Source organism: Sturnira hondurensis, unplaced genomic scaffold (genome assembly GCF_014824575.4).
Source record: "Sturnira hondurensis isolate 20B ecotype Veracruz unplaced genomic scaffold, ASM1482457v3 Scaffold0010812, whole genome shotgun sequence".
In the NCBI taxonomy this organism is placed as follows: Eukaryota; Metazoa; Chordata; class Mammalia; order Chiroptera; family Phyllostomidae; genus Sturnira; species Sturnira hondurensis.
In genome coordinates, this window is record NW_028083443.1 from 1,639,019 (window position 1) to 2,215,734 (window position 576,716).

Genomic DNA, 576,716 nt, shown 5'->3' on the forward strand with positions numbered 1-576,716 from the left:
ATGCAGATCCTTGATAATGGGGACAATTGTCTAGAGAGTGTTAAATAATTTTGGGGAGACCACGGTGGGCCCTTCCAAGATCATGGCTACCTAGGAAATGTTGCTGAACTGAACTGTGGCGACAGCATCCCTGAACAGATTCTGTGGCCACTGGGTTGGATCACTAGCTGCTTCCTATATGTGGCTATTTACATTGAAATGATGTTAAATTCAATTAATTGAAAATTTGCTTCTCATATTAGTCAGATGTCAAGTGCTCAGCAGCCACATGCGGCAAATGCCTGTTATGCTGGACCCCACAGACACAGCACATTTCCACCCGCACAGAAGGGCGCATTGGACCACACCTGAACCAGATGCTCACTCGGGGGTTCGGGGTGAAGGAAATGGGGGCACAGTCTTAGGAGAGCTTTCCTTACAGAAGGATGACCTTAAGATTTCTAGAAAGATGATTGTGAAAAGAGTCCCAGGAAAAAAAGTATTGTGAGTTTCTTGCCTCAGATGCTGAGTTTTTAAAGAAGCTGACCCACGCCCTAGAAAGTAAAATGAGTACTCTGTAAAATACGATCAAGCACTGGAGCCCCAAATCACCCCTGCAGTCCCAGGCTCTCTTATATCATGAGAAAGGTCTGTCCAGATGCTGTGACACCCGTGGGGCGCACAGTGTGCCAAGGCCCTTATAGAAGCAATAAAAATCAGAAAATTGGTGATTTTTTCAGAGAGATCATGTACAAGTCCCTGATAAAGATTTTTTTTAAAGCCAGCTAAAGCATACAGCTGAGATGAGGGATGGCAAGTTTGAGGAAGGAAAACCATGGAATTAGGTAGTTCCCAAGCCCTCTTCTAAAAGGCTGTTATATTCTCACATGGTACACGAATTCCTGCCCCCGTGTTGGGAAATATGAGAAACTTAACCACATCAGCAGGACAGAGAAACAAGGCTAGAAATATCACAGGAAAGAGGACTTAATAAGGAACTGGAAGTTGGGGAGTTTCTAGGTCCACCATTTTCAGCAGTGAAAAAAAAGGGGAATGGTAGGAGACCGGGTTGTTTAAGTCTGGCAAATGTGACTCAGCTCTGTATGGAAAACCCACAGAAGCGAAGTTGTGGGCAGGAGCCAGACCTTCAAACCAAGTTTTCCCATGGGAATCAGGCCTAGAAAATGCATACAGATTGTTATGGCTTGCTCTTGCTAAAACTCCCTCACTCTGGTCTAAAGCAACAGATGTATATTGTCTATCTTCAAGGTAATTTCCAAAGCCTGTGTGAGCTCTCCCAAGGACAGAGCTAATGAGCTCATCGTCATTCCCCTCTCCATGTTATTTTCATTTTCTTGATTGTACCTAGAATGTAGACAATAATATTCTATGTAATAGATAATAAATCTTTCTATGATGTAAGACCCCAGAAAAACAATAAAAGCCTGTCTAGGCAAGGGTTGGGGCACTCCCCTCTTGAGGGAGTGGCCGAGGCACCATGGGCACTCTCCCTTTGAGAGAGTCATCGTGCCTGTTCCCTTTTTCCACACAGGATTGTTGTCGCCTGTGCATTGATTTTTGTCGTCAGCCACAACAGGCAGACTCTGCTGGACAAGGTCCGCTACAGTATTTCTCAGTCATGTTCTTTTAACCCTTTGGCTTAGAAACTGAATGGCCAATAGTACGGCCTATAATTAGTGTGTACATATGCCCTGGTTTGCCTCAGTGGTTTTGGCTTATACTATCTCTTAGAAGGAATTATTAATACAGCCCCCCTTCATTCACGAAAGTCCTAGTTTGGACAATAAACATATGGTTACCTAGCCATCAGGCTATTCTCTAAATAAGTTCTAGAATATCAAGGGGAAAATGCATCATTTTTCAGAGGCTTCTGGTTTGGGTGCCACTTTCCATGTCAGCAAATGTCACCTTGGAAAGGCATTAATTACTTCACCGTGTTGGCATCGTCGGGCGTTTCCCAAACTATTTCATTTTGATGCCTTTTTTTAACCCCTCTGTGCTTCTCAAATTCTATTTTAGTGTCAGTTTTGTTTACCACAGTCCTCTCTTCCTGTCCTTCATTCTTCAAGGATTTTTATTTATTCGCTTCAGCTCTCTATTTTCTTACCTCTGTCGTCTATTTTTCCACATTCACTATAACGTGCATGTGCCTCTTATTCGTGGTTTCCCTTCTTCCCACATTCAATTTGTCTGTCATGGTGTAAGTGACTATTTTTGAGTAAATGATAGCATTTCACAGACAGCCACTGGTAGGACGTGCAATACCTGATAACTAACCTTTTCCATTTTACCTCAAATGTGTTATGTTAAACTGAGGTCTGATAGGTTGAAGTTTCTAGTGCCTTTAAAACTATCCAAAAAGCAGCAGTCTCTTGGTAAATGACTACGAACCCGCTTGGGGTTGGGGTGGGGCATGGCTAATGGGGGGACAACCTGGTGGTGGTGTTTGCTGATTGTCATGGTGCAAATAACCCCACTGTGGACCATTTCAGGCTTCCAACATGGCCTCGGCCAATGTGTGACAATAAAAATTGGCCCTAACTGGGCCAGTGCCAGCCAGATCCAGGAGAGCCCTGCCAAACCAGGGGATACAGAAATTAAAGTTCGGAAAAACAAATCACATAGTAAATAATTACTGTAATTATTTGAATTTTATGTTTTATCATAAAAGGAAATTAAGCTTACATTGAAACTATATTAAAATAAGCTTATAGATGAAGCCCATTAAATAGCAAAATAAGCTTGGGTTGGAAATAAGCTTATATATTCAAAAATAACATCCAAGTTTCTAGTTGGTAACTCACAATTCAGAAGGGGCTATTTCTGGTACGTAGAAGTGCCAGGTGAACAAACTTGGCTATATTTCCCCAAAGATCGTTCTCAAATTCCGAACATTATTGGGTGAGGTTAGGACTCCAGGCTCCGTGACGGCCACGCTAAAGCAAATCCATGGGCCGGAAAATTTCCAGGAAGTGGAACTGAGCCTCAGGGCAGCACGTAAAAAGCCCGACAGTCTCGGAGCTATGGAATACTTGACTAGCTTCTGAAAAGTCCTTCCGCATTGAGCAGATTTATAAGATTGCCTTTCCTTTGTTCTGAGAGATTCCAAGAGACATAAAGGTTACCTTTGAGATCAGTGATTTACTTTCACAGATCTAAGTATTATTTTTATTCAAAGCCAATTTATAGCTTTGTTTAGTGCTAGCGGCTTAATGTATAAAAGAAACTGAAGTAGGTTAAAAGTGGGGAAGGCCCTTTGAGGAATAAATAGTTTAACCACTGCTCACATTTATACAGATGCTTTAATCAAATGTTAGAGATTCCACACAGAATGCACCAGCTGAAGATACCCAGTGAGGGCTCAAACAAATACTTCCTAGAAAACATTCTGTGGCCAACACTGTGTTACTTCTAACTCTGAAATATTTGGCCTAAGAGGAAAAACCTGTAAGCTACAGATGTACTGACCCCCCTATTATTAATACGAATGTCCTTGAACACAGACAGACATAGACTAAAATGAAATAGACTTTGCTTAGAGATATAAATTAATGTGCCATCTCTAGAAATAGCTCATATTTATTGTTAGACACTGTAATTAAAGCTCTTTACAAAGTGTTTATTTAACTTATTAAAAGCCACAGCAGGTAGATATTATCCACATTTTAGAAAACTAAGACTTGAGTGAGTTACTTATGCAAAGTCACCCGTCAAGACAATGGCAGGATCTGAGCTGGACCCACGCACAACCCAGAGCACCTATGTTTAACCAAATCGCTGCCAGGCCAGAAACTTTACAGTCAGTTTATATCTTTAACCCACTCATTCCATGGCTACAAACCCACCCCAAAATAATGTGTCATAGACAAACATAAATATAGCAGTAAAGATTGGAAGTGGTTTAAGTGTTCAACAACTGAAAGATAGTACTAAGTGATCTATTCATACAATAGAATAATTTTCCATCAAAAAAGTGTTCATCTAGGATGTTTTACAAGATGAGAAACTTGTCATCAAGAAAGGAGCAGGTCATAAAACAGAGTAGGAGGCCTGTCCAGAAGGTATCCAGGCATGTACTCTGAAAAAGAGAGACATTCACTGAAGAAGATACAAGGCAAAAGAAACATTGTACACAGGACAATGACTCCTCAGTCCCCTTCAAAGGAGGCACCTTGGGACCTCACACAGTTCTCCAATTGCCATCAACTGTCCTGTCATATTATTTTTGAATCTCATTGATGGTCTGAAATCTCTTCTCTTTCAAAGGTGATTTTAGTTTTGGGGAAAGCCAGAAGTCACAGGGTACCAAATCTGGGCTGTAAGGGGCTGAGTCACCCGAGTGATTGATGTTTTGCCAAAAATCTCTGCACAAGACATGATGCATGAGCAAGCATGTTGTCATGATGAAGCTGCCAATCATCAGTTGCCCAGAGCTGCAGACTTCTGAATCATCCAAATATGTTCAAGCTGAACGCAAAATTAGATGCAGATTCATTGCTCTACTCACTCAGTCATTTTCAATGCAATGGCCACACAGTACACAGGCTCACTCAATGGCGTCTACCACCCCCACTGACTAGTACAGTGAAGTTGTCTTTGTTCACACATGCACATTCCAGTCCACTCTCCTTGGCTGCCAGGTTACATCTATATCACACAAACCATTCTTGTGATATTAGCAATGGCTCTTTCTGGAAAGACCTCATATACCTTGCATGTTAAGTTCTCTGTGTGACATACTTTGTGTGACCTAGGGATAAGTTCTTTGCATGCACAGTTTCTGACCTTAAACTGAGTTTTTGATATCTGGTGCTGTGACAACCTTTCCATGACCACGACAGGAAAGCCAGGACAATCACCAAATGCGGATACAGAACCTTAGCATGGAAGAAATACTGCACTAACCAACCCCAGGTAGCATGTGAGATAATAAAAGCCTATTGTTTAAGTCACTCTTAGATGTTCAGTTCCTTGAAGCCAAAGGTATGGGAGTTGGTGCTGATGCACAATCTTGGCCTTCCTTCTACTCCCCCGACCACATCCCCCCTACCCTTCAGTCCCTCTGCTGAAGGCCAGAATGCTCTGCAAGGTAGTGTTTCAAACAATTCCACCTTTGGCTTCCTTCTCTTATTATTCCATTCACTTTCTCTTTGTGTTTTTTCTTTTCCATTTGAATGATTTCAACCCTGTGTATTTATTATAGTTCATATAAGTATTTACTGAAAATCTGTGAGCCAGATCCTGCTTTATTTCCTCTGCTCTGGACTATGCCAGGGAATGAGCCCAGAGAGGTCCCAGGATGAGAGGGGGGAAGACAGGAGAGGGGTGGGGAGGGAGGAGAGGGTCTGAGGTTGAGAGTCTTTTCATCAGACCTACTGTATAGCACAGTGCCTATGGTTAACAATTTATTATTGCACGTTTAAAAATCTGTGAAGAGGACAGACCTCAGGCAGTGTTCTTACTGCAGGAAAAAAGTGGGGGGAGGGGGCAGCAGGAGGAAACCTTTGCAGGAAGTGGATACTTCATTACCTTGTTTGCAGTGATGGTTTCACAAATTGTATACATTAAATATGCGCCCCCCCGCCCTCCCCCCCCACATCAGGCGAGGGTGGGGTGGGGAGGCAGGTATCAATTAGACCTCAGTAAAGGTAGTTTTAAAAATGCGAAAATAAGTTCTCTTTTGGGAAATGTTCAAGTCTTTGCATCTTTTTCCCCGGGATTTTCATCTTCCTATTGATTCTAAGGAGTTTTGTTTTCTAAACACTATTCCTTTTTCTATTTTCTAAGTTTGCATAGTGTTGGGTATTTGTGACTTTGTAAAACTTCTGGTAAAGTTATCTGAACATGAAATGTTCATTATAGAGGGGCTTTTTATTTCTTTTCAGACAGTTTTATGAAGTTATATTTTTCTAGGAATTCACCTATATTTTCAAATGTATTAGCTTAAAGTTATCTGATACATAAATTTAAGGCTAAAAAAAATCCTCTCTCTTCATCTCTTGTTGGACTCCATGAGTTTTTATGTGTAATATCATTGTTTTAGGTGTGATTCTCAATATCTTCTCATTTCTAGTGTGATTTCTTCTTTCACCCATGGGTTACTTAGAACCTGTCTTAATTTTTACGTACATTGATTTTTTTCCATAACCCTGTGTTAGTGATTTCTAATTAATTACATTTGTGGTCAGAAAACATGCTCTGTATGATTTTAATATTTTATACTGCTTAGGTTTCCAATATGGCACAGGATGTGCCAATTTTTATAAATAACCCATTTGTTCTTTTAAAAAATACATTCTTCAGTTCTTGGATGTTCTCTATGTGGCCATTGGGTCAAATTCATTAATACATTCCTCAAAATTTTCTCTCTCCTTATTGGTTTTGTTATTAGCTAGTTTTGTTACTTACTAAGACAAATATGCTAAAATCTCTCACTATGATGGTATAGTTGTTACTTCTCTTCATAGTTCTAACAATTCTGCTTTAAATATTTTGAAACTGTATTTTTGGAGCATCTAAATTTGAAATTGTCATATCATCCAAGGGTTGAACATGTTCTTTTTATCTCTAGTAGGGCTTTTTTGCCTCAAAGTCTATTTTTTAATAAATTGATATCATTGCATCAGTTTTATGAGAATGTGCCTGATTTATCTTTTTCTATCCTTTTGATTCCAATCTTTCCTTATCATCCCCACTGCTTTTTAAATGATTCCATAACACTATTACCACTGTAATGTTCTACTTATAGTTTTAGCTTCAAAAATAAAATTATTCACATCTCAAAAGAAACAAGGGACAGAACTGGCATTTCTGGAATTATGGTTTGTGGTTTTGAATATCATTGGTTTGCCATGAGAAACCCTGTTCTTTCTCTGGAGACCGGTTCTTGTTTTTACTGAGCTCATGGGCTCTGTTGGAGAGACGTGTAGGTGTGGGTGGATGGCCGGGCCAGGAGAGGGAGGATGTGTCCGGGAGAGGCGGGGGTGGGCGAACAACGCTCCGTGTTGGGGGTGAGGAGCGGGTGGCAAGTCCACATGCCAACAAGGGCCAAATGGGTGATTTAAGCAAGGACACAGGTGGGACTAGGGATCACTCACCTTTCTAATTTGTCATTGATCAATACTTTCCCTCTTTGAATGTTGCCAGATATTTTTCAGGAGAAACTTAAATGTAGATCTGGGTGGAAAATCTACTGAGTTTGAAGATTGGCCGCTAGTTCATTTTTTTAATCCTATGCAAGTCAAATAAACCATGTCTGTGACCTATTTTTGCAAATCCTCAATCCGCTCAAAAACCCCGGAAAAGACTGCACTTGGGTGGAGGAGAACAACTAAAGACCCCCCCTCCCCAGAGTACCCACCCACCTGAGCTAACCCTCTCTTTATGAAGAGAGATTCTTCCCAAGAGACATAAGCCTAATTCATGTCCTAGTTCTTGAGAAATGAGCTTTTTAGATCACGGGCCTGGTCAACGGCCACAAGCAGCATGAAACGCTGGTCACCCCTAGGTAGAAACGGGAAACTGTAGGAGGCCAGCGTCGGGCTCACACAGGAAGGGACACCAAAACGTTTCCACCTAAACCAAATCCAAAACTTTGTCTGGAGCCCGCACTGGCACGTCTATGCCGATGTCCAAATTTGAAATAAGCTCACTAACCTCAGCCCCAGGCGATGCAGTCTGAGAGGAAATGTGTGTGTGTGGGGTGGGGGTGGGGGGGAATGGAAGGACAGCCTGAGAAAAAAAATGTTTTTAAAAGAAGAGAGGGAAAAATAAGATGTCTCCTCAAAAGATATTACATGTAAATGTGAATATGTGTATCTATGCAGACATGTGCACATGCAAAGTCCTTAATTCTCCTGCTCACCCACTATTATTTCAAAATAATAAAATATTTGTGAAATATCACCAGGCAATCTACACTGCCACCAAGGGGAGGTGCTTTGATGACCAACTGAGCAAGGTGTTCTTTACCAAAAAAAAAAAAAAAACCAACAAGGATTGAGTGCCTACTACTTGTACACGTTATTTTGTGCAATGCTTGAAACAAAGCTGTGAAGTGTCTTCATTTTATAGCCAGAGGAATGAGAAAAACAAAGCACAGAGAAGATAAATGATTCACCAAGGTCATAGATTCAGTAAGTGATAGTTGCCAGGATTCAAAGCTCGGCGTTCTGTGTGGAGGTCCTGGGTTTTCCACTCTCACACCTTTGTTGGCTGACAATCAGATGAGAATCTCAGCTCCAGCAGCCTGTTTCTTAGAGAGCCAAGACTTGTGACAAAGTGTGGGGGAGCTGGGAGGTGCCAGTGTCAAGCACTGGGCACTGGGCACTGTGTGGAGTCGGAAAGGAGCAGCGGGCCTCACGGTGCTCGCAGCAAAGGCAGGCGGGAGCCCTGGAGGGCCAACCGCAAGGAAACCTTGAAGTCTGAGGTTAAAGCCCTGTGGCTTCTCACCTTCCCCACCACCTCATTCCCCTTCCACACACCAGCCAGGCACCCACATTACTTCTTCTGACATAAAAGCCATCTCACCCCAAATTTTCTATTTCCCTTTTCTTAAATTTCTGTCCAGAACCCAATCACCTGTTTAATTATGTTAGTTTAATAGATGTCAGCTTTAGATGATATTATTTCACTCTCCTCCTTCTTATATTTTTAGTATATTAAGATAGGTAGGTCAATACGTATTGCCTCAGATAAAGAAAATGTTCTCCTTACATAGATTGGAACATCTTACATAACAAAACCAGTTTATATGTTTTCATCATAGTTTCATTTAACAGAATTGTACTTATGCTTACTTCAAAACACTGATCACATAAAGTGAGTATCTGTAGCATGCTATTCTGACATGTATTTTGACTGGTCATATGGTAATTGCACTCAATTGGTTGTACAAGAAAACTGGGTGTTTTCTTTTGTGCAAAATAAATAATGAACAACAAAGGGTGGATAATTAAATTAATTCTCACTCTCTTCAGTATGCACAATATAAAATTTCTTAGGGGATGGTGATGAAAGAGATTTCAATGGAAAAGAAAATCCATAATTCATATACCATCTCCCCAGTCAATTCTCAGAGTGACCCTTTAGAGCAAAGCCTGTAATTGTTCTTCAGCATTTTCACTATCACAGGTTTCTTTTACAAATAAAATTTATATGGGCACAACCATCTCCCAACACAGTGACATTGAGCTTATTCTTGAGCTTTGTGCAAGGGGTGGGGGGTGCACTTGGACAGGTACAGATGCTCCCTCTCATTCTGACCTCAGGCCCAGCTGGTCACAACTGCTTTGTGTCTCTGAGGATTCACAAGGCTTGTAACAAAACATTTACCAGCAAAGACATTGTCTTATTTACTGTGATCGGTACCTACCACAGTCCCCTGGAATAAATCACAGAAGGAAGGGAGAGAGCACATGAAAACTATAAACTCTAAACAATTTGCTTGCAAAGGAAATGAAGATTTTAGGACAGATTTTCTCTACCAATGACTCAAGCCTATCTTTGAAGTTCTCCCTGTTCCATCAGGAAGGAACTTGAGAAAACAGAATGATTTCCATTTAATTAAGAATTGACTTAATAACTGGTATAAAAGTATGTCTTAAAAAATACATGCTTATCGATATGGGTTAGCAAACATATAGGCACATAAAGCATGTAAAATTCTTTGCAAAAGAAAACCATTCAGATTTTCCCGATTTCATTATGTTCTGACTGTCCCCTTTAAGAAGCAGGTACTGTCATATGAGTGGGATCAATAATTCTAAAAGTAACCATGTTTCTTAATTTTGTCATAGAAAAACTCATGATGTGCTTTTATAAAGACCATGCTGTTTAAATCTCTGGCTAGAGATTTAAAGGAAATGAAAATCTCCACATTGGAGATTGGTTGGTTGGTTGGTTGGTTGGTTGATTGGTTGGTTTCAGCCACATTTCTAAGATCTTTGACTAAAACCCNTTGAGAAAACAGAATGATTTCCATTTAATTAAGAATTGACTTAATAACTGGTATAAAAGTATGTCTTAAAAAATACATGCTTATCGATATGGGTTAGCAAACATATAGGCACATAAAGCATGTAAAATTCTTTGCAAAAGAAAACCATTCAGATTTTCCCGATTTCATTATGTTCTGACTGTCCCCTTTAAGAAGCAGGTACTGTCATATGAGTGGGGTCAATAATTCTAAAAGTAACCATGTTTCTTAATTTTGTCATAGAAAAACTCATGATGTGCTTTTATAAAGACCATGCTGTTTAAATCTCTAGCCATTGGTTTCAGCCACATTTCTAAGATCTTTGACTAAAACCCCCGAATTTATTATCTTCTCTTGAAACATTTCACTAGGCCTCATAACCTGCGTGGAGAGCCAACCCCGAGGGCCCACGTCATCCCCAGTGATAGGTGTATCACAGAGTCCCATAATTAATGAACCGGCCCCAGAGAACCATCACCAAATAACAGCAGAGGATAAGGTGAAGTCTGACAGTGTCTGCTGTTGGTTAACGAGAACAAGGACATCCTGACTGTATTTCCCCCACTGCAGTTCAGGCTCATAATAATCCATAACACATACCAATAGCCATTCCATAGATGTGTAATCCAATTCTGACATATCTTGTAAAACACGATTTATGTCGATAAAATACAGTGGGTCTCTCACAGAAACCGGGAAGGGAAATGAAATGGTGAAATGATAAATATTCAACATGTTGCAGATAATATTCTCCCTCTTCCTGGGAATACTACTTGTTCACAGATGCTTTTGTCCCGTGTCTGGGGATCTCTCAGCAGATCAAATGACCCCTCAGTTCGCCTACCTTATTGGTCCCTACTTGCCCAGACAGGATTCAGTAGAATAAATGGATCATAAACAAGATTCCAAATGAAAAATATCAAGTAAATTAGTTCATTTCCAGAAAAAAAAAAAACCACTGACACTGATGGACTGGAATCTAAGCAACCTGTCCAAGAACCGTGGGGTAGACTCTACTAAAGACTGGACTTGTTTTCCGTGTCTGCAGGACGGATGACCACAAATGTGGTGGCTCAGAAGGGCAGGAATCTCTTCCCTCAGTGCGGGGCCCAGAGTCCACAACAGTGCCGCTGGGCCGACACGGAGGCGTTAGCCCGGCCCCATTCCCTCCACAGGCTCTAGGGGAAGATCCTTTTCTTGCCACTTGGGTCTTCAGCATGCCTCGGCATGGGGCCACAGAATTCCCGAGCCCTGCCTCTTTCTGTCTGGGTTTGAAAAATCTCCCTCTGCCTCTCTCGTATTAGGATATCAGTAATGGCATGAGGACCCTCTGGGATGACCCACATGAGCTCTGAAAATCCTTAACCCGATACCAGCAGCAAAGATCCTTGTATCACACTTACAGGGTCCAGGAATTGGGATGGAGGTGTCTCTGAGCGGGGTGGGCAGAGGGGAGCGTTTTTAGCCTAGCACACAAACCAAGACCACAGTTCAAGAATTTAAACCTAAGCAAAAGACACGGTGAAAAGAAACCCAAGTTTTCCACAAGCCTTACACAATGGCTTCCTCGGGCCAGGACTGTGTGGAGTCTCGCTCAAAGTCTCCATCACAGTGATGTTCATGGACTGGGAGATTACCTACCTGCTTTTCGGCAATCACTGATCAGCTAAGAAGCTGATCCCTCTGCCATTTATCTAATAACAAAGATATTTATAATAGGAGGGAGCAATATTCTTACCTGACACTGAAGCAGGACAGAACATATCCTCTGATTATCCTTCAATGCTTTTTATCAAAGCGTCATAGCATAAAAGTTGCCTGGAGACCAACTGCTTTGGGTTTTGTTTTTTTGTTGTTGTTTTGGGGTTTTTGTGGGTTTTTTTAATCATTCACAGGATGTTGTCACTGACACAGTTGCAAAAATGGAGGCAGCGTTTATTCAAAAAAAAAAAAACCATCAGGTGAAGCTCTGGGAAAATATCAGGCCATCTCTGGGTCACTCGTGCTGGGCTTTCAGCTGCTAATGTATGTAAATGAGCCCATCCAGAGGCCCAGCTGTTGTGTGTTGAAATGTGCTGATGAAACTAAATTGGCATTCTAGGGACTGCAAATCAAATTGTAAGCAAAATTACTGAAATACACCAGCCCTCCTCTGAAGCATTATAGGCCCACCCAAGAAAAATGACTAATGGGTACTGATACACAGGCCTGACAGAAATCATAAGCTAGGAAGGAAGATGCATGGAAAATAACAATAAAGAATATTAAATTGCCACCAGGCCCCGCCAGAGACAAATGAAGATGGAACAGATTCTCACCATCAGTCATTTACTCAGTTTCCTCCCAACTGTGCCAGGAATGTGTGGATGAAGAAGGCATTGACTCACACTCACTTTCTACTAGAAAGGAGTGTTTTCTCAGGAATGTTTCCAAACTGGAAAAAGCAGATGAGGGGTGCCGCTCTGAGACAGTTGGGGCCTGGAAAGGCATCCCGTGGGCCCCTTCACCAGGGTGAGGAAACAAGCCACCTTTATCAGCTGCTTGTAGAGAAAAGTATGCACTCTGCCCCAGACACCCATAGTGTGATGGCTTTTCATTTCCCTTCTCATAATGCCATCCTCATTCTTCCAATAGTACCCCACATAACAGTGTCTCGGTGAACGATGGACTGCACGTACCATACACCACAATGGTCCCGTAAGATCATAAGGAAGCTGAAAAATCCCCGTCGCCTAGTGACGTGGCAGCCGACGTGAGGTCGCGGCAGGAAGTGACGCATTGCTCATGTGTTTGTGTTCACGCTGGTTTAAACATACCCACTGCCCTGCCAGGCGTGTGAAAGTATAACACACAATTGTGCACAGCATATAACACTTGATAATAATAAATAACTATGTTATTGTTTTATGTGTTCATTATAGTGTTATCGTTACTTTACTGTGTATTCTTTCTACTTATAAAAAATGTTTACTGTAAAACAGCATGCAGTTACCCCAGCCCCATATATCTCCTTTTAACCAAGTCTCTTGATTGCATCATTTTCTCTTGTCCTTGATTTAATCTCCTGTTGTCTATAAAGTTAGTGTAGCCTACAGATACAGTGCACATGAAGTCTGCAGCATGGACAGTAAGTGTGGTCCTCAGCCTGCACAGTCACTCACCGCTCCCTCACTGACTCACCCAGAGCCCCTTCAGCCTCCATTCATGGTAAGTGCCCTCAGCAGGTGCATCATTTCTTATCTTTCTTTTAAAAATGTTTTGTTTATTTTTTAGAGAGAGAGGAGGGGAGGGAGAAAGAGATGGACGGAAATGTCAATGTGTAGTTGCCTCTTGAATGCCCCCAGCCAGGGACCTAGCCTGCAAGTCAAGCATGTGCCCTGACTGGGAATCGAACCTTCTGGTTCACAGGCCAGCACTCAATCCACTGAGCCACAACGGCCAGGGCTCATTTTTAATTTTTTAGGGTAACTTTACTGTCCCTTTTCTGTGTTTGGATATGTTTAGATGCACGAATACCTTTGTGTTACAATCTCCTGCAAAACTCAATGCAGTAAGATGCTGGACAGGTTTGTGGTCTAGCAGCACTAGGCTGTGTCACACAGCCCAGGGTGCAGTGAGCGGGGTCTCCCATCAAAGTTCGTGTGCGTGAACTCTACAGTGTTCTCACAACGACAAAGTCACCCAACAACACATTTTTCAAAGTGAACCCCCATCAGTAAGCAGGGCATGACTGAGTCTATAAAATGTGAAAGAATTTTTAATTGCTCATGTAACTTAATATTATTTTTACTCCTCAGCGATCCTTTCTATCACAAGGTAATTTGTGATGAAAGGTTAAATCCAAAGCTCAGCTGTCGGCCACAAGTAGGAAGTGAGCCCCTGCCCGCCTGCTCTGCCTCATCGTCAAAATGTAGGCAAAACCCAGCGTCAGGCTCCTGGTACATGATCCTTTCAGCTGCGCCCACACACATCCCTGCAAAGGTCAGGTAGCAAAACGCTAGGACAGAGGACAAGCAGCCCCTAATCCCAGATGACAGCTTCTTTCAGAATATTGCTTGAGTCACTCTGTTTCATCCTTCTTGGCCTTCCTGACCTATTGGGACAGCAGTTCTCAGCCCTAGATGCACATCGGAACTATTTGGGAAATTGACTGTAAACGTACTTGAAGTCCAGAACCCACCCCCAAACGCTCCAAGTGGTCTGAGCTTGTTTGGAGTGCTCAGGTGCTCAGGTATCAGTATTTTTTAATTCACTGATTCTAATGTGCAAATGGGTATGAGGACCATTGTTCTACCTGCCAGCTTCTGTTACTCTTTACCTCCCATGAATTTTGTTAAATACGCATCTACTCATGCCCACCATATATTTTTACTTTTTTCCATCATTCTAGGACCTCCTAACCTTCATTTTGCTGCCTGAAGCTGTGGTTCTGTCCCACGCTTCTCCAGACTAGGTACCTCGTCTGCCTAGACTTCAAGGTCAGCTCTTTGCCAGGAGACGGCTTCCCCTCACTTGCCCTGTAGAACACTCACCAACATGACAACAGTACCTAGCAAGCGTCTACCTACACAGCCACTTTCCCCCTTTCACTTTAGCCCATTTCAAATCTGGCAATCACATCACCTTGTGCTCTGGGGACTCAGTAACCTTCGACATTGTTCTGTGCCATTAAGGTGCATCCACATTTGGAACAAGCCCCTTTCCATGACTCTGCCCTGGCCCACCTGCGCAGTCTTCAGAGCTATTACCATGTAGGGCCCGTTAACTATTTGTTGTGGGAGACTGCACCCGTATATCAATAGGATGTTTAGCAGCATCCCTGTCCTGTGTTCACCAGATACCAGTAACACTCTTCTTCCCCCAATCTGTGACAACCAAAAGTGTCTCTGGACATGGCCAAGTGGTCCCTGGGGAGGGGCAAGCGTTGCCACACACCCGCACCACAGAGAACCACTGCTCTCCCTATTTGTCCAACCTCCCAAACGACTTCGCTGGAGTTGGCTCCTCAGCCATCTGGTGTATGTGTTCCACCCCATTTCAGTTTCCACACAAGTTTACAATCTGTTACTCTGAGATTCCTTCTCCCTCCAGAGTTGCTAGCCTTCAGCTTTGATTCAACTTCTCCAGCGATGCCAGGCATCAAAGCAGCTGAGACAAATTCTCCTGCCTGCTCGTCATCCTTAACCTTTCTGTTGCCGCTGAATGCGTATGATTTCCATCTTCAATATTAACATGGCTACACAGAAATTCACGAATTTTCATAAGTTTTTTTAATGCATGTTTATATGACAGCTGTCACAATACAATCTAACAAATGTTTTGAGTGAAGTTAAAGACAACGAAGTGCTACTAGAGCCATCTTACAAAAGAAAAAAAACCCAAAGAACTGTTTGGCCAGCCCAGAAATTTATATTAACAATGTGCTGATAGAGAGCGCATAGACCAGGGCCTTTCTTAACATCAGTAGTGCAGAGTTGGCTTCTAACTCTAAAAACACTTACGCTCTTGCACAATTGTCCGTTCCTTCCTCTGACTTGTGGAATGGGAATAATTTTACTCTTGCAAAGCCTTTTGAGATTCCAAACTGAGTGAAATTTCATTGCAATTCAATCTGAGTAACAACTCTTAATTATTTGAGCTAATGGAGAGGGATGAAGCACCAAAATTAGGAAATTCACCTAAGACAACCCGAAGCACATACTGACGCAGACACACATTCTCAAATGTGAAGAAATGAAAAGGTCACCAAAAGTCATTGGACTGGTTTTACTGGATGATTCATAACTCACCCAAATGAAGCATTGCTGACATAGTTGAGCATTATGCTAGCATAGCCATCAAAGCGGTGAATTTCCATAGCTATTCATTATAATGGGAGGTGATTTCAATGACGTTTGGGGAGTAGGTTGACATAGAATTTTCATTCTTTTTTATAATTTTATGTAGTTTTCATGTTGTCTTCATTGAACTCATTTTTACTGTGATAAAAGAATCCTAACATACAATTCTCCATGTTAACCATTTTAGCCGTGTAGCAGTGCGACATGAAGTACCTTCATGTTGCTGGGTAGCATCACCGGCTTCCTGAACATTTTCTCCCCCAACGTCAACAATTTCTAACAGATATTCCCTCCCGACTGACTGCTAATAATCTGCTGTATATAGCATTTTAGGTTAATGTCCCAGAGCTCTTTTGAAATAAATGTAAAATCTACCAAAATGATTGAAGGACAGCACTAATAGAGGTTTATGAATTCAACGTTCATATATAGGAAGAGAATTCTAGTCTTTTCCTTGTTCTGCTTCATACATTCCCACCATCCAGTGCCCCACTGACTCTGCCCTTTGTCTTTTTCTCAACAGCTCCCGAGAACTTCACCCGTAGCTCCTGACTGCGGGAAGGGCTCCACATAGACAGAGCACATGGTCCTTGACGAGACAAGTATGTCTTCATATCTGCAAAATTAAACATTTATTTTTAACAAATATACTTCACTTTGCTTTAAAAGCTGTTATGGACATTGGTTAAATGATGCTCAGATAAAGCTATGTTCATCCAGTTTTTTTAAGCCTTTAGCTTTTAGAATAGACCATCTTGTTTAACAGATGCAATGTATTGACCACTAAAGAGGACAGAGTTTCATAAAGCTTTACTAATAAAGGTTATTTTAGCCTCCCATAGCCCTCACTTTAATAGGAGAGATTCTCTTAGCTTCTCCTAGTCATGGTTTTATCAGTAAAGTTTATCTTAGCTGAACATATTCCCTAAAAATTATGGAAACTTTTTTGGAACATAAAACCCTATCCAATTGTCACAAAAACCTAAACCTCAGAATTAAGGAAAATGTTTCTTTCTTGTTTTGTTTTGTTTTGTTTTGTTTTGGGTTTTTTTGGTGTAAGAACCACAGGTATTTTCATTTTCTTAGAGACCAGGACTGAAGTAAATGGTGGTGATAATCATTAAACATATCTCCAAGATCAATTTCCTCCACAGAACTTTAACAATAACCTCCACAGAGCTCTAGCCCTAGTTTTAAAACTTCCCTGTAAGAAAAGGGCATGTCCCAATTAAAGGAGCAAGTTTCACATAGTTCCTCACTGCAGAGTGTGGCAATTTTAACTTCCAACTTTTTAAAGAAAGGGTGACTCCCTTCTCTCTGCTCTTTCTTGGCTAATGAACATTTCTGGATAATTTCCTGTAGCTCAGTGAAAGCTAAAACCATCCCTTTAACTGGGCAGTCATTGCTAGATTTACCAGTTATGTCAATGTTTAAAATAGAGCGAGTTAAAGGCAAATGTCAAAAGACTAAAGCCCAAGACTCCTTTTACCTGTTAGATACTAACACAGGAGTACTGATTTGCCGTACATGTCCTCAAATTGATGAAAACCTAGAATTAAAATACATGAAGATAAAAACAAAACCTTTTTGAGAATTATCCTAAGACAGGAGAAGGAAACTCTGCTTTATAGAGGAGAAATATGACAATAATATAATGAAGTTTCACTACTGCGAAACTTTGTCATAGTCAGTTTTGGCTGCTCTAATGAAAATGCCACAGACTGAGTGGCTTAAACAACAGTTATTCCTCACAGTTCTGGAGACTGGAAAGTCCAAGGTCAAGTTGCTGGCAGATTTGGCTTCCGATGAGGGGCCACTTTCTGATTCACAGGTGCCTGCCTTCTCTCTACGTCCATGTGGAAGAAGAAACGAGATCTCTCTGGAGTCCCTTTATTAGGGCACTAATCCCATTCGATGAGGCTGCCACCCTTCTGACCTAACAAGCTGCCAAAGAACCCACTTAGAGATCCCACCGCATTGAGGGTTAGAATTTCAACATAGGAATTTTGGAGGAACACAAACTTCATTGCTGAGTTTCTTCCTCAGACTTCATTTCATTTCATTTTTATTGTTAACACTACTACAGACGTCCCCACTTCCCCCCTTTGACCTCCCTCTACCCAGCCCCTGCCCTACCCCCTGCCCTTCACCACACTGTTGTCCGTGCCCATGGGCTACGCATATATGCATATGTGTTCTCTGGCTAATCTCCTCCAGTCCTCCCCTTACCCCCTCCACTCTGGGATCTGTCAGTCTTTTCCACATATCCATGCTGCTGGTTTGGTTTTGTTCATTAGATTCCACATATAAGTGAGATCATATAGTTGTCTTTCTCTGCCTGATTTATTTCACTTAGCATAATATTCTCGAGGTCCATTCGTTCTGTGGCAAAGGCAAGAGTTCCTTCCTTTTTATAGCCACATAGAATTCCACCATGTAAATGTACCATAGCTTTTTGATCCACTCATCTACTGATGGGCACTAGGGCTGTTTCAAGACCTTGACTGTTGCAAATAACGCTGCTATGCACATAGGAGTGTATATAGTCTTTCCGATTAGTGCTTCGGGAGTCTAAGCGTATATTCCCAGAAGTGGGAAGTCACATGCTCAGATGCAGTTGGCCAAACTTTGACCTAGCAGCTGTGTTTCTGACATCAACTCGGGGATAGAACTATACTTCGAAAACACAGGGTTCTGAGCAGAGTAGGAAAAAACCAATGTAACTGCTATTGTAAGGTCAGAGCACCTTTGTGCAGGTCATTTATTTTTTTAAAAAGTCCTTGCAACTGTCATCTGAAAAACCCACAGCTGTCCCCAGCAGAACATTTGGAACACTATATGCCGCATTTCAAGGAGGTCAGATTTCTTTCCTCGACTCTTAAGAGGCACCTCTTAAAATTTTCCAGTTAATATTTTCAAAACTCTGTAACAAATAGAAGCCCCAGAGAAAAGCCTATCATATGGCTGTCAGTGAACTTGACTTCCATTATAAAATCAAAACATTGTCAAGCATTTTGGGTGTCAAAGCAGCTGCCACCTAAGAACTATTCAGAAAAAAAAATACCCCAATCAGTTTAGGTCTCGTAATCTCTGCGACTTTCAAGCGGGAAAACAGGATAGTCATTTTTATGTATTCATTTATGAAACTATAGTCATAATTTTCCAAAAAATGTATTTATGTATAAAGAAAGATTATTGATTCCTGGTTGTGTTACAAAAAAAGAGCAAATTTTAAGTTAGTCCCTTTTCTCCCTAGTACTTAAAACAGAATGAATTAACATGAGCATTCATCCATTTACTCAACAAGCTTCTATGAATATTCTATTATTTGTAAGGCACTATAGCAAGCTGTGAGGCAAACAAAGAAATGGTCACTTTCTCCCCCTTCTGTGACTAGGCAACTAGATGTCAAAAATGACTAAAGTTTAAGACCCCATGACAAAGGAGACGCTTACAACCCAAGTCACCCAAGAGTCTAAATTCCTACTTTCATTCTCATCATGTTCCTCTCATTCTAACCTGTGATTTTTATTCAGTGCTTTTAAAGAGGAAACGTAAAGGTTGAACAGGAAGATACTTCTGCCCTTTTCTTCTGCATGGAGAAATGGGGGCTCACTGTTACCCTGGGTCTTCCCTGCACCCACCCAGAAAGTATTAGAACGGAGAATAATAACGAGTTAATAAAAAATAACTTGCAAATAACTTTGAAAATGTTAGTTATAAAAGTCCAAAAACTAATTATAAAATTTGTCATTATTTTGCTTCATCTTTTTCACTTCGAAAGACACAGGAAAAATCACTCTCAGTACCTATTCAATGTATTTTCTAATTGCGGAGGAAAAGGTAATATCCCTAAAACTCTAAACATGTGAAATGTTTAAGGTCCGACAAGGCTGTTTTCTGTGATATCTGGTTGTTCCAGAAATAAAGGCCCTGTAACGGGCAGTTCATCATTTCACTCTGTTGTTTAAGGAAAGGAAAACATACCCAAAAGGAGAGTGCTCCGTCCGGAATATATTAGAGGCTTAATTCATGACTGCTGGAAGCTGAAAAAATGCAATGGTATTTCAGGGTTTTCAATGCATTCAAATGGATGCTCCGTAAAGTATTTACTAAATAAACAATTCATTAGCCCTCTAAAGACTCCATGTCTCTTGATGATGAGATCTAGGGATTAACAGAAGAAGAGTTTTTCATTGAAACAAGGTGCTCCCCATATTATTGCAAGCAAATCTCATGTAAAACTTCAAAGGGGTTTGAAGGGGAACGTGAACAAACCTCACCCCAGCCCTGCAGCCAGGTGCTCTGCGTGGGGTTAAATGCACACAAACCGCCCACACGCTGCTGCCTAGATGGCTTCTCACTTCCTCTGCCCGCCAAACCCTTCCCCCAGAGCCCCAAGTGTTCTTTGCAAAACAGAACTCTCTGATTATTTCACACCTTGTTTAAAATTCTTCAGTAAACCCTAAAACAAATGCCCAAAGCATTTGATATGGTATATGAGGCTGGTCTAGCTCCTGACTCTGCCTCTTCAGCTGTTTTTTGTTTGTTTGGCTTTTCAGGATTTTTTTTGTTGTTGTGGGGGTGTTTTTGTTGTCTTTTTGCTTGCTGTTTGGTGGGTGGGAGCTAGTTTCGCGATGGCATTCTGGTTCTTGCTGTCTCCGATTTTTCCTCACTAAGTGGGCCAGTGCTTATAAGGCCCCTTCCCTTCCTCTTCTTCACCCTTAAGTCTCAGTTCTGCCAGCTCTTCCTCTAGCAAGCCAGGACATAAGTTAGGTATACCCCCTTCCTACTCCTGTAATTAATTACTATCTTAGCACAGTGCTACTAAGTTCTCCTTATTTAGCTCCCTTACTACCTCTCTGTGCTTACTCTTTTCTGTGTTCCTACCAGATTGGCCCAGCCTGGCATGTAGTAGGTACTCAATAGTTTTTTTTAATGAATGTGCAAATACTGAATGGCTATACATGAGGGGAAGCTGCAGAAGCCACGTTAAAAATTAATGGCCTAAATTGGTCCTAAACGCCTCCTGTCTACTCAGCCCCATAGGTCAGTCTTAGGAGACCCGTGGTGCATTCCATCTCCAGAAGGGACATTGACCTTGAAATTTCTCATGAGCAGAGTAAAGCAGAACTGAAGAGACTCACATTTCCCCTAACCTAGCCATCAAAAAGCAAGCCCCCTCATTTGCCAGCAGACATTCTCAACCCATCACCACCACCATCACCACCAACGTCTCAAAGGAAGAAGAGGTCAAACTCATCCCTGGAAGTCTATAAATTCAGAGTATCTTTAACGTTTATGGTTTTGTCTTTTAAATCCATGTAAGTTTGTTATTCTTTTCATAAAATGAAACTGATCTTTATAAATCATTTGCCAGTTAAATGACTTATACTCATGCACTGCATGGGGAACTATTTCGGTCAATAATGCATGGAGCCACCAGGTGATGGTGGTCCCACAACATTACAATGGAGCTGAAAAATTCTCATCCCCTAAGATGTGAGAGCTGTAGTAATGTTGTAATGCCATAAAGCAATGCATTACTCACGTGTGTGTGGTGATGCTGGTGTGAAAAAACCTACAGTTCTGCCAGTCATATAAAAGTATAGCACAAATGATTATGTATACTACATAATACGTGATAATAATAAATAACTATGATCCTGGTTGATGTATTTACTACACTATATTTTATTTATTTTATTTTATTTTTTATATTTTATTTAATTTATTTTCTGACAGAGGGGAAGGGAGGAAGAAAGAGAGGAAGAGAAACATCAATGGGTGTTTGCCTCTTTTGCACCCCCTACTGGAGACCTGGCCCGCAACCGAGGCTTGTGCCCTGATTGGGAATAGAACCAGCGACCCTTTGCTTCGCAGGCTAGTGCTTAATCCACTGAGTCACACCAGCCAAGGTTATTTTATTGTTATTTTAGAGTATACTCTTTCCTACTTAGAAGAATTAGTTTGCTGAAAAACAGCATGCAGTTACCCCAGTTCCAGTCTCACTGTTCTCATTTTTAACCAGGTCTCCAAATCGCATCATTTTTTTTACACTTGACTTAATCTCCTGTTGTTTTATAAATTCAGGGTAGCTTAAGTGTACAGAGTTTATAAAGGCTACAGTAGTATACAGCAACATCTTAGATCTTCACATTCACTCACCTCTCACTCAATGACTCACCCAGAGCAATTGCCAGTCCCACAAGCTCCATTCGCGGTAAGTGTCCTATACAAGTGTATCCTTTTTTATAAATCTCTTATACCATATTTTTACTGTACCTTTTCTATGTTTTTATATTTTTTATCACTTTTACTTTTCAATTAGAGTTGACATACAATATTATACTAGTTTTAGGTGTATACCTCAGTGATTAGACATTATAGAACTTAATAGGTGATCATCCTGATAAATCTTGCACCCACCTGACACCATACATAGTTAATAACAATATTATTGGCTATATTCCCTACACTGTACTTTACATCCTCATGACTATTCTACTACTACCAATTTGTACTTCTTAATCCCTACACTTTTCTTTCTTAACTTCCCCAACCCCCCTCCCACCTGGCAACCATCAAAATTTCTCTGTACATATGAGTCTGTTTCTGTTCTGCTTATTTTGTTTTTTAGACTCAATTGTTGATAGATATACATATTTATTACTATTGTTCATATTTCTTCTTCTTCTTCTTCTCAAAGACCCTTTAATATTTTATGTAATACTGGTTTGGTGGTGATGAACCCCTTTAGATTTTTCTTATCTGGGGTGCATTTTATATATCCTTGAATTCTGATTCAAAATTCTATTTTTGGTAGGTAAAGTAGTCTTGGTTGTAGGTCCTTGTTTTTCAGCACTTTGAATATTTCTTGCCAATCCCTTCTGGCCTACAAAGTTTTTGTTGAGAAATCAGCTGACAGTCTTATGGGAGCTCCCTTGTAGCTAATTGCTTTTTTCTCACTGCTTTTAAGATTCTCTTTATCTTTAACCTTGGGCATTTTAATTACAAAGTGTCTTGGTGTGGGCCTCTTTGAGTTCATCTTGTTTGGGACTCTCTGTGCTTCCTATTGTGTGTTTATTTTCTTGACCAGGTTAAGAAAGTTTTTGTCATAATTTTTAAGGCAGTTTTTCAATTACTTACTCTCTTTCTTCTTATTCCTACACCCCCATAATGCAGTTGTTGGGGTGCTTGAAGTTGTCCCAAAGGCTCCTTACACTATCCTTATTTTGAGATTTTTTTTTCTGTTCTTATTTTTTTTCTTCCTTATATTCCAAATCACTGTCCTCATTTTTGGCTTCACCTACTCTACTGTTGATTCCCTATAAATATTCTTCATTTCAGTTAGTGTATCCTTCATTTTTTACTTTTTCAAATGGTTTCCATGTCCTTTTTAGGCTGTTGAAGTTCTCTCTAAATTCATCTGCTCTTCCCCAAAGTTCATTGAGCATCCTTCTAACCAGTGTTTTGAACTCTGCAGCTAGTAGATTTCTTGTCTCCATTTTGTTTAGTTCTTTTTCTAGAGTTTTGTCTTTCATTTGAGACATATTTCTTTGATTCCTCATTTTGGCAGCCTCCCTGTGTTTGTTTTTATGTACTAGGTAGAGCTTCTATGTCTCCCAAGCTTGGCAGAGTGGCCTAATATAGTAGGTGTTCTATAGGATCCAGTTGCACAGCCTCCCCATTCACCTGGGCTGGGTACTCCAGGTTCACCCCCCCATGTAGGCTGTGTACACTCCTATTATAGTTGAGTCTTGATTGCTCCTGGCATGTCAATGGAGGGATATACCCCCAAGGCCCATCAGGTGCAAGAATTTGCTTTGACCACCATAGAGGATTAGCTATGCAGGGGCCCACCCCAGAGAATAGGACTTATTTCAGCAGGGTACTGCTGCCAATTCAGTCCACCCCTGGAGCCTGTTGCTTGTGGAGGTAGTTGGATGGTGCTTTGATACTGGAAGTAGTTGGATGGTGAAACTATTCACCTAGTACATTTGGTTCTGGGGCCTTCCAAGGAGGTGTAGGCCAAGGTCAGCAACTGCCTATGTTTTGCCTGGGCCCACCTGGCATAAGCTACAAAGCAATCTGCATATAGCTGCTACTTTTGCTGGACTTGGAGGTGCCCAGGACAGGCCAAGCTATGAACCAAGGCTGACTGTTGGTAGTGCCAAGCCTGGAGCCACTTAGCAACAGTATGGGGCACACTGAGGCCTGATGCTTCTTATTTGAGAGAGATTTAGGAAAATCTGAAGCATGAGCCAAGATAGGCCATTTATATGGAAAACCCACTAGAAACAGTTTGGATGGGCCTGCAAGTTGGTGGGACAGGGTCTCAGGGAATCACCAGGGCTAGGGAAATAGGGTGAACTAGGTTGATGGAATCTCAGATACAGTGCCCACCTGCCAGCTCTGTGGGGTAAGGGCTCAGAAAAGGAACAATAGCCTCTGCCAGCACTTCTGTCTGGGAGAAAGTAGGCCCTCCAGCTCTTGCCTTGAGGCCAGGCACCTTAGTTCCTCCCTGTATGTCTCTGGTACCTTCCGAGCTGCTGCCCCAGCACTGGAGCTCAGAGGGCATGAGTTCAAGTAAGTCCGTGTATGGGCCTTTTAAGAGGAACTTAAAATTTCCAGAAGCCTGGGACTCCTGAAGTCCTCCATCTCCCTCAGCCACAATCCTTCCTGGTCTTCACAGACAGAAGTTATGGGGACTTCTCTCCCTGGCCCTGAAAGCCTGGACTGGGGAAACTGGTGTGGACCTGGAACCCCTCACTCCTCATGGGGAACTCTGCATCTGAAGTACCCCTCCAAATCCCAATTTTTAGCCACCGCGTGTGGGTGTGGGACCAGCCTGTTCTGTATCTCCACCCCTCCCACCAGTCTTGATGGGGCTTCTTCTCTGCATCCTTGGAGAATATAAAGTAAGAAGCTAGATTTCAGGCAGTTCTGAATGATGGGTGTTCTGTAGTTTAGTTGTAATTTTGATGTGGCTGAGGGAGGGTGCGAGTATCTCACTTACCTATGCCACTATCTTGACCGGAAGCCCCCAAATACCCTTTTCTGTTTTTAGATACACAAATACCATTGTGTTACAATTGCCTACAGTATTCAGTATAGTGACATGTCACAAGGTTTTGCAGCACGGGAGCAATAGGCTCTACCATATAGTCTAGGTGTAGTAGGCTACAACACCTAGGTTTGTGTAAGTGCACTCTGTGATGTTTGCACAATGACAAAATCACCTAATGATGAATTTTGCAGAAAGCATCCCCGCCATTAACAAGTGCATAGCTGTCATTCCCCTCCTCACACACACAAATTTTAATTAGATATTCCAGAAAGGTGTCCCATGTTTATCCTAAAGCTTTCCATCTCTTTCTAACTCCTCAAAATGTGCCTCATTAAGAAATATAGGATATAGCCCTGGCTGGTGTAGCTCAGTGGATTGAGCGAAGGCCTGTGAACCACACGATCACGGTTCGATTCCCAGGGCACATGCCTGGGTTGCAGGCCAGTTCCCAGCAGGGGACTCACGAGAGGCAACCATACATTGATATTTCTCCCCTTCTCTCCTTCCCTTCCCCTCTAAAGATAAATAAATAAAAAATAAAAAATAAAAAAAGAAATATAGGATATATTATGACCCCTATTCATATATTACCTTCCTAAAAAACCAAGTTCTGGCCATAATTATTTTTTAAGAAACCTAGAATAAAAATGGAAAGAGGAGGACCTTAAAAACAGAAAAAAGGGAGGAGAACTTGTCCTCAATATTAGAGCTTTATAAAACTTCACAGTTGTATACCTAAAACAGTTCTAAAATTATTTCATACCTCCATCATTCCCCGTTCCCAGTTTACAGTTGGCCAATTACACAGCTGCCAATGAATCCTAATGTTTCCATAGCCCCCAAAGAAAAAATTACCTTGAGGTGAATTCTCTCTTGGCATCACTTCATACAAAAAAAGACTCAGATATATTAGCATAGATGTAACAAGATATTCAGTACAGCACTCTTTGGATTCGAACCAAAATACCTGGAAACTTGAACACCTATCAAGAAAGGATTGGTAAGACAAACTATAGCATATCTAGAAATGGGATGTCATGCAGAATATCATGTAGCCATCAGATAAAACGACGTAGATCATCACTACGTTTTCACAAATGTATAGGAACAGAAAACTTGTCCCCTCTTCCCTTGTAGGTTCTTTACCTGATCTAGTAATTAAATCGACCTAAGACAGAGTCACAGGAGGAAAAAAATTCTCTCTTCTAGTGGCTTTCTTCCTGGCACAGGCACCCTATCTAAATTGTTAGGCAGTTAAGGGAGAGGTAAAAAGCTCTCCTTGCATTTGTTGGGCCTCAACTATCTTCAGTTCAAAATAACCCACGTGCCAAAGTGCATGTTCTGCAGCAGACTGCGCTCATCACATGCATTCCAAGAGATCCAGGATAGGCNTAAATCGACCTAAGACAGATTCACAGGAGGAAAAAAATTCTCTCTTCTAGTGGCTTTCTTCCTGGCACAGGCACCCTATCTAAATTGTTAGGCAGTTAAGGGAGAGGTAAAAAGCTCTCCTTGCATTTGTTGGGCCTCAGTTATCTTCAGTTCAAAATAACCCACGTGCCAAAGTGCATGTTCTGCAGCAGACTGCGCTCATCACATGCATTCCAAGAGATCCAGGATAGGCAGTTATAAGAAAAAAGCAAGGCATGGAACAGGAAAAATTCCTACTGACTAGAAAACAGGCAAGTATATATATTTGCATATATACATGCTTTACAAGGCTATACCAATGGTTGGTTATCCCTGGGCAAAACAAAGGATTAGTGAAGAAAGATGAACTTATTATTCAGCCTTGTATTGCTTAAATTTTCACCCCAAAGTTAACTTGTGTATGCGTGTCTATTTATACTCACACACACGCACCCCTTTCAAACAAAAGCTATCTAGAGGAAGCACGGGGGGAAGCAAACAGGAAGGGCACAACCTGGCTCACTCTCCCTGCCTGACTCACGGCTTCCTGGGCTGTAGCCCAGCAGGCCCGGGCTGGTGCTGGCAGGCTCCAGCTCCTGCGATTTCTCAGTCGGGAGGTGCTGTGCTCCCGTTCGAGAGGATGGACCTCAGTGACTGGAGGCGATGCAGGCAAGAGCCCCTATATCCAGAATGCAGATCCTCCACAGCCTTCTTTAGCAACCTGCCTTCATAAACTGTCATTTTAATATCGGCCTATCCCACAACTTCTATTTCCTTTTCCTGACAAACTTTCAGAGGTAGAGGTCTACCTGCTACGCCATGTTCAAAGTTCAAAATACCTCACCGATGCTGCGAAGACTGAGGTCAGCGAAAACGTTCGTGAGAACCTTTTCCTGCACATTGAGTACCAAACCACCGTGACAACAGGCGTTCTGGACAGTAAGCTGTGTGGAAACAGCTTGCTCACTGCTGGCCCAGCTGGCCAATTAGACAGTGAGTTCTCCTGACGGTATGAGGCTCACCAGTAGCCCCACAACGATTGTGGGCGCATGCCCAGCATTCAGAGAACCCCTTAAATGAAATCAGACCAGTGCCGAGGCCGATCAACACCCGGGAGCCAAGAGGAACAATTAAAGGAGTGAATGTTTTATTCTTTAGTGTTTAATAGAATACATAACAAGTCACATAATCAATGATTCATTACTGCACACACAGGGAGGAAAACAGTATTGAGTCTTCCTGCTATACAGCTGGTTGTGAGCAGGGAGAACAAAAATCTCTAGAGCATTCAGATGGTTGAAGAAATTCTCATTTAAAGTGTGGGCATGTCTAAAAAGACTTCATCGGTGCCTTTTTTAAAATACAGAGGGATTTTTTTTCTTGGCTTTCTGCCTCATTAGAAAAGCCTGATAATTTTGTAATTAACTTTTTTTCCTTTCCCCTTCTATTTTGAGAAAAGGCCCAATGATATGAAAAGAGAACATTTCCAACTATCTCACAATTCCAGAGAGCTCTGGGGGAATCTTACATTGTTTAGTGGCTAAGAGTTTCTCAGATGCCTGGAAATTTTTAAATAACACATAATTGACATCTTCAAAATTAACATCCACGATGAATGTTTTAACCTTTTGTCATTAAATGTCACTAATACTGTTTGTGTGGTCATAAATGAGTTATCATCATTTGTATTCAATAGTAATAGCAAAATCTGCCTGTCTATAAAGTCACAAAGACAGTTGTATAATAATTCACATTACAATTAATGTTCACATATGTCAAAATACATTTAAAATAAAAAAACTTGAGTTGGGGAAAAAATCACAAAATGTATAAGGTGACAAGAATTCTTGGGTCAAACTAGTCTATTTTCCTACCATGAATGATTATACTCTACTGTAGACAGTCTGGTTGAATTTCTTCCAAATTTCAAGGGCCCCAGTAGAAAATCTAAATCTGTAAATGTTAATACTTTCAGATTTTTATGATCCAAACTAGTGGCAAAGAAAAGTTCACTTCAACATAAATTGATTCCGACTCTAGGAAACCGGTTTCAGGTGCTATTGTCCCGGGAAACGAGACTATTTGACTTATTCCTCAAGAGACAGATTTGGTCATCTAAGAAAACTAATTCAGCTTTTAAATGGGTCACAGTAAAGGGAAAAAAATCCCCCAAAACCAAAATTCCAAAGGATTTACTCTGGTAGGGTAATAATACAAACATTCAGTTTACTATTTTGGAAATTAAAGTCCATTGAGAAAAGCATTGATGATTTAGACTATAAAAGAAACTCTAGGAATTCAGCCCCTCCAGTCAATACTTGCTAAATCCCTGCACTATAATTTGGCATTTTTCATGTGGAATACAAAAACGTTTGAATATTAGATTTGAATTTACCCTAATTTCAAAAGTAAGAAATTATCAAAGCTCCAGCTTACATGGCTTCAGTATAATAATATTCCATAGAAAATTCCAATAAAAACTGGACTATGTGATGAACACCCCCTGTTGCCCATGTTGTCTGAGAAGTCACAGATTACGCATTTCCTCAGAGAAGCAACAGCCCCCATGTACATGGTTCTGAATTGAAGAAAAGATAGATTTGGCTTCTATTGTAAGTTATCACTTTGCCATCAATGTGGAAAGTCAAATAAGAAACACAAGAATAAAAGAAGTACTGAAGGAGAAAACACTTTAAAAGTCTCACCCCTCAAGGAATATTTTCCACAATGTATAGTTTGAACAGTTAGAATGATACCATATTCTACACGTATTAATAAACAACGTGACCAATACTTGGCACAAAAGCATTAGACACAATACCTGTTTTTTTAACTACCACCATCAATAATCATTCTTTTTTAAAAAGTAAAAAAAAAAATCAATGTTACTAAAATCTAATGTCAGTCCATTGTATTTATGAAATAGATTGTAATCAGAGCCATTACATATATAAATGTATGTTCCACTGAGTCAGGTTAATGCAGTCACAGTTATCTGAATAATATGTGACATTCTCCCAAGTTACTTGAATGGTGTCTTCACAGGATTTGTTCAAATAACCTCAATATCCCATCCAAGCTCATAGGTGACAACCAACAAACACTCCAGCCCACCCTGTAGACCACCAAAGGTCCTGCTCTGGCCCCACAATGTACAATGTACAATGAGTCTCCCACCCAGCCTTTACTTTGGGCTAAAAGTAAATGGTTTTCCAGTACCTACTTCCAACTTTATAGGGGACAGTCATTCCTAGAAAAAGACGTTGCTTTCCTGTCTCTAACCATTAAATGCCCAGTCTTCCAGATAATGAAAGGGGCCAGGGGAGCATTGCAGGGCAGCAAGGATGGGGGGCAGAGATAAAATGTGTACGAAATAGTTCAACTCAAAGTTTTACAAGATGAAATTTATGACTGAAGTGGCAGAGACAAAACTTTAGCAGTTTCGCCTTACTCCCGGAGTTGTGCCGATTTTAACAAGGAAAATCAGAACCTCGGAGTCTTGCCATATGTTGGTGGCTTTGATCTGGCCCTGTAAGATGTTCTCAATTACGTGATTTTTATTGAACAATCTAACAGAGTACCAGGTGGGCGGAGAAGTCTCTGTGACACTCTCTTTGGCCAGTGAGCACCATTCCTAAATCATTTCGGGCTTGAAACAGAGATGAGCTCTGATGCATTACCTAGTCTGAGGGCACACTCAACACTAAAGTAAGCATGATTTCTGGATTTCTACTTCCACTTCCCATGTGATTAGTCTTTGTATATAAAACTAACTTTACTTTTCTAAAAATGCAACTCCAATAAAATACCTCAAATCTTACTCTAAAAGAAAAGTAGTGGATTAAACATACAGGTACCTTGATTTAAATAGGCCATTAATCAACATATTGTTAGTATACCACTAATATCCAAGCAAAAAAAGTATGAGGCTAACTCAGTTTTATAATTTATGTATTTTTTTCCTAACCCAATGTCCCCATAGATAAGGATGTAAGAAACTCATCAAAACATGTTGCTTTAGTATAAACACCATCTGATGCAAGTTATTGGGGGCAAATATAGGAAATTGCACAGCATTAGTGAGTGAATTAAAAAACTAAATGATTCGTGTAAAATGTTTATATACGGTATATACAGACTGGATCACACGGGTCTAAGAACAAAACTGTTTCAATTCTTAACATCTGTTATGGACATAGTAAGATACAGTACAAGATTCATTTTTTAAAAGAAGGAAAAATAGCGCTAATTTAAACACCGAAAACACATTCTTACAAAATCTTTAAAAACATACTCCAGAGAAAAATGCTGAAACAAATGAAAAAATATTCCGTCATCATCGAGTATTCAAAGGGGAGCCTCACAGCATGAAAGGTAAGGATTCACTTCCTGTCACTTACAGGATAGACAGGATATGCAGTGGGAATTTACTCCGTGTCACAGGAAAGGTGTAAGGCAACCAGGTCTCCTTCTGCTTCCGTTGCATCAGCCCAAACACCACTGTATTGCTCAACTCACTTTTAACTGCTCTGTCTTCATTTTGAAAGCCTCCATTTTACGGCTCCCTACAGATGGACAGCCCTTGGTGCTCCTATTTCTCTGCAGCTCTGTCGCTGAAAAAGATTCCATCCTAACGTCAAATAATCTGCATGAAAGAAGTGGCATTTTTCTAGTTTTCAGATTGGCCCCGAAGTCAACATTGACAGGGTTTGGAGGAAATGAGGATCTTTTTAATAAGTGATCTTAAGCGTAAGTAACCAAAATCAAACATATTTTGCTCAAGGAAATAGAGTTTTAATTCGGGATTTATAATCAAGAAAATAAAGCTCAAAAACTAAAACCCTACGGGGCAGCTCTTTGGTTAGGTTATATAAGTACTAGCAACTTCTAAGTTTAGGACTCAAAACAGTTCAATAAACTAAAGAGTAGATGCTATTAATCTTTATAAAACGCTTTGCATGTTTTTTGTGTACTATTTTTTAATGTGCATGTACTCAAAGGGATGGTACAAACTTCCAACGTTCAAATAATAAATGAGCATGTCTGTTCCTCCCTTCCCACCCACTCTGCCTTACTGCCTCCCTCCCACCCCACCCCCCAAGTCTTAAGAGCTAAGTCCTACCGCTATTCACTGCAAGAATACGTGGGCTTTCCTAATCCCCACGACGTGCATTACTACCCAGCTCCATTTCGTCCCTGCTGGCTGCCTTCCCCGAAAACCTCCGTGAGTTGGGCTGTCCGGCCCCCGTCAGCCGCAGGGCTCTTTCTCCCTCTTGCCTGCCCACGGCTGCCAAGTCAACCAGGCCAACCAAGGGCTTCTGGCAGTGAGCAGAGGAAAAGGGCGCCTCCTCAGGCGGAAGGTAACTTTCTACAAGTTTCAGCCACAGATGAAGACCTTTATTTCTGCATAAAGGAGAAGATAAAACGATCCTTCACTGTGCCAGCACTAGATTCTTCTCCTACGTTTACCTGTAACTTTCCCAGACTTTATTCATTTATAGTCACTGAACTGCCTCCACGGGATCCCAATTCCAGGTGGAGTGTTCCATCCAGCCTTCTAAAACCCTACTTCTCAAAGAGGGCCGAAACCACTTTTCCCGGCGTTATCAGTTCCGATCTCTTTAACTTCGAAGGAGTCCGAAGTGCTGGAGAAGATTTCAAGGAAATCTTCCACGCACTGGACAGGGTCCAGTCAGGTTCTGAACAATTCAATCACTCCCAGGTACTTCGTGACTTCGCGCCACACTGCCCCACTAGCTCCAGACCGAAGGATAACTCAGGAGAGGGAGGGGGCAGAGGAAGCATGGAGTGGACTGGGTACACCCGGGCCCTCTCGGTTAGTAGGGTCCAAAGAAGACAAAAGAAAAAGCCGAAAGGACTCGCGCCTCCAAGTTCTCAAGTGGGGCCAAGGGGGACCAGCGCAGCTACTGGAGGTGGGGGCAGGGGGAACAAGAGGGCATGGGGTGGAAGGGGAGATCTATAATCCTCTCCAGGGCAGTAAGAAAGGGAAACAAACGGGTGCGCTGGAGTCGCGAGGGGGTCTGGGGAGCTCACTCCCTGCAGAAGACGTACTCGGTGTAGCTGGTCCAGATCTTGTCCTCGCTCTGGTCCGCGCTGGCGAAGGCGCAGGTGCCAGTGGAACTGCACGCCACCATGTGGAAGCCGGACTCGGACAGCTTGTCGAAAGCCTGCTCCAGGAAGTTGAACTTGAGGTAATAGCGTGAGGTGTAGCGCTCCGGAGGCCGGTCGGGGTCCCGGCTCTCGTTCAGGGTGTCCCCGAACACTTCCTTGGCCAGCGAGGTCTTGCCGCACACGGTGATGCGCGCCACTCGCCGGAACTTGGCGTCCGCCTGCGCGTCCCGCCCAATAGTGTAGGAGCCGCGGTAACCGATGGTGATGTAGCCGGACCGTCGGCTCCCGTCCAACGACTGGGACGGCGTGAGCAGCGGACCGGCTGCGCCCCCGGACGGGCTGCGGCTCGCCAGCTCCAGCGTGGGCGACGGCGCTCCGGCGGAGGTGCCCTCCTGCTGCTCCGGCTCCGCGTAGCCGAGCGACAGCAGCTCGTCTCCCAGCGAGCCCTCCTTTTGCACCCCGCGCCTGGGGTGCGGCGGTGGCCCCGGGCCAGGCTGCTGGGGCTCCCCGAGGCGGCGCACGAGTTCAGGCAGCTCGAAGTACTCGGCCTCACGCTGCAGCCGGCTGCGCTCGGGGAAGTAGTCGGGCAGCACGAGCTGCAAGTCCCGCAGGTAATCCAAGATGTAGCGGAAGAGGAAGCCGTCTCGGTCCAGAAAAAAGCGGCCTTTGCTGTCCCGGGCCAGCTCCTGCGGCTGCTGCTGCGTGAACATGCGCCAGAGCAGCGACTCGGGCACGGACACCACCGTGCAGCGCCGAGTCACATACACCTGCCCCCCCACGTTCAGCTCCACGATATCGGGGAAGAGCGGCGGCTCCGCGGAGGAGGACGAGGAGCCACTGCCTCCCCCGCCGCCCCCGTTGGGTAATCCACGGGTGCTGTCCGCCAGAGCCATGGTTAAGGGGTGGCCGACCTGGGGTAGCGACAGGGAGCCGGGCCGCACTCCGGGGCTGCGGTCGCCTTTCCCGGACGCTCGCTCAGCCCTGCGACCCGGCAGCCGCCGCCTCCAGGAGGCCAAGGAGCCGAGCGGAGCGAGCGCGCTGCTGTGCTCCGGGAGAGTCCCTTTGCGCTCCACCCGCCTCGCCCGCGCGCTCCAGGCGAGTGCCAGGTCGCGGCCCGCGCGCGGCTTAAGTAGAGCCGCCCGCTAAGGGCGCGCAGGAGGCGTGGGCGGCTGCAGAGCGGCGGAGCCTCGCTCCCTGGGCGGGAGGGGGACGGAGAAGAGGGGAATCGATTTGCATCTTAAAAGCTGACGCCGCGCCCCGCCGCTGGCTCCACCCAGACCGCGCGCTCCAAGGGCGACCCTACTACCCGTTTTCACCCTTTCTTGGCCACGCATTCCAGCCCCTTCCTACTACAGCTCAACTTTTTTTCTCTTCCACAGTGGGCAGAGCCTGGGACGGGGGCTTAAGAAGACGAACCGTCTTTGGACGGGTTACCTCTACACCCCCTTTCCTCCTAACCCCACCTGATCCCCGGGGACACTGAAAGAAGAATGTAAACTTTCCGGGTTTCCGCACCGGGTGGTGGGTGGAGGGTGGTGGAAGTGGCAACTGGGTGCATTAAACACTGGAATTGAGGCACTGCCCTAGGGAGTTGTGTTGCTGAAAGTTTTAGAGAGAAACAAAACATCCGGAGAGACTATAGGGCCGCCCCAGCCCAGAGGCAGCCACATTTTATTCGCATTGAAGAGTAGCCGCGAAAAGCCTTCAGACACAGAAAGCCAACGCCGGTATCCTGCCATAGTAAGCTCTCCAATAGTTTACGAGTAAAGAGGCAAGCTCAGCGGTTGGGAGACCTCAGAATTGGAGGAAATAAACTGAAATGGCAATGGGGAACTTAAGCAACATAAAGGAGTGACTTCGGGGTGGTTCCCCAGAAAAGCGGCCCACGCGGCCTCTTGCCCCAGGCTGCGGGAGTATCGTCAGACCGAAGAGCCCGCTTCGTCTCCGGGTCCTCCGCAGCCCTTGCTGAATCGCGCCATAAAACTCTGAAGGTTTGTAGGTCTAACATAATTTTTAAAAACCCACCTTTCAGACCCTGTGTGTTTATCCTCTCAAAGGTCGCGGTGCCCCCGGTATCCCGTGCGCCTGGGTCATTGATCCTGATTAGTCCTTCCCTGGTTCCCTCTAGTTTCAGAACCTTACATCCGAAGTCCCTCTCCTAAATCACGTCTGCTACCTCGTTATTCACATTCCTCCACATTCTGCTACTTCCACATTTGCATTCAACCTGTCACGTGGCAGCCTAGAGAACTCCCCCTCCCCCAGGAAGTCTTCCCTGGTTAATCAGGAGGGTGGGACCCTGGAATTGCTCCTTCCAAAGGCCTGCCTAGTGCGCAACACTCTATGAAATCTCTTATTGCGAGTGGTTATCTGATCTCTGACTTTGGTAAATAAAATAAAGTATTCCTGAGCGCCGCAGAAAGTGGGCACAAAACAGGGTAGTGAAGAATGTTAAGAAACCATGAGGTCAAGGAATATTTGTCGTGTACCTGCTGGTTGCCAGGCAGTGAAGAATGCAAGGCTGAATAAGCTCGGAGGCAGCTTTCATTGTAACCTGGTGGGCAAAGGGTCAGAGGTCTGAGCAGTTAGCAGATCAGTCGGCAGTTCAGAGCTTCAGTCAGGACAAACCAGGCCAGGCCTTCCTTCTTAAGGATAATGTTTACCCTTTCATGTAACTGCCCAATGGGCTTTACAGTCTGCTCATGGATAAGTTGTCACTTTTACTTTGAAATGTTTATGTCTGCAGAACAATTATCTCATGCATGTCAGTGTGCCAAAACAAGATCAAGCCCCAACCCAGCTCACATAATTGCAAGTACAGATTTTGATACTGAAGATAGTTGACTACTCGTTTTTGTTTGCTTTTTGCAATAATAGATGGCACAAAAGTTCTGAGGTCCAAAGATGAATTTCTAGGTGGTTGTGCTACTCTTTGTTATATCAGGGTCACAGGCTCTTCTTATCAATTCTGCACATTTTTTTAAAAGATTTTATTTATTTATTTATTTATTTATTTTTAGAGGGGAAGGAGTGAGGGAGAGAAACATCAATGTATGGTTGCCTTTTGTGCATCCCCTGCTGGGAGTTAGCCTGCAAGGAACTGGCCTGCAATCTAGGCATGTGCCCTGACTGGGAATCGAACCGCAATCATCTGGTTCGAAGGCCCACGCTCAATTCACTGAGCTACGCCAGCCAGGGCTCTCTGCACATATTTTTATAGCATTAGTTTGCTTGTTGTATCAGCAACTTCTGTCAGTTCTGTCTGCAGAATAGTTCCAAACCATTACCATGCCACCAGCCTAGACCAAGCCTCCTATCATCTCTTGCCTAGATTAGTGCATCGGTCTCCTAACTGCTTCCACCTTTGCCTCCCACAGTTTTTCCCCCTTTTCAATCACCAGAACGGAAAGAGGGGTCCTGTTGTAACCTGGGTCAGATCATCTCACTCTGCTCACTGCTCCTCCACGGCTTCCCAGCTGATTGCAGAGTAAGAGCCAAAGTCCTGTCTGGAGCTACAGGACTCCATGATGGGAGCCCCACACTGGGACCTCTCAGACCCACCCCCTCCCCTTTCCCAGGAGCTCCCTAGTTTCAGCCACATTGTCCCCCCACTTTTCTCAGGGCCTTTGCAGTTCCTGGCCCCTTTGCTAAAAGACTAATTTCCTCCTATCCTCCTATCCTCCTATCCCCTCCTATCCTCCTCACCTTGTTCAGGTGCCTCCCTTCTGACCTTGTTCAGGTCTCCACAGCAAGACTCGCCCTCCATCAATCAGCCTGTTTAATGTGGCACAACCCAGCTTCCCTTTCACTGCTTTATTTATTGACTGTTTTTCCCTGCATTCGACTGTAAACTCCAAGAATTCAGAGATGTGGGTCTTTTGGCTTCATTACCACAGTAGCCCCCCCTCATCTACCATTTGGTTTTCCATGGTTTCGGTTTGAAGAAATTACATGGAACATTCCAGAAATAAACAAATTCACAAGTGTTAGATTGCGAGCCATTCTGAGTGCGATGAAATCCGGAACCTTCCCACTCCATCCCACCCAGGCGTGAATCATCCCTTTGTCCAGCCAGAATGTTCACTCGGCGTTCGCTCCCACCTGTTCAGTAGCCAGTGCAGTCACCAGGCTGTGGAGACACCTCAGTGCCAGGGTTCACGGAACCTGCACTTCATGACGGCCCCAAAGTGTAAGCAGAGGCGTGCGGTCAGTCTGGATATGCCCAAGGGAAATCATAAAGCGTGTTTCTTTTAGTGCCAAGGTGAAAATTCTTCGTTTAATGAGTCATTTCATCATCTCCCATCATCAGAAGAAGAGTGAGTAGAGTGGACTAAGATGGTTTTGAGAGCGACTGCGTTCACGTAACTTTTACTACCGTGTATTGTTATCATTGTTGTATCTTATTGTTGGTTAGTGTGGCTAACCTCTTACTGTGCCTCGTTTATAAATTAAACTTTACTGTGTGTACTAAGAAAAAGCAATATATGAGTATGTTGAGTTTGGTTTCAGGCATCCATTGGAGGTCTTGGAACAAACCCGCCATGGGTGGCCGGGTAGGTGGGGGGACTACTGTACACCCCAGTGTCCAGACAGAACTGCCATATAATAGGCTTCTGGGAAATAGCTGCTGCTTACTCGTTCCTTCCACCAATATTTATTACGGGTCTATTACTTTGTCCCAGGCTTTGTGTTAAAAAACAATCTCTGCCTTCTGGGAGCTTAGAGACTTAGAGACAGATAATGAATATATAGATAAGTAAGTTCACTTTGGGTAGAGAGAGATGCAATGAAGCATATAAAATTGTGAAATGACAGAGAGGGACTGCGTGTGGAGACACTGCTTTGTAGGTAGACTGGCCGGGAAGGCCTCTCCATGAAAGTGACATTGAGCAGCATAATGAGAAAGAGGGAGCCATGGGAAGTTCTGGAGGAAGAGCATTCCCGGCAGAGAGCAAAGCAGGTGAAGGGGGTGTGGGGTAGAAATGAGCTTGGCACATCTTCCTCCGGAAGTTTATTTAGTGTATCATCTGCTCTGTAGTCACAGTGTATCCTGTGACTCTTCAAAGTACCCTTGGAGAGCTCAGTACAATCTCAGCTGTGAGTGACTCTGCATGCCTAGCCCCAAGCAGCATACGACCTTCCTTCTCAGCCACTTGGCGTAACATCCACCCACCATAAGCTCACCTACTGCAGGAAGCCATTGGTATTTCCTTATAGAAGTCTAGGGTGGACCTGGGAAGCATAATAATGAATGAAATAGGTAATAGAGACTGAAGGAATCATTTTCTGGTTAATGGTGTATGTTCTATTTTTTTTGCCTACTGGCCAGTGTCATGAAATTCAAGAGGAACTACAGTGTATATCATGGGGAACTTTATGCTGGGATTTGAGTACCTGAGTGTTTGTTTAGGAGGACAAAAACAATGCTTTTGTTTCTTCAGTTTGTTAAATATGCTAATTATCAGAGGGAGGGGGAGGATTTGGGGAAGCACTAGCCCTGTGTCTAGTCTCAATCAGTTTCTAGTGATGGACCCATGGGTGGTCATCTCTTTGTACTTTCTTAATAAGAGACAGGTCTTTGACTTTTATCCTAAAGCACGGGGTATTGAAAACATCTTAGGACCTACATTCTCCTCTGATTGGCTTCTCCTCCGCCACCTACTACCGTCTCTTCCAGTCAGCTTCCCAGTTCAGCTCACTCTCAATGCACTCACTAAATTCTGTGCACAGGGAAGATTTGACAAAAGAGTGAGGAAGATTCAGGGAACTGTAACATTAAAAGGGAGGAAGAACTAGGGTGAAGTGAAGTGAGTGCCTCCAAAGAGTGAATTAATTTCTGTGAAAACGATCTGTAGACTCTAAAACACCATTCAAGCGTCAGAATCATGATTTTTCATCACCCACCTATCATGGTGCCTAACAGGTCCGCTCAATAAACACTGAATGAATAAGTGGATGGAAGAAGCATGCAAAGCAGAGCTGCGAGGGAAGGGAAGAAGAGACGAGCTCGGAAATCGTCCCAAACAAACATGCAGCTCGTTTACCGCCCTCCCGATCTGTGTGACTCTGCTCTGGGTGCCAGCTTTAGGAATCACTGACTTTTGCATTCAGAAGGAGAAAGGAATCAGATACATAGAGATCAAATAACATTAGTTGAAGTAAATCATGGGATAAAACGATCCTAATAAAGATTTGGTAAAAGGTATGGCAATCCTTAATCTTCAAAAAAGAGAGAGAAATGTTAGATGAGTGACATTGACAAAATATTAGGTAAAGAAAAATCCCAATATTATTATATGGTTTTTATACTTAAAAGAACCAGAAAAACAAAAGTTAGTAATGCTAGAAATTTTAATTGTTATTTTCATATTCACATAAAGAGTATTCAAAGCTTTTTGAGGAAACAACTAATGACATAATGGCAAACGTTTACGTAGCACTCACCATCGGGGCAGCCCTAACAGAACCATACATGTGTTGGCACACTCCACCCTCACCATAACTCTGTGAGGTTGCTCCTGGTATCACCCACTTTTTAGGAGACCGAATGAGCAAATAATATGTTGGAGCTGAGACTGGAACCCCGACTAACTTTAAAATCTGTGCCTTTAGAGGCTGGTTTTACAGCGTCTCACTTCTATCAAGTGCTTTACATGTATTAAGAAATAGGTTCTATTATTTTCCCCACTTTGTAGATGAGGAACCCAAGGCACACAGAGTTTAGGTAACTTGACGAATATCACACAGCTGTTGGCACGCACTAAGGGACAGAGAGGAGATTGTCACATCTTGTGGTCACGATGTACAGGTAGTGCGCGCCACAGGGTGTCCAACCCCCTGGTGGTGCCGCCCCAGATGGCTACGAATGCGGCCCAACACATCGTCATTTACTAAAAACCTTTTTTTTTTTGCTTATCAGTTTTCGTTAGTGTTTGTGTATTTAATGTGTGGCCCAAGACAACTCTTCTTCCTGTGTGGCCCAGAGACACCAAGAGGTTGGACAGCCCTGCTTGCAATATTGGTAACGAGAAACTCAAAGTAGCCCCTGGGGCAGAACCAGGACTAGGAAAGGGTCGATCGAGCCTTTGGGTCTCATTTCTACCTTCTGTCAGTGGCAGCCCTGCCTCCAGACCCCCTCCCCAAGGAGATACTTGAGCCCCCCATGGAATGGGCACCCCATTGTCCTTCTCCTATCTGACTCAGTCCTACACACTATAAATATGGTTTTACTTCTACTCTCCAAAATACCAGTAGGGTTTGCAAGGCACCGGTTTTTAGTGTGTTTGTTCAGTGTCTTTCCGATCTCGTTAAGTCCAGGCTAGGATAAAGTGAGTCATTGGAAATCGCTAAGGTCTAGCTTCTAGGATTCAAAAGCCAGAAATACACACTGCTCTTCTGGGGCTCGTAAAACTGAACGAACATGTTCTACTCGTGGCTTTACATAGCAAACCCAGCACAACAGAAACTGGACCTCATCCACACAGGGGATTCTGGAATTTCTCTGACCAGGGCTAAATATTAACTTCGCTGATGTTTCCTGAGAATCGGAAGGCCTTGGTTCCAAATTGTGACATTAAATTTAAAGGTTAACTACGAATGAGTTCTCTCATTCTATTCCAGTGCTTCACTCTCGTGAGGGTTTTCATATTGTCAGGTGCACTCGATTAGCACCACAGTTTGGGGAAGCATCATTCCATTCACAACGTCCCTAGTGAAGAAAGAAGCTCTGAAAGGTCAGGTGACTTAGGCCGCCTCTAGGGCAGCACCAGACTGCAAAGAGGGCCTCTCGGTGAGCTCGGATGCACGTGGATGCTTTCTGACTCCACCTTCAGTCCTGTTGCTGCTGTATAGCAGCCCTATCACATCGACTCAGTGTAACGCCTCAAATGAGGGCTGCCACTCAAAATAATCACCTTGGAGACGATATGCTTGTTTGATAGATGTCAGAATCACTCACCATTCCTGGCATATCGGATTAGGAATTTTCTTCAGAGCCAGCTTGCACAAGAACGTCATTCCACTCCTTCCTCCATACGCCAAATTTTGGGTCGATTTCTATTTACAAGGCTGTAAAACAGGGCACCTCATTGCAGGACCGCCCCACATGCCCGAGAACAGATTAGGACAAAGCCAGTTTTTGTGAGTGTGAAACCAAGGTGATGATTATCAGGTGTTCACCTCTTGACATTGGGCTCTAAATCTCATCCCTGGAGTCCTCAGTATGCTGAATAGTATTGAGTTTAGGTTACACGGAAAGAAGAAAGGCTGATTCAACAGCAGAGACTTGAATATGTGGTTCCAGAAAGTCTGCGCATTTTTTCACTGTGAGGTTTGGACAAGAAGCCAAGCCACTGGCTAGACCATAATGGGTGACTTCTTATGTAATTGTGAGATCATTTGTTTGATATAATTAAGGGGGTGGGGAGACAGTCTTTCTCCAGCTTGTCTTCCAGTTACAGCGGGAACCTGCATGGGTTTTCACAGTAGGGGAATGGCCTCAAACTATGCTACACTTTACATTTATACTACTTCACAGGATTTATTTTTAGAAAATAAGTTTCTTTTCCTACAATGAAGTATAGGTGAGAAAATCATACACTTTGGAGTTACATGAACCTTTATTCTTCTCCTGGATTTGTTACTTAAAATCTATGATATTGGACAACTGTATGTAAATATTCTGAACTTCTGCTCTTTATCATAAAATGGAGCAAAAACCTTTACTCTGATGGACCTTGTGAGATTAAGTGAGATGATACAAAGCATTTCACTTCGTAGTGGCTAGCACTAGATGTAATTAAGAAAAAAACTCTCTTTCCCTAGTTTACTTTCCAGTTAACTGCAGAAATGTGCATGATTTTCCACAGTAAGGAAATGGCCTCAAACTATGCTAAACTTGATGTTTATACTGCTTACTTATTTCATTTAGCATAATGCCCTCTAGACCCACCGTTATCACAGCAAATGGCCCAATTCCATGTCTTTTTTATTGCTGTGTAAGATTCCATTACATATATACATACATATATATATATATATATATATCACATCTTTATCCATCCATCTATCAATATCAATGGACACATAAGTGGCTTCTATATCTTGGCTATGGTAAATAATGCTGCAGTAAACATAGGGTGCATATATCTTTTCACAGTAGTGTTTTGGTTTTTTTGAATAAATACCCAGAAGCGGAATTGCTGGGTCACGTGGTAGTTCTACTTTTAGTTCTTTGAGAAAACTCCATAATGTTTTCCATAGTGGCTGCACTTCTAGAACCCAAACAATTCCTTCTTACACGTGCTGACCTTGGTCTTCCACCAGCTTTCTTGTTCTTTCTTGTCGATGACATCTCTTTAGTAGTCCCTAAAATGGACAAGGTAAATGACATTTCATTTGCACTCCCCGATTCTTCCCAATAATCATTCATTCAAATACAAATTTACTTTCTGGTTGAAAGATTTAATCACAATCCAGACAGCTTGGAATTCTCAGTTTCAGAGTTTGTTTCTCTGCTTAGACTTTGCAACTCGAGTAAGAGTCACTAAAATGGTTTAGTTTTATCTCTAACTCAAAGATCAGCCATTGGAGGCATCTGGGAGATAAAGTCTGGGTGCGGGGGGCGGTGGGTAGAGGCCAGGGGTGTTGTAAGGGGCCCTTGGATCCAAAGAGAGTGACTTCCTCGCTATTCCCAACCCAGGGGCCTAGAGGAGGGAATGATGAAGAGCCCAGCCTGACACAGAGCAGAGCAGCAAGAGCACCCACTGAAACAGACCCTGGGGAGTTTTCCCTTTGTCCCCAGGCTGCAGCGGGTCCCCAAGAGGAAGAGCGCCTGTGTGCACTGCAGAGGGAGCAGGAGTTTTCCGTCACTGCAGCAGATGCGACCAGGAGAGCAGGCAACAGTACAAGAGAAGTCTCGCTCCTCTTTACATTGTAGTTGGCATTCCATCTAATATTTACGAAGCGTCTGCAACGTGCCTGGTCTTGCTGGAAGTCATGGACGGCTCCACAGGTCCCTGTCCACGAGAACCTTCACAGTATCAGAGTGAGTGGCCAGAGCCACAGACATCACGTGTGATGTCCATGTCACACGTGGACGTCATGAGGAAGGCAATTACCTTCCTGTGTCAGTCAGGGTTCTCCAAAGAAACAGAACCAAGAGGATGGGTCTCCATATCTATTCGCTGACCTGTGCACAGGGAGAGTTTTGTCTCAGAGCACCGGCTCACTTGATTGTGAGGGCTGGTTCGTCTGAAATCTTCAGGGCGCGCCAGCAGACTGGAAATTGAGGCAAGAGTCCGGGTGTAAGTCCAGTCCAAAACCTGTAGGGCAGGCAGGCAAGCTGAAAACTCAGGCAGGGCTGCTATGTTACAGTCCCCTGATGGAATTGTTCTTCCCTGGGAAACCTCTGGAGTTTTTGTTTGTTTGCTTGTTTGTTTTTATGGCCTTCAATTGATTGGATGTGGCCCACCCACCTTACTGAGAATAATCTCCTTTACTTAAACACAACTACCATATTTTGCCATGCAAAGCATGTACTTTTTTGCCCAGATTTTTGAGGAAAAAATAAGGATGTGCATTATATGTGGTAGTACCTGAAATACTCTGTAACTGTTCTTTTGTAATTATTTGTTACATAAAATTCCTTGTACCATAATATGTTCAAAAATAAGTGTTAAAATTCCTTTATAATACCAAAAAACAAGTATCTAAATATACATGAATAAAAAAATTTGAATTAAAAATTAAAAGATTTTTTCCTGAAAGTGTGGGCCAAAAACATGGTGTGCCTCTGGAGCACATTATACTCAGCAAAATATGATAAGTGTTTTTAATTCTTTATTTACGCTTATGCATGAAAAGTGTAACTCTAGAAAGCAATAATGGTATCTGCATGCAAAATACTACCCAGGAATATGATCATCAATTTTGTTTCTAATAAAAATAAAATACTGAATTAAAAAATTAAAACAAAGATTTTTTTCCTGAGAGTTTGGGTCAAAAACGTGGGTGCACATAATCCACGGCAAAATATGGTAATATTTTGTAAATGTAAATCACATTTGTAATCTGTAAATGTAAATCACGTCTTCAAAATACTACTTACAGCAACGCGTAGCCTGGTATTCGATGCAACAACGGGGCACCATAGGCTAGCCAAGTTGACACATGAAACTCACCGTCGGACTTTCCAAACAGTGTTTTAGGAGAGGTTAAGCAGCCTCTTTTGAGGAAAGGTGCCTGTCCGCCAGCAAGAAGCCGCAGCTTCGCAAGCTGTGAGCACTGATACGACCGTCATGCTTAGTGGAAGGGCACCTGCGACGACAGGTGCAGCCCTAGTCGCTCCGCACTTAGGACCAAGCGGGCTTTCAGACGCGCTGGTGGCATCCAAGCTGCTGGTAACCGGAGGAGCCCGCGAGTGGTTCCGCTCACAGCCTTGTTAGTGTGGGGGTGGAGGAGACGCCGTACACTTCGCTTTTAGTGCCATGGGTAGAGGTAAACCAGGTGTTTGGGTGTATCGTATTGGGTACATACACATTTGTTAATGAAGATATTCTCTATGATTAATTAGCCTAGTGCACACCATTTATTAATGACTCTGTGAAAGAGGCATGAAGAGATCATAGAGGAAGGAAGCCTTCTGTGACTAAACTGACAATGCCCGGTCCCCTTCCAAGTCACTTTTCCCACCCACGTGCACCTTCCTATGTCTTTGGTCTCTAGGCCCCACACGAACAAGGCGTTCAAGGACTGACCCTTCTGCCCCCGAGTGAGGGGCAGACAAATGTCGTTCTGCTTTCCAAGGACAGGCCATAAAGGGTTCCCAGAAAATAGCGACTGGAGAACTTGACGTTCTTTTTCCAAAAGTTCCAGAATGGATTAATAAATAGATTGCTTATGATCTTTATGAGGGAGTAGGGAGGAAAGAGAAGAGGAGAGGAGGAGAAAAGAGAAAAGGAGAAGGAGAAAGGAGAGAGAGGAAGAATGAATGGCCTTTTAGGAGACAGTGTGAGCTCACTTTGAGTCAGTTCAATCAAAAACCTTTCCTTCCTGGGCAGCACTGGTGATCTCACTCATCTGCAGTTAATACTGAAGACACAGAATGTTACATGTTTGCAAGGTATTTGACAGTTCACTCCTACCTTTCTTGGACAATTTAGAAAAATGTAGGTTGGGTAATAATATCAATTAGATGGATGCGCTGTAGCCGTAAGACAGTACTGCTCAAAGATTGTTGATGAACAGAACAATGTCGAACTGTAGAGAAAGGGCTAGGAACAAGATTCTGGGCTGGCCCTCTCTACTGAACTTCAATCAACGTGAAAGGAATATGTGAGAATCGTGCTGATAAAATGTATAGATGACACAGATCTTGGTGGGCTCCCTCATCCAACAAATACAGCATTAACACTCAAATCATCCACAGGGGCTTCGGCAACAAAGAGAAACCAGAGAGGGTGTAATAAGCACTAATGTAAAGTCGTGCAGTTGCTTAAGATGCAGCTTAGCAGAAGTTCACACGAAAACTTCTCTGGAACTCTGCTTCAACTGCAAGTTCAAGAAGCCAGTAAGATGGCATGTCTGTAACATGCATGTGACCACGCACACCCTGAATAGAATTAGCTTCTGAAAGTTAAAAAGGACCTTAGAAATTATTCAAGGCAAATCCTTCATTTTACAGATAAAAGTTGAGCATTCAAAAATAGAAACGCAAAAACTGATAGTAAAACCGCCTCTAATACCTAGGTATGTTTTATTGTAGAACTCACAGTCTTAAGAGTTATTTTATTTAATTTTCATTTCCCTGATCATTGGCGATGTTGAGTACTATGTACTGTTCACGGCCTACAGATAGCAACACTGTGATGCATCCTCAAAATATTGGTAACAGGGTAGGTCTTATGTTAAGTGTTCCTATCACAAATAGTAACATTAAAGAAAGACAAAAGGGTACTTTTAATAGGCAAGGGTCGTTTCCAGGAGTGTAAGCCAGGTTGTGAGAATCCTAAAATAACGTAACAGCAAGATTTTTTTTTTTTAGTTTTGGCCTAGACTGTAGGCTAGCCCAGCAGGGGAACCGCCAGAGGCGGCATGACAGCTGCATTCTTTCCAACAGCAAAGGGCAGCACTAGGGCCCGCAGGCCGAAGTTATTTAGAGGAAAAGTTCAGGTCTGGCTTAAGAAAACCTTTCTGAGCGACTACAGACGCCCATCAGTGGGAAAGGCCTCTTCAGCAAGACCTGGGCCCCAGTCCGCTCTAGGTCTAAGCTGAGGACCCATGGGCCGCAGGTGATGCGGAAGGATTCCTGACGTGGGCTAAGAAGCCGCACTAGGGGATCTCTACGCCCTTTCTATCTGTAAGATTCTCCCTGGAGAGCAGTTTTCCTCGCCTACTTCTTACGCAAACATGGCTATTTTTTCCCTAATCTCTCGCATTTTCAGGGATAATAACCTGATTTAACACCTCCCATAGTAGAGAACTTACAGTCATAATCAGGAGCTAGTCTGCCTTATATACTCCCCATCTGCCAGGTCGTACAGCCAACGGTAGGCCAATCATGTCTTAAATATCGGAATACCCAGGCATTAGCAGATTTGAAAGAATGACATGATTTCCTTTGTGTTGTTAAATCTTTGACTAAATGTAAGGGCAATACTCTCTTTATTAGCAAATATTTCCAAAGCACTTTATAATCAGCTTTATTCGTGTATTTAAATAAATCCAACTATCCAAGTATAACAAGGGAACATTTACTAAGAAATCTACTTTGACAAGTGTATCACAGTGGAAGTAAGAACCTATTAAATAAGACAGCACCAATCTACATCACTGAAATAATTTTATTGCACAAAATTTATTTTTTAATTTTATGGTAGTTTTTCACCTGCTCATTCTACTAAAGTTGTATATAATTTAGTAGACAAAAATGCTGGACAAAAATTGGAGCCATCACACATTGGCAAACCCATAGAATTGTATGATGCAGAGTAAATCCAAAAGGTAAAATGTGGGCTTTAGCTAAAAATAATGTGTCCATATTGATTCATCAATTGTAACCACACCAATGCAAGACATTAATAAAGAAGAAATTACGGTACAGGAGGTGTATATGGAAACTCTCCGCACTTTCTGTTCAATTTTTCTGAAAACCTAAAACTCCTCTAGGAAATAAAGTCTGTCAAAGAAATGTAAGAGCCCAACTTCCCCCAGCCCTCTGATAAGTTACCCCTGGGCCACGCCCCAAAGGGCCTACGCACTGTGTTCACATTTCTTCATCAAAAGCTCATTCATAGAGATGCAGAGATACTAAAGATAGGAAGACACATCTTTCATTTATCTCAGAAACTGTCCCAGCCTGTGTCATTGTCACAACCTGGATGTTCAACTTTGTCCTACCCAATTCAATATAAAACCAGGTGTCCAAGGACAGGGGAATGTTGTTCCGTGGATGAGCACTTCATACGTATTGGGACTACCTGATCCCTTTCCCTGAAAGCATCTCCATCATCCTTCTGACTCTAACCAGAATCTACATTGACCCATCCTGAGCTGCCCAAAGTACTAGACATTAGACAAAGCCTGCAATGTGTAAACGAGCCTGTGTTTACCACGTTCGTAATATGCAGTCAACAAACACTGGTTAAATGAACAAATGAACTCAACTGATTAGGAAAATAACCTAGATACAGTTATTTTTTTCTTTTAATACAACCTAAAAAGAGTTTACCAAAACAATATAATGTTATGCCCTAGCTGGTGTGGCTCAATTGGTAGAAGTGTAGTCCCATAACCAATGGGTTGAGGGTTTGATTCCTGGTTCCGGAGCACAGGATCCTGGTCCAGGCATGTGCAATCCTGGCCAGTCACAGACGGGAGGCAACAAATCGATGTTTCTGTCTCACACATTCACGCATTTCCCCCTGTCTCTCTCTCCCTTCCTCTGTCCCTTTCTTTCTCTCTAAACGCAATGGAAAGGAAAATGTCCTAGGAGTGAGGATTAAAAAAAAAGAAAAAAAAAAAGAGAATGCCATAGGCAGAATACTATATGCATATTCAACATGTTTAAACTGAATAGCTTTAAAATATTAGCATAATCACTTATTTGATGTTATAATTTTCAAAGAAACCCTATTTTTTTAAATTTGAAAATAGTTTCCCAAGAAAGGGAAACTAACCAAATGACGATCTACCTCTGAATGCGCCACTATAGAAGTTTAGTAAGGCCAAGTGTTAGGCACTTAAACGTTCTCATCAAATCTTCAGACGTCCGGTCAAGAGGGGCAGCAAGTGAACTCTGCCTCTTTGTCCTGCCAGCGGACTAAGGCCCTAACGGGGCCGCTGTACAGGAACAGCCAAGCCTTGTGAGCATGTGTTTTTCCTCCAGGCATTTTCAGCTACTCAGGTACTGCTTAGAGTTGAGTTTACCCAGGGAGGGAGTAGAGGGTTAGCAGACAAGGGTGATGATATGGTGGCAAGAATCCAAACTGCGCAAAAAAGGAAAGAGGCCAGGCGTGGGGTCGTATCAAACAGGGCGTGGGGTCGTATCAAACAGGGCGTGGGGTCGTATCAAAACAGCACTTAAAAAATACGGGATTACCCTTCCATACTCTTTTCTCCTTGAAGGAGGCGGTTGGGGAGTCAACGGAGCATGTAATGGGATTTCTAGCCAAGATGAGATCGTGGAAGATCATTCCCCACCTTTGCTGTACCTCAGCCCCTCTCTGGCTTCCTCTGTCAACATTACAGGTCTGGACCCTGCAGCTTCAAGTCCCCGGCGAGAGCAGAGCCCGTGCAGCTTTCCGTGGATTCATATTTCTTTCTTAACCTTTGTCGGCGACTTGCATTCTCACTTGTGTGAAAGAGGTTGAATTGCTAGATTTGATCATTACGTTATTTCTATCTCTTTCTGTGTGGCTAAAAACTAATATTCTAGTTGGAACAAACAGCAGGTTCTCATTTCTATAATCCAATTGGTCTTTACCAGGGAAACCAGACTCAACTGATAGGAGTAAAATAAAAACCAGTCTTGATTTTATTCCTGGTTTATGTGTGATCCGATTAGAATGCAAGGCAATGGATCTCATCACCACCCCTGATCGCTGTGGGTGCTGATGGCCCAGAGGGAGGCGCCTCTGGTGCTCACCTGCCCCAGTAGTCTCGCCCAACACTTTCGCATCAGCCTTTTTGCTCAAAACATCCTCACACAGCCACATCCGGTGCAGGGGCCAGGCGGGGTCGGGGGCGGCGCGCTCTGTCAGCATGACCAACAGGCAACGGAGGGCAAGGCCGCAGGCAGGTTCGGCAACACCTCCATGCAGACGGTGGAACGTTTTTGTCCACTTAGCCTCACGGCCTGTTCCAGTCGCCGAACGATCCGTGCACTCGTACCTGTCATCACACGTGTTTGGACTACCTGATCCGCCTTCCAAAGGAAGAGTGATCCACCAGCCATCACTGAGCCATTTATGTTTACCAATTTGATTCCACTTCCCCCTCCTTAGCAGCTCCACTTTGCCCTGAACTTTAAGCCTCCGCAAAGTAGAGGCCATTTCCTTTTCATTTTGTATCTGAAACACAGGAGTGTGCCCAGGAAACATCTGTTCCACGAGTGAGTGAATGAATGAATGAGTCAGCGAATGAACAGCTGGAGGGGGAGCCAGAGGGAAGGAGTGAAGGTACGAGTTCCAAGAGCCTCATTCGCCCAGTTGAATTGTTTTAACTTTTAAATCATAATGTATTTAGCTTTTAATTATTTCCTGCCTTATTTATTTATTTATTTATTTTTTGTCCATTAAGGAGAGAAACTTTAGCGTTGCAGCATTCAAATTGCGGAGTTGAAAATCAGATGTTGAAGTAAAACACATTGTATAAATTTCTTCTCTGAAGGACTCAGGGGACACAAATGTGAGGGAGGCTTTTGTCCTCTTCGTGTTTGGAAATGTTCACTGGGCCCTGCGAGCTGGGGGTGCGGGAAATGCTTCTGGGAAAGTGCAACGAACGAGCAGGCGTTTCTATCCGCGTTACATGCCTGCTTACCGTCTGCACCAGCCGCTGGCCGAGGCCGCAAACCGAGCCCATGCAGTCTCCTCCCTTCCAGACGTACGGCATGCCAATAATAGTGCCTTATGCTGATCGGTAACACATAACCAATAACTCAGAATTTTGTATTTTTTATCTCACGTGTAAAATTGCTTAGGCACTCCAAAATGTGACATTTTCAGGGAGAAATCATGGACTTATCAACTGTCTTTTTGAAGAGATTGCAATCCTGTAGCTTCCTTTGATTAATAAGGATCAATCAGCAGCTAGAGGTACTGATGGTGTTTAGTTTTCTGAAGTGTAGTGTGGGGCGATACTGCAGAAAGCAGGTATAAATTTCACTTTCCACAGTGCTGTGTGCTTAGCCAACCGCTTTCAAAATCCTGTATGGTTACAATTATGGGTGAATACTTGAGGGAAAGTTGCATCTTGTATTTCAACAGTGGCCAGGAGATTTAAAAAACATCCACATATGCACACACAAAAAAAAACTAGTTTGGTTTTGCAGCCACATTGCCCACATTGTCGGTAGATTTATACGTGATGGAGGAAGAGTGCCACCCAGTGGTCAGAAGCATGAGCTGCACCCACCCGGGAGCCGACTGGAAGTCTCCCAGGAAGTATTTCAGCCACATTTTAAAAAATGCATTTCGGGCATTTTAAATGCAGGCATCTTCGATTCCTGAGATGAGAGTTTATCATGTCAATTACAAATTTTAGTCAACTTTGAGTGTTTGAATATTTCTAAATAAAATGTAGAGATAATCAATATATCCAAAAACTTAGAAAAAGGCCCTAAGCTTCCCAAATGTTTCAGAGGTAACACAAGCATGTATGTTCGGTCAAATGTGCAAGTTAAAATACATTTATTAGATGACCTGAGATTTTCTCAAACGACATCCATGTAAGCCTACTACTCCATTTGAGCAAGAGTATTGCTTTCTTAAATAAGAAGTTACGATTTCACTGAGATTATTTTATGAACTTGGAGATACCTGTAAATAGCTACTCTGAAATTCTCTTTCCTTCCAGTGATAGTTGCCACACCCCTAACAGAGTATTTCACTCACTTTGGACATGCAATGCACTAATATTTTAGCATTTTAAACTTTTATGGTGGAAACCAGTTTTAATTATATAGTTTATAGTTTGGTTGACATTGATAGCGGTAAAGAGAAATAATTGAAAAAATTACAAATGTGTGCATATTTCAATTCCTAAAATAAATGTAAATTCAACTAAAATTTTATTCCCTTGGTAGGAGTACAATCATATGAGTGCATCATCTGTCCTTGGTGCAAAAAGATACAAAAAAGATAAAATTGTGGAATTCAAATCACACCTAGAACAATTGTGTTTTCATTCCCTGTCTCCTTTTCCAGTTACAGACATCACAAGTGTGCATGTGCACACTCCTGGCCCCCATCGCCTGCACCCCGCCCCCACCAGGCCACCGCAATCCCTCCATCCTTCCTCCCACCCTTGGCCTTTGGGGTTGGTCTAAAGTTGTCTAATCGGAGTGCAGCTTCCAGCAGTGATATCTTGAACCAGAGCCGACCAGCAAACCCCCCTTTTCCCCTTCGGTGGGCAGCTGTCACCCCGCGATGCTTCAGCGGGAAGAAACTAACCACAGCAGAGAATGGAGTGCAATTGGATGGAGGTAAGAGAGACCGTAGCCATGAGAGTCTTGTTCTGGTTGCTGAGGTCCCTGGCTCCTGTTTCCTGTTTCCTGTTCCTTTCCCCCAGTTTCTCTTCCCATAAATCTTTTCGAAACAAAATCTGCTTAGAGATGCACCCCTGCAACCTAAGGGGAACTGACTCACACAGCGTTTTTTAAAAAGGCAGTGCTGACCCTGCTACACCCTGGTCAGAAACTCTCCGTGCTCTCCATTGCTTGGAAAGAATCTCCAAGGTTTTTTGGTTTGTTTTTTTTTTTTTGGAGGGGGGTGGATCTGTGTTTTGTCTTCAGTCTACCATTCTAGCCTCATCTCTAGCCTCATCTCACTCAATCTAGCAAAACTTTATGATTCTTTATTTTTTCAAAATACCTACAACTTTCCCTTATTCATTCTGCCCCATGAAAATTATTTTTTTCTTTAGCAATCCAATTCTACCCTGTGAAACTGTATCTACTTTTCAAGTTCAACAACAAATGACTGATCTTCCATAAATCGTTACTCCATGAATTAGTGAAGGTTCAGCTGCCTATAAATGAAGATCTAACATCACAACAACTTAACAAAGTGAGAAAGTTTGTTCTCACCGACATAAAGAAGCCTGAGGGTAGGCATCCTTCTGGGAATGGCAGCAGCAAGGCGGGTGTCTGTGCAGAGTAACAACTGCACAGGGACTGGGCAGCTTCCGTTTATTTACTTATTATCCCACAGTTTCCCGGGTCGGGAGTCTGGTGATGGCTCAGCAGGGTGGTCTCACCAGCTGAAACCAAGGTGTTGGCCAGGCTGCCTTCTCACCTGGAGAACTGGGAAGAATCCACTTCCAAGCTCCCTCAGAGCTGAATTACTGGCAGAATTTCCTACCAGCTGTGACATCCATGGAGCGTTATTCTTCAAAGCTAGCAGTCGAGAAAAGCATCTCTGATCAGGTCACACCTGCCAGGAGAATCTCCCTTTTGATAGACTCAAAGTCCTGATCAACTGATTAGGGACCTTAATTACACGTGCAAAATTCATTCACCCTTGACATATAGTGTAACATAATCATCAGAGCGATAGCCCATCTTCTTTGCCATATTCTGTTGATTAGTAGAAGCAAGTCACAGGTTTCATCCCAGCTGGATGAAAGGGATTCTACAAGGCAGTGACTCACCGGAGTCACCTTGGCGTGTGTCCACAAAGTCAGAGACTTGGGTTTTCTACTCTTTCTGCTCTCCGCTAACACCAGCTTCCATTCAAGTTGCCACCTCATGGTCCACAAAGGCTGCTACAGCTCGAGTCATCACATCCACCTGACCCATGATGGCAGAGAAGAGGAAAGAAACAAAGTGAGAAGGAGAACCTCCCCCAACTGGGTCAATTGCCTCGAGCAGACTTTGCAGATGTACCACACAGCACATTCACTTATGTCTTTTCAGCCCGGGCACAAGTGATAAAGGATGCATCATCTGTGAGAGAAGTTGTTAAGAAGCAATAACACAAACTTGAACTCAGTCTGCTTTTCATTGTCACCATCTACCAACAATTCCAAACAACCCATTGACAGAATGCTCCTTCCTGAAAAACACTTCAAATTAATCCGTTTTTATTACTTATTCCCTAATAATATGGCACTCTACTTGCAAATTAATTCAAACAGCGTAGCTCTCAATATATAAGAATGTGTTCATTTCAAGAGTAAGTTTAATGGTTTGAAATCTGAGCTCCCTTCAAACAGTTTGCGTCTCCAGCTCGAGAGGGACTTTCCTGCATTTAAACAGCAGATTACACATAAACAATGACAGTCTAGGGAAGCAACAGAAATAAGTGGAATTGCTGCAGTTCTTTCATTTTGTGTAACCGCTTCGAGTTATTTTGTGTTTAAAACAGTAAAACAGGGTGTAAACTGTGGAACATATTTTGTTTGGTGACTACAAATTTTAATTTACACATGAAATATGTCACTTAATGTTGATAATGATTTTACAATTAATTTTTTTTGTTTTGAAATTGTTCATTGTTTTAAAACTGAAGAACAAATTCAGTAAAGAAATCATTACCTCCGGGGTCAATTTAATAGTTGCCAAATTTGTCCCTTTTGCGAATGTTTTAGTTTTACCAAACTTCACTGAAAGCTTTTTAGCTTTATTAGTTACTGTCATGCTTTTCCATTTCCATGACAATTATGCTGATGGAATTGGTTTTTCTTTCTATTTAGTTAGTTGTTAAATATCAGTGGAGCTCCCGGACCTTGAAATATCTTTCTATAGAAAAAGCATAATGAATACAGAGCTAAATTGGCGAGCTTTGCTGACCCCTGCTTTCAGATGGAGCCCTCATTTCTTGTGTTTCTGAGATGAAAGAGGAAAAAGCTGGCCCCAGCCCTCTGTTCTCAGGTACCCACCCCTTCCAGGTATTAGCTTCAGGCTGTGGCTCCACCTGTGTGGCCGGGCCAGGAGGTCACCACCTCCCTACAAACAGGGGAGTTTTACCAGTTTCGAGTCAAAACAAGGCTGTTTCTCACTCGCTGAGAAATTGGGTAAATAAGGAAGAGAAATTTTTTTAAAGGTCTTGAAAGTGGGAAATAAACTTTCACTTATTTTTACTGGACAGAAACGTTGCTGGCATTTAAAGAACAAGACATTGCTTTTTTGTTTGTTTGTGCTCAACATTAGTTTGGAGGCGTGGGGCTCACCCTTTTATCAGTGATCCAGTGCTCCACCCATTGCAGAGAGATATTCAAACAACCAACGAATGAACTCACGACTTCTTTAGAATAAGCAGGCTGTCGTGGCCAGGATCGGGGAGGGGAAGGACAAAGAAACCCCACCACGGGAACTGTTCTCTCAGAATTACACCAACTTGGGACTGTAGTCTAGAACCTTGACCTCAGCAGACAGTGGCCAGCGTAGCAGAACGCAACCCTCTTCCAAACCCAGTCCGTGTTTCTCTGACACATTGTCCTGCCCCCTAACGTGGCAGAGGGCACCGTGATGCCCTCGGATCTTTCTGTCCGGGCAGCACACTGTCCCGACCTCTGGTCGGTTGGCAGAGGTTCCCATGTCAGAGTCAGCGGCACCGGGAAGCTTCCAGGAGGGCGCAGCCACAGGTGGTGGAGCACTAGCTTGTGGTCTGACGTAGCGCTTTCAACTGTTTCCCCAGATTCCTGCTGCGTGAAGCTGGGGAGGGGCCGACACTGGACATCCTCGTTGCCCAATCTAATTTCTTTGTGTCCATCTTCAGCTTCCTTCAAACACTCGGACACACGACCCTGTTGACCCCGCTGGGTCTTGAAATATTTTCTTCGTAAGAGTTCTGAGAAAACACTCCGCACTCTACCGCCTCGCTCACATTCCTGCTCAGAGGTTCTGCTGGTTAAACGTTGCGTCCCAGGATTCTGCAGGCACGCCGGTCCTATCTGAGGCTCCCTGGTGGTCCCGGGACCAGCAGCAGCCACATCACCAGGGCCCTTGCTGAACTGCCAGAGAGAATACAGGGCACCCAGGTAGGCTGGGATATCTGATAAGCAAGGAATAACTTTTGTGATTAAAAAAATTTAGGATAAGTGTGTCCCACGCAATATTTGAGACATATTTATCCTTTAAAAAATAGTGGTTTATCTAAAATTCGAGTTTATTTGGTGTCCTCTATTTTTAGTTGCTAAATCTTGTAAATGAAAATTATTGGTCTTTTTCATAGACCTGGTGAAATTCTGGGGATGGGTGTAATGAGCCTGCCAGATTCTGATGCGCTGGAGCACAGGTAGCAAGCACACGGCCCGCGGGCGGAATCCAGCCCTCCACCTTGTGTTATCCAGCCCGGCACCTTGTTTCTACCAGGTGGCAGTGCTGAGCTCTCACTTAACTGTTAAGGAGTAGTCACTTTTATACAGTTGTAAAGTTACATTCAGCCCTTCGAAGGCAACTGCTAGGATGAAGTGGCCCCTGGCGAAAATGAGTTTGACACCCCTATTCCAGACTTTGGGGACCACTCCTCTCCTTCACACCCTGGAGGGACCACGCCTGGTCCCACCCAATACTTACCAAGTGGGGGGTGCTTCCCACCTGCCGGCTGATGTGGGCTCTCCTGAATTTGAGTTAACCACGGGACCCACCCCTGTGTGGAAAACCAGGAGGAGTGCAAGGATGAAGGGACCAAGTTCTTGGCTTTAGGGCAATTTTGACCTGTCTGGATGTGAGCCAGGAAGATCTGGGAGAAGACACAACAAAGCGTAATCTGATTTTGCACCAAGTTGGGAAACCATAACTACTCACTGGAAGCAGGTTTCCTGTACCCACCTAGCCCCACCTCTGCAGTCTCCTTAAGGGAAGGCGGTAGCTGTCCTCACACACCCAGGGGGCTATGAACAGAGACACCAGTGCCTTCACTTGGAATCACTCTAAGCCAGGGGTCCCCAGCCCCCTGGACATAGAGGAACAGGGCCACACAGGAGGAGGTGAGCGGTGGGTAAGCGAAGAAGCTTCATCTGTATTTACAGCCACTCCCCATCGCTCGCATTACTGCCTGAGCTCCGCCTCCCGTCAGATCAGCACGGGCATTAGATTCTCATAGGAGCGCGATCCATACTCTGAACTGCACAGGCGAGGGACCTAGGGTGCGTTCTCCTTATGAGAATCTAATGCTGATGATCTGAGGTGGGGCTGAGGCGGTGATGCTGGCGCTGGGGAGCGACTGTAAGTGCAGATCATCATTAGCAGAGAGGGTGGGCTGCACAGAGACTCTGGTAAATCAATGGCTTGCAGACTCACATCAAAACCCTATCAGTGCCTGGCAGGTGGCGAGCTGCATCTGGGTGCAGGCCATAAAGCCATCCCCCACTCCTCCCAGTCTGTGGAAAAATTGACTTCCACAAAAACTGTCCCTGGTGCCAGAAAGTTGGGGACCGCTGCTCTAAGCCACCAAGGCTTTTGATTCTGTGGAATGACTTAGTCGCACACAACAGCATTCAAGCACTTGTAAATCACAAGCTCAGATTGTTTGAAGGCACTACTTCCATTAATGAGCACTGCAGTTTATTGCATACCCATTAGGTGCCCGGAATGTATCAGATACTATACAGACTGCTACAGGTTTAACTGTGGGAACTTCTGATTTAAAAAAAGAAAAGGAAGAAAGAAATATTGAAAGAGCCACATTCCACTTAACCTCACCAATAACTGTGATTTAATCCTTGCTTTGTCACTATTATGTGGGATTAAAAATATGAACAGTAAATGAAGGTTATTAGAAGTAGCAGCAGCAATTAAGCCTCGGGTGCTTATAAAACTTTGAGAATGAAATGTCAAGAAGGTTAAAGCAAAAACCATGTAAGTGAGACATTCCATTAAATGATAAAGGACAGGAAGGACCTTTTAAAAATGCTCGATGGCAAGAAAACATCACAAGTTTGAATAACGCTTATCATTGTTTGTCGAGCACGTACCATTTGTCACATTGTGGATTTTCTAATTCTGTCAGAGGGTTTAACATCACTGTTGTCTTGACCAGATAACAACGCAACTTCCCGCCCAGGGGGGCCTGAAAACCAGTTCAGCACAGTAGGTGGCACTGCAGCCCGTGGGTTTCTCAGTCAGGGACCCCAGCTGGGACAGGCCTAGCTGATTCTCCAGTCCTGCTGAGAGCTGCCTCCCAGCTCCTGGCTGCCACCAGCCCCTCGGGCCATCCTGTGTCCCTCCTTGACCAAGTGCCCGACTCTCCCTGAAACTTCCCTCAGCCGTACCTCTCTCCCCTTTTCCTCTGCCCTGTATGTTTCTGCTCTTCCTTTTCTCTGGAGGCCTTAATGAAATGTCCCCTTCCCTGTGACAACTATTTGGTCTTCCAGGCAAAATGTATAATCCCTACTTCAGTGGCTCCTCAGCACTCTATCAATCCTTCTGCTGTGTTGCACAAACTCTTTACGGTCACTCATTTATTTCTTTGATAAGTATTTACTGAGTGTTTGCTATGGGCCAGACACTGCATCAAGCTCTGGAAACAGGAAGATGAAGCCGGCAACCGAGAGGTACAGACAGGAACGTGTTTGCAGGCTGGTGCACTAAGAATGGACAAGGCTGTGCAAATGAGGGCATTGGGGAAGCTCGGAGGAGACACAGATCACTGAGCCTGGGAGGGGAGGGGCAGACCCAAGCCTAAGGAGAATAGGGGATACCTGAGACCGAGGGAAGGGCAAGGCATTCTGGGTAGAGGGGACAGTGGAAAGGCTTGTGAGTGAGACAGGTGTGCATGGGGTTGGGTGAGAAATAAAAGCAGCTGGGTGTCTAGGGGAATTCAGAAAGACTGGTGAGAGAGAAGGTTGGAGAGAAGAACAGAGATCAGAACATCCATGTCCCTTTAGGATGCTTTGATTTTATCCAGGTGGCAAATTAAGAATCACTCCAGTAGCATCATAACAGTCTGCACCCCTAAGCTGTGCCCAAACAGGTGCTGACTTAATGGGCATCAGTGAGGGCCAGAGAGCTTTAATTTTAACAAATATGCAAGTGGCTCTGATGAGTCTTGCCTAAGAACCACATGTTTAAGGACCATTTCTGTAATGATGAGAAGACTTTGAGGGCTTTACACAAATAATAGAGATGGGTTTGAGAGAGAACATTCTCATGGTTTAAAGGCTGAGGCATGTAAGGGAATAAGACTGGAAGCAGAGAGACCACTTAGGAGGGCTTTTCAGTGGCCAAATAAATGAAAAGGCCCCAACCAGAGCAATAGTCAATGGGAAGTGAAATTCCGCCAACCTGGTGATTTAGGTAGACTGATTTAGGCCGTCAAAAACGGCCCCTAGTTTTCCAGCACGGTGAGGTCCCAGATTAGATACAGAGAAGTCAATTTAGGGGGAAAGAGAATGCATTCAGTCTTGCCCATAGAAAGCACTAGCTGCCTGTGGAAATCCAGGTGCAGATATCTGAGAGGCCCCTGAATATCTGTGCCCGAAGCTTAGTGGAGCAGATGCACCAAGCAGACACATCTGGGGAGTCATCTGCCTCTGACTGGTAGTCGGGGGTCCCTGATCCTGAGGAGCCCCTGGGGAGAGGGTTTGCCTGAGCAGAAGAAAGCCTGGGCTCCAGAGAGCGAGCATCAGGTGAAATGGGCTGGCTGAGGAAGAGAAGCAACGGAGAAGATGGAGACATGGTTAGAGAGGCTGCGGGAGAAACCAGGAGAGCGCGCCACCCACAGTGGGGTCCAATGGAAAGATGTTTCAGGAGGGAGCGCAGTGCTGGGATCAAGGGCACAGGTTCTTAAGCCAGACTCCACACCGCTCCCAGCTCCAGCGCTTACTAAATGGGTGAAACGGAGTACATTATTTTTTACTCTCTGGGTCTTATTTTCCTCACCTGTAAGAGACATACTGATGGGTACCCACCTCACAAGGTGAGTGTGAGAGTGCAGGAAGTTAGTATGATAAGCATTTAGCCACTGCCTGCCACATATTATATTCCTTTAAAAATACAGCTTTATAGAGATGCAGTTGATATACAAAAACCTGCACATATTTTATGTATATCATTTGATGACTTTGGACATATATTTCGAAACAACCACAATCGAGGTAATAGAAATATCCATCACCTCCAAAAGTTGACTCGTATCCTTGTGTGCAAGTATGTGCATGTGTGTAAGAACACTTAACGTGAGATTTATTCTCTTAAGTGATTTGTAAGTGTACAATATTACAGTTTTGTTAACTATAGGTACAATGTCCTACAACAGACCTCGGGGCTCAGGTGGGCCACAGCAAGGATGTCTCTGCCAAAGCCAGCTGACAGTGATGGTGACTGCCACACCCTGAGACCTGCCCCCCACCCCGATGCCAATGTATCAACACAGCGTGAGTGCCCTCCCCTGCCCCACAAGGCACAGGAAGGCGAAGGAGGTGAGATTTGGGGACCAACTGAGATTTGGTTTCTGCCATTTGGGAGAAAGAAGATTCATTGAGAAAATGCATTCTGTAATAGAAAATTTACAAAAGAATTCTTAAATGCCCGATTTATGGGTGGAGCTGTGTGACTGCTACAAAAATCCCAAGATTGTAGGGGACAACATCCTCCTAAAATCACACCACCCTGCGTCCAGTCTACGGCACCAACCACCCCGGTTCACACGGCCGAATCAACTTTCCAGGAAGGCGGTGAGATGACTGTCGCGGGCCTTCTCTCCTAGGACCAGCACTGGTCTGGACCGAGTGGTGATCCGAACCAAGGGCTACATCCCTCCGTTTAATGAACCGGGCAGGGACTGCTGGGTTCTGACGTGGCTGAAACAGTCCACTATAAATAAAGGCCCCCAGAATTTCCAACCCCCAAATCTTTTATGTTTTATGGTGCCGAGTGCTGGTTTTTGAACCAATGTATTGAAGTACGTGAGGAAATTAAATGCTCCATTTTTAAAATATATTTTATTGATTATGTGATTACAGTTGTCCTGATTTCACCTCCTTTGCCCCCTCCCCCCTACTCAGCAACCCCCACACCCTCAGGCAAACCACCCCCCAGCATTGTTCACGTCCCTGGGTCCTGCGTCCAAGTTCTCGGGCCACTGCATTTCCTACATTGTACTCTACATCCCCATGGCTATTCTGCAACTACCTATTTGTACTTCTTCACCCCCTCCCTTCTTCGCCCATTCTCCACACCCCCCTCCCATCTGGCAACCATCAAAATGCTCTCTGTATCCATGGATCTGTCTCTGTTCTTCTTGTTTGCTAAGTTTGTTTTTTAGATTCAGTGGTTGACAAATTCGTATTCATTGCCATTTTATTGTTCATAGTTTTGATCTTCTTCCTCTCGTAAATAAGTCCCTTTAACATTTCATATAATAATGGTTTGGTGATGATGAATTCCTTTAGTTTGTTCTTGTCTGGGAAGCTCTTTATTTGCCTTTCAATTCTAAACAATAGCTTTGCTGGGTTGAACAATCTTGGCGGTAGGTCCCCGCTTTTCATAACTTTGAATATGTCTTGCCAATCCCTTTTAGTCTGCTGTAGGAGACTGTTCTTCACGGTGTGGGCCCAGCTCCCACTGGGAGACACACAGGACCCACGTCCATGGATAGGTTCTCCTGTGGGGGATCAGGCTTGCTATGTACCTAGGCCGCTTTGAGTCTTGCTTTTTGCTAAAAACTCCCTCACCTGATTTGTGGCAAACATTTACTGCAGAGAAACTTCCTAAAAATCATGCTAAACCTTCCAAGGATGAGTGTAACTGGTTCAACCACTCTTGTCTTTTCTTTTGCAAATATCTCTTTTCTATGATGTGATTAGTGGCATTCTCTCCTTTGTTTTCTGTAAAAGGTAACCACCTAAAACAACCTGTGCATAGTAAATGAGGACCATCTTATAATGTGCTGAGAAACCCAATAAAGGCCGGTCACGGCAAGGGCCGCAGCTTTTGCTCCCCCTGAGAGAAAAGCCACGCTGTCCCTTTTCCTCCACAGGACTCGGTCGTCCCTGTGAATGTCTCATTTCACCCATAATGATGCGGACACTGCGGGCTGGTGTCCGCATCAGTCTGCAAAGTTTCTTTTGAGAGAACTGCAGACAGTCCTTATGGAACTTCCCTCTAAGTAACTCTCTGCTTTTCTTTTGCTGCTTTTAAGATTCTCTCTTTATCTTTAACCTTCGGCATTTTAATTATGATGTGTCTTGGAGTGGACATCTTTGCATCCATCTTGTTTGGTACTCTCAGTGCTTCCTGGACTTGTATGTCTATTTTCTTCACCAAATTAAACAGGTTTTCTTTCATTATTTTTTCACATAGATTTCCAATTCCTTGCTCTTTCTCTTCTCCTTCTGGCTCCCCTATGATGTGAATATTGGAATGCTAAATTTGTTGTGCAGGCTGCTTAGGCTATCCTAGTTTTTTTTGATCCTTTTCTCTTCTTGTTGTTCTGATGGGTTGTTTTTTGTTTCCTTATGTTCCAAATCATTGATTTGATTCTCAGCTTTATTTACCCTACTGTTGTTTTCCTGTAAATTCTTCTTTATTTCAACTAGTGTATCCTTCCTTTCTGATTGGATCTCTTTCATGCTGTTGAGGTCCTCACTAACTTCCTTGAGCATCTTTATAGCCAGCGTTTTGAACTCTGCATCTGATAAATTGCTTATCTCTATTTTGCTTAACTAATTTTCTGGAGTTTTGATTTGTTCTTTCATTTGGGCCATGTTTCTTTGTCTCCTCATTTCGGCAGCCTCCCTGTGTTTGTTTCTATGTATTAGGTAGAGCCGCTTTGACTCCTTGTCTTTGTTGTGTGGCCTAATGCAGTAGGTGTCCTGTAGGGTCCAGTGGCACAGCCTCCCCTATCACCCAAGCTAGATACTCAAGGTGACCCTTCATGTGGGCTGAGTACAGCTTTCTCTTATAGTTGAGCCTTGGTTGCTGTTGGCAGATCAATGGGAGGGGTTTACCCAGGCCAATCAGCTGGAAGGACTGGCTGTGACCACTGACCACCAAACTCTGCCCTCCTTGGTGGGTCAGCTTTGTAGGGACTGTGGGGTGGTGGTGCTCCAAAATAGTCTGTAGTTGCCCACTGGGTGTGTTGACCCTGGGCTTTCCCAGGTGGTGCAGGCTAAAGTCAGCCTCCACCTGTGTTTTCCTGGGGCCACCCTGCCTGAGCTATAAGGCAATCTGCTGCTACCTGTGCTGGGATTAGAGATTTCCAGGTAAAGCCTAACTGTAAATCTAGGCTGGCTGCTGGCTGTTAGTGTGGGACTTGGGCTTGCTGAGGCCAGCTGCTGCTTGTTTGACTGAATTTAGAAAGTTGTGAAACATGAGCCCAGACAGACCAGTCATTCATATGGAAAAGCAACTTGGGTGGGACCATAAGTTGGGTGGGGCAGAGCCTCAGGGGATCTCCAAGGCAGGTCAAACAGTGTTAGCCAGGTTGATAGAGTCTCAAATATGGCACCAGCTTCCTGGCTCAGTCTGGATAAAAGTGGCTTTAATCTTTTTTTTTAAGGTTTTACTTATTTATCTTTAGAGGGGAAGGGAAGGAGAGCAGGAGAGAAATATCAATGTATGGTTGCTTCTCATGTGTCCCCTGCTGGGAACTGGCCTGCAACCCAGACATGTGCCCTGACTGGGAACCCAACCGCGATTGTCTGGTTCACAGGCTTGCACTCAATCCACTAAGCTACATCAGCCAGGAAAAGTGGCTTTAATCTTAATTGCATAGCTGTCAGACTTCCATTCAACTTGATTTTAATATTTCTGAGTGCTTGTTGTTTATTTTCATTGTAATTTTGATGTGGTTATGTGAAGACACAAGCCATGTCTGCTTATGCCATCATCTTGACCAGAAGTGACTGAATGCTCCCTTTTAAGGAAATCACCGTTCCTGCCCATGGGTCTCAGTGTGACTGTTATATTACAAAAAGCGGAAATCAATCTCTTGACCTTCAATGACACATTGGCAACTACGCCTCCTTCTGGTCCCTAAAATGAATGAATGGATTCTTCTGCCAACAGCACAGATTGTAATTTGAGGTTCCGGTTTTAAAAAACCCAATCACAAACCAATGTAAACCCAGCCCTTTCCAAAGCTGCATGTGAGACCTGTGATATTTAGAGTCGTGAGGACCATCTAAAGATGCACCCCCTCTTGCCCCTCTCCTAATCCTGCCCCCAGTGGGTTAGAGAGCAGAAAGCAACCAATCCAGCTCCTAGTACCTGAGTTCTATGCAAAAATGGCTTACCTTAATTCCAGTTTGTATTCTCTTCAGCTTTATAGATGGTTGCAAGGAATATCCATTTAAACAATGTCCCTGTGACGTTTCCAAGGCCAAATGTAGAGTTAGTGCCTGTTAACTTGTGAAGTGCTCCTCACATAGAGGCCCTGTTGATAAATTACTTCTTGATTCAGAGCAAGAAAAAGTTCAGTTCCTCAAAGAGCTAGCCTGTGTCCTGCTGTCAGACATTAAAAATTATATTGCCCAGCTACTTCCTTTTTTGCCTTAGCTTCAGCAAAGTAGAAATTACTGTTCCCCGTGGCAGTAAGTCATTTACTTCAAGGGCCCTGTGACATTGGCTCCTCTGTAATATCAGTGTGCCTCTGGTCCAAATTGTGCCTTGTGTTTGTTTGTTTGTCTGTTTTTTAAATAGTCTCAGGCTTTTCTGGAAATAGGTGGGCTATCATTACAAAGAAATACACTTTAATTTTACCAAGAATTGGTTTCTTTCAAGACTTTTATCTCTGTTTTATTTTTACATTAGTTTTTCTATTTCATTAATTTCTGTTAACATTGTTAGACTACGTTCCATGAGTGGAGAAACTCCATGCAGTAGGCTCACTATTGCATCTTCAAGCCTAGCATTGTGCCTGAGGGTCAGTGGCACCTGTGTCAGTCAAGAAGAAGCTATGCTGCAGCAATAAGCAGCCTGAAAAGCCCAGTTGGTTAAAAGAAGAAAGTGTTTTTTCTTGCTCACTCTACATATCCATCATAGAGGGTGGCTGTAGTTCTGCTCCACCTCATAGCCACTGGAAGATTGTCATGGCAAAGGGAAAAGGGATCTGACACACCACAAGTCACTTGCTAGGGCTTTCACTTTGTTAATGGGAGAAACCTGGTTCTTCTTCCCGACACAGTAAAGAATTACAGACCAGCAAGTCTATTAGTGTGCAAGCAGCGTTTATGAGTGATATGTTCTCAGGGAAGAGAACGGGCCTTGCTAAGGTGGGGGAGGAAGGCACAGGTTCAGGGCAGGTCAAGGTAAGGTTGGCAGGAGCCTCAGGTCCTCTGTTCTGAGGACTTACATACTTGGTGGAATGGAGTGAAAAAGTTACATATTGATTGTCAGGTAAAGGTAGTACCAGCTTTTCCAAGGGGATGTGACTACCCAAACTTAGGTATATGTGAGGGTCTGTTACCCCAAGTCCTTATCTTGCTCCAGACCCCATTTGTTCACCTTGTTGTAAAATAGATACATGGTAGGAGGCAGTTATCCAAAGCTACTTATGGGCTTCTTCTGGGAGCACTAGGGACTCCCTCATAAAACTGACAGTGACCAGAGGCAGGCAATTGCCCAAGTTGTTTTATAGGCTTCTTGTTTGGGCACTGTGGACCCCACCATCTTCCCCTTTCCAGGCCTTGGGATGAATACACAGTGTCAAGGCTTTCTTTTCCAAGTAGTGGAAACCATATATAGAATTTCAAGGACTTCCCTCCTCCCGTGTTAGCCTGGTGTTTCTTACAATGTTGGAACGTCTGACAATATTATCAGACTAGGCTCAGGACTGCTGAGTTGGTGGATAAGACATGACTCCCTCCTCCTCCCTGCCTTGGTTCACTGTCCATCCTAACTAAGTGCTGAAAGGCACCTCCTGGCAACCAGGACACTAGATGCTGGCCAGCAACAGCAGCGCAGTCTCAGAGTCCTTTTTATACGCTCTCTGCCTCAACCTCACTAGCCAAATTCCCACCACATGGCAGAAAGGGGATGTGTAACCTTCCAGGGAAGAGGCCCTGCAGGGAGAGAAGGTAATATTTGGTGAATAAATGGTAATATCACCTATAACATTACCCTAGGAATGGAGTCATCTGGACTTATAAAATCACATTTTCTTAAATTTGTTAGGTGCTCTTTAATTATGTCTTCCCATGTATCTTTAACCTTTGGGTACATTTGAAACCTGTTTTATAATAACCTTATTTCAAAGTATCTTGCAATTCCATTGACATGGTTATAGTTAGGTCAAATACATGTCACCACGCATACTATTTCCCTCCCACAAGTAACGTGGAAGTCGAGAGAGCAGCATGTTACCGCGCCAACACGGGCACACCACAGCCTGTGTGAGCTGCCAGCTCCTGTGACAGGGTAGACCAGATAACCCGGAACCTTTTACTCCACAGCCACTGAAAACACTGGACAGAACGAACAAACCTTATTTTAAAGGCATGCCCAAGCATAGAAGAAGATAAGGGAAGTCCAGGGGCCAGAAATGGAAATGAAAACTGTGTCAGGGAGCCAGAGGACTGAGAGAGCTGCAGCCGTGAGAGGACAGGGCTGCCCAGCTCCACGCTAGCATTGCTATGCCCAGAGCCGAGGTGTTAGAGGCTTCCAGAAGCAGGAGAGCCTGAAAAAAGGCTGAGCAAATCTGCGAAGCCTTTCCTCTTTATCCTCCTACCAGCAACATTCAGGCAGAATAAGCGGAAAGTATGAGAAGTTATAGTTGAGACCTCACATAAAGCTTGAATCCCCTAAATGAACTCAGACTATGGAAAGTACAAATAGTGTTGCCATGTTTAGCAAATACAAATATTGGACATCTAGTTAAATTAGTATTGTAGTCCTGGCTGGCGTAGCTCAGTGGATTGAGCGCGGGCCTGCAAACTACACAATCGCGGTTCGATTCCCAGTCAGGGCACATGCCTGGGTTGCAGGCCAGTTCCCAGCAGGGGACTCACGAGAGGCAACCATACATTGATGTTTCTCTCCTTCTCTCCTTCCTTTCCTCTCTAAAGATAAATAAATAAAATCTTTTAAAAAATCAGTATTGTAGATGAACAACAAATAAAATTTTAACATAAGGCATGTTCAGTGCAGTATTTGGGACACACTTATGTTAATAAAGTATTTGTTGTATATCTGAAATTCAGTATTTCATCTGGCAAACCTAGGTACACCAGAAAAATTGCCTACCAGTGTAAGGAATTGACAAAAAACACTTCCCTATCTCCATGTGGGCCCTGAATGTGTGTGGGGAAGAAGGGGGTAAGTTACCCTCCAGGAATTAACAATCATAGACCTGCCCTTATATAGATTTATGATTCAACCTTATACCACATGCATGACCCTTATCTACCAAGCCAGAAATTAGTATAAGAAATGTCTGCCAGACCACGATCCCCCAGGACTCCTAGAAGAAGCAACCACAAACCTGCTGTGGGTGGGAAGGGGTCACACCCTCTACTCAAGCTACTGTGGGAATCCAATGCCTCACCAAAGAGCAACTCACAACCCAAATCACAAACAGGAGAGAGTGGCAGTTCTCAAGCACAGCAAGGAAGGCAGGCTCTCACTTGCCAGGAGCTGGAGCCTATTATGCTAAGTGGAAGACACCAGTCAGAGAAGGCCAAAGGCCGTATAATCTCACTCACATGTGGAACCTAATGAACAAAACGAACTGGCGTACAAAATGGAAACAGACACATAGATACAGAGAACAGACTAATAGCTGTCAGAGGGGCAGGAGATTGAAGGCTGAGTGGAAAAGGCGAAAGGATTAAGCAAAAAGAGAAAAAGAACTCACAGACCCAGACAACAGCATGGTGATGACCAGAGAGAAAGGGGGATGGGGGGGGACACAGAAGAGGGTAAACAGGGGGATAAATGGTGATAGATAGAGACTTGACTTCGGGTGGTGAACACATGATATATTATGTAGATAATGTATTATACCATTGTATGCCTGAAACCTATATACTTTTCTTAACCAATGTCACCCCAAGAAATTCAATTAAAACACTGGGGGCCTATCAACATCGAGTAATTTGCTCAAGATTTTACTTCTACTGAGCAAATGAAACATTTTAATGTATTACTTAAAAAAATATATAAGCATAATTTAAAAAGTCAAAAAAGAAGAAATTAAAGAGAATGGAACCTTTGAGAGACCCACAGAAGGTCATTCAGAATTGATTCCTTTCCTGCGTCCCCTCAGGTGGGGCAAATCACAGCCCTCAGCTCTGGGACTTCAGATGGTTCCCCTCTGGCCAAGCATCTCACATATGTCCACTGCCACTGCTGGGAAAATGAAAGAAAAAGCCAGTTTTCAGGACAGCAGAGTCAGCACTCTTTAATCCACTAAGAATAGACCTTCAAAAACTTCCAGTTTCCTTTTCTCATAAGAAGCACTTGCTCCATCAACACAAAGCTTGAGCAATCTGCTTTGAAAGGGCGGCTCCGCTGCTAGCCCTCCCTGACACCTCCAGAGACCTATCCGCCATCCCAGTTTCCCTAGATGTGTGGGCTGGTGTGTGCGCTGCAACTCAGTCCTGGGCAAATCAAGACAGTTGCTCTCAGAAAACACCTGTTCATCCTCATAAAAGACAAAGTAAATAAACCTGCGAAGGTTTTCCTTCTTATACTCCTGTCAGCAACGTTCAGGCAAAATAAGCTAATAATCGTTTCTTTGAGAGGTAGGTCATGCAGAAGTGTCTATAATTGTGGTATGTGTACATAAATATGCATATAAACACTTGTATAAATATGCATGTATAGTCACAAGTACAAATATGCATATATACACACACATTCTCAAGCTTCCTAGAGCTTCAGTTTCCTCGTCCACAAAATATAAGAAAAAAATATACAGTCATAAAGTTTTGGTGAGGATTAATGAGATTGGGTAGAATGAAGATAAAGCACTTAGCTCAGCTGCTGGAACATTACCTTAGTTCCTGGAACACAGTGAGCACTCAAGAGCGAGTTTTTAGATTATTAAGTTCAAGTCTTTTGCAGCGCTCAGATTTTATATTTTGGAAACAGTCATCACATGCTCTGCTTTTCCACATTTCTGCTTTTAAGTGGCAGCTTTGTTGATACGGCTTGATTTTTCTCACGGGTCACGGCAGACTCTACTGTCAGATGCAAACAGTGTTTGGGCACTTGTCTGATCATCCATCCCTTAATTTTCAAAATCCACAAAGCTTTATTGAGACATGGGAAAATAACAATACACCAACAATTGGTTTCACTTTTTATTTTATTTTATTTTATTTTTATTTTTTAAAATATATTTTATTGATTATACCATTGCAGGTGTTCTATTCCCCGCCCTTCATTCCCCTCCACCCGCGCACTCCCTCCCCCACCATTCTCCCCCCCTTAGTTTATAACCACGTGTCTCAAGTTCTTTAGATTCTATATTTCCCCCACTATTCTCACCCTCCCCACTACCTATTTTCTACCTACCATCTATGCTATTTTCTGTGCCTTCTCCCCCCTTCTCCCCCTCCCACTCCCCTGTTGCTAACCCTCCATGTGTTCTTCATTTCTATGGTTCCACTCCTGATCTAGCTGTCCTCTTGGTTTGCTTTTGTTTTAGGTGTGGTTGTTAATAACTGTGTGTTTGCTGTCCTTTCACTGTTCATATTTTTCATCTTCTTTTTCTTATATAAGTCCCTTTAGCATTTCATATAATAAGGGCTTGGTGATGATGAACTCCTTGAACTTGACCTTATCTGAGAAGCACTTTATCTGTCCTTCCATTCTAAATGAAAGCTTTGCTGGATAAAGCAATCTTGGCTGTAGGTCTTTGGATTTCATGACTTGGAATACTTCTTTCCAGTCCCTTCTTGCCTGTAAGGTCTCTTTTGAGAAATCCGCTGACAGTCTGATGGGTACTCCTTTGTAGGTGACTGTCCCCTTATCTCTTGCTGCTTCTAGGATTCTCTCCTTCATTTTAATCTTGGCTAATGTAATTATGATGTGCCTTGGTGTGTTCCTTCTTGGGTCCAACTTCTTTGGGACTCTCTGAGCTTCCTGGATTTCCTGGAAGTCTATTTCCTTTGCCAGACTGGGGAAGTTCTCCTTTATTATTTGTTCAAATAAGTTTTCCACTCGTGGCTGTTTCTTTCCCCCTTCTGGTACCCCTATAATCCGGATGTTGGAACGTTTAAAGATGTCCTGGAGGTTCCTAAGCCTCTCCTCATTTTTTTCAAATTCTCATTTCTTCATTCCTTTCTGGTGGGATGTTTTGTTCTTTCTTCTGGTCCATTCCATTGATTTGAGTCCCAGTTTCCTTTCCATCACTATTGGCTTCCTGTGCATCTCCCTTCATTTCAATCAGTTTAGCCTTCATATGTTCCTCTAATTTGTGACTATAATCAACCAGTTCTGGGAGCATCCTGATAAACAGTGTCTTGAACTGTGCTTCTGAGAGGCTGGCAATCTCTTGGTCGCTTAGAGTTATTGGCTCTGGGACTTTGAGTTTTTCTTGTGCCATCTTTTGGGCTGTTCATGCCTGTTATGTAGCAGGATCGGAGCCCTAGGTGTTCACCAGAGCAGGGCAACTCAGTCACTGGGTAGTGACGCTGTATGTGGGGGCAGGGTCAACGAGGAGCAATGGTGTCCCGTCTGCAGCCTCCGGCTGAGGCCCCCACAGGTGCCGCAGCTGCCACCATCACTGGGGCCTGAGAATTTTGTCCCACTGCACGTGAGTGTGCCAACGCCATCAGCCCTCCACCACTGGGTTCGCCCCCTGGGGCCTGCATGGTCCGTCTCACTGTGCGCAAATGTGCGACCGTGGTCAGTTTGCCCCGCACCCCGACTGGGTCCAGGCCACTTGTGTGCCTAGGTCTGGGGATCTGTCCTGCCCAACCCTGCTCCGCTGCTGGCTCTGCCCCTGTTACTGTCCCGGTTGAATGGTTCATTGTTGTCGGACTTGCGTATAGTTCAATTTTTCTGTTCTTTGGCTGTGTCTTTGTTCTCCAAACCTTTGTTGTATTCAAACTTGGTTGTGGGAGAAGGCACAGTGTTTCCACCTATGCCTCCATCTTGGCGGATGTCCTGGTTTCACTTTTTAAAAAACAAACATGATATGCTTTATTTTGTCTGCTTATCCTTTTTTCCAAAATGCAAAAGTTAACAGTGAAAATAGCTTTTCTTTATTTTCTGTCTCTTATCGTTGGTGTCCCAGAACTAACAGTTTCCATTTCTAACAGGCTGACTTTCAAAGTATTGGAACTCTAAATAACGTTTAAATGGAGTGTTTATTTTACGCCAGCCATTGTTTTACTGATAGAGCTTATTTCTGCCAACCCCACGGACCAGCATGAGGCTGCACTGAGCACGCACATATTGACAATCTTGTCAAATACTGTCAAACGAGCACTTCCCAAACTCTAATGCATGTACAAATCACATTTTGAGAAGCCTGCTAAACACAGACTCTGATGCTGTCAGTCTGGGGTGTGGACACTGATCATGTGACCAGACAGCTGGTGGGTGAGGCGGAGGCAGCTGGTCTGTGGACCACGTGGCAGCGGCGCAGGTCGAAAGCAGTGGTCCTCAGAGTGTGGTCAGGGGGCCAGCAGCATAGGACTCACCAGGAAATTGTCAGAAATGCACATTCCCAGGCCCTGGATTTCTAAATGAGAAACTCGGGTCAGGCCCTCTAATCTGTGCTTGACCAAGCCCTCTAGGTGACTGGACGCACACCACATTTGAGGACCACTGATGGAGATGAGCACTTCTGCTTCTCTAGTTGGCCTGCATATTGTGTTCACTCCCCAAAGGAAAGGAACGGACGGGGGGTGGGGGGGATGCTCCATTCACGGCAGGAAAGGAGGACTTGGACCAGCCCACGCTGGCGAGTGGGCTTTGGGGAGACCGACCCTGCCAGGTTGCTGGTGAAACCTTGTCAAGCAGATGTGCTCTCTGTCCCCGAATGTACACGGCACTCAGCATCAAGGAAGTCTGCCCTGAGTTAACCAAGAGCTGAATTGCCCAACAGAGGAAACGGGTATGTGGTTATGGTATCTGCTACACAGGGACATGAAAATGAGGAGAAAAAAAAGTTTTGAAAGAATTTAATATTTCACAAGAAAAGCATTCAAGTAGACACCATGGGGGAAATCATAGTATAGAACTTCTTCACCCTCATTTTACTGTTGTGTGACTTCATATGATCTCTGGAATTGGACTGCCTGTCTCTAAACCCTGCTTTACCGAGTACCAGCTCAGTAACCCCAGGCAAGTAACCCCAGTAACCTCAGTAACCCTCAGTAACCCTGAGGGCAAGTAACCCTCAGTAACCCCAGTAACCCCATCGCTCACTGCCTCAGTTTCCTCATCTGTAACACGAGGAAAATGATGTTTTATGAGAATTAGACATTACATTAATATGTGTAAAGCTTTCAGAATAGTGCCGAGTAGTCAGTAAGAGCTTCATAAATATTTACTTTCCTTACATGTGAGCAGAATGGCTCCACACTTCTTCAGTGTAGAGGGTCTAAAAGAATTCTTTTGTTCACCAACAGAACCTGACACAGCTTGTGAGAAATCAGACAAAAGTTCGAAATGGGAGGCAATGAGAAAGCATCTAGGGGGATCCATGGGCCCCAAGGGAAGACCCAGCAAGAGCAGGACAGAACTAGAGAAACCATAGAGCTCAACACAAGGTCAGGTGCATACCAGGAAAAGGAGCGAGGTTTAAATTCTGGCATGGAAGGCAGGAGATGTGTAAATGTTGGCCATCCACAGGGTAGCAGCATTATCAGCGAATCTTGGGACTTTAGGCTGGATCACCGGCTTTCACGCTGGCGGCAATGGAATCACCGGGGTGGTTTAAAAAATACTGATCCTTGGGTCTCTCACCTCTTGCCAGTCTGTTTCATTGATCTGGGGAATTGCCAGGGCACCAGATTTTTGACACCTTGCCCCTAGTGACTGTAATTAGATAACCAGGGTTGAGGGTTTTACACGCCTTTAGGCTTGTTGGCATTCATGTTTGATGGTGTGGGAGGCCCAACTGTAGGTAAATAAAGACCAAATTGGCTAAGAAAACACCATCCCTGCTTGTTTATTACCTCTTCACGTGCATGCTCTCAATTTACCTCCTCCATGGCTAGCCCACAGCACCTTTTGCTAGTCAAAAAAAGCCTCCCTTTCTTCAAGAGAGTTTGTCAAGAACTAAGAAGGGTCTATGGTATTACCCGACATGCAAGCTAACAAGTTAGCCTACCACACTTCCACGGATCTGTCTTCAACAGAAGACATGAGACCCATAGGCCAGAAACAAATGACTTTATTACTCACAGAACTAGCAGTAGCCTAAGTATCAGCTTTTTCTTGCACTGATATCCCTAGTTCCCTTCCCTGCAAGAATGCAGAGAGGGCCTGGTGACACCTGCAAACGTAGTGAGCTTTATGACAGGAGAGAAACACTGAACTTAACCTACCGTATTTTATGGATAATGCACACCCATGTTTTTGTGTGCATTATACAAGGGACTGTTATACCCATGGTACGTTGTCATTGTACCCATGTATAATGTGCACCCTTATTTTCCCTGAAAAATTTGGGCAAAAAAGTGTGCATCGCACATGGCAAAATATGGCAAATCTTTGATAATGGGCGGTAAGCCTGCCTTCTCTTTATGCCTAGGCCATTGCCTCTACACATCTTTGAGAAGATAATCTGAAATAAAATAGTCAGTGCCCCTGCTGGCAAAATGTGAAGAAATGCATGAGACCCATGGAGAAGTGTCTTCCAACACAAGTTACTTTCTTAGAAAAATGTTATAACACACTGATTTCACTAGAAAGGAACATTTTATGTCCTCTGCCATGCAAGGACCAGAATAAACATGTAAAATTACCATGCCTATCGTGTGAACAGAGCCTCTTACACATGGCATCCTCGGATAGTTCCCAACATGCCCATCTGTGGCCGGTGGCACTGTGTCTCACCTTTTATATTTTCAGCTTGCTCTTCTTCTCTGTTCTTGTTTCCTACGCGACCTTGCTTTCGGACATTTATTTATTTTTTATTCAGCTCACTCCTGGTCAGTTTCCTTCTTCTACCCCAACTTGCCACCAATTATTTACCTTAAGATTTTGATACTTTCAGATGTGATTAGCCCCCTCCACTCTTGGACCTAAACTTTGGAATTAGCACACTGGGGCAACACATGGCTCCCCCAGGTCTGGAACGCACGGACTACCTCTCAGAATCAGACTAGCAAAATCCACACACGATGACTGAGTTCCACACAAAAGACCCGTGCTAAGGAAGAGATCAAATGAGGGCTTTCTAAGACTTATGCCATGGTCCCAGGGCCATGAAGACACTTCAGGAAGCCATGATGTGCCGTAAGTAAGCTGCCCTCTCATGAGTTCCAAGAACTCAAGTTACATTCCTGTCAGAACTACACTGAAAAGGTAGCCACACAAGAATGTGCTGTGATCTGAGTGTTACAACAACAGGAAGATGATCAGTACGGAATTTTAAAAGGAGAACAAAAGAAAAGAAGTGGGCAGGGACTGCCTAGCGTGCCCTGGGTAGACCTTGCACTGGGTGAAGTCCGAGAGAGAAGCGCCCATTGAATGGGAGCAGGAAGTTCCACCCAGCCCTCCCGAAGTCTTGGTGAACGCCCATCGGACCTCTGCCACTGCGGTGTTCTAGTTCCACACTCAGCAAGCAACATCCCATTGCTCCTCTGACTTACCAGCCACACTGTCATTGGACGAGGTCTGCCTGGCCATGTGCGGGGGGGATTCTTTACAATTGCTTGCCTGTGATGAACATCACATGCTGGTCTAAAGCGTATTCAATATTTGAAGTGATTTCTTTCTCTCTTGCCTCTGTGGAGCAGATTCTGGGTTGAAAGAAGATATTGTTTTTTAGTCAAATTTCCCTAGCGTCTTATTCTTTCACATCCACAGTCCTTAGCACACAATGTTTTCACATAGAAAAGATTTTTTTTATGATTTTAACCATTTCTTTTCCCATGTTTACACATCAGAGATGAAGTAAAATTTTTCTAGTTGATGGAAAAAAGAATAATATTGATTCAAAGAATGAAACTGTAGTCAGAAGGTTTGATGATCTTTGCCAACTAAATTCTACCATGGCTGTTAAACTGCAGAAAAAGGATAATGTTCTGTGTGGATGCCAAGGAGTAGAGAGGGAGAAAGAAAAATGGCAGGGCTCAGCAGAAATTCCAGAACGCAGAACCCAAGTAGCCACACACACACAAAAAAATACCAAGCCTAACATCACAAGAGGCCACATTGATTCTAAATATTTTTCAAAAATTTTGAGGGAATACTAAGATGAGGAAATGCCTGACTAATTTGTATGCTTTGAATGAATCATGACAGACATTTCAGCTGACAGGAAGTTTTCTCTCTCTGAAATGTGACGAGAGTGTATTTTGCCTGCTGGTTGCCCTCCCACTGACACCAGAGCCCAGGTGTTCTCGTGTGGGAAACTGGGAGGGTGCAGGTCTCATGTCCCACACCAACAGGTCATGACCATGTGTCTGGGGTGTAAAACTTAACATCCAGAATGTTGATTGCATTGTGCTATAAGTCCGCAGCATGTTCTTACAGAGCAAAGACTAAAAGGTAAACAAAATAAAGGTAATTCCTGAGACGCAAAATGAGAATTAGGCCAAGTGCCTCTAGCAGAAACTCTGGTGGACCCAGGTATTCTGGGCACCAGGGAGGTGGATGGTTTCAGGGGGCTAGGGTAGCGCCTGGCTTTTCCCCCATCAGGGTAGGGTAGCTCTCCATCCACTCCTCTGCCACTAACCAAGGAGGTTGCTAAACCTCCTTCTCAGATAACCTCGATACAGAAGAGGGCCTAAACTGCAGACTCCTGTGGACACCAGAAATCATAAAATTCTAATCAATGTAAATTAATAAATTGAAGCGCTGATGATCTCCTTATTATCATATAACGAGTGTAGTCAACTTTGGGTGCACCAATAAAAATTAAGATTTACAAAACGGACACGATACTGAACCCAGGTTCAGCTCCCTGCCGCTCAAAAGCCTGAAGAGACAAGGGCTGGTAGAAAGAAAGTAAATTTATTCAAGAGCTGGCAGTTTGGGGATATGGCAGACTAACATCACAAAGACCATCTTAACAATTAGACGTGGGCAGAGGTTTTTGTAAGAAGGGAGAAAGAAGAAAAAAACAATAAATGACTCGAAAGAAGAGGTTGAGAGTTCTTTGTTTAGGGGACTACCTTCCTAAAATTCTTAAGGAAACAGGTTGTCAATCTGCAGTCACGTATTAGTTAACAGGTCATCATTTACAGAAACCATGTTAAAAGAACAATGGGGCAAGTTAGAGATAACCAGGCCTGTGAATGTGGTCATTTGCCAAGGTGAGTCTGGAAGTGATGTTCCTTGGGGCCTGGCCTCAGCAATGAACTGGAATTAGTTTGGGTCTCTTCCCTCTCTCTCTCTTTCTTTTTCCCTCTCTCTCTCTCTCTCTCCTCTAATTTCATAAAGCAAGTTTTTGGACTCTTGTTTATTAACCATAAAGAAATGCAAATGGAAAGGAGATAAAAGATAAAATCGCTGAGACATCAGCAAAATATCTCACTTAATGGTCCATGTTCAACTAAATAGGGCAAACCACACAAAAAAATACAAGAAAATATATGAAAAGGAGATGATGACAATTCTTGAAAAATGTCATTATACATGAGAAGTCACACCAAATAATGAATGGCACACCTGTGGCTCCCCTCTGACATAACCACACAAGTCCCATGAGACCCAGCACCTCTGGCCAGCTGGTTGGGCTAGCAATGGGTGCTGACCTGAGGAAAGCTATCTAGAGACGACCAGGGGTCTGGAGGCGGTTTAATCCCAAATTCTACCCTAGCAAGATGACAGCGATTAATCTGAATTCCTCCTCTAGGTCCCATGACCTATAGATTTTTTTAATGTTAAAATAGTAATACTCAAGTATGTATGATCATATCAGCCCTTGTATTTTTTGTACCTTGACTAGTACCTCTCACCCTTGCTGAGTCTGAGAGCTTCCTTAAGAGCTCCATGGTCTCCAAGCTTTAGGGTGGTCGTTCTAGATTGGGGGGTGGAGGGGGTAAAGGAGAATACATCACAGACAGAGTGATGCTGCAGTTTGGGGCATGTCCCAACACCAGGGACCAGACCGATTCATGTGGAACAGCAAACGAGAGGAAGAACAACAGCATAAAAGAGAAGCATTAAGATGACGAAGCATCGTGATTGATCCTGGAAGAAACAGGGAAAAAACATTTAATTTATTAAGTAATTTGCTCAGAGTAAGCAAGGGTGTTTATGAAATAAGAAAAACCTGCTTGGTGAAGTATTAATTAGAGGACAATAAAGAGTTCTTATAAATAAACACATGATTGCCAAAGTAAGAAACTCATTAAAAGAGCTGAATATCAGAATGCGCCCGACAGAAGATCGAATTACCGACTGGAGGACCAAGTAATACAATCCTTATCAAAGCATTGAACAGAAATTTTTAAATGTGAAAATTATAAGAATCAAGTAGAGCCCTGGCTAGTGTGGCTCAGTCAGTTGAGTGCCAGCTTGCAAACCAAAGGGTCACTGGTTCAGTTCTTAGTCAGGGCACGTGACTGGGTTGCGAGCCTGGTACCTAGTTGGGGTGTGTGAGAGGCAACCACATGTTGACGTTTCTTTCCCTTTCTCTCTCCCTTCCCACCTGTCTATAAATAAATAAAATATTTTTTTAAAAAAGAATCAAGTAGAGACATGGAGGATAAATGAAAGAAATATAATATCTACCTAATCTATGTTCAGAAGAAGGATAGAGAAGAAACTGAACCAAGAAAATAATAGAGGAATTCATATCAAGATGGCAGCACAGGCAGACATGGCTCACCCCTCTGCACAACCACAACAAAATTACAACAAAAATATAGAACAACCAGCACTCTGAACCACCAGCAATCGAGTTGAATGGAAATCTGACAACTATGGATTTAAGGAAACCACATCCATTCAGATGGATAGGAGGGGCAGAGATGCAGAACAGGCTGGTTCCACACCCACATGTGATGCATAAAAATTTGGGAGGGATATCTCAGGAACCAGGAATCTTAGCCCTACAGTAGGTGCCCCAGCCCAGGGTTCCAGTGCCAGGAAGATAAGTCCTCACAACTTCTCGCTGCAAAAAAACCAGGGGGATTGAGTAGGTGGAAGAAATTTCTTCCACACCCCAAGCAGTTCCTCTTAAAGAACCCACGCATGGACTCACCTACTCAGACATACTTCCCCTGAACCCCACCACTGGGATAGCAGCTTGAGGGGCACAAGCAGAGTGCAGGGGCAGGCTGAGGTGTCTGGCATCAAGGTGAGCAGAGGCCACTATCCCTTTTCTGGACCCTCCCCCAACAGAGCCTGCAGATTGGTGCCATATCCAAGGTGGCTAACACTGTTAAACTGGACTTGGAGATCCCCAGAGATTCCTGACCCACTCAATTTATGGACCCACCCAAGCTGCTTTCCCAAAGGAATGGTCTTGGCTCCTTGGCTCCTGCTTCACAACTTCCTAAATCTTCTCAAACAAGCAGCAGGTGGACTCAGCAAGCCCCAGGCAAGGAGCTAGCAGCAGCCAGCCTAGATTCACAGGTAGGCTTTGCCTGGGAATCTCTAAGCCAAGCATAAGTAGCAGCCATCTCAGATTGCCTTATAGCTCAGGCAGGGTGGCCCCAAGCAAAACACAGGTGGGAGCTGACCTTAGCCTGTACCACCTGGGAAACCCCAGCGCCAGTGCACCCAGTAGACAGCTACAGACCATGTTGGAGCATCACCACCCTGCCCTACATAGCTGATCCTCCACAGAGGGTGGAGGATAGTGGTCCGTGGTCACAGCCAGTCCTTGCAGCTGACTGGCCTGGGTAAACCCCTCCCATTTATCTGCCAACAGCAACCAAGGCTCAACTACACAAGGAGAGTGTACTCAGCCCACATTAAAAGTATGCCTCAAGTTCCCAGCTTGGGTGATAGGGAAGGCTGTGCCACTGGACCCTACAGGACACCTACTACATTAGGCCACACTAGCGAGACATGGAGTCAAAGCTGCTCTATCTGTTATATAGAAACAAACACAGGGTGGCTGCCAAAATAAAGAGACAAAGAAACATGGTCCAAGTGAAAGGACAGATCAAAACTACAGAAAAAGAGCTGAACAAAATGGAGATAAGCAATCTGTCAGATGCAGAGTTCAAAGCACTGGTTATAAAGATGCTCAAGGAACTTAGTGAGGACCTCAACAGCAGAAAAAAGATCCAGTTAGAAATGAAGGATATGCTAACTGAGATAAAGAACAATTTACAGAGAAAAACAGTAGGGTGGATGAAACCGAGCATCAAATCAATGATTTGGAACATAATGAAACAAAAAACAACCAATCAGAACAAGAAGAAAAAAAGAATCCAAAAATACAAGGACAGTATAAGCAGCCCCTGCCACTAATTCAAGAGGTCCAATGTTCACAGCACAGGGGAGCCAGAAGGGGAAAACAAAGAGCAAGAAATTGGAAATCTATTTGAAAAAATAATGGAAGAAAGCTTCCCTACTTTGGTGAAGGAAATAGACATGAAATCCAAGAAGCACCGAGAGTCCCAAACAAGATGGATGCAAAGACGCCCAGTCCAAGACACATCATAATTAAAATGCCGAAGGTTAAAGATAAAGAGATGGGAGAGGTGGTTTGGGAAAATGAGCGGGAGGTGAGGGGGTTAAGAAGTACAAATAGGTAGCTACAGAATAGCCATGGGAAGGTAAAGTCCAGTACGGGAAAGGGAGTAGCTGAAGAACTTACGTGCACGGCCAATGGACAGGAACAGGGTTGGGACTGCCTGAGGGAGTAGGGTGGGGGTGCTGGGTGGAGGGAGGCCAAGGGGGAAAACAGGACCACTGTAATAGTAAAATCAATGAAATATGATTTTAAAAAGAAAATCATAGAAAAATTTCTCTAAGCCGAAGAAAGACTTGATCATCTGGAAAGAGCCTCTGGTGTGAAATGGGAATGTTGAAACCAAGCATCCTTGTGATTTTCCTTAAATTTAGTTTTAAACCCCAGCTCTAGAAATCATGCCCTTCCCTCTGTATATACACACCCCTCAGAAACCTGGCCTTTTCCCCAGATCATCAGCGCCCCCCCGAGGCAGCCCACCTGGACCTCTAGCAGGCTAAAGATAACATCTTGCCCCAGGTTACGTTGCCGTTCCTGAGCCCTCAGGTGGAAAACCCCAGGGCCACTTTCCCAGAAAACCAGACAGAGAGACAGCACAACACTTCAGGGTGATGTCCTGCAGACCTGAAGAGATGATTCATCACCCTCGCCTCACCTCCCACCCATCACCTATCAGCTCCCAGCACAGTTCCCACCCCATAACCCAGGGTCTCTCGTGCTTTTGCCCTACACAATCGGTAAGCTACGTGCCACTGGGGAGTCCCAGGTTTTTGATCACTAGCCTCCCACTCCCCTGGACGGCATCTCTCATGATACAATAGCCACCATGTCTCTGCTGCAGTTCTCAGTGCCTGGTGTTTGGCTCTGCCAGCACCGGGTAGATGAAATCTTTCTGTTCTGGATCAAAAGCAAAAGGCAATAACTAGACCTTTGCTGCTGAAATACTTAACTGCACTCATTTTGAGGCCCATGACAATTCTGTATTTAAATATAGCTTTGAAATTGCAAGAACTACCTAGAATATATTTTGCCTGCTAATTGTGCATACCAAACTTCTGCATGGAAGTTTTTAAAATATCTACCAGATGTATTCAATTAAGGCGTCCATCCGTTTTATTCTACTTTTAGCAAACATCTGGCTATAGAGCAATAATGGCCGTTGGATAATCACTCAGTATTTGCTAGTTCACTAAGAAACACAAGGGAGCTATTTTATGCTTATGAAAAAAGCTATGAACAATACTTTGTTCAGGTAGAGTGATTTAGAGAATAAATTACAACCAAACTGAGCTTTCACAAATGGAAAGATTTCTTCACCATAAAATAAGTTGAGTCAATTGTATTTAAGCAATGAGCTTTACAGTCACACATTCATTCCACAGTTCAAACTCCTCACTTCGTAGACTCTGAAACCTAACCCCTTCCTGTACACTTAGAAAACTCCACTCAAAGGTGATTAACTTGGTAAAGAAAGGTTCGCATACATGAGAACATACATGCACACACATGGGAACATATAGAGAACACATACACACAAAATAACCAGGGACTCTGTGAGGCAGTCTCTCAAATGTTATTTTAAAATATTCTTTTTGACCTCTTACTGAAGTGTTCATCTTCCTTTTTAAAATTTGGTTTTATCTTATTGTCTAGGGTTGGGAAAAATGGGGCCAGAACAACAGCAGATAGATAATGGCTTAAGTAGTGGAGGGTCTTTGACAGCTGTTATTGTGGTTGCTACTGTTGTTTTAAGAAAATTAAATATACTTTGCCCCCACATTTCCTCTTTTACAGAAACTTCCTCATGGGAAGTATGTTTCAATAGCCCAAAGGAACGAACAAAGAACTGATCAGGGAAACAAACGCTGTTTGCTGCCACTGTGATTCTGCTAAAACATACACTTCCCCAAAACTGAAACTTAATAACTACAGCCCAGAGACTGACTCATCAGGGTTTGTTTAATAGTAGCACAGGAAGTACAAGGCAGGAAAAGAGATATTGAAATTTGAATACCCCAAATCAGCTATTGTAGGAAAAACTGATCAGACTAAATGATTTTTATTTTTTAGAAATGATCTACATGTTCACAGTCCTGATTTATTGTTTCAGCTATTCTTAATTTACTCACAAATAATTGTGCAATCAAGTGCAGGTCTGGCTGCCCTGCTGAGACAAAAGCCAAACTCATGAGACAGGTGCTAAGGAGAAGGGAAGAGGTTTATTCAAGTGCCAGCCTCCTGAGAAGAAGGGGGACTCTGGTCCCAAAGCCCATCCTCACACCTCAGTGCAGGAAGGGTTTTTTTTAGGAGGGAGAGAGAGAGCAGAGCCAAGAGGTGAGGGGGAGGGGGCTGTGGACATGCCGTGGCGTCCTTGCTGGCCCTGAAATGGATCTTTAATCACAGCCTGCAGAAACTGGTCAGAGTCAGCAAGCCACCCACACCCAGGCAGGATCCAGAATGGCCAGTTTCTGCAATACCCTAAAGAAAAAGGCTGTTAGGGAAGTCATGTAGTATTTGTCTTTCTCATAACATTCTCCAGGTTCATCCATACTGTCCCAAAGGGTAAAGCTTTCTTATTTTTTATGGCTAAGTAGTATTTCATTGTGTAAATATCCCATAGTTGTTTTATCCACTCATCTAATGGACACTTGGGCTGTTTCCGTGTCTTGGTGACTGTAAATAACACTGCAGTGAACAGAGAGGCACTTATGTTCCTTCTAATTAGTGCTTTGGGTTTCTTCAGATAAATTCCCACTAGTGGGCTCACTGGCTCAAAAGGCAGTTGCATTTTTAATTTTTTGCTGTCCATACTGCTTTCCACAGTGGCTGCACCAGTCTGCATTTCCACCAACAGTGCAAAGGGGTTCCTTTTTCTCCACATCCTCATCAGCACTTGTTTTTTGTTGATTTATTGATGATAGCCATTCTGACTAGTGTAAGGTGATATCTCATTGTGGTTTTAACTTGTATTTCTCTGATGGTTAGTGATGGTAAACATCTTTTCATATGTCTATTGGCCTTGTGTATGTCCTCTTTGGAGAAGTGTCTATTCAGGTCCTTTGCCCATTTTTAATTGGATTGTGTGTGTGTGTGTGTGTGTGTGTTGAGTTTTATAAGTTCTTTATAAATTTTGGATATTAACCTCTTATCAGATGTATCAGTGACTATGTTCTCCCACTCTGTGAGTGGTCTTCTTTTGTGGTAATTGCTGGGGAGTGAGAGGTATAAGGGGGATAAATGGTAATGGAAAAAACATAATTAAAAAGGCTGCTAGTGATTTATGGCAGGCTTGTGGTGTATGGTGTGTCAGACAAATAAGCTATACAGGACGTCTTCCCGTTGGCCTCGATGTGGATCTTTATGGTCCCTGTTCCTAAATTGGCCACCTGGATTATTTTGTCAGCTGAATTCCAAGAGTCTTGGGGTCAGGCTGCTTCCTAGGTTCGCACAGAAATCAAAACTCCTGAGCTGTAAACTGTAGCAAAAAAGCTTTTAGCATATAAGCTCTAGCTTTGAGAGAAAAATCAGGATAAAATAATAAGCTAGGTTTCATGTTTCCTAAGATTAACATGGGTAGTTTATGTAAATGCTTTTATTAGTAAATTTATTAATATATTCTTATTTTAGTTTTATTCTATGGCTATTTGGGCTAATATAAGTAGTATATCACATTCATTCCCCATTGCAATTTATTTACAAATACTACCTTATAGCTGTAATTGTAAATGTAGCTGTAGCTGGAATTACTCTTGCCAAGATAAAGAGAGAGATCTCTTCATTGTATTCTACTGGCTATCAGATGAACATTTCATAGTAGAATAAAAGCCACAGCCATTAAATATATATATATATATATATATATATATATATATATATATATGTATGTATCTTCCTGACACAGTTCCACTGGGAAAAGAGGAGGTTAAGTTTCATTCATGTGTTAGTATGAGCAACTTAATGAAAGCATCAGGTTTCTGTTAATTCATTCAACACAAATGTACTGAGTACCTACTATGTGTAGACTGTGTGAGGCCCTGGAATGCACTGATCACTAGGGTAGATCAGACTTCTCACTAAGCAGAACCTCCTCTCTAAAAAGGGATATAAACAAGGAACCCTTTGCCCCATGGGAACATGCAGTCACTTAAACTTAGGATGTTTTGGAGGGCTCCCAGACGTATCCTGTACACATGAGGATTTCTCAGCTTCAATACTATTAACATTTTGGCCAGTTAATTTGTTGTGGGGGCGGGACACTGTCCTGTACATCATAGACTGCTTAGCAGTGTCCCTGGCCCCTGCCCACTAGATGCCACAATTTGGTGAATGTCTCCAGACATTGCCAAATGTCCCTGCAGGGACAAACACACCTCTGGCTGTTCACTGTCCTTGTTTCCCTCCTGCCGGTAATGGAAGAGTAGATAGGTGCTGAAAACAGTTGCTCCAGTGTCTGCATAGAGCTAGGAGTGAAAGGCACCAGAAGTCATCAGGTGTTTTTGACTAGAGAAGCGCTATAAATATACGATTCATCATTTAAGCCCCAGGATACTGAGAAAGGGAGTCTACTTGCAGAGAGCACTAGTCTTTCAACTGGCCACAATTCCCTACAAGTGCAAAGTAATTAAACCAGCAAATAATCGAATGAACTCTTCTTCTGAATTCGACAGTGGCGAAACCTGAGGCCCAGGTAAGCTGAATAAAGGAACTTCCATTAAAGCTCATCAGACTCAACTGCTTTATTGGGCTTGTCCACGGTGAGATGGTTGAGGGTATCATAGCCTGGTCACCTCGTGCACCTAAGCGTAGTTTTTAGGAGACTCTAAACATCCTACTTTTATAGAAATTTAAGCTGAGAACTCCAGGCCTCCCAACTGGGATAATGCTTAGGATAGTTCTATCTTAAGTGTTTGTCAAACTAGATGTCTATTCTCTTTCAACTCAATGAGATTATTTTCAACAACAATTTATGCAGCCTGTCCAGCGCTAAATCACAAAATCAAGAGTATGAGTGTTCTTACTTGCTGGAGTCTATACACATGGCTAGAAAATACCATTTTTGGAATCCATCTCCATATTCCTATCTATCCTTTGCATATACAGAAATCCACCCTTCACTGGTGGCTTTGGAGTCCACTGATAGGAGATAAAGGTCATCTGAAATGGTCCTCTGATGCGCACAACCACAGGTATGCCGAAGCTGAACTTAGCTCAGGTTTCCCCAATCTGGACCACAGTCGGGAAGCCCAATGTCAGCAGTAACTGGCTTCAGAGTAGAATTCAAATATTCCCAAGTCCTCGTCTTTCTGAGTTCCTCCTCCTTATACTATCCACCAGGTACCACCCTACCCCTTTCCTTTGACTCTTCGTCAGTCACGTGGGATAAGCAAAAAGTACCTACATTTCCCAGGGTGCTGCGGATCACTTCTCCCTCTGATTGGTGGTAACTCGAGAGATTCTCTCACCAGCCCTTCCTGCGCAAACAACTTCTCAAGCCTTCATTCTCCAAAGTGCGGCCAATGCCAGGTTGTAGTAGGTAACAAACTTTCTCAATGATCACATAGGGAAACAGCATGTTGTGAAGAAAAACTTCAAATTAGATATTTGATCTCACTGCTCCTTAAATGTGCCTGTCAGTGTCCTTCCACATAGGGTACCCTGCTGACCACCTCCTCCATGTCCCCCTGTGGTTCTGGCTTATAATCAAGGTATCACCACTCCTGCCCTGCCTACCCCTCTCCCCTCCCCCAAGCCCCAGTTCAGGGCCCTGCCTGGGCCCTGTCTTCAGAATCTTTCTCCACAGACTTCTCTCCTCCAAGAAAAGAGAAATACTTAACCTCTTTTGCAGAAACACCACCTGCCCTCAAGATAAACTTTTGCATTTTAATGCAGAGCAATTTAGTTCCTTTATCCCAAATTCTCCCTTCCACAATAGGGTTGTGAGGGAACAAGGCTCATGGATATTTCCCCCAAAATTGAAATGCAATTTTCCCTAAAGATGTTCTGCAACTATTTCTGGAACAACAGGCTCAAATGTTAAAATAATCTGGGTCTTGTACTCACTACCCGCACAAACCAGCTGGCCAAAGCTGGACAGCCCAAAGGAAATGACAATCGCCCATAGGACCAGAGCTAGGTCCAGACAAGCGAAGCCAAGCCGCGGTGACTGATTACAAGTGAAGGGGCTTAGACAAGCTGTGTTGAAGTGGACTCGGCAATAGTGAGAGAGATAAGCAGTGTATCCCAGAAGCCAGGCAGGTGACCAGGAGCCAGAAATATGCATATATGGAAAATGAAGTTCAGGACCAAACAAGAAAGCAAGCTGGGAGGAAGTGTGATCGACTTTCACCGCCCTTCTAAGGCGCCCTTCTTTTGATTCTAAGTTCTTCATCTCAAGCCACCAAGAAATCCTGGTTGATGCTCATGTCTCCAGACCAGGGTGAGCAGCAGGGACGAAGCAGAAGGGGGAGATGAGAGTGTGCTTTAAATACAGTGCACATCAAATTCACTTCACCGGTCCACTATTGGTGTGTATTTGAGTGTTTCCTTTTTTATTACCTTTTTAAGATTTTAGTTTTCAATCACAGTTGACATTCAATGTCATTTTATATGAGTTTCAAGTATAGCAGTTAGACAGTTACAAAACTGACCAAGTGACCTCCCAATAATTTGAGTGCCCACCTGGCACCGTACATAATTATTACGATCCTGTTGACTATATTCCTTGTGCTGTACCTTACATCCACACGACTATTTTACCAATTGGTGTTTCTTACTCTCCTCACCTTTTTCACCCCAACCCCCTCCCATTTGTAGTAACCTTCAGTCTCTTCTATGTATCTGTGAGTCTGTTTCGGTTTTGGTTTTTGTTCTTTAGATTTCACATATAAGTGAAAAAATATGGTTTTTGTCTTTCTCTGAATTATTTCACTTAGCATAATATCCCATAGGCCCATCCATCTTGTCACAAAGAGTAAAACTGTATTCTTTTTATGGCCAAGTAATATTCCATTGTATGTATATACCGTATCTTCTTTATCCACTCATCTACTGACGGGCACTCGGGCTACTTCCCGTATCTTGGCTATTATAAATCATGCTGCAATGAACACAGAACTGTGTACATGTTTTTTTAATTAGTGTTTTGGATTTCTTTGGGTATATACCCAGAACTGGAATTCCTGGGTCATAAGGTAGTTCTAGTTTTAGTTATTTGAGGAAGCTCTATACTGTTTTTCTAGAATGGCTGCACCACTCTGCAGTCCCACCAACTGTGCACAAAGGTTCCCTGTTCCTCACTTCCTTGCCGATACTCGTTGTTTGTTGATTTATTGATGATAGTCATTCTGACCAGGGTGAGTTGATACCTCATAGTGGTTTTCATTTGCATTTCTCTGGAGATTAGTGACCGAGCATCTTTTCATATGTCTATTGGCCATTTGTCTGTCCTCTTTGGAGAACTGTCTATTTAGATTCTCTGCCCATTTTTTAATTGAATTGTTTGTTTTTTAATGTTGAGCTGCATGAGTCCTTTATAAACTTTGGATATTAACTCCTTATCACCTGTATCATTGGCAAATAACTTCTCCCATTGAATAGGTTGTCTTTTCATTTTGTTGATGATTTCCTTTGCTATCTAAAACATTTTAGTTTGATCTAATCCCATTTGATTATGTTTTCTTTTGTTTCTCTTGCACAAGGAGATATAGCAGAAAAAATATTTACTAAGAGAAATGTCAGTGAGGTCACTGTCTATGTTTTCTAGCAGTTTTATGATTTTGAGTCTGACATTTAAGTCTTTAATCCATATTTATTCTTGTGTAAGGTATCAGAAGGTGGTCTAGTTTCAGATTTATTTGCATGTGTCTGTCCAATTTTCACAACACCATTTATTGAATAGGCTGTCTTTACCCCATTGCGTGTTCTTACCTCCTTTGTCATGGATTAATTGACCATATAGGCATGCATTCATTTCTGGGCGCTCTGTTCTATTGCATTGATTTATGTGTCTGTTTTTATGCCAGTACCATGCTATTTTGATTACTACAGCCTTGTAGTACAGGTTTACATCAGGTAGCACAATACCTACAACTGTTCTTTCTCAAGATTTCTGTGGGTATTCTGGGGTTTTTCTGTGATTCCATATAAATTTTCAGATGATTCGTCCTAATTCTGTGAAAAAAGCTACTGGCATTTTGATAGGGATTGCACTGAATCTATAGATTGCTTTGGGTAGTGTGAACATTTTAGCAATGTTAATTTGTCCTATCTGAGAGCATGGTGTATGCTTTCATTTATTTATGTCTTTATCAATTTCTTTCTTTGTGGTATTAGAGTACAGGTGTTTTACCTCCTTGGTTAAATTTATTTCTAGGCATTTTTTAAATGCAAGTGTAGATGGAATTGTTTTCTTAACTTCTCTTTCTGGTAGTTCATTATTGATGTATAAAAATAAAATCAACTTTTAAATATTAATTTTTTATCCTGCTACTTTACAAAATTCATTCATCAGTTCTAGTAGTTTTTCTTGCAAAATCTTTAAGGTTCTCTCCATATAGTACCATGTTATCTGCAACTAATGACAGTTTTTTTTTTCTTTCTGATTCAGATGCCTCTTATTTCTTTCTCTTATCCAATCATTGTGTCTAGGATTTCTAATACTACAGTGAATAAAGTGGCGAAAGTGGACAACCCTGTGTTGTTCCTGATTTGAAGAAAAATGTTTTCAGCTTTTCCTTGTTTATTATGCTGTTTGCTGTGGGTTTGTCAATATGGCTTTGATTATGCTGAGGCATATTCTCTCTAATCCAACTTTTCTGAGAGTTTTTATCATAAATGAATGCTGGATTTTCTCAAATGCATTTTCCATATCTATTGATATGACTACATGATTTTATCCTTCATTTTATTTATGTGGTAAATTGACTTGCAGATATTGAACCAGCTTTGCATCCTTGAAATAAATCTCACTTGATCATGGTGTACAATCTATTTAAAGCATGGTTGAATTTCATTTGCTAGTATTTTCTTGAGAATTTTTGCATCTATGTTCACCATGAATATTGGCCTATGATTTTCTTTTTCATGTGATGTGTTTATCTGCTTTTAAAATTAGAATAATATATCGCTTTTCGGCCTTTTGGCTAAGGTCAAGTGTAGTATCTGTTCTTATCAGTTTAAAATTAGAATAATACTGGCCTCATTAAAGGGGCTTGGGAGAATTTACCCCTTTTGAATTTTTTAGAATAGCCTGAGAAGGAGAGGTGTTAGTTCTTCTTTGAATATTTGTTAAAATTCAACTGTGAATTGACCGATACAGGACTTTTATTTACTGGGAGCTTTGGGACTATTGATTTGACTTCACTGATTATTGATTTGACTTCAGTTGATCTGTTCAGATTTTCTGTTTATTCTTGATTCAGTGTTAAAAGATTGTATGTTTCTAGGAATTTATCCATTTCTTACAGACTGTCCAATTCATTGGCATATAACTGTAGTATTTTCTTATAATCATTTGTGTTGCTCTGGTGTTGGTTGTCACTTCTTCTCTTTCATTTCTGATTTATCTATTTTGGTCCTCTCTCTTTTTTTGTTGATGAGTCCGGTTAAAAGTGTATCAATCTTGTTTATCTTTTCAAAGACCCAGCTCTTGATTTTATTAATCTTTTCTACTCTTTCTTTTAGACTTTATTTCATTTATTTCCACTCTGGTCTTTATTATTTCCTTCCTACTCACTTTGGGCTTTGTTTCTTGTAATTTTTCTAATTCTTTTAGGTGGAAGGTTAAGACTGTTCTTTTGAGATTTTTCTCATTTCTTGATGTGGGCCCACATTGTTATCAAAAGCAGTTGTGGGACTGCTTGTACTGCGTCCCACAGACGTGAGGTCATTGTGTGTTCATTTTCATGTGTCTCAAGGCATCGCTGGATTTCTTCCTTGATCTCATTGTGAATCTCCTCAGTGTTCTGTAATTTCGCTGTAGTTTCACGTGGTCACAGGAGTGTGGCACCCACCCACTCTATCATCTTAACCAGAACCTGAATGTGTCCAGCTTTTAACTATATAAGCAAGGCCACGAATTTTATTGTTTGCTTTTTACCAAAATTTCCGTACACTCATACCTATTTCCATCAGATACATTTTTAGAAGTGTAATACCCAGGCAAAGGAATAAATATTTCTCTAATTTTGACATAACATTACCAAAAAACCTAAGTACGGCTGCTCACTGCTGGGAGGCCAATGTTTGAGATACTGGGGTAGGACGGAAAAGACTGCTTTTTTCAGGAAGCTGGGAGCCTGGGAACACGGCAAACTGAAGTCCAAAGACCATCTCTGAGGTTCTGAAGCGGACGGGTTTTAGAGGGAGGAATGGTTGGTAACAGCATCGGGCGCATGCTGGCCCCCCACACACCCCCCGGAGCTGGTACACAGTTAATCATTTGATTACACAGAGACTTTCTTGCCTCAGAACTACCATTCTGTACAGTCAGGCATGACCTTAGGTCATTCATTACCTCTCTTGAAGTCTCTGGTTCCTCAAAATAAGTTTAGCTGGGAAGTGTTGAAATAGCAGGAATTTTAGGGTTAGAACAAAGAGAATGTGTTTGAGAGAAGTGAAGGGTATAAAAGGCAACCACACAGAAAATAGTTCTCTCTTCGGGTTCACTCCTGAAACAAGCCTCTTCTTCAGACCATGAAGCTCAAGGTATTGTTGCAGCTCATGTGGCTTTAGTGGAACTGAGTTTCTAGCTAGCCTCTTCCTTTCTCAATTTCCTCAGTTGCCCTCTCCATTTTAAGAGCTCTCTGCCTCTACTTCAAAAATGGCATTTTACTGTTTCTCATAGTGTCTGGGCTACCTAATTAACTGCATCTTGTTTTTTTTATCAGTATTTTACCAATAATAGATGTGATTTTGTTGTATAAAATTAGGAAAGTGAGTCACTGTAAGTTCACTGGCTGTTAACCTCCTTGCTTTGTGTACGTTGACTTGGGCATTCCTGGGTTGCATTTTGAGTTGTCTGTTTGCTGTCCTTTGTCCCCCTAGAGAAGAAGAGCTTTCTGCAGCAAGAAGCATAACATTTTGGTTTGTTATTCTAGAGACCTGAGCACAGTACCACAGATATTGGTTAAATGACTGCCTATTTTACCCTAATGTATACATTATCACAGTGTTTTACCAAAAAGAGATGCAAACACCAGGAGAAAGTCAGGAAGACCAAAATGGTACTTCAGAAATGGATGGGTGCAAGTGTGCAGACAGCCGAGCAGCTGTGAGTCTGTCGCCTCAGGTTCCCTGCCCTAGGGCACAGGAAGAGGGTGTGTGTTCTTGGCCACGTAGGGGTGATTGTCAGGGGATCCCCATACTTCCCCATACTTTCGTGACAGCTCTACTTTCGCAAGCTGCTGGCATAATGGGATCACGTAGGTGAACACCACGATGGCCTTCCAGGCCCCACCGATGCATGCCCCTGGGACTACATGTCTCTGTGTCAGGCACTCCCAGTTCAGGTTCGACCCTGAAGAGACAGATGGACAGCCAGTCTCTAACTGCCCCCGCCTGTGGGGTGAGAGGTTGAAAAGAGGCAGTTTTGCTTAGAACAGGGGATCCAGCCAGTACAGAAACTATTTTACTTGGAAATCATCAAACAAGTTCTCTTTCGTTCCTCCCTTGCCCTGCCCCCAAGGATGTTTATTCAGGTTTTCAGCAGCATGAAAATCAAAGTTACTGTTATTCCCCATCTTAATTAGAAACTCCTATGCCAGCAGCCTTTCTCTCTCCTAGCAAACTTCACCCCACTTCCTCCCACTCCCAACTCACTCACCTTTGTGTGTGTGTGTGGGGGGGGAGGTTCTGAAAGAAGTATGCTGTATCCCTGATTTATTACTGTTATGGGATAGAAATGGGCCTGGGGCAGGTCTGCCTCAGGCCAGCAGGCAGCATGTGTGTTCCCGTCTTTGTGCAGGAAGGATTTCACAATGAGTCCGGCTGGTTTTGAGACTATGTTTATTAAAGGTGGGGACAGTGAAACAAGACAGGGCTTAGCATAGAAGGAGCAACAGGAGAGCCTAGGCTGGACTCCCTCTTTGGCTCCTAGAAATGTTATAGGGAAGAAGTGAGCCTAGGTGGGGCTGCTGCTGGCTCACTGGGAAGTGAGAGAAAAAGGAAGAAGTCGGATCAGGGGGTGAACTGCTGCCCATTTGCACTCCCCTGGGTGCAAATCTCATGGGGACCCTTAGGGTTGAGGACGTGCACACCAGTGAGGGAAGAAGCGGGGGAAGGGAAGGGTGCAGGGGTGCTCCTGGAAGGAAAGCACATCCCATTCACCTCTGTAACAAAGCTTTGGAGCCATAAAAAGTAGCCCACTCTTCTGAAAGTGGCAGGGCTTTCCTGGTTTGATAATCTGGAGACTTGAGGATGTGGGACCAGTCAGGCACCAGGCTGAAGGATTTTCAGCTGGATTTGGGCTGCGTGTTTGGGTCTCTGCCTGGGCACCAAACTCAGTGTCAGAGCATCCCAGACGCCAGGATCCCCTCACCCAACAACCCCTCCCCCTGCAGCGAACACGAAAACGAGGCACAGGATTCTCAGAAGGACTCAGTGAGTTGTGCATTGACGCGGTAACCAGCACAGGGAAGGGAAGGGAAGAGACCTGACACACTAAGTGATCCGAAGCACTAGGCATGTAGTAAAACACAACCTAAGAGTGAATGTCTTTTTGCTTTTTGTTTTTCAGGCAAATATAAACTACTTTATTTCTCCAAATATTTAGAAAGCCAAATTGGGAAACTAAATGTTTCCTTTTTTTAATAAAAATTTTTTTTTATTGTTGACAACATTACAGATTAGATGTTTTTGACTGGACATAACAGGTGTTCTCTTTTAAGATGTGTAGGAAATAAAATGATTGTCTATGCACTGAAGAACCTGATATTTAAAGGGGTTGCATAGTACTGTGTTGCCTATGAAATGCAGATAATCCTGCAGGTTTTCATTGTCTGATTTGTGGGTTCAAAGCAGAATGGTCTCTCCACAAGAATGGCCAAAGAGTTCATCACCATTGCCCAAAAACCTGCTCTTCTTCCTGTGTTCCCTCCCTTGGCAAATGGCACTGCAGTGTCCCCTACCCAGAACCTGAGGTACTGCAGCAATCTCTTACCTGCCCTTGTTTTTCCATCTCAGATTCCTTCCCTACAGGATTGCCTACAGAGATCTTTCCAAAACACAGTTCTGATCATATCCCTACCTTTCTTAAGACAGCACTATGACCACCCACTGAAGTCATAGTCTTTAGCAAAACGTAACATTCACCACCAAGTCCTAGCTGGCAAATCCGTTCTAGTTCTCACCTCTGACCCCTGCAGGCAGCGCTGCTGCTGGAGTCTGCTGAGCGCACTGCCCTACCTCCCACTCCCAAGGCCCAGGCTGCACTGCTACCTCTGCCTGTAACACCCATCCTCATCCCCAGCACCGGCACCTGGCTGACTCCCCAAAGTGTTCCTAACCAATTCAGGTATCAATGCCTCCAGGTATTCCCCAACAAAAAGAGCAAGCTTTGGATCTCAACATTTACTGATGATTTTCCTAGCAGCCATGCTGTAAAAAGTAAGAAGAAACCCGAATGAAAACACAGAACTCTGTGCCCTGCTTGGAACTCACAGTAAAAACCTACCCAGAGACTTCAGGATATTAAATGGATACTGGATTTTACTAGGCTAGCACAACACCTGGCATGTACTTAAAACGGCAGTGGCCAGCTGTCTGAATGCCCCCGTCCACCCCACCCGAGTATGTCCCTCCCCGATGACTCTCAGTGCTTCCCTCCACCCTTGCCCCTGCCACACTCGGGTGTCTTCATCTGCTTGCTTGTCTGTGTCCTCAACTAGACTGAGGACAGAAACTGGCCATGGTGAACTTTCACTTCCGTTTTTCTCACATGAGCAGGTAAACAATGGTTTCTAGAAATTAAACTTGATTTGATGGACTGGGGTTCCCGCAGTAGAGTAAATTCTTTACATAAAAGTACGGCGAGTCCTCCCAGGTCAAGGAAGGAACCAGCACGAAGGGAGCGGGGCGACGCTCTGACACTCTGCCCTTTCCAGTCTGTCACAGAGAGCTTCGCCCGAGTGATCCACGGCTTGACCGTGGGCCACCTGACGGATCGCGTGGTTCAGAGGAGCAAGAGGATGATTCTGGACACCCTGGGCGTCGGGCTCCTGGGAACCGGGACAGAAGTGTTCCACAAAGCCAGCGAATACAGTAAAGTAAGAAGCCCGGGTCTACTTTGGAGATGAAGCAAGTGTGCACTCAGGGGGGCCCCTGAGTGTACCCAGCGGCGTGTGCATGTTGCATCGCTCTGCTCTTCATTTCAGGGGTGGTGCTTGGTTTAAAAGCATCGTCATATGTAGTTTTATGCTACTTCTATGCTCCACTACCCAAGCTTTAACACTCACCCATTGTTTGACTAAGTCGCTGTCTTTAAGGCCAGTCTCAATACTAGGAAGGTCTCATCGTTTACTGCTGTTAGGACCGGCAGCACTTTTTATCTGAGAGTGTTAGAAGGAGCAGTCCCTACCCGCGATGATTCAATCCTGCAGAGAGAGTCCGGAGAAGAAGCCGGGCTGGCACTCTGAGCAGAAGGTGACTGTCTGTGGGCGACGCAGCCCCACTTTCCAAACCCCGTGCTTGGTGCAGGCAGTTCACCTTCCCTAGTACCTACCCACAGGGAGCGGGTGAGAGTCGATCCAGACCCCGCTCCCTGGAGCACTCACGGATCAAGGTCCGGGGCTGAGCGGCGGAGCCGCCTCTCACTTCTATGGAGAAAGCTGTGTGTTGTTCTACAAGAAAGAGATGAATCAGTCCAACGGTTAAGGCTTTGGTCTAGCGGAACACAAAGGGTTCAGACAGGACTATTAATGTGATGCCTCCAAAGACGGAGCATGGCTCTTGAAACGGGGCCTGGGCTACACTCACACTCTGTCCCCTATGTCGCTGACCGACACTCTCTTGTTCCAGATCTACAGTTCCAACGTATCCAGCACTGTTTGGGGCCAGCCAGCCTTCAGGCTCCCACCGACGTATGCGGCTTTTGTGAACGGCGTGGCTGTAAGGAGCTTTGCATGTCTTTGCAACTGTTAGACGAGTGTAATCATTTTTGGAGTCAAGAAATATCTCAGAAATCACTCTCACTTTCGTGTTTTTAATGATGACATCACGCAAATTATAGAGGTGAAGTGGCCTGCCTTCTCTCCTATGCAACAATGTCCATTTTCATGTTGTAATAGTGAATTTACACTTTCCCAATAGATTGTGATGTGGAGGAAATAAGATAGGATTTAGATAAAGTCCCTTCTAAGGCATCTCAACTTCAGACTCTGAATGCATAAAGCAGAGAACATAAAACCCAATAACCAGACTCAGATCCTTCTCGATTCCTTTTTATTTTTGTGGCTGGTACCACTTTCTATCCAGTAACCAGCCTTTCATTCATTCATTCATCAAATATTTATTGAGAAACAAATAATGGCTATATGGTATCTATTTTCTGAACCAAAAATCAACATTTCTTGTCTGACAATGTTGAAGCTTTTTTCTATGTGTCAAGGGTAGTACACAGATATAATATGGACATGAATGTGTTGGGATTTCTGAGATATATTTATGGTTTTGGGATCAGTAGCTCAGCATATTGAAAGCCAAGCCCAATAGTGCATTTAGGAATAAATGTCCAGTAAGTAGTGGAAAATGCACCAGCCATATTCAATACACACAAAAATCCATTTTTAGATGAACTTCTGGTGGTTACTATTTCATATAAGGAAAAAGCAAACGGCTGGGATAAAAAGGAATAAAACCTTATAGCAGAAAAATAATGATTTTTAAAGTATAGCTTAGTATATAATCTTGGTTCAAGAATTCTTGCAACTTCTCCATAAGTTTAAAGTTATTTCATAATAAAAGGTACAAAGACATATGGCCTGATACGGCATAAATGGCATCAAAGTGTTAGTGTGACTTGTTTGGAGGGTGGCAGAGGAAGGGAGGGGGAACGAGTAGCAGCCACCCAATTCCACGGCTTTGTCTGTCTATAAGGTGAATATAGATCTTTTCAGGGGCTGTGGCAGAGAGCTGGTCACCTGCGTGGGACCCAGGCTCCTTGGGGCTCACTAGCTGCTCCCCGAGCTACTGCCCGATCTTGGCAGAGGGCAGCAGGTCCAGGGCCCAGCTATGTGATGAAGATTCACAACCAGTTCATAGGGTTTTTTTTCCCCCCAGAGAATCAAGATCTAAAAATCTCCATCAAGCTAGGTAATTACTAAATTAAACCCTTACTGACCCCAAAGCCGTTGCGTCCCAGGAAATGCATTTTGGGTTTTGGTTGTTGTTTGTGTCTGTTTGCATAGATCCACTCGATGGACTTTGATGACACGTGGCATCCTGCCACCCACCCTTCCGGAGCTGTCCTTCCCGTCCTCATGGCCTTATCAGAAGCCCTACCTCCAAGTCCAAAGTTGTCTGGCCTTGACCTACTGCTTGCTTTCAACATTGGGATTGAAGTGCAAGGTCGATTACTGGATTTCTCCAAGGAAGCCAGTGACATACCAAAAAGGTATGGAAAATATTTGCCCCATGGAGAGACAGCCATATTCCCCTCCATCTGTCAATCACTACCTCTGTAGTGCTTTCTGATGGAAAGGCTAGCTCAGTTGAACATGGTAATATTCGTGTTAGCAGGTAAGTCAGGTCATCAGCCACATATCAAACCATATACACAAAGGTGTGTCTTCAGAAATGCTAATGAAAAGTGCTCTTCGGATTTGGAAAGCCAATCCAGAACATGAAATACACTGGGGTCTCTCATCCCGGGGTGACTCAGGTCATTCTGGCATCTGTGGGTACCCTGAATATTCCTGATCCCATCAAAGCAGAATCTACTGTGATAGGTATTAGCATTCTTCAGACTAATGAGAACATTCAGAATATCCCAAACCCAACTGTTCAACCCATAGATCAAAAGTGGTCAAATGTTGGCTGTATCGTATGGTTCAATACAGTATTTATTTTGCCACTTGATCCAGTCTGCTAAGAAAAGCGTAAATTTGAATACCAAGTGAACTTCCACAGTTTCTACATAGTCCTTAATTTTTATGGTTATTTACATGGACTTTCAGCAATCGACCACTTTTGCCTTTCTCCAATAATTGTAAAAGTATCACTTATAAAAAATTGAGTATATCTCAGGCTCTATTATAAGCATATGAATTCATTCAAAAGTCATAAAATCCTGTAAGATAAGTACTACTATTATCGCCATTTTATGTTAAAGAAAACAGGTACAAAGTTTTCCCAAGATCGCTCAGCTAACAAGTGGAAGAGCTGAGATTTGAACCCAGGCAGACAGTATCTAAGCTCCTGATCACGACAATATCCTGCCTCCTGGTGGTTGAGGATTGTAAATCTCCAACTCTTTGCTTTTTGCTTTTTAGGTTCCACCCCCCTTCAGTGGTAGGGACTCTGGGGAGTGCTGCTGCTGCATCCAAGATTTTAGGGCTCAGCAAGACAAAGTGCCAGGAGGCCCTGGCTATTGCAGTTTCTCACGCCGGGGCACCCATGGCAAATGCTGCCACTCAGACCAAGCCTCTCCACATGGGCAATGCTGCCAGGCATGGGATGGAAGCTGGTTTCCTGGCAATGCTGGGTCTCCAAGGAAACAAGCAGGTCTTGGACACGCAGAGGGGCTTTGGGGCCTTCTATGCCAACTATTCCCCCAAAGTCCTTCCAAACCTAGATTCTTACACTTGGCTCCTGGACCAGCAGGATGTGGCTTTCAAGCGTTTCCCTTCCCACTTAGCCACCCACTGGGTGGCAGACGCAGCTGCATCCGTGAGAAAGCACCTTGTAACAGACAGAGCTGTGCTTCCCAGTGACCACATTGAGAGAATCGTGCTCAGAATTCCAGATGTCCAGTATGTAAACCGGCCTTTCCCAGACTCAGAGCACGAATCCCGTCACTCCTTCCAGTATGTGGCCTGTGCCATGCTGCTTGATGGCGACATCACTGTCCCATCATTCCACAGATGCCAGATCCACAGGCCACAGGTGAGAGAGTTGCTTTGTAAGGTGGAGCTGGAGCACGCCCACGACAACCTGCCAAACTTCAACACATTATACTGTGAGATAAGTGTCACCCTCAAGGACGGAGCCACCTTCACAGAGCGGTCTGATACTTTCTATGGTCACTGGCGGAAGCCACTCAGCCAGAAGGACCTACAGGCCAAGTTCAGAGCCAATGCTGCCAGGACACTGTCCTATGATACAGTAGAAAGACTTATAGAGACAGTGGACAACCTGGAAGATCTCAAGGACTGTTCTGTGTTAACCACACTTCTTAAGGGACCCTCCCCATCAGAGATGGCTTCACAGTCTATCGAGCACTGAACAATCTCATAACACAGTCTCCCTGAGGTTTACCCTTATCTGAGTGACTTTATATTGGGGGAAATTCAATGATCTGCTCGTGGTCAGCTCAGAAGAGAATGCAGCATGATGGAGAGAGTGCAGACATCTAGCTGGTTGTACTTGGAGGACGCTTGTCCTGCAAATTTGTAAGACTGTTCCAAGTGCCTAGAGCAAGATAACACATATGCAAGAAACACAGGCAAGGGATTTTGTAAGCATTCGTAAAGCTGAATTTCAAGTCACCTGTGACTTGCTTATATAATTAATCTTTTCAGAGGACTTTTATGAACGTCATGAGCCTCGGACCGTGGGAGGAAGTTGAACCTGTACGTGTATTTGCTGACAGTCGTGAAGGGGTCTCTGGTCTGTGGTGCCGCCAACAGTTTTCTCAGATCACGGCTTATTAGAAGCTCTGCACAGTGGGGGGACGGGTGTTGGGTTTAAAGATAAGAGCTTAGGGGGTTCAAATCCTGCCTCTGCTACATCCTAGATGCCATTCTGCCTTAGTCTCTCTATTTGTGAAGCAGAAGTAAAGAGCGGACTGAAAAACAAAGCAGTTTGGCTCCGGAAGCCATGCTCTTAATGACAACACGCCACCTTTCATTACAAAAAACATGTTTGAGAAGTGGATAATGAACAAAGAGTCTGAGATATAATAAAGACTGACAACACAAAACTGTACATGTCTATAGTTAAATAAATATTGACTACATAAAATAATAAAATACCTCATGGGATTAAAAATTACAACATTAGCAGAGAGTTATTATAGTTAGTATGGTCTACATTTCTGGGATGACCAAGAAAAGGGCAAAGCTATTAACTCTAAACTTTGATTTGAAAGTATACATGTTGATATTTCTAGGGTAACCATTACAAATAAGCAGTAGAATATATTAATTCTAGGTCAATAGAGAGAAATACACAATTAGGAAAAATAATGCACAGGAGGCAAGAATGGAGGGCAGGAAGAAATACAGAAAAGGCAGAAAAGATATAAAATTATAGAAAAATTCAAATATACCTATAATTACAGAACAGTGAATGGACTAAATGCTCCAGTTTCAGAAGATAGACTGTGAACACATCTTTAAATGTTCCCTAGCTTTGTGAACGCCTACTTCACATGCGGTTCATTCGCTCACTCTAAGTGTGCAGCTCACTGAGCTCTGGTAGACTGGGAGGCTGGTGCCTCCACGGTCCAGCTCTGAGATGCTCCATCGCTGGGCCACATCCTTTACGGCTGCGTGCCGTGAAGCCCCGCCCCCGCCCCGCCCTCAGCCAGCACCTACCTGCTTCCTATCTTAATAGTTCTGTCTTATTCAGACATTTTTTATAGAAAATGGAATCATACAACACGTAATCTTATGTGTCTTTCACTTAGCAAAACAGTTTTGAGGTTTTTCCACGTACGTATCAGGGCACTTGATTCCCTCTTGTTGCTTAGCACTCCATTGTATAAATGTACTGCATTTTGTTTACGCATTCATTAGAGAATAGCTGCATTGTTTTCAGTTTGGGGCTATTACGAATAATGCTCCTATGAGCAATCTGATCCGTGTCTTTCTGTGGGCGTCCTTCCATTTCTCCTGGGTGGATACTTAAGAATGGGAACGCTGGGTCATCTGGTAAGTACGTTTAACTTTGTAAATACTGTTTTCCAAAGCTGCTCTATCATGTTGTATTTCCACCAGCGATGTCTACGAGTTCTGGTTTCCCCTTATCTTCACCAGCCCTTAGAACTGTCAGTCTTTAACATTTTAACCAGTCTAGTGAGTGTGTAGTAGTGTTTCAGTGTGCTTTTAATTTCCATTTCCTTCATGACTAATTCTTGCCCATTTTTGCCAATTGTTGTAATTACCTTATCTTATTATGGAGTGCTAAGACATATTTATATATCCTGGGTATAATATCTTTATCAGATATATGCTTTGCAAATATTGTCTCCCAGGCTGTGACTTGTCTTTTCATGTTTCTGTTGGTCTCTCTGGGGGATGGGGGTGAGTGGAGCGGGGACAGGAGGTGCAGGGGTTGAACAAAAAGGAAAAAGGACTCATGGACACGGACAACAGTCTGCTGAGGTTAAGGGGGATAAATGGCGACAGAAAAAAATACAATAAAATATTTTTTAAAAAAGCAAAAGTTTAAAATTTTTATCAAGTCCATTTTACCACATTTTAAAATGTTTACTGTTCCTGATTTTGGTGTCATCAGAAGGCTCTTTAAAAAAAATCCAGTTATATACTTTATTCAAGATACATAAGGATACAGACAAATTGAAAGTAAAAAGATGGGGGAAATATGGATAGAGTATTAATAAAAGAAAGCTGGAATGAACATATGTTAATATTAGATTAGACCAAAAAGAATTCAAGCAAAAAACTTTGCTAGAAATAAATATAATAATAATAATAATAATAATAAATTTAAATAATAATAATAAATTTAAATCATAAGGTAACTAAAATAATTCTAAATCTATATGCATCTAAATAATACTGAACAGCAAGGAGAAATAGATAAATCTAACATCATACTGAGAAAATCTTAAAATTTCTTTCTCAGTAATTGATACTTCAAGGAAAGCAAAAATAAATTATATAAGATTCAAACACAGTCAACTGTTTTATCTAATGGACACACTGAGAATTCTGCACCCAACCAACTACAGAATTCACAACTGTAAAAAGTCTCATAAAACATTTACAAAAGTGGACCATACACAAGTGTGAAGCTTCAGCAACTTTTCAGAGGATTGGACCGCAGAGATCACTTTTTCTAATCACAATGCAATTATGTTTTAAAAAGTCAATATAAAAAAAGGTGATTAGAAAAGCCTGATATGTGGCCCTCCCTGGCTGGTGTAGCTCAGTGGATTGAGCGCGGGCCTGTGAACCAGACGATCGGGGTTTGATTCCCAGTCAGTGCACATGCTTGGGTTGCAGGCCAGTTTCCAGCAGGGGCCAGTTCCCTGCAGGGGATACACGAGAAGCAGCCATACATTGATGTTTCCTTCCTCTCTCCTTCCTTTCCCCTCTGAAGATAAATAAATAATAAAATTTAAAAAAAAAAGAAAAGCCTGATATGTTTGGAAATCAACATTGTTGTAAATAAGTCTTGGGTCACAGAAGAAATTATAATGAAAATTATAAAATATTCACAATGAACCAATAAGAATAATACCTCATACCAAAATTTGTAGGATGTCGCAAAAGCTGTACTTAGAGATGTGTGGGATTTTTTATTGCTGGCTCTGTGTTACTTGGATTACGCTATTTCACAGGATGCAGTGTGTTGATTCTGATGAATTTGTTTGAACACAGCTGATAAAGAAGAAGGAAGAGGAAGTGGTTTCTGTTATGGCCTCGAGATAAAATTTCTTTAGTATCCTGTCTTAATACATTTCTGAAGTTTCTAGGGGCCAGATCTGAAGGCCATTCATAATACCCTCAAATAACCCCTGTTAAAAACAGGACAACAGGCCCAAAGTGGAGTCACTTTTATGCTGAGCCCTGTATCACCAAACCAATTAGTTTCATCCCTCCCAGAAATGGAATCTTAAGCCAGTCCATCAGGAATCTCCTGATCAGCATTGGTTGAGTCATCTGCCTGTTTGACTCCTGCTATCCCCCAAAAGAAGGCAACTTTGCAATAACCAACCTGCTTTTCCACCAAGCACAATGTCCTGTTCCTGCTCCCTCCTGCCTATAAAAGTCTTTTATTTTGTAAGCTCCTTGAAGCTCCTTCTCACCTGCTGGACTGGATGTTCCCCAAGTGGAATCAATTTGTGCTCTAACTCTTAAACATTTTACCATGCCTTAGTTTATCTTTTAACACCCCTGATGCACGGTCAGAGTGACAACAAGGGTTGGGGAAGACGTCTTTCTCCTGAGGGGCTAACAGGGCTCAAGGAGACCTTGAGATTGGTTCACGCCCACTAAGCTACCTGAAGGCAGGGGAACATTTGAAAGAATGTGGGTCTGTGGAAAGTACCTAAGCATCCTCCTCACTGGCAGCCCAGCACACTATCCACCCCCACAGCCCCACGTACAAAAACACAGAGAATGGAGGGAAAGCTTGGCTCCCCACATTCCTTTCTAGATGATTCCCTCCTGTGAGGGTCAAAAGCAAGGGCACTTTTGAGCCACGATGCTAGTGGAGACCTTCTGATGGGATGGGAAAGGTAAAGCTGAGCCCTTTGTCTCTTACTTCCAAGGGGCCCAAGAGCAAGAACTGAGTGGTCCATTTAGGTCTGGCCAGACAGCTGGGCACAAAACCCACACTTAGACTCTGGGACAAAGGCCCAGCTCACAGAGGTTCACAGAGGTTCGCGACAGCTTCCTCACTGTGTTTCTGCATCGTGGGTACATATCCCAGGCCCTCAGTCAAACTGACCTCTGCCCCAGACACAGTTTCGCAAGCTCTGAGGAACCCTAGCGCTGGCTATTGTATATGTTTGGGGGATTGCCCGAGACCACATGTTCGGGTATTCACCAAAAGAACTCATGGGCTTCAGCACATACTTGTACCTGTGGCTAAGGTTTATTATACTGTAGTGGAGGATGCATGGCACAATCAACAAGAAAAAAAGATACAGGCAGAGTCTGGAGAAATCCACGCATAAGCTTTTGGTGACTAGTCCTTCCAGCGAGGAGACCCATGATTTGCTCCTTTCTCCAGCATTGAAAATTCAATACAGGGTGTACAGTCATCCTGTGGTACCTGTGGGGATTGATTCTAGAACTTCCCCAGGATACCAAACGCCAAGGATGCTCAGTCCCTTATATAAAATGGCATAGTATTTACATATAACCTGTATTTGCATATAGACTATTAGAAATGCATGAGAAATAGAGGGGGGAGGGGCCGGGTGATCTGATCCCAGTGTCTTTATTTGATGCTGTGCTTATGGCTTTATTTGAGTTGGGATCCACCTCAGCTCCAGGGGAAGGCATGAGTGGGGGTTTTAATAGAAAAACTGGGGGTTTTGTGAGGGGGTAGGGGAGGAGTTAGTCTCTTGTTTTTCCAGGCGGGTGCCTCAGGGTTCCAGAATGTGAGTGGGGACAAAGGGTTAGGTACAGGTCAGACTGTTCCCGGTACGGGAGGGTAGGTCTGACCGAGGGCCATTGCTGCTGGCGCCAGACATCTATTGTGTGAGGTGAGGGAGAGTTCAGACTAAGCCTCAGGCTACCAAGTGAGTCGGAACAACTGAGTCATAGGCAGTCCAGGGGGTTGGAAACTGGCCGGACTGGGTCCTGAGCACTCTGGTGGGCTGAGAACTGACCTGACCCTCAGGCCGCAGCAGAGTGTGCGTACACATCACTTCATTTGTGTGGATCCAGTGTAGAGCGTGGTGCATGGCAAACTCACATTTTGCTTTTCTGGGATTTTTTCCCAAATATTTTTGATCTACAGTTGGTTGAATCCCCAGGTATAAAAGCCACAGGCACAGAGGGCTGACTGCAATGTTTCTGCCCTGGTCAGAGACTTAGCACCCAATGTCTTCATCAGTGGCTGGTCATACAGGCACCCTCTGCCCAGCGACAGTCATATTCCCAGGTCACAGAAGGAAGGCAGGTGTTCAGGATCATTCCCACTGTTTGCACAGTCTAGGCCAAGTGAACCATTTTTATAGGCCAGAGAGTGGGTCAAATGCCAAGTTCCCAGATGCCAGTGTAGGGTCAAGTGCCAAGTTCCCAGATGCCAGTCGAGGACCAAGGTTATAAACAGGCCCTAGTAAATACAGGAGCCTCCAGCCTGCACTTGTTATCTCTTTTCTGCACAGCTTTCCCCATCCTGAAATGTCCTCCTTTCCTGTTTGTGCAGCTTTGCAAGGCAGGAAAGTGATACAGAGAAACTGGACTTTGCTTCCACTTTAGCAACGGCCTCTGCTCCGCAGCTCGTGAGCTCTGGAAGCTGTATGCTCTCTCAGAGTGTTAACTGAAACTGGCAACCCAGGAAGCTGGCAGTGGTCACAGGCCAGTGAGCTACAGTGATTTTAACCAAGGCACTGAAACTGAGAATATGTGAATCTAAAGGGAATTTAAAATACATTTTATAACAACTCTACTTGGAAGGCTTTATCCAAAACACCTAACACAGTCAGATAAATCCCTTACCTTATCTGGGACCACCTTAAGGTCTGTGATAGCCGATGCAAGGAAACCTTCTCGGGGATTTGAGCATCCATTCAATTCGACAAATGTATATCGAGGGCTTAGTATGTGACACAGCATGTTTTTGACCCAGGTGATACAGCAGTGAGCAAAATAAGCAGAAACCCCTTACAAATGTGAATGTACAATACAGTGTTGTAGAGAGACAAGCAAATAAGTAAATACGAGTCAGGAGGTGCTCTGTCCCCATGCTGGGCCTGCTGTGCTTCCGCCACACCTGCCCCGTGGGAAGGTGGGCTTGTGGAGGCTAAGCTGAGTTCTCCGGCCAGCGAGCCCAATGCCCGTGACCATTCATTAAGTGGGATTATCAGCTCCCAGTTTTCCCAGGCCACAATACAACAACCTGTGGCAACCAAAGGCTTGCGGTGCTGTACAAACGGCACTTCCTTGTCAATTCCGGCAAGACTTCCCTCCCTGGAACAAAGAGCTTCCCTCCCACAGGGAACTGAAGATAGGGGCAAAGTCACAAGAAGATACGCTGCTTTCCTCCCAGCAGAGGCTTGCACGTGTGTGCACGCACACGTGTGAGCTCTCCTTCCACAAGGAGGTGAATGAACAACCTGCAACACTGAAGTCCTTTCACCACTCCTTAGTGAAATCGCTCCTCGTTCCTCTCTTCTCCTGCCCATGTGAAGAGCAACAGCATTGGGATAGTTCCCCGAAAGTGATCCTTCAAAAGGCACCCAAAGCAGATACGTGTTTCGGAGCCTCTGGCTCTTGCTAAACTCTGGATGGCTATGTAGCACGCACATCAAAAGAATGTATGATCCACAGTAACTTTTAAATTTTTTTAAAGACTTTATTCATTTATTTTTAGAGACAGGGAAGGGAAAGAAAAAGAGAAGGAAACATCAATGTGTAGTTGCCTCTCACACGTCCCCTACCAGGGACGTGGCCCCACAACCCAGGCCTGTGCTCTGCCTGGGAATCGAATGGGCAACCCTTTGGTTCACAGACTGGCACTGAATCCACGGAGCCACACCAGCCAGGGCCACAAGAACTTTTTAAAAAGCACCATGCTTTACCTAAATCAAAAACCAGAATAAAATACATTCATGGAAATGATGGAAATTAGCCCAGTCATCTAGTTCAGTTGTAAATGCAGAGACCAACATTCAAATATCATGTCACTTACAAACCTCTCTCTGCTTTTTGTTGTAATTATTATAAACAACAAGTCACACCTATACGGCCCTATTGACCAATGTCCCCCCAATAAATTTAATGAAATAAAAAAGAAATAATGTTATAAAATTGTGATAACAAAGAGCAATATTATAAAATAAAGGGAGGAAAAGTCAACGCACCCCAGTTATAGTTGGTTCCTGTATAGGAGCCAACCAGGAAAAAGCTGTTGGAACCACTGAATGCCCCTCTGTTTTCAAACAGGGCATGATAGTGCTGCTTCTGACTCTAAAACACAGAAAATGAAAATGTGCTTGTATAGAAGCTCTATGTGTCTGAGTGATTCAATAGCAGCTATTTCATCTCCGGGTCAAGATCACACTGAAAGTACCTATCACCATGGGATAAGAGTGTGTAATTCGTTTGGTTGGAGCAAAAATATATATATTTTTAGATTTTATTTATTTAAATTTAGAGGGGAAGGGAAGGAGAGAGGGAGAGAAACATCAATGTATGGTTTCCTTTCGTGCGTCCCCTGCTGGGAGTTGGCCTGCAAGGAACTGGCCTGCAACCCAGGCATGTGCCCTAACTGGGAATCGAACCGTGATCCTCTGAGTCGCAGGCCCACGATCAATCCACTGAGCTACACCAGCCAGGGCGAGCAAAAATATTTTTGCTCGAATAATTTCTTCTAAATATTCTAACTACAGCATCATTTTCCAAGCGTGTTATGAAACATGCCCTGCCATTTCCCCCTCTACCCAGAATGTTGCGCAGAGGGGCCACGCCACGAGAGTGCGTGCCACGCCATGTTGTCGGCAGCGTCCCAGCAGAACTCACCTCCCCCAGTGCAGCTGCACTTGCGACTAAGGTTTCTTCAGGCGGCAGCATGGTCTGCATCAGCAAACCTCTCAGGGAAGGATGTTGGAGTGGGAAGGAGAATTTCTCAGGTGCCTGACAGCACCACCGAGGAGAGTTAAAATTACCAGCTCGCGTTGGCCTCTCAAACACTGTGGAGACATTCAGAACAGAAACTCACAGGCACTGTGCACATATGAAATCTGTTCCAACACGTGGATTTATTTAAACACCCAGTTAGTAAGAGAAATGAAGACTACATGTACTAGGTTCAATAAGAGCCACTTAAAGTAAGCACAATTTGATTCATGTACCTGAATGATAGCATGGAAGAAACTGCTATATTGAATTAATTTTTCTTACAGAGTAAGCCAGTATACTGTATTTTTACTGTGCATAGTGTGTACTTTTATGCCCAAATTTTTGAGGGAAAAGTAAGAATATATATTATACATGAGTACAATGATTACATATCATGGGTGTAAAAATCCTGTGTATAATGCACACCAAAACATGGGTGCACATTATACACGGCAAAATACAGTATTTTGAAAGCATATGTGTTCTGTCTGATCCACAGCCTCTGGTCCCATCACCTTAAGCCACCACTCCTTTGCCATTCCCACTCCCACCCTAATGCCAATCACCAAATCCCACAGCTCCTTACTGAACGCTATCAGAGAAGCAGTCACATCGACAGCCTTCTGGAGGCAGGAAAATAGGAAAGAGCTGTACGACCTGCTTATCCTGTAGTGAGCTTTTCATTCTTTTCTTTCCCTCCAGCCACATTATTATCCTCACCCATGGGACCTCACAAGCAGGAAGGGTTTGGCTGCCAGCACGGGGGAACTCAGCACCAGCCGATGGGCTTTTCAGCACCATGGGAGGAAGGCTGCAAGAGTGCTCCACCAAACTGCTGACAGAGCCGGTCACGGTCAGCCCACACCACCCGCAAAGACTGGGGGCCCGGGGCCATTTCAGGCAACTGACAAGAAGAACCCATGAACAATTAATTCTTTTAAGATTTTATTTATTTACTTATCTTTAGAGGGAAAGGAGAGAGAGAGAGAAATATCAATGTATGGTTGCCTTTCATATGTCCCCTGCTGGAAGTTGGCCTACAGGGAACCGGCCTGCAACCCAGGCATGTGCCCTGACTGGGAATCAAACACCGATCCTCTGGTTCACAGGCCCGCGCTCAATCCACTGAGCTACACCAGCCAGGGCTCCACGGACAATTAATTCTTAACCAAAGAATTAAAGCATGAGAGCAATAACACATGGGATTAGAATGAAAAAAAATGAATTTCTTCAAAGTCTTCTGGAATTGATAATGCCATTGATGAATTCATTAACTTTGTTTCAAAAAGTCAGGATGGCAATATGCATTTGTCAAAGTTGCTCAGAGATGCTTTTGTAAAGAGAAATGCTAAAATAAAGACTCAGGCAATAGAAAATTTATGTGGTTTCAATACAGCCCTTATAGCAAGTAGGCTTTACAAGAACAAAAGCCTAATATTAATCTGATAATAATAAAAATAGGAAACACTTTGCATGAACAGCATGATATTCTGAAGACACATCTGGAACACCCATCACAGAGTATGTTTTTGCTAAATATTTCAAGTTTAGTACAAACAGAACTATATTTTTTAAAAAAGAATGTGAAATAACTTCATTTTTCCTAAAAAGAAAAAATATCTTTATGTGCCAAAATAAAATATTTTTTAATTGGAGTATTTTTTTTAGATTGATTTACAAACGAAAATGTCTTCCATGTGAAAACCCTAACTTTAGCATCAGACCTGGGGCGGTCATCTTTACAAAGTTGTCTCAGGGCAAACCTGTTAGCAGTGGAAGAAAAGAATAAATCCTCCAAACATAACTCTAATGAAATTAACCTCCCTCACTCCCTCTCTTTCTCTGTGGGGTTTTATAAGTAAATGCTTAAAGCTATAGTGTATACATAATGTGTAGCAAGTTTCCAAAGATGATGTCCTGATATCCACGCCTCCCAATAATTCATGCCCTTTTGTAGTCCCCTCTCCTTGAAGCTGGCCTCACTTTGGTTAATACAACACAAGAGTGCATCTGTGGCTAGATTGCAAGAGGAGAGCCTGGGTTTTCTTGGAATGGAGGGTGCCAGCTCTCAGGTAAAAAGCTCAGCCACCCCGAGGGCCGTGGTTGTGAGGAAGCCCAGGATAACTGCATGGAATGGCCACGTGGCCATGCAACCAGCCCTCAGTCGTTCCAGCCAATCCCAGCCCAGGCACCACTTGTGGGAGAGAAAATACCGGATGTCTGCAGCCCCAGCCATTCTGATTTCAGCCTCATGAGGGACCTCAAGCGAAGCCCAGCCATGCCCAGTTCACCGGAAAGATAATACATTATTGTTTAGGCCACCGAATTTTGGTGGTGTTTGTTATACAGCGATAGATACGTGAACTTCCTCTATATGTAAAATACAACAAGCAGCCCATTTGGACAAATGTATGTAAGTATCCACAAGCAACACACTCCTTATCTAGAACAACGATCCCCAATTCTCACTGTGGGACATCTCCAAATTGCCTCCAAAAGTTTCAAGAATACTGTGAACGTTTAAAATAATCTTAAAACACAATTGATTTTACTGTTTACATTGGAAAAGGTAAATATATAAATGCAGCTCCTTATGGAGGGAAATAAATATGTCTAAGACAACTATACTCTAAATCAGTCTTTGCTTTTGAAAGGTAGAGTCACCTGTCTATAAGTGATCCCTGCACTGGGAAGGTCCGAAACAGGCAAGTCTCCACAGTGGCTTCCTGAGCCTCGGGGCCCCAGAGGGTGGCTGTACTCCACATGCTGCCTGTCACCTGGAAGCTGAATCAGAATCTGCGTTATAGAACAAGATCTCCAGGTAAGCTGTATCCCATTCCAGTTAGGAACACGGGGTATAGATCGGTTGTTCCCGAACTTGTCTGCACATGAGTCATCTAGGAATCTTAACAGTTACAAACTCCAGGCCACCGGGACACAGCAGTGGGTGGTTTTGAACCAGCCCAGTGATTCCAGATGCAGGCAGCCTGGGAAACACTGGTCACTCCAGAGAGAGTGCTGGTTCTCAGGCTTGACCGAACAGTGGGACCACCTGGGGACATCAAAGATACTAATGTCTGTTTTCACACCCAGAAAGTCTGATGTTACTGGCCTCAGGGGTGACCCAAGCCCTGGACATTTTTTAAACTCCTTGAGTGATTTCCACATGCAGCAAATTTGAGGACTGGAGTCACAGAGCCTGACACAGAGGGTTCAGAATGGGAGCTGAGCCTGCGCTCCCCTTTCAGGAAAAGGATTTTGAAGTCAGCGAGCATCCAGTAAAGGGAACAGTTGGCCTCACAGTTTTCAGCTCACTCACCAGGTATAATGACAGCCTCGAGCTCGCTGGAGTTTGGGTCTGCCAAATCGTGGGCCCCCACGGGCTCTCCTGGCGCTTTCCTCCAGCCCGTTTCTCTTCTCTTCTGTTGGGCTGCTTTTCAAGAGATTAACCATGTGCATCTGCTCGACATTAGGAGCAAATATCTTCACCTTCAAAAATAGAAATAAAAACAAATGATGTCACTGCCACTATGAAAACAATCAGGCAAATCAATCTCAGAGCCTAAACAAGAATGGAAAGTCAGAAAACCACTGAGTGATTCGATATGCCTTCAGGTCCAACACCCCAAACAAATATGTATTACAGCTCAGTCTCAAGAAAGAAATTGTGGGGGACTTCTAGAGAAAACACTAGAGAGCTATAAAGCAGTTTCTGGAAAAAAAGCAGAACGGAAGGAGGTTGGTTTCCAAATATATATATATATATATATATATATATATATATATATTCCAAATATATATATATATATATGTATATGTATGTGTGTGAGTATATGTCTTGTATATCATACACTATATATATATATGCTCTTTAAGAAGATAGAAGAGAGGAACCATTTTCATAGATCAGAGTGTATAATTCTCTCAAAAATATGAGAGAATTAATGAAATATGCCCTTGAAAACATTCAAAAGCGGTGATTTTCAACCCTGGCTACATATTAGAATCACCTGTGTCGACTGACGCCCAAAGCAGTTACACGTGAGTGAAGCGTGAGCATGTGCATTAGAATGTCAGGAAATCTGCACCTGCTGAGTCTCTTCGTCAGGATCGGCAGCCACTGATCTAAAGCAAATGGGGGATAAAACTCACAGCCTCTGGACTCTGAGTTAAAACCCCAATAAGTGCTGGATGAAAAATCGAAAACCCAAAAGGTAAATTCTAGCTCTTGATGGGCATTTGCATGGCTGTCGGTGAAGTCCACGTTCAGAAAGAGGAAATAAACTGAGCATAAACATCAGGCAGGGGAAGGGTCAGCTGCTGGTGAATAACATACGTCTCCACCCACTTCTTGTATGATGGGAGGGTGAAAGGGGGGGGAGGGGGAGAGGGGAAGGGGAAGGGGATGGGGAGAAAAGTAGTAGTGAACCTGAGAAGCAGGTTCTGGGTCTGACGGGAGGATCCACAAGGCCTCTCCTGAAAGTATCCAGCCATGTAATATGAAAAATGGAGACGTTTACTGAAGAAGGTGCAAGATACAAGAAACACTGTACCTAGGACAATGACTCCTCAGTCCCCTTCAAAGTAGGCACCTTGGGACCTCACACAGTTGCTCCTGAGTGGGAGCAATCGCCATCAGTTGCCCCAACATATTTTTCCTGAATCTCACAGACAGTCTGAAATTGCTTCCCTTTCAAAGGTGATTTTAGTTTGGGGAAAAGCCAGAAGTCACAGGGTGCCAAATCTGGGCTGCAGGGGGGAGGCTAAGCTGCCTGGGTGATTTGATGTTTTGCCAAAAAACTCTGCACAAGACGAGAGGCATGAGCAAGTGCTTTATCATGGTGAATCTGCCAGTCACCAGTTGCCCATAGCTGTGGCCTTCTGAATCATCAAGATAGTTTCCAGGAAGGAATGTTCAAGCTTAAAGCAAAACATGATGCAGATTCATTGCTCTGTTTGCTCTTTTTGAATGCAACAGCCACACAGTACACATGCTCACTCAGCAGCGTACACCGCCTCCACTGACTAATACAGTGCAATTGTCATTGTTCACACATGTGCATTCCAGTCCCCTGTCCTTGGCTGCCAGGTTACATCGACATCACGCAAACCACTTTGTTATATTATCAATGGCTGGACTTTTTCTGGACAGACCTCATATACTTTGTGCGATGCTGGGAAAGTTACTCAATATCTGTGCCTATAGTTCCTCAGTTTGAATGTGGGAAGGAATCTTTCTCGTAGGGTTGTTGGGACGATTAAATATAGTAAAAGTCAGCTGCATCACAACCCAGGTACTGGTGCATTTCCTCTTACTGAATGGTAGGCATGGCTTCATTTTGTTTGATACACGTGAAGAAAAGAGAGGTCATCATTCTGAAGCTGGTTTTCTTGAAAATAAACTGTAAAAAATACAGGGTTAGGCTAAAGTAGGTTAACAGTTGTTCATATGGAAAAAGATAGGCAGCTTATGAGGATTACAATAGCTTTATTAACTCAAAAGAATGTCACAATGCAACTGTAAACCTGCTTTTGCCCATCTCTGTATAGTCAATAAATACAAGATTGTAAAGACTGGTTTAAGAGATTTAATATAGCCCTGGCTGGCATAGCTCAGTGGATTGAGCGTGGGCCTGAGAACCAGAGGATCGTGGTTTGATTCCCAGTCAGGGAACATGCCTGGGTTGCAGGCCAGTTCCCTGCAGGCCAACTCCCAGCAGGGGACACACAAAAGGCAACCATACATTGATGTTTCTCTCCCTCTCCTTCCCCTCTGAAGATAAATAAATAAATAAATAAAATCTAAAAAAAAAAGGCCCTCCTTTATTTTTTTTAAAAAAGAGATTTAATATAACAAGTAAATAAAAAATTACTTAATATAGGATTAAGTGAGATGTTAACTAGAGTTCCAGAGTTGATTGTTTGTTTTAAAGTATTGTGCATTAAACAAATACCCCTTCTAATTCCTTCAAGGGAATATTGTAATTTCTAACTTTATTGAATTCACACTTAAATTATTCTTTCAATTATCTTTGACTTAAAAGAAATTATGGTGTAGGTATGTGAAACTGCCAATAAAAATCTGAAAATAGGACCAATATTTATTGATGTATTGGTTGAAACTTGTGTCATAGGCTTTTTTAGATGGGGGTTGATGTTTTGATTAATATCAAGATATTGTTAACCTCTTGCATTAAAATTAGTGCAGAAAATTACTGCGTCCAGAGCCCAGGCTCTTAACCTTTCCTCCTGTTCTGTGGACCTCTTCGGCAGCCTTGTGAAACGCTGTCTCTGACTGTTTTTTAAATGTCTGAAGGAATAATTTAAAACCATCACATTCTAAGTGAGAGTGTAAAAATTAGGCTGGACTGTAAAAATCTGCCCTGCATTCATGAGCCTGGAACAAAAGGCAGATAAAACCAGTTGCAAAGTTAACAGAAAACAATTATTTCTTCCAAAACACAGTAACAAAGTAGAGTTGTAAAGTGTCAAAGTCAAAGGACCCCCGGTTTCAATGGGCCCTCGAGGTTTTAACAGCCACAGAGTAGAGAGAAGTAACCAGCACAGCCAGGGATCAGGCAACAGCACTCTAGAAGCATCTTTACCTTGGGGTGCTGGGCTCATAGCCAAGAGGAACAGAAGGCAGAACCAGCCCAGAGCAGATGGGAGCTAGTAAGATGCTAAGTCAGAGCTAATGCGAGGAAATGCTTTCTCACCGTTAGAGCTGCAGACCCAAGACAGAAAATCCCCCAACAACCAAGGTCAGCATGAAGCTTCCTTTTGCAGCTCTGGGTTGGTCCTGAGCAGGACAAGTTCCACTGCGACTGTCTAGTGTATGGTTCCATCGTTTGCACAATGTTGTTCTGGAGAATGGTTTCTTTGCACTAGTTTTAAAGCCAGCTTCAAGTGCAAGTCCACATGGGATCCAGCAGGTGCCCTTCAAATCTGATGTCACACTGCAGCTTTCCTGGCTAGGATCTGTCCCCTCTTATTTTCAGTGGTCTTCGGAGAGGCCAGTTTAGCCTTGGTGAATTTGAATGAGGGTGGCCCATGGAGGAGGGCTAGAATTGGAACCACCTGAAACTTAGATAAGTGGGAGTTAAAATGGGGTCCTGCCTGGACCTCCACAGAAGTAACTCCCCAGCCTGGTGCAGCAAGTGGGCAAAGATGTTTGGTGGTGGGGGTGGGAGTAAGACCTGGAGTCGGAGATACTTCCCACCAGTCCTCAGAGGGTCTGGTAGGTCCAGGGAAGCCACTGATGCTCCCAATCCCAAACTCCCATGTCATGGTGGTCGACTCTGGTCATCACAGCCACCTCGCTTATTATACACTTACAAGTATCATGATGGTTCAGTCGAGGTGTGGGTGAAGTGAAGGTGTTGGAAGGCCCTGGTGTAAGAACACAGCATGCTGCTGATTTGTTGTAAAGCAAGCCACTGTGACAAGGTACTTAAGGTTCTATTTATAGTCATAAATCAACATCTGGGATAACAGCAGGGTGGGCCATAAAATAGGGCGGCTGATCTCATTGTTTTCTTGGGGTGGTTCAAGGGTCAAAGAAAAGCAGATCACACAGAGTCTTCCTCCGTGTTTAAGTGGTAGAGCCAAACAAGAAAAAACGACGGAGCGGGAGGTGTGTGGGGAGCGCTTCAAGCAATAGCCTGGGCTACCTGTTGTTAGTGTTGGCCATTTTTATCACTGGTCAGGTCATGTGAAGACAAGTCAGTCCCTCGAAATTGTCTTCCTCATTGCATCCACCACCTCAAATAAAGATTCTCCTCACTTGGCCTGGCTGGTGTAGCTCAATGGATTGAGCACGGGCCTGCAAACCACAGGATCGCGGTTGGATTCCCAGTCAGGCCACATGCCTGGGTTGCAGGCCAGTTCCTATCAGGGGACTCACAAGAAGCCACCATAGATTGATATTTCTCTTCTTCTCTCCTTCCCTTCCTCTCTAAAGACAAATAAATAAAATATAAAAAAAAAAAAGATTCTCCTCACTGTAGTGTTTGTTGTCACCTAGTCTGGGCCCTGTATATGGCGGGGTAAGAGTTCAGTGGTAGAGAGGAGCACAAAGCTGGATTTGTTTGTTCATCTGGTTGTTTTGGTTTTCGTGGTTGTTGCAGAAGGCAGGTCAGAAAAACACCAAAACAAACAAGCAAACAAAAAACCCGGTGATCTTTAAACTGAGAGGTGAGGCCAGAAGACTAGCCACGAACGAGTTAGAGAAAGGACAGCCCCCAAGTCCAGATGCTGCGTGCTGGGAGGCCAGACCCACCAAGCGCCTTGGGGGTTGGAGGTTTGGAAGCCGCCACTGTGCAGGGAAGGGGGGTGCGGCGGCGGGGGTGGGGGGGGGCAGGAGTGCGCAGAGACCTGCCACCACGTTCACTAAGGCTTCCGGTACCAGGGTGACAGTCTTCGGCAAGGGAACCCGACGGAGGGTGGGAGCCTCCGGCCTAACTGGTTTGCATTCCCCAGCTCACGCAGGACGGGGGCGGCTCTGCGCATGCTCACCTCGCAGGCCCTCCGCCGCCGCGGAACTTAGCAGACCTCGGAAGCACAGGCAGCTGCCGCATGGCGCAGGCGGGGAACACCGGCCCGGGGGTTCCAGGGCGGCGGGGTGCGGGCACGGCCCTGGGGCTCGGGCCCTGGCTCTGGGCCCTGGCGATGCTCGGGCAGGCGGCAGCCGTGGGCCTGCCCTTCCGGCGCCAGTGGCCGGTACCCTACAAGTGAGTGCGCCCATAGGGGTGCGGCGGGACGCGCGGGAGTGCGCACAGCTGGGGTGGGCGAGGCCGGGACACTTGGGGATGGGGGTACTCTCACCCGCTCTGGCTAGGTGTCGCTGTCACGCTGCTGTGCGGAGGTGGCACCTACGGCTCTGTGTGGAACAAAGTTGACTGCTCAGGAGTGGCCCCTGCTTGTTGCGTGCAGTCCTGGACTCTCTTACTAGGGACACTTGAGCCAGTGATGGGGCTGACCTGAATTACAAAAGAAAAAGGGAGTAATGCTGTTTTATCGTGTGGCTTGTTAGATTATTTGAATAGTATGAGGAGGCTTGGATTTTGCGTTCATGACGTGATGCACCATCATTAATTATCATGAGTGCTTAACTTTTTGGCAGAATGTGCAGCGTGGTTCGCTGCAATTTACCAGTTTTATACAGCTCCAAAAGTCCTAGGATCGGCCTTCCTGGCTCCCCGGGTCCCAGGCAAACCCGGAAGGTGATTGACTTTGTCGACTCTGTGAAGTCAGGAGGCGGGTCACTCGTCAGAAATCTAGGGCGGGAGACGGCAGAACTGTGAAGCGGATTCCAACTTTTGACCTGGAAGAGTGTTTACTTGGCCTGATATTGTCGGATGGCTAAACAGGGAGAAAGAAAACATGGGGACAGCATCAGGCATGGGAAAGCTGAGCAAATTTTGAAAACGCACAGCTATTTTGGAATACAAAATAGTGACTTGGGAAGCAGGATTACCTAGTGGTTGGGAAGGAGTTCTGAATTCCAAGTGCTGTAGATTAAATCAAGCTCCACCATGACTAGCTATGAGATCTTGGGGAGTTACTCAGTGTCTCTGTGCCCACATGTCCTGAGTCAGGAAGTGAGAATGGTAGTAACACTTGGGTATGTTGGGAGGGTTAAATCTAAATGCCAGCTGTTGTCAAACCTGGATGTTAGTGTATTCTGCTCGGTGGTTTGTACCACTTCCTGTTTCGCTTGCTATACATGGATGAGAAGTTTAGGATTGATGTTGGCTTCCCAGGAAATGTTGATAAGACATTCATAAGAAATAAAAATTCAATATTTAATAAATCAAGGAGGAAAATGTAAATCCCAAACCACTTAAGGGCAGAGTATTGAATATGACTTAAGTTTGTTTAAAAGTTTCAAGTATGAAGTATATGCTGCCATCTATTACCCTCAACTGAATGTAAGAACATTAAGTTCATGCTTAAACTATGCTTTTGCAATTACCTGTGATCTAAAACAGGTTTTGTTGTGGGCAGGTGGAACATGCATAGTTATACATTTGTTTAAACCAGGGACGCACCTATCCAACATGTAAATATACCTAAATCTTAAAAACTTTCCTGAGGGTTGTTAACTATTTTTGGCTAACATCAAGATTTTAACTTAAAATAGGAATTTTGTTGATGTGTTAGGATTGTAAAACAGTAGATCCAGCTAGAACCTTAAGGATCTCAGATTCTTATGGTACATATATCAATAGCTTTGTTCTGTGTCGTCTTCCCCTGCCAGTGTCTTATGTGGAAGAGAACCAGTAAGTGTGGAGCTGAATTTAGCTGTAGTTCCATTGCCATGGCCCCTCAGGCTGCTTTCTTTTCTTGTTGCATTGTTGAAGTCACCTCCTAAAACTGACATGTGAAATTAAACTCTGGGCTTTAAAATGTGCAAGAAGAAGCATCCTAAGTTGATGGTTTCTTTTTCTTTATTAGACGCTTCTCCTTCCGTCCAGCACCGGATCCTTACTGTCAAGCTAAATATACTTTCTGTCCAACTGGCTCACCCATCCCCGTGATGAAGGGTGATGATGTCATTGAAGTCTTTCGGCTACAAGCCCCAGTGTGGGAATTTAAATATGGGGACCTCCTGGGGCACTTGGTAAGGATGCAGCTTGACCTTCTAAATTTAGTTAATGAAATGACATCATTATTAAGTGGATTTAAAGGAATATTTCAGATCCTGTTTCTTGGTTTTCCTCCTAGTGTATTTAAAATGAGTGGTGAAAAATATATCAGGTTTTATGATCTTGTCGATAACAAATGCAATTGCACTCTTTCCTTTTAGTATTCTGAATCCAAACCCAATTCCTGTACCCAGATCTTGGAAAGTAAGAAGGGAGGAGACCCAGAGGAGGGGGCAAAGCCTGCAGGAAATACTTCTTCATTTCCAAGCTCTGATGCAGGCACTTTTCCGAGGCTAGTTCATCGTTCCAGCCTCTCTTCCCCTGTGACATATGTAGTGTTCCTTCCTGAGACCGTGGCATTGGGGCTCTTCTTAGTCATGCTGAGCTGTAAGGCAGTTAGGACCATGTCCACTTAGCTTGCGTCCTTCCCATCTGAGATGAGCTGCAGTGGACAACCAGAGAGGATGAGGGCCTGGAATCTGAGCAGCCACAGAGTGGACAGGAGAATGGCAACGTGGAAGAAGGAACAGCTGACCGGTTGATTGCAGTTGTGGTCTGTCACTGTGGTTGCTTCACGAATACCTGTGTACTTGTATGATCTTTACACAGAAAATCATGCATGATGCCATTGGATTCAAAAGTACTTCAACTGGGAAGAACTACACAATGGAATGGTATGAACTTTTCCAGCTTGGAAATTGCACATTTCCCCACCTCCGGCCTGAAATGAATGCTCCGTTCTGGTGTAACCAAGGAGCTGCCTGCTTTTTTGAAGGCATTGATGATATGCACTGGAAGAAAAATGGGACATTAGTTCAGGTAGCAACCATATCAGGTAAGTTTGAAAAATATGGCAGTATTTTCTGATTGCATCAGTGTCTAAATGATAGAAATGATTTTCATTGAGGCATTTCAGTAATGTTGTACTCAGCCATTTTCACCTGGTGTGCCGCAAGATTTTTTAAAACACGCAATACCTGAATTTAGTTGAGGGCACTGACCTCTTTTCCCTTAGATTTTCAAATAGAAATATGACAACAGCCAACAAAACAATAGCCATCCAGTGTGAATAAATCAAAATTATACCATTTTTTTGTCAGATTGGCAAAATCTATATATTTTGGTGTGCCACAGAATTTTAGTAATTAGTTTATGTGTGCCAGGAGATGGAAAATGTTGAAAATTACTGGTTTACTTTTGGGATCAATTTATAAAACATACTTCTGGAATCAGCAACCTTTGGCCCAGACTATTACATGCGCAAAAACTTCACCTGTGGGTGGTGATGAGTAGCTTATCTCCTCTGTGCCCATGGTAAAAATGAATGAAATGATAAAAACACTTTACACAATTTAATTGTACTTCTTAAATAATAGAGGGAAATATATAAAATGCCTGGAAAAAAATAACTGATTAATGGACCTGTTAACAGCACCCGCAAAGAGGCTTTTAGTGATGACACATGAAAATGTTTTTACGCTGAGAAATACCAACAGCCACCACTCAGTGGCCTTCCTCTGGGCCCAGCAGAGTTCCCAGTGCTTTATGTGAGTCACCGAATTTACCCTCGCAGCGGCCCCCTGAGATGGTTGCTGTTATTTTCCCCTCTTTACAGATGGAGCAACTGAGGCACAGCTCAAAGTCCCACAACGAAGGGAGGGGGACTCCAAACTTGGCAGTCAAGCGCTCTTGACCAGTTTCTTAGCCACGTTACTACATGGCCTCCTAAAACATACACGATCTTATGCATTGGGGGCCTCTTGAGCAATTTAAATGATTTTCTCATTTTCAGATGTATTTGCAAGTTGATGAAACAGCTGGAATTTTGCTGCGTTCATTGCATTTAGCTAGTGTTCAAGAAAGGAGTTGCACAGAACTTCTATCAGAAGCTGGCTCTGTGACCTTGGTCACACTCATCTCCCTGACTCACTGCCCCTGAGCAGAATGGGCTGAGGCGACTCCTGCTTTTAGATGTAGGGAGCTCGCCCACAGCCTTTACAGAGCTTACACTGGAAATTGTTGTTCTCCATGAAAGTGGAAACATAATGAAAGCACTGTTTGTGATAACAACTACTCCGTGAACCCAGGACATGAGGAAATGATCACACTTTCTGCTTGTACAGCTCTGTACAAAACATTTTAGAGTGTGTTCAGTGGGGAGGATGGGATCCCCTTCCTTTTACAAGTAAGGAATTGAGGTTCAGCCGGGTATGACGACTTACCTGTCTTTTAAAGTCCCAGAGCTTGACGTAGCACCAGGAATAGAATTGGTGGGACCTAAATACCCTGGTGTTTTGTACTGTCTAACCGATTTGCTCCAGAGCATCCCAATAATATAAAAGTCTGTTTCTCTTTTAACTGTGTTCTGTGTAATAAGTAGCTACACTCTCTTTTATTCTGGGCCAGTTCATGTTTCTCCTTTCTCATTTCCTCCCCCCTCCTTATCTGAAACTCTTTCTGCTGACATAAATGTATGGTCAGTGGGCAAGTGATCACTATTTTCTGTAAAATAGTTTGTAATATGCCAGCACCTAAATCTTTTAATTTATTCATTTGCCTTGTGATGAATCGTATCCATTGGCCTTTCTTCATGTTACAAAGTAGTATTTTGAAGCACTCTTATCTCCTAATTACAGCACTAGCTTTTCCAAGTTGAAGAAAAAACACTAAGAACAGTATTCCCAGTTTTAAGAAAACATGTGTTATATTATTCCACAATTTTAATTTATAAAATTGATAAAGGCAGCCACTCTATCCATTCTACTTACATAGCATGAAGTGCTTACTGATTATACAGAGTCAGGTTGGAGTCACGTAAGAACGGTTCACTCACAGTGACAAAGGGAAATGTCGAGGCCAAGCTCCTTTGGCGTTGTAAGTGCCGGAGAGGCTGTAACCATGCAGGGTACAGTGTCTCGTTAACATTTGGAGTCTCCTGTGTGCGGGTACAAGGTCACAGCAGGGAGTGTTAGCCCCCCAGGAGTCCATATAGTCCATGAACCTGGTCAAAAACATTTCCAGTTTTAGTGGATTTATTGGAAAAATTAGTGTGGTGGGTAGAACCACCACAAAAAAAATTAGTGTGTTGTAAGCAAAACCCCAACAGCTGCAAGTAACGGGAGAAAAATAAATACCAAATACTCCATGTGGAGGGGCTGTGGTGTTTCTTGTCACGTTGGAAGACCAGCCTTCCGTAGCTGGCCCTCCGGAGCCTCCACGCGGTGTGCACACCACGCTTTGTGCTGGAAAAGCTCCGCATCTCGCCCTCCTCGATTTTTGTACTGGTTTGCCATTCACTCCTTCCTCTTCTACAGCTTTTCCTCGCTTTCTTTTCTCTCTTACCTCTGAATACAAGATATGTTAAGTAGGGTAGAGAAAGACAGTTTCTGTATGTATATAATTTTGCTGTTGGCTGTAGCTTCAATGATTATAGAATTAGCATATATGACTTCTCTTTATGTAGTACCTATTATATTATATCTAATGTGTACAATTCAGAAATACTTCGTGCCTTGAACATGGAATAAAATTGGCTGAGCTTGGAGTTCTTTCATGAGGTGCAGGTTTGGAAATTTAAAAACTGTCATTTATTTATGTATTTCATGGCCTTAATCTGGGCAGAACATTTTATTCAAAACCAACATGATTAGCTTTGATATTCACATGAGTGATTTTTTTTTTTCACTAGGAAACATATTTAACGAAATGGCGAAGTGGGTAAAACAGGACAATGAAACAGGAATTTATTATGAGACATGGACCATCCAAGCCAGCCCAGAAAAGGGCGCGGAGACATGGTTCGAATCCTACGATTGTTCCAAATTTGTGTTAAGGACATATAAGAAGTTGGCTGAACTCGGAGCAGAGTTCAAGAAGATAGAAACCAACTACACAAGAATATTTCTTTATAGTGGAGAACCTACTTATTTGGGAAATGAAACATCTATTTTTGGGCCAACAGGAAATAAGACTCTTGCTTTAGACATAAAAAGATTTTATTACCCCTTCAAACCCTACTTATCAACTAAAGAATTTCTGTTAAGTGTCTTGAAAATTTTTGATGCAGTAATTATACACAGACAATTCTATTTGTTTTATAATTTTGAATATTGGTTTTTACCTATGAAATTCCCTTTTATTAAAATAACATATGAAGAAATCCCTTTACCTAACAGAAACGGGACAATCTCTGGTTTATGAGACCTTCCTTCTCCTGCCTTTTCCTCTACCACCAGCATACCAGTTTTTCATGGAGTGTTTTTACATTTGTGTATTTTTTTTTTTAGATCTTCCTTCCTTGGGGCATAAAGGTAAAATGCACAGGGCCAGAACTGCTGCATAGTAATACCTCAGGAATTTTTTTGGAAAGAAGTTGAAACTCTGTAGTGTTGGCCAGAGGGAATCCATTACATGATCTTCACTTCAGTCTCCAGCCCTTCATTGATACGGAGAATTAAAGTTTATATCAGCTATATAGGCTCTTTAGATCCAACATTTTAAAATTTGAATATGGTGTACCAAGATTTTAAAATTACCCTCAGTGACATTTTCATGGTAGGAGCTACTTTTCTTCCGGTATGGTGGTTACGCTTTTTCATTTAAGTACTTTTTGGTAGTTTTCATTGACTTTACAGCCCTTGCAACTTTTCAAACTGCTTTATTAATTTGATTTTTTCCCTTAAGCTTAAAGATTCATTTGGACACCATAGCAACAGTGGTTGTAGTTCTCTGACCATCAGTATTTAACTAATTAATAGGAAAGGGGAGCGAAGGGAACTAGATATTGAGCTTAATATAATGGAGAGCTTCAACCTGCTGGCTTCACCAGGAAGCTACAGCTTCACACCCCAGGGGGTCATAGCTTTGCTTCCACAAGGAGATTAACACTCTCCCTTCTCACACTCTGGTACCTGATCGTTGGGGCACAGGGGAGGTGCTGGACCATAGAGGCCTGTCAGTCTAACTAGGGAGTGTGCACCCATCCAAAGCGCATGAAAACTTGGGAAGCTGATTGGTCATTTTGAGTAAGCACCTGGTCCATCCCAAAGCTAAGCTCCTGGTTAAAACCCCAGGAGAACAAAGAACTTGCTCTTTCTCCGGCTGGGGACCTGCTGTCCCCGATGTACTCACACATTCTCTCTCCATAGCCATGTGATCTTAGCAGCCACATGGCCCATGGCCATGGGAACTCCTTACGCAGGCTCCAGGAGGGAGCCTGAATTCCTCAGCACAGCAACAAACTGCAGCTGGAAACCCACGCTGAGCTAGCCGGATGCTGGACTGTGCTGGACTTGAACATGGAGCAGGAACGCTGAGCAGTGGCCTTCAGCCCGGCCCTACTGAAGACGAGATTGGACTTTTTCCATGGCGAGACAGATGGAGATGGGACACTGGGAAGTCAGAACCCCCTTAATCTTACATCATCAATAAAGTTCAGTGTGGAGCCCCATCTTCCCTTTCAAGTCTCAGGAAATTCTTTTCCTCATGATACCTCAAGAACCCCACTTCCACCAATTACAGTTCCAGATGTAGTAAATACGGTGAAAAAGTGCACAAGGGCTTGGCTAGCATTTTAGAACCATCCAGTAACCAGCATTGTGTGATTTAGGAATCTTAACATCTTTTAACCTTAGTTTTCTTATCTCTAAAACGATTCATCTGTCAGGATTGTTGTAAAGATTGAGGCCATGTATGCTTAGCATAACAAGGTCACTAAATGGTAGCCATACTATTATATAATCAAAGAATGAACTGCCATCCTTGATCTTGCCTAATGAAGTTTATGGTCTGGCCTCTCCTGGGTTTTGCAATGATGGCCTAGACTTTGAGCTGGTAGCATAGTGCTTCTGCAGTTGGAATGTGGGGCATGGCAGGAGCTGACTGTGGACACGTCCTTGTAGCCCTCCCTCCGCCCACTAAAGCCGCCAGCTCAGAGGAAGAGGGGAAATGTCTGAGGGGACAGCTCTTTGTCGGGGATCTTCAAGTAGCTGTGCTTCCAATCAGGGCTATCAAACAAGGTTACAGGGTCCTTTAAGTGTCTGAAGATTGACTGAAGTCATTGTCTCTATTCATGGAAAAAACACCAGTCAGTAAGATGAAGCAGCAATAAGAACAAACAAACAAACAGTGTTTAGTATTCAATGTACCAATTATATTATTCAGGCTGTACTAAGATTTGAGTGCTTCCTGAATTGACCATTGAATTCTCATGAAAAGCCTAAGCATGGAATATTATTTACCTGATCCGAATGAGTAAATCGGGGCTTGGAGTTTAAGTGACCTTCAGTAGCCACCTAGCAAGTAGTACTAGGGCCACATTTTGACCCAGGTTCCACTAAATGGGATGCACTGTCAAGCGTTAAGACTTTCAGCGTTAGTGAGGTCTTCAGTGCTTGCATCATGGTAGACATTACTGGTCTGTAGGATATGAAGTATTTAGACTTTTAAGGCAACTTGGGGTAATTTTGTTTCTGTTGACTCTAATTTTAAAAATTGGGCTTGTGTTTTATGTCGTGTACTTCATTTTTCCAGGGATTTATTTTAGTGTTTTTCAAAACTATAGGCACCATACGGCAGTCTGAAAATAAAAACTCAACCCTTTATTACAAATGGCTTGAGAAGCTGCACTTTTAGGCCTGCTGCAGGCTTAGTCAAGTACTGAGGACTTGTATCTTTGCATTATCTCCATCTAGTGGCTAAAATTGGGCAATGCCAACCTTCCCTGGGTTCTTAGGCAAGGTGCTCCCTGAAAACACTGTTTTGGATTTCCAGAACTGTATTGGGGTAACGAGCACAAATTCCTGTGCTGTTTGTGTTAACTGTGAACCTCAGAACTTTGTTCCATAGCAAAGACAAATAAGGACATCTGTACGTGAACCTGAAATTTTAAAGCAAGATTCTAAGTTATGTAAAAAAAAATTCAAGATTTTTCATTGTTGCTAAGAATATTAATTAATGGAATTCTGGGAAGGTAACAGACTCAGGTGACTATAGCATAGAGAACATCGCATTCATATAAGTACTTCTTAAGAATTTACTAAACCTGTGAGCTGAACTTACAAGTTGAAAAAGGGCTTTGGAATAGAGATGATCTCAAGAACATTCTCAAAACGGGAGTTGGGAAACCAAAACATGGCCAGGCAGAATTTGCCAATTTAACTTTGTGGGCCTTTGAGTTGCTGTATAACTTAAATGTGATTGCCAGTTGTCTGTTTAAATTAACGAAATTTCCTCTACTTCTAAGAGAATCCATTTTGTTGAAATTTGAATTATATAAGGGCTTCACACAATAAGTATATCCTCACTCATTAATTCTGCCTCAGCATTAGATACGTATACCCACACAGTGGCATCAAATACATTTTTATAGGTGCAGTATAGTCAGAATGTAAAACTAACTATTAAATTTTAAGTATTTGGAACCTTAAATCAAAATTGTCTCTTAGAAATCAAAAAATAAAAATTAGTTTCATCCAGTTCTATAATCTGCTCTTGTGGCACTTCATGAATTCTTTGGGACTGCAGTTCCTTTAAGATGGTGACTTTATTTTTTAAAAGAAATTGTAGGCATGTTATACAAAGAGCAACACTCCAAAACTACACCGTTTTTCCTTTTTTACAGCCAAAGACAAATGGTTGGCCAATGTTTGTTTCCAGCACCTTCCTCATATTTACCCTTTATTGTCCCAGTACCTTTCTGCTCAAACTTTCTACATTTTCTTTCCCCCTATTTAAAATGAGAGAATATTTATTATATATCTTTTTATGGGACTGATTATTCTAAAGATAAGCTCTTAATTCACTTTGAGGAAAAAGGTTTTGTGTCCTTTTTTAAAGGAAAGTTAGGTGCCAACAAACACATAAAACTTTTCTGGCTGCTTGATAACATTAAAACCAGCTCCATAGAGACTTGCAAGCTGGTACAGCCGCTATGGAAGTGTTGAGGTTCCTCAAAAAATTAAAAATAGAATCACCTCACAACCCAGCAACTCTACTTCTGGGTATATATCTGAATTCTAAAACACTAATTTGAAAGGATACGTGCACTGGTATGTTCATTGCAGCATTATTTACAATAGGCCAGCTATGCAAGCAAACCTAACTGTCCGTCAACAGGGAGATAAAAAGTGGTGGTACCTACATAATACAATGGAATATGACTCAGCTACAAAAAAGCATGAAATCTTAACATCTGTGACATTGACAGACCTAAAGGGTATCATGCTAAGTGAAATTAAGTCAGAGAAAGACACCCTATGATTTCACTTATATGTAGAATCTAAAGAAGAAAAAAATGAATAAAACAGACTCACAGATACAGAGATCAAACTGCCAGATGGGAGGAGAGCTGGGGGGCTGGGTGAAAAAGGTGAAGGGATTAACAGGTATAAACTGGTAGTCACATGGATGTCAAGTACATACAGCGCAGGGAATCTAGTCAATATCACCGTAACTATGTATAATACCGGATGGGGTAGTAGAATTATCAGGGAATCACTTCAATTATGTAATTTTCCCGTCATGCTGTACACCTGAGACTAACATAAAATAACACTGAATGTCAACTGTAATTGAAAAGTAAAATGACTTTCACTGGAAGGCTCTATTCCTTCACAATGTACTAGGACAGGATTCCTAACCCTTGCCTTTTCCACATTCCGGACGCTTGCTTTGCCTTGGTTCGTGACCCCTTCCTTCACCTTCAAAGCCTCTCATTAGGTCCTTTCAACTTTTAAAACTCTATTACAATAGCTTCTGGACATTTTTTGCAGAGGATAAGTACAATGACCGATTTTTCTAAATCAAAGAAATTCTGAAACCTCTAAATCTTTGTCTACAAATGAAGGATGAGATCCTAGGACTACAGAAAGATGGAATTTTCCCATCTTGGTTTCTTTATGGGTAGGAATTCTGAATATTGAGTGATGTTATAGTTGTAAAGTCAATATTGTGGAAAGAACCTTTAAAGTTTACCACAATAAATGTAAACATGATTTTATCAAGAACACAATGAATTCATTCATCTTAAAAAAAAGCGCCACTGTTGTCCTGGGGTTGGACTCCATGCAGACGTTCCCAGCTGTGTGTGGGGGCAAAGATTCCTTACAGCTTCCTTCCTGTCAACCCCTCCCTTTCACCCTAAACTTCTCTATAAGGACAAAAATTGAGTGCAGTACATTGATTTAATCTTCAATCATGCCTGATTTTTTCTGATAATAATGTTAAAAATGCCCAGATTACTAAGGGATTGAAGTTATTTTTATGGAAACTGTTAAGACAGGTGGTGAAAATAATTACAACGGTTCAAATAAAAACTATTCTGATTGTATGGATTTATATGGTCTCTCTCTAAACAGACTAGCTGGGTTCAAGGACCCTAAGAATTTTATTCCTAATTAACCTGTTTTATAAATTCTTATTCTAAATGTAGAAAGAAACTATTCTTTCTTTTTAATTTAATCATTTTCTTTACAAAATTTGAAGAATTTACATTTTATGGTCAATTTTTAATTTCCTGTCACTTGAGGCACCAGAAGTTATTTCAACAATAGATTCCATTTGCCTAACACAAAACCCATTTTACTATAAAGATTGTTTAATGTTAAGTATTATATCCATCAAATACGGATTTGAAACTAAAACCATAAATTTTTAAGTTTAACTTGTTTTAAAATCAATTAAGTACATGTTAGGGATGCTTTTAAAAAATTGATATACAACAGCATTAGTAACTATCTTTATTCTTAAATTGATAAAAGCATTTAACACATAGTTTACAGTATAAACAAGTGCTATACATTTTGCTTATAAAGTGACTTAAAATATTTCAAGCATTATATAATCCCATTTGTACAAAAAGTAAATCTCCAAATAAAGCTTTGGTTAGTACAACTGATTATGTTCGTCATATCCATTTTCCAAAAGTTGTGCAAGGGGGAAAAAAACCTTCATTCACTAACAAAGGTAGTTCGGGTACAATCAATGCTTTTTTAGTATAAGAGGGGGAAACAGCATAATCATGACTTTTACTTTCCATGTCTATGTCATCCTTTTCCCCTCTCATTTATATGTGGCCAGATACCATCGCTTTTAAAAAGCAAAAATTATGTAGAGAATCACTTTTTACTTTATTCTTAGGGAAATAATGTACTTTAAAAATAGATTAGATCTGCAAGACCATTAGCGTCTACAACTACCGCAACGCCTCCTCCGAGCTGGAAGCAGGACTACATTCCATTGCGGGTGGGTCTCTCCTGATTCCGCTCAGGAGGGGGGCATCCACGAGCTAGTGCTCAGAGTCAGTTTGTGTGGTATCTAGAGAACTTAATGTCCTCCAGGACTTATTTTTACAGACTCTACGATGTGTGGATTACCTTCATTTATATGAAAAGTAATAAAAATGATACTTACTTAAATAATACAAAATGTCAGTTTAACCAAAAACAATCACAAAACTGCAGACATTGTTCTATTAAAATTTTCCAGTCCACTGAGCAGTATTTATTCAAAAATGATTATAAACTTAAATATATGTTCTTTTAAATTTACAGTTTATGCTGAACTATACACTGGTGCTTTTTTAAAAATGATTTTTGTAAATCCTACTTATATAACTACATAATTCCAAAATGGAAGAATGAGCCACCACTAAAATTTACTGGAGATCAATATTCTTTCATGGAAATAATTTTTAAATATTTTAAAATCCTATCTTTATTTAAAATCCTGTCTTTATTTCAATTTAGCTTTTTAAAATAAAGTTTTCACTTCAATTATTGTATAATACTTCAAAACTAGTTTAAACAAAGATAAAACCAAGGAGAACTGGTAAAACATTCCTTCACATACAATGCCTCAAGTGACACATACATAGTAACATGTTGCAGAAAAGAATTTTTATGGTTCAGCAGATTGCAAAGCACAATTGAAAGTTAATACAAAGCTAAACAGTGCCTCCCTGCTATTGTTTCTTTTAATTTGATCTTGGCTGTTTCCTTCTACGATAACCACTGTGTGATACATATTAATTCCCAACTGTTTCAATTACGTTTATACCTCTTAAGCAGCTTTGTAATAAAACATTTAACTAATCTGTTTTCATTAGATACGAAATATCCTACATTTTTCTCACAAAATGCTCACTTTCCTGAGCTATATTAAACACCTTATAACAGGTGTATGTATAACTGAAGACCCTAAAATGTCAAGTTTACATTTTTAAAAAATGCATAGACAATGTTTTGGCAAACCTATTAGTACTCACTCCTTGGTTATTATATATAGGTTTTGTTACTTTGAACTGTGAAATATTTAATCTTTATAACAGGTTATTATTTTTGAATTTGAACCAGTTTTAAAAGTTTTCTGCAATTTGACTGCTATTAGGCTAAAGAAACAGATGAAGTTTTCTGACCAAAAGTGGTCAATGGGCCTTCCAATAAACAATCCTTCTATACTCAATAATTAACTTCCGTGCCACAAAATAGAATTACATCAGAACTACAGGAAATACATTTTTATTATAATACAGTATGCTTAAAGTTAAGGTGCTATTCATCATTCCTTACATCATTTGGTCTTTACCAGGTAGGCATCATGTCTGGAAACCATACTCTACCAAGATGCTTGGACACCTCCCAGTGAATCTGCTCCAAGCTATACTTCTGGTCAGGAATTAATACCTCTTCCATAATGGATAACTGAGACAGGCGGCCACCACACATCTTCACAAACTCAACAAAGGCACTACACGAGACTTCGCATTCCCCTAGTCCAATAGCTGACAAATTTTTGCAACGTTCTGCAATTCGAATTAACTCTTCATCAAGAGGCCGTAATCCATTAGCACACACTACTAGTTCAACTAGCCTAGGGCATGTCATTCCCACACGGCCAAGCACGTCTTTGCTTACTGATCTCCCAAAGTAAAGATGGGTGGCAGGTGTTTCATACCGAAAGAATGGATCAAATTCCTCTTCATATAAAAAAAAATACATCACTAAATTCACTTTGGGTGAATGTCTGATGAAAGCATCCCAGCTGCTCTTCTGAATAGTATGAAAGTGTGTCTGTCCGGGGTTCTCGCTGACCACATCAATGCGCAAATGTTCTAATCGAACATGTTTTTCAGAAGATAAAGCAAGCAGCAGTTCATCACTTAACAAGTGGTAATTCAGGGCCAGTTCACGTAAGCCATGACATTGATCTGCCACACAAAGGATACCTTGGAAGAAAAAAGACCTAATTATTTACAAATTTCTGTACAAGTTCACCAGCTGTTCAAACATTTAACCAAGTACATGTCCCATAATAAAATCTTACCATATTTCCCTTATACAAAGTTATATAATTTAAAATTTAGTTGTATTGTTGAACTAGCAGGAGGTAAGACACAAATATTTAAAAGTTTATTACGAGTTCTGTCTATTAAGAAAATAAACCAATTTAATCTGATACCTTAAAAAGAAATGAAGCTCAATATAAACTCAGAAAAATCATAAATTATTAATTATATATCATTTAAAATTATACAATGACTAAGTAAGGTATATCCTATTAGTATAGTACCATGTTTTTTAAAAAACTGATTATTAACACTAAACTTACAGGTTAAGAAAAAATTATATGACCACTAGAACAGAGGCCAAAAGACTTTTTTTGAAATTCAAGACCTAATCTTAATAAAATAAAAATATGGTCAAAACCATATAAAATATGATTTATGTAACAAGATAAAACAGTTGAAAAATAAAAAAGATTTCCATCAAATTAGCAGAATTCAACTGCTAATAGTATATAATAAGTTTGTCAATTTACCAAAGGTAATTAATTACCCAATTCACATTCATGAAAATATACATTATGACTTCTAAAACTCAAACGTACCCCCAAGGCAGGTACATGTTTACAATGCGTAGGGCACTATGCTTCAAAACTGCCCTAAACACCTAACAGCAGATGATTTACCAAAGGTCAATATTTGATCTTCAAAGTGGCCTGGTACGACACACCCTGTATATACTCCTTAATAAATGACTCACTCAAACCATTTCCTTTTTGTCTTTAGCAACAAGGATTGTAAACAGTAAATTATTTACTATTTAGTATACATCAAAGATATGTCAGAGACTAGATATGTAATACTACAAATACTCAGAAAAGTCTAGAAAGGTAAATATTACTTCTATTTGGAAGTTCAGGCAGCTGGCAAAAGATAGCACAACTGGAATTCAAACACACTCAGGGATGAGTGACTCTAAGTTCATGAATGTACCTACTACTTAAGAAGTGACAATACTGAGACTTCTGGTCAAGATGGCGGTATAGGCAGACATGGCTCACCTCTTCATACCACCACATCAAAATTATAGAACCACCATCATTCAGAACTGTCAAAAATTGAGTATAATGAAAGTCTGACAACTACGTAAATAAAGAAACTATATCATATAGATGGGTAGGAGGGGCGCAGATGTGAACAGGCGGGTTCTACACCCAGGTGGTAGATAAAAAATTTGGGAGAGATATCTCAGGAGTGAGGAGTCTTAGCCCCATATCAGGGCCCCCAGCCCAGGGTTTCAGTGCCAAGAAGGTAAGTCCCTGCAATTTCTGGCTGCAAAAAACCAGGGGGATTGAGTAGGTGGAAAAAACTTCTGGAGCCCCAAGCAGTTCCTCTTAAAGAACCCACACACGGACTCACCGACTCAGAAATACTCCTCCTGAGCTCCAGCACCGGGGTAGCAGTTTGAGGAGCACCAGTAACATACAGGGGTAGGCTGAGGTGTCTGGCATCAAGGTGAGCAGAGGCCATTGTCCCTTTTCTGGACCCTCCCCCAACAGAGCCTGCAGATTGGTACCATATCCAACACTGTTAGACTGGACTTGGGAGATCCCCAGAGATTCTGACCCACCCAATTTACAGGCCTACCCAAGCTGCTTTTCTATGTGAATGGTCTTAGCTCCTGCTTCACAACTTCCTAAATCCTCTCAAACAAACATCAGCTGGCCTCAGCAAGTCCCAGGCCAGGAACTAGTAGCCTAGATTCACAGCTTGGCTTTGCCTGAGAATCTCCAAGCCAAGCGTTAAGTAGCAGCCATCTCAGATTGCCTTATAGCTCAGGCAGGGTGGCCCCAAGCAAAACACAGGTGGGGGCTGACCTTAGCCTGCACCACCTGGGAAACCCCAGCGCCAGTGCACCCAGTGGACAGCTACAGACCATGCTGGAGCACCACCACCCTGCCCTACACAGCTGATCCTCCACAGAGGGTGGAGAATGGTGGTCAGTGGTCACAGCCAGTCCTTGCAGCTGAACGGCCTGGGTAAATCCCTCCCATTATCTGCCAACAGCAACCAAGGCTCAACTATTCGAGGAGGGTGTACTCAGCCCACATTAAAGTTATACCTCAAGTTCCCAGCTTGGGTGACAGGGAAGGCTGTGCCACTGGTCCCTACAGAAACCTACCACATTAGGCCACACTACCAAGAGAAGGAGTCAAAGCTGCTCTACCTAATACACAGAAACAATCACAGGGCGGCTGCCAAAATGAGGAGACAAAGAAACATGGTCCAAATGAAAGAACAGATCAAAGCTACAGAAAAAGAGGTGAACAAAATGGAGATAAGCAATCTGTCAGATGCAGAGTTCAAAGCACTGGTTATAAAGATGCTCAAGGAACTTAGTAAGGACCTCAAAAGCATAAAAAAGATCCAGTTAGAAATGAAGGATATACTAACTGAGATAAAGAACAATTTACAGAGAAACAACAGTAAGGTGGATGAAGTTGAACATCAAATCAATGATTTGGAACATAATGAAACAAAAAACAACCAATCAGAACAAGAAGAAGAAAAAAGAATCCAAAAATAAAAGGACAGTATAAGCAGCCCCTGTGACTAATTCAAGAGGTCCAATATTCACATCAGAGTGGAGCCAAAAGGTGAAAACAAAGAGCAAGAAATTGGAAATTTATTTGAAAAAATAACGAAAGAAAGCTTCCCTACTTTGGTGAAGGAAATAGACAGGAAGTCCAAGAAGCACTACGAGTCCCAAACAGGATGAATGCAAAGATGCCCAGTCCAAGATACATCATAATTAAAATGCCAAAGGTTAAAGATAAAGACAGAATTTTAAAAGCAGCAAAAGAAGTTAGTTATCTACAGGGGAGTTCAGATAAAACTGTCAGCTGACTTCCTAAAAGAAACTTTGCAGCTGGAAGGAACTGGAGAGAAATATTCAAAGTCATGAAAACAGGGACCTACAGCCACGATTGCTCTACCCAGCAAAGCTGTCATTTAGAATGGAAGGGCAGATAAAGTGCCTCCCAGACAAGGTAAAAATAAAGGAGTTCATCATCACCAAGCCATTATTATATGCAATGTTAAAGGGACTAATTTAAGAAACAGAAGATCAAAATTATGAACAATAAAGTGGCAAGAGTGCATATCAACAACTGAATCTAAGAAACACGCTAAACAAATAAGAAGAGTCACAGAACCACGGATACAGAGGGCATTTTGATGGCTGCCTGATGGGAGGGGAGTGTGGGGAATGGTTGAAGAGGTGAGGGGACTAAGAAGTACAAATAGGTAGTTACAGAATAGCCAGGAGGATGTGAAATACAGTTCAGGAAACGAAGTAGCTGAAGAAGTTATGTGCATGATCCATGGATGCGAACATGGTGGGGGGACTGCCTGAGGCCGTGGGGGGTGCTGGGTGGAGGGAGGCAAAGGGGGAAAACGGGACAACTGTAATAGCTTAATCAATAAAATATAATTAAAAAAAAGAAATGACAATACTAAAGCCACCAATAAGTCAAAAGCTTTATAGCAGTGGGAAGAGAATACATGTAACAGAATCAGTGAAGAGATAAACAATGCCCAGTACCAAAGAATCACCAGGTGAGGAAGTAAAAGACATCTGTGCTTCACCATTCGGCCACAGGCACGTTTGTCTCTCCCCAGGCTGTGCATATACTTTAAAATAAACCTGACCATCCAAGGTAACTTGGGCACATTTTCATTCTTTGCAATCTCATAAAGCCCAATATAAAAAGAAAGCAAACACATGGGAAAAGGGAACCAAAGATGTAACTAAAAGAAATTTGGAAATATTTAAAAATTACTAAAACTGTGTGGCAGGCATTAATTCTAGAAATGGTCCCCAAGATTCTGCACCTAATCCCTTGAACCTAATCCCTGTGAATGTAATAATGTATCACACACATGATTACCATATTTTGCCATGTATAATGTGCACTTCTCTGCCCAAATTTTTGAGGGAAAAATAAGGATGCACCTTATAGATAGGCATAATAATCCTCTATAATATGAACAGAAACACGGGTGCACATTAGACACAGAAGCGTATTATGCAAGGCAAAGTATGGTATGTTGTATTATACAACAGCACAGTTGGCTTTAAAACAAGGTTATCCAGGTGGTTAATGTAATCGCATGACCCCTTTCTTTAAAAAACAATTTTTCTCCGCATGGTTGCAGAAGAGGAAGTCAGAGAGATTCAGAGCTATTATAGCTAAGCAGAGAAACCAGCTAAGCCCACCAATAACTCTGACTTAGGGAACTGGTATTAGTGGGTGTCGGTTTAAGCTGCAAAATTTGTAGTTTGTTAGTTATGCAGTAACAGAAAACTAATACATAGTTACCAGTGTTTAAAACTGGAAAATGGTTATAACTCAATAACAAAAAGAAAATAATCTAATTGAATCACAGGCAAAGGATCTGAACAAATGTCTCTCCGAAGATAGACAAATGGTGAATAAGCATATGAAGAGTCATTTGAGTCATCAAGAAAATATAAATCAAAATCACAATGAGATACCTGTTCACACCCTCTAGGATAGCTGTAATCAGAAAGACAGATAACCAGGGTCGATGAGGAGGTAGAGAGAAATGGGCAATGGTGCAGCTGCTCTGGAAAACAATATGCAGCCCCTCAAATGATTAAACAGTTATTTACTATAATTTAGCAATTCCAATCCTAGGTATACACCTAACAGAAATTAAACCGTATGTCCACTCAAAAACTTGTATATGAATTTTCATAGCAGTAAATTATAAGGTGGAAAAACCCCAAATAATCACCAACTGATCCCAAGATAAATGTGATATACACACACACACACACACACACACACACACACACAATGAAACATTATTTGACAATAATATGAAATGAAATACATGGATATATGCTATAATATGGATGAACTCTGAAAACATACACTAAGAAACCAGTTACAAAGGACCACACACAGTATGATTCCATTTGTATGAAATGTCCAGAAGAGGCACATTACAGAGATAGAAAGTATGAAAGATTAGTAGCTACCTAGGGCTGGTTACGATGAGGGTTTTGGAGGGGAACAGCAAAGAGGTACGTGGCTTATTTTGGGGATAATAACAATGTTCCAAAACTGACTGCTGTGATGGATGTGCTACTTTGCCAATATATTAAAAGCCAATACATCGTAAACCGAATGGTATATGAATTATATATCAATAAAACTGTCATAAAACTGGTACAGAAATCCATTGTTTGGTGGTATAAATTCATATAACTCATTTGGAGAAGAAAAAAACAAAAACAAAAACAAAGCAAGCAGTATAAAAAAGATCTGGGTCACCTGACTTAGTTCTTCCACTTCTTAATCATTTGTCCTAACGAAGAAACAGAGGCCAACTGCTATGTGCCAGAGCAAAAATGTGGAAACAAGAGTCCAATCTTATCAACAATATAGAATACTAAGTAACTAAATGTTCATTAGTTCAGCTGATCATTAATGAGTGTCTTTTTTAAAAAATTTTTTATTTATCTTAGAGGGGAAGGGAAGGAGAGAGAGGGAAAGAGAGAGAAATATCAATGTATGGTTGCCTCTCGTTCATCCCCTGCTGGGAACCGGAAACTGACCTACAACCCAGGCATGTGCCCTGACCGGGAATTGAACCGTGATTGTGTGGTTTGCAGGCCCGAGCTCAATCCACTGAGCCACACCAGCAAGGGCTAAAGAGTGTCTTATGCAGTATCAGAGCTGGAATGGTAATGATAAAATAGGAACAAAACATCCTAATCCTAGTAAAAGGCAGCAGATAACGAAACAAAAATGCTATGTGAGTCATAAGGGGAATCCAGGCAGATTTTTCCAGAACTTACAGAGAAACTTACAGAATTAAAAGAATCAAGCTAGGGAAAAAGGTGAGTAAAGAAGGAAAGTGAGTGGTATTTCTGGTGTGAAGACACAGACATGGAAGAAAACATAAGCATTCCAAGAACCAACTCAACACACAGTATCCAAGTTAGGAGAATATCTTAAAAGATGAAGCTCAACAGACAGACAAGGACCATTATCATGTAGGATCTTGCCGGATGCCGTAAGGAGTTGGGATCTTATCTCATGCACAGTAAAAAGTTTGGAAAGAAACTGGAGAAAAAAACACAGATTCATATTTTAGAAAGATTACTCTGGCTACAGCATGGAAGCCGGGTGAGAGGAGAGCAAGGCTACAAGGAAGGAAATCAGACAGCACAAAGACTGGGGGCCAGGACCAGAGTAGTCCGGCGGGGACAGACACAGGTGCACCATCTCAGTTAGCCTGGGCTACTTAACAGAGCTGGCTGGCTTAAAAAACAACATCTACTTCTTACAGTTCAGGAGGCCAGAAGTCCAAGATCATGGGCCCACATGGTCAGGTTTGGGTTGGGGCCAGAACTCTCCTTACCTGCAGATGGCCACCATCTCACTGTGTTTTCACATGGTGGAAAGAGATGGTATCTCTTTTGTCCCTTCTTATAAGGACAGTACTGTTATTTAGGACAGCTCTACTCTCTTGACTTAATGACCTCCTAACCCACCTCCAAATACCATCACATTGGGGACTACAGCTTCAACACATGAATTTGGGGGGAGAGCAGGGGGTTAACACATTGATTCTATGGCACCACAGAGATTCAAGGCCTATTTCAATGATGGACTCACCAGACCTCCATGACTGAAGTGAGGGTAGGAGGAATCGATGGTGTCTGTCAAGTCCCTGACAACGAGGTGCACAGCGCTATGCAGTGAGATATGAAAAGGGGAAAGCAAGAGATCTGGACAGGAGGAAAAGGAAGTCCATTTGTCTGAAGTACCCGTGAGACACTCTAGAGGCACTGGGACCTTGGCAACTCAACACACAGCCCTAGAGTTCCAGACACCAAAGGTAGGAGGGATTAACACATATAGAATGTCCGTGAAGCCACAGATGACGAGGACCGAGCCTAGGGTTTACACAATTAAAAAATGGGCCCAATACAGAACACAGTGAAACATCAGAATTTAAGGAATGAAAAGAAAAACCAGCGAAGAAAACAAACTAAGAACAATCAGAGAGCCAGGAGAATAAATCAAGAGTATGATACCCAAGGGCCAAGACCCAAATCTTGGTTCCTAGCGGTCCAGTAATAGGCATAAATTATAAGGACTACATACAGTGAGAAAAAAGTTTGATAAGACGTTCAGTAAAGAAAGCAGAATAGAAAATATCCCATAATTTCAACTTAGAGAAATTGTCCAAAAGTACAAAATATGGATAGAAAGAAAATACACAAATACGTTAAATTTTAAATTCAAGTCCTCTATGGTTATACTCTTAAATTTAAAAGTGTTACAAGTGCTTCTTTTCCTCTCTTCTCTTCCTGAACAACTAGTCCAAAGGTCATTAGGTCATACCAAGCAGGCTTATACCATACTATCAGAATTGATGTGTACATTTAATAAAAATAAATGAATGCAGGATGTATGGGGATAAAGAGAATAAGCAGCTCAGTCTCACAGAAAAACCAGAGACCCACAGGCTCTCATACAGTGTGGCAAGTGCTACAAGTTATATTCAGAATGCTATGGAAACAACAGGGATCTAAACAAGAGAGGAGGAGGAAACAGGAATATAGGAAAAAAAGGTATTCTACAAGGTACAGTGTACTGATGACACACACAGATACAAAGACCTGCAGTTACACGGAGCTCAACTAAAAGCTGCACTGAGTGAGCAGCAAACAAGATTAGAGAGAAAGGTGGAGACCAAGATACAAAGGACCTTGTACACTATGAAGCTATAAAGTATGAACCTTACTCTCACAGCAAACCTATACAGTAGAGAGCACAACGTGACCAAGGTAAAATAAGAAGTAACTGCCCAAGCCCATTCTCTTTGAGACGATCATCTTTCGTGAGAATCTAGAAGTGGCAGGAGCAGCTAGGAAACTATGAACATCCCTCAGTATTCATGGGGGACTGGTTCCAGGACAGGCACACAACACACCCATCCTATCCCACTCTCCCACGCAGAACCCAAAATCCACGGATGCTCTAGTCCCTTACATAAAATGTGTAGTGTCTGCATCCTGGCTGGTGTGGCTCAGTGGACAGAGCACCAGCCTGCAAACCAAGAGGATGCCATTAGATTCCTGGTCAGGGCACATGCCTGGGCTGCAGGCCAGGTCCCCCAGTTGGGGGCATGTGAGAGGCAACTGTTTCACTCTCACACAACGATGTTTCTGTCCCTCTCTGTCTCCTTCCCTTCCCCTCTCTCTAAAAATAAATAAATAAAATCTTTTAAAATGTGTTGTGATTGAGCGCGGGCCTGTGAACCAGATGATCGCGGTTCGATTCCCAGTCAGGGCACATGCCTGGGTTGCAAACTGGTTCCTTGCAGGCTAACTACCAGCAGGGGATGCACAAAAGGCAACCATACACTGATGTTTCTCTCCCTCTCTCCTTCCCCTCTAAAAATAAATAAATAAAATCTTAAAAAAAAAAATAAAATGTGTTGTGTTTGCTTATAACTTACACACATCCTTCCCTATACTTTAAATCACCTTACTTACAGTACTTAATATAATCTAAATGCTAGGTAAAGTGATTATCCTGTATTGTTTAGGGAATAATGACAAAAACAAGTCTGTACATATTCAGTACAGACGCAACCACCACAGGCCTAACTACGCAGTACATACTAACAACAACGTAACATTTTTACTTTCAACCCACAGCTGACTGAATCCATGGATGCGGAACCTATGGGTATGTAAGGCCCACTGTACTACAAGAGACTCAGCCATGCTCATCACCAAGATACTCTGCATGGGAAGAGAGGAGAGAATGAGCAAGTAACCTCCACCATGAAGGATTTATTTTCTTGGAGGAAAGTCAGGTTTAGTTATGACAAGAAGGTAGGAAGTGTTCTATAAAGAGTTCAAGGATTTAACACTGTTCCTTAAAAACAGACTTCCCAAGTAACACAGCCAAAGGGTTGGGAGGGAATTCAATAGTGGGAGGTTGAGTCAGAAGTGAAGCATCAAGAGTAGTTAGTACAGGTTTTATACTTTATCACACAAATAATTGGACATTTAAATGATATCAAATTAAATAATCTTGAATGCTTAAATTCTATGTAAGAAGAGTTGGCAAGACCTTATAATGCTATAACCCCATTTGACAGGACTCTTAGTTCCAAAATTCAACTTGGGAAAAGCATCATCTTGAAAAATGCAGGGCAACAACTTCAGCACACAGTGAGAAGCAAAGCAATGATGAGAATGCACTGACTCAAAACCTACCCTGTTAGCTGAACTACAATTAGAGAAAGTTCTATTTTACCTAAGGGGCACCTTAGGCAAGACTCACCCTGTCCTTTCATTTTTTTAATTTATCCATTTTCTAGCACAGGTTGGAAACAAACTGCCCAATAAAATTAGAAAATAAGTTGGAAGTATCAATGCTACAGAATTTATGCTCCTGGATTATGACATTAAAAACACTTTTATGTAAAATAGGTGCAATAATCACAGTAATCCACCCCCAAGATTACTGATCTCTTATTTTGACACACACATCAATAGGTTTTACAAAAATGTCACTCGGTAAGACACCACATACCTGCTGGAGACACGTGAGGACAGCTGCTCATTTTCAGCAGCTTGAGCGTGTCACTGTTGTTGGCTACTAGCACTTTGAGGGACGGGTCATCCACTGGGGTGTCATCTATCTTAAGTGAGGACAAGGATTTGGAGTTTACGAACACAACGGTCAGTGCAGAGATGAAGTGAGACTGAAAAGCAAAAGCAATTAAACTTGTTTCAATTTCTGCAAGTAAGAATTGAGGGGGCTGTCATAATACACAAATGTTTCACTTGAACCCCAATGATACTATTTCACAACTGTTCTGGGGGTAGCATTCCCTGTACTCTCTCGATGTGCTTTTTAACCTTTGGGAGGGTAAGAAAAAGACTTGCGCCTCAGGATGAGTGTCTCTATATCAAAACAATCACTGATAAGTAAAAAGAGGAATTCCAAAATCCAGGATAATACCTATCAGACACTTCAGTCACCTTATCTGGAAACCCTACTCTAGTGTTCTGTAACACTAAAATGTGTTATCTTTTGGTCTGATAGTAATGATCATTAAAATAGTAATAACTGCCCCAGGTGGGTGGCTCAGTTGATTTGAGCATTGTCACATACACCAAAAGGTTGTGGATTCTTCCCAGTCAGGACACATACCTAGATTATAGGTTCCATCTCCCATTGGGGCACATACAGGAGGCAACTGATTGATGTTTCTCTCCCTTCCTCTCTCTCCATAATCAATTAAAAAATATATATGCACACATATACTCACATGTATATCCTCAGGTGAGGATAAAAAAGTAGTAACTAATACCAATTAGCAGAGTAATTACAATTATAATAATAATAAACTAAAGCTATGAAAGACTCATTTAGAATATGGAAGCACATACAAAATTTGGTTCTAATCAAAATCATTATCTAAATAAAATTTCAAATTTAAAACTCATTTAAATGTATTGAATTATCTGTAATATTTTCAAACCTATTTTATTTCAATGCCTTTTCCACAAATGTACCAATTAATATCCATACATTTATTATATACATACGCACTAAGTTATCAGTAAGATATGGGATCTGAACTAAAGGAACCACTGTAGGGAAACAGGTAATAAAAAGAACTATGCAGCCATAACCAACGGACAAAGAGTCCAGGAGAGTAAGGAGAGGCCAATACATGGTCCAGTATATTCCTCTCCAGAGCCCATTGACCCTCCACTTAGCTTTACAAAGTCACTATAGCAGTGAAGAGGGAAGAGGGCAGGCTAATAGCCAGAAAAGTACAGTTGACCCCTGAACTACATGGGTCTGAACTGCACAGGTCCACTTGTATGTGGATTTTTAATTGAAATTAAAAAATTTCAAATTTCAGAAAAGTGGACCGTGAAGCCCAAATCTGCTTTGTTCATGAGTTAATTATATTCAATCCACAAATGGAAATCCACATAGGCTGCGGGTTGAATTTTTGAATTCTTGTGGCTTATTTTTGTTCTGTAATTAACTGGTTTGCTACTTATACTAATTGTTTCATTATTTCAATGTTCATTTGCATCTCACACACCCACATTGCTTCATCAGTACACTCATGGCTGCACCACTGCCTTCGTTTTCCCACTCCCCTCAGTTTAGCTCTGGTCAAACACATTTCTTTCATGTTCTGTTCAGTTCTCACAGGATTTCCCTAATAAAGCAACACCCTATTTCAATCTCTACAAAAGCCAAAGAAAAGAAAAACAGTATAAGCATCCTAGGCCCAATTATTTTATTTATACATGCATTTTTTAATTTCATTAAATTTACTGGGATGACATTAGTGAATAGGGTCAAATAGATGTCAAGTGTGCATTTCTATGATAAAAGTATGAAACGCTTCAGCAGTTTGCGTGGCATAGGGGCCATGCTAGTCTTCTCTGTATCACTCCAAGTTTAGTACATGTGCTGCTAGAGTGAGCACCTAGGCTCATTTAGTAAGGAGACAGGCAGTACTGCACACAGCAATAGTTCCCAAAGACAAACCTAGTACGTGTTAAGTACAGTGTGAGTACTAATTATGCATAATGATAATCCTGAGTAATAAAAAAAGGAACTCCTGTTCAACACCCTTTTAATTTGGTGTATGTAACACATATGCCATATGTGTTATTTTTTTAATTATCGTATGTACATAAAAAAATCAATCTGAAACATTTCATTTCCCATATGATGCTTGAACAAGGCTACTAAGTGCTTCTTAGAGTGAGGTCCTAGAATCATATTAGGACTAGACTGCTCTCCTGAAGGGAAAATTTCAGAAGTTTCCTCAAGTGATTTTTCTGCATATTAAGTTTGAGAATTAGAGTGATCTAATTCATGGACTTAGAATCTTAAAATGCTGAAATGGCCAGAGAGTCTCTCTCTTGTCCATTTCCCGGGACATATGAGGAAAAAACATTTTATCTCAAATATGAATCTTTTAAAAATCAATTGAGACTGTGAAATTAACTGGTGATGTATTTGTTACTGATAGTCTATTACACCACCTGGGTTATAATATACACTCAGGTTAGTAAAACTTCTTCCCTATTCATCCTAGTAAATTAAAATGTTAAGTGTTTTAAAGGGATGTTTACATTTTAGTTCATGGTATACTCTGAAAAAAGTTTTTCAAATTATTGTTGGACGCTAATCTACTAACATTGTCTTTCTAAAAAATGCACCCTTCTTACCATTCTAACAGAGTAATTATTAGAGAGACTATTTCTAATTACATGTAGAATCATCTTAGAACATAAATATAAAATCAACTTACCTCTTCACTAAGAAAAGTTTTAAGAATAAATCTTTACACACTTACCAGAAGATTTTATAAGAACGCTGTACCTGCTTTTGATACTGGCACTGCCTACTTTTCTTTGATTTTAATTTCACCAATCTGCTCTAAAAGTCCAAAAAGCCACACCTACCTACATGTTTCATTTTCTAATATGCTTGTTTCTCAGTGTGACTTTGTCGCTTTTAGGATGTCCTATAGAATCCGCTATAAATTAATTCGCTGTTCAACCTTACTCATGAAGAAGCACAAGGATACAAAAAGCTTAAAAACCCCGGAACATTCTAAATGATGATTTGTTTCTATCACACTGTACTACTTTTCTTACACTCCCGTCACTCTCATCACCAATACAAGAAATGGGTAGGGTTTTGATGAATTTCTCAGTAACAGCTAAAAACAAAAACAAAAACAAAACACAAACCACAGCAAGATACCTTTGGTAAATCCATAAAACTTGGCCGAGCAGTTGAAATAAGTCCAAGTGTTTTTAAAGAGCAGTTCACAAGTTGCGATAATATATCACAAGCTGCTTCAGCTGATTCTTTGCTGCTGTCCACCTTAGAAAAGAAAATACCGTTTACCCACAGATATATTTACAGTACTCTGTGCATATCTTAACTTTACAAAAGCAATAAATACATAATAAATACAGTTACTAGTCTACTGCATTATAAATGAGCCTTTTGATTATCTACCACCACATATAACATCAGTCTTTTCTGAGTCACCTGGAAAAAATAAAATGGTTCACTGTCAAGACCTTTACTTTTACTATGATGGTATATATTTAATACTGAAATAGCTTGGCTCTAAGTTGATTTATTCCAAGCTGACTAAATAATCTAGTAAAATGGGTGAGTTTATCTTTGAAAAATAATTACATATTTGGTAGTGGATCCAATTATACATGTAAATAGCATCTATGGCAGGGGTGTCAAACTCATTTTCACTGGGGCCACATCAGCCTCACAGTTGCCTTCAAAGGCCAAATGTAGAGCTCCTTGTCCCTAGTTAAGGAGTCGTTACATTCATACAGTCCTAAAATTACATTCGGCCCTTTGAAGGCAACTGTGAGGCTGACGTGGCCCTGGAGAAAATGAGTTTGACACCCTGGTCTATGGTATACATGTGTCAAGACACAAGAAACTGAATGAGCATTTACTCAGAAGGTTCAGGTAAATCATAACTGGGGATTCATCATTAATGACACTGAAAAACAAATGCAAAGTAGAATGAGGGCCTCCAACCAGTTAAGCATGAAACCTGAAACAAAGAGCAGTTCCTATACACTCTTCTGCAGAGACGTATCTTGGGAGAAAGGTAATACATCAAAAGCTCAAGAAGTCTTAAAAAAAAAAGTTGTTCCCCACGCCAAAAAGCATCTTAAACCAGAATAAGTAAAAGTAATATCATTGCTTTAATTCAAGAATAATCTACATTACCTTAACCCCCAAATGTCCTGAGGAGCTGGTTGTAAAACTGTCATACTAATTTATTTGCAAGTTTCAGAGCTGTTTTTCATTCCCCCTTGCTAACTGTCTCTACACCAGTGGTTCACACAGTGTCGTCCCTGGACCAGCAGCATCAACACCACCAGGAATCTTGTCAGAAATGCAGATCTCATGCTCATCCCGGATCATGGGAATCAGAAACTTTGGGTGTGGGAGCCAGACATTTTTATCTCAGCAAGCACTCTAGGTGGTGCACACAAAGTTGGAGAACCACTGTTCTACACTAATGACTGACCACACTCCTTTTTGGCCTATAGTCAGTGATGAATTAAATACAACTATCTTCAGGAGAGCTCAGAAAAATCCTGTGATGTAGCCCTTTTTGCAAGTCAGAAACTATTTTCTTGGCAAAATAAACAATGAAATAATAATAATAATAATGTTTAAAGTTACAGGACAAGTGTTTTTGTGACTGTTACACAAGTCGGACAGACCTCAATTGTGTCACAGGGCTGTAAAAGATTAACATGGACCCAGCCAACCCACTGCATGGAACTGGCCTTCTGACCTATGACGTTAACACATTATAACCATCTTTCTACAGGATTTACCATTAGAACACTCTTAAGACAACTCAAAGATGACTGAAACCAGAGGAAAGCGCCTGAGTTTTCTAAACCAGGAGGCAGGGGAGGGACAGCACATGAGAAGTTCCTGGGTTTTATTTGTTTGATCCTTCCCCCATTTCCCCATCCTTCCCCCAGCTAGGGTTGCCAGATAACATACGGGATATCCACAAAGTATTATCATTTGTTCCAAATGATGCAAGGGACACATTTACACAAAACACTGTTGATTATCTGAACTCAAATTTATCTAGGTGTCCTCTATTTGTATCTGCTAACCCTAGCAATCCCACCCTCAATGGCCTAAGTGCCTTTATGCATTTTTCTGGGAAGAAGGCCCTAACACACCCAACCATTCCCATCACTGGGTCTCTCTTCCTCCTTGGACACACATGGGTGAATAAGCTGGTAATCTCCACCCTAGAAGCAATGACATTCTTGGGAGCAGCCAAGACCAGTCTTGGTAAGGAACTCTTGAGTTAAGAATCAATCACAACTTTATCTAGGTTTAACTTAACCTGTTTAATAACTGCTACATATAGCTAAATCAGGTATTCAGGTGTTACTTTTCAACAATAATTATCAGTGTTACAAATTTAGTAAAGGTGGCCATAGTCCATTAGTCATCCCCAAAACACCACAAACCTCTACACTCATACACACCACTGTGATTCCCCAGGCTATTTCGGACATCTCAGAGACCCACCCCACTGCACTTATCACTGCGTAATTTCAGCACGTCCCTTCCAGTGATGAAAAGAAACAAACAGTTCTTTCTGGCAGTCTTCCATGTCCCTTTTTCTATTTCTCTCTAAAATATTTTCACCTAAATCTTTCACATAAAAATTTTGTATTTCCCTTTTTGGTGAAGACTTCATGACATAAAGTCATCAATAAGCAAGCCCAGTCCCTATTACATAGAAAAACAGGTGTAAGTCAATCATAATAGTCACATTTAAATTTTTTATTGTGTATTTCTTTTTCCTCGAATTGTTTGCAATAATTCAATGTGCTTGACAGCTTTAGTTGATGATTTATCCTACTTAGTGGCTGCTTCTGCTCTTAAGAAATTATTAATTATAATAAAATGGACTAATTAAGTTCAAATACAATTATTTGTCACAGCTTCTAAGGCACATGATAATTCTAAATCTTTAAGCACTCTCCCTAAAAAGCAGTATTTCAAAGACATGGGAAGGAGTATTGATTTGGAATACAAGGGCCACTAAATCTGATTTTTTAAAAGAAGATTTAAATATTACCTTGAAGCTGACATATTGTAGATGGTTTGAATGTCTTTTAATAATCTGTTTGATCAGCTCTGGATGTGTAGCTTTCAAATAAGATGTAGCTGGCTGATTCAGTTCAAATTCAAAACATCTCCACAAGTCAGGCATGTGAAATACCTGGTTCCAGTTGCGGCAAACTTGTGAAGCATGAGCCCGGTCAAGAAGAGGCAAATACTTAAACACTTGGAGAATAATGTCCTGAAGGAGATTACCCCAATCACAAGTCTGAGAATGCTCATTTGAAGTCCTCAGTTTCTTGGATTTTTCTGTCGTTTCTTCTTCTGATGAACTGTGGTCACTGTCTCTTCCCCCTCGTTTCATCCTATTTAGAAAAATGCATAATTTTTCATACTTAATTTCCAAATAGAAATAAATTCAAAACATGCTTCTGTCACTGAGATGTGTATATATGTATTTATAAACACAAACGCAAACAAGCAGAAAGAACTGGACCAGTAATTCCAGGAGCATATAAAAATAAAATATAGTTAAAAAACACCAGCAGAGAGCAACCGTCACAGTACAAGTTCTATACAGGTATTTAAACATTTGTATTTATACTGTACTATCTGGGGGAAAAGTTTATCATGATTTTGGAACTAAACCAAGAATTTATATATTCAAATTTTTTTTATTTATTGATATTAGAGAGAGAAAAAAGAAAGAAGGAATGGGAGAGTGGGAGGGAGAGAGGGAGGACAAGGAGAGAAAAAAAAAACATCAATTGGTTGTTCTACTTATTTGTGTATTCATTGGTTAATTCTTATACGTGCCCTGGCCAGGGATCAAACCCGCAACCTTGGGTTGTACTGTATCAGGATGATGTTGTAAACAACTGAGCTACTCTGCTAGGACACCAAGAATTTGTATTTTAAAAGTTATAGCTAACTAACTCAAAAAGAACCTACAGTGACAATTTAAGGTTTCTTACAAGATACCTAAGTGTACCTGCTATATCTGAACTAAGGCAGACCAGAATCCCAGTAACCTCCAGAGAGAATCTGAATTAAGTAGCCAAGATATCTGTTCACACTGAGCAGTTTGATACATGTCACCATCAGCCCCTCTCTCTGCTAAACATACACAAACTCATTCCTACTAAGTATTGTTTGGTCTGGAATATGGCTTCTTCTTTCAACCCACCACTTACTATTGAAATGTTTTCCCCAAATTGTATTTCTGACTGATAGGTACGTGTTTATTACATGTATTTCTATTACCTTCTTTTCATTTTTAACGGTCTTTCTGTTATAAAACAGTAGTGTGGTTATATAGCCTCAAACAAATTACTTGACCTCTTTGTGCTTCAGTTTGTTAAATAAAGATTGTAACACACACGGTTCTTGTGAGGAATTCAATAGTACTAGGGCTTTTGCAAGGAGATAGATGATTGCTGAACTCAGTTACAGTAAAGCAGTCCAGTACTAAAGACATTAAAGTGCATGACAGTAAAATAGAAAGTATCCCATTTTTGTTTTAAAATGAAGTATGTACATGAGGAGTACAAGAACACACGCTTATATATGAGAACCACACACTGGAGGTAGATTCACCACATTAATACAGTAACTATAACAGTGAGTGGGGTATTATATTAGTAATGGGATAGCTGATAATTTTTTTGTGCCAATGCACTTCTTTGTTATTTTACACATTTATTTTAATGTCAATGAATTACACTGCAGTCAGATAAAAAGGTCTTTGTTTCTTGAAAAATATAAACTAAATGACATTAACTTTGGACCACTTGAATATCACCCGTATTTGGTTTAGAGCCTGTGATACTCTCCTTTCGTCTCTACAGAGCAGTTTGCTGGTGGTTTGGATTTGAAGTCATAGCTTTTGAAAAGGATGACTTGTGCCTGGCTCCAGCTGCCTCCTTGGCACATTAGCGTGTAGGAATTTGATTCCTGAGTGAAATGGAGCATATACTAATGCATGAGACTTAACCAAATTATTTCTTTGCAGATTCTCTATTCAGTAGCTACCAAAAGCCATGAAAAAGGATTGGGGGCTGCAGGGAAAGAGAACGGCAGAGACCCTTGGTCTTTATGGCATTAAAATAAACCCAGGAGGTCTTAGCACATCTGCAATAAACTGCCTTTTCCTCACTGCTCCTACTTCCAGCTATGTGAGTTAAGTGAAGTAAATGAAGGACATCCTTTAGAGCAATGGGGAGGGAGAAAACAGAATGACAGGTGATGTCAAGAGCGTAGGTTTATGGAAGACTAAAATTTATGTGAGAATCTAAGAATGCATATTTTAAAATATGTTTAGGGAAAAAGTACTGAACTACAGCGTTACCTATAATATAAAAATATCTCTCCCAGTAATAATGTCCTACTAGAGGTTGAAACACTGTCATTATGACCCATTTTTCTGCTTTAACTTATGCTGAAGGCTTACTTTAATTTTAGCATATAAAATTTGGGTCAAAGAACAAAGAGTTTGCTACCTGGAGCCTGTAATTTCTTTCCTGGCTATCTAAAATCTTCAGAATTTTGAGATAAAGAGAGTAAAAAAGAATGAAAACATCTTTATAATTTCTACTACCTATTATAAAATGCTGATTGCCTCTTTCTGAAGGAAATTTTCTAAAACCAGAACTATTCAACTTCAAGATGAAATGATTCACCTTAGAGTATACGGACATATAAACAAAAATAAAATGAGTCTTACCACACATTTACCTTTATTACTACTTTACTGATCCTACCAATAGATACTTTCTTTCGTCTATTACAGTCCTGTTTTAAATAAAGTATATTTCAGTACCTTTCCAAGTGGAGGGAGAAAAGAACTGACATATCAAGAAGTACACAACACTGAGGAACAGAATCTCTTCGTCTAGACGTAAGACTGGGTGATCACCAAAGTATATTTTAAGTACTTACCTTGGTAGTTTATGACTAGCCAAGCAAAATCTGTAATTTGTCACATATAATGTGACTGTACTATGTCAGAATTATAGCATGGTTAGCAATAAAAAAAACTCCAAGGCCAAACGCCAATAAAAATGGTCTCTGTATTGTCTTCACTTATGCAAGAAAATAACAGAACACAGTGGGCACATACAATTTTTAAGTATGAATTTTTTCCAAGATGATCTGATCAATGCAAAAATGTAAATTGCTTTCAAAAGTACCTTATTAAATCTATTTACACATGAAACTCTGCTGTATCAAAAGCTAATGCAAAGCATCCACCAATCTGCAAAGAATCCACATCAATGGACTACTTCCTGCTTTTAGTCAAGGTGGAACATCTCTCATATTTGGACAGAAGTGGACTGCCCAGCATGGGAGCTGGGCAACAAACCGCGAAGAGGCTCAGCAGACCACCAGAATCAGGCCTCCCCAGGGCCCCCGCGGCTCAATTCTGAACTGCAACTTTTTCTGACCCCATATAATCAATGCAGCTTAGGCCACCAGGGCATTTGGTAAGGGACGACATTCTTACGAAGGGTCCAAAAGCAAGTCAATGAGCCAAGACTACAAACTAGTTGAGCAGCAATCGGAGCGGCAGAACTAACAGCACATCCACCACGCCCTCCAAAGGCGCAGTCGCGCTTACTCATCAGAAGGGCAGAAGAAAACACTCTGCTAGGTCTCCCTCGCTGCATTAGGCAATTCGGGCACGTACTTGGCTCTAAAAAGCTTGTTTTGGCATCACAGTTCCTTTCCATTTACGATGTGCTTTGATCAAAATCAATAAGTACACTTTGGCTGAAACACAAGAATAAACACGCGGAAAGACACTGACTCTCAAAACTAGACAGTAGGAAAAGTGTGGCGGTGACAATCTGCCTGGTGGTCACTTGTAGATGACTGGGACTCGAGAGCATTTTTACAAATATTTCAAGGATGGTAGAAAAAATATCTGGGCCACCTGACATCATGAACATCATGAGCAATAAAATACTAATAGTCTCCCATCTCAGCTCAGAGGCGCAGGCCCATCTCTTAAGAGGCTGCAGCCACGCCAAAAGCAGGCGCAGAGCCGCTCATCACAAGTTGACCAAGTTTTCCACTCGGCTACGCGGCCCGGGAGGCCCTTCCTCCCCGCGCCATCTCCAAAAATCGGCATTTCCCGTCATTTCTCCAGCACCCTACTCCAGTCTGTTTTGACACCTTAAGTCCCCTTCTTTCTCCCGGTACCAGTACGGGCGTAGCACCCAACGGGAAGAGCCTGGCCCAGTGCGAGCTGTACGGTGCCTGTCACTGACCCCTGCCAAGAGTAATACAGTCAGGCGACAGGCGCGGCAGAGTCGCGGGGAGGTTGCACGCGGCCCCAGCAAAACGTACCACGCCCTGTTGACATGTTTTGAAGCAGGCAAGAGGGGAAACGCCCCCAAACAGGCTCCAAGGTCTGGGCGCCGCGCCCCCAGCCCGGCTCCGCGCTCCCGAGGCTCTGCGCCCAGGGCCCGGGACCCCGCTTCCTGGCCCGTCCGGCCGCCCACCCACCCAAGTCGGCAGACCCACCCTGGCCCCACTGTCACAGCGGAGCTCTGGCTCTGACCCTCCGCCGTTACCTGCTGCTGGAGGCGGCTTCCCCCACACACCACCCCGGGCTCCAGGGACGGCGGCGGCTGGTTCCGCGGCTTTCACATGGGGCCCCCGGGGCCCCGCGCTTCGGACTCCCGCCGACGCGGCCCCCCTCGCTCCGCCCGCATCCGAGGCGCTGGTCCCTCCGCGGGCGCCAATGAGGCTCCACCTTTGCGGCTCTGGCTCCCCGAGGAGAAGCCTTCCTTCCCAGTCCCACGCCGTCCGCGTCCTTCTCCCGGTACCGTCGAGGAAGTAAGAGACTCTCTTGAGCGAGCTACTGCCACCGCGTAAGTGACTGCGCCTCGGCCCGCACTCCGACTCCAAAATGGCGCCCGGGGCTCACGGCCGCGCGCTTTCCTCGGCGCGTCTCCGCCCGAGGGGCGGGCGCGTGTCTGGGGCGGTGCATTCGCCGCGGGCGGGAGCGGGCGGGAGCGGGCGGGAGCGGGCGGGAGCGGGCGGGGGCGCGCGCCCCTGGGGGCCTCGCCTCCGGCTGCCGGAGGGTGAGTCGGCGGCCTTCCTCTCCGAGAAGTTCCTGCGGCTTTTAAGGATTTTTGTTTTCAAGCCGAAGTGGAAGGGGTGGAGCTAACTAGATGCTTCAGAGACTGTCCGCGGGTGAAAACGAAAAGTTTAGGAGGGTGGAGCTGAGAGGAATGGAGGGAGTGTCCCTGGAGCCCGCGCTGGGTTCCGGGGCAGAGGCACAAACGAGAGGTGCGGGCCGCTGACACACCTCCGCGCGGCGGGGCAATCCCGGGTGCCCGGCCTGCGCCTGCGCCGAGGATCCGGGAGGTAGCACCGGCTCTAAAAATACACACGCTCTGTATACAGAAGGTGTCGTTAAAAACTGCGAGGAATCCTACCAGAATGGTGACCGTGTTAACGCTGGGGTTACAGACGAATTCTATATTTAAAATGTGTATTTTCAGATTTTCTAAAAATGAGTTATTCTTAAAAACCTCCTTTACTTTATGAAGTGGATATAGGCTCCCGAAATTTGTGAATAGCTTTCTGTAACTAAGGAAAGTGTAAAGGAGTAGTAGATGATTATTTAAAACAAAATCTCTGCTGAAGCCTTTTGTAAATCGAGGCCTTTTTGTAACTGCTACCTACATGTTTTCATAGTTTGGATTTGGGGATACTGGGTTGTCTTAAAAGGTTCTGATATCCTTAGGTGCAAAATCATAACTTGAATCATGCACTGCCCTCAAAAATAAAAGTAAGAAAAAGTAGTTTCCATCTCAAGGCGTCTTCTCAACCATTTGCCCCGTGTGGAAGGGCTAGAAGATTGTGGTGCACTGGTCCCGACTCTTCCACTCCACCTCCAAACTGAGCTGGGAAGCTCGGTGGGTAAACTTACACTGGGATTCATTGTGGGACAATGCCAGTGTTTTCTTTTGGGACCTAGCTTATCACCAAGTCAAACTGAACAAAGTCCCTGCACCATATTGTGATTGTATCTGTTTTTGCAACATTTTTTAAAGATCTGTCAGTGACTGGATGATGGAGGACAGTAAGAAGTTTTAAGACTGGCAACAATAATTATTGAAGAGAAACCAAATGTAGGCACATTTATTGAAAACTTAGGTTAACATTACAAGTGATCTGCCAAATACATTAAACTACATCAGCAAACATAAGGAATATATATTACATTAAAACTTTCAACTCCAACTGTAGTCTCTAATTTCTCACTGTAGGCTATTCTCTCCCTAAAGAAGACATGGATCTTGGCAAACTACCTATCAAATGCTCCCTTTCTTATTACTTAAAGGTTTTTTTAAAGATTTATTTATTTATTTATTTATTTATTTATTTCAGAGAGATGGGCAAGAGAGGGAGTGAAACGTCTATGTGTGGTTGCCTCTAGCACACCCCACACTGGAAATATGGCCTGCAACCCAGTCATGTGCCCTGACTGGGAATCAAACCAACAATCCTTTGTTTCGCAAGCCTGTACTCAATCCACTAAATTACACCAGTCGGGGCTTATTTAAAGATTTTATTTCACCTTTATGAAAAACAGAAACTTGTACTTTTTTTTTTTACTCAGTCAACACTTAATTACATTTATCAGTTGTGATGGTGGGGAGAAGGGTGGTTATGAAGTAGTTTGGTGTAGCAAGGGAAAATCTTTTATTACTGACCCTGTTTAATATTGCCCGTGCATGTAATAATAAAAAAACAAACCGATGCTTATTCAGCTTTCTTAGTCACTTCCTTGGGTGCCTGAACGTGCAACCCAGGAGCTGTAGGTGGTCATTCTCTATCATGGGGTCTGATCTGCCAAGCAGATAAAAGTTCTCTGTGATGAGAAAACAGAAGAGATGCAGAAGGAACTTACAGAGGGGACAGAGCTGGTGCCCCCAGCCCTGGTTCTACTCTATTCCCAAGGACTGGATTGCGATTGCAATCTAGTATCACAGAGATTGCATTTTTTTTCTTGTTTGCTAAAATTATTTTGAATATGTTTTGTTGCAACCGAAACTCCTTACCAGCGCAGACTTGACCTGGAAAGGCTCCTCCTTAGGTCTCAAGTGATTTTTCCTTCTAACTGAAAGGCAGTCGTGGAATTTGGTCTCACTGTGTCCTGTATCTGGAGTGGGGGTGGGAGTGGTGCCTCCATACCTGCCATTAACCGCGGGCCATTCTACCTGGTAGTATAGAGGCGGTGGTTGCTGGGCTGGGCTGGTCTCTGGTGGAGCCCAGGAAAATCGGCATGAGAGTGGCCCCTTTTTCACAGATTTCCTGCCTTTTGAGCTGACCGATGAACCCCAGATCTTACTGTGAGAAAGACGCATGAAGTTCGTTTCTGAGGGGCAGGGAGAACTCTGAAGGGCAGTGGAGTTGGGGAAGAACAGAACCTTTAGTTTTACTATAGTCATTCCTCTGAACTGTGCAAGGGAAGGGCCTTACAGATTTAAAGGTTTTTTCCTGGCTCCCTGACCTTTTTTCTTTCTCCCCAATTCCACTCCTTCTTCTAATGCTTTCTTCTCTCAGCCTGGTGTTCCCCACAGGAGAAGGAACTTGTGTTTCCTCATCCCCTTCCCGGCTCTCTCAATCTCCAGCACTCAGTAAAAGCTGCCCCAGGTCAGGAGGAAGATGCGCACCTGGGTTGTGGCTTAGGTTTTGATCCCTGTATTGGTTTTCCAGGCTTGGACACGTTCTAACTTCTCTGTGCTTCAGTTTCCTCATCTGTAAAATAACAGCTACCACAGAGAGTTGTCATGACAATTAAGTGAGTTAAGGTCTTGAGCAGGTGGGTCAGCTCGTGGTGAGAGCTAGCTGCACTGCTGTTGTGGCTGCGGCTCTAACTCCACGGTGGGGGCACACATTTCTCCCCGGCATCTTGCGTCTGCAACCCCACAGCTCCCCTCTTTGTTGGTCCAGCATACCCCTCCCTCTCTGGAAAATTAGCCTGACTAAACTGTTTCAGTTTAGACCCTCTCTGGATTTTGACACTGTCTAACTACACTGTAAGCTCCTCAAAGAAGAGAAGTGTGTTTTGAGACTCTGACAAGAACCTTTGTCAACTCTTCCCAAGGCCACAGAAGTGACTTTGCAGCTGGCCTGCCCTGGGGCAGTGTTTTTCAAGCTACTTCCTGACCTACTTCCTGAATCATGTTCCTAAAGCACATGTCTGTTGTTCAGAAAAATCCAAAGATTGGTGATAAAAATCCAAACGGTTGAGAATGATATTCTAGGCCAGTACTGTTCATTAGAAATTTATGCAAGCCACATATGTGATTTAAAATTTTCTAGAGGCCACCCTGGCTGGTGTGGCTCAGTGAGTGCTGGCCTGTGAACCAGGGGGTTGCTGGTTCGATTCCCAGTCAAGGCACATGCCTGGGCTGTGGGTAAGGTCCCCCATTTGGGGGCATGTGAGAAGCAGTCACATGTTGATGTTTCTCTCCATCTCTTTCTCCCTCCCTTCCACTCTCTAAAAACAAATAAATAAAATATTTAAAATTTTTTTCTAGAGGCCACATTAAAAGAAGTTAAAAGGAACAGGTGAAATTAATTTTAATAATAACAAACATATACTTAGTATATTCAAAATGTTATAATTTAAATATGTAAGCAATTTTATAATTATTGAGATATTTTAATTATTTTGTCTTTTAGTACTAAGTCTTTGCAAAACCTTGGGCTAGTGTTTTCAACTTTGTGAGATTCAGTTGCTTGATCTGCAAAAGGAAAACAATGGTTCATAGGTTTGTAGAAGATGAAATGTGCTGCTGTAACGAATGACTACAGACTCCATGGCTTAAAACAACACAAACATATTTTTGCACAGTTTTGGAGATCTGAAGTTCAAAATGAGCTGAAATCAAGGCCCATTGTCTGACTTTGCTTCCTCTTTCCCGTATTAGGACCCTTGTCATTACATGGGGCCTATAAGGTTAATTCAGGGAAGTTTCCCTATCTCTAGGTCTGTACCCTTCATTATGTCTGCAAAGTCCCTTTTGACACATAAGGCAACAAATTCATATGTCCTGGGGATTAGGACAGGGACATCTTTGGGGCCTGTTGCTCTGCCTACTGCATCCAGGCACCAGTCAGCACAGTGTGTGGCCATTGTCAGCCCTCAACAATTATTGTTGTGGGCTGTTAGGGAAAACCTTGATTACAGTTTTCAGTACCTTTGTATTTTTTAAATGTTTCTGTATCTGTGCTCTGTGAATGTGAAATCCCTAGCTCCTGGCACAGTGTGCTTGCACACGTTTACTCAGGAACTTGTGGTCACCTTCTGTGTGTAAGTCATGGTTACTAGGCAACTGGGAATATAGTTCCCAGGCTCATGAGCCGGTGCAGTCAGGTGTAGATAAAGAGCAGGTGTTCAAATATTTGTTAAATGAATTAATGAAGCACCACAGCTTACTTTCACTTCTGAGGAACATATCAATGCCTCAGTTCTCACCACACTTTCTCCCTGGAATGCTCTTCCCATTTTTGCTTGTCAAAACTTCCTTCAAGACTAGACATAAATACTTGCATTTACTTTTTTTCCCCCCTAGGAAATGGGTGTTATAACAGAACCTGTTTTTTGCTGGGCTTTGTTAGCTGAGAAATGTAGTGAAGTTGATGGCTTGTGCTCTAGCAGCAATGTCAGACTGTGTGGTTCTACCGGACACGTCTCTAACCTTGGCTATTCTTCCCTTTCATAATTTCTCTTCATTTTGTAACTCCCTCAAGTATTTATCTTTTTCTAAGCTACCTTATGTCATTTGTGAAATGAAGCAACCTGGTTTGTCCGTCAGTCAGGTCCTGTAGGACACGGACGCCAAGATCCAGTTAGAGGTGCAAGAAGTCTGTTGGGTGTAACGCCTGAGAGAGGGCAGGGGTAAGGGAGCAGGAGTCAGAGGAAGCCCTCGGAGTGCAGTGTGGGTTTGGCATCCAGGAAAGGACAGGGAGAAGGAACACTGCCCAGGAAGGAGTGCTTCCTTGGGCAGAAATTGGCAGCTCTGGCACCCCTGCCATGCTCTGTCACTGCCTGGGGCCGCTCAAGAGGAGTGTGGCTTGGATCAAACGCTGTGGCGGATCCCACAGGTGCTGCGGCTGGACGATGCCAGCCAACTGCCTTCCTACAGGGAAGGTTCTCCCTCGAAGGGAGATGAAGGGAGGTCTGAGCCGGGGGCCTCCAGATCTGCACGGCACACTTCTTTCGTCTTGCTCCTTTGCAATCGTGCCCCCATTACGAGTGCCCAGTTACCATTTCATAAATTACCTCTTTTCATAGAACCAGTTAATAATGTAATAGAAGTAGCATGATGTGGTAGAAGTAGTTTAGATGTGAAAGACAGAAAGATCTGATTCACGTCCCAGGGTTTTTATTTTTCCAGCTAAATCTAGGTTAGTTAGAGAATCTAATGCCAGTTATTTAACTTCTCTAAGCCTTTAAAATCATCTACTAAAATGATTAATAGTATTTTATCTTACAAAGTTGCTGGGATGATTAAATAAAATGCCTATAATTCAGTATCTGCCATTTAGGAGATGTTAAATAAGTGTTCTACTTTCCTTTACTCTTCACTTTTGAATAATACTCGATCACAGGATACAGCGCTGTTGTAAATACTGAATACTTTCTCATCTGCTCTCGACTAGGTTTTGGGTTGGCCAAAAAGCTTGTCTGTCTTTTCCCGTAAGATGGCTCTGATAGTTCTTAGTTGTCTTTAACTTCATTCGAAACAGTTGTTAGATTGTGTTGTGATAGCTGCCTATCAAGTGTACACTTAAAAAAAATCAAAATTGGTGGATTTTTGTGTAGCTCTTTTAGTACTTAAGCTTGAAGAAAATAAGCAATGTTTTCAGTGTATTATGCTTTATTCTTTCAAGAAAGGTAACAACACAACTGAAACGCAGAAGATTTGTGCAGTGTATGGAAAAGTATCGAACATGTCAAAAGTGGTTTGTGAAGTTTTGGGCTGGAGATTTGGTGGATGATGCTCCGTGGTCAGACAGACCAGTTGATAGTGATAGCAATCAAGCCGAGACACTGAGGACATCAACATTATATACCATGTGGGCGATAGCTGACACACTCAAAATATCCAAGTCAATAAGTTATCGGTGAAAATGAAAAATGTCTTTTATTTTATGGAAAAAACTAAATGAACATTTTGGCCACGCCAGGATTATTATTTCTAAGAAATTGTGACTAAAAAAAGAGTGAGTGCCTGGCTCAAGGTCACACAGTCACAACAGAGGCGGAGCTGGGATTTGAACCAGAGTCTTCTGATTTCAATTTCAGCATTTTTAATGTATTGTTGGCAGTTTTCAGGGAAATGAGCTGTGATGTTTCAAGACAGAGCCAATGTAAGAAACACATGTAGCCACCTACAGGTGGAGTTCAGTGACAAGAGGGCAGGGTGAGATGTTGGGGCTGAGAAATCTAAAAAAGAAGGCAAATCAGTAACCATTGCGAATGAAGAGGGAATAAAGAGCATTGTATATATTTTTCAAGTAAACTTATTGATAGAATAAGGCGTTTTTAGCCCTAAACAGTCTAGCCAGAAAACTGCTTAAGAGAAATGGCTTTTCCTCGGCCTGAAACTGTAACAGGAAATGAAAAATTCCTTCCAGATTCCCCAACCCTATTGTGATTCTGCCTAGCTTCCTGCTAGTAAATTAAACACAACATTTGAAAATGCCTTTGTGCACGGCATGCTTGAGCCAAATGTGTGCTAAAACCATCTCCCTTCTGTGCTTTGTCAAAAGTCATTCCTAAAATCTTTAAATTTTCTGGATTTGAGATGCCTGGAATATAATTAGAAGTAGCTTCCTTGTAAATGCAGGCAAATAAATCATCATGAGTACATACTACACAGCATTGTTCTTTTCCCCGTTTCTAGAATATTAACTTGAGATGGCTCTTGCCAGTCAAGCCATCTTCATAGTTTCCCATTTTCTTTCTTTTCCATTCCCATTCACACTGGAGCAGATCGGCTTGCTAGCAAAGTTGATGGATACGAACTGGCACTCTACAGTTATCAAGTGCCCATGGCATTTCCTACCTTTGTGGCATTTTCAAGGTCAGTTTCATATCTGTGGCCTGTGAGTTCAGGTCAGATATGTTTACAATAGCCTCACCGTGTCCTCCCTTTGTTTTCCTGGAATATACCGAGCAACAGCTTCTGCCTGTGTATGGGCTTCGTGTACTCTGGACACAGGCAAAGCCAGCCCTGAGCCTCTGCCCCCAGTTTTCTCCCGTGACCCTGGGCATGGAACATCTGAGATGGCTGTGACAGGCAGGCAAGGGCTAGGAAAAGAGGCTGAGGGACAAATTCCTAAGCAGGTCATGGGAGGTAGCAGCTGGGCCAGAGGTCGCTGTGGTACCTATCACCCAAAATCCTCATGGCAGAATGGCATGTTCTAAAGAAAAAGGCTGTAGTCCTGAAGGCTGTGGAATCTCTTTTGAACACAGGTACTGTCCCAACAGGCCCTTTGTCAAAAACAAAAACGCTCTGAGAAGATAAACGTGAGAATACCTTCAGAATACCTTTTCTGCTTAAGGTTATCAGGGTTTCTTCGTGAAATACTCACCCAAGGTATCCAACCCAGAGCCTGGAATTGAACAGGTCCTGCCTAAAACCCTTTCAGCAGGGCTTGGGACCACCATAAGCACTCTGAATGACAACCAATTACTCTTTCCCATTGGGCAATTAAAAGTTGATTGCAACTTGATGGCATTGTTACACACTACAAAGGAAGTCTGTGTAATCTTTGAGAGATTTTAAAAGAAAGTATTACCATTTCTTTTACAGGGATGCTTCAGATGTATCCTATTTAGACAGAGGAGGACCTCCTGTACTGTTTCAAAGCCCTCCCTTGCTCAGGAAGCCCTCTATGCTTGAACAGAGGATCCACAAATTGGGTCATGAAGAGATCAGCCTTCATGATCTTCAGTTGCATTTTTTTTTTAACAATAAGGTCTCACTGTTCTATCATCTTCTAGAATTTTCTATGTACGCACTTTTTATCATGCCTTTCTCTACTTCTCTGCCCCTCAATGAAATGCTGCTCATTCTTCAAGATGCAGCTCTGATGACCTCTCAGCTACACCCTTCCCAACAAAAACAAAAAGCCATTAACAACGATCTTTCCTAAACCCTGAAAACACTTGGCTTGGACATTTTAATGAAATGTATTAGAACATTCTCTAAATGGCCGTCTGTGCTCAGACTGGATCTTTGTATTTTTAAGGTCCTTCAAGGCACAGATTATTTTAAATTTCTTACAAATGCTTAGCAAATATTAATAATGGCTACTGTTAAATTGATTTATGTATTTCCAACAGAAGGAATTTAGAATAAAACCCAGCAAAACTTTAGCCAGTCTCGTGAAGTGAATATAACCTGATTTTACGATGAATCATAAACAAACAATTTGGCAATTTATGGGTTAACTATTTTTAAAAAATCACCCTGTATTCTGTAGCAAATAAAGAGAAGACTAGTGATTTTGTTAATTACTTTATGCAAGTTCTAAAAGGTACTGGTTAGTAAGATGGAGATGGCCACTTTCCTAAATGTCTTCCTCTGTGTTTGGCAGGGGTCTGTTTAATATGTGCAGCTCCTACTCTGTGTGGTTAAAGCCCCAACACTGCACTTCATCGCCACTGTTCGTTTTCCTCACACAGGTAATGACTGTGCTCTATGATGACCTTTCTTTCTAAGGAAAACTGGGGTTTTAGACCTTAAAGATGTTTAAATGTTGTTTCTCAAGCAACACCTTACACAGTTGTTATGCTTTATCACTGTATAAAAATGCACAGTGGTTTATTGACATGTACATTCCGATGTGTTTACAGCTGCAGGGTAATGAGGCACACTCAGTATTGCACTTCATTAAAATTTCAGGCTCGAACTTAACCTAGAAGTTTAAATGAAACTGCATTTGTAATTTAATAATTCTTATAGAGGACAAACATTGATATCTTTATATACAGTGTAATACTTATTACATTTATATGCCATCCTAACACAGTTTTTTTAAATAACAGTCTAAGAAATAAACCAGAATATTCTTCTTTTTATCCCCACCCGTGATGCAATTGTACAGGATTACAAAAAGGCAGTATACAATAAACAATGATTTTTTTCCTGTTTTTGCTTGAAAGCCAGCATCATTCTTAGTCCGTGGACATGGTGATTCTTTTTATATCAATTATCTATAAATGTCCAATGCTTCACAGGCCAATGACGGTAATGGCCACATGCAAACACCTCACAAGTTTGATGTCTTGGCTCAAAGAAAATAAACCAAAATAATGGGGAACTTTCCATAGCAAGAATTATGTACACGGCATTTGGCATCCTTCTTGCACTGTGAATGGTTCATCTTCATGGATGTAAAAATGGTCCCGTCCTTATCCTGAGCAGAGTTTAAACTTCACCACATCAGGTTAGACGATGAAGGCAACTTTTCTCTCCCCAGACACAGGAATCTGAGTGTTTTAGAAAGTGTGCGCGTTTCTGCACACTCCACAACCCAGGGCAAACTCTTCCCCAGTGGGCGGATGAACAACATGGAGCGGACATTCGGTTCCTTCTAATTGTTTGCCTTTGGGACCTGCATAAATTTTGAAGGAGGCAAAAGAATACAATTCAAAATGTACATACATACAAACCTAATATAAATATAAATCACTGGTAAGTTATTCAATGGCTGTACAAATATAAAATTAAAAGATTATTTTTCCTAACTGCCACACAAGTAAAAGTGTCCCCATAAAAAACTCAACATCCCAGGTATGTAACAGAAGAAGGTACATGGCCCCTTACTTGCAACATCCTACCTCGAGATAACCACTACAAGCTACACATCATTTTCTATTAATAAATGCACTTGGTTCATCATTTTAAAGCAAAGAGCAATGAACAAAAATGGCCAAAAAATCCTTCAATTTAGTCTAGCAGGAAATTTCTACATGAGAAAATATAGACTCTTGTAAAAAACTTTTTTCCAGGTAAAACTAGATTTAAATGTAACCAAGCCCTGTTACCCTTTCATCTTCTTTGAAAAAAAAAAAAGACACACACTGGTAAAATGGGAAGACTGCCTGTTAGTGAGTGTTCTTCTGAAAAGCAGATGGGAGGGCAGTTAGTAGGAAAACGAAAATGAATCATCTTAGAAATATCAACAGAAATGGAATATAATCTGGAAGAAACACTTTGGGAAAGATAAATTTGTAGAGAATAATTAAATAAACGGGGCTTAAAGCGCACAGAAATCACTTTCCATTATAAAAGACCGGATGCCCACGTGCACTAGCATCCGAGTCCCAACCAGCTCCTCAGGAAATGTTTTCGAAGGGGATGGGCAAGGGGATTATCACTTTGACTTCTTAACCCAGACTCTTAGTTTTCCTATATTATTTAAAATTAATGGGTTGGCAGTAATTAGAGAATCAGTCCTTGAGTCTTTCTAAGTAAACTGCATGGTCCCCTTCCCTGCTGATTTCACTGTGCGTTCTCCTTTAATTCTCTTCCACTTCTCTGCACGAATGGATGAGTTAGAGGAATGTGTGGGACAGAAAAAGCACACCTCAGTCTAAGAGTATAGTCTTAGGCTATATCTATTTGGCTTCTCTTGGCCTTCATTTTCTATTTGTAAACCTGGAGAGGGGGACAAAACTCTCTGCCTTGTAGGCTGTAAAAATCTGGTGAGAAAATATATGTGAAGATGCCCTGGATCAACATCAGTTCCTCCCTTCCCGCCATCTCCCGGACTCCTCTCCTGCCTCATGCCCCTGATGCACAAGTGTTCAGAGGACGAAGTCCTTTCCGTGGGCTGACGCGGATGAATGCGGGAGGGGCGGCCTCGCTTTGGCCTGCCTGGCCCTTTTCTCTCAGTAACTACCCACTACTGTGTGCGCTGCAATGCTTGTTTCATTACCAGCTGACTTCTTTTTTGTTTTCAGTATTTTTTCAGATAGAAGAAACTTTCTGTCATTGAATAAAATTTGCATTTTCCCTGATGAAACTGCTTACCTCTAAATTTCCTCAACTAGAAGTTGGTTATTTATCTCCCAAGTTCTTCTGTGCCAAAAGGCCAAGAAGCAAGATTGGACTTTCCTGGCTCTCAGTTATTTCCAGACCACTAACCTACTTTCATTCCATAACCCCTCTTCCTTTCAAGCTCAGATGAGCTGGAACACTGACCTCCAGACCACCACCTACTGTGAATGACGGCTCACAGTTCCATTCCGGACACTGCCTTACACGCTGTAGTCTCACATTATCCTGATCTTGTTTCCCTCAAAGTCCACTACATCTATTTTTCTTAAAACGTTTTTAGAGATGGAATAGTGTTTAACAATTTTTATTTGACACAAGCAAATAGCAAAAAGTAGCGTTACATTAAAAAAAACAACCCTCTTTATCTTACTGTCTTATTTTTGAAGAAATAATGTATCTCTCTCATAGTTTAAAAACCAATAAGCAGCCACTTTCCCCATCTTTGCCCCATATTCCGTTTTCCCCCAAAGTTAACCAATTTTATTCACTTTTATATATCTTTCCAGTGCTTTTATGCAAATATAAACAAATATATAGTCATTTCCTCCTTTCTTAACAAAGGTGGCATATCATATATACTGTTTTATAATTTGAATTTTCACTTAATATGATCTCCTATAGATCTTTCCATATCAGTGCATAGAAATCCCATCCTCAGTCGCCTTATTTTATTAATGGAGCATATTACTTAGTGTTTAAGCCCCCTCCACCCTGGACACTTGTATGGTGTAAGCATTTCTATTACTACAAGCGATGCTGCAGTAAATAACTTGCACCTTTTTCCTTGTTTATGCTCACACATGTGGGCATATCCCCGGAAGTGGGACCGTCGGAGGGTGCGTGCGTTTGCAGTTTCGAGAGCCACCACGGGGCACACCACTGGCACTCCGATAAGCAGCAGGTGAGAGTGCGCATTTTCCAGCATTAGCACACTGTATATCGTGGTGCTGGCGCTTCTGCATGCATTTTCACAAATTCCAGATACGTCTTACACAAAATTCTCTTCCACGGTCACATTCACCCCCTCTTCCACTTCTCTCACCCCCACTGAGCCTGCTATCCCACCTCACTGTGATCGCCAGCCTCCTCTCTGCTTCCAAATTTTGTTTCATATTGACTTTTTCTCAGCCTGACCTCCACAGATAATCAACTCTCCTGTATTTTTAGTGGCTTCTTAAATCCCCTTGGCTTTCTGATGCTCACTGCCCCTCTAGTTTCCAGTCATTCTAGATTAAATCACTTGTCTATTTTGTGGTGCCAGTTCCAGGCTTCTTAAAAAAGGAAATGACAAAATCTCTTTAAATGGTTCTGTTATCCATTATGATTTCAAACTTCACATGGCCCTTTAGTGCTGAACAGCAGTCCTTTCACTAATTGTTAGTGGACTGACTTCCTTCTCAGCCCCCAAGCAATCTGCTCCACTCTAGCCCCTCACCCCTCACTCGCGGTGAGGGTCTTGACTTTCTACGTTACTCACCAAGTTGTAAGTTCATAAGAGCCGACCCTTTGGATTCTTTAGGAGAGTCTCAACTGGGTTTCTGCCACTTGGCACAAAATGTTCTTAGGTAATCATTCAGTAAAGCTAGATACATGTGAAGGATCACAGGATCACATGTGAAGAGACTAACAGCGTACCTGCGGGACAGTGTGGTAGTTCTTCCTTAGGGATGCTCGTCATCCTTTGGAAATCATCGTGACAAGCATTACAAAAATGTGTTGTTCCAAAACAGAAAAAGACAGCCACTGAGCAGCAGTAGCGACATTTATACTCCAAAAAGTCTGTGCCATGTTTCGGACACATCTGTAGCAAGAGAAAACGGACACAAGATTCTAGTGAGTCTACTTCGGTTACACTGAAGATAGTCATATATAGAACTCAGTGATTCCTATTTTAAGAGTACACACAACTCTAAAAACTCATTGAAAAACTGATGATACACAACATTAAAAAACAACCACAAAGGTGTAGCTCTGCCCAAGGGATCTGGACAAGCCTCAGTTTCCAATTCCAGTTTCATCACAACTAATTTTATTTCCAGGTTAGCCCCTTAATTTCCTTGTGAATGTTTTCTGGTAGCCAAATTATGAAATGAAGATTTCATGGAAGAGAGGAAAATCTAAAAGTGTGACTGCAGGTTTGAGAAAATATAATAATTATACTTATTAATTGTTGAGATATGGTGATTATTTTATGGGAGACAAAATTATAAAATGCAAATCCCATCTAAAATAAATAACATATATGAAATAATTTGAAAAACTATACAACATCAGAAAATGAAGTGGGGAAAACCTGCTATACCATTTCCACTATCCTTGGTTATATTACTATTAAAAATATAGAAGGGACTTCCGGTCAAGATGGAGGCATAGGTAAACATGGCTTGCCTCCTGCACAACCACAGCAAAAATTACAACTAGACTACAAAACAAATATCACCCAGAACTGTCAGAAAATTGAGCTACATGGAAGTCCGACAACTAAGGAATTGAAGAAGACACATTCATTCAGATGGGTAGAAGGGAGGAGATGCTTGGAGAGGTGCAGGCACGTGGAGAGGCACAAAGACCATGAACAGGTGGTCCCACACCAACATGTGGTGGCTAAAAAATGGAAAGGATACCTAGGGAGTGAGGGACCCCAGCCCCACAACAGACCACCCAGTCCAGGATTCCTGTACAAGGAAGGTAAGTACCCATAACTTCTGGCTGTAAAAAAACAGTTTGGGTTGGGGTGGTGTAAGAAACTGCAGGATTCTCAGAAGTCTCCTCTTGAAGGGCCCTCAACAGACTTAGGACTTATATAGACCCACTCCCTCTGGGCTTCAGCACCAGGGCAGCAGCTGGGAAGGGCACCAGTGGAATATGGGGAGAAACTGAAGTCCCTGGCATCCCGGGGGGACAGCTTCCTCCAGGACAAAACTCCAGGGGCCAGGCAGCAGCCACTGTCCCTTTTCTGAGCCCCTCCCAAACACAGAGCCACAGAACAGTGACATGGGTTGCTCCACAGATATCTGTCTGTCTCTCTCTCTTTTTTTTTTGCTTTTCTACAATAGGCCATGCTACTAAGACAGGGAGCCAAAGCAGCTCTATCTAATACACAGAAACAAACACAGGGAGGCTGCCAAAATGAGGAGACAAAAAAAAATATGGCCCAAATGAAAGAAGAGAACAAAACCCCAGAGAAAGAACTAAAAGAAATGGAGATAAGCAATCTATCAGATGCAGAGTTCAAAACAAGTTATTGCGATGCTCAAGGTACTTCATCAGCATAGAAAACTCACTGGGTATTTCAACAGCATAGAAAAGACCCAGGCAGAAATGAAGGTTGCACTAAGTGAAATAAAGAAAAAATTACAGGGAACCAACAGAGGAGTAGATTGAAACCGAGAATCAAATCAATGATCTGGAACATAAGGAAGAAAAAAACATTCAATCAGAATAGCCAGAAGAAAAAAGAATTAAAAAAAAGATAGGATAAAGAGCCTCTAGGACATCTTCAAACCTACCAGCATTCAAATTATAGGGGTGCCAGAGGAGAGGAGAAAGAGCAAGAAACTGAAAACTTATTTATAAGGAAGGAAAACTTCCCTAATTCGGTAAAGGAAATAGACATACAAGTCCAGGAAGCATAGAGAATACCAAACAAGACGGATGCAAAGAGGACCACACCAAGATACATCATAATGAAAATGCCAAAGGTTAAAGATGAAGAGAGAATCTTAAAAGCAGCAAGAAAAAAGCAGATAGCTACCTACAAAGGAGTTCCCATAAAACTGTCAGATGATTTCTCAAAAGAAACTCTGCAGGCTAGAAGAGACTTGCAAGGAGTATTCAAAGTGAAAAACAAGGACCTACAACCTACATTACTCTATCCAGTGAAACTATCGTTCAGAATTGAAGGGCAGATAAAGCACTTCCCGAAGTGAAGATAAAGGAGTTCATCATATGTAACATGTTAAAGAAACTTATTTAAGAAAAAGATCAAAACTATGAACATTAAAATGGCAATAAATCCATAGGTATTGACAACTGAATCTAAAAACAAACTAAGCAAACATGTAGAATAGAAACATACATAGATATGGAGGGTTACTGCTTGGGAGGGGGCAGGGGGAGCAGGGGGGAAATGTGCAGAGGGTAAGAAGTACAAATTGTTAAGAACAAGATACACAGAGGGATGTTAATAACAGTATAGGAAATGGAGAAGTCAAAAAACTTCTATGCTTGACCCATGGACATGAACTAAGAGGGGGGATTGTTGGAGAGAATGGAGAAGTACTGGATGGAGATGGAAAAGGGGGAAAATTGGGACAACTGTAACAGCATAATCAGTAAGATCTATTAAAAATAAAACTTTAATGTTTCTACACTTTAATGTCCTTTCTACTAAAAATGTTCTACTCACCTGAGCCCTGGACACATCAGAACAGGCACCACAAATGAGCTCTCTGGGGTCATAGTCATCCCCTTGTCCAGCCTCGGCATCACAGCGAGCTTCGCCACCAAAATATGCCTAGGGACAAAACACACTGAGATTAGAGCAGGGAAAAAAGTGCGCCAAGGGAGACGCAGTCTGGGCGCAGTAGCAGTAAGATCAGGAGGCCTCAGGAGACACTATCGTCTGTGAGGCGCCCCCCTGCAGGGCCGAGCGGGTGGCCACACTGCTGCCTGTGGGGCAGATCGGGTGGGAGTTAAAGCTGCTGCTCTTCATTTTGGGAATGGAGTCACGTGCACCGCAGGAAGTTCAAACACTGTACCTGTCACAGCCAAATAACAAAGGATTGTATCTTCTCCCCCAAACGTATCAAAATAGGACATTAAGTAGTAAAGAGAAACTGCTTTTTCAGGGCAAAGTTGGAATAGATTTTCATCATTTTGAAAGAGTAAATAACATCTTCATTTTCACTGCATTAAAAATATGTTTAGAACTCCTCCAATTTTAACCTACAGAACAAAAAATGTGCCTAAAGTAAATTTTAATACAGAATTATAATACTCGGGCTAATGGGAAAGAAAAAAATCAATTTTAACCACACAAAAATTTTAAAAAAGCAAAGACATATTTGGTAATTCTGTTCAGAATACTGCTCATATTTAAGAAGCTATACTATATGCAAGAACTGATCAGTATCCAGTACAGATACTTGGGTAAAGGAAACGATCGTAACAAATGATTTAACTGAATCTGCTCTGGACACAAAATAATTGAGGTCAATTATAATTGGAGCAATCTACATGCACATGCCCCATAGTCAAAAAGGCTATGTCCATAATTGAGGATAAACAAGATGAGTCAATATGACTATCATCTGTACTAGAAAAACAGGTCAAAAGACAGGCTCCATTGATTCAGAGGCTATTAAATGGTAGTTTACTAGCTAAATTTGGCCTCAGAAATATTTCATTTGTCCTGGGGTCTATTCTAGCTGTTTTACTTTTCTAGATCCCCTACTTGGCTTCCTGGACATTTGACTGCCACCCTTGTGGTGGAACAATACTCATTTATGATGTGTAGTACATGAAACACACAGAAATAATGTTTTGTTATTTGTGACAATAAATTCACAAATACACAGTATTGGTCTTTTGTGTGTGTGTGTGTGTGTGTGTGTGTGTGTGTGTGTGTGTATCTGCCTTTCTGGCTACCATCTATCTTCCCACTCATTATCAGTATTTTCTTTTTGCTATACTGGGAGACTATGCATCTTTTATTTATTAATTCCTTTGTTCATTTATTCATTTTCTAATCAACTTAGTGTCTAATCAGTGCCAAGTACTGAAGACAGGGAAATTAAAAAACAGTCTTTGTCCTCATGGAACTTACCAAGTGGGGTACAGAGACAAGTGAACCAGTAATCATGCTTCAGAATACTGAGCTCTACGGTGGACATATGCCAGACAGGTAGATCATGTGGTGGTGGTGGGTAGGTGTGGGCACGATACAGAGGAGGTGAAACCTGATCTGAACCCCAAAGTTCCACAGATTTCGCTCTGTGCGTGAGCATGTGTGCAGGGTGGGTGGCAGGTGAGAGTAAAATGCAGAGCAGGTAGAGAAGAGCATTTCATGAAGAGAAATCACCGATGCGAAGGCATGGAAGCGTCAGGGTATGAGTAGACGTGGCCGAGCTTGGGGAACTGCAAGTTGTACGGTATTTTGTAGCAGAGGATGCAAATGGCAGCACAGTAGATGAAGGGTGGACTGGGCTACAGGATCATGAGCAGAACAGTGACACAAGCAGACTTGAGAAACACTAATCTACGAGTAGCAGTGTAAGTATAAAGGATGGCATGGAGCAGCTAGGGGCTCCACAAAAGGATTTTTGGAAGAAGGCTGCTATAGGCAGACAGCTCTGGGGGAGGTTTGGGGTGGGTGGAGGGATTTAGCAAAAAAAAAAAAAAGAGAGAAAGTGAGAAAGAACTCATGGACATGAAAAAAGAAAAAAAAAGGAAAAAAAAAAGAAGGCTGCCATAATCACCAAAGAAAATCATTAGGGTTGCTGAAGATGTCATAGGAGGGGAAAAAAAAACCTCAAGGGAGATTTAAAGGCAGAATTGCAAGGACTTTGTAAATTAACACTGGAGATTGAGAGAGAGTCAAAGTTGAATGGAATACTGTACATACAAACTCTGAAGTATCTGTGAGACATCCAAATGTCTAAAGGCAGTTGGATATTTGTATCTAAATCTCAAAAATTTTGTAAGGTCATAATATTACAGGTGGTCAGCAAAGGCATGGGTGCACAGGAGGTCGCTAAAGATAAAGGGGTACCATTCATTATGCAAGGATGGCAAGCTGGGAAATATGAAAGTGGCAGGTGAATAAAAGGGAACCCTGGGAGGGAGTTAAAGACAAAGGACTAGAGAGGGAGGAGAATATTAAAAAAAACTTTTGCTGAAAGGCAAGGAAGTAAGGACTTAAGGAGGAAATGTCCCAAAGAGTCAAGGAAGAGAAGTTTATTCAAGAATCAACTGGGTTTGGCAAACAGGAGGTTATTACTGATGGGAGGTAGCTTGTGTACAGCAGTATATCATATTTTGGAAATAGTCTGCATAGGTTAGAAAATCTCAAAACAAATTAAGTAAATAGATTCAACATGAAACATAGTACCAAGTTTCTCATTTTAAACTTCAGATTTAAGATGTAAGAATAGTTGGATATCAGTAAACAATTCAACTTCTTAATCACATAGACAATCTCTAGTTGTTAAAAATTCTTAGTATAATTTATAGCATACCTTTCTGCATTTGTAGCAAACATAATATGCATATCTATTCATGGCATAGCCAGCTGGGTCATTATAAAATCTCACACCAGGAGTCGTGATAGCTTCACTCTTATGCAGACCTTCATATTCCAATCTCATTAAGGCTTTTCTTCTGACATCCTCATAGAGTTCTTTTATTGGATCAAGCAGGTCTTTTAATACTATATGATTTATTTTGTTCTGAAATTTAAAAAATAAACATCCTTTAAGAGAATCGCTTATTAACTAAACAGTGTGCACCAAAGTGCCAAGCACTGTGCTAGGAGATACCTAAAATTTTTCTAAATAAAATGCCACTTAAAAGTAATCTTGCAAAGTCCTCACAAGCCCATATTTTCCCAAGAGCAGGGAAAATGGAGGAAGTGAGGCTCAGAATGTGAAAATTCCGTTTTATTAGCTTCACATTCCTGAGTGTGGGGTGCATCTGCTGCTGCCTGGGCTGTGCTGGGAATAAAAGGTCACCTTGCCGCCACAAAGAAGACACTCCTGTGCGCGTAGTGGCTCCTCGAAGCTAGGGTACAATGTCAGGTGACAGGAATAGGCAGGCAGTATTCTCTGTACCACTTTCATACGTCATTTCTTACTGTGACCTTTTATTGGTGGCACCATATGAGTTGAGAAGGCAAATACTACAATCTTTTTGATTATTTCTCAGTTTAACTAAGCAATGATTATGTTGTCTTTCCATATCACACCCTATATACCAACCTGCAAATCTGAAGAAAATAGGGAGAACTAAATAGAAAAAAAAAGAAGATTAGAGAAGGCAATGCTAATCACATTCTTAAACAAAGGTTTTCTACATAATTATTATTAGCTTGACAAAACAACTTGCTACTTTGCTTATTACTATCTTTGTAGAGATGCTTGTCAAAAATGTTCTTATTTTATCTGAGCTCTGAAAGAATCTGTCTTAATGGCACTGAAAGTTCGAGTTTCACTCTTTAATGCAGGTACCAGTACCTACAAGTGCCAGAGGCTCGTTCTTTTTGGTAGTTACTCGCTGTCATGTCACGTGACCCCAGCACTCAGGGGACCTGAAAGCCGTGACACATGTCCTTCAATGCCTGATGATGTCTAAATGATTTATATAATGCAGTATGTTTAATTTAGCAAGTTTTGATACATAATTACTATTTTGAAGTGCATTATAATAAATCTATAATATTCCCAGGTAGCACCCGGATAAGGACAGCAGAAACTGATGGGGGTGCTGGTAAAAAAGTAAACTGGAAAGGACACTGAGAGATACTGACACATATTGATTCTGAAAGGTGAAAGATGAGGATAAAGATGAAAGGAGATTAAAAGTAGATAGTTTCTGATTCTTTCCATACCTTGCAGATGGGGCAAGATATAAATCCAAATGTTATCCTTGGGCCAAGCCACCTGTTTTCCAAAACTCGCCGACAGCACTGCAAGTGGAACACGTGACTACAGTCCAGCTTAAAGAAAGAAAAGAGAAGGAGATAAGCAAATGCAATGACAGTAACAGCAGCAACTGGCAGATCATTCAATGTATGACGCTACTGAGAGTGGGTAAGAGAAAAATCAAGAAATGTAGCTCAATGAAATTTTAGTACTTTTCCACTATTTAGAAGATATTAAGTAGGTCTTCAGCTTCTCCCAACTTTTTAGCACGTATATATCAATGCCATCTTATAGCGAGTAAGATGGGTTAGGAAAAGTACAAAATTACTCAGTTCTATATCTTATAAAATAAGAGGAAACTACTAACGTAAAGATTTAGGATATATATGAGAATATTACTACAATTATAAAAAAGTAATGAAAGTAAAAAAAGATATATAGCAAATTATTATTTGCATGTGTTATTAGTATTATATATAATATATATAATATATTTATATATATGAATATATATAAAATCTATCGACACATATATCACTGCATCATTATGAATAGATCAGTTACATAATATATTAAATACCACTCTGGATTTTGAAAATTAAGAAGAGAGAAGTCACTGGATTATCTATTTTTCATCCCTATGAGCACTTTATATATTCTATTACTTAAGCTCACACACATTACAAATTAAAGCTAAACACACAGAATGTAAACAGAACCTAAGAGACAGAATTTTCTCTTTAATAAATTGGTAGGTATTAATGGAACGTTTTCTACTTATGGTAATAACTTAGCCACATTTACTACATTAAAAGCCGGGACAACCTGAATGGCTGGTGCGGCCGAGAGCGCTTCGGTGAAACATATCATGCACATGTCGTCAGCATCTTGCTTCAGTGCTGTGGCGTTTTTATCACAGCCGTGCAGACAGGGCAGACAATGCTCTTCGTTTTTCACACCTCCACATGGGTGGCCACAAGGGTGTGTCTTACTACAGGCTATCTTGGCGTATTCCTGGTAAAGATGAATTACAATGGCACACAAAATATCAAAGAAGCACACATCCTGGTAATTATATACATTATACTCATTTTCTAAGATACTTCCCACAGGAAATACATATTAGGGATAAGTTACAATAAAGTAGTTTTTATTGTTTGAATGTAAATTAGGGTTATTAACAAAGTCAGTTTTTCTTTTAATGTGATTAAAAAAAATTCCACTCCACATAAAGGAAATACTGATAAAGAGTGAATGAGAAGTTTAATCTGTTATCATGCATAGCCATAAAACAAAAAGTACCGACATACAATCTCCTAATCACTACCCACCTCCTTGTCAAAATGGGGATAAAAAAATACAGGTATCTTTCACTATTCGGGTACTATACAATTTCTTGTTAACTAATTTGAGGAATTATAAATGTTTGAGCCCTGACCGGCATAGCTCAGTAGGGTGGGCATTGTTCTTCAGGGTAAAAGGCCACCAGTTCCATTCCTGGTCAGGGCACATGCCTGGCTGATGGGCCAGGTCCCAGGTTGGGGGCATGCAGGGGGCAACTGATCAATGTTTCTCTCACACATAGATGTTTCTGATGTTTCCTTCCTCTCTTTCTCCCCCCCCCCCCATAAAAGTAAATAAATAGAATCTTTAAAAAATTTTGAATAACACGGAAGTATACAGATATTTAAGACTAAAGAATTTTGGATACTGTTTATTTTAGGAAAATAAGTGAACAAATAATGTTCACTTATTAAGTTTATTTTCCTAAAATAAATATTATTTAGCTCACCCTACTGAGCTATGCCGGTCACTTATTGTCCTAAAATAAATAATATTTATTTTATGTATAAAATAAACAAAATATGTATAAGAGGCAAAGGAAATACAACCCATAGATTTTAACTATTTCTAGCATAAAAGCACATGTTAGATATATATATGCTGATTACAGCTGAGAAACACACAAAATCTCTGATTTGGGTTTGAGTGCTTTGTCCGATCCATTCTGCAGCTTTGACAAAGCACTCAACTCTGGACATGGGTGATACCCGAATTCAGAAAACTGGAGTGGTGCTGAACGCAAACCCTGCCTTTCATGAAGGGAAAGGTGTCATGTGGGAAGGCGCACGCCCTCCCTGGGACACCCACCTGGCAGTCTGCATCAGAGCAAACGCTGCCGACCGCAGATAACTCCGTCCCACTTCTGGACCCACAGAAGCGGCACGCTTCTGAGCTGCTTGTGGTGGGTTTGCCTAGGTGCAAGCAAAGAAAAGAAAAATCCTTCTTAAGAATGTTCTCTACATATTTTAATATAAATGATTTTTAAAAAACCAAGCAAACCAAGTATGCACCAGATGCCATCACTGGGAAATCAGCCTGGCAGTTTTACAGCTGAAGGGTTGTAAGCTGCCCTAATTACAAAGTAAATACACAAAAAACAGGATCAGAAACTGAGGAGCTATATCTAAAGCCAAATGAATTTTAACTGATTTACTTATACTTTTTTCAGCAAAAAGGATTAGACTGGACTTCTAGTCAAGAGAGCTGGCTGAGCAGATAAGGCAAGTCCCCCACTAAAAAAGCACAATACCAGACAAAATATAACAATAAAAATTAAATAAAAATACACAGAAGAAAGGAAAGCTTTATGTGCCTTTCCACAGTGGCAATAATTAAAATGCACAGGAAAAAACCTCATCAGAGAATATAAAACTTGAAAATCAGAATTCCTACCCAAGGAAGTAGAGGTCATAGAGCAATTTGAAAGAAAATTTAATGAAATACAGAACAAACAGATCCACAGAAACAAGAATGGAACAACATGAGAAAGAACAGGAAAATTTGAAAAATCTGTATCAAGACCATTTTTAAATACAGAAACAAAATTCTAAGTAGTAATATATTGAACTTAATTTTTTAAAAAAGGACAGTTTATATTATGAATACAATGATGGTTCAACATTAGACATTTATTAATGTTACATACAGCATGGCCAGATTATAGGGAAGAAATCATCTCTGAGAAAAAAAGACCATGCTCTTATAGCATGAAAATTACTCATATCTAAAGTTAAATTTATTCAGGTTTACACCTAATTCCAACATCAGAAATTTGTGTCAGTGAAATGGCAGATGACAGAGGTACCGAAAATTGAGAATTTCTAAGATTTAATGTAGCTCTAAGCTGGAAATATACCAGGCTTACTTTATAAATAAATACAAATGAAAAACCACATGGTGTGGAGACAAAATGACTGGCCCAAGGCTACATAACTGGTTAGTGGTGAACCAAGTTTCCTAACTTTTAGACTGATGCTCTTTCTAACACTCAACACTGTCTAGTAAATACAATCCAGTAACCAATGATGCCATCATAATCGTTTATCAGAATATAGTAAAAAATGTTCACATTAAATAACTGAATTAAACTGACATCTAGTTTAATGGTAACCAATAGGCATGGTTCAATCTTTTTTAAAAAAAATAAAATTGTACACATCCATTATAAGGACCAAACTAAGCAAATTACATTAGACTTCCTAATCCACTGATCAGTACTGTAAATGTAACACGCCAAGAACTTGAAAGCCTCTGGAACCCTTCCAACCCGGGGTGGATATGGTATTTTGCTATTGGTGGCTTAGTTCCTCTACTCTTTTAAAAAATATTTTTAAAATTGTTATTCTATTACAGTTGTCCCAATTTTTCTCCCCTTTCCCTCTTCTGCCCATCCTGCCCCCTAGTCCTCCAGCCAATTCCCACCTGGTGGAAAGAGGGGAAGGGACTAGTTAGAGAACGTGTAGGGATGACCTATGGACATGGACAACAGGTGGGCAAGGTTCAGTCTCCTTTAAACCCTCTTACCTGTGTGCTCCCGGAATTCCACCATCGCTTTCATGGTCTTAGAATCTGCGAGTGCCATCAACCAAAACAATTTGGTTCTACCACACCCTTCATGAAGGTCAACCTTTATAGCTTCTTCTTCTTCTTTGAAGACCTATTATATCATTTTAAAAAATGAAAATATATTTATCACTCTGAAAGAAGAGTATAAAAGTTAATTTATTCAATAATAACAGTGGAAGCACTCTAGAAAGTTCTAGGCATTTCAAATCTTCCCTTTAGTCTTCACAATAGTTCTATTTTTCCAAATGTTTTAGAGAGGTTAAACAACTTGCTTGATTTATTCAGTTTATAAGTGACATTTAAGAATTCCACTGAGGTATCTGATTCCAAAATCCATTTTTCCCATGACCCCTAGTTTCCATCCCACAAAATTTACTGAATATACTTATGCCCTACATATAGTGTTCTGCATCCCACAAAATTTACTGAATATACTTATGCCCTACATAGTGTTCTGCATGTAAAGACAGAAATGGTCACCTGTCTCTGATGAGTTTTGGTTCGTCGATGAAGATGAAGGAATCTGTCACAGTCAGTACATAAATTCCCACATACGTTGCATAAAATGATCGCGGCAGTTTCACCATCATCGTGATTGTCGCACATGGGCTAAAACAGGACATTTTCATAGGTTACATTAGATTAACAGGGAAGTCTCAAAATTCACACAAATTGAATGTAATTCATCTTCAACAGCAGAAGACTGTTATTCTGAAGTCTGTGAAGAATTTGGAATCTGAACCTTAAACAGAATGACAGCAAGTGTACCAAATAATAAAATTCCCTCCCCAATTCCATGACTAATAAAATAAACATGTCTACTTTGCTTAATGACTTCAGAAAATTTCTATCCATTTCTCAAACATTGTGTATGTTAAATGAATAAATTATTCATTTTTGAAACTTGAACAATTAATAAAAAGTCTTCTTTTACACTGAATGTAAAGATACATATCAGACCTACTTTAAGTACATTTCTGAAGAAATAGTAATGTCATATTGCCTCTCTTACTGCTTTCTTTCCTTCCTACCATGAGACTGATTAAAGGGAAAGTTCTTTGATATAACTAAAGCCCCTAGTATACTACAAAGAGGGGACCCTGTGCGGTGAACTTGGCAGTGTGACACAATTTTTCAAGAGTGCAACTAATTACATAGTTTCACTTACAGCGTTTTTCTTTATTTAAAGCTAAGCTAACACCGACTATGAAGATGAAGGTAATCTTACATAAAATAATTTTGATCTCACCATTTGTTTTTGTTGTCCATCCTTTCCCATCCATCTTCCGGAGGAGAGACGATCTACGTGGTCCTGATCCAGAACGCACAGCGAGGCTAGTGCAAGCCAGAGCTGTTGAAAGGAAAGGCTGTCACACTACTGAATGCTTCAGAAAGACTTACACAGTGTCGACTGTCTGGCACATGATAACAGTTCAGTACATGTCAGCTGGATTTGAAAATACGTACATAGCCAGTGGTTCTCAAAGTCTCCTGATGTGGCACCAGGCGAACATATTCACCGTGTATATGCCACATACAGAGTATGCACTCAAATATGTACTGAATAAATGTTGCTGTGATGAACCAGTCTATTTTCTACCTGATGTATAAAATTATCCTTTATTGGTCTAATATGGAAACACTCTATCAATAAATAAATTTATGTATTTAATATACCAATGCCTCTTGCAAATTTTTCCATCCAGTATCATCTCACTGAGATATTAATCCTAAGAAAGGTGTCTGAGTTCACACAGTCCCATGAGCACTTGGGTCCATATCAGGTTCTTGTACACAGCGGTGACTCATAAGCCTCTGTACGCCCCTGATGGCCTAGCACTCTGCCTGGTGTGCTTTGTCAGAGATGGATAAATGTCTAACTGATAAAGTAAATGTCTAACAACTTCAGAAAATTGTCCTCAAAAATAGTTCGACACGTTCTGAGGCTTCCAGAGTAAGCTTCAGTTTTACACAGAGTGATATATTTCTGCATTAATGAAAAAATAATTTAAATTTAACTCTAAGAAGTGCATGTGAATGTCACTGGGTATGAAGAGTATTGGGGGAAATAGGAAAAAAAACTGGAAAAGAAAAATAAAGTACGCAAGAAAAAGGGGAGTGCAGAATGACAGAACAGAACACAAGCAGGCTGGGAAAGGGACACCGCCAGAGCAACTACTTGGGACGCCACACTCACTAGCAACAGAGCATTAACTGCTTTTTCTGCCCTAGGGAAATATAATGTATCTTCTTTTTCAGACTTCTGAGAATTAACGTAATATGCACCAGTGTTTACTTATTCCCAATGCTGTCACACTGCCCTGCTTCAAGGAAACCTCAAATCTCCTCTGGAAGCACACAGAACCAGAAATCTGGTAGGTTAAAAATTCCTACGGATGTGTCATCTGAAGAATGCAATCCCACTCTCTTAAGAGATTCTGCCCCTACCCCACCCCAGGCACAAACTTTTACTTTTTAAAAAAGTAAGGCCTACAAATCCAGTAAATATGCTATAGGGCTCTACCTTAGTACTGGGCCATACCAAAGGGAGTAGGGAGTGCTTTGTCTTTGAAGGACCTCAGTCTATCATAGCATAATGCTGACACCAAACTTACTGTGTAAGCTACAATAAATACACCATCAGAAAGATAACATGCTGACATACGAGGAAATTTAGCCCTTTCTAATCAGTATACTCTAACCTTCCTAAATGACAATGAAAACAAGTGATAAAGAACACATAACAGGGAATATTAATGACTCAGTTCATAATTGAAAAAAGCCCTTCATGCTTTTTCAGTAAGTATAATATTTGGTTAAAAAAGATGAGTTAAGCTGACTTATTAATTCAAATTTGTTCAAACATATTACTCAAAAAGACCATGCAACGATACAGACCAAATGAAAAAAATCCTACCCTCGTTGTTGCAATACATCTCACTGGAGATCTGAATTCTTCCTCCATCTTGGTCAAGGCAATGATGGTTTCTGCAATGGCATTTTTTGTCACGCGGGACCATGCTTCTGACAGATGACCCTATTGAGTAGAACATAATTTAATAAGCAACCAGAAATGTATAATCATAGTAGTAAATTCTATTCTCTGTAATAACATCTCTCCCATGAGGGCTGATTTGTTAGTGGAATCCTAATCAAGGGGCATAGTTTTGAAATAAATATCTTTCACTGCCCTATGAAAAATTCAACTTCTAATCACTATTTTGATGATGCAAAAGACAAGTAAATAAATTATATTCTCAATACTCTCTAGAGTTCAAGGCAATTTCCTTTTACATTAAAAAATTTTTAAGTATATTTTATTGATTATGCTATTATAGTTGTCCCATTTTCTTCTCCCCTTTATCCTCCCTCCACCCTGCATCACCCCTCCCTCCCTCCAGCAATCCCCCACTTAGTTCATGTCCATGGGTCACAGATATTTTAAGTTATTTGACTTCCCCACTTCCTATAGTATTCCTAACCTCCTCCTATGCATTTTGTACCTACCACTTATGCTTCATATTTCCTGTAAACTTTCCTCCATTCTCCCTTCTCCCCCTCTCTGCTCATAACTCTCCATGTGATCTCCATTTCTGTGATTCCGTTCCTGTTCTGTTTGGTTAGCTTGTTTTTGTTTTGTTTTTTTAGGTTCAGTTGTTGAGTGTTGTGAGTTTTTTGTCATTTACTGTTTATAGTTTTAATTTTCTATTCCTTAGATAAGTCCCGTTAACATTTCATATAATAAGGGCTTGGTGATGATGAACTCTAATTCTACCTTATCTGGGAAGCACTTTAACTGCCCTTCCATTCTAAGTGAAAGCTTTGCTGGATAGAGTAATGTTGGATATAGGTCCTTGCCTTTCATGACTTTGAATACTTCCTTCCAGCCTTTTCTTGCCTTTAAGGTTTCTTTTGCAAATCAGCTGACAGTATTATGGGAACCCCCCCCCTGTAGGTAACTAACTGCTTTTCTGTTGCTGCTTTCAAAATTCTATCTTTAATCTTTGGCATTTTAATTATAATGTGTCTATAAAGAGTGGCCCTGACTGGTGTAGCTCAGTGGATTGAGCGCGGGCTGCGAACCAGACGATCGCGGTTCGATTCCCAGTCAGGGCACATGCCTGGGTTGCAGGCCGGTTGCAGGCCAGTTCCTGGCAGGGGCCAGTTCCCAGCAGGGGATGTACCAAAAGCAACCATACATTAATGTTTCTCTTCCTCTCTCCTTCCCTTCCCCTCTAAAGATAAATAAATAAATATTAAAAAAAAAAAAAAGAGTGGGCTTCTTTATAGTCATCTTGTTTGGGACCTTAAAATAAGTCTTCAGTTTCTTGTTCTTCCTTTTCTCCTTCTGACATCCCTATAATTCGTATGTTGGAACATTTAAAGTTGTCCCAGAGGTTCCTAAGCCTTTCCTGATATTTTTTATTTCTTTTTTTTTCATTTTGTTCTGGTTGAATGTTTATTTCTTCCTTTTGTTCCAAACTCTTGATTTCAGTCCTGGTTTCCTTCCCTTCACTGTTTGTTTGTTCCCTGTATTATTTTCCTTTTTTCCACTTTGTGTAGCCTTCACTGCTTCCACTGTTTTGTGTCCATACTCAATCATTTCTGTGAGCATCCTGATTACCTGTGTTTTGAACTCTGTATCTGATAGGTTGGCTACTCTTTGTCACTTAGTTCTTTTTCTGGAGTTTTGATCTGTTCTTCCATTTGGGCCATATTTCTTTGTTTTGGTGTACTTGTTACATTATAAGGGGTGGGCCTTAGGTATTCACCCAGGTGGGGCAACCCACTTTGCTGTGTTGTGACACTGTATGTGGGGAAGGAGTCAGAGAGGAAACAATGCTGCTTGCTCAGCTCTCACCCCACTTTGTTACTTCCCCTGCTGCCCACAAGAGAACTGGGTCCTTCTGGTGCTGATTCCCCTGGGGGTGTGTGTGTGTACATTCTAGGACCCCTTGGGTCCCTCCAATGGACTGTCCTGTAAGACTGGGAGTTTCTCCCCCTGCTGAAATCCCCAGAAGTTTTTACAGACAGAGGTCTTGAGGGTCTATTTCCCCACGCTAGAACCCTGGGTTGAGAGGTCTGTCTCGCTCCCCAGCTGTTCTTCCCAGTTTATCCACATACAGATGTGGGACCACCTGGTCTGCCACATGTCACCTTGCCACATGTCCTCTCTGTCCCAGCAGTCCATTTCCGCCCCTCTACCAGTCTGGATAAATGTTTTTTTTCCCCTTTAACTCCTTAGTAGTTAAACTTCCATACACTTCGATTTTCTGGCAGTTCTGGTTGCTTTTTGTTTTTAAATTTGTTGTCCTTCTTTTTCGTTGTGTGAGGAAGCAAAACTTCTTCTATCTACACCTAATTTTTGCTGGAAGTCCTTTTACATTTTGATAAAAAAACATAAGTACTAGTGTTTCTAAGCTTGAGAAATTTCAATTATGAAACCTTTTTACTTAACATGAAATTTATACAGCTAAGCTACTTGCTTTAGGTGAGTATTATTGGAGCCCAAGAGCATAAATTGGTTCAAATTGCAACCTCCTTAATTTTTAACTTGATTTTCACTAATCACTATCACTTTTTAAGTACTACAGAATTTAGGTGTTGCTAAACAGTTTTCTTAAATATTTCCATCCAGTGAACATACTGGAAAAGCCTATTTGAGAACTGAAGAAATTCTCCATTTCTCTGACCGAGGAAATGCGCATACTGTTGGGGAAAGCGAAAGGACTTTCTGTTTCTCCAGAGTGTCTTCTCTTATCCCGTATCTGCATTCCATCAGTCTTTTAAGGGGCAGTTCAAATTCCCCCTCTGTCAAAATCGCCCGCCATCTACTTTACCATCACAAACCTGTAACTCACAATATCTTCTCCTCCTCAGGCTGAACTCCTGGAGATAAAGGAATGCAAGGAAACTAACAGTACAGAGTACCCAGTAAGAGCAAGGCACTCTGATGAATAATTCTCTCTCCTCCACACTCCCAGATCTTCCCGCAAAGCTAACATCCAAAGACAGTGTGTAAGACATTAATAAAAAAGAGTAAAGATTTTATAAACCTTGAGAACTGAAAAAGCCTTTCAGACTCAGGCTATTTTTTAGAGTTCAAATACATACATACATACATACATACATATATATATATATATATTATATCATCATTTAAGTGTTAAAGTTTTGAAAGACTTACATTACGATTCTCAAGTAAATGAACTTGGAGGCTTGAAATGAACATAATTTATACAAAGGACAAATTTGTAACTAGCTTAAAAGATAAATGGTACAATAGTTATCCTATTGGACAAAACCTTAAGTTAACCAAAATAACACTAATGTACTCCTCCCATAATTCAGTAGAATAAGCCACTTGTTCTGTTAATAAGATTTCACTGACACAATGTTCAGCAGGATGAAAACTTACTGCTGCCATGTCCTTGATGAGTTTAATGATGATCTCTGAGATCTGGGTGGGAGTTGAGCCCTTCATCCACCAATGACTTTCACCTCGTCGAATATAACTGCAAAGAAAAGTCAGAGCTTGAACAATCAGTGACAGTTAAAAATGAGTAAGATGAAAACTTTTATTTCAATATGAAGCACTTTAATCCTTTAAGTGATCCAATCAATTAAAGCACTTAAAAAAATCATCAACACATTACCATTATATGTGTCTTTAATAGCAAGAGAGTAGCTATTCTGTTATGTGTTCTCTTTGAAATATTTCTGTTTATATGTTATTTGTGTATGCATTTTCCAGAACAGTGCTTTTTAAAGTATATCCATAGACCACAAACTGTTTGTCTTCATACAGATAATAAAGAGCTTGCATCAGAAAATGTCAACTACATCACTGAGCATACTATTGTTGAGTTCAGCTGGCATTTTTTTGCCCTGGCAAGTCTAGGGAGATAAAGGAAGCAAAACACTGATTTACATTCTGATATTATTTGCTTAGTATCATGGTTTGACTCTTTTACTAGCATGTCTCCAATATTCTGCTTTCAGACATAATTCTGGCATAAACATCCTTGCTTACACTTCTGTGCACATGTACAAACACTTGTGATGGAAACAGCTATAGATATAGAATTGGAAGTCAAAGGATATGCATATTATAAATATAGTGATATGCTATCTAAGACATCCAAAAAGATTGTAGCCATTTATATTACATATCATTAAAAAATGCCTGTTTCTTCATAATGCTCACAATGCAGAGATATTCTCTTATTGTTTTATCTACATTTCTCTGGTTACCAGTAAAGTGTCTTTCATTTGCTTACTGGTATTTGTAGTTTTTCTTCCTTGAACCAACTTTTCTTGTTGTCTATCAGTTGGCTTTTTCTCACTGATTCGCAGTCATTCTTCTAATATTATGCCTAATAATTCATTGTTCACTATAGGTGTTAAATATTTTTTCCAAGTATTGTATATCGATTTTCATTTTTATGTAGTCAAATCTGTGAATCTTTTCTTCTCTGACTTTTTGTTTTTATGTCTCATTTATGGAAGTCTTCCCAAATTAAAGATTACAAAAATATTCTAATATTTGTCCTTGTAGAATTCTAAAGAAATATATATAAAGCTTTAATTGATCTCAAGTTTATTTTTATATATGGTGTGAAGTAAAGGACTATAATTTTTTTACATGGGAAGTATTCCAAGGTCACTATTCAGCAGATACTTTTCCCCACTAATTCAAAATAAAACTTTCATTATATACAGCATTCTTTTTTTATATTTGTCAGTTATTTGTGGCAAATAAGGTAGAATCTGATATCACATCTCATTTCTCCACACAGTAGCTCATTCTGTTCTATTTTAGTATCAAATACCTGCAATAACCCACCTGGAATTGAAAATCATTGGAAGGGTAACTGTTGTAACTCCTTTGCCCACGGTGGTTCCAGCTGTTCCTGTGATGGTAGTTCCTTTGGCTTTCAGCTGCACTGTGAGTGCTTTGGCAATGCATCCTAGAAACATGTCCAAGATGCCCAGCTTATTCCAATCTCCTTTCTCTGTTGAGTGAATGATATCACTGATATCTGCTGGGGGGAGGGATTTCACGCCTATGATGCTGGCCAGACGATTGGGGGTCACTTCAGGCAAAACTCGTCTTAGTAAGGAGGTCACCTGTTAAAAAAATAAAAGGAAAGAATTCTATTTAAAGAGTGGTCTTTTAAAGTTTTCACTTCTATTTTTTTTAATAAACCTAGCTGCCATTCTATGAATTCAAAGCTTTGAGATGGACAAAATATGATTTAAGCACTATTTTTTTATTTCCCAAGAGGTAATTTCTACCTCATGGCAGTAAGAAAAAAAAACATGTCTTTTATTTGGTCAGGATTGATGGAAAATTAGATTATAGATTTCAAAGTACGAGACAATCAGTAGCCATAATACTCTTTATCACAACAGCACATTAGTAAAATAAAGTATTATTTTGCTCTTCCATATCCACACTAGAATGAGTCAAAAATAAAATGCAAAGAGTTAAAACGATCCAAAACCTGAAACAGAGTGAAACAAAAATCAATAATTAAGGTCCTATACTTTACTAGTTTAATTTTTAACAATGTTTCAAGTAACGGAATAAGCCAAAAGGTAAGTGGTATGACCAGTCACCTGTCTCTGGACCCGAGGGGATGCTGTGTGGAGCAGCGAGAAGAGATCCTGGAGCAGAGTTAGCTGCTGAGCCAGATACTGCCGGCCCACATTGGAGCCACTCAGCGCCAAAACCATAGAGAGCAGTTCAAAGCAGTACGCGTCGGAGGAGGCATCTTCATCACTGGGCTGAGAATTGGCATTTTCTTTGCTTGATATGGCGTGTTCCCACTCTTCACGAACTCTGGTGGCTTCCATGCGAATGGCCTGAACTATGTGAGCACAAACCTATTTCAAAGGTGACACAGCAACATAAAGAAAATGTAAAACATATGTGTAAGTCTGATTTATGACTCCTAGTTTTTTCTAAAGAAAGACAAGAATATTAGTTGATACTCATCTGAATACTCTTCTTCTCAGTTAATTCTACAGTACATCATATCATTCTCTCAACTCATCTTAAAAAACAAGTAAGGAAAACTTGGGGAATCATGATTAAAAATCTGAATGTTAAATCAACTACTATATAGATCTACTTATATACTAAGTAGTATATAATAGATTAAGTAGTATATATTACTTAATCTACTTATATACTAAGGCCCCTGCCTATAGTTAAAACATCAAACAAAACCAGATTATCATATTTTATCACTTCTAGGCAAATCCGGNGCAAAACCCCCCCCCCCCCCCCCCCCCCGCCACTGGAACATTTCAGTTGATAATGTGTTTTATAATTGATGGCATTCACAAATAAACTTTTAGCAAATTTTCTTTTTTTAGTGATATACAAAGTAACGGCATATTTTATGACTGGTAGCATCTAAGATTCAATAAAAAGCTGTTAAAAAGATAAAGCACAAATAAATTTGTCATTTACCTATAAGATTTAATGGTGATGAAAAGTAAAATAATGGGCTAATTTAGAATCAGTATTTTTTGACATTTGAAGAGCCAATTTTTATGTTATTTAGACTCTCCATTATATGAACAATGTATTGATACTTCCCAATCTCCTGATAATTAAAAATATTAACACTGTTCAATTAACAATATTGGTCAGCAAAATAAAAAGAAATCAACCAACGAACAAAAAACAGTGGGTAAAGGAACATAGGAAATATAAATGAAATTTAATATAGTTGGGCATTTGACACCAAAATAAAATAATCTACCTGATAATAAAAAATAACAAAGAACAGCAGGGTAAGAAAGTTAATGTCACCAAAGATGTACAATTTACAGGTGCAGAGGACCTGTCAAATTGCCACTGTTAAATGTCATTTCAGGAAGGACCTTGTAATATAATATCTTCCCAAAAGACAGTCTCACAGGGGCAGAGACTGGTTTGGGGATTGTTGTGTGAATTAACCTGTGTGTTCTTCTGTTTTCATAGGATGTATGCCTATGACCTGCGTATGCCTATGAGTGATTGGTTACAATATAGGCCTCATTTAAGGAGCCCATCTTCGTCATCGCCTCCCCTGAGACTCAAAGGTTTGGCTGAACTAAGTAGTTGGGTTGGTGAAGGGCTAGGGCAGTCTGTGGGCTTCAATTTAGAACTGATTTTCCCTTTTCTGTCCTGATGGCTTGGACAGAAAGGGCTCAGAAATCTGAAAGGAGGGAAATCTTAACATATTCCCCTCAGCCAGAGTGAAGTATAGTGGGCCATGAGAGTCTTAGATAGGTGTAGCTTGCCTTATACACCTTCCTCTAGATAAGCCATTCTTTACTGAAGTCCCTGCCTTTGTCATTTAATAGTTATAATTTAATTGTGCTTCCAATTTCTTGCCTAATCTGTACCCTCCAGAATATGACCTGACCAGAAGGCCAACGGTCCAGTAATGCCAGCCTTTGGACACCAAGCCTGCGACTTCCTGGTGACGGCCATCTGACCAGGATCCTGTAAGGTCCTTCCCCTCAGAAGAAGGACTCCCTCTGTGCTGTACCACCCTCCCTTTCAGGGCACCCCTGACCCAGGGGTAGGTAGGATGACATCCATGTCCAGCCGGAAGCAGTTACAAGAAGATGAGACCGTCATCCATTTTCCTTTATATGATTATAAAGTGGGTGTAAATCTGAAAGGAGGGAAATTGATACAGGGTGCAGCCAAGGGAGGGGGGTCCAGAAAAGATTTGGAATGGTGTCCAGAACTCAAAGTGTACAGGAATATTGGAGGAAATATTAAGATGTCCTCCCCCCCCCCCCCCAGGTGTCAGTTGGGGAAGGGATGAATGGAGCAGGGCCATTGAGAGCTGTTTTGCATAGCAACAGTTTTGCAGCTAACCTCTGGAATGGTCATTTAACATATCTATAACCTTTAACTGGTTTCATAGATATGCTAAATAGCTGTGGCCAAGTTTTGGGTGGGGGAGAAGTGAGTGGCTGCTACCCAGGATGGATTGAGAGCTGCTTCTCTGAGAGAGTGCCTGCGAGAGAGGCATGTGGCTTTAGGAGAGTGAGGACCCCCTCTTAGCCAGGTGAGGGGGAGAGCCACACTGTTTTGGAAAGATGTAGACCCCTGTAGCCATTAGGAGGGAGAGCCACACGGGTTTCAGCAGAGTGCAGACCCCCTCTTGGCCAGGCGAAAGGGAAGACCACGCAGCTTTGCCAGAATGGAGATCCCTGCGGCCAGGTGAAGAAGAAAGATGCACACTTTTGGTGGAGTGCGGCTTTGGTAGAAGAGGCCCACGCGGCTTTGGCATGCTCCCTTTGGCTGAGTGGCCTGGAAACCAGGAGAGACTTTGATTGGAACTTGGTACAAAGAACTCTTGCCAGTGAAAGGTGCCGCATGACTTTGGATTAATTGGAGATCCTGCCTGGACAGGCGACACAGCTCACAGTGCCAGCAACCTGAAAAAAACGGCCGTGTGCTCTTTTCCTGATTTATGGTACCTGGAGTTGGGACAGTGGGAGAAGGGAGCACTGTGTGTGTGTGTGTGTGTGTGTGTGTAGGTGTATATCCTTAAAGACTTTAATATTTTAAGGAAGGCATTAGGCTTGAATAGCATTAAATAAACATTTTGTTTCCTTTTCACAAAAAAAAAAAAAGAAAGTTAATACTCATAACGAATCTTTGAAGCAATGCAGGTATGCCAATATACTACTTTCTCTCCGGAAGAAGGAAGATATGTTCTGCAGGACCCATAAAACAGCACAAAAAGATTTCCAGCCCTGGCCAGGTAGTTCACTTGGTTGGAATGTTGTCTGGTACACCAAAAGGTTGTGGGTTTGATTTCCAGTCAGGGTACATGTTTCTCTCTCACATTGATGTCTGTCTGTCTGTCTGTCTTTCTCCCCACCCCTCTGCCCCCCCAGCACACCCTCTTTCTCTGTAGAATCAATAAAAGCCTATCCTTGGGTGAAGATTTAAAAAATAGCCTCCATAAATTTTGGAAAACACTTTGTACCTTAAAAACAAACAAAAATGGATGAAGACAATGAAATGGCTATTAACCAACCTGTTTTTGTAAGTTAGTCAGTTTACTCCTGCTGAATATGATTCCAACCATATGTTCTTTTAGGTCAGCATCTGATGTCGCCTTTACATAGAAAGAAGAAAAAAAAATAAAGCAGGCTCTCTGAATAAAATGTGCACATTTTACATTTTAAGGTATCAAAAAATTAAACAGGTGGGGACTACATCAAACTAAAAAGTTTCTTCACAGCAAAGAATACCATCAACAAAATGAAAAAGCAACCTACTGAATGGGAAAAAAATCATGTATCTGTTAAGGGGCCAATATCTAAAATCTATAAACTCAATAGCAATAAAAAATCAAACAACTGATTAAAAATGGGTAGAAGATCTGAACAGACATTTTTCCAAAGAAGACATACAGAGAGATGGCCACCAGTAACCAAAAAGATGCTCTACACCATTAATCACCAGGGAAATGCAAATCAAAACCACAATGTGATATCACCTCACTCATACCTGTTAGAATGGCTATTGTCAAAAAGACAAGAATAACAAGTGTTGCCAAGGACGGCAGAAAAAGGAACCCTTGTGCACTGTTGTTGGTGGGAATGGTAATTGGTGCATCTAGTATGGAAATCAATATAATCTTCAAAAAAATTAAAAGTAGAGCTACCATATGATCCAGCAATCTCACTTCTGGGTATTTATCAGAAAAAAATCAAAAACACTCATTCAAAACACATATGTAACCTCTATATTCACTACATCATTATACACAATAGCCAAGATAATGGATGCAACCTAAGTGGCCATCAGTGAATGAATGGATAAAGAGATTGTGAGATACACATGTGCACATACACACATGGTGAGATATCGTTCAGTCCTAAATAGGAAATCTGGCCATTTGCAACAACATGATGGACTTCAGGGGCATTAAGCTAATTCAAATAAGTTAAAGAAAGATAAATACCAAATGACTTCTCTTAAATGTATAATCTTTTAAAAAATTATATATTACATATATACATATATATAAAACCAAGTTCATATATTAAAAGAGAAACTGTCAGTCACCAAGGGAGAGGGTGGATGAAAAAAATGGGTGAACTTCTTTGGTTTCTGAGTTTTTCTGTTTAAATAAATGGGGAAAAAGTATTTTGAGAAATAATTACGTAGGTATTTTTTAAAATACCTACATAATTTAAAGATGAATTTACTTTAAATTGAGGTGTATAACACACACTATGACAAAGGACAGAGTTTGAAGAAACTGCCAATGACTAAGGTAAAGAGAACAAAATTTCTAAATTTAAGATATTCAGAGAAGTACGCTATCTTTTCATGAGTTTCTTTAGTCAATTTGGGTCACTTTGATTGAATCTATTCCTAAATTGTGAACATTAATTAGTTCATATCCTACATTCAGTTTTTTGAAGATCAGTTCAGGAAAATGACATTTGGCTAAGAAGGGAAATGTCAAACCCTGGCTGGTGTGTCTCAGTGTATTGGGCACCCGCCTGCAAACCAACGTGGCGCTGGTTCAATTCCCAGCCAGGGCACATGCCTGGGGTGTGGGCCAGGTCCCCAGTAGGAAGCGTACAAGTAGCAATCACATACTGATGTTTCTCTCCTTCTCTTTCTTCTTCCCTTCCCCTCTCTAAAAAATAAGTAAGATCTTTAAAAAATAGATAGTTACTTTAAAAAAAGGAAAATGTCCATCAAAACTCTATAAATTAAGCTACTCTAACACCCACAATAACCAAAGAAACATACCGTAAAAAAGAAAAACAAAGGATGAAATTTTATAGTGCTTATTACATGCATGGCACTCTTCTAAGGGATAGAGTGATATACAAAGTCACACACACACACACGCACACACACACACACATACATATATATACATATATATAGAATGACCAACTAGAAGGCAAAATAAAAAATACTGTTTACAGTAGCATCAAAAATGTGACATGTTTAGGGAACAATTTAATAAGATGTGTACAAGATCTCTACACTACACTACAAAAAAATTCTGACAGAAACTGAAGATAATCTAAAGAAATGGAGAGCCTATATCATGTCTACGGATAGAAACACTAAATATTATTAAGAGATGGATTCTTCCCAAACTGACTTATCAATTTGGTGCAATTCCAATCAATATTCAAGAAGTGTGTTTTCGGGGAAAGGGAACTGACAAATAATTCTAAGTTTGTATAGATATCCAAGGACCTAGAAAACTATACTGAAAGAGAACCAGGTTGAAATCTGATTCCATGATTTTCTATACGGCTGCAGTAACCAAGATAGTCTGATGCTGGTATGAGACACACACATGTATGTATATATATCTTACACCAATATATACATAAATGAAATAGAAAAGAATCCAGAAATAGATCTATACATTTATGGTGAATTGATTATTGATAAAGAGTACTCTATTCAATAAATGGTGGCTGGACATCTATATGCTAAAAAAACAAAACAAAGCAAAAAAAGAACCTCAATCCTTAGCTCCCCATTGTATTGAAAAATTAACTTAAAATGTTTAGCTCTAAACAAAATAACTGAACTCTGTTTCTATAAGAAAATATGGCAAAAATCTTTGTGATCTTAGAGTTTAGGTAGGACACAAAAATCATGAGTCATTTAGAAAAAAACAGATAAATTGGACTTTATCAAAATTAAGAACTTCTGCTCTCTGAATGATAAGCCTCAGAGAAGGAGAAAGTATTTGAGCACACACATTTGGTAAAATACCTATAACCTGAATATCTTGAATATATAAAGGAATTTCATAATTCAGTAATAACACAAATAATCCAATATAAAAATATGGGTGAAAGATTTAAACACACCCTACACTAAAGTGGCTGACAGGGTCTAGGCATAAAATGAGGGGATTAACTTGCAAAGGAGCATGAAGAAAATTTTGGGAGTGATATGTTTAAAACTTGACTGTGGTGATGATGGGGGACCTCCCAAAAAACCAGAATTATCTTCTGGAGGACAGGCACCTTGTAGTACAGGCTTCCCCTGACAGGTTGGTGTTCTAGGAATCCATCTGTATCAGTGTACCAGCTGGTGGTGTTGTGAGAGGCTGTGTTTGGCTTCAGTGAATTTTTTTAAAGACTCGAATCAACACTTTTGCCTATTTCATGATGGGTGATTTATGAGTGGATCTGCCCACACCACACTGAGTGTTCAGTTGTTTTTGACCAAAAATGGCATGACCCCTGTGTCCTATCCTCCCTATTCAACTAATCTTACCCCAAGTGACCTTTTTTTTGTTTGTTTCCCCAGAAAAAGTCCTTAAAGGCCCTTAAAGGGAACTTAAGTCCTCAAAAGTCCTTAAAAGTGAAACAAAAAATGGAAGAAGCACTAAAAGGCATTAAAATCAATGAGTTCAAAAACTGTTTTGAGCAATGGAAAAAACGTTTTTATAGGTGTATTGTATCAATTGGAAAGTACTTTGAATGTGACTAAAGTTCAAACATGTAAGAATAAATACACAATTTTTTATAAATAAATTTCTTTTTGTGTGTGTGTTCCCCTTCCCCTTGCATATACATTGGTTAGAATGACACAGTTTAAAAGAATGATTTTTTTTGTATGTACACTTTATGTCAAATAAACTGACTTAAAAATGATTCTCTTAACAATTATGTTGTATCACAGGCATTCAACTGCTGGCATAATCTTTCCTATTCAACCATAACCCCTCAATATATACTTTCCTACTCCAGTGAGATTATCCTCTCCAATCAGCTCTTGGACCTATCTTCTCCACTGATCTAACTTTCATCCAGTCTCTCCCAGGTCTAACTTGTTTCCAATACATGCACTCTCCTGTAAGAAGCCATCCTTGGTCACTCCAGGGCACAATAATCTATCTCAATATACTTCAAAATACGCTGTAAATACACGTTTTTTGCACATTTAATAGTATCCTTATAGACTTTTCAGGGGGCGAAGAGGCTTAAGATTTAAGGACGGAACAGAAGCTTTTTGAGGCTGTGGCGCTGATTCTCAAGGTTTTTAAGCAAAGAATCTCCATTTGCTAAAATTCAGTTGGTTTACTGAGTAGTTGCTTAGTCTTAAAGTCTTTCGAATGATGTCTGCAAAAAGTGCTGAAAGAAATTACCAGTTTATGAAATCTTTTTCTTATAGACCCCCAACAGAAAAATGTGGATGATTCAGATACTATTGCACCAGAAGGCACAGTGCTACGCTAGGTAAATCCTTGAAATTATCTTTCAAAGGGCTGCTGAGGTGATTATGTGTAACATCTAAAGATACGAGAATAATTGAGATGTCAGAGTTGACTTCTCTTTTTGGAAATGATAAGGTTTCTTCTAGGGTACAGTGCTTTTAGTTTACAATAAATTAAGTAAAGCAGCTGCATTTTACGAGAAATTTCAAGAACAGTGTATGAATAGGTTATTCCAATAAAATTTACTGAACGCATGGGTATTTATACCATGGTGGATATAAAGACAAACCAGACACGTACCTGGCCTTTCAGAAACTGTGATTCAGTAGAATAAGTGGTGAAAGAAACACAAATAAATATATCAAGAGAGAAACCAAGAGACACACAGAGATTCCTACGAAGTTTAGCAGGGGGAAAACTACTTTTTGTTGGGGGGAAGCATAAGGAAAGTTCATGGAGAAGATAGGTTTTTTAGGCTGCACTGTGAAGGCAGACACAATGCAGGGAGAAGACAACTGGTGGTCCACAGCACAGTAAATGACTGAGTCAATTTTACAAGTGCTAACATCTGAACACAAGAGCCCAAAGTACAGAGCAAATTTGGTTGTTACCTCTCCTACTAGCTAGATCAGACATGAATAATGAATCTCTTTTGATAGTTCCTTTATCTTCTTTCTAATTAAAGTAAAACATGTGAACTGCACATAAACTAATATCACATATCCATTAAAATACATAGCAATACATGGATTATTTCACTGAACAAGAGGAAATGAAAAAGGGTAATAAATATTTTTAGAATACAAATAAATACATTGTATACTTTTTCCTCTCCTTCAGGTGATGACAATAGTGCTTTTTCTTCTTGTTCGGGTGTCGGTTCAGCATCTCCTGAGATGAGCTTTCCAAATACCTGGTGAAGAAGACAGGGACATGAGAGGAATTCACCGGCAGGAATTACCACTGTGAAAGGGAGAGGACCCACAGTGCTTCTGCAGGCTTTACAACATCACCATGCTGTTCCTGCAACACACCACTACTTCTCAGAATTATGAGTGTAAAATGAAACACAGGGGTTTAGGATTATGAGCAGAAAAACGGGTCCCCTTTGTAGCCAGCAAACTAGGAAGTGCTACAATATTTTGTTAACCCCCTTAATTTTATTATTGAAGTAATCTATCCTGTGCTGGAATGTGTAGTAAGGACACTCACTTGAGATGTGATGAGTCTGAACACTCGTAGAGTCTCAGCTTCACAGTTCCTCTGCTGGGCCACACTGGCTGAAATCTGGCCAGCAATTTTTGTGCTTTCACCATCCTTCCAGCCCAAGACCTTTACTTGTCGAACTCGCAGTGTATTTTCTGGGCCCTTTAATTCAATTTTGATGATGTGATTATCCCCTCCTGGAAGTTCACTTGTTACCCAACCAATGTGCCTGGAATCCAGATCAACCTAGCAGAGCAGAAAAACGACAGAAACCTGACACAGATGCATCACTATGTTATCACTGTCCCAGACTTAGCACTAATAACAGCAAGCTCAAATATCAAATAATCATACTGAGAGTCAAGTTTACTGGGTAATTTCACACTGATTGCCTTATTCAAAGTTTTGAGGATAAGTAACACTAAAGTAGCTGTCATTCAGGTGAAGAGGTTAACACAGGAAGGATTCTCACTAAGTGAGAGAGTTGAGAATTAAAACACCAGGCGCAAGTTACAGAAGAGAAACCATCTCTGGGGGATAACTAGGAGGTGGAGGAATCAAGCAGAAAAGAAGAACTCATGGTCAGGGTCAACACTGTGATGAGTGCAGGGCGTGGGGGATGGGTGGAGGTGGAAGAGGGTATAGGGGGGATAAACGTTAATGGGAAACATATAATAAAAATGAACTATTGCCCTGGCTGGTGTAGCTCAGTGGATTGAGCACGGGCCTGTGAAGCAAAGGGTCACGGGTTTGATTCCCAGTCAGGGCACATGCCTGGGTTGCAGCCCAGTTCCCAGTAGGGGACATGTGAGAGGCAGCCATACATTGATATTTCTCTCCCTCTCTCCTTCCCTTCCCCTCTAAACATAAATAAATAAAATCTAAAAATTTTTTTTAAAAAGAACTATTAAAAAAGTGAAACCATTACTAGCAATTTATATGACAGTATGTTATCTACACCAACTGTAAGTAGAAACACTTGGAAGCTCAGCAATGAGGTTTTGTTTTGTGTATCTTCACATTAAAGCCATTTAAAGATAAGCATTTTTTAAATATTTTAAAAATTTTTATGTTTTACAATTGTTCCAATTATTTCCTCCTTTGCCCTCTCCACCAGCCCACCCCCACTCCAGTCTGTCCCCACCCTGTAGTCCATGTCCGTGGGTCCTTCATGCATGCTCCCTGAATGATCCCTTGATGCACAAGTACTTATGTTTTACTTTTCAAAAAAAATTATATAAGGAACTTCAGATTTGTGATTCCTTATTGTACTACATTTCATTGAGAATTTAACTTTTTTTCAAAGATTAAATTTCGGGGCATTGTAAAATGGCTGATACTACTCACCTGAAAAAAATGGAAATTGTTCGTATGCTATTTGATGTCCAAAAAATGATTCAAGATGTCTATATTTTTATAAAGACATCTAATTAACATTATTTTAATCAATAATGTTAATTTCCTAAAAAACAGCATTATGCATAAACAAATACTATCTCAATGAATGAGATTATTTCCCCAAATTCTTTAACAATTTAAACAATATTCACTGTTTAACCCAACATATCAATTTATTCTTTCAATATGTTTTTCAGAACAGAACAAGTGGTCCACGTTCACCAGACAAAGCAGCTACAGAAGAACAGCTTTGACAGTTTCATTAATACAAGTAAGTGAGTTTATATAGAATCTCAGATTCATGCATAGAAAAAAATGAACCTGTTTCTAGAGTTGGTTTGAAACTTGACTTGTAATCTGGATGTAGTTGCAGTATTATAAGTGATAGATTTTTCAGGCTAGAGGATAACAACCTACATTTTAACCTGCAGTGTAGGTGAATTAAGGTATTAATTGTGGATCAAGCCTCTGATACAGTTGTGGGGGGTAGGACACAGGTCTGAGGACTGTAACTGCTCATGATTAGAGAGTATTCAGGGCAATGTGGGTGCAATGTTTAGGACAGGGATGGCTGTAACTGTTCTTGAATGTGGACCCCTTATCAATTTAGTGTTTTCAAATAGATGATTTTCTGTAACTTTTTGGTAGCATGCCAAAATTAGAATTCAACAGTGGAGATTGGGAAGAAATTTCTCACTAGGTAGCAAAACATTGAATGACAAAATTTTAATTACCTGCTTTATTCTGCACAAATCTTCCACTGCTTTGCCAGTTAAGAAGGTCATTGAGGTAACTTTATTCTAAAATAGACAATTCAAAATAGTTACTATGCCATATTCCTGTTCCAGAACTTCCAATGATTTCTTACAGCCTACCAATATCACATTAAGGTTTCTGCCTGTCCTTAATGGTCCTTCCTAACTGACCTCACTCCACTTGTCCAACCAACCATACTTCCTACAACTCCAGTAATTTCTTAGGTACAAACTCCACTTCAAATCTCACATTTCAACTTTTCTCCATGGGCTTTGTGAGAGTAGCTTGGCATTCCTTCTTTTTACTCAAAGTCTAAACATTTAAGCATTGTATCATGATATTTTCAACAACTCTGCTTTGTCACTCATGTGCCACTCTCACTGCTACATTCTTACTGCTTTGCAAGTAAAAAGAAATCAGGTAGTTAGCCTAACTATACAATGTACCCAACTGCATCATGGACTTGAAGAAGAACATATAAGAATGTTGGGTACTATCCCCTCAAGATCCTTGCTAAACTAGGCAAAGAACATTAACAAACTAAGTATCAAACAGTAGAAGTTGAATATTCCTAAGTACTGAAAAGAGTTGTTATGCCAGCACGAGAGCCACAGACTTTAAGGTTAAATAAGTTTTCTGCAAAGTACATCAAGAAACAGATTACTTCCTTGGAGAGCTGCATACTTTAAGTGCTACAGGCTGATGGAATTCAAATCAACAAATGAGTCACTCTGGTAGGCAGGCTGGAGAACACAGAGGTACATAAACATCAGGATACATAACTTGGAGGAAAGTTCTTAAAGGCAAAAGCTTCAAATTGATTAGAATCATTATACTGTGGGAAGAGTATGTCCTGGCTTAAAATGTACCAGGAATCAAAGATAAGTTTGTACTGAACAGTGAATTCTATTCAGAAAAATGTTCTGATTTACTACACTTGACTGTCTGGCAAGATAAGTCCATGATATATTAGCTAAGCCCCTTTTTCTTTTCACATTTTTTACTGTTGTTCAATTACAGTTGTCCCCATTTTCCCCCCATTACTCTCCCCTGCCCTACCCACCCCCACCTCCCACATTCTATCCTCACCCACTCCACTGTCATTGTCCATGGGTTTTTTTCATGTTCATACATGTTCATACATGTTCCTTGACTTGTTCCTCCCCCTTCTTTCCCCCATTATCCCCCTCCTCTCCTTCCTCGGTCACTGTCAATTTGTTCTTTATTTCCATGTCTCTGGTTCTATTTTGCTTTCTTGTTTGTTTTGTTGATTAGGTTCCACTTACAGGTGAGATCATACGGCATTTTTCTTTCACCACTTAGTTTATTTCACCTAGTGTAATACTCTCTAGTTCTACCTATGTTTTCAAGAAGGGTAGGAGCTCCTTCTTTCTTCCTGCTGTGTAGTATTCCATTGTGTAAATGTACCGCAGTTTTCTGATCCACTCAGTTACTGATGGGCACTTAGGCCGTTTCCAGCACTTGGCTATTGTAAATATTGTTGCTATGAACATTGGGGTACATAGGTTCTTTTGAATTGGTGTTTCAGGATTCTTAGGGCATAATCCCAGCAGTGGAATTGCCAGGTCAAAAGGCAGTTCTACCTTTAGTTTTTTGAAGAAATTCCTTACTGTTTTCCACAGTGGCTGCACCAGTCTGCGATCCCACCAACAGTGCACTAGGGTTCCCTTTTCTCCACAACCTCTCCAGCATGTGTTGTTTGCTGATTTGGTTATGATGGCCATTCAGATTGTTGTGAAGTGGCATCTTATTGTGGTTTTAATTTGCATGTAAGCCCCTTTTTCTTACTCAACTGTAGGGAAGAACTGAATCTGCACTGATGGACAGGAATTGGGGTGGCTAAGAATGGCAAGGATTTCTCTGACTGCAGACTGGAATTCTGTGGTTGGCTTATCCCACCCAGGCTCTCTGAGACCCAACCCCACCATTCTGGGTCTTCCTGGAAAGGGAAGCATGCAAATGGATGGGAGCAGCTTGAAACTGATCCAAGGAGATTTAGTAACACTGTATCTGCTTAAAAGACACATTCATTCTGAGGGGAAATAATACCCAAAACTATCCTTCCTTAGTAATGGAGGCAGAAGGATGGAGTTTGGAAGTGGTGCTTTTTTCTTGGTTCATAACACTCAAACGGAACTCTTTTTCCTTGGGTTTAGTGCCCTTAAAAATAGTGCTTAATCAATTCATTTGAAACACGTGGACAAGCTAGGGCTAGGTAGAACATAAATCATGGTTCCTTAGGTTAGTCCAGGAACTCCCCTCACTCCCACCGTGACAGCTGGGGGTGAGGTTTAGAAATAGAAAGCCAATTACAGTATAGGTCAAAATGTATTAAGTGCCACCACAGTAAATAAAAAAGCTGAGAGGGAAGGAGTATTTTTTTTTATAGAGGAGGTATCAGGAGAGGATTTCTCTGCTGGGTCTTAAAGATGTGGGAGGAATATGAAAGAGAGTTTACGGGGATGACTTTCAGGACAAGGGAATAGCTTGAACAAGGGTATGGAGGTAGAAAAGTATAGAGAAGACATTTATTGGGTTGGCCAAAATGTCTGGGTTTTTTTTTTTTGCATGATGCTCTAGTAGTGCTTAGTTGTCTTCAACTTTATTTGAAACGATTTTGTTAGATTGTATTGTGACAGCTGTCATACCAGAGTGCATTTAAAATAACTTACCAAAATTGGTGAATTTTTGTGCAGCCATTTTAATACTAAAGATGGAAGAAAATATGCAACCTTTTTGGTGTATTATGCATTATTATTTCAAGAAAGGTAAAAGCAAATGAAACGCAAAAAAATTGTGCAGTGTATGCAGAAGGTGCTGTGACTGGTCAAACGTGTCAAGAGTGGTTTGTGAAGTTTCTTGGTACTATTGACATTTTGGCCAAATAATTCTTTGCTGTGGGCTGTCTTACGCATCGGGGAATGTTTAGCAGCACCCTTGGCCTCCACTCACTAGAAGCTAAGAGTGAGAGAAAGCAGACACACTCAAAATATCCAACTCAATAATATTATTGGTGAAAATGGAAAATGTGTATTTTATTTTATGGGGAAAAAAGTAAAGAACTTTTTGGCCAACCCACTATTTTGTTTAGCTGTAGACATGCTACATGTATAATAAGAGCTCTTTTTAGAACGGGTCTTCCATAGTACCCCCAGGCATATTAATCTATTTTTAGACTTATGATTTCTTTGGTAAATATAAAATGCTGTTTGTTTGGCAAAGTTCTGTCTTTTTACTAAACTCAGAAATTAGAGTGCCTGATTACTAATGGTCTGAAAGAACTAATGAGCCACAAATTAAGTTTCCTTTCTTACCCCAAGATCTCGGGAATTGTCTACGTGAACAGATACATAGCGAGCATTGATTCCTTTTACACAGTTGATGGTGATGTTCTTAGTTTTGTTTTTATCCTCATCTCCTGATTCCCAAAAAGTCTCCGTGGAACCATCTGTCAAACTGCCAATCATGGCAGGCCGGCTTGAAGTTTTTATGTCAACGATGCTGGTTAAGTCCTTTAAGCACATGACTATGCATAATTCCTACCAACAACAAATATAAATGATTATACTACTCAAATGGAAATATCCTATGATATTAAAACAGACATGAAATAAGAAATAAAATTAAGTATCAAATGTTTATGAGTGATTTTCCATTTTTCCTTCAATATACTGTTGAATATTAATAGGATATCTGTTCAATGACTGACCTGACTCATAGCTTCGAAGCCAGACTGAATACTGATGCTAAAACTCTCCTCACTATCTCCGTCATCTGATTTTGACAAAATATTGTTAATGTGATGAAAGACATTGCTCTGATGGAGGAACTGGTGATCGGATTGCTTGAATTTCAGACTCCAGCATCTAAAAAGGCATGAACAATATACTCAATAATTCTGTTTCAGGGGTTCCTAAGACATTCAAATACTTCAAGAAATCTTAACAATCTAGGTAAAAGTAGAAATTAAAAAACTTCAGGAAACAAAAACATTGCTATTGACTTTTTTAAAAAATAAAGGTAATCTCTAAGAAACAATATGGGATAAATTTTACGGAAAGTTCACTCATTTTAAATACAGAAAAACTGGACACTTGAAGATCAAGGCCACAGAAACAAAAAAGATAATTTATTACTTTTGTAGACAAGTGTTACCTGAACTATTACAGCTTCTCAAGTTTATTGGTCTTACAATTCCATATGGATTCCTCAGAGTGTAATAATACATTCTGCACTTCAAAAGTCTTGGGAGGAGAAAACAAAATCCCCCCTCTGTTGGTCTTACCCATTAGGGGCTGTGGGTAGCCAGAGTCACTCCATCAGCCCATCGCTCCTGACAATTAATGGGGAATTTATTTATGTTAGTCTCTAGGATATGTGGACCTAATAACGAGGTTCCCAATATAAATGTTAAAACCTCAGCAGGTTTAAACTGTAAAGGAGGTGATGTTCCTCGAGGTAGTTTTAAGATTACTCGTGTATAACTGGGCTGTATTTTTCTTAAGATTCTTTTCAATTCAAAGTTCTGTTTTGATTTCTGTTTTTGAGATTTCATGCTCCCTCTCCCTTTCTGTGGCATTTAAAATTCTACTCGTGGGCAGCACTCAGACAAATGATTTGGGTTAGGAGGGAGGAAAAAGTGAGGAAGATTGTTACAGACGGATAATTTAGAGCACTGAGAAGTATGTAATCCGTATTTTACAGAGGAATAAACAGGTGTAAACTAAGAAGAGGGGCAATTCTACACTATGACAAGAAAGAGGGAGGCACCGTTAACATAATGTAGGGATTCTCTGTATCTTACTATTTAAAGAGGACTTCCAAGCAACTTGAATTTAAACATCCCATAAAATCTCTTCTCCAATGTACCTTGACTACTTAGACATAAAATTACCTCAGGGCCATTTGCTGTAGAGAACTGCCACTGGGGAGGGACATCATGAGATCAGAGATCGTTTGAAGCAAGCGGTGAAATGTATGTGGTAAGGGATGGGCGGCTTCACCTGCAATCACTATATCTGACAGCGGATGTTCACATACTCTTGTATCTTTCTCCTAAGACGGAAATTTACAACAGGTTGGTCAGCTTGTGTGTTGGAAGGAATTTCACCCACTAAAGAATCTTATGTACACTTAACAGTATTATGTATACTCCAAGATACTCAGGTAATAGAAATGTAAACAACACCACCAAACCATACCCCAAACATACATTAAGATGAACTAATTACATTTCTACCACTTTCAGGAAAAAATGATAATATCACTCAAAAATAAAGCCACCAGACGAATGAATGCCTCACATAAGTATCTGTCCTAGTGTACTCACAAGTCCACTCCCAGGGTGAGCGTATACAAGTCCACTTGCAGGGTGAGCATATATGTGTATGCAGAAATCAGCTCACTCCTCTCATTGAGCCTCACCCAGAATGCTAAGCCAAAGGCTTGTGAACCAATAAGAAGTTGTTTTAATCCAGTGTGTTCTGGGGTACTTAGTTATGTAGGGGTAGAAAGCTGTTCTAAGTGTGTGACAATCTCACATTATAACTGATTTTTTTCTATTTTTTTTCTTGTGGTTCTGTCATTTTTTACTTATTTTTTAAGGCTTTATTATTAGGTACTACATGCTCAAAATTAATCTTTTACCATTTTGTAGAGAGCCTCATTACTCCTTTTAATAATCTTTCTTAATATCTATTTTGCCCGATGTTAAAATAGCTAAACTTGCCCTGGCTGGTGTGGCTCAGTTGGCTAGAGCATTGTCCCATAACCAATGGGCTGCAGATTCAATCGCTGGTCAGGGCACATACCTAGGCTGTGGGTTTAATCCCCAGTTGGGGCATGCACAATTCCCAGTCTGGGTGATCCCCAATCTGGGCACACGGGAGGCTACAGATCAATGCTTTTCTCTAGCATTGATGTTTCTCTCTCTCCCTTCCTCTCTCTCTAAAAGCCAATGAAAACATGTCCTCAGTTGAGGAAAAAACAATCTATACCAACTTTATTTTGGTTGGTATTTATCCATTATATGTTCTTACTGTCAACTTTTAATCTTCCCGGGTCATTGTTTTAGATGTAACAACACTTATAACAAGCATCTAAGCTCTTGATTTTTCCTATCCTGACAGTTTTTGTCTTTTAAATGTAGAATTTAGTCTTCTAATTAATTTCTAGATATAAAAATGAAGCCCACAGGTAAAAATGGGGCTGGAAGTTAGGTTTCCAGTGTTCTAGTTCAATACTTTTCCATTATGCAGACCGTGCCCAGTAAAATTTAAGTCCCTTCTAGCAAACATATTTGAATTTCATATCCCTACACAGTATCAATGCTGGCATTTTACAGCATTATTGCAAAGCAGACTGACCTTTTATGTAATAATGTCCTATTTATCTAATATGGTACTGTAATAGTGATCTTCCAGTTGATTGCTTAATGACAATGATGCTTACGCAAAAATCAGAATTGACTAACCGCATTATTGCTGGAGAGAAAACTTCACTATACTTCACTAAGTATAGTTAATATATTGCTTTTAGCACTGAAATTTTATTCTTGCCTTAGGTTATATAATGTGTACATGACCTCATGCAAATTATACTATCTGAAGCTGTTTCTACCCTTTTATAAAAACACGAACAATTAAAAGAACAAAACTCTCACTTACTTGTTCTGCATTTTCTTTGTTTGTTTTATTTTCCTCATCCTCTTCTTCTTCTGGTTCCACTGGAGCAGGAGTCAATGATGCCACAAAGTGCCACAGAATGTCATGGAGGGAAGTTGTCTGGATGACATTGCATAGAAGCCAGTTGAAAGCCTGAATATACAATGGTTAAATAAGTTCAGGACAAGAAAAAAAAACATATGAGTAGAAAGTTCAGGGCTTTTCTTATTCAGAAACAAAGTACTTCCAGACCAGGTGTTTCAAGGAAAGATACTAGGAAGTCTAATGTTCACTGAAAGCACATTGAACTTGAAATAGTCACTAATTTTGGTTCTCATTTTAAAAAACATAATAGTAGGGAAAATAAGACTTATAAAATGCAATACTAAAACTTTTCCAAAACACATTTTATTTCAAAAATTTGTCATATGTTAACTTACTTAAGCACATTTTCTCCAACTTGCATTTATATCAACATAGAATGTTCTTAAGCTCTACACAAGCTACCTTTTATTTACATGTATTTATATTGTTCCTATATTGTTCCCACCAATAAAGTGGCAGGTTAACACACCCATAATAAAGAGAAACATTTACTATATGTAAGTCTAATTGCTATACAGCAATTCTATCATTTTCAGATAACAGACTCAGATAAATTGTAATTGTTAAATTTATAACTCAAAAACCCTATGTACCCCACTGGCATGGTCACTCTAACTGAATGACACTGTAATGACAGAAATAATATAAGGATTTAAATAATAAAGCAATGTAGAAATAAATTTCTTTAGAGTGCTTAAATTTGGAACTCTAAATTCATTTCTATTCACAAAATTAAGAGTTTAATTTTGATGGGACACTTGATATTTTCAGCTGGCTAATGTCCTTTAAATTGTTAGAATTTCTGTTTGGTAGAAAGTGACAGTCATTCAACAGAATCAGCACATGACTTGTATGATCGATGAATCAATAACCCCACTGATGTACTCATACCTCCATGGCAAAAACCCGACAAGCAGATTTCCTTAAGGCCTGTTTCATCGCTATTTCCAGACCTTCCAGATCATGGTGCTGTATGACAAAGGCTAAAACTGGCCACTGGAAATTCCGTTCTCCTTTGGAAAGAGAGCTGTGGGCTGAGATTAGCCGGGAAAGCTCAGGAGATGGATGTCTCAAGAGAGAAGAACCAACTTCTATTAAAAAAAAGAGTATTAATTTTCATAGGCAGTACATAAAATTAATATATTTAAGATGACACTTAAAAACAATAGTATCTACCTTATTCACTTTAGAGCTTGTTAAAAACTTGACACATATTACAACAATTTCAATTTTTACTGAGACTTAAAAACATTAAATAGCTTACTTTGCTGAAGACATACAGCTATTAAATTACAGAGGTGGGTTTATCCGGGGCTAAACTTAAAAGTTCACACTTTCCAAAACACTAAACACTAAGTGATTTACTTTCTCCCTAAATGAAATCTGTATCTCTTCCCCGTCATTTTCTAAAGGACTGCTTTGTAACTATAGTGCCTCAATAAGAGCTCAAAATATTTGTTGTATGAACATACAAATCATTGAGAGATACTCAATAATATTTTTCTTCCAAATTTTCAGTAAGATACAAAATCATCTGCCTATAAATATTAGGCCATATCTTCATTTTACTAGTGATCTACCTGGTATATTATCAGCATATTATCTCTTCCTTGAGTTTCTTTCTAAATTTTACTTTTGGGACAGCATCAACCAGCCCCAATTTGGGGCTACTGCTACCAGCTGGTCCAGATTACCTACTCTTTTTACTGATTAAGAGCTACTCAAATCCCTAAATTCTATGATCTATTCAGAGTAGTAGTGGCTGTAAAAGTTCTAAGCTTCTACTGGGAGTGAGAAGATGGTTAATGAATGTGGAGGTCACTGGAATTGCTGGTTCACTGAACCTCGGCAAAAGGGAGAATGCCAGCAACATTTGGCTCAGACCCCGAACAAGTAGGACTTCAAATGACAATTTATTCCTGAATGGTCACTGGACGACCTCTGGCTGTCTCTTCAAACTGAGACGCAAAATTCAGACAGGCACCCTTTCAGCCACATTACATAGAAGGAACATCTAACTATGATTTAAAACGAATCCACTCCCTTTCCCTTCACAATTAGATATTTAAAGTATCTGCTAATAAAACCATTTGGATCATTCAGTCTTCCATTTTATCTTTATACTTACCAGTGTCCCCACTGTTAACTCTTCTTCTAGGGATGGCTTTAACTCGTGCAGGTAAAATGGAGTGCTGTTTATCATATTCAGAAGCAACAACTGAGTATGATCTTTGGAAGACAGTTCTCTTTGCAAGATCAGTATCAGTTATGGGACTAGTTTCTAAACTATAGATAAAACAAGATAACAGATCAAAACTTAGAACAAGTAAATGAGCGAAAATACCCTTAGTTTATAACACTATAGTCAAATATGTGAAGCTGTATTTCATGTGACAAAATAAATTCAAAGCCAACTTACAATTCTCTCTCTAAATCAACCTGATTTTTCCAAATACAGCAACTTTTAGACTGGTTTTAGAACTGTATCTGAAAACTTGGTTCTCTTAAATCTACTTTGTACTTTAAATGAAAGGCGAAAAGGCATAAATGTTCTACGCTCCTTTCAGAATCAAGACACTGTGGTGACAGTCATGTGTCATGACATGCAGGAAACAGGAAGGGATGGGCATAAAAGCACCGAAAAAAAAAGAAAACAGACATGTACATACAGACACTGAACAAAGTTGAAAGTGAAACGATTCAACTTTCTCTGCTACTTGAGTGTTCTGTTGGGTTTCTCCTTCTTGGGAGGTGCTGCCCAAAGGGCCTTTCTAGAGCATGGAACAGACGGATTTTCTGCAGCGTTGTATCACACACTCAGCGTAAGAACTGAGTGGCTTTTCATTCAGGTTTGAAGACACTAACAGTTTTTTTTATTTACTCCAGTAACATTAAAAAACACTTGGAAAGTTATTAAGATTACACAATTCCTTCATTGGGGTGTTTTATTAAAAAAAGAAGTGGAGCCCTGGCCACATGGCTCAGGTGGTTGGAGTGTCGTTCTTACGATGAGGTGGGGCCGGTTTCATCCCGGCCAGGGTGCCCGCCTGGGTTACAGGCTCAGCTCCCCGCTGGGCGCATTTGGGAAGTGAAGGATCAAAGTTTCTTTCTCACACTGATGTTTCTCTCTCCCCCCCATCTTCCTCTCTCTCTAAAAATCAATGGAAACATGTCCCCAGTTGGGGTACATACGGGAGGCAACCAATCAATGTTTCTCTCTATCTAAAAAGTCAATGGAAACACATTGTTGAATGAGGGTTTTTTTTAAAAAAAAGTAGCTTCCCTTCCTTTTTCTCCTAAAACAAATTCACAAACTTCGTGTATTTCTTTTGTCATCTCATTCAAAATTGTGACATTTTTGCTCAACTTGAGTTCTAGAGTTGTTTCTTTTCACTCATTTAAGCCACCTTTGAATCCTACGTCCCTCGGGAAAGCTTACGTACTTTCTAGTTAGCGGCTAACTCCCTGGCCGTTCTCTTAACTCCGCACCTCCCTAAGTGCATGTACATTCCTGGTTGAATGTGCAGACTGTGCATGTACGTAACTGACTGGGGTAAATGTGTCTGGATGTCAGTTTGGATTGTCTGGTTCCTGAATGACCGGCGTATAGGATGTTCATTTGATTTTTCCTACAAAATATTTCCTTTATCTATCTTCTCCCCATAATCATTGCCAACATAATCTAATCTGACATAGCTAAATGAAATCCCAGACTAAATTTACCAGCTTCTCAAATGACACCGTCAGACTGTCTTGGTGTTTCTATGGTGGCGTTCCTCTTCTACAAAGTCTCGGTGGTACCCACTTCCCTATACGTTATATTTACAGGCTTCAGTTCAGTTTCCCGGAAGCGCTTCCCTCCGATACTACTATACCTAACTGAGGGTGGGTGGGTAGGGAAGAATTGTAAACAATATTCCAAGAGGTTCAAGATTTACTTTCAGTGCTTCTTCTCTCATGAAACCTTCTCCAAGCAGTGCCTCAAAGTGACCTTTCTCTAGCTTGACTTACTACGGCACTAACTGATAGTACACAATGGGATGTTTTACTATTACTTCGTTAGTTGTTTTTGCCAGAAGGCCTGTTCCTGCTATCAAGGACCCCTGTACCTTACTCATGTTTGTAGGCTTTTTCTTACCTCACTAATAGCAGAGTTCACTCAACGTCCTTCCTGAAATGGAAGGATGTACAAAAGAAAATCTAAGAGGATTCTTTTCTAGCTATCTTTTTTCCACCAAACACTGGCTGTTCAACAGAGAAGAGAGAACTCAGATACCTTGGTGGCATAGACTTCATATTGCTCTCTGGCTCTTCAAACACGTTAGGACTTGCATCAGGAGTTACTGATATGTACGGGGCAGGAACGGATGTTGAACGTAGGTATCTCATTTCATCCTGGAATAGGTTTTCATCCTGATAGCCCACAAAATTTTCATGATGATGCCTGCATTAAAGCAAACCCATAAACTTGAAGTACGAGGGCAATACAGATACTTTGCATTTTTAAGCTGCTTTATAAAAGTAAAAGCAGCACATGTAAATATATGTAGGTAAAGTATTAAAATAACCATAGATATAAATAGAAGAATATAAGTCTCACAATTTTACACACACATATTCCAGGTACCACAAACATTTCAAATCCAAAATTGAATTCATTTTCTTTCCTTTTGAGAACTTTTCTCTCTTGTAATGATTTGGTGAATGATCCCCCAGTTACCCAGGGGCCTAGTTAAAATATCTCAGTGCTGTAGTGGGCTTCGTCCTGAGTCCTAGACTTCCTCTCCCAACCATTCTCTCTTCTCATTCCCTATCATCACTGCTTTGGTTTAGGTTCATGTTTCTTGCATGGACTATTTAAACATAGCAGTCACCTTTTTGGTAGAAGCGCATACAAGAGTTAAATTTGAGAAAAATTAGATATGTAAAATGTTCCATGGGCTGAAGGAGGGTCCATTCCCCAGAGAGTTAAATATATAAAATCCATAATTATGGTGCGCTGGCATTTTTACATGTTTTACAGTTTCATTCTGTCCTTTTCAAACTGGAACAAAGAGTTGATAACCTAACTAAGTGGTCTGACTGAAGCTACTGATCTGCTGCATTTGGGATACCTGATGATTTTCATCTTGGCCTCAAGTGTGTTTAGTCTCACACTCTGATTTGTGTTTCCCACTGATTTTACTGAAGTAGTAAGAACAAAGGTAAAGGAAAACACAGCACCAATGAAAAGACCCTGACCTAACTCTGCTGTGCAAACAGGAAGACAATGCCAAAATGGAACTGTCGGGAGGCAACTTATGTCAGCAGGGAATTTCTAGTGTTCATTGGTCACCTGACAAAAAATATCTGAACTCGGTATAGGCAAGAGCTGTTTTAGAGCGTCAGCATGTGAGGTATGACAGTACTGACTATACGACCGAGGTCCAATATAGCACACTACTAACAGGCTTCTCCCCGTCTTTAGCAATACCCTTCTATCCAGTTTCCACCTTAGTAGCTAAGTGAGCTTCTAACTGCAAGCCAGTTCGAGAATTTCCCTTTTTTGTAATTCTTCAGGCGTTTCCTCTGTGGGGTAAAATCCAGCCCTGGCATGGGCTATAGACAGGGGTCCCATGTAACCTGGTCTTGAGTAACCACTTCTGGTAGCATTTCACATATTTCTCCCAGGAACCAATGTTTTAATAAACTCGTGAGTTTTCAAATGCATGATGCTATTTCATCATTTGTGTTTTCACACACATGGTTTACTCTGTCAGGAACCACTTTTCTTCCTTTACCTGCTTGATTAATTCCTGTTTATTCTTTAAAACTCCAGCAAAGGGTCAGAGCCTCTGAGAAACCTTTCCTAATTTCCTCTGAAGATTCAGAAACTCTTCATCTTTTATGCTCTAAGGGCATCCTGTACATAACTGTGATTTTAATACTGATCACATAAGATTTTAAATATTCTATTTGCATGCCTGTGTTCCCACCAGACTATGAGCATATGGAAGTCATCCCTTTACTATATCCACCAGGGCATCTTCAAGATCTAGTACAAAACTGGTACTCAGTTGGCATTTGTTCAAATGCTATCAGAATGAATACCTTAAAAAATTAAAGTATTATTTAGGAAATAGTTTCTTTCTACTTTAGCATTTCCTGCTTTTAATAGAATGAAGTCAACCTATCAAAGAATGAAAGATAGCTGAAGTCTGACTTTCTAAGACATATTTTGTATGATTAATAATACAAATTGACATAGTATTTATAGTTTTTTTTAAAAAAAACCTAGTACCTTAAAATGTGTACCCTACCAGTCACATGTTGGTTAAGTCAACTCAGAAAATGAATTCCTGGAGTGCATTATCAATAGAGGAGGTCTCTTTACTGTACACAGTGTGGAATATAGTGTAGGTATTCAGAGCACAATATTAGTGAACCCAACTGTTAGTCCCAAGCGATTAACTAAAACAACCAAGTTGTATTACCTAGCTAAGGTCTGCAGGTAGAGACAAGGCATTTTAACAGGAAGGTCCTCAGAGATGCCCTCCTTCACAATGGGAAGCTGAGACTGGAACGGTTTTGCAGGATGGTAACACAGGATGCTCGGCTCCGCTGCACTGCTCAGGGACAGCAGGAAGAGTGCGTTTGCTTTGATCACCTGGTGGGCTTCCATAGTGGGCAAGGCACGAGGCGTCTTCACTTGCATTGGCTTTCTCCTAGATTGTTTGACCTGGCCAAGAAAAATTTGTAGAGATTTATTTTTCTATTTATACATATATCCTTAACCTAAGTATTTTGAGTCTCTGATAAAAATTATTAAACACTTGTAGAATCATTTTAAAATAACAATTATTACCCCAAACCACATTCATTTCATGCTTCTCCTGAAATGACTTAAACTATTTTACATTGAACATAAACTGTATTTCTTTTATGTCCTTGGGAAAATTTAAAAACCTAACAATTAAATCTAAATGAAATTAGGTTTTTAAAGAATAAATAGAACCTCTGGCTGGTGTAGCTCAGTGGATTGAGTGCGGGCCTGCAAATCAGAGGACTGTGGTTTGATTCCCAGCCAGGGCACACGTCTGGGTTGCAGGCCAGTACCCAGCAGGGGACGCACGAGAGGCAACCACACATTGATGTTTCTCTCCCTCTCTCCTTCCCTTCCCCTCTAAAGATAAATAAACAAAAAATCTTTAAAAAAAAGAATGTGTGTGTGTATATGTGTGTATTCAGCTAAAATTTTTAGTCACATGTAGCAAATATTATTCCTATCATAAAGTTGATCTTTAATATCAACTAAGTGGAGTTATCTCGTGTAATATAATCATAAAAACATTTTCATAAGGTTTATCCTTATCATTAACAGCACAGTCAAAGCAGTAAAAAAATACCTTTTCTCTTGCAGCAGCCTGTTTTTCACGGAGGTACTTTTCCCTACAGCGATCACATACCAGATACCAAGTGCTTCCTCCTATGCCACCATCACCACAGTTACCAGCCCATCCTCCACAAAAGTGCCCAATGCTGTTGTAACCTTGTCCACCAGCATAACGGCCACAGCCTTGAAACAAGAACAGAGTAAGGATCTTTAGTAGTCTGATCCTTGCCACTTACACATTAATGACTTACTTACCTTCTTAAGGAAGCAAAATACTGAAGCACCTTGCTTTTCCCCCCTGGGCTATTAACTATATCAGAAAGATAGCATGCTTGACCAAAAAATAATCAGTTAAAAAAGATACCTAAAACATGCTATACAGGCAGATGAAAAGAAATACACAATGTGGGTACATATAGATTTACTAAAGTATGCCAATAAAATTAAATAAAATAGGTTTAAAATATTCTGTAAAAATAATATATTTTAAGGAATCACACATTCTACAAAAGGTTTCAGGTATAACATGTAGAAAGAGAAGAAAAATTAACCAAATTCATGGGGTAAATTCTGAATACTAATTAATTGTTATAGGAATCCTTATATTTAAATAAAATACAATCTTCTGATGAAACAGTTTATATCGCTTCCACAGGAAAATGCCCCCTGCTCAGTATAATCTAATTGAATTTCCCATTCTGAACAGAAAAACACTAATATCAAAGGAGACTTAATACTGGGACTTTTCCTTAGTGCTCATGAGATACCCTAATAATATCCTTTGGGTAACACATAAAACATTTTAAAAATAAACAGTATTTCCGAATGTAATACACTAAAATAAAATAATACAAAACTGCCCTGCCCATTTCTCACAAAAAAAACCTATATTGATAATGCACTTTAATAATTTATAAGGTACTATAAATTCCATGCAATAGTTTCCCTGTAGTTGAATGCAACTTATAGACATCTCAAGTCAGAAGAACCTAGTTTATTTTTTTTACAAAAAGTTCTTATATACGTTTAACATCGTTTACCTGGGTGAGCCTGTCTCATGTGATACGTCACTGGGTATGGGTGTGACTCTCCGCACAGCTCACAGATGGTGTCTTTCTCTGGTCCTCCAACTGCCAGCTGGGCCATTTCACCAAATAAATTACCTCTGGGCCGAACTTCTGCCTTTTCTTTTTTCTTTTTCTCTTTTTTGGCCTTCTTGTTTTCTTTTTCACACTCTTTCTTTTTAAGGACTGCACAAGAACCGGGACTTGGAAAAATCATATTTTGGGAAGCTGCTTTGATAGTAGCCAAAGAGATGTCTTCCCAGAAAGCCACCAAATGTTGTAAAGTTAAGGGAAGAGGAGATTTAGACTTCATTGGGTGGTGCATGGACATCTCAAAAGTGGCTTCGGTTTTCCCATCCTCACATTTTTCATGCAGAGGTGGTTCCTTAAGCATAGACAGTACCTTATTTTTGTTGATACTACCCATTTTGGATATATCTGGCCCATGAGGTGCAATATTAAACATATTCAGTGCAGATGATATTTCCAACGAGTGTCTATTTTTTAATTTGGTTTCCTTTTCTTCTGTAGGTTGCTGACTACTTAAACTACTTCTTATAGGAGCATGTTCTTTGGAAAGTTCAGGATTAAATTTTAAGAAAGAAGAACAAGCCATGGCATCGTGCACTATGCCTTCATGCCACAGGAAGGAGGCAAAGACTGCTCTGGCGCACTCAGCCACAGAAGGAGACATGGCTTGTTTGGCGGGCTCTAAAGGTTTGGCTCCATCTCCTTTGAAGAGAAAGTTGGATTTTTCCTTTTTGGGCCTCGTGTGTCTATTAGCACATTTTCGACTTATTTTAGGGGATGCTCTCATGTCTTGTTCCTCTTTCAGTGGGGCTTTTCCTATGCTGAAATGAACCTTATTCGAACCTTCATCAACATTCTTAAATTCACTGCTTTCATCACAGGTGCCATCTGTTAGGCTGTTTGTTTTTAAGGTACTTGAAGTGCAGACTTCCACCACCTCACTGTGAAGGTTTTCTTGTACCACGTGGGGAGAAGGAGCTCTACTTTCAGATCCGGGGGAATCTTTTGAATCCTTTGGTACTGGTTTTGGTTTTGGTGATGTTGATCGTCCCCTTAATGGTTCTGTAAGGGGCATTTTCTTCTTACGGAGGGTATCTGGATCAAGTGTGTAAGAGTCTGATTTGGAACGTTCCCGAGGAGGATCGAGTTTTGTCTTAACAGGAGCTGTGCTTTTTTGAGGTAGGTTTTTATCATGTGGCGAGGAGGAGCGGGGAGAACTAGCACCAGATGGGCTAGACCTATTGGCGGGGAGAGTCTTTGGCTTAGGAGACGATGACCGAGAACCTGGTCCCGGGGATTCAGCTCTGAAACTAGAAGACATCCTCCCATCAGATTTCATTGTCTGCAAGGTGTTATGGTTGGGGGACAATGACCTACTATGAGAATCTGACCTCAACTTTGCAGCATCAGATTTCAACATGAGGGATTCACTAGCTGATAAACCTTCTGTACCCCTTGGTTTCTTTTGGTCAGCAGTAGTCCGGCTCATACGTCCATCAGGTTTAATTGATCTGCTGTGTTTGGAGGACAGTTCTGATTTTCCTGATGTACAGACTGGTCTAGAAGATGTTGAGATAGTTCCTCGGTCACCTGTTGTGGTCCATTTCATAGTAAAATTTGTTAATAAAATTATAACTTACTGATAATTTAGCTACTAAACACTGATTTTAAAAATCACAGCTAAAAGATTTATATTGCTCATCACACACAAAAATACTTGAAAAATAAAGGAAAATATTTTTCATAAAATTTCTATGACACCACTATACAACCATTTCCACCAAAAACAATTTTCATGGATGTAAAACAGACTTAACAAATAGTACCTATGCGCCAGTATAAATTATCCATCATATCTGAACCTCAACCTTATTACAATAATTAGTGAGAATTTAAATTCAGTGAGGGACTAGAAAGAAAAAATAATAATTTTTTGGAAAAGAAATATTAAGAAAATATGTGTGTTTTTTAAGTATGATGTAGTTGAGCAAAATTCTGATAGAGTGATATCTCACAACTTTATTACGAATGTTAATGGTACAGGTCTTGTGGAATTAGGAAACTGAATTTATAAATACATTGATCATTTTCAAGTCTACAAACAGATACAATTAGGTTAATAAAGAGTTGCTTAGGAGACACACTATTTTAATGTTTGGGTTACAATAATTCGTAATCAACATATGAATGCCCAAAGGTATTATTTAATTACATGTAATTCAGGCAGTCTATTGTTTATAAACAGACTGTATTCTAAAAGCTTATCTAGTTCACAAAGCTGAGCTGGTTAGAACTTTGAGCTCATGTCACCTTGGGATAAAAGAGCATCCTAAGAATTAGTAGCCCATGTCTGAATTGTGTGGGACCTTGATATATGGAGTCAGGAAAATAACAGATAAAAATAATTTACACCTTTCCCAGTACAAACACTAGAATTTCTACGGGGACACCACTGTTTTTGGTATCCGACTCCACTATTTCCTGCTTTCCTGTGAGGCGTTAGAACCAGGCGGTCTTTGTTACTGTTAAGTGGTACAACCTACAACACTACCTCTCCTCCCTAAAATAAAAGACTCTCAGTCTTAGTTGTTAGAAGGAAAGCAATCTGATTAAAGTGACACATGTGGTGTGAAAAACTGATAACCCACACACCTTGCAAGAAGTGTTTATGTTTTTAAAATGGTTCTAAGTAAATTCAGATAAATCTGTTAACTGGTTACAATGCAGGTATTTTTTTTAAGGGGGAGAAGGAATGTGAACACCTTGAATAGCACAGGGAAATGTTTTTGGCTTGTCTGCTTGCATGTGTTTGTGCCTGTGCGTACAAGTGCACCTGTGTGTTTGTAGTCACACTCTAGCTTCACACAGGTGAAGGCAGTATTGCCATAGAATCTTCCCTACTGATGGAAGGTTCACAAGAACTGGTATAATAACGGGCTATTACTTTTCACTGAGGTAATGTCAAAAATGAGTTCTGGAAAATAGTAAGTGCTAAATAAATATTTGTTGAATGAGCAAATGAATTCCTATTTTCTTAATGTTTCTTCTTGTGCCAGTCTGAAATCTTCAGCTTCTCCAAAAATTCACTTTTTACAATATGGCTCCCAAGGCCTCAGGGCAGAGGTGACAGAAACCACTGCTGGGTAAGGGTCAGATGCTTGTCAGTTAAGTAATTCTGAAGTAATGAAGTATGGCTTAACAGCCTACCGAGAGCATATTTTATCTGCAGTGTGCCAGTGTTTAGACTAACTACTCATTCTTTCCATAAATAAAAGTAACTACTGAATATAATGCTCTTCAGTTTTTTGCAATTCTTTGTTGTTATAAATTTCATTTATCATATATGTACTCTTTTTATAAAACCAATATAAGGGACTGCGCTCAATTCAGAGGAAAAGTGGTGAAACAAACCACAATGTAAAAAAAATCCAGATAATTATGCTGATTCAGCATAGATAAAAAGATGTTACAATCTTGATACATAAGTGCTTTCAAATTGTATAAAAGTAGGTTAAGAAATTGGTGCCTATCTTATCGATCTAGTAATAGAAGGACAGAACAATTTTATAAACAAATATACTGAATTAGTAGAATTAAATATTAGCCTAAGTCCCTGCCACTAATATTGAGTGTGTAATATTACAGAGTACTAATTTTTTGTTGTTAATCTGATAGCTGGCAATGTCTTCATCATCACATTTATTTTGGAAGCTGAACCATATATAATGGTGAATCGAGACAAATAAGTAGTTAATCTTTTATATCTGACACACCTCTCTCTAAAAGATCAATTTGTGAATTGAAAGAGGTTTCCTTTATAAATTAATGGTGCTCAATTCCTTATACAGAAAGTCTCTCCTCTGTGATTGTTTGAACGACGGAGTCTTTCAAGTATCAGGAGCACCATTTGTTGTGTGCTAGCAAAAATGTTACACAGAAAGGGTTAGAGAGTCCAGGCATCTGTGCACCTTATTTTTATGTTTCTAGTAGTGGCAACTATTCTCTTTCGCTCTGCAGGTGGTGACAGCTGGAGTCTGAGTGTGTGAAGGTGGTGACCTGTTGTCAGTCCAGGCACATAAATGTGAAATTATTTCTTCCTAAGATTTATTTGAAAAATTATCATTAAACTTTTGAAAAATTTACTTTTCCAAAATTCATTTCATATCTCTTTTTTAAAAGAAAATGTCTAGTTTGTTAATGTGTGAGAAAGCTATATGCTAAATGATGTTATCTTCTTCATTTGGGTTTTTATAGTTTTGAGGCATGTAGTAAATATTACTAATAAGTGTCATGTTATGGCTGCTTGAAACACCAATAAACATGAACAGATACTTTGTTAAATACCTTTAGAGCACACATAATCTTTCATATTCATCACTTAACTAATTCATTATTAAACTAATTTAATGATTATATTTATCATATATGTTTAAGTGCAAATGGGAAAAATATTTTCTAACCTCAAATGAATTCTAACAAAGAAAATACAGGGCAGGACAGAAATTAAATACATTCAAACAAATTAGTAAACATGTTTAAGGTTAAGTATTCATTCATCAATGACCTGCATAATTGTTTTTAATGATAAAATTATATAAGTCCTCAAGTTATTATGATACCATACTATAATATACCATAATATAATACTATACTATAATATTATATGCCATAATATATAGTCTATATCAGGTTATATTAACATCATGCATCACAGTGATCAGGTTCTATAAGACTAGTTTCTATATGACTATTTATTATATGATGATATTCTATATCATTATCAAGTGTATAAAAATGAAATATAAAACTGTTTTATCCATTTCTAAGAAAAAATAAAAAATTACTTGAAAAACTTACACAGTATATTAGTCATTGCTAAACACTTTTTGACAAAATTTCTTAAAATATAGGATTTTAAGTTTAAATATTACTTTCAGACAAAATTATTTAAGTAGGCACCTATAGTATTTAAAAAAAACTAAAAGCATATTTTAAAATTTTATCCATTTTTTCAATTGTCAATATAGTTTAAATATTACTGTGTTTAAATTTTTTAAGCTAAGTGACTAAGAAAAACTATATGGAAGACTCATGTCAGACAGAACAGGTAACTGATAACTAAGTTAATTTAAAAAAATTTTAACCTAATTATCAAAGTACTTCTCATAAAACATGGAAATAGGAAAATAATTTTTGCATTACATAACAGAAAAATGACTTCATGACTAACCTGTGACATGAGATACTGTATTCTTATAGGTCATGATGTGCCTTATGACTATATACAGGGTATGGCAAAAGGAAGTCTACAGTTGTTGACACAGAAAATGACACAATAATTAATAAATAATAATACAAGAATAAACTCTGCGTTTCACATACTCACAACTGTAAACCTCTTTGTGCCCCACACTATATATATCGTCTTGTTCTGAGAATTTTACAACTCCCCAAAGCAGACACTTCTTTCTATATACTATCTATTTAAGACCTCATAAATGCTTAAATTAAGTAAGAGTCATATTTAGCCTAATAGTCAACATGCATATCAGGATAATCAACACTATAATATTGAACAGATGTATCACAAATTAACTACAAATATAAAGGGTTAAATGAATAAGCTTTAATCTTAAAAAATGGAATGGGATGAAAATGACTGAGGTGAATTACAACTTCTTCATTGAAACCACCTCCGGTCACTAACATGACCCATCCACAATGGCACGCATACCCACCCTTCAGTTTGTGAGACAGAGATGAAAGAGCAGAGGCAGGCCCAGCTACACCATAATTTTTGTAAATGCGCTCACGAGAAGCAAGGTTGCGAGATGGAGATTCTACAGTGGAAAACATTGGCAAAGAAGCAGCACAGATTCAATGGAAAAAAATTTGGCAGAGAACACAAGCAGAAACAAAGCATTTCAAATGATAGGTGTGACAACTGTTATTAAGTTTATATTTAACTAGATTTTTCAATAAGTGTATATTTCTTTAAAATTAAAACTGAAAACAAGTGCCATATTAATTATTTTAGATTAATTATGATAGCTTCAAATGTGGTAACTTAAAAGTCAAATAAGGCTCAGAGATCTGATAAATCAAATTTGAGCATTTCTTTTTAGACTAATACTTCTTAAACTTGGTTTTCTTTAATTTGGTCCTCACTTACTTCTAAATAATTATTTTGAAGTAAAAAATTTTGGGGGCGTAACAGTGGGAGATAAATTTACTTACAATTTAACCTACTGCCCCCTGGGTTTCTATATAGACACGTGGTGATGATTTTTCCAGTACGTATCTCAGAATAAGCTCAAGTTGACATTTACGGTTATCTATTTTTCTGAGTCTATCTTCAGTGAAAAATGTTAGCACTAATCCCAATATTTAGCATTTATTTCATAGATTCTCTGAGGCACCATATTTTGTTTATAAAGTTTCACAACACAAACAAAGCAAAGAAAGCTCACAAGTCACTGAAAAATGTTAAACACATTCATGATTTACCATGCAGAAAATGAAATACTTAAAATTAAAATAATTTATCTTGTAAAAAGAAAGAACCTTTAAAGAATAGTCTTCAAAAGCAGTATACTAAAAAACCCTCTAAATCTTAAAAAACTGCATTTTATCTAAAATTTTAACTCATAGCAATTAAATAGCAAATGTAATTAATTGAGCTGAAATATACTTAGGTAATGAGATAACTTTCTTAATATAAAAAATTGAAATAAAAAATTCAATATAACATATACTTTTCTCAAAACAGAAAAGTAATAGTTAGCTGATTCATTATTACAGCCAAGATTAAAGGTGAACTCATGAACCAAAAAGTTATTCCATGTGAGGTACTGAGTACGTATCATGTGTCGGCTACTGTTTTAGTCACTGAGAATAAAATGTGAAGAGAAATAAATCCCTGGGTCCCATGGCGCTTATGTTCAGGTGAAGAAATGAACAAATACATACATCCTTGGTCAAGTGGTGATAAACTTGGGAGTCATAAGCAGGCAGATGTTGGGTAACATTTTGTGCCTGGAAAAGACCACTGAGGGAGTGAGGTCTAGAGTGACCAAAGCCCTGGGACATTCCTGGGAAGACAGAATACAGGAGGATGCAGAAAAGAGACTGGCAATGAACCTGAACCGCTGATGAGGTAAGAATAGTCTGCAGCAAAGGAGTTTCAAGGAAGAAAGGTCAACTCTGTCAAACACTGCTGATAAACCAAATAAAATGAGATCTGAGGATTGACAAATGAATTTAGAAAAAAAAAAAAAAAAAAAAAAAGGAAACGTCAAAAACAGACCGTAGCAATTTCTGTGGATGAGGTCAACCACAAAGACACTTGAAGGGGGTTCAAGAGAGAATGCTGGGTGTGGATGGAGAGATGTGCTACATGCTATCAAATCATCTTCAACTAAGTTAAAAAAGTTTTAATATTTTTGAGTATCCTTCTTATTAAAGTCCATAAAACTCAAAAGGTGCCAACAACTACAAAAGGAATTCTTATATATTTAAATCTCATAATACATAGTCTGCAACTCTCATTGAAAATATCAGTTAGGAGGGTGTTAGCTTGTGATTGGAAGAGTCAGTTCAAGGGGAATTCCAATGCCAATGTAAAAATACAGGCTTGTGGCTTGCTTGTTAACATCTTTGAAGACTGGGTTTAGCAAAAGGACACAGGAGCAGGAAATCAAAATACTAACTTAACTGGACCAGAGGGTAGAGGGGAGGGAATTTCAGGGGAAAGGGGGAAGAAGGGTTTACAGGAACAAGTATAAAGGACACATGGACAATAACAGGGAAGGTGGAAATGGGAGGGAGGGGGTGAGCTGGGATGGGGGTAAAAGACAGAAAACTGTACTTGAACAACCATTAAAAATAAATAGATTAAAAAAAAGAATTACTGATACCAAAAAAAATACTAACTTAACTGGAAGCACCCATAAACACAAATGTGAAAAACTACAAGGACAACACTAGTAGACTATGATGTGAGGGGTTTAAGGACAAACTCCTGGAAAAAGTTTTGAAGAAAAAAAAATAGCCTTGAAGTCTTTTTCACTGTTACAAAGCCCAGAGAAATAAGATTCCTGGCATGATTCAGAGTGAGTGAGAAGAAAAATTCTGCAAAAGTTTAAATAGGTTATTGCTAAATGTCTAAGAAATTAGGCTGTGACTGCAGATAACACCTGTGCTATGCATTTAATTTGCGTAAAATTGGCTCATTTAAATATACTTTGATATAGTTAACTTTTTAAAAGATTTATATTTTTCCATTTTAAAAATGAAAGCAACCTTAAGAGATACATTGAGGGTATACAATACCACTGTATAAAATATATCCAATCCTAGTATCAAGATTCTGGCATCAGGAGAAAAGTGCAATTATGTGAACACTAAAGGAGCTTAAGACATGGAGAGGAACCAAAAATTACTTACACAAATGTTAGTATACTAAATTAAATAGAAGAATGAACGCTAGAACAAAATTTCCAACTTAAGGATAAAATAGCAATAAGCTTTCACTAGATAGAATATTAATCCACATGATATGAATGTAGAAAGGAAGGTAAGTGAAAATAGGTAAGACAGACAACCTCCAAAACATGTGTCTCTAAATGACTTCTAGACTTTTATCCAATTACTTTATCCTGTAATTGGATAAAACATATGTAACATATTACTGAATATATAGTAAGTCCGTAGTAAATATGGTAATGGATATAGTATTAGGGGAAAGCATATCATTTCAGAGTTCTTGATAGATGAAATAGGAAAATTCTGAGCAAAATCTGATCTGTGAATATCCTAGGCCTCAGAATAATTTCAAAAAATTCCAAGAAAAGATTAAAGTTTGCTCCTTGAGCAGCAACTTGAGACACAAGAGGGCTAGGGATGCTCTCAGCAGTAAAAACCTGGTTCTCCACAAATTGCTTACTAGTTGCAAGTCTATATAGCAGAGAAAAAAACAGTCATTTTTGATCAGGTGATTATTAACTGTAACCATGTCCTGCCTTCAGCAGGATACAACACTTAAGTCGCACAGATAGCTAAAACTGAGAGCAAACCTAAGTCTTTTAGGATAAAATCCTTATGTTCGGAGAGAGAAGAAAAAAGCAGGCACCAGACACTGCCTCAAACTTGGGAAAAGTATTAACCACAGATAAGTCAGAGGCATCGTTCCATTCTTTTATTGTTATTGGGGGCGGGGGGCAGGAAGCAGTATTTCTGTTTCCATACTGTCTAACAAACTGAGAACAGATAACCAGAACAACTCTGTGAAAATGTGAATTTCCCATCTGTCAAAGTTTATCAGGGATGTTGCCAAAGGATTGAAGGTATAAAATAAGGTTAGAGTAAATGACCCCTTGACTTTTTCAATTTTTACAGTTTATGTAAGATAACTGAGATATAATAGAAAAAAAATTACTACAGTGAGTTAATTTAAGAGTCTCTCTTATTCAAGTTTTAGATCTGCCAGTTAACTGTATAACTTGGGCAAGTCACTGAGAATTCCCTTATCTTCAAAATGAGAACTAAATGGCTTCTTAGGCCCCTCAAACACTAGAAATTAATTATACCATCATATCAATATGGCATATTTCCTAAGTAAACTAAAGGGAGTGGAGAAAAGAAAGCCAATCTCTAATGATGAGATAAACTGTCTAATGTAAAAGATAAACATTTAGTTGATTTTGGTGGTGGTATCATGGTGTACCAGTACTTCCAAACTCATCAAATGTATACATTTAAACCTCAATAAAGCTGTAACAATATTTAGTTTTAGTTTTGCTAAGTCTAAGTAATGAAATATACTACAATGTAGAACTATTAGGAAAGAGTGGGAAATAAAGAAGACCTATTATAAAAATAGAATTTAAATACTTTAAAAAATGCTTCCAAATTAAATTAATCACAAAATCATGCAAATGCTCTAATGATTATTTTTACTAAAAATGTATATAAATAATCTGATGGTATAGTTATAACGTATCAGTCAACAATGTTTCTGTTAGTTATGGAGATGCTAAATATGTTTTCCATATTCAAATTATATTATAGTTTACTAGAGCTAAGTTATACAAGTGAACTCATTTTTCCTTAAAACCTGCTTTTAATTGTGTGTTCATCTTTCTAAAACAAAGCCAGAAAACCAACTTCCTTCTAGACTGGCTCCCACAACTGTAATTAGCGTGTCCTGTGCATTTTATAGCCTACGTACCCCCCAACTTGTTCCTTCTCCTACATCCCCACTGCAATTTACCTTAGTTTAAAGCCCTGTTCAACTTTTCTCTAGACTTCCTACCTCTAAGATTTGCTCCTTCTTCAGGACCTTTTTCATAATATTTTCAGTTCTTTCACAAATGTAACTCTATCCTATTATTCCTTAAGTTTAAAGTTCTGAGGATCTTGAAACCTGCTCCCTCCACTTTATTCCCTATACGTAGAAGATTAAGTCTAATCTACTAAGTATGGCCCATAGAACCCTTCCCGATGGCCCCATTCTCTCTAGTGTATGATGCTGCCACTGGAGTGTTAACACTCTAAGCTACAAATGAATGGCATACCTCAAATGAAGCATGTTCTCTAGCTGATCAAACAAGATGATTCCTATGAGGTAGTTAAAGTGCTGTCTGTTAAATAGCAAATGTTTGCTATGGGTTAGTTATTACCATTTCGTATCTTCTCTTGTTTCCTCAAACTACCAACACATTCTCCACATACTAAGTCTGGGAAGCTGTCGTTTTCCTATTTCACTGAGAAAAAAACAAATGAACAAACAAACAAAAGGAGAACTTTTTCAAACTCCTAACACTATCCCTTCTCCTTTCTCTCCTGTTATGATGGATAAACTATGCTTCTCCTTAGCCAAACTTTCCCCTTGCACTAGATTTCATTCTCTGTCCTACGCAAGAGTACTGTCCTAGCAATGTTCTTCCGTCTCCTGTATCACCGAGTACTCTCTCCCTATTAGATCATTTTCCTCAGAAAACAACCTTAACATAATTTTTTCATTATAAAACAAAGAACATAAAAACCTCTCCAGAAATATGACATCCTCTCTCTTGGTTTCACTTTATGCTTTGCCTTTCCCTGTACAGTAAATCTTAAGGAGCAGGAATAGATATCATTTGCCACTTCTGTCCACTAGAATCTTATTGCTAAATTCCAGAGATTAGTGAAAAAATTATGCTCCTGGGAAAAACTTCTAAAGAACTAGTGACACTAATGTTCAAAGAAAGATCGGGGTGGACAAGAAGGGCAGTTTTTGTGTATCTCTGTGGAGCCCATCTACCTGGCTGGGAAATTGAGTTGTGACATTTGGAAAAATTTTTCCATTCAAGCCAAGCTATATTCTTAAAATTAAACTATAAAGGAAAAAATAACCAATACAGGTACAACTATTATGTTAGAACCTAGGACTAAATGTAAGCAGAACTTATAATTTTATATTATTTAACAGTAGGCAAAATTGAATATTTAAAACACGGCCTTTGTAGCTAGTATAACCGGCCTCATGTCTGGATCTACCATCTTACTATTAAAGTTCCTATAGCAAATAATTTATCTTCTCTAAGCCTGTTGCCTTTCCTGTAAGATGGAGTCATTATCTCAAAGGAAGATGTATTAGAATATTAAGTACAATACTTGGTACATGGTGGTGATGGTCAATATAAGCAAAAATTAGCAATGTGGTCCTATATACATAATGTTTTATTTTAGCATCACAGAAGTATAAAACAAAAATGATTCTCATTTTACCACTTAAAAAAGGGAGAATGCATAATCCACCTTACAAAGCAAGAAAAAATGCTGGTGGAATGGATGTCAGCCAAGTTCAGGGAAGGATAACTTACTCAGGCAGGCTTAGCCATGAGCACTCTGCCACATTTGATTTTCCTAATCAGACAGGGTCAATACAGTTCTAAATCATTTCCAAAATAGTAAAGCTATTTTTAGCTTCCACAGCTTTTTTTAGTTATGCTAAAGATGAAGACTTCTGGTTTCTGGAATTTGGAAGTCAAACTTCAGTGACAGCTCTGCTGAGAATAAGAGGTTTGTGCAGACAGCCGACCGAGTAAGTCCCACTGTTGCAGCACAGGGAAGTAATGATCCAGAAAACTGGTAAGTGGGCCATTCCTGGGCCATGAGTTCAAATCTGCTCCAAGATGGTGGTAAAGAATGTGGTGGTACTGGTAACACTTAGACACGATGTGCATAAAATTATACTCACACATGTCAGCTGGAAACCTATGACCCTTTCAAAGAGACAAATCTAATTTATTAGAGCCTTTCTATTTCCATTTGAAATATTTCAGTAAGTAATTTGGTAAAAAGTAATTACACTTGTTTCTGAGAAGACTTATAATGATCCTTTAGACAGAACAAAAAGGTCCTTATTCCTTAGCTCTCTTGTCTGTTGCCACTATGACATTATCAGAGTAATTTCTGTTTAAAAATTTTATATATACATTTTCTGATTATGATTTATTTTCTTTCCTTTTTGTTTTTTTCTTTGACCTTACCTTTAAAACTTCCTTGAATCTGAATTCACCTAAGTATAAAAAGTCTGTTGCTTCATAAAATGAAAAAACTAAGTATTTACTTCTCTTTTATTCTTCTATAATGCTTACCAGGAAAGGGAAAAAAACTGTTTCACACATATTACACTATGGTATTTCCTGAAAATTCTCCCTTTAAGAGACATTCAAACAAATATCATATATGACTAGAGATTAGCTAAACTCATACTACTTACATTTCTAACCTAATTAGCTTTATTAATTGAATTTGCTTAAAATATAGTATAAATCTAGAAAAATTTATACTCTTGTATACTCTTTACCTAAGGTAGACTATTATAGCAAATAACATCATTTGCTAACTATATACTACCCTCGTTCCTAATAAAATCTAAACTAGCTAGCATTATCTTAAGTAATCCTAAAAACGGTTATCAAAGTACTTTCGTAAAAAATGATTTAGACCTCAGTGTGAATGTATTTTATTAAAGCAAAGAGGTCATGCATTTGAATCCAAATAATGGGTGTGTCAGCTAAGACTTTCATAAGCTATGTCACTCAGTGAGTGTATTTGTATATTGCATAGCTGACATGTGAACTGAAGGTCAAGGAGAACATACTGTCATATTTTAAGGAACTTGGTGAAATTTATCTGGAAGTCAGGAGGTCATTAAGAAAAAAAGAACACTCAGCTAGGTGTAATTTCTTTGGGTCTATTTTCCATAGTGGTGAGAGAGATAATCATGGAGGAAGGGCTAGAGCAATCCTAGGAAGCAGAACAGGAATCAAATTGAGTATAATATATTAAAAATGAAAAACAACAACCAAATATAATAATAATAAAAAGCAGTAGAAGAAAGAACAGTTTGAGAAAATTTGGAAGCCTAAGTTGCTATATATTTTACAAATATCAAATTCACTTACAAGAAACAAACCTGCCCAGTACAATCTATCTTTTGCCTACTAAAATAGATTTATCACCTTCTCTAAATAACAAAAATCCAACATGAAACGATAGAAGGTATCCCTATAACTGGTGCTTAGCATAGTCATGCACATTATAAAAGAAGATTTAAAGTTAAATATGTTCTTCCGAACATATTTTATAGTATATATTTGCTAATACAGGAATTAGAATAGACAGTGTAATAGTCATATTTTAATAAACAGTCACACTCTAAAAACGTGTGATTAAAAACAAATGTTTTAGCTGCAGAATGTCTTAGCTCACAGTAGCTCAAAATGCTTCAAAAATGGGGAAGGGATAACATCCTCATTAAATAAAACCACTCCGGTGAGTTGATAAATAATTAGTAACTGATAAAACTCAGAACAAAGCTTCAGAAATGGCTTGATGAGGCAGGTAAGGCTGACAGACTTACTCTGAAGCTGAGGTTGCTGGAAGGAAAGGGGCTGTCCGAACACAAATGGGCTGTGGACTAGGGAAGAGGGAGGTTTTGCAGCTTGATCAAAGATGGAAGGAGCTGGGAGATTGGGCCGTGACTGAATTGAATTCAATATGGCACTCAGTTGGTCACCTGCAGTGGGCAAAACAGTCAAAACTACAACTTGTTATTAATTAACATCCAAAATGGCAAAGTAAATGGTGCTTCACGACATTCAGATAAACACTAAATGAAACAATGCCAATTCAGAAATGAATGGAAGTTGGTGATCATTAACCTCAAATTAGGGACCAAAAGTTGCATGTTGTTTTAATAATGGAAGCACCCACAAAATCTATTAAAACAGCCCAAATCAATTTAAATTCATATACAGCATCTAGTAACACTACAGGAGAATGCACAGTCAATGAAGAATCTATGATAAGTTGATTGAGTACCATGTAAGTATAAATGAGGATCTAAGAAAATGATCTACATAGTATCTGACAATGACTAATAACACCCTGCCTCATATACAGTATGCTTCATGCAGAAAATAAGCAGGTAGGATGAGTTTGGAAAAATGTAGGACTCAAGGGAGGCAAAGCATATGTTATTAACTTAGTAATATCTTTACATTACAGTTATAAGTTAATACTTTCCTTTTTAAAATTATTACTGCCAAAGTAATTATTCATTTTTAAAATCATGGACTCTTGTGCTTTTATGGATAATATAAAAGTTTCTAAGACAATAAGATAAAAAGGAATATGAGCTATGTAACTTGAATAGTACCTCAAATATGAATTCTGACATTTTCCCTTAAGATTAAATACAAAAGACATTAACAAAAACATTTTTTTAAATATGAAATAACGTAACTGGATAGACGATAGCTGCTTATTTATAAGGCTATAATTTAAATGATGCTGAAGAAAAAAAGTTTTCAAATGAAGCACCAACAGAAATAGATTTACAAAGAAAGAACTGTACACACAAGCTACACATCTTTATTTTTCAAAAATTAATGCTGTAGGTTACAAAAAAGACTTTTAGAGGTTGTAATTAATTTTATTAAATTGTTTTGAAGAGAAACAATTTTTATAAAACATAACATCTTGAATAGTATAGAGTTAAATAAAATGGGAACTATTGTTAAAGGTAATAAATAAAAGTTAGATATAGTCAAATAAAAGTTTCTTAGCATTTTTTGCTTCATCTAAATATTTAAAAAGTGTATAAATAAGTGCATGCTATTTTGAGCAATATTACCAAAATCCCACTTTTAAAAAGTAATATATCATTATTTCTATTTAATAACACATGTCAGCAATGTTTGCATCTCTTAAAAGTTGATTTTTATGATGTTTTCATAAATTATATTTTAAATACTGATTTAAAGTAATAGCCACCAGTACAATTTAGACATTTTAGAGACTGAAAACACACAATTTGAATTAAACACGGCTTTAAAACAGGTTACTATAGAAGTATAGTAGTGGTAAGTAAGCACCAAGATTTTAAGGACTGACAGTGATAAAAAGGAATACGAACGAAACACTACCATCACCCTACACAAGTATGAAGATTGAGCTAGTGTCAGCTGAAAGCTGAGCTACTGGAAATGAGCAAGCACACTTGTGGGAGACACCAGCACAAAAGGAAATCTTGTGGTTAGGCTTCCTTTATAAACATTTTCTGTGGAAAATAATATCAAATGAGGTGGTTTTATTTTAAATTGAGTATTTCCTCTAGGTTGATGTAATTTTGCCTTTTGTAGACTATTTCATTATTTCACTTGCACTGCAAGTCAGGTAAAGTGACACTGTATCTATTTCTTGAAATCAAATCCCGTGAATTAGTTTAAATAACACTTAAAATTATCTCCATGAAAGCAATTTTCTCCCTCTAACCTATCGTCCAACTGCATGCTATCTGCGGACAACATGACTGATTTTGAAAGAGTCAGGATCAGATTCACAGCGAAGAACATGAATGTGTCCGAATTTACACACAAATGAAATTCTGCATGAAATTCAGGTATAAATTATTTCAAAATAACCACTGTTTCAAGTGTCCATGATGCTGGTTTCCTCCATTAATATAGCTAAAAATTTGTATATTTTTTATATCCATATGCCTTAGGATTTCTTGCAGCTTCATTATACATACCAAATCCAAAGATGTCATATCATGTAATTCTAAATTAACTAAGATAACTTGATTAGACATTCAAACTCCACAAATTTAATATAGCTGATGTCCAATATTATTTAAAATTGATTTTAAATGGATCATTTTGGGAAGTTCTTTTTTGTTTATTAACATTACTCCTAATAATAAGCAGACAAGAGAAAACAGTTCTTTTACTGGATATAATGACACAAAATCTTTATGATGTAAATTCAAAATGAGTGTCTTTAAAATAAGAATATATAAACAACTATAAATGAGCTAAAACTGACAAAAGCCATAGTATTAAAGAAATTTTTGTGAGCAATTTGATTGTAGTTTTCTAAAAACAAACTGTAATAAAGTTTTGTGGGTAAACAGTACTTAAAATGGGTAGAAAAGAAGGCAATAAAAATATTCAAATTAGGCATGTAAAAGTCTACTTAAACACCTACCTTTATTATTTCCAAGTCCATAATCAAATCCTTGGGCACTGCAACTTGCCCCTTTATTAAAAGCTTGGACTGAGAAAGGGCTTGGAGGAGGAGTCTGAGAATTCTGGTCCAGAAGAATTTGTTCTACAAAAAAAGACACAACTATAAAATAGGTTTCTTATGTGTTATCCCATATTCAAAGAACATAGAGAAAATTGCCAGAAAGATTTTATGATGGTCAGATATTAAGACTTGGTAATAACTTTACCAATTAGGTCACTGACATTGACAAAGTACATGACAAATCTTTGTTTTCATTTATCAAATAAACAGTGAAATTCAGAAATAGGATATTCTCTTAGGGAACCAATTTACTATAATTGTGGTAGAAATACATCACTGAATGCATACTATTATTTCTGGACAAGAAACTCGTATTTGTAACAAATTTATACAAGGGCATTTTATAAAACAAAACTGGACACCCTATAAACCAGAAATCAAAATATTTTGAATATTAGTATTCAAATAGAAAAAAAGTCTTCAAAATGTCTAAGTGTATGATACCCAGAGGAATTTTGACTTGTAAAATATTTCAGTTTTTGAATGTGAAAATTATGGAAAATCTAACTTTTAACTTATATTCACTTATTATATAAGCATATCTTCCCTAAATAAAAAGATGATAAACCAGGTCACGAAGTCAGACCTACAAATGCATCCTGAAGTCAACAAATGCATCAGAATTCTTAGTTCAAGAAAAAAACGGCAAATACTTTATTTGGTTTACAAATGGGAACAATGCAAAATAAAATTGGTAAACTAAATTAATCCTCTATTAATAATCAAGTGGCTATAAAATCCTATCTGATATAATACTAAAAACCACTAATACCGTAATTAAATAGTCATATACGAGTTTAAAAATGCAAAATAAAAACTGCTATATGAAATGTAAAAAGGGGGAAAAAGCACCTCTTTAAAAAGAAAATAAAACTAGAAGAACATGGTGGAGTGTTTCCTTCCACCTATAAAATCAGAATTCTGTTGTACCTATGGGTAATGTATCCCTTTACCAGCACTCCTAGGCTTTTTTCAATAAACCAATCAAAGTACTTCCCTCAGGCAATGGACTTCAGTGAAAGACAGTTCAGCAGTGGAACGTTTCTTCTGGAAAAATACTCATGAACAGTTATCTGAATGCATGAGACAGCATCACTCTCACCCTCGACACTTGGAATTTATTTATATATAAATAAATTACTATAGTGCCAAGTCCTCTTAGTTCCATTTTCAATAGTTATATTCTAATACCAATGAGCGGACTATCTGGATACTGTAGTAATTAATTTTAGTGGTTTCAAAGCACTAACTCCTTTTTAAAATTTTTATTGTATTTTTTTCCATTACCATTTAGCCCCCTTACACCCATTTCCTCCCTGCAATTCCCGTACTATTTGTTGTCCATGAGCCCTTTCTCCTTTTTTAAAGCACTAACTTTTTGTCATTTCTTTCCTTATCACTCCAGCTTTTATGTTAAAAAATTAAGACACATTATGACTAAGTAAAGGACAACGTGACTGTTATTTGTTCATTTGCCTGTCATATAGAACTTATAAAGTATCCTTATTTCGCCAGTGCGGAAACTGTGGCCCAGAGACAGCAGGCAAACCGGCCCAGGTCATAGAATCGAAAGGCAGCAGAGCTGGCATTTGGGCCTGGCAGCCCCGCTCGAGTCCACTCTTCCACAGCGTCCCGTACCACCAGGTAAGATGGCTGTTAAGCTAGAAAAATGATAGTCACCTAAACCACTCTCATATTATTTAACTATATCTTATACTAAACTGATCTCACTTTAGGTATTTTCATTTATATCTAATTATCCCTATAAAATGAAACTGTTGAAGAATTTATGAATATGTAGTAAACATCATAATATGTAGAAAGTATACTGTAAATGGAAAGGGTGTTTTGCAAAATATCTGATTTACATCAAATGAAGCCTTTCTTTTTCAAAACAAACTGAAGAATAATTCTACCATCTCAACATTAAAACATTATCTTTAACTAAGAAAAAGTTATCTGTAAGGGCAAGGAAGGGAGCAGGCTCTAAAACTGTGTTCAGTGAATTACTGATGCAGTGTGGAATGGTGCGATGAGCACAGACTCTGGAAAACAAGCAAAGATTCTGGCTCAAGTCTTACATCTGCCTTGTATTCAATTGTGTAACCAGGTAAGTCGTTTTAAATTCTGTAAGCTTTAGTTTCCTTACCAGTAAAATGAAGATGATATAACCTATCTCAAAGGCTTACTGTAGGGTGAATGAAGCCACTCAGGCCCTTTCACCTGCATGTCGGGATGACTAAGTGAAACAGTACTCCTACTCCCACAGCCTTGAGAATGGGTCTGTGTGCGCAGAATCATGTTTTGCTACACAGTATCTCGGCACCCTGTCTGCTTTGTGTGCATTTAGTATACAAAGGACTCGGGATTCCCTGCCAGTGCCACAGATGGCTTGCAGTGTGCTTGGACGGCTCCGCCCCTGAATAAAGGCATGCCAGACATTCCCGCAGCTCCACGAACTTTCTCCCATCTGCCTGAGTCCTGTGTGAACCTGCCTGGCCTCGAAAGGCTGCAACAGATCAGCATAGTCAGCAGGATTTGAACCTGCATGGGGAAACCCAAATGGGTTTCCAATTTCTCAAGGCTATGGGCGTACTGTTTTTCTTAGTTGCCCATCCCTCACATCTGGGTGAGTGGGTGAGGGAGCCTGACTAACTTCACTTACCCTACACTTACTGTGGGGGAAAAAGGGAGAATGTTTTATGTATAATGTTAATAGGTACTTCTAAGTGAACTCTGTCATTCAACCAGGTTTAAAAAGTTTTTTTGAATCTATTTATGCTTATGGCCATACTACCTCTTGGATAATGAATATTATAAGTTTCTTCTTTTTGGAATAAAGAAGCATGTCCTTTTGTTATCTGACATTATACTACAATTTGGGGATTTGGTAGAAAAGTCTAAGCTTGATTTACCCATTTATTTTCATGTCCTTACTAATACTTTTTTGACTTAACTAGCAGTTATAAAACTTAGCAAGTAGTATGTACAAAAATTACTTCAGAACCAGGACTACAAAGATAAAAAACCCATGCCTCGCCCTGGCCAGTGTAGCTCACTTGGTTGGGCACTGTCCCGCAAACTTGTCCTGAAAATTGAAAGGTCACTGGTTTGATCCCCAGTCAGGGCATGTGCCTGGGTTGCAGGTTTGGTTCCAGGCTGGGGTGAATAAGAGAGGCAATCAATCAATATTTCCCTTCTTCTCATCTCCTCTCTTTAAAAATAAATAAAATCTTAAAAAGAAACCCTGTGCCTATCCATAAAGAACTCACAATGTGGGTATAAAGAAATAAAAATTAACTTCAATATAATATCAGTTTTGTTCTAGTGGTAAATGTAACTCTTTCAGAGCACTGAGGGAATTCTTGAGTCTCTGTCAGGATAAGTTAAATAAATCTTCATCCAAATGATGACGTGGTCTGAACTTGGATGAGCAAGTTACTGCTACCAGGAGAATGAGAGAAGGGGACAAAATGGAAAATCTTTTGTTAAATGAGAGCACTGGTGAAAAAATAAAATGAAGTTTCAAGTTGAAACCCTGAAAACAAAATAGAAAATGCCCCCCAAAGAGTTTGCATTTATTCTTTCCTGATACAAAAGTTAATTGAATGAAATTGCCTGGGAGAAGTACTGTGATTGAAGATTTGAAAACCAAACTTCCATTTAGTGGTTGGAAGGGTAAAACATTCACTCCTGGACTGCTACGGAAGAATAATCACACAAATTCCTATTAATAAGAAGCATGTCTTACAAAGATGGATTCATAGGTTCCATGTTTTCTTTTAATTGCTTCTTTGATGTGCATTCTTTTAGTAGCCAAATTTAAATAACTGCAAGAATTTTTTTAACACTTAGTTTTGCTTTTACTTAAAAAATAAACACACAATAAGCTAGTCGTGATCAAAGAAATACAATATGCTTTAAACTTCAGCATTTCAAAGATCAATAGGAATAAATCACAATTTAAGCCGACTTGCCATCTTCGTGTCGGAGGTACTGGTTCCCGCCTCTGTCTCTAGCTAAGGACCATGCCTCCCCTTCATCACTCTCACAGAACTCGACCATGCTGTTCTTATCCAGCTGCACCCACGAGCCTTCAGAATTGGTTACCTAGTACATAACAGAAAGTATGAGTGATTGGCTTGATTCTTTCAGGGCACTCAGGCTGAAAACGAGCGAAAAGTTTAAGAGTTTGAATAGTATAATCATTTCAATAAATATCTACCATAAAATCAGTTTCAGAAATTAAGACCACAGCCTAGAACAGAAATCAATGAAGTTGTATAAAATGCTGCTTATTTATGACTCAAGTTAAAATAATAATTTTTAAAACCCAAGGATAATCCCTAAGTAATTTTAAATGTTACTCAAAAACACATGGCTCTTTCTTTAGACACCTAAAACATCGTAACATAAGATGCTTTTTAATTTATGTTGGTGGTACCTGTGATGCAACTTAAAAATGACACTGACACTGAGAAATAGCATGACACACTACATCTTCAAGCTCATCAGCTGAGACAAATGCCACAGCTGATGAAAGGGTAATTGTATTTGCTCAGGACTTCAGTGAGACACATGAATAGAAACAAAGAAAAGAATCCCTGTGCATATATCACATTTCTATAATGATCCACAGCAAATATTAATTTTTTAAAAATTAATTGATATTAGAGAGAAAGAGAGGCAAGAAGGGAAAGAGGAAAGGGGGGAGAGAGAGAGAGACAGACAGACAGAAAGAGAAATACCAATTTGTTGTTCCACTGATTTATGCACTCATTGGTTGATTCTGGTATGTGCCCTGGCCAGAGATCAAACCTGCACCCAGATGACGCTATAACCAACTGAGCTCCCTGGACAGAGCCATAGCAAATATTTAAAAGTGCTGTTAATCCATGACAGTATAGTACATTTATAACAATAGAAATATATATGCAAATACAAAACATTTATGTATACATACACATCATTTTGTTAATGTATCATTTTTCAGAAGGATAATTATGAGAATAAAGTTATTAGAAAAGAAATGGAAAAATTACATTAGTATTTTCAGTACAAATAAGATAAAGAACACTAGCATTTAACAACCTGAATGAAAATGGCAACCTTTGGAAGAAAAAGATGTTTGATGGTATTATACTAAAAACGAGTATCTTAGAAGTCATGAAGCTACAAGAATCCATACCTCTCCCACTGCTTTGACTTTGTTTCCCAGAACTAACATTCCAATTGGGATACCTCTAAGGTTAGGGCAGCTTCTGATGTTGTGGCCAGAAGGTCCTGTCTTCACTACCTTGTACATTCCTGGACCTCCTCGCAAGAACGGCATATCTTGTTCTTGCATTGTTGCTTCCTGTGGGCAGCAGGAGTTTATGTCTTTGAAAAATTCATCAGGATTAGTTTTAGGTTCCTGAAAATTTGAATAGGAAAAAGAAATAAGCAAAATACAATCTATTATCACTTTCAACATCTTCCTATTGATAGCTTTATAACAGTTCTATAATACTGTCAATTAAGAAAGAGAATACCCATGTAAACTGAATTCACGTGTACACACACGTGTGTGTACACACACGTGAATACACATGTAAACTGACTATTAACTGAAGTATTACTCAATACCACCATTAAAGAGTCATTCAGTTTTTCAATATGTTGAATAATAATTAAAATAATGTTGAAGAGAAGAAAATATAACAGGACAGCAATTGAACCCCAGACTTTTGTCCGTAAAAATTTGAGAAATATAGTACTTGATTTTACTTCTATCTTTTAATGAAATATTTAAGAGGAGAAACAAATTTACTATGTGAACCACAACTGAATAATTATGAATCATTATTACTGCATTACTGTACGTTGATATGGATTAAAAAGCCTGAACCTTCATTTCCTTACATTTTTTGTCTGTAATAATTATTTACAAATAGAAAAAAATAGGTCTTAAGACTCTGGAGACTTATCTATAAATAGCAATAGCAGTGATGACCAAATGTATATAAAATATAGATACACCTTATCATTTACTAGTTATATATGATATAATAATCTTTTTAAGATTTTAACAACTCATACTTTCTTAATATGGTACAAATAAAGATGTCTTGCTAGATTTGCTGGCCATTTTTAAACAGTGAAATATTAAAGCTATTAGCAGAAAAAAGATGGTTAGATTTTTCATAGAAAAGAGAGATTAATACTAAAGAGGCATTTTTACATCAATGCAATGCATTTGGATATAAGAGAGTCAGTTCCACAATGAAAGAAAAGAACATGCCCTAAATTTTCTGAATGCTGTGATGAAAGTGTTTTCTATGTAAATGCAATGAAGAGGAATAACAACCTTCCCATATCTGTTCTTCTTTCCAACTAAATGTAAATCAAAGTTCCACACTAGGGGGTTTTCCATTTTCATTATTACTCCTTTAAAGCAGATTTAAATGACAATCTTAAATACAGTAATATACACTCTACAAACTGCTTCATATTGAAATTCAATAAAAGATGAGCACAATGGGACACTCACTCAAACATTATGTTAAGATTAATATTTAGTAATGTCAGAATAAAAATGAAAAAAGTAACATGTTATGTAAGACAAAACATTACTGACTAGCTCTCTTCCTATAAATTGTCTCATATAAGAGGTGTGTAAAATGTCCAGTACATAGTAGAAAATAAAAAATAAAATCCCGAGGTTAAAAAAATGTGGATTCAAGAATTCTGTGTACTTGTGTCTTTAATTCAACATATGGTTGGACAAGGAAAATTTTAGAGCCACTAGCAACCATCATATACTTTGTAAATTTCATTGTTTGATCAAAATCATCCATTTTTAGTTATACAAATATGCACTATAGACAATATTTATTTATATTTACTGTAATTATCATACCATACTTATCCAAAATTCTTTAGCTATATATTGACAGTTTAATGGAAATGAGAATTTTAAATACTTGAAAAGTTCAGACTAGATTTCAATCTAAACCTTAAATATCCATTTTTATATACCCATGCATGTATACTTGCAAAAACTTATATATGTGCACAGCAATATGAATATAAGAGCACTCAGAAATGTAGAGTAGCGTCTGAAGTTTATATTGTGTGACTACACTTACAAGGTTTTCAGTAAACATTTAAAATGTCTATTTGTTATGATCAATTTTAGTAAATACGTCATGCCATTTCAAAGTTGGAAGAGGCAGGTTAGTCCTTATTACAACTGAAAGTTAAAAATAATTCCGTTGTATGACATTAAAAAATCACAAGCAAATAATAGATTTAGAGAAAAATAATCTCACTGGTATTTAACAATACACCTGGAGCATTTAATTAAGTATAACAGTATTTCTAACTTTTGATCATTCATGGTAACACTGAGATACAAGCGTTGGCAAAAACTATTAATTGCAAGTTACTCACTGAAAGCAATATATGTAACTGTTATTAAAATATTTAATCGAATACTTAAATAAACTGTATACATAAATGTGAAACAAAGCCTACGCAATTTTTTAACACTAAGCAGCACAAAAAGAAGTAATGGACATAAAGTCAGAACTGTGTTATCTACCCTCAAGCAATGCTAAGGTACAGGTTTGACTCACTACAGGAATGTAAGACCTGCAGCAGCATATAAACCGTATCCCCTCCCCATTCTCAGATGAACATTCAAAGTGGCGCTGTGGAAGAACAGGAAAAAGGAGAAGAGGCAGGGGGTCAAGACTCTCCCACCCAAATAAGCTAGTCTGAAAAAGCTAGAGTTGGATGTAACAGTGGGAGAAGCTAGTCACAAAACTCAACATTTCAAATTTGAAGTCATGTAAAAGTTTAACTTAAACTAATAACAATCTTTGGGAGAAGCAGAGGGAAAAGGATCACAGGGGAAATGCACAGCAGCACTCTGCATAGATCTTTCTTGGTAAAAAAAAATATTTTAAGCAAAGACTTCAAAGGATATCATGTCAATTTGTTACACATGCTGAAACACCTCAATAACGTATTACTGTTCCTTACAGTTAACTCACCTGCGGGTAAAAAGCTTTGGAAGTCCATGAAAATACGTCCAAATCCCTGACTCCTTGGCTAGCATTAAAGATATTCTGAGCGACAAAGTTTAAGAAAGAAAAATATCAACAAAGAAAGGGAACAGGATATTGGCTGCAGAAGATGCGTTTACAGTAACAACATTGTTCTGTTCTCTGGCACCAGCACTGAAACACGATTTTACTACAGGGAAACTGAAGCCACCTGAGTAAACCACACATTACAAAAATTCCAATAAATTTTGTCAAAAGCTCTCCATGGATATAGTGTGTCATGCCATTTTATGAAAATTAAGAGCCAGACATTGATTTAAAGCTTAACACAGTCAATTCAAGAGAAAGTTTAAAACTCTTTATCTGACAACTTATCTTTTCCAGTATCACCCAGATTTGTTTCATGACAGAAAACAGTCTGCAGTTTTATAAAGAAAACATGAATAATATATAGATTGTATAGGTACTGCAACTATTACTAATGGGCAATAATGGCATGTAGTATATGTGAACTAGGTATCATTTTTTAAAGAACCAAAAATAATCAAAAAGTAAAAATAGTATACATCATTAAAAAATATTCTTCTCTTCTATAAATGAAAAAAATCATTTTGAAATGTTACCAGAAGCTGTTAGGAAATCTGTTAGGGAAAACATACAGAAAAACACACAATCTGAATCTTATCAAAAGATAGGCCTAGCTGTCTCCATTTCAAAGTTTAGGAAGTTCACTGATCATTTAGTTGCTATGTAAAAGTGAAAAATATTTTGTTAAAGAATAACCAATTCAAAGCAGCACAGTCCCAGAAAAAAAGCATTTTTCACAACCCATCATGGTGAAAATTTAAATAATATACGTTTTACACAGATATACCACTCTATTGAATGTATTTATCTGATCTAAAATTAAAATCTTTCCAATGAGTAGCAATTATACAATTTTACTGCTTATGTAAATATTGAGATAAATGGTTATTCTGGACAAAATGAGGACATTCAATATGTTAATAAAAGCTACCATCACCTAAGATTTCAACACAAAGGAAACAACACAATTCTGAACCAATTATAAGCCATTTTAGATAATCTTTATTTAATATGCTCTAGTTCTGTATTTTCCTTATGTATATATGTGTATCGACAGATGTAGACACACATCAATATACACACATATATGGTAGTTCACAAATATTAAACATACAAAGCCAAAAAAATGACTTTCTAATAATATGCCTACTGCTTTCTACTTGTTATTTTGAGAGAGTAGCTACCTTTTCTCATCAGAAAAAATGAGAGTATTAGAATACTTAATATCACAGGATCACACTGAGAATTAAGAGAGAGAATTAAGGTAAGAAGACTGTATGTGTTAGAAATTCTTTCAAGCATCATGGTCATACCAAATACCAAGAATTTAAAAATTAGTATTTGACAAATATTTAAAGCCTACCACAAGTGAAATGTAATACGTAACATGCTAAAAGAGACAAATATGAATAAGAAGGGATACTTATGACTCCTCACCCCTGGGGGCCTTAACAGAAATAAAGGTATATAAACACAAGTTGGGCTGAAGGCTAGGAAAACAAAAACAAAAACCAAAACAATAAAACCCCTACCCATTATGGGAAGCAGGAGAAAAGAATAAGCCTTTTCTACTTTTAAAGATGAAGTGTTTTCTGAAAAGGGAGAGAAAAACCTAATTTGCCAGGTACTTTTATGCTTTCTACCCGCAAATCTTTGCTTCATTCATATGATCTGCTCATTAGTTCCCAAACACAGCACACGTCCATCACATTAGACATTTGATTGTGTAGAGATTCTTCCTCTTTTCCCTGGCAACTTTTCTTCAAGATCCCTCAAATGTCATCTCCTAAGGTAAGCCATTCTAAAACTTATCACAATGCAACTTAATTATTTGAATATAGAACGCCTATCACACTATACAGCGAGTGCCGCAAGAGTCAGAACTACACTCTCATTTACTTTGTATGCCTGCAGTCCACCTCTCCAACCAATACCTACTTCCCAGCTTAATATCTGATACATAATAAGGATTCAATAAATACTTGTTGAATGAACAATAAATAGCTACAGCATTACTGAGAAGTGCAGAGAAGAAAATCAAGAGAGATTTTTGAGCAAGCATGCAAGCTCTTTGAGGGTAGAGGTCAGGCATCTCCCTCCAGCAACCTTTAGCACAGACCCAGCCCTGGAGTGGATGTATTTTAAACACTTAAAGATTTGACTTGAAAGCTGGATTGACACTTAAGATAAATGAGGAGGTGACTCTTCATGACTTATAAAAAGGATTCAGGATTCCTGGTCAAAATGGTAGCACAGGTAAACAAGGCTTGCCTCCTCTCATAGTAACATCATAATTACAACTAAATTATAGAACATCCATCACTCACAACAGTTAAAAATCAGGTTGAATGGAAGTCTGACAAGTACAGAATCAAAGAAACCACATCCATCCAGACTGTAGGAGTGGCGGATACGCTGAACAGGCTAGTCCCACACCCACCTGTGGTAGATAAAAATTCAGGAGGGATATCTTGGGAGCGAGGAGTCCCAGCCCCAGACCAAGTCCCCCAGCCCAGGGTTCCAATGCCAGGAAGATAAGCCCCGTAACTTCTGGCTGCAAAAAACAGCAGGGACTAAGTTGGTGAAAGAAACTGCTGGAGCCCCAAGCAGTTCCTCTTAAAGAATCCACACTTACACATAGTCACATGCTCTGAGCCCCAGGACTAGAGCAGCAGCTTTTATGGGACAAGTAGCATAAGGAAGGGAATGAAGTGTCTGGCACCAGGGAGAGAGCTGGGGGACAACCTTCTTCCAGACAGAGGGGCAGAGTCCATCATCTCTTTTCTGAACCTTCCCCTCACAGAGCCAAAAGGCCAGTGCCATATCTGAGACTCCATCAACTAGGCTGACACTGTTTGCTCCTCCTAGAGATGCCCAGGGACTCTGTCCCACCAAACTAAGGGCCCACCCGAGCAGTTAACACAGACTTTTCCATATGAATGGCTGGTTTTCCCTCATGCTTCACAACTTCCTAACTCCTCTCAAATAAGCAGCAGTTGGCCTCGGTGACCCTGAGGCTCTAAAGCTCTTGCTAAGTGGCCCCAGGCCCAGCACTAGCAGCAGCCAGCCTAGATTCACAGCTGGGCTTCATGAGGGAATCTGCAAGTCCAACACAAACATCAGTCATCTCAGCTTGCTTTGCAGCCCAGACTGGGTGGTCTCAGGCAAAACACAGGTATGGAATGACCTTTGGCCTCTACCACCTGGGAAACTCCACAGCCTGTGCACCCAGTGGACCACTGTGGAGCATCACCACCCTGGCCCAGTATAGCTGATTCCCCAAGGAGGGTGGAGACTGGTGGTAAGTGGTCACAGCCAGTCCTTGCAACGGACTGACCTGGGTAAATCTCTCCTATTGATCTACTAAGAGTAACCAAGGCTCAACTACAAGAGGAGGGTATATTCAGCCCACATGAATGGTGTACCTTAAGTACCCCCTTAGGTGGACTGGGGAGGCTGTGCCACTGAACTCTACAGGACACCCTACTACACTAGGACACACTACCAAAACATGGAGTCATAGCAGCTCTACCTAATACATAAAAGAAACCCAGGGAGGCAGCCAAAATGTGGAGACAAAGAAACATGGCTCAAATGAAAGCACAGATCAAAACTGCAGAAAAAGAGCTGAACAAAATGGAGATAAGCAATCTGTCAGATGCAGAGTTCAAAATGCTGGTTATAAAGATGCTCAGGGAACCTAGTGAGGACCTCAAAAGCATATAAAACATCCAGTCAGAAGCCAAGGATACACTAACTGAGATAAAGAACAATTTACAGGGAAACAAGAATAGGGTGGAAGAAGCCGAGAATCAAATCAATAACTTGGAACAGAAGAAAACAAAAACAACCAATCAGAACAATAAGAAGTAAAAAAAAATTTCTAAGAAAAGCCCATAGTGTAAGAAGCCTCTGGGACAACTTCAAGAGGTCCAATATTCGCATCATAGGGGTACCAGAAGAAGAGAAAAAGCAAAAAAACTGGAACTCTATTTAAAAAAATAATGAAGCCCTGGCTGGTGTAGCTCAGTGGATTGAGCGTGGCCTGCAAACCACACGATCATGGTTCGATTCCCAGTCAGGGCACATGCCTGGGTTGCAGGCCAGTTCCCAGCAGGGGACTCACAAGAAGCAACCATACATTGATATTCCTCTCCTTTTCTCCTCCCCATTCTCCTCTAAAGATAACTAAATAAAATCTAAATAATAATAATAATAAAATAAAAAATAATGAAAGAAAACTTCCCTAATTTGATGAAGGAAATAGACACACAAATCCAGGAAGCACAGGTCCCAAATAAGATGGATTCAAAGAGGCCCACTCCAAGACACATCATAATGAAAATGCCAAAGGTTAAAAATAAAGATAGAATTTTAAAAGCAGAAAAAGAAAAGAAGTTAGCTATCTACAGGGGAGTTCGCATAATACTGTCAGCTGATTTCTAGGGACATTTTGCAGGCTAGAAGGGATTGGCAAGAAATATTCAAAGTCTTGAAAAGCAGAGGCCTACAGCCAAGACTGCACTACCCAGCAAAGTTATCATTTAGAATATAAGGGCAGATAAAGAGCTTCCCAGATAAGAAAAAACTAAAGGAGTTCATCAGCACCAAACCATTATCATATGAATTGTTATAGGGACTTATTTAAGAAAAAAAATCAAAACTATGAACAATGAACTGGCAAAAAGATGTATTGTTCAACAATTGAATCTTTAAAACCAAAGCAAACAAGAAGAACAAAGACAGAATTGTGGATACAGAGAGCTATTTGATGGTTGCCTGATGGGAGTGGGTTGTGGGGGAATGGGTGAAGACATGAGGGGATTAAGAAGTACAAACAGGTAGTTACAGAATAGCCATGGGGATGCAAAGTGCAGGATAGGAAGTGGAGTAGCCAAAGAACTTCTCCACATGATCCATGGACATGAACAATGGTGTGGGGATTGCCTGAGGAAGTTGGGGATCTGGGTGGAGGGGGCAAAAATTGGGACAACTGTAATTATAATCAATAAAATATAATTAAAAAATTGTTGAGCCTGGTAAACTAAGAAAATATAAGAAAAAATCTGCATTCTTCATATCTCTCCCCTTTTCCCATTAATTTAAAAATATTTTTATAAATACATAGTTATGATACGAATGCCACTATTTTCTAGTAATGTTGTTTAAATAGAACTTGTTAGGTGGCTAATATTTAGCTAAAGTGCATATCTACAATGAAAACAAGAGCTCTATAACTTGAGTAAGTAAACAAAACAGTGCAACAAAAATCACTTTAAAGCTTATTCTAAATAAGCGATTATCTAAGGTAATCTTTTTTAAAAAGTAGTTCATCATATATTTAGGCAGTGTTTAAATTTCCAATCCCTACCCCACTCTTCCCAAAAGTTAGTTTGAGTCAAGATTCAAATAAGGTACAGACACTGAAGTGAATGCAAAATTGTTTTCACTAGAAAAGGCTGAAGAGGCAGATGTAAAGACTGTTGAAGGCAAGTTTTTGGTACTTTTGCATCTTAAGTTAGTGGCATTGGCCCTTCATTATTTTAATTTATCAGCGTTTTGCAATTCTGAGTCAGACTTATAGCTGATTTATTCACAGATGGACTGAAGTAAAAAAGAATAGTGTAAAGTGCTTTCCCAGTACTAAATGTATTAATAGTTAAGAGATGCAAAGGAATAAGTAACAAGATGTATTTATTTAGCTGTATTAGTTCCTTTAGTGGATGAGGTAGAATTATTATCCCCTCTGTGCAAATACCACTATTCCCTCTATGGCTTAGCCCTACAGAGTAAGGTACTCATTGAAAACAATAAAATAATTAAAGAAAAACAGCCCTGGCTGGTGTAGCTCAGTGGATTGAGCATGGGCCCGTGCAGCAAAGGGTTGCTGGTTCGATTCCCAGTCAGGGCACATGCCTGGGTTGCAGGCCAGGTCCCCAGCAGGGAACACATGAAAGGCATCCACACATCGATGTTTCTCTCCCACTCTTTCTCCTTCCCTTCCCCTTTCTCTAAAAATAAATAAATACAATATTTTTAAAAAGAAAAAGAAAACGTACGAATTGTGTAGGGCATGCTGCACTCCCTGCAGACAAACCCTGCGAAACCATGCTGTCCTCACATATGTCTGACTCTGTGCGGGCCCTCATCTGACGCCTGCACTGAGGCAACCTGAGGTTTGTTTGGAGCCCTAGGCCAGTTAATTTTGCTACACTGTATCCTGTCATCTTAAGTCACCACATAAATATGAGCCATACATCCCTGTTCTCTTATTTTTATAGCAAAACTGCTGTATGCTTCTCCTTGATCCAACATCCAACTACTCCCATTTGCCCCAGGGCTACACTGGTATCTAATGGGACCCTAACCGCAATGGTAAACAAATTCAACTTCAACCTTCCCAGTTACAGTGTTGCCATCATACTGTGCCTTGAGTTGTAGGTATGACGACCATCCGACTGCCTTGCCTTTCACTTAAGCCGAGGCAGTTTCAATGCCTTTCACTTCCACTACACTTCAGTGACCTTTTCATGGACACATTAATGGGCCATCTCATTCAATAAAATGCTCTAATTATGAAATCATATACAAATATTCTACTTTATCACACAAACTGCGTATATCCTCCCAGCTCCTAGCTACAGTGTACTCACTATGTTGGTCTAGGACTTTAAGTCCTCCAAGTCCCCTGGGCCCCCCATTTGTCTTTCACATTTACAACTTAGGCCAGATACCAGCTGCTGATCTCAACTGCTCTTTCATCAGCTTCTAAAATTCTTTTTCATCCCCATTTTTCTGTCACAGCACCCCGAAAAGTCCAGTTATGGTACAATTAATGCTACAATCTGTTTCCTTGGCTCCTGAAATTCTGGACACTTATGTTTAGGTGAGGAGGGGTGTCCCAAATGGATCCACCCAGTAGTCTCTCTCAGTCCTTAGTAGCTCAACAATCCCAAAACAAGTAGTCTCCTGTCAGATCTCTCTTCTATTTCTATTAAACATCATTCCTTATTTTCATGACGTTTCTGAACCCTTCACCGTAATCCATTTGTTTCTATCTCAATGGATAGCGTTCCTCTCTTCTAGTTAATGGAAGTATCATGGTCTCCTTCCTCCCTCCAGCCCTAAAAACTTATTTACTGCCACACATATCCTCTGCTCCTACATAGAAACAACTCTCAAAATATGGCCTTATTCTATTTTTTTCCCCCTTTGTCGGTCTTCAGATTTCTCATCTACATCTTTTATTTACCCCTTTCCTACTGGTGTCTTTATAAAAATCTTATGTCACCACTATCTTTAAAATAAAGGAACCAGAAAAACTCAGCCTTCCTCATCCAAGGATATGCTTATTGATTTTAGAGAGAGGGGAAGAGAGAGAGAGAAAGGAGGAGAGAAACACCCATGTGAGGGAATAACATTGATGCATTGCCTCTTGTATGTACTCCAACCTGGGAGTGAACCTAGGCATGTGCCCAGACCAGGGACTGAACCATTGACCTTCTAGTTTATGGGATGATGCTCCACATTAGTTAGGGCCAGGCACCAAATTATTTACATAAAATAGAATTCAAGTCATTCTTATACATTAAGACTACAAAATAACAGAAACCCTCACTTCATTTTATTTTATATTCTCAATACTTTGCATCAAGGTTTTTTTCAAATAAGTTAGTTACAGCCTTCTCATTCACATTCCAGTGAAAACCGGTCAACAAGTAACTGTACAGCTTACTCTGCTTTCTCTCTTACCTTGTTAACTGCTCTTCCCTCTGGTGTCAAGAACCCTGTCTACTACAAATTATCTTAGATGAGGTTTAAAAGCATCAAATAATAAAACACCAATGTTCCAAAATCAAACTATGAAATTTAGAATTTCAACACACAGTACTTCTTGCTCTTCCTTTCTACTGTTGTTGATTCTCTTGTTTTATCTGTGACTGCCTTTCTTTCTTGAAAGTATATTTTCAAGTGAACAGGCAAAGAAATTAGGAAAAGAATTTTGGAGCAGAGGAGGTAGTAAAGATAATATAATGCCCTATTAGGAACTTAAAATTCACAAAAGTTTAAATTGGTGAAAAAATTGTTTTAAAAGCTGCAAACAAAAAAAGTAAAATGACCATAACAATTATTTCACTTAAAATGTTTTCATAATCCTGAAGAATAGTTGGTTACTATGACAAAAAATGATTTCAAATCATTTAAAGCCAACTTAGTAGCCACAGATGATAAAGAATTACTCTTTCTCTTCCAGAGTGGTACCTCTTTTCCACAGAGTCAAAATCCTTTACATTTTTACCTGTAGATACAAATCTGAGGGAAGTCTAAGAAGATCTGGTTTAGCCCTGACTGGTGTGGCTCAATGGGGTGGGCATCGTCCTACAAACCGACAGGTCACAGGTTTGATTCCTGGCCAGGCCCCTGGGTGGGGGAGTAGGAGAGGAAACCAATCGCGTTTCTCAAGCACATCAATGTCTCCCCCTCTCTTTCTCCTTTCCCTCCTCTCTCTCTCTAAAAATAAATATATAAAATCTTTTTAAAAAGGAGATCTGGTTTATTTAAAGTTTTACATTTTAATTATAGATTTGTCATTCTTTAGCTTAACCTCAGTAAAACAGTAGGCCAATATGTTTCAAGTTTTTTTATAACATATCTATTGGTTGAAAAAAATATATATCTCCCACTGTATTACAAAACATATACAAAAGAATAAAAAAATGAGATTAATAAATATAAATAAAAGTTCCTATACTTTCTTTCCCAAAGAATCATCTTGTATAACTGCTTCCTTGGAGAACATTAGTTGGGACTATCAAGGAAAAAATAAGCAATATATTGAATGGTTTGATATAATAAGCTAACTTATATACACCGATTTGTAAAAAATTTGCTGTTTAAAATATTAAGTTTTTTTAAAAAATAAAATTTTAACACTGCTATTTATTAGCAGTCATAAGGAATATATCACTTGATGGTGATGAAAAAGAAAAATCATGCTTTTATAGTTAAATTATAAAGTGTTGCCCTGACGTGTGACTCAGTGGGTTGGGCATCATCCCGCAAACCCAAAGGTTGCTGGTTTGATTCCTGGTCAGGGCACATGCCTGGGTTGCAGGCCAGGTCCCCAGCAGGGGGTGTATAAGAGGCAACTGATCAATGTTTCTCTCACACATCAATGTTTCTCTCCCTCTCTTTTTCCCTCACTACCCTTCTCTCCAAAAATAAGTTTTAAAAATCTTGAAAAAAATAAAAATTACTTAAAAGATTATAAAAAGAGCTGAGGATTACTATCACATTTACCTGTGTAGCAATCTTGTGAACACTGGCTCTAAATATCCTACTGCATTTGCAAGAGAGGTTCAATGAATTCTCTGACAGTAGGGTTTAGCTTCAACTGGAACATTATAGCATCACAAGTCTAAAAATCCTTCTTATTCTAACACAATAGCATATTATAAGCCAAGAAAGAAAAGATTTAAACTGAAAACACAGAACTAATTACAAAATGCCAACATACAAACTGCTACACATGTTTTTGAATATATAATAATACTGATTTCATACATTTAGCCTGGCATTTATTCCAAACAATAGTGTGAAAAAGAAAGAAAAAATGTGCAAACCACTCTCATTCCCCACCTCTTTGAAAAAACTCAGTAGACCTAGTTTTCATTTATTACTTTCTGCCTGTGATGGACCATAATAAGGTTCTTAGTCTTGCCAAACTGCACCTCTATTATACAGAAGCTCTCAAGAATTCCCGTACTTATAAAGTAAAAGTTATTTAGTAGTTGTTTACCTCGGAACTGAAAAGTCTTAAAGAATGTCCTGTGATGAGGACAGAGTGTACCGATAATGCTTTTTAAAATGCTCTTTTACTTACGTCAACAGGGACCAGAAGACTCTTGCCAAGATGCTGATTAAAAGAGAGGCACCAGGCTTCAGTGTAACCATTCATGTTAGGAACATACTTCTTTATTGTCTCATCATTCAGTCTCAGCCATACACCATCATCATTGTGAATCTGAGAAATAAGCAACAAAACGAGCCATGCCCTCCTGTAACTCCTGTGAGGTGAGCAAGGGCTGAAAGGCTACGAAGCAGGCAAACAATGGTGGACACGGAGACTAAACATCTAGCTTTGCAGATACAAGTATGAGAGAACCTTTAGGAAAAAAAGCAGCAAGGGAATGCCACGCAATGTGACAGCTCACACAGCGGGATTGTAAAAATAATGTCATAGGAGTAAAAGTACGAAGAAATAACACTTTAAGCTAAGTGAAACATAAAATCAGATGTTTCCCAAAGGAACATGGGTCTTCCTTCCCTTCAGTTTAGATTTTAATGATGAGAAGTTATGTGGTTCTATTATTAGAAAAAATGTACTGTGAAAGCTAAAGCAATACAATAAATATATTTTTAAAAACAAATAACATTTAAAAATTCAAGATGACTGTACCCATTTTAAGTGAGTACTTACACAGGTTCTGACTACTATAATAACTGAGTTCCTTTCATGTTAAAAATAAAATTTTAGTGACTTTTTTGTTGGTAAATACAAACAAATGAAATGTCTGAAACTCAATAAACACATTTTGCCAATTTTTCAAACACTACCCAAACTACTTAAAACATATTCTAACAGAAAATTTTGTAACTTTATTACTGTGCAAACAATGAAAAATCTTTCTGTCCAGAATTTATTACCAGGCATTTCATTACGAATTACCTCATCGATAAAAGTGACGGTCCCGTTGACTTTCACTACGCCTATCTGCTCGCTCTGGAGGGAGGGGTGGCTACGGACGCGGAGCCCGGCACTGTCCTTGGCCACAAATTTTCGAACCTGAGAAAAGCAAAAACAGACAGAACAATGATGGAGTAGAGATTTTATAAATAGTAAGAGATAAAATTAAGCAGATTTGAAAGTATTATGAATTTTTAGGAAGTTTCCAAAATTATTTGTAGCTGCTTTCCCTGTGCGAACAACAGTGGTTTATTTATAACAACAGAACAAAAGTATTAAAAATGTACATTAATGAAAATGTTTTAAAATCAATATATTTATAATTTCCTTTCTAAATTTTGAGGACATGATAAAAAGGAGAAGAGAGAGGTTTTTTTAAGAAAAAAAGGTAGAACATAATTTCTTTACAGATGTTTCCCTTTTTAAATAAATAGTTTATAGAAATTCCTCTATTTACTTTCAATGTTAGGAAATTAATTTTTCTTAGTAGCACAGGGTACTTTGACCTTGCAAACTTCATACACTTAGAAACAGAAGACTTTTTGTTAGTTGTAGATTTTCAATTAACAGAAAGTATACAAGGCCTATACAAAGTGTTATACAAAGAAGCCAAAAAGTACAGGTTATACAATTCGGAAATGATTAGAATTACTATGAGGTACTCCTCAAAATTATTTGGAAATATTTAGAATTAAAATATTAAAATCAAGTAAAGTATCAGATGTGTGATGGCCGCCCTGAAGTATCAATGAAGAAAATCGATCTCAGACCGATTCAGGTTTCGTCCTACCCTAACCTTATTTGGTTGAGGTTCAGTCCTTGGTTTGACCAGCTGAGTTCCTGGTGGTATCATCCCTTTTGGTGGGTCTTTTACTTTTACTTCTAGCCCAGCATCTGTAAAAAAAAGGAAGGAAACTGTAACATTTGAGAATACAAGACAGGGTGGTACACATTCACAGGCTACGTTAAACAGTTAAACAAATATCTGAATTCTGTCATTTTAGGATGATTGATGTTTACATTAAACAAGAGAAATGTTTGAAAAGTGGCATTGAGATTCCAAACAGGTGTCTTAGGGTTCACAAAAAGGAAGGGCTCACATTCTTTATTTGAACATCTGAAATTACACTAAAAAAGAGAAAAAAGAAACCCTCACGCAACTGAACACTCTCTCACAACATCAGATCGGAGCAGCACTCATCATCCCTGCCAGTCATCTCCATCTCCAACGTGCAACACAGCACGGTGGGTAAAAGCCGGGTTCTCGCATTAGGCGGTGTTGCGTGTTCCCACAGCTGCTACCTGATCCTCTGGGCCTCACCTTGCTCACCCATCACGTGAGAACGAGAACAGCACCGACCTCACTGGGCTATTACGAGAATGAAATGACTTAAAATATGGGAGGTCTGAATAAAACAATGCTGCACATGTATTAAGTGCTCAGTAAGTGTTAGCTATCGTTCTAATGAATTTTCATCTGTCTTTGCCTGTGGTCAAGCAGGCCCAGCCTACTGACAGTTACATCAATCCCCTCTCTTTTGTCCATGTCCATGCATCATTCATACATGTTCTTTCACTAGTCCCTTCCCTTCCTTCCACCGTTCCCCACCCTGCTCCTCCCCTCCTACAGCTATCAGTCTGTTCCATGTCTCCTTGTCTCTGGTTCTGTTTTTCTTGATAGTTTATTTTCTGATTGTATTATTACAGTAACAATCCTATTGCCCCACCATAGTAAGTTTTTCCTATTGGTCACCTTGGGAGAAGCTGAGTTATTTAGAAAGGCAGGGAAGAAAATGGATGATTCTCACTAAATAAGAAACTTTTTCTTCATTTACAGGAACAAATATAAAAATATTTTTCTTACCCACTTTATAGCAGTTTCCTTCACCCCACTACTTGTGAAGATGAAGCCATTCTTGACTTATTCCCACTTTTGAATTCCTGTTGTTTATACTTTTTGCATATTGCTACTTACATTCTACTTCACATAATTTTGTTTCCCTGTTTTATTTTGCAATCACCAATAAACTGTTAATACTTGATAGTAACTGTCTGGCCTAAAGCAATGCTTTGCTCAGAACCAACACAAGTTTGCTGAACTTAACGCTTTATGGGGACGCTGAAATAAAGGAGAGTGTAGCAAAGGCCGAGGATAAAGGCTGCTGGGATGATCTAGATGAATTTGAGATACCTGATTCCACACAGTTACATTATGTATGTCCTATACAGTTACATCAGTAAAGTACCTCCTTACCTTCACTGTAAAAACAAACTACTTACATCAGAATTTCCCAAAGAATATTCTGGTGGAATGCTAATTAGGATTACTTTTACTTCTACCCTGTCTCCCTCTTCCCCACATGCCAGGGTTCTATGTAAGGATTTAACAAAGTTAGACAAGATTCTTTTTTAAAAATTTCATTAAAGTTATTGGGGTGACATTGGTTAATAAAATTATATAGGTTTCAAGTTGTACAATTACATAATACATCGTCTGTACAGTGTATTTGTGTGCTCACCACCTGAAGTCAAGTCTCCTTTCATCACCATTTATTCCTCCTATCTCCTCCTACCTCCTCTGCCCCAACTTTTCCTCTGGCAACCACCATACTGTTGTCCATGTCTTTTAAGTTTCTGTTTGTTTGTCTTGTTGGTTTGCTTGTTGCTTTCAGTTTTACAACCCACATACAAGTGAAGTCACATTTCTTGATTTTTTCCATCTGAGATGAGACTAAGTTCAGAACTTCTTAGAATCCCTAATATGTTAACATGAATTGTATGAATGTTGAAGATGAGACTACAATATACTAGGTTTTCTAAATCATACTCGATCACAGGAACGCTTTTTCTCAAGGAGGGTCAGTAAAGACAATGCCACAAGTAATTCATATTGATAGATACTGATTAGAGATTTCTTATTCTATTGTCCTATTACATGGATAGTTTAAAACTAAAGAAAAGGAGTAATGTACCAAATAAAAGCAATATGCTTTCCCAAGTAAGTGGTGGACAAAGAAAATTCAGTCACTGAATGAGTATTCACTAGGCAGCTATTATGTGCCAGGCCCTGAACTAGATTGGAAGACCAAAGATGAATGAGATGGTCTCCACTCATGGCCAGGGAAGGAAGACAGGTGTGCCATGAGGAGGAGGTAAGGCACGCACAGTTACATAGCAGTGTGGAGGCGATCATATCTAAGCAGTCACATTAGGGAACGGGGGAGAAGGAGTCATGAGGGCTATAATGACACCAGTAAGCTATTACAAAATTTTAAGACTTTACGAATGAATATACTAATTCAGTACTCGTTATAAAAGAGGAAACAAAGCTCCAAATAAGTTATAAAACCTGTCTGTGTCTATGAAACAGGTTAAAGCACAGATGAAAACAGAAGATGACTTTGATTCTAGTTCTCTGCACTAGGTAACTCATAACTTTAAAACAATACCTATTTCAATGCCATCGATGGTAACATGAATAGTGTAAAGTCCAATAGCTCCTGGAGTCCAATTTGCACAGTAAGTGCCATCATTATTGACACGGATCAGCATATTCTCACTGGGTCTGCAAAAAAATAAGATATCGGAAAATTTACTTTTGGTTAAATAGCTAACAACATCATTAAAATAAATCAGCAAACATTTAATTTTTTCCTTTTTTTATTGTTTATTTTATTGCAGTGGTCTCAATTTTTTTCCTTTTGTTCCCCTCCACCCAGCCCACCCCTTGCCCGCAATCAATCCCCTCTCTTTTGTCCATGTCCATGCATCATTCATACATGTTCTTTCACTAGTCCCTTCCCTTCCTTCCACCGTTCCCCACCCTGCTCCTCCCCTCCTACAGCTATCAGTCTGTTCCATGTCTCCTTGTCTCTGGTTCTGTTTTTCTTGATAGTTTATTTTCTGATTGTATTATTACAGTAACAATCCTACTGCCCAACCATAGTAAGTTTTCCTATTCTCCAAAATGACTGAATTTCATTTTTTCTGCCTCACTTCAATCCTCTATCACCCCTTCCTCACTCTGCTGATCACACATCCCATTCTTCAGTGAGAAAAAAGAAGCAAGAGGTACAACCTCAAAGTTGCAATCAGAATAATAAAACTAACTTTCCTCTGCCTTCTCCCCTGTTAGAATGGAAGAAGTATCCTGGGTCTTACCTAGTCAGCCCCTCCTTTGTGCTGCCAATCTCATTCCCTCAGAACTTTCTTGCTACAATTACTCCTGATTCATCGTCAAGTTCTCCTTCTTTACTGGATCATTTCTACGTGTATTTCATCTCTGTACAAACAAACCTCAACATCTCTCATCTTAACCACCTCCTCTTGATATTACAGCCCTTTCAAATAAGGTCTCATATCTCTTTTCCTACTTATATCAAAACTTACCTAAAGAATTATCTATAATCACCATCTCCATTTCCTTATTTCCAATTTTCTTCCACAACTTATCCTAACTAGGCCTTTGTTCAAATGTTTCATTGTTATTGCTTAGGTCCATGTAATCAATGGCCGTTTCCTTGTCCTTTAGCAATCTTTCAGTAACACTTGACAGCAGACAACCTCTATTTTCAAGAAATGCTTTCCTTTTGCTTCTACAACAGTCTCCTGGTTTTCCTCTAACCTCACTGGCCATTCTTTCTCAGTGTTTTGTTGGCTCTCTCTCTTCTGACTGTACTTGAACTATGGAATGTCCCAGGATTTGCGTCTAGGTCTTCTTCTTACTTTGAATAGCATCTCTCTAGTTGATCATTCATCTATTCCTAAGTTTCAAATACCATGTCTATATAGATGACAAATAAATGTCCCCTAAATTTCAAACTGGTATTCCCAGTGGCTCTGGAAATAACTGTACTTAGAGAACTAAGAAGCATCTTGGCCTCTTAATTATGATATATCCAAAGAAGAACTCTTACTTTCCACTCACTCCACCACTCACCAAAACAAAACAGACTAAAACCACCAACAAAAACACTTGTTAATTTCTCAGGCTTTCTGGTCCTTGTAAAAATCATGATAATCTATATCAGAGGTCAAAAGCATTTTCTGTTGAAATACTTAGTCTATTGTGCCAGGCTTTCACAATTACTACATTATAGTAGGAAAGAAGCCATAAACAATACATAAGCTAATGAGCAATGCTATTATCTAATATAACTTGATTTACCAAAAAGGCCTGAATTGGTCTGCAGGCCAAGGTTGGCCAAACCCTATATTGCTACATATTCTATACTGCAGCTGAAGCTGATGAAATCTGCAATCATTCTTGATTCTTCTCTTGTCTTCACCTTCTATTTCTATTCTAGCAGCAAGGTTGTTGGCTTTACTTTCTACTTAGAGGAATACTTACATCCCAAATCCATCCACTTCATCATTCCCACTGTTAACTGCTTCACTCCTAGTCCAGCCACTTAACAGTCAAACTCATCTCTCCGTTCCCGCTCTGGCTCCTCTGTAATTCATTCTCCAGAGAGAAGCCAGAACGACCTTTTAAAACTGTAAGTCAGGTTGTATCTCTCCCCAGATTCTTTTGGAAAACCCTCCAAACAAATTCACTTAGGAGAAAATTCAAACTCCTTAAAGTGGCCTACCAGTCCCTATAAAATATGGCTATTATATAGTTCTCTAACGTCATCTTTGATCATTTTCTCTTTTGCTCATTATTCTACAGATGAACTATCTTTCTGTTCCTCAAACACATCAAAAGTCCATCCACCCCAGATTTCCTCTGAATGAACTTCCCCCAACCCCATCACTATCAGTAACTTCATTTATTGTTACTATTGTGTTCACTCATTTATAGTTTGTTTCTCCCCAGGAATATAAATACCATGAGAATCAGCACCTCATCTACCTTATTTTTAAGAGTATGCCAGAGCCTCTACCAGTGCGTTCCACAGAGCAGATGCCTAACAGTATTTGAAGAGTAAACATGTTTACTTAGCTAAGACTATTTTAATTAGGTTTAAAATGCCGAATGCATATAAAAACCTACTTACTGGCAAATGGCCAATTAGTTCTTATTTAATATGCTATACATCTATACAGTTCATATTCTTTTATTCATTTATTTATAATCCTCACCCAAGGACATTTTTCATTGCTTTTGGAGAAAGAGGAAGGGGAGGGGGAGATAAGGAGAAAGAAAGAAAAATACAAGTGAGAGAGACATCAATCAGTTGCCTAATGGTATGTGCCCTGACGGGGGAACGAACCTGCAACCTGTGCTCTGACTGGGAAGTGAACCTGTGACCTTTTGGTCTACAGGATGATGGTCCAAACAACTGAGCCACACTGGCCAGGATTCACATTTATTTTATAAAAAATATATGTTTCCACTATGCAGGTATTTTGTGACTAAAATTAAGCCACAGACAAAACACTACTTCCCTATTTCAAAACCTCTCTAGACTCTACATTAAGATTCTATTTTGTATACAGGCCAGGATAAAGCCATAGTAACCTGTTAGTTTCTAATAACTCATGCGGCAGAAAACAAGAATATGTATAAGTAGTTATGCTTTTTCCAATTCACTTTGGAGCTTTTTCTAAATTCTATGAAGGTAATCTTCTAAAGTACAATCCATCAAAAATCTTTTACCAAGCATCTATTTTAAAAAATACTTCTCCTAACCAGCAAATAAAATACTAAGTAAAAAAAAAATCTGCTTAAATCTGGAGATAAAAGAATTACTCAAGGGCTGAAAAATTAAGACCTCATAATCAAAAGTACATTGAAATCACTCTGCAACTCAATACATGAAGGAGAGAAGGAAGCGAAAACAGAAAAAACAAACTAGCCCTAAACAAGCCATAATTATGTTCTAGATATTATTCTTTTTCCATCACCTTAATATTACATAACATTTTGGTAGTACTGTAGCTGAATATTGTACCTACAAACCTACTCATTATATAATTTGTAGTATATTTCTACCAAAAATTTTAAAATGCTATAAAATATTTATTTATGGAAAATAAAGGTGAAATGCAGGATGATTTTACTTGCAAGCATTTGCCATGTTTTGGATACGCATTGAGGAAAGGATCCTTACCTCTTAGGAGTTGGTGATGCAAAACGTAGTTCTTCAAATGAGTAATTTTCATAAACCTTTAAGAAAGAGACCAGTAAGAATTATGAAATCATTAGAAACATTCTTTATTGATGCAGTAATAGAACACACAATAAATGGTGCTGAGATGCCCTACTGATAGAGCTCAGTGTGTTGGGTGTCATCCCACAAAGTGAAAGGTTGCTGGTTCAATTCCCAGTCAGGGCATGTGCCTGGGTTGCAGGGCCAGGTCCCCTGCTGGGGGCATGTGAGAGGTAACTGATCAATGTTTCTCTTGCATATCTATGTTTCCATCCCTCTCTTCCTCTTCCCCTCTCTTTAAAAGTAAATAAATAAAATCTTTAAATAAATAAATGGTGCTGAGAGAAATGGTTATCCATATAGGAGAAAAAGAAAAAACTCAATTAGCTACATCACACAACTTACAAAACTAAATTCTGGGTGTGTTAAATACACAAATGTAAATAACAATACCATATATAAATTTAGAAGAAATGTGAGTATACTACAAATTTAAATTTCTCCAAAAGGACACAATAAAGAAAGAGCAAATACAAGCTTTCACTTGGGAGGAGGTGATTTGTAATTCACATAACCAAAATGGGATATGTATCATTAATATACATATTTAAGAAATCAATGGAAAAGAGGTAATACTACTATTTCAGGCTAATCTCTCTACTTGAACTCTAGATATTTTTATCTCTCTCAGACTGTCTTCAGGGTTTCCTTCCTTTCAATTGTCTCCTCATCAGTATTAAAACACATTTTTCTACATTCACTCCCAAACTCAAAAGTTTCACTCAATTCCATTTCCTGTTTCTTTTATACTCAAACATCTTAAAAGACTATATTCATTTTGCCTTTAGTTATTTTCACTTCCTCTTCACCAACCCACTATGCCTCTAAAACTGCTACTGCCAAGATCATTGGTAAATTCACTGTTGCTCGATCCTTTTCAAATTGTAGACACAAATTTGAGGATCGCTGATATTGGTGTTTCTCAGGATCTTGTCCTGGAACTTCTCTTTCCACTCATGAAAGTAGATATCTAATTGTATGAGCAATCCAAGTGCTGATCATTCTCAAATCTTTTCTTGAGGTCAGACTGTGGTAATTTCAGGTTTGTAATCCAACTTCCTTTTGCAACTATCTTCATATGGCTATTTCAGAGATATCTAAAATGCATCACATCCCAACTATTATCTTCCTCAACCAAAACCCGCCCCCCTCCAACATTATCAACCTCACTATTGAAGCTCAAAATGTGAACTTTCTCTTACTCTAACCCCATCAGCCACCAAGTCCTTTTGAGCCTAAACATCTCAGGAATCTACTTTGAAAACTCTGTAGTCCAAGGGATCAGCACATCTCACCAGACTAAACCAACAGTCCCCTAGATACTTAAACCATACCTCGGCTCTTGATCTTCTACCCAATCACATTCTCCATAATCCACCATGATCCTTATAAAACACAAATTTAATTGTGCCATTCTTTAAATGAAAACCTCGAATGGCTCACAACTTCATTCTCATAATGGCAAAATTCCTAACTTCTGCTTAAATTAACAACCATCTTGGTAATTTAGGCTAATGCTACCTCTGAAGATAAAAAACTAGATAAAATATTTTTTAAAAAATCTGTACAAAGACATCAGGAAGCTAAAATGCACAAAGAAACCAAGAGATGAACCTGGCATTTGGGAGAACCCCTAAACTGAAGGGGGCTGGTTAGGTACATGCTGAATCCCTGAAAGCGTATGTGCTTAAGTGAGTGGTAAATTGGGAACAGACAAGGATTTTTGTAGGAACTAAAATCCAACTTTCGACCATTTCAATCTCTGATTGGATTAACTTGCTCTATTATTGGCGATCCTCTCTAGATGTCTTCCAAAAGCACATGAAAACCCCTTTTGAAGGAAAATAACATCATCCTAAAAACCATCACAATTTTACCATCAACAGTTCTCTACACCTATCATTTTGTGTCTGAGTTTGAACGACTGAAATGGTTGTTAAATGAGTAAATAGTGGAAAGCAAAACTTTTCTGGTAAGTAGAATAAACTACCTTCATCATTGTTATGGCAATATAGCGAGCCTCCTTCACTATCATTGGTTCATACGAAACACCCAGCTTCGGTGATGCCAGCCCACCAAAAGTCTTGTCGGTGTCAGAGGGCACAGCTGTGACGGCAGGACTGCCGGGAATCCTCTGAGGTTTCTTCACTTGCTCTTGTGGTAAAGACGTCTTTTTCTGAGAAACAGGAACAGCTTTCACTTCCACCTAACCACGATATGATAAAAACCAATTATTACTGTTACACAATTGTCCGTGACACATGAAAAAAAGCAATTTATAATTATAGACTCATAATTCTATAAATATTATGTTATAATTGGTCCATCTTGGGCATTCCCCTCAGGGCTTATTTAATAGCACCAGAATGCCCTTAAGATGGTTCCACAATATCGATCCTGAACACAGTATAAAAAAGAGACATATTTTTTTGGGAATAAATAATCATACACATCAAAACATAAAATAAGTGTTACCATTAATAAAGTATAGAAAAGGATAGCAGAATGAGTCTACATTAACTTCTTGAATAGAGTAACATTAAATTAATTTAACTGGTAACTCAAGTATAAATACTTTCTCACAATCTCCACATATTTTTAAGTGCTAATCTCAATTTTAGCTGTACTATTCTGTGGAAGAAAATATACCCATTTATAAGTCTTAGAAGTTAACACATAAAAAAATCTTATACCTGAAGTTGAAAGATGTTTATTCTAGTACAGAAAGAGTACTTTCAGATAACTCTTTCACCAACATAAGCTATTTGATCTAAACAATCTAATTAAACTTTCAAACTAAATCTCTTCAACAATAAAATATGGGTATCTTTCATCTACTTTACTGTAGATAAAATGAACAGAATTGTGGCTTTCTGTCAAGATGATGAAGTAGATAAAGTACTTCATCAACTTCCTTCCACTACTCTCTTCCTTCCACTGCCACATAAAAATTACAACTAAACTGCAGAAAAACCATCATTCAAAACAGCCTGAAATCTAGCTGAAAGGAAGTCCTATAATTAAGGATATGCAGAAGGCTCATTAAGGCTGCAAGGACGGGCAGAAACACTGCATGGGCTGGTCCTACACCCAAGTGTGGCAGTTAAAACTCAGGAGGCTCCCCCTGAGCAAGAAGTTTCAGACCCACCCACACTGGACCCCTGAGCCCAGGGTTCCCTAACTTCTGGCTGTGAAAACCAGTAGGCATCGTGGATGAGAAATGAAGGGCTCCTGGAGTCCCAGGTGTTTCCCCTAAAGGGCCCGCACACGGACTTATTCAGTCTCAGTGGCTTTGAGCTCCAGCGCTGAGGTGGCAGCTTGAAAAGCACCAGAGAGATACAAGGAGGAACTGAACTGTCTGGTTTTGAGGTGAGGGGTAGAGGGACAGCTTTCATCCAGACAACAGTGCTAGCAGAAGCCACTGTTCTTGTACTGAGTCCTCTCCCCACAGAGCCGGCAGGGGGACCCCATATCAGAGTCTCCATTAACGTGGCTAATGCTTGTTTGCCCCATCCTGGTGATTCCCTGTGACTCTAACCCACCCAACTTGGGGGTCCACCCAAGCCATTTCCAGTGGCTTTTCCATACAAAGGGCCTATCTTGGTTCATGCTATAGACTTTCCTAAAAACTCTCAAAGGTTCACAAACCCTAAACAAGCAGCATCTGACCCACATGTCCTGCATCTCTTGCCATGATAGCACCTAGCAAAATGTAAAAAACAAACAAAAATATATAAATTGGAAAAATTATATATGTGCTAATAATATAAACAAGTCATTTAAATGATTTTTTGGCTTCCTCCATTACATACACGTAAAGAGAGTCCTACAAATGGTCTTTACACACTTGTCAAACTAAAGTTTTATTAGTTACAATAGTCAGTGCACAGATGTTTACTGCCTTAATTTTTATATAATTACCTTCATACTGGGAACATGTACCACTTCCCCATACTGGTCCTTTGTTTGAACAGTTATGGTGGTGGGCCAACCACAACGAATATCATCCTTATTCAGGATCAAAGCTGTTTTCTGAGGATCAGCATAGGAATCTGGCTGAAGCCACCTAGCAGAAATGAAAAATATAAGCAAACAAACAACAACAAAAAAGACAGTCATTAATATTTTCAATGATTAACATGAAATTATGCCAAATGAATAATACATGTATCAAAATGCCAAAACGACATCTTCATTTCTGATTCATATATAATTAGAGTAAGTGTCTTTCTTGGAAATTGTTAATGATGAATTCATTTAAAAATATGCCAAATCAGGTAAGATTTCTAATGATTAAAAAAAATTTTTTTTAAATCAGGGAACTTGGAAGCAGCCCAAGTGTTCATCTGTAGATGAGTGGATATAACAACTATGGGACATTTACACAATGGAATACTACTCGGCCATAAAACAGAAGAAAATTTAAAATTTTACCCTTTGTGACAGCATGGATAAACCTAGAGAACATTATGCTAAGTGAAATAAGCCAGTCAGAGAAAGCCAAATACCATATGAGCTCACTTGTATGTGCAATCTGGTGAACACACTGAACTAACAAGGAAAATGGGGAGTCTCATAGAGACTCCCCCAAAAAGGAGAGCAGACGACAGCTACAGCGGGGTGGGGAAAGTTAGGGGGCAGAGGGCTGGGGGAAAAGGAAAAAGGACTCATTATGGTCATGGACAAAAGTGTAAAGACTGTGGGAGGAAAAGGGTTGGTGGAGGTGGAAAAGGGTATAAGGGAGATAAATGGTACTGGAAAAAACACAATAAAGATTAAATTTAAAAAATCAGGAAACTTGGGTGACTTTTAACTATGGTTGATTTAAAATAATCAAGGAAATGCATTTAGGTCGAGTGTAATTTGAAGTCTCAAGTACGCTCATTTTCACGGAGGAAGATCTGCCTTAACTCGCCAGCCTAAAACCCTAGGAAAGAGCAGCTTCCCTGGAAAAGCAGGGACAAAACGCCACTCTGCTTGCTGGGGACCAGTTAGTCCTCCTCCTCTTCATGTAGCTTCTCAACTATCTTCCCTCATTACTTTCCTTTCCACATAAATTTTGCCAATTTTCTGTATTTTGTAAAAGCCATTCCTGAATTAAGTTCACGATCAACATTCAAGCTGTCCTGTGAGATGAGTAATAAGTAGTTCTGTTATGTGTAAAAATTCCACAAAGACAGCAGTGAGGCTGACAAAGGTTTTCTCTTCTTCTCTAATGACCCTATTAAGTTTATAAAAACTGAAGAGTAATCTCTGCATTTTTAAAATTAAACCCAGAAAGGGATCAGATTTCTGTACTGTGAAAACACACAAGCCAGCATATTTTTCCTTCACTTTAAATAGCAACAAAATAAATGAGAACTCTACAACCTCAAATGATTTGATTTAAATTCTAAATTTATATTTCTATTCATTATAGATTTGAAAAACTCATGTTGTTTTATTATTTATTTCACTAAAATATAATATAGTAATAAATTAAGGAGTTTAGTTAGATATTAAATATTACCATTTAATACACAGGCTTTCAATTATACCATGTATGAAGGGCAACCCCCCAAAATGGAATTATCTCCTGGTCAGCCCCTTGTAGTACAGGCCTCCCTGCTAGGTGAGTGTTCTAGCATCCCATTGCATCAGTGCACCAGCTGGCATTGTTGTGAGAGGCTGCATTCAGCTTCAGTGAACTTTTTTTCTTTGAAGATTCTTTCAATGTATTTGCCCATGTCATGATGGGTGATTTGCGAGCACACCTGCACTGAGGGTTCAGCAGTTTTTGACCAAAAATGGCATGATTTCCAATCTTCACGTTCCCCATTCACCCGAATTTGCCCCAAGCCACTTTTTTTTGTTTCTCCAGACGAAAAAAGTCCTCAAAGGGAAATGTTTTGCCAATGTAGAGAGGTGAAACAAAAAACAGCAAAAGCATATAAAAGGCATTAAGTCAACAAGTTCAAAAGCTTTTGAAAAATATTCTGGTAGGTGTATTACATCAAAAGGAGAGTACTTTGAAGGTGACTGAAGTTTAAACATGTAAGAATAAATACATGATTTTTTAATAAATAAATTCTAGGTTTTTTGGAGTCCTCCCTCATATTCCACATATTTTTAAAATAAAAGTTCATCTAGGCAACTTTAAAATAACCAACTAACAATTATATTTTTAAAATATTTTGAAATATTAAGTACCATTTTATGCATCAGCTAGTTCAAAACACAAAAATCAGATTATTCTAGGCAGCGCTATCACAACCTAATGACTCCCCTTTCATCTCCCTTCAGAGACAAAAATGGAGGCAAGCCCCGAATGAAAGTAACTGCAGTACTTGGAGCACATTACCTTGCAAGCCTCCCACCACTTGATCCAGGCACACACGCAATAAAGTCATCCAGGAAGGACTGTTCATTGCTTTGGATTTGCAGCGGTAAGTTTCCTTCAAGTGCCTCTAATATAGTTGGTGAATGAGAAAGAGCTAAACCCTTTCCAAGAATACCAGAATGGGTTTTGCACACCTGTTGGGTAAAAGAGAACATTTTTATATTTTAAAATAGAAAACTTTAAATACAGGAATTTGTGAACTTGCAAACAATTTTTGATAGGCCTTTTTGGGGAAATCATTTTCTCCCCACACTCCAGTGTTCCTTTAGCCTACAAAGTAGAAAACTTCCAGGAAGGAAAAATACGGAAAAATACTCCCAGTCCTTTCCTTCCACAGAAAAAGTGATTTATGACATCTGCATGCCCATTGAAATGGTGCGTATCCTCCCATTCTAGCCTTCTACTTGGCATAGCCCCATCTGTCAGGGCCTGGGCTCCCTTCTACAGGCAGCTGTGAAGGCCCCCCTCTGTTTGCGTCCCCATTATTGGCAGTTCTGATGCACAGGTTGTGTCTGTTCCCTTCGGTGGGTGGGTACCACGGGCTACACTTGGACAAAAGTGGATGGAAGCTTCACTGTGGGTGCAGATACAACTGCATTAATCTGTCCAAGCTTGACTGAAGGGAAGAAAAAGAGGCAGATAAAACCGAAATTTTAGTTCTCAACTATCTGACAAGCAAGCCTATTTTGGAAAGACCTGCTTTAAATGTTGGAACTCTAGAAACATTTCAATGGCTACATAATAAGTTTCAAAACAAAATATTTTTTCATAGAAAAGGATTACAGTTCTAGTACTATCAAATTTATATGATGGTAACTTTTACATTCTACAAGCTATGAAATTGCAAAAATCATGAGCTTTGGAATCAAACAGACTCAAGTGTGAACACTGGCTTTGGACAAGTTATAGCTGTATGCTAGTAAGCTAACAAGTTACAGAACTTTCTGAATCTGTAAAAGGTATAAAACTGGTGTTCAAATAAATCTCCTTTCTGTGGCTGTTACAAAATTTAAATTAAATAACACATATAAAATGCATGCTACATTGCCTAAGAAGGAGGAGGTGTTTAATAAATGTTAGACCACCGTCACAACTTCCTTAATGACAAAAAGGTGGGCAATTGGGACATCATTTTTGGCTGTTAGTGAACAGCAGCACAATGAAGATCTCTTTGTACTTGAGCTAAATGATAACATATAAAGCATAAGAATCCCTGTGATGATGAATGATATAAAGACTCTTTAATGGTTGTCGTTAACTAGAATATTGCATGGTACTGCTATGTTTTTTAAATGTTTGTTGAATTCACTTTCATTTTTGAATCTTAAGGTACAAAGTTTTAACTTTTTTTAAAACAAAAACAAAGGCTGGTGTCTTAACATTATCAGGACACCATGGCTCTCTGTGACTACAGCATAATGATCGGCATCATGGACTTGGTCAGCAAACATTATTATGTTTGAGGTAAGTCCAACATTATATTTTGGACTTGGTCACTAAATGGCCAGAGGTCAAATTCTAGCTACAGCTGCTTAACAGCTGTGTGATTCTGGAAAGTTACTTGAGCTCTCCTTGCCTTAGTTCCCTTACCTGTAAATGGAAATAAATTCATAGGGTTGCAGTGAGGACTCAATGAGTTAAAAATACACCATGTGTTTGAAATAGTACATGATAAAATTAAGATCAAATAAATGTTTGTTTTTATTATTACTGCTGTGATCAATTCATCTCAGAAAAGACAATGTAAATCACTAGTCGTAGGTGTTAGAAGACCTAAACATTAGCTTCTACCTCCCAATTAGCTGAATTTGTAGACAAGTTGCCTAACTTTTCTAAATTTTGGTTATTGTCATTGTAAGATACAAGAGACAATACTGACCTCAAAGTATAACTGCAAAAATAGAAAATAAAGACACTGTAAACCATAGAGTGCTCTGCAGATATTATTTAAACGACTAACGCCTATTTCTCCTTTTTTCCTAACTGGTCAATAAAATTTGCATGTCCACAGCTCTGCACTGCCTTCCCCAACCCCCTCGGCACCTGGCAGACGCCCTCCCTCCCGAAGGATTCAGGTATCACTCCAGCGAAAACACCCACCATACAGTAAAGCAAGGGTCCGCAGAAGTCGCCCCCACCAAGGAGAAAAATTTTAAGTTATTTAAAATTGCCAATGAATAGAATGAAATATTTAATGAATGAGTCCTATTTTTAAGAAAAATAAGGTTTATCTAAGTGAATGTACTACTTTGAAACTAATATACAACGTTTATCCATACAATATTTGGGACAATACCTGTAATGCGGCCTCCTCAAGAATTTCAAGATCTTCTTCTAATTCATTACCTGCTGTATAAATGAAAAGTTTTAATGAAATATATCAATACTTGGTTTAACTTTCTGGTCTATCGCATTCTTTATACCTTTTTCACAATTCTGATATTCCAGATGGAAAAGAACTACTATCATCCTGGATAAATCTCAGTGGTTTATATTTTAAAATATAATTTTCAATGTGAATATAAGATATAATTCTCAAAACAATACTCAAAATGCTTCCATTGAGTGATGTACAAAAGATTTACACTATAGTCATGTATATAAACATGTAATCTTGAGTATTTACTTCTGTACAAAAAAATGAGGACACCAATCATTCACAATCTGAGCCTTTGTATTTTGCTTATCTTACAGAAGATTTATATCTTCAGTAAATAATAGTAACTTGCAGGAAAACAGAAGGTAGTGACTGTGTCCTCTAGTTATTTTCTCCTTTATTGCTTAGTGTACAACATTTTATTTATTGAATTTTCTTTGATAGTATAATTTATAAAATATTACTAATGAAGTAATACATGTTCAAAGAGAAATACTCACATTATACTAAGGTACAGAATGAATAATTCTGCCCTACCAGCCCCCCAAACATAAAGTGTCAACAGTTTCTTATGTGTTGTTTTGGAAACATTGTTGTAAATAATAACTTTTATGTATGTATGTGTCAACCTGTGCACAGGTACCCACATATACATACATTTATACATATATAAGATAATGTTAGCAAAAATGGGACCTTCTACAACTTGCTTTACTCAAATAATTTGAACACCTTTTTTGGTCAGGATATACTTTTTTGTTGTCTTTATCAGCTCCATTAATTCCCAATGTATGGATGTTAACATGACTTAACCAATTTGCTTACTCTAGGTATTATAATCACAAGCACTATTAGATGAATCTATCTTACAACATATTTTTTTGATATCTGTGCAAATATGTATATAATTGCTACATCAAAAAATATAAGCATGAAAAATCTGAACAGTTACTGATAAATTTCCTGCAAAGACACACTAATTTTCCTCAGATGAACGGAGTACAAAATATCTCATTCCCTCATATATATACCAGTATTAAGTAGGAGCAAAGGCATAGAGAAGGATGAAAGGGAGCATAAGGGGAAAAGAAACAGAAAAGAAAGAAAAGAGTAGAGAGAGAAGGGAAGAAAGGAAGGATGGAGTGGGAAGGGTAGTCTCTGAGGGGAGGGATAAAGATGAACTTTTGGGGGTGGGCTGTGGGAAAATAATAAAACCTCCTATTCCCCAAATACTGTGAAAATAAAATGTTAAATCATGTATACACATGATAGAATTAATAAATATTTTAAACTTTATTTTTGCCTTTACTATCTTGACTATAAATCAACTTACACATCATGCAAATGTGTATCATATGAAGAGGTACCATTTCTGCCATTGCCTCATTTCTGTTCTGCCTCCAACAAAAATTTCCAGAGAGCCATTTATATTCAGCCTGACTCCTGTTCCTGACTCTCCATTCTCTCATTTTACTGTTTTATTTCTTACTGAGGTGTATAATCAGCGTGTTTGCAATCCAAGGGTATAGTTAACTGACTCCTCAGCAGCATTAAAAAATCCCTTGCATAGCCACTCTCCTCATTTTACTCCTAATTCATTGGCTGCTGCTCCTTCACCACCTTTCCTGAAGTTTTTTCTTCATACCCTGTCCACCTTTGACAGTCTGGCAAGTCCCAGCTCTGATCCTGGGCTCTTGTCCTTCTCATTTGCATTCTCCTCCTAGCTCATCTTTCATGTGGTCCCATGTATTTAAGTATCGACTATGTTCAAAGTGACAACTGCATTGATTTGTTCCCTGAACTCCAGGCAATGAGTTCTAATTGTCTACTTGGTATGTCCACTGGGATATTTAAGAAGTATCTCAAACTTTTGGTTTCCTACTACATATCCAGTACCTAAACCAGTGCCTGGCACATAGGATGTAATGTGGATAAGGAGGATGTGAGCATGTGTGTGTGAATTAAAAAGACTCAAGGGTACTCTTCAGCCTCCATTTTAACAACCCCAAACTACCAACACATTAAGTAGTTATTACTCATGAGTATATGTGACTATGAATTTGCATGTCCTGGCCACCACGAATAATGCTGCAATGAACACAGGACTGCATATATCTCTGCAAACAAATGTTTTCAAATTTTTCAGGTAGAGACCCAGAAGAGGAGTTGCTAGGTCATACAGGAAATCTACACTTCATTTTTAAGGAACCTCCATACAGTTTTCCATAGTGGCTGTACCACACTAGAATACTATGAAAGATTATATGCCACCAAATTCAATAACCTAGAAGAAATGGATTCGTTCATAAAATTATATATCCTTCCTAGACCAAATTGTGAAGATTTGGAAAATCTAAATAGACTGATAAACAGTGAGGAAATTGAAACAACCATCAAAAACTTCCCTAAAATAAAAATCCAGGACCAGATGGCTTTACTAGTGAGATCTACCAAACATTCAAAGACGATTTGATACCTACCCTTCTCAAACTCTTCATCCAAAACTGAAGAAGAGCCAATACTTCCTAACACATTTTATGAGACCAATGTAACCCTGATACCTAAATCTGGCAAGGATAATATGTACACAAAAAAATAAAGACCAATATCTCTGATGAATACAGATATAAAAATTTTAAAAAATTACTAGCAAACAGAATACAGCAATACATTAAAAAAAGTAATACATCTCAATCAAATGGGGTTCACTCTAAGAGCAAAGGGATGGCTCATCATATGCAAATTGATCAATGGAATACACCATGTTAACAAAACAATGGAGCCCTGTGGGGGTCCGCCAGGCCTTAAGGGGGCCAAGGACAGAGTTCTCCACTGTGAAAATGGTGGACGAACTTGGTTTCTGGTCCCTGGAGCCGGCGGGTACCTTGACACTTTCCTAACCTTTTAGTTCCCAGCCTTGAAGGACACAACAAGGCTCTGGCGCAGGTGTCATGTTCCCAGATGGTTATGAGAACTTCTTGCCCTTGGTAGCTTAAGGGAGTGCACTAACTTTGAAAAACAATATTGTTTCTAGTTCCCTGCAGTCTTGCTTTAGGCATTAACAGTTTGTATTTAAGACAGCTGTTGCTTGAATAAAGTTGCCATATGCCAGCAGAGCTATGGTCCTCTCCATTATTTTAGTCCCTCGCCTCACTTCGTGATCCACGTCTACCGCAGCGGGCTGCGGCAGAGCCCTGGCTGGTATAGCTCAGTGGACTGAGCACGGGCCTGCAAATCACACATAAAACAATGGATAGAAATAATATGACCTTATCAATAGAGCAGAAAAAACATTAGAAAAAAAGACAACATGCATTTACGATTAAAACACCCAATAAAATGGGTATAGAAGGAACATATCTCAACACAATACAGGACGTATATGACAAACTCTCGGCCAATAGTGTATACTCAAAGGTGAAAAACTGAAAGCTTTTCTTTTAAAATCAGAAACAAGACAAGGACGCCCACTCTCACCACTCTTACTCAACAAAGTTCTGGAAGCCTGGCCAGAGCAATCAGGCAAGAGAAAGAAATGAAAGCATCCATATTAGGAAGGAAGAAATAAAAGTGTCACTTTTTGCAGATGACATGATTCTGTGTACAGGAAACCCAGAAGGCTCCACCAAAAACTATTAGACACAATAAACAACAGAGTAGAGCTGCAGGAATACAAGTTTGATATACAAAAATCTACTGCTTTCCTATGTATTAACAATGAAAATTTAGAAAAACAAAAACAATTCCTTTTGCTACTGCAACCAAGAAACAAAGTTAACAAAGGATGTGAAGGACCTATACTGAAAACTACAAACCATTATTAAAAGAGATTGAAAAATGCAATTCCCATTAAAATTCCAATGTCATTTTTTAAAAGAAACAGAACAAAAACCATCAGATTCATATGGAACCACAAAAGGGCCTGAATAGCCAAAGCAATCCTGAGATAAAAGAATGGACAATAGTGTGGTGAATGCAGGGGGAAGGAGTATAAAGGGACTAAATGGTACTAGGAAAAGTATATATTAAAGACTTAAAAAAAAAGGAATGAAGCCGGAGGTATCAGACTTCAAATTATACTACAGAGCTATAATTATCAAAACGGCATGATACTGTCAGAAAAACAGACATACAGACCAATGAAACAGAATTGAGAGCCCAGAAACAAAACCACATGTATATGGGCAAATAATTTTTCACAAAGGAGCCAAAAACACACAATGGAGAAAAGAAAGCCTCCTTAATAAATGGTGCTGGGGAAATTGAAAGGTCACATGAAAAACAATTAAACTAGATTACAGTTTGTTCCCATGTGCACAAATCAACTCAAAATGGATCAAAGTCCTAAATCTAAGATCCGAAACAATAAATTACACAGAAAAAACATTAGTACTGAATTTATGAACCTTGATCGTAAAGAACATTTTATATAAATTTGACTGCCAAAGGCAAGGAAAGTAAAGGTAACAATAAATGAATGTAACTATATCAAGCTAAAAGTCTTCTGCAATGCAAAAGAAACAGACAACAAAACAAAAGGGCAATCAGTAGAATGTGAGATTATATTTGCAAACAAGAAATCCAGCAAGCAGTTGATATTCAAAACATACTTAGAACTCATACAACTCAACACCAACCAAACAAACAACCCAATTAAAAAATGGGCACAGGACCTGAACAGATACCTCTCTCAAGGAGACATACAAATGGCCAACAGATATATGAAAAGAAGTTCAACCTCATTAGCTACTAGGGAAATGCGGATCCAAGGTATACTGAACTACCACCTCACACCTGTTAGAATGGCAGTCATCAACAAGACAGGTAGTCACAAGTGTTCAAGAGGCTGTGGAGAACAAGAAACCCTCATTCACTGTGAGTAGGAATGTAAACTAGTACAGCCACTAGGGAAAACAGTTTGGCAGTTCCTCAAAAAATTAAGAAAAGAACTACCACATGACCTAACAGCCCCTTTTCTGGGTCCCTATCTTGTGAAGATATATACACCCTTAAGTTCACAGCAGCATTAGTCACAGTGGCCAAGACATGGAGACAACTAACGTGTCTGTCATTAGAGGACTGGCTAAAGCAGACACAATACATACACAATGTACAATGGAATACTCCTCAGCCATAAGAAAAGGTGAAATATGGCCATTTGCAACAATGGATGGTCTTTGAGAATATTATGCTAAGTAAGTCAGTGAGACAAAGCTAAGAAGCATCTGGTTTCACCCACATGTGGGATATAAAACTGAAACTCATAAGGAGACAACAGTATGGCAGTACCAGAGGGAAAGTTGCGGGGGAGGTACTAAAAGGTAAAGGGGGAGGAAAATACTTGGGGATGGAAGATCATTTCACTTTCAGTGGCAGGCACACAATGCAATATACAGCTCATGTTATCAGAGAAATGTACACTTGAAACATATACGATCAATATTAACCAACATCACCCCAATAAATTTAATTTAAAAAAAATTCATTTTGTTAATCCATTTTCAGAATGTTCTATAATAAGCATATTATATTCTTAAAATTAAAAAAAATCATAAACAAACACCTAGTACGTGACAAGACTCACCAATAGGAAGTGCCAGGTCCTTTTTCATCAAAGCTGCTGCACAAACCCCACCTAGATTGGCTAACTCTTTTTCCAACTGAATGACTCCCTGTAGAATTACAAAAATGTATCAGCTGCTTTAAATACATGTTTGGAAGATAAAATCTGGATAATTAGCAAATGTAACTTGCATTTAAGCATAACTTTGAAACTGTTACGAAATGGGTTAGCTAATGGTTAAATTAAGAATGGAAGAGCTTCAACATTATGTCTTATTCTAGTTATTACATTTGGGCCCAAAGGTTCATCATTCAAAGAATTTTTCATTCATTTTTGAGTGAACATAATCATATTTTCACCTTGCATTAGTATATGATTTTTAAATGTATTTCATTGATTATGCTATCACGGTTGTTCCATTTTTGTTCTTCCCTCATTCCCCTCCACCCTGTATCCCTCTCTCACCAGCACTCCCCCACCTTAGTTCATGTCCATGGGTCACACATGTTAAGTTCTTTGGCTTCTCCATTTCTCATACTATTCTTAACCTCCCCCTGTCTATTTTGTACCTACCATTTATGCTTCTTATTCTCTGTACCTTTTCCCCCACATCCTCTACCCACTGATAATTCTCCATGTGATCTTCATTTCTGTCACTCAGTTCCTGTTCTAGTTGTTTGCTTAGTTCATTTTTGTTTTTGTTGGTTCAGATGTTGATAGTTGTTGTCATTTTACTTTTCATATTTTTTATTTTCTTAGATAAGTCCCTTTAACATTTCATATAATAAGAGTTTGCTGATGATGAACTCCTTTAACTTGACTTTATCTGGGAAACACTTTACCTGCTCTTCCATTCTAAATGACAGCTTTGCTGGATAGAGTCATCTTGGATGTAGGTCCTTGACTTTCATGATTTGGAATACTTCTTTCCAGACCCTTCTTGCCTGCAAGGTTTCTTGTGAGAAATGAGCTGATGGTCTCATGAGCACTCCTTTGTAGATAACTCTCTCCTTTTCTCTTGCTGCTTTTAAGATTCTCTCCTTATCTTTCATCTTGGGTAACTTAATTATAATGTGACTTGGTGTGTTCCTACTTGGGTCCAATTTCTTTGGGACTCTCTGAGTTTCCTGGACTTCCTGGAAGTCTATTTCCTTTGTCAGACTGGGGAAGTTCTCCATCATTCTTTCAAATAAGTTTTCCATTTTTTGGTCTTCCTCTTCTCTTTCTAGCACCCAGTACGATTTAAATGTTGGAAGGTTTAAAGTTGTCCCAGAGAATCTTAAGTCTCTCCCCATTTTTTTGAAATCCTGTTTCTTCATTCTGTTCTGGTTGAATGTTTAGTTCTTCCTTCTGTTCCAAACCATTGATGTAAGTACTGGTTTCCTTCCCATCACTGTTGGTTCCCTGTACATTTTTACTTCACTTTTCATAGTCTTCACTTTTTCCTCCATTTTGTGACCCTACTCAACCATTTCTGTGAGCATCTTGATTACCAGTGCTTTGAACTGTGCATCTGATAGGTTGGCTATCTCTTCACCACTGAGTTGTATTTTTTTCTGGAGCTTTGATCTGTTCTTTCACTTGGGCCATATTTCTTTTTTTCTTGGCACACCTGTTTGGTAGTAAGGGGTGGAGCCCTAGGTCTTCACCCAAGTGGAGCAACCCAGGTCACTGCACTGTGGCACTGTATATGGGAGAGGGGTCTGAGAGGGAACAGTGTTGCTTGATTGGGTCTTGGCCAGATTTCAGTCACTTCCCCCACTACTTGCAAGCAAATTGGGCCCTTCGGGTGCTGATTCCTGGGTGGGTGGGTTTGTGCACATTCTAGGACCCTGTGGGTCTTTCTGAGGAACTCTTCTATGAGGCTGGGAGTTCCTCCCTCCACCACACCCCCACAAGTTTTTTTCAGTCAGAGGTTTTGAGGCTTTACTTTCCCTGCATTGGACCCTGGGTTGTGGGGTCTGTCTGGTTCCCCAGTTGATCCTCCTGGTCCACACTTGAATGTGGTACCACCTAGTCTGCAATCCGCCACCTTGCTGGGTCTGCCCCTGCTGCCTGGTCCTCCAGCCGCTGCCTTCTGAGAGTCCTCTCCACCCGGCTGCTGTCTTCACCCCTCCTACCTGTCTGAATGAGTGTTTCTTCTTTAACTCCTTGGTTGTGGGACTTCCATAAAGTTCGATTTTCTGGTAGTTCTGTTGATTTTTTAAAAATTTGTTCTTGTTCTTTTTTTGGTTGTGTGAGAAGGCACAGTGTGTCTACCTGCACCTCCATCTTGGCTGGAAGTCATATTGTATGATTTAAAACATTGGTAAGAGTTATTAAGTTATTCCCATTGTGAAGTCAGGTTCAATTATTTATTCAGAAAGGCATATCCAATTGAGCTGGTTTGGAACAAGTATAACTATACTGAGTGTTCAAAGGCTCCATTCTTTTCATGTATTTAAAGTATCAAAAACAGACCACTGAACACAATTAAACTACAAAGTATTTTAAATTATATGCCCTAGCTCAAAATACATTCCAGGCTTCTTATTTATAGGCAGCAAACAAATTTAAGGCAATAGCAGCCCTTAGCAACACAATCTTCCTTAAGAGAATGAGATGATAATTCATTCCTACCTCATCAGGTCCAGGGCTAAACTCATATCCAATTGCGTAACATTTGAAACCATAGAAAGAAGCCTTGTCATCTTTCACGTAATCTGATGCAGTCTCCAATGAAAAAAGGGCCTCATTTCCTACAAAAAAACCCAAACTAACACTGAATTCAAAATCTGAAGGAACGTTATCTTTTTCATTTATTTTACTTTTTCATTTATTCATTTATTTCATAAGATTTCATTTATTTATTTTAGACAGAGAGGAAAAGAGGGAGAAAGAGAGGATGAGAAACATCTATGTGTGGTTGCCTCTTGCACGCCCACTACTGGGGACCTGACCTGGCCCGCAACCCAAGCATGTGCCCTGACTGGGAATCAAACCAGTGACACTTTGGTTTGCAGGCTGGCACTCAATCTACTGAGCCACACCAGCCAGGGTGGATACATAGCATGTCTTGAAGAAATTCTTCTAAAACTCAAATAAACATTTTCAATGATTTATTCTTATTAAACCCAATTATCATAAACGCATATATTTTACCAGAAAAGAGAACAGAAAAAAATAACTTGCCTGGCAACACTAAAACCATAGTAGGCCACCCAGAAGATCCTGAAAATTTCTTCAACTCTATCCAGGAATTAAGATTTTCATGGACAGATGTCAGTTTTGGTCCGTATCCTGAACTCTGAATAGTTCTGACGGGAATCAACAAACGGAGGGCATCTTCTGACTGCGCAGTGCCACACTGAGGGTCAAACTCAATTGTCATCCACCGTACACACTCTGGAAAGGTCACCTGTGGTCAGCAGGCAAAAGGACACTTGCATTTGTTAAGAATAAGATTTTTGCTTTCTACTTAAAAACAGGACATAATACTGCAAAGATGATGCTTTCAAGCATATCTGTAAAATAATTTTTAAGTGGGGAACTAACAGAGCAGTTTAATATGATGAGAAATCAAAGTATTAACATTCACTATCAACTATTTTTCTCTTGCTTGCAATACCTACTGTTTTCCACCTAATATTTGGCTGATGTTACATTAACAGTATTTGTAAATACATGTTGATATCATTATAAATGTACTACAAAACTACTTAATATCCATAAACTTTCAGGTATCTGATTTTCTTATGGAATAATTTACTTATATAATAAATTTCCCATTTCAGTAAGTACATACTTAAGGAATATAAGTAGGTAAGTCAAAATATAGTAATATTAATGAAAAATGAATAAATTACTAAAACCTAAGGTTTTAGTCACTTTAAGGTTACTTACCATTTATATGTCTATTATAAATACTTCCTTTCATCAGCCAAAACCTTCATATATTATGAGAATATAAACACACACACTTATGATAAAAACAAAATTTTTCTACTTTCCTAACCTGTAGTTTTACTGTATACACAAGTTTATGATAACATATATGCCATGCATTTTTAAGGCTACTTTTAAGCTTCTGTCACCATCACCACAGAAAAAAATTTGTCTATGAATTAGCTGTAGAGTATAATATGAGCCTTAACAATTTCTTAAGCATAATATTACCCTAAAAATACCTAGAACTAAGTCAAATATTTTTAGTAATGGATTTTTATAATTTTCCATTTGAATGAAAAGTTCAGCCTTGGATATAATAAAGCAAATATAAATTACAACTCAACTGAGATACCATTACTCCCCTTATGTGGGCGAATGGCCCCCAAATCAAACACACACTGTTGGGGAGGCTGTGAGGAAACAAGCACTCTCACTCACTGTTGGAGGGAACACAAAACAGTATATAATTTCAGTGGCAAGGAGCCAAACTACATGTGCACTCACCCTTGTCTCACCTGGAAGTAGAACCTAATCAACAAAACAAACAAGCAAGGAAAATACAACTAGGGACATTGAAATAAAGAACAAACTGACAGTTACCAGAGAGGAGAGAGGAGAGGGATAATAACGGAAGAACCATCAAGAGGAATGTTGGGAACCACTCTGCCTGGTTTCGGGAGTTGTAACTGCCCCCCATGGCTGGGGCTGAGTGAACAACCTCCCGTCTGTGAGCCACTAAGGAGACGAAGCTTATCTCCCTGGCTTAGGAGCGCTGCTTCGGCTTCATCCCCTGCCCCCAACGCTTGGTTGTTTAGTCAACCAATGCTTGGAGGGCTGAAACAAAGAGGGAGTGATGGACCCTCACCCCCCCCAGCTATTCTGACATAGCCCAAGTCCCCATTTCCATCTGGGAGAAGCGCTTCCTGGCTCTAATCCACTTAAGCCTAAAACCTATGATGGGGGAGGTGGTGCAGCCCTTTGCTGGCTGGAGCGGGATCCCGGGTGATGGGGAATAAGAAATAATTCCTAAAATCCTGTGAAACCTGCTTTTGCTAAGAGTGCTTTCATTCATATATGTTAAGGGTCCGAGCAGGAAATGAGTATGTCTCCCAAAGTTTTTGCAACCCCCTTTCCTGACAGACACTGACTCAGACTAAACCCTCAGATTTCTTTCAAATGTTATCTACTGTTTGATCCTTGCCGCCTGTATTCTTATGTATTACAACCCAATAAAAGCCATTAAGGAAGGGGCTCCTGGCCTTTCTCCTCTGAGAGATTGGCCACCTCTCCTCCCCAAGCAGATCATGTCTTGGTAGTTTCACTTTCATCCGTGGTGGACGGGGGGTCTTGCTGGCAAAGTTGCCCCCACAAAGGAACACGTATAAAGGACACACGGATAAAGTCTAAGTGGGTAGGTTCAAGGGTGGGAGGTGGGGATGGGTGGAGCAGGGGAAGAGGGGTGGAGCAGGGGGAGGAGGGTGGGGGACATTGTGGGGTGAAAATGGAAACAACTGTACTTGAACAACAATAAAAAAACGAGAACAACTCTTATAAACCCTGTAACTATACTCTTTAATGATGACAATTCTGTGTATCTGACTATATCTAATTACCTTCTAATTCTCTATAAATACTATAAAAGAAGTTATATTTCTGAGTAGAGAGAGGCTAAGTATCCTTTAAGATATCATTCTAGAACATCAAACCCAATTTTAAATTTAAACTCTCCCTAAGAATCAGTGCCTACCTTGTAGTGCATCACACATGCAGGTTTATAGGGGTGTTCACTCTCTATGACAGCATAGTGATTAGAGGTTGTACAAGCAGAGAGGCCTTGTTCGGGCTGGTTTCCTGTGGTGCTGTCTGTGGACTGATTAGGATTGAATGCAGGGGGTGCATACTTCTGATTCAAAATGGCAACTGAGGGAAGCAACTGTTGGACAAGGCCAAAGACTTCTACAGCCACCTAGTATAAAAAAATGATTAAATGAGATGATAAATGTGAAAGTTGCTTTAATTGTTGGTTATCCTTATTACTAAGACTTTCCATGTAGTTTCTTCTAAGGGTTTGACAAGAAATTTGTTCTATGGGAAAAAAGATTCATCATAGATGTCTTAGATGTTACATGAAAATAACCTAATCTGTATTTTTAAATACTTTTGCCTTTTTGTGTCTTGCAGTGAACTGTTTTACTCAATAATTATGTGAAAAAATCAACAGTTTATAATTTCTTCTTTGTCTTGAGTATTTCACAATTTAAAAATACTCCTATTCTTTTACATTGCTATTTCTATTCGAAATGGAGATTTGGCATCAAATTCATAAATTTAAAAATCTCAGGTAACTTAAGCTTCCTATAATATCATATTCTGAAATATATATCCCATTCCCAAATTCTTCAAACATAAGGCCAACATGTAAGTACAGTAATCCAGTGAAAAATATTAGTAACACAGAAAGGTTTAATAACTTCTACCATTTAACATGTGTCTATCTCTGCTTGGTAACCTGTAATCCAGGTGCTTCAAAAATTAAAGTATTCTTATAGGAAAGATACAGAGTCTAAAAAGTGATTTTATTTCTTAAAAAAAGATTCAAAGATAGAGAATTACATTACACACCTTGGGAATAGCAGCAGCTACTGGTCCAATGTAGGCTATAATAAGGGGAAGCAGCATGGAAAACAGACTGGAAGAGCTAAGCAGTTCTGGAATGTCATCAGCTAAAAAAGACATTAAAACTGTAGTTAGAAGGTCATCTCATTTTAATGAATATATGCCATACTAAATTAATATTCTGTTACCTTGAGCAAAATTATAGTTGATGTCAACTGAGTGCTTATAAAGGACCTGGCATGATCGTAAGGGCTTATTTACATGTGTTACCTCAATCAATAAGAAACTTTTATTATACCCGCTTTTGAGAAGGGAAAACCAAGGCACACAGTGTTTAAGTATCTCACCCCAGGCCATATATCTATAAAATGATAGAGCCAGGATTAGAACCTAGTAACAATCATGATTTTAAAACACTGCTCCTGGTGCCACACACAGCTATAAGTGTGACATTAGGCAGATGACTTAATCTGTGGGTAGGCCTCAGTAACCACCTATAAAAGATAACAGCAGTACCTCCCTCAGTGGATGTTGTGAAGATTGAGTTAATACACATAAAACACTCAGAACAATGCCTGCACATAAAATGTTGGCTATTAAGCTACAAGGCCTTCTCTTTTTCCAAGGAAAGTACTTCGCTGATGGACATTTTACTCATTTTCATCCATAAACATGGCACTGGGAAGATAAATTGACTCCAAATTGTAAAGACCTTTATGTTAAAAACCAATCAATTATTTCCAAATTACTTGTTTCTAGGTCAGCTGTTGCATCAGAATAGGCTAGGCTCTAAAAAACAACAACAAAACCAACAAAAATAACCCCCACAGTTTTCTAGCCCAGCCTAAAATCCTAATTTGGATAGGCTGAATATTCATTTTTAGCAAATTTCCCAGATGATTCTGATATGCAACGAGGCTCAGGAACAAATGTTACAAATAACAGTAACGTGGGGTGGGTAACAGTGAATGTTTTTGTAAACACAACTCCACTGCCAGTGTGGAGGATGACTAGGAAAGCGCACAGGAGTAAGGGATAGATGGCGGAGAGATTATTAGGATGTTATCCATCCATGAGAAAGAGGACATGTGCTTGCACCACGGCAGCCTGAACTAGGAGAGAACAAACAGAGTGGAGAAGACAAACTGGAGATTTTCCAGTGGTAGAGCTCAGTTTGGACAGTGAGTTAGGGGAAATGTTTAGAGATACCCAGACTTTGGGTAAAGGTGACACCATTACTAGAAACAGGACACAGAAGAAGAAAACAGGTCTAAAGGAGAAAACAAAATGCTTCTTATCTACAGAAAGAAGGATAAAGTCGACTCAGTCCTAATCAAGAGTTCTTCTCTTGCTAGGTTAACTAAGCAAATAATAAGTACCAGATGACTGCTTTTGAACTTTCTAAAAAACTTCTGCATTATTGTATGAAATGTATAACTGATCCAAAATGAATGTATGTGCATGTGCAAATCTATAATGAATAAAACACTTTGGAATTCTACATACAGTTCCTCTTCCATCACTCTGTGCATAATTAATCTAACATGATTATTAAAAAAGTAAAAAAAATCTTACCATCCACAGCAAGAGCTCTGTGCAAAAGGTCTTTTGCAGCTCGAACAACGGTGCTTACCACAGAGAGAGCTCTGCTACAGTTTTTATCTTCTTCATTGGCTTTACTCAGAAGTTGGGACTGTAAATCTCCATCGAATTCACTCCTATAACATGAGTAACACATGAGATAATTTTACATGGTAGGTAAAACATGATCGAACTCTAGGAATCATATCTAAAGCAGAGCTCCTCATTTAAGGTTAAAAAAGTTAAGGGTCTCTGGTTCAATTCCCAATTAGGGCACATGCCTGGGTTGCAGGCCAGGTCCCCAGCAGGGGGTGCATGAGAGGCAACCACACACTGATGTTTCTCTCCCTTTCTTTCTCCTTCCCTTTCTCTCTCTCTAAAATAAATAAATAAAATCTTAAAAAAAAATTAAAGTGAAAAAAGTAAATATGCAATTATATACCCAATAACTTAAAGGAGTAACAAGGCTTCAAAGAAGAAGAAAGCAGAATAATGGCATAAAGTTATTCTAAATAAGATGAAGGAGAGTCTATCTTAAAACCGATAATAAACAAAGGCCTCATTTATGTTTTAAAAAAATCTGAGGGAAAAGTATTTATGCAAAAGGAACAGTAAGACAATTTCTGACAGAAGATTAGTGAGATCAAACAACAGAACGAAGACAACTGTATCTGGAATGAAAGGAGAAAGAGTGAAGAGTGATGAGGTGGGAAAGGCAAACAGAAGTCAGATCTTGGGAGGTGTGTATGCCACAGTAACAACTACACTTTATACTGGAATGCAAATGAGAATTTATGAGAGGATTTTAAGCAAGGGCAACTTGATATGATTTACATTAATATGAGATTGCTCTGGCTATGCTTTGGAGAACTGACTGTAGGAGGCAACGTGAAAGGAAGGAGGATCATTTAGAGGCTGTTTACGTTACCCAGATGGAAGTAATGTTTTGAATGAGACTGTTAATTTTGGGAGTAATATGACATTTTAAAAGTACAGCTACCAAGACTTGATAAACTAGATGTAAAGCATGAGGGAAAGAAGGAAGTCAAGAATGACTCTAAGGAGTTTGGCTGAAATTGTGGATAAGGAGGACTAATTCAGATACACTGAACTAAGCTGTGTCTTAGCCAACTACCTAGAGCAGGCTTAACATGGAAGTGTGACATAGAGGTATGAGTGCGATTGCCCGCTTACAAACGCCAGGACCACAGTTTCAGTGCGCCTTTAGGCGAGGTGTTTAACCTGTGTGTCTCAATTCCTTCATCTGTAAAGAAGGGGCAGGAAAAGAGCATCAGAGTAGGCCAGGGTACTGTGACGAGTAGCTGGGACAGCACAGGTAAAACAGAGCATTGCACGGCACACAGTCAGTGCTCAGCCCACATTAACTGGCATCATCCTCTCTATTACTGCCACTCAGATAAAAATATCAAAGAGGGGCTCAGAGGAGAGGAGAGCCAGACATATATACTTGGGAGCCATTGAAATAAAATGGTATTAAAGTTAAGAGATTTTAATCTTTTAAAACAATTTTTAAATTGAAGTTAAGGGTATTTATATTAAAGCTTTGTAAATACAATCAAGGTAGCTGAAACACTGTATTTTGCAGACAATATAAAGCTTGAATAGCAGATGATGTTTTTTTTCAATCCTCACCTGAGGAAGTGCCTACTGATATTAGAGAGGGGAAAGGAGTACAAAAGTTAGGGAAGAAACATGGATCAGAGGAAGAAACATTGGTCGGCTAGCCACCTCTTATGTGCCCTGACCAGGGACCAAACTTATAACCTAGAGATATGTGTCCTGACTGGGAACCCGCAACCTTGTGGTCTACGCAGAGGTGTCCACCCTGTGGTCAGACGGCCAAAGGCAGCCCAGGATGGCTGTGAATGAGGCCTAACACAAAATCAAGAATTTACTTAAAACAGTATGAAATTTTTTGGTGATTACGTATAACTATGTATTTAGTGTGTGGCCCAAGACAACTCTTCTTCTTCCAGTGTGGCACAGAGATGCCAAAAGGTTGGACACCCCTGGTATAGGACAATGCTCCAACCAACTGAGCCATCTGGCCGGGGTGGACAGCAGATGCTTTTAAGGGACTCTCCAGCCTTCAAGATATGTAACTCTTCTCTTGTGTGTGATTATGGTTTTTAATCTATGGTTTGAGAAAGAGATAAATGTAGTGTTTATTTTAGCATTATGCAACAGAAAGTTTTTATGATTGACGAGAAAGGACTAGAAAGCTTTTGCATCTCAGCAGCAGTGTGCCAATATGTAGCTATTTCACACCTAGTATTTTAATTCCATTTCACAAGCAGAAAGGAGGCAGAAAATCTACACCCAGGGAAACAGGCAATGTTTCTATATTGTTTATGAAGGAAAAAGAGGAAGTAGCAAGGCTGGCAAGTGATGTGCAACTTCAGTGACTTGATGCTAAGTCAGGTTGAGGATAAACGTGCTGATGGGTAGGCACTACTCCCTAGGATTCCAGCTAAGTTGCTACAGGAAAATTTAGAGTCAGTGAGAAATAATACATTTAAATGTTTTTTAACCCCTATCGTTTTAATTTCCTGCTGTTTACATAAGGAATGATTTTGTTAAACATATTACAAAGAATATGTATCTTTACATATTGTAGGGCCCTAAGAACTAGATTCACAGACATCAAAATATTCTGCAGAATGTACAAAAAAATCAAGGCAATACTAATACTTGGGTAAGTTGATTATCAGTTTAGGTATTTTTAATAAATAAGTAAATATATTTCATTTAAATTTGAAACTGCAACCACAAACTATAAAAGTGACAACAGTATATACACCCAGTATGTAAATTTCAAAGGTACTACAGAAGTAATGGCAAAAAACATTTCAAAGCATTCACCATTATAGTAAAACTACTACACATTAAGAAATGAGACCTTTTAATATGAATTAGCACAAGTACTATGTGCAAGAGAGACACACTGAATAATTCACTTACAACTACTATTTATCTTGGTAGTAAGATGTGTATGTTCTACCACTTTAAAATAGTTACTTCATCTGTAGACACACACCCACCTATAGTAAAGTATCTGTGGAATCTGTCCTCTGGTTTGGTTTGTGCCATTACTACTCAAGCTGCATGTGCTGAATGTAAACGTCACACCATCAGGGCACTGAACTGTGGTCATTCCTCCATCTCCATTGGCCGTTCGGCTCCCGTAGTTCCTCAAGCGCACAGCGTATTTGACATTTTCCTTCACAGTAAAATGTAAAACATACTTATATGTATTCATAATATACAGAAAATAAACAAAAAGAACTCTGCAGTAAACTGGGCATATATATTTAATTTCTTTCTTATATACAGAGATGACTCGGTTAAATGAGTCTTTAGTGAATCAAACAGGATGATAACTAATACACTGATATCAGTTATCACTGATAACTAATGATAACTAATACACTGATAACTAATGATAACTAATACACTGATATTTATTTTTTAACAGAAATTGCCTTAAAGTACTTTTTGTGACTTAACTATATTAATCCTTAAAATGACCTCACAAGGTAGCATTATTACTCCTACTTTACAGATAAGGAACCTGAGGTACAGAGAAGTCAAGTAACCTGCCCAAAGTCACAACGCTAGGACTGGAGCACAGGCAGTGTGTGCCTCTAGTTCCTGCTCCGAATAACACTGTAAAGAGCACCAGCCTTGCCCTGGCTGGTATAGCTCAGTGGATTGAGCACGGGCCTGCGAACCACACAATTGTGGTTCGATTCCCAGTCAGGGCACATGCCTGGGTTGCAGGCCAGTTCCCAGCGGGGGACTCACAAGAGGCAACCATACATTGATATTTCTCTACTCTCCTTCCCTTCCCCTCTAACAATAAATAAATAAAATTTAAAAAAAAAAAGAGCACCAGCCTTAGTAAAAGGTTATAAATACATAACCTTTTAAGACAATCCTTTGCTTTGATGAATTTAACTTCTGAAACAATTTTAAATGACAGAGAAAGTAATGGTGAGTCCAAAATATGTTTATATAAAGAGATCATCAAAAACAGAATAGGCAGGCAGACATGGGAGAAAGCACCCGTAAGAAAAAGCTGTCTAAAACATGACGCACTGCGCACAGAAAATGTGAGGCACAGGTACTGGTGTCTATGGCTCCTTGTGATTCATGATACGAACTTCACAATGAAAGGTTTTTGGTTTTTGGGATCCAAACTCTTTTTGATGAAGTTTCTGTTGAACTCATGTAAAATTTTGCTTTATAATGAGACTTATTACAGTTGCATTCAGAATTACTTTAATGTCAAGTAAAGTTTCTGTTTTGATAAAGTGATTTAGTGCTAGGCAATTAAGTTATGTGAAGTAATAACAACTTTAACAAGACTATTTGTTAAGACCACTTATTTTTTAAATGAGTGTTGGCACAGCAAGAGAAGGAAAGACAGGAAGTAATATTTACTGAGTCTCTAAACTGTGTCAGACATTGAGGCAAGTGTCCATTATTTAACTTAATCAGAGCAGTGCTACAGTGTAGGTATGATATCCTTCCCAATCTACAAGTATGTCTCAGATTGGTTAAATGATGACATGCCCCATGTCTTAGACTTACTAGGTGAAAGAGCAGGTATCCGAAGCTAGGTCTACTTGACTCCAAAATCGAACAATGCCTTTCATTACACAATACTTTTTACTATACCAGATTTTATGAGATCTTTGTAATGATAGAATATTATACAGTATAATAACATGAATATAGTAGGTACTCTAAGACATTTAAAACACCACATAAAGGAACACTTTTTGCTATTTTTTGAGTAAACTGCAGAATAATACCTCTTACTTTCAAAAGAAATATATTGGTAAAATTACCTTTAAAGGAACAGCTTTGTCAAGTCTGATCTCGGCAATATCACTGGGCGAATCATCTGTTGTATAGGTTCCTTTGACTAATTCTAGAGAGGTCCATCTGTGAGAATGAGTTGAGTCTCCTGCATGTTCACTCTATTAAAACAAACCAAAACAAAATCCACTATACTCTTTACCATACCAGTAATTTTGACTTATAATCAAAAACTGTTTTAAAGCACTTTGGTCACCTGAACATAAAATTAAGTATTAGCATTTTACCTCCACACAAATTTTTTTTGAGTACTCAATAAACTACATTTTTCTGGCCAGTCAACAACCTAAATCATATAAAATGGGCTTCTTTCATCTGATATCCTAAAAGGATTCCCACCTCTTCATGAGAATAATGCTGTATCTAAATACAGAGCTTAATGACGTAGAGAAATAATTAATTTAAATTAATTGCTCAAAAAACCAAACACAGATTGCTACTTATTAGGAAAAACTATCTTCTGTCCCCTCAATAAAACTTTGTGAAAACTCAGGTACTTCACAGAATACAGCAAAATATAGCTAAATCAATAAATATCTTTTTTAAAAGAATATTTTATCAGTTATGCTATTACAGTTGTTACAATTTTCCTCCTTTACTGTCCCCTGCCTGGTACCTCTTCCCTTCAGCAATCCTTTTGCCCCAGTTCACGTACACAGGTTGTGCATATAAAAGTTCTTTGGCTTCTCCATTTCCAATACTGTTCTTAACGTCCAGGTCTATTCTGTACCTAGTAATTACACTTCTTAATCCCTGTACCTTTTCCCCTATTCTCCCCATTCTTCCTCCTCACTGATAATCCTCCAAATGATCTCTATATCTATGATTCTGTTCCTGTTCTGGTTGTTCACTTAGTTTTTTTGTTTGTTTTTGTTTTTTAGGTTCAGTTGTTGATAGTTGTGAGTTTGTTGTCATTTTAATGTTCATAGTTTTTATTTTCTTTTTCTTAAATAAGTCCCTTTAACTTTTCATGTAATAACAGTTTGATGATGGTGAGTTCCTTTTTTAGTCTGGGAAGTACTTTATCTGCCCTTCTATTCTAAGGGTAGATAGAGTAATACAGGTTGGATTACTGGATTACTGGATAGAATAATCCAGGTTGTACTCCTTGCTATTCATCATTTGAATACTTCTTGCCAGTTGCTTCTTATCTGCAAAGTTTCTTTTGAGACATCAGCTGACAGTCTATGGGAATCCCTTTGTAGGTAACTCTCTACCTTTCTCTTGCTGCTTTTTAAGATTCTCTTTTTATCTTTAACCTTTGACATTTTAATTATGATGTCTTGGTGTGGACCTCTTTAGGTTCAATCTGTTTGGGACTCTCCATGCTTCCTGGATTTGTATGTCTAAGTTTTCTTTCATTGTTTTTTCAAATAAGTTTTCAGTTTCTTGCTCTTCCTCTTCTTCTTCTGGCATCCCTGATTCGGACGTCAGCACCTTGAGAGATGTTCCAGAGTCTTATACGCTCTTCATTTTTTGAATTCTTATTTCTTCCTTCTGTTCTGATTGTTTATCTCTTCCTTATGTTCCAAATCACTGATTTGAATTCCAGCTTCCTTCCCTTCACTGTTGATTCCCTGTGGATTTTTCTTTTATTTCACTTACTGCAGCCTTTGTTTCTTCCCTTATGTTTTTGCCATACTCAGTGATTTCTCTGAGCATTCTTACTACCAGGTATTTTGAACTCTGCATCTGATAAGTTGGCTATCTCTGTTTCACTTAGTTCTTTTTCTGGAGTTTCATTTTCTGTTCTTTCATTTGTGCCATCTCTCTTTGTATCCTCAATTTGGCAGCCTCCCTGTGTTGGTTTCTGTGTATTAGGTAGAGCTGCTTTGACTCCCTTAGCATACCTGTTAAGTTGTATGGGGCAAAGCCTTAGGTATTCACCAGCGTGGAGCAACACACTTCACCATTTTGTGGCTGTAGTGTGGAAAGGGGTCAGAGAGGGGACAATGCTGCAGCCTGGTTTCTGGAGGTGAAGGGACAATGTTGCAGCCTGGTTTCTGGAGGCTTGCCTGGCACTTGCCCCATTTCCAGTCACTTCACCCACTTTCCATTTGCAATTGGCGCCTTTCTAGCTGTTGCCCTGGTGGTGATTCCCAAGTGGATAGGTTTTCATACATTCTAGGACTGGGTGTGACCTTTAAACAGACTCTCCCCAAGTGACCAACAGTTTCTTCCACTGCCCCAATCCCCACTGGTTTTTATAGCCACAAATTATGAGGCTTTATTTCCCAGTGCTGGAACCCTGGGCTGTGTGGTCTGGCCTGGGGCTGGGATCATTTGCTCCTAAGGTATCCCTCCCAATTTTTATCTACCACACATGAATGTGGGACTCCCCATTCCGCCACTGTGGCTTCTCCATGACGCACACTGCATCCTTTCCACTCTGACTCCCCATCCCGCACCCCTCCTACTCATCTGGATGAATGTGGCTTCTTTAAATCCTTGCTTGTTGGACTTCCATACAGTGCCATTTTCTGGCAGTTCTGTTTTTTTTTCTTAGGGTAGTTGTGATTGTTCTTGCAGTCCCTTGGGGAGGCAAAGCATCTCTTCCTAAGCCTCTATCTTGACCAAAAGTCCCCTCAATAAATGTCTTTACTAAAAGTCATCCATTAGCACTCTATGACGAAGTTGCTTAACTATGGACAGAAGTAATAAAACCAGTCTGAATATCACTCTTGTTTCTTGAGAACTTACAACAGCAAAAAAATTTACTCAAGATTGTAATCATAGCCTTAGCTATATAATTTCTAGTCTTTTCAGTTAAAATCTTCAAGTGTAAAAAGTATAAGGAAGACTGACCCAAGATGGCACAGAAGCAACCAGGTAGAATTGCTCTCTTTCAATTTCTTTACTGTCATCCATCTATGACTGTTCTGCAAAACCCCCAAAGATTTTTGAACTACCATCCTATGATAGAAGTCCTAACACCCAACTCACACAGCAACATGAACTCTGTAAGAGTGCTACTTACATCGTCAACCAGCACCTCTAATTCATATTCATGAATTCCACCTCCTCCATAGACAGAAAAACCAACCACAACTATTCCAGGTTTGTCGACTGAAAAACAGATGGCATCAGGGGACCCATTCCCAGTATTCCAACTTCTTCCCTGACTTGTTTTTGTGAATCGGTTAGCACTGGCTTTAACAGAGTGAAGAGAATTAAGTCCGTCAATCTGTGAATGAGAAAAGCAATTATGTCAGTAGTCTAGGTGAGCATTAACAACATACCTCTAACAGAACTATTCAAAGTTTCTGAGAAGGTCAACATGGTAACATACATTAACAGGTGGGTTGAAACCTTGCACAGGTACATTCCATTAAGAGACTAACCAGCAATAAAACCAGATTTTATCATTTTATATTCACAAATCAGTATCATTTAAGAGTATTTTCTTTTTTTAGTCATATAAACTATACATTTCACTTAATTTATAATGTCAGAACTATAAACTAATGTTGTCACAGTCATACCGTAAGAACTGTTACTCACTTCGAAAGGAAATACCAAAAAAAAATTCATCAATACTCTATAGACCAACAGATTTCAATCAATGCCACAGAGAGCTCCAGAACTCTGCCGAGACGGGTATTCAAAAGAGAGGCGAACGCAGGTCCCCTCTTTAGTCAGACCATCCCTACTCTCATCTGTGGGTTTTCAAGTAAGACTTTATTTGCAGAAAATGTTCTGTCTTAGGTATCAATGACACTAGTGTATACAGTGATATTATAACTCAGCATTCAATATTTTTGAATATGTTTACAAATATGACCTCACTAATTAGAAAAGGCGTTCATTAGAGAAGATCAGAGAACTTATTTTGGTTTAAAAATGGTCTTTTAAATTCTAGATCCTGCTGCTGTTCTAAGTTGGCTGCAAAAAATTTGGAAGACCTACAAGAGGAAGAAAAGTAAAGTTTATAATTATAGCATTACAAACTGCTCTGGGAAAGAAATAAATATGGATGTCTAAGACAGGACCTTTAGGAACTTCCAAGGTTGTGTATGAGGAACCCGACATTTTGGGCATTCCTTTTCAGTAGGAAGGTGAGTTCACAGGGAATAGTGAGATAGTAACATTCTGAGGGGTACCCATGCACTGCAAACTTTTTCTTTTGGAATCTATTACAGCAGGGAAGGATACTAGGCTAAATGAATAGGTAAAAAAAATTAGTTTTTAAATTTCCTGACAGGGCTTCAACGGCATCCAAGTCCAAAGCCCAAGCTCACTAAGAAATGGAGGAAGTGCTTCCCAGGGTGAGGGACTGAAACCTCCTCAGGTGCATTACTCACTCAAAAGCTCTAAAGGCTAAACCATCGTGATGAATCGATAGTGAGTGTAGACTGGATGGGTAAGTTCAGAATAGATTCTACAGTAAATCTACAGATAAGAAAAAGCAAAGACCAGGAATTATAAAAGTAAAATAGAGAAAAAAATTCCTTTGTAAGAACCTTGAGACCTGGAACCACTGATTATATGCTAGTTATTAAATATTCATTGGAATGATATAATTCATATTATGACATGATTTTCAAAACCAATGTACTGTCTGCTTTTGGGGGGGGAAAACAGCACCATTTACCAAATTCAGCCAAAATGTTTAGATAACTTATAAAGATATTGTAGGGCAGTGAAATGGCAAAATATGTTACTTTACAGAATGTAAAGGTACTTTAAAATGTTTCAAAATGGTCTTCTTAAACATAATACTTGATCCTTTTAAAACTTTTTGATGATGGATATACAACCATGTGAACGTACTTAATGTGATTGAACTGTACACAGAAAAACAGAATAATGAATGTTCTGTTATTTTTTACTATGTTAAAAAAAACTTGTGACTTACATATGTGCCTAGGGTCAATCAAGTGGGCAGAGCTAAGGTTTGAACCCCTTTACCTTTCCCACATTACGTTTAGTAGTACTCCTACTTCCATTACTCTTTATGCAGCAACGCAAACTATTTTTGCTTTTATTGGGACATTGCAGTGGGGCTGTGTGCTATGCAGCAGCTAAGAGAAAAATGTATATGCTTGTATTTTGTATTACTGTAACATCCTTGGTCAACTGGTGAAAGGAAGCAAATAAAAGCAGAGAAGAGAGATAAGGAAGAGAAAAACTGTCTAGCTAACTTAAAGGCTTTTTTTTTTTTAAAGAAAAAAACGGGGGGGAAAGGATATAAGCGGACTAAATGGTAATGGGAAAAAAAATTCAGTAACAAATCAAAAAAAGACAAAAAGAAAAACAAAACACCACAGTGGGATTGAAATCAGTTTCTATGAAGCCAAAATATATGAAAAAAAGAAACCATGTGGGAAGTATAATCATGTGCTTATTATCGGATCTCAAAATGAATCCTTACCTCAGACCCCAGGGCCGACGCGGTCAGTTCACTGACAATGCTGGCCAGTAACCCACAGGTGTTGGAGACCAAGTGGGACGAGAACAGCTCGCTTTCCCTCCGCAGGCTGTTCCTGACTGGGAGCACAACAATAACCAGCATTTTCTCCAGAACTTCACGGAAGCTTGTCATCCCTGAGATATTCTCTTCACTCTATGATACATGGGGGGAAAGTTCCAAGCTACTGCTTTATTTCCTTCATATGAGCAGCACTCGATTTCAAAATCTTCTCTTTCTAGATGAACGCTTTAAAATTCAGACCTGAGTCTATGTCTGTAAATCCATCCAGCTGTATGTGGAGTCATTAGATCTACTTTTTACTTAAAAGTCCTTTTTGAATTATTAGGCTCTGTATATCATAAGGACCACACATTTACAAGGCATGTTTTATTAGCTTTTTGTCATTTTCACTTACTCTTTTAACTTTTCAATAATAACTCTTTATGAAAAACAGAATAAAACTCTTCCCATTTAAAAGGCTTTCTCTATGGTCAAGAATCCAATCTCAGATAATTATTTCTGGTATATCCGGAGGTAAAACAACTAAGAAATATTGTAGTTTGCACAAATCCATTTTCTAACAAAAATCTTTCTGGTACATGTATGTCACCAAAAGTATGAAATTCTACTACAACTACTCCAATACAATTTTATAACTTCTTTGTATTTAACTTTATAAGTGAAGAGAGACAAATTCCAACTCCTACCAATGAAAAAAGTTCAAGATAAGAAATTAAAGAATGCCATTAAAGACCAATGGGAAAATACTTTTCATCCAGGAAAAAAAGGAGAAAGATGATTAATGGATTTTAACTGATACCCAGCACAAACATTCTTTATCTCCTTCACCATTCTCAGTATCTCTTAGCCCATGGTGGACAGAGAGCAAAATGTATTTAATTTCATCAAGGGCCAATAGTGACCAACAACCCTTTTAGTTTCACTGTGGACTAGGGAGTCAAGCAATTTGGATCTAGCTTCAGTTTCTTCATGGTGACTCAACTTCATCTATAAAATCAGAGAACTCTTTGCTATGATTCAGAGATCAAAATTACTGTGTGGGCACCTAAGCAAACAAATTCTTCCACAATGCTTATTATATTCCACACTGCTTTATAAAAGACATTATATTATATATACAGATGCAACAAATTTCATAAACTCATAAAACTTCAAGGTAGAAAAGGATCATAAAGTTATTATCACTCTTCCAAAGACAAATCAAATATGTAAATGAGTCTACTTTCAGTCCATTAAGGAAAATTAAATAAATTTTTAGTTAAAGTCATCAAGCGCATTATTATAAATCATTTTCAATGTCTTCCTTAATGTATAATCTTAGACTGGAAAAAAATAAGTCATTTAGAGATCATCTTTCATCTTTTTTTTTAAGATTTTATTTATTTATTTATCTTTAGAGGGGGAAAGAGAGAGGAAGAGAAACATCAATGTATGGTTGCCTTTCGTGTGACCCCTGCTGGGAGTTGGCCTGCAGGGAACTGGCCTGCAACCCAGGCATGTACCCTGACTGGGAATCGAACCACAATCCTCTGGTTCGCAGGCCCGCGCTCAATCCACTGAGCTACACCAGCCAGGGCCTGTCTTTCATCCTTAAGTTATTTGTATTATCCATTTGAACAAGATCACTGTAACATTTTGGTCAATTTCTCATGTAATTGGTTTTCTTGTCTTTAAAATAATCAGTTATTAACTTTGTTAAAATGAGAATTCTTTTATCCCTACATCACTTTCATTCCCCAGAAACTTTACTTTCTGGAACATCTCAGAAAGACAGCTTTTGCTAAAACTCAATCCTCAATTGTCCTCCATTATCTACAGTCTTGTAGGAAGGTCTTTACTTGGGATGAAGGGGGTGAGGAATAAGTGGATTGTGTTTACTTAGTTATGCCTTCTAATTTTCTAATTAGTGATTGACAAGAAGCTTCCCATATAATCTCAACATGGAGTTCATTGTGTCAATATGCTTTTGTTAGAAGACCAAAAAGAAAACTGAAAATTAAGCACATCACCAGCCACAAAAGTTTTAGGAAAAGGTGATTTTATTCACTAGTGGTGGGGATTACAAGCTGACACCAGGTTTCTAGAAGGTACTTTGTCAATTTGTAACAAAGTCTTAACATTCTTTCCTTTGACTTAAGAATTTCCACCCCTAAAAATTTATCCTGAAAAAAATCAGCATGAATGTACATAAAATTTTAGTCAATGCTATTTTTAATAGCATTGTTTAAAATACTGAAATATGGGAAATATAAGTATATATATAAAGACTTGATTATAATTATTTTGCTACACTCAAATGGTAGGACTCGATAATATTCATTAAAAAGGGTAGAAAGCCCTGGCTGGTGTAACTCAGTGGATTGAGCATGGACCTGTGAAGTAAAAGGTTGCCGGTTTGATTCCCAGTCAAGGCACATGCCTGGGTTGCAGGCCAGGTCCCCTCTAGGAGACACATGAGAGGCAACCACACACTGATGTTTCTCTCCCACTCTTTCTCCTTCCCTTCCCTTCTCTCTAAAAATAAATAAATAAAAAATATTTTTAAAGGGTAGAAGAATACTAATTGGGATATAAATAGATATACAAATATACATTTACTAATTCTTAACAATCATCAAATGTTTTTAGTTTCCTAAAAATGTTTTTAAAATATTGTTGGGCCCTTGCTGGGTGGCTCAGTTGATTAGAGAGTCATCCCAATACACCTAGGTTGCAGGTTTCGTCTCCAGTTAGGGCACATACAAGAATCAACCAATGAATGTATAAATTAAGTAAAACAACAAATCAACATTTCTCTTTCTCTAATTAATAAATAAAATATTATTTAAAGTAATATTTAAAAAATGAATAAAGTAAATTTTACTCTATTTTTCAAGAAAATACTGCAACACTGCAGGAAGTCCAAAAGAAAACCATAGAATACTCAAAACTTTATCACCAAAGCATTATTTTCATTTCTCAGTATTCTCTTCCAGAATATGCCCTGCATATAGACTACAAAATGTATGCCTTTTGCATACATATTTTACAATCAGTCATCATAAAGCACTTATACTTTTGGTTGATTTTAATTAAAAAACATCTGCCTTGATACTGAATGTATATAGAGTTATTGTTTAAAACTAAACCATAATCTGTGAAATCAAAGTATCTAAATTCAACTATTTCACTTAATAATGTATAGTTAAGCCTCTAATTAAGGTTTTAAATATTTTTAATAAAACACACATGTAGCTTTAGTCTTCAAGTTATTTCCTCAGATAATATTCTTTGCAAATACTCATCGCACCGAATTAAAAATTCATTTTGTAAAAATACCTTCTATCTGCCCGAATTTCAGAGCTATGTTTATTTTTTCACTCTCGTGTTAACTAGGAGGTAATTAAAATTCCAGTAAACAGTAGCTGTGCAATAAATAGTTGCTGGATCATGTGAAGAAAAAGATTACTTACACTAATTACATAATGCCATAAACCACCTATAAGTTTAACAGGTCTTACCAGCATAGCACTTTATAGGAAATTTCTCTTAATTTATAGAAAATTTTCTCTTAATTTTTCAGTTGCTTCAACCAACAGAAAACTGCTATTGTACAATAATTAATTTTTATATTTTCTACTCCTTGTTTACCCGTATTTTAAAGATTAGTTCTCATTAACTTGTGAGCAATTATATATAGTTATCATATGTATTTGTTAATTTTCCCCATAGTGCTTTTTAATAAACCAGAAGCAGTTATTAGAGAATGTTTCTATGACTATTGTTTTATAATGCTTATTTTAATGTAATAAAATGTCATAAAAATGTTTTAAAAGTTATTTATTTCCTTAGAATTCTATCTTGGTAATATAAAATATTATATTAGAATATAAAACTTTCTTATAATAGCTGCAACTTTCAAATGTTCAGCCAAAAGCAAATACACAGAAATTCATTATATAACCCTCAAATTTCTTATAGGTTAGGAATCATTAAAAATAAATAGAAAAAAAAGACTATTCACTTATAGGTAAACATGAGAAATTTTTTCTTAATTTTAGTTCTTGAGAAACACATAATTATCTTGTAAAGATATTTACTGATGTAGAAGAATAACCAGGCTAAATATGCTTCCATTTATATTCTATTACTTCACTTATGAAGGATATTTCAGAAGACCTACCTGGCTGAGTTTCTCCATATGCGCTACCAAAAGGGGAAAACGGTGAACTAGTGTTGAGTCATTCTCTGTGCTAACTTGTTTAACGACTGATCGTAGCAGTACTTCTCCGTCATAGGCAATAGGGAAGATAGAAGTCAGCTTAACAGAAGTGTGACACAGAGCTGACATAACAGCTGCTAGAAGTCGACTACTTGATGTCTTGAAGTTTGCTTCTTGGATATCCTTTTGAAAACAAAAAATGTACCCCACCTAAGAAATACTGCATCAGTATAATGCAAGTTTCTGGATATATAAAAGGTAAACATCCTTTTAAATCATACCAAATTCTCTAGAATTCAACCACTGTAATTATCTTGTTAAAGGATAATGTTATACCAATACTTTAAACACATTTAAGTTACCACCCAATGAAGGTGAAAGCCTATTAAATATAATCAAGAAAACTCGGCCTCCTGTCCTCCAGTAAATGAGTTTAGATCTATTTACAAATCTTCAGAATCAGTCCTTTGATATATATGTTATCATATAGCAAAGGCATTTCCAGTAACAAGCACTGAAACTATTTTCCTCAAATAACAATTTAAATTATAATTCTATCCCACTATAATGTTTCACTGATGTTAATAACATCTTGCTAAGGTCACAAAATTATGTCATCATACTGCACAGTTTATTCAGGAAAAATTAGTAGCAAGTATGAGAATTAAAAACTTATCAACACAGGATATCCTAACTGATGAAGGAATTTGTATATTCTGTGTATACATTACTCTGTTCATCAAACATGTGTCACAAAAACAGGCTAAAAGTAAAACAACATTCTAAAAGTTAACTCAGTGTTTGTTAAAGTTAACCTAGTCAGTAGCATTTATCTATAAAAGATAAGTGCTAGAGATCTGCTATGTAACACTGTACCTATAGCTAGTGAATATTATATTGTGCACTCAGTAACCGTTCTTACCACAATAACATTTTTTTGAATGACAAGAAAAATAGTCAGTAGGTACATAACTAAAAAAGATAAAATAAAATGAAAACAAAGTTGCCAACCCAGATGTTATCACTGGAACACCCTTCCACTAGACTAGGATGTCCTGGTGACTGATGTCAGTCAATCTCTTGTTGAGGGTGGGGATGGTGCTCTACAAATACCAGTCCAATGTCGAGTACAGGTGGAGAGAACAAGACACCTTGTGTGTTCTTCCCAAACTTAGAGGAGCAATCAGTATTTCACCATCAATTTTGATGTTACCTGTAGGTTTTTTTGTAGATATCCTTTATCAAATTTAGGAAGTTTCCTTAAATCCTAGTTTGCTGAATTTCCATCACTGAATACATGCTAACTTTGTCAATGACTATTTTTGGTCTGTGGCTGGGAACCTGTGTGTGTGAAGTGCTGACCTAGGTTATAAATGGATTTTTGATTGTGTGGGTGGTTGGTGCAGAACCTAACCCTCACGTCGTTAAGGGTCAACTACAGTTTCTTTGTATCTATTGAGACCATATAATTTCCCCTCTTTATTCAGGTAATATGGTGATTTACATTGCATTTTGAATGTTAAACTACCCTTGCATTCTAAGATAAGCCCCACCTAGTACAATACATTTTTTATAAAGTTAGATTTGACTTGACAATATTGTCAATAACTTTCCCATCTATGTTTCTGAGTTGTATTTGTCTATACTAATCTTACCTTTTAATAGCTCTGCCAAGTTTTGGTATCAGGATAAAGGTGACTTGATGAATTACTTGAGAACTGTTGCCTCCTATATATTTTTAAAGAGTTTGTAACGGGTTGATGGTATTTCTCTCTGACATATTTACAAGAATTTTCCAATGGCAATATCTTGGACTAAAGTTTTCTTTGTGGTAGTCTTTGATTATTAAATCATAATAATCGTAATATTCCCTTAGTATTACTTTGATGTCTGATACATCTACTAGTGATATTCCCTATTTCATTTGTTTTTTCTTTCTCATTAGTCTCTCAATCAGACTTCCTAGGAGTTTTAAAATTTTGTCTAATTTTCAAAGAACCAACTTTTGACTTTTATTAATTTTCTCTATTTACTATTTGACTAACTTCTTAACTTTATTATTTCCATCCTCTGTTAGTTTCTTCAGATTTGATTTGCTCTTTTTTTTTCTGGCTTCTTAAGGTAGAAATTTAGATCATTGGTTTTAAACTGTTCTTTGCTAATAGTAGCATTTAAAAGCACACATTTCCTCTCTTAAGCAATGTTTTTACCTACTTTTATGTGGTATATATTTATCTTTCAGTGTGAAATATTTTCTAATTTCCTTTAGATTTCTTCTTTGATTCACTGGTTACTCAGAAGTGTTGTCTATTTTCCAAATATTTGGTACTTTTCTTGATATATTTTGTTATTTCTTTCTAATTTAATTCTATTGTTCTCTGAAAACACTTTAAGACCTTAGTCTTGTGAAACAGACTAAGACACTTCATGGCCTACCAAATGATCTATGATCTATCTTCGTGGATCGTATATGTATACTTGGAAAGAATATGTATATCGTATTTGCCCATTCTGCTTGTTTGTTTATTTATTTTAACCACACACGAGGACATTTTTTTCATTGCTTTTTTTAGAGAGAGGAAGAAAGAGAGGAAGGGAGAGAAGAAAAAATTGATGTAAGAGGGAAATATTGATCGGTTGTCTTCCTTATCACTTGGACCAGGAAATCGAACCTGCAACTTTCTGGTCATGGGAAGATGCTCCAACCAACTGAGTTGCACTGGCCAGGGCTGCACTTTCTGTTTTTTAAATGTTAATTAGACCAAGGGGGTTGACAGTGTTGTTCCAATCTCTTGTATCCCTATTGATCTTTTGTCTAGTTGTTCTATTAATTACTGAAAAAGAAGAATTGAGGTCTCCAACTATCAACATAAATTTGTCTCTCTCTCTTTAATTCTATAAATGTTTTGCCTCAGGTGTTTTGCAACTGTGTTGTGGGGCCTACACATTTACGAGGGTTGTGAAATTACTATTCTTCGTTCCTCATGAAGGAACGAAGAATAAAGGATGTCAGCATGCAGGCTCACTCACAGCTCACAGCTCTCCTCTGACCGTTCTGTAGGTACGGGTGGTGGGGGCTGGGCTTCTAGTGCTCTCCTGCCTTTCACATGCTCACTCACTATTGTTCTTTTTTCTTTCGCACTCACACACTCACTCAGTCACTCATAGGTTCAAAGAACAAACTGGCAGCTGCATATTGTGCTTGCCAATTTTACAACTGAAAAATAATAAAGAAAACAAAACATTTTTTTTGAGCTTTGATGATGAAATCACATACTCCAAACTGATTTCCTGACTTACCTTTTATAAAAGTTAGAGAGTCAATAGTTAGAAAGGCAAAAGTTATTGACTTTCTTGAAGAGAATTAACTAGCAGATCCTATTTTGAAGGAACATTCTAAAAACTTAAACTACCTGATCCAAGCAGTTGAGCAGGTCGCACAGGCAGGCCCACTGCAAGGCCGGCGTGGGGTAGAAGGAGTGGAAGCAGGCGGTGAAGGTGTTGTGGCACTCCTGCAGCACGGCCTCCAGCAGGCTCAAGGGCTGACTCAGGTAGCCCTGGGGGTCGTTGTCCAGCTTCACCATACAGTGATCCACTCCTTCTGATAAGATTTTCCTTAACAAAGTTCTGGTTTTTCCAATACATTCTGCCAGTTTGCTAGTTTCTTCCACAACTGCTTTACCTGTAGCTTTAAGGAAACAAAGTAGATTGGTAATTAAATAGAATAATAAACATGCATGAAATCATTCAGTATAATTCTAGTAATTTCTTATACAGATAAAAATCACAAGTACTCATAACCTAGAAAGGAAATAATTTAGAGACTGTGGTCTAAGATTATTTCTTTTTAAAATCTAAGTAGAAAAACAAAACACAACACTGGTTTCAGCATATAAATCCAAATCAGTTGTCCAAAACATTTCTATTTGACAGAATCTGTTTAAAATAGCACTTCATTATTGAATTTTAGCCTAACACGACTTTTTGTTTTCAGAATGACATGTAAGGTATTTTACTTTTATAATCAATACATACGCATAAAGGCAGCTGGGAATCTATTTTAAAAACCTGACCTGAATTTACTGGAGTGGCATTGGTTAATAAAATTTACGCAGGTTTCAGGCCCGTAACTCTGTAACACATCATCTACTTAATGTGCTATGTGTTCACCAAGGGACCTTAAAACGCTTGGCTGTCCCTACATATACCTTCTCAAGTCTCAAATATTTTCTTCCCAAAGTCATTTAAAAAATGCATCATACCTGACACTGGGTAAATTTCACAGGTATAGACACGCAATAACCTCAGACAACAGGTACCCACAAAGCGCAGCCTCTCCAAATCTAGCAGTGTAGCTGTAAACTGGAATCCTTTCAGTCCTCTAAGTTCTTCAACTCCTAACACTAAGGTGGTCCAGCTCCAGTGAAGAATACTCAGCAGTGACTCAAAACATTCCTAATCCAGAATATGAAGAAATAGAAAACAATCAGTTCAAATGACACTATCTGTTGAATCAAATGGAAAGATGACAATCAACTTCAAAACTTTGTGTTGAAAAGTTTTGGCAGCCCAAATAAGAGATTTTATTAACTCATTCATTAAATTACCACTAGGAACATCTTTGAAGCTTGACAAAATGGTTGTTAGGCAGCTATTAAAAAAACATTCTTCAATAGTTACCTATTTACAAACACATTTTAAATTCCCCTGCTACCAATGCATCTAGCTTATCATATAATTATGAAAAGATATAAAAAACCTTATAAATACATCTTTACTTGAAAAGAAAATCAAACTCTACAATTTCAAGGTAGTCATATGGAAATAAACCACAAGTACTTTAACCACCTGAGTAATTTTTTTAATATAATAAAGCATTTTAGTATCTACATATCAGTGATATCAGAAAATTTATTCTATAGCTACATATAATTTTTTAAATATAAACCAAGCCAAATATCGGTAAGTTAGTGGAATATAAAAAGTGACTATAAAATACTAAAAAATTCTTATGTGGATTTTTTTTAATTCTAAAATATGGGTTTATGAAGGTCTACGCATCACTGTAGTTCTATGGTCTGCAGTTTTATCATGTTTGCACGATGATGGATACTGCCATAGATGACTCTTAAAGCAAAGAACTTACTCCCTTATCCCCACCAAATTCTAGTCCTCTGGTGTAATAATACCAAAAATAAAGAGTTTATAACTTAACTCTTAAAATAAATGATTGAATAAGTTTCCTATATAAAGATTACAATTACCTAATGACCATAAAACCACTAAGATAGACATAAATATTAAAAAATTACTAGGTACAGAAAAAAGAGATCACTAAAGAAACTCCAATATAATCATGTATTTATTTGGATCAAATCTGATCTCTTTTTTTTTTTCCTAAAATTTTACCTATTTATTTTTAGAGAGGGGAAAGGAGGGTGAAAGAGAGGGAGAGAAATGTCAATGTGTACTTGCCTCTCATGTACCCCCTATTGGAGACCTGGCCCCCAACCCAGGCATGTGCCCTGACTGGGAATTGAACCAGTGACCCTTTGGTTTGCAGGCTGGCACTCAATCCATTGAGCCAAACCAGCCAGGGCACAAACCTGATCCTGATAATAAAAGGATCCAAGTTATCAAGGAGCCAAAAGCCTTGTAGTCTCTTATCCAAAGCACATTATCTGTAAACTGCCATAGCTCTTTTAGAAGGCCAATTGGCATATTATATCAAAATTGAAATGAGCACACTTCCAGTAGAAATATTGGTATAAGTATTTAAATAATCAAAGACACATATGTATAAATGTGACAACAAAAATGAGAAACAAACAATCTTTTGATAGGAATAGAGCTGAATAAGGTAAAATACAGTGGGTCCTCAAATAATGTCATTTCATTCAAACATCATTTTGTTTTAATGTGATAAGATGTGTAGGAGCTTAACTCTTGTTTATATCAATTATCCTATGGTAAAATTGGTTTCATTATACATCACTTAGCTTAAGGCACACAACCTATCAGCAACATTAAGTGAGGACTTACTGTCCTACCATTCTAAGGAATATTATGCAAACTTTAGAAAAGATTGAAATAGAACCAAATGTACTAATATGGAATATTTCCATAGTGCATACTATAAAATTTTGGAAGACACAAAACTTGAAGCATGATCAAACACAAATAAGAAAGTAAATAGCACACTGCACATGTAGATTGATAAATATGTGTGTATATAAAAATAGCTGAAATATACATCAAAATGTAAATAGTAGTTACATATAGTAATAACAGTGTGATGGGGAAAAAACTTGAATATACCTTTAGTTTTTGTTTTATCTCTATTCTATCTTACTCCCACTCAGGGATATTTATCAATTTTGCGTTTTAAAAAACTAATTAAAAAACACATTTCCCTTTGCCTGTTACTAATAGGACAGATTATCAGCTACATTAATAAATCACATTCATATACTACCTTACAATTTAAAAATAATTTTTGTATCCCTTATGTCATTAAAAACTCCTAATGAAACTATGATGTAGTATATGTAGATAAGTTGCATAAGCATCCTCAACAAGTGAAAAAGCAAGACTTCCTAAGCAACATACTATGATATTTTAATGACATCATGTTGACTTTTCATTCTACAGAGGAAGCCTCAACAGACCATGTTGCATCTTTAAATGTAGAACGATGATGTCAAGTAGTTCAATAAAATCCCCAGTTAGACATGAGACACTTCTGTTTAGTTCCTAAAGCATTACAATAACATTTTGATGTTACTTTTAAGGGTGGAGCCAATACCACCCTTAAGTTTTCCTTCACTTTCTAACTGCTTCAGCATATATGTCCAAACATGACTTATTAGAAAATTCACCAGTTATTTCAGAAATAGCATACTAAATAGGCTTACTAAAATCAGTCACAATTTCTATTTTTCCCATTACTTAAAGGTCATCCTCTTTGGCGTGGAATGTCAATGCTAATACAAAAACAAATCTGAGTTGATAAAGCTATGCTGAAATAGAGTGTTAGAGGAGTAGGTAAATGCTAAACATCAAAAGGAAACTGAGCACTGGATAAAAATACTGAAATTTAAAAAAATGGCTTACCACTGAGACGGTTCTTGCAAAAGACCTCTTTAAAATGTGCACAGGTTCACTAGTTTGCTGTTTGCCTTTTGAAGCACTGCCATCACTGGTGGGAAGTCTGAAGGTAGCAGACACACATAAATTTATGCTGGAAAGGCCAGTGACATTTTCCTCTCAAAATACATATTTTTGCAATAGAGAAATAATTAAACTATACATTTAAATATTTTTGTTAGGTAAAATGCCAATATAGGGCTTTTCAGAAATATTTTCCAATCCTAAGCAAAATTTTTAGCACGTGAGCATTTCATCATTTAAATCCCACCTTTGTAAGACTGGATAGTAGAGAATCTCTTACCAGACAACATACATAACTTATGTTCTGTACTAATGCTACTATTAAATTCTGTTACTTAAAAGGTATTCAACAAGTGCAACCAAGAGTAGTCCAAACACCTCGTTATGTTCATAATTCTACGTACTATAAATATTAACTAAAATAAAAAGCATGAACACAAACAAAACTCTCTTCCTGAGAAAAGTGAGGTTTATTCATATCATCCAGATCCTCAGTGAATACCAGAAAGGAAGATATGAGACAGAGAATTACTGTTCTGTAAATATTTCTTTTAATTTTTACTACTTGAAAAATGACATTTTTAGTGACATTTTTCTATTTGTTTGCATACTTTATTCTAAAAATTATTGCAGTTATCTGCTAGAAGCAGACAGGCATAAGCATGTGCTTTCATATGTCCCCATTATCAAAAATTAAAATTCAAAGTAACAGTAAAATATAATCAACATTATACATAAGCAAGTTATTATTTGATATTTGAGGTAAGGGTGAAATTTTCAGCAGTAAGAATTTTTCCATTCATCTTTCACGAGACAACCAACGAGAACACATACGACTGCAGCAAACTGGCCGGGCCTGCACCAGAGTCCCCACCTCCCTCTCTGATGTCACTTCTCAATCACCTCAATTTCATTTCCCCGAGACAACCTTTATTAGTTTTTAACACTTTGATACTGGTAAGATCACGACAAATTATAAATGCAGGGTGGGGCAAAAGTAGGATTATAGTTGTTCATGTGAAAAAATACAATAATTAATAATTAATATTATTATTAATAAATAATAATAAAACAATAAATTTCACATACAATTGTAAACCTACTTTGCCCCACCCTGTTTAAGTCATTAAAATATTGTTATTGGCATAACACAGACAAGCTGTGTCCGAAGTAAAGTTTTAAAAGCCTGATGTAGAAAAAGTTTAAAAATATACAAAATACTAATTTTTAAAAAGATTTTCTTTATTTATCTTTAGAGGGGAAGGGAAGGACAGAGGGAGAGAACTATCAATGTATGGTTGCCTCTTGTGGGTCCCCTATTGGGAACTGGCCTGCAACCCAGGTATGTGCCCTGACTGGGAATCTAATCATGATCCTTTGGTTCGTAGGCCCGCACTGAGCTACACCAGCCAGGGCATAATATTAATTTTTTTGGTTAAATTTATTATAATTTTCTGAATGCTTCAAATAATTTCTCCCTGTTAATAGTGATCTTGTTCATTATAGCAAAATAATAAACCTTTTAAATAACTACAAATATGCTAAATACCTGTATAATAATTGAGGTATCTGACCAGCGTTAACATCTGTACCATTATTTGATTTCTTTGAACTTTTAAACTGGAAAACAACCCTAAGAAAAGAATAAAATAACAATGATACCAAAACCAACATTGTTCATGATTCACTGAAGTAAAGAAGTAATTTAACAGTCATGTTTTCAAATCTTATATTAATGACTTGAGATGCATTCTTTAAGGAAAATAAATAGAAGTAAAAAGGTATGGTTCTGATGTTAATTCTAGATCTGAATGGCTTAATCCAGCAATTTTCAACCTTTTTCATCTCATGGCACACAAACTAATTACTAAAATTCTATGGCACACCAAAACACACATTCTATTTATTGTTGATCTGACAAAAATGTAGGTAGAATTTTGATTCATTCACAGCAGACACTTATTGTTATGTTGGCTGTTGTCATTTTTTAATTTAACAATCTAAGGGAAAAGAGGTCAGTGCCCCCGACTAAACAGTCAGGTATTGCATGTTTTAAAAATCCTTGCGACACACTGATTGAAAATCACTGGCTTAATCAATAAAAGGAAGGAGTTGAACCTGATCAGGAACTACTAGGTGAGAAGCTGTCTTGTCCCCTCCCTTAGCCCTTCTGGCTCAACATTTACCAACCCAATAAGCTTTAACAAAATATTTGAATTTACAACTAATTTTAAAGCTGCTTAAATAAATACTCTGTAAGCTGTAGCTCCCAAGTGCTGTGACATTCCCAGGTTCAATTGTACATGGGAACCACATAGGCCAGGACTGAGGCAGTCTCCCCACTTCCAGCACGCACTCTCACAAGTTAAGAAGTACACATACGGTAGGAGACTTAATTGTCCTACAGCATTCTACTTGAATATTCGGCAACATGGAATTCACCTCGTAAATCTGTCTGTTGTTTTTTTGGTCAGCTCTGTTATGAGCTGAACAAAATTATTTGAAATATATTATTATATAACTTTAATATAACATTTGTTTAACTAGTTATAACTATTATATAACTTCTCAAATAGTTTATCCTCAGTAGTGATAAAAATAAATTGAATTTCCTTTATAATGGTGGTCCTTCAAACACACAAATCAGAGTACAGAGCATGAGGAAATCTGGTTTTAGAGTCAAGAGACTCCAGGACCAGATTTGGGTCTGCCACACAGTAATAAAAGGTGAAAGCAAACAATTTCACCCTTTGTGTCTCTGCCCCAAGTGTAAAATGGGCTGATAACTGCTTCACAAAGTTGTTGAGGGCATCAAATAATATATACGAAACTGTTTCTGAAACTGAAAAGCACTTTATACATGAAATTTTAACAGTAAAACTCCCCCATTTTACTAACACTGCACTATTTCATATTGCTGAAGCTTTGCAATGCAGACTGTTCTCACAAGCACTGTCAAATTTTATAGCACGTATGTATTTCTCACTTTATGGTTTCCAAACCCCTATCATTGCCACTTTCCTCTATATAATCTCTAACTTAGGAAGAAGCTTTTAAACAATGTAACACCCAGAAATACATAGAAATGCCACCTGACAAGGGCAAAGAAGTGCAGTCCCATTATCTCCCTTTTCTGTCTACACTTCAAGTTGGCATGAGGTAATGTGAATTTAATTTCAGTAGTCATATTATGCTCTAGCCTTATTAAGACTTTTGTATTACTAAAAAAACCTCCTGAGATTTCGAAGCAGCATTCAACTACCAAAAAGGAGAGTTGATTAGCAAAAACATCTTGCTTACCCATCATCTGTAGTGATGGACGCTTGCCCGTGGGACCCACAGTCACTGCTGGGCCCGGACACTCGAGCCCAGGCTACGTACCACCAGCCAGCTTGCAGGAGGACCGGCTCATCAAACATCATGGCGTATTTTTCTCTGAGAGAAACATCAGTGCGTTAAAGACAATGCCTCTGCATTTCCATCACACATATTTATTTTTTAAATCCTTTATTTAAAAAAACATGAAATCCATTGTATTATAAGATTCTCGTCAAACAACTCTAACACACCTTTATTCAAAAATGCCCAGACAAGAACAGAAATAATACTTACTTGTGTCATGGGGGTGGCATTACACTTCTTCCCCCTCCACCTTGAATTTTAAAACCTGCTTAAATGTTATAATACTTTCATATTAAAATAAGACCAAAATTTTAAAGCTGTTAAAAAGTATTTCAGCTTTGTTAGAAAAGGAAATTTTAAAATTTGAGTTTTGAAGTTAATTTATCCAACTAAAGTGTTCGAGAGGCAGCATGTTAAGAAACCGCCTCAGGTCTAAAGAACTTGAGACACGTGGTCATAAACTAAAGGGGGGAATGGTGGAAGAGGGGTGCAGGGAGAGGGGAATGAAGGGGGGGGAATAGAACAACTGTAATGGCATAATCAATAAAATATATTAAAAAAAAAAAAAAAGAAACCGCCTCTGGAATGAGACTGCCGGAGTTCAAAGCCCAATGTCGAGCCTTGCTGGCTATGTTACCATGGGCAATTAGTTGCAAATTACTCTATCTTCTCTTAACTCAGTTCCTTCGCCAGAAAGTAGGAATGAAAATAATATCTAGCTCCTAAGTTTCTTCCGAGGGTTGAGAATTCAGGTCAAGTGTTTGAAACTGTGTCTGTCACACGGTAGCTACACAAAAAATGTTTACTGAGTTAGGAAGAAAGAACGGGCTAAGTAATAAGGCATCTGATAGAGATGTGTGCGCTCCAAAGCTGAAGCGGACAGGAAGGAAGGAGCACGTGCGGCCTGTAGCGGAAGTGGACGGGGAGAAGGTCGTGCACAGCTCTGCAGAGGCACGGCAGTATGATACAGGGTCCAAACACGGCAAGGTGTCAGGGAGATTATAGCATTAAGATAAATACAGAATAGTAGTGGACAGAAAGTTATAAAAGATGCTGTGAAAAATTATGGAAGTCCTATAACTAGCCTTAGGATTCTGGGATTTGTATCCTAATACAAACATGAAGAAATAAATAATAATAAAGAAATGAAGAAAATCTAAATGACTGTCTATACAAAATCATACATTATATTTTTTTGACCCATAATCATATGCACAAAAATAAATGCTAAATGACAATGGCATCCTAAGGCTTTGTTAAAAAATTAATCAATCAATAGCATAATCAATAAATATATATTTTAAATTAATTAATTAACTTTCCTGAAATTTCTCTAATCTTTGTTTTTATATAACATTAAGAGTTACTCAAAATGTATCTCCTATTATTGGTTTATGCAAACAAAGAAATAGCCAGAATTTTCTTTAGATTTACTATTTTGTTTTCAAAAGTATTCATCTGTTAAAGGCAAATTCATTGACTTACTACCATTTTCAGAAAATACAGATTTTCACTAACAAAAAGCGTATGCACACAAGGTTTTCTTAACATAGTTCTCACAGGGAAGTACAGTGTGATACTATTATATTAAGTTCAATGTATTTATTTTTCTCAGCATAATATTCCAATACCAATCACCAGCCTGTCATAATACAGTGTTGAGATAATTCTAGGATTACCAAGAGGACTGGTAAAATCTAAGTTTCTCACTTCCTGAGTCCTCATGAATAAAAACCCGACTCTGGGAATTCCCTAAGAGGTTTCACTACAGCTGGGTGTCTTCTCCACGTGTGTTATGATCCCGTAGATACTGCACGCATGACGTTAGAGTGTACAGTTGACCTGACCTGAATTATGTCCCACTGGGACTATTTGACACTATATACATAAAGTTAGGTAGTAAATAATTGTAGCATATCAACAGAACACTAGCATACTAGGTGTTTTCTAAGTGACACATAAAAATAAAAATGTGCAAAATATATTAATACAGTATTTCCATCTCATCTTCAATATAGAAATAACCAATTTATCTTGTGAAATACAAATATAAAGGATTCTACTAGTTTTAATGAAGCATTGCTAAAAACCACCCATTACCTACTGATGTATCATTTAATTTAAAGTGTCTGATCACAGCAGATTTTTAAAACTCCCTTTTTAATTATTTATTCATTTATCATTAAACTTTCACATTAATTATTTGTAAGAATTACACTGAATAACAAAGAACTCGTTACCTAGCAGCACAGTCATAAGCCAACACATCAGTCTCTGCAAGAAGGTCTCCATCAGTTTCATGGTCTCCTCCATCAGGTCCCAACTCGAACAGCTGGGGAAAGGAGAAAAACATATGATGCCCAATCTCTCAGTCAGGTAAATATGCCGAATAATATGTTTATAATTGTGCATGTGTCCAATATATGCTGGACACTACAAAATGTGCTTTTTATTTAAAAATGTCATTAAATAAAATACACCTATATTTAAATCAAGAAACACATGCAGTGTCTTATGGTTTATATTAATCTTAGTTTTACAGTCATATAAAACTTTATCTATTTATTTATATTAAATGATCCAAACAGTTCTGTACCAAATACAAACATCTGAAGGAGAGACAGTTATAGATCTGAAGGAGAAAATGAAACCAAAGTATTTATCTAAGTGAGGCTGAATCTTTTTCTTTTTAATTTTAATTGTTGTAAATTCAAGTAGTTTTCTGCCTTTTACTCCCATCCCAGCCCACCCTCCCAGCCCTCCCCACCTCCCTCCTGCTTCCACCCGCCCTAGTTTTTGTCCATGTGTCCTTTATACTTGTTCCTGTAAACCCTTCCCCTTTTCCCCTGAAATTTTCTCCTCTCTCCCCTCTGGTCACTCTCTGAAATAGAGAACAGGCTCTAAGTGAGGCTGAATCTTGCTCCAACATTTACTAGCTGTGAGATCCCAGGGCCCAGTTTCCTGATCCATAAAACAGAGGTGGATACTAACACTCCCTACTTCAATAAGAATTATAAGAATTAAACAGAATATCAGATGAGAGCAGGTGTGTTCAGGGGGGTATGATAGTTGTGGAACACTTAAAAAATACCCAGCAGAAAAGGCCAGGAAATGTTAGCAATGGAAAGAGAGAGGAATAACATAAGAGAAGGATCCTTAAAAAAATAGGTAAAAGGAGAGATGAAAAGTGTGAGAAAAAATAGTTATATAAAAAAGAAAGGACCATAAAGTCTGAGTAAAAGAAAAAATATCAAAAAAGTTATAAAATTAAGTGAAAATAAAAGAATTATAAGGAAGAGTTTTTTCTTTTAATAGACTATTACACATTTAAAAAGTCCCCTATTTCTCTGAAGAATTATATCAGGCAAACTGTAAGAAAGGTATGAGATAAAACATTCAGAAGGAAGAGAAGGGGGCATTAAAATTTACTGGACAATTATTTTGCTACATGTCTTGATTTCTCAGTTATATTCTAATAATCTGAAATGTACCTCCAGTTCAGATCTTATTCTCTACGGTCATTGGCTTCTCCCAGCAGCTCTCTCACTAAATCTAAAGCGACTCATCTGTTTCTCCTACTGCCTTCTCTGTTCTAATTACTGTCACTATCATTCACCTAGTTGCTTGGAGAAAAGACCTGGAATACTCCTCTTTTCCATGTATCTCTCTACCCTCACAGCATCTATTCTAGTCCTGGTACCAAACCTTGTCAAGTCACTCAAATCCACTGTTACTAGCTAGAATGGTTCAATAACAAGTAATTAGTCTTGTTATCTCCATTCTTTCCTTGCTCTAACCCATACACCACAAAGTTAAGGGTTCTACTTTTAATATTTTAAAATAAATTCTGATCAGAATACTTTCTTAAACTTATTCATTCAGTGGTTACTCATTTCCCTCCTTGCAGCATGGTATAAAACTCCTTAATGATTTGCCCTTAACCTGGCTCCCATGCATATTTTCAACAAATATTTTTGAACACATACAGTTCCAGGTACTGAGCACACAGGGGTGAAATATGCAAACAAAAATAGGGCTATTGCAACTAAATTTGTGGTAAGGGATTTACAGTTTTAAATAGGCTCACCAGAAAGTCAAGACCTGAAGGCGATGAGAAAGTGAAATATGCAGACATGAAAGGGAAGGGTTGCAGTCAGAGGGAGTAGCAAGTGCAAAGGTCCTGAGGTTTGGCTATGCCTGGCATGTTTGAGAAACAGGAATAAGCAAACACGACTGGATTAGAGTGAAGAAACTTGTGCAACTTAAGATGAGAGCAGAGATGGCAACCGGTTCTCATGGTATTTTGTGTAAGCTCTTGTAAGGCCTTTGGTTTGAATTCTACTATAGGAAGATACTACAGGGATCTGAACAGAGAAGTGGCATACTCTCCTATAATTTTAAGGAAAATCACTGCAGTATTAAGAATATAATGAAGGGATCAAGGACAGAAGCAGGATACAAGCTGAAAGGCTACTAAAACAATCAAAGTAAAAATGGCTTTGGTTTGGACCAATGTGGTATGAGGAGCAGTTTAGAGATGGTTGGATCCCAGATTTGTTTTCAAAGTGCATGCAACAATATTTGCTGCTAAAGTGGATGTGGGGTATAAAAGAAAGGGAGAAGTCAAGAATAACACCAAGATTCTTGACCTCAGAACCTGGAGGAATAAAGTGAACTCGGAGTCCGTTAACCGGGATGGGGAAGAACAGGGGAACAGCAGGTTTAAAGAGATCATCAGAAGCTTAGTTTTGAGTGTGTCATATCTGAAATGCCTACTAGCTATTCAAGTGCAGATTCAGAGTGGGCAGTTGTTTATGTAAGAACATTGGAAGTCTATAGGTTTGAGAGTGACCAGAGGGAAAAAAATACTTAAAAGTCCTAAGGTTAGATAACTGGGGAGGAGCTTACTTTAAAAAATATTCAAGACTGGGTTCTGGAACTCCAACATTTAGAGGTCAGAAGATATTGAACAACCCAGCAGGAGACTAAAAAGAGGAGTCAGAGAGAAGGGGTAAAATGAATTGTGTGTCTTGGAAGTCAAGTGAAGAAATTATTTCAAGAAAGAGCCTGATGGGATTAAATTCTGTTGAATGGTTAAGAAAGATGAGGATTGAGAGTTGACCACTGGTTTTAGCAATAAAAGTGTCACTGGTGTCCTTGACATGAGCAGTGTCAGTGGAATGGTTGGGAGAAAAACTTAATTACACTAGGTTCAAGGAGCAATAGGAAGAAAGTGAATAGAGGGAGAAAATATAAAAAGTTTAAAATACACACAGACATCAGCTAGGTGGCTAGTCTAAGACAATTAGCTTTGCCTAGCATAGTGAGGAAAGAGTCCTTTTAGGGGAAGAATAAAAAAAGAAAAGAGGACCCTTCAAGAAAGACAGCAACGTTTCTGCCTTATGTAATAAATACCTGAAGGACAGTGCTACTCAAAAAGGGATCACTGGAAGACAGCCAGGTCCCAGTGGAAGAGCACGGCTCAGTTCTGACAGCTGGCATGCCTTTAAAACGTGTGCACAGAAATGGGTCAACAAAGACAGAAATAGGTCAAAGAAGATAGAGCTAGAGATAATAAATCTGAGCATCATGCTACATTGATAGCTACTGAAACTTTGAGCTTAGAAGACGAAGCCTAGGAAAAAATATAGAGTGAAGAGAGAGGCCTAGAGCTTGTCCTAGAAGCTCTTAAACAGCACTTAATTGAGAATTTTTTATGAAGACTGTTATTAAAATTAAGGCACAAAGTATAGTTTTCTTTTATCCTTTTGTGAGATGAATCAGTAAGGTCAATTTACGACTCTGGATTATTTTTAGTTTGTCCACCAGGGGGAACCCATCCCCTATACTGTATCTGTATCTCTCACTTCATCCCTGGTCCCCACTCCTGGAGTGATTAGGATCTGTTTACACAGTATTTGGCATTAAAAATGCTAAAATCTTTCCAAACTACATCAAAATGTCTATGCATCAAAACAGTTTAGCCTATCATTTTTAGGCTACAAGACAGTAAGCAGAGCCCTGGCCAGGTAGCTCTGGGTTCAATCTCCAGTCAGGGCACACTCAAGAAGCAAACAATGAGTGAATGCATAAATAAGTAGAACAACAAATTGATGTCTGTCTGTCTCTTTCTCTCTCTCCCCCCACCCTTCCTCTTTATATCTAAAATCAATTTTTTAAAAAAATTTTAAAGGAAGTAAGCTCGTAAGGTACTGCTGTTCCTAGATCACTCATTAGTTTAACACAAAGGTCTGAGCTTGACTGTTAAAGTCTTTCTCAGTCTAAAATTATTGAAAAATCCTCTTCCATTCATTTCCTCCCTTCTTACTTAACTTTTAAATGTTTTATGAATTAATGACTTAGTAGTATTACTGCATTAGATTTTAGCAAGTTTCCACAAGTTTCCACAAGTCTTTTTGAAAAGAAAGTAATATAAAAAGTAATAAACCAAGTCAAAACCAACATCTTCAACAAAAAGGGCGACACTTTCAATGAAATGCTTACCTTAATTTTCGCAGTATATTCTCCTCTACCACCAAACAGACCAAGACCACCAAGTAAAATATCAGTGTCAGCACTGAACCGTATAGCTTCTACTGAGTGAGCAGAGTAACCCCAGCCTCCTCCATGACCTAAACAAAAGATAATTTATGTTTCAAAATAGTCATATATATTCAGTTAGAAGATAATATTTCCTGAATGTAAATATACATACTTTCAAACCTGTTCACTACACTATAATCTTCTTTGGAATAAACCTTCATTACTGCTTGAGTCTCCTCCTCTGTACTTGCAACACCCATTTTTAAATCCTGCATAGTTGCCAAGGTATCAAGACAACCTAAAAACAAACAAGCAAGAATTCAGTTCTTTGAAATTACAATTTCCCATAATTTTGATGAGATGGGATGGATGCTTTAGGGGATAAATTAAAATAATAAACTATAAGTGTACTCCACAAATGTATTTTAAGCCTTAAACAACGTTTCATGGACAAATACAACCAATAAACACACTCCTCTGTTGCGTAGTTATCATATTTAAATGTGCACTGTATGAGAATGTATTGCACAAAACGGTATCTCTGAAAGATAAAACTGCTTAATACTTGAGTCCTTGTAAGCTTCTTCCTTTCCTGAAGCTCCGAAGATTAACTCTTAAAGTACTACCTGAGGAAGACACAGTCTGAGATAACCTTAACCGACACTAATTCTGGATATTCACAATGTTTGCTTGGTTAAAATTCGTGTAAAAAGTACCAAGAAATTAATTATACTTAAGAATATAATTCACACAAAAAAAGAATATAATTCACAATTGAAAATTATACATAAACATAACTGAATCTTTTTAAGCACAATTTTTAAAAACAATGGAATAAGTAGTTCTGTGTAATAATATAAGATTTCCAGCAACAAAAAAATATCCATGTTTTTGTGTGCATAAAAAGAGAGAAAGAAAGTGCCTTATTTCAAATTAATTCAACAGAATGAAAGAAGGAAAGTTGATGTGCTGTGGAAAATTGTGTCGTGTAAAGAGAAACAGTATCTATAAAATGCACACAGTATTTTATAGAATGTATTTTAAAATAATGTATATAAATTAATTATTATAATTATGCATTTGAATAATCAATTTATTTATTCAGGTCAAGCAAAAAATATTTTTAAAAGTTTACCTATAAGAAAATTATACACATTTGGGTGTATATGAATCTTTCATGGTGCCGGTGTAAGTCTGATGTATTATTTTCTGTAGGATAAATCTTTTAACAAGATTTAACCTATTTTGTGTCTAGCATATCATTTAACAAACATGAAAAAATAATATACAAATTTAAATTCCCTTTAAAAATACTCAGCACACATTAATAAATGTTAGCTAAAATTGTCTGATCATCAAATAGCAACTCTACCTAGAATGTGCAAAGCTGCATGAGAGCGGGTGGTGAGAGCCCTTGATCCTGTTGGTAATGCAAGTTCAGGGCTTAGAATGCTGCATCTGGACTGCATGTCTGTTGCAGAAGGAAGTCTGGCATCAGCAACCACCGCATTGTAACACCATAGTTCTCTAGTATTTGGTCGAAACCTTTCGAGAAAGAATAATTACAGCACCTTAAACATACAGATTCATTTTAAAAATTTCTAAAGTATAACTGATAATACAAAGAGAATAACACTAGCAGCTTAAATAGGACAAAATGTACCTCATTATTTTCCATATCTGAGCTAAACATATAAATAATTTATGTCATTTATAAGTAAAATAAACAAAATAGTAATATAGATCACTATCCTTCATGAATACAGAGCAACAGTATACTTAACAATCTGATGCATACTTATAGGCATGAAGCATGTATACAATAAAAATTCCATTTTAAAAGTTGTGAGACAAAGTACATGTCAAGAGAAAATATGTGAAACATACATATGAGGCAAAACAATACACACAATACATAAGAGCTTCTGCAAGCCATTAAGAGACAATCAATTCAATACTAAGTGGGCAAGAGACATGGAACCCTGTTCTCAGAAAGCAAGCACAAAGCGAATTATTTAGATGTTCAACCTCACTAACAAACATTAAGGCGGCAATAAAAACTAAAAGGAACCCCAAATGCCCTATGGTAACTACAAAGTGCGAGTACACTACTGAAAAGCACAAACCAGCCAGAAGTTAGAATCATGAAATTAAACTCTAATCCTAATTAAAGAAAAACAGCTTTCAGCTATTTTACTAAAACATAGGGAAAAACTGTCCTTCATCTTTTAATCTCTGTTTTGGAACAAGGAGGTAAATGATCAAGGACCTGGCAAGATATTTAAGATCATCTGCCCCATTGCTGCCACTGTTTGTGAAAAGGCCAAGGTTCAGCTAACTGTATACACACTCCTGAGTTCTCTTAAGACCCCAGGGAAATGGCTCTAGCTTTACTATTAGAATCTTAGTTCTACTGTTATCTCTAGCTTAGAGAATGCATTTCTAATTTAGTGAATGTATATAGAAACGAGTTGCATACTGCCAATGTTTACTTTTTGTTAATGCACATTTACATCATTTAAAAATAAAACGTAAGGATTACAGAAAATAAAACATCAATAAACATAGGTCCAAACCAGAGCTTACTCTTTTGTTAACTAAATCTCTTACGTATTGACTTCTAATCAGTAAATACTTAAGGATAATTCTATCTTCACACCATTCGGCTCTCTGTGCCCTCCACTATATCTCCCTACGATCACTCTAATTTTGGTACTTAATACCTCAAGTCTTCCTGCGAATTACTTCAGGTGACTCACCCCCACTCTCCTGTATCTAATTTATATTGTCCAATGCTCCCAGGGAGATCTAAAAGCACAACTGCTCAACTTAGTTCTCGCTTCCAGGACTTAACAAAATGCCCAAATTACCAAGGATCAGTAAGCTGATCCTTCACTCCAAATGCAGGCCTCAACATCGATGGAAAACCCCTAAGACTCGTCGTCAGGCTGACAGAAACGAAAACCGGCAGGGGCAGGAGAAGAAAGACAATGAAATAGTCTCCCTGCTCCATTCATACGTCTTCAACCTTCCAACTTATCTGAATTCCCGCCCATGAAGGCAGGCCAGATAAACAATGCAAGAGGTGAAAAACACTTTGAGGGCTTCGATTAGCCACTCTGGTAATGGCAGGATACACTTCCTATTATTATTCAAAGCTAGAAATGCGGAGGATAACTCTTTTCTTTACTTATTTTGTCTGTAAAGCACCATAACAAATTGTAAACAAATACAATATAATTTGTTGAGTCTCTTGGGTACCTGTATCCACCTCTATATTTTTATAATGTCTGGAGTTTAATAACCCTTAATATTTCTCTACCAATATGGGAATTTTGTTATATTCCCATATAACATTCCTGAAGGGCAAGCTCATATCTTATTCTCTATTATCTTTGGCATATTTTTCTATACACTTGGTAATAATTAGATATTTATGGCATCAAGAAATAGAATGAATTCTATACAATTTAGGTAGGATTGCTGACAGACTAAAATAATTAACGACAGAACTCTTGAAAGTAAAACTGCCAACTACAGTGACAGCAGCAAACACGTCTACAGCACTTACTATGTCCCTCTGCTCTTAGTCTGTCAGTCCTTCTAACAAGCTCGAAGTAGGTAATATTAGCATTTTATAAATGAGAAAGTGAGGAACACAGGGTCAAAGTAACTTCTCCAAAGGTGCACAAAGCAAACTGTTGAGCTGGGATGAACTCAGGCAGCCTGGTCCACCTTCATCACTACACTACACTGTAAGGGTCCCTATGAATCACTATGATAAAAACAGTGTAAAGACAAATTCCATATGATCTCACCATTAAGAGGACTCTAAGAAACAAAAAAAACTAATGAGCAAAATAGAACCAGAGACATGGAAACATGAAACAGATCTACAGCAGGCAGATGGGAGAGGGGAGGGAAATGGTGAAAAGAAGGGGAAGGGACTAGTCACAGAACATATATGAATGACCCACAGACCTGGACAACAGTGTGGGGATGGACTATGGGAGTCAGGGGTGGGCTGGGAGGAGGAGCACAAAGGAAAAATTGGTAAAACTACAATAGAAAAATAATAACAACAAAAAGAGTTAAACAGGAGAGTTTTCATCTATGAAAAATGTCTGTACATAAATTTTATTATAGTAACACCAGAACATAATTTGATCAAAATTTATTTACTACTCTACTTTGTAAACAGAGAGGCTTACCTCCAAATGACATCATACACAGGATCAAGACACACACCAAACCCTTGCAGATCTTCTTGCTCAGAGTCGTTAAACGTTTTACAACTCCCATCCACTTTATTTATCAGAAGACACTTAAATGGAGGAGGTTCTGATATAGAAGCAGGTATCAAGCCTTGAGAGAAATTCACATATTTTAAAGATGCATTACCTTTTTATATTGCCCAAAGGTATAAAGCATTATTTGTATCTCCATTTTACAGATGAAGAGACTGAAACTTAATGAGTCTGAGTAATTAAAAGCCTTTAAATAGCAGAGCTAGGACTAAAACCTAAGACCTTCTAAATCTACAGCACATACCACCAGCTTCTACACTGTACCATCCCACCATATAATTAACTATCAAAGACATCGTGTGGACTGATAAGTTTGATTTATGTACTCTCCCAAATGATTAATTTCTACAATTTATTAACAAGAACCATACAGAAAAAGTTCCTCCTTTCAATTAGGTTTTCTCTTATTACAATTCAACATATACTTCTATCACTTTCTAGCTTGTAATATGTTTCTAGATTGCCCAGTTATTCCACTCTTCCAGCATATAAATGTTTAAAAAAAGACACAGAAGTTTCTGTTAAATTTCTTCAGACAGAAAGAAAACAAAAGCTATAAGACTATATCTTATAATAGGGAGAAACAAACTATTTACTATTAATAAGGACAAGAATTTTTGGTGGGGATGTCCATTTGTTTGGGGGATTACCTATTATGTGTTTACTGGCAAAAATTTCTGATGTAGCAAGTACATGTGAATTAATTAGTGCTTCATCAATTCGCAAGAAAGTCTGGTCCCCACTTGCACCTATCCAGGTGGCTTTTCTTCCATATTTTGATCCAATGTTAGGCATGGGAGCTGGTTTTGCATTCCAGTATGGCACATCCAGAATTGGTCTGCCCAGCTGTCCTTTCTAAAAGATTAAATAAATCATATTAACAATATGATTGGACAATCTGTAATTTTTTATAAAGAAGACAGTAAACAAAAACAGCTCTGAGATATTATTCAATTGTTAGTTTTTTTAAATAAGCTGTTTTAAATTGTATAAGAAACATTTGTAAAGGAATAATTTTTATTCCAGAAATTCTCCTCAAAATAAGTGACAAAGTATATTATTAAAAAAATACTAACAAAGTTAAAATATTTTTCCATGTCAGAAATCTTTGTGACATACTGTGAACTATCTTCATCTACACTTAAATGAAATATAGATTTCATTTCACTAAATGTACATTTAAATATTATAAATATGTTTAAAAATTAGTATTACAAAGGAACAAACAATAAAAGTAAATAAATAAGTAAATAGACACACAGACAAATTTAGGGGGAAATGCTACAATAAATTCAAATAAAGTTAATAAAATGAAAAAATCACTTTGACACTTTGAGTTGACAGTAATGTAAAATGGTACAATAAATTCAGACAATCTGAAAACATTTGGGTAAAAGACCAAAACAGTAAACACTGCAACTATGAATAAAAAATAAAAAGTACATTTTTCCACATAATCAAGTTATTTCATTTGCTTCAAAACAAATACCAGAATCACTTATGGCTGTCTATAGGTACCTGGTTACACAAGAGCTTAATTTGGAAAGTAGTAGGAAGCTTCTTACAACTTAGCTAGTAGCTAGCTGTAAAAGAATGTACATGGATTGATAAATGTTCATCCACCCCTGGCACAAGAGCTTTCTCTCCCCCCACAGCATTCCTTTTCCAAAAACCCTCTGGAGGGCAAAAAATGGTGCATCACGGAACCCAGGTTTATCTGTAAGTAATGCCAATGAAAAACTATAGAGACAAAGAGAGAGAGAGAGAGAGACAGAGAGAGCACATGCGTGCACCTGGAGCACTGCCAATAGCCTGGTTAAGTTCTCACCCAGCCTGGTTCTCACTACCAGGTTTCTAGTGAGTTCCACTACTCCTTCAACATCACAGCAAGAAAATCCAGCCATGATCTGACTGTGAGAGCATTTGAGCTTCAATCCCTTGAATGAACCAGGGAAAGGTAAGGTAGCAAGGACCTGATTGGAGAAGAAACTAAAAAATTTCAATGTTCATTCTCAGCTTCTTTCAATGACTATCCTCATATTTTTACACACCCCCCCAAAAAAAGAGCATAAAAATGTAAATAGTGAGCAAAGTACATCATATTCAGGTATATAATATGCTTTTGGAGAGAAAATAAATTAATCATATTTTTAATTTACCACAGGGAAAAAACAAATTGCAACAGAGTTTTCTCTATCCACTGGCCCCTGCAAGCCTGAGGGGCTGGAGAGTACAGAAGGGGAGGCTTAGGAAGATGAGCAGAGGTGCAGGGAAGACTTAGAAAAGGCACTGGCTAGGGCATTCCCCCAAAGAGAACATCCAACCCTGAATGTCGAAATACTAAGTACAAGTAGCAATTAAAGGCTTCAGAGTACGCAGGGCCATTTCTCCACCCATCTGAGTGACGCAAATTAAAAGGACTGACAACACATTTTGCTGACAAGACTGTGAAGAAACAGCGATACACTGATTGCTGATGAGAAATCAAAATACAGGGAAACTGATAATATCTCACAAAACTACACAGGTATTAAATCTGGATGCAGCAATCTTACTTCTAGAAACTTACCTCAAAGATAAACCTCTAACAATAGTCATTGCTGTCGTTGCAGAATATTGAAAAGTACTTAAAAGTCCAAGCATAAAAAAATTTGACCGAATAAACTACAGTATATATTGACAGTGGAGCATTATTTGGATGTAAAAAGGAGTAAGAGATCTTGAGACTTTTGGCCAAGACGGCAGAGTAGGTAAACTCTGAGCTAGCCTCCCCCATGACCACATCAAAGTTACAACTAAATTTTAAAAAAACTATCATTGAAAACCACCTAAAGACTAGCTGAAGAGAATTCCTATAACTAAGAGAGAAAAGAAGAAACCATGTCTAGACTGGTAGGAGGGATGGAGACCAAGAAGTGGGAGGAATATCTTAGCTTTGGAGGTCCCCACTGAGCAGTGAGGGGTCTCAGCCCCATATTGGACTTCCCAACCCAGGGAACCAGTGCCAGCAAGAGGAGTCCCCATAACATCTGGTTGTCAAACCACTGGGGACTGCGTCCAAGAAAGACAAAGGGCTATGGGAGACCAAGATGCTCCCTCTTAAAGGGCTGGAGCATGAAATCATCACTCACAAACTTACTCACTCTAAGCACCAGCACAGAGGCAGCAGTTCAAAACTGCCAGGGACACACCTAGAGAAACTAAATAACCTTTCTATAAGCTTAAAATAATTGCCAAATAAAAGATTTTTTCAAAGTTGGCATTCAGAATTTTTAATAATTGAGTTGCAAATCACATTTCAAGGGCTTAGGTTAATAGAGTTCTGACTATTTATTTACCCATGTAAGAGATGGTATAGGTTTATTGGCAATCTTAAGAGGCTTTTCCTTGATCCCTACTCTAATCACACTATAAAATACTCTGAGTGCATTCTCACTCTTCTCAAGCTTTGGTAAAAAGAAAAAGAATGAAATAGGCCAACAGGAGGAAAGAGAAAGAAATAAAAGAAAAAGGAAACTATAATTTTAAACAAATCTAATAAAACCTGCCTTCTAAAAAGTTCTAAAATAAAATTCTCTGTTAAGGAAAATAAATCTTTACAAATTAGATGAGAAATAAGTTCTCAAATGATATAATTAGCTCTACTGAAACTTAAAGGACTCTGACCCTGAATAAACATGTCCAATTCTAACACAGCTGTTACATTCAATAAATTCTATTGCTAAACTAGAGAAGCAAGTTATTTCAAAGAAATGTCATTCAAGTTTTGTATGTATTGAGGGTGGAGACCAGAAATACGCATATGCAATGATTATAGTACAAGAATTTCAGTAAACCCATAAAAAATAGCTAAGGTAGACAAACTGTGAGGCAATGATACAATGCAATATTATTAACGTTTTAAAGATTCCTTACAGAAAAACTTCCAAATGTGAAGACCTGTCCATCCATTAAAAGTACTGCCGTGTGGTTGCTGCCTGCAGTAACTTGTGTGCTAGGACCTGGCAATGCTTGAACAAGAGTGGGACATCCCCTAGGTTAAGAAAAAAATATTAAGTCAATATCTTACAAGATTCGACTGAAATAAAAAAAGAAACAATGCAATAAGGAGAAGAGATAATAAGGCACTAATAAGAATATTCAGTAAAAACTTTTTTAAGTGCTATATGCCTGTCTCAACAGGTGCTCAATATTTGTAGATGAAAAAGACAATCACGGACTTTAAAGAGATTATTAAAAATACTACCTAAATTCATTAAACTAATTATAAGCACAAGTTTTAATTTTTCTGAAAGACTGTTGCTACCATTGTTGACAAAAAATTTTTCTTTTACAGTGAATGGCATGTTAGCGATATTTATAAATATTTGTTGGATAAAATAATCATACAATAATCTAACAGAATTTCAATCCAGAAACTATAAAAAACAAGTGATTTTATGTCCTCTTTTCTACTTTTTTTTCACTGGGCTAGTAGTTTAAGATTTTAACATAGTAGTCACTGAATCAGAATACTGTATCACGGCAACTTAGCAGTGGCAAAAGCTCACGCTTAGAGCTAGACTGCCGGAGTACGAATCCTGGCTCCACCAAATGATGCCAACATGACCATGACTGATCAAGTTACTCGTCCTTTTCACACTCCATTTTTCACTAATACAATAGAGAAGATCATAATAAACATTATCTAACCCACAGGGTTCTTATGAACAGTAAGGAAGTTCACATGTATTAAGTTTAAGTGTTCTGATCAGTGTCTGGCACACAGTTAAATTGTTACCACTTAATAAATGGTAATAATTATGATAAATACCACCCTTGTATCCATTCTTGCATCACTTTATCCTTTATTGACAAATTTTAGTAATCATCTGTAATTAGAATAATTATCATTCTAGAAATAGTCCACACACAATATAAGCACTCTGATTTTGAGATGATGTTATTATGATACTTTAAATTTTTAAAAATTACATTAAATTTTTTAAATTATTTTTAAGGCTGCAATGAAAATGAATCGAAAGAGGCAAGACTAGCAGCTGAAAACCTAGTTAAAATAATTTCACAATAAAATAGAGGCACAAACCAGAAACAGTGGACTGAAAGGAATGAATGAACTTGAGAGCTACATAAAGAATAAAATTACCTACACGTGGCAAATGATTGACATGGGGTGAGGAAGATTTTTTTGCTGATGCAACAAGGTACATGGTAACAACATTTTTAAGCTATGAGAATCGATGAAGATCATTAAAGAGAGAAAAGCAGAGACCCTGGTTTTCATTCTGAGTCTCTTCTCACACTTTTGGTATGGAGAAAGAAAGAACAGCTCCTAGAAATAGAGGACATACCACAGAGGAAGAATACAGTCTGGGCAACGTGATACGAAGAGAGTCATCGAAAGAGAAGGTTTCACCAAGGGAGAAGTAATCTACATGCCAAATGCTCTGGCAAGACATACAAGTGATCACTCAGTATTTTAGGAAGAAGAAAGCCTCTTTGGTAGGAGGAGGCACGACACTGCAGCAGATTAGAAGTTAACAGTGGGGTCAAAGACTGTGCAAAATCTTAAGTATCTCAGCAGGAAAGAGAGAGAGAGAGAGAGAAAAAAAAACAAAACCCCAGCGGCTAATGGGAAAATGAAGCTGAAAGAAAGGCTTAAGGTCCTTTAAGACAATAGAGATCTGACGACTTTTAAAAGAGTGAGTAAAAATAAAGAGGCCAAAGATATAGGTTAGAGTGGCGCAAAAAACAGAACTTTATCCCTAAGGAAAAGGTAGATAAGATAGGCTTCATAACATGGACAAGAATAAGTCTCTCTTTAAATGTTACATTAAAAAGGAGCAAAGTAGTAGTATGGGTGTAGGTACGTTTGTAGAGTTGGCAGGCTGCAGAATTTCCCATCTAACAGATTTTATTTTTCTTCTGATAAGAGATCATGTGCAAGAATTTGAAAATTACAGAAAAGGTATGATAGTGAATGGAGTAAATAAAATACTGAGATCAGAAGTTTTTAAACCTGATCCAAAGGGCTTCTGTGAAGTCTTTAAATGAGTTTCAGATCTGTGAACCTCCTAAATTTCTAAGTCAGTTTTTACATATATATTCTTGTACCTTTTTATTTTTCATCAAATTCTCAAAAGGTCACCCTAACTGGTTTGGCTTAGTGGACTGGGTGTCATCCCTCAAAGCAAAAGGTCTCCAGTTCAAATCCTAGTCAGGGCACACGCCCGGCTTGAGGGTTTGGACTACGGTCAGGGCACATAAAAGAAGTAACTGATCGACGTTTCTCTCCCTCTCTTTCACCCTCCCTTCTCCCCTTCTCTAAAAATAAATACCTAAAATCTTTTTAAAAATTCTCAAAAGGTCTAAACTAAATAGTCTAAAACTACAAAATAGGAGGATTATTGCTCATTATAGGGGGATTGGTTAAATTTGGAAACCTTGTAACAATCTGTACACTGGGGTGATTTATTTTTTTCCATAAGCCCAAGTTAGATACTGGAAATACAGACAGACTGATTCATGCTTTAAGTTTTACTATGACTGAGCATCAAGGCCAAGAGGGTGTGAAAACTGAGGATACTGGTAAGAGTACAGGTGAAAAGGATAAATAACAACCTCTGACTTGGGTAGGAAATAAAATGAAAAGGGTGAAAGAGTAAAAAAGTGGAAGGCTAAGGGGAATTAAGTCCTGATAATGTCCATAGCCAAATAAAGTAAATTAAAGCTAAGTAACAGAAGGAGAAATTGGCCTCAGATTATGGGTTGTGTATTCTTAAGAATTCAGAGTTGGAGGGGTGCTAGATCCAAGACGGGCTCTGGGAATAGCTACCATGAATATGGAAATAAAGTTTACTAGATAAAAGGGTGTATGGGGCCATTCACATGGATATTAAAGTCACTCCCTAGTGTGACAAGATTCAGACTGAGAAAACACTATGAGGCACATAAATTTTCTTTTTTAAAAAACTATTTATTTATTTATTTATAGAGAGAGGAAAAAGAAAGGAGAAAAAGAGGGAGAGAAACATCAATAGTGTGAGAGAAACATTGATCAGATGCCTCTTGCGTGTCCCCAACTGAGGACCTGGCCCACAACCCAGGCATGTGGCCTGACTGGGAATCGAACTGTCAACCTTTCAGTCTGCAGGCTCACATTCAATCCACTGAGCCACACCAGCTTGGGGGAGATAATAAATTTTCAATGAATGAAAGGCAGTGACTCAAAGATAGATAATAAAAGGGAAATAGAGGAGAATGGCCATATTTCAAAAAAGCAGTAGTGGATTTTACTTTAAATATTTCATTTCATTCTGGGATGGCTAAGGACAGTAGTGTACAGTAAAATGGCTCTCAACTCTGAGATATGGGGAGTTTGCGCAAATAAACAATAACCCCTTCCAAAGGCTGCATGGTAAACTAATGCCCTTGGAGAAATGTGCAGTTCAATTCAAACAAAGAATTAAAAGAAAAGTTCCTGTAACTGTTTACTTGCCTGAAGTTTACAAAGTGCTTGCATATAAAATACATCACTGATTGCTGAAGTGATTGCTTTAAGATCTGAAGAGCTTAAAGGATGTCCCTAAGACCAGGTGGCAGGTCTTCTAATACATAGTCTTTGAACTCTTTCCATAGTATCAGCGACCACACTCATGAAATTATTTGGAAAAACACAGAAGAACAGAAAAGGAAAAGTATGTGTGTAAGTGTGAGTGTGGGTGCATGCCAGGCACTTTACATACACCATGTTGATCCTGCGGCAATCTTTACTTAAATTAAGGCTCACTAAATTACACTCATATATTTGGTAGGACACGAAGCAAAGGCCTGAACCTTGTCCAAATTGTTCCAAACACTATGGCGGTACAGAGTATTAACACAGGAGGACAGTGTAGCAAGAAAAAGATGAAACTCAGAAGTATCACAAAACATTAGCAAGATTAGCATCAGCAAGATTCTACTGGGAAAAGGAGAGCAAAGGAATCCAAAACAATATAATCTTTTTCCAACATCCAGGTTCAAGTTTATAGAAAATGGTAAAAGAATTTGGAATTTAGAAATTTCGGAGCAACCTGGACAAAATAAACAAACAAAAAGAGGGCTGGTAGACTCATGTCATGAGAGAGTACATAAAAGCCCTCATACGCTTTTAACATTCACTTTAGCACTTACCATGGGCTAGGCTCTGTGCTAAGTAAATAACATGCATCATCTCACTGAATTTTCCCAACAACCTTCTGAGGGAGATATACTTACTCCCATTTAATAGAGAAAGAAACTAAGACACAGGAAAGTTAAGTAACTTGGCCAAAGTTATACAGGTACCAAGTGTTAGAATCAAGACCCAAACTAGAAACTGAACTCAGTTATTTTGGCTATCTTTACATCACGTCCACCACAACACTTATGTTACATTAATGACACATTATCAGTGCATGCTATACAATAAACTCCACTTAAAAGCCCTTGATTACTAGAAAAAAAAGACCTGCCAACTGTACACTTATTTAAACTGTCTGTTAATGTTCTGCTTTGCGGTAGTTAATATTTGTGCTACAGGGGCTTTCTTCCCTAAGACTGCTCCTCCTTATAAGTAAATTCCTTCCTGAATTAATCACACAGATCTTGCCTCCTGCCTCCCAAGTCCGCCAGACCCAGACAAACAGGGACCAAAATGCTTACAGCAGGAACAATTTTGACTAACTTCTGCTTAACCCACCAGGCATGGTGTTGCAGGCAACACCACACCAGGCCATTTCCCTCCCTCACACCTCGTGAACTCAGTCTTACAGTCACATCTCCACCGACGGAATGAGGAGTGGGAATTCACGTACTGGAAAAGTACAACTTTGAACAGGTGAGGCCAATCCCACCAGCATTTATTCTTTGTAACTAACCCTAATATTTTATTTTCAACATTAAACCCTATCATGTTTCATGAAAATGATCAATTCAAGCTCTTGAACATACTCAGAAGGTTGTTATGATATTGTCACCTGAGCAAGTAAGTCAGTCAAGGAATGGAGTTCCCTGGTATAATCAGGACCATGAGGTAATGGTTTCTGTAACTGCTGCTCTCTGCAAGCTGACACGAGCACCCTCCCTTCCAACAGCCATTACACCCTAATGTGGTGTGTGGCAGGTCTTGTGCCTATGCTGTTCATGCTTCATACTTCAGTTACCTGAGGGCTGTGATTTGATTATAGTTATGATTTTCACAATTTCCCTTCCCTGCAGCCAAGACCACAAAATATAATTCACCAATTTTCTGCAGAATGACATCCAAGTGCAGTCTGACCTGTGAAGTGACCTCCCTGATGCCCATGACTGATGTGCCACCACGTCCCAGTTTATACAATGACTACTGCACTACTTTCCCAGTTTATACAATGACTCACAAAACATCCCCAGCTGAATAACAACAGCAGTAACGATGATGACGGTCATAAGAACAAACTCTTCTTCTGTGCCATGGATCTCCAATGAGAAGCCGAATAAATTGCCAAATTATCCACACAAATTACAAGCCCTGACTGAGTCTGTACTTAACAGTGAGGCCATTCAACTGTGAGACAAAATATCTGTTGCCTCTAGCACCTGAGATAGTAATCACTCAACCCAGTAAACCATTCATACCTTGTCATATCCAAAGTCCAATATCCAAACTCATATCCAGTGACATTTGACAATGTTGCCAAGACCTTTTGCTCTTTTTATAAGCACCTTTTGACAATAGTGTCAAATATATGTTGTCTTGTTCTTTAGTGAGTTCAACTCAATTATATCTCAGTCATCTCTTCTCATTAGCAACACCATTCAAAGAAACTGGGTACATTCCATTTCATCCCAATTTTGTACACATTGCTAATGGCTCTGACCCTGCCCTCTAGGGATACACAGTAGTTCTCAATCCTGGATGAGCAGGAGAATCTGGACAGTTTCTGTAAATACAGATGCTGGCACCCTCTCCAGGATTGCCACTGCTGCCTCCAACACCACCCCTCACTCCCAACACACACCTCTTAGAAATTCTAGGTGTGGAATCCACACACAGTATTTTTGAAGTTCCCCAAGTAAATCTAGTGTGCAGCCAGGATTAAGAATAACTGATCTTTGCTATGTAAGTAGCATAATCCATCCCTGCCACAGGAATGGAGTGGTTTAAGTACAAACTAAACATATTGGATTTTATTTAATTAATGTGAATAAGAAACTATATAGGTCTAGTTGATTCAGCAGGTATCTTATGACTACAAGGAACAATAAAGCAGAGTGGAAAGACCACAAAGGAAGAAATTTTTGTGGCAAACTGAACTGATGCATAAAGTCTGGCTTGAAGCTTCCCTACATATCTCCAGACTTAATGAAATAAGCCTAGTTTCAAAGCGGATCACTCGCATCTTCTAGACAATATGCTGCAGGGAGAACAGCTGACTGAGCCTCAGATGCTCTCCCTTTGGATCCAGAAGGCCATTCCTTCCCTGGGATGCCAAAAGCCTGTGACTGAGCACTGTGAAGGTATTAATACTGGCCCATGCTGCCTAGTCTGGGATTCTTCAAAGGGCATCCTTGGATGAGGACATCCTCCTTGCCTGGCAGAAACTCTCTCAGAACTGCATAGTAATCTAGATTCTATGTACTCCATGTTTCTTCCTTCTTTCTGTTCATAGGGGTCAGACCTACATCATATCTGGAGGTTTTCCTTGCCTTTTCCTTGCTTATTTCTGCTCTCTTCCCTTTTACCATATTTTGCTGCGTATAACACACACATTTTTGCCCACATTTTTTAAACAAAAATAAGGATGTACATTATACATGGGTAACACTAATGCCATATCTACATAAGTGTTTTTAATTCTTTTATTTATGCTTATGTGTTAAAATGTAACTAAAAAACAGTGGGACAAAGCTACCACCTATGATCATCTTTAAATGGAAAACGTTTCTTAAAGAAAGAATTCCAAGTGAAGTTAGTGTCAACATGCATAAAAAGGGATGGATGAATGAAGGCAGCATGGAAATCTGGTTTAACAAAGTCTGGTCACGAAGGCCTGGAGGGTTACTTAAAAAACCAGCTTTGCTAGTTTCTGATCACTTCAAAGCCCATGTTACACAAAGTACAAAAGCAATCTCAGCAGACTTGAAAACCCAACTTGCTTGCTGTACAATACCTGGTGAGCTAACCAGCCACCTGCAACCTTTCAATGCGCCAGTAAACAAGCCCTTTAAGGCCTTAATGAAGAAAGAGTGGACGTTGCAGTCAGCTGGTAATGATTTAACACCTACAGGCAGAATCAAGAAAACACCTATCGTCCAGATTTGTGATTGGAGCAGTTTCAACAAAAAAGTGGTTGTGAAATTGTTTAAAAAACGCAGCATCAGCAATGCTGCAGATGGAACTGAGGAAAATGAACTTTACCGGGATAAGGAAAGGGACTTTTCAGAGATACCAGTAATGTAGAGATTAAAGAAGACCATACTTCTGACACTGGCAGTGCTGAACAGTTCTTGCCCTGCTCTGATGCCTAAACATCGTAAGTTTGTTACCAGTACATAAAATGTCTTATACCATAATATGTTCAAAAATAAATGATGAAATTCCTTCATAATACAAAAACAAGTATCTAAATATAATAAATAAAAATTGAATTAAAAAATCAAAACAAATTATTTTTTCCCCTCAAAGTTTGGGCCGAAAATTGGGTGTGTATACATGGAAGCACATTGTACACAGCAAAATATGGTATCTTTCATGCATTTTCTTCCAATAAATTCTTTGTACATCTAACCCTGTCTTAGCATCTTCTTCTTGGAGGACCTGAACTAATAAAGAATTTTCTATACTTTTTACCAAAAGCACTCTCACTGTATTAAGCAGGACGTGGATTCAACTGCTATAAGGAAAGCCAAAGTTCCAAGGACTTAAATCAGACAGAAGTGTATTTCTCTCTCAGGTAAGTAAGGATCCAACTGCAAGAAGCTGACGTGGCAGCTGCACAGTGTCAGAGCCCCAGACTGTTCCCAGCATGTGCTTCTGCTACTCTCAGTACAGGGTTTCCGACCTATGACCACTATGATCAGTACTCAGTTCCTGCCACCACGCGTGGCTTCCAGGTGGCAAGCTGGGAAGGAGGAAGGTCAAACAAAGGGTATTCCCTTCCTTGCAACGACATGATTCCAAAGTGGCTTAGTTTACATTGGACACTAAATCTCTTTAGTTTACGTGGCCTTACCTTGCTGCAATGGAGGTGGGAAAACAAGTCTAGCTGCCTGGTCAGGTCACTAACTAAAACTTTACAATCAAATGAAATGAAGAGATGAAAATTAGGACATGTCTAGTAGTCTCCACCACAATTCTCCACTGTTCTGGATAAGTCAAAAGAGTTTCTCTGACAGACCATTATGTTCTGTTTAAAAATTATTTAAAAGTTTCAATAACTTCTTTTTAATTTTGGACCAAAGTTTTCAAACACACATCATGTAACATAAATGAATCCACTACCGATTTTTTAAAATGCGATTTGTCCATTGTCTTTTCTATTGCTATGAGCAACCTTTAAAAATGTAATTATTATTAAAAATATAGTAGGGCTCTGGCAAGTGTGGTTCAGTGGACCGAGTGATAGCCTATGAACCGAAAGGTCACCAGTTCGATTCCTGGTCAGGGCACATGTGGCCCAGGTCCCTGGTTGGGGCTGTGCAAGAAGCAACTCATCAATGTTTCTGACAGATGTTTCTTTCTCCCTCCCTCCCTCCCCCTCTCTCTAAAGATAAACAAAGTCTTTAAAACAGAATTTTAAAAAAGACTATAGTAGGATTTTTGTGATAATCATAATTGCTCATATTTTATATTTATGAAATGTAAGTAAGCTTTTCTACTAAAACTACAAATCTATCTCCACAAAGGCGCTCAACCGTAAAATCAAGAACCACCTATAATTTACAGGCACATTCTGTAAAACAGTGGTATAAATACTATTTCTAGTATAGAAATATATATTTACAAAAAAAGAAGAAAAGGACAAAGAAAGAGAAAGCAAACAACAAAGTCGATGTCCTCAAACACTGAGCCGCAGTACCTGGAGTTGACATCCCCATGTCCTAGCTGCCCATGCTGCCCATAGCCAAACGTGTAGACATCTCCATTCTCCATTAAAACCACTGAAGCCAAAACAAAGCGCTTTATTACTTCATGATATGCATTTTATACTTCTATCACACTATAGTATGAACAGTGTAATTTTCATTATTTAAAATTTATAGAGCCATTAAAATAGGTAATTGAAGCACACATTTATATTTAATGAAAAATATAATTTTAGTTCTTTAGCACAAATTTGTAGGTTATAAAATGCATAATGTTTCTCATAATACATCAAAAATGTTTACAAATGCCATTTACTAACATTAATAAATCACTGGTTTGGATGAACTGTAAAAATTTTTAATGATAACTACATATCATTGTATTGTTCTCTCCTATCTAGGATAATTATATAGGTAGCAGATTGATTTAAGCTATGTATAATTATGTACATTAATAAAATGTCAGAGCTTTTAATATCTGTCAATACTTATCAAATAAGGAAATAATACTCAGCATCAAAAAATTTTAACAGGTTTATTTTTATAAAGGTTGAATATTACAACCTAAGTTACAGAGCCTGAATGCAATAATTTACTAAAAATTTAAATATTTTTACATTTAAAAAATAAAGAAATATGTTGATATATATGTCTACCTGAAAAGTAACAAAACTGGGAACTAGATTATAAAAAACCACAGAATTTTAGTGTCCAAAAAAATTTCAGAAATCATTTCATCTTCAGGAATTTTCTCAATTAAATTATAATATAAATCCAACAGAAGACAGACTAGATAGAAGTCAGATCTCTAGACAAGTAAACACCTATTTCATCATGCCCACAGTTTTTTTAAAGAAACTCTGTAATAAATACAAAGCTTTTTTTATATTTGAGAGGTAATGCCACACTATAGCTCTGAACACACAGTTAGCAGACTACACTTGTCTATGCTAAACAGATAACTGACATAGCACAATTGTAAAAATGCAGTTATACCCTAAAGTTCCGCTGCTACCTGAATGGTGAAATCCACAGCCAACTTGCACTGCCCGGAGCTCACAGTCAAAGCGCACAGAGCCTGGAGGGTATGTTGTGATTTTGCTTGCATCCTTTTCTCCCCGTTCTCCACTTCCATCTGCAAGTGTTATAATTTGTAATTAAGCCATTATTCATTCTCAAAATAAAATTTTAAATCAGTTTACTATGGAAGGACAAGAGAAAAATGTTAAAAGAAACAAGCAGGAAGAATCTGCAACTGTTAGAAGTGATAGATCAAGAATCTACCTGCAAAGAAGCAATTTTGAAAAGATACAGTACTATATACTTCTGTTTGCAAATATCGCTAAATCAATAAAAACAGAGATCTAGTAATGAATAAACCTATTAATATAATCAGTTATGTAATATAAATGGGTCATTAAGTTATGTAAGTAATTCTAAATGTAATAATTTATATGGAAAATTTAGTTTGCACAAAAAATAACTGCATGCAAAGTCATTTAACAATTATTTTATACTTAGTGATACTGTTAGTACTAATCATTAAAAAATTTTCTAGTTGACTTACAAATGACTTAGATTTCCCAAACAATCTCAGAAAGGCTACACTGTCCATCAGTATTGCTAAATTCAAAGTTTTAAAAATTTGTTACCACTAAATAGCTTTATCCAACATATGGCAGTTCAACGGCTTACTTTCATTCATCTTTCCTGACTCACTTTCCCCTCAGCCACTCTGCTTTGTGGTCATGCAGGCCCCAACCACTAACTGCTTTCAACCAAACCTTTTTCTTTCATTCTTTTTCCTCTTCCCTTTTTATAACTTCCTCCTAAGTCTGCCTTAAGCCTTCCCTGATTTTTACATGAGACTAAATATCCTGCCTGGCATTCTAACCACTAAATTTAAAAAACACACTCCAGAATACAAAAATGTTAACTTGGAATGTGTAAGTAAGGGAGTTAACTTATTTTTCGTCATGTAAAACTACGTATCACTAAAATATGACCTCTATATCATCAAGATTCAAATTCCTTGCACATGGAATAAATGTCAATCTAGAAGAAATGACAACAGGTCAACTAGTCTAAGTCGCTCTCTTCTGGCACAGCAACTCCAAACAAGTGTGTATAATATGCAGATACAAATGTTGATCTACAGACACACATTTTAATTCTGTACTTTCATTGGTCATTTTACAATGCGAAACAGAATTAACATCAAATTATTTCATATTCACATTATCCTTTCTGTTTTTATCTAATATTTCTAACCTTTAGTAATATTCAGGTAAGATGAAATTGGCCTAAATTATGCCTTTCTATAACAAAGTAATTATCATTTTTAAAAGCTGTATACTTGTTATACCACTAGGACAGTAAAACCTCACTAATTCGGAATAACATAGAATGGGTTGGCCAAATGACTTACTGAAAAGGTCTCAATTATATGACATTTAAGTAAAAATTCAGTTTTATTACCTTCAAGCAGTACAGATTACAGATTAAACTAAAATGCTACACTAAATAAAATGTGGTTACCTACATTGTAATTCAAAATAGGCCTATATTACATAAAAATGTACCATAAACATAAAAGTCCTTTAACATACAAGAATTAATTGCTTGACCCAGAGGTTGAAGGCACGTTGAAGAAATCCTTCATTTCTTGAGCCTTTGAAAAGCTAGTGATTTTAGACAGGTTTCCCCTTATAAGAATGACCCTGAAAATTCAGAGGAAGAAATTACTTTGAATTTTTAATTCAAAAAGATCACAAATACTGCATCTGAAATATCATAAATTCTGAATTAGTGAGAGGTTTTACCATGTATGATAGCATAAAGAATATGATTCCACTTTTGCTAAATTATCTAATGTGGGTTTGCCAAGAATGGATGGGCTACAAAAAGAAATTACAACATTTAGTTTCACTCCATCCAAAAGAAAATACACTCTTATTCAAAGACTCCTCATCTTGGAAAGACAACAGAATGGTTAAACAAACAAGGGCCTATACAAAAAGAAATACAGTAAAGACTATTTAAATAAGATGAAAGATGTAGAAATTTCACAGCTTTATCTCCATTGGTAAAAACATCTAATCATTAAAACCAAATCTGATTTAACATAAACATAAATTGCATTCAAATTTTGCTAAACTTAAGTAAGTTCAACATTACAAGTATCATTCCACTTTATGTAAATGGACTGATGCCTACTTATAATCCTTTACCTCTGAATTTAGAATTTGCCCTCTCTTTGTGTTAGAGATTAAATATAGACACAAATCCCACAATAGAGACATAGCATCAGGGAAGGAGAAAAAAAATAATAAAGCCCAGTAATCTACTGATTAAAACCACAGTGATTAAAAGAATGCAGCTAGTATTTAAAGGTTAAAAATAATACTAAAAACATTTTGTTCAAGTTAATCTAAACAAACCAGTATCTATATAAAATAATTCTCAATTAATACAGATGATGAAAATATTGCTAATATAAATAAAAAATAGGGATGAGATTTTTTATGATTATCAGCAACAGTGTCAGAATTTTCAAAAAGAAACCTGCATCTGTATTTGATGTCAGTTAAAAAATCAAATACAATTCTAATAATTTAGAAATTTATAAGAGTTTACCAAAGAAAATTGGTATCCGTTAAGTAGCCAAAAATGTAGTGTAAATTCCAAGTGAAATTCAGTAAGATTAATTCTGGTCAAGGTCACTATTCAGTGAAGTGTTAGTTAATAAGCAGCAATAAAATTAATCTCACATTTGGAGGAAAACTAGTTGGTCTGAATATTCTTATAAGCAGCCATTCAGGTATGAATATATCTATATTTCCCTAATATAAATATGTTCATACATATATCATGTGATATTGAAACTATAATAGCTATAACGTTTTGACAGATACGTATCAAAATTTTGTGTGTATATATACATTATTTATGCATATATTTGTGTACACATAGAGAAGGTGATTCAGTATCTAAAAAACTGTAACTTAATTTTTCTGTTTTTTTAACTTAATTTTTCTTTAAATTTACATTTTTGGGTAACCTTATGGTCATCTATATCATGAAATATATCACAGAACAGAGTACTTTGAGCAAAATCATTAAACTAAAACAGCAAAGTAGTAGGTACTTTCCCTAAACACTTGACCATCTGCTAACACTGTGAAACTTAAATAACACAATGGGATAAGTGTTTTTTGGGCATAATCACCTAAGAGACTTGGATTGGATTGCTGGTTCTACTATTTGTGAGTTGTTTAACATCTGGACTTTGTAAATCTTAGCTTTCTCATCTATTAAATAGCAATAATAGTATATAACCTCACAAGGCTCTTACGAAGATTAAGTAAAATAATGTAAGAAAAGTGCTCAATCAATAATCACAATTGTTACTTTCTTTAATCAATACAATAATCTGATGACACAGGTACTGTTATTACATTTTGCAGTTGGAAAAACCAAGACTTAGAGAAATTAAATAACCAGTCCAAAGTAATAAATGGTGGAGCAGTTTTGGGGTTTGTAAATAAGGCTCATGTATTTTACCACCACCAAATGGGTGAAATTGTAAAACTAATTACATATTTAATATATCTTAAATTTTATACCTTTAGGATAATTCTAAAAAAGAATTCAATTCAAAGAATTAAAGTATTCATGATTTCTATCTGCAAAAATACATGTATGTATTTGGACATGCCCATATCTACATATTAATTTGATCTTCATACCAACATAATCAGTCAAAAATTATCATTCTTGCTTTTAAAATAAGAAAACTAATTTATGAATGGCCAAGAAGTTCTAGTAAATGACAAATTTATTATTTAAAATGAGGCCTAATTCCAAAGGCAAAAACATTTACATTACACCACACCATTTCCAAACAAAAACATGCAAAATACACACAGATGTTTATCAGTGTGTCTCTCGATTTTCACATCATTCACTTCAAGATAGAAATTTCAAAGAATACCGCCAGAACAATGTAGAATGTTCCTAACTAGGTATAGTATATTAAAATATTTTTCCTGTGTAAGGCACTGTGTGATACCTGTCTGAAATATAGTCTGTGGTTACATTTTAAAAATAAGTTACTACTGTATATGTTTATATGGGTTATATGTCATACTTATTGATTCAACCTTCAGTATTCTAATATTTTCTCTAGTCAAAAATTTGCCTGGATAGGATGGATTCATGACCTCTCCTGAATTCTCTCCAATCAGCCAGAAGTTCTCCAACTTTCCATCTTAGAACTCACTCCTGTTAACAATAAATCCACAGTCTTACCCTCCATGCACCCCCCGCCCCAAAAAATCAACCTAGAAAATTCTATTATCATCCTACAATTTATACCACCGAGACAACTTAATATAAGACAGAATATAGCAATTAACATAGTGAATTCCTCACTGGAAGACAAACAGGGTAAGAAAAAAGAGAAAATATATGAAGAAAAAATATGTATTAAAAGACTGACAATATGTAGCAAGAGTAAAAAGCAGTGAATGGTGAGATGACTGAATGACAGGAACAATGAATGCAATGAGGGCAAGGGAGAGAAATCTGTGGGTATACAGGAATTAGCATGTGGAAAGTTAATACTCTTTATATAAGATAGGACACCATTACTTCTACGTTAAATTTAAATTTTGGTGGTAAAGAGATGAAACTGTCACTCAAAACAGTAAAATCTGATATTTAAAGATATGGTCCTAAACTGTAATACTATAAAAAAAAGTCCCTCCAAAAAGGATGCTACAAAAATACAAAACTCTTGTTATAAAATAACCCTGTGGCAGAAAAGATGGAAGTAAGGCTAGCTATTGTTGAGTAATTTCTGTAGCTAATCAATGTGACATTACAAAAAGTCTGTTTTAAATTTATACCTTTAGTCTCCATTTGCATTTCATTTTAAATTTTTGGAAAAAATAAAGATGTTTGTCCACAAGACACTAACATAGAGTTGAACAACTTTTGAATTATTTCATGTAATGTAAATATTTAATATCAAGTAAAATATTAGAAAACAACTTCGCTTTTATATAATTGTGGGGAAAAACACTAAGAATATTGGTTCTAATAGGAGCATAGTTGAAAATATGAGATCAGAGAGTCTGACAATAACTAAAATAATTTACACAGCATACCTGAAATATCATTCTTTACATTAAATATTTATGGTATTGTTAAAGCACCCAGTAAATAAAGCAATCATAAGTTTTCCTATGGTTAATCACATTAGATTTAAAATACTTGGAATTTTTAATTCTGCAGAATATATCTTAAGTAACGCTCTATTTGTGCTTATACTAAAAATAGGTTTTGTCTGCTCTGTGTTTTTTCTTTGAGTGATGGATTGATAAAGTGAGAAACAAATAAAAATAAAACTGATTATAATATATGTGGAAGTTTAAAAATAAAATTAGTCTGAAACAGTTTTACAGCAAAAAAAGAGGCACAATACAAATTAATTTGACTATTGAAATGGGTGATTTAAAAAATTTCTATTCTATTTGGCAGTATTTATCTTAGGCATTTAAGAAAATAACAATGGTAAACTGCACTAATCAAAGAACCCCTCGTTTACTTGTTAGGATTCAAGAAAGAATTTACACCTAAATTTATAAATTCTCTGAATTAAATTCTTTCCTGATCTTAGTTGATCCATAATCTGTGGTTTAAAATTAAATAAGCTTGCTTTAGGAATATTTTTAATTAACATATAACTCTGATACCTCAAAGAACTATGCGTGAACAGACTCCTTATCACTCAGTCTTTTTAGACCTCTGTTCTTTTCTTACGACTAGAGCAGGTCAACACAACTCACAGACTGCTTACACCACATCATTATTTAACCTCAGAAATCAAATAATTCATGCATGCTGTGTATATAAACTTCAATATTAAAACAATGGAAAAGCGTAATAGCAGTCAATTCATCATTACATTATACAATGAACTGAGTACTTTCATTAATTCTAAAGCAAATAAACAGCATTTAAAAATTTAAAAAGCATAAAATGCCAGATGGCAGTCATCTAAGAACAGATAACAAAGGATAAAAATAGAAAGCGATAATTACTTTTTCCACTTTCTCTTAACTGTATAAAATTTGAAAAGAAATGAAAAAGAAAAACACACATTGTAAAATGTCTTAATCAAAGTTAATCCCCCAAAAAGGAAGTAAGATTGATATTCATCAATAGACAGTACAACTTTCAACATGTTCTTTCTCCTCAGGCTAATGATAATGATAGAAGCAAAGTAGAAGAATTAGGTTTGTGCATTTTCCCAGAGACAAAATTCGAGTAAGTGGAAGAAATCGGGAAAGTTCCCGCCTAGTTGATAAGGAAGACCAAATACCTTTGTGCTTGTCCCGTTTATGCTTTAGCTGTGCTGGATGGGATCTGAGTCTGGCTAGAGCCTGCTCTCGATGGTTCATAAAAATAGGACCAGCAAATAGAAGGGGGCCTGAGGAGAAACATTTTGTATGTGCATAGAAAAGCTCAAAAAATGAAAACACTACAATGAACAAAAATAATTCAAACTAAGAAACATGGAAATTAATTCTTTACTGTTTTGGACATTATACTTTTCTCCCAATTCCCCCACATTAACCCCCATTCCCCCAACCATAACCTAGTCACCATTCCACACACAAGTTTTAACATCTTAAATATCTTTAATATCTTAATAGTTTATATAGTACAAATTCTATCTTTGATACTTATAAAATTATCAAGTAACTACTAATAGTATCAAGTAAATAATTAGGAAATTCAGTTAGAATTATTTCATCTTACAAGTATTTTAAACATCATATATATTCAAACTTAGTAAACTACATGTTCATTAAAAACAAGTACCTTTCCTATTAAAATACCAAAACCAATTAATGTTTTAAATTTATGATTAAATTGAAAGAAGGTCTTCAAGATTTAACATCCGTATCAGTCTTGCAACAAAACCAAGATAAATGTTATTGATTTAACTACATTCTGTCATACAAGGAAGAAAACGAGATGGCCAAAAACCAAACAAACCCCCCAAATTACTGATACAATATACACGTATACGTATATACATAAAATCACTGCTTTACAAAGAAAGAACTATATAAGTATTTAATTTTCTAAAAAGGTTTAATCTAATATTCATGTATAATTTCTGCCACCACAGACACAGTATCAGAAACAAGGATAAACTGAGCTTCCCACTAATGCTAAATAGGGGACTCTAAACCCAAAGCATTTATGGAATATTAACTCTCTCTCATAAAGTCATTCCTTTCTGAAATCATCCATACACAAATACTCACATAGATGACAGTTATTTCCACTTTTTCGTATTCAAGGGAAAAAAGCCAAATTAATTTTAATAAAACACGAAAACTGCTTTTCCCCATCATTAACTTAAAAAGAAAGGAAACTTTAAATTACACCTTCAACTACAGCTTCCTTAAATTTTAGCAACACGCCTGCAAATTTCAAAACAATCTAAACTTGACAGTTAAGAAGTATTTTGGAAAAAAATGACAGTACGTAAGCACTAAACACTTTTAATTCAAGCAAGTTTCTTCAGAATTCGCTATAGGTCTTCCGCTATAATTAATTTTTCTAACAATGAACAAAATAAAACTATTGCTCTGTTATAAAAATTGACAACTGTCTGCCCTGGCTGGTATAGCTCAGTGGATTGAGCACGGGCCTGGGAACCACACGATCGAGGTTCGATTCCCAGTTAGGGCACATGGCTGGGTTGCAGGCCAGTTCCCGGTTCCTGGCAGGGGACGCATGAGAGGCAACCATACATTGATATTTCTCTCTCTCTCCTTCCCTTCCCCTCTAAGATAAATAAATAAAATAAAAAAAATTGACAACTGTCAAATTAAATACCAAAATACCTTCATTGTTTAAAAATGGGTAGAAAAAAATTTTTATTATGTCTCTAGATATAAAAATACAAGCAGCTCCACATCTATAAAAAACCAAGAACAACATATTATAATTACTACAGATAGAAATATGCTAACTTAATGCAAGAATTAAATATAGGGTGGGGCAAAAGTAGTGTTGAGTACACAAAACAGTTTATTCTTGTATTATATTTTTTATTGTATTATTTTCATATGAACAACTGTAAATCTACTTTTGCCCTACCCTGTATTATATCCTGGTAATATACTATCAATTATTTTTAAGCTAAGATTATATAAACTGAGCTTTTTACAAAATGTAATAAATGGGATATATTTTAAATATAAACAAAACACCATTTCTCCAAAATGTATTACTTTTCAATTGATTTATATTAACTAAATATAAACCTGACTAAAGCAGGTTTATATTTATATTTACATTAAATATAAATCTGACTAAAGCAGATTTATATTTAATATAAACCACTCTAAAATATGACACCTTCTAACTACACAAAAGTATTATAAATATTTTTTAAAACAATAGTATTAGGTTTTATACCATTTCCTGATTTCTATGGTCTATTTGGGATATTATTTCTTCCCATAAAAACATTACAGCCATAATATTCAGCTATTTAGCTTCTCACTAAATTCAATCTTGTTAGTCCTTTGATGTATAACACTAGGAGGCTCACAGGCAATTACACATAGAAAGTGTACCACCAGAGTTTAATTTAAATCACCAGTTATAACACTAAGGTATCAGATTTTAAAAACTCTTTTATCCCATGGACTAAAATAATTTTTCTTACATAGTTTAGTCTTTCATATATTCACCAAACATCTTTTATTACCTCTAATGTAACAGAACACTAGGTGTCATGGATATAATGACAAAGACACAAACCTTATTGGAATTTGGTCCACTAGGGAAGAAAAAAATAAAACCAAAGTATTGCAATACATTGTGATAAATTTTATAAAGGAAATCTGTACATAGTATATCCTGAAGGATGAAAAGTGATTAAACAAAGCTGGATGAATCAGAGAGTTTTCAAAGAATGAGAAAAGTTTGCCAAGAGAGAAGAAAGGAAAGAGAAGAAACTCCGGGTCAAAGGAATAGGATTTATAAAAGCATGAAGATACTAACAATATTGTCTACTCATTAAAAACAGAGAGCATTTTCAGCTGGAAATGCCATCTTCCAGTTAATTTGACAAAATGACTAACACAAAGACAAACAGGAGAGACACCTACGATGTACTGTCTAAGCCTTTCAGAAAAGACAGAGTTGCTTCTTTGGCCACGCATATGGGAATCTACAAGAAAGGTGGTATTACAGACATCAAGGGAATGGGCACTGTTCAGAAAGGAATGCCCCACAAATGTCCCCATGCAGTGGGCACTGTGCATAAAACAAGGGCACAATTCTTGCCAAGAGAATTAACGCACATATTGAGCATATTAAGCACTCTAAGAGACAAGAGAGCTTCCTGAAATGTGTGAAGAAAAATAATCAGAAAAAGAGGGAAGACAAAGAAAAAGGTACCTGGGTTCAACTGAGGCATCAGCCAGCTCCACCCAGGGATGCACACTTTGTGAGAACCAATGGAACAGTGCCTGGGCTGCTAGACCCTATTCTTTTTGAAGTTGTAACATAATAAAGTATAAAAATCTTAAAACTGATAAAACATACACACACACACACAGCTAAAATGAATGTAGTACAGAGTTATGAAACCAGCAGTGGTGGGAAATGAATTTAAAGATGTATACAAAAACAAATAATTAGCCCTGGCCGGCGTAGCTCAGTGGATTGAGCACAGGCCTGTGAACCAAAGGATCTTGGTTCGATTCCCAGTTAGGGCACATGCCTGGGTTGCAGGCCTGTTCCCAGCAGGGGACGCATGAGAGGCAACCATACATTGATATTTCTCTCTTCTTCCCTTCTCCTCTAAAGATAAATAAATACAATCTTTAAAAAAACAAATAATTAAAATAATTTTATTATTATTGTTTAGTTACAGTTGTCCCACATACTTCCCCAAGGTTCTCCTCTGCCCCCCACCCCCTCCCACAGTCAGTTCCCACCCTGTTGTGCCTATAAGTCAAGAAGAAGCAGAAAGCCTGAACAGACTGATAACAGCTAGTGGAACTGAAACAGTAACCAAAAAACTCCTAGCACACAAAAGCGTTGGGCTAGATGGCTTTACAGGAGAATTCTACCAAACATGCAGGTAAGAGCTAACCCTGATTCTTTTCAAACTATTCTAAAAAATCCAAAAAGAGGGAAGACTCCTAAACTCTTTTTATGAGGCTAGTATTATCCTAATTCCAAAACCAGATAAAGACACAACAAAGAAAGAAAACTACAGGCTAATATTGCTGATGAACATAGATGCTAAAATCCTCAACAAAATACTGACAAACTGGATCCAGCAATATATTAAGAAGATCATACACCATGACCAAGTGGGATTCATCCCAGGGATACAAGGATGGTATAATATATGCAAATCCATAAATGTATTACATCACATAAATAAAATGAAAGACAAAAACCACATGATCATAGCAATAGATGCTGAAAAAGCATTTGATAAAGTACAGCACCCAGTTATGATAAAAACACTCAGCAAAGTGGGAGTACAGGGAGCATACCTCAACATAATTTTAAAGGCCACATATGAGAAACCTATTGCCAACATCATACTCAATGGGCAAAAACTAAAAGCTTTTTCCCTAAGATCAGGAACAAGACAAGCATGTCCACTTTCACCACTTTTACTCAACATAGTACTGGAAGTTCTAGCCACAGAGATCAGACAAGAAAAAGAAATAAAAGGCATCCAAATTGGAAAGAAGGAAGTAAACTGACATTGTTTGCAGACGACATGATAGTGTATATAGAAAACCCTATAGACTCTACCATAAAACTACTTGATCTAACAAATGAATCTAGATACAAAGTTAATATTCAGAAATGGAAGGCATTTTTGTACACTATCAAAGAAATATCAGAAACAGAAATTAGGAAAATACCCATTTACTATAGCAACAAGAAAAATAAAATACAAGGAGATAAAAGACCTACACAAAGAAAACTACACTATCCTGAGAAAAAAAATTAAGGAAGACACATGATTGGAAGCACATAACCATTGTTCATGGAGTGGAAGAATTAACCTCATTAAAATGTCCATACTACACAAAGCAATCTATAGATTGAACACAATCCCTATTAAAATACCAATGACATATTTCACCAATGTACAACAAATATTTCAAAAATTTATATGGAACCATAAATGACCCCAGAGAGTCTCAGCAATTTTGAGCAAGAAGAACAAAGTAAGAGGGATCACAATACTTGACATCAAACTATATTACAAGGCCACTATAATCAAAGCAGTCTGGTAATGGCATATAAGAACAGACACATAAATGAATGGAATAGAATACAGAGCCCAGAAATAAACTCATGTCACTATGGTCAATTAATATTTGACAAAAAGGACAGAGACACAAAATGGAGTAAAAAGTAGCCTCTTCGAGTACTATGAAGTTTAAGAGATACAGGGGAAAAATGTTTGGGGACAGAATATAGGAAGGACAGTAAAGAGAGATGAAGCTGTAGAGATAACTGTAGAATTCATTCTAAGAATTATGAATAGATTGCTGGTTTTAAACAGAAAAGCGCTGCTGATCACTGTTCAGCTGATGCATTTTAGAAAAAACATTCTGGATAGAAAGTAGACAATGGCTTAGAAAATGATTAAGGGTAAGACGCTTTGCAAGGCTTTTTGCAGTACTTCAGGCAAAGAACTGCGGCACAGAAGTGAACTGAGATAATGCAGTGGCATTCTAGGAAGTACACATATTCAAAAACTTTAATAACTTTTTAACAGAATTAAGAAGGTAGAATTAACAGAACTTGTTGGTTTATTTGCTTTGGTAGGGGGGGAATAAAACTGGGGAATGAAAAGTAAAAATTTAGCTATTTAAAAGCTCCTTCTATTCAGGTGCAGACAGTGGGTTTTTCAGAGAACATCCACAGGCAGGGAGGCAGAAAGGCCGATTGGAGTAAGTGGCAGCACAAAATAAGACAAGCTTTTCAAAAAAGTTATTAGTGACCTAAAAATTATTAATATGCTTTGGCTCAGTAAGTGCATATCTAGAAATCTATCCTAAAGAAAACTCTGAAATGTTTTTCAAAAGTTTCAGCTCAAAAGTATTAATATAATCTTATTAATTTTAATAAGAACTTTAAAGAATACAAGTAGGAGAATAATTGATGAAAAACTATGGTATACACATGCAATGAAATATTCAGCCACAAAAATAAGGTTTATGAAGAATTTTACACAGAAATGCTTTTGTGTTATTTAAATTAGCAATGAGATAACAGTTCAGTTTTTGCAGAAATTAAAAATAATAATACAGGTGAGATATTAGAGAAAAATGCCACATTATCTTGAGAAGATAAATTCCTATAATATTTTTCTAAAAAATTAAAATATCTATTAAAATTTAAAACATTTTCTGGACCAGACATTCTGTTTCTAGAAAGCTCTACTATATAAACAAAAACTCTAATGCATCTAATACAGATGGCTGTAAGTTTAATGACATATATTATAGCAAAATGCACAAAACCTTGAAAATGACCTGAATGCCCATGAACAAAATAATGATTGAATAAACTTTACTACAGCCATGTTATGAAATGTTATGTAATTATTAAATACAATGTGGTAGATACATATGTACTGACCTAGTGAATGTTTACATAAAATGAGAAAAAGCTGTTATAAAGAATTATATATATATCATTTTTGTAAATAAACATGTCTATACTTTCACACATGGGAAGGTATCTGCACATGATTATTATAATGAATTATATAATGATTATATACTATAACAGAGTAACATATCGAAGTATACCTATTGAACTAAAATCTCATTTGCTTGATGGAAGATAATGGGAAGTCAAGAAAAAAACCTGCAGCAAAACCATAAAATGTATATACTGTAATATTAAGCAAATATATAAAACAAAATTTAGTCTGTGATACAATTTGAAATGTAAAAACTTGATTAGAAGATGATAACAAAATAAAAACAGTAATTTAATTAAAGGATAGGTTTGTGGAAAACCTTTGACCTAAATTTCTGTATTACTTTAATATGGTGTTGCAATGAACCACAACCTTTTTTCTGATATAATATTAAAGGAAACAAAAGAGAACACTAATTTACATCACAGTATGAAATGACTTTTAAAAGGTATACATAGAAAAATTGTACACCAAGGAGAAAGTACACCAAAATTCTACCAGTGATTATCTTTGGATGAAGAATTATATTGACCCTTTTTCTTACTTATACTTATGTTTTATAAATGCTTCATGTAATATTTTAATTTAAAAAGGGAATTTCATGTAGCATTGGAAGATCAGCTAATAATGGATTTCATTATGTCGAATCAAGAACACAATGGTTTCAGAGGCTTAAAGGTCAATAGCAGGAACTCGACTTTGAAATTTTCTCTTTGAAATTAAAGAGACTGATTATAATAAATTTGCTTTTGCATTCTAATCTGTAACTATGGAAAACTGTTTTTCTATTAAAATGTAATGTTTTATTCTACAGAAGCAGTGAAGGGTTTTGTTAATAATAATCAAAGTTTTGTGATTCACACCCCAGTGCTGTGAGAAAAAGCGTCAAGTCAAAGCAAGAGCTGGGAAAGAATCAAATGCAAAGAGAAGGAAAGTCTACTAAACAGCCTACCAGTACTAGCATAATCACTGTCCCCAGAGCCACCATCATCAAACATTTACTGAATGCATGTCAAGCACTTTCATGCATATCACTTAATCCTCAATAACATCTGACGTAGGTAGGTAAAGTCAGTCATAACCCCCATTTTTAATGATAGGGAAACAGGTTCAGAGAGGATAAATTCCAGGGTCATATACCTCTAGTAAAAGTGAAAAAAAACAAATTCTGCACCAAAGTCTGACTTCAGAACCCAGGCTCTTAAACTGCAGGCAATATAGCTACGCTAATCATTACTACGTAACATTACTCAGATGATCATCTACCAAGGGCACTATTAGGAAACATGCCCAGACAGTAGGCATAAAATGAGACTGACCCAGGACCTAAGCGCACAATTATGAAACTTTGATTTGGCACTAAGAGAGAAAAGAAAGAAGGAAAAGTAGCAAATATTACTTGAGCTTAGTTCTCCTTACAATAAAGAGCTGAGAAGAAATATAAAGATAAGATCTTTGATATAATCACTGATACGATGACTTAGAAAATCTACTAAAAAATTCCACTGAACAAGCACTTATTAAGTTACTAAAAGTCTCAGAGAATTTATGTATCAATCAACCCTATGTAATCAAAAAAAAACAAACTACAAGTTATCAGAAATGTACTGGTGCCTCAGAATATATGTTAAAGAAAAAGAAAAATTTACACAAAACATTTGAAGACAAACATCCGAATTTATGGGTCTCAATAGCACATTTCATTATAAAGTCTTTGTGTCAAAAACAGCAATATCAATAGGCCTGAGGCTGACTGAGCAAGATTTTAACCCATGAATGAGATACTGAAATTCTGAACCACTTTGAAACAGTTAACACAAGCTTGGTAAAGAAGATAAGACAAACAAATCAAGTTAAAAATACTTAACATAACCCCTGGCTGGTGTAGCTCAGTGGATTGAGCACGGGCCTGCGAACCAGAGGATCGTGGTTAGATTCCCAGTCAGGGCACATGGCTATGTTGAAGGCCAGTTCCTGGCCAGTTCCCAGGAGGGGACACACAATACATTGTGTGTCCTCGGCAGAGACAACCATAAAAATATTTCTCTCCCTCTCTCCTTCCCTTCCCCTCTAAAGATAAATAAATAAAATATTTTTAAAAAACTTAACATAATATAATGCTAAAGTTATGAAATATCAATATAAATAAAAGCAAATTACTAATTAGCATAGTTCCTAATATATTACTAAAATGTTGGTATCTAAAAAGTAACAAGCAAAGGCCAAGAAAAAAAAAAGACAAGTATGTGTGGCAGCTGGAACACTAAAATTTTTTTTGATATTCCTGTCCCCCAGGAGGACAGAACAAGACTAACAACCCCAGCATCATGCCAAACAAGAACCCCACAACAAACACTTGGGTACGACCAAAATCTGTATCCAGGATCCTCATGCAGAAATTCTACTTCATTAGACCCAGCTGATGCTGACGTAGAAGGTCCATGGAATAGACTTTGAACATCCCTGCCCAACCCCCCCACCCCCCCACCCCATGGTTCTCACACTTCAGCACCATCAGAATCACCTGGCAGGCTTGTTTAAACAGTTTGCTGGGCCCCACTCCCCAAGTTTCTGATTCAGTAAGTCTGAGGTGGGGCCTGAGAACAAGCAACCGGTAACAAGTGATGCTTGTCTCTTTGAGAGCACTTTGAGAACCACTGCCCTGAAATAATTGAAAGCATGGTACCTAAAATGAATTACTCCATCCACTTAAAATATTTTTTAAACAACAAAGGTAAAATATAAATTCCTTAGAACCAGCCTACATTTAAAAAAAAAACAAAGGCTTCAGTTTTAAGACCTAACTCCTATACTATTTATAAAGTAATATGCATTTTTAGATACCATTTAGAAAACAAATTGTAAAGAACAAAATAAAAATCACCTATATACTCACTTCTATATTCAGGGAAAACCACTACTAACATTTTGCTCTATATCCTTCTAGCTTTTTTCCCCTATGCAAGTATGGATATATCTCTGTATGTTTTATTTTTTGTATAAAGTAGAATATCACAATATCATTTTTTAATTATTTAATATAGTATAAAAATTTTCCAAAGTCATTAAATAAGATCTGAAGTATAATTTTTTAAAAAATGGAAAAAAGTTACAATTCTTGCTTAAAAGCACTTTGACAAAATAAAATACTCAAGCAGGCTTCCCTTTGCACAGTACTATGCTAACTAAAGCACACGCATATTGTAATTATGTCCTACCTACAGGATCCACAGTGAGCACCATACAAGGACATGGTCCTAATACTCATGAATTTCAGTACCATGCAAGGCAGTAACTAACATAATTAAGGTCCATGATGAAGATCCTACCCCATCAAGAAAAGATATTTACTACATATTGTGTTTTAACAAAATGAAAGAGAGTGATATATATAAGGGCTCAATCCCCCAAAAATAACAAGGCAAAATTTTTGCATACCAATAATCAGAAGAAGTGTTTCTATATATTGAGGACTGTATAAAACTAACTTATCACAAAATATGTATCAAAGGCCTGGAACCTAAGTCTGTGCTTATAAAATCAGATACAATAACATAATTTCTGTAAATATTTATATAATAGTTTTTCACTTATAAAAGGTTAGAGTTTATGTTTTAAAGGTCTATGACACATTTTAAAATAAATATGCTGCAATCGCAAAGTTCTGTTAAGTAACCAATGTATAATCAACATCTTTTTACTTCTGATATGCAGAAATATACTATAGCTAGAGAAGAATAGCTTTTTATAGAAAAAAGATGAACAAAATACACAGCTTTAGGCAGATGATTAAATATTAACATAAAAATTTGCTGAGCTTTGTAGGTCAATTCATATGATTCAGTCTACTATTTTCAAAAAGAGAAGAAACAGGTAGTAAAAAATACACTGCTAATCAACTTTAGGCAAATCATATCATTAACATGAAAGAAATTACCACTCAACAGAAGGCAAATTATCACTGCCCTATGTCATAAAGACCCAGAACTTGAATTTTGCCCTATTTTCTTTAAAACATTAAATGTGCGATTTCTCCACATATTAATACTATATGAATAATGATAGTATACAAAGGTCTGTCCAGAAAAAGTCCAGCCATTGTTAATATAACGAGAACAGTTTGCACAATATTGATGTAACCTGGCAGCCAAGGAGAATGGACTGGAATGCACATGCATGAACAATGATGACCTCACTGTACTAGGCACAGGGGCAATAGATGTACTTCAGTGAGTATGTATACTGTGTGGCCATTGCATTTAAAATGAATGAGCAAGTAGAGTAACAAATCTGTATCAGATTTTTTGTTAAGCCTAAACATTCCTCCCTGGAAGCCATTCAGATAAAATGATTCAGAAGGCTGCAGCTATGGGCAGCTGGTGACTGGCAGCTTCATCATAAAAATGCTCCCACTCATGCATCATGTTTTGTGTGGAGTTTTTTTTGAGAAACACCAAATCACCCACGTGTCTCAGGCCCCCTACAGCCCAGAGTTGGTGCTCTGAGACTTGTGGCTTTTCCCAAAACTAAAATCACCTTCGAAACGCAAGAGATTTCAGACCGTCTGGGAGATTAAGGAAAATACAACGGGCAGCTGATGGCTATTAGAGAACTGTGTGAGGTCCTAAGATGCCCTCTTTAAAGAGGACTGAGGCATCACTGTCCTATGTACAATGTTTCTTGTATCTTGTACCTTCTTCAATAAATGTCTCAATTTTTCATATTACATGGCTAGATGCCTTCTGGACAGTCCTTGTATACATTAATCGTATAAAAAACAAAACCAGACTAATTAACTCATTAAATAAAGCCAAACTAATAGCAAATATTCACTGTATCAATTAATCAACATTGCTTATTAAGCACTATAAAAAACAGTCCAAGCAGATATTTTACATCCTAAGTTTAATAAAAATGGAATTCACCATTTGTGCTATGCATTTTATTACTTATTCCATTTTACACTAAGAAAATGCCTAGAAAAAATTTGTAATGACAGTGAAATGGATAAGTTCTATTTCATGTATCAAATATGTAATTTCTAATAAGTATCAAAGTATTCAAAATATACATCAGTAAATATTTCCATTCAAGTTTTTGTCTAGCACAGAAATGAAATCACAGATTTCTATAACAATCCATCTTAATTCAAGAACAAAAAGATTCTATTAGGCAAAAACAGCTTTAGTAACACATATGTTTATTTCCGCTTGTTGGGTATATACTTAAATACCTATTATAATTAGGCTGAGAAATGATCACATACAATGAGGAAAAGACAAACCTATAATACCTTGACAATTAAAACCTGGAGACTCTCCTTCTTATACATAACAAGTTTTTAAAAAACACATAAAAGCATAGTTATGTACTGGATTGGTACAAACAGTAGTAGGACTATGCCTAAATGCAGAAAATAAGATACTATATTAAACTACTTTATTTTATGATTAAATAGATGAGTCCAAAATCTTGATAAAGAACAAGATCTTACACTTTATATTTTTTTAAAAGTTGTCAATGCTAACAGTTTTTGATGCTTGGAAGATGGCAAAACAATTCTTAAAACCTCTGACTTACGCATAAATACTCTACCAGATTAAATGTATGCTATTTGCATAATCGTAAACACCCTGAATATTTTCACATTATTTTCATGAGTACTAAAATGTTACTAATTTTAATTTCAATTTCATACAAAATGAGCCTGTTCTGTAACTTTTCAGTGGCCTCAGTATAGGGTGAAAAATGGATTTTTAAATAACATTTTCTATGCAGCTACATCTTACTTACCTCTTCCATCCTCTATTCTGTGCCTCCTGATTACTCGCTGCCGTTTTTCTTCTTGTCTTAACTGAAGGTGTTCTTCAATGTTAACTCCAGGTACTGGGACAGCTAGTTGATTTACAAATAAAAAAAATTAGGTACACACACACACAATATAACAGAACTAAAATTTAAGAATGTAACAGCTAACAAAAACTGTCTAGAATGAGTTATTCTTACCACAAGAATTTAAGCAAAAAAGAAAAAGAACCTCTTCCCTTAATGATATAATTAATTGTCAGTTATAATACATGCAGTATTACATAATTAACTATTCTCTTAAGTTTTTAACAACTATTTAATAGAAATGTTTTAACTATCCTTGTTACTGAGTTGAGAACAAGACATTTCATACAACAAAGCAAATTACCTAACAGAAGATCTAAAGGTATCATCTCTTTCACTGCATCAAGAATTCCTCTTTGTCTTGCTTCTTGACCATCCAGCTCTCTTGCACAAGCCTTGCAACATCCACACACAGCACAGCCAGATTCTCCAGAACCACAGCCACAAATCCTTAAAAGAAAAAAAAATTAACTGAAACTTCTACTCTTTCCTTAAAACTCTTCTCTATAACATCTCTTCTGCATTTTTGAGATTAAGTTAAATGAGTGAATAAAATCATCCCTGCAGATCAGAGACAGGAAAAGGACTGAATAAACAAATTAAAAACAAGAGTTTATTAAGTTCCTCATGGACATAGTTGGAATATTTCTATAGAAAATACGAAGATATTCTATCTTCAAACCTGCTATTAACAAATATTTTTTCAAGTTTTCATAGTTAGTGAAGCACCAGCAGTGTTGCTATTAAGCGGTCCGGACAGCTTGGCTAGTAAACGAACACTTCTATCTACCACGGAAGTTAAGGGAGGTGTGAGCCGCCTTCAATATATGAACTCACCATGCCAGCTTCTTATATTATATCTCCTTTCTCCTCCCCTTCCTTTACACACTATCATCTTCCATTCGCTCCTTTTACTGTGTCCAATTACCTGTTCTTTTTCCTCTTCTTTGCCTTTTTTTTCAAATATTTTATTTATTTACTTATCTTTAGAGGGGAAGGGAAGGAGAGAGGGAGAGAAACATCAATATATGCTTGCCTTTCGTGCGTCCCCTGCTGGGAGTTGGCCTGCAGGGAACTGGCCTGCAACACAGGCATGTAGCCTGACTGGGAATCGAACAATGATCGTGTGGTTCGCAGGCCCGTGCTCAATCCACTGAGCTACACTAGCCAGGCCCTCTTCTTTGTCTTTTTTAAAATTTTAATTGTTGTCCAAGTACAGTTTTCTGCCTTTTACTCCCATCCCAGCCCACCCCACCTCCACTCTGTTTCCACCCCACCCCTTGTTTTCGTCCATGTGTCCTTTACACTTGGTCCTGTAAACCCTCCCTCTTTTCCCCTGAAATTCCCTCCCCTCTCCCCTTGGGTCACTGTCAGACTGTTTTTATCAGCTTCTATTTCAGTGTCTTCAGTTATATTTTGCTTGTTTGTATGGTTTTATTGTTTAGTTTCCTATTAAAGGTGAGATCATGTGGTATTTGTCATATGGTATTTGAGATCATATGGAAGTATCCTACCACCCAGCGTACTTCATTTAGCATAATGCTTTCCAGTTCCATCCATGCTGTTGCAAAGGGTAGGAGCTCCTTCTTTCTTTCTGCTGCATAGAATTCCATTGTGTAAATGTACCATAGTTTTTTGATCCATTCATTTACTGATGGGCACCTAGGCTGCCTCTAACACTTGACTATTGTAAATTGTGCTGCTATGAATATTGGGGTGCATAGGTTCTTTTGGATTGGTGTTTCAGGGTTCTTAAGATATAATGCTAGCAGTGGAATTGCTGGGTCAAAAGGCAGATCCATTTTCAGTTTTCTGAGAAAATTCCATACTGTTTTCCATAATGGTTGTACCAGTTCTTTGTCCTTTTGTCTTTAGTTGTGAACTAAGCCTGGGGTATTTGATTATATCATAAAGAAGACAAGAATACTCTCAGAAGTTGGCTAGAGGGTCAGTGAACAACTAACTTCTTAGTCAGTTGTACAGTTTATAGATGTAGAAGTCATAGCTTTAATGTTATTTGCTGGATGAGCTCTGAAAAACTTTATAGACAGCCCTGCTGAGCCCCTTGTTATTCAGATTTGTGGAGGTAGAAAAGAAAGGATTTATCTGGCAGTGACCTTGAAAGACAAATCTAGATGCCCTAGGAAACACCTGGCTTTTGAATGCAAGCAATACTGACAACCTGAAAGATGACTAACTACAACAGTAAAAAGTGGTACAATAATATGTCCCACTGAATTGCCTGTGGGCACTATTTAAAAAATAATGTTTAATTCTAAACTTATTCTTAGATAGTCATAATTTCATAGTAAATGAAATCATTTTTAATGGTACTTAAGTGTTCTGGCACATATTCCTATGTTGACTTTATTCACGTATTCATTTCTGCTTTGTTAATAAAGAAATTATTGTACTTGGTTAGGTAATGTCCATTTTAATATATATATAATTACTTGAAACTGATAGTAAATCGTTGGGGGAAAAGCATATAAAGCAGAATAATTAGTGTTACGAAAGACCAAAGGATTATAAAATTATTTATAATATTTATCAATTATGTAAGTTCAGATATCAGGGACACTAATTTTAATGGAAACATCTCAAGATATTTCCCGGAGGATAAATTTCAACTCTTAATAAAAGAAATATTATCCTTTAAAATTGAGAGCCAAAATATTTCTTTTTTTTTTAAAAAAAAGACTTTTAACAATCTTTGTTTTTTCTTTTTTTTTTAAAGATTTTATTTATTTATCTTTGGAGGGGAAGGAGAGAGGGAGAGAAACATCAATGTATGGTTGCCTTTCATGCGTCCCCTGCTGGGAGTTGGCCTGCAGGGAACTGGCCTGCAACCCAGGCATATGCCCTGACTGGGAATCGAACCACGATCCTCTGGTTCGCAGGCCTGTGCTCAATCCACTGAGCTACGCCAGCCAGGGCCAAAATATTTCTAATATGCTAAAAATGCAAATAAAATGTAATGTTTAAAAACTGTCATATTTCAGTAGTTTAAAAGAAAACATCTGTTATTTATGATCTATTTCACTATGTTAGGTCATAGTATCAACCCAGAAATGTACCCATAGTAGATCCAGCCATTACTTGGGAAGAAGCACCTGACACTCTACTACAGAGGTATCAAATAGGTAAGTCTGCTATGTGGAGCAGGGGTTGGCTTTTCATCACAAGATTCCCTTTACTTTCCAAATTCAGCTAATTATCATATCATAATCTGATCTTACAAAGATCAGATCTATCGTAATATAAAATCTATCATAATGAATTCGGTCTTACAAAGGATACACCATTATGTTATAATGGCTATAAGCAGCAACACAAAAATAAGAATGAAAATTCTCAACATTCTAGAGGAAAATCTGCATTCTGATTGTGCCAAACTCACACATTAACTTTAAAACAACAACAAGAGTGTGAAAAAATAAAGTGTTCCAACAAGGGAAAAAGATAAATATAAAAGGTATAATGCAACTTTAAATGTGATAGTTCCTAGAACCTCTAAAACTGTAAGAAGCAAATTCAATTTAAGTGAAAATTACTACTACTATACCTAGTAGAATATCCTATATGATATTTGATAATTCTACTAAGAAAAGATTCATATTTGACAAAAATGAATAGATATTTGGCATTAAAGTAGTTTTGGAAAAGGAATACAAATGAAGGTACAGCCCAAACCTTGAAAAAAATTATGACCCGTTTTTAAATAATGGTTTAAATGAATCAAATTAAAGAAAAGCAACTTACATGACACTAAATTAGAAATTATTATAATAAAAAACAATTATAAGAATTACAAGGACATGCCGATATGCCTTTAAGACACAACACAGTAGAATACTCCGGAATAATTTTGAAAAGAAATGTTTTGCACATTTGCTACTAGTATTCCATTTCTTCAATATTACTCATTTGCTTACCCTCCAGGAACTCTGTCTGGACGCCCACTACTGACACAGCTGGCTCCATAACCTGTGCAGTCTCCACAGACAGTGCACACCATGCACTGCTCCAGCTTCCACTTATGCATGCCTGGAGGGCACATCATGGACTTCTCGTCTTTTTCATCTAGCTCTTCTTCTAGGTCTTCATCCATCGCCGTGGCCATATTTTCAACTCCAAACCCTATTTGACAGATCAATTTATAACTTTTGATAAACAGATTATTCCAATGTCTAAAAAACTGACAATTATATTTCTCAGTTAAATATATATATATGTGTGTGTGTGCGCGCACATATGTATAAAAAACACATACTAATTCAAGTGTATATACAAAGAAATGCTAAACCATAAGAGCAAAAAAGTAAAATTTAATTTAGGGACCACTAATACATGCTCTCTCTGTTTCCTTCCTGCAGAGTCAGGGAAGGCAGAAACATCTCTTAGTTATTACTTTCTGTCAACCACACATCAAATTTGTTTTATTTTAGTCCCTCTTTACCACCCTCACTGCCAAAACTTTTGTTCAGTAGACCAAAGAAAGACTCCTAGCCACAGTCTAACCCAAGAGAAATGTGTACTTGAAATGAATGTGTATTTTGCTTCTTTTGGATGAAAGGCTGTACATATATTTATCAGTGAAGCCCATTTGATCTAGGGCATTGTTCAATGTCACAATATATTTGTTGATATTTTGTTTGGAAGACCTATCCATTTTTGACAGTAGGGTGTTGAAATTCTCTACTATAATTGCGTTGCTGCCAATACCTTTGTTGAAGTCCTCCAAGATTTTATGTATTTGGGTGCTACTATGTTAGATGCATATATATTTACAATGTTTATGTCTTCTTGATGGATTCTTCCCTTGAGTATTATGAAATGACCTTCTGGGTCTCTTTTTATGACCATTTTTTTGAAGTCTATTTTGTCTGATATGAGTATTGCTATCCCCCTTTTTCTTTTCCTGTCCATTTGCTTAGAATATCTGTTTCTAGTCCTTCACTTTCCGTATGTGTACGTCTTTTGTTCTGAGGCGGGTTTCTTGTAGGCAGCATATGTGTAGGTCATTTCTTATCCATTCAGCTACCCTTTGTCTTTTGATTGGAGCATTTAATCCATTGACATGTAAGGTTATTATTGATAGGTACTTATTCATTGTCATTATTCCATACCTGTGTGCCTCTCTGTCTCATTGTTATTCTTCCTTTTCTTAAAGCAGCCCCTTTAGCATCTCTTGCAGAGCTGATTTAGAGGAGGTAATTTCTTTGAGGCTTCTTTTATCCAGGAAGCTCCTTATCTGGCCTTCCATTTTAATTGAGAGCCTTGCTGAATAAAGTAGTCTTGGTTGCAGACCTCTGCTTTTCATTACTTGGAATATTTCTTTCCAATCCCTCTGGCTTGAAGCATTGCCACTGAGAAGTCAGCTGCTAGTCTTATCGGGGCTCCCTTGTATGCTACTCCCTGTTTCTCCCTTGCTGCCTTCAAGATTCTCTCTTTGTCTTGGAATTTTTCCATTTTCATTATGTGTCTTGAAGTGGGTCTCTTTGGGTTCCTCTTGATTGGGACTCTCTGTGTTTCCTGGATTTATGTGACTTTTTCTCTCAAATTAGGGAAGTTTTCCATCATTACTTTTTCAAACATGTTTTCTATCCCTTGCTCTTATTCTTCTCCTCCTGGTATCCCTAGTATATGGATATGATTACACTTAGTCTACACTAAGTTCCTGAAGTTCCCTTACCACCTGTTTATTCTTTCTAAGTCTCTTTTCCTTTTCTTGCTCTTTCTGGGTGTTTCCTCCTACCTTGTCCTCCAGCTTGCTGATTCGATCCTCTGCTTTGTCTAGCCTGCTTTTGATTCCTTCTATAGTGTTCTTCAATTCAGAAATTGTATTCTTCATTTCCTCTTGGCCCTTGTTGATAGTTTTGATTTCCTTTTTCATGTTGATGTAGTTTGCAGTGAGTTCACTGTACTTTCCCTGTAGTTTTGGTAATTCTCTGTGAGCTCATTGAGCTTCTCATAACCATTGCTTTGAACTCAATATCTGACAGCTGACTTTCCTCTATTTCATTTATCATTCTTTCTGAGGCTTCCTCCTTCCCTTTCATTTGGGGTTTGTTTCTTTGTCTTCCCATTCTTTGGGAGACTGTTCTTGTTAGTCTCTGCTTCTTAAATTTATCTGTTCTGACTCCCTGGGTTTATGGTGTGAACTTCTATGGTAGGAGACCTGTAAGATTCAGTAGTGCAGTCTCCTTGATTTCCTGAACTTGCTGGTCTTGGGCTGTTGTTTATGTTGGCTTTCTGGATGTCTCTGGGTTTTGATTGTTGTTGGGTCTTTCTTTGGTGGGTCCTTGCTTCCAGCTGGTTAACTGAGGGTCACTCTACCCACCACATCTTGTATTCTGTTGTGCAGGTGGGGGAAGTTTGTGTTGAAGCTGTTTCTTCTGTCTGTGTGAGGTTTTAAGGCTTCTCTCTCGCTATGATTCAGTTGTTTGTTCTGGGTAATTTCTCCACTGTTTAGTTGTAATTCCAGATTGGTCCTGGTTAGAGGTTAGTGTTAGGAACTGCTCTGCCTGGTTTCAGGAGTTGTAACCAACCCCCATGGATAAGGCTGAGTGAGTGGCCTTCAGACTGTGAGTCACTAAGGAAACAAAGCTTATCTCCCTGGCTTAGGAGCGCTGCTTCTGTTTCATCCATCTCTAGCCCCCAGTGCTTGGTCAGTTAGTCAATGACAGGTAAGACCCCTCAGAGGAGGGGCAACCTAAGCCAGACACAATCACTTGGGAGGTCCTCAAGGAAGGACTCGGGTGGCTGCAGCAAAGAGGGGGTGATTGTGATAGACCCTGGCTCCCCGACTATTCTGACATAGCCTGAGTCCTCATTTCTGTCTGGGAGAAGCACTTCCTGGCTTTAATCCATTTAAGCCTAAAAAACCTATGACGGAGAAAGCAATGCATCCCTTCACTGGCTAGAGCGGGTTCCAGGGTGATTGGGCATAAGAAAGAGTTCCTAAAGTCCTGTGAAGCCTGCTTTGCTAAGAGTACTTTCATTCATATTATAAGGGTCCAAGCAGGAAATGATTATGTCTCCCAAAGTTTTTGCAACCCCCTTACGTGACAGATGCTGACTCAGATGAAGCCCTCAGATTTCTTTGAAATGTTATCTGTTGTTTGATCCTTGCTGCCTGACATTGATTGATGAGATTTACCTAAATTCTTGTGTGTTCCAAACCTAATAAAAGCCGTTGAGGAAAGGGTTCTTGGTCCTTCTCCTGTGAGAGATTGACCACCTCTCCTCCCCAAGCAGATCAAGCTTTTGTAGTTTTATTTTCATCCATAGTGGACAGGGGGACCTGAGGGCAAAGTTGTCCTCACAGGTTAGCGTGGCTTCCACTCACTCCTTCATCTTCTTCCATTATTATCTGTTGGTAGTTCCTTTGTTGGTGGGTTCTCTCCTCCAGCAAGTATACTGGTATTCACAGCTCCCACCTACTCTTTTATGTGATCAGTTAGAGGGGGAAGGCAAAAAACTTAAAAAAATCCCTTCGCGTTCTTTATGACTTAGCAATCTGTATTCATTATGTGTCTCACACTACTACAGTAGCATGCTTTTCAATCTAATACTTACTTACAGAACGGGTGTAATTTCTAGTAAATAAATAAAGTCTCTTAACAACTTTATTTTGGTTATTACAAACTTTACATTAAGAATCCAGAACATAGGTGTAAATGTATGCTCAATTTTCACAATAAGTTTCAGAATAATAAATAATTTTGTTCAACTCAGAGTTCATATATAGCAAAATTTAAGTATATATTTATATTATATATAGAAAACTAAAACAGTTCTCTCCTCTTTGCCTAGTAGGTATTATCCAAAATTGTGGTTCACAAGTTTAGCAGGAAGAAAAATATTTCCATTTTGAAGTAATCCATTTCTTTTCTTTCTTCTGTTCTTTTTTTAATTTTTAAAAAATCAATATACCTCTAACAGACTTGCTGTCTTAAAACTAAAGTATTTTAAATACACACAAATATAAAGAAGCTAAAGAAAAAGAAAGTGGACTTTTAATATCCAGATGAGTCCACCATCAAGAAGACCCCCAAAGAGCTAAACTTGTGTTTGTCAATTTATACAAATATTAATCCTGAAACTCATTTGTACTTCAAACAATTCAATGCATAGTTCTAATTATAAATCTATTTCCTATTCTCAAGTGGACACAAAATTAAAAACAGAAGACAAGAAATTGGCATGAAAGGTATAGGGAAGCACTGACAACGTAAAAATTGAGAGCAAGAATGAAGTATCCACACAGTATTATGGAAGCAAAAACACAGCAAGCATGGATAAACTCTCTTCCCTTCAACATCCCGAGTATTCATTCGGGCACAGGACATGGTGAATAAGGGGCATCTACAATTTCGTACTCGATAAAGGGTCAGCGTTCTTAAGGATCATTCTTAGTTGTCAAGAACTGATTGAATTACAAGCAGTGCATGCTGTTAAACAGGAAACTATTTGCCAGACTGCTGCTAAAAATGGTTAAAGCTGAAAATGTGGTATGAAAAGTTAGTAATGAAAGTCTGAAAATAATTTTCTAGAATAATTTAATCACCAAAGATAATAAATCAATATTATATTTTTATAAATAATAAGAAAAACATGGAAATAAACAAACTCATTTGCTCAGAAATTAAAAGTCTAAAGTGTATTTGATTACTCCAGTGATATACTGTTAAATAAATGAGAAATTCAGTGATTTTCCTAATGTATACACGTGAAATCAAAGAGCTGCTTATTTGGAAAAGAGTAATATTCCTTACCACCTTGTTCTGAAAAGATAATGAAAAGCAACACACAATTTAATATGAACACAGTCAGCACCGACCTTTCCCACCTTGGCTCATGGCACCAGTGTCTCTTCCACACTGCCCTTTGTTATTCACACCGAATGTCCAAACTTCGCCATTCTTCATTAAAACACAAGTGTGCGCTTTGCCCATAGCTACCTGAATTACAAAATGGCCCTTCAAGTCTGTTACCAAACCTATAGGAAAGATGAGAATTTGGTAAGAAACAACAAAAAAGCCTTCTGAGTCTAGTGAATCCTCAGTAATATTAGGACCACGCTCAATGGAGAACTTTTCATTTCTAGGATAAAATAATCCACCAAAATGGGAAATAAGTGGTCAAAAGACTGGCAGGTTATCAGTAAATTAATTTTGCAATTTTGTAATAAAACTTCAAAGTTTTAAAATATTATCATCCAGACTTGGGACATATATCTACTCTGGCCTTAGGTCAAGCTTGCATCTCCTGAATACTTGCTCTAAATGGCAACACCTCTCAACAATTCTCAGACAAGTTATTAGTTATCAAACTTTCCTTGCCCAGGCACAAAGGAACTAGCAATCATGTACCTCACCTGCTTTAACCTGCCTCAGTAAAACCAAGAAACACAACCATCAGAGTATAATGAAATAACTGTTTTTGTAGAAAGCTATGAGATTTTCCAAAGCAGTTATTTTTTAATCCTTTTTAAACCTACAATGCTTTCTTCTATAATCCAATGCATAGCTAGACTTAAACTTCACTTATTCACAAATTACTTCCATCACACTTGCAATATCCAAGTGGCACCCATAATAATCTGAATTTTTTGCATCAATTTTAATGTGACAAGTATAGTTTAACCTTATCAAGAAGGAGGAATAAGTAAAAATTGAAGATTGTTGAATATTCCCAACATACACTAAAGCAAAAACATTTTAAGTTAATGTATTTTTTATTTAAATTACCAGTAATATAACTCTTTTATCATACTTTGGGAAAACTATTCAGATACAATTTCTTTAAGGTGCTCTCCCCTTCCACCTATACTACTTTAGGTCAATTTGCTAAGCTCACCTCAAAAACTCCCATTTTTACTACTTAGTATTGGAAAAGATATGTATATACAGCAATAGTATTTATTATTAACATTACTAGCTGACATGTCTTAAGCCCTTACATGTGACCAACTCTCTGCTAAGCATTTCATAAAATGTATCTCCTGTAACCTTGTAACAACTAGGTACTATCATTTAGATCCCTTTTGCAGGTGGAAAAATAAATAAATAAAAGCAAGCTAAAAAGTTAAGTAATTTAAATTACTATAGCTAGCCAACTAAAAAGGGGCAGTGCCAGGATCTGAGTCAATACCAATAACCATCAAGACACACTTCTGTAATATTTTGAAGTTCTTTTTAAATTTATTTTAGTGATTATGGTATTACAGTTGTCCTAATTTCCTCCTTTTGCCCCCATCCACCCAGTGCGCCCATTCCCTCCAGCAGTCCCCCGTTAGTTCATGCCCATGAGTTGTGTATTTGTTCTTTTACTTCTCCATTTCCTACACTGTTCTTAACACCCTCCAGTCTATTCTGTGCCCACTAATTTGTAGTTCTTAATCCCCACACATTTCCCCCCATTCTTATTCTTTCCCCTCCCCACTGATAGTCTACCAAATGATCTCCATTTATGATTCTGTTCCTGTTCTGCTTGTTTACTTATTTTTCTTAGATTAAATTTTGATAGTTGTATATTTATCACCATTTTAATATTCAGTTTTGATCTTATTTTTCTTATATTATTCCCTTTAACATTTCGTATCAGGGCTTGGTAATGATGAACTCCTTTAGTGTTACCCTGTCTGGGAAGAACTTTATCTGCCCTTCAATTTTAAACAATAGTTTTGCTGGATAGAGTAAAGTAGGTTGTAGGTTCTTGCTTTTCATCACTTTGAATACTTCTTGCTAGTCCCTTCGAGTTTGCAAAATTTCTTTTGGGAAATCAGCAGACAGTTTTATGGGAATTCCCCTGTAGGTAACTAACTGCTTTTCTCCTGCTGCTTTTAAGATTTTCTCTTTATCTTTAACCTTTGGCATTTTAATTATGATGTGTCTTGGTGTGGTCCTCTCTGTATCCATCTTGTTTGGGACTGTGCTTCCTGGACTTGTATGTCTATTTCCTTCACCAAATTAGGGAAGTTTTATTTCATTATTTTAGTTTTTAATTTCTTGCCTTTCTTCTTTTCCTTCTAGCATCCCTATGATTCAGGTGTTGGTATATTTGAGGATGTCCCACAGGCTATTTACATAATCCTTGTATTATGTAAATTATAATTAAATCCTTGTAAATTATTTACATAATTTTTGGGGATTCTTTTTTTTCTTCTGGCTGTTCTGATTGAATGCTTTTTTCTTCCTTATGTTCCAAATTGTTGATTTGATTCTTGGCTTCCTCTACTCCACTGTTGATTCCCTGTATATTTTTCTTTATTCCATTTAATGTAACCTTCATTTCTGCAAGGCTCTCTTTTATGCTGTTGAAGTTCAGTAAGTTCCTTGAGCATCCTGATAACCAGTGTTTTGAACTCTGTATCTGATAGACTGCTTATCTCCATTTCAATTTATTTTTTTCTGGAGTTTTTGTTCTGTTATTTGGGCCATATTTCTTTGTCTCCTTATTTTGGCAGCCTCCCTGTGTTTGTTTCTCTGTGCTAGGTAGAGTTACTTTGATTCCTTTAGCAGTGTGTCCTATTGTAAAAAAGCATACCTGTAGTGTATGGGGTGGAGCTTTAGGTAATGGCAGGGGCAGGGCAACCCATGTCACTGTGGCTCTGTATGGAGGAGGGCTCAGAGAAGGGACAACGCTGCTGCCTGACCTCTGGAGTTTTGCTCATGAGGAAGCTGTCTCCTGGCACTCACCCTGTTGCTAGTTACTTCAGTTTCTTCCCATAGGCCAGTGGTATCCTTCCAGCTGTTGTCCTGATGCTGAACCCCAGATGGGGTGAGTCTGCCTAAGTCCTAAAGTCTGTTGAGGACCCTGTAAGAGGAGTGTCCTGAGAATCTTACAGTTTCATCCACTGCCCCAATCTCCACTGGTTTTTTACAGCCAGAAGCAATGGGGACTTATCTTTCTGGTACTAGAACCCTGACTAGGTGGTCTGGTCTGGGGCTGGGATCCCTCACTCCCAAGGTATCCCTCTTGGTTTTCATCCACCATACGCGGGTGTGGGACTGCTCGTTCCAATCTCTGAGACACTTCACACCACTACACATCTTGGCACCTGTCTGCATGTCTCCTGCCCATCTGGATGAATGCTGTTTCTTTAAATCTTTGGTGGTTGGACTTCCATACAGCTCAATTTTCTGATAATTCTGTGTGATACCTGTTTTGTAGTCCAGTTATAATTTTTGCCATAGTTGTGCAAGGAGGCAAGGTGTGTTTACCTATGCCTCCATCTTGACTGGAGGTCTCAAAAACTCTGTAATGGCCTTTTTTCTCTCAGATCCTCAAAAAGAAAGGGATCATGTCTGTCTGGTCTACCAATTTCTGTCATATATACTGTCAGCTCTCAAAAAACACAAAATTATCAAGTTTCAATTAGCCCTGGCCAAAAGGAGTTTTAGCTAGCAATAGTTATACTGAACATTATTTTTAAACTATACATGAGCCCTCCCCAAATTTTTGCTTCATTTTTGACATTGTGGACAACTGGAAATCTAAATAGTACAACATTAAGCCAACTTACATATCACCTGAGTACAGTTCAACTTAATAATTGCTATGAATGTCTGATATATGTCATTTTTTTAACATTAGACAATCACTTAAACTTCCAACCAGAAACTTAATTAATTCTGGTTTTCTTTTTTATATATATATATTTTTTATTTATTTATCTTTTTAGAGGGGAAGGGAAGGAGAGAGGAAAGAAATATCAATGTATGGTTGCTTCTTGTGCATCCCCTGCAGGGAACTGGCCCCTGCAGGGAACTGGTCTGCAACCCAAGCATGTGCCCTGACTGGGAATCAAACCGCGATCGTCTGGTTCGCAGGCCCGCGCTCAATCCACTGAGCTACACCAGCCAGGGCTTAATTCTGGTTTTCTTTTACAAAAAAAAATCCATAGACTTTACATATTTATCTCATATAAACACCAAGTGAGTTGTCTAGCATCCAAGTATGACAAAAAAATTTGAAATCGGAATTTATGAGTATAAAACTCTTTATTTGCCTAGTTCTATCTTTTATATTGACTACTTAAACTTTTGGTCTATCTGTCATTCAATCACTTCAGACCCTACTACGTGTGCAACACTGTGCTGGGCCCTGGGGCTGTAACAGTAAATAAGTGAGTGGCAGTCTCTCCCTATATACCCAACAGGGAGATAAATCACTCATCAAGTATAAATCAGCTATGTTGTGAAAATCACTTCCCCACAGTACTATCAGACACATATCGTCATGTGAGCATCTAACTGAGCCCAGGAAAAGCTCTCCAGAGCAAGTGACAGCTGAAGTGGAGTCGCACTGCCACACACCACAACTCCGATAAAACCTGGGAATGTTCCCAACAAGACAGAAAGGAAATCATGAAACGGTTCTATTTGTAAATATGTGAAAAATGTAGAGAAAGCATCCCACATATGTTAACTTTCTAGACATATCTTTGCAATACATAATGTCTAGTATCAGACTTTCTTTGCTTAAAGGTGAAATCATGTTTAAATTTAACTTACTTGAACTATCAGAGTAAATGGCATCTTTTCCAAACATGTACAGCTCTCCGTCTTTAGAAATAACAGAACTACTTCCATTATTGCAGGCTGTATACACCACAATCTTTCCTTCCATCTTAATTATCTTTTTAGGTTTATATGGTTTTGATTGTCGTCTGCTTTTAGCTTAAAAATTAAATTAAGTCATCAATGCACACATAAAAACAATAGTTTATATATAAAGCACAAGGAAAAAAACATGTTATCTGCATTTATGATACACTTTATTGTATTTATTTTTACAAAAGCCTGGGCTTCCCAACATGTCATACAAAATGAGTCAACCGGCAAATCTCTTCCAGTTATTAATATTTAGGCTATCACTGTCAAACCCTGTAGCACAGTGAAACGCCCAATGGAAACCGCAATTTTCTAACAAGCTTCTAGGGAGTCTAATCTCTATATTAACTATTTGTATTATCAAAATCATTTTATTACCATATATTTTTTTAAATATCCTTTTTCCTCAAAGTCTACTTCACATGTACTCTTATGCTAAAATCAGTTCCTGATTCATTCAAAACATATGTATTAAGTAGCTATATATAGTTAATGAGAGACTATAAGAAAGGAAAAAATACATATGGAGGGAGAGTGAATAAAAAGAAATGTAAATAATTCAAGCAACCTCTCCTTTCAAAATCTAAATCTCTGCAATGAGCAAAATATTGAAAAAAATCAATCTTCTATTCCTTTATTCAACTTCAGTTTTGCATGCCTTTCAGAATAAAAATATACTGCTGTGCTGAGTTTAATTCTGGGACTTTAACATACATACCACTATATTTTTTCAAGTAACATGATCCACATGCATATATACAGCTACTGTGTTATCCGGTGCTCTAAGTGCTAGAAGGAAAAACTAGCTGTGCTGAAGTTCTAAAACAGGGTAATATACCTTATGACTGTTTTTAAGATTTCTTTCAGGTAACTTTTATTTACATAAGATTTTTACATTAGATACTGACTTCAAATCTAATTCTCGTAACACAATACCCCACCATGCTACAACGTACAAAGTAAATGAGAAGTTTCAAAAACAGAAATATGACACCTTCAGGGAAACCAAAGTACAGAGAAAGTAAGACAAAATCGATTCTTTTTTCATTGTTAAGGAATTGCTTTCATCTTAGAGAAATAACACCAAGAACAGTGCACTACCACCCAAGGTTATATACATAAGGTTCACTTCCTTCTGAAACATACACTACTCTCAAAATTTGAGGTTACCTAAAATCATACATTAAAATAAATACAATTTTTCAAATTTTTCCAACTGACTAAAAAAGACAGTCAAGCCTAAATATATAAAATTAATAGGAACCATAAATGAAATTTGCAATCCTAGTTCTTTAATAAACAGTACTCAACCACCGTTAACTGAAGATACCCTAATGTAAAAGTCCTCTATTAACTTGGTGAGGTTAGTGTTCTAGAAATTAATGTATCTTATATCAATAAATTCTACCCTATTTTTACTAAAAGTCCAGTTAACTAGTTAACTTACTTGACTCTCCATCTTCTCCTTTACTAGCAGATCCTGTGAAGAATATGCTTCCATCTTCTGCAACTAGAAGGGCGTGAGAGCCATCATGTCCAACGGAGAAATGAACAATTTTTGGAGATTTTGTAATTGGTAGCTCAACCCATTTTCCTGCTGAAGGACCACCTTGTTTGATTCCAAGACTCTGGTACTTGCCTGTGTAATATATCTTAAATACATTTTTTTTAAAGAAGAAGAAAAAAATGAAAAAGAAAAAAGTAATTATAGTGTCTTTTGGAGTAGTGCATCAGGCTTTACATGAGAGAAAAAAACTTCCATATTTTATTAAAAAACAGAAACAGCCCTGGCTAGTGTAGCTCAGTGGATTGAGGGCAGGCCTATGAACCAAAAGATCGCAGTTCCATTCCCGGTCAGGGCACAGGCCTGGGTTGCAGGCCAGCTCCCGGCGGGGGAGGCACAAGAGACAACCATACACTGATATTTCTCTCTCTCTCTCCTTCCCTTTCCCTCTAAAGATAAATAAATAAAATCTTAAAAAAATAAAAAACAGAAATAACAAGAACATACTGTTTTTTAATAGTATTCTACCTCTGTAAGCAGAGGAGAGAAATAGGCATACTTCTCCAAAAAGACAGAGTTCATAATAGTTTTTTCAGATCCATTCAGAATACTTATCTTTCATTTTTCACTCTGAAAGATACTTTATAAATATTCTAAATAGATATAAAAAACATGCTGAACAAATATAACATGCTTCACAACACCAGGAAATTCATACAATTCAATTTCCCCCACTGCAAAAGCCCTACATAAAAATACACTACATTTGCCTAGAAATGTTTATTTTTAGAATTCTTTAATTACCCTACTTTATCCTGACGCTCACTAAGCAGAAAGAAGCTCCCATCTCTAGAGACTGACCATTGCACAACCAATAACCACATCACACAAGTTCCTACTTCCTCCAACTTGTACTCTGTATATTTCTGCTCATTTGCAGAAATTCACAGTGGATATTCTATTCATCAAAATATCCTCAAAATGTGAATCCACCCCAACTCAGAAAATTATACAAAAAGCTCCATAATAAAAGTAAATATTTATAAATATTTACAAAATGCAACATTTTATAAAGTTTATAAAGTTTTATACTCTTAAATGTCCATTCTTTCATATTTCAATGTGAGTAAAATTTTACCATATAAAAAACAAGAAGTAATTTAAGTCAAAATTTAAATATGGTTGCTTAAACATGCGAGCTGTGTAAACTAATCAACTGATTATACCAACTATTTCTGAAAGCAGAGAATATTAATTTTTAATTCTAAAAGAGTAATTTACCTTTCCATTTGCTGTTTTCATTAGTGCAAACTCCCGTCCTGCACCAAGAATTGCTGACTCCTCATCAAATCCTGTACCTGACAATACAACAAGATGAATAAATTCTATTATTTTTAATATGAATAATTTCAAGCACAACTTACACTATTTTGAGTAATTTAAAAAGTCAATTCAATTAATATACTCAAAAACAAGTATGACAAAGTATCTTACGTCTGAATTTTTAAAAAATATTAACAATATGTACACTACTCTAAGAACAGATAGTTACCATTAGCTTCTTGACTCGTTCCAAACTAGTGCCAGATAAGTTTTTTAAACATTAAAAAATGTTTTTGAAGTAATGTGATCAATGTCCATTGAATTAATGAATGAATAACACATTTTTAGTGAGCATCTATTAGGTACCAGACATTATAGAATGCATGAACCTTATCCTATTTTATCCTCATAACTACTGTGTCTGGTTTACAAATAGACAAATATAAAGCTTGGTGAGGTTAATCCAGACCCACAATCATTTGATTTTGAATAATACCATGCCAATATCTGAATTATGATATTTCAGATCCTTCATTCCACCCTTTTTTACTACGGAACATTTCATGAATTTAAGTACATATGTGTGCACACATACACAAAGACCCTTATGCACATTTTCAAATTGGACAACTGAGTATATAATTATATATAGCACGTATGATTCTGTCTAAATATACAAATTACTAATTAGCTTATAGGATTGTTAAATTTAAAAACTATAATTTCAATTCAATATGTTTCTGTTGAATTAAATGATAAAAATACTACAAAAATGAAATAAAATATGCAAAGTAATCACTAATGTCAAATTTATTAAATTTAATGAGACAGCCAAAAGAGGTGGGTCTTGCAAAGAATCCCATTGAAAATGGCACTCTCACAGCACTCTTCAACCTGCAGCAGCACGGCAAACCAAGCCGAGACCCCGCGGAAACCAGTGGTCCCAGCTACTACTGTGACACTGCAGGGGTAAGCCCACCAGGTCCAAGATGTACCCTGTGGCTGGCTGTGTATCTGTCCAAGTGAGAGTGTTAATCAGTTTACTAGGCCAATTACGATTTTCACAGTCTATGGGATCATTCTAGGGCCATCCTGAAAATCTGTTCAAGCCAAAATTAAATGTTTCAATGAGATAACTGTGTATATCACTATAGTTTTAAAACAGAAGTTTTCAAAATTAAATAATGGAATACAGGTGGAGCATATAAAATAATGATGTCCACAAGTGCTGTCTATCTAATTCTTATGAAATATAAGTTTATTTTCTTTTGCTCCATTCAAAATGAAAATGGAAAATTATTAGTCACTTCCTTAAAATGGCATTCATATATCATACTCTGTTTAAAGGCCATTATTTCCTCGTTACTTATACATATTAATTCATAAGTGTGTTTTAAAGTAACAGACGGCAAAATAGCTGCTAAAATATAAGCAAGCTATACTGCTGGCTGAAACACAATATTAGTTTTCCAAAGAATAAAGAAACTGAAAATTAAAAATGGAATAAAGGCTTATTTGACCATCTTACTTATAATATGCAAATCCTTTTCCAGATCAAACAGTGAGATACCACAGGCATGCAAGCATTTTCTGGCCAGTTTAAGCTGTAGTTCTTGTTGTAGCACAGGTTCAGTACTTGTGGCAAATATTCTGACAACAAAGCCATCCTAACAGAAATAAGATATCCACAGTATTATATTGCATGTATTGGTCTTTTATGGCTCTACATTTCATCTAAAAAAAATCAAGTAATTATAAGAAAGGGATTCAGAGCACTTACATCTCTTGAAGCAGCTATCTGATTAATATATTCTCCATCAGTGAATAAAATATTTTGACCTTCAGTGTGGCAATCTGTGTAAAAGAAAAAAAAAGTAATTCTATTACAATAAAAATAAGCACCTCATAAAACAACTTTACTCCTCTGGTGAAGTCAGAATGAGAGATCTCCACGCAATAAGAATAAACTTAAAGGGAGACTGTGCTTTTTTAATAAAGAATTACAAATCAGCAAAAACTAAATAACTCAACTAATAATATTTATTACATTTTCTGCTTACATTTCTAAATCTTCCCTAATCAGGGAACTCAGAGCCCACCTAATTTCAAAATGAATTAGTATTAAAGTCTGATCATAAACATGCACCACAATGAACAAATTGCAATGTTGGTTATATCATTTCAATACAATCACATGCGAATGTAGGCAACACTCTTCCTCAGACATACATCACAGTCATTAGTGTCACAGAAAAATACAGACAGATCTACTGCTTCTGTATTTGAGTCTAGGATGTCCAACTACAGATATCCCTTGCTTTATAAAACAGAACTCGTTGTACAGTTTCTACTTAGAAGTTTAATGTTTATTCCCAGTATTTTTTAGCAGTTAGAATGCTATATACTTTTTAAATGTTCGTACCTCGTAAAACGGAGAAATCTATGCTCATGTATTTCTTTTTGTCTGAAAGTGCTCATTTATTTTGGCTGGAGTGCCATGTTTTGTCATTATGTCTGTGTCTGTGAATAGCACACTTATATACTTCAATCAAAATAACGCACAAGTGCAATTATAACAAGGGATACCAGTATTACAGAAGGACCACTGGGATATGTATTAGTGACTGCTGCTAAATAACATGAAACTAAAGCAAAATCAACTTCTAAGTATAAACTGTGCCCTTTTGGAAAAATAAACATACAGCAAGCAAGTAAAAAAGCACACACACTTCCCAAAATAACTGCAGAGAACTAGGATGAATCTCTCCATTAATTACAATACCAAAAAAAAAAAAAAAGTAATAGTAACATCTCACTTCTACTTGCACCTGAATCAACAAAACATAAGTTTCTGTTTTTGGAATGCAGTCATGGAGCCCACCCACAGGAGACGGATTACTCTCCGTCTTTGCCCAGGAGCTTCATACTAGCATACTCCCTTATTACAAATATGCAAAACACAGGCAGACCCTTACCAAAGAGAGAATTCAGTGATCACAAACTGGAAATAGAAACTGGGAGACAAGGCCCACTGGTAGCCCAAGAGACTTGGTAATCAAAGAGAGGAGAAATCGAAAGAAAGAGTTCCTAGTCCACTGTACAGAATACAAAGAGGCGCAAGAAAGATGCTTCCCAAGCTCTAAGCAGTAAGATTTTAAACTAAAAAGCAAAGAAGAAAAACTCATTATAATTCAGATAAATGCAGAAATGAGGAGGGGAGCGACGCAAGAAGAGTAGCAAAAACCTTCATGATCTGAGGCAACCTGTCACCAGACATGGAGAATAAATGACATAAGGACACAATATATAAGATATGCCAACATATAAAGGCTAAATTGACAATTAACAAGAAAAAAGCATGTTTTAAGTTTATCAATGCTAGGTTGAAAACAACTTATTTATAAACTAGACTCAGACAAGTTGGATCATGAAGCTCAAAGAATTACCAGATTTATGTCCCTTTTAAATATGGTATATTCACTTCCATCTATAACCCTGACAATTCGTTTCTGCTGGTTCTTGACTGGAAAGCCACAGGGCAGAGCTGCCCCGAGCCAGTGGGAAGAGAAGCACTACTGAAGAAACTGTAGTCCGGGTCAAATGTAAAAGTGACAAAGGCTTCTTCAGGCTTGAGGACAAGTCTTCCCACTGTGTGGTTTCAAAAAAGATTTTTTCTTTATTCTTCCGTTATCCATTACATAATGTTATAAGACGGCATCTTCACAAAAATATCATCTTCAGGAAAATATCAAGCAACATCTGCAACATTTCGAAAGATACCTATGGTCCCAAAGTTTGGTTCACTCTTCACCATGAATATGGTATATATTTACAAAACACAGAAAACCACACTTGCATTGTTAAAAGTCACATTTAAGATATTAGATAATGTAGAGGGATGTAAGCTGAAGACAGTAACAAGTTATTTTTATATTATGGTGTAATAAATACAATAGTTGAATGTAGACCATTTGAAAATGGTCTTCTTAGTCACAATCCCTATTAAATGATGAGGGTTTCTCATAAGTAAATAGTTTCTATTAGTATCCATCTGTTGGGCAAGGGTAAAGAATTTGCTTTCAGCCTTGGCTGGGTAGCTCAGTTGGTTAGATAATCGTTCTGATACGCCAAGGTTGCAAGCTCAATCCGTGGTCAGGGCACGTACAAGAATCAACCAATAAATACATAAATAAGTAGAACAACAAGCTGATGTCTCTCCCCGCCACCCCAATATCAATAAATAAAGATTTTGAAAAAAAAGAATTTTCTTTCAGGATATTATCCTAAAATGACTTACACAAAGATATAGCAATAGGGACAGTCATTATAGTATAGTTTATGTTGCAAAAACTTGGAAGAAACTTCTATTCCAATATATTAATCAATGAAATATACTTTATTTATTTTTTGTTCTTTTTTAAAAATGTATTTAATTAATGAAATATACTTTATAACATTAAAATGATAATGTGGAAGACTATTTAATGACCTGAAAAAATATTCAGAATGAGTGAAAAGGATAGGTTAAAAAGCAATATGCAGCATTAGATCACTTTTTTGTAAGTATGTACAAATATACATAGAGAAACACAGGAAGGGCATTCACCAACCTGTTACAGTGTTTATAAATGAGAAGTGAAGTTACAATTAATTTGATTTTTTTGTTTATATGGTACCTACACAATAAATATAGTGTGGCTCAGTTGGCTAGAGCATCATCCCAATACACAGAGGTTGTGGGTTTGATACCCGATCAGGGCACACACAAGCAGCAACAAATGAATGCATAAATAAGTGGAACAACAAATCAATATTTCTCTCTCTCTCTGTCTCTCATTCTCCCCCCTCTCTCTCACTCTTTCTAAAATTAATAAACAAATAAACTCTGTGTTTCGCATATCCACAACTGTAAAACGACTTTTGCCCCACTCTATATAATCCTTTTTACTGTATGTATACAAGAGGGTACATGTTATTATTTTAAAATATTTATTATTACTATTTATATTATTCAGACCAGAGACATGGCCCAAACTTGTAATATTGAAATTACAAAAGTCTGTACACATATCTGAAAACAGATAGTCATTTACAAGGCTTTTTAAATAAGTCATCTGTTTTCCAAAGTAGCTTTATTTGTCAAACACACATAAAATATGGTATTTACCTTAATATAGTGTCATTTACACTAGTTTGGATATATGTATAAATGTTTGACTAAATTATAAAAATACATTAAAAATTAATGAGCAGGATGGGAGCCACTATCCTCAATGTGATCTTCAGAAGTAGTTCTCTATCATTTTCAGATGGTCAAGTGTATACAAGTAATATTGCTGCTTACCATGAAGTTACTGATAGATAGATTAAGCACTCAAGATTTTAACCCAAATAATTCCTTTAGAATGTATTAATGGTATAAACAAATTCAAAGACTCCCAATTGAGAATATATTATCCATTTGCCCAGTATTCCACAAATTTAAGATCTACTGCCTCAGAATTTAGACAGCACAGTGATTTGAGTGATAAATATGGGAGTAAAATCTCAAAATCAAAGCAAAATGGATGGGGTCCAAAGTGCCTCATCAGCATATTATTAAAACCACAAATGGAATTTTAAAAAAATTCCTGACCTGCTCTAAATTCTTTGTCTCTGAAAACCCTTTAAAATATAAGAAAACCCAAAGCACACTGCTGTTAAGTATAAAAGTAAACACAAGGTTCTTTATCCCAGGCTATAGGAGAGTCAGAGTTGTAGTTTTATTAAGAGCAACAAAGTCACATCACCCCACTAATTCAGCAGCTGAAAGCCTTGGTGAAGTAAGGGTTGGGGACCTGGATGCAGATGGGCAAGAATTTAAAATCAAATATTTTTTAAAATTTTATTTATATATTTTTAGAGAAAGGGGAAGGGAGGAAGAGAGGGTAGAAACATAGATGTGAGAGAGAGACAATGAGACAATGATCAGTTGCCTTTTGCATGCCCCCAACCAGGGACCTGACCCACAAGCCAGGCATGTGTACCCACCAGGAATTGAACGAATGACCTTTCGATTTGCAGGACAACACCCAACCCACTGAGCCACACCAGTCAGGGCAAAATCAAATATTAAAACACTGTATACTATATTCCTGGTGATTATTTTCCTCAGATGCATTAACTTCATAAAGACTACAAAATGTTTTGCACATCACCCTGCCAAGTGACTCAGCTGGTGAAAGCATCACCCATACACCAAAAGGCTGCTGGTTCCATTCCCGGTCAAGGCATGTATGTAGGTTGCCAGTTCCATCCAGTTGGGGTGTGTACAAGGGGCAACCAATCGATGTTTCTCTCTCATGTTGATATCTCTCTCTCTCTAAAATTAATCAAACATATCCTCAGATGAGGATTAAAAAATGCTTTGTATGTCAAGATTTTTTTCAACCTATTTGTAAGCAAGCACTATTCCTTGCTAACCAATCTCTATATGCCAAATTGGTCTAACATGCATTTCTCCTAAAGTCAACTGTGAAGAAAACAAATGAAGCGTTCACTAACATACCTGGTAACATTACGGTTCCATCTTGTTCCAGTGTTTCTGGGCTTATTCTTATGGCTGTCATGCTGTGGTTATTCACATCTCTATACAATAAATAACCCTGATGACAACAAAAAAATTGCTAAGTTATGTGTTAAAATAATTTTTCACTACCAACTTAGCAGAAAAATTAGCCACACAGTTCTATATTATAGTTTTTTGTGGTACAAGAATACATCCCAAGTGATGTCTAAAACAGATTAAAGATTAAAAATACAAGAACATAGGTAAACTTTAATAAGAGGAGAAATGTATACCATTAGGTATCAATTAACCTGTCTATGTTCTCAGATACATATATTAGACATTCTGCACAGGACAGAGCATTTAGTTCAAGATTATTATATCACTTGCTGAGTAAATAGGAATGACCACCATTACTTTAATAATATTTTAAGGAACAATAACCAAAATACTTAGGTTAATATTTAAAATTAAACAGTAGTTTTAGATGAACTGATATGCTACTGGACATATTTTTGTAATAATTATTTTCCATTTCACTATTTCTTAAATGAAAGACAGTAGATTAAAATTCAATAAGACATTTGAACTAGGTTGTTTTAAGAGATAACTACTGAGAAACTGACATTTAAAATTTTAATTTCAAAATCCCTCCAATAGTTGATATAGCATGATTATTTTTCAGATAACAACAGTCATTTATTTAATTTTCAAAATATCTTTTACTATTTGATGCCAACAACAAACTGTGAGCTGGGTAAGAGATAACTTTATTCTGTAGCCCTCCACAAGGGATCCTGGCTTCACCTCTCAGGTTGGGAGAGCATAGGAATGCTCTCCTATGCATCGTTTACTTGCTTCTCTCCATAGGAGGAGGGGTGATGTATCTGACTGTGGACACCCAGTTGGCTGTGTTCGTCAGCTGGTAAGATGACAGCATTAAGAAGGCAACACAGGCCCAGCTCTTTCCTCTCTTTCGCGCTACTTTGCGCGATCCTCTGTGCAGGCAGCTATCTACTGGAAAGGCCAGTCTGTTCCCTGCAAGGTACTGGTCTAGATACAGAATAAATACGTTTATGAAAAGAAGTTCTCATCTGGCCTCAGGTCACAACTATTCCCAATTCAGATTTGCTAACGATAAGGGCAGTCCTTGACTCTCATCTGGAGGCTCATTTAAACAAGGTGTTCAACAGAAGACATTTTTCTTCACATTTTACAGCTAAATCACCAAGAATCAAATGTTAAATAACTGAGTTGTCCAAAGTCACACAGCTAGTAAGAAGCAGAGCCAGAACTGAAAGTAAACATAAATTCTAAGCCAATGTTCTTTACAGCACACTATGCCACTGTTGCAGGCGTATTGTTAACAACATACCATATTTGTTTAGGTATAAATGATATTATTTATTGATTAAACAAGTACAAACCACATGTTTTTAAAAATGAGAAAGAAAAGTCTGTTTTATTGTGAATATTCTCCTACCTGAGCATACCCTAACCAAGATTTTTTTTCTTTTCTGTTTCTGATGCGAGATGTAGAATTGTATATATGGCCCTGCAAAATAACAAAAGTTAGGCTATCAACAGTTTCATCGTTAATAACCAATAAAAAAACAAAATTGATGAATGACATTTAATGCATTTGTTTCCATTATGATTTCCAAAGAAGTACTATTAAGTCAAAATTAGATGGTACTCTGAAAATGAAGGTAGAAACAAACAGAACACAATCAGTGTGGCTATAACCTCTGCTTTGATAGAGAACTATAAAAAAATCACATTACCCTCACTGTTCCACTGTATCCAGAACCTATTTTGTATAATCCATCCTTGCACAACAGATAAAGGAAGAATCCATCATTCTGAAGTAGACATTGATCATCTTCATCCACAGATATTTCTTTTAAAGGCCACCTGTGCATTAAAGCTGCTTTTTTAATGCCATTGCTAAACCAGTCCTGAATTTGAATTTTTCCCACTAACACTGCCTGTACACTTCTCTGTAGTGAATTCAGTATTGTTGGCACCTGGTCAAAAGAGAACAAAAACCAAAATGACATTGTGAAATATCCCAAACATAAAACAGGCAAAATGAAGACAGTTTAATCACATATCATCATTTATAAGAAAATAAATTATTATAATTGCATTAATAGCATAAAAACCTAGGAATAAATTTAACCCAGGGGGTGAAAGACCTGTAATCTGAAAGCTGTAAGAGACTGATGGAAGAAATGGAAGAAGCCCCAACAAATGGAAACACATACTACACTCACGGGTTAGAAGGAACAATGCTGTTAAAATGTCCATACTACCCAAAGCAATCTACAGATTCAATACATTCCCTACCAAAATACCATTGGCATTTTCACAGAACTAGAACCTATAGCCTTAAAATTTATATGGAGCCACAAGAGACCCTGAATAGCCAAAGCAATCTTCAGAAAGAAGAACAAAACTAAGAAACTGGAAAGAATCTGACAGCAGCTGGTAGGTTAGGTCACAGAGAGGTAGAGACTCTTGTAGTGAGCCCAAAGGGTAGTAATAATGAACTAACTCAGAACAAGCTAAATGTAATGGGGGAAATGGAGGCTGGATTCCTTTTTGTCCAAAGGACTTTGTTTAAATACTAGGTCTTGCCTATTACCTGCTCAGTGATCTTGGCCAAGCTGTTTCATTTTCAGAAACTCTGTTCTCATAGATGTAGTATGACTATAAACAATGCACTTCACACTGTTTATCTGTGAGGCTTACGTGGCTGTATTAATATCATTATTTGAGAGGAAACACTGGCCAAATTTGACACAGAGATTAGTTTCGGGAGGGGACATAGGGAAAGGGAGAGGTCTCCAGGAGGGACGGGGACATTCCTGAGGGAGTTGCCCTGGAAGCAGTTCCACTAGTTTTGAAGTTAAAGGGCTGTGTCTCCTGGCAAGCGCCACAGTAGCAGAACCAGGGGAAGAAGCCAGGACTTGGCTTCAGCGCTAGTTTACTGAGTGGTCTTTACTCCTCTGCAGAGATAATCTGCATCTCACACGCTCCTGTTTCCTCTGCTTCTTTCTTCTCTCCTGCTGAGACACACTTTCCTCGTTAGCTCATTTGAATTTCCCAGCAACTCTGATTCACTAAATCAACCATTGCCCCACTTTTGAATAGGCTAAGTTTTCTCTTTAAAAATTTTAGGTGTTCCCCATACTCCTCTCAGTAAAATCAAATACCATTTCTATCTTTTACCTTTGGTAACACCCCTGAAGAGGCCCTGCTCCAGTCCAGAATAAGGACAGGGAAAAGTAGAGAAGATGAAACTGCTCCACACCTTGTGTGTTTGAAAGCATCATCACCCCTCCCCAAACATGATGATGGTTGAGCTAGGTACAGTACAGCGAACACCACTGCCCCCAGGACTTTAAAGGTACTTTCTGTTATTTTCTACGCCAGTGTTGCTTTTGAGAAGTCACATTAGACTTTCTCATTCTCTGTCCATGTTTCCTTTATTTTTCACAGTTTCTGTGTCTCTGTGCTACATTTTGAATGATTTCTCCCTCAGCATTTATTTCAGTTCACTATTTCTACCTTCACCTTTATTACCTACTGGTTAACCCATCCTTTACATTTCTAGTTGTAATGATTTGGTTTTTCATTTCTAGAAGTTCAATTTAGTTTGTTTTCTGATTTGTCTGATTGCCTTTTATATTCTTATTCCCTAATCATATTTTTGGTACTTTATCTTAACCATAAGAAATAAATCAGTATATATATTATTTATGCTATATCCAATAATTTCATTATCTAAAGACTTGGCAGAATTGTTTCTGCTATATTTGTTTATACTAGCTTTCAGCCATGGTGCCTTTTTCCCACTGCGTTTTGTCTGTGAGCTTACGTAGATGCAGTAGTGTTCTGTCTGTGGGAAGCCTTTGAAGTCTGGAGCTCATCCCTCCAGAAAGGAGTTTAATCTCCTTCAATAAAACCCCTAGCAGTATCACCACCCTTAGCCTACTTTAAACTCTCAGCTTAAGCTTTTTAGAACAAGATAAGTAATGTGCTTTTGGATGTCAAAACAATTCGAGACGTTAAGAGTTACACATTCTACAGGGAAACTTTTCTCCCTCCACCCATACACTGGCCAAGAGAGATTTGAAGTGAAGCTGGCGGGTGGAACTGGGGCCAAATCATGAACACTGTAAGCCATGCTACGATAACTGGTTTTAATGTGGTGTTTGGGCTGCGGCTGTAGATGCAGGGATGAGGCAGGTCTATAGAGACCCTCGGCTGTTAACTTAGGGAATGTAGTGGTTCTGTGCAGCCAAGTGCCTGATCATAATATTGCACCCAGGAAGATATGCAATCAAGCGCTGACTCTGTTATTTGACAACGCTCTGTCCTACAACTATACTAAACTTTTTTCAGCCTTCAACATTCCATTCGTATTCTTACCTCTCTATGCCTTAGCATGTGGCTACCAAGAACATTCTCTCTCCACACCCACAAGACTAACACTTCCATCCTCTGTACTGACTCATTTCAACTCATCACTTAAATTTTACCTCATATCCCCCAGGATGTCTATGCCAAAAAGAAAAAAAAACATATGGATGTCTAAGCAGCTCATATATTTACGGTCACTATACTTTTAAAATTTGGTATATGATATCAGAATGTTTATTATTTTATTAAAATTTAAGAAGAATTTGTATATTTTCAGCAAATATTTAAATTGAAATTTGCCGAATGCTTAAAGCACAGCGGCAGAACGTGTTTTGAAAGCCACTACATAGAGGAACTTCAGAACAATTAAGGATCAAGAGAGAGAAAAAAGAATTTCAGCCAGGTCAGAAAGAGGAAGAGAGCAAGGACAGAAAGCTAGGGTAAGGGGCCGCTCCTGCTTGACAGGGAGAGTTCAGTATCACAGACGCAGTCACAGAAAATGACCCATTACACTCGTTTTTGCTATTGCTGGCCTGCTAATAACAGGAGTGAGGCTGTTCTGGAGATTGTCCTAGGGGCCAGAGAAAAGCACGCAACAGAGACTTAAAACTGTAAGTTGTTACTCAATTTCCAGAACAGTCCAAAAGAAGTAAATCAAGTTTACATAGAAGGAGGATGATATTTCCCACCACTAACAGTGATGAAGAGCTTATTCCACAAATATTAAAAGCTTAAAATGTAACATGCAAAGCTGAAGGAACTCAGGAACAAAATCAATTCATGAAAAACTATCCTACCCTACTTTAAACTCTCAATCTATCAAAAATATAGTAGAATTATGTCATATGTTTTTATTTCAACAGAAAAATGTTGTTCAGAAATTATGAAGAAATTCTATACTTGAAAATTTAGGGGAAGACGGGAAGCAGGGAGGAAAGAGCAAGACGCTACAAAGAAAAATGAGGCTATGCTACTGATACAAAATTAAGTTCAGATTTGAGTTTTTGCCATATTTCATTTCATTACCTTTAGTGCTACAGAGTTAAACACACAGGTAGCTTAGCTCAAATACGGTACATTATTTATATATCAACCTTGGGAAGATCAAATTATTATACAGACTGAGAAAAAGCAGGGAATTCCTAATGACAAAATCAGGATGAAATTTCAATTCAGCATCTTACAACTGTTTAAGCAGCTTGAAATATGAAATACCTGAATAGTTTGGCAAGCATGACTGCCATTGTTAGTGAGAATAGCAGAGATGGCCTGAAGTGTCCTCCCGGTTTCTCCCCAAGAAGCCACCAGACTAAAGAGGCAAGCACAGGAAAGTGCTGTCAGAGACTGTCCTGTGCTGTCATTCACTCCAGTACTTCGAACAGTGGTTTCCAAAAGAAGCTGGAAGAGAGACTCTGTGAATAAAATAGAATTCAATTATGGTCATTTAAAAGACAGAACATTACACATTATATTTGTTTATTTTTACCTTGCCTAATTATAAAAAATATTTATGGCAGCTCAAATACTTATTTCACATTAATTCCTTTCTAGTTACCCTTTCTACCCCTAAAGTTAGAATATTTATATCAAGAGGACCTTAGGAAACATTTAGTTCAACTCTTCATTTTTGTAAATGAAGATGTGGAATCTATCCAAGGTCATTTCAAAGAACCTTTCCTTGAGGGATTCACAAACACCAGAAATATCCTATCAAGTAACAGACTGCTCCTTGCACTTATTTTTCCTTTAAACTTGGAAGAATACAAGCTTCTTGAAATGTTAATTTTCCAGAAAATTATGTATTTATTTGCAAAAAGCAATAAAATACATGCCATAATTTGTTTTAATATAAACTGGCTTTATTGCTAGCTTAGCAGTTCACACTCATAGAAGAGATATGTAATTCATTTTATACCCTAGAAAACCTCCACATTCTAGCACAGTATTTTTTAGTCATTTTTCTTCCTATCTCAGAGCCTTGCTTTCCTTAATAAAAATCCAGTCTCTTCAAAGACCCCCGGTTAGCACTGGAGAAAGGGAATTAGCCAATTTCAAAATTATGTCTCCATCTCTATTTTTATTTCTTAAGAGCTCCTATCTTGCTTACAGAATATTGTTGAGCCTAAGTCAATAGCATGAAAGGCAAGTATAAATAAAACTCTAGCCCTGGCTGGTGCAGCTCAGTGGATTGAGCACGGGCCTTCGAACCAAAGGATCGTGGTTCGATTCCCAGTCAGGGCACATGCCCGGGATGCAGACCAGTTCCCAGCAGGGGAGGCATGAGAGACAACCATACATTGATATTTCTCTCCCTCTCTCCTTCCCTTCCCCTCTAAAGATAAGTAAATAAAATCTTAAACAAAAAAAAATAAAACAAATTTAAAAAGCAAAGATTTTTACTTAACGGAAGGTGCTACTAATTCAGAAGCTTTATCTATGACAAAAACAGACTTTTATCTATGATGATTACAAAAAACAGCCCTTTGTTTAGAAATGTATTGTACTCTTTGGGTTGGCAGTATTGGTCCCCCTTTTCCTATCTTTTTAACTGTGCAGAGTAACATGTAAAGCTGAAGAACATCAGTATTAGATACTTTGACCAACGGTTTAATAAGAACAATTTCAGTTAACAGTGACTATTGACTCTAAGGCTTGATGATTATACTTGGATACCAAAGATTTATGCTGTATTATTTCTCCGTCATCAGAATAATCAAAATATATCTGTAACTTTTGAACCATAACTCATAGCAAAATACCTTAACATTTATCCCTGTTTCAGTACCACAATTAAGCAAAGACTGCAATGCAGGCTGCTATACGCGCTTCTTAAGAGAAGCTGCTTCCAGGAAAGGCTTCGATGCGGCTGAGCTCTCACCTAGGACCTCCGGCGGCTCTGACTGGAGGCCTTCGGGCTGCTGCCCCTGCAGCACGTTAAGCAGGGCCTGGAGACTCCTGAGGCACAAGGACGGATGAGAAAACCGTGTCTCCTTGATCAATTCAAAAACTTCACAAAGTCCAACCTCAATGATCTATTTAGGATGAAAAAAAATTATACCTTATACCATGTAGACTAGTAACACTTCCCAGGCAGTTTAATTGCTGTGGCTTACTTCCACCGCAAGTGATTATTGTCAGAGTATTTAAAAAGCGTAAACAAAAAAAAACACATTAAAAAAAGGACCAGTATGTTTACTTCAGGATTCAGATTTGAAAAACCACCCAGTTACATATAAGGCTAAGAAACAGTGGCACTGTTTAAAAAGTTGTTTTAGCATAATGAAGCCATAATAAAGTATTATGAAAATTATTTGTAACACTGAACTAAGTACTAGACTGTACTTTCTCAGAAAAAAAACATTAACTTATAAAAGTATGTACTCAAACAAAAATCAGCATTCTTTTGTTGTCATGTTAATTACTACCTACACCCAGAGGAAAAGTCGACATGGCACACAGGTGAAAAGATTAAAAGAGGAGCTTTTCATCGTCATCGTTTCTATAATGGCGTAATCATCATATTATTATTTATAAACAGTGTCCCTTCTTCTATTCGGATTTATCATGAAAAGAATTTAAAGCTGCCTGGCTGAAAGATCACCACTACTTGTACTTTATTTAATTATCTTATCACTCCTCTTCAGGACCTATACCATTTGACTCAGCATCTAACAAAAGATAAGTCTAAAGAATGAGAGAAAGGTGATGAACTAGTATAAAGAGATACTTTCAGAGGATGAATATAACAATAGTTAATAAAAAGCTACTTCTCAAACCATGACATATATGATATTTTCATGAGGTGTCAAATTATTCAAAAAATAACATAAAAAGTTAAAGAATAATTAGTATAAATTCATCAAAGCATTAATTTTATTACACATAATAATGGAAGAATATTCTCTCTACTGAGGTACGTTCATTAATTCATACATGAGGTCTGTTCAGAAGGTATATAGCCACGTAATATGAAAAACAGACATTCATTGAAGAAGACACAAGAAACACTGTACATAGGACAATGGTGTCTCAGTCCCTTTCAAAGTAGGCACCTTGGGACCTCACACAGTTCTCCAATCGCCATCAGCTGCCCCGTCCTGTTTTCCTGTATCTCATCAATGGTCTGAAAGCTCCTCCCTTTCAAAGGTGATTTTAGTTTGGGGAAAAGCCAGAAGTCACAGGGTACCAAATCTGGGTTGTAGTGGGGCTGAGTCACCTGCATGATTTGATGGTTTGCCAAAAAACTCTGCACAAGACATAATGTACAAGCAAGCAGGCATATTGTCACGATAAAGCTGCCAATCACCAGCTGCCCACAGCTGCAGCCTTCTGAATCACTTGAATAGTTTCCAGGGAGGAATGTTTAGGCTTAACGAAAAATGTGATGCGCATTCGTTGCTCTATGCATTCAGTCATTTTGAATTCGATGGCCACACAGTACACAGGCTCACTCAAGTGCATCTACTGTCCCCACTGACTAGTACAGTGAAGCGTCATTGTTCACATATGTGCATTCCAGTCCACTCTCTATGGCTGCCAGGTTACATCAATGTTGTGCAAACTGTTCTCGTTATACTAACAATGGTTGGACTTTTTCCAGACAGACCTCATATATTACATAAACATTTCTTAAGCACTTATTTTTACACCTTGTTAAAGGAGATATAATGATATACTGAACCATGTTCTCTAAGAGTTTATAATATAACAGGGTAAATGAGCCTTGTGTATAATTCTTACCCAGTACAGACCTCTGTAATAGTATTTATTATGTTACAGTATAACTGATTATTTTTGTTTACATTTTCACAATTAAACTGTGGTCTCTTACGGTCTCTTCATGGAAAGCTTGTCTTAACAATGATATCTCCCATTACTAACTTAGTACCTGGCACATAACAAATATTTGTTTAATTACTCTCTTAGCTGGGTGCTAAAAACTACTGCATCTCAGAAATATATTTTCCAGACAAGGGTCAAATCTTGCAGGCAAGTCAGCTGCAGATCTGATTATCATTTGCAAGCTTTCTGAAGAATATAAATATTACTGAGAAGTCAAAATAACTAGTAGAGCTATTTTAAAGAAGTTATCTAACATCCTAGCAGACTTGATTACAACTAATATTACAAAAATGCTTATAGAGTGTTTTAATTAAATGTACTAAGCAATGAAAAATTTCCATCTGATATAGTTTATTTTCCTGGAATACATTAGAAAATAAAACCATGTTGTCCAAGTTTTCCATCTGCTTATATACTTGCAGGAAATAAATCTGAAGTCAAATATCTTATAAGTACAGAACACAGGGCTCCATTCTCAGGTGAATGCGAGACTACTGCACCCTATCGGTCTTTAACATTACTTACTCTACAACTACCAATCCTGACATTTCATTATTCAAAAAAAAGTGCAACAAAGATGACATTTTTGGCTAGGGTTTGTTTATATAAGTAAGATTTCTATAGCAATAAAGTACTGAACTTTCCCCAAAACAGTAAGGCTACTTACTGAACAAGTTTCTGAGTTGTCTCTTTGGTAAGTTTGTTTCATTATGTTTAATAATAAACACATGACAACAGGCAACTCAGGTAGGCTGCCTAGGCACAGAGCACCAGCTGGTTTTGGTGAGACAGACCCAAAAACATTTGGTCACACTGATTGTGACAAGAGAATTACCCATGTGTCTAAGTCAACCACTGTGGATTCTCACTAATTACCTGTATCTTAAAGTGCACTGTAGATTTCCTTTTACTAAGGGAGAAAACGAATTCATTTCCAAAATAGTAATATGTATTTAATATGCAACAAAAATCACCCTCAAGTTTTCCAATCATATTTAGTTTTGAATTGTTAAACAGAGGAACAAAACATGTTATGAAATACGTTTTTTTCTGAGGTTTGGCTGAGAGTTTTTTATCACATGTATGAACTTTAAAATTGCACTTTACACTTAGAAGCTTGTCTTATAGTCAATGAGAACACACTCTACTTCCCGCTCCCTCAATATTAGGAAGAAAAAAGTAAGCAGGACATCTAACCCACAGCCCATGAACTGCATGAGGCCCAGGATGGGTATGAATGCAGCCCAACACAAAATCATAAATTTACCTAAAACATTATGAGATTTTCTTGTTTTCATTAGTGTTTGTGCATTTAATGTATGGCACAGAAACACCAAAAGGTCAGGCACCCCTGCATAAGGAGAAAAGTATATAGCATTTCAAATACAGTATGATTTCATTTGTGCATACATATATTTTAATGGGTGTATATAAAAATGTTCAGCCTGGCTGGTGTAGCTCAGTGGATTGAGCGCGGGCCTGGGAACCAAACAACCATGGTTCGATTCCCAGTCAGGGCACATGCCTGGGTTGCAGGCCAGTTTCCAGCAGGGGACACACAAGAGGCAACCATACACTGATATTTCTCTCCCTCTCTTCTTCCCTTCCCCTCTAAAGATAAATAAATAAAAATCTTTACAAAAATGTTCATGGTGGGTAGTTTTTGGTTAATAGGGTTTTAAAAATAACTTCAAACTTTTAATTCGTATTTCCTCTTTATAAAAATGTTCTGCATTTTTCAAATTATCTACAATGAATATGTACTGCCCCTATAAATAGCAAAATTAATAAATGTAACTTTCAAATACAGTCGTTCATTATAATAATCAGATAACACAATAAAGTTTGATACTTTCAATAATAAACTATAATTACCAAAGAACAAGTTTTTCCACTTATCTTCAGAAAAGAATCCTTTGTACATTTACTGAATTTTATCCTTACTGTTGCTTTCAAATAATTAAATCCTGAGGCTCCCTATTATAACCGAAAGAACACAAAATCGAAACAACTGTCTGATACAGCCAGTACAATACCACTGCTAGGAACAGGGAGATAAAAACATACTTGGCCAAAGAAAAATGACCTAATGAGTCTTTCAAGTTTTATTTTGCTCTCAACTCATATATTTACAAAAGTAATTTTATTATTTCACTAACAAGTATGAACATAAAAAGTTTAATTGCATCACACTTAGATTTAATAATTAAGTCTCTGCCATTAGAACAAGTTCTTGTATTAGTTCTAATGTTGAAACTTTCAAAATATGTTTTAAAAAGCTCAAGAGGAAAACATAGACTTACATATTACTAGAGAGTAAATTATACTGTTTTTAAATTTTTTCATATAAAGTAAATATTTGGTAGAAATAACCTTTACAAATAAAAAATAAATAAAAATGCAGAAAGGAGAGAGAAGCAGAATGCTCCAGGTTACGGCCTGGGTGGGGAAGTGGCACAGTGTATGCTTTTGGCAGCCAATTGTGGGACATAAAGAACTGATTGACACAATAGAAAAAAGGATGAGGTCTGTAGGGTTTGAGATGCCTGGAGTTTCAGAGATGTCAGAACTGAGGACACGGAGGTCGAATAACTTTCCCAGATTCACACTGCTAGTATTTTTTACTGGTGAGTGTTTGGACCCAGGCAGTCTGACTCCACTACTGATGTTCTCAAACAGTGTGCCCTTTTTCCTGATGCGTCAGTACTCGATGAAAAACTGTATTATTTGGGCTATCCGATTTTCTTTGAAAGCCCCTTTGACTCTCCATCTTTAGATACTATCGATCATGCTTAAAAATGCTGACTTAAGACCCCGGCCAGGGTGACTCAGTTGGTTGGAGCATCGTCCCATAAATCAAAAGGCTGTGGGTTTGATCCCCAGTCAGGACACATAACTAGGCTGAGGGTCCCATCCCCAGTCAGGGCATCTGCAGGAGGCAACCAATTGATGTTTCTTTCTCCCATCAATGTTTCTCGCTCTCTCTCCCCCTTTCTCTCTCTCCCCTACTTTCTCTCTAAAAGCAATCGAAAAAGAATGACCTTGGATGAGAATGAAAAAAATAATGCTGTCTTAAGAATGCCTGATATTTTATTTAATACTCAGTAAAACCAGTCTAAGAACTGGCTGTTTCCAACTGTGCAATATCTTTTCATTTAACCAATTACTGACTCTGTTAGCACTCCGGTTATAAAGCTGCATAGAATTTTCCCTGTCTGCTGTAGATCTATTTTTACTCCTAACCCTTGTTATTTTTAGTGCACATTCTTATGAAAAGCAGAGGATTTTAGCAATGCAAATATGTGTTATAGCCTAAACACTGGTAGGTTATGTACCTAAATGAATCTTAGTGACTTACCTTTGGAAGCTTGATAGGGGGCTCTTTGGATTCTTCCTCTTCATCACTATCTGACTCTCCACTCTGCACTGAGTTCTTAGATGCAGCTGCCAGTGATATTTCCTTTTTCTGCCATTCCAGAACACAATGACGTACATTGCAATAAATATTAAACGCAGAAGGATTGCTATGTAGTTTGATATCTGGTATGATTACTGTGTTTTCCAAGTTTTCAAACTGAAAAACAAGATAAAATATTTCAATTTCATATTCCTTTCCATCATTAATTCACATTTTAAATAAAAAATGGAAGATTAGAATTAGGCATGCTGGATGACTTGCAGAAGCCACGTAACTGGCAAAGCAAAAACAATCTCAGTCTTCTGAGTCAACTTATAGCACCCTTCCTATTGTACATACTTTGCCACTTTCTGAGTAACAGCAATAACCAACTTGACGAAGGCTGGAAAGAAGCAGGCAAAGAACTGAACAAAAACACCCTTTTATCCCATGACAGGAATTGAGCCAACATAGCTTAACTGATACAATATCAAAGGATATTAATTTCGGGCTTTCCAGAGGGACACCAAATGTATTGTTGAGTCTTCCACAAATGTTGAATTACATTCTGATTTCTTTTAGAAGTAGACAAAGGGATTTAAATATGTATCAGAGCTAAAAAAAAACACCCTTAATTTTAGCTAATTCTTTGAATTTCATTCTCATTCAAATAATGGTAATGCCATTGCAAATTATGAACATATGCTTTCCTCAACTTCTTTGCAGATTATGAACATACACTTTCCTCAAGTTCTTTCTTATCTATCAGTCTTGGTAAATGCAAAAAAATCACACGCTTAGAAATTTAATTGTTAAACTAAATAATTTTTGTCTCGTCCCAGCATTTTATTCATCAGACCACAACAACACTTTTATATATTTAAATTACAAATTTACAGAACTCTTCTAAGATATTCTACAAATCCAAATTCTAACAATTAGTACTTGAACAACAATTAAAATTAATTAATTAATTTTAAAAAATTCTAACAATTAGTATATTTTAGGAAGTATCCAAGAAAAATAAAATGACACCTCAAGTACCAAAAACATTTGGTCTCAAAAAATTCTACCCTTCTATAAATGACTGGCAAAAACCAGAGTACTCTTTATTAAATAAAAAATACACTAAAGTTAATTTACATATAATGTGTGACTATATCCTCTAGAGATATTTTTTTAAAAAGTAAATATTAGCAATCCAAATCCAACAATACATAAAAAGATAACTGATCATAATCAAACCAAACACAAGGCTGGCTCAACATTGGAAAAGCAGTATAATTTCTCCATACCAACAAAAATAAGACAAAAAAATATTAAGATATTATACATAAAGATAGAAAAAGCATTTGACACAAATCGAATACCCATTCAGATGTAGACAGACTTAGACTTAGATAAAAAGTCTAAGTAAACTAGAAACAGAATTTCTAAAACTTGATAAAGGGTATCTATGAAATACTAAAGCTAATGATAGTAAAAAAAATGCTTACAAGTTAAGACTGGCAACAAAGCGAAGATATCTATTCTAAGCAATTTGATTAACATTGTAATAGACAGGCTAGTGCAACAAGCCAAGAAAAAGAAATAATAAGTACAGTTAGAAAGAAAGAGTCTACAAAACAAATGCCTTTATTTGCAGAACACGTAAAGAATCTTAGAAAGTCTGCAAAAAAACCCCACTAGAAATAAGGTACAGATTTAGCAAAGTCATAGGATACCAGAATTATAGATAAAAAAGAGAGCCCTGGCCGGTGTAGCTCAGTGGATTGAGCGTGGGCCTGCGAACCAGAGGATCGTGGTTCAATTCCCAGTTAGGGCACATGCCTGGGTTGCAGGCCGGTTCCCTGCAGGCCAACTCCCAGCAGGGGATGCACGAAAGGCAACCATACATTGATGTTTCTCTCCCTCCCCTTCCCCTCTAAAGATAAATAAATAAATAAAATCTTTAAAAAAAAAGAGTAATATATTGTGTTGGCCAAAAAGTCCCCTTAGTTTTTTTCATAAAATAAAAGACACATTTTCATTTTCATCAGTAACTTTATTGATTTGGTTATTTTGAATATGTCCACTAACTCCCACTATTGGCTTCTAGTGGGTAGAGGCCAAGGGTGCTGATAAACATTTTCCAATGCATAAGACAGCCCCACAGTAAATAATTATTTGGCCAAAATGTCAAGAGTACCAAGAAACTTTGCAAACCACTTTTGACACGTTGGATCAGTCACAATCTCCTTCTTCATACACTTCACAAATCTTTTTTGGCATTTCAGTTGCATTTTTACCTTTCTTGAAATAATAAAGCATAATGTGCCAAAAACTTAAGTTTGACATAGTCCAGTTTGTTTGTATTTTCTTTTTTCCTTCCTTGCCTGGGGAGATACATCCAAGAGAAAATTTCTATGAACAATATCCAAGATTTTGCCGCCTAGGTTTTCTTCTAGGATTTTTATGGTTTCAGGCCTAACATTTAAGTCTTTGAGCCATTTTGAATTTATTCTTGTGTATGGTGTTAGAAGGTGGTCTACTTTCATTTTTCTGCATGTACCTGTCCAATTTTCTCAACACCATTTATTATATAAACCCTCTTTAGCCCACTATATGTGCTTGCTTTCTTTATCGGCTATTAATTGACTATAAGGGTGTGAGCTTATTTCCAGGCTCTCTATTCCATTCCATTGTCATACCGTATTTTTCGGACTGTAAGATGCACCCCACCCCCCAGCCCCTGGCCCAATTTGGGAGGAATAATAGTTGTTAATGCTTCTGTTGAGTTCTATTTACATTTCCATTGGTGAAATATTATGTTATTTATGTTATTAAATATTTTACCACATTTTTGCTTCAATATTTTACCCCTATTTTCCTCCTCTAAAACCTAGGTGCAAAATGGGGTAACAATAGCCTCTTCAACAAATGGTGTTGGGAGAACTGGACAGCTACGTGCAAAAAAAAAGAAACTCAAGCACCAACTTACACCATACACAAAAATAAATTCAAGGTGGATAAAAGATTTAAATATAAGCCATGACACCAGTAAAGTCCTAGAGGAGAACATAAGCAGGAAAATCTCAGATATTTCATGCAGCAACATTTTTACTGGTATGTCCCCTAGAGCAAGGGACTTAAAGGAAAGAATAAACAAATGGGATCTCTACAAAGCCTCTGCATGGCTAAAGAAAACAGTATTAAAATAAAAAGAGAACCAACTGTATGGGAAAACGTATTTGCCAATGATACCTCAGACAAGGGTTTAATCTACAAAATATACATAGAACTTACACAACTCTACTCTAAGACAACAAGCAACCCAATTAAAAAATGGGCAAAGGACACTTCTCCAAGGAGGACATACAGAGGATCCAGAGACACATGAAAAGATGCTCAATATTGTTAGCTACCAGAGAGTTGCAAATTAAAACCACAATGAGATACCTCTTCACACTAGTCAGTATGACCATCACAAACAAAGCAACAAACAAGTGCTGGAGAGGTTGTGAAGAAAAAGGGACCCTAGTGCACTGCTGGTAGGACTGCAGACTGGTACAACCACTATAGAAAACAGAATGGAATTTTCTTAGAAAACTAAAAATGGATCTACCTTTTGACCCAGCAATTCCACTGCTGGGATTATATCCTAAGAACCCTGAAATACCAATCCAAAAGAACCTATGCATCCCAATGTTCATAGCAGCACAATTTACAATAGCCAAGTGAAGGAAGTTACCTAGGTGCCCATCAGTAAATCAATGGATCAAAAAACTATAGTACATATACACAAGGGAATTCTATGCAGCAGAAAGAAAGAAGGAGCTCCTACCTTTTGCAACATCATGGATGGAACTGGAAAGCATTATGCTGAGTGAAATAAGCCAGGTGGTGAAAGACAAATACCATGATCTCACCTTTAACAGGAAGCTAAACACCAAAACAAACAAACAAGCAAAATATAACCAAAGACACTGAAATAGAGAACAGGCTGACAGTGATCACAGGGGAGAGGGGAGGGAATTTCAGGGGAAAAGGGGAAGGATTTACAGGAACAAGTATGAAAGACACATGGACAAAAACTAGGGGGTTGGATATGGGAGGGAGGTGGGGAAGGCTGGGGGTGGGGGTGGGGCTGGGATGGGAGTAAAAGACAGAAAACTGTGCCTGAACAACAAATAAAAGTAAATAAATAAAATAACCTAGGTGAGTCTCATGGTCCAAAGCATGTAGTATGTGCTTGTTCTTATGCCAGTGCCATGCTGTTTTGACCATCAACAAAATAAAAAGTCAACCCACAGAATGGGAAAACAGATTTGATAATACACCTGATAAGGGGTTAATATCCAAAATGTACAAAGTAGTTCCAAAAAACAAAAACAATGAAAAAATGGGCAAAGGACCTGAATAGACATTCCTCAGAAGAGGACATACTGATGGCCAATAGACATGAAAAAAAATGCTCAATGTCACCCACTTATCATCAGAGAAATCCAAATTAAAACCACAATGAAATACCATCTCACACCTGTCAGAATGGCTGTCATTAATAAATCAACAAACAACAAGTGCTGACAAGGAAATGGACAAAAGGGAACCTTTGTGCACTACTGGTGGGAAGGCAACCGGTGCAGCCACTGTGGAAAGCAGTATGGACATAACTCAAAAAATTAAAAATGTATCTGCCTTTTGACCTAGCAATCCCACTTCTAGGAATATACCCTAAAGAACCTAAAACACAAACTCAAAAGAACAAAAGCATCCCTACGTTCATTGTAGCATTATTTGCAATCATCAAGATGTGGAAGCAGCCAAAGTGTCCATCAATTAGTGAGTGGATAAAACAGCTAAGAGATATTTACACAATGGAATTCTACTCAGCTGTAGAAACATTTACCCTTTGCAACTATATGGATGAACCTGGAGAACATTATGCTAAGTGAAATAAACCAGTCAGAGAAAGGCAAATACCATATGATTTCACTCATATGTGGAATGAACAAACTGAATTAACAAACAAAACAGCGACAGACTCACAGATGGAGAGCAAATGAAAGCTACTGTAGAGGTTTTAGAGGGGAAAGATTGAGCAAAAAGGAAAAAGGACTCATGGACACAGACAACAGCGTGGTGATTGCTGAGGGGAGAGGAGTTAAGGGGACCTAATGGTAATATGGAAAAAATACAACAAAAATTAAATAAAAAATAAAATCATGGTATGATGATTTTAAAAAAGCATAATATGCCAAAAATGTTGCATATCTCCTTCCACATTCAATATTTATTTATTTATTTATTTTTACATTAGAAAATACAGACTTTATTTATTTTTTATTTAATTATTGTTCAAGTACACTTTTCTGTCTTTTACTCTCATCCCAGCCCACCCCCCAGTGCTCCCCACCTCCCTCCCATTTCCACCCCTGTTAGTTTTTGTCCATGTGTCCTTTATACTTGTTCCTGTGATTCACATTTAATATTTAAATGGCTGTACAAAAATTCACCAATTGTTTAAGTGCATGCTATTACAGCTGTCACAATATAATCTAATAAAATTGTTTTCAATGAAGTTAAAGACAACTAAGTGCTACTGAAGCCGCAGAATGGAAAAAAATAAACAAACTTTTTGGCCAACCCAATACCTGTATACACTAGAAGTAAACTGAAAATATAATTTTAAAAATAATAGTGTTAAAGTTATGGTCTGGAAGAAAATATCTGCAAACCACTTATCTGACAAAGAACTAGCATCTAAAATATACAAAAAAAATTTCACAACTCAGTGGTGAAAAACACAAGTAATCCAGTTAAAAAATGGTCAAAAGTCTTTAACAGACATGTCATTGAAGAAGATATGCAGAAGCCAAATAAGCACATGAAAAAAGATTCAGTATCACGAATCACTAGGAAAATATAAATTAAAACAAAATGAGAGCATATATGTAAGAATATTCATAGTTATATATGTATATATCTTACATACCTATCAGACTGGCTAGAATAAAAAATAGTGACACCAAATGCTGGTGAGACTGTGGAGAAACTGGATCTCTCATACATTACTGATAGGAATGTAAAATGATACAGCCACTCTGGAAAAAAGTATGGCAGTTTCTTACAAAATTAAACGTGCTTACAGTACAATACAACAACTGCATTCTTGGGCACTTATACCAGAGAAATGAAACCTTATATCATACAGAAACCAACACATGAATATTCACAAGCTTTATTCAAAGTAACCAAAAGCTGGAAACAACTGAGATGTCCTTTAGGGCGTGAATGGTTAAACAAACTGGTATATCCATAACAAAGAATGTTTATTCAGCAAAAAAAAAAAAGAGAAAGGTACACACTATTGCTCTATGTACTGACTTGGATGAATCTCAAGGAACTGTGCTGCGTGGAAAAAAGCCAACCTCTGAAGGTTACATCCTGCATGATCGCACAATGGAGAACAGCGTGTGGCTGCCAGAGGCGAGGGTGGGTGAGGGTGGAGATGTCTATGGCTACAGGAGTGGCACAAAGGATCCTGGTGATGGGACTGTTGTATGTGCTGACTGTAGCAGTGGTCACACAGACCCATGTATGATAAAACTGCACAGAACTACACATACACACACATAAACAAGTACATGTAAAGTAAAACTGGTAAAATCTGAATAAGATCAGTAGAGTCAATCCTGGTTGTGATGTTCTATGTGACATATTTTGTGTTTACTATGCAAGACCTTACCAATGAAAGAAAATGTATGGAGGGTATACAAGATTTCTCTGTATTATTTCTAACTGCATTCACATCTCAATCATCTGCAATCACCTCAAAATTGAAAACCAACAATTTTAAAATAATAGCATTTATAATAACATCAAAAATATAAAATAATTAGTTAAATTTAGTAAAGTTATCCACTGAAAACCAAAAATATACTGCTGAGAAAAATTAAAGGAGACAAATAAATGGGGAGATAAATCATGTTCACTGATAGGAGATTCAGTTTCAGTGAAATGAACATTATTCCTTAAATCTATAGATTCAATGCAACCCTAATAAAAATTCCAGAGATTTTTTTAAATGGAAATTTACAAGCTGATTTAAAAATATACAGAAATATAAAGGATCAAAAGCTAATAAAACAATTTTTTTCTAAAAAGGCTAAAGTTGAAAGACATATGACTTGATTTCAAAACTATTATAATATAGTAGGGTATTGGTATATAGATAGATAGATATATAGGTCAACTATACATAGCAAATTCCAATAATAGGCCCAAACAAATATGGTCGACTGACTTTTTACAAAAATGACAAAACAATTCAACAGTAAAAAATAAGTCTTTTTGAGAAATGATGCTGGAACGACTGAATACCAATGTGGAAAAATATGAACATCAATCCTTATCTCGTACCACATATAAAAATTAACTTGAAGGGGAGGGGGCAGTAACCAGAACCCAGAGGAAAACACTCATAGAGTCAGCAAGAACTGGCAACCAGGATAAAGGTAAAGATGCTGCTGAGCCAGAAACTGGACAATTACGTCTGCAAGCCAAGTGGCATTTATGGAGAGTTCCAAGAAACTGTGATCCAACCTTACATCCTTTCGAGGTCCCACAAGAACAAATAAGCACTTTAAGTGCTACCAAACTGGAACGTGTATTTGCAAAACCATTCCTTGCTTCTCTGGATGGTCTCTGAGATAGAGTCAACTGCTTGGCAAAGCACCCAAAGAGCCTGGCCACTGTCCTTTCTGGGGCATGTGATGGAGTGGTTAGAATTTGGAACTTGGCCAAATCAAACTGCATCCATACCATACAAGCATATGAGCATTCTGTATGAGGAATATGTACTTGTTTTCATGGGAATTCTTTTTTTTTTTTTTTACTGTTGTTGATGACAAAATGGTGAGGCAATGGAGAGGGATGCACCAGGCTTTGGAGAAGAGGAAGAACCACTACATACATTATTAGAAAAGACATGTATACAGGAATTGATCAGCACTGGAAAGAAGCTATTTTTGCCACATGTGAACAGCAAGTAGACATTTGGGACTAGTCCTATATGTTCAATGACCTGGGCATTTGACAGTATGAGTAGTACTAAATTTTACCCAACTGAGACATTTCTTTTGGGAAGCTGTGCTTCTGACAGGAATATAGTACTGTATGATATGAAATAAGCTACTCTTCTGAAAAAGGTCATCTTAGATGAGAACAAATACAAGTTGTTGGAAGCTTATGGAAACTTTCATTTTTCTGCAGCAAATGAAGATTACAACTTACATACTTTTGTTTTGCATGCACTGGATGGTGCACTTGGATAACATCTGTGGTGCTTGACGTGGACTACTCTCCAACTGGGAAAGAGTTCGTGTCTGCTCATTTTGATAAACTTATTCAAATCTTTCATGTGGACAAAAGTAGAAGCGGGGAAGTATATCACACAAAGAGAATGCAACATATTAGCTGTGTACAATGGACTTTTGACAGCAAGTACATGATGTATAGATCTGATGAAATGAACAGTCATCTATGGAAAGCTAATGCTTCTGAAAAACTGGGTGTGTTTACATCACAAGAAAAGGCAGCTGAAGATTTTAACCAGAAGTTGAAAGAGAAACTTCAGCATCGTCCTCATATAAAATGTATCGCTCATCACTGACATCTACCAAAATCTATCTACAGTCAGATTCAAGAACAGAGCATCCTGAAAGAAGCTCATGGACAAAAGGAAGTGAATCATACACAGCAGGCCCAGATCTGTGACGACTGTGTCGGAGAAAAAGAAATACATAGTGGCAGTTTTGAAATATTTGGTGTATTCCTACCAATACTTATGTATAATTATCATTATGTTTTGATTTGTGAACTCTACAAATGAAAATATAGTTAATCCTTTAACAACACAGGTTTGAACTGGCCAGATTCACTTAAGTGCAGCATTTTTTTTTCAATAAATACAGAGTTGGGCCTTTGTACTCCTGGGTTGTGTATCTACAGATTGAACCAACACTGGACCAAAACAGTATTTTCTATCAAAGGTTGGAAATCCATGAATGCAGGGGGTCAACTGAAGTTACACAGATTTTCAGTTGCTCAGTGGGTTGGCACTCCTAAGCCCCACATTCTTCAAGGGCCAGCTGTACTGGCCCTAGTACAACAGCTTTGTTTTGTATGTGTAAGCCTTTACTGTTGTTCATTTTAGCTGCCCTGAAACACTGTCTTTAAAAAGTGGCCTAATCAATAAGACTGTCCAACATTTTATCCTTGATCTATTTTCTCATTCCATTGCAGTATACAGAGTATTTGCAAACTTATTTTTACTGTTAGAAACTGCAAGTGTACTTTAATTTGACCTATTATAGACACTATATGGTTAAATTGACATATAAGACCAAACATCTCTTTGTGTTACCTTTAATATTACTTTGAGTAATTATTGCAATGATTCTTGCTAGAACTTCACACACATGTAGAAGAGTTATGTCAGTACGTTTTTCAATTGAATGTATTTTCCGTTCCATATATTTGGCTTTTTGAGACTCTTTTACATTTATGTAACTTTCATAAATGATAATTTATGGTCAAATAACAAAACATCATTTTTCTCAGCAAAAAAATAAAGTAAGTTGAAGTGGATTACAGACCTAAAATAACAGCTAAAACTATAAAATCTCTAAAAGAAAATCTTTGTGACCTTAGGGTAGATAAAGATTTTTTGAGACAAAAAAATGCACAAGTCATATTGAAAAATCAATTAATAATATTCGTAAAATTTTAAAACTTCTGCTCTTCTAAAACATTATATTAAAAAATCAAGCCCCAGGAGAAATTATTTGCAATGCAGACATCTGACAAAAAACTTGTATCCACAATATATAAAAGCTGTGACAATTCAATAATAAAACAGACAATTACAAAAAGGAGATCCAAAATCTAACAGGCATTACATAATAGAAATATAAATGGGTAAAGGCACATGGAAAGATGTTTTCATCATTAGTCATTAGAGACAGGTGAGTTAAAGATGTTTACATTATTAGTAATACCCCTGAATACTTATTAGGGTGACTAAAATTTTAAAAGCTAATAATACTGTATGTTTACAAAGATATAAAGTAACTGGATTTTCTCATATAATACTGGTTGAATAGTAAAATGTAGTAATCACTTTGAAAAACAGTTTCACAGTTTCTCAAAAGTTAAACATTCATCTACCATGTTACCTCCGAGGAAAGAGTTCATACTGCAGGCATGATTGCTCATTCCTTGTATTTCTTGACAGAAATACATGAAATACATGAACCATGACTGACCTTTGGTCAACCCTTGGGAATGTGGCCTTTAGTGTTTTCTTTGTTTTTAGTTACTGATGATTCTGTTATATAGGGCTGGAAAAATGGACCATGCTTACTGGCTTGTTTGATTGCTTCGTATAAATATCAAGATTAAACCTGTTTCAATCTGTGATATACTATGTGAAATCACCTGAGTCTCACTTGTCATGGCAGGTTGCACAGCAGGATATGTCTACATGAGCAGAGCCCCCTAAAAATGCTCAGATCCTGCCCCGAATGAGCTTTCCTGGGCGGAAGCATTCCACACCTATCTCTGTACTCACTGCCCGAGAGAAAGCGTGTCCAAGGAAGAACTAGGCAGCCTACACCATAGCTCCCGAGACACCCTCAGAACATTCCTTTTTCCCGATGCCTGCTATGCGTTACCTTTTGTTGTACTAAATCTTGGCATCAGTATAAACTGCTTTTGAGTCTAATGAGTCCTCTGGTAACTCACTGAAGGAAACACTGCCTAATCATTCTACCCCTGGTTATTTACCCCTCCCCTGCAAAATGAAAACATGTATCTACACAAAGACTACTTAAATATTCACAGAAGCTGTATCTGCAATGGACATAAACTGGAAACAACACAAAAATGTCCAATGGGTGAATGGATTAACAAATCAAGACATATCCATAAGAGGGAATACTAATTAGCAAAAAATGGATTAAACTGTTATTATGTACGACTACGTGGACACAACTCAAAGTCACTATGCTGATATCTGTGGCTGCCTAGAGACAGGGTTATAGGCAGAGATGTAATGGAGCAGAGGATGAGGAAACCCTTGGGATGATGGAAATTATGAGAACTTTGATTTTATCCTTCAAATCTCACCCACTGTTCACTTTAAATCCTTGTCTCGGGTTCTGCTATTAAGGATACTGACCTAAGACAGACTTGTTAGGTAGCAGGATGTTGAAGAAGTTTCCTGTATGATAGATTAGATTGCCCCTGTAGGAAAGTGAAGGCATTTGCTGGAGGGTGGGATTAACCAGAGGTTTGAGAAGAGTGGCAAAGTTTTGAAATGAGAGACCCATATGACCAGAAAAAATAAGGACAGGCTGACTATAAAAAGTCCATTTGAATGTGTACTGGTATCATTTAGCTCTTTTTAAATTCCCTTTTGCAGCACATGGTACTCACCTGCAGCGAAAGAGAAAAGAGCTGGATTTGTATTCATTTTGTAAGATGAGTCCAACAAATATACATGGAGGAAAGGAAATGGTCTGTAAAAATACATGTCTCCTAATCCCTGAAATCTGTGAATATGTTACCTCACGTGGCAAAAGGAATCCTATAAATATGATTAAATTAAATCTTGAGATGGGGAGATTTTTCTGGATTATCTGTGCAGGCCCAAGTAATCACAATGGTCCTTATAAAGGAAAAAGACTGCCAGGGCAGTCAGACAAGGAGAAAGTGTTAGAGTAACTCAGCATAAGACTTAACCAACAACTCCTGGCTTCGACAATGGAAGTGGGCACAACCCAGGAAATGCAAGCAGCCTCTAGAGGCTGGAAAAGCAAAAAACATGAATTCTCTCTTAGAGATTCCAGAAGGCATACAGACACACTGACATCTTGATTTTAGCCCAGTGAGATCCATTTTGAAATTCAGACTTGCAGAACTATAAGATAATTTGTGTTGTTTTAAGCCATCAAATTTGTGTAATTTGTTACAGCAGCCACAGAAAACTAATACAGTAGACAAAACAAGAGTTTTTCCAAAAAGACTGTGGTATCTAAGATGAATAAGGAGGAAACTGAATGAAGGAGATGCCTAACAGACGAGGAGAGAAGAGGGGTCATGACAGAAAGGAAAAAGGAGACAGTGCCATTTAGCTAAGTGGCTTTTTTAGTTTTGATGAAAAGAAATGTTTGTTTTTAAATAATATGGGAATAAAGCCCATTTTAAATATGGGTGGATGAAAAATAGTCCAAAAACAATGATAGAGGGCAAGAAGACTAACAAAATTTTACTATTTTATATGCTTATCAAGAGCAGGAAATGTTTCTTATTCATCTTTCTATCCCAAATACCTAGCATAACCAGCCTGTAATTAATATCTGAAGACTAAAAGGATGCAAGTTTTTATATCACTCTTATCACCAACTGCTCCTAGAAACCAGACTGCAGATAGAAAACCTGAGGCCTAGATAAGAGAGCTGAACTACTAAGGGCACAAAGTGAGAAACAGAATTCAAAGGGACAAAAGACTTGACTCCCCACCTCATCCTGGATATCGTGTGCTACCACTTTTAGGAAAATCACCAAAGGAAACCTTAAAAGAACTTAAAAAGATCTTCAAGATTCCCATACTGTGATACTGCACATAACTCCAAAAAAGTGGAAAGGGGGTACAGGTTGGGTACATATTTATTAATGGTTTTTATATATAGTAAGTATATCAAAAATACTCTCTACTTCCTATCTTCTACCTAGAAGCAGAAGTTATAAGAGGTGACATAGTGAAAATATATAATTTATCTGACCACCCAGCAATATTGTCCTGAGGGTAACCACCCCTCTCCCATTCATCAGAGAGCTCACCTCTAGCCAAACTACCCCACCCCCAAGGTCAAAGCACATGATACACGTCAATCAAAATATCATACCCAAGACTTTCTGCTGGAACCAGTAGAAAAGACAGTCTCTTAGTTTAATGAATGACGTTGGAGCGCCAGCAGCCCACACACAGAATAGCTGCAATAAGCCAACACAAAGAGAAAGCAGAAGCAAGAGATGAAGATATAGATTTAATGAATTATTTAATCCCTGGATCCAGCTGTGTCTCAAGACAGAGCCACCAAAAAAATTCCATCCCTTATCCTATTGGGGTATTTTTGTTTGCTTGTTTACTACTTTGAAGTTGATTTCTCTCAGTTACAATAGCAAGAACACTAACTTAAAAGAGCAGGAAACAATTGTCTCTACAACTTAAATATGATACACAGGCCAAGCTAAGCTATTGCTTCTTTAACCACAAATGGAGGTGTTCAAAAGGCATACTTCTGACTCCTATCTTCTTCATGTCTAGGCTTCTTAGTACTGTTCAAAAAAGAAAGACTCTTTTATAGAAAGTGGAATCTGGAACTTGGAAATGTTTATGAAAAAACTAGATGGTTTTACAGCAAGGATTTCTGTATTAGATGGAAAATGAGATCCTTGATCGCTGAGGTCCTATCTAATTAAAATCTTCTATATTGTATTTATTTTCTTTTGCACAGCCACCCATAATCAAAAGAATCTCAGAACATAGATGCACCATGATGCTCCCTAATTCATCACACATGCATATGCATGTGATAAACCCAAATTCAAGTCCCAATTCACAAGCCAAAATTTTACTATTGCACTACAGTACAGTAGTAAGTAGTTAGAGTGAAAAAGAAAAAAATGTTTATGTTCCCCCCAAATCAAAGATAAAAAACAGTAATTTTTAGAATCTAGATATTAACTTACAGGCTACTGGTAAAAATATGAAGCTAAACTGTGTAATTAAATAATAAAGGGCTTCTAAAAATTACTTGAGCACAGAAAAGTGAAATGGTCTGCTAACTATGAGGGGGAACACCCCAAACCCAGAATTTATTTATAAAAAATTGTGTATTTATTCTTACATGTTTAAATTTCAGCTACCTTCAAAGTACCCTGATCTCCATTTGATGCAATAACACCTATTGAGATGTTTTTTTCCACAGTTCAAAAATAGTTTTTGAACTCAATGACTCTGATGCCTCTTAGTGCTTCTGCCATTTTTTTTTCTTCACCTCTTTCACATTGGCAAAATGTTTCCCTTTGAGGACTTTTTTTATCCATGGAAACAAAAAACAGTCTCTTGGGGCAAGATCAGGTGATCGGGGAGGGTGGGACACAGGGCCATGCTGTTTTTGGTCAAAAACTGCTGAAGACTCAGCACAGTGTATACCCATAAATCTTCCATCATGAAATGGGCAAACATATTGAATGAGTCTTCAAAAAAAATTCACTGAAGCTAAATACAGCCTCTCACAACAACGCCAGCTGGTACATTGATATAAATGGGTTCCTAGAATACTCACCTAGCCAGGGAAGGCTGTACTACAAGGGGCCCACTATCCAGAAGATTCCATTTTTTAGGAGGAGTCCCCCCTCATATGCTTACACTCACACCTTGTTAATCTTGGCATTTTAATTCAAATCACTACATGAAAAACTCCTTATTCCCATAAATTGCCAACAGTTTACCTTGCTTCTTGTCTTGACTTTTGATTTGCTCTTCTGTTTTCTTTTCAACTTCTTCTTATTTAAAATTTTCTTATTCCTAAAAACATAAAAAACATGTAAAAATTATGGAAGTCTACTTAGGACATACAAAGCTATTAAAAATAAGTACTTCTACAGTAGACACATGAATATTTATTCTATGAACTTTCTTTCTATGAAACAGTATACTCTATATGTACATATAAGAATACTACTATAAAATGTAGCTACTGAGATGAAATAACACAATACTGGATATCTGAGAAATACACATGAAATGATTAAAAATTTGAAATCTGCCAATACTTTAATAAATTAAAAAAATTTAAAGGCATCAAATGGGGGGTTTTAAACTTTATTCAACAATGGGGATGCTAATAAATATCAACTATGTTCCTCTCCCAGAAAAATCTACTCTTTGTAGTGAGGGCTGCAGTGCAAAAGGCTCAGGATTCTATTTTCAATGAATGACTGTAAGAAAACGCCAACTCATACACTACTCACACCAGTACCTGGTTTTTCATTACCTTACAACCCTAACACCAAATTATTCTTTAAAGAAAAAGAAACCTCTGTAAAAGACTTTGAGAAAAATGTGGAAAATAATGAGAATTAGAGTGGAAGAAACAAGAGTCACAGAAAACATTTTAATTTCATTTAGTCTACCATGCTGAGGTACATACTTCTAGGTACTAAAGATACATGGTAGAAAGACAGTTCTTGCCTCAAGGAGTTCAGACACTTGGATGAAAAGCAAGAGAGTGTTACTGCTGTAATAAATACAAAAGGTGAAGAGGAGGAGTAGGAGGAGGAGAAGAAGGGATAGAAAGAGGAAAAGGAAGAGCTTCTACATGGTATAGAAGTCAAGTCCATGGCACTTGGTAACCGATTTAGTGGAAGTTGTAGTCACTTAGTGGTAACGATGTCAATCAGAAAAATAGGGAAGACAAGGGGAAGAATTAGTTTGATAAGGGAAAAAATGGTTTGATTTTCAAGATGTTTTTTTATTTAACAAGATAGGTGTGAACAAGCATATGAAAAATTTTCCCGATCCTTCGATTTCATTCCTGAAATGAAAAGAACCTCAAAATCTTGTCAATTAATGAATACATCTCATAAATAGTCCTTCAATTTGTCCACACCATCTCTATTGCTGTGATGCCAATAATCTAAGTTACCATCACCTGCCTGGACTACTGCAAAAGCTTCATATCTCATTTCTTATACTTGCCCCCCTTAATCCATTCTTCACATAAAAAGACCCGTCAACACTTAACAACACAAATCTGAATAGCTAATTCTTCCACTTAAAATTTGGTGAATACCTTCTCAATTGTCTAAGAATAAAGTTTAAAGGCACTGACATGGTTTATCATATCCTCTACCAAGATCGGACCTTTCCGCTTGTCTCTCCTGCCTCATTTTTCAGTTGTCTCCAACTTGTTCATCACACTCCAGCCACAAAGACATCCTTTTCAATTGTGTGAATCTGCTAAGCTCCTATGAGGCTTTACAAAGGTTATCCCTCTACTGGAATTCTCTCCCACATCTCCTGCTAAACACTATTCATCTCTGAGGTCCCAGTATCTATGTGCCATACTCAGGAATGTCCCAGACTGGATTAGCTCCCTAATATACACTCTCCCTGCATTTTATACTTGTGTTTCATGTGTAATCTACAACTGTAACTATATAGAGAATTATCTGTTTAATGCATCACTCCCTCAACAAGATAAATACGAGACTGCAGAAGCTGTGTCTCTCGTTAGCCTCCTCGCCAAGAAAAAGACCTGGAACTCAATACTATTTTGAGAGAAAGAGAAGTAGGACAGAAGGGAAAGAAAGGGTAGAAAAGAAGGAAGTCCAGAGCTACAGCTACAAGCCTTACTCAAAGAGTAACACAGGGAGAGGACCAAGGACTGATCCATACAGACACCAAATATTAAAGGACCCCTAGCCAGAAATGTCCATTAAGGAGGTATCCATGGAATTATTTTATGCAGATTTTGGTGCACAGAAGGGCATGGAAACCATGTGCACGGATGAGGTTTCCCCATGATAGTAAGCTACAAAGGTAAAGAGAGTGATCGATAGCTACCAAATGCTACACACGAACAGATATGCCTGCTTACACAATCTTATTCAACTATGAGCAATGAAGAAGGCCTATTTCAAAGCCATAATTTCAGCACCTGAATCAGTGCCTGATACATCATGGATGTTCAAGAAATGTCAGATGAATAAATAAGTTAATGAAAATATATCTCATATATGGCTTAGGAAACTAACCTCCCTTTATACTAAAGTTTTTGTGATTAAAATCAGTTATTTGAGCAACAGGAGTATGTAACTGTGAAATGTTACAATTCTATAAAGTTACTCTTCTATACAATTTATAAAAATATCAAGAGTCACTCAAAACGAAACTTCAGAGAAACAGAATATGAGTATGTAAATCCAAATTAAGATTCATTTTCTGAAAACTAGTTATCATGAACTTAAATTTTCACTAATATACACCAATATTTTTGTCTGCTTTGTTTAATGGACTTCTTGAAAGTTCAAATGACTTCACATGTATTCCTAAAATAAAATATTTCTTTCTATGCATTCAACATTTAATAAATTCTAACAATTCAAATGAATCTGAACCCACTAATTCCTGAATGTAAACCAGCTGAAGAATCAACTTGCCCCAAAACATCCTAAATTGACTTTACTGTGTTCTTCATAAATTTGGATTGTTTCAGAAGTAGAGGGTTGTTCAAAGGAGCCAGTAATAAATTTAAAATTATATGAAAATTCATATTCAACATTAGAAAACAAAAATGCTACATGTTACTATAGCATCCCATTATATAACTGTATTTGAGAACTAAGCTTAAGTAAACTTTTGATAATATCTGAGAATGAACAGATAAAAGAAAAATTCTAGAAACCAGTCTTACACATCCACAATTCACCTTGAAATTCCTCATGATTCAGCACTTAAAACCCCCTATCAAAAAGAAGCTTAATGAAGAATGTCTGGAATTCCTCCTATAAGATTTTTAGTCTTTTCACAAAAAGAACCCCGTGCCCATGAGATTTGAAAGAATTATGGGTAGTAATGAAAGACAAAGGTTATTAATGTGCTTTAATTACTTATTTTATATATTTACTTTAAAGATTCCAAAGAAATATCCTTTTAAAATATTTTATTTATTTATCTTTAGAGGGGAAGGGAAGGAGAAAGGCAGAGAAATCTCAATGTATGGTTGATTCTCATGAGTCCCCCCACTGGGAACTGGCCTGCAACCCAGGCATGTGCCCTGACTGGGAATCGAACCTGGATTCTCTGGTTCATAGGCCCGTACTCAATCCACTGAGCTACACCAGCCAGGGCCCAAAGAAATATTCTTAATAGCAACCACTGTTTAAGGAAAACCAAACACTTCTGCAATATGAGAACAAATAAATTTGGCAAGTTATTCCATGATATAGCTCATCAGTTCCTCTATCAGATTATTACTGAGTGTGTTTCTAACAAAACCAAAATTAGTCATGATTTAATTTAAAACCTCTCTCACTCTGAATCTGTTTCTTCATCTGTAAAATAGCAAAATTAAGGAGATTATCTCTGAGGTTCCTTTTAACTCTAAAATGCTAGGATTTTAATACATTCAAAGAACTTTAGGAATAAGAGGGTTTCAATTTTTAATTTCCCTTAGTTATGAGCAATGAAAAACATTCTGAGTCTCTGGTCTAAGGCAGGAAAAGGCTTCATTTTTTTTCTTCTGTAAAGGACTATGTAGCAAATATTTCATGCTTTGTAGGCCATAAAATCTCCATTGCAATCAAACACTACAGCATAAAAAGCAGCCACAGACAACACATAAAACAGATGAGCATAGCTGTGTTACAATAAAATTTTACTCCTGGATGCGAGAATTTGAATTTCACAAAATTTAATGACATTTTCTTCTTTTTATGTTTTTTAACATTTCAAAACATAAAAACTATTCTTCACTATTCTTCACAGAGCACACAAAAACAGGAATTGTGCTGAGTTGGTCTGTGGACTAATTTGTTGACTCCTAGTCTATAGCATATTTTGATAAACAGGCTCATATCAGAAAGAAAAATACTTAATTAATCTTATATGATTCAGATAGAACTATTCCAAAACATCACTACGCTTATACAAATAAGCACTCTAAAATTATCTTTTTCTTTTTGCAAAGATTAACTCCTTACTTCCACTTCCCTAAAGTAAGATACTAGATAGAAGCAAGCCACTGTTCTATCCTCAAAACCTAGACTAACATAAGAAGCTGTGGAAGCAATTAAGGACTAGATGAACTGGAAGTCCAGATATGGAAAAGCACTCCCTAGAGTGAGCCCAAATTATTATCAGCATATTCTTCCAAGAGGACACCTGTGGAGTTTGGATACCAGTGAGAATTGAGCTCGGTTTAAACAGACATACTCTATGAAAAAGAGAAACCAGAAACTACTGGAGCTTTAGACTACTGCATGGGTTGGAATGACAGACAGGAAATCTAGAAAAACCCCAAATACATGGCCAGTTTTCCCAATGGTAGCTCTGCTTAGTGATGGGGCAGTGAAGAAGGACAAGGAGGTTAGGCCAACAGGTCAGAGTCAGTTTCCCATAGTCTCCCAGTGTTTAGAAGACAGAATTCCAGCAGAGGAAGAATCAACTCAATCCTTGAATGGACTGAAGTAGCCAACTCAGATATTACCCTATCTATGTAATACAGCAAAGAACAAACCTCTCTAGAAGAAAATAACTGTTCTTTTACACCAAATGTCAGGCCCACAGAAGACAACCAAAGAAGCAAAATAATGTGACAGATAATCAAGAGAAAACCAGACAACTGGGCGGACTCAAGATAAACCAGATAGTGAAGTTAGAAGGCAAGGACTTGAAATAGATGCAAGGATTTAAAAAATAAAATGAAACAATGTAATTTTGAACAGAATCTTATTTTTTTTAAGTCACGTAGATTTTCTTAAAAAAATAAATATCTCAAATTAAGAACTTGTCAGACAATTTTAAGAGCACAGGAGACTCAAGGAAAACAGGATTCAAGGGCTTGCTGACAGGGCAAGAGAAAAATCCCTAAAAACTCAAGCACAGAGAAAAGAATGGATGAACAAAACAGAGTAGGAGATATGGGACACAGTCACATGGTCTCACATTTATGTAACTGGAATCCAAGACAAACAGAGGAAAAAAGAATGGAACAAAAGCATTATGTGAAGAGATAATTCATGACAATTTTATGAAAATATGAAAAGAAATCAACTGAGAGAGTCAAGAAACTCAGGGAAATCTCAAGCAGGAAAATGCACACACCTCAGCACACCAAATTCTAGGCACCAACTGCTGAATCAAAGGATAATGAAAAAAATCATAAGAGCATCCTGAGATAAAAATAGACACTCAAAAGAACAACAATAAGATTGCTCCCATTTTTTGTGTTACAAAGTGCAAGGGAGTGCGGAAGAGGCAACCTAGCAACTGGAATTACATACTTATCAAAAACACCTTTAAAAATGAAGACAAAAATAGAGATATTTTTGGATACACAAAAGTTGATGTAATTCATTATCAATATACCAATACTATAAGAAATACAGAAGGAAGGTCTTCCTTTAATAATTGTCATGGTGACTGAAGGAGACGTGATTTAGGATGGTAAACACAAAATAGACCATACACATAATCTAATATTATAGAATTGCAAACTTGAAAATTATGTATTTATTAAGCAATGTCACCTCAATAAATTCAATTAAAAATAAAATGTAAAAAAATGTAAAATAATAATTGTTATTTCAAAATATTAAATAAGAAGACACAGAATAAAATGTAAAAGGATAGAGAAGATACCATATTTTGCCATGTATGATGTACACATTTTTGCCCAAATTTTTAAGGGAAAAATAATGATGCACATTATACATGGGTATAATGATTAAACACCATGGGCGTATTAATCCAGTGTATAATGAGCACAAAACCATAGGTGCATGTTATACATGGCAAAATATGATGTATCTTGAATACACTCACCAGCCTCCCCAAAGTACTAGTATTTGACAGAGTAATTTTTAAGGCCAGAAGTAATATTACAAATGAGCAGAGCATTTCATAATGCTAAAAGGGTCAAATCAAAGGAAAACATAACAACCTTAACTTTAATGTAGCTAATAATACCATGGCTTCAAAATATATGAAGCAAAATTGAAGGAATAAGAGAAAAAAACATTAACAAAAGAGCAGATTTTAACATATCTCTTCTAACTGATAAAACAAGAAGAGGATGAAACAGCATGGATATAGAAAAATTTAAAACATAATTAATCAATTTGACCTAATTGACACACATAGAAAAAACACAACCAACAACTAAAGAATGCACAATTTTTTTCTAATGCATGGCAGAATACTTTCCAAAACTGACAATATGTTGGGACACAGACAAAGTCTCAACAAATTTACAAGGGCTGTGATCACAAGAAAATTAAACTAGAAACCAACAGAAAGAAAACTAAGAAATTCCCAAATGTTTGGAAACCTAAAAACCAGAGTTCCAAATAAATTATGAGTAAAAGATTTATAACAGAAGGTTACAATGAAAAATAGAAAATATTTTCACTTAAATGAAAATAAAATATGACATCAAAATTTGTGGAATGCCCCCCAAAGTAGTGCTTAGGGAAAATAAATAGCTTTTCGCAAATACATAAATGCATATAATGAAAAAAAAGTCTGGAAGTAAATAATCTAGGCTTACAACTTAAGAAGTTAGAAAGAAAACAGCAAACGAAATGAAAAGAATATAAAAAAGGAAAATATAAAATAAGAGCAGTTATCAAGGGAAGAGAGAGCAAACACTTAATACAAAAAATGAAAGAGCCAAAACTGATTCTCTGAATTTTACTAATTTGACCCAAAGGCAAAGAAAGTAAAGGCAAAAAAAACCCCAACAAATTAAAGAGGCAACCAACCAAATAAGAGATGATATTTACAAACAACAGTTCCAACAAAGGTTTAATATCCAAAATATATAAAGAACACATGGAACTCAACACCGAACAATTAAACAATCCAATTAAAAAAAGAGGAGAATACATGATCAGACACCTCTCCCAAGAAGACATACAAACAGCCAACAGATACATGAAAAGATGTTCTACCTCACTAGTTATAGGGAAATGCAAGTCAAAACTACATTGAGACACCACCTCACACCTGTCAGAATGGCTACTGTGAACAAGACCAGTAATAACAAGTATGGGAGAGGTTGTGGAGAAAAGGGAACCCTCATTCACCGCTGGTGGGAATGCAGACTGGTGCAGCTACTATGGAAAACAGTCAGGTGGTTCCTCAGAAAATTAAGAATAGAGTTACCATATGACCCACCGATTTGTCTCCTGGATATCTACCCCATAAAAAACTACACACACACATACACATTTATTTGCAAAAAAATATATCCCTATGTTCACTGCAGTAATATTCATGGTGCCCAAGACATGCAGAGAACCAGTGTCCTTTGGTAAAGGATCAGATAAAGAAGATGTGGTACATATACACAATGGAATACACTCAGCCCTAAGAAAAGACAAAATACTGCCATTTGTGACATGGGAAGACTTTGAGAATATCATGCTAAGTGAAATCAGTCAGTCAGAAAAAGCTAAAAACCACATGATTTCACTCATATGTGGGATAAAAACCTAAAAATTGTGGACATAGACCACAACATGGTATTTGCCAGAGGGAAGGGGGTGAGGAAGGTGTGACTGTGGGGGGCCAATATGTGGTGACAGAAGATGGTTTGGCTTTGGGTGATGGGCACACAGTGCAATCAATATACAGATTTTGTTTCACAGAAATGTACACGTAAAACCTACATGATCCTATTAACTAATGTCACCACTAGTCACTGTAATAATTTTTTAAATGGTTCTCTGAAAAGATTAGTAAATGCAATAAGCTTATTATAAGATTTGTCAAGAAAAAACGGAAAACTATCTATCTGATAAATAAGAAGGGGGATGTCACTACAGATATGCCCATAAACTGCAAAACTGAAATAAGATGGACAAATTCCTTGAAAAATATAACTTCCAAACACTGAACCAGGAAAAATGCAACATCTAAATAGACATATCTGTTACAGACACTGAATCCCTAAATCGAAACCTTCCCACAAAGAAAATTCTAAACTTAGCTGGCTTTGCCAGTGAACTACTCCAAACACGTAATTTGCTTTCTTTCAAACACTACTGACCTTAGACTAACTCTTCCTAAGAATATAAAAAGAAAAAAACATTTACCCAAATCATTTTATGGGACTAGCATAGTTCTGAAACCAAAACCTAAGAAGGGTATTTTGAAATGAGGAAATTTCAGGCCAATATCTCCCATGAACACAAAAGCAAAAATACGACACAGCCCCAAACTGGAAACAACCTAAATGTTCATCACTTGATGAATCAATAAACAAAACGTGGTACATCCATTTAATGAAATATTAGTCAGCCACAAATAGGAAAGAAGTAGATACATGCTATAATATGGATGAAGCTTAAAAACATTATGGTAAATGAAAGAAAAAAAGGCCACAAAAGCTCACAAATGTATGATTCCATGTATATTAAATGTCCAGATAGATAAATCCATAGAAACGAGAAGCTGATTAGTGGTTGCCAGGAGCTGACAGAAAGGAGAAGGGGAGTGACTATGAATAGGTATGGAATTTATTTTCTTGGGTGAAGAAAAACGTCTGGCTGCACAACTTTGTGAATACACTAAAAACCACTGAGTTATACACTTTAAAAAGGTGTATTTTATATTTACGTGAACTATATTTTAATTTAAAAGATACGAAGAAAAAAGCCATCGACCTTTTATGTTTATGCCCAGAAACATAAAAAAGGAAAATAGGCAAAATGACAAATCCAATTGATGCAATTCAACATAACACCAGAATAAGGGAAGTATGATCATTTCAACAGGAGCAGTAAAAGTATTTTTAATCTAATAAAGATTATCTACAAAAAATCTATAGCTAACATTTTACTTAATTATACTCAATGATGAAAAATTAAATACTTCCACTAGGTATGGAAAAGACAACACAAGAACATACACCACCTCTATTTAATACTGTACTGGAAGCCGGTAAGTCACAATTGGTTGAAAGGAAAAAGTAAAGCACTTTTATTTGTAAATAGCAACTATATAGAAAATGCAAAATAATCTACAAATAAGGTAATAAAGAGTGAATTATCAATTTGTTTATTAGATTCCACATATAAGTGAAATCATATAGCATTTGTCTTTGACTGACTCATGGACATGGGCAATAGTGTGGTGATTGCACAGAGGAGAAAAGTGTAAGGGAGTTAAATGGTAATGGAAGAAACAATATAATTAAAAAAACAGACAGATGAATCACTTTACTGAAAACTTAGATTCTTATGGGTTAGCTGTAACACTTTCCCTAGTCCTTCCCCAAATGCCTACATACATATATCCAATAAATATCTTTTAGTACATTAAAAAAAGGAATTATCAATATCACTGGATACAACACCAATTTTTAAAAATAAGCTAATTTAAAAATCACTAAAAACAACTATGGTGCATATACACAATGGAATACTACACAGCCATAAAAAAGAAGAAATTTTTACCCTTTGCAATAGTGTGGATGAGTCTGGAGAGCATCATGCTAAGTGAAATTAGCCAGTCAGAGAAAGACAAATACCATATAATGTCACTCAAATGTGGAATCTAGTGAACAAACTGTACTAACAAGCAAAATAGAAACAGACTCATAGCTAGACAGCAGGCCTACCACCCCAGGAGAGGGGTGAAGGGGGTTAAGAAAAAAGGACTCACGGACACAGACAACAGTATGGTGATTGTCAGGGAAGGGAGGTATAAGGGAGATAAATGATAACAGAAAAAATACAATTTATTATTTTAAAAAAGGAAAAAAAGAGCCTAAAAAATGGTTGCTGAATTTACCCATGTTTTTGGAGTAGGCTAATATAGAATGAAGTTTAATATTTAGACTGAAATGAATCTTAATATTTGACTTAAGGACCAAAATTGTATATTAATAGATTCATAAATAATAATTAACACTTACATCTCATTTTATAATTGAAAAAATCTTTTCCACAGCTATTGAATTCTTCAGCAAGTGAATGACATCCATCAAACTGACCAGAATACTAGGAACACACTCTGTATGCAATAACTGTGTATGGGCTTGATCTCATAAAAAATATAAATAAAAAATAAAAGCATTCTATGTAAACTGAAGCTTTTCTACAGAAGTCAGGCTTACTTCTCCTGTGTAATTAATGATACTCTCATCATTGTGCTCAAATTAAGGAGGAAGAGGCCTCTGATTACTAAGTAGAAGATGTTTATTTACTTAACCTAATTATAATTAATAACAAGAGATTTTAACACTGTAAATTGATCTAAGGGAAAGATGCAAACTGATTCCCTCTATGTGGCTTATGTCCCTTTATCTTATTTGGAAATCTTCACATGGGGTTGGGAGTAAGAACTATAAATAAAGCTACAGTTGCAGTGGGCAGAACAGCCTAAGAAAAAGGGGAAAATAAAAGATAAAGAGGGGGAAAGAGGGTGGGAGCAGAGAGTGAGGAGAAGATCTCTGTTAAGAAATCTGTCTGTGAGAATCTCTGTTAAGAGTGACCAGAAAATCTCTGTTAAGTTATGACTGAATGCCTCATGCAGATTTATACTATAAGGTACACGTGGCTAAGTAGGTGAGGAGAACTCAGGCCATGAAGCAACTCTATTTAGTAAGAGCTAGCACATTTTTATTTCTTATTACTAAGTTAAAGTAAAGTGTCTTCCTTGGTTTGGACTCCCTCAGAAGTAGACCTGATTCAAGGATTCAGGTCCAAGCACTTGCTTTGCAAGATCCACTGAGAGGGGGAATCAGAAGGGACCTAGGGAAAGCAGCCAAGAAAGAATGCATTACTAAGCTGGTTACCCTGACCTGGGCAACCAGAGCATCACCCTACTGGAGAACTCTGGTAGATGGTGTAGAACAGGACTCAGTTATCCCACCAGAAAAGATGAGAAAAATGAGGTATTATCCACCGACTCCTCATCCATCACTGGCTGAAAGCCTTTCTGAAGGCATTAATTAACACTCTGGCATTTCTGGCTCGCCCTGCACAGAGGCCAAGCATGTCTCTATGGCCAGTAAGAAAGCTCTCAGGCAGACAGTCACAGATGTAAGCTGAGAGCATGGAGAGAAATATTAAAGACACATGGTTAGCACGCTAAGAACATCCACTGCAGTGTCTCCTATCCAAAAGATAAATGAATTCTGTCTCCCTCTTCTTTCCCTTTAAACATTCATTTCTAAATTCTCTTTTCCCTTCTCCATCTAACCTCGATTCACTTTCCCACTGAAATCTCACCTATCCCTGCCTTCTGCAAAAGGTAAAAATGAGTAGGTTTTAGGTTATTATGATCTCTTTTTTAAAAAAATATTTTATTTATTTATCTTTAGAGAGGAAGGGAAGGTGAGAGGAAGGAAACATCAATGTATGGTTGCTTCTGGTGCATCCCCTGCAGGGAACTGACCCCTGCCGGAAACTGGCCTGCAACCCAAGCATGTGCCCTGACTGGGAATCGACCCGCGATTGTCTGGTTCGCAGGCCCACGCTCAATCCACTGAGCTACACCAGCCAGGGCCTATTATGATCTCTTAATGTCTCAAGAAAATGTCTCAGACTTCTGACCTACAGGAAAAGAGGCAGATGGTAAGTAACAGTATATTCGTGAGGAGGCTTTCAACATACTGAACACAATGTTATATTGGAACACAGCCATGCTCATCTGTTTACACACCATCTATGGCTGCTTTCAAGATGTAACAACAGAGTAGAAAAATCTCAACAGAGACCATACTGCTGCAAAGCCTAAAGTATTAGTATCCCGCCCTTTACAAAATAATTTTGCTGACCCCTCACCCATATCAAGCAGTCTCATATGTGTATAACTGGATTCCCAGAAGGAAATAAAAGACTGGGTTTGAAATAATAAATATTTGAGGAAATAAAGGCCAAAATATGCCAAATTAAACAAAAATTAACATTACACAGGTGTAAGAAGTTCAACGAACCAAGCATGAAATATACACACAAAAAATATTTAAGCACAGTACAGACCAATTACTAAAAATCAAAGACAAAGAGGAAAATCTTAAAAGCATCCATAGAAGTAACTCTAGTTCCAATATGATGGCATCAACCCAAATACAGCCTATCTTTCCCACTGTTTACAACTAAAAACTGAACAAAAAACAAAAAAGGAAAAAGGGAAGGAAGAAAGGAAGGGAGGGAGGGGGGAAGGAGGCAGGTAGACAAGGAAGGGAGGGAAAGAAGAAAGGGGGAGGGAGAAGAGGGGAGAATTACTTGAAAACTCTGGAAAGGGAAAAAAAGAAGATTGAGGAGGGGAGTCAAACTCGGAAAAATGACCCACAGTTAGTGAGTTTCCCATTCTGGTTATTTTTTAAAGATTTTATTTATTTATCTTTAGAGGGGAAGGGAAGGAGAGAGGGAGAGAAATATCAATGTATGGGTGCCTCTCATGGGTCCCCTGCTGGGAACTGGCCTGCAACCCAGGCATGTGCCCTGACTGAGAATCGAACCGCTATAGTCTGAGTCGCAGGCCCCCGCCCAATCCACTGAGCTCAATCCATGAGCCAGGGCTCATTCTGGTTATTTTTTTTCCTTTTTGTAACAGCTTTGCCTGAAGTCTAAGAAGCATTCAAGGCATTGAAGCAACAATCCAGAAATTAAAACTCCAAAAGAAACCCTATTTTCTGGACACAGATTTGGGGGAAGTGGCTCCTGCCAGCTGAAGAAGGTGCAAGAAATCCTGGAAAGGAGAAAGATGGAGAAAGGAATTCCCTAATTCTATATATAAACCAACAAAAGTCTTAGGCTTACTGTGGAGCTGTACAGGTATGGGACAGACCCATACAAACACAGCAAAGGCTCTGAGAATTAAACCAAGATCTGAATCACCACCCACAGAAGGCAAGACCAAATTCATCATCTGAACCTAAGTGGGTTGGTGGTCTGCTAAAAGAAACAACAAAAATCAACATTCTCCAGAGAATTATGATATGCCCCAGAGTTTATAAAATGTACCATTCACAATGTCTAAGATCCAATTCAAAATTCTCCCAATGCAAAACTTACGAAAAATGTGATCAATTTCAAGAAAAGAAACAATTAACGGGTGCCAAACCTGAGATGATTGATCCAAATGCTGTAATTATCCAACAATATCTTTAAAGCAACTACCATAAGAATGCTCCACCCAGTAAAGGGAAACACACTTGAATTGAATACAAAAAAAAAAGCTCTCAGAAGACAAGCAGAAATTATCTTAAAAATAAGCCATATGTAAATTCTGAAACTGAACAATATGTGTAATAAAACAATTTGCTGGATGGGTTCAATAAGAAAATGGAAATGACAGTGAAAGAGGTCTGCAGACCTAAAAATGGATCAATAAAAACTATCCAATCTGAATAGCAAAGGAAAAACATACAAACAAAAGGAAAAATGAATAGTCAGAGACTTGTGGAACAATCTCAAAAGTTTTATCATGTTAGTGGAATCTTAAAAGGAAAAGAAACACACACCAGGGCACAATATTTGAAGAAATAATGGCAGAAAGCATCCCCAATCTGGTGAAAGACAAATTTCCAGATTCAAGAAGCTGAGCATCTCCAAAGAGGATAAAACTCAAAACAAAATGACTTGACAGATCAAATCAAACTGCTAAAAACCAAAACCAAAGTATTCTTGAAAGCAGAGAAATGTGTCATACTACAGAGAGGGAAATATGATCAAATTACTAAAAGTTCCTCATCAGAAACCATACTGGTGAAAAGATACTGGAGCATCATTGAAACACTGAAAGAAAACAAGTGTCTACTGAGAATCCTACATCCACCTAAAATACACTTTAGCAATAAAAGCCAAAGAAAGACATTCTCAGATGAAGAAAAACAGTTTGCTCCTGCAAGAATCGCTGAAGTAAGTACTTTAGGGTGAAAGGAAATGTAGCATCTTCAGGAATGAAGGAAGAACAACAGAAATAATAAACGTATAAGTAAACATAAAACACTACTTTTTTCCTTGAACTTCTTTAAAATACATATGACTTGACAAAAAAACTGTAAGTGTACGTTGAGGTTTTCCAAGTATGTAGCCACAACACTTATGAAACCTGTAATATAAAGAGGGGACAGGCAGCGAAAGCAAAGTAAAGGGTCTATATATATGACTGGAAGGCTTCTCCATTTTCAATGATGCAGTAACAATAGTAAACCTAAATGGACTATGAAAGGTTTTCAATAGAAATAAGTATAAATCCTTAACATTAAAAACCAAAAAGATAAAGCCAAAAAGGCCAACAGATATATTAAAATGGGATACTACGATAAAATCCAAAAGGCAAAAAAAAGAGGAAGAGAGGAACAAAAAAAGAGAGGAAAACAGAAGACAATTACATGGTAAACCTAAAGCCAATGACATCAATAATTAATTACATTAAGTATTAATAGTCTACACTCTCCAAATGAAAAGCAAATATTGACAAAGTGGATTTTTTAAAAAGCAGTAAAATCCTAACACATGTTGCCCAAAGGATAGAAACTTTAAATATAAAAATGCAGATAGGTCAAAAGTAAAATGATGGAAAATTTTACCACACAAACAGTAAGCATGAGAAGATTGGAGAGGCTACTTTGACGTCAGGTAAAATAAGTTCATGACAACAAGTAATAGTGGAGATAAAGACATGTGTCATAAAATTCACCATTAAGTTTTAACAATTATAAATGTACCTATACCTAGGAGCAAAGTCCCAAAATACATGGGACTCCCTTCCCCTCCCTCTAAAAATAAATAAATAAAATCTTTAAAAAATAAGTTGCCAAAACCTTTACAAAAAAGAAAATACTACAATAATTAATAAATAATAGTACAAGAAAAAACTATGTGTCTCACGTACTCAACTGTAAACCTACTTTTGCCCCACCCTATACAGACAGCATCAAAATTCATGGGATGCAACTACAGCAGTACTTCGATGAAATTTCATACCTTTAAATACTTATGTTAGAAGCAATGAAAAATCTGAAATCAATGACAATGAGTTAAGATTCTAAGTTAAGAAACTAGAAAAACTACAAAACTAACTCAAAGTAGAAGTAAACTATAGTGAAAGAAAAGTCAATAAAATAGAAGATCAACAGAGAATGTTGGTTCTTCAAACTTATACATAAAACTGATAAATTTCTAACTAGGCTGATCAAAGAAAAGAGAAAATTCCCCAACAAAAGGAACAAAAAAGAAATTAGCACAGATCCCACAGACATTAAAGGATAAGAAAAGAATGTTATGAATGACTTTGTGCCAAAAATTTCAACAATTTAGATAAAATGGTAAATCTCTCCCTCCCACCAAAAAATACAGGTTACCAAAATTGACATAAGAAATAACAAAAAAATCTGACTATCCTTACATCTACTAAAGAAACTGAATTTGTCAAAAACTTCCCTAAATGGAAATTCCAGGACCAGATGTTGTCCCTAGTGAATTCTAGCAAATATCAAGAAGAAATAAAAACAATCTCATGCAAACTTTCTTAGAATACATGAGAGGAGATTACTATCCAACTCATTTCATAAGATAAGGATAACTGTAATGCTAAAACCTATCCTAACAAAGATATCACCAAAAACAAACAAAAAATATTATAGGCCAATATACTTAATAAATATAGGCCTAAAAATTCCTAATAAAATATTAGCAAGTCAAACTTAAAATGCGTTGCATACAAGAAGGTTTATCCCAGGAATATGAAGTTGACTTAACATTCAAAAATTAATTTTCTTCTCTTTTTCATCTTAATATATTATCATTTCAATAAATGCACAAAAAGCATTTGACAAAATTCGAAACACATTCACAATTAAAACTATCAGCAAGGTAAGAATAGTAAAGAACTTGCTCAAACTGGTAAAAGCCATCAGAACACCTATAGCTAACATCATAATTAATACTGAAAGACTAATTTGTAATTGTATCTCCTTCAGATTAGGAACAAGAAAGAAATTTTCACTACTTCTATTAAGCATTGTTATGAAAGTTCCTGTAATTAAAATAAAGGTGGGGGAGTGCAGGGGTATCTGGAGATGAGAAAGAATGAGAATATGACTATACAGACATCCCAGAAAACCTATAAAACAACTACTAAAATTAATCCACAGCATTCACTATAGACTACCTATTACACTAGGATTCCCTTGTTTCAAATAAAGCTCCTCCAGAATTCTAGTTAGTCCCATTTCCCAGACAAACTTTCCAGAGGAAATAAAGCAAGACAAAATACAAACCCCACACACAATGGTTTCAAGGCCAAAACTTACAGTCACAACCTCTTCTCTGCTAGCCATTCTAGGTTCCCTCCATACTTGCTAGCATTTCTGCTGGCCCAGGAGGCTGTTTTCGTGAAGTAGTCGTAAGGCCTTTCTCATATTCATCTACTTTCAAAACTGGATAAGGAAGTGCCAAGAGACACCTAATAAATCGCCTGTGTGCCGAATCCCCGGCTGCACTGTGGAGCAGTAGCTCTCCCTCCTCCAGGTAACTAGGTACATTATCCCTGTCCAAATGGTGACTTCCGTCCTTGGAAATGAAATGTCAAGTCCTAGCTGTAGCTGTGTCTTAAACTGTGAAGGATTCTTGTACCTTCTATGGGAGATGATCCCCTTCTGAGAACCAAGACCTTTTAATCGGTGGTGCTCAGAACTACAGGAAAGGGAAGCATAAATTCCCCAGTGGATCACCGAGAGTGATGCTAAGTAGAACCACTCCTATTTCTGTATGTTCTTCCTACTGGGAACACTGGAGGATGGGACCTCATCTCTGCACACTATCCTGTCTAACCTCCAGGTACCATCATCAATTGTGCCATCAGAAGACTGTTCTGCTGCTCTATTGTTAAAAGCTTGTAAGAGGAGTGATGCGTGACGGGAAAATGGATCCCATGGATCCTCCTTTGCTATATATAAAGTAGGTCCCTTACTCTGAAACGCTATTATGGAGACCTTGTGCTGGTAAATCAAGTATTCTGTAAGCCCTCAATTAGTGGCACTGGCTGAGCTCCTGCAAGCTGGAAAGACAAATTTATACTCAGAATATGTGTCAAATCCAGTCAAAATGAAACATGGTCCTTTACAGAACATAGGACAGCATGGCTACTGTCAGGCTGGACATTCAGCAATTCAGCTGCTACATCACTATTGATAAATAAAAAGTCCATTAGTGGGCCCTGCAGAGCCAACACCAGTAATTTTTCCACAACACCTGTAGGCCAAAAGAAATACCTACGAGTAGTGTTAAGTAGTAAGATCCAAATGATAAGAATTTACATCTAACAACTTAGCCATTTGAAAAAAGAATACACAAAAATTGAAAGAAAAACAGTTTTATTTCATTCTTAGCTAAGTACAATTACTTTAAAATATTAGGACATGTGCAGCTTCTGGGCACTGCACAACTTCTCCGACTTGGCATCAGATTAAAACATGCCACACTCCTTTCCTGTTCCACACTGATTTTTGTGCTGTGCTTGATTTCTATTACAGCAACTACCTGAAATTTTTTGAAAAGATATGACATCCTCAAAAGGAATGTAGCATGACCTAATGTCAAAAATGTGAATTACCTCATTGGTAATTTGCAACAGATATTACTGTGTTGCCTTTGAAATTATGAAATATCCCATGGCATTTGTGTGTGTCTGCCATGGTGTTCTGGGGTGTCTCAGCACACAGTTTGAGGTTGTGTGTGTGTGTGCACACACAAGCACAAACACAGTAGCCCCTTTCCTCCTAGCAGGCTAGCACTGCCTAATAGATTACCTTACCTCTAATTATTGGGTTGATGATGGCAGTAGGGAAGAGAAGACTAGATGGAGGTAGTATAGTCTCCAAGCAACTACCCTCTAATCAGAAGAAGGCTGCTTCTGCAAGCCCAGAGAGCTGGGGAGAATTCGGGGCTTCAAAGAGCTTATGTGCATCAACTCTGATGTCCCATTCTGAGTCAGGGCCCCCACTGATTTCTTATCGCAGCACAGATTTGCCAAGACTTCAACTGACCCAGGAGCTCTGCTACACTTAAAATTAAGTCTCAGGCCTAATCCTTAGCTTTTTCTTTCTTCCTACTGCAGAAGATGAATTTCTTTACATAATGCTAAAGAAATAACCTAACTTTCTCATTTTGCCCCCAATAACCTTCAGCCTTTCATCAACTGTCTCCAATCTATCAATGTCACTCCCCAACAGATGTCTATCACAGTCCTTATAATTAATAACTTTCTAAAACCTCTCAAAAGCCTAAGATACTGTATCCACTGACACATTTCCTTCTACAGGAATCCCATTCCAGTGCACCACCTGTGAGAGTTTCAACAGTTGCACAGCCAAGGGTTATCATAACAGTGCTCCATCCACATAACCAGTAGAGGGTTCACACTGCCAGCCAGCAGGCAGATAATCTAGCCCCCAAATTCCATGTCAAAATCTATTCCTCAGACCACAGTTGTCTTCAGTGAGGTTCTCCAGGATAGAGACTCGGAAATGGAGATTTGCACACCGTAAGTTTATTGAAGAATGCCCTCCAAATCAACAACTGTGGGGCAGTGAAGGAAGTAAGACTAAACAGAGAAAGGAGCTGAATTGCAATGCAATCACAGGATGGCCTCAGCCAATGCCATGGGGAGCTCTAAAGTTGTAATCTTCAAAATTATCCTGTCTTAGTGTAAAAGGGCCAGGTATTTATATTCTCACATAGAACAGGTTTTGGATACTAGCTCGTCCTGAAAAAGAAGCACGACTTTGAGGGAAGCAGTTACTGGCTAAGGGAAGTGCCTGGAGAGGGACATGGAGGTAACCAGCTTTAGCTGGTTACAACAGCTAGGGGAGCCTGTACCTCAACAGAGATAACTGGGTGGTAAACCACAGCACCTGCAACCTCATGACTAGACTATTACATGGATTTTTATATTAATTTGGCTAATGAGGGGAGAGAATTAAGCATTTACCCTGCTTTCTTAAAAGAAGCTACATCACCAGCTCATGAGGAAAAACATTTCTTTGCAGAACAGAACCAGTCAATAAACATAGAACAAATAACAGAATTATAAAAACCATCATTTTGAAACCCCTAATAAAATTACTGACTCAGACAAGGATTTTCAAAGGGTGCTAAACCCATTAAGTGAAAGATATACACAGTGTGCAAAAGTTATTACCCATGATTACTTGCTTACTGTAAATGGAAAAGGCACACATTTAAAGAAAAGAGATCTAATGGGCACCATCTTACCCAAGTAATTAGACTGAGCAGTATTAAACACTGAGACCATCTCAAAACCTCTGAGAGCCTCAGCCAACACCTGGATGGGATGCAATAAGCAGTACATGTGGCTACATACAAAATATGACTGCTAAAAAATGTTTAACCAAAACCTAATGAACCTTTAAAGCCTAACTTCCATTTACAGAAAATACAAGGAGGGGAGAAACAGAAATTAATAGTATGTGGGGTCCTACACTTAAGTAGCCAGATTTATAAGACATTCTAGAAAAAGTAAAATATTGGTGACAGAAACTGATCTGTGGGGGCCAGTGGTCAGAGGTAGGAAGAAGGAATTAATAAACTTTTTGGAGTGATGTATACTTAATCTGTACTTGATTGTGGTGATGATTCTTAAGACCCTCCAAATAGAAACTTTTAAAAGGACAAATTTATATTCAAAGAAGAACTAATACCTATCTTTCTCAAACCATTCCAAAAAATTCAAAAGGAGGGAAGACCCCCAAACTCTTTTTATGAGGCCAGTATTATCTTAATTCCAAAACCAGGTAAAGATGTAACAAAGAAAGTAAATTAAAGGCTAATGTTGCTGATGAACATCGTTGCTAAAATCTTCAACAAAATATTGGCAACCTGGATCCAGCAATACATTAAACAGATCATACAACATAATCAAGTGGGATTTATCCCAGGGATGCAAGGACGATATAACATTCTCAAATCAATAAATGTAAGGCATCACATAAATAAAATGAAAGACAAAAATCACACGATCATATTAATAGATGCTAAAAAAGCATATGATGAAATCCAGCACCCATTTATGATGAAAACACTCAACAAAGTGATAATAGAGGGAGCATACCTCAACACAATAAGACCATATATGAGAAACCTATTGCCAACATCATACTCAATGGGCAAAAACTAAAAGCATTTCCCTTACGATCAGAAAAAAGACAAGGGTGCCCACTTTCACAACCCGTATTCAATATAGTACTGGAAGTTCTAGTCATACTGGTTAGACAAGAAAAAGAATAAAAAGCACCCAAACTGGAAAAGAGGAAGCACTCAAACTGGAAAACTGTCATCATTAGCAGACAACATGTTAGTGTAGATAAAAAACCCTATAGTCTCTACAAAAAAACTAATTGACCTAATAAGTGAATTCAGCAAAGTAGTAGAATACAAAGTCAATATTCAGAAATCAATGGCATTCTTGTACACCAACAATGAATTATCAGAAATAGAAACTAAGAAAAAAAATCCCATTTACTATATAGCAACAAGAAAAATAAAGTACCTAGGAATAAATTTAACTAAGGAAATAAAAGACCTATACTCAGAAAACTACAGAATACTGAAGACAAAAATTGAGAAGATACAAATAAATAGAAGCATATACCATGTTCATGGGTTAGAAGAATTTACATCATTAAAATGTCCATACTACCTACAGCAATCTACAGATTCAATGCAACTCCTATTATATTACCAATGGCATATTTCACAGATCTGGAACAAATATTCCAAAAATTTATATGGAACCAAAAAAGACCCTGAATAGTCTCAGAAATCCTGAGAAAGAACAAAGATGGAGGTATCACAACATCTGATATCAAACTATATTACATGGCTACTGTAATCAAGACAGTCTGGCACTGGCATAAGAATAGACACACAGACGAATGGAACAAAATGGAGAGCCCATAAATAAACCCAAGTCTCTATGGTCACTTAATATTAGACAAAGGGGGCATGAGCCTACAATGGAGTAAAAACAGTCTCTTCAATAAATGGTGTCAGGAGAACAGGACTGGTACATGAAAAAAATGAAACTAGACCATCAACTTATACACACAAGAGTACATAAAAATAAACTGAAAATGAATGAAGGACTTAAATATGAGTCATAGCACCATAAAAGTCCGAGAGGAAAACCTAGGGACAGAAATTTCAGACATCCCACAGAGCAATATTTTTGCCAATATATCTCCCAGGGCAAGGGAAATAAAGGGAAAAAATAAACAATTGTTACAACACCAAATTTAAAAGTTTCTGCACAGCTAAAGAAACCATCATCAAAATGAAAAGGGAACCAACTATACAGAACATATTTACCAATGATAACATTGGACAAAGGTTTAATCTTCAAAATATATAAAGAACTTATATGACACAACACCAAGAAGACAAACAACCCAATCAAAAATAGGCAAAGGACCTAAGTAGTCAATTCTCCAAAAAAACATACAGATGGCCCATAGAAATATGAAGAAATGCTCAATATCTCTAGCCATCAGAGATGCAAATTAAAACCACAGTGAGGAATCACCTCACATGGGTCAGAATGGCTATCATTAATAAATCAACAAACGACAAGTACTGGTGAGGATGTGGAGAACATCCTCAGGGAACACTAGTGCACTGTTGGGAACACTAGTGCACTGTTGGTGGGAATGCAGACTGGTGCATACTGCGGAAAACAGTATGAAATTTCCTCAAAAAATTAAAAGTGGAACCACCATAATTATGACCCAGCAATTCCACTGCTCGGAATATATCTTAAGAATCCTGAAACACCAGTTCAAAGAACTTATGCACCGCAATGTTCATAGCAGCGCTATGTACAATAGCCAAGTGTTGGAAACAGCTCAAGTGCCCATCAGTAAATGACTGGATTAAAAAACTATGGTACAGTTACACAATGGAAAACTACAGAGCAAAAAGAAGTCCTACTTTTTGCAACAGCATGGATGTACTGGAGACTAGTATGCAAAATAAGCCAGTCAGGGAAAGACAAATACCATATGACCTCACTTACAACTGGAATCTAATGAACAAAATAAAAAACAAAAAAATAAAACCAGACATGGAAACATGGATTAGTTATGGTATGGGAAGAGGGAGGGAGGAAGGGGAAAGGATTGGTCAAAGAATATGTATGAATGACTCATGGACATGGACAAGGGAGAGAAGACTGACTTTGGGCAAGAGGGTGGAATGGGGGAAAAGGTAAAAAAAAATGAACAACTGCAACAGAATAAGCAATAAATAAAGGTGAATTATGCCTTATGTGAATTAAACTCAATTAACTGTATCCCTCCTCCAAAAACCTGAATGTTTATTGTTGTTGTATAAAATAGTGAAACTATTTTGATTTTTTAAACAAATTATCTTAAAGCACAAAGGTATTTTTAAATTAATATTTTTATTTACTTTTAAGCCCGAAGGGAAGATTTTATGTTATCTTAAACTAAGAGAGTAATGCATTTTATATTTCAACTTACCAATATGACAACAGAATAGTTTTTGTGTTAACTTGTGTTGATACAAGATCCCATAGATATAACAGCCAATCAAAATTACTACCTATCCACAAATATATATATACACATACATACATACATACACACACACACATACACTGATTCAATCCCATATCACTTCCTAAAACACTCACTCCTATAATAATCTCTTCATTGCTCAAAAACATCAGTGTCTACTAAATAAAACCTAATTCTTACTTTGCTGTTCAAGTAAGCATTTTGGCCACAGCCTCCATTTGCAGAATGCTTTCCTACTAGTCTCCCTTCAGCACCTACATTCCAGCTCCAATGGAATTCTTACCATTACCTACACACAAACTGTGCTTTCTTCTTGCTCAGCCTTTCCCTTTGTCATAGTACACTATGCTTTCTCAGTGATTTCATTTAACACTTTTATCAGTACCTTCCTTTCTATCTTTACTTTCATCCAGAGAATAAACTGAAGTTTAGAAACTTTATCTTATAAATCTTTGTAGGGCCAATGGTTCACATCAAGTAGTAATCCCTAAATTTTTGTTGCATTAATTGACTACTTAAACCTTTACAACCAAAATCCCATGCACCTGAAACGTGGGCTCAAACACCATTTTTAACACAGAGATAAAGCAGTTGAAGGAACTGAGTTTAGCTTAAAAAAAACAACAAACCCCGCCACTTTTAAGCATAATCTCCTCTATTATTTCCACTAACAGTATTCTACTGCTTCAACCCCAATTCCGCTTTATCTCTCAATCTATCAATTCCCTCCTGGTATCATTTTCCTTTTTTAACATATGGTCAATCAGTATCACCAAAAACCTTCACTTTCTTTTCTTTCTTTGACTTTCCATCACACTTTAACTTTTCGGGGGCGGGGCAGGGCAGGTGAGGAGGGGACAGTGAAGAAGAAAACTGTATTCAATGCCAAATAGCTCAACTGTGATACAGCATAGCTGTAAAAAAGCCCTGGGGCCAAGCCCGTCTCAGACAGCTCTGCTCTGCTCCTGCTGGTATGCTGTGCACTGCACTGGTCTGCCGCACTCCATGAGATGCTCTGCTTCACTCTGTTCCAGGGGGACATCCTCGGTGTTTCAGCTCTGACAGGGAGACACAGTCTCTATTCCTCAGCGGAAAGGAAAATTGTACTTGAGAGGAGCTGGCTTATATGAACAGGAGTCTCCACCTCTGGCCCCTGATTAGTCCATGCTCATGCAATGAGGACTCCAAATTCCCACAGTTTGATTGGTCCAAATGGCACCTGATTAGTCAGAATTAGAACTGGAGCTCACGTGCAACTGTGCAATTTGAAGCTCACGTGCAACTCTGATTGGATGAGGAAAGCTTCAATCCTATTGGTTAGAATAGGCTTCCAAGAAACCTTTGTAAGGACAGGCTCAAAGGTCCAGGAACACAGTACAGGCAGGCAGTTTAGCACAGAAGCAGGCAGGTCAGCCCAGGCTTCTTCATGAAGGAGGGCAGTTTGCATGAGAAGTCCCTGTGCAGAGATGACCGTTAGGCTCTGTTTTAATTTGAGCCCACACTTCATCTTTGAATCAACTCAACTATTAGTTTTTCCATTTCCCTCTTGAGTGGAAAAACTTGTCATATCATGCTGACTGGAATTTTAAATATGTGGTTTTAATCACCATCATCATCATAACAACAGCAGCAGCAGCTGATGAACTAAGCACTTACCATGTACAGGCACAATGTCCTTTTAATACTGATAATGTTACAAGTAAAGAGACAGACAAAGGAATGCTTTGCCCAATTTAAGACAGAAAAAGACAGAACTAGAATCTGAACTAAGGCAATCTGCCTTCAGAGCAGATTTCACCCCTGTGCTACAGTTTTTCCCAAGTGAAACATTACACTGCCATTCACACACAAAACTGATCAAACATGCCTTTACACATTTCCTGTCCCATCCCTTTCTCCAACTGAATGTTCTAATTTTGATTGGTTCATTCATACAAAATATATTTATTCAGTCGCTGAATAAAAGAAATAGTTATTTCCACATTCAACACAGTCATTGAGACCAAATATAAAAGAGCAAGGCATGATCCTTACCTTCTCTTTAAGTCTCCAAACCCATGTGCCCTCACTGAGCAGAAATCAATAATTTATATTGAATAGGACTTAATGTGCCATGCAATTTACATATATGGATTCATTTCATCTACAAAACCAATCCTCATTACTATCATCTCCATTCTACATACAAGAAAACAAAGGGGTAAACAAGCAAAATAAACAAGTGGCACTACAATAAACTAAAAAGCTTTTGAATAGCAAAGAAAACCATCAACAAAACAAAAAGGCAACCTGCAGAATGGAAGAAAATACTTGCAAATCACATACCTGATAAGGGGATATCCAAAATATATATACTTATATACACACAATTGAGTAAAAACAGAAACCATCTGATTAAAGAATTCTGAAGAAGACCTGCTTATGGCCAACAGGCACACAAAAGGTGTTTCGACATCACTAATCACCAGGAAAATGCAAATCAAAATCACAATGAGATCACCTGACATCTGTTAGAATGGCTGTTATCAAAACAGACAAGAGATAACTTGTCTCTTAGGTGACGATGTGGAGAAAACGGTACCCTTGTGCACTACTGATGGGACTGTAAATTGGTACAGCCACTATGGAAAACAGTATAGAGGTTCCTCAAAAAATTAAAAATAGAACTACCACATGATCCAGCAATTCTACTTCTGGATATTTATTTAAAAAGGAAACTAAAACACTAACTCAGACAGACATCCACACCAGGGGTGTCAAACTCATTTTCACCAGGGAACACATCAGCCTCATGGTTGCTTCCAAAGGGCCTAATGTAATTTTAGGACTGTATAAATGTAACTACTCCTTAACTAGAGGCAAGGAGCTCCTGCTGCTGGGTAGAAACAAGGTGCCAGGCTGGGTAAAACAAGGTGGAGGGCTGATTCGACCCGGGGGCCTTGTGTTTGTCACTTGTGATCTACACTAACTGGAAAAGACACCTGCATCTCCCATCATGTTCTTTGCAGCATAACTGGAATAGCCAAGACATGGACGCAACCCTAAGTGCCCATCAACGATGAATGGATAAAGAAAAGACAGTGTCTATATACAACAAAATATTGTTCTTGTGTTATTATTATTACTATTTTCCATGTGAATAACTGAAAACCTTTTGCTCCACCCTATATTTGAAAGTGCTGAAAAGAAATCATAAAAGTTTTCACCTCAAGAAAAAAATCGTAACTGCATGTGGTAGGTATGCATGTTAATTAGACTTATTGTGGTGATTTATTTCAAAATATATGTAAAAATTGAATCATTATGTTGTACACCTGGAACTAATATAATGTTGTATGCCAATTACATCTCAATTTTTAAAAATTAGAAAAAAAAATCCTGGGGCACAGAACTTTTGTAAGTTCTGTGCTTACAGAACCTGGTGAAAATGGGGCACAGAACTTATGTAACATAATCATAGCCACACAGCTGAAACGTGGCAGAGCTCAGATTTAAAACTGGTGGAACTTCAGAATCCAAGCTGTTACCCACTTCACCAGAATGCCATCAAAGTCGTTAACTCCTTTAGGAGAGCAACCCTCACCTTCTCTACTGTACACTTAAAACGTAATCCACAGTAATTAATTCACTCAACACTGACTGATAATGAGCTTGCCTTGTTTTGTTCCTGAAACACAAGCTTATCCTCACCTCAGAGCCTTTATTACAATTTCCTAAAAGATTCTTCTTCTAGGTCCGCCTTTACATCATTACAATTCAACTTAAACATTGATTCCCAAAGACATCTGTCCTGACCACCACTTATAATAGCCTCCCTGGCCCTGGCTGGTGTGGCTCAGTGGATTGAGTGTGGGCCTGCGAACCAGAGTATCGCGGTTCGATTCCCAGTTAGGGCACATGCCTGGGTTGCAGGCCAGTTCCAGTGTGGGATGCATAAGAGGCAACCATACACTGATATTTCTCTCCCTCTCTCCTTCCCTTCCCCTCTAAGATAAATAAATAAAATCTTAAAAAAAAATAGCCTCCCTGCACTACAAATTGTCCATCACATGAAATTGGTTATATTTTCTTCAAAATTACATATCACTACCTGTTATTATCAGTTGTTTATTTCTCCCCGCTAGAATGGAAGCTCCAAGGGTAGAGACCTTGTCTATCTTGCTTATTGCTTTATCTTCTGCACCTAAACCAGTGCCTGGCTCACAGTAGGCACTTGATATTTACAGAATGGGTGTCAAACATTGTGTTAGATATTTGAATTACCAGAATAAACAGGATATAATTCTTATCCTCAATATACTCCTAGGTTTTTGTATTTACAAATACTTACTTCCTCCCCTTGTCTATTAAAGAAAAACTAGGTCCTAACTTTTTCGATGGCTAACCTCTCCACCTGTCATCTTAAAACAGTCCCTGAGATCCCTCTCTTACTCCTGCAATTTCTCCTTCTCCACTCACTGATAACCCGGTAATCTCCCCATTACCTCAACATATCCTACTGAGTCCTCACATCTCTCTACTATGACCACTTCCACAAAAGTCGTCAGTAACCTGGAAAGTGTTCTCACTTCCTTCAGCATTTAACACTGCCATGGCCTTTCAATCCACTTTCTTAGGACTAGTATCTCTTTCTTAGCTGCCAACGTTTCATGGTTCTCTTCTTAATATTTTTATTTGTTTAAAGCTAAAGCTACCTATATTGTCTTCTTTCTCTCATACTTTAAACTTATGCTCACTAGAGCTTTACCTTCTATTCTTGCTCCATTCTGTCTCTGAAACTTCTCATCTCCTCCTCTAACTCAGCTAATACTTCTATACAAATAATATTCATTCAGTGCCTAAATCCCAACTCCATTTTCCCCATCATATTTAATAAGAAAAACTGATTCAATTTTTAAGCAAAGTCTCAATAAAGAATAGTTGTGGGCTAAGACTTAGAAGAAATTATGTGAACACTAATAAATAACAATGTCCCAAACAAGCAGTAAAAGATAGTATTATAGAACTTGAGGGTGGTTTCCATGAGTGCTTCTTGAAATATTTGAACTAATTCTTCATTAATTTAACTGATAGCTTGTACAAAATTGAGCCAAAGAGTAAAAATCATTCACAAATTTTATACATGTGGTTAATCTATATGAATTTTATTCTAGCTATATAGAAATTGCATCAATACACAAGAATAGCATTAAAAAGTTAAAGTAGGATTTATACCAGTCACAAGTTATTATTGGGTTGTGCAAAAATTAATTTAATTTTTTCCATACAATGGCTCCAGTAGCGATTAGTTGTCTTTAACTTCATTCAAAAGATTTTGTTGATTGTATTGTGACAGCTGTCACACTAACATGCACTTTTAAAAAACTTATCAAAATTGGTGGATTTTTGTACAGCCATTTTAATACTGAAGATGGAAGAAGACACCCAACATATTCAGAGTATTTTGCTTTATTATTTCAAGAAAGGTAAAAATGCAACTGAAATGCAAAAGAAGATTTGTGAAGTGTATGAAGAAGGTGCTTGTGACTGATCAAACGTGTCAAGGGTGGTTTGTGAAGTTTCTTGGAACTACTGATATTCTGGCCAAATAATGGTTTTGCTGTGGGGCTGTCTTATGCATTGGACGATGGTTGGTAGCACTACTGGCCTCTACCCACTAGAAGTCAATAGTGGGAGGTAGTGGACATACTCAAAATATCTAAATCAATAGTTATTGGTGAAAATGAAGGATTTTATTTTATTTTACAAAAAAACTAAACAAACTTTTTGGCCAACCCAATATATAGGTCAGGAAATACCATGCAAAGTAAATTTAAATTCTTTGACAGGGCTTTGTAAAACTGTACCTGCAGTGCCATCCTTTAAAGACTCACAGCTCAAAATTATATACCAATTATCAGAGCAAACTGTCTAATGAGGTTGTGCGCTAGTTTCAAAAACATTGGCAAGAAACAGACTTGTGCCACTGTGGCCTTCAACTTAGATAGCAAAAGGTGGTTATACACATTTATATCCTTATGATAAAACTACTCATGTGCCCAATACTGTACTCAACTACAGAAATGAGAAGTATGAACAATTAAAACTCTCTGCAACAGACAAGAGCCACAGTAAATTACTGGTGAAACTCCAAATACCTGACTTACAGCCTACCACCCTTTCATAATGGGAGGAAATGACATCTGTTAATGCCTAGCAAACTGCACATTCAATAAATACACTAAACTATGTAACATTTAACAAAATCCTATGATGCTTCCCCATTTCCCCATGTATTGCAAGAAGCCTGAGAAAAATGATGCCAACTTCCAAATACTACTGTCAAAACCAAGCTGGTAAAACAAGTCAGTCACCATCCTCCAAGGTGTGTGGCATGTAAGGGCATGGAAAAAAATAGAAAAGCAAAAAAGATACACATATTTTAAGAAAAAGAAAATGAAACTGATTTAATGTCTCCTACATCAAGGAAGCTGAAGGTGCAGTGAGCCTAGGAAGAGATCTAAGAGCTACTCAAATTTTCTGGTTGGTGGCAGATGAACACTACCAGCTGTCTTATTTTGAAGTTCTTCAGCATCCCCCTTTCCCCACAAAACCCCCTCTACTCTGAAGCCTATAAGCAGCAGTGGAAATAGAACACAAGATAAAGGGAAATGGCTGATGGGACATCAAAACACAAGAGCAGCTACAACCACATTTCTAGAAGACCCGTTATCAAAGCACAACTCTAAGGATCTGAATCAGATACCTTTCCCGTCCACGTAAGTCTCCATCTGCAACCCTTTTGCTTAATTCTCTTAAATGGAAACCCCATGCCTTACTCAACCGCCTGATTATCTAAAAAGCTGTCATATATAAATACATGAATATAAATGTATAAATACATATACCTACATGAGTATATATGAATAGGCACATATATAAAACATCCTTAACCTACACCATTCCACCACTAAGTGAAAGGCAGATTCGGCAGATTTTTCAGGGGATTTGGAAAAGGGAGGATGGAGTGTCATGGGGGATGGGAGTGAGAAATACTTGCAAATACTATTGCGACAGACCCTGGAAACGCCACTGCCCCCACCACTCTTGCAAATTCTCTTCATGCAGTACCCTCTTACCCTTCACTCATCCCTCCTCCTTCATCAACAATACACACACGTGTCATAAGCGACCCGCACGATCACCTTTTCTGAAACATCACACGCTACCCTCCCACCCTCGCTACCCACCCAAAGACACACACTAAGGGCACACACTGCTGCCACCGCACCCTCCTATCTCAATTGTCTCTACTATACAGCATCAAGCGCTTGCAGAAAGGTAACTCAGTAAGTACGCAGACACACACAAGCATACGGCTGCGCGTGCCGCATGGAGCGCAAGGACAGACACCCGGAGACGCACCTGGAGGCCGAGTGTCCAGCGCTGCTGCCCCCCGGGTCCCTGTCACTGAGAGCAGCTGTGTAAATCCTCCGGTAGCGGTCGGCCAGGGCCCGGCCTGACAGCAGCAGCTGGTAGTGACCCCGTGAGTCCGCGGCAGGCAGCCCCAGCCCCAGCCCCGCAGCAGTCACGGACCCCTCGTGAACCGGCATGAATAGCGCCCCCGGCGCTGGGAAGGAAGAGACAGAGGCGGCGGGGAAGAATCCGTCCCCGCCGGCCCCCGAGGAGGCGGCGGCGGGGGAGGCAGTGGCTGCGCACATCATCATCCTCGCCGCTGCTGCCGGGTCCCCGCGGGCCGGGCAGGCAGACAGGCGCGCGCACACACACACACAGCCCTTTTCCAACGACGACGGCTCCGGCGGTGGCCTCTCACTCCAGCAACCAGGAAACTACAAAGACATCAACGACCCCCTCCTCCTCCTCTTTTTCCTTCTCCCCACTGCACGGCCCTCGCCGCTACTGGGGCCGCTCATCTAACCCGGCCACCTCGGGAGTGTGAGGAGGAGGCGGTGCCGCCGCCGCCGCTGCCGCCGCTGCTCTCACCGCCGGGACTACCCGCAATGGGAAGCTGCCGGCTGAACTGGGCATGCGCCACTCCTTGCACATGCTCAGTAACCCCAGTCTGCTTCCCTCCCCACCCCCTCCCCGCCACCACTCCCTCAGCCTCAGGGCTTTGGGTGTGGGGCAGTGGAGCCGTCCAGAATCTGGAAGATCTCCACTTCGGGTTTTACAAGCAGCTCGAGGAAGAGTAGGCAGGCGGTCAGCTTCAGGCATGGGGCTTCAGGTAATGGGTTCCCTTCAGGTGGGAGAAATGGGACCTGAAAGGGAGAGGGAATGTGCCCAGGCCGGAGTACGAGGGTTCTGTACTCCTTCTACCTGTCCCCGAAGTGTGTGCTGCCAACAGGAAGATTTTCCGTGAATAGTGCTGGTTAATTAAGAATTCCGGGCAGATGAGGCCAGGCGGATTCGAAGTCCCTTTGATGATCTTATTTTGGATTTTTTTTTTTTTTTTGCGATTAGGAGTTGTCTATTTAAATTAGCTTTTACTTACAAAAGACAGGTAGTAAATTAGTGCATTCTTCTCTTTCTATGGAAGTAGAGTTCACAGCTATGAGAGTGTTCATAAGCCAAAGTCATTCCTAAATTTTTGTTCTCAACATTTAACTCAGAGCCGAATCTTAAAGGCATTATATTTTTCCTAACGAGTCTTCTGTTGACTGCACACTCCCTCTAAAAGTACACTCTTATCTATCAAGAGTGGTCACTTAATTGCTTATCTTTTTCTGCCCAGACTTACATTACTGAAGATAGTTCTTGAATATGACCTAAAACTGTAATTGTGACTATGTCTATAACATTTGGAAATGTCATATCTACCAAAGATCTTATCATTGTTATCTATAAAATGTAGTATTTGCTGAGTCCCCTGTTCCAAGCTGTTTGACTAAGCCCTTATAAGTAAATGCTGTAGAAATATATTTGCCAGTGCACCCTGAATACTATTAGTTTTATCCTTTTGACTCTTAAGTTGAAGAGTATAAATTTATACTCCTGACAAAAATCACTATGTCCTGTCCTCCCAGTACTATATTCTTTATCTACTTAACTAGCTTTTATGTCTGTGTATATAATATGAATGTCCTCTCAAAAAAAAATGGCAGGAGGAAGAGGAAGTGGTGAAGAAATACATTTTATCTGGGGCTTTAAATGATAGATGTATCTCATTTTGATTTGAAAAAAAAAAGAGTCCCATTATTTTTTTCCTTTTGTTTCCCTTGCTTGAGGAGATATATCCAATAAAAAATTTCTATGAGCAATATCCAAGATTTTGCTGCCTATGTTTTTTCTAGGATTAACCATTGGGTCTAACATTTAAGTCTTTGATCTATTTTGAATTTATTCTTGTGTGCAGTGTGAGAAGGTGGTCTAGTTTCATTTTTCTGCACATATGTGTCTAATTTTCCCAACACCATTTATTAAATAAACTCTCTTTAGCTCATTGTATGTGCTTGCTTCCTCTGTCAAATATTAATTGACTATAAAGGTGTGGGTTTATTTCTGGGCTCTCTATTCTGTTCTATTCATTTATGTGTCTGTTCTTATGCCAGTACCATGCTGTTTTGACCATCAACAAAACAAAAAGTCAACCCATAGGATGGGAGAACAGATTTGCCAATACATCTGATAAGGGACTAATATCCAAAATGTATAAAATAGTTCCAAAAAACAATGAAAAAATGGGCAAAGACCTGAATAGACACTTCTCCAAAGAGGACATACTGATGGCCAATAAACATATGAAAAAATGCTCAATGTCACTTATCATCAGAGAAATGCAAATTAAAACTACAATGAGATATCATCTCACACTTGTCAGAAAGGCTATCATCAATAAGTCAACAAACTATAAGTGCTATAGAGGAAATGGACAGAAGGGAACCCCTGGGCACTATTGGTGGGAACGCAGACTGGTACAGCCACTGTGGAAAGCAGTATTGCTTTCCAAAAATTAAAAATGGAACTGCCTTTTGACCCAGAAATCCCACTTCTAGAAATATATCCAAAGAAACACAAAACACTAATTAGAAAGAACATAAGCACCCCTATGTTCATTGTAGCATTATTTACAATCACCAAGATACAGAAGCAGCCCAAGTGTCCATCAATAGATGAGTGGATAAATCAACTATGGGATATTTACACCATGGAATTCTACTCAGCCGTAAAAAAGAAGAAAATTTTACCCTTTGCAACACTATGGACAGACTTGGATAACATTATGCTAAGTGAAATAAATCAGAGAAAGACAAATACCATGATTTAACTCATGTGGACTCTAATGAACAAACTGAACTAACAAGCAAAACAGAGACATATTCATAGATAGAGAGCAGATGACAGCTAGCGAAGTGAGGTTAGGGGGTTAAGAGATGGAGGGATTGAGCAAAAAGGAAAAAGGCTCATGGATAGGAGGTTATAAAGGGACTAATGGTAATGGAAAAAATACAATGAAGATTAAAATTTTTTAAAAAGATAGCCTGAAGTGAGATAATGAAAACATAGAGACAAGGGCAGGCATGGGGAATAATAGTAAATTCTCACAGTGAGTAGCCCCACAAAACAATTTTTGTCTTGTTTCTTCAACTATCCTATACGTTTTTTCAGAGCTTCTTATTTACCTTTGTGTGTTCCTCAGCTCCTAGTTTAGAACCTTGCACATAGAAAGTGTCCAATAAGTATTTGTTAGGCTAATACCTGCTCTGAAGAGTTACTGGCTTAGTGTTGAACAGGATGCCTGCTTTGCCAGCCCTGGGATGAGAGCCAAGACACATGTATAGAGGCATCTAAAGGCTGGTGGAATTAAATGCGTGAATGGGTAGGAGCTGCTGTAAGGACTCATTGTTGTTTCAAGACTCAAGGAAGTAGTCAAAGATACTGACAAACTAGGATTTGGATCCTAACTCTGCTACTTGTATATCTTTGGGCAAGTTTCGACCTCTGAATAATGTTCAAAATAATAGTACATGAGATTATGGGAGGACTTAAGCATCTAGGATGTCCACCTTGGCACAGGCTTTTCCCAAGTGGTAGCACAGAAAACAAATCGTTCTAGACACTTTTCAAAAGGATGAGTCTGGTGTCCAATTCCCACATTGCACTGCCAGATCCTAGCACAGGCTCTAGCCCTAATCAGGAGGGAAAGGTATTTTTGTTGGGTGGGTGGATGAGTGCACAGGGAAACATTTCCAGTTTAAGCTTAGGTGGTGGCATGTGCAGTCATTGCCCATTTACGTTTCTAGTGGGGACTGAACCCCACCCCTGCCTGCCCCCCACCCCCACCCCTAGGAGGGCTGCACTGGTCTCGAGTTCTTCCCACTCCTTCCTTAATTTCCCTGTGGTCTGTACCAAACCCTGTGGTCCCAGACCAGCCCTTTCCTGAGCCTCTGGGTACACACAAAACCCGGTAACTGGATAATTTCCTAAGGAACCCGTTGTCACTGAGCTGCGCCAACCAACCGTGCGCAGAATCACACACATGCTCACTTAGGTATCTTACCAACAGTGATGTTTCTGTTGCGGTTGGCAGCGTTTCCTTCCACGGCAGCGGCAGCTCTACTCTAGATTGATAGCCAATGCAGCATTTTCTCTCCTCCACCTCTTCCTGCCTCTGCAATGTGCACTCCCCGTCACTGCCAACCACCACAGCTACTGCCTTGGCAGCTGGGCACCTTGGAAGGCTCCCCTGGGGTGGCGGGGAATGGGGCGCTGGCTGGGAAGGGAAGGACGATTGGAGTCACCCTTAATTCCACTGGCAAAGGGGCAGGAAGGGAAGGGTGATCCCCAAGGCAAGTCGCGAGGGTCACCTGAACTATCCTTGCTGACAAGAGATGTAGATTTCTTTAAATGTGCAAAGCAAGCGTTCCCTCCCGCCAATTCTGTGCACTCCACCACTCAATACTTTACAATGCTTTTGGGGGGTGAGGGAGGGGGGTCGGTTCTGGTTATTCAGGGAAATGTGCAGAATGAAAGAATTTAAAGAGCTTTGCTTTAGTATTTCCAGCCCCACTGAGTGCGGCCCCTGTACTTTCAGTGCTGCCATCTTAGCTTTATCTGCCGGCCAGGCTGGGCGTGTGTGCGCAGTTGTGTGAGGGAGCCTAGAGGCGTGGAGGCGAGTGGAAGGAGCACTGGGCGGGTTGGGTGTCAGAATTGGCTACACAAGAGCTCAGGGCACAATCGCCCTCAAAGAATAACATTGAATTAAGGCAAATCCTGACTTTAACCATCTTATTAGTGAAACACGTGTAGTATTTTGCAATCTTTGTGGTTGGTATTATGCTCATTTCTCAAAAGCATCTGTCTCTCTTGTCTATGATCATATAAGACTGGCTGCATCTTTCATTGGTATGTATGGTGACAGAGTTTGTCATTCTTTACATTGTGACTGCGAACCTGCAACTATAATGTTCTAAACTCTCTACAGATTTATATATGTTGTGCTGTTTCTTTAAAGGTATGTTTTTTGGTTGATTTTTATGGAAGGCCGTCAGCATTGATGTATTTTAAAAAAGCAAGGCAGAAAATATGAAGTGTATGTAAAAGGACAATGATTGATGTTGTTAGTTTCATTTTAAAGGTTAATATTGTATTCGTGTTTCAAGATTACAAACACAGGAAGAATGTATATTATCAGCAACATCTAGACTGCTGAAAATGCTGTGGTCAAGATTATGAGTTGTTTCCCCGATTTGCACAATGACATATTGGAGCATTAAAAAGCAAAATTGGTAGTTGAGACCATTTTATAGCAAACCAGGTAGGTAAAAACAATTTGGAGGAAAAATATCCTCAAGCCCAAAGAGTGAAGAAATGATTCACACTAATTAATAATCTTTGTTTTTTAAGGACTACAGGATTCTGCATCCTTGTCAAATATGACCATATTGCACTTTAAAATAAAGTATATTTTTATATGATCTATTTAATACTCCAAACTAAACAGAAAAATCCACTATGGCAATTGAAATTCTTTTAAACATAAATTATATGTTGGCTTCCCTACGTATCTTGATTCTTGCTTTAAACAACTATTTTTAGAGCCTTGAAAGATTCAGTCATTTGTATGCATGAAGGTTCATGTTTTTTTGTTTTTATTCATATTAGTTTTAAAAGTCTTAAACATATACCAATTATATATCCAAGATTTCTTACAAGTAAATAATTTAGATTCTAGGGGACCTGACTTGTATAAGGACATTTCCCCCCAAAATTATGCTAAAACATTAATTAGTAGGAGAGGATATTTTTTTGAAGTGTGAGAGTACAGTAATATGTATTTAATGCAAATCACATTTTAAAAACCTCAATGTTTTGATATATTTTTGACCAGAGGATGCTTTTACAGCTGATATAGAAAGTCATATAAAATATAGCTCTTTAATAGAAATATATGAACTGCAGCATTTTAATCTTGAAAACTTCAGCATAGTTTCAGTAGAGTGGGTTTTTTGGAATTTTAACTGATGGCTACAATTTGACACATAATAGTCAAAACAGACTGTAGTTTCTTCTCAAGAGGCTGGCGGCTATCGTGTACTTCCGGGGTCAAAAATTATCAATCATCCATGGCTCACATTCTCTGTTCATTTATAATTAATACCAAAATCTTAGCCCACTCACTTCCTGTTTTGATCAATATTTTTACTTTTATATTTGAAAGTAAAAAGGAGCCAATTTACCAATTTACTAGTTCTTCACAAGTAATTCTCTTAAAAATAGTTTAGCCCCACCTTTTAAAAAATCATGTCAGGTTTACCTTCAAATTGGGCCAGAAACTATTTTAAAAGTTTTTAGAACATACAATTTAGGAAAAGTAGTTTATATTTTTCCTAACAGTTATTTTGTAATAAGTGATGGCATTTCTTTAGTTTCAGTAGAATAATCTTGTCTGCATGATGTCAAATGTTGGGAACTGGGTTCATTGGTTACGGGGTGGTGACAACGCTGCTTCCAGGAAGAAACTGTGGCTTCCCTACAAGTCCTCTTCAAGTCCAGCTCAACGTGGAGGTGGGAGGGTGTGCCAGCAACTCGCTTGTTTGCTTCTGAGTCCATTCCTCTCCATTTCCCTGCTCTGCTCTGTACAGCAGGGAAACGACCCCTGCAAAGTACATTTTCCAGGATCCTTTGCCAGGTAGTTTCAAGTTAGGTTCAACCTGTGGGGTGAGATGGGTAATTGGAAAGTGGGAAGCTGAAAAACCATGCCCCACCCCCTTTGCCTCGTTTTGCTTTGGGCAGTATCTCTTCTGTGATTCCAGCTCCTGCTGGGCGGCTTCTCCCTCCCTGACCCAGCTCCAGCCAGGTAAACTCTGATGTGGAACCAGTTCTCTCCGGGCAGCACGAGCCCCAAATCTGGTAACAGCATCTCCTCCTTTGGTCTCCTCAGTGCTAGGGATTGTAGTCGCTTCCTGCTGATATTAATCCTCAGGATGTTTCTGTACCTTATTTGGCTTCTCAGCTCCTGTAATACCACTGCAATTAGTCCCCTAAATATATTCAATTCCTCTCTGAATGACCTGGCATGAGCGTGTCTGTTTTCTTGTTTGGATCCTGAATGATGCTGATAGTCTTCCATCCAAATAGTAGCCTGATTTGACTTCTCAGCCAAATGATGGTATCCTGTCATCTTTCATCTGGCCTTTAAAGTTTGTGGATCTGACCTCAATTAGCAAAACAGAAAAGTGCTTTGAAAACAATATTGATTTGACTCACCAGCACCGATTCCAAATCCCCTTCTTCCTTGACTGCTTCTCCTATAAAGACTTAAAAAATGAAATTTTCTGTCTGTGAGCCTCTTCTGCATCCGGGACTGGCTTTGGGACACAATTCAGGCCAGAAAGATGAAAGAAAATCTGCTGGCACTACTGGTGTCTCTCTTTATTTCTTGAAGGTGGACAGGGTGGTTGAAATTTGTATCTATGACACACGAGATCTGACATAAAGCCAAGAGCATCGCTGTCTTAGCCTTGACATTGTAGAGCAATTGAACAAAGTTTCAAACTTACTTTTATGCAAGAAAAAAATAAACCCCAAGTTGTCTCAGTGACTGTTATCAAAGTATTCTGTTACTTGTAGCTAAAAATATTCCTACCAACCTTAGCATCTTGTCAAAGAGGACACTTTCTAGCTTCTATCAGTAGTGTTTCTGGGAAAAAGAAAAAGAAATACTTATGGGAAATAATTAAAAGCATAAAAATCCACTCTTTTTCTTGGGGCCCAAATTCTCTTGCTTTATTCAAGTCAGCCATCAGAAAGTTTACTAAATTTTATTTTATGCCATGCCTTTGGGTTTATCAAAGTGACGTGTCTCCCAGATATCCTTCCAGGTCTGAGGCACTTATTCCCCCAGCTGCTGGGAGTGTCGCCTGATGGCTGCTCACAGCGCTGCCCCTCCCCATGAATTGCTCTGGGCCCTAGGATGCCCTTTCACTCAAAGTTCCATGGAGAAAGGGAAGCTCATCAGATAACCAGTTCCTGTAGCACACGAAGACCTGGCCCTCTGACCGTAATTCAGGATGACTCAGAAGAGTCATTTTAGCTCTAGAACTCCCAATGGAATTAGCTAAGGCCTTGTTGCAATTGCATTACAATTCAGTTTCTCTTTTTTCTTGACCGACCCTTGCTTTTCTCACTAATTCACAGGCGGTATGATTGAAAGCACTCCACAGTAAACTTCCTGCATGCAAGCCTCCATCTCTGAGTCTGTCTACCAGGGATTTAAGTTAGTCTGGGTGGAGAGTGGTGTGAGGCAGTGGACTCTAAAATGAGATTTTGGAGCTGGATCATCACTGGTAAGGTAGCAATAAGGATTCCATCTATGACAGACAGTGTCTAAGGTGACTGATGCCGTGAAACCCATCTCCTAATACCTCTACTTGGTGTAAGTTTCTCCCCATATGTGTGGGTAGGACCTGAAAATTTCTCCTAACCAAAAGACTGTGGCAAAAGTGACAGGATGTACATGATTATACATACATGAATTGGTTACATAATATTATCACTCCTGTCTTGCTGGGGCCTCCCTCCTTTGCTAAATTGGAAGAAGCAAGCTGCCATGTTATGAGCCACCACATGGAGAGGTAAGATACATGTGGCCAGGAGCTGATGGCAGCCTCTGGCCAACAGCCAACAATGACAGAGTCCCTTGGTCTGGTAAGGAACTCAATTCTGCCAAAAACCATATGTGTTTGGATGTGGTTCCTTTACCAGTTGAGTCTCAGATGAGACTGTAGGCCCAGCTGACACCTTGATTGCAGCCTTGCAGAGGACAGAGCTAAGCCATGCCCAGTCTTCTAATGCACAGAAACTGTCAGCTAATAAAATGTGTGTCACAGTAAGCCACTAAGTTTATAGCAATATTGTTGTGCAGCAATAGAAAACTAATAGACTGTCACTGATGATAGATGGAATTTTGATAGCACTGACGTGTGATGGGTGGAATTGTGCAATCGCTGAAATTTCCCTGGAGGTGAACTAAGATGCAGTGCTTGCAGATAGGAATGCACTGGCAAGCTTTTGAGAGGCTCAAAGTAAGTGTTCATTATAAAAACTTTGAGCTAGATTTTTTTTTTTTTGCTAAGTGCCATAGATACACTGAAGAAAGACAATGAAATGCTGAGGGTTAGGGTTCCAATCTATTTGAGGCATGCCAGAATCTGCTAAAAAGTACAGGGTAAGCTATCACATCTTGTACTTCCTACCACAAGGGAGGGACAATACCTGCTAGGCTCCTCTGGGTTTTCCAGGCATAACATTTACCTAAGAATATTGCTCTGATACATTTCTTGACTAACACAGATGACTACCAGTTTTAAGTGGTGCCCAGAGCAGGAAAGGTTTCTGCATTGTGAGGCTAGCAATTCTGCTTCTCAGACCACACAGAATGACAGAACTATGCTATTAGGTGTATCAGAGGAGTGGAAATATGCTGTAGAATGAATGGGAAGTTTCAATGGGAAAATCACAAAGAAAAAGCTAACAGTTCTGGACAGAGGCAAAAAATTGTTAACAAAAAAATATACACTATTTTGGGGGCGACTTTCCTCGCAAGTCCCCCCGTGTGCCATGGATGAGAGTAAACATGACTGAGACATGATGTGATCTGCTTGGGGAGGAGAGGTGGCCAGTTTCCCAGAGGAAAAAGGCCTTGAGCAGTGGCCAGTTTCTCAGGGGAAAAAGGCATTGAGCCCCTTCCTCCAAGGGCTTTTATTGGGTCTTAATACACAGGAATATAGGGCAGCAAGGATCAAAGAGTAGATAAAGTTTCAAAGAAATCTGAGGGCTTAGTCTGAGTCAGTCTGTCAGGAACAGAGTTTTAGGGTTTCCTGCTTGAACCCTTAACATATGAATGAAAGCACTCTTAGCAGAGCAGATCTCACAGGTTTATCAGGAAGTTTTTGTGATGCCAGATTTTTCCCCTGGACATGCTCTAGCAGGGCAAGGAGCTGCACCCCTCTCCAACAGGTATTTAGGCTTAAGGGGATTAGAGCCAGGAAGCACTTCTCTCAGAGAACATGGGGACTCAGGCTATGTCAAAGCCAGGGGCCGAGAATCCATTGCTCTTTGTTGCATCCTCCCGAGTCCTTCTGTGATGGCCTCCCAAGTGATTGCATCTGGCCTAGGTTGCCCCTCCTCTGAGGGGTCTTACTGGTCAAGGACCTCCGACCATGCTTTAGGGGCAGGGAGGAAACTCAGGCAGCATTTGCTATCAGAGACAAGGCTTGTCTCCTGCAGCTGGCATTCCAGAGGTCACTTGTTCATCCTCAGCCACAGGAGGTAGAGTTACAATTCCTAGAACCGGGCAGAGCGGTCCATAACACACTATTGAAAAATGACCCCTGCCAGGCTATTTGAGCCCTGATGAAGGCAGGGCATCTCATCTAGAGATGTCAGGTGGTTATAACTGCCCATCAGAAGCTGGGTTTTATTAGAGCCACCAACTCACATGGTCCAGTGGGCCCAGCAAAACCCTGTGGTAAGACAGAAGTAATATATCCAGGATTGAGATTAGCAGGGCCAGAATACAAGTAAGCTGCATGAATATGTGAATATTCATATTCATGAGTATGAGTAACCACCATTGCACTGGTACCTGATCAAATAGATGACTGCATGAGATTTGGGTGTCCCTTATGACTGACTGGTGGGGAAGAAAAAAGGCCGAGCCTGGGTCATGGCACATGTCCTGGCTGTTTGGTAGGGACCTAGAAGTAGAAAGGTTGGACACATGGAGAAAAGGAGGCCGTGGAATGGGCATGTGAATGGAGCCATCAGAGTGGGCACAAAGTGTGACTATCTTTTAATCATATGGTGATGCCCATCAGGTAACATCCCGCCACAGATGAGATGATAAATGACCACATAGATATGATGACTCTACAAATTGATAGCAGCTAGAATCTGCTTGTATCTATCTAGTGGGGGCACAGAGGGCACATGCACACAGTAACCATGGTGCAGAGATGGCAGCTATCCCTGGTGGCAAGGGTGGAGGTCATGCGTGGAATTTACAGAGCAGCCTCTTGCTTCACAATACTAATCTGGTTATTGCGACTGCCAAATGCACAACGTCACAGCACAAGAGACCAACACTGAACGCCCCCACCCCCCAGTACAGCACAATCCCTCAGGAAGATCAACCTGCCACTTGCTCGATATTTACTTTATAGTCTACCCTCGTAGGCCAGTAATTCACCTTGGCTGGAATTGATATATATTCCACTATGGATTTGCCCTCTTTACCCACATTGGCCAGAGCCATTATCTGAAGTCTCACAGCATTCTGTTTCAGATCCATATGGATCCTGAAAAGCACTGTCTCGGACTAAGGTGCCCACTCTATATAAATGAAATAAGCCAGTGGGTATATGTCTGCGGTAAACTGAATAATGACCCCCTCCAAAGTTATCCACATTGTTATCCTCCAAATTGGTGAATATATTACCTTATGTGGCAAAGGGGGCTTTGCAGTGTGATTAAGTAAGGACTTTCAGACGGGGAGATTAGCCTGGATTATCCAGGTGGGCCCGATGTAATCACAAGGGTTCTCACGAGAGTGACGCGGGAGGGTCAGAGGGAGAGAAGGAACAGTGGAAGGAGCAACGGAACAGTGGAAGCAGAGTTGGTGAATGTGTGATGGCCCAGGCAGAGGAGGGAGATTTGAACATGCTGTGCTGCTGGCTGTGAGGGTGGAGGAGGAGCCATGAGGCAAAAACGACCGGCAGTCTCTACAAGCTGGAGAAGACCCTCCCTGGGACCTCCTGAAGAAGCATAGCCCTGCTAACAGTCTCAATTTTAGTTCTTCTGACCCCCGGAAATGTAAGTTAGTAAATCTGGTTTGTCTTAACGCAGTAACTTTGTTAGAGCAGCCAAAGGAAACTAATAATGTTCATTGAATACATTTATCCTGTCACATAAAATGCCACTCAGAACCTGCCGTTGATAGAATTGAGATGCCGTTGGGGCACACGCTATGCATAATACACTTTAAATGAAAAGCTGCACATAGGACACATTAAATTAACAACTGGGCCTTTAACAGGTAGAACACAAGAGTGTAGGACCCCAGAGTGGAAATAGAAGAGGCCCTACTCCCAGCAACCCCTTGGAGAATATGTGCTTTCTGTTCTGCTCAGGCTCTGTAGCTCAAGTGTTCCCGCTTCCCAAATGTCTAACGCGTTCAGCAGAGGACACGGTAAGAACCCCATTGGATTTGGAATTGTGGTTGCTCTTGATCACCTCAGGCTCCTCAGTCCAAGAGACCAGCAGACTAAGAAAAAGTCTTACATCTGCACGTATAACTGACTCCTATCATCAGGAGTAGATAGGGTTGCTGTTACATGCAGGAGCGGGGAAGAGTATGCACAGCACTTAGGTGAGCCAGGGATGTGTCTCTTAGTACTCCTTACACAATTTTGATGTTAAAGGGACAAGTACAGTCCCCTTGGATTTACTCAGAGCTCTGAGGGACAAGGATGTGGGTGACCCCACAGAGGAGACCACCTAGACCACAAAGGTTCTAGCTGAGGTGAAGGCACTCTAGGGCAGGCGTGGAGGAGGGTCAGTATGAATTTCAGTTGTAGCGTTCAGACCAGCCTTGGCAACAAGGTCTGTGTTTCATCCCACTTACCTTCCTCTTTTAGGTTTCTGCAGAAAAAAAGAATACCTAGAATCCATGATAGGAAGAGAACTCTCTAAAGAAGCAAATGAATATGAGCAATGCTAGGGGTGGATTATAATGGATACTATCATTATTGCCCCAATTATTGTCCTTTAAGGATTGAGTCAATTTCTAGTACCCATTTCCCATGGGTCAGAAGTGTTGGCTGCTGACAGCTCACAGCTAAGCCCTTCTCTGAGCCCAGGTTGCTGCTGAAACCATGCTATGTTCCTCCAAGGTGCAGTTTGCTTCAGTGACTTAATGTTGCAGTGGCCTTGCCCTGTTTCCTTAATCTGGGGAGAACTCTAAGAGTCATCTCAAGTCCAGAGCTCTCTGTGGGTTTTGCTGACACTTCTCTTCTTAACTGATCCTCAGCTGAATTCTCTAAACCTACTTAAGCCTGCTTCCCTCACTTCTCTACAGGTTTTGTTCCTAAGTGTACTCCCTACTACGCTTCCTGCATACAAGTTTTTGTTTCAGAGCTGATCTCTTGGAGAAATGAAACTATGATAATTACTGTGATGAAAAGAAATGAAATTTGTCACTGCATTTGCTTGAAATATCAATGACACCATTTATGGCATGTCAGGTTCCAAATTTTATCTCACAATTAAATACTCAGAAAAACATAACTTTTTCTAAAACCTGTTCTTTTTTCCTAATTGATCATGACTCCATTTAGATTTGGCTACTGAGAAACAGTAAATTTGCTGTAGTCTTTTCTCTCCCAAGTTCTGAAAAAAAGATTGTAAAAAGGTTTATAGCAAATGAAATAAAAAAGTTGTCTTTATTACACCAATGTTAAGAGAGAGGAGAGCACTTAATGTAAAGCCAAAGTGGCTCTCTTTTCTGAACCCCAGATATTAGAAGTTCTAGCAGGGAAGTCCTCCTTTAGGAATAGGGAGAGACTGTGTGCTCTCTGAAGGCCCCTAACTCTCAAATGGATCGAAAGAAGAAGCAAGTAGGCTACAGATGCCTGATTGCTGCTTCCTAACTCAACGAGGTAAAGTACAGGACCTCCCCCATGCATCCATCCATCCATCCATCCATCCATCTTCTGTTATCACTGCTGTACCTGATGATAGACTGTAACTGGGTACCATGAACAAAGGATACCAGTTAGGCAATGATGGAGGTAGTTCAGCATGACCCATTGAGGGGCTCGACTAAGGCAGTCAGCACAAAGGGGAGAGGACTGTGTAAGAGGTCGGATGCACAGTAAAAGAGATCTAATGTGGAGAGTGAGAAACATGGAGGATTCTAACATGAATCCCAGATCCTGAGTAGAGAATGATGTCATTCGTTGAGTAAGGAACCCAGGAAATGAAGACTCTAAATTTTAGGACAGGAGATGGCGAGTGCTGTTTATCGTCTCTAACTTATTCCTGGGTATAACAATAATTTGAGAGAATGTTTTTAGAGAACGTAATCACTTCCCAACTTACAAATATTTCTCTACCACTGATTTTTTTTTGCTCACTCCAACCTGTCCTCTATACAGCTGTCTTCTTTTAAAACTCTACTCTATTACTCAGCAATAAAAAAGAATACATATTACAACATGGATAAACTGTGAAAGTGTCATGCTAAAGGAAAGAAGCCAGACACCGAGGCCACATACTATGAGATTCCATTCAGGTGAAACATCCAGAAGAGACAAATGTATTGCAACAGAAAATAGATTGGCAGCTGCCAGTGGCTGGGGGAAGGGGGACGATGGGGAGGGACTCCTTGATGGGCGTGGGATGTTTTGGGGGTTGAGGGGAAGTGTGATGAAATTGTCTGTAACTAGATGTGGATGATTGTACATCTTTGTGAATATACTAAAAACCACGGAATCATACACATCAAAAGGGTTAACTTTATGAGGTATTCATTGTTTTAAGAAAACATTTTACAAATCTGCTTAAAATCCTTCAGTGATTTTGTATCAGTGTGATGAAACCTGGTTGCCACAACGGACACACCTCGGAAACTGCTCATCTTCTTACCCCCAGAGCTGTTCTTCCCTCCCTGAGCAGCTTTGTGCCCCAGGAGCCTGGCACCTGTGGACTGCGTCACCTGGGCTCCCTTGGGCTGCATTCTGATCCATGTTGCCAAGGGGTGTACCCTCTCAGGAGCCTACAGGACAGGAGAATAGGCCAGTTAGGGAATTTTTTCACCCTTCTCTCACCCTTCTTCTGGCAGTGGTGATAAACTTCGTAACTAGAGTCCCTGCTGGGTGGCTCCTCCTTGGCTCCAGCTCTCAGGGCTGTGCTAACTCTATTTCCTCTCTTTGCCTCTTCAGTTCAAGGAGTGAGAACAGCTTCCTGACTCTGGAGTTTCTTCTCTTGCCCTGTCCACACCTCTGAAAGGATTTCCTTCATTAGAGTCTCTTCACTTGAACCATATGGGGTGATTTGTTTCCTGGCAGAATTCCGATGGATAGCCCCCGTCGCAAATCTCGGTGACTAAATAAAATAAAAATATACCTCTCACATATCTGATACAAGCTGGAGAGCCCTCTTTCATCTTGGAACTTTGCCATCTGGCCCATGTGGCCTCCAATATGAGGCAGAAAGAATGAGTTAGGAGATTTCAGGGGATGCTATCAAGAGCCAGGCCTGCAACTAACTGGCTAACATCTCTTCCACCCACATCCAATGCCCAGAAAAGTCAGAAGGCTCTAAGCCCACTGTAAGAAAGCCTGGGAGGTGTGGTGAAAGTATGCCGTTACCTCTGGTTAGTACTACACAATTGCCTTCAGGTTTAAATGAACTGTTTGGCAAAGCATAAAAGATACACCACCTCTGGCCCCTGCCTGCTTGTTACCTTTATGGCTGCTCATGTCTCACACTGGGCCTTTGCACAAGCTGTTTCTTCTGCCTGAGTCTCCATTCAACCCCTCCTCCACGTGGCTAACTTAGCTCAATAATTAACTCCTCTAGGAAACTTATCCTGACCCTTCCTAAGGCTGATTTGACTGCCGGTCCTATGTACATCACCATGCCCAGAAAACATCTCCATCACAGCTTTTATCATTTTGTGTTAGAATTTCATTCTGTTGTCTTGTCAATTGAACTGTGAGTTTTTTGAAGGCATGAGTTCTGTCTCATTTCTACCTTCCTAGTACCCATTGGGGCAATTTCTACCTTTCTAGTAGCTAATACTGCAGTCACTATACAAATAATTATTCTAGGAAGTGGTTCTTAGCAAGGTCAGTACCATCCCCCTAGAGAGCATTTTGGAAATTTGTAGAAGTGTTTTGGTTGTCATAATAACCAGGAAACACTACTAACATTTAGGGTAGGGCCTAGATATAATAAACATCCTGCAAATATATAGGACAGTCCCTCATACTGAAGAACTCTTTTCTAACTGCAAGAATCTCAGGTGAGCCATTAGATATTCAAACAGATGAAAAAAGTGTGTTTATATCAGCCTGAACCTAGAGTCTAATTCAGTTTTACATGTAAATGCTATTTTGATTATCTACTGCTGTACAATAAAACAACCCAAAACGTAGAGGCTTAAAACCATACAAGTGCATTATCTCCTAAGACTCTGTGGGATGGCTAGCTCAGCTGCGCAGTTTTGTTTCACGTGGTGGTGACTATTGCTGCAATCTGCTGGTCTCCATTGGGCTTGAACATCCGAAACGGCCCACTCATACCACTGGCACTTGGGGGGAAGTTGACCTGGAGCTGTCAATTGGAGCACCTCAGACTTCCTTCACGTGGCCTTGCCACATGGCTTCAGTGCCTCATAACATAGTAACTGGCTCCAAAAGGTGGCAAATGGAAGCTGCCAGTCCTGTTCACGCTTGGGCTCAGTAGTCCCCGAAGAGCACTTGGGCTGCTTTCCATTGGTCAAGGCGAGTCCAAACTAAGGTGAGGACAAATACACTCCGCCTCTTGAGGTGAAAGGCAGCTTGCCTCTGCAGGGAGAGGAGATGGAGGGCAATCTTGGGAAAGTAGATACTGCAGACCCTGAATGCTTTTTGTCCAGTTTGAAGAATTTTCCAGATATATAACAAAGGTATAAACCAAGGGGAAATGAACGTGTGTTTTGTTTGGAATTTTATTCCTTGTATGTACATCACCACTATAACATACCAGCATCATTCTGTCTTTGTGGTTGTCACGTTCATGGTGAGCCAACATTTAGATCCAAGTGTATGACTACTTCTTTAAGTCTTCCAGTAAAATCTTGCCAAAATATTTATATATGTGCATGCCTATGTATAAGTATGTACATAAATATGTATACATGTATTTCACTTTAGTATACTTTAGGCACACATATATTAAAATAATTATATTTTAGAAAATATAGTTATATGTTTATTAAATATACATGAAATTAACTTATATATAACATCAAACTATTTATAGATAGGAGGATAAATAGATACAAACTTTATTTAGTATTTGTTTATCTTAGAGCATTTTATTACATATAAAGATCTTATATTTATTAATTTATATCAAGATAGTAAAGAAGTTGTTACCACACCTGCTCCTTATAGCAAATATTGTGTAACAGAGTTGAAAATTCACTGACCTATGAGAACTGAACTGATACTGTGAGATTCCCTTTTGCATTTTGTGTTTGTTTTCTTCTTGGTCTTATTTTTTTTACTCTGATTTATATTTGTTAACTCACAGTACGTACTCCAGGCACAAATCAACTCATTATAAATAAATGAATTAAAGAGTAAATAGCTAGTTCTCTTTATATATTTTTTCCAATTATTACAACATATGATTCTTGTAAAAATATAGTATTTTTCTTTAAAACTGCCTTTTCTCCCACAGAAAAAGTTATTTGTTACTTTTTAATTTGGACCAGAATAATAAGAATGTCTAGATATGTGTCATATAACTGTTATATTTTATTGGTGTATCTTAATATGAATCATTTCTTGATTTATTGACACATAATCATATTTTTGGAATAAGTCTGAAATTATGCATAACTGTTTCAGATTTCTGACATTGCAGAGTGCTTTACCTCATATTAAGATATCCTCAAGATATTTATAAAATATCATTAAACCTTTTAGTGAAGGTTTACAAATGTACAAATGTATTTATTTCATCGCATTTCTTAAAATATCAAGTTGAATAAATACTGTCCTTAGAATATGTTTATCCTCTGAAACTAAATTTTATAAAGCTGTAGGTAGTAATAACCTGTCCCTGTGACCTCCTGCTGTTTGTATAAATATGGTACAATACTCTATATTTAAGTATTTGTTTTCTAATATTTATACTTTTATACCAAGATATATAAATGGGTCTTTGATTATTAAGTCACCAGCATTTTCTAGAAGCTGATTTTTTTAAATCAAGTAGACAAATATAAAAACCAAATAAATTCACTTAATGTCCTTTGCTGTGGGGCTCCGAAGAATGCTACCCACCCTGGTCTGGTAGGCAGAAGCAGTTCTCCCTGTTTTTAGAAAGATGTTAACTGTTGGTTCTGGACAGACGCCACCCTTGTGGGCTGGTAGACAGGTGCTGCTCCTGGTCTGGTTGGCAGGTTCTCCCCTCCTGGTCTGGCAGACACATGCTACTTCCTTGTTTATAGATAGATGCTACTTTCCTGGTTTAGCAGACAGATGTTTCCCTTCTGGTCTGATAGAGCAGTAAAAAAGCAAAGTCTCAAACTAAAGCAGTTCTACAGCTCACCACTTAGCTTCTGCTCAGGAAACAGAGTAAATGATTCTGTCCGTTACCACTGGCCTAGAGCATGAATGGACACTAAGAAGTGTATCACAAAAAGGATGGAAGGGGCATAATTACTATTGCCACAAGAGGCTCTGGTCAATACTATAATTTTCCTTTTTAAACTATTTTGAGCAGGGACAAGAGAAATCTGACTTCATATCAAGCTTTATCAACACACTTGATTAAGCTGAAGACTGGTGTGTGAACCCCATGAATGTCTGACCACAGAGAAAATCCCCACTGTAAGCCAACCGTGTCTACTTCAGTTTAGTTTGGGGAACTAGGCCAACCTCAGTTCTTTTGTGGCAGGAGAAAAATGAGTCTGGGACCTTATAAGTGCAAATAGTGACTAATTTAAACCATCAACTCTTAAAGCACTGGTGACACACAGTATTCCAAGCTATTACAAATATTTTTTGACATAATCATTTCATTTATCACCTTTGCCTTTACACATCATAAACCTTTCTCCAGTGGGTTAAAATTTACTTAATCTTTGCACCAAGGAAAATATAACAGGAAAATCAAATATGGTAAAATTTAGAAGTCAACACACCAATATTGTTCATAATACAGGTGCACAGTCTTTTTGAGTTAATATTATATCTCTGAAATTCTTTATTCTTCTTTCAAAGCAATATAAGGTTCTAGAAATGAACAATGGCCTGTTCTAAGGATGTTTACAGAATGCAAGAGAAAATCAATTATGTCAAAAAATGGCAATATCGCCTCAGAGTGCACTTATGCATACAGTGTCTTGCCTCATGAGTCGATTTTGAAGGCTTAGCCACCCTCACAGGGGGGCTAGGCCTTCAAGCACCCCTACATTACTTTTTTACTCCGATATAAAAGCTTAAAATAATACAGAAGGAAGAACCAACTTCCTATCCTGTCTAAGGAAATTACAACCCCAAATTCAAAGTGTAACATGAGACATATTAAAAAATAATAAACACATTAGTCAGTAGTAGTCAGACAGTAGGTAGAAAATAGATAGAGGGGAGGGCAAGAATAGTAGGGGAAATATAGAATCTAAAGAACTTGAGACACGTGGTCATAAACTAAAGGGGGGGAATGGTGGGGGAGGAGGTGTGCAGGGTGGAGGGGAATGAAGGGGAGGAATAGAACAACTGTAATGGTATAATCAATAAAATATATTAAAAATACAATTCCAATATTCAAAATATTAAAGTTATTTATTGATTCTTCACTTATTGGAGTTATTTTACATAAATGTACAGATCTGATAACTACTGAATAAACTGTGTAAAGCCCAATGCTGTGATCCCATACTCTATGTCGTTAGTGATAGAACAATACAGGTATGGAGTACCCCAGTCACAGCAGTGTGTGAAATGAACTTATTACCATGTGGAATCATGGTGTAGCCCTATTAATAAATTTAAAAAGCCAAAATACTTCTAGGATATCATACTGCTTAATTTATTAGATTACTTAATATGGCTAATATTCAGAAAGAAAACAACTCTGGTTCATAAAGTGAAATAGTTGGATTGGAGAGAGAAAATGTGAGGAGATGGGATGTAAAAGATAGAGATTTAGCAGAATTTTTCAGAATTCATGGAAACATCCCATTCTTGTTCTTCCCATTCCATTCTACACAGAAATCATCAATATGGCATCTTATTCTTTATGCCTGCGATAAATTATTTGTCAAAAAGAACTTTAGCAAGCTACTTTCATCATTACTGTCCCCTTCCCAACTGAGTGGACTTGGAAGGTAGTGACATTTCAACTTTGCTACTTATTCCCAGTTCTAGTAAAAATTTATATTTAATTATAAATCTTCAGGTATACAAACATGCATGCATGCATAAATACATAGCTGAGAAGAAATGGAAATAATTGGCTAAAATAAAGTTTCAACTGATATTTGACTTTATTGCGTTCTTCCAAATTTAGAATTTTCTTGTATTTCATAGCCATTGTCCTCTAAAATTTAGTTCCATAGCACTAAACTAATATTAACATCTCATATTTGTATAGCATGCTATAATTTTAGATATAATTTCCAAAATATATTTACAAATAATGAAGTACCATTGTTCTATTTTACAATAGAAGAGGAAACTAAATCCAGAAAGTTTAAAAACTGTGCCCAAGATCACAAAATTAAAACGTGGCTGAGTGCTATATTTTGTTTTATTTCCTAACATATTTAGAATGGAGTCCATAAAGCATATATGTGTACAAACTTTTTAACTGAACTTGAACAAATCTTTTTTTAAACACCTTGGTCACATGACCTAATCTTTTCATCCCTCACTATCCTCATCTCTAAAGTGGAGATTGTAGTAGTACCTGCCTTGTAGGATTGTTGCAAGTTAATTCACGGAAATTTTTGCAAGCGTCCTCAGTAAATGTTAACCATTGCAATTATTGAGACCACTGATTTTCATATTCTTTTTCTCGATTCATAAATAATCCTGCTTTGGTGGGGATGCCTTTACTTTTCTGAGTTCAAATCCATCTTCTTCCTTCCAGAAGGGCTTCAGTTTCACATATTTGAGGTAGAATTTTTAGAATTTGCCTTCCCTCCTTCTATTTATGTGTGTGTGTTATATATATTTTTGTGGTTTTACAAAAATTTACTTTTAGTTACAGTTGACATACAATATTATATTGGTTTCAGTTGTATGCGATGGTGATTCAAAGTGATAACCCCAGTAAGTCTAGTAACCATATGTCACCATACACAATTATTACAACATTTCCTCTATTCTCTCTGCTGCACATTATATCCCTGCAATTTATACCTGCAAGTTTGCACTTCAATCCCCTTCCCACTTTTTGCCCAACCTCTCACTTCCCTTTCCTCTGGCAAACATCGGTTAGAACTCTGTCTGCATCAGTGAGTTTGTTTCTGTTTCATTTTGTATGTTTTGTTTTTTAGATTCCTCATATAAGTGAAATCATATGGTATTGAACGTTTTCTGTCCAACTGACTTCACTCAACATAATATTTTCTAAGTCCATCCATGTTGTCGTAAATGGCAAGATTTCATTCTTTATATAACTGAGTAATAATATTCCATTGTATATATATTACCTAAAAGATAAATCATAAGTAAAGATATGAACTAATAACAATTATAATATGAAGACAAATTATTATATGATTTATTGTGGTTAAATTATATGATTAATAAATAAATAATAATACAAGAATAAACTCTGTGTTTTGCATACTCACAACTGTAAACCTACTTTACCCATCCCTGCATATATACCATATTTTCTTTATCCATTTATCTATTGATGGACACCTCAGCTGAATCCATACCTTGGCTATTGTAAACAATGCTGCAATAAACATGGGGATGCATATATCTTTTTGAATTGTTATTTAGTTTTCCTTAATAAATGCCCAGAAGTGGAATTGCTGGGTTGTATAGTAGTTCTATTTTTAATTTTTGGAGGAATTTCCATATGGTTTTCCATAGTGGCTTCACTAATTAACAATCCCACCAAGAGCGCACGAGGATTCTCTTTTCTCCACATCCTCATTAACAATTATTTGTTGTCTTTTTGATAATAGCTATTCTGACAGGTATGAGGTGGTATCTCATTGTAGTTTTGACTTGCGTTTCTCTGATAATTGGTGATGTTGAACATATTTTCACGTGTCTGTTGGTCATTTGTATGTCTTCTTTGGAGAAGTGTTTATTCATGTCCTCTGCTCATTTTTTAGTTGGGTTGTTTTCTTTGAATATTGAGTTGTATGAGTTCTTTATATATATAAAATGCATATATATGTAATATGCATATTTTTATATATTTATAATATATTTGGATATTAATCCCTTATTGGACATATTGTTTGCAAATGTCTTCTCCCATTCACTAGGTTTCCTTTTTAACTTGTTGATGGTTTCCTTCACTGTGCAAAAGCTTTTTAGTTTTATATATTCTCTTTTTTTATTTTTGGAAGGAAGAATAGATGACTGGGTAAGAGTCTCTCATTGCCGGCAGCTCTGAGAAAGTGCCAGCCAAAACTATGGGGAGCCCCAGGGCAGAGGAGCCATGTGGTGGGTGGGAATTGTCATGTTATGCTCAGTTACTGTCTGGGAGCCGACCTCGCCAAATTTGGCCTTGGTACGAACCATGCAGTAGATCCAAAGATGTTGGAGCTACTGGCCAATGACCCTTCTTGCCACAGTTTCTCTCGAAGGGAGACCTGAGCAATGCGTCATCTCCATAGCCACAATTGCCCGGTGTTTTCTCACTGATACTAAGGAATCCCATATATAATTTAAATATTAATACTTTATTGGTTGCAGTAAAGGACTAATAGGCTGCAATATGGCAAATATCTGTGACTTGCTTGTTAACTTTGAAATGTCATTCACAAAAAAATATTTGTCACTTGCTGAATTCAGTTCTAACTCTTCTTTGCCCCATAGGTTGCATAATGTTATACGGAATTTGATATATTCTAAAAAAGAACTTCTCCATCTAAGATTGCTGCAATCTTAGATGTTCATATAACATTTGCTGTCAAGCTCCAATATGCACATCAATGCTGCACATAGAAATTTGTGTGGCTGGGAGTTTTTAATCGAACTTCTGCTGCCAGTTCACATTATTTTCTAGAGAGTCTATTATTGTCCCCCCACTGATTGAGAAATGCAGTCCATCTGTAACAGAATGGACTGTTCCCATTGCCTGAGAATTGGGCTCAGTATTACTTAGGGTCACAGAACTGGCATTGAAATAACTGATGCCACCCATTCTCAGTCTATGTAACAGTCTGAGGGTCAAGATAATGAAAGACAGTTGCGAGTAGTCAGCCTGGTGGAAGTGGTGGGGAGAAAAAGGCCCAAGAGAATCTCTTTTAAAAACTGGAAATAATTGCCTAGAAGAAGAGTTTGTCATTCTGTTTCCTGGCAGATATCTTTGTTAGGAGAAAATTCTTCTCATTCCTCATGAGTCACATATCTGCATGTCTTACCAGTGAGGCATGGTTACCATTTGCTTTGGTCTATCTTTTCAAGGACATTTGTATGGCAAACAGCCCTGGAATTTAGGGATCGTATCTCCCTCCAGAGCAAAGGGCAAGAATGCTCGCTATCTAGTAAAACAAAGATGTCTCATTCAGGAGCAAAAGTCAGGCTCCCCAGGTGCCTTGAATGATTAGGATTTGCCAAGCATAAAGTTCCCCTTGCAAAAGTGCAACCCATTTCACGTGCAGGTGTCATCTGGTCCTCTTCACGATTCCCCGTGGGAACTGGGGTTGGTGAAGAGAACAAAAGTGATGATACTATAGTTGTGCTGTTTGCTGTGAGTAATCAACTTTCCTCTCTGACGGAGGAGTTCTCTGTTTTGTAGCAGCATTGTTGAATCTGTGGCAGGCCAACTTGGGAGCTTGCAAGTAGTCAAGTCTCAGACTTCATACAGTTTTTAACAATCTGCACAGGCAGTAGGTGAGTGTAACTCTTGCCCTGTGGTTATCTGAGCATGAGAAAAGGAGGAATCAGAGAAAGAGGTCAACACAGAGAGAAGAAATTGAATAGACCAACTATTGTGTGACTAACATTGGATGAAATATACAAGTTACTTACTGCCACAATAATGTCACACAACAAACAATATTGGTTGCTACAACAAACATTTGTTTCACTCAAAAGTCTGAGAGATTGAGCTGATTTGGGCTGGGTTCACTCATTTTTCTGGGGGTTGATAGTTCTCGAGTGACCTTGGGTGGCTTTGCCTAGGATAGCTTTGGCATTTCTGAGCCTTGGATCAGTCAACACAAACACAGCCTTCTGGTGGTGATGGCAGCAAACAAGAACATGGCAAGGCCAATGGTGCTAACACTTTCCAAGTTTCTGCTTGTGTCCTGTTTGATAACAACCTATTGTCTAAAGAACAACCCAGAAATACTGATTAAAGAAAATAAAGCCATTTTGGGTCTAAGAAATCCCAAGGCAAGCTGAGATGCAAGGAATAAAGACATAGACTCTGTTTTTAGTGAAAGAATCTGCAAAGTCACTGTTAGAGGGATTGTTAATTCTATCTGCAAAGTCACTGTTAATTCCATCAGCAAAGAATCTGTTAAAGGGTGTGGATAAAGGGAGAGTAAACAGTTGGGGCTCTGAACAGCCCATGGATCCAATAAGAAATTAAAGGGAAATAAAAAAGTTTCTTGAGGCAAACAAAAGCAAAAACACAACATACCAGAACTTATGGCAAGCAACAAAGCAGTTCTAAGAGGGAAGTTCATGTAATAAATGGTTACATGAAGGAGCAAGAAAGTTCCTAAATAATGCAATTCTATTCCTTAATGAACTAGAAAAGGGAGAACAAACAGCCCTAAGATGGCAGAAAGAAAGAAATAGTAAAGATTAGAGAAGAAATAAAAGAAATAGAGAATAGAAAAGCAATAGAAAAGATTAACCAAACTAAGAGTTTGTTGTTTGAAAAGAAAATTGACAAACCCTTAGATAGACTATCCAAAGAAAAAAAAGAAAAATGACACAAATCAACAAAATTAAAAATGAAAAAGGAAATATTATAACTGATCACCCAAAAATTCAAAGGATTGCGAGTGTGCTGTAAAAAACTACACCAACAAATTGGACAACGCAGATGAAATGGAAAGATTCTTAAAAGCATGCAATTCATCATAACTAAATCAGAAAGAAGCAGATCTGAATAGATTAATTACTAGTAGGGAGAGTGAAAATATATGAAATGTTGTCATGGACAAGTAAATTTTAAAAGTAAGTGAATCCAAGGCTTGGGACTTTATTCTTCATAGGAAACAGTATTACTATGAAGAATAGTAATAATGTTTCATCAATAAAAATGACTAAACCTTAACATTTAAAAAATTAGGTTTATAGTTTTTATTATAAATTGGCATGTGCTCGTTCATAGAAAATTTTGGAAATGCAGTATAAAAATTCACCCATAATTACACAACCCAGAAATAATGTTAATATTTTGGTATATTTTTATTTAATGTTTCTTCTCTTCTCATTTCTAAAACTATTTAATCATTATACTGTATATTCAGCATAATTTATGCTTTTTACACTCAAAATTATGTTGTAATCATTTTTATATAATTAATAATTGAGAAACTTATTTTACTGGCTATATAATAAGCAATATATGAAAGTACCATGTTTTATTCAATAATTCTAATGTCATTGTTTGATTCTTCCCATTCTTTCACCTTTAGAAATAATGTTGAGATGTCCATTCTTCTCTACAAAATTGGTCTATTTTATTTCTGTTGGTCTAGATTCCTGAAAGTGGACATACTAGGTGAACAGGTTTTCTTTTTGAAGTTTTTGCATACCATCATTGCTTTCAAGAGAGATAATGTCTCTATTTTGTTCTTCAGTTTATTTTGTTCATTAGATTCAACATGTAAGTGAGATCATATGGTGTTTGTCTCTGTCTGACAGAGGCACAGATAGATAGAACAGACTGGCAGCTGTGAAACAGGGAGCAGGGAGGGGGGACTGGATGAAAGAAGGTGAAGGGATGAGCCAAAGAGCATATTTGCATGACTCATAGACACAGGCAACAGTGTGGGGATGGCCAGAGGGGAGGGAGTGCAGGGGCTGGGAGGAGGGGAGCAGAAGGGCGGAAATGAGGGCATTTGTAATAATGTCGACAGTAAAAATAAAGTCAAAAAAGATAATGTCAATTCTGACTACCAAGAACAATTATGGAAGCACCTATATTATGGTGGTCTTGCTAACATTAAAATAAATTTGCCAAGCTGATGGACAAAATGAATGTATGATTGTGTTTGCCATTTTTGGTCTATTAGAGTGGTGTTTTAAAGTATATGTATACATGTGTATATGTATGTACACACATATATTTAAATCTATGTGTGTACCAATATGCATGTGTATACATATACATATCTACATGTAATACATATATGTATATTCATACACACCTTTTGTACTTTATTTTCTGGAAAATTTATTCTTTCCATTGCTAGTAATGCTTTTTACCATTGCTAGTAATTTTTAAAAAGCTCATTCTATTAAGTTCTTGTTTTTCCTTTTAAAAGAACCTTACTTTTTAGTGAAAAGCAAGAGTAAGGAATTGTGAATCCTCTGTTTATGCCAGTATGTTTTCTTTATTTTTACTGTTGACACAGATGTGCCCATTCCCCCCTTTTTCCCACTTCCACTTAGCCCCTGCCCTGCTTCCCGCTGGCCATCGCCTCACCGTTGTCTGTGTCTATGGGTTATGCATCTATGTTCTTTGGCTATTCCCTTCTTTCATCCAGTCCCTCCTCCCACCCCCCCTCTGACAGTTGTCTGTCTGTCCCAGGTATTTATCAGTTTATTTTGTTTATTAGATTCCACATATAAGTGAGATCATATGGTATTTGGCTTATTTTTTTAATTATTTACTTATTTTTCTTTAGAGGGGAAGGGTAGGAGAGAGGGAGAGAAATATCAATGTATGGTTGCCTCTTGTGAGTCCCCTGCTGGGAACTGGCCTGCAACCCAGGCATGTGCCCTGACTGGGAATCAAACTGCGATCCTCTAGTTCACAGGCCCGCGCTCAATCCACCAAACTACACCAGCCAGGGCGTATTTGGCTTATTTTACTTAGTGTAATACTCTCCAGGTCCATCCATGCCATGCCTTTTTATGGCTGCATAGTATTCCATTGTGCAAAAGTACCATAGTTTTCTTTTACCCACACATCTCCTGATGAACACTTGGGTTGTTTCCAGATCTTGTTAAATAACACTGCTATTTAACAATACTATTGTTAAATAACACTGCTATGAACATAGGGGTATATATATTCTTTCAAAATCATGTTTCAGGACTCTTAGGTACCAGAAGTGGGATTGCTAGGTCAAAAGGCAGTTCCACTTTTAATTTTTGTGAAGAAACTCCACACTGTTTTCCACAGTGACTGCATCAGTCTGCATTCCCACCAACAGTGCATTAGGGTTCCCTTTTGTCCATTTCCTCTGGAGCACGTTGATTTATAGATTATAGCAGTTCCAGCAGGTGTGAGTTAATATCTCGTTGTGGTTTTAATTTGCATTTCTCTGATGATTAGTGATGTTGAGCATTTATTTATACGTCTATTGGCCATCTGTATGTCCTCTTTGAAGAAGTGTCTATTCAGACCCTTTGCCCATTTTTTTAATTGGATTGTTTGTCTTCCTGGTGTAAAGTTGTATGAAGTTCTATAAATAGTTTGGAAATTAACCCCTCATCAGATGTATCATTGGAGGATATGTTCTCCTATGAAGTGAGTTCCCTTTTCATTTTATTGATGTTATTTTTTTGGCTGTGCAGAAGCTTTTAATTTGATGTAGTCTCATTTGTTTATTTTTTTTTCCTTTATTTCCCTGTCCTAGGAGACATATCAGCAAAAATATTGCTGTGAGAGATGTCTGAGATTTTTCCACCTATGGATCCTTAAAAATCTTTCTAGGATTTTTATGGTTCCATGCCCACATTTAAGTCTTTTATCCATTTGGAGTTTATTCTTGTGTGTGGTGTAAGTTGGTGGTCTAGTTTATTTTTTTGGCATGTACTTGTCCAATTTTCACACCATTGATTGAAGAGACTGTCTTTACACCATTGTGTGCTTGTGCTTCCCTTGTCAAATATTCACTGGCCATAGAGGTGTGGGTTGATTTCTGGGCTCCCTGTTCTGTTCCATTGATCCATAACATTTTATTAAGTTCTACTTTTCCTATTTGATTAAATAGTAATCATGTGGTAATTTTTACATTTGTTAACAGCTCAGAAATTCCATGTTTTATGAAGGCTTAGCTTATGGCCACTCGCTTAGACTACTGTGGTAGTTTAGCCTAGCAAATAGAGCGCATTAAGTTGGAGCCAGAGAAACCTGAGTTCGAAATTTATTTTTACTACTTAACAATTCTGTGATCTGTATCCACAGTCAATATTTCTGAACCTCAGTTAACTCCGTTATGAAGTGAAAAGGATGTTTTTTATCTTCTGGGGGTGTGACAGGTAGAAGATACATGAGAGAATCTAAAACATATTAGATGTGCAATATTCTGTTATCCTTTAAAATCAAACCATAGGAGAATGTCTAGATATACAATGAGAAAATGATTAATGAAAAAATATGCTTACTTTATGCTTTAACTGTTTCTTCCCATAATGTATTCAGTTTTATGTAGTGGTAGCTCTTATGTTTCCTGTCAATAGAGGTAAACAATCTCAAGTTAATACATAAAAACCCTGACTTTATAAACCACTTCCTTTTCTAACTTCTTCTTTAACGGTACTCTTAACTTTGACTGAAGTTTTTCTTTTTCTTTTTTTAATGCTCTTGTTCTTAATCATTCAGTATTCTGCTAGGTTCATTTCATTTACTAACTAGAATTCTTTCTTCATTCTTGACTAAATGCTAGCTATTTTAATTATTAAATGCCAAGAATATCAGTCTTCTGATTGGCATAGTTGTTTTCCATTCAATGGACTCTTAGGACAGAGAGCTGCTAAGTTTCATTTCTGTTTACAAGCTCATTTCACAACAACAATGAATTAAACTGAACAGCCTTAGCTGTGTGGCTCAGTTGGTTGGAGCATAGTCCCATACATCAAAAGGTTGCATGTTCAATCCCTGGTCCGGGCACTAAACCAATCAATGTTTATCTCATCGATGTTTCTCTCTCTCCCCTCTCTTCCCTCCCTCTCTCCCTTTCTCTCTCTCTAAAATCAACAAACATATCCTCAAGTGAGGATTTAAAAAATTAAACAGAATGAAGTACAAGAACAGGTTTTTCAGGGATGTTACTTATAAGACATAATCTGTATTTCATATTAAAAATCTATTTGTTTTTACATAGAAAGAAATATTTTATTCAAAACAGTGCTGTGGGTTTTTTAAAAATACAAATCCCAACTGAAATAAGGATGTATACTCATCAACAGAGAGGTTAAAAACTCTGCATTTTAGATTTCTAATTCTGATATTATGTTGGTTTAAATAGCTCTGAGAGTTATCTTCCTTTTACAGAACATTTAGCTTCTGGACAGTATAAACCTTGGAGGCATTACTAGTTTTGCAAATGATAGGAAAATCTCTAAGGATAACCCCTAAAATAAAAATAACCCTGCAAAGTTGGAGCTAGAGCTTTTATATGTACTTGAAAATTTCCATAACAAATTAAAAAAATATCAAGATAGGCCCTGGCTGGTGTAGCTCAGTGGATTGAGCACAGGCCTGTGAACTAGAGGATCGTGGTTCGATTCCCAGTCAGGGCACATGTCTGGGTTGCAGGCCAGTTCCCGGCAGGGGACACACGATACATTGTGTGTCCTTGGCAGAGGCAACCATTCATTGATATTTCTCTCCCTCTCTCCTTCCTTTTCCCTCTAAAGATAGATAAATAAAATATTTTAAAAAATCAAGATAATTGGGGAAGAGTTCAAGGGATAAGGTGGGGAGGAACATATATGTAGATTTAATGACCTGTTAGTGTTCTAGATCTTGGGCTGGGTGGAATATGTATGGGTGTTTATTATACTATGTTTTATAATAACATTTATTACATATATTGTTTACTTAGTGTTATTTATTTGTATCTAAAAATGTGAACTTACTGTTAACTAGAGAAAAGTTGAAAGGGTAATGCAAAAATCATTCATATTTCCCCATTAAATTAAACAATTGTTAACATATTGCCAAATTCAAAGTCTTTCCATGTATATACGTATTTGTTTTCTTGCTGAATTATTTGAAAGTCATTTCTAGACATAAGACACTCCACCCTTAATATTTCATCATGCAACTTCTAGGAAAATGAATGTTTTACTTAATCCCAATGCTATTATTGCACCTAAGAAAATTAATAATTATTTCATATTATTTAATATCCATTTCATATTCAAATTCTCCCAATTGTTTCTGAATGCCTTTTAGAGATATATATTTGAATGTATGAGATTTGACATACTGAATTTCATGGTTGTCTGTCTCTAATCCAGAACAATTTTTGACACACTCTTTTTATACCATTGACTTTTGAAAGAGTCCAGGTCAGTCGTTTCATTTAGTGTATCTCTATCCTAGTTGTTTCTCGCAATGTTATTAATCATATCCTATATTTTCTGTATTTTAAAAATTACTTGAAAATAGCTGTCAACTCTATCCTGTTTTGTAGAATATAGCTTATTGCTCTCTCAGAAGGAATGATATCTTTTGTTCAGTTGTGAGTTATTCAAGTTATATCAAGACCACAATGTAATTATTACCAAGAAAGACTTAATTTTTAATTAAAATTGGTGTATTAAGCCCACTATAACCCTATGGCAATATGCACATCCACATTTCATAATTTTTAGAGTTCTAATGTCTAATTTGAATTCTCCATGGTGTAATCTTTGTCTGCCATGTGGTACAGAGAGTAACGGTTTTCCATTATTTGTAGAAAACATACTCAAAAACAGGAGTCAGTCTCTCTTAAAACTTCTTTACTTCAGGTCATATAAGTCCAACTTCTTTACTCTTAACTATGAAACCTTAAATTATATTTGTTCTTTGGTAATGGACATTCTCAAAACTGCTGTGCAAAACTTTCCAAAAGTTCTGACTAATGCGTTGTTGTTTGCACAGTGTTAAGTCATTTGTATACTAGTAGGTTCCAGAGGTCAATGGAATCATAAAAACAAGAGCAGATTTAGGGCATGAAAGAAATTAGTAAAAGCCTAAAAGCCACTCTCATCAGCCCTCTGGGTGGTGGGGGGAGGTGAGATTAGGCAGCAGAGGGTTTGTTTAACATGGTTTCTTTTTGTTAGTCATCCTATGAACCTCATAGAGGGAAAATCTTTCTGTTTCCTTAGTGTACTTCTGTAAGTAGTAAGGAAGTAAATGCCCAGTCAAACTTCATGAGGTAAATGGAATTTTCTGCCAGATTATGTTTGAAGGACAGACATAGTCAATGGACTCTAATATATGTTAGAGTGTGTATATACACACACATATACATATACACATGCACATATACACACGTATATATGGGCAGAGAGAGAGAAAGACCGATTCACTGAACCATGTATTTAGCCTGTGATCGTAATACTGACATTGGCCTAAATATGCATTATTCTGGGGCTATAATATGAATACTTGCCACCTCTGGTGTGTGACCAGACAGCTAAGAACAGCTGATTTACCTTTTAGGCCTTCGAAAGAGTGACCATTCCCTCATAAGTTCTGAGCTCTAATGAACTATCTAAAAATAACTGATTGAAGATAAAATCCTCTATATGACCTCCAATCTTTTCTCTTTTACATGGCAAAAATGAATACCAATTTATTTTGGGCCTGTTGCTTTTGACACTTGACTTCACTGTGAGGCAGCAACCCCCATTTCCTCTTAGTGAGGAGCAGTCACTCTAGCCAAGTTCGCCCGGGGCTGTGAAGAGCCAGGCTTTCCAGCTTGCAGGTCCCGTGCTGCTGGCACCACCAGATATTCTCAGCTGCTGCTGCTGCCGCTGCCGCTGGCCCTGACATCAGAGTGGACTNTGAATACCAATTTATTTTGGGCCTGTTGCTTTTGACACTTGACTTCACTGTGAGGCAGCAACCCCCATTTCCTCTTAGTGAGGAGCAGTCACTCTAGCCAAGTTCGCCCGGGGCTGTGAAGAGCCAGGCTTTCCAGCTTGCAGGTCCCGTGCTGCTGGCACCACCAGATATTCTCAGCTGCTGCTGCTGCCGCCCTGACATCAGAGTGGACTGTGGCCACTGATGCTACTGCAGCCACCAGTGTGCTTCACTGTCCCACCCCAACTTCATCAGATTTATCTGCCTTCTCAACGTCCTCATGTCACCAGCTCCAGGCTTAAGATCCTGACAGTTGGCGGACCCTTGCTCAAGTACTGATGTCCTAACCACCACATTTCTCGGGAAAGCATGTAGCCACCATTTTTAGCTTCTTTACTGGGGGGCAGACTCTGTCATCCACGAAGATTCAAAAGGTGGGGAGTGCTTAGGCATAAAAGGGAGGGTGTTAGACAAATACAGGACAAGTTGGGAAATGCTATGTATATTCTGCGGGTGGAAAACATAGAGAATGAGTAGGAAAAATACTCTGGAAGTTGGATCTAGAACAAAGGGAACCCTGAAAATAAAATGAAGGCATTTAGACTTTATCTGGTAGGTAGAAAAATCCTCTGGAAATTTCTGCACAGAGGCATTGGAGTAGGTTTTAGGGATACTAATCTGTTGCAGTTTGTGGAAGAGAGTATTTGGAGAAAGATTTTTGAGGCAGAGAAATGAACAATCCAAAGAGTTATCCAAATGTAAAGTGATAGGTGCCTGAATTTAGATAGTGTCTGTAGCAAGGGAGATGAAAGAACAGGTGAGAGAATTGTAGATACGAAATTCTAGAACTTCCTTAAAGGAGCTACTTCTTGCCAGAACATTCTCATTCAATTTTATTCCATAGTGGACTTAGTGGCTGCCCAGTGCTGCAATCTGATGTGAACAGCTGGGGTCCCTGAGGCCATTGGCAGCAAATCAGCCAAGTTCAAACTCCTTTCATAATAATACTAAGATGCGATTTGCCCTGTTGAGCATGGGGACACTTGCACTGATGATGCAGAAGGCAATAGAGGCTAAAACTGCTCCTTAGCACAAATCAAGGAAGTAATCAGGGAAGTGGCACTAAACTGTATCAGTCTTACATAGAAGTCATTATATTCTTCACCGACACACTTGTAGGAAGAGAAAAAAGTTGGTTCACTCAAAAGTATCTTTGATGAGACAGTAAAAGGTATTAATTTTATTAAATCTTGACCCTTATGTGCACAGCTTCTTAATAATCAGTGGGATGAAATTGAAAGCACAAATAAAACAATTCTACTGTACACAGAAATGTGCAGTTCTCTTGAGGAAAACACTTGCATGGTTGTTTGCATTCAGGGCTGAACTAGCTTGTATTTTTGCTCCCAGTAGAATATCAGTTTTACTTGAGAGAACAACTAACAGACACACTATGATTTTTGACCCTTAGCTCATTGGCAGATATTTTCTTGAAAGTGAATGAAACAAGTCTTTCTCTTTAGGAAAACAATCTTTTTTATTGCCAAGGCTAAAATTAAAATTTTGAAAAACTTTCATTTGCTACCATGAGCTTGACAGCATCCTAACACTTAAAAAATTTTCTAATGAGATTGTTGGTGAAATTAATGGGTGAGATTTTTTTTTAAAAAAAGTATTACACAATGAACTGTGAGAACATTTGGAAGACCTGTATGAGTCAGTGAGCCAATATTTGCCAAATGACCAACGCAGGATGTTACACAATTATGGAGTTTATTTTGGGGCTGAAGACAATGTTCCTGAATTAGATAGTGGTGATGGTCGTACAACCTTGTTATTACGTGAAAAATCACTAAATGCTTCATTTTATGGTAATATCTAGAGTATACCCTAATAACAAAGTATATGCCAGAAAGAAAACCCTGAAATGTTAGTGGTTATTAACTAATAATAAAGTTATTGCCATTGCTAAAATATTTTAAGTACTAAGGTTTGAAGGATTGAATAGTTGATGTAAATTGTACAGAGATACAAATGTTGGTGGCCAGTAGAATGCAACTTTTCTATTTTTGCTTAAGGCCTTGCTAGCCTTAGTACCTTTGCCTCATTTAGATGCTAATGCTCATGAGTATGAAATAAAATCCCTGCATTTTTCCCTCTCGGTAAAGTTGCATGTGCTCAGTGATAGCGTAGAAAGCTATCTGATTTCATGAGACTTGCTGACAAGTCAGGGTACCTGCCATTAGGAAGAGAAGGAAGCCGGGTGAGGGGGGGAAGCTGGGAAAGAAGGAGTGAGTGGTAGTCGTCGTGAGCATAGCAGCAGGAATACCTTGGCAGTGGTGATGCTCAAGCCGTCTGGCTACAAACGGCATCATGATTTGCAGAAGTTTACTCAGTGTGGGGCGTAACATGGCTAGATGGTTCGTGTCCCTAGTGGAGGGTCTGGCAGGAATATCAGAACGCCAATCCTAGCAGGAAAGCCTTAAGGACTGTTGTCCCAAAGCAGGAGACAGGAACGGCTGCAAGAGCAGCCACAGAGACTAGCTGATATTGTTCAACATGAGGAAAATTCTTCAGTTTAAGGCTCACAGAATTCCAGAGTTTGTCTTAAGTACCAAGCATAGGTTACAGAACTAACTCTGGGTCCAACTAACCAAGATTTAAAAAAAAACAAAACACGTAGCCTTATATTTTGGCCTGGGAGGAATTTCTAAAAGTGTTAAATGTTTATTCTTCTTGCATGTGAACTTTTGTTTGCTTTTTTGTGTAAGTTTTAACCAATGATGGGGATTCACTATTATTGAAAGACAAAACTACTGAAATATAAATATTACTGAATGACAAAAAATATACAATAAGGTGGTGAAAACACTATGTACTAACAGCATAGAAAATAGGGTCACTAAAATTGTTAATTATAGAATACAGGCTTTGAAATTTTTGAATACAGGCTGAGTTTCACTTCTGTTGGTTAAATTTCTGTTTTTTTGAAAGTCTCAGGATTGATTTTTTTGTTTCAATAATCAGTCCATCACTGATTATTGTGAAGTCCTTTGGTTACCTATTAGTCCTTCAGTTACCTTTTTTCTACTCCTTCTTCTACTAATTTCTGTTTTTAAAGATAACTTCTGTTCCACTGAGAACAACCTTAATTAACAGAAACACAACAGCAATTTGCATAACAATAATTCCCTTGGCTTTAGAAAAGCTTGGCATTTGGTTTTCTCTTAATGGAAGGTTTGGTGTCTGTAGAACAACACATCAATAGTTTTACCTTAATATTTTGTAAACTTTCTATTATTTTCTAAAGTCTGAATTTGGGTACATACCAAACCATCACACTCCTTGTCAGCATGGCTAAAATTACCTCTCAAAATTTTCCATTTTGGCCCAATCTCTCTTTCTATTCACATCACCTGCCTATCCCATGCTGCAGCCACAGAAATCAGTCCTCTCCACGTTCCCCAAATCAGCTGTGGCCTTTGATGTTTGTAAATGTTAATTCCTTCCTCTGGAATTCCCTTCCCCTTCTTAGCCTGCCCAATTTCTGTTCATTTTCTCCGTGAATACAGACCTGGCTCCGCCACACAGAGTCCATCACTCCTAGCTCTGTGTTCCCACCAGACTCTACCCTTCTAGGCATGGTGTCTGACCACGGTCTTTCACGCTGCAAACATTCTAAGCGCATGTATGCAGAGGTGCCTCCAGATCCACCTTCACTGGGTAGAGAAAAGACCAAGTACTCTGGAGTCAGACCTATCTTAGTTGAATTTAAACCCCATCACTCATTGGTGGGGCAAACTTGATAACGTATGAAGTCTCTCTAACCTTAGTTTCCCATTTGTAAACTTGGACAAATAGTACCTAGCTCATAGGGTCACTGTGAAGAATCAATAGGATGCTGCATCCAATGTGCCTGGCCCATTAATAAACGCTAACAACTCCTTGCTTCCCCTTTCCCCTTATAACACATACACTTTTAACATGTTTCTATCTCCCACAAAAGGGTACAGACAGGGAGAGATATAGCACAGTGTCTGGCCCAGAACAGGCACTTGATAAATCTTTGAGGAGTGAATGAATAACTCTGATTTCTTTCCAAATTTCTTTGAAAGGTGTGGCTTTTTAGCTGCTTTGAGAGAACAGTTCTGTATTCAAACCAGAAACATGCCTGATTTAAACAGAAATTTGGATGAGGTGCAGCTATTTAACTGTCTCCCTTATCCCCAACTGGCTTTAAATTCCAAATGGTCATATTTTCTAGAATTTTAAATGGAAATTTGAAATAAAAAATATTGCTTCATCATATTTGTGTGCACTTCATTAACTTTTCATTCAATTTAGATTATTTTGCTTTATGTAATTTCAGGACCCACTTTCCTCAGTTACATCATAGTTGGTTTTCAAATAAAAATATAATTATTGAGAATCTATAAGTACTTCTGTTTTCTGTCTCAAAACTAACCAGACTCAATGATGGCTTAAGTTATGAAGTCATTAGTTCCCCTAAATATGCTTACAAAACAAAAAGTGATAACCCTATTGCTCTGAAAAAAATCTATAAAGATAAATGATTAGTGGTTGGGTAATAGCTTTTCATTCACTGGAAACTGGGGTAGTTAATGGAAGAAGACAGTTTTTATTTCAATGCTATATTAGAAGTTTTCTTATGTTTAAATTTAAAGTCATTATTTTAGAAGGTACAATGGTTACTGAAAGTTCTTATTTTTATTTTTTTAGAAAATTTATTAACCATAAAAAAGAACTCTCTGGGCAGTGCTTTTGATCCTGAACAAAACAAGTCATAACTATCTTTTATGAAATTTTTATATGCAATGAAGTAGTAAAAGAAAATACCAAGTAGCTTCTTCAAAAATAATTATACAAACCGGATACTGATGAAAAGATACTCTTCTGAATCACTTTAGACGTCGCAGTTCAGAGGAGGGTTTGGCTTTGCTTGGAATACTCAGAAAAATCTACCTAGAATTTATGTTTGAGAGGAGTCTTGAAAAATGAATAAGCATTTGCACAATGAGGAAGTGGGGAAAGAATTTCAGGGGGAGGAAATGGCCTTCACCAGTTCATGTTGGATTTAGTTTTTATGTGATAGTCCTTCAACTATTGAAAACAGGTATTCTAATGACCCCAGTCTTCACTTTTTCAGGAAATGTGCATATTCGGAGGATGAAAAGGATAGGCATTTCCTCCCTTAGCCTCCTTATCTTTCCTGGAACAGGTTACCTAGCAGAATAGGCTGGGCAACATTCCCATTGCTACCAGAGCATTTCTAAGGATGTTAGGTTATTGTCACTTTCCAAAGAACACCTTTGCTCTACAGCTTTCTTTTCTCGCATAATGTATAAAAATTGCACAAACTGCAACTCATACAAGCAGCCTTCTAGAAAATGCCTTAGAGGACACACCTGGTCTTGCCTGAAGCCAAATCTTCAGTCCTTTCATGCCCTGTAACTTGCTATTGATATATTATCATTCCCATATGTTGTACCACAGTCTTTATCTTGGGGAAAGAAACCATGTCTTGTATTTCTTTACATTTTTCTGCATGAGTTTAATGTAGTGCTAGAATCTAGATAGAGCTTCCTAAATACCTACTAGATTGCTTCTTGATTTGACCATCATAGAGATCAGAGAAACTTGAAAAAAATGTGAGGGTTCAATCAAACTGGCTTTGTAATGGAGGAAGGGAATGTGTGAGACATTTCCCACTGCCCCCGCGAACACGGTTTGCATGCTACTCTGACTGATCTTTATGGACTGTGTCAACTTGTTTCCTTGGCCCCTGGCTTCCACTTGGGCTCAGCCAATAGGAGGCATTGGGAGGAAATCTGAAGGACACTTATTTTATAAGCATGTTTATGTAACAAAGATGTTTCCTGCCCAGTGACTCAATGATCCATTGTTGATCATTCTAATACACTGTTCATTCTAATACATTGTTTTAGAAGCTTAATTGACGCAGCCCTTTCAAACAAAGAAAACTGGCCAAAGAATCTTGTTGACTATTAGAGTAGTTATGTAGATGAGATTATTGTCTAAATACTTGTATGAATAATAAATGACAATCACACTGACTTCTTGTTTTATTTTGTTTTCCCACTCATGAGTCCTAGGAAAATTCAGTTCTGTTAGAAATGACAAAAATGTGTGATCTTTAGGAAATTCTTAATTTATGAAAGAATAAGGCAATCCTAAAATATTACTGCTATTATGTTTTTTTTGAAAAAAGGAACATTCTCTTTCAGTTAAGGGCATTCATTTATCAGATATTTTATGTTATGATGTATCTACCTGATAGTAACATTACTTTGGCAATAATCTTAAGGTTCTCTTTTAAGGTTGTTTTCTAATTAGTATGGGGAATGTATGCTTTTTTGAGACATAGTAAGAAAAATATTTTTCTAGAATGTTCTTTGTTTTCTCCTTGAACCTATTTATGCTTCAGTTGATAAAGAAATCTCTCAACATAGCTGGAAGCTATCATAGTTGGGGCTTTAAAAACATAAGGAAGATGAATGAATGAGATTTTTCTATATAGCTTTAAAAATAGCTTAATAAAGTGTCTGAAGAGCAATATAAAATCAATGCACTCATGTGTTTAATATAATATATTTGAGTGCCTTCTCTGTTTCAGGCACCTCACTAGGCACTGTGGATAGACACTTATTTGTGAAAGCCATTGTTATTGAAATATTACTTGTAGTCATGGCAATGTTTGAATATTTAACAATTTATTCATCACAGTCCCATGCAATCAGAAGCAAAGCCTGCAGTACACAAGAGATTCAGAAGGACCAGTGCATCCCAGCTGAGGATCCCCAGACTTAACTTTTCTTGGTTTCAACACTTGTAGCCTCTGGGACATTCATTGGGGATTGTTATTTACCCCTCAGTCAAGAGCAGGGCAGCTGGGTCTCCCTCCCTTATCTCTCTGTCCTCTATTCCTGTGATTCTGGACTTTGTCAGGCGCTCTAACCTCCCACTACTCCTTCAAGGACTTCAGTTCTTTAGCTCCAGATGCTGATCTGAATTTTTGAGTCTTCCACTTCTTCAGTCTCTAGTTATCTTCTTAATTTTTTTGTCACATACTTATTTCTAGGCTCCTGATTATATTGTAATATGTATTCTACTTCTTGTCTCCATTACCGTCTCCCTCTTCTGACCATCACATGATAATTCATCTCTGTTTTTCTTATGGCATTTGTTTCTTTTGCTTTTTTAAGTAAAGATCACATTATTTCTTCTACATCATAAACTCTTTGACAGCAGAGACAGAATCTTATAGAACTAGATGTATACCAATAACATTTAATATTAATGAATTAGTGTTACTTTGTTTAGTATGATAATGATATGGTTATGGCTTTAGAGTTTCTTACCTAATAGAGATATATACTGAAATATTTATAAGATAGATTATGATATCTTGCATTTAAGAGTATTCCAGGAAACACATTTATAGAGGGGTATAGGGAAGATAAAATAAGGCCAATAAAATATTGGTAATTGTTTAATCTGTGTGATAGCACATTGGAATCATTGTATTTTTCTACTTTCATGAGTTTAAAAATTCCCATAATGAAAGTCAATTTATAGAGATAATATAAATACAAATTATATATAACTAAATATAAATAATAGATACAAATAAAACTCTAAATGAAAATAGACAGAGACTATGCCAAGATGAAGGCATAGGTGGAAACACTGTGCCTTCTCCCACAACCAAGTTTGAATACAACAAAGGTTTGGAGAAACAAAGACGCAGCCAAAGGACAGAAAATTGAATTATATGGAAGTCCGACTACATCTAACCGTTCAACGGGGACGGTAAGAGGGGCGGAGCCAGCAGCGAGCAGGGTCGGGCAGGACAGGGCCCCCGACCCAGGCGCGCAGGCAGACGGGAACCAGTTGGGGTGCAGGGCAGACCGCGAGCGCATATTCCCGCACAGTGAGACAGACCACACAGGCCCCAGGGGGCGAGGGCTGACGGCGGTGGCACACTTGCGTGCAGTGGGACGAAACGAGTGGGCCCGGTGACGGGTGACTGCAGCACCGGTGAGGGCCGTGGTGGCAGGAGGCGGACAGGAGGCGGACAGGACGCCATAGTCCCTCTTTGACCCCGCCCCCACATACAACGTCACAACCCAGCGACTGAGTTGCCCTGCTCTGGTGAAAACCTAGGGCTCCGACCCTGCTCCTGCTATGTAACAGGCACGGACAGCCCAAAAGATGGCCCAAGAAGAACTCAAAGTCCCAGAGCCAATAACTCTAAGCGACCGAGAAATTGCCAGCCTCTCAGAAGCATAATTCAAGACACTATTTATCAGGATGCTCACAGAACTGGTAGATTATAGTCACAAATTAGAGGAACAAAGTCACAAATTAGAGGAACATATGAAGGCTAAACTAATTGAAATGAAGGGAGATGCACAGGAAACCAATAGTGATGGAAAGGAAACTGGGACTCAAATCAATGGAATGGACCAGAAGGAAGAACAAAACATCCCACCAGAAAGGAATGAAGAAATGAGAATTCAAAAAAATGAGGAGAGGCTTAGGAACCTCCAGGACATCTTTAAACGTTCCAACATCCGGATTATAGGGGTACCAGAAGGGGGAAAGAAACAGCCACGAGTGGAAAACGTATTTGAACAAATAATAAAGGAGAACTTCCCCAGTCTGGCAAAGGAAATAGACTTCCAGGAAATCCAGGAAGCTCAGAGAGTGCCAAAGAAGTTGGACCCAAGAAGGAACACACCAAGGCACATCATAATTACATTAGCCAAGACCAAAATGAAGGAGAGAATCCTAGAAGCATCAAGGGATAAGGGGACAGTCACCTACAAAGGAGTACCCATCAGACTGTCAGCGGATTTCTCAAAAGAGACCTTACAGGCAAGAAGGGGCTGGAAAGAAGTATTCCAAGTCATGAAATCCAAAGACCTACAGCCAAGATTGCTTTATCCAGCAAAACTTTCATTTAGAATGGAAGGACAGATAAAGTGCTTCTCAGATAAGGTCAAGTTCAAGGAGTTCATCATCACCAAGCCCTTATTATATGAAATGCTAAAGGGACTTATATAAGAAAAAGAAGATGAAAAATATGAACAGTGAAAGGACAGCAAACACACAGTTATTAACAACCACACCTAAAACAAAAGCAAACCAAGAGGACAGCTAGATCAGGAGTGGAACCATAGAAATGAAGAACACATGGAGGGTTAGAAATAGGGGGGTGGGAGGGGGAGAAGGGGGGAGAAGGCACAGAAAATAGCATAGATGGTAGGTAGAAAATAGATAGGGGGGAGGGCAAGAATAGTGGGGGAAATATAGAATCTAAAGAACTTGAGACACGTGGTTATAAACTAAGGAGGGGAGAATGGTGGGGGAGGGAGGGTGCGGGTGGAGGGGAATGAAGGGGGGGAATAGAACAACTGTAATGGTATAATCAATAAAATATATTAAAAAAAGAAAATAGACAGAAAACTGTACTTGAAAAATAATTAAATACATTTTTTAAAAAAAGAAAAATAGTATGCCAGATGCTAAAAAAAAACAAAAAGGAATCTTTGCCAAGCTCCCAATCACAAAGGTTTTCTGTTATGTTTTCTTATGGAAGCATTATAGTTTATGTTCACACTTAAATTTATGATATCTTTTGAGTTAATTTTTATATGTGGTGTGATATGAATTAAAGTTCTGTTAAAAACTCATAAATAATACCCAGTTGTCACATTAGTTGTTGAAAATACCATTTTTTCTCCATTGATTTGACTTTGTAACTCTGTTGAAAATAAATTGACCAGATATGAATGGGAAAAAAAAGAAAATACTTATTTGTTAACAGAATGGACCCCTGAAATTAGCCCTTCCCTTGTTCTAGCATGATTGCTGGACAGTGTAAACATTCGTCTCATCTTCGTCTAAAGAGGGTGACATCAGGGTTGGCTACATGGCTCCCGAGAGTTTCTCTTTCCTGGAAATGATCCAAAACACAGAGTGAGCCCGTAATACCTATGCTACGTGATACTGCCACTTCAGCTAAAGTTGGTTGATCCAAGCATAGGCGGGCAGTTGACACAAGCTAGACCAATCATACTCTTTCTTTTTACAATTTGAAACTCAAAAGAGAGAAGCATTCAGGCTAATCTGATCAGGAACCTTTTATATTAATGGAAATGCCTAGAGATGAAGTCCGTTACTTTTGCTGGGAAGTTTCTTAGTTGACCTTGTCCCTGTCTGCCTGGGGTTTGGTTGTCCACTTCTTCCACCAGACCTGTGAAATGCCATAGTATACATTCAGTGAATTCTTCTTCCTACTTTTTAAATGTAAGTTACCCAGAATTTGTTTCTGTTACTTGGAATTTTTTAAAAAGCTTATCTCATGCACCATGCATGTGTATGAAATAAACTCATTCACATTATAAGGAACAGAATGTCTGAAAGGAACACATTTCTGTGTGTGGAACAGTTTTATGTGTTACTTTGCAGAGGGTTTCCTTCCTTGTGGCTCACTTTCCTGACTTTCATAAATAATCAGTTAGTACCTACAATGTGCCTACACCGTGACAAGTGCTGAATATTCAATGGTAAGAAGAATAGAGAGAGTTCCTCCCCTCATGGAGTTTAGAATTTTAGGGGGGAGACAGGTATTTATCAAATAATGATACTGGCCATGTGTGATCATAAAGGCGAATATTCAAAAGGAAAGGAATATATTTCTAAGACAGTGAAGAACCAGAGAACCTGATTAAAAGTGGATGTGGGGAAGGGAGTGAATTTGGGTCAAGGGCTGAAAGATAAACAACTTATAATTACGTGGGGAAGTGGTGGAATGCAAGTGGGAGTGGGAAGTCATTCTTGAAAAGACAACTTCCAGGATTCTGGAAGTTTGATCAACGAAACAGATGGTGGAAACAGAACCTTTCCAGGCAAAAAGGTGTTTACACTATTTGATTAATAATTAAGACTAAACTGGAATCAGTTTAATGTTCACCATTGAGGTAATAATAGTTAAACTATTACATTCACTTTATTATAAGAACAAAAGCTCCCTCAGATTTCACTGTCATGTTTGTCCTTTTGAAGCCAGGTAATAATAAGGGAAGTGGTGAAGCGATGAATGGCTTGGAGACTAATCACGATTCCTGACATTTGACTTAGAGAAAGGCCCAGGTCTCCTATAGCAAATGGCTGTTTTATGAGCAAGGAAGATGATGGGGAAAAATGGCTGTTGCCGAGACAACTGACACTATGTAAGGCACATAGGTCAAGTCACCTGGACAGGAGCAGTTTCATGCAAGGGGTGAGGTGGAAATCTGCTTGGAGAGAAATTAAAGTGATAAGTATAGACAACTCTTTTGAGAAGTTTTGCTGTAAAAGCTAGAAGAGAAATGAGGTGATAGCTGCAGAGAAATGTAGAGGTCAAGAGAAGTTTGCATGTATAGATATATGTATATATGTATTTAAAGTTGGAAAAATTATAGCTTGTTTAATGTTGATGTGTATGAACCTCTAGAAAGGCAACAACTGAGATGCAGGAGAGGAATAAAGAATTGGAGCAAAGGCAATTAAGAGACAGGTGGTTGGAGGCGTGAATGCACCGGTGGAGGGACTGATCTCAGGAGGAAGATTTTTCATCCACATTAATAGCAGGCAAGGAAGAGTCCATGGGCCCAGATGCAGGTAGGTGTATATATGAGGCAAGGGGGCTAGCATAAAATTTTCTTCTGCTTGCTTGAGTGGAACCACAATATGTAAACCAGGTCAGAATAATGAATAGGTTTCTCAGGCAGATTAAATTCTTGTTTGGAAGAGAAAATAGCATCCACCACAAATAAGACCCTTTTTTAATTACCTAAAAATCTTTTTACTAATTACTACAAAATCAAAGGCATGTAATTATGTGACATAACAATATCACACTCAAGCACACCATGAGACATTTTAGGGGAAATGTTCAAATTGCTGACCATCTCATGCAAGACATTCACGTACCCTACCAACCACACTCAATGGCAGTACCTCTGCCTGACTCTGTAGTTTATTGTTTGTGTCCCCATGAATGATTTCCAATTCTTGACTTTAACTAGGCTGACTGTTAGTACAGTAAGGTTGTTGTTCTAAAGCTATGTTTATAAACAGATCAGTGGAATCAGTGCCAGCTTAGAAGGATGTGATATTGCACTTTGAACAAAATTCAAACTCCTTATAGAGACTGTGAGGTCCTAACACAATCTGATCTTTGTCTACCTCTCTAAACTCGAGTATTATTCTTCTCCTTGCTTACTCTGATCCAGCCAAATGGCCTTTTTCTCTTTTCCACTAATATGTCAAGCTCATTTCAGCGTGAGGACCTTTGCACTTACCATTTCCCTCTTCTTGTAATATTCTTCATACAGGTATGAATAAGACAATCTCCCTGTCACCATTTAGGGCTCAGTGAGGCCTCCCTAGTGCCCTTATTTAAAGTTGCCTGTACCCTACCCAGTTACTAGTTTATTATTGTATTTTGCTTCTTTGTAGCATGTAACGCTGACCAAATTTTAGTACTTCTTTCTGCATTTTCTATATTCCCAGCTATTATTAGAGAGCCTAGTACTTGTAAGGTACTCAACAATTTTTAAACAAATGCATATAAATGGCTCTGTTCTTGTTCTTATTGTATTCAACCTTTTAATCAGTGATTTAGAAATATTACCAATGTGGGGAAGGACTCACATGAACAAGTATAAAGGACACATGGACAATAACTAAGGTGGGGGGCCCTGGGGGGGGCAGGGCTGGGAATATAAGACAGAAAACTGTACTTGAAAAAGAATTAAATTAAAAAAGAAATAAAAATTTAAAAAAAGAAAAGAAAAAAAATAGTACCAATGTATTTTGCTGGGTTTGACCCATGTTTGGAGTGGTGTGCTTTTCTAGTTGACAGTATTTGATTCTCTGAATATTATTTACAATCACTCCTAGCACTTTATTTTTTTCCAATGAGGAGTGTGAACTGTTGTGTTAACTGGCCAGCAACTTCTGTCCTTGAAGGCAAGTTAAGTGGAAAAATGAAATTGTAATCAGCCTGCCGATGATTGAATGAGGGCAATACTTATCTTTGGTGTTATCAGGCTGAGTCTGAGCTGCACTCTCCACACCAGGGACATGTCTGTGGAGGGGATGATCCTCTTCCAAATGCCTTCCTCTTACTAGGCTCAGACATAGGTGTGGTGATGACTCCCTTCCATTGCTAGCCACTGGGGGACTCAGCCTGTCTTGTTGATACCTTCATTCCTGTAAAGTAAGGGTGTCCAAATCACGGCCCATGGGCCACATGTGACCCAGTATGGCTATGAATGAGGCCCAACACAAAATCATAAATTTACTTAAAACATTATGAGATTTTTGGTTTTTGTTAGTGTTTATGTATTTAACTTGTGGCCCGAGACAACTCTTCTTCCATTGTGGCCGAGAGACACCAAAAGGTTGGACGTCTGTAAGAGTCACTTCATTAAATCCTACTCAACATCTTCATTTTCTTTAGGACCCTGATTGATAGTGGAACCTTTGGGATTTCTCAGGTTGTGAAATCTTAGGAGGGGGAGATTTTGTGTTCTGTAATTCTTATGTATATTTATATACCTCTGTTGAAATAGTTGTAATAATAATTTGTGAGTACTTGTGTGTGCCTGACATTTTGCATACCTTGTGATTAATTCTTAACTGTAGGACAAGGTAGATGTTACTATTTGCATTAAATATGATGAAGTTGAAGCCTAGGGAGGTTTGATAATTTGACCAAGGCAATCGTTTATGAATGACAGAGACTTAATTTGAGTTTGAGTCCTAAGCCCACCTTACATTTTCCACTAAACCTGACCTCTCTCATTTCCACCATGTACATTGAATTTTCTTTTGCTGGTCTGATTACTTAGCCAGAACCTGGTTAGTTTTTTATTAAGTCAGAAACTACATTATATGCTTTCTGTGTCCGCTGACATAGTGTCTGGCACATGGCAGACAGGGAATGTATTTCTAAATGAGTGAATAGAGGGGAAATGTCACTTACCCAGTAACCTATTCTTTAGGAATACCTGTAGCAGACCTCTGGTTTCATATTTGCTTCCCCCATAAAATTCTTTCATTCTCCTTTTCCCTTTAATCACTACCCTTCACTTTTATGCACTTGATTTTTTCTTGTATTCATTCCTTGCTGAAAATACAGCACTAATGTGCATCAGAGATAAAGATGTATCTGACAGTGACAAATGATGAGAACATAAAAATGCCAATAATAATATCTGTTTAGCAAATCTGGTGTTAAAACTCATGGGAAGATGTTGTTAAAAGCCCCTGAAATTTCCTCATAGTCTCTCTCAACACCCCTTGTTTTGTTTGGATACCCTATAGGTGGTAATCCTGTCCCTGCCACTGTTAAAATGAAGAGTTTTTGCTTTGTGTATTTTAGTATGATACATCAAATTCACTGAGCTTGTTCTTTGTTGTAGGTCATTAAGTAATTAAAACATATACTTGCTTTCAAGAATGGCTTAAGAAATGCCAAGGGAATGCCAGCAGAGAGCTTAGAGCTGCCCGGACATTGTAATTCTCCTATTTACTGAGCCACAGACTGTGTATGGTGTCACATTTTATAGAAAGTTTAATGAAAACTCAGTTCAAATTCAAGGGCCACAGTGTTCACCTGTAGCGGATCAGTCTGTGATAGGAAAAGTGCAATCCAAATCCTTATTTTTATTCTTATGGTACTGCTTTGGCTTCTGCCTTGGGGCTTCTCCTGTGGAAACAACCGAATCGGAAGTCATAGAACACCGAAATGTTACAGCTACACAAAGACAGTACTACATTATGGAAGAAATCTGACTCCAGATGTTTTAACTTTCACTGATTTACCTATTAAACTTCCCTTCAACTTCTTATTCTGAAAATGTTCGAGTCAACGGAAGAATCAAAAGAATAGTAAAGTGAGTATCAATACACTTTTCTCCTAGATTTACTAACATGTTGCCATATATGTTTCATCCCTTTCAAACTAATACCATTTTTAAAAAGTTTAGAAAAGATAACTAATAAAAGTGTCACACTTAGTTCATTGTCTTTAGGCACAGACAGATATAAATGCGCTCTGTGAGGGCAAGGACTAGAGCTGTCTTGCTCATTCAGCTTTCCCAGCACTTAACGTAATGTTTGGCACATTGGAGGAACCCAATAAATATTCTGTGACTGATGCACTGAGTCGTTTTATCTATTTATCCTCACCCAAGGACATTTTCCATTGCTTTTAGAGAATGGGAAAGTGAGGAATGGGGAGAGAGGGTGAGAGAGTGAGAGAGACATTGATGGGAGAGAGAAACATTGGTTGGTTGCTTCTTGTATGCACCCAGCCTGGGGAATGAACCCACATACCTAGGTATGTGCCCCGATTGGGAAGTAAACCTGTAAACTTTTGGTGTATGGGATGATGTTCTAACCAACTGAGCCACCCCAGACAGGGAGAACTGTTCTTTATATACTTGGTCATTTCTGCACAAATGATTCAAAGCTTTAAAGAAATTAAGTTGATTTGATCTTAAAGCAAAGTATTCTAAAGTGTACATAAGTTTAAAGGGGAATATACCTAAATTTTCTTTTATTTCTTACTGCAATGCATTGTATCAGTTAGGGACTCATTAAATATTCCTAAAATGAGAGAACAAAGAACAGTTGGTTAGAGTGTCCAGATAGTCCTGACTATGATCAAACTTTGGAAAATAAGCTTCAGTGGTAGAAGCTTGAAGAGTGAGTTTATTGAGACAGTCTAGATGTGCTGTCTCCGCTGGTCTCTGTTGCAGGCTCAAGTCCTAGAGCTGGAATTCAGAGAAAAGGAACTACAATGAACACAGAAGAGATGAAAAAAATATAATTAATTGCAACCACTAAATAGGAATCCTTATACTAAAGGAGACTTTTTTTTTTAACCTTGAAGTCTCTTCTGCTTTGAAGTTGGGTGTTTACAGATGTGATTCTGTTCTGTAGCCCTCTTCTCCTATGGAGAAATCTATGACACAACAGAAACTTCTTAGGATCTTCCAATATGTTTCTGACTAAGAACATACCAAACAGATAATGAGGAATTTCAGCAGGGTATTCCCCCACTGCCCACATAATAATGTCCAACTATCTTAGCATAATCTAAGGTTCTTTGTAAAACAAACTCCCAACTATCTCAGTAATTTCGTTGTCCTGTCCCACGTGTAGCCTGGGTTGTGGTCCAGGGTTTTTCTGTGTTCTGTGGAACTCTAGTTGTCCCCTAACAAAAAGGGTCTAGCATCCCTAATATAAAACATCTGATGTTAAAAATTTTGCGTGGTAACACAAGTTCAGGGAATGTTTCAAACCATATCCCTAATCCACCTATTGGAAGTTCAATAATAAATGAACCTCAGTAATGTAGCTCAATTAGAACTACATAAATCCAGCTAGAGGCTCTGAAAAATTCTGTGGCAAGAAACCAGTGTAATGCATAGCTTACCAAACTTATTTGGCCAAGGAATTTATCTTTGTTGGCAGAATATTTATTAATACCATAAAAGTACTTGTGTTCCCTAAAACACTGTTTGCAAAATGCTTTGTTTAACCACCATAATGCTTGGAATTCCTTGAATGTTGCTTATGCCATTTCTGAGTGGAATAACTTCATTTGTTTAGAAAAGGCCTCATCCTCAAAAAGATATTCCAGGACATATTTATAAGAAGGAAGCCGTAAAAGACTGGGAGGACTTGTGAACTAATTCTGTGACTCAAACCTGTGTCTATCTGTCCTTCAAGGCCTGTGATCAACTCTCCACCAGGAAGTTGGAAGCACAGTCTTTATGTGCAGGTTTCTTGTATTCTTGTCTTTATTTTGGCTAATTTCAGTCTCAAAATTCTGTGTCATTTGCATTTTAGTCTTTGGGAATAAAAATTTTTAGAATCAAAAGACATGTACAGTATCTTATTTGTAGAGTGATGGAATAATATTTGAAATAAATTGTTTTCATGAACTAGAAAGTATTTGGTTCAGAAAAACCTGACAGTAAGCAGAGGGGAGGTGGGCAGGGACAATAGGGGAGAAGGGGGAAGGGTTGCCAAGGAACGTGTACCCAGGACACAAGGGCAAAGCCAAAGAGGGGTAGGATCGACGGTGGGAGGTGGGGATGGCTGCGGGGGGGGTGGGGGGGGATGGAGACAACTGTGCTTGAACAACAATAAAAATTAAAATTAAAAAAAAACACTTAAGCTTTTCAGGATTTAGCAAACAAGTATCAATTATTGAAAGACCGGCATGCATTTAAAATAATAAAATAAAATAAAAATCTTCCTATGGGGAACAGAAATGACACTTTTTAATACATGCTTGTGTGCTTCTTTAGAGAAGTGGAGATTGAACGAACTTTTTGTATTGAGTACTACTCATTTCTTTGCCTGTTTTTCTAGGTGTCTGTAAATTATGTCATTTATTCATTCACTGATTTTTTTCAACTTACTATTAAAAGGCAACTTCCCATGGGTTTCTCATGCTTCTTCATATCTTGTGAGCAGAGGCACTGAAAGCCATTGGTTCTGGATGATCTTTGCAAAGACGTTTGCTGGTGAACAGATTGAGATAGTATCTCAGGAGTAGGGGCCAGTTCTTTCATCGTCTGGTGTAATAAAAATAATGTCCATCTCTAGAGCAACCTTGGACAGGTTTTCTTACAGCTCCGTCTTTCATAATAACACACTGAGGTTCCCAAAACTCGGAGTTTCTCAGCTGCGATGCAAACCTATCATTGTGTGAGCAGCATCTAGGTAGGCTGCTCTGTGTAACCCCTATGGGCCTGGAGGGAAATAATGCAAACATGAAGCTCAGGGTGCTGTCTGTGCTGTGCTGAGAGTAATAAAGTTCTTTACATCTGACTTAGAAGTCTCTTGTCTTCTGCCAGTATCCAAGGAACTATCACAGACTAACATATCAGCTGGTAAAGCATGGTAAAATCTCAGAGCTGTAATAGTTCTTTTTCTTTAATTTTAATTCTGTTATTGTATTTTTCCATAGCCATTTAATTCCCTTATCCCCTCTCCCCACACAATCACCACACTGTTGTATGTGTCCATGAGTCCTTTTTCCTTTTTCTTCAGTCCCTCCCCCCGCTAACCCCCTTAACTGTCACCCTGCTCTCCATCTAGGACTGTCTCTTTTTTCTTGTTAGTTCAGTTTGTTTGTTAGATTCCACATGTGAGTGAAATCATATGGTATTTGTCTTTCTCTGATGGGTTATTTCACTTAGCATAATGTTCTATAAATCTATCCATACTGTTGAAAAGGGTAAAATTTTCTTCTTTTTTTGTGGCCAAGTAGAATTCCATTGTGTGAACGTCCTGTAGTTGTTTTATGCACTCATCTATTGAGTTGTAACATTTCTTGACACTTGCTAAGAAGCATCCTCTTCAGGGATGCAGGCCTGGAAGGTTTTTTTCCTGGGTGTCATCTAGGCTTGCCCTGGATCAGGACCCCTGATGTGCATCCAGGGGTGATGTACACCCCAGGATAACCTGGTTGGCACAGAGTCAAATCTAGAGGGAAAACCACCAGTACTAGCTTGAGACAAATATCAAGCAAACAGGGTTTATCTGGAATTATCTAAGAAAAGCTACCTCAGCTGCCTTTGGAGTAGACCAGAATGAATGGTCAAACTAGGAAATAATGGGTAGCCCTCTGAGGTGATGATGGCCCAGGGTAAGCACCTATTCTGGACTCAAGTTGTCAGAAACAGGTCAGCGGAAAGAAACCACTTGATTCCTTTTCATGCAGATTGGGTTTTCTTTCCCTTCTCTAAAAGGAACCCTTAGGAAAGACTTGGAGCTGTTAAAGGTGCTAAGTCCGTGGATGTATCTAGCTGCACACGTGGCAGTCCCTGGACATTTTCACTCCTGGCGTTTAAGAGAGAGTGGTGGTTCTTTGCCTGATGGGGCCTGTTGCCTGAGCCCTGAGGCTTTTGTTTGTCAGGATCTGTTGGTTCCTGGGGTCCAGTTGTCCAAGCTCTTGTCCAGGACAGTCTTCCACTCCTGAGACCAAGTGCCCTTGAGTGTCAGGGTGGAAATATGGTACCTTGGGCTTTAAAAGATTACCCTGGGAAAAAAAGTCAATAGTAGGCTTAAATAGTAACAAATTTCCAAACGATGTGTCATGCAGTTTTCTCAGTATAAACAGCTACGGTTCCCTCAGGAATTTGGAACTCTTGGCTGTGCTCTTTCTAAAGGGGAATGTGGTTAAAATAGCAGCAGTCAGTCCAGTGAGTCCAAGCTGGCAGGCCAGAGCGGTGGTGGCTAGGGCCCTTTGCTCATAAATAGACTTGTAAAAACGGATGTGCTGTGAAATGCACCGGCCACGGTGTGATCTCACGAAACTTGGTGGAGAAAACTCCCTAGCTATTTCAACTCTTAATTTTGATCTGATTTATAGTTCTCTGCTAAATGGTTGGTCAGCTATCCTCCAGTGTTATTGGCAGGATTTACAAAAAATAAAATGATTACTTTAAGCATAATATTTAGGAGTAGTTTAAGTATTTTGGAAGTATATAATCTCATATGTCACCCTTCAGTTTGCTTATCCTTATCTTCAATGGGAACATGCTTCTCTAAGTTGAATTTGGAATTTTTAAAAAACAACGTAAGTGGAAAAAACCGGAAGCAGAGTACAAATCCTGGTCCCAGAGATGAACTGGCTGTCATAAACCAAATTTGAAAGGACATGTGGAAATCAAAGGGCAAAGTTGGAAGGCAATCCAAGAGAACAGATAGAATGACATGGCATCAGGAATTTGGGGCCACGCTTGATTTCAAGGACAGCTTGTTAAGAGGGACGTCCATCTGATTTGGACTTCGGAAAGACAAAAGTTTAGGTTGATGGCAGAAGGACTGTTCAGGAAAATTGGCAGCTCAGGGTAGATAAGATAACTATAGCAAAACAAAGTATCAGGAAATGAGTGTCTGGCTAGTCTATTTCAACAAACCACACTAGATGGAGAGGGAGCCACTAACAACCTGCCCAACCATACCGCAGTTTGTTCTGGGGTTGGGTGCAGCTGTGCCCGGTGAGCACTGAGATTCGTGATAGCACTGAGATTCGGAGCAACTGGAACAGGAATGGGGCTGTTTGTATCTCCCCGCTTTGGCTCAAGAATACATTTTCCCTAACGGGGAGCTTCGTGTTGGTCAAGAGCCTCTCAACCAAATAGGGGAGTATCAGCAGGAGTAAAGCAAAAGCTAACTGCAATAATTCAGAGGGATTTGTATATATTGCCAAGCGGAGAGGGCAAAAGATATCAGAACTTTTTGGATGGGGTCAATGGTAAGCCTTCTTTCTTTCCTTCATTTATTCATTTTTTCCCTTCATCCATTCAGTGTCTGATCAGGGTGGGGCAAAAGTAGGTATGAAGTCGTGCATGTGCAAAACACAGTTTATTCTTATATTATTATTTCTTGTTAAAACAATCAAGTAATTATTTATCAATTACAAACAAAAACTGTAAACCTAATTTTGCCACACCCTGTACGTGCCCAACTGTACACTAGGTTTGGGGAGTACAAAGATAAGAGGCAGCCCCTGCCCTCCAATAACTTAGAGTCTTATGGGTGAACTAGACAAGCTGATTGTATGGATTACAATCAGCTATGGTAGGCACCATGCTAACGATAAGCACAGGACCCTCCAGGTGAATGCAAGGTGGTAGTGGGGAATGCAGGTTGTGAGCGGTGGCTTTCTGGAGGAGGCAATAATCAAAGATGAGGAAAGGGAGGCAGGTAAAGGTGAAGATTGTTCTAATGCTCTCCAAGAGAGCATGACGCATTCAGGAATTCAAGATTTCAGGGGAGCTAAGACTGGAGAACCATAGGAGCATCTTGACTGTAGTAGAGAAACTCAACCACTCACTTTTAGGTCTCTTAGGCCAGCTCCAATCATAGGTGATGCTGCTCTCTTAATTATGTTTGGGCTCTTCTCTAGGCATGCTTAACCTTGCTGAGATTCTGTTCTCACCACAAAATGGAGTCCAAGCTCTCTCTTCAAGGGATGGGCATGCAGAGAGAGAAGAAATGATCTCTTCATTGTACATAGACCCACATGCTGAGGTTCTAGAGTCTTGAGGTTCTCAAATCCTTGTAATGAAGTTACAAACCAGCATACCCAGATAAACACAGGATGACTTTTTGCATAAGCCCTCCCCGTAGCAGAAGGGTATGGATGAATATCTGTGCAAATGAACGGCAGACTCTGGGGCTCGTGTTTATGGCAATCTTTGGGCTTCTTTTCTCCAGGCACAAAGCTATCATATACTTTAGGTCCTACAGCCCTTGGGCTGTACTTGGCGTCATCGTGTCTGGTTTAAAAGATGTTACAGAAAACGAAAATGTCATGTTTGTTTCGTATTGCTTAGATATTATCTATAGTGATGGGTTGTTGCTATGAATATCTGAGTTGCTATGAAGGCCTGAAAAGACAGAGTGTGTGTCAAAGTGAAAGCACTGCACCGCTGTATTAGCTGCAAGATTCGCATGGTTCCGGAGCTAGAACAAAAGTAATGAGGCTCCCCTTGCCCACCTTGTGTGCTTGTTTGAAAGGTCAAATTACAGGATGTATGTGAAAATGAAGTGGTACTAGGATGCCATAGAAACATAAGGTGTTATTAGTTGACTTGCTCCTTGTCTAGCTTTCTAAAAAAAGCATTTTTTTCTTCTGAAATATCTCTTTTAACTAGAAGTGAGTTGCCATGGTGTAAGAGACACTTTAATGAAATATTGACAAGTAAATAAAAAAACTGTTAAAATGCTATTATTTAGGACTATTTTTTTAAATAGTGCCCCAATACTTTGAATAACATCCAGGGGTCTTTTCTCTATCTGTATTTAGGGCTCTACTTGCAAGTTGACAGGTATTTTTATTTCATAATTCAACATATTTTGATGCAGGAATTCCAAAATATGTAGCAATTTTTTGAAAGATAATTGCTTTAAAGCAGAGCTTTAGCATTCACTGAAAGGTATTGGTCATTTCCAAGGGTGCATTAAAAAATGGACACAGAATTCAGACAAGGAGCCATCCAGATCAGAACGGGTGGAAGCAGTAGGAGTGAGAAGATTGCCTGGCTGTACTAATGGTTGAAATGCGCAAGGGAGATAAGAAGTGAGGAAATGTGGATGCAGAGCAAGACTTGAGAGACGCTTATTATCTTTCAACAAAGGGTGGTGCCCCGTGCATGGGTATTGCAAAAGGGCGCAGAGCTTGTCTTTGGCAATTGTTAATGTCTGGGATGAAATGTCAGTTCCAAGCTCCTCCTATCTCGAACCTCCTGGGAGTTCCTTTCTGTGTTCTCTGTGGGGAGAAGAATGTTCCTTTCACAGTTGCTCACAGGACAGTGGACATTGACTTGGGCCTTGGAAACCTCCCAAGAAGAAGTAGCTAGAGCAGCGACTCCACTCCCTGGCCCCCTATTTTTCTGTCCTGACTAGAGAAGCAGTCATGAGGTAGAGGCAGAGGTGACCTGCTCCCACAGGAAGCTAGGTGCAGTGAAGGGTGCAGTTTCTTTGTCTCTCCAAGCTCAAGGGCACCCATTGCTTATACTCAATGGGGAGCACTGACCTCAGATTTATCAAGAGGATGTATGATTTCTAATAATATTTCTAAAAGTAGGGAGCTATTCAAAATGAAATAGGTAATTTTAATGAAAAAGCAATTTCCTACATTTTATTTAATAAAATTATATAAATGAACCAGTGTCACACTGGTATTTGAAAAGAAAGCAGGAAAAATTGAAGTTCTTGAATATTTAGTGTAGCTGGAAATTACAGCATGTTTTTAATGTTTATCTTATGTTTTCAATGGAGCCTTTCTAATTAGCACTCACAGATTATCTAATTCTGTTTATGGGGTATAAATTTGAATACCTTTACAATATATACACATTCATACCCAAATACTTTTAAAAATGAAAATTCAAAAATACATTATGGAAATTCTCTATTAGTATATTAGTTATTAAGTCCTAGCACTAAAATACTGGCTTAATTGTTTTCTCAAAACAATATTTAGTTTCATGAATGAGGTACAGTAGTAGTGTTAATCACAGTGGATTACAGTAATGAAATGTCTGCTGCTTAATAATTTAAAAAATGTAACTAATGAGTTTTAACTTTATGTTTTATTGTGTTCCAAAGAGGTCAGAAGCTCGTTAAAGATATTGCCTATGTAATCCACTAGGCAAATCTTGTTTTGAGGCCAGCATGATAACACACATGCTGAACAGATTTTTTTCTGAATGGGTGTGGTGAGATGAAAACTTGCAGAGTAACTGGTTTTTTCTGCAAGCCTCTCTCTGGAAGGATAAGTCTGAATCATGGAGGACTTGTTTGTTTTTCTGCTACAGAGCAGTTCTGAAGAAGCTAACCTGACCTTAGATCATATGTGAAATGGGGATGGGGAGTCAAACCCTACCCCAAGCTCTAGGAGATTAGGGTATGCATTGGATTTTAAATGCATGGTAAGGAGAGAACTGACTGATTTTATCAAGCACATTCCCAGATTTTGAGATCCTTTGGCTGTGTAGAACCAGAGACTTGACCTTGGGGAGTTTCCTTTTCTTAAAAAAAAAGTTTTTAAGTCAAATTTAAAAAATCGAAGTAGAACATACACACTGAAAATCGCACAAATTAAAAGTGAATGTTCATGTATTGAGCTGGATGTTTAGATCATTGAATTGTAGTTTTGTTTCTCAGATATCAGCATTCAAGGTTCTGAATCACAGTTTTAGTTGCATCTCACATATTTGATGTCACATTTTCTGTTATCCTTTATTTCACAATTTTTATTGTGATTCTTTGACCAGTGGGTTATTTAGAGGTGTACTATTTTTCTCCAGATGTTTGGGTCTTTTCTAGTTATATTTTAGTATTTATTTCCAGCCCTATTTCATAAGATTAATAACTTAGGTGCTTTGAAATTTGTTAAAACTTGATTTATGGTCCAACATTTGGTTAATTTTGGCAAATGGTTTATATGCACTTGAAAAAACTGTGTATGCTATTGTATATAGCAGTTCAATGAGCTCATTAATCATGTCGTTAATATTCTAAATCCTATGATTTATATTTTGCTTGTTCTTTTCTTAACTGGAAGAGGTGGTTTCACATCTTCCAATGTAATTGTGATGCACCAATTTTTCTTTTGATTATGTCAAATTTTGCTTCTTTTGAGACTGTGTTATTATCAGCACATACATTTATATTCGTATGTCATTTCAGTGAATTGACTCTTCTATATTTATAAAATATTCACTACCTCTAGTAATGCTTCTTTTCTTGCCATGTTAGTACAGCTATAGTAACTTTTTTGGCATTGCCTACATTTTTCCTGTATTTTGCTTTTAACATCTCTGTGTCCTTCTGTTTAAGGTGTATCTCTGGTAAGCAACACATAGTTGCGTTTTATTTTTTAATCTAGTCTGATCTCTTTAATTAGGGAATTTTATTCAAATTGCTGATATATTTGGTTTTAAATTTATCATATTATTGTTTCCTGTTTGTCTCTTTTTTCTTTCCTTCCCCTTCTTGTCTCTTTGAATTGATGAAGTATTTTTATACATCTATTCTCTTCTCTATTGTTGACTGTGATTTTATGTATTTTTCTAGTGGTTACCACTCACATTACAGCATGCTTTCTTGGCTTATTGGAGTATTGTATAAAAGTTGGTACTTTTACAACGTCCTAACAATGTCAAGGACATTAGAACACTTTGACTTTGTATATTATACTTCTAGCTGATTTTTTCCTTATATTTCATGTATATATATGTATATATCCATGTATATATACATATATATGTATGTATATATCCCCAAGAGTATTACTGTTTTCTACCATTGCAATTACTATAGTTTCTTTCTATTGCATTTCATTCTGTATTGAATTTCTATGTTTCTATCTGGGATTCTTTTTTCTATCTGAAAAACTACCTTAAATAGTTATATTAATGCTGGCTTAGTAATGATGAATTTTCTTGTTTTAAAATGTCTATTTCTTCTTTACTTTAAAAAAATGGATTTATCAAGGTGAAATTTACATACTACAAAAGCTACCTTCTTATATTATTTTAAACTTTCTTCCTCACTTCTTAAAAAATTATGGTACAATGCACGATATAAAAATGTACCATTTTCACCATTTTTAAATGTACAGTTCAGTAGTGTTAAGTATATTCACATTGTCATGAAACCAGTATGCAGAACTTTTTAATCTTGCAAAACTTCTCCTTTGCATTTTATGATTATTTTGGGGAGTATAGAAATAGAGCTTGACACTTCTTTTCTTTCAATATTCATCATAAAAAGGCAGTTATCAGTATTACTGTTGCTTATTTGAAGGAAATGTTTATTGTTTCTTTGCTATACCTAATAGCTCTATTATTTGATTACCTGTAGATTCATTTTGTTGCCGATGCTGTTGTTTTGGCTTTGGGTTGTTGCTAATTTGCTCCTATATCCTAGAATACCTAGTAAATTTTGATGGAATGCTAGATATTAGGTATAAAAAAATATAGACATCTTTGGCTGGTGTGGCTCAGTTGGCTCGACCATTGGCCTGTACTGGAAAGGTTGTGGGGTGGCTTCCCAGGGAGGGCACGTACCTAAGCTGCTAGTTCAATCTCTGGTCCACGCATGGGCATGGGCAACCTCTGGTCTGAGCATGTGCGATCCCCAGTCCAGACAGCGATCCTTGGTTTGGACGTTGGTCCCCGGTCCCTCCCTGTCTGTGCCTACAGATGCTTCTCTCTGGCCTAAATGTTTTTCTTTCTCCCTTCCTGTCTCTTTCAAAGCAAGGAAAAGAAAAATGTCGTTAGGTGAGAATTCAAAAATTTAAAGACATTTGGATGATTGTATATTCTTCTGTAGAAGATTTACTTTTCCATTGGTAGGCAGAAAAATCTCCTTGATTTAATTAACGATTGAGGTGATTTGTGATGAAATTTCAGTTCATGTAAAGTCTGTAATATTTTGACTTGTTCTCATTACTGGGACACAGCATTTCTGGTTCTAAAGGAAGGTCACAGTGTGTACCTTGATGGTTCTTGAGCATCAATTTTTATTATTATTTTCTTTCTGTGCACATGCCAAAAGCTCTGAGCTTGAAAATTGAATGTTCTGCTTGGCTACTCAGCCCATGCTGTTCAAGTATTAGCCAATATTTTAAGGGACAAAGTGGAGGAGAATGTTGAGCTCATATCTATGTGTTCCTCTTATTTTCCCTTTAAGTGTTGGCTGCCTATTTGCTCTCTAGTACCTTCAAATAGTTTTTTTTTTTAAATAAAATCTTGTCCAGCTTAATGGTGAGCTTGTTGATCTGATATGTATCTGGAGGTAGATGTTTTCCAGAATTTCTTTAGATTAGGTGGAAGCTAAGGTATGCAGATTCTCTTACCTGGAAACTCAGGTTTGATCAGGGCTTGTAGGTGGCTGCTTACCACTCTGGAATGTGCTATCACTATGTTTTATCTCAGTGGGAAAATGGGCGCAGGACTAATTAGTGCTTCACAGAAATACTATAAAAGTGATCAGGAAATCTCTAAGCAAATGTTCAACCTCAGTAAATATTAAGAAAAAGGAAATTGAGGGAAGAAGCTTGTTTTTCGTCAGATTAAAACAGTTTTCTTACTGTTGGTGGAAACGTCAATGAACCCATTCTACTTTAACAATAATGATAACTGACATTTATTGAGCACTTCCTGTATGTGTCATGACCTGTTTTATAGGAAGGGAAAGAAATCTCTACACCAATGACAGGAAAAAACAAATTTTTTCCTGTTTAACTACACTCACACAGAACGCTTCTATAACCAAGTGTGTAGGGTTTTTTTCACATCACCAGTTCAGCTGTGTGTCCTACAATTCAATTCAGTTTTGAGACTATCTACCTGGGACTTAGCAACAGATCCCACAACTAAAGGGTTTAGTCCCACAAGACTGACTCTACTTCAGACACCAGAACAAGTAGGTGTCTGAAGTAGTAGTAGGTGGACACCTCTACTATTGACTAGCTATAAATGAAAAGTTCCCATAACTCCCCTCCTTGGGTTCATTAATTTGTTAGAATGCCTCACAAATCTCAGGGCAACACTTATTTACATTTATAGTTTATTATAAAGGGTGTAATAAAGGATACAGATGAACAGCTGGATTAAGAAATAGATAGGGTGAGGTCTGGGAAGGTCTCAAGTACAGGAGCTTCTGCCCCGTGGAATTGGGCAGTGCCAGCCTTCAAGCTAATATGTTTACTAACCCAGAAGCTCTCTGAACCCTGCACTTTAGGGATTTTTATGGAGGCTCCATAACATAGGCACAATTGGTTTATGAATTCAATGTTTAGCTCCTGTCCTCTCTCCTGAGAATTGTAGGGGTAGGGGGTGGGGACCGAGAGTTCCAGGCTTCTAGTTATGGCTTGGTCTTTCCAGCAGCCAGCCCCCACTCAGGGGCCCACCAAGACTCATCTCATTAGAATAAAAGCAGTTTAGGGAATTCCAAAGGATTTAGGAACTCGGTGTCAGGCACTCGTTTCACTCAGGAAATTACAAAGATTTTAGGAGTTCTGTGTCAGGAAATGAGGTCAAAGACCAAAGATTAGTAGGAACTGAGAAGAGAGACCAGTATGTATGCTTTTATTATTTCACAGTTGTTCTAAATACCTTATATATTATTTATCCTTATTATAATGTTGTATAGTGCATATGATTATTAATAATTTTATTTTCAGGAGAAAAATTGACATTCAGAGAGTTAAACAACACGCCCAAGAACACACAGACTGTCAGTGATGGCACTGAGAATAGGAGTTCAGGAGTCTCACTGGGCTGACCACACCCTTGCCCACGATTTAGGCTGCCTCTCAATTTTACTTCTATAACTTTCATCCTGTGGACATGATCACACAAGCGTAAAAGGAGGCATGTCCAAAAAGGTCTCCTGTAATATTGCTTATAATAGTTGAAAACTGGGGACAGACTAAATATTCATCCACATAGCATTGTACAAATAAAGTCATCCATGCAAGATATCCAAACAACGGAATACTCTGCATCAGTTAGTAAGAATAACATAGATCTAAATTTACTGACATGGTAAAATATTCAAGATATAGCTTTAATAAAGAAAAGTTTAACATGCATTTGGTAAAACATTAAATATCTACATATAGGTATATATGTGGACAGAAATGTTCATATTGGTATACATACCAAATTGTTAATAGTGATTCCCTTCTGTGAGGAGGATTGGGTGATGATGCAAGACTTTTGCATTTTAACTTATAATACCTTAGATTATTTGTACTTTTTATATACTGAATATGTATCACTTTTTGATTATTTAAAACATTTTTATTATGAGTTTTAAAAGATTTTATTTATTTATCTTTAGAGGGGAAGGGAAGGAGAGAGGGAGAGAAATATCAATGTATGGTTGCCTCTGCCGAAGACACACAATGTATCGTGTGCCCCTGCCAGGAACTGGCCTGAAACCCAGACATGTGCCCTGACTGGGAATCAAACTGCGATCCTCTGGTTCGCAGGCCCATGCTCAATCCACTGAGCTACACCAGCCAGGGCTATTATGAAAATTTTAATGTATGTGAGAGTAAAAAATAAAACAATTTATCTCCATGTACAGGGTGGGGCAAAAGAAGATTTACAGTTGTGAGTATGCAAAACACAGAGTTTACTCTTGTATTATTATTTATTAATTATTATAGTATTTTGCATAGGAACAACTGTAAACCTACTTTTGACACATTATGTATCATCTAGTACAGTAAGTAATTATTAGGGTTTTATCTTATTTACTTCACATAGTCCCCATCTCTTTTTGTCACTAAAATACCTTACAGCTAATCTCAGCATACCATTTCACTCCTAACTAACTCAGTATGTGGCAATAAGAATTATAGAAATTTTATTACACAACCACAGTGCCATTATCATACCTCACAAGTTGACAATAATTCTTTGGTATCATGTAACACCCAGTCCATAATCAGATCTCCCAATTGTCTCAAAAATGGTTTTTATACTTGGTTTATTTAAAACCAGATTCAGCCCTGGCTGGTGTAGCTCAGTGGATTGAGCACGGGCCTGCAAACCAGAGAATCGAGGTTCAATTCCCAGTCAGGGCACATGCCTGGGTTGCAGGCCAGTTCCCAGCAGGGGACGCATGAGAGGCAGCCATACATTGATATTTCTCTCCCTCTCCCCTTCCCCTCTAAAGATAAATAAGTAAAATCTTAAAACACACACACACACACACACACAAAAATTATATGGCAACCATGTAACACATTAAATCCTAGGCAAGTAAGACGTTTAAATCCTATATGTATTTCTCATCCATAAGTACTATACTTACCAGTTAACCAATATTTATTGGATGTCTAAGATGGTTTTAGCACAAGACATTTTGAGAGAATAACAGTAGAGGAGAGGAGGAATACAAAAAGAAAAAAGACAAAATCATCAAATGTTTAAGTTAATTGAGTATAAGAACTGGACTAATTTTAAATTGCTAATATTTTTGCTTTAAATTAGAAGATGGGCTAATCAACCCCATTGTTAAAATGGTCATAAATGTATTTTGTATTAAATTCTGCATGTAATGTTCTTTGCTAAATCACAGCTTTTTTTCTTTTCTTTCTTTCTTTCTTTTCCTCCTTTCCCCTCTTTCCTTCCTTCCTACTTTCTTTCCTTTCTTTCCTTATTTATTTTCTTCTCTAGCTACTATCAGGAGTCATTCATGTGGAAGCTGATGTTTTTTTCTGATGATATATTATGGTAAAACTTAAATACCTTAGTTTTGAAAAGATTAGAAAGTTTAAGAACTTTGAAGGAAGGGAAGAAAGTCAAGATAAGTACAATCTCAGACAGAATTATTCGGGGCAACTTAAAGGTATTCAATGCATAATAAATAAAGCTATGCACCATTGTCTACAGCATTTGAAAGAGAACGACAAGATGGAACAGTATTATCCCCCTGATCCAGGGGCCCTAATAAACACTAATGTGGAGAAAACAACAAATGAGAGCAAGAGCTCAATATCATATTAGGGAAAATGTCCTAATGGAAAGATTGATCAGTTAATGGAAGATTCTCAAGAGAAGTAATGTTAATGCAATAGAAATATGTAATTAAGAGGGCACATAACACTGGCGGAAAAATAAATGTACTGTTTGTCATTTTCTCCATGCATTCCAGTGTATATGGCAAGTTGAAAACAGACAAACAAAAAAAGAAACTGAAGTCAAGTTGATGTCTGTTTATTCTAAAAATGTACCCCAGTGAGCTAATTCAGTTTGTATTGATTTAACTTAGGTTCATGACGGTAGAAATAAGTTTTTACGGCATCACTGTGCTTGCTGTGGTTGATGTTTATACTAAGAAGAATGAGAGAAGTGAAATAAACTCTTAGAAGCATTCTGTGAATATGATCATCTAGTTGCCAGCTCAATTAATGTTAATCTTCAAAAAAATAGGTTATTTTGGTTTACTAAAGTCAGAATATAACTTTTCTATTGTACTTTTTTTTGGTGGAAAATTTGAAGTTATGGAATGAGCTAAGATACTTCTTTGAATGAAGATGGGGTGTGTTAACCAAATGTACAATACATAATTATTTCTGTTTGTATTAGCTGAGGTGTTTTGTTTTTTTTGTTTGTTTGTTGGTTTTTTACTTTTTGTGGAAGAGACAAATTTAGGAGTGGATAGTGATTTAACTTTCAAAGGTTAGCAATATACCCAAATGTGAATCATTCAGATTTACTGTGTGCAGCTTTGCCTCCCTGGATTTTCATTTTGTTCTGTTGAATAGATGTAGCCAGAGCATTTCGAATTTAAATCACGTTTCAGAAACAGGGTTAGGTGAAAACAAAAAGACTTATTACTAGGAGTGAGTGTTGTTTGAAAGGTTACAAAGTAATGACAGGGACGTGCCTAGCTAATCACCCTCATTACACCTGCACAACACCCATTAGATGCACTGCTGTATTTAAACTTGCTGACCACAATCTAGGACACGTCTATGTGAATGACGCAAAATGCTTTCTTATTTGAGAAATGACCATACGGGCGGTTGGTTCTGATTCTGGTATTTGGGGGGGAAAAAGCCTGGAAATAGAACTTGAAGTCTATCACCAAGATAATGAGTCAACTTGGAAATATTCTACAGATGTCAAGAGAAAGTCTGTAAATGGAAGCAGCAGCCTTCATATTTGGCAAAAACAAATTGAAGTTAAAGGTAATTCAGGCCTAGTGAACAGATAATTTACTACACAGTGTCACATTTTCCATTTTTCTTTGTAATATCTATGTACTGTGCTTGCTTGCTTTTGTATTAAAATGCCTGATTAACAGGGTGTTCACGAATCAAAACCATAATCCAGTAATCTTTATTTTCCCGTGGGCATAAAGCCATATTCCCTATAAATTCACAACAATTATAGAGTTGCATCTTATTCTTTAACAATATGTCTGCTCAATTATGTTCACTACATAAAAGCAATGCTTGTTGATATCAAGACAATACTAAACAATGATACCCTTTAGGCAGAGATCTTATTAATTAATCACTCTTGTATGCTTGGTATGCATAGTAGGCCTGGCACGTGGTAGCAAGAATGACCTACAATATAGATGAGATAAAAGTGTAATCATCCTAGCGATTGGTAGGTGCCTGGTGATTGGTTAACACCTTCAGCTGTTGGGTTACTAGCACAACCCACTCAAACACACAGTGTTCTATGCATTTAAGCTAAACCTTCAAGGAACATGGGCTCCTGCTCCACTGAAATCCTACTCCAGTATTCCTGCATATAGCCCACAAATTGATGAAAGGTTTTTAGGTTAAAAAGAAGTGACTTCACCTCTCACTGCTTCAAAAGGGTAGTGACTTAACATTTTACTGTTTCACTATGATGCAAAATAAGACTATCAGTGACTCAAAATATTGTAATTTCAAATCCATTTATTCAGAATTTTAACTAGATTTTCCAATTGCTCTTTAAAAGAAAAACAAAGGTGGTTGTTTATTAAAATGCTGATGTATTTTCCATAATAGCCATAGATAGAAGTCATAAATATTATTTGATGTGGTTGAAATAAAGAAGTCTCCAGAGATATCTGAAAAAAAATCCATTTATTTCAGGCTACCACAGACTGTTTAGAAATTAGGAAGTTGATGCAGACACTAGCAATTTTTAATATTGGTGTCAACTTTGAAACTTCAAGTGATGTTTGTCATTTGATAGTTGGGGGACTTTTTTGTGTTTAGTTTTTTAAACAGCATTATTGACATATAATTGACATATGATAAACTGTGTATATTTAAAGTATAACATTTGATGTTTTAGCTTCTTTATATACCTGTGAAACTATTACCATAATCATGGTACTGAACACATTACACCCAGAAGTTTTTTGTGTTCTTTATAGTCCCTTCTCCCTGCCCTTCCTCCCCACTTCCTGTCCCCAAGAAGCCACAGTCTGTTTCCTGTCACTATCGATTTATTTGCATGTTTTAGAATTTAAATTAAAAGGAATTGTGAAGTATGTGCTCTTTTTGTCTACCTTCTTTCACTCAGCATAATATGGATTTATCTATGTTGTGTGTATCAATAGTTTATTTTTATACTCAGCAATTTTTCCATTCTATTTACATACTCTGGTTGTTTATCCATTTACCTGTTGATGGACATTTGGTTTGTTTCCAGTTCATTCAAATGAAATCACTATGAACATTCTTCTATCAGTCTTTGTATGAACATATAATTTCATTTCTCTAGGTGAATATTTAGGAGTAGAATGATAGGACAGAAGGGTAGGCCTATGTTTAACTTTTCAGAAACTGCCGACCTGTTTTCCAAAGGATTGTATCATTTTACATTTTTAAAAATATTTTATTTACTTATTTTTAGAGAGAGGGGTCAGGAAGGAGAAAGAGTGGGAGAGAAACATCAATGTGTGGTTGCCTCTCATGGGTCCCCCACTGGGGACCTGGCCTGCAACCCAGGCATGTGCCCTGACTGGGAATCAAACTGGCGACCCTTTGCTTCACAGGCCTGTGCTCAGTCCACTGAGCTACACCAGCCAGGGCTCGTTTTACATTTTCAATAGCAGTGGGTAATGGTTGTAGTTGCTCCATATCCTCGTTGACATTTGGTGTTATCAGTTGTTTAATTTTAGCCATTCTAATAGTGTTTAGTGGCATCTTCTTTCGGCTTTATTTTTTCATGTATTTATTTGCCATACATATATCGTTTTTTGGTGAAGTGTAAATATCTGTGCAAATACCCTGACCAACTTAAAAGTAGTTCTATTGTTTGTTTTATTTACTATTCAGTTTTGAGTTTTAAAATACATTCTTTGTATATTCTTCAAGTGTGTGGCTTTTCTGTTTTTTTTCTACTAGTCTGTCTTCACATCAGTGTCATTGTCTTGATAACTGTAGCTTCATCACAAGTATTGAAATCAGTCAGCAGTATTCCTCCAACTTGTTCTTCTGCAGAGTTGTTTTGGCTGTTCTAAGACATTTCCATGTCTGTATGTATATTATAGAACCTTGTCAATTCCTACTAAAAACTCTTTCTCTAAGAACTGAAATAGTATTGAATCTGTATATCAATATGGGTAAAACAATCATCTTAACAATCTTGAGTTTTTCAACCTATGAACGTGGTATATCTCTCATTTCTCTGAATGATGGCCTATAGTTTTCAGTGTATAAATCTCGTTCATCTTCTGTCAGATTTATCCTTACATATTTTATGTTTTTATGCTATTACAAATGGGATTGTCTTTTCAATTTTTAAAAAAGATTTCATTTATTTATTTTTAGAGAGAGGGGAAGGGAGGGAGAAAGAGAGGGGAAGAAATATCAATTCAGTGAGAGAAATCAGTGAGAGAAATACACTGATCAGTTGCCTCTCACACACCTCCAACTGGGAACATGGTCTGCAATCCAGGCATGTGCCCTGACTGCAAATAAAGCCAGCAAGATTTCATTTCATAGGCCAGCACTCTAGTCACTGAGCCACACTAGCCAGGGCTCAATTTTAACTTCTGATTGTTTTTTGCTGCTATATAGAAATAAAATTAATTTTTATGTACATTTTATACCCCACAATCTTGCCACTCTTATTAATTTTAGGAGATTTTTGTAGATTCCATAAATTTTTTTTACATAAGCAATGCCATCTCTCAAAAAAGACAGTTTCCCTATTCCAGTCTGGAGGGCTTTATTTCTTTTCCTTTCTCTTTCACAATGGCTAGAATCCCCAACATGATGAATAGAAGTAGTAAGAATGGACTCCATTGCCTTGATCACTGTCTTAAGGAGAAAGCATTCGGTCATCATTCAATGTGATGTTAGCTTAGTTTTTTTCATTGTTGTTTGTTTGTTTGTTTTATGGAGGTCACCCAGCATTTTAAGGAAGCTTCCTTCTTGAGTTGCTGATACTTTTTATCAGGGATAGATTTGGATTTTGTCCATCACTATACCTATTTATACAATTATATAGATTTTATTTTTATATGATTATATACATTTTAAAGGTTTTTTTTGTACATATGATAAAATTTTTTAGGCTATCCCAATATCAGCAGGACAAAGCACATGTCAAAATTTCTTAACTGTACAGATTTTAATGTAATTTTTTGTGATGGAAAAATGACAAATTTCTGGAAATCAAAAGACATACAGCATATCATTGAGGAAAAAAAGATTTCAACTCAGTATAAAGCCATTCAGCTTTGGAGGAAAGACAACTCTTAATGATCCCCGATGACACAAAGGAAGAGGAAAAAGAAACAGAGTTAATACTTGTGCTGTTCAAGGCAGTTCACTCCCTTTCTCTTTCCATCTCGGACCATTGTGTGGTTAGTACTGACTTCTACTATTGACCTAGGTGACTGGATTTTTGTATAGCAATCATCTCTCGAAGTCCATCTCTTAAGAGCACATTTATAAATAGGTAAATATGCCTTGCCCTGATGCTCTAAATAACACATGCAAAGGAATTTCTCTAAATGGTTGTGAGAAATTACCTTCTACAGTCTCCATTCATCAGATCATTTTTAGCCTTTTATCCTGCATGGGATATATAACAATAACTAAGAATGGCTGCAAACTTTAACAGTAGAGTTTTTGTTTGTTTGGGAGCACACTGAGGGACCCTACTAGGGTCAGGGCTGTGTTTACTGCTAGGAGTCCAGCATGTCTGGCTCGGCTGGGAGAGTGGGCCTGTCAGGGGTCTGTTCACATGGGTCAACAAAGCCTCCTGGGAAAGAGCTCATGCTTAAGAACCTTAATGGCAAAAACACTGCTACGTGGGATGTCTGAAATTTTTATGCCTTTATTTTCCTCGGGGATGTCAAACTCATTTTCACCGGGGGCCACATCAGCCTCACAGTTGCCTTCAAAGGGCCAAATATAGTTTTAGGACTGTATAAATGTAACTGCTCCTTAACAGTAAAGGGAGAGCTCAGGGCTATGGGCAGGTAGAAACAAGGCGCCGGGCCAGATAAAACAAGGCAGGGGGCCGGGTTCAGCCCGTGGACCTTGTGTTTGCTACGTGCGCTCTACGACTTTCATGGCTTATGGTACCATGGCTTATACTTAAGTCTTTTATCTGTCTTGAGTTTCTTCTGGTGTGTGGTGTAAGTTGTGGTCTAGATTGGTTTTTTTTTTGCAAGTAGCTGCCCACATCTCCCAATACCTTTATTAAAGAGGCCATTTTTTACTTCATTCATTCTCAACATACCTTTATTTAAAAAGACCTCTTGTTTGGCACAATAATTGTTTTCCAGCTATTCTTGAGTATTTTTAAACGATGAAAACCTTGCTGTGACTTCTAAGTGCTAATTAATTCTCAAGCCCTCACAGGTGTGTACATGTTAAAGCATGTAGGAGATGTGATTTAGAAAAGTATTGTCTAAATTTATCTTGGTGCATGATGGTTGTTTTTCTATTGCTCTTCTATATGCCTTCATCATTCGTTTCTGAGAAATAAAACACAAGCCACTGACTTGAGCATGGTAAACCAAAGGGGATTTTATGTTAGAACATGCAACTAAAAATGGGTGATCACCTGTAAGCGCTGTTACCAATTTCTTTGTGCAATTTAATTGTCATAAACAGTGCTGGCAGTGCTCCAAGCATGTGCCACCTAAATCAGGCATTGCTTTAGCGATAAATGTGGAACACACAGATCTTCATTCTGGCGACTCTCATAGTGGCCTCTAGTGCCCAGAACCTGTCAGAGAAACTACAGAGCAGGACTGCTTCATAGATGCTCAGGTTGGCTAACAGGCTCCTTCCAGGTGTCATGAGTCTCTACCAACTAAGAATTCACTATTGTTTGAGCACATGGCTATTTCTAAAATGACTATAGTGTATATCAAATAATGATAATAGTAATGAATGTATTATGGTCATACCTTCTTAGAACTTTCAGGCACTATTTTCCTTTGGACCTATTTATTATTCTGATGCCTTATTTATTTTTCTGATATCAGTTGCCATTTCCATAAAGTGGGATTTAAAACATTTTTTTCCTTCATTTTCTAACAGTATTTGAATTTTTAAACCTTTTATGGGCATCTTAAATTTAATTTTTATTATTAAACAAGCAAGATATTTCTCCTTCTATGCTATTATTTTTCTCTGTGTTATTATTTCTCTGTCATTCTTTTGAAAAGAGACATTTTTGCTTGTGTTCTAAAAAACATATAGAAGGGACCTAGCTTGGAGCTGAGAGGCTGTGAAGATTCTGGCAAATAGAAAAGGAACCAGGGAAGTATTTAGCAACGAAAATCCTTGGAACTGCATTTAGAAAAAGCAACACATTAAAATATAAAGAAAAAAAACTTTCCAGCCCTTTTTAGCCTTATTGTAGACTACCCTAAATTATCAGGTTACTCTTTCAGAAAAAAAAGTTTCCAAGGTATGAAGTATTTGACAGCATAGACTATGAAGGATAGAATTTTGATGACCCTATTAAGTTATACCGTGTGAAAGGACTTACTCTTATTCTGAGAAAACAATTGAAAAACACGGTGTTTGCCAAGAATGCCAAGTGAAGAATAATTTATCTTAGTGTAAAACTGGAAAAATATCCAATGTTCGTAATAAAGTATGGTTTCAACTGATTATGACACAACAAAGTGGCGTGAAGCCATTTATAATGAAGATGCACATTAATACTTACCATCTATGGGATATTACTGTGTCAAAATGCAAGCTTCTGAGCAGCACATGTACTCTGTTTTGGAAAAAAACAAACATATGGAAATAAATCTAGGGAAGTCCTTAGTTTTTTTTTTTTTTAATATTTATTTATTTATTTTTAGAGGGGAAGGGAAGGAGAGAGGAAGAGAAACATCAATGTACGGTTGCTTCTCATGCAACCCCTGCCGGGAAATGGCCCCGGCCGGGAACTGGCCTGCAACCCAGGCATGTGCCCTGACTGGGAATCGAACCACGTGCGTCTGGTTCGCAAGCCCGCGCTCAATCCACTGAGCTACACCAGCCAGGGCTGGAAGTCCTTCGTTTTGTTCTTAAAATATTTGAGGTAGCAGCGTGAGTGAAAAGATCTCATTGGTGGGCTACATAAGAAAGTTTACAGGAAATCTCCCAAGAGTTCAGACCATTCTGCAGCTGACATCATGCGATATGGCGCTAGAGGTCGTTCTGGATTTAAGGAGGCTGTGGGGGATCCAAGTTCAGAGCCTTCCCTGCAAACCTCCCCTGAACAAGGCTTGGTCACACTGTGCCTCCCACTTTCTGTTCTGCTTTCAGCTTACTTACACTATCTATTCATAAATTTAACTTGCCTGTAGCACATTATGGTTTCTCCAACTCATGATCTTTTGGTTTCAGATCCTATTGCTAACTGCATTTAATTTACATTTTCAAGGCAAAGCCTACTGCTTGACTTATTTTACTGGTTTTGTTTTGTTGCTGGAACTCTTTCTTTAGGGAGATGGCACCTGAAGCTGGGGTGATGAGCTGAGCTGAGCTGATAAATTTCATATGTTAAAAGGGTGTAAGTATAAAGTTATTTTAGTAAAGATAGTTTAGGCACCAGAAAATTAATAGTGGCGATCTTTGGGTGTTGGGATTATAAATGATTTGACTACATATATTATTGAATATATATATGTGTGTAATCTGGCACAAATAATGTCCCTCTTTTATTACAAAATATTTTAATAAGAAGATTCTGTAACATCACAATATAACACTCAAGCACACCATAAGCTATTTTAGGTGAAATGTTCAAATTAAAACCATAAAATATTATATCCATATTATTACCCTACCAAGCACTCAAGCAGGTCTTACTTCTGCCCAACCCTGGATATTTGAATTATCTGAATATATATGTGTATACATTTCTTTTTGTGTTTCTCTGTTGACTATTTTTTCTGTAATGAATATATATGATTTAAGAAATAAGGAACTAAGACTGCTACCATGTGATATTTTTTTCCTTTGTGGGGTTGTACTTTTGGCCTAATTCCATTTGGTAGAGAATTTTCAAATTCTAGCAATTTTGGAAGATGAAGTTTGCTGGCAAAAAAAAAAAAAAGAAAACTAAACATGTGTGTCTATTTTAAAGATCACATCCAGTAGTGGGTAACATTTTGAGTTGCTTTGCTTCATAGCAAACTGTGTGCTGGGACTGGAAGGATACAGAGATATATACTCTAAAAGACAAGGTTTTCAGTTCAGCAAGTCTCTGTTGAGTACGTTCATGTACAACAGAGTTCCAGAGGTGATGATGTACAATCACTGCCTCATCAAATTGCTAGCAATCCAGTTAATTATATGAACAGGAAAATGAAATTAATAATGTGGGGGTCCATTGACTGACCCGAGACTTCAGAGGAGTTGAGATTAATTTTTTAAAAAATCTTTTCAAGTTGAAAAGATTTTTTCAAGTTGAGATTAATAAAAAAAAGAGCTCATAACAAATGTGGGATTTGAATTGGTTTTATTGGATATAAATGCTTGGATAGATAAGAGTATGATAGAAAGCGTTATTTGATTAGGGGAATAACTAGCAAAAGATATATAGGCAGAAAGACACCAGGTGTGTCTGGGAGACACGAGTAAACCTGTTTAGGCGGCTCCAGTCGTAGATTGGTGGCAGATGAGATTGGGTTAAGCAGGGATAAGATTTTCCTGAAAGCTTTCCTAATATACTTTCATAAAATGCCTTGGGATACTTTTTTATGTTAAGTTTCAGGTTTATAAGCTTTTTAGCCTGTATCTGGAGGCTGACCAGCTAGCCAGTTCTGGTGAGCAGTCCTGTGCCCACCCTTGCCCATCTCACACGTACAGAGACTCAGAATCCTCTGTAATAAATGATAGTCCAAAGACTTAATTCAACACAGGTTTTCTTATGTTAACCCACCATTCTGATCTAGAAATCATGTTAATTCGAACCCTTATTAGGACTTTTACTCTATTTTAGGGTCTAAATCTAGTTTTGGCTATTTTCTGCACTGTTTTACTACTCTCTCACTTTGCTGATACCCTGATTACTGGCCTTGTCCTAGGATGTCTTACCATGATAGTCATTTTTGATTCCCAGTTCCAGGGTCTCTTTCCCAGATTCCAGACCATAATACTTCATTACGATCTTTGGTGGAGGGAAATTCAGTATAAAATGGAATCTTCTTTATCCTGTCTCATGTCATTTATTGGATAAGGTGTAAAAAGTGGTATATATGTGTTTAAATAAATTAGCTCACAGAAAGACAATTTCATAGAGCAGCCCCCAAGGACAGTGTTATGCTGATAATCATTTCATACACTTGTTTATAAATATGATGGATATTGTGTCATGCAATTAAAATCCATTAAATCAGTTTTACAAATATTTTTAAAGATTTTTATCTTTCTACCTGCTCTCCTTGTTTATCTTCATCAGCTCCATCTTCAAAAGAGAATGACGATGATGATTATTATTCAAAATAAATATTTTCAAGGTAGCATGTTTGAATTGAGGATATGGTTTCTGGGTGTGACTGGGATAGTGGGAAGAGGATGCTGGCCCATTCATAAATTTAATGCCTTGGTCTGTTTCTGCCTGTCCCAGACTCATTGAGCTGCAAGTACAGAGGATTCTCACCTGCCCAGCCTCTGAACTCCTATCCCTCCTATCCAGTGCGAGGTAACAGTGTATCACCAGCCTTAAGTGTAGCTGATGGTGGGGTCTGGAATGAGTCAAAATTGAGTAACATATCCCTGAGAACCACTCCCTCAACCATCACCCTGACCCCCAATCTTTTCACTGTGTTTTTCTAAATCTTATAACAAAATTATTTTCCCATTTTATTGAGACATAGTTGACATACAGCATTGTATAAATTTAAGGTATACAGAATAATGATATATCATATATGATAAAATGGAAAAATTCTTGCCATGATTTCTTTTGTACTCTAGTTTAGCCTTTGGAGATTATGTTTCTAACCTCAGCACTCTTGTCTCAGACCCTATGTTCTTCCTAAAACTTGTCAACCCCTCTTCTGGGAATTGTCTTTGAAACCCCTACTAAGGGCAAGAAAAAAAATAAAAACAAACGCAGACCACAAAACTGACATGGCTGTTGTTCTAAGGAGAGCCACCCACGCCTCCATATTAGATCATTGATGTACAGTTTGTTACCTTTCTTTGAAGTGTTTGAGGTGTTGTTTTCTACTTAATTCTGAGGGTCATACAAAGAATCATGCATAAGAACATGTCTAATATAGTAACTATTAAATTCTTAATGTGTAGAGGAACAAGCCAGATATATAGTTAAGGTGTTAGATGCGTGTTTCCTTCTTTTGGTAACACAAGAGCTAATCCAAAAGAATCTGAGACTTAACTGACTTACAGTGCGTATTTACAAACTTATTCCATGCAGTGGTTTTAAAATACCTGATGACTATATTTTTAAACCTTGCAGTGAATATTACATTTTTAAATGAGTACTGACTTCTGACATGAATCATATTGGACCAGGTGATCATATGGATCATATTTTTATAGAAAATATTTGATACTTCATATAATTCCCCTACTGTGTTTACTGAACACCTATGTGCAAGACAATATGCTATGAGGGATATAACACGCAACATTGGATACGTAAGGAACATGGAAATGAGTAAAGCATAGTCCTGGCCCTAGCGTGGAGGGATTAAGACAATTACACATAGACATGGGCATAAATCTTTAAAGGACAAGAAAGCAGTTTTAATAATATTGGAATATTCTTGGCTAAGAAGAAGAATAGGTATTTACTCAAGAAGCAAATTATGCCTGGCTTCATTATCTTTATTAGTTTGAAGAAGCTGACTATCAGGTGTGCAGACAGATGCTAGCACTCCCTCGGGAGCACTTAATCTATGTCTTTTTGTGGAGGTGGGGAGATGCCCAGGGACACGAGTTGATGATATTTCATTCTTTAAGAAGATCTGTTCTAAAAAATGTGTGACCTTTACCTGAATGTTCTTCAGCAGCTACAAAGACAGCCTAGTGGTGAAAAAACCCACCTCTTCATGTCGAGCTAATTTAGGGAACATTCATCACTTAGCTTCACAGTGTGAAAAGCATTAATAATTCATTGGTTTGTGTACATTTCCATTCATTCTCCTTGTGAAGATGTTTACACTGTGTAACAATAGTGCAGAGATGGAGATGTTGGGAAGACTAGCCTCCTGGGTTGAAGTCGTGTTTTTGTGGTATCTCTTTCTACCCTTTCCCCATACTCCTTTCTTCAAAACAGTTCCTTTTTTATTGTATTTTCCATTACCATTACCCTCGATACCCTCTTACATACACCCCTAATCACTACACTGTTGTCTGTGTCCATGACTTTCTCTTTTCTTTCCTTCCTTCCTTCTTTCCTTCCTTCCTTCCTTTTCTTTCTTTCTTTCCCTCTCTCTCTCTCTCTCTCTCTCTCTTTTTTCTTTCTTTCTTTCTTTCTTTTTTTGGCTTGATTCCTCTACCCTTCCAACCCCCACCAGGGCCTTTTTTCTTCCAGCGTGCCTGTGGCTTTAGCAACAGTGGAGTGAACACTCACTGGAGCTGAGCGAGTGGTTGAGTTTATACTATACCTTATGCCAATAGCAGCCCCCTCATTGATAATATCCTTGCTAGCTCTATCCGGATTATTAAATAATCCTTTTCAAAAGTTTTTAAAAAATATTTTGGTGCTAGTAAGAATAATGCTTTGTGTAAAATTGTTTCACCTGTATTGAAACTAAGATATTTTTAAGAATGCAGACAGGCTTTGAGAGAAGATTTCAAAAATTTAGCCTCTTGGGAATGACCCATCTGTGAAAAAATTCTATTTCTGTTGGACTAGAGGCTTGAAATGGCAAAATGGACTGCCACCATGGAGAGTCACTTAGTCTGTCTCACTGGGCAAATAAATTGTCTCCTAATTGAAGCTATGTCATGACATGAACTGTAAAATGCAGCAGCAATAATTTACTCTTAGCTAAAAGAAATGACAGAAAATTGCTTTTGCAAAAAGCTTTTTTTAACCAGATGGTGAGATAATGTTGTTAAAGAAATACTTTGTGCAATACTATTTTGCGTATTAATTTATATGACATATTTTGCAATATTTTAAAAGAACTGATTATACATCATTGTGTGTGTGCTTTTGAATAGCATTGTTTCTTAATAAGTAAATCAGAGTTTCTTGAGCATAATTTCACTTATTGTTTTAGGCTCAATAGTCTGTAGACATCATGGCATTATTGCTGCCTTTAAAATGAAGTCTGTAATATAGGAAACTTGTCCACCAGATATTAAAACATACATATGTATGTGTGTGTGTGTGTGTGTATATATATATATAGATAGATAGATAGATAGATATAGATATCTATAGATGAATAGGTGAATAGATCTATATCTCTCTCCATATGTGTATCTGCTATACACACACATACATTCAATGTCTCTATTGAAAATATCCAGTGACATATCTGGGAATTTAGTACAAAAACAATTGCAGAATTTCAGGAATGATAAGCAAAAGGATTATTTCAAATGATGTTAAGATACTTGTCAATCTAGTTAGATCTCTACACCACATCTTTACAAAAACAAATTCCAAATAGATTCAGGATACAGACCTTGGAAAAAAGCCCCAAACCACAAAAATGCTAGAAAAAAAGGAATGAAACATAGGTTTATAATTATAGTTTGAGGAAGGATTTTCTTAGTATAATATAAACCTACAGACCATAAAAATTAACATATTAAAATTAAAATACTTTTACTTGAAATGATAAAAATGAAGTTAAAAGGTAAGAGATTGGGAGAAAAAATATATGTAAAGACAAAAGATTAATATTTATAATATTTTACTAACATTCTAATAATAAATATGAAAAAGACAATCAGCCAAAAAAGTGACAAAAAATACACAGAAATGACAGGATATAAATGTCCAACTAGGAAAAACAGACATTTCAGTAATTACTAAATAAAAGAAAATTAAATAATAACAAGGTATCTTATTTGCCTACTTGATTGCCAACATTTCAAAGTATTTCCTTTAGTGACAGGAAAATGGTCCCTCTTGTATTGATGGCAGTGAACAGGGGCATAGTTTTTTGTAATGCAAGTGGACATTATCTATCAACACTAAAATGACCTTTGACCCAGCAATTTCAATAGAAATGCTACTTCTATGGGTCTACCCTACAGAAATATTTGCTTAATCAAGTAAAATGTATATGCCCACCAACATTCACTGCAGTCATAGCCACAAATTGGGGGAAAACTCACAAACAAAAAAAAATGGTTGAGTCAATTACAGAAGAATATCAGATAGTAATTTAAAAGAAAGTAGTAGATTCATATGTACTAACTTGGAAAAATATTCATTGTGAGTAAAACAAAAACACATTGCAAAACACATATTCACAACCTGATTCTATTTTCATTTAGAAAAAACGAACAAAGCATAGAATATTCCTACAAGCATAGAATAAAGTCTGGAAGAAAGCAAAATGATCTCTTGTTGGTAGCTATAGAGCTGGGGACCGGAGAGGCAGGTAAGAAGGAAAGGAGTGGTTTCACTTGTTGCAGGGGACCGGTTTGTCTTGGCCTGGCAAATGTGACTCAGCTCTGTATGGAAAACCTACAGAAGTACGAGGTGGTGGGCAGGAGCCAGACCTTCAAACTGAGTTTTCCCATGGGAATCAGGCCTAGAAAATGCATATGGACTGTTATGGCTTGCTCTTGCTAAAACTCCATTACCCTGGTCTAAAACAACAAATGTGTATTGTCTATCTTCAAGGTAACTCCCAAAGCCTGTAAGAATTTTCCCTGTACATAAGGACAGAGCTAATCAGCTCATCGCCATTTCCCTCTGCATGTTATTTTCATTTTCTTGATTGTGTCTAGAATGTAGACAATAATATTCTATGTGATAGATAATCTTTCTATGATGTAAGACCCCAGGAAAACAATAAAAGCCTGTCTAGGCAAGGGTTGGCGTGCTCCCCTCTTGAGGGAGTGGCTGAGGCACCATCGGCACTCTCCCCTTGAGAGAGTTGTGTCTGTTCCCTTTTTCCACACAGGATTGTTGTTGCCTGTGCACTGATTCTCATTGTCAACCACAACAGGTGGACTGTGCTGGACAGAGTCTGTGACAACTTGTCATTTCATATCCATTAAAAAAATCAAAGTGGCGTTGTGAGTGATTTTGGCTCTCTCATTTTTCATATTTAACATCTTTTCTGTTATAGACATGTGTTGCTTTTGTATTCATGTAAACTTGAAAAGATAATTCTGGAAGGATGGATTAAAATATGAGAGCCTGGAGGCAGGGAAGATAATTATGAAAACCTGAGGACCTTGGGAAGGACAGAGCAAGGACCTGTCCAGGGCATAGACAGGGCACTGGGGTAGGAGGGGCTGAGGCGAGACTCCATGGAGGGGAATTGCAGTAGGGAGATGGGTTCTGGTTCCCAGGTGAGGACTAACTTGAGGTTCCTCCCCAAAACCCTGTCCAGAGCTCTTTCCCAGTCTTCCCCAAAGCCGCATGAAGGGTCATGTATCCCCCACATAGGTCCCCCTGAGGCTCTCAGGACTGGCATACCCAGAGCACACTTACAACAGATTTTGAAAAAACAGGTTGTCTGGTTTTCCAGACAAACTATTTTGTCTGAAAATAGTAGGCAAACTATTTCCGTTCTGATTTCCCACTTACATTAGGCCAGATGAAAGCAGCAGCATCTTTGCCTAGGGCCCCTGGGGCTATTCTCTACAGCTCGGTTGACATGAAGATTTTGCTCCATTACATCAGCCTCTTCCTTGGGGACTGGCAAGCAGCTCTCGGGCTGTCCCCACAGGACTCCGCTTTCCCTCCTTGTGCTCTTTGATTCAGACTAAAACCTTTTGGTCCCTGTTCACTAAGTCACATCCACATTCTGCTCTGAACCCAGCGGTAGTCATTGCCCTAAACAGTCATCGTGAACATCATTGTTTGTGGCTGAGGCATGTCTCACGGTGGAGCTGTTTCAGGCCTCTGGGCTCACCCTTCCAATATGGAAAACTGACTGCTCACCACGGAGCAGGCAATGCCACGAGATAGAAAGTAATTCCACGTGGGGCACCTTTCTGGAGGGCGTGTACTTTTTGTTTACTCAGAAACAGATGCTCAAACATCTGCTTAGATATTGTGAAATTTTTTCAGATTGGACTTTTAGTTCTTGCAGCATAACTAGGAAGGCTCAGCTTTACCACAGTAGAGGCAAGTTTTATGTTAAAACAGGGAATTTGGTCGAATCTCTTCACATTTCCACAACAGCAGGTACAATGTTGGCAAGAGCTTTTGTGTGTTTAGTAGGAAACACCTTTGGTTGTGTGACAATTTAAAACTCATTAGAATACTATTACCTTGAATATTTTTTCCATTTTATGGCTATACCATATAGAGTGCTACACATAAAACTTCTATGGAAAACAATTTTGAAAAAAATTTAAAATACAGGGTCCAGCACAAATAATGCTCCTTTTTATTATAAAATCTTTTTTTGTGAAATCATAAACACATAATTCTGTAACATAACAATATCACACTTCAGTACACCCTATGTTGTTTTAGGTTAAATGTTCAAATTATAATTCATCTCGTGGGAAACATTCACGTACCCTCCCAACGACACTCAAGCAGGTGTTACTTCTGCTGGACCCTGTATATCTGAGAACCAGGCTGGTATGACAGTGAAGATATGTTCAAGATATGGTCCTTTTTTTCCTCCAGGAAAAGATTGGGAATCTTTTCTGATTTTAAAATCATTGCATGTCCACATAAACATCTCCAAAGAACTATATATGGAGCCGGAACAGACAACAGTAGCGGTCCTGCTTTTTGCTTCCATAATGCAGTAGAAAAATATCTGGCTTATATAATTAAGATAATCTGGTTACATTACAGACCTAATGTCTTATTCTGAATTTGAGTGATTTCTGTCTGGTGTCACATGAAAGAAAATATACTTTTTGCCTGTCTTTTAGCAGCAGGTAATTTGTAGATTTTGTTGCTCGATGGCTTATCTTCAGAAGGAGTTTCGAAATTGCACCTGAGACTTGGACCATTTTGCAAATGAGGTAATTGAAATGATTTACCGGTAGCTTTTTGAAGCAGAAGCATGGGACTAGCTGAAAGTGGACCATTCAGTCATTTAGTTATTTGCCCCCCTTGCTCTCCATCACTGGTTTTAACTGAAGTCTCTAGTTGTTTAGACATCACGTAGAGCACTTTGGGCATAAGGAAATTATTTCTAATTCAATCCTTCTGTCACCTTACTGAGTTAATTTGCTGCAGTTTTCATTCACTCACACACACACACATACTTGTACCCAATGATAAACAGACATTTTAATCCATTTTAGAGAAAAATACTATGTAATCACAGAGTATTATTAGAACTCTCCTTTTTTGTTTATGTTAAAGTAAGAATAATGCTTAACTGGTACCGTGAGAGGTGACCTCCACAGTGACAATGCTTTACTGTTTCTCCATGGAGATGTTTGGTGACCATGAGTCTTAGTTTAGCTTTTCAGCACTCATACAAGATAATCACTAGTTTCGTTGATTTGAAAGGCTATTGATCTGCTCACAGTTAGAAGCAAATACAGTGATACTCAGCTTTCTTACCAAACATTTTAATACTGAAGGCCCTGCTACCCAGTCATTCTCAAAAACCCCACTTAGGGGAGCAACATTAATAAATGTGAATATCTAATATTTAAAACTCAATCTAAAGGGATGAAGATCTAATTCATAGGTATGAAGATCTAATTCATAGGTATGCAGTTACCTGACTGATCTGCCATTTAGCTCTCAGAGACTGTAAGTCTCACCACTGGGGAAACCTAGGCCACAGGAGAGCTGCATCTTGTGCCTGAGAACTTGTTTTATGGGCTTGTCCTTGGGTGTTGGGACACCAGCCTACCCTTTGAGATCTACTGTTCTGTGATCCTGCAAAACTGGAAGTATTTAGGCCACATGGACTTCTGCCTGCATCCACCAGCTTGCCTTGAACAGATTCTGAGCAACCACATTAAGAATTGATTGCCTATGTTCTTTCAGTTTTATATTTTCTAGCTTCCCTTGTGAGTCATATGCTAGGTCTAATGAAGGACACCTGTCCATCAGCAAATGTGCCAGTCTTGTCCCTGTGATTAGTGATGAGGTGATGGGTAACAAGCTAAAAAAACAAAGATGAACAAACAAATGAGGAAGAACATTGTCTATTTCGGCACTCACTTGACAATGTGATTTCTCCTGAAGAATTACTTCCTACCATGCCTTAAGTGAAATTACCTAGATTTTTCCATATTATGTGCCTGATTTGGTAACAGAGGGGTTGGGGGAAGCGTATCGGTCATCTAGACAGGTCATATTGTGTCTTTGGAAAAATATTCAAGTAATTGCTATGAGTTTGATCTTGATTTGTCCATGTAACAATTGTCTTCATCACAAGTCAAACTTTTATTAGTACTCAGGGGATATTTTGTTTTTGAAAGGCTCTTAGTAGCATCTGTGACCAAATTTGCTTCATTTTAGGTGATCTTTAGTGAAACAAACTGCCTTTTCCCACCCTCATCTCCGCTAAACCAGTTCATTCTCACTGGGTCACAAAACTGTGATATTACACTTGTTTACTAGCTTTTGAAATCAAGAGGCATAAATCCAGTAGTCTCCAGTTACGCATGCGAAAGGGGGAATGGTGGTGTGTTTGCTTTGTCAGAACAGAGTGGTTCCTTCTGCTCATTTTCTAAACCCTTCTGCCAGAACAAGCTGGTTCTTCTGGGAAGACAGAACTGCCCACCACCACATGCACCCATCTGTTCTCTCCAAACCAGCCTCGGCCTTTCCCACACACTGCCAGTGGGTGCTAGTCATACCCACTATAAAGTAAACAGACCATGCAGGCCTCAGCCAGGTGAAGGAGCATTTATAGTTAAATATGCACTTATAAGAAAACTATGACAGAATAAGGGTTTGCCCTAAGAAAGTCATTTCTCTGCCCTCACTAACGGCCCACCATCTTCTGCGGTTCTATGCTCTATATGCTGCTCTGTACATGGTTTTCTTGGTCTTTGTCATAGCTCGTCAAAACGGCTTGTTTGTCTTCTTTTTGCATTGTAGTAAAAAGATCACACCCTTATGTGGTTCTTGAATTCTTTTTGCCAAGGCCATCAGCTAACAACATCTTTTCATTTTTGTTTTCTGCACCACTTGAATTTCAACTCCTATTGGGCAAATGCACAAATTCTCAGGGTATCCACAACACACATGCCATTCAGATGCTTGTGCGAAGATGGACTGAAATAGAGGGAACTGTTGTCCCTTCTCTTTTAATAATGGGTTCCAAGGCTTTCTTTTTTCCTTAAAATCTGTCTTTTGGTGTTTCATCTTTGGGTCTATGGAAACAATATGTGGATTCTAATATTGAATTCTTCTCTAACATTTTATTTTGACCCAAAATTGTATAGCTTCTATGAAATTCACCATAATGGGGTTGTACCCTGTGAGTAATGAGGACACACAAGCTTAAAGTGATAGAATGCGAGAGTTGGAAGCAATTTGTGAGATTTCCTAATTAATTCTCTGCATTTTTTCAGAGGAGGAAACTGAGGCTTAAAGAATTTATGTCACTTACAAATGGTTATCCAGCTACTGAAAAGTTAAAACTGGGAAAAGGACTCCTGTTTGCTACTCTACCCAGTGACAGAATATTGGATTTGTCTCAGAATATTGAATCATATATGTATAGACTATAGTGACTGTTTTTAAAAAGTGACTATTATATTTTAAGAGTTTCCAAACTATTCAGATGCCTTTATATGATTTGAATGTTTCTTTAGGGCATAACAAAAGTGCGTGCGTGTGCGCACATGTGTGTGTGTGTAAAACTTTGCATAATTTTTAGTAGGTCTAATACTCTCTAAGTCATAAATGTATTAGCTTTATACTTATTAAAATTTTAGAACTCTATAGTTGGTAAATAGATACTGGTAAAAAAATCAGAGATTCTTAAAGTATGTTCACTTCAATCGGGTCTAATTAAGTAGAGAATGGATTGGGAAAATTTTGCCAAACAAAACAAAAAAATTCCAATTCATCAATTATTTCCAAAATCAAAATTGCTTTGGCTTCACTTATGTGTATGTTTTATTTTGTATTCACCTAAGTACTTTCTAGGACATGGACCTGAAATGGTTGCCAGAAGTCATGATCTGAATGAAATTAACTTTCAATTTTAGCAGATATATACCTTCCACATCTTCATCCTATCAAATAAAATGAAATTTAATATGTGATGATGGAGGGCTTGATGAAAACTGGGAGTAACCTTTATGTCTGTGTGCTGACACTATTCCTGAGCTTTTGAAACACTGGCCCTCAGTCTGCGCAGCTGCTTTTCCCAGGGCTCAAGTTTTAGCAGGTGCCTTTCTCCACTTCTTTTTCTGGGTAGATGCCAAGGCTGCCTGAGCCCCTTTATGCGCCTCTGTCCCAGCATTATCAGTCCCAGAGCCTGGCCAAGTTTGTGACAGGCTGACTAATGGTTCCCCAAAGATTCACAGGTCCTAATTCCTGGGACATGTGAATATGTTACTTTATGTGGGAAAAGAGACATAGCAGTTGTGATGAAGTCAAAGATTTTGAGATGGGGTGATTAGTAATCATCAGAACTTTTATAAGAGGCAGGTAGGAGAATTAAAGTCAGAAAAAGGAGATGAGATGACAGGTCTGGAAGTTGAGGTGATCATATGCCCTTTGCAGATGGAGGAAGGAACCAGAAGCCAAGGAATGCTGGCGGCTTCCAGGAGCTGGAAAAGAGAAGGAAACAGCTTCTCTCCTTAGGCCTCTAGAAGAATCGTGTCCTGACAACACCTTGATTTTATAATTCTGACTTCCAAAGCTGTAAGAAAATAATTGTATATTGGTAAGCCACTAATGTGATAAATTGTTACAGCAGCAATAGGAAATTAATTATTATCATATTATATATTATATTCCTTTCAAGATCATATCATAATAGGATTATTTACTGTAAAATAATATCTTTAAATCCTTTTCTTTAATATTTGTCTAAATACCAAATGTCTTATTTATTTTTATTTTTTAATTTAATCTTTATTATCTTTTTTCCATTACCATTTATTCCCCTCTTACCTTCTTCCCACAGCAGTCACCACCCTGTTGTCCATGTCCCTGAAACATTTTCCTTTTTGCTCAATCTTTCCACCCCCTCACCTCCCCCCACCCCTAGCTGTCATCTGTTCTCCATCAATGAGTCTGTCTCCACTTTCATTGTTAGTTCAGTTTGTTCATTAGATTCCACATAGGAGTGATATCATAAGGTATTTGTCTTTCTCTGACTGACTTTCATTTAACATAATGTTCCCCAGGTTCATCCACACTGTTGTAAAGGGTAAAATTTTCTTCTTTTTTTATGGCCCAGTAGTCAAGTGTCTTTTTAAACATGTATTCCTCAGCTTGTTTCAAAATATTTTTGTACATAAATCTTGTGACATTTCCATATTTTAAAATTAATAAATTTGATCACTCCCTTTATATTTATTAAATATGTACTGTCCACACAGGAGTATGTTGCAGAGGACACAAATGTTTAGAACATGGAGTTTAATTCTGTGGAATTCATAAGATTTACCCCAGGAGGTCGTATGTATGTGCAAATAACTATTGTCCACAGTGACACACTATATTTGCTGAGGCTGCCATTCAAAGTATCACAGGCTGGGGGGCTTAAGTAACAGATACTATTTTCTCACCTTTCTGGAGGCTAGAAGTGTGAGATCCAGGTGCTGACAGAATTGGTTTTTCAGAGACATCTCTGTTTGGCTTGCAGACCATCACCTTCTTCCTGAGTCTTCACAGGCTTTCCTTTCTGTGCCTGTCTCTGTCTTAATCTTTTCTGATAAGGACACAAGCCATATTGAGTCAAGGCCTGTCCTGATGACTTCATTTTACCTTGATTACCTCTTTAATGACCCTATCACCAAATACAGCCACATTCTGAGGAATTGAGAGTCTGGACTTCAACATAGAAATTTTGAGGGAATGTAATTCAGCCCGTAACACATACTAGGGGTCATAAAAGAGCTGCAGGTAAATTGCTTGGGGACAATTCGAAGAAGATTGAGTGACATACTCCAGGTATTGCAAATAGAATTCATTTATGAATCACTGGGCTAACAAGGAACTCCCTGCCACGTATGATTACAGCAAAACGAAGCTGTCCTTCCCAGATCATGCGGAAACAAAAGGAGGCGGTCCTGCTGGTGTGGTAAATCTAGTGATAGTACACATTTGTGTTCTTTCATGCAAAGCACTCAGAGTAAAGAGGTCTTTTGGTGTACTTCCTGCGTTCCATTCCCAGGTGATAAAAATTTTTTTCTGATAAATCTGCCCTTTGCAAGTAAACAAATTTGCTGCAGTGAACTTTGTCAAGGCTTACAGATATTAGTACATCTTAGCTGAGACAAAAAAAAAACAAGCAAGAAATCAAACAGAAACAACCCCCCCCCCCACAGTACAGTATTTTGAATATTGTTCTCATAAGAGAACCTATTTCAATAGAAAAAGTATGACATATTTTACATGTCTGGTGAGTGTAACATGCTATGTTCCTTAGGGTTCTAATTAATATTTTTAATTGAACGTATTGGGGGCGACATTGGATAATAAAATTATATATGTTTCAGGTGTACCATTCTATAATACATGAATTGTATATTGTACTGTGGGTTCACCATCCCAAGTCAAGTCTCCTTCCATCACCATTTACCCTTTTTATACCCTCGTCTTAAAGAAAAGCCCACCACAAAGTAAGGTCTATTCAACTTGAGCCGAGATATAATCCTGTCATGAGAGCAGACAGTGTTCACAAAAATCCTTTTATTGCCTTATCAATAAAAGCGAAAATGCTTAAGTCGGTTGGAACTCACTGGAGCAGGTAACTTAACTTCATTTGGCCCGTCATTACTCTAGTGCTGCAGGTGTAGCTCTGTGGGCGTGTACCAGAGAGACCCCCTGGTAGAGAAGGTAGGTGTGCACACAAGACAACTCACCCTGTAGAAGGCAATAATACATAAGGAAATACCGTGTAGAGGGTCTGAAGGAAAAAGGATTGTGAGCTCATTTGAATTTCCAGGCACAGGAAATGAATGAGATTTCACTTTTAGATTATTCATTTATGTGCCTCAGTATTTGCTAAGTTTGTACCTTATACATTTCTCACTATTAGCTATCATTTTAGATAAATCCTACTAGAGGATTTAAAAAATAATTTAGTCCTCAAATGCCAAATAATGTAGGAGGGTGAAATGAATATTTTCATGCAAAGAAATAAGATGGGAGGATGGGAGGATGCTTAGGAATGACAGTTAAAATGCTGTTTTTTTCTAACACAGTACTGTTTTGATTATAAATCAATTAGATTTAATTGTCTAAAGAGTGTTTATTTTCCAGCAGTATATGAATTTATTTTGATAGTGTACAATATTTAGTAGGAGTTACTGGAAGTTTTCTAAGAATGTTGATTCATTTGAAATGACAGTTTTCCAGATAGAGTCTTTTGGGTTTTAACAAAAAAAACCATGGCTATATTACATAATTATATTCCTTGATGATGTAGGTTTTTCTTAGATACAGAATAACAGTGTGCTTCGGAGCAGTAAACTTCCTGTAGTCAAGGAGATGTTGTCATACACTTACAGGAAGAGATGCAAATTGATAGCTAGGACTTTCCTTAAGGTACTGAGAAAACACTTGCAGAAAAGAAGTAACTGTCCTCTATTTTAATTAAATGCAAAGCAAAGCATGTTTTTCTAAATCCCAGTCTATCTATGCTCTATTCCTATCACCTCTTATTAGGTACACTGAACCTCAGTGCTGTCTGGATCTGCAACATCTTGCCTTACTTGACCCTCTGCAGGTCACTTGCTCTTGGTTAGATTTCCCTTTTTATCTTCAGAACACCGGCACCTTCTCAGTGTTCTCTTCCCAGTATGGTCGAAAATACTTGCTTTGCTTCCAACGGGAGGGTCCTTGTTCCAGGCACATCTCCCATTTCTAATGGAACTATTCCTTTTATTTCCAAACTGAATTGATGGGCCAAATATATTTTATTTACTTATTTATTTATTTAGATTTTTAAACAGATTTTCTTTATTTTTAGAAAGAGGGGAAGAGAGGGAGAGAGAAACATCAAAGTATGGTTGTCTCTCGCACACCCACTACTGGGGACCTGGCCTGCAACCCAGGCATATGCCCTGGCTGGGAATTGAACCAATGCCCTTTTGGTTCATAGGCCATTGGTCAATCCACTGAGCTACACCAGCCAGGGCTATTGTTTTTAAGTAGAGTAAAACTTGTTATTGTAGCCCTGGGGTACACTGGAGTCCACAGGTTATAAGGGGCCTATATATATAGAAATTTTTACTAATTTTGATAATTGCCATTATATTTTTTGAAAATGAAAATGTATTCTTGAACAGAATCAAATTTGGCCAGATTTTCTCAACAATTTGGCTGCAATACTAGCTACTGGCATATGTATTTTAATTTGTCATCAGCTTTCGTAAGAATACAGTAGGTATAGATTTAAAGCAAATCTATATCCTAATAACCTAAAAATTTAATATGTTGTTCTATGTAATACCCAAGATACTAAGTCTCACCTGACTAATGTTTAAGTGGCTAAACAGTTACAAGATTAAACTATATAACACCAAGTAAAATGTAAACATTTACCTCTGAACAGTATCACTGAGCAGTTCAAATTTGTCTTTTGCAATTCAGAATTTTTCTTGTTAATGAAAAAAATTAAATAAAATAAATGCATTTGATATCATGCAGATTTTTAGGTAAACACGTGTCATATCTGTATGACTTTTTGTGTAAAGAAAGCATAAACATATTTTACTGGGAAGTCAGGACCTTTTTAATGAATTTTAATGTTGGATTTTAGAATAGAAAAGTCTCCAGTGGCAGCAACAAACCAAGAGCTGTCTTAGCAGCAGAGAATTCTCCGAGAGTTGGCTACATTTTAGCCATAAGAATGAAGAAGTCTGTCAGAATCTTGTATTAATTTATGTCAAAAAGGCCTACCCTCAGAAAGGCTACATGAAAATTATCCTTTTAAGATTTTTCATGCTTTCCAATTCAAATATCTCCCCAGCCCGTGTCACTGAGACCTACAGTATCAAATTCTTGCATTTTCTGCTTTGTCGGACTTGCCAATTGCTCTCTGAACCTTGGCAGATTTCAACAGTTCAGTCAAAGCTGATGTCTTCCTTGTATTTCCCATTCCAATCCTATTAATTTGAATAGATGAAAAGTTCATTATGAGGATGAAAACATTTTCAGTAGACTTGTGCAAATCATTTCCACTTATTGTTTTGTGTAATTTTATTAAAAGTAAAATAAAAATTAAGCTAAAGTTTTTCTGGGATAGTCATAAATTATGTCAATGCTAGTTTTTCCTAGGGTGCGCTCTTTATTAATTTTATTTTGCATTTTCATCCCTATGTGAATAGCACAGCATTCCTTCCCTAGGTTTTAAAATAAATTTTAAAAACTATTTGAGGAAAACTGTGGAGGACCAATGTTTAATAATCTATCATTATTATACTAAGAACCCTGAAACACCAATTCAAAAGAACTTGTGCACCCCAATGTTTATAGCAGCACAATTTACAATGGCCAAGTGCTGGAAGCAACCTAAGTGCCCACCAATAAATGAATGGATCAGAAAATTGTGTACCTTTACACAGTGGAATACTATGCAACAGAAAGAAAGGAGCTCCTACCCTTCACAACAGTGTGGATAGAACTGGAAAGCATTATGCTAAGTGAAATAAGCCAGGTGGTGAAAGACAAATACCATATGATCTTACCATATGATCTCACCTATAACTTGAACCTAATCAACAAAACAAACAAGCAAGCAAAATAGAACCAGAGATATTGAAATAAAGAACAAACTGACAGTAACCAGAAAGAAGGAGGGAGAAGGACAGTGGGGGAAAATAGGGAGAGGACCATCAAGGAACACGAACAAAGCCAAAGGGGGTAGGTTGGAGGGTTAAGAGGTAGGATGGGTGAGATGGGGAGATTGTGGGGTGAAAATGGAGACAACTGCACTTGAACAACAATAAAAAAATTTAAAAAATCTACCATTATTAGCATAGAAGTTCAAATGGTTAAAAAATGGAAATTTTAAAACATTGATGATTTTGTTAATGGCAAGTCATGACCGAAGTCTCCAAATTGTTTTAAACTTTATACTTTGTTTAAGTTTACACAATATTTTGTATTTACCGATGAAGTTAAATTTTCAGTTACCAAAGTAAATTTTTTTTCTAGAGCAAGTGTTTTATTGCTTTTTTTGGCTTTCTAGTGTCTCCATTAGCTTCTTTTATTCTTTTCTGATAGGATTCACTTACATATTTCCCTTCAAGAATATTTTTCCGCACCACATTTCTCTCCCATGTGGTTTAATACTAGCCACACCTATTATTACTCCCTTCATTCCAGTCATGCCTTCTTTGATTTACTTTGCCCTCTGGCTTAGAGCTCCCAAGTGTGTCTATGTTTGTAGCAGCTTTTGCAGAGTAGCAGGTCTTCTACTGATTCAGCATATTTATTGAGTACCTATTAAGTGCCAACCAGTATGCTAGATTTTTGAGATATGATAATGACAGTCCCTTTGAGTTCTTTGAAGTTTAGGGATATGTCTTCTTCAGCATCATAGCCCTAGTGCTTGACACACACCTGAACCATAGCAGACCTTCCATACAGACAGGGGGATGGGTCAGGTGGAAGACTGAAGGGATAAAATGATGACAGAAGAAGACTTGACTTTGGGTGGTCAACACACAATTCAATATATAAGTGACATATTAGAGAATTGCACACTTGAAACCTGTGTCATTTTACTAACCAATGTCACCCCAACAAATTCAATAAAAATTAAAAATATAAAACTATCCCCAAACTCCCCATCTGTGAAACATCCCTATCTGTATTGAGTATTTCTTCTTAGTTCCAATAACGTCTTTTCAAATTCTTGGGATAATTTCCCATCCCAATCAGTTCAATTTGGGGGATCAAATATTTTACTTAGATTTTCAAATGAAGTTCACTTCTATGGCAACAAATCACCTGAGTACAAGCAACACACACTGTGCAAACATTGCTTCAAGGACTTCGTTGCTGTATCCAGCCAGGTCGTAATGCAGCATCTGGTTGAGTTGCTGACTTTCTGGTGACAGTGTTCGCAGTAGAAAAAGCAGCCTGTGCAGTGCTAGCTTCATGAGGCTGCACCTAAAATATGCCTTTCGTTTTGTGATCCAGAGACCAAAAAGTCGAGGAAAATAGAATGTAAAAGGAAATTAGGTTGCATATTTTAAAAACATGCATATAATTATTTGTATTCTTATGGCAAATGAGAATAACATATGGAAAAAATATGTAAAAGTCAAAGAATATACATGAATGACCCATGTACCTGGTCAATAGTGTGGGGATTGATTGTGGGGTGAGGGGCAGGCTGGGTGGAGTGGGGCACAAGAGTAAAAATTGGAACAACTGTAATAGCATAAACAGTAAAGTATTTAAGTAAAAAAGATATCTAAAATCAAAGCATGCTGAGATACATGAAATCATTGTGAAATTAGATTGATTTGATTATTTCTGAGTAAAACAATGCACAAATATTTTAAAACTTCAGAAATGCATACCAGAAAAATCTTATAACTATTTTCTGACCCTTCTTTCATGGATAATAGCAGTGAAGCTGAACTGAGGTGACATGCTCACATTTGTAGTTATTCACCGCCTGACCTGACAAACTTAGCTTAATACAATTTTCAGTCAGATGAATTTCTAGAACTGAGAAAACTAATATTGAATTTATACTTGAAAGTGTTAATTTATGTATTCTGTGGCATTGTATCACATATCCTTCTGAGATTTCTGAAATCTCATTCTTTGTTTTGCCCAACTCTGTTTTCTAATTTTTAAAAATTTTTATTTATTTATTTTTTAGATTTTATTTACCTTTAGAAAGGAAGGGAAAGAGAGAGGGAGAGAAATATCAGTGTATGGTTGCTTCTCATGTGTCCCCTGCTGGGAACTGGCCCCTGCTGGGAACTGGCCCCTGCTGGGAGCTGGCTTACGACCCAGGCATGTGCCCTGACTGGGAATTGAACCGTGATCCTTTGGTTGGCAGGCCTGTGCTCAATTCACTGAGCTATGCCAGCCAGGGCTAGCCCAACTCTTATGAAGCGTGAATATCTAAGCTGTAATACATGATTTAGTTTCCACGCTTGCAGAATTTTGTCTTTTTTAAGCTAAGACTTGCTCAGTGCCATTTCCTTCCTTCCTTTTGTTTTCTCTGTGGGAAAATTCCTTCTTTTAGGAGCAAGGGAGTCGATAAAACATAACTCTTACAGTCAAGTTGGTTGTGGCTTATGTACAAAATGAGAGCCTGGAAGGAGTTTACTCTCAAGGTGAGGCTCAAGGAACTGGGAAGAGAAAGGAAGAAAAGGGAAATCTAACAAATTAAAGAACAAAGCCTTGGAAGCTGAAGTTAAAAATATATACCTGTTTATACATTCCCATTATATTTATTATAAGTTTGATCAGAATTCATGATCCATAGACTTTCACATAAGTTCTAAATATTGTTCAGTTTATTTGGACTTCCATTAAAAACAAAATTTGTCAACCATCTTTTTGTTAAAATGACTTAGAAATAAACCCACAATACAATTACATATCCAGAAATACCATTAGGTTGTCCAAAAGTACATCAGTATATTTAGTATGAGCTCGACATTTCTGTGCATACGCTTACATAGACTCTTTTCTTCTATGGGCAGCACGAGTAGTGGAAAGAATATGAAATTCTGGAACTAGAAGGACTGGGCATGGATCCCAGACTCTGTACTACCAGCTGTGTGACCTTGGGTAAGTCACTCAATCCATCTGAGACTTTTTTTTCTTGCCTGTAAAATGAAAAATAAGAGATACCAACCTTCTGGGTTGGATGTGCAGATTAAATGATTAATATAGGAATATGTGAAAGCACTTTGTAGATTGTAAAGCATCATGCTAAAGATAGGTATTTTATATCAAATTAACTCAAATATTGCTTGAACAAAACAAAATACTGTTAACGCCTGTAGTAGCTCCAGTTCTATCTAGAAAAGGGTTTTTTTTTGGAGAAAGCTTTTAATTAAAAAACTGTAAATGGGTTTAGAATCTTTTAAAAAATCATTATATGTTTGAATCATTCAATTAAGAAAAATATATAAGATTTTTCAAGGGAACCCCCTTAAAGCTGAATCACTTTACACTTATTTCAACTTTGGGCCTATCCCCACATTCTGGAACCAATCTCGACCTTCCTTAGAAAAAAACCTTTAAGCTATAGATTATGTAAGTGACAAAAATGTGTGGGTGAGAAGACATGCACACAGGGAGAACTTTCTGATCACCCACAGTGGGTTCAGTGACGAAGCATCCATGAAAATGTTTTAATTTCTTTTGAAATTGAAAGAAGAAATGACTTTTTAGGTCGAAGTAAATTTTTAGTGTATTCATATAAATGCCAATGAGTCATAAATATAACTTTTAATATTTATTGTAGCCCTGGGCAACCTAAGATGAATTTTTTGCGGAGTTCAGTTATCTGCAGTTCAAGGCGCACGAGGGCCCTGTTCCAACCGAGCTGACGTTGCCGGGAATCACACACGCAGAGTGATTAGTTCTATCTTATGAAATAGGGGAGTTTTTGAAGGGCTGATATTTAGATCACTCCTTTAAGGGTAAATTTGCACTTTATAGGCGGAGACGTTATCAAGAGCATTCCTGGGAGAAAATGCAGCCGAACTGAGGGCTGGGTCTGTGGAGAAAGAGTACTGAAACCTGGGCTCTCAGTAACTGGCAATGGCCTCTCTGTCGCAGAGTCATGAGCGGAAAGTCTGTTATTTACACTGATCAATCTTTTTATTTTTTTGACTTGTTGATGTGAATTTACTTTTTGATTTTAGTTTTCCTTCTTTTATTGTTCAAGTACAGTTGTCTTCATATTCTCCCTACAACTCCCCCTGTCCTACCCTAAACCTTATTCAAGTAGTATTTGCCCATTATACTGCACCAAAATAGTTTAGAACTACACTCCCAAATTACATGAGCATCTAAAGAAATACCTAATGAGTAAACAGTGGGCGGTTCAAATAGCTAACAAGCTCAGATAGAATTAATAGGGATATTGTGCCAAGAAAAAGGTAAAAATCTTATATAACAGTCATACTCTGATTGCAAGCAACAGAAACTGATTCCAGGTAACTCAGAAAAGGAACAAAAGGAAAGAAGAAAGAAAACTGGCCCTGCTAACACGTATGATATATATTTTTTGAAGTCAGGTTGGTTTTCTCTGTTCCCCACAGCTCAATCAAGTAAGGTTTAATTTAACCCAGAGACCACTGGACAAAGCCCATCCTTCATCAGGACATCTAAGTCAATGTTCAGGTTAACCCAACACCAAATATGCAAGCATCGGATTTGTGCTAATGTTTTAAAGTATCCCTTGTGCCTTGCTCCAAGATTGATACGCATTGTGTAGTTAAATTCTAGGAATTGCTCTCTACCCCGTACCTAAAAACACATCCTCACATTATAGCTAGTTTTGTGGCCCTCTGTTCTCTTACCAAGTTCTCTCTGCTGCTCATCTAACGCATGTCTGCCCCTCATTTCCGAGGACATACAAGCAGGGCTGTAATCATGCCTGTCTAGTGCACTGAACTGTTCATGTACACTGGCACCTGCTCTGATGTATCGAGGCAATCTTCTGCCTAGTCCATAATATCTGTTCTGTGTGTACCAGTGGTTAGATATGTTCCATGTCTTTTCTTCCCCTAATGTACATTTAATATTTTATCTGATGGCATCACTGGAATTTCTGTTGAACTAGAGCTACTATAGGCATTAACAGTACTTTGTTTTATTCAATTTACAAGCTGTCTTCTTCCATTAAGGATCAGTCTAGAATTATTTTTCCACCAAAAATATTGTTTTCAGAATTGAACTGTTTCTATCATTTAAAAGGCCAGGCATGCATAACTCTAATCAGACTTGTTCAGTATATGCACGCCAGATATGTGCAGAGGCCAGGTTTAGGGGCAAGGGAAGGTTGGCTAAGGACTGTGTCTGCTAGGAATTTCTTTTCCTTAAGCTGCCACTTTTTACTTTATTCAGAACCACTCCATTTGACATTTTGTAAGTTGAAACTTATAGTAGGTTTCTTACTGACTTTTTGAAATGTAGATGATTAATTAGATTTAGGAATATATTTGAGAGTATTACAATATGTTGAGAGGTAATTGTATGGATGCTCAGAAAAATTCACCCAGGTAATCTCTAAAATGCTTACTTGTCCATCTGTTTGTCCATCCGTCCATCCATCCATCCATCCATCCATCCACCCACCCAGGCGTCTGATCTCTTGTTAGATTCACCCATTTTACAGGAAATTGCACTTGAAAATAGAAAAAGACTGAGAAGAAGCTTGTAAACTAGTGCAGAAGTAAAACACAAACAATTACAATGTCATTATGGAGATAAATACACACATGGATGAACTCACACAAACTGCGGAGAGAAGAGTGAAAATAATCCAAGAATCTGGAGGATCATAGATCTAAATTTGAATTCTGTCTCTTCTCTAATTAAAGCTATGGCTTTGAATGAGTTATTTAATCTCTCTATGTCTCATCTATTATACATGCCTAATATCACTTATTTGACACATAATAGATGCTCATCATGTTACTACTTTCTCTCTCTCTCTCTCCCTCTTCCCTTTCATTCATCTCTAACTTTGGCCCCCTTTTCTAAAAAAAAAAAAGGCTTTAATTTGATCTCTAACTTATTTAAGAATCTAAAGTTTAGGGGATTTAGGAATGATCCTCTAATCTTGAAAGAAGTGCCTTCACTACTCATGGTCAAATATTCAGTGTGTTTTGTAAATACGGTAAAGCTTCATGAATAAATAGCACTGGTTAGTCTCCAACATACCCCACCCTTTCTCACCTTCAGGACTTGGCATATCCTGTTCCTCTTGCTTTCAGATCTCTTTTCCCTGTGCTTACCTTGCTAACACCTGCTCCTCCTTCAGGTCAGTCCAGGTCACTTCCCCAAGGGTGATTTCCATAGATAGTCGCTAGGGGACTGATCTGCGGATCATCTTTGGATTCTACTCATCTTATTAAAATAACCTTCACACTACAGCAGTCCCTCACTTATAGATAAATGCCAAATTTTGAGATCTCTGAACTTCTAATGTGTTTTCCTTAAAAAGAAAAGGCACCAAAAAAATAATGATTTTCCCTCCTACATATCAGCTTTATGGTTTGCTCCAGAGAAAAAGGATCTGTTTCCATTTCATCCTCTCAACGCAAAATGTGGATACGAATTATTAAAGGCCAACACGGATGAATCATTCACCAGGCACTATGCCAGGCACCATATATCCATCTACTTCTCACATCAACTTTAAGAAATAAATGTATGAGTAAAGTAAGCTTAAGAATGAAGAAATAACAACTTAAAGAGTTTAAATCAATTACTTATCATTACACAAATTATTGTTTTATAAATGCCAAGACACAATAGGTTATAATAGGAAAACAAAACAAGGCAAAAAAGCAAAGTCCTCAAACACCCAAAACTCTACCAACCAAAACAACCAACTATGGGTCTAGCAATAGCTTTTCAGGGAGAGAAGGAAAGATGGTCTTTTATGAATGTTAATACTAAAATGATTCTGATACCAAATGCATTTGAATTGAGGTGTGGCACAGGCTAGGTTGAACTCAGGACTGTATGACTTTAGAACCAATATTTTTACCATTTTTACCATTGTTATCTTAAGATTCAGAGAATTGGTCCTCAACTATCTGACTTGTGAGAAAATACAAATTTTATTGAAAATTGTGAAAATAAACCAAGGGCAAATATTTTTCACAATCCTGAAACCAAAGCCACTCATTATATTCAAACTTGCCAGCAATATTAGATTTGCAAACTTTAAAATAAGTGCAGAAAGTATAGAATATTTATCATGTGCTAGTCACTTTATATGATTATTCTCATATGTGATTTTACCTTACAGAATTGTTATCCTCATAACAATGAGGTAAATATATTATAATCACATTTAACAAGTGAGAAACTAAGGCACAGAACCTGCCTCAGTTCATATACTAATAAAAGGTAAAGTTTGTATTACAACTAGAGAATCCATAAATTATGGAACTGGTAGGAAATTCAACAGTTTTCCAGATCATGGAAATGTAATAATGTTTTCTGAGTAATTGAATAAAATTAGCCAAGAGAAATGTGTGCTGTTGGGGAAGGTTTTTAACATGAGGAATCTGATTTATTGTAGAAACGAGATCCTTCCAGATCTCCTATTTCCTACCAGATCTTAATTTTTCCAGCTTTAGTTTGACAGCCATTGTAATTTCAGGACTATGACCCCACAAGAGACTATAAGTAACTGCACATTGTAATCTTTGGTTGCTTTCTCCATGTCCCCACACCAGAAAACTCCTGTGGCCAGTATCTATCTATGGTTTGTTCCTGGTTGTATCAGTGTCTGGCATAGCCAAGGAACTCATTAAATACTTGTTGAATGGAGAAAGCATGTAAGAAATTGAGCACAAACAATTTTAGACTTGAAGGAAAAGTACATCATAAAGAATGCGGTCTTTTCACCAGACCATAACCAGCTTATAGGGCCTTCTACAATTTGAAAAAGAGTACTCTCTCTGGGTGGATAAATGAGGAACAGTCATCCACTGGGCAGATGAGATCTGTCTGACTTGGCCCATGTGGCAGAGAGCCTGCTCCAGAGACTGATGAAGTTCAGCTAGGCAAATACAGCTTAGATTTCTAACCCACTTGTCCTCTTGGTCAGGCATGTTTAATCAGTGCACAGAATGTACAACTGTGTGGGTGGTCTGGTTTCTCTCATCTTCTCCTTGATTTTGGATGGGAGGGCAAGTGTCCTTTTGTCTTTTCTTCTTCTTTGTTTCATCCTCAGCTGAGGACATTTTTTCATTGCTTTTTAGAGAGGAAGGGACAGAGAGAAACACTGATGCAAGAGAGAAACACCTATCGGTTACCTTCTGTATGTGCCCAGACCAGGGATTGCACATGCCAATACCAGGGACTGAACCGGTAACCTGGGTATGTGCCCTAACCGGGAATTGAACCAGCAACCCTTTAATTACAATACAGGATGATGCTCCAACAAACTGAGCCACACAGGTAAGGACTCTTTTGTCTTTCTTCATCAAGGAAATAATAGTATGCTTCATTTGAAAAGATGCAAAATAATTGCATCCTATTTATTTATACCTTACTAAACATCCCATACCCATCTTTTCAGTTATCAAGGAGAGTACATTAGGTACATTAGTTCCTTCCCTCCTTATACTTCAATCTATAATTTTTATAAGACCAAATTTTAGAAACCAAAAATATTGAGCTCTAAACCTGAATGCTTCAGTATTGAAACATTCCGTGCATTTTGTATTGTGTCTTTTGTCATTCTTATTTTGTGTTAAGTGAGCCACTAGAAAAAAATAGCTAAAGCCAGAGTCTAAAAAATATGAAATCACATTTTCCCTTTTAGATTTATTTTCTCTCTCTCTCCACCTCTCTCTCTCTCTCTCTCTCTCTCTCACACACACACACACATATAACACACACACAGCTTTTCTGTGCTAAGTGGGAACTTAGGGACAACCTTGTTCATGGCAAAAAACAACAGGAATTCTTTTGGAATTAGTGGCTCTATGGACAGCTCCAATTAATTGTAAATGCTCATCATAGTGAGAGTTTGTCAAGATGAGTTTATTAAAGCTGATGTATTAAAACTCTGTTTTATTTTACTTAGATGCGTATGTGCACGCATACTATAAAATTCAAAGAATTAAAACCAAAATTCCTTTCTTGATTAAAGGAAATGCTAATTAAAACCTCTTTTGGCCTTGACAATTGCTGTGCTATAGCATGCCTCTTTTTTTAAAGGATCCTGTTTTAAAAAAGATTTTATTTATATATCTTTAGAGGGGAAGGGAAGGAGAGAAGGAGAGAAATATCAATGTGTGGTTGCCTCTCATGCATCCCCTGCTGGGGACTGGCCTGCAACCCAGGCATGTGCCCTGACTGGGAATCAAACTTCAATCCTTTGGTTTGCAGGCCCACGTTCAATCCACTGAGCTACACCAGCCAGGGCTATAGCATGCCTTTTAAGAGTGATATTTGTATTTAATTTTAACAAAGACCATAGGATTGTTTTCAATTTTAAACATTTTGGGGGGAAAGAGAATGTTTTGATTCAGTTTGCATGTCCTCAGGTTAGAACTTTGATTTTTTTGTCCCCAATGCATTAAAAAATGTAGTCTCTGTGGATGGATCTCAATATCCTCTTGTTCTGTTTAATCCTCATCTTCTTCTTTATATGAAAGTTTCTCACTGATTACGCTGAAGCAACAAAGTGGAAGGAATTCTGATGATGAAGGAGAGGACTTGCACTTTCACCAGCTCTGAGGGTGATTTACCCCTTGTGTGGGTGGTGCCTGTGGACAGAAGCAGGCTCTGTTCTCTCTATTGAAAAATAGGGGCAAAGGCAACTCAGGAGAACCCTTCCGTGTGTTAGCAAAATACATAGCTAAGTGTTTGTAAGGAGAGCTAATCCTAGTGTTAGAATTGCTAACGCCTGCCAGTACTGGTTGCCACTGCTTTGTTAAGAGCACTAATTTGTAGCACCTTTGTAATAATGTGGTTTCCTGATATTAAGGCTCTTTCTTTTCTGGTTCACATTGGTCTTACTGTGAGCTTCATGGTTAAGAAGATGCACTCCCTGGGTTGGCCTCCTGGTGAGTCAGCGGGATTATAGAATAGAGGGTTTGGGTTGTCTGGAAAATGGTACTGAGTAGTATTCAAAGGGCAGGGCTTCAAAGCCGTGACTTTGGCTCCCAGCTTTGTATTTCATTGTGTGAACTCAGGCAGGTTGTTCACCTCTCAAAACCTTTGTTTTCTTCTTTTGCAATGCTCCCTACCTTAGATGGTTGTTTTAAGGACTAAATTGGATACTGCAGGTAAAGCGTTTAGCATAGTACCTGGCACAAGGTCAGGGTTTATTAAGTGACACATTTTTCTATTGTTCACATGCGACCCTGGACAATCTTTTTTGATCTGAAATTCCCTACTCATAGGTGGAATTATAAGTCTTAGAAATAGCTAAAATAAAACAATAAAATAAAATAATACTTTAGAGACTTTTGAATTCTTGCAAAAATGAGTATATTGCCAAGAGTAGTTACCAAATCAGCCTCAGTATGCTCTGAATTGTTTCCAATAAATTTGACAGATATATATTATAAATACAAACAATAGTGGTAATACTTATAAGACTAGTAACATTAACAGTTTCTTTTTTTTTTTTTAAATATTTTATTTATCTTTCGAGGGGAAGGGAAGGAGAGAGGGAGAGAAACATCAATGTATGGTTGCCTTTCGTGCGTCCCCTGCTGGGAGTTGGCCTGCAGGGAACTGGCCTGCAACCCAGGCATGTGCCCTGACTGGGAATCGAACCGCGATCGTCTGGTTCACAGGTCCGCGCTCAATCCACTGAGCTACACCAGCCAGGGCGCAACAGTTTCTATTTGTTCAATGTAAATTTTATTTGCAGTCACTTTAAATATGTAATTTTAAATATTTACAACCATGGCACAAATTAAATATTCTTTTTCATATTTTATAGAGAACCTAGAGGCTCAGAGAAATTAAAAAAACATCTAGTAATTTGTCCTTCCAGTTACAGGGAGTGAGAATCTCCTAAGTGAATATCAAATATTTTGCTGCCAATTTTGTAGCCTCTGAAGAAATCTTACATTCTCTTCTTTGCTAGAATCCAGAATTCCTTTAGCTGATTAAATTTTCTCCATTAATGTGAATTTCTGTTCAATCTAATAACAACAAGGCACTCTCTTAACAAAGGATATGCTGTTGTCACGGGTTTTTCTCAGAGGCGATTCCTTCATAACTTTTCAGCCAGATGAATCTGAGGACAGTGTTGTTAACATCTCTACAGTGTGTAGCAGGGGAAAGTTCTATTCTAAGGAACAGTTTTACTTCTGGTGGACCTTATCATGATATCACAGAATGATTTATTAAAAAGGAATCCATATATTGTTAGAAGAACAAGTCATAGTGTTAGGAGGACAAATAAAGGATGAATAGGATGTAGAAAATAAGAAAATGAGACAGCTAATAATAAGATTGGGGTGATAGGAGAGATAAATGTATACAATACACAGGGGGAAATGGTCAGATCTTAAAGTTAAAAATCATTTAAAGGAGTATTAAGCAGTGAGTATGTGTTTCCAAATGATGGAGGGTAAGAAGGCAGTGTTCAGGGGAGTTCAAGCTCATATGACAGAAGCTTTCTACGTTTCCAAAGAGCTAGTGTGGTAGAGTGGAAAGAGCAAGGCCTTTGAAGTAGTACAAAACCAGCCTCAACTTTGCCACTCATTGGCCATCTGACTTTAAGCAAATTACTTAGCTTCTCTGAGTTTCTGCTTCCTCATGTATGTGTACACATGCACACACACATATATAAAGATTACATCTGCAGGCATACAGGATTAAATGATTTATGATGTGTAAACATGTAGCACAGTGCCTGGCATATTGATGCTTAATTGAGAGTGGCTTCAATTATTTTCCAGTGGCTTTTCCATATGAGTGGCCTGTCTTGGCTCATACTTCAGATTTTCCTAAAATCTCTCAAACAAGCATCATCTGGCCTTGGTGAGCCCTATTCCTCTCACTAAGTGTCCTCAAGCCTGGTATTAGTGACAGGCAGCCCTGATTTGCATCTTGGCCTCTCCTGGGTACCTCCAAGCTCAAAACAAGTGGCAGCCAGCTGCAGATTGCTGTGTTGCGCATGCTGGGTGGCCTTGGGCAAAACACAGGCAGTGGATGATCTTGGCCTGTACCTGCTGGGAGGCCCCAGAGCCAGTACACCCAGTGAACAGCTTCCAACAACATTGAAGCACCACCCAACCACCTCCACAAAGCAACACACTCAGGGGGCAGACACAGGCCTACTGTGTGAAGGGGGTCCCTGAACAGCTAATCCTCCACAGTTATCAGAGCCAATCCTTTCAGAAAATGGCCTTGGGGTAAATACCTCCCATTGGCATGACAACAGTAATCAAGGCTCAACTGCAACAGGACGGGGTATAGAGCTCACACAGTGGGGTGCACTTGTCATGTCCAACTTGAGTGTACAGGGAGGCTATGCCACTGGACCCTATGGGACACCTATTATATTAGTCCATTCTACCAAGACACAGAGTCAGAACAGCTCTACCTAATACATAGAAACAAATATAGGGAGGCTGCCAAAAGGGGGAGAAAAAGAAATGTGTCCTAAAATGAAGAATAAAACAAAACGTCAGAAAAAGACTTCAACAAAACAAAGCCAAGCAATCTACTAGATGAGTTATTGAACTTAGAAAGAACTTCAATAGCATAAAGAAGGACATGGAAATCATAAAAAAGAACCAGTCAGAAATGAAGAATACACTAACTGAAATGAAGAATAATTTATAGGGAATCAACAATAGAGTAGATTAAGCCAAGAACTAAAACAACAATTTGGAATATAAGGAAGATAAGGAAGAAAAAACACCCAATCAGAACGTCAAAAAAAAAAAAAAAAAGAATCCCCCCAAAGTGAGACTAGTGTGAGAAGCCTCTGGGACAACTTTAAGCATACTAACATTCATATCATGGGGCTGCCAGAAGGAGAAGAGAGAGAACAAAAAATTGAAAATCTATTAAAAAAATAATGACAGAAAACATCCCTAACTTGGTGAAAGAAATAGACATACAAGTCTGAGAAGAGCAGAGAATCTCAAATAAAGTGAACCCAAAGAGACCCATACCAAGACACATCAAATTAAAATGCCAAAGGTTAAAGACAAAGAGAATATCTTAAGAGCAGCAAGAGAAAAGCAGTTAGTTACCTGCAAGGGAGTTCCCATAAGACTATCAGCTGATTTCTCAACAGAAACTTTGCAGGCCAGAAGGGATTGGCAAGAAACATTCAAAGTGATGAAAAGCAAGGACCTATAACCAAGATTAGTCTACTTGGCAAAGTTAACAGTGAAAATGTTCTGACTTTGCTACTCACAAAAAGAGGGGATTTGATTTTTAAAGAGCTCATGTCAGAGACAGAGAGAGAAGTAATATTAAAATTACAGAGATAATATAATCTACAAGAAATCAGGAATTATTTCTCCAGGTAAATCCATGCTTTCTCATTCTTCTTCAGATTATCCTGTTTTCTCAGATTATCTTATTCCCTTTTACCTACTGTTACAACACAGTTGTATGGGGGGAGGGGAATGAAAATTTAAGGCTATTTTTGAAAGAAGAAAGAAGATTTTGATGTGGTATATAGTACCTGTGGATGAATGCTTATACAATTACAACTTTAGAAAAATAAAACAATCTTGATATTTTTTAAAAATAGCTTCAGTTATATCATTTTTGTACCATTAACATAAGTTTTTTTCTCAAGGCGCCTGTCATCTCCCTATGTTCTAATGATTAAAGCCCTTAGGATTGCACTCAGCAATAGTAGAACTCAGATCAATTTCTGGGTCAAAAATTGGATACTTAATTTTCTCTCTGCCTCTCTTTGTGAGAGCTGGAGAAGCCAATTTCACTGTGCCATATGCCGTAGAGCAGAGAGATGCTCCTGGGCCTGATGGAGGTTATTTTTCAGGGCTCTAAAAACCTAATCTTGGGGACTGATGATTGTTGTTATAAGATTTTTAAAGTTTTATCCAAAAAATTCATATCTTAGATTGTTGATTTCTACTGCCTACTTCTCAGTGCAATGGAGTATGTGATCAGTGAAGTAAAGAGCAATATTTATTCGATTAAAATATCCTCAGCTTGATTTTCTTGTTGCTAGGGGCAACCAACAGAAGAATAGATCTACAATGATGGGCAATGACCACAATGATTGCGGTCCATGTTTTCATCTCTCCCAAGTTGTGATTTTAAAATACCCTCCCTGGCACTTATAGTTACAAAAATGATGGCTACATACGCCACTTTAGACATATTGACAGAGCCCCCACCTAAACAACCCTATTCCACTAATGAACCTCTTCCCAGGGCTTGGTGAGTCAGCCTCAGGACAGAAGTGTCATTTCAAAACATGGCTATAAGGGAGATGACACAGGTTACATTATGTAAATGATTCCCCCAAATGAATTTTCTGTCAAGTGTATGTCTTGGATTAGCATAGGTGGCAGGAGCATTTATAGAGTTTGTGTCATTTTGAAGATAGTATCACTTCTGGGAACAAACTCTGTATAATCTACTTTAAAATGGGGTCATTCTGATATAGATACACACCAAAGTTTCTAAAGCGGATTAAAAATACACCCTTGGCAGAGGTCTTCATAATACAGTGAAATTCTATTAGACTGCTTTCCAAGGAGAAAAGAACATCTTGGTAAACAGGAAAATATTAACTTTACAAAACCATTACGCAGAAGCAAACCCCTTTGAGCTGTTTGTTGGAAATTTCAAAAATGAGTCTGATACACAGGGAAAAAAACACAGTAAAGCAGCACATGACAATATAGTTTTATTTTTCCTTGATCATCTTGTTTATTTGCAAGCCAATAGAGAGAATCTTCTAGTATGATCTGATCTCTGCATGCTGCAGTGATTTCGTCTGATTTCTAGAGGGTGACATTCACAGACAGGCAGGTAGCCATTATCAAACTTACAAACTTAAAATTTACAATCAAACTCACAAGGTGCACAGCCTTGTTGGTGAGAACCATGGATGCCAAGTTGCATTTCTTGAGGCCAAGGAAAGGTCCCTATACCCTCCATGGTAAAGGGTGGGATTCCATAGGAGGAACAGTTTAGGCTGCTGACAGTGAGGGGCAGTTGGGAAGAATTGGGGAGCTGAGTATTTTCTAGTCCTCTGAGAATTAGTGGAGACTGTACATCCCGCGAGGGGAGGCCCTTAGCAGCAGATTTGCCCCAGGAAGGAATACAGGAAGGGCTTCTCTGAGCTGAGCAAGAAGAGCAAGCCAAGAAGAGGAATATGAAGAGAAAAATCATTTTTTCAATTTCATAAAGTGTCCTTAGGCTGGCACCCAAGATAATTTCTAATTAAAAAAAAAACAGCAGTCTTATGGTATGATCTACCCAGAGTCATGAGATACAAGTAAGTTCCCCATTTGCCTTTCTTCTAAATCTGTACAATGTCGCAACGCTCTGCTGGCCTCCTTGCTTAAATTTACCACAGGCAGTGAAGATCTGGCCTCCCTGGCTCAGAGAGGGATTTGGCTCTGAGCGTTGCCAGGGCCAAGCTTGGTAAACTAAAGAGGGCATGACCAAACTGTCATCCTAAAGCTTAACTCCGCTTGCCTCTGTCGCCATTCAAACTGGAAAAGGATGAGAGCCCTCCTTGTCTCTAGGACTCGCTCTGGGTACACTAATTTCTTAAACCAGGAGACAGGTTTGTCTCTGGGAAGAAACACTTGGCTCCTGCCGCGCTTATCAGCTATTCATTCACATCCTGAGCTGTGCGAGCCACATGCCCCGCAGCACCGCTGGTGCTGCCCGCACAGGGCGCCGGTGAAAACATCGTCCCTGCCTGACTGGGGATGACAAGAGCATGTTTAGTTCAGTTGTTCCTATCCACAATGTTAAGAGAATCCAATTACATTTCTTTCATCGATTTGGAGTACTTTTCATTTTCTCTTTGTGCTTGGGACACCCACTTCTCCCTGGGTGGTCTGGGTTTTCTCAGCTTGTCTCTGCAAAGTGATAGAAGTTCTGGAGCTGGAGGCAGAGGTACTCTTAAAGAGCTAATTGCTTGGTAGACTGGGAAGTTTGTTTTGCTTGTCAATCTTGATTTTATTTATTTTTCTTTGTTTTTTTTTCATTGTTCAAGAATAGTTGTCTCCATTTTCCCACCACCCCCACCTTCTCCCAGCCCACTCACCCTCACCTCCCACCCTCAATCCTGCCCCTCCTTGGCTTTGGCCATGGGTCCTTTATACATGTTCCTTGTTGACCCTTCCCCTGCTTCCCACCTCCACCATAACCCCTTTCCCCTCTGGTAACTTCCTGTTTCTCCTTTGCTACCTTTGAGATTCTCTCTTTCTCTTGGAATTTCACCATAATGGGCAAAGGACTTGAACAGACACTTCTCCAAGGAGGACATACAGAGGATCCAGAGACACATGAAAAGATGCTCGATATCGCTAGCTATCAGAGAGATGCAAATTAAAACCACAATGAGATACCACTTTGCACCAGTCAGAATGGCTACCATAAACAAAGAAACAAACAACAAGTGCTGGAGAGGTTGTGGGGAAAAGGGGACCCTAGTTCACTGTTGGTGGGATTGCAGACTGGTACAACCACTATGGAAAACAGTATGGAATTTTCTAAGAAAAATAAAAATGGGCTTGCCTTTTGACCCAGCAATTCCACTATTAGGAGTATATCCTAAGAACCCTGAAGCACCAATCCAAAAGAACCTATTTACCCCAATGTTCATAGCAGCACAATTTATGATAGCCAAGAGTTGGAAGCAACCTAGATGCCCATTGGTCAATGACTGGATCAAAAAGCTATGGTACATTTACACTAAATGTAAATGTAAATGTAAATGGACAGCCACTAAAATCTTTCTCATGCTTATCGCTGTGCTTGTTTCATCATATCTCCTTTTCTGACTCCTACTCTCTCGCCTTCTCCCTTCACTTATAAGGACACTGTGATTACTTTGGGTCTACCTAGATAATACAGAATACTCTCCTCATCTCAAAATCTTGTTTAATTGTAGCTTCAAAATCTCTTTTGTGTGTGTGTTTGCATGTATGTACAATCTATCTATTTATCATCTATCTATCTCTCTAGCATTTATCTATCATCAGCAATTATTTCCACACTCTTTTATGCTCTCTTCTGTATCACAGGGCTGGAAGCCTAAGGACTTTATGTCCAAGACCCCTTTACTTTTGATGTTCTGACTGCTAATTATGTTATGTCAATGAAATGAATTTATACAAGGTTCCGAAGGCAGAATGAGGCTCAACAAACCCATAGACAAAGAAAATGAGAATTCCTTTGCAATATAAATAATTTTCCTAATTTATTGATTTATACATTTGAAATTATGAAGAGAAGTGTTTTGTTTCTTTAAAGTAGGGAATACCTGCTTGTTCAGTATTTGCTGCCAGCACTGAATCCTTTAGGAGACAACAAGGTGAATTATTTTTTTTCCCTTTAGCTTGCTTTTTATGTGACATTGTTTGAAAGACTAAGTACAGTATTTTTAAACAGGTGTCGCCTTTGAGTGGCGCAAGTTTAATAGGAACAGTAGAGTCTTTTATTATGATTTCTTTACAGAACGAACCTTGGAGGCATTCCTCTGTGCCTTCCTGATGAAATAGCATTGAGAGGCAACATTGAGACAGTGGCTGGGAAGAAAGGCGAGTGTGAGGAGGGCCATCTAATTTTCATCCAAGGAAACAGCACTAGACGCTGGAGCAGGTAATTGCATGTATTATTGAACAAGGCGGTGACTCTCCCACATGAATAGTTCGTCTCCAAGAGGCATTCAATCAATCAGACTCTCAACAAGATCTAGCCTTTGATAAACACATTTACTTTAATAGCAGCTCTTGAGATGAGAGGTTTGGATTCTTTCAAGGAAACAAATCCATGGCTCTCAAACTCTGAAGACTGAAAAGATAAAATAGCTTTCTAATATGCTGCCTTGAAAACCATCAAATTGTGCTAGAATCTTCCTTTGGACATGAAGGCGTAGGTAAGACCAAAGATGTTACTAATTAACTCAACTCCCTCTTTATTTCTAAAATGATTGATGGCAACTGGCTATATAATATAGTAGAAAAATGCTACTTCTTTCTAACGTGTCTTCCATAGCCACACCATTTATGAGAAAGATTTGGGGGTCTGTCCTTCTAAGCTTCATTACGTGGGACCATGTTAAGGTGAAGTCAATAATCATTCTCATTCTGTAGGGTTTACAGTAGGACTTAAATGCATCCTAGAACCTATGATGTGCTTGGACTGTTGTGATTCTGAAGTTTACACGTATCCACAAAGTTGATGTAAACTTAATTCCCTGAAAAATTAGGAGAAAATGATTTTATTCTCCACTCTTGTTACTAATTTGGTGAATTTGGCAAATCACTGTCACAAATTTAGTAACCACGGGAGGATGTTTTATTGCAATCTCTGTGTTACATGAATTCTCAAACCAAGTCGTGAGGGAAGAAGTGGCAGAGGACAGAATGCTTTTCATCAAATGAAAAAACACTTCACTTGTGGGAAGCTGGTTGTAGGATTACCGAACAACATGGACTTTCTTCCCTGACTGAATGGATTCTCTTTTGCAGCAAAGGCTGTCTGTTCTACCTTACTGAGAAAAATTTCTAGCCAATGTTTTACAAGAAAACATGTTAAAAGAGTTTAAGCAGCGTAATTCACAGTAACAAAAAGATGGAAGCAATCTGAGAAAGTATCATTGTCGGGTGAATGAATGGACATGTGTGGTACAGACAATACAATGGGCTAGTATTCAGATTGAAAAAGGGATGGAATTCTGACACATACAACAATGTAGATGGACCTTGAGGACATTGTATTAAGTGAAATAAGCCAATCAGAAAAGCACAAATATTGTGTGATTCCACTTATATGGGGCGCCTAACAGTCCAAATCGCAGAGACAGAAGATAAAATGGTGATTGCCAGGGGTTGGGAAAGTGTGGGAGTTAGTGTTTAATGGATACAGAGTTTCAGTCTGGGGAGCTGAAAAATAGTTCTGGAGGGGGATGGTGGTGATGGTGGTGACGGTGTCATAACAACGTGGATGTACTTGAAGCCACAGAACTGTGCACTTAAAATGGTTCAAATGGCAAATTTTATGTATATTTTATCACAATTTAAAAATTAAGAGGAAAAGAGTTTAAATGACTTCAACTTCATCTTTATGTTTATGCATTTTTCTAATTTAAGAGGGGAGATAAGTTTCACTTCTCCAAAATCCCGTGGCTCTGAGTTCAGCTAAGATAGAATTTCCTCCAGAATTTGTTTTACAATTGCAAATATGGAAGATATATTAAGAAAATAATGTTACCATCTTGGAAAATTGCCTTTTGGGAGATTGTATACATAAAAGATATGTATACCTATCTTTTTTGTTTCCACTAAATATATATTACTACCGTGTTTTCTTATTACTGAACATGTTTAAAAATACACATTTGGACATAAAGCTAAACATGCTTATAAATACTTCATAATTTCTAAAGTGAACCCTACTTATTGTTGGTATGCTCCTTGCTTCCTTATGAATATTTGACCAAATCTTACATTTCTTCTTACTTTTTATGATGCTTAAAGTGGTCTAATAATAGCCCCAAAGGTTGTTTATTTTTCTGTTTATTTCCTGATGTAATAACTACCATGAATACTTTTATGTTTCATGCCAAAAACACTAAAATGAGTGATTTTTTTCATTTTTAAGGACAAGTCATAATAATTTATCAAGAGTTTTAAAGTTCTGGTTCTCATCCCCAAACTTGCATGATATTTATTTTAGAAGAGTCCCCCCATGCCTGCACACACCCAGGTAAAAAATGGGAGGGAAGACGTGACTCCAAGCAGGCAGACGCAGATGTATTTTTTATGAAATATAAGGCATCTTGAAAATTCCCTTTTGTTTTGTCCCTTTTGATTATGAATGTGTTACTAAGTTTTGAGAGAAATTTTTCATAAAGACTTAACTCTTTTCTGGATAAAATAATGAAAAATAAGACAACTATTACAAAGAATAATCAAAAACTGGTAGCATTGTGCTGAATTTAAAGGTGAGAACATCTATAATGCAAGTACCGATACACTGGGAAGTTTCAGGAGACGTGTTAGCAGAGAAGTACCACATGCCGTGAGTGGGAACAGGGAAAGGGATGGGTGCGGCAGAACATGTATTGTTAAATCAGTGACTCTGTCTTTGGGCAGATTCCTGATTATTTTTGTCCCCCCTAATCTGTTGCAGAATGGAGAGTTTGCAGTGTTTGTAGGAGGTGGTCATTTCAGTGAGAGACTTTCATGGAGGAAAGGATGTGTAATGGTAGTTCATTCAGCAGTTGTTTTCTTGTGAGCGGTTTGAATTTATTTTGGGTCAGACTGAGTAAATATCAAGTGCATTTTTACATGTGGAAAGTGAACTCTCTGTGGGCACTTCTTATGAAAGTCAGATATCACAGCAGGGATGAGGCGGTAACTCAGTCCTTTATGGGCCATTCCCAAGTCCAAACTCCTCTGAAAATTCAGTGTTTGTTTTCACAGTTTTATTGGTGATAATTGGACCTGATTTGATATGAGGCTTCCTGGTTTTAAGTGGTACTAGTTATTATAAACATTTGTACATTTGATTGTGGAAATACAATATTAGTGTTCGGTTACAGATGCCATCCCAAATCCTGCCAGGAGTGTTCCGTAATGCATAGTGTGTACATCCCATCGGTCTGCACATCAGAATGTTCCTGAATTCCCAAACACTTCTGGCTCCAAGGGTTTCAGAAAGGGTATTTAAGTCTATATGACTATCAAAATGTATTTATTACTACAAAGTAATATTATTTCTAGAAATAAATATTTATTTTATGCATACATTGTGCTAGGTGCTAAATATACAATAGCAAGGAAAGCATAGTTGGGGAGACAATCACATGGACAGATAATAATTACAGATAGGGTCTGGCAGAATGAATGCCCCTTTTAATGACAAAATCTTTTATTATGAAATCACAAGCATGCAATTATGTAATATAACAATATCACATTCAAGCTCACCATATGACATTTTAGGTGAAATGTTCAAATTAAAACTATAAATTATTACACCCATATCATTATCCTACCAACCACACTCAAGCAGGCCTTACTTCTGTTGGACCCTGTATATATATATACTTTATATGTATAAAATTATAAAATTATCAGATATATAATTACATGTTTTACATATGATTATATAATATTATTCATATTAAAGTATATTAATTATATTATATGTAATTATAGACAGACACTATAGATAGTTGTATGTATATGTAAATAATTGCAAATTGTGTTAACTTTCTTGAAAGAAAAGGACAGAGTTCAGGAAAAAAAATCACTAATTGAAACTGGTGAATCAGGAAAATATTTGAATGGAAACCCACAGAGTTCCTTGAAACAGACAGGTGAAACAAATTGAAAAAACTTTCCATCTAGAAGAAATAGGCTGTGCAAAGATTCAGCAGAAGGAAAAGTTTTGGCAAATGTGAAGAGTATAAGACCATGTACTTGGTACATGACAAGGAATAAGAAACAGACAAGATAAAGCCTTAGAAGAAGGAAGAGGTTAGATTATTTGAATGGACCGTGACAAGACAGATTTTATTCTATTTGGTGAGCAGTGATATGATCAAATCTAATTTTTATGTTATCATTCTAAGATATGATAAGAATATGAAGAAATGAATTGGAGTTGCACAAAATTGAAGGGAGAAATATTTCAGATGAGAGATGATGGAGGAAGTGGAGATGAAGAGAAAGATAGTCTAATTTAATTTGTTGAGATGATTAGCAGGACTTAGTAATGGGTTGGTCATGGCAACTGGCAAGAGACTTGCTATTTTCTGGGTGGGTGGAGGCATCATTTGCCAAGATCAAGACTGAAAGAAGACCATGTTGATTTGGGCAGGGGTGAGGGGAGAGCAAGAGTTCTATTTTGGTCATGTTAAGTTCACGATTTCTGAAGGATATCCAAGTGGACATGTCACGTAGACATTCGGATATACAGATCCAGAGTTGTGATATAAATTTGGAGGCTATTCATTTGCTGGCTGTCATATAGGTGGATTTAAAGCATATAAATGAATAGGCATACTTAAAGAATGAAGATAAGGAAGAAGGTCAGAGGCTGAAGGAATTTCAACACTTAAAAATCAACACTTAATAAAGTAGAAGAGGAAAAGGCAGCAATAAAAAGTGAGAAGGATTTGTCAGACTAGTAGGAAAGGAACTTGGTGAGTTTGGTGTCAAAAAAAATAGCCAGGAGAATGCTCCTTGTTTTTGACACCAGGGCAGTCATTGGTGTCTTTAGCAAGGCAGTTTTTGTAAGCTTTAGCAAGTGCTTCTTTTTGGAAGCTTGATTGTAAAGGGGAGCAGAGAAGCAGGGATAGATGCAGGAACAACGAGTTTATTTAAAAGATAGGAACTATGAGCAGTCTGAATGATGATGGGAATAATGAGGAGAAAAAAAGATGCTGAAGATGTCCAGGGGTGAGGATTCAAGGAGTTGGGGCCACTACTTATTCTGTAACAAGGTATAAAGAGTATTACACTCTTTAATCCATTTAAAACCCCACAGCACCATTAAGAATAAGCACAACACCTTGTTATATTTCAAATAGCTTGAAAGTCTAATGAGACTAGCGCAAGGCTTACACGTCTATTGGGAATCTCCTTGAAGTACAAATGGAAGAGCTGATGTTTCTCCCTTGGCTGCCTTTCAGTCACTGCCAAGTTTGCCTTTAGAGGAGCTCTCTCCCTCAGTTCTGGCTTTATGTCACTGTACTTCTTTTACCTATGTTGGTAAGTCCTCTTGGCACTGGGTCTCCTCATTAGTGGCAAGCACCCACAAGACCAACAAAAGTCAGTGTTGATCAATTCTTATAGTGCATCTTGGTTTTAGTCATAAAGTGACCACTATGTGCTAGGTACTATATTATACAGTGGTGAACAAGCAGACATGGAACTTAGGTTCTAATGTGTGTGTGTGTGTGTGTGTGTGTGTGTGTGTGTGTGTGAAGTGGTGCTACAAATGGTTAACAAGTAAACCAAACTTTGTTTAAAAAGATTTTATTTATTAACTCTTAGAGAGAAGGAATGGGAAGGAGAAAGAGAGGGAGATAAACATCAGTGTGTGAGAGATAGATGGATCAGTTGTCTTTTGCACGCCCCCAACTTGGGACCTGGCCTGCAACCCAGGCATGTGCCCTGAGTGGGAATCGAACTGGAGACCTTTCTGTTCACAGGTTGGCATTCAATCCACTGAGCAACCAGTCAGGGCTAAACTAAACTTTTTTTTACAAAAGATAATTTCAGGTAATGATGAGTGCTCTGAAAAAATAGACCAGGGCAATGTGATAGACAATTACTGAATGTTTATTTTAGATTGGCAGGTCAGAAAAGATTTTTAAATTATACTGAAACCCCCTCTTGATTAAGGGTTAGGTTGGAGATGAAGAAAACCTAACAACCCATTTTATGCAATGGGATAAAAGGAGGGAGGGGAAGAGAAAGATCCAGAGGTCAGAGTCACCCGCTTGCTTAAGGCCCTTTGACTCAAAAGGGATAACAAGAGGATTACAGCTTCTGTTTAGTTATTCCTTGAACAAAAACACAGTTCTAGGCCTATAATAGTCTCTGGGACTAACCTTGGACAAAGTAATTTAACACCTTGCTCTGAAGGTAAGGCTATTACCAAATTAAATAGTATGTTTAATGGCCTGAATGATGTATACAAAACAACTGTGTATCTTTTGGAGCCAGTGGGCAACATCAAATCAAATTTGTACTGCCCCACCATGTCAACATTGTAAAATGTCATTTTTTAACAGAGTTAGGTCTTAAAATTCTGCCAAAAGCCACTTAGCTTTCCGTTCTCTTTTAGGAAGGAATGTGCCCAAATTTTTTCCCAGAAATATGGGTGTTCCCTTCAGAGAAACAGATTGCTCAAGCTTTGTTGGTGGCAGCCAACACCAGAGAATCACAAATATTAGGGCATAATTTATTATTTTTCGTATCTAACAAAAAAACTTCGTAGAAATCCAAGGCACTCCATTATGGCCTGTGCTTCACTGTGGCAGCCAAAGATCCAGAAGTTGTTATTGCTTGATTGGTGTGACGGTCTCCTCAAGTCTCCAACCCGACATCTCAGCATGCCTTGAAGCATAATGGTGGATCATGGCTTGGGAAAATCTGGGGCAGTGCTTCTCCTGGCTAGCCTTTTAGCTGACGTTCACTTAGGTGACTTTCATTGAAATGGTCTATGCAAAACCCGGAAATCGCCTACCCGTTTTAAAAGAGAGCTAAGGGAATGATATAATTAAATGGTTAGAAAATAAGGTTAATGAGAGAAGATTGAAGAAGATGGAGAATGATGAAGAGAAGCCTGGAGGCATCAGATCCAACACTGATGCTTTTGACTATTGCCTCTCCATCCTTAGTAGGTCCTCAAGGTCCCTTTGAAAATCATCTGGAGAATCTCAAGGGATCTCTCCAAACCTGTCTTCCTAGTCCCATTCTATACCTTCTTTTTCTGGTGTCCCTTTTTCCTTTCTCTCCCATTTTTTCATATCTGGTTTGTTTCTTCTTACTCAGCCCTTTGGCGACTTGTCTTGTTTAGCTGGGTTGTTTTCTGGGTCTCTACCCCTGTCCTACGAACTATTTACCACACCCATTTGGTGACTAAGGGGAGAGACCCTTCCTGTTGGTTTCTGGCACATAGTTTGTGCTTACTAGGTGTTTCTTGAATTGAATATTCACTGTATCTTGGCACAGCTGTCTTACTACAGTCTCGTGCTTCACGGACCCATGACAGAGAGAGGGAGGAAACAGCAGGTCTGTCTCTTCACACAAACTCTCGGCAGCTTGGTTTTCCTGTTCGAGCTCACATTCATGAAGATCTTTAAAACAACATCAGTTTGTCTGAGACTGGTGTATGAGGTGGGGCAGGCCAACTGCTATGACACCCAACTTAGACATTTCAAAGTCTAAAATTTGGATAAAAAAATCCAACATGAAAGTTTATTTGTCACTCATTTTACATTCTTAGCTGGGTTGGCTGGCCCTGCTGGCCAGCTTTCCCCCAAGCATCAGTGTAGGCCCTGTATCATTCTCCTGGCCTTGGGTGTCTCCACTCAGTGGATACAAGAGGGAAAATGTGAGAATTGTGTGTGTGATACCTGGAAGTCATATATATACATCATCGTTCATATACCATTACTATTCAGTACTATGCATTGTAGTCATGTTTCATAGACCACCTCCCAGTCACCAGGCGACATCTGAATGGAGAGGTGGCTGTGACATGTCACTCAGCAGTATGCTTGGGAAGAAAGAAAAAATAGTTTGATGAACAGCTACCTAGTGGCTAGTGCAGATGCCACTTGTGAATCTCTGTCGCTGTTAGTCAAGTGACTCTGACTAAAATGTTACAGAATAAATATGGCAGTCTTAGAGGGTGTGTACGAAGCCATCAGAGATTCTTACAGTTGGGAAATCGTCATATTCTGATAGACTGAGTTATGGACATTAAGTTAAATATAACATAGTATATTAAATCTTAAAGTATATATAGTTGATATACCAGATTGTGACTTTGCTGCTATATTAACTTTTTCTCATGGCAAAACAATTAACAGTGGCAAAACAGTGTAGCACACATTTCTCATGGCAAAACAGTGTAGCATACATTGAAGACAGTTTGACCCCTTCCTGTTTCTCTCATTTTTTCCTATTTTCATAAGGAGGAAAGCCCCTTTATCTCTGTTTATATATGTAATTATGAAAAAATGCACAAACAAGGAAAGAGAAAGAAGGAAGGAAGGAAGGGAGGAAGGAAGAAAGGAAAAAATCATATTTAGTATATAAAACCCTACACACTTATTTTTCATGAACAATTTGGTGCTGTTTTCTGAAATAATTGGTCCTGTTATTTTTGGAAATCTTGTACCAACTGTGAAAAAATAAACAGGCAGAATTTTATTTCAGTGTTTATTTTAGCATCAGGTTTAATAATTTTTCTTCTCTTTTAGGTATACCAGCTCATTCCTCTGTCTATCAGCATTTCACCCAGGCAGGATTCACCCCTAAGAGTACCATGGGCTTCTGGTGGAGTACACATTAAAAATAATAAAGTGCAAGCAATTTCATAAACACCATAACCTGGAGGAAGGTTGAGAAGAAGATCAGACAATGCCTGGAAAGAATAGATAGAAACATAGCTACAAACCAGGTAAGAGATCAAAGAGCTCAGCATTTTTCTATAACACCCAACATTACAAAGCTATCGTCATGGGAGCTAAATAGCTCACTCAGATGGCATTATTGTGCGTGAAGGTGGAAGAGACAGAAATAGCTCAGAGACAGAAAGTGGCCTCACTAAAAAGCAGTCGGGCAGGTATGTTTCTTGAAAATTCTTTCTATATTTAAGAAACCAGACCTTAACATTTTTTCATCTAGTCATTCTTTTGTTCCTTCCTATTGTATAGAGTGCTTCCCATATGAGACACACTGTACTAGACACAACCCAGTCAATACATGCTATTGAAGAATATCAGTTAACACTGTCCAGCAGTTCAAGAACCTTAAAGTTGACAATCACTGGCAAGGAGGCCAGACAGCTGGTGCATCTGGAGGGTGTGGCCAGAGGCAGCACAGACACCTGTGAGCAAAGTGGAGAGCCATCCATGGATGCTCTGGGTCTTGCTGCTGGATGCAGGATTAAATTGCATGAGAAGCAAACGATACAGGGAAGGACGTTGGGTGAGCCGCATCCTTTGCTTTCGTCTGCCTTGCAGTCTCATTCATCTAGTCAACATTTATTGAATTACAAATGTGCAGGACAGTGCGCTGTAATTGAGGGATATTTGAGATACAGCCCTGTTTTTAGGAGTGGCAATATAAGATGGCTGGGGCCACGCGAGGGTTACAACAAGGAACAATGGGGGTGCACACCTTTTTTAGCAATATCACGGAAACTTCAGAAAGAATTCACTAGAGAGCCTATTCCACTGCGTACTTTAACTGAGCCCCACCAAATCTCCAACTTACAGGCATTTTGGAATCGGAACTTTTATCCTTGCTTATGACTAATTTTAATTTTATGGCATGTCCTGTAAGCTAGTGTTTGATTTTTTTCCCCCTTTTGGTGCTCAGAACCATTGTAGCTTATGAAGGCCTCCTCAGGAATCTTAGGAATGACTAATTCAGGTTTTCCTGTCTGTTACAGTAAGTGAATGGCTCTAATGATTCCAAGTGGCCAAATATTTAAGGCATGTCTGATTCTACTGCTCCCATGCAACTCTCTTCCATGGAAAGAAAAGGAAAGGCAAACCCAAGGTCATGTAGGTTATTAGAAATGAGATTAGAATAACATGTGCTCAGAAGTCCCATTAAATGTTACATTATATTAGACTAAATGATTTGCTTTTCTGGGTATTTATATGAAAAATAAGTATTTCCTTGCCAAAATATAAGTAAATATGTTCAATATTTTAAGTGCAGCTATAGTTTAGACAGATGGTTGAAGAATCTGCCTTGGACCAAGCAGCATGCTTTCTCCCTTGTACTGTTAACAAATTAGGATGAGTCATCGCAGTCCCAGATGTGGTCATTTCCCATTGTGGCGGCCCAACGAGCCCAAAGCCTCTTCCTCCAAGGAGCCAGCATGTTCTCCATGGAAGTCCCCACACTGGCTGGCAGAACTGTGCTTCAGGAGATCAGAAGGGACTGGCCCTGACTTCTGCCCTAATTCATCCCATTTATGCTTAGAATTGCTAATGATTCTTAGTTACTTGGAATATTTGTAAACCTACCTATAAGCACATTCCATAGGCAAGTCAGCAGTAGCTGATATGGAAATGCTTCTTGCATGTAGCATCTTGCATGGTATACAGATTGTTCTATTCTAAAATGTTTTAGAAAAATTATAGGCTAGAAATAATGGCAAATAGTATATGCTGAGGCCCTTGAAATACTTTTTAGTTTTGAAATCTTGGGTGCTACATAATGCTACATAATCCTTGCAATTCCTGTTCATGGCCTTCTATTCCTAGCCCAATTCTCTTTTTGGAAAGATTTTTAAAGAATAAGAGCTGAGTGCTCCAGTGTCTGTCGCCATTTTATCTGCACTTTTCACAATCATCTTAATAATCACATGAATTATTTCTTCCTCACCTCCCACAAATAACATGGGTTAAATAGAGCCATGAGGATTTTTTGGATGCAACAATTCTGACTTCAGAATCTACAAAGACGTCACTTCCATTAAAAACACACATGGAGACGGCAAATGACCTACCCAGACAGCTGCCCGTCGATGTTTCCCAGAACGGACAGCAGTGATTTGTGTTTGGGTGTATTATCCTTTATCGTTCGCTGCTTTGGAGGCAGTGTTCAATGAGTGTGTTGGAGGGCTGACCTTGTTGCATCATATGTGCTGAGTCACTGTCCTACCACTGTCGTCCCCACGGCAATGGGCTGACTTCGAATTGTTATCCCATGGTCATTAAAACGTGTGCCAGTGAAAATGCTCTCAGGCTCCTGTGATATTTTCACTGCTGTTTCTCATTAACGCTACCTTAATGAGATCAAAAAGATTCTCTCTTCCCTCAACCCCTCCCTGCTTAACAGCCAAATGCTTTCATTTTAAAGGTCTTATCTTAGGACCTGCCTTGCCACATCCCCAGGGGTTCGACTGTCCTCTAGTGGGTGTTTGGGATCCTGTTATGTTTCAGAAAGAGAATTTATTATTGTGTTTCTTTACTGCTGGGAGGAGTCCTTCAGGAATGCAGTGCTTTTATGTTTGAGAAGAACAGCAAATAATGAGAATTTTGATCTCTGTTTTGCCTGCTCTCTGTTGCAGTTTGAAAACTCCTCTGAATTTATGTAACCTCTGAAGTGTTACATAAATTAACCCATGTCTGTGCGGCCTCCACCCATGAACACATTATGTTTTTTACTCATTCTTTGAAGAAGAAACTGCTTTTGTCTGCACCCCTCAATTTAAGGGAAAACTACTTCTGGCCTCCTATCCAAGCTCTTCCTACTTTGGGTGATTTTTACTGCCACTCTGACGATCAGCCAGGATGCTTATTTGTAATCACCAGCTTTCAATAATTTCAATAGGTAGTTCTTCAGCCAACTATTTTTATTCAAAATGGTACAAAAGCTCAAATTACATGTTGACTTTTGTCCAGATGCTGTCTTCTTTTACGACATGCTAGCTGACGCAGAGCGATTGTTCGTTTCCTTACCACGCGCCAGAAGCGCATCTTGACTTCGCGAATCTAACCAGCAATCCAGAATGAAGTCTGTCATTTATGTATCGGTTCCATTGCCCGCCAGGACTGGCAGCAGCAGGAAGGGCATTTCAGGATTTAATTCAGCATGATGAATCATCAAACATATTAACTCCCGGAAGTCGTGGTTATTACACTCAGATACGAGCTTTTCTTTGTTTGTTTGCATTTCAGCAAGTAGTATTTTGGAGGTTACATTTTTCACCTATGATAACAAAGACCACTTTGAATAAACTTCTCAATATAGGTATCACTAAATATTTCTGTAAGGTTTTAAAAATCTTTCTTTTCCTAAAATTTCCCTTATGCTTTTGTATACAAAATGCACCAACTTCTTAATCTGAAGAAGAACTAAATCAGACAGAATCCAGATTCCTTAAGAACAAAATTCTATCATCTCGAACTTCCTTTTCTAGTTGAATCATTATTGCCTTCTGGGCCAGCAAGGGAACTTACTCTGGAAAGTCCAAAATTGCAAAATTAAGAAGCTAGGTTAAAAGGTTTTTACTGCTTTGCGAAATTTGTAGATTTTGCCAAGTCCCTGGTTTTACACTGAAAAAGTTTCAGGAAAAGCTCGTGTTGTCCATTTTGGGGGTCCTTGTTCAAAAAAGGTCTGCAGTGTAGCTAAATGCTGTTAGTGAAAACAAAAAGAAACAATTGCCTCAGTCCAGTTTAATGGTCCTTTGGCCAGTTCCCCTTCCTGTTCTCTTTGTGGCTTTTCCAAGTCTTTATCTCTCTCTTCAAATTAAACCCGCAACTCCCAATACTGACTGTCAGCAGATTACCTTGACTCTATTTACCATAGAGTCAAGAGGAAAGACTCTTGAGGAAAGACTCTATTTACCATAACTCCTTCAAGTTCCTTCCACTCAGTAAACACACATATGTCTGCAATCTCAGGAGTGGGGTGGGGGGCAAGATGGCTCCTGAGTGTTCCGAGACCAATCCCTCCATCTCACTCCCATTTCCCCAGACACTTTGCTCCTTTCTTGTCTCTTCTTTCTCATGTATCTTCAACCTTCTGCTGGTCACTTACTGAGTTCTCTCTGCATATAAACAGGACACAATCTCTTCCAGAGAAGCATTGATTTAGCGTCCATGAGGGTCCAAGCCAGGGCTCCCAGCTCCCTCCTGAACACAGAGGCCACAGGGGCTGCTTTGACAGAAGCTGCCATGCTTTCGGTTTTGTGGCTCTCCCACCCTGGCGTCAGGGGACTGGTTATGGACAGGGGCCGTAGCCAAAGGCAGCTCAGATGAGACAGCCAAAACTGCGTGGTGTCTAGTCCTGTTCAGGTTCCTGTTCGCCAGTGACGGAAAGTGACTCTGGCTAATTTAAGCTCAATGGAATAGTCACTGGAAGGGTGTCTGCGGTGCACACACCAGTAGGGGCCTGGAAGACCTGGCTCAGAAAAGAGGTAGAAACCAAGTTGCTCAGAAGAGCTCTGCGGTGGGAAGCACAACACACATTGTACAGGAAGAGCAGCGCGTTCAGCCTGCTGCTGCCACCACTGCTGCTGCTCCTGGGTGGGCGTGTTCTGCTGCTGTCCCTACCTTGTCTGACTGGCCTAGGCCAAATGACAAGCTTCCCCACAGCTAGGCTGTGAAGGAAGGGAGAGCATGGCTCCTTGGCTCCCGGGTCAGAGGAGGGTTACAGCCCTACTTCTGTACATAGTGAGAGATTCCCCCAAAAGGAGATTGGAGTGTTGACAGAAGTTGGATGCTGGACACCCCAAACCAAGAACTGATGACTATAGATAGTTCTCGAACACAAGGAGATGCTTTTTTGGAGAGCAGGATCATGAGACACAGAAAAGAGAGAAGAAGTAGTAACCGAGAGAAACAAAGATGAGATGAACTCAAAGAACAGCTGAGGACATAGAGACGTTGTCATGAAATTGGTAGGGTCACAAAAGTAGAAGGGATGTGCTGTTGTCCACTCTTGGGGGGTGGTGAGTCAATTGGTGACCATATCTGCTGGGTTGCTTGGGACACTGGAGCTGGCTCAGTTCTGGAAGAGTGGACAGTGTTACTTAGCTCACAGATTTTGGAGTCAGAGAATCAAGGGGGTCACTGAGATAAATCCCAGCTTCGCTCAGCTGCTAGGTGAAATTGGACGTAATTTTTAACCACGATAGCCTGACCTTCCTCATTTGTAAAGATTGTTCCTACATCATTTAGCTGATGTTCCAACAAAATCACAATGCCTATAAGTGATTAACATAATTCCTGGCATATTATGTATTATGTTATTATTACTACTATTTTATGTCTCCCATAATTTTACAAATGCTATTCGATTCCTTGATCTTCATAATAGAAAATTTTAACTCACCTTTTCAGATCCAGCTCAGATGTTACCTTTTCTGCAGATCCATCTGTGAGTCTCCCCCCTTCCCCAGGGAGAACTTGTGATTCAGGTGAACAGTTATTGAGTGACTATTGTGCAAGTCACAGTATTTTTCTAGGCCAGAGACATTGTTTGGTTCCTCCATAGCCTATAATCTGAAGGGAGAAGCAGAGACATAAATACTCAATATTAATGTCTTCCAATAACTGGCGTGGTAGAGGCAGTCATAACACAGCAGCGCCTTGCTTTGCATTTTCTTCTGCCTAAGTCATGTCTCCGCCATGGCAACCATGCCATTAAGATTTAGATATTTGTACGTCTCTCTCTCTTTGTAGACGGCATACTTTCTGAGCTCCAAATACATCTCTTTCACCTCGCTATCCCCAGGTCATATCAGGCACTCAATATTTCTTGAGTAAAGTATGATTCCATTATACTTTCACTGAAAAACTTAATTGCTCATTTTCAGAGATGTCATTTTTAACGAGTTATTCCTATTTGTTTTATTCTGAAAGTTGAAAGTTTACTTCCTCATGAAAAAGTAAGGTTCAGTCATTCACTGCTCAACGTTGTCTCCTCTAATCTGGTCAAAAAGAATTTCCCCAGTACCTTCTTTCAAAGTTTTTTTATTAATGTAGAGTTAATAAGCAATATTATTCTAGCTTCAGGTGTACAACATAGATACTCACTTATATACCTAACAAAGTGATCCCTGCTCTAAATGTAGTGACCATCTGGTTGAAATTTGAATGAAGAGAGGGAGACATATCTGGGGAACACCAGAGCAGAGCTCAAGGGAGTCCCACACGAGCAAACTGAAGGCTCGGGTTTAGGGACGGGCTGAGTTATAAGGGGAAATTGGGGCTAGGACAGCAGGCAGAGACAGAGCTGGAACTGTACAGACACAGGAGGGGTGGGGTTTGTCTGCAGAAGAGGGGAGAGGGAGGGGAGAATACTCTGAGGTCTCTACCACACGAAGGGGAATAGACCACCAGGGTGACTGGAGCAGAGCAAGGGGGAGCATGGGGGCCAGAGAGGAGATGAACGGGAGGGAGGATTTAAATATTTGGGGGCTATGTTAAACACTGATTTACATAATAAATGCTCAGGGAAGACCGAATGAATTATCTAATTGTAACAAGGAGGGCTGAATGGGGGGGTTTGGAATAGTGGTCCTGGTTGTCAGGTGGGGAGTAGCTGTCATCATCTCGACTCCAGGTGAGCTCGGGTAAGTGGGGCAGAGCTGGGATGAGGACCCAAGAAGTAGGGCCTGATCCAGGTTGTGAGACTGTGGTGCCCACCTCCCATCTGAGCATTCTGTTATACACCTGCACTGACCAACAATGTATGAGGCTATTCGGTCTCATATGGGATCGTTCACACTTTTAAAATCTTATTTTCTTTGCTTTTGACTTGTTCAACAAATTTTGTCAATGTCAATTTTCTTCATCTCCAAGTCTTTTTTTCATAGCTTGTGACTACAACGTTGTGTTGGTTCATGTCTAAACCCTACTGGAAAATATAATAAAGCATTATGGGAATGCTGAGTAACTAAACTATTTTTGCTTGTGTACCCCAGAATTGGCAGTTTTACAATTTGTGTTTTATCTCCTCTGGCTGATTACCTTGGTCAGGCAAGCCAAATGGAAATAAGGCCCATTTTAGGTGGGGGTGGAGCACAAGCAAGTGGACTGTGGCCAAATAGAGCTGACGGTCTTTCATAGCTGGAAAAAATCTTGTCCAATTTCTTTATTTTGCAGTATTAAAACTGAATTTAGAGAGACCAAATGACTTGCCAAGGCTATACAGTGCAAGCAGAAATGGCAGTCCACATTGCCTTTTTTATTTGGATGAATCATTATAGAATCATTAATATTTGATAGAGACAGTGGAAAAACTTGATTCTCTAGTACTGGGCTCAGTTGGTCAGAGTGTCACCCCTATATGCCACGTTTGGGGGTTCTATCTCCAGTCAGGGGATACACAAGAATCAACCAATGAATGTATCAATATGTAGAACAGCAAATCAATATTTCTCTCTCTCTCTCCCTCTCTCCCTGTCTTTCTCCCTGCTCCCCATCTCACCCTCCTTTCTTTCTCTCTCTCTCTCTCAAAAACCAATAAATTCAAAAAAATTAAGTCTGGTCTCATTTACATTGTTTTTATGTAAAGTTTTTATTCCTCATAACCAAGGGTCTATTTTGGGTATCAGTAGGGAATTTGAGGACAGTGAAATGATTAGATTTATACTTTAGAAAGTTATCCTAGTAGGAGTATTCTTGCATACTCTTAGTAAATAAGAGAAAAAGTCTATCTATTTTTAAAAATATTTTCTACTGTGTTTTAATTCAAGCTAGTTTTGTTTGCATGATGCATATCTTTGACTTGTACAAGAAATAGATTACCTTTTTGCTACTATCATATTTCCAGGTACTACCATTTGATTCTCCTTGAATTGACTTAGTTCAGATCGTTGAAACTTTTGAGTTACCCTTGACAGTGAGGACCTGTTTGATACCACTCATGCTCAGCTGTCTTTTAGGGTCCCTTGTAACGCCGCAGAGCATACCTGTTACTCGGCAGTCGTCCGTGGGGGCTCCCTAGAACTCACTGTATAGTTGGAGTGCGGTATACTCTGTGTACTTATATACTCTTTGACTTACTGCTATAGAATAAAGCATTGCTACGTCTGCTTGGGTCTTATGAGATCTTGGATGTCAGTTCATTTAGTGTGTGTGTGTGTGTGTGTGTAATGCTGTGGGAAATAAAAATAGCATCGTGCCCACTAATCTAAAGTGATTTTGATAGTTGGGGAGAAAAGGCATAAATATATGAGTCCATCATTAAAAATAAAATATTGTTCCCAAGATGAGGCCTCTCAAAATAGTGTATACTTCTATTGATTATTCAAGTATCAGCTTTCAATTTTTGAACAGCTTGTCCACACACCTGACTTTTAATTCCAGCAAGAGAAGCTTCGTTTCCATGTTGCTTATAAGAAATAAATAAAGTTCAGAGGCATTAACTTGTTCAAAGTCAATTAGAAAGTGAAGGAAGTGTGCAAATCAAATCTGGATCGGTCTGTAGCCACAGCCCCTGCCATTTCTCATAAAGCATCTATAGTGGACATTTCTCATTTTTGTCTATCCAAGTACCGACATCCACTTTCTATGTCTGAAAAACATTCTTCTTTATGATGCATTACCAGATACTCACCTTCCCAAGCTCCTTGCAGTTAGGGCTCTAGGCTCTGCCAATCAGCCCCACCTGCTCTCTAGACTGTAAATCAGTGACTAGTGGCATCCAGAAACAGTCTGGTCACTGAGACTGTCTGAATGTGCTGCCATGTCTGCCTAGTAGGAGTTTCAACTTGTCTTTACTTGACTAGTCCTGTAGTTTGCTTTGGGGAAGTATTTCTAGCTATAAAATTTCTGTTTGCTTTCCCAGCCCTCTGAAGAGAATATGTGAGCTATTCTACATCATTTAAATAAATTTGCATGTGTGCTTTAATTAGCCAGAGTCAGTTTCTTTTATTAGCATCCAAAAACCCTGACTGCTACTGAAAATTGTACCGGGAGAGGTTGCAGACAAGAGACCTCCAGGGAAAAAAGGAGGGAAATTGAAATTTACTACCTGTCCTTAGAGTGAGTAAGGAAAAGTGGAAGTCAAGCTGGTGTTCAGAAACTAAAACTGAACAGCTACTGAAATTAGTGGGGAAAAAGCCCCAGCCAATCAAATCATCACCTGTTGTCTCTTTGAATGACAGTCCCTTTAAGGCTGGTGTTGTGAGACCAAGTGGTAGTTGCAAAAGGATAGTTGGAAGGTGTGAGGAAGTCAAGGACTGGGAGTGTAGCAATGGGCAGTTTACCAAGAGAAAATGACAAATTCAGTCCCTGACTATTAGGTCAAGGTGCCAAGTGAAAGCCAGTCACTTTCCAAGATGGTTCTAAAAGAATATGTGATCTCTCACAGCCACAGCCCAGGGTCATCAGAATCCACACTCAAAGATTTATCTTCCAAGGTACTTACATCACGTTATAATATTTCCTAGCCCTTGTGTGAAAATTCCAACTATGACCAACCTAAGATGCTAAGGAGAGGCCCTGACCTAGGGCGGAGACGTGTGGGAGGGGTTGGGTTGCTCAGTGTTTAAACCCTCAGAGGCCCCCGTGTCCCCATTCTCTCCACCCCTTTCCTCAGTGAAAGCATGCCCCAGGACCTAGTACAGACTCAACCCAAAAGAACTGCAAAATTTTGTGAACTGATTTTGCAAACATCTAGCTGGTACATGTGGGAATGAATTCTGAGAATTGTTGGCTAAGGATGGAGGAATGGGGTATAGATGGAGAAGAATGTGTCACTATAGGTACATGTATGCAATTCTATATTTACCTGGGGCTGAGTTTAGTTGACTTTCTTAGACTTCTGATTAAACCAGGACTCAACAGTGGTCTAGACTTTTCTGGTATAACATAGAGGAAGATATTAAAAGACTAAAAAATGTAGGGAGGTGGGAGTGAGTTTCTGGTTTGCAATCCATTCCCTGCAGTCCAAGGCCTTCACTGAGTTGTGCATTGAAAAATTCACTGGTGAGGAGAGTCTCAGCCTTTTAGAAAATCTCTGTGGAAGATTTCAGCTCATTTCAACTCTCCTCTGTAGAGAGGAGACTCCGTTGAAATGAGCTTTCTGATTTAACCGGCGTACTGGAATACCAGAGTGGCAGAAGCCACGTAACAGCATGTAGAAAAGGGAGGCCATTGGGGTTTGGGCAGGTGTGGGGGTCAGGAGAGGGCAGGTCAGTGTGGTAATCAAAATGGTCCAACCCTGGGAGATCTTTGATATTTGCTAATCAGTCATAGGTGTTCTAGAAATGAACTGTATGTGCAGCCTACTAAGGAAACTTTTGATTTGTAAAACAATACCAACATCAACCAAAAGACACAAACTCCAGGTGTGGCAGTTGAACTACCCCAACTTGAACTATCCCACGATAAACGAAGTGTTGGCCTTTTACCGAGTTTCCGAACTTCAATTCCAGGCACTAAAAGGAAAGCTAAATAGTCTTGCAAAGAAATTTTGTGATAATAGCATAAGTGCATATTTCTTCTAGTCTTTTGCTAAGGGACCTTCAGCTCTTGGGTCAACTATTCTTTGAACAGAGGAAAAGCCCAGAACTTTCAGGCGCAGTATGACAGTTACTCTGGGCTAACACTAGTTCCCGGGGGTGGGGTGGGGGCAGGTTCAGAACACCATGCACCCCATCAGCCAGAGTGAGGGCTGTGGGGGCCAGGTGATGCATAGGGTCTTGAGCTGTAGCTATCTCAGCGGCACCTGGGCTCATCTCTGTTTCTCTACTCTGTTCCTGCTTTTATTATTGAAAAGAAAACTCTCAGCAATTGCGCAATATGCTTGTTGACTTCCTGATACATAAAATGAGGGTTATTACAAGAAGAGCTTAGTGGAATCTCCTGGAATTCTTCTTCCTAATGTTTAAAACAAATACTATTCATTCTATCAACAGTTTTCATTGATTGCCTACTATGCGTCAGACACTATGCAGTGATTGTTTATTAGTAATTAAACAAACCAAAAAAAAATCTGCCTTTGTGAAACAAAAGTACTGAAGGAAGAAGACTAATTAGTAATTGAAGTACATGCTATGTCAGATAGTGATTAGTGCCATGGAAAAAATAAATCTGGAATGGGGTGTGGGAAGTGAGTGGAGGGTTTGCTTGGTGTCTCACAAAGCTGATTGGGATTCGCATCGAGGGAATGGGGACTGATGTGGGGTCCTGGACCTCTGATGGTGACCGATATAAACTTGGATCCAGGGAACCATGACATAATATATAATGCCAATTGCAAAAAAATTAGATAAAGCCAACTTCAAATGGCAGAAGGGATCACAAAGCCACTAGCAGGGACTTAAAAGATTCAGGGCGATGATTTTCTATCTGATCTCCATTTAGTTTGTCTGTGTGGCAGGTGCAGAACACAGATGGGTCTTGGAGAAAAAAACTGTTTGTGTTTCTATATTAGGATTTAAGCCAAGCATGCAACATAGAGAGGCCAACTCATTGTAGGTGATCAGTAAATACCACATATATCTTTGAGTCCTCATCCTAACTGACACTTTGAACTTTGGCACTGATCATTTTGATATTCATTTTCAAGTGTTTAGCAGCTCAGCAGGCCTCCACCGAGTGGTGCTAGGGAGTCAAGTCCTGTACGGCATTTGAATATTCTCGGCTGTAAGCTTGATTGATTGGTACATTGTTCCTTTCATGAATGGCTTCCCTTTCCACTCAGTTTTATCATCATTAGTCAGCGGGGTTGCCTGTTGAGTGTCGGTGTCCAAACTGAAATTAAAATCTGTTTGTTCAGAATGGTTTCATGGAAGCTTAGTACAGCAAGGGAAGAGTGATTTATGCAAAGGTTTATCTTTCAGTGCATTTGTTTTTAGAACTAACCGGTTTGATTATATAGAAAGTATTAGCTTTTGTCCTTGAGCTGGGTAACTTTGGATGTGAGCCCAAGCATCAAAGTTCAAAAAGAAGATTCCCTCCTATTTCATGTAGCTTTGTTGACAACATTAAGAAAAATGATGTCAGCTCACTCCTCTGCAAAATATGGCAGTTGTCCTAAATTAAATCTACAATAATTTTCTTTTATTTTTGCTACATATTTTTATCTCTGTTACAAAAGATATATATATATATATATTACAGAAAATCTACAAAATCCAGAAAAATGGAAAGGAAATGTATTAACTTGTTACTGATGCATGAGAAATGATCACAGGCTTAGTGGCTTAGAAGAAGATATGCTTATTGTCTCACTGTCTCATGGGTTAGGAGTGTGGGTGCGGCTTCTGTGGGGCCTGTTCTTAGAGTCTGCCTTCGTGGACTTGGTCACGTCTGTGGGCTCAACTGAGGCTCGGGGTCTGGCCCCCCGCCCCAGTGCTTGCTGGTAGAGCTCATTTCCTGCAGCTTTGGAACTCATGGTGGCCTGCTTCTTCAGGTCACGGGAGGCTCCCCTTTCAGGAAGGCTCTAGGCCTTTTTTCAAAGGGTTCACTTGGGTAGGTCAGACTCACTGGGGATAATCTCCCCTGTGATGACATCAAAGTCAACTAATGAGGCACTTTGATTACCACTGCCAGATTCCTTTACTTTTGCCAAATAATGTCTCTCAGCCACAGATAGTGCATCTCATTATGTTCACAGGTTTGGTCAAAACATGGGTAATCTCAGAATTCTACCACCACAGGAAAAAGAATACTCAAATTGTCTCTAATAACAACCTCAAAATTTTAAGGCATTTTTCTCCTATGTTTTTTCCCACATAGAGTGTTCCTAATATAGTTGGTATTAAATTTTGCACAACTTTTTGCCTTTGTATTATTCAAAGTTTCAAATATACATGAGAGTAGAGAGAAAATTAAAACTCTCATGAACTCCATCATCCACACACATCAACAGTGATCATCATTCTGTAGTGCATGATATTTGAAGTCTACTCCTTTTTTAAAAGATCTTATTTATTTTTAGCGAGAGGGGAAGGGAGGGAGAAAGACAGGAAGAGAAACATCAATGTGTGGTTGCCTCTCTCACACCCCCCTTCTGGGGACCTGGCCTGCAATCCAGGCATATGCCCTGACTGGGAATCGAACTGGCAACCTTTGGATTTGCAGGCCTGTGCTCAATCCACTGGGCCACATCAGCCAGGGCTGAAGTCTACTTCTTTATCATTCTTATCCTAACATAGCAATTTCCCCAATTTATCAAAACAATTTCAAAAGAGCATACATTAATCTATTAATGGAATGAGTGTATTTATTACATGCTGACTGTACCAGGGCACCATAGTAAACAAAAGACATATTGCCCCACCTTCAAATAGCATATTGTCAAAAGTAGAATGTCTTGCCAGTGAAAGGTAGTTTCAGTGTAGTGTAATGTGCATTACTGCGGTACAATCTGAGTGCTAAGGGAGGAATTGATACCAAACCCAGCTTTGGGGAAATACAGGAGGTTCCCTAAAGGAGCTGTCACTGAAACTGAGACCCTCTTAGCTTTCCAGCTCACTTCCTCTATGCCCACTCTGGGATCTACAGTTGATTATTCCCATTAGTTTCGTGACAATCCACACACTTCTCTCATGTCTTTCTTCACTAGGCTTGGCTTCTATGGAACGTCATTATGTACTTATTATAGAACTGAGATAAAATTCAGGTAAAAATAATAGAATATACCTGGTTGTGTGGCTCAGTGGATTGAGCACCAGCCCGCGAACCAAAGGGTTGCTGGTTCAATTCCCAGTCAGGGCACATGCCTGGGTCACTGGCCAGGTCCCCAGAAGGGTACACGTGCAAGGCAACAACACACTGATGTTTCTCTCCCCCTTTTTCTCCCTCCCTTTCCCTCTCTCTAAAACTAAATATACAAAATCCTTAAAAAACATTGCCCCAAAAATAATAGAATGTAGAGCAAAAATGTTACAGAAAATGTGGTACATAGAAATTGTTTTGCCATTAAAAAGTAAACTGTAGAAAAATTCATATTATGTAAAAATTGTATATCCTTTCATTAAGAAGAAAGGATAAATTTCCAAAACAGGTCATGAATTGACTCTGACATTATTTAATAATCTAATTAATGAAGAACAAACTATATGAACACATTGAGATAATATTTAAATTTCTTGCTGACATGAAGAATTAATACTACTGACTGTGATCGAGAGTGTAAGACAACTTGAAATTCGTGTTTCCTCCAAATCTTATAGAGTAAGAAAAATTGCCTGAGATTTTCCTTAACTTTAGGAAAACTAGGTTTTTCTAAAAATTTACATGACATTACCAAGGAGAGGTGAAAAATACAGTTTTCTAAATTATCAGAGATTAAAAATGTTTTCATTATGCGTGCTAGAGGAAAGACTTAATCTATTTTTTGCTCAGGGCAGTGATGTTACAAATTTGTTGTCATATATAAGAAGTGATCAGAATATGCAGCCCAAAATGTAAAAATAATAATATAGATTATAGATATATTAAACAGGAGCCAGGCAATTGATTACTAAAAGCACTGTGTAATTTTCTGGATTTTTGTGATCTTTGCAACATTTGTCTGATTTTTGAGATTTTAAAATCATGGTTCATTTTTTGTTCTAAAGGTGTAGTCGTGTCTGTATATCATGCTTTTGTGTTTCTTTCTTAAAGAGGGCGCCTGGACTCTAGTCTGCATTGTCTGGCCGGGCTGACTGCCATAGCCTGGGGCGGGGGGCGCTCTGCCCTGCCGCTCCTACCACCTGTTCTCGGCAGGAGGTGCGAGGAGGGTGATTTTACAAGTGTTTCAGAAAGCATCATTCCTCTGCTCAACCCTGCATTGATTTTCATTCTCCTTTGAATAAAACCCTAGCCACACTGGATGCTCTAAGAACCATCCTGCCTCAGGTCCTCTCCTCTCTGGTCTCTGCCTACAGTATTCTCCCATCACAAACCTGCTGAATTGGCTCTGTCACTCACACCCTTTAGTCTTTGCTCAAGTGTCTTCCACTCAGGGAGACCCTCCCCTTCCAACACGCTCACAGTAGCCACTGTCACACCTGGTACTCTCCATTCCTTTCCCTGCTCTGCTTCCCTCCTCCCTTATCTTCACATGGTATACTGTATGTTTTACTTTTTTAATTGTCTGTTGGCTGTTTGCCCCACTGGAACTTATGCTTCATGAGTTCATGGATGTATTGTTGGCTGCTCTACATTCAGTCAAGATGGGCACTCAATAAATATTTGAAGAACAAGGAGGAGCCACAGTAATTAGACCAAAGGAGAGGAACCCTCACTGTGGGGTATTGTCCTGGGATGATGTTTTCTGAAAAGTAGAGTGTAAACAGGCCTTAGAGACAAAAGAACAGAACTCCTGTTATTATTAGCAGCATTTCTACCCCTTACTGAATGGGTGTTCTAAAAGTTAATTCCATTGTTGATTATTCACTTTCAACTTTTATTACGTATTAATGAATGTTTTTGTTATAAATCTTATACTGCTTAAGGATTATTTTCATGGACTGGAGTTTCAGAAATAGAATAATTGGGACGCCAACATGAACATTTTAAAGATTTAAAAAATCAGAAGACTTTTGATTCATGCATTAACCAAGGTTCAGCCAGAGAACAGAGCCATAGAGAACAGTAGCAAAAATTTATAATGAGGCATGAAAAGGCTTTACAGCAGTTGGGGAGAGAGTCCCCGGGAATAATACCTAATGCCATACTCAGAACCAGGCCAGCAAGGGGACCGACACCTCTTCTAGAAATGGCCAGAAAGCCATCTGTAGGATTAAAATATGGCCACCAGCTCCAGATGCAGAACCATACTGTGCTGGCTAAAACCCATGCCAACAAATGGGTACCCCATATTCGGCATCCAGGAAAGAAATAAAGAGACCCTGGCAGTTCTCTTCTCTCTGCCATTGGAAACCCAAATGCCTCCACAACTAGGCTTGCCAGATAAACAAACAAACAAACAAACAATAAAAAGCCAAAGCAGCCCCAAATGGCTGCTGTTTATCTAAACCTCACCAAGGGCATTGACTTGTACCAGCTCAAATCATATTAGAATAGGAGCTATGAGGGTATCTGAAAAATGGCCTTTCAACTTTTTGGCTTTGGCGGTTTAGCTGGTTAGGGAGCTGTTTTAGTCAAGAAGGAGGTAGGAGTGGCTCTGAAGTACCAATCCACCATGCCCAGAAAAATATATGCTGTCAGATTGCTTATAAAGAATCGTACAGTTTATGGTCCCATCAGGAAGGGACTTGATATGGGAAAGTGCAAATTTCATTGCACTGTACCTTATAGTTGAGTATAGCTCTGTAAAACACTTTCCAGGAGGTGAATTTTGGGGTGACTACAGTAGAACTATACTGCTTTGGTTGGGCATTGTTTGATTACACATGAGTTTGTTCACTTTCCCAAAAGCTTGATAATAAGTATTGTTTTAGAGTTTGAGGTAACTAGTCACCTCTCTGCCATGAATTTATTACGTTCTTAACATGTTTTTCCTCTGGAATTTATATGTGTATTTTTTTATTGAGGCAAAATATATATAACATAATATTTTCCCTTTAACCATGTTTTAGTGTATAGTTCTGTGGCATCAAGTATATTTATATCATGGTGCATATGTTTTAAAGGTGTTAACTCTTTATTGAATTTGCTGCAAATGTTTTTCCAAATTTGTCATTTCATTGTATCATATACAGTGATTTTCGATCAATATTTACAGCACTTATATTTTTAAATGGTTTAATTTTTTAAAAGATTTTATTTATTTATCTTTAGAGGGGAAGGGAAGGAGAGAAGGAAAGAAATATCAATGTATGGTTGCCACTCGTGCATCCCTTGCTGGGAACTGGCCTGCAACCCAGGCATGTGCCCTGACTGGGAATCGAACTGCGATCCTTTAGTTTGCAGACCCGTGCTCAATCCACTGAGCTACACCAGCCAGGGCAAACGGTTTCATTTTTAAATTTAGATCTTTTAACTATTTTGAATATTGTATCTGTGATATAGTCAAGGTTCTATTTGTTTATATATAATATATACTTACATTTCAAGCAGAGATGATTATTTTAAATACTATAGTTTTATAATATATTAAAATATTATATACCATAAATCTTTGTTTTCAAAATTTACTTTGATCTGCTCATATATCCTGAGATAATAGCAAAGCTTTAAAGAATTATCTGCCAGTTCACTTATACTATGTAAATATTATACATACTAATGATCAGCTATAATTTTATAAATCTTAATTTATCCATACAGCCCTTCAGATTAAGTGTTTTCTTGTGCACTTGGAAAAGATTAGCAAATATTATGAGAGGATACATTTTCTGAAAAACGTTAAAAGAAACGCTTTATTTTGCAGTTTTTCTGTACAGGTCCCTGGGAGAATCAAAGAAGATTCTCAATTGTATTTTTTATGACCGTTGCTCTCAGGGCGCATATTCACGACTTGCCTCCTTTTCTTTGTGTATTGTTAGCCTTCTTAGTTTGCACTTTTATCATCATGGCTCCTTGAATTCAGCCCATTTGTCATTTCCAGGTTAAATAGGACTGGAATGTAATTTGGACAATTTGTGCGAAACAGCACCAGCAGCACATTTTTTTAGGGCAAAACTTAATCTGCTTAAATAATTAAAAATTCGTGTTTTAACATATCCATTTTACGATTACAAAAAGCTTATGATGCAGTGAAAACGGTCTGGTAGGGATGCAGGAAGCAGGGACACATGAGTGTAGGCAATTTATATTAAAAATTTGTGTGAGAGCCGTAGCCAGTGTGGCTCAGTTGGTTAGAGCATGGTCCAGAAAGGCCATAGGTTTGATTTCTGGTCAGGGCACATACTTAGGTTGTGGTCTCCATCCCTCATCGGGGTTCTGACGATCCCCACCTGGGCATGTGCAAGAGGCAACCAATTGATCCTTTTCTTTCGGATCGATGTTTCTCTCTCTCCCTTCCCCTTTCTCTATAAGCAATGAAAAAAATGTCCTCAGGTGAGGGTAAAAATAAAAACTTGTATGAGATTTTTAATTTTTAAAATATGCTCTTATGTTTAATGGGGAGATGACACTGATATTTATTCAATTCGCATGTATGCATTGAGGGCCTAGTCTGTGCTAGCGCTTAGGGCAGCGAATACGGCACCGCTGTGGCTGGAGACACTGAGTGAGGAAGCTTTTGACTTCAGGATGCTTGATTATTGGCTTAAATGTCATAAGCTGAGAAATCTGTGTTGGTTTTGTGAACAAAATTTTATGTTTGTTCTAAATGCTTTTACTAAAGCATCAGCCCAAAATACACCAGATTTTTAGAAGGCCGCTACCCTGGCCTGGGCTCTTCCACAATTGTACAACACCAAACTTCCCGCTTTATCTTTCCCTGCTTTATCTTTAAATGTTTTGCATTATATTTTTCTGTTTTCTACATTTCAAAAACGCTTGTATGCGTGTGTGTGTGCACACATAATGTACACTTACAGTTTTTATTATCCAGCCCTTCCAATGCCTTTTCCTCTTCTCCCCGGAGGCAGGAAGTATTTCACCCACTACCTTTCCAGCTGTATATTGAACAAGCATATCGCTACCTTCCTTTATGTCCCTACTTATGCATTATTTCCTCAGTAAATTTTCCTGATTTCTTATCAACAGTTTTGAGTTTATTCAGCTTACTTTAACTCCAATCTACATCACATTCTATTGGACTCTTGAAATTATAAATATTCCTTGTGTGTGCATGTTTTTCTACTTTCTCTCCCATATTAGACCATAAATCTTTAAGAGATTCAATCTTTACCTCAGACAAGAAACACAGTGATGTAACTTCTTGTACCTTTGGGTACTATATTTACAAAATACCACAGTCAGTCATATTATTTTATTGAGGGGCCTCTCAGTTACAAGGAACAGATGCACTAACCTGTCCTGTGTAAGAACATAATCGGGGATTTTGCAGGAATCTGAGAAAAGGTGCTTAGGCACAGCTGGGAACTGGGTGCCTCTTGTACATCGCTCTTGCCCTCTCTCTCTTTGACCCTTTCTGAGCCTTTCTCTCTGGTGACTGTTCATTTCTCGTGGCACCTAGTGTGCACATCTTCTGTATGTGCACACTAAGCTGCCTTTACATGAAATCAAATTTGGCAGCCAAGTCACATGGCCTGGGTTTCAGTCTTGCTTTCTCACTTCCTAGCTGTGTGACAAGTTTTTAATTCCTTTGGGACCTGGTGTTCTCATTAGTAAAATGGTGGGGTGGACAGTTGTTAATAACACTAATTACTTTGTAGGGTAGTAAATTAAGTGAAATACATAGTAAATACTATATAAATAAATGGTGGTTCTTATTATTTATGCATCTGATTTCCATTTACTTGTAACTTGAGTTGCCTATGGACTACCATGGTTGTCTTCATACTCCCTACAAGATAGTTCTGACACTGTTGCTAACTCAGTCCCATATGTTCAAGAGAGAATCTCTCTGGCTTAGTTCATCTTTTTATATTGTTATCAGCTCCTGGTAGACCAGTGGGTTAGCTGCCTTTTATGGCAGGGGTCTGGGGTGGGACCCTGTATACTCAAGGTTGCTGCTGTCTCTCCCCCAGTATAGTCAGTCAGCTTCCCAGTTTCCACCTAGTGGACACTGTAAAATGTGTACTGGCCAGAGATGTAAGTGAATATGTTAATGGGAACATTCCTTGCATTTTTAGTGAGTTTTTACAAATCAAACCATGATTTTCATCGACTTTGTAGCTTCAAAGATATGATTCAGCTACTTCTTACTACTACTAACATAAACCCTTTGAGTCTGGTAAAGACACTGTAGTGTTACAGAATGAACACCAAATTTGGAGTCTGGTAATCTGGATGAGTTCTGACTCCTGCCCTCAGGCACTGGCTAATCCTGGGAGATCCCTGATCTTTCTCTGAGCATCACTCTCTTCATCTGCAAACAGGAACAAGAGTCTATCTCACAGAGTACAAGCTATCAGCCATTATAAATACACTACTTTATAAGGAGTAGCTTCCCCGGATAGTGCCTTTGCTGAAAAACTCAGTATCAGAACTCAAAAATATAAAGTATGTCATGATCACAATGGACAAAAAGTCTTTTTAATGTCTTTATTTGCCAGAATAAAAGGCTAGCAACACAGAGAAAAAAAATCAACAGTAGTGTGAAGATAACAATAAAGTATGAGTGATATTAAAGAACATCAGCTCAGTGCTAAGCTGGAAATAATAAAATTCCAGCAGTTTCTTTAGATCAAAAGACATGGGCCTTCTAAAAGAAAAAATGGAACTATTTTGAGAATTTGAATATAATGGGCTTGAATATATTTGGCTCAGATATAGCAGGGCTTGCTTTGACTAACCTCACTTTAAAAATTGAAAAATTAACTCCTTTCTAATGTCCCTATTGCATGTTAATAGGTCGACCATAGTTACATGTAGGATTCTGATGGAAGAACAAATTATACCAACTGGATCAGTGTCTAAAGAGTGTTATTTGAGGGGTACAGGTAGCTTTCTTCCCAAAATACTCCTTAATAAGCTGCTCAGTTTTGTATCCTCCTTGAGAAGACACATTTTAGCGAGGCTAATGGGTAATGGTAGAAAGTGTGATTATCAGATGAATAATGCCAACTCTATTTATTTCACAAATACTCCTAAACGAATTGGATATATTTGCAGAACAGACTCACTTTAAGTCAGGCTGTCTGCTTTTGGATTTCAGGTCCACAATTTACCAGCTCTGTGATGCAAACTCTCCTCATAGTCATATACTTTATATGGTTGAATGAGCTAATATATATAAAGACTGTGTGTCAGTTCCTACTATGTTAATAACATGAGAGGAAAAGTCTGGAGAATGGAATTATATGTTAAAGAGGTGTGTGTGTGTGTGTGTGTGTGTGTGTGTGTATTTGTAGGGGGCAGTAAAGGGACATCCTAAGGATATTAGGGCTGAAAACAATAGGAGTGCTGAAAAATAAAATAAAGATCCCGCCCAGAAGGGTGGTGGGTGTTGTTATTAATTTTCCTTTTTTCATAATTTGCATCTAGCTACATTATTTTTAAAAAGATTTTATTTACTTTATTTTTAGAGAGACGGGGAGGGAGAAAGAGAGAGAGGAAAAACATCAATGTGTGGTTGCCTCTTGAGCTCTCGCTATAGGGGACCTGGCCCAGAACTCAAGTATGTGCCCTGACTGGGAATCAAACCAGTGACTCTTTGTGTCACAGGCCAGTGCTCAATCCACTGAGCCACATCAGCCAGGGCTCAGCCACACTACTAAAGCACCTTTACCCTGTGACTCCCACAAAAAGATCAGTATAAACCTTCTCTCTCAGTTTACAGCCCACTAATTCTTTTGTTTGTCGGTGAGTTTCTGGTTTCCTGGTTAGTAGTTTCCCCTCTCCAGTTTCATTAATTTAGCAAACTTTTTTTGTAGTAAGCAATGAGACTGTAAAGGCTTTCCAATGTCCATCATACATCTATGTAAGAAAACTCTATGGATGAAAATTTGTCAAAGAAACAGTGAGGGAAGTAAACATGCTTTATTCTGGGAATGCTAATGTCACCGTTCAGCTTGTATGTTGCATTAAGTGAAATGTTTAAAGGACTGAAATGGAGGATCTGAGGACAGATTTTCCACCGATTTAGCCTCATTTCTGCCATTATGTACAGTGATAGCCACTATGACCACCTAACATTGACACTGTTTTCTTGATGTGACTTTTACAAAGACTATCACACAGGGAATGACTTAGAATTGGCTTTGCTTGTGACCATCAATAGAACTCAAATGATAGTGCTTTAATCCACCAAGTTCATTTCTGTCCCACATCAATGCCTGGCTGGAGGTATTGGCCCTGATGGCAGGCATCTCTGCTTCCTGAAAGGCTCGAGGACCTAGGCTTCTGTCATGGGGCCCCTCCTTCTATGGTCTCCATTTCTCAAGTCATACCAGTGTGTCCCCATCCAGACATTGGGAACAAGCAAAGGAAGCAGAGTGTGTTTCCACCATTTAAGGACACTTTCTGGTGCTTCACACCATACTCCACTCACATCCCACCCGCCAGAACTTAGTCACAGGGCCATGTCTATTTGTAAGGGAGGCTGAGAGCTATACTCTTTATTCTGTTCAGCTACGTGCTAAAGAAGAAGGGAGACCAGCTATTTTGGGACAAGTAGCCTTTGCCATCTTGGGCCTAGGGTGAGTATGAGTCAACCTGTAAAATAAGATACAATGTAACATGAACTTAAATGTTCACCTAAGTGTTTCAGGGACATCTCCAGTTGCTCTGTTTCCTAAAACACAGCACTTAATTAATCATATCAAAAGAAGCTCATTTATTTCAATCAGTGAATTAGAAGTTTAAGCTAAGAAAATGTCATTTTAGTGATCTACTTGGCTTCCTAAGGCCATATTTGTTAAATCCCCATAATAAGTCCTCTATAGGTTTAGGTACATTCCTGACTGGATGATTAATTCTATTATAAATGAAGAAATGTAAAGAAATCTAGGTCTATGACATGGATACTCAGTATCACCACACATGCTGTGGATTTCTCTCTTAGATACTTCACTTACTTCTTAGCCTTGACTTTTTCTTTTTTTTAAGATTTTATTTCTTTTTAGAGAGAAGAAGGGAGGGAAAAAGAGGGAGAGATCAATGTGTGGTTACCTCTTGAATGCCCTCTACTGGGGACCTGGCCAGCAACCCAGGCATGTGCCCTGACTGGGAATCTAACTGGCGACCCTTTGCTTCACAGGCCTGTGCTCAATCCACTGAGCTACACCATACAGGGCTGGCTTTTTCTTAAAAAAACAAAAAATGAAAAACAAGCCCTTACCTTGAGCTTCATTAAATAAGTCACCAAAGTTCTCATCATTCCTCTGTGAGAACAAGTGCCCTAAGCCTGTCTCTGAGGTCATACCAGCATTTGTCCCTGATGTCAATCACTCCCAGCTCTACATTCACCAGCAAACCCGATACTGTGCTCCTGGGCCTGAGACGCCCATTCGGTACCCACGATGCCACTGTGGGCTGCTGGGTACTTCCTGCAGATTTCGGGGCTGCTTGTTCTGCTGGGGTGCCTTTTTCCTCTGGATTTCTGCTTTCCTGCTCCAGCCCCTTTCAGAAAACCTGTGTCTTTATATGCCTAATGATCCCCAGGAAAAGGGAGAGGCTCCATGACTCATTCTGGGCCCTGTTTGCATGGGGAGAAACCTCCCTAGAACCTAAGTACTCACACATTTGTCACTGTAGGGATACCATCCAAGATGGAGTGGCTGGCAGTGGGATGACACTGGTTATGGTAGCTGCAGCTGCGAATTAAATTTGAGCTGATAGATGCGTAAGGATTCCCCACAGGAACAAAGATGTACCCCTTGTCAGAATCCATCATCATGAGAAGTCAGATACACTTGAGATTATTGGTGATCCGGCCCAAGACAAGTAGCATCACCCCCTGCAGCAAGCTGGGAATGACCTTTTTTTTGCTTGAAAATGGCTTATAAAAAGGATCCTCAAACTTGCTCTTTGTAACTATTCAAAAGAAAATGTACTGCTTTCTTTCAGGGAAAGAACTTTCAAGGCAGAGTGGATAAGAGTGTGGGGTTTGAATTCAGGCAGATCTCTGAGAAGCCTGACTATCTGACTCATCCATCAGCTGTGCTACCTTGGGGAAGCTGCGGCATCTTCTTCAACCTCAGTTTTCTCATCTTTAAAGTGGGTAGAATAGTAGTACTTATAGGGTTATTGTGAAGAGAAAAGAAATAATTCATTTATAATGAATACTTAGTGTACTATCTACATGTTGCATGCACTTACAAATACATCTTCAAAAAGCAAGGAAGACACTAATCTGACTACAACTTCATTGCTGTTTTTAAACTGAGCAGATGGGGCGAAAGTCAAGGAGTTCATCATCATCAAGCACTTATTATATGAAACGTTAAAGGGACTCATCTAAGAAAAAGATAGAAAATGTGAACAGTAAAATGACAACAAACTCACAACTATCAACAACCGAACCTAAAAACAAAAACAAAAACAAACAAAGGAAACAACTAGAACAGGAACAGAATCACAGAAATGGAGATCACATGGAGGGTTATCAGAGGGGAGGGAAGAATAGGGAAAGAGGTACAGGGAATAAGTAGCATAAATGGTAGGTACAAAACAGTCAGGGGAGGTTAAGAAGAGTATAGGAAATGGAGAAGCCAAGGAACTTATATGTATGACCCATGGACATGCACTAAGGCGGGTGGAAATGAGGGTGGGATGGGGTGTGCAGGATAGAGGGAAATAAAGGGGGAAAATGGGACAATTATAATAGCACAATCAATAAAATATATTAAAAAAATAAACTGAGCAGGTGGAGAATCACACATCAGATAAAAATATAGTATGATCTTCCATAGTACTTATAATGCTCTATAAGTTTAAGGTGTCAGCATAACAACTTAACTTACAATATCATGAAATGGTTACCACCGTAAATGTAGTTAACAACCATCCTATCACATGGACACACACCCAAAAAAAGAAAAAAATAAGTATTTTTCTTGCGATGAAAACTCTTAGGGTCTACTCTGTTAACTACTTTCACGTATATTGTACTGCAGTGTTAATTATAGTCACCTTGTTGTACATTATATCTTTAGTACTTATTTTATAACTGGAAATATGCATGTTTTGGCCACCTTCATTCAATCCCCTCTCCCTAGCCTCTGCCTCTGATGACCACAAAATCATAATTCTTGGTATGTTTTACCATTGTGTTGCGCTAAACTTTATTACTGTGGTATTTATATTCTAGTTTTAAGAGTGGTGAGAAGTTGAGGGAATATGCCAAGTCCAATAAGGAAACCCAAAGGGAGGTGTTCTGGAATATTTGCCTAATTATTACTCCACCTAAACCCCACTTTTAATCTCCAAAATCTCACTTTAAGCCTGCTTTGATTTCTGGTACAACTGGCTGTTACCTTGCCTGTTTCAAGCTGGTGAAACCTGAAAAGGCCTTGCTTCGTTTGACAAAGTAGAGATTCATTTCTTACCTGGTATTTCAAACAGGTATCGGGTAAAGCTTTGCCACACACAGAGGGATTTGTGTATCAGTATATCAGCACCATCCCAGAGCCTGCTGCAAATGCAGACTCTCCGGTCCCACCCTCAAAACGAAATCGGAATCTATTTTATGACAAGATCCTGGAAAGACATTGAGCCGAAGAATATTTGACACCATGTATTTTATTTATATTTTAAAAATAGTTATGTCATAGTGATGGATCTCACAATCTGTTTCAACTAACTCGTTAAACATTCTACATTCCATAATTCTGTCATCTCTCTCATTCATTAGTCATGAACTTTGGTCTTGCCTTTAGGGAGAAAGTGACCTCACTGTTTAAATTACTATACCCCATATTTTGTTCCTTATCTTGGCTTGTTAACCCTCAGGCTTTGGGTTAACAGAGAGTAAGTTCCATCTGTGCCGGTTATCTCTGTGCAAATTTCTGATGTATTAAATGGGCATAATATCAATAGTTCTTTCCCCATGTAATCTTGCAATGACTCCCACCACTTCCAGGGTCAGAGAGAAGACTCTGTGTGATCAGTCCGCTGCCTAGAGAACCCTGCCTGAGTGGCTAGCTCAGACTAACCAATAAGTGAATCAGAATATTTAGAATTTATACAATTTAAACTCTCCTGTTGATTTCTGCTTTAAAGTGAGGACAGGTTTTCCATTTTTGGTTGCCGAAGCCCTACTTAGATTCAGTCAGCCCACACTGACTGTCTAGCATGTGCTCAGCAGTGTGCTAGCAATAGGGACCGATACTGGGCAGGACAGAGAAAGCTGCTTCTCTCGTGGAGCTTGCATTCTTGCAGTCACTGTACAAATTGTAAGTGTGTTTGCGGTGTTTTATTACATCAGTCACTTTCCCTTTCTGTTTCAGATAAATTTCTATAGGGCACGGGTTGCTGTGTTCCTGCAACTTTTATTTTGATATACAAACACAAAACCTGAAGACCAAAAGAAAAAACGCTGCCATTATTATTATTATTTTTTATTCTTACAACCCATGGGGTTTATGAGGGCAGTTAAGTTTGTAAACTCAGGAATAAGTGAAACAAGGCGCAATGTTACATTTTCAGAGTCATTCTGTTAATACATGAAAAAAGTATAGAGGCATTAAACAGCATTTAGTTTACAAATCCCCAGATTTTAAGGACCCAGAAAAGATTAAGGATTCAATTTATATTCATTCAGCACTGTAGATAAATACCAAATGTATACCAGAACTTAAAATACATATTCTTTGTTTTTATAGAAATAATTCAAATAAGTAAAATTTACATGTATTACTTTGTTTTTCTATTTTAACAATGGCTGGCTTTTGAAAAACTTAACACACACATTACATGTATACATTTTAAAATCAGATATTACTTCACCAAATACTCTAAGTAAATTAAACTAAGACCCAGTGAGATTTTCTTCTTTCTCTTTCTTTCCCTTTTTCTCTTCTTGCTGTCTGTCTGTCTGTCTGTCTCTCTCTCTCAGTAACAATAATCTCTAGTTTGAATCTCTGTAAGAAGTTTGGTTGGATGAAGCGAGTCACAAATTCAAACTTTATTACCTTCGAATACCAAAGGAATTCTAAACTTATTACATAAATAAAACATGACTTAAAAGAATCACTGTGGTAGACTTAAAAGATGAGGCTTTCCCCACCTAAGATTTTGCTCCGTTTGAAGATGGAAATGGATGGCAGATGGGAGGGTTAGAGACGGCGAACTCCCCAAAGGACTTAACAATACTTGTCTTCATTGACAACAAAAATCGTAGACATATTTTCTTCAGGGGAAGTTGCTGATGAAATGTGTGCCCTAAATTGCAATACATCTTTTTCTTTTATTTCTGAAAGATGTGAACTTCCCGGTGACGTACTTATGAAGGAAGCTGAGGTCAGAAATGGGTTGTTGCCTCCTGTTCTTTATACCAGTCAAAAGTGAGTTCTCACAGGTAACCAGGAAAGCGATTTTCTAAAAGGACTTTAAGTCACCTTTAATAATAAGCTTATGTAAGTCAAACCCTTCTCTAATCTGACTTGTAGCTTCAATGCTTTTTTCTGCCTTCGTTGGAGATAATGGCTCTTCTCAGGTCCACCTATAGATTTGTTCCTGAGAAATGAGACTGAACTATCGTGAAATAAGATCCAAAATGGTATGTGTTGAAACCAGCCTATCATTTGAAGGCTTTCTCTGTCCTAAAGTAGCAGAAGAATACATTAATAAAATACAAAAAATGAAAATGTTCTTTTAACAGCTTAATACACTAGACTTCCTCATTCTTCTGGCTTTGTTTCCCTCTAGTGCCCCAAAGTGAAAAGTGCATGAGGATTTTATATGGACACACATCCAACTCAGAGGTATTTGTTCATTAAAAAGGAACTGGGGGCGCCTGGCGGGTGTGGCCTGGGTGGCTGGAGTGTTGTCCTATAACTGGAGGGTTGCAGTTTGATTCCTGGCCAGGGCACATGCCTAGGTTCCAGGGTCATTTCCCAGTGCAGGCATGGTGGGTGTGGATGGGAGCAACCGATTGATGCTTCTCTCTCCCATCATTATTTCTTTCTCTCCCTGTCTCTCTCTCTCTCTCTCTAAAAGCAATGAAAAAAAGTCCTTGGGTAAAGATAATAAATAAATAAATAAACATAGAACCTAAAAAGGAACTGGGAAATATTCACTTTCATTGTCCCTTTGAGAAGCTGGGCACTCTTACCTGGCTCAAGATGATGTGTACAGATGGTGGTCTGGAGCTCCCTCTTTTCCCCCAGCTCACCAGCACCCTAACCACCTTTTTCCCTGCTAGTACCCAGATTTCAAAGGACCAAGCTGTGATCATTTCCTTGTCTTCTCCCTAGTCCTGGTATTTTGTCCAGAGTTAATAACGCTACAAGTTTTGATAATGTGCGGGTACTAGGTTCAAGTTGGAACAATTTTTAACTTATAGGTTAATACAATCAAATTAATTTATAGGCTAACCGCAATCAAATATCACTTTATTGTGCCATAATAATATATAGTATCTTTAAAAGGAGAAATTGGATTAATATCAGGATTTGGGGTGTCAAGCACTCTGTTTTTATCCCAGACACTCCATACTTGGCATATTTCTGGTCATTCTTGGGCACCTGAGGCAATAAGTGTTTGTCTTTCCCTGATCTTAAAAAAATACTTTGGGGGAGAATGACTACTACCTTGTTGATATTCCACTTGAGGAAAAGTAGGCTTTGCAGTGGCTCTGGGCTGGTTCTCTGGAACTGTCATTCAGACCCACTTAAAATTCCTTTTGGCAGGAGGTTGGGTGTATGTGGCCAAATGATATACATATATTTTTTATTGTTGATGGTACTGCATATGTCCCCCATTTCCCCCACCCCTTTTCCTCTCTCTAGCCAAATGCTATTTTTATAGCTTTTCTAGGGTTTGTTGATCTCACAGTTCAGGCTGGCCAACTCCCTACGATGACAGGTTTATTCATTAGAGAACTAGGTGTGACAACCAGGCAGCGATGCCTTTGTCCTCTTCCCAGAAAGGAAGGTACTAGACAAGCCAGCAGGGAAACTCACAGATCCCCTGTGAGCTTGTCCAGTCCTGACCATTTGTGGTCTTACATGTATGGCCAGACACTTCAGCTTTACACCATTTACCTATTTGCCCTCAGATGGTAATCAGGAGACAGAACAAAATAGCATCACTTACAATGCAGGCAAACAATTTCCTTGTTTGTTTTTACAGTCCAAGATAGAACTGCTGTGTAGCAAGTGCCATCCTGGGTATTTATAATTCGAACAGGCAAGGCTGAGATGAAGTCAACCTGGATGGGTTTTCTTTGGCATTGTTTCAAAGACACTTGGCAGTGACCTTCAAAAGAGGGTGTGTGTTTATCTTTTTTGGCATGGCTTTTTTTTTACTCATTCTGGAGCCCCACCTTTTACTTTGGGTAATGTTTTCTCCAATCTCTCTGGCAGCTGTGCTGAGGCTGCTCACAGTGCCAAATGATCTGGTCAATTTAGGGGAAAAATTGGATAATTTTATTTTTTAGCATGCATTAGAAAAATTATTGCTTTGCAGTTCAGAATATTGGCTGTTATGGTGAGATAACCATAGAGCAATGTGAACACTCCAAAATGTTGGTAACTCCAGGAAGTTAGACTTCAAAACTGAAAAAAAAAAAATCAATGAGCATTTTAATTTACTTTAAAAATTATCCCAGCTCTCTTACCTATTGCCACCAGCTTCACTTTTTAATGGAAATAACGTGTACTAACAACAGCAATTTAGGATCTTCAACTAGAACCTGACCGTAGACCAACATTTGTGATGGAGCTATTTGAACAGAGTTTGTTTTTAATGTCAATACATAGTGGTCAAGAGATGGGTTTTTGAAGCATACGACCTCAAGGCTGAAAACATGCTGTACCACTTACTAGTTAGAAAACTCTCTGAGGTTAAAGGCTTCATGAAATTAAACATTTTCTTTCTTTTATGCCATTCTGCCTTTTGTATTTAGCAAATTGCCTAACAGGTATTTTAAAAGCACCAATGGATTCGGTGGCTACTAAATTGGAGTGGTAAGTTTTTTTTCTGGTCATGAACATTCTTTTTGAGTTAGTGTTTTCCTAGAAAAAGACTGACCCTTGGCTCCTTCCTGAAGATTAGTTGGGTTCTGCAGTGTATTGCACGCTTGAGAAGATGAACCATCACTCAGAAATCTGACATCCCTTGTTTCCTGTTTCCCATTTTATTGCTCATTGTTAAGCATGCCAATTAAATTGTTTCTGAAACTACTTCTCCACTGACTGTTTTGTGACATTTTAAATGAAGGAACTCTCAGGGTTCAGAGCTTATAAAGGAAGAGACACCAAAACTAAGGCTAAAGGATTGTTATTTGCTGTTAAACTTTCAGTTGTATACTATCTTCTATAGTGCACTCAGTGACCTATAATCGTCAGTGGGTTTTACCGAAACCGAAATCGAATCTTGGTCTTCTAACCAGAGGAAACTTTAAGAAGTTATTTCTCAAGGTATTTTATCAAATGCATTTATCTAGAATATCTTGAATGCTGCCTATCAACTCCTTTAATTTCATCAGCCTTACAGGAGCAATTTCTGTCGGACTGGCCCTGAGCGCGGCATTGGAGCAATCAAAGCCAACGCAGGTATTTCATATCCAAACAGTGTATGCTATAGTGCAGGCCAGTGACATGAATACAAACAAAATATGATACCTTCCAGTAATGAAATGGGTACAAAATAATGGCAACTTTCACAAGAGTAGGGTATGCAGAGACTGACAATTGCCTACCCAGTATTAATCCTTCACCTCTTTCTTATAAAACAACTCCAATTTTTATCCCAGGTAGAAAAAAATGGCCAGCTAAAAGCTCCCTTTTCTATGCACCTTGCTGCTAGATGTGGCCACAGGACTCAGTTTCGGCTAATGAGATGCAAGTGGGAGTTTGGGGACCGGGCTTCTGGGAAGTCTCCTTTGTGTGAGAACAATGGGCTGGAGCTCCAGGGGCAATACACAAGGATGCTGTGACTGTGAAGTTTGAAACCACAGAGGATGGAAAGGGAGGAAGATAGATGGAGTCTGGTCAGTGCCGACATTGCAGAACCTTGCATCGCCTCTCCCTTAATTTCGGGGTGGAAATGCATTTCTGTCTTGGTTAAGCCTCTGCTATTTTTACACTGCTATTTTCACTGTGCTACTCGAGTTTAAGTGTAGTTTTAGAGGATGTGGAGTGTGTAGTTTCTTTTGTTTCATTTGAGAGAGAAAGGTGTTTGGGAAGATGACAGAGAAAGTAGTGCCCTGGCAGATTATTTGAAAGGATAAATCGGAGTTGCCCAGTTGATGGCAGATGAGGAATACCATGAAATATAATAAAAGAATATTCACTATCACCACATGCTTTATTAGATACTATTTTCTTCGATTTTTTCTTTTGAAATAACTTTAAACTTACAAAATTTTGCATGAATAAGAACAATACAAAGAACACCTCTTACCCACTCAGATTCATATATTGTTAACATTTTACCCCATTTGTTTGTATTTGTTGTCTCACTCTCCTTCGGTATTTTACATTATTTCACCAATAGTATTAAATTGTATACAGCATGACCTTTTATTGCAATACCATTTTACCCCTAAATTTTTCACTGTATATTTCCTCAGAAGAAGGATATTATCTTTCATCACCATAATTCACTCAACTTCAGTACATTTAACCTTGATACAATACCTTTGTTCAAGTGATTGTTCTTACTCAATTATCCTAGTAATGTTCTTTATAGTCTTTCTCCTTCCAATTTAGAACCTAATCTAGGATCACATATTACATTTAGTTATTCTGCATCTTTAATCTGGAACATTTTTTCTTTTTATTGAATTTTGGGTGACATTGGTTAGTAAAATCATATACGTTTCAAGTGTGCAATTCTATAATACATCATCTGTGTATCATATTGTGAGTTCGCCACCCCAAGTCAAGCTTCCTATCATCATCATTTACCCCCCTTTACCCTCTCCCATCTCCCCCCACCCCTCTTTCCCTCTGGTAGTCACCATGCTCTTGTCTGTGTCTGTGAGAGTTCTCTTGTTGTGTCTTGGTTTTTGCTTAATTACGTTGCCTTTTTCACTCAGCTCTGCAACCCCACTCCCCTCTGACAGCCGTCCGTCTGTCCTCTGAATGTATGAATCTGTTCTATTTTGTTAGTTTATTGGGGTAACATTGGTTAATAAAATTATATAGGTTTCAAGCATACAATTCTATAACACATCATCTATATGTTGTATTGTGCATTCACCACCCCAGGTGAAGTCTCCTTTCAATACCATTTATTCCCCCTTTGCCCTCTTTTACCTCCCTTCACCCCCTTTCCCTCTATATTTGAAACATATATAATTTTATTAACCAATGTCACCCCAATAAATTCAATAAAAATTTTAAAAATATAAAAATACAATAAAAATAAATTAAAAAATAAAACATATTGATTCTTAAATTACTGTTTGAGGAAGACACATTAGCGTGCGATAACCTTTATTGATACTGGTTCTGGATGTTCACAATCTTTGTCTTTTGTGCCAGTGACGTTTTTAACAGACTGCTTCTCATTGGTGTGATGTTTCCTCCTAATCAGAGTCAGATTATACATTCTAATCCAAACACTCCCTAGGTAATGTTGTATCCTTCTCCCCATATCCCACCTGGAGTCACACAGTGGCCATCTACTCCTCACCGGTGACATTAATGTTAATCACCCAAGGAAGGTGTTGCCCAGCTTCCCCCTGTATAATTACTTGATTTTCATTTTAAACTAATTAGCAGTTTATGATAGGCATTTAACTCCATTCTAAATGTCTGATTTCCAACAAAATTTCTCTGTAGATGGACATCTGTTGATGATTCTTGCCTGATAACGTCTTTACTATGATGCTGCAAGTCAGCGCCACTTCCACATTAACCAGGCCGCACTCAGCACGCTGCTCTAAAAGTGTGTGACCTCCTTTCTCTCTCATTTACTTATTTATCTACTATTATCAGAAACACTTATTGGCTCATATTTTAATGGTTTATAATTCATTACTGTACTTAATATTGGGGGTTCAGATGATCCCCAATTTGAGTTGGCAACTGAAGGCCTATTCAAGTTGATTCCTTGTTCTCGTGGTAAATCCTGTTGTTTTATTTTGAGGCACTTCTTCACTTTCAGACATAACAGTGCATTCCTGACTCACTTGTATGTAGAGAATCGAGCTCGTTGTAGGTGATTAGTGACTACTGCACTAGGATGTCTTTGAATCCTCAGCCTAACTGATATTGCAAATCTTTGTGCAGATCAATTTGATATTAAATTTAAAGTATTTAGCTCAGCATGTCTTCATAAAGTAGAGTCTTGGTTCTTTTTTTTTGGAATGGTATTAGAGGACAAATTTGGCATTAGGTATGCTTATAGTTACTCAGGTGTCTTTGCTTCTTGGCTATTTCAGTGCACAAAGTTGGAAATGTATATATATCAATATAAATATAGTATTCATATATATACATACAAACACATATATGTGTGTACATGCATATATTGGTACATAAACACATGTACGTACAATTTCAACATATTTTAAAAATTAAGAGTCCACATCAATACTTTCCATTTCTTTTTTTTTTAATTTTATTTATTTATTTATCTTTAGAGGGGAAGGAGAGAGGGAGAGAGACATCAATGTATGGTTGCCTTTTGTGCATCCCCTGCTGGGAGTTGGCCTGCAGGGAACTGGCCTGCAACCCAGACATGTGCCCTGACTGGGAATTGAACCTCGATCCTCTGGTTCGCAGGCCTGCACTCAATCCACTGAGCTACGCCAGCCAGGGCAATACTTTCCATTTCAATCCATTCTCCTGAGGTTCTTGCCTCTCACCATCATGTGTTTGTATGTCTCTTGTACCTTAGTGACAACTCTGGTTCTCAACAATATAAACACGTTTACTCATTGCTCAATTCCATAAAAAGTGTTTCATTTTGTTTCAGAATCACTTTACTCATACCTCCACAATAAGTACATCTACTAAAAAGACTCCAGGACTTCTTTGCAAATTTTCTACCCCTGTATTCCATCCCATAAATATTGGAGTAATAGGAGAACAAATTTTAAAGTTGCCCACGTGGAACTTCTAGCTACTATTGGTCTAACACGATAAATTTAATATGGGAAGAGTCTTTACTACTAGCTTCAGTGTTTCCTGTTCTTGGCACATTCGTGCTGTTGAGTGTAAATCTGCAACAACTGGTGTGCGAATGTGTGTATGTGAGATAATTTATTGGCAGGGCACTAAGAGTATTTCTTTTTAAAGTTGTGTTCTCTTTTTCCTTTTCTCTTTTCCACCACTCCGTAAGGAAAAATAGCAAGTTACACCTCAAATGCATACTGCTAAGTAAAGAAGCTAGTTTGAAAAGGCTGCATACTATGATTCCAACTATATGTCACTCTTGAAGAGGGCAAACTATAGAGGCAGTAAAAGATCAGTGGTTGCCAGGGGAAAAGAAAAAGGAGAGATGGAGCACAGGATTTTTAGGGCAGTGAAACTACTTTTTTTTATGTATAGTCATGGATACATGACATTATGCATTTGTCAAAATCCATAGAATGGTGTAACACAAAGAGTAAACCCTAATATAAACAGTTAATAATAATCTATTAATATTGGTTCATCAGCTATAACAAATGTACCACACTAATTCAAGAGGTTAATAATAGAGGAAATTAAGAGGGTAGAATGGACAAGAGGGTGTACTAGTAGTATTTTTTGCCTAATTTTTCTATAAATACAAAAAACTCTTTAAAAATAAAGTCTATTAATCTAAAAAAATAGAAATTTTCAAATCTAGAAAAATTCAGCTAGAGAAACAAGGGGCCTATATGTTATTGTGTGCTTTTAAAACACACCTAGCACAGACGTTAATTAACTTATCATTTAGGAACCTGGTGATCTAAATACTGAAAAAGATGTTTTGTTGCTGTTTTTGATCAATGGCTTTTTTCTAGTTTTTTTTAGAAGATTTTTCTGTTTTTTTTTTAAATAAAAATTGGAGATTTTCACAGGTAGAAAACAATTATATAGGGTGGGGCAAAAGAAGGTTTACAGTTGTTAGTATGGAAAGTAATATGATAATAATAATATAAGAATAAACTCTGTTTTGCATTCTTGCAACTGTGAACCTACTCTTCCCCACCGTGTATTTTTTAAAGATTTTATTTATTTATTTTTAGGGAGAGGAGAGGGGAGGGAGAAAGAGAGGGAGAGAAACATGAACATGTGGTTGCCTCTCACATGTTCCCAGCTAGGGACCTGGCCTGCAACCCAGGCATGTGCCCTGACTGGGAATCGAACCAGTGGCCTCTTCGTTCTCAGGGTGGCACTCACTCCACTGTTCCCCACCAGTTAGGGCCTTATACTGTATTTTATCTGGCTTTCAATGAATAATCTTTAAGCCATCTTTAAAATAAACTCTCGCAGATCTGCTAAGGCAAATCCTACTGGAATTACCTAGTTTCCTTCTGCACTGTCTACCTTCTTGATAGCCACAATGCTGAGAAGACTTTTCTGGGTTTTTCTCAGTGGCCAACGAACTGAGTGTGAGTTCAGATCAGCAGACTCCTAAACCATGCTGTCGCGGTGGTGCCTGCCCCTCCTTGAGGTTCCTAGTTCTCTAACTATGCAGTATTGACCATGCTCCTGACCTGACTCCTGGGAAGGCATGGTTTTCAGTAGCTGTCTGCAGCCACAGAAGATGGCTCACGGAACACACTTGATTCACTCTGATAGGCAGTCACATTTTATATCAGAGTCTTTATTAGTTAGGACAAAGGATTCTCTTTCTCTGCATCTTGAGGACGGTGGTCTCAATCACCTAGATCAAATCGAAGTCCAATTGCTGTACAAGCCTCAGCAAAATTCTCACACCAGGTGTTTTTCACTCGGAGAATATGGCTTCTCTTATTCAAGCATAGCCATGTAGCTGTGCTCTGGGACTATGTGTCCTTGTTGCTTAGCTGCCTCTATGTTCTGCCCTGTTAGACTCTCTTGGTTTTGAATGATATACAGACAGTAGCAGCCTGGAAGGGGCTGGTTTGATGGGAAGTGTGGTTTTCAGGTTGGCTCCGGTGTCTCTTGCAATCTGTGATTCATGTCCCTTCCCTAGTAACTACTTTAACCTTTTCACGGCAACCATTCATAGATTTCACGAACATAAAGGAATATTACTTAGCTGCTAATAATGACAGGCTTCTATGCTGTTGTTAACATAATAAACACTAATTATCACCAAAAAGGAGCAAAATGGAGGGCTGATACCCACGTTTCCAGTAATCAGGTGAAATTGAGTTTTGTAATCAGAAGATGAGAGGAGAATTTTATGAGAGGGTTTAGGATCTAATAATATTTATCAGTTTCCTTTTTTCTGTAACAATGTCAAAGCAGCCACACAGAAGTCATTCTGCAGAAAGTACCAGTATGTTTCAGTCTGTGCTGTACTCTCATGTAAACCTAGAAATATGGTAGAGGCTGTCAGAAATTCCAGCTGGAAGATTACATTAGTTAGCTAGGGTTGCCATAATAAAGTACCATGAATTGGGTGGCTTAATATGTTCAGCTCTGTGGTTTAGCAAAGTTAAATATTCGTGTGGGATTTTTCCTGTGGTACTTGTCCAATTAATCAATTTATTCATTGATCCCTATGCAGCATTGTATTACCATATTTTTAGGACTATAAGATGCACTTCCCCCCAAATTTGGGAGGAAAGAGAATGTACCTTATAGTCCAAATGTAGTTTACCTGGCTTCTTGTTGTTGGGGGGGCAGCCTATGTTATTTATGTTATTAAATAGTTTACCACATTACTTGCTTCCATTTTTTCCCTATTTTCCTCCTCCAAAACCTAGGTGCATCTTATGTTTGGTCCAGTGCATCTTACAAACCAAAAAATTTCATAATTACTACAGCTTCCTAAGAACTTCTTGCATCTGAGTGCACAAGCCCTGTGCCCTAACCCTGTCTTCTTATTGAGAAAATTCTTGTGTATTTTCCCTCATCTACAAAATCAACTCATCAAACTCTGTGAAGAACTCTGTTGATGTTTTGATTGGAACCGCATTAAGTCTATAGATTTGGGGGAAAATTACTGTTTTTCTAATATTAAATCTTTCTATCCAAGAACACAAGATCTGTTCCCATTTTATTAGGTATTATTTAATGTCCCTCTGGAAAGTTTTATAATTTTCTGCATATCACAATTTAGTAAGCATAATGAGGTTCATTTTTTATTTTAATTGCTATATACTTGTGCAATATCTGTTTTTAGCTCTTGTAGCTATTAAAAGTAATTCTGAAAAAGTAAATTCAGAATCGTATGTCAAAACGATGTGCTATTAATTGAAAAGAAGTGACTATGCACTAACATTTTTATTGAGAAAAACATGTATATGCTATGTATAAAGTAAAACAGCATTTATGCATTCTATTTTATTTCTATGATGTGTGTTACTAAGGAATGGTTTGTAAGGAATACAGGTCGGTTGAATTTCTGCTAAGGAAACAGAAAGGCTGGGAGAACAAATAGCAGAGCTGCTGCTGGTTTCAGGAAATCAGGCCTCGCAGGAATTGCAGGAAGTGGTAGACTGTGATTCAGCTACCTGTTCACCACTAAAATGAAAGAACTCATGGGAGGATGCCCAGAAGCTTCTGGAAACATGTTACACCTGACATCTGCCAAAGCACGTGAGATACCTTCCAGGGACAGAGGAACAATGTTGTGATTTCTGCTTTTCTCTCACCTGTCAAAGCTCATGTGAGAATATAGCGTAAAACCCTGCTGCTGGGAGTCTGAGACGTGTAGTTCCTAGTCGTTTAGCCTTTGTTAATAACAGGTCTTGGGAGGCAAATACCACTGGGGTAGCCACAGATAATCTGCACAACAAAAAATACACAGAAGCACACAAAAAAGTCAATGTACCATATAGGTGGTATGTACTTGAAATGTTTCAATGTTGGTAGAGATATGCAATAAAAATTGGGGAGTAGTACTTTTCTAGAGCCCAGCAACTCTAGGGGGTCTCTTACTCCCAATTACTCCATAATTCACAATCCTTCTCCCTAACATCTTGCTTTTTGATCACTTTCTTCCAAAAGATAACTCCAGTAGATTTTAGGACACGATAGATTTATAAGATGCATCGATTTCTTTCTCCATCCTGCGCAGATCCTATGATCTTTGGCTGCGAGTATTTTCCTCCTGAAAACTGACCTGGGAAATATAGACAGCAGAGGGTACAGTTGAATGTGCCGTGTAAACCAATCTTCATTAATATTTTTGCTCTAGCACACACAAACAGACAGTGTAGCTTTCTGCACCTGATGTAACTCTAGTTTCAGAGGGTTGATACCATCCTACATACATTTGCTATGACTCCTTTCTCCCAACATCTTTATTGTTTTACAAAGATGTTGTTTTTCTGGTCTCCAGGAACTGGCTTAATTGATTCATCTACCCCTACCCATTGACAAGTCAGTCTTCCTTATTGAAAAAAAATAGCAACAATGAAAAAATCCTGCAGTGCCCCACCCACTTAATGCTAGCATTCAAGGGGGTCATGCCTAGTTCACAAATGATTCACAGGGCCATGAGTATTACCAGGAGACTCAGCCTTTTGCTCAGAGTGACAATTTGGCTCACCTCTCCAGTCTCTCAGATTACCCACTCAGCATAAGATTCCTTCCCTCTATTGGAGAAAGAGTTTTACCCCTCTGTAGGCCAACAGAGTATCTTTTGACCCAATATTGTGTTGTGTCCAAATTAAGCAGAACTGTGACAAATACAGAAGGAGGGAGACCGACCTCAGTTGGGTCTAGTAGGAATCCTTGAGATAAAAAGGTAGGGTCTGGGATCAAAGTACTCTCCAGCCTTTGACTTTTCCCTTGACTACTGCGGCCTGTGGAAACAGGTTATAGTTAAAGAGGCATCGTCATCTCTCCATACACATAGTGCCCTGTAGGATGGAAAAAGGACCCTGTGGAAGAGGGCCTGTTCTGGGCCTGGGCCTATTGTCCCTCCTGGGATGTTAGAGGCCCTTGAGTCATCCTTACTGGGTTTCCACAATGCACCTTGAAGGTTAGGAGCTCTCCCGTGGTCCATGAAGAAGGGATGGAAGAAAGACAAGAGGGAAGTTGATGTGATATTTTGCAAAGGATCCTGTATTAGCTCCACCCTTTACTTGGTTCAGTACAAGTGACATTTCTCAGAGTAAGTTTCCTTGTGTTTGGATTTTTGTGTCAATATTTTAAAGACATCAGCAGCAAAGGAAAGCAAGGCGACAGTCTTTTTAATGTAAATGTGGATTTCTGGATAAAGACAAGTACTTTCCTCTGGAGAGGCTGTAGATAATCCTTTGCCCCTGGCTGAGGAACTTGCTCCTCTGCCACACCCTGCGAGGAAAACCTAGCTGCCAAATTCCTCTGCCTCTGCCTTTGCCAGGGTATTTGCTCAGGCCTTGTCAGATCTGGCTGTGAAGGGTGGATCAGCCCGAAGGGAGGGCTTCAAGGGCTGCGTGCCCTCCTGGGGAGACCCGGGAAGCAGCCCAGCCATTCACGTGGCAGTGGGACTGTCAGGCACAGCGTTAGGGTTTGTTTACTGTGTGGGCAGGCACATGCTCAGGGGTATCTGAAGTGCTTCAGGGAGATCCTCTTGATGGTAATTATTTTTTTAGTTATTTTAAAATAACTGTTCCCCTTCGGTAAGTTACTTCCACAACATAACTTTTAACATTTCTTGATTTGCCTCTGCTGTTTTGACAAATCACACAGTTGTGTGAAATATGTTGGCCTTCTTTCCTTCTAATCCTTGCAGTCAACCCAGGAAGCCTCTGAAAGACAACCCCCCATCCCGCTCCACCCCACCCCACTCTCTCTGCCATGGGCTCTGCTGGGTGAGTGAAAGGGGAAGAGAGGTATTTAATATACCTGTTTTAACTATGTGACCCATTGCTTCACTATCCCAGTCTTGTTTCACTTTACTAGAGATTCCTGTGGGCTGCCTCACCTAATCCGAATCCAGTTATTGGTTTCTTACCCATGGAGAAATCTTCCAGGTTTTAATGAAAGAGTGAAGGACACTCACTAGACACTACCAGGTAGCTCCATGGGCCCTGCTAAGAATTCCCCTTTCTGCAAGACAGCAGTTTGCTTCCGTGCGAACCTATCCATTTTAACAGAGGCAAAAGGGGACTCTGGAAAAGGAGAGGCAGAGAGGGACTATGTGCTTATAGGTTTCAGTATGCTGAGGGTCATGTACTTTACATGTGCCCTTTCCTCTAGTCGGAGATGAAAGTAAAAGTGGGTAGATCTTAAGAAAATGGACAAGTAATGGTGGCTTACATTTATGCATAAGATTTATGAAGAATAATATTTAATTCTGGGACATGAGCACATCACTTACAAAACGTTTCCTTTTTCATCTCATAGCTTGCCATTTAGCCCATGATGGCTTTTTCTTTGAATGGCAGCGGCTTCAGTTGTGATACTTTCCAAACCTTCATAAAGAAATACACTTATTCAGACACGTGTGCACTGAATGTCTCTATTTCTTCCTACATTTTCTATACCTTCTGGTTTGACAGGGCATATGGAAAAATAATATGGGTAAAGTGGGCGGATTCTACTGTGGCATGAAGTTCTGGGTGCCGGGAAGGCCTTTCTCAAAGAATCACATTTTTTAGCTGTGAGATAAAAGGGAATTACAGCCCAGTTTGTCTGAGACCTTCCCTGGACTCCAAATGACTGCAGACACTGGCATGAGGAGAGAGCTGCTCCAGGCATCTAACAGAGTGGGAGGGACACTTCCATGGGTCCTCTCAGATCGGCCTTGCGCAAGTGAACATCAAACACTTGCATTTCTCGGCCTCTTGTGCGGGGTTGGCCGTGGGTGCGTCAAGCCGAGGTCCACTCCCTGTTTCTGTGTTGCAGAATTACAGTTTGACTGGATTGACGAGTCAGGTTACGTGAGTACCTCAGAGCGGGGGAAACTCCTAACCAGGACGGCTTAGGGCAGATACAACAGTGGGGAGTCTCTCGTTGGCTTCCAAGGACAGAACATACGTGTGCTGGAATGAAAAGGCCTTTTCTCGAGGGAACCAAGGCATAATAAATAGCATGCCCTGGAAAGTGGGAGGATAGGCATGTTGCCACAGAGCGGCAGGAGTAGCAGCAGCAAGTAGCAGAGTTAAAAACCCTGTCTCCCTTGTACCATGTACCTGCTGGGAAACTCAGAGCGTGTTGCCTAACCTCTCTGAATCTCAGTTTCTTCATCAGTGAAATGAAGGTGATAAAAGTGCTTGAGAGAGTTGCGAGGCTGGAATCAGATAAGGTGCCAGTGCTTCTCAGCGTATCTGGTACAGCAGGTCCAGAAGGCCAGAAGGCCGCCGTGGTTTTGAATGGGCTCCGGTCTCACTGCCAGACAAAGCAGGTGGTTGGGTCTTTGGCAAATCAACTGACCATTCAGAACCTCAGGATTTTTGTCTTGAAAATGAGGTTTTAACTGAATGTTTATGATCTTTTTTAGCATTTCCCCTCCACAGGGAGAGGAGGAAAAATAAGAGGCATCTTTTCACCCTGGCGTCAGTGGCGCAGAACTACCAGCTCTGGTGACTGCAGGCCGTTCTTCCCAAGTCCA

The 576,716-nt window shown here is 38.6% G+C and overlaps 5 protein-coding genes, 1 long non-coding RNA gene and 4 pseudogenes across 11 annotated transcripts; 6 read left to right on the forward strand and 4 right to left on the reverse strand.

The window, feature by feature from the left end:
- The first annotated feature begins 13,095 nt into the window (after nt 1-13,095).
- LOC118996102 (uncharacterized) lies at nt 13,096-15,229 on the forward strand. The gene is made up of 3 exons (XR_005068427.1): nt 13,096-13,183; nt 14,367-14,454; nt 15,068-15,229. It is a non-coding gene; the product is annotated as an uncharacterized LOC118996102 (long non-coding RNA).
- Nucleotides 15,230-31,899: 16,670 nt separating this feature from the next.
- KCTD12 (potassium channel tetramerization domain containing 12) lies at nt 31,900-33,585 on the reverse strand. The gene has a single exon (XM_037059363.1). The coding sequence runs from the start codon at nt 33,319-33,321 to the stop codon at nt 32,347-32,349; it is 975 nt and encodes a 324-aa protein (XP_036915258.1). The 5' UTR covers nt 33,322-33,585; the 3' UTR covers nt 31,900-32,346.
- A 53,844-nt stretch (nt 33,586-87,429) lies between these two features.
- On the forward strand, nt 87,430-87,537 carry LOC118996138 (uncharacterized; annotated as a pseudogene).
- A 1,374-nt stretch (nt 87,538-88,911) lies between these two features.
- On the forward strand, nt 88,912-97,441 carry ACOD1 (aconitate decarboxylase 1). 2 transcript variants are annotated; one of them, XM_037059364.1, is made up of 5 exons: nt 88,912-89,013; nt 92,409-92,570; nt 93,322-93,411; nt 94,710-94,915; nt 95,793-97,441. In XM_037059364.1, the coding sequence occupies exons 1-5, from the start codon at nt 89,002-89,004 to the stop codon at nt 96,742-96,744; spliced, it is 1,422 nt and encodes a 473-aa protein (XP_036915259.1). In that variant the 5' UTR covers nt 88,912-89,001; the 3' UTR covers nt 96,745-97,441. The 2 variants fall into 2 exon arrangements, with proteins under 2 accessions (XP_036915259.1, XP_036915260.1); XM_037059365.1 differs by lacking the exons at nt 88,912-89,013; nt 92,409-92,570 and having other exon boundaries at nt 93,325-93,534.
- Nucleotides 97,442-113,537: 16,096 nt separating this feature from the next.
- CLN5 (CLN5 lysosomal BMP synthase) lies at nt 113,538-137,922 on the forward strand. 2 transcript variants are annotated; one of them, XM_037059370.1, is made up of 4 exons: nt 113,538-113,734; nt 115,461-115,626; nt 116,261-116,486; nt 136,699-137,922. In XM_037059370.1, the coding sequence occupies exons 1-4, from the start codon at nt 113,580-113,582 to the stop codon at nt 136,704-136,706; spliced, it is 555 nt and encodes a 184-aa protein (XP_036915265.1). In that variant the 5' UTR covers nt 113,538-113,579; the 3' UTR covers nt 136,707-137,922. The 2 variants fall into 2 exon arrangements, with proteins under 2 accessions (XP_036915265.1, XP_036915264.1); XM_037059369.1 differs by lacking the exon at nt 136,699-137,922 and adding an exon at nt 119,340-121,106 and having other exon boundaries at nt 113,541-113,734.
- Nucleotides 125,709-148,608, reverse strand: FBXL3 (F-box and leucine rich repeat protein 3). 2 transcript variants are annotated; one of them, XM_037059367.1, is made up of 5 exons: nt 148,449-148,608; nt 143,709-144,057; nt 140,804-140,926; nt 137,585-137,756; nt 125,709-127,874 (listed from the first exon to the last, which is right to left on the reverse strand). In XM_037059367.1, the coding sequence occupies exons 2-5, from the start codon at nt 144,054-144,056 to the stop codon at nt 127,231-127,233; spliced, it is 1,287 nt and encodes a 428-aa protein (XP_036915262.1). In that variant the 5' UTR covers nt 144,057; nt 148,449-148,608; the 3' UTR covers nt 125,709-127,230. The 2 variants fall into 2 exon arrangements, with proteins under 2 accessions (XP_036915262.1, XP_036915263.1); XM_037059368.1 differs by lacking the exon at nt 148,449-148,608 and adding an exon at nt 148,267-148,382.
- Nucleotides 139,413-139,511, reverse strand: LOC118996140 (uncharacterized; annotated as a pseudogene).
- An 8,915-nt stretch (nt 148,609-157,523) lies between the features above and the next one.
- Nucleotides 157,524-422,115, reverse strand: MYCBP2 (MYC binding protein 2). Of its 3 annotated transcripts, XM_037059374.1 has the most exons (83): nt 421,527-422,115; nt 391,276-391,351; nt 376,675-376,890; nt 371,353-371,506; nt 369,690-369,886; nt 365,831-366,073; nt 365,530-365,601; nt 364,047-364,143; nt 359,280-359,353; nt 359,028-359,166; nt 357,458-357,534; nt 356,120-356,324; nt 354,574-354,738; nt 349,896-350,054; nt 344,986-345,190; nt 341,355-341,500; nt 340,952-341,053; nt 328,760-328,867; nt 322,388-322,507; nt 321,366-321,447; nt 312,199-312,316; nt 308,934-309,138; nt 308,188-308,341; nt 305,349-305,521; nt 304,149-304,274; nt 303,938-304,065; nt 299,674-299,765; nt 297,332-297,466; nt 295,581-295,664; nt 293,975-294,071; nt 291,124-291,316; nt 290,275-290,549; nt 286,823-287,044; nt 282,601-282,792; nt 280,207-280,413; nt 277,199-277,330; nt 275,387-275,565; nt 272,319-272,461; nt 270,750-270,850; nt 269,875-270,093; nt 267,372-267,597; nt 266,820-266,938; nt 264,222-264,309; nt 258,557-258,606; nt 256,222-256,394; nt 253,803-253,947; nt 251,872-252,087; nt 249,783-249,838; nt 246,177-246,292; nt 243,524-243,621; nt 242,710-242,826; nt 241,864-242,004; nt 229,034-229,258; nt 227,823-227,955; nt 223,744-223,866; nt 207,148-208,791; nt 206,121-206,290; nt 205,209-205,453; nt 203,012-203,179; nt 200,864-201,021; nt 199,627-199,826; nt 198,634-198,783; nt 196,863-197,023; nt 195,678-195,834; nt 195,283-195,507; nt 191,926-191,991; nt 189,800-190,039; nt 189,402-189,500; nt 184,406-184,486; nt 180,966-181,232; nt 180,190-180,473; nt 178,762-178,858; nt 175,261-175,380; nt 173,593-173,694; nt 172,824-172,952; nt 172,302-172,434; nt 170,586-170,689; nt 169,260-169,448; nt 168,401-168,508; nt 167,034-167,243; nt 164,204-164,311; nt 161,431-161,596; nt 157,524-158,347 (listed from the first exon to the last, which is right to left on the reverse strand). In XM_037059374.1, the coding sequence occupies exons 1-83, from the start codon at nt 421,826-421,828 to the stop codon at nt 158,232-158,234; spliced, it is 14,037 nt and encodes a 4,678-aa protein (XP_036915269.1). In that variant the 5' UTR covers nt 421,829-422,115; the 3' UTR covers nt 157,524-158,231. The 3 variants fall into 3 exon arrangements, with proteins under 3 accessions (XP_036915269.1, XP_036915266.1, XP_036915268.1); XM_037059371.1 differs by lacking the exons at nt 328,760-328,867; nt 340,952-341,053; nt 341,355-341,500; ... (13 more) ...; nt 391,276-391,351; nt 421,527-422,115 and adding exons at nt 221,114-221,293; nt 231,882-231,956; nt 323,982-324,071 and having other exon boundaries at nt 258,557-258,609; XM_037059373.1 differs by lacking the exons at nt 328,760-328,867; nt 340,952-341,053; nt 341,355-341,500; ... (13 more) ...; nt 391,276-391,351; nt 421,527-422,115 and adding exons at nt 221,114-221,293; nt 231,882-231,956; nt 323,982-324,071 and having other exon boundaries at nt 258,557-258,609; nt 322,369-322,507.
- LOC118996125 (60S ribosomal protein L21-like) lies at nt 331,433-332,003 on the forward strand (annotated as a pseudogene).
- Nucleotides 383,155-385,565, forward strand: LOC118996104 (DDB1- and CUL4-associated factor 13-like; annotated as a pseudogene).
- Nucleotides 422,116-576,716: the final 154,601 nt, after the last annotated feature.

Bases quoted from the DNA above. Each gene is read 5' to 3' on its own strand.
- FBXL3 (XM_037059367.1), bottom strand. From the start codon at position 144,056: ATGAAACGAGGGGGAAGAGACAGTGACCACAGTTCATCAGAAGAAGAA. The intron at 140,927-143,708 runs GTAATATTTAAA...TTCTTTTCTAAG, and splicing joins TACAATATGTCAGCTTCAAG to GTGGACAGCAGCAAAGAATC. The intron at 127,875-137,584 runs GTATGTGGTGTC...TTTTCTTCCAAG, and splicing joins TCCTCACGTGTCTCCAGCAG to GTATCCTTTGTGTGGCAGAT.
- KCTD12 (XM_037059363.1), bottom strand. From the start codon at position 33,321: ATGGCTCTGGCGGACAGCACCCGTGGATTACCCAACGGGGGCGGCGGG.
- ACOD1 (XM_037059364.1), top strand. The intron at 93,412-94,709 runs GTAAGGAGCTTT...CTGTTTGCATAG, and splicing joins CTTTTGTGAACGGCGTGGCT to ATCCACTCGATGGACTTTGA. The intron at 94,916-95,792 runs GTATGGAAAATA...TTTGCTTTTTAG, and splicing joins GCCAGTGACATACCAAAAAG to GTTCCACCCCCCTTCAGTGG.
- CLN5 (XM_037059369.1), top strand. From the start codon at position 113,580: ATGGCGCAGGCGGGGAACACCGGCCCGGGGGTTCCAGGGCGGCGGGGT. The intron at 115,627-116,260 runs GTAAGGATGCAG...ATCTTTACACAG, and splicing joins GGGACCTCCTGGGGCACTTG to AAAATCATGCATGATGCCAT. The intron at 116,487-119,339 runs GTAAGTTTGAAA...TTTTTTCACTAG, and splicing joins TCAGGTAGCAACCATATCAG to GAAACATATTTAACGAAATG.
- MYCBP2 (XM_037059374.1), bottom strand. From the start codon at position 421,828: ATGATGATGTGCGCAGCCACTGCCTCCCCCGCCGCCGCCTCCTCGGGG. The intron at 345,191-349,895 runs GTCGGTGCTGAC...TCTGTCAAATAG, and splicing joins CATGAGCCAAGGTGGGAAAG to GGTTTGGAGTTGAAAATATG. The intron at 195,508-195,677 runs GTCAGTCATTGA...TGTTGTTGGTAG, and splicing joins GCTTCGAAGCTATGAGTCAG to GAATTATGCATAGTCATGTG.